Here is a 518181-nt window from a genome sequence, read left to right as displayed (position 1 = left end):
GGTATTCCTCATCACATGCACAGATGCAGGATGCACATGCTAGTGTTATCACAATAATGATAGAATGCAATTTATTTTAGTATTAGCATAATTAACCTAGGATAAGAAACAATCAGTACAGTAATCAATATTATTTATTTAATTATAAATGGTCATTGAAATCATAAATTTCATAACTGTCATATGTTAAGATACCATGTTAACCACAGATCAGAATTCTGGTGACACCGGTTTAAAATGTCTAAAATAATATGCAATAAAATAGTTGATTAGTGACAGGTTCAGTTTTGAGCATTTGTTTTTGTTGAAAATATGTTCTGTTTCATTTAAAAATAAATCATATGATTTGGTCTCCTATCATGGGGGTTTTAAGTCATGATACATAAAAATCATATTCTTATTTTTCTTAGTTACAAAAAGCTCTATTCATCAGAAAATGCACTTTCTGTTCACAGAAACAGATGGTATGTAGTATTTGACCTTCTCAGAGAAGACAGAATTGAAAAGTACATGAATAAGAGTATAAACACATGCATTTTGAAATGCTACAGGTGAATACTCAATTTCTAGTTAAAAAATTTTTTTAAAGATTTTATTTATTTATTCATGAGAGACAGAGAGAGAGAAGCAGAGACGCAGGCAGAGGGAGAAGCAGGCTCCATGCAGGGAGCCCAATGCGGGACTCGATCCTGGGTCTCCAGGATTACGCCCTGGGCCAAAGGCGGCACCAAACCGCTGAGCCACCTGGGCTGCCCTAAAAATTTTTTTTTCTTTCTTTCTTTCTTTCTTTCTTTCTTTCTTTCTTTCTTTCTTTCTTTCTTTCTTTCTTTCTTTTTCTTTCCTTCCTCCCTTCCTTCCTTAAGATTTTATTTATTTATTCATGAGAGACACAGAGAGAGAGATTGAGAGAGAGAGAGGCAGAGAGAGAGAAGCAGGCTCCACGCAAGTAGCCTGACGTGGCACTCGATCCCGGGACTTCAGGACCAAACCCTGGGCCAAAGGCAGGCACTAAACCGCTGAGCCAACCCAGGGATTCCCCCTAAAATTTTTCTTAAATAGAGTACACCTCTCATCAACTGTTGGCCTTGTCTTTAGACAATGGGTCTAAAAGAAGATAGGCAGCTTAGAACCAAGGAAATCATTCATCAAAGTACTCTGCTTTTCATACAGATCTCTTGTGGAAAAGGGAAAAGTAAGACAGCAGGGAATAAAGAACTCAAACTCTAGCTATCAAGGTTTCAAACATGTAGCAGACATAATTATCAAGGCTACTTTGTAATTAGTGGGCACACATTGGTTGGCTACCCAGCTGAGAATGATTCTCCAAGTGGCCATATTTGTCCTACTCATCTCTTCCTTCATTTGCAGGAATTGTTCATCCTTTTTATGCTTCAAAGGAGTTTTTTAACCCATCACAGAGTAACCTCCCACCTCCCCAAAAGATATGCATATAGCTAAAAAAGAGTTAATCACAGTACACCCCTTTGACCATTGTGATTGGCCCAAGGCATGAGTGTATGATTTAGTTTATGCCAATAAGTGTCCTTCCCTGATATTTTCCAGGTTGGAGCTAAAAGGAGGCACCTCTATTTCTGTTTGGTTGCTAAGCTATGGGGATGATGAGTGTGGTTTCACTGGAGGCCCTGTTTCTAGTTTTATGTGGATGTCAGGTCCCAAGTCATAAAGCTAACAATCAGAAAGAAGCAGATTCAAGATATGGAGAGAGGGAGAGAGGGAGAGAGAGAGAAAAGAAATTTAAATCGTCACTTCTCATCCATCAGGAGGACTGCTAAAGACAAACAAACAAACAAACAAACAAACAAACACATGCTGGGGAGAATGTGGAGAAACTGGAACTCTTATGCACTGTTGGTGGGAACATGAAATGTGCAGCCACTACAGAAAATAGTATGGCAGCGCCTCACAAAAACTTAAACATAGAAATACTGTATGATTCAGCAGCCCCACTTCTGGGTATATACCCAAAGGAAGTGAAAACAGGGATGTGTACGGATATTTACATAGCAGCATCATACAAAATAGCTAAAAGGTGGAAATAACCCAAGTGTCCACGGACAATGAATGGATAAACAAAATGTGGTCTATACATACAATGGAGTAACATTCAGTCTTAAAATGGATGGAAGTCTTGACATGTAGTACAGCATGGATGAACTTGAAGATAATATGTGAAGTGAAATGAGCCAGTCTCAAAAGGACAAATGCTATATGGTGCAAATTATATAAGGTACTTAGTGTAGTCAGATTCATAGAAACACAAAGTAGAATGGTGGTTACAAGGGGCTCGGGGAAGAGGAAAATGGGGAATTGTTTAATGACAATAGTTGTAGTTTCACAAGATGAAAAAGTTCTGGAGATTTACTGCACCACGATGTGAATGTACTTAACGATACTAAACTGCACACTTAAAAATGATTAAGGTGTGAACTTTATGTTACTGTTTTTTACCACAGGTAGAAGTTTTAAAATTTGGCAAACTCTTAAAATCATTAGAAAACATAGGCAAAAATCTAATGGAAGTATGATGTCAAAAAAAGGTAAAAACCATAACAGAAAATGTCTATTCAAAGAATGTGTTTAAAAAAATGTGTTAATGCTGCTTATCTGTTGCTCTTGGCATAATGACTACTTTTTTTCATCTTTAACAAACGATTTTTCTGTAATGAACATTACTGATTAGCGTAATTAGGAAATCCGATAATTAAGAAAATGAGATACTAGTTTTTTCCCTTCATTCTGTCATTCACCAAAGATTGTAAAAAGTTATGAAATTCAATGTTGGTGAAAATACAGAAATGAGTACTCTTGTACAATGCTCATGGGAGTATCATTTGGCATAAGCTTTCTGAAAGGCAATTTGGTCATATATATCAAAAGCCTGAAAAATGTGTGTGTTCTTTCATCTATTAATTTTGCATGTGAGAATTCATCTTAAAAAAAAAAAGACCTGTGGCTACAAGTTTTTTCATTGTCAATCTCAGTGTGGTTCATAACACTAAGAAATTGAAAACAAACTAAAAGTCCAACAACAGGACAGTCATTTTAAACAAACTGCAGTCATATTGATAGTAATATACTTGAGAGTCATTTAAAATTGTGCTGTAGAATAATAATAAGCAACATGGAATAATGTTCGTTATACAGTGAAATTTAAAAGTAGGTTTTAAAAATGTATGAGTGGTATGATATCACTTGTATAAAAAATATCTATATATTACAAATAATATGTAAAACTAGAAAAGACTAAAAAGGCATATGTTAAAACATTAACTGTTTTTTTGTTAATGAGTTACAGATGCTTTCTGGCATAGTGCAGTAAGTGAAATGCTTATGAATCCTCTAAAGTCAGCTAGGTCCAGAAGAATGGTGTAGAATTAAAGAAAAAAATCTAAAATCATAAAATTTGCTAATTTTTACAACATATCCAAAACTTAAAACACCCCAAAGTTCTTTTTCTCCAGTGTTCTCATAAGATACATAACACATATGAAAGAAAGAAAAGAAAATGAAGTCATCTTATTACCTGGCAAAACAAAGTGACTTTACTGACATTTCTGCTAATGGAGGTTAAAGTTTATTTTTTTTTAAGATTGTATTTATTTATTCATGAGAGACACACAGAGGGGCAGAGACACAGGCAGAGACACACAGCTCCCTGTGGGGAGCCTGATGTGGGACTCGATCCCGGGACCCTGGGATCACAACATGAGCTGAAGGTAGACGCTCATCCACTGAGCCACCTAGGCATCCAGGAAGTTAAGATTTAAACATGAGTTTTGTGTTACTAGTAAATAGAAACATGATAAGATTATAGTTATCTGAAAGTAAATTATTTTATTTTCCACTCCATCTCAATAATTGCCCTGTTTCCATAATTTCTACCCTATTTCCATAATCATCACTTTTTGTTCTAACCCCCTTCTTAATCCTCATTTTAATTCCAATTGTTTTTCTATGAACGCTTTCTCTATAAATGTATATATTATGTGCCCAGTGACACACATTTTTCTGCCCTATAACTATCTAAAACCCACTTTTTAAAAGTGACTCATTTGGACAATGAGAATTAGACCCTACAGATTAATTTTGTGCTATACATGTGATTCTACTTACACAAGTAAGTAGAAACTCTTTGGGGAAAGGTCTTTGACACTTTTCTTTAATGGGAACACTACATGCATAGATTGTTAACGGAGGAGAAAAAAAATTGTCAATCATTAGTTGGCTCCTTTGGAACTGTCCTAGAATATAAAAATCAATGTGATACCAGATATTACATGAATAGATCTAAACTCTTGTGGAATGAGAAAGATTCAAATAACCCCAACTTTTAAATAGAGCTAGGGATATAACCTTTAAAATGAAAGAGCTGAGGCTAATTCATATTTCAAACTAAAAGTTTTACATCATGGATTTCTGAGGTCTATGATTTGATAAAACTCATGTCCTGATTATCAAAAATACAGAGGACACCAGTTATCATAGTGGACACATTAGCTACCACTTGTCTCAATCTTGCCTTCCCAAGACAGAATCTGGCTCCCACTTACGCTTTCTGTTCTCACCCTCTTAGTCTCTGTACCTCCCCGTTTCATGCTAGCTGATCAAGAAACAAAGTGGAGCAGGCAAGAGGGAAGGTCAGGATCTTTTCCATGTGGGGAAAATAAAAAGAGGGGAAGTCATAAAATCTTAATCTTATAAATTATGGCCTTTTTAATAGTAAAAAATTGAGAAGTAACGATCCTTTTTTGGCTCCAGAGAAAAATTGTTGAGAGATTGATGGTGCAGGTTGACTTCCCTGAGGAAGCTAATCTCTGAGTCAGAGATTAGCAGGCAGGAGGCTCATGAAGAAGGTTTTAGGGACCATCACCTAGGTAAGGGTCAGGGAGGTAAAGGGAAGTGAAAAGAACTGGCAAAGGGAGAAACTGAGATGTGATTCTCAATGGCCTTTGTCTTCTGGGATGTTTTTTAGATGGTTCAACTCTTCTAAGGTATCTTGAATTGAGTGGGGCTAGAGAGCCAGGCGTTTATACCTTCACACTGACCAGTGATTAGATGCAGAACACCTTGGAAAGGGAGTGTACCCTTAGGCAAGGGCACTCTCAGAGCTGAAGCAATCCCTAAAGGGGGCAGAGGTGAGGGCTGATTGGTCTGCAGCATTCCTAAAAGTGAGGGGAATAAGCCCTTCAGTTCTGAAAGGGGATATGGGTAGTGTACCACAGTGTCCACCACAGAGAGAAAATCAGTACCTACCCCAGAGTTTGATATATTATCCAACAAATATTTGCTGAAGAGATGAATTTTGTTTTGTCTTTCAAATTGCTTGCCTCTTCCCAACAGAAAAACAAATGTGGTATTATTAAAGCTTTTACAGACAAACAATTGTCTTTGATGTAAGTTTTTGTCAAGTACAAAGACTGGCAAGAAATCTTTATAATGAAACTATACCTGTGGCCAAGGAAAATGACATTATGTAACAGACATCTGTGAGAGTCTGCTGTAACTCTATGTGCATCTAGTTTTGCATTTTTGTAAGAAATATTTCCATTTTGAAGCAATGTCAAACATACAGAAAACTTACAAAAAGAGTACAAAGAACTTCTGTTATTTGAACAATTTGAGAATAAGTTTCTGACCAGATGCTCCATTACACCTTTTAATACCTTAGTGTTTATCTAACATACAAGGACATTCTCCTATCTAACCATGATACAACCAACAAAAATCAGGAAACTTAACATTGGCACATTATTACCATTGAATCCATAGACTCTGTTCAAGTTTTGCAAATGTTCCATTGTCATTTACAGTAAGAGGGGTCTAGTCCAGACTTCATGTCTCCTTAGAAGTCTTTATTCAGTCTCAAATGGTCCCTCAATCTTTCCTTGACTTTCAGGACCTTATCACTTTTGAAGATTATGGTCAGTAATTTTTAGAATGTTCCTCAGTCTAGTTCTGTCTAATGTTACCTTATAGTCAGGTTTTGCTCCTTTGGCAGACATCTCACAGAAGTGATGAAGTGTTCTCATTTCATACTATCAGGTGGGGGTAGGCTCCACATCCTCAATTTGCCCCACTACTGGGCATTTGCTTTGATCACTTGATTAAAAGGATGTCCTGGGTAGCCCTGGTGGCCCAGTGGTTTAGTGCCGCCTTTGGCCCAGGGTGTGATCCTGGAGATCCGGGATCCAGTCCTATGTCAGGCTCTCTGCATTGGAGCCTGCTTCTCCCTCTGCCTGTGTCTCTGCCATTCTCTCTCTCTCTGTCTGTCATGAATAACTAAATTATTTTCTTTTTAAAAAAAGGATGTCTTCTGGGCCCCAGTATTATTAAGTAGCTTCATTTCCCTTTTGAATCCATATTTTGTAGGGAGATACTTTGAGATAATGTAAATATCTCATTCTCATCAAGCTTATAACGTATCAGTATGGACTCATGAATTCATATTTTATTCAATGGGCTATAATTTATTACTATTATTTATTTTAATGCTCAAATCATCCCAGATTTATCGAGTGGTATTCACTTCAAGCTGACAGCTGCGTTCCTTTGACACGTTCCCTTCCATCATTTTGGGAAGCATTTCTTTAGTTTCTAACACAAGATGTTCTAGGCTTAGTTTGGACTTTCTCTGCCCAAATCCTAGAATGAGCCATTTCTCCAACCTCTAGGACCAGCTCTCCACTAATATTCTGGACCCATCATGAGAATGTAAAAGAATGCTCAAAGGAGTTTATGAAAGCTGTATAAAGGATTATTTCTTGGTCTTTGATTTTAAAAGATACAATACTCTGGGTTTGAAATCCTAAGCTCCAAAGGTACAGATTTCCTAAGAGTTTATTGCAATATCTTCACTATATAGATATACCTTTAACATATCTAGGAGATAATACAGTTAAAATATTTATATAACCAAGGCCTATAAAGTGTGATAAAATCTGTTTTAAAATGCTTTGTGGTAAGATTTGTGACTGCCAGTTCAGCAGCATGGTTGGTGGACTTTAAGCAGATGACATGGATTTGTGTCTCAGTGGAACCATTTAATATGAAAATAAGCTCTTCCTCACTAGGATGCTGTAAACATTAAATGAGATAGTTCCTGTAAAACTGCCATGTAAACTGAAAAAAAATCTCTTTTAATATAAAGTTTTATTTAGTAATGATAACAATCACTTCACTGTTAAAACTTCTGAAAGTGAACTCCTTGGTTTTTTCAAGAACAGAAAAACTACTGTGCTAGAAATCTCTAATACCACTAGACTTTCATAATGTGAGACTGTCTTTATACGTCATATTTTTTCATAGGATCTTTAACATACCTCACTCAATTTGCAGTTTTGCTGAAATCTCTCTAATGACTACTATATTGTTGCTTATTAACTTTTTCACATGCTTTGTTAAATTCAGAATATTTTCTTCTTTGAGGTCATCTACAGATAAAGTGTTAAGCTGTTAAAATTACTGAGAATGGACTACTAACAAAAATAAAAAGTCTGCAGCTTTTTCAAAGGCAAGAGAATGGTTTGTTAGACTATGGGTCGTCTATGGTGGACCTGAGTAATGTCTTACAAAGAAAAAAAAATATTAAAGAATTCTCACTTGTTCTTCAGTGGGAGACTTGTAGAAGAAACAAAACTATGAATTACTGCCAATTTTTCAGTATAAGAATGGCATTGTTTTTTAGAGTCCTCGTGTTTTAGAATACATACTGAAATATTTTTAAATGAAATATCAAATATATTTTTGCTGATGGGAGTGGGTGAGGATATACTTCAGGGGACAGCAAACTTTTTTCTTTGGTAACTCCTAGGAAATAAATATTTTAGGCTTTGCAGGCCACACAATCTCTGTTGTAACTACCAAACTCTGCTATTACAGCATGAAAACAGGCAGAAACTACATGTAAACAAAGAGCATGGCTGTGTTCCAATAAATTTTATTTACAGAAACAGGTGGTAGGCTGGATTTGCCCTGCGGGTCATAATTCTCAAGCCCTGGTATAAATGAAATAAGATTTATCATGATTAATAACTATGAAGCTGAGTCATGGATACATAGGTAGGGGTCATTAAACTATTCTATGTATGTTATATATTTGAAATTTTCTGCAATAAATTATATACAGTAAAAAGTCAAAAAAAACTAAAGAAGGGATAAAAATTTGTAGGTGCAGCCCTAGTGGCTCAGTGGTTTAGCGCTGCCTTTGGCCCAGGGCCTAAGATCCTGGAGACCCAGGATCAAGTCTCATGTCGGGCTCCCTGCAGGGATCCTGCTTCTCCCTCCCCCTGTCTCTCTCTGTGTCTCTCATGAATAAATAAAAATATTAAAAAAAAAATTTGTATAAGGCACAGAGAATGGGATAACCAGGCTGTGATAAATATTTATATAATATTTAATATACACACTTGTAAGTAGTTTATCTTAATGATCAGATTTACTGGTAAGAATAGAGGGCTATTTCCTATTTTCCTTTTACATAATTAGTCTGATCATTTTTCTAAATGTACTGAATTTGAAGATTTATGTCTGTCCTTTAAGAAACTGGTTATTTTTTATAATGGTCTAAATTTAGGCATACTAAGTACATCAAGAGACATTAAAACAGATTTTATATTTAAAAACCATCACAGAAATAAAAGAGAGCCTTCATATCGTATTCTACATCTCTAGGCGGCAATGCTGTTAATAGTTCAAGGTTCAAGCCTCCCCCTGCTTCAAGTCCATGGCAGTGATATATATGAAAGAAAAAAATACACAGCTTAAAAAAACAAAAGACACAACTTTGTTCAGTAAGATACAATATTTCTATGAGGTGGGAACAGAAAAGAAATGCAATGAAGAAATGGGGCTGGAGCCATGGGCCTGCTGGAAGATGTCATGAAGTAGGCAGAAGCAATTGAGAATCTGCATTCTCTCTTGGGGAGTAGAGAATAAAAGTGCCCTAGATGAGATGGAGATGAGGGACAGGTCTGCTGCCTAAAACGAGGTGCTGGGTTGGGTGATTCTAGCTTACTTCTGCTCCCTTATAAGGAAACTTTAAAAAGCTGCTGTTGGCTACTTCTTGGTGCTGTAGCTTGATTTCTTGGCATATGTTCAAAGTATGAGCCAGTTACTTTTAATTCTATTTTATAAAGTGGTATAAGAAAAAGGTAAGTTCGGGGGGAAGAAACCCTTGCCAACCTGCAAGAAGAATTTAGAGAAATTTAGAGTCCAGAACTTGGCAAATACGATTCCTTATCTCCAGCCAGTAAGGGAGTCTCAGGTTCAGCCTGAGGGGGAACCATTAAACTAAGGACACTGCTGTAACATCCTGCATTAAGACATCTGAAAGACAAACATTATATGTTCTCATTCATTTGGGGAATATAAATAATAGTGAAAGGGAATTAAGGGAAGGGAGAAGAAATGTGTGGGAACTATCAGAAAGGGAGACAGAACATAAAGACTCCTAACTCTGGGAAACGAACTAGGGGTGGTGGAAGGGGAGGAGGGTGGGGGGTGGGGATGAATGGGTGATGGGCACTGTGGGGGGCACTTGACAGGATGAGCACTGGGTGTTATTCTGTATGTTGGTAAATTGAACACCAATAAAAAATAAATTTATTAAAAAAAAGACAGCTGAAAGAATTAACGTGATGCTTGGTAGAGCCTCTCAATTGGACAGATAGGTTTCTAAAGAGCTTGAGGGCAGGGTCCCTCAGAAGCCTACTGGGTGAAAGTTCCTTATAAGGAACTCTAGAATAAGAAGCATGTTCCAAAAAGAATCATAGGGTGGCTCTGTCAAAGAGAACTTACTGAAAACAAACACATAGAAAGTCTATGTTTTTGAGAGAGCTGTATTGATAAACCACCAGCTAAGACTAAAAGAGAATGAGACTGAGATCTAAAAAGACCTTTGGGCCAAAAGCTTTCTAGAGGCAGGAAGTAACTGAGAAAGCTTCTTGGCATCAGAAGGGGCATATTGTCTAACTTCAGAAGTGACCAAGGAGGATGACAGAAAACTAAAGAATTCAACCTTTTGGGAAGGTGAAACCAAGAGCAGTAGAAAACAATGGATTGGAGACACTATTAGGGAGCAGAATAAGAGTCTTAATCAAGGAAAATTCTTTCTTCTCAGAATAGGGGTACCTTGCAACATTTTCCCCATGGTATTTTAGAAGGAGTGAATGCTAATGCCTTTTCATCTCTCCCTTTTTGACTAGGAGTTAACTGTAGTTATCTTACTATAGGTTCTAAGGAAAAAATATAGAGAAAAATATTAAAAGTTACTACCAAAGAGGAAAAAAATAATTAAATATAAAGGAATGATAAAGAATTAAACCAGTATCAGATTTCTAATTTGGAAATATAAATTATTGAACACAATGGTTGGGTGTCTGCCTTCAGCTCAGGGCCTGATCCTGGAAACCCGGGATTGAGTCCCACATCGGGCTCCCTGCATGGAGCTTGCTTCTCCCCCAGCCTGGGTCTCTGCCTCTCTCTCTGTGTCTCTCATGAATAAATAAATAAAATCTGAAAAAAAAAAAAAAGAGAGAGACTAAAAAAATAATAGATCAATGAAGCCACAAGTTTGTCCTCTGAAAAGATAAACACAGTTGATAAACCTTTACCCAGACTCAAGAAGGAAAAAAAGAGAGGACTCAATTAAACAAAATCAGAAATGAAGGAGAAATTATAGTGGACACCTTGGAAATGCAAAGGATTATAAGAGAATATTATGAAAAATTATTTGCCAACAAATTGGACAACCTAAAAGACATTGATAAATTGCTAGAAACATGTAACCTTCTAAAACTGAATAGGGAAGAAATAAAAATTTTGAACAGACTGGTTATTAGCAATGAAACAGAAGCAGTAATCAAAAAACTTCCAACAAACAGTAGTTCAGGACCAGACGGCTTCACAGGCAAATTCTCCCATTTAACCATCATCCTTGCACTGGGACCATGTTAAACTTCCCTAGGTCATTCCACTTTTAGTGTATTAAACCATGCTTGCATCCCTGGAATAAATCCTACTTAATCATGGTAAATGATTTTTTTAAATGTATTGTTGGATTCAGTTCACTAATATTTTGTTGGGGATTTTGTGTCTATTCATAAGAGATACTGGCCTGTTGGGGTTGTTTTTTGTTTTGTAGTGTCTATCTGGTGTTGCTATCAGGATAATGCGGGCGTCATAGAATGAATTTGCAAGTTTTCCTTCTTTTTTTTTTTTTTTGAAATAGTTGAGAATGTTTAGTAGGTGCTCGTTTTGGTAGCACCTAAAATAAACATAAGGTGTGATCCTGGAGACCCAGGATGGAGTCCCACATCGGGCTCCCTGCATGGATCCTGCTTCTCCCTCTGCCTGTGTCTCTGCCTCTCTCTCTCTCTCTCTCTCATGAATAAAAATATTTAAAAAAAGGAAAGAGTCACAACATAGAGAGTCCCAAATCTATAATAAACCTCACCCCAATTTTTAGCTGACTCCTTTGGCTGTACTTGTGCAAGACAGATTCCAAGGGGTCACAGTGAAAAACAACAGGTGGAAGGCTGAAAACTATGATAGAAATATCAGCTATAGCCCACTGCAGAAGAGATGGAGCTAGAAATTTGGATCCAGAGAGCTTATGTACCTTCTAAGACAAATATGAACAATCCTGGGGCGCCTGGGTGGCTCTGGTGGTTAAGCATCTGCCTTTGGCTCAGGTCATGATCTCTGGGTCCTATGATCAGCCCCACATCAGGCTTCTTGCTCAGCAGGGGGTCTGCTTCTTTCTCTCAACCTTATACAATATTTATAAAAATCTGGAGCCTCTACAATGATTTGTTCCCAATATCCTGTATACAATAGAACATTACTGGGATGCCTGAGTGGCTCAAAGGTTGAGTGTCTGCCTTCAGCTCAAGGTGTGATCCTGGTGTCCTGAGATCGAGTTTCACGTAGGGCTCCCAGAGGGAGCCTGCTTCTCCCTCTGCCTGTGTTTCTGTGTCTCTTATGAATAAATAAAAAATCTTAAAAAAAATTACTAAACACGTGGATGTTTATAGCAGCTTTATTCTGCAAGCTGAAAACAACCAAATGTCCATAAACAGGGGAATGGATAAATTCTAACAATGGACTACTGCTCAGACATGAAAAGGAATGAACCACTGATACACACAACAGCATGGATGTATCTTACAGACATGCTGAAGCTGGGAAACACAAGAGTATCTGTTTGTACGATTCCACATATGTTATGTTCTAGAAAAGGCAGAGGTACTTTTATGAAAACAATCAGAAATAAGATCATCTCTTGTGAGACTGATGGGAGAGGGGTGTGAGGGAACTCGCTGCTCCATTGGATGGGTCCAGATCTTGAAGGAGGGTGGCTGTCAAGAACCGTGAAGGGTCTGAAGCTTTATCCTACTCGCAGGACAGCACGTTGGCATGCCAGTCTTGTGGATGCTGGCAGAAGACGCTTCAGAGATGAAGAACTTTATTATCCACAGCACAATAAGCAGTTTGAGCATCATGTGTGCATTGGTTCCTCTAGTCCCCTAAGCCTTAAATCGGTAACAAAGGGGGTCCCAAATTGATGCTGTGTGTGTAGTAAGCTTCTATCAGAACTGAAGATCCTCAAGCTTTGGGAATCTAAATCTTTTATAAAGGGCAGTAAGTGTGCCTGCCCTTTGCTCTGGAAAAAGACATTATCCTTATTATGCTGGAGGCTACAACAAATCTGCCTTTTGCTTTAGAGGGGACACTATCTTCCAAGACGGTTCACTATAAAAACATTCCTGAAAAAAGAGTGCCTCCGCTTGCAAGACATATAGAAACAGTCTCCAACAGTGAAGGTGTGCACAAATTAAGGGGGACAGTAAAAGGGGAATTCTTTTGTTTCGGTGAATCCTTTGGAAGAGGGAGGTTTGGGAGGAGTCAGTGTGGTGGACCTAGGTGGCAGCTGAACCCACAGTACACTATTTCTTCAAACTACATAAGAATTAGGCTAATCTACATAAGGGCAGGGAAGCTATTTTTTTCTTCTTCTTACCATCGTGTCCCCTGGCACTCCATACACAGGTGCTCAATACAGTTGTCAAGCTTGTACAACCAAGGTCAAAAGGGAAACAACGCTTTTTCTGCCACCTGTTTTCCTTGTCTCTTCTGCTCATCACTTCCTCTCATCTCAGGTATACTTTTCTCTCCACTCCACTCTCTCAAGGGGCCACACAATGGAATAAAATTCTCTCTCCATGACATGCTCCATCTTTATGACAAAGATTTTCTAGTTCATTCTTAAAGAACTGTGCTTAAATTTTTTTATTTTATTTTATTTTATTTTATTTTTGTGCTTATAGTGTGTGAACTTAAGCAAAGGCATGGAGTATCCTGAGTGTATCAGCAACATTTCTTACTTGCTGTGTGTCATGGTGAAGTCATTTAACATCTTTGTGTCTCATAGTATTAATTCCCCAGAACTGTTAGAACTGCTAAATGGGACAATGCCTTAAAGTGCCTAGGACAGTACTGACTTGGTAAGAGTTCATTAGATGTTACCTGTTACTTTAAAATATCACTAAGATTTGTATGTGGACTATGATTTAGCTACTAATACATATATAAAAGAAAACAGACATAAAATGGAAATTAACGTTAGAATCTTTAAAAATCAGCCTAGTCAGCGGGGCCTCAATTTGAAGAGATGGCATCTGAACAATCACTAGGGTATTTATAGAAAATACAGATTTGTTTATGGCATCTCTGTAGTAAGAACCCTTACTACAGAGGACCCTTTATGTTGTAATCCAAATAAATAAAACATTTTGTGCCTACGTGTAAAGTGCACAGCTGGGTTTGAGGTTGCAAAAATAAACAGGATTTGATCACAAATAGCTTTCAATCTCGTAGGGGATACAGTATCCTTTTAAGATTTAAAAAAACTTCACACATTCGCCAAGGAAAAACGGCAATAGTGAAAAGCAAACACACACATACATTGGCTTCTTCTCAAACTCACTCTAGCTTAAAAATTTATAAACCATACTATATGCAGTTTTGTAATACTGCTTGCCTTCACTAAATAGTAAGCATTATTCCCATGCTATCCCACAGTTTTGGAAGGATTTGTTGTTGCATGATATTCAACTGGTGTGTATGAGTTTCTGAATTGTTACAGCTGTTGATATTTGGTGTACTGGTTAAGAATATGGTTTTCCGTGAAGACTGTGCCCAAAGTAGCTTCCTCCTTCACTGGTTTGTGTGATCTTGGGCAAGTTACTTCATTTCTCAAAGTACCTTACCTTTCTTCTTCTTTTTTTTTTTTAAAAAAGATTCTATTTATTTGACAGAGAGAGCGAGAGCATGCGTGAGCGAGCACAAATGGGGGGTGGGGGGGTAGGGGGAGAAGCACACTCCTCACTGAGCAGAGAGCCCAATGTGGGACTCGATCCCAGGATCCTGGCATCATGACACCGGCTGAAGGGAGATGCTTAACTGACTGACCCACCTGCCCTCCCTTTTGTTAAAACAAGAACAGTACTTCATAGGTTTTGAGATATATGTAGAACAATTAGCTTGATACCCGACAAATAGTAAGGGCTCAATAAATCAAGATTTTTTTTTTTTTAAGAAGCAGTTTTAGATATTTTGGTTCCCTCACCGATATCCATCCATACTTTTTCTCCATTTTATAGCAATCATGTAATTAGAGGGGAGGGTTGGACACTGATTCACTTACACACATCAGCCTAATCCCATTTCTCCAGCTAGTGATTGTATCAAGTAAACCAAATATGATCTGAAGTGTCCACGACATTTGCGCAATCACACGAATGGATAAGTTACCAACTTGCAGTCTCATTATAGTCCTATGAAGATCAGTATTATAGTAATAATTTTTCTTCATGTGAACTCCTCTTTCATCAAAGGATAAACCCTATTAGGCATGGTAAATCGTTCTTTGAACATCTTATTTGCACTAATATCTTTAGATTTGTTTACATCCATATTCATGGATAAACTGAGGATATATAAGCTTTCATTTTAATTGCTTTTAAAATTTTGGTATCAGGGTAATATTATTTATGCAAAATGGACATGTGTACTCACCTTTTTCTTGCTGCATGGAAAAACTTAAAAACCACAGGAATAATGTGTTTCTCAAGTCTGGAAGAATGGATAAAGTGAACAGGGCTTATTTAAGGATCCACAATTCACTGATAACTGCTTCAATTTTTTTCTTTGGTTATTGACCTGATTAGGTTTTCTTAATTATTATTGATTGGCTATTCTAAACTGCTGTACTTGACATTTTATAACAAATGTTTAAATAAAATATATAGTTGAGGATGGCGCTTAAGTCTCTTTCCATTACTTGTTATTTCTGATTTTCAATTTTTAAAAAAAAAATGCATGTTAGGTTGCCTTTTTACTTTTTTTCTCATTTACTCCTAATTAGTCTGTTTATTGTTAACTTTTGTTTCTAGTGTTACATGTTTAATTCATCCATTTCCCCTTCGTATGCAACAATGGCTATCAATTTGTCCTTTAGCATAGCTTTAAATATATCACCCTCTAGCTTTCTGCCATTTTGTTTTCAATTCTATTGCATCTTTTGACAAAATAATTTAGAAGAGGGCTTTAAAATTATTTTCCAGATGACTGTGCTTTTATTTTCTGGTTTTGTTACCTTGTGATCAAAGAACACAGCCTCTACAATTTCTGCCCTACAAAATGAACTTCAGGGGAATTATCAGGCTGTAGTGGTTGTTTTCAGCTTTTACAGTCCGCTCAGATGCTGATGCAACGTCCAGCAGATGGGCATCGAATGCTGAGCCATTTCATTCTTCTAAGATCGCTGAGGAGGCAGAGGGTGTCTAGGTTTGGAATAGAAGGTGGTAAGTGATTTCCTTGCAATTTGTCTTCAGGACAGAGGCTAAACAAACTTTAGGACAAGTTTGAGGGATTGTTTTGTTTTTGAATCTTGCCGTAAATATTCTAAATCAGCTGATATGCATAAGTCAAGAGATGTTTCTGGGTCCCCCACGCTGCCTGTTACTCAATATTGCTATCGATTTGTAAACTATTGCATTTGAGAAAAGAATTGTATCGTTTTAAAATAAATGGTATTTTTTTTCATTTTTATCTCCCTTTTACTTGGTTATGATAGTTCACAGAACACCTGTTAAAGGTCTCCACCATAATCTACACTATTTATTAAAAAGATTTTAGTTATTTGAGAGTGAGCACATACAGAGGGGAGGGGCAGAGGGAGAGCGAAAAGCAGGCTTCTCACGGAGCAGGGAGCCCTATATGGGGCTCAATCCCAGGGTCCCAGAATCATGACCTGAGCCGAAGGTAGAGGCCCGACTGACTGAGTCAAGCAGGTGCCCCTCTACACTTTTTAAAGGCCTTAGTATTTCTCCGTTAAAAAAAAAAAAAAGATTTTATTTATTTATTCATGAGAGACACACAGAGAAAGGCAGAGACATAGGCAGAGGGAGAAGCAGGAGCCTGGGATCAAGCCGAGCCCAGGGCAGATGCTCAACCACTGAGTCATCCAGGCATCTCTGTATTTCTCCATCTCAACACTATATTATTCTGCATATAAACTGTAGAGTTTGTTGTCTTCACTACTAATTGTAATTTTAGTAGTGAATATGCTATTTATACTTTCTTTAATTGTACTCTGAAATACTTTAATATTAGCTGTTATGTGACAGACTTTGATTAAAGGTAAGTCTTCTGGAAGAAGCAATCATTTCATTCTGTTTTTAAAATTTGAATAGTTTAAACAGTTTTGATCTTTTTTTTTTAAGATTTTATTTATTCATGAGAGACACTGGGAGAGAGAGAGACAGAGACAGGCAGAGGGAGAAGCAGGCTCCATGCAGGGAGCCCGGTGTGGGACTCAATCCCAGGACTCCAGGATCACGCCCTGGGCTGAAGGCAGGCGCTAAATCGCTGAGCTACCCAGGCATCCCAAACAGTTTGGATCCTAAGTGCTATTCTTATTTCTTTCAACTTTTTAAAAAAATTTTTATTTATTTATTTATGATAGTCCCACACAGAGAGACAGAGAGAGAGAGAGAGGCAGAGACACCGGCAGAGGGAGAAGCAGGCTCCATGCACCGGGAGCCCGACGTGGGACTTGATCCTGGGTCTCCAGGATCGCGCCCTGGGCCAAAGGCAGGCGCCAAACCGCTGCGCCACCCAGGGATCCCTGTTTCAACTTTTGTCAAATAGGATTCCATTTTTGTCTTTTTCAAGCTCTGGACAGGAGGAATGCCTGCACGGCTCAATGGTCGAGTACCTGCCTTTGGCTCAGGACATGATCTCAGGGTCCTGGGATCGAGTCTTGCATCCGGCTTTGTGTGGAGAGCCTGCTTATCCCTCTGCCTATAACTCTGCCTCTCTCTGTGTGTCTCTCGTGAATAGATAAAATCTTTTTTTTAAAGATTTTATTTACTTAGAGAGAGACAGAGAGTACAAGCAGGGGAACAGAGGGAAAGGGAGCAGCAACCAGATTCCCCACTGGGCAGGGAGCCGGATGCGGGGCTCAAAACCAAGACCTGGGATCATGACCTGAGTTGAAGGCAGATGACGCTTAACCATATGAGCCACCCAGGCACCCCATAAATAAAATCTTAAAAAAAACAGTATTTGGACAGGAGACATTGTTATTTATTAATCACCTTAACAGATTTTGAAAGATGCTTTTTTTTTTTTTTTTTTAAAGTAAGTAGTCTCCATGCCCAGCATGGAGCCCCATATCAGGCTTAAACTCACAACCCTGAGATCAAGACCTGAGTTGAGATAAAGTTGGACCCTAAACTGACCAAGACACCCAGGCACCCTTTAAAAGATTCTTAAATTTATTTAAATTTATTTAAATTCCAAAGTAAAAAACAATTAAGCTTTAATTTTTTTTTTTAAACAGAAGCTAGAATTTTGCCCATTTTACCTCCTAAAAAAAGACACTGTGATCCCTTCCTGGCCTTCATTAATTTAATCTGGGGTTAATAAATCCCATTTAAATTTTTTGAAATAAATCATTTAATAAATATGTTTTAAATATAGTTACCTGCATTATCATAATAGTTTTACTGATTTCAATACTTACCAACTTTCTTTTCTTCTTAATTTTGGTTCATTTTGGTAATGCAGTGATTATTTTCAGGTATTTCTTTCTATAAAGGGCAAATAAGTAGTGTGGTGCAGATCACAGAATGTTTTTCTGTTACCTTCACATGTGGATGACTGAAGACATTCTGAACTAGAAAACTGCTCTATTCCAGCTGGCATTAATGTGTAAAAGAGGATCTTCATGTAGACTACAGCCTTTTCCTTAGATCAAGATTTCTCCTATTAAAACTATATATTAATTTGTTTTCTTTGGGATCACCTATTATTCAAAGGATAAATCTTTGTAACCAGCCTTTTAAATCTGTACCTTTTCTCACTAAATTCATCTGAAGGTGCTTTTTAAAGTTTATCTTCCACTCTGGTGCTTTTGGTTTATCGTAACATCTTTAAGTTGCAGAATCCTTTAAAGGAAAGCTTATTATGCACAATATAGCACACTGAGGAAGGCAGCTCTGATCTCTGTTGGCTCAGGAGAACCTGCAGATTTCTGAAAACCAGTTTGATATTCACCTTTCTTCATTTGGGGTTCGATTCTCCTTAGCACTATGACTATTTACTGTTTCTGAAACAAATCTTAATTTGGCCTCTCCCTTTCTTGTCCCACTCTTACTCTTCTGCCCTCATTATCATAATGTTCTGTTGCACCAGGATGGGAGCTGAAGCAGCTATTTTCTAATATTTCTTGCTATGCATGTGCTGGAAAAATAAAGCCCTTCATTCTAAATGCCTCAGGATATTTATTGTTCTTTTCTCATGCTGCAGAAGTGTCTGTCCCATTAGCCTCATGCTGATTTTGCTTAATTCACTAACAAAAACTTTAATTCAAGTGTAAGATACAATTTTAAAAATGTGTAAACCATTTAGAGTACAACTCAAAGTTATCGCCACACTAGTGAAGAAAGGCAGGATTACCAGCACACCATCAGGCCCATTTCTGACTTCTCCCCACTCCATTCTGCCTACAGGTATATTTTGCTTGTTTTTGAACAATTTTATAGCGGGAATTATACAGCACATTTTTTGTTGGCTTATCAACATCATGTTTATAAGATTCATCCAAATTGTTACATGTAGCAAGTTAGCTCATGTCCTTGTCCTTGTTTGAGCAGTAGCTCACTCTATGCATTGACACTGGAGTTGTTTCGACTTTGAGGTTATTATGAATAATGCTAAGAATATTCCTCTATATATGTTTGTGTACCCATATGTTACCTTGGTTGGATACATGCTTAGATGTGGAATTACTGAGTTGAGGGTGAATGTATGCTTTAATGTTAGTAGGCTTCTGTCAAACATTTCCAAAATGGTTGGGCCAATTTACACTACCACCAGCACAGTTTATGAAGAGTTCTTGTCTGCTCCACATTCTCATCAACACTTGGTACTGTCGATATTTTAATTTTTGCTGTTTGTAACAGTGTAAGGGTATCTGACTATAGTTTTAATATGCATTTCCTTAATGACTAATGTGGCTAAACATTTAACAGATTTAAAAATTAGTCTTAAACTTATGTTACTTATCAAAGTAAAAAAGAATGTTTTAGTGTTTCTTTAAAAAAGATAAGGAATTTACCCAATTCTCCCTTCTTTTGCCCCAAAAAACAATACACACACACACACACACACACACACACAAAAACCTGTGATCCCTTCTCGGCCTTCTGTGTGAAATGCTGGTTCAAAGCTCTTGTCCATTTAGTTTCTCATTTCTCAGTGAGGACAGGTTTAGCTAGACCAACTGGAGAATTGGCAGACTCTGAGGATTGCTTTCAGCTCTTTTTCAATCCACTCAAGTGCGGATGCTTATCCAGCAGGTAGCCAGAAATGTTAAACCCATTTCATTCCTCCAAGGAAACCCAAGGAAGTCCATCAGATGTAGGCTTAGTGTAGACGAGGATAATAAATTTCCTTGCAGTAAGACCAAAGTTCTTAGTTTTGAAAAACAGCTAGAAAGAATGCCTTTTCAAAAAGAATCTTGCTCTAAGTACTCTACATCTGCTAATAGGTAGAGGCTAAGAGATCTTTTTGGGTTGCTTTGCTGCTCTTGTCATTATTCTTCCCTTTTATGACTACCACTCCCTACCCCTGGGTGAATGCCAGCGGTGGTTCTCTGAGTTAAGGAAAAGCTCCAGGATAGTTACACCTTCAGTGCCACTCCAGAAAGCCTCTTCTGATGGGACTCTTTAACAGCTGCCTCAAGTGTAAGTTCAGCCTTCTTATACATAAGGTAATAAGCAATGTTAGATGATGCGAGCACTAAGGTGTCATCTTGCCTTACTAACAAAGTTACTTACGCAGAATTTGAATTCGCTATTAAAAAAAATTATCCTTATGGCTTTACCTAGTAAGAATTCCTTCTAGTTTCCACTATTTTTACCTAAGTCTCTATGAATAACATTAATTTTTTTTTATTTGAATGTTTCATGGGTATTTTTGTAGAAAACTGGCATAGGAGTATTGCAGGTGTTTGTTACTTATACTGCCTTTAACTTTTTTATTTTCTAGATGAAAAAACAGGTCCAAAAAGGCAATGCTGCTATCATGTATGAAACTTTGGGGGGAACTGAAGGTTAGCAATATCAGTATGATCTAGAAGACATGATACATTCCTATATTATAAGTAACTGAAAGCTATTAAGTAAAAGTACATTGCTAATCTTTCAGGATGACATAAAGGAAATCTACTTTCATTCTTTCTTCCTCCCACACTTTGAGTTACAGCAGTGAAGTAAGACTGGGCTGGATGAAAAATGAGCCTATATCACAGTGCTTAGGATCCCCAAATTCAGGGTAAAAGTGAAAGGAAATAAGCCCTGCTAGGAGTTTCTGGTGTAAAGATTAAGCCAAGATAGTATCTAAATGGTAGATGGGCCCAGGCAGGAGTTTGTGATAGTAAAACAAAGATGTGTGCTACCTCCCCAAGTATGTTCTTTTTTTGCCACTGTTGGTCCAATTTTGGCATTGCCAATGCAGGTCAGCCAGTTCCAGTTTTCAGCAATCACTGCAGATTCTTCCTAAAGTCAGTCCTATAAGTAACAAATCATGATCTCCTTCTACACTGTCCCCCAAGTGTCACATTCTTAAGTTACTAATGTACTAATGTGAAAGAGGAAAGAAGTCTCTTGTGCCAAAGGATCAATGATATAAGAATGTAAAAACTATTTTCTAGTGCCAAAACACAATATAACAGACTTTGTCAAGGATGAAAGGAAAAAAAAAATTAAATGATGTATTTTTGTATACCAGATCTTCCAGTAAATGAAGATGACTTTAATTAGATGACTTTAAAGTAGATGACTTTAATTCTTCTTTTAGCATTAAACAAAACAGAACAAGCCCCAAACCCTCTAAGAACTCTGTACTAATGAATGCTGTGACCTGTGTTTTACTAATGCTGAAAATTGATAATATATGAGCAAGAAAATCAGTTAGCAGCAACAGCATTCACCTACAAAATCAGGCAGGAAAATGAAAAGAGCATAGATTCATATGAGTTTCTGTGAGTACGCACTTTGGTTATCTGACTGTGCTCAACAATTTTCCTAATTTCTATAGGAAACAGTACTTGTTTTTTGATATGGGTCCTGAGTTTTGCATTTCAAATACAAATGATTTTCCTAAAACAGTTTCCTGATGCCCTCCCTTCACCACTTCTGCAGCAATATTGTCGGAAAGGCAGTCTCCAGGGTTCTGCAATGGTTGCAGCCTTAGTTAGCTTGAAGGTTAGCTAGCTTACATGGACCTTGACATCTGGATATTGACTGCAATTCATCTAAGACAGTCATAGGACTCCCTTTCCTGTGGTAGATAACCAGGCTAATGGATTTTCACAAGGCCTGGCAACTTTGTCAAAGTTTAGTATTAGGGACCTCCATATTCTACTGAGGACAAGTCTTTTCTACCTCAAATAAAGTCAAAACATGGTCATTATAATGAATGAACTGCAACTCCATATGTTACTAAATGTTTCTATCTGATCCCCTAGTAATACCATACCTTCAGTTCCCAGGATCCATGTGTCCTTGAGTTACTGTTTCTAGAAAAGGAAATAATGCAATCCATTTATTAGAATTCAGAGATTAAAATGAAACTTATCTAATAAGGATGACCTTTATGTTTTCTCTCTTTACTGAAATCTTTATTTCAGTAAAGAGTTCAGTTTCATAGTTGCTATGATTTTAATAGAGCTTACCATCCACATATGGAAATAAATAAAATTTGCATGTGGCTATACCCCAGGATGAGAAGGCCATATATATATTTCATTTGTTCTTGACTTTACTGAGTTTTAGTTTTATGCAAATAATTAATAAGTTACTGAAAATTAAACTGTACCTATAAATGAAGAGATCTGCAGATGTACCAAAAAAGCATTCATTTTGTAAGAATATTCACTTTAGGATTGTAAAAATACTCAGATACATAGACATGTATTTCTATACTCTTGTGATTATTTTATTTCAGCTTTTTAAACACTGATGATAACTACATCACTTTTATGCTCCTTTGTCACTTAAAAAGAATGACACATATCTACATACTTTAGAGCCAAAAGCTGATGAAAATTCATTATAACTCATTTCAAGATAAATGTAAATAAAAAATAAAATTAGGTAGACACTGGGTGGCAAAAAGCAAATTACCATCCTATACAAACATCAAAGAATATTTGCTAAAATGAAAAAGGTGGCCTGTCATCTTGCTATTTCTAAGACTGCTTGTGTTTCAGTTTCTTACTATAATTCATATTTACTGATACTAAAAGCAGATGCTTAATCGTAAAACGTGCTTAAGGTAAAAAGACTTAGGAACTTCCCAATGTCTTACTTCTACAATAGTTCAATTTAAGGTCCAACATAAGGACTCTCTTAAGGTCAGCATACTGCAAAGTCAATGCATTGACAACCCTATCACTTAGGGAGAAGGGAAAAACTCGGCCCCAAATCTGCAGACTCAGTGTATCTGTATTTTAAACAAATACCTGAGGTGATTTTTGTGAACACTAAAGTTTAGAACCACTGCTTTAGACAATACAAATCCTATCATTTCATGCTCAATGCCTTAAGTCATATTGGAATGCTACTGTTCATTGAGGTGTTTATCACCACCTAGTGGTAATATCTTTTATTTCTATTTTCTGTCTGTTCATTGATCTCCCGTAGGTTCCAATTAAGAGAACAACATTCAGAGAATGTGAAAATTTTACAGTAATTTCCTTAGTATTTTGCATTAGCTTTTTATCTATGGTGGGATTAGAAAAAGGATAAAAAAGAAAACCACACCACTACCATTGAATAGAAACAGTATATACTGTAGAAGAATCTCTCCTAAAATACATTTGTTGTAGTATCAGTGCCCCGTTAGTAGTGTAGCTCTAAAACACATTTCACAGTGCAAACTATGGTATTCTTTTGTAGATACAGGGGTGATGTATATTAGCATATCAAAGGTTCTAAGAAGTTTCATGACCAAAAATATCTGCAATAATAACCAAACATTTTCTAAATATATGACTATGAAAACTCCTTCCCTAAAGAACACTTACTGACTCCTCTCAAGACACTAATATTTCAAGGTACAGAGCTTAGGACATAAAGCTCTAGAAACAGCAAATCTGGTAACTGTTTTCAGCATCTGTGATCTACCATAAAAGACCTGACAATGACTTCACATGAAAGTTTTGATCAGGATTTTTTTTTTTTTGATGCTATTTATATTGGAACCACATATATGAGAAATAAGTTTATTGATCTGAATTGTTTAACTTTTTCTTTTTTTCAAATTAAAGAAATACACACCTAATAAAAACCTCTCTATGCCAGCCATTTTAGTAACTGACATATGCAGAGCATCTAGGTGTCTATATGTTATGTTCTTATATCCAGAATGCATTTGAGAAGTAAACATTTAAGTGAAAAGATGAGCACTAGATTATTAGATGCTATTTTCTTAGGTTCTAAACCTCTTCATTTTAAGAAAAATGTGCCATTTTAGTTTTTAAAAATAAACTTTTAAGGTTCAACTACAAGCGACAACTGGGACACACTGGTGGAAAACACAATAGAACGGTGCATCATAAAAGCAGTGTTTTGTAGGCAGAGAATACAAATCACTGTAGAATTTACTATGAAGGAATCAAGGAGATAAATCTACATAAGACACTTTACTGAAACCACAACTGTTTGCTGAAACTGGCTCTCTGACATTAAATGCAGAATGGAGAAATTGGGAATATTTCATCCAAAAAGAAAATTTGGAGGGCAGGAGGGCGTATGGTAGCTATCACCTGAAAGATTTAACTTCTTCTATATATATGGCACAGTGAAAAACTTAAAGACTAATAGGTAAAAAGTGTGGGGAAATCAGATTTTTGTCAATTAAGAGGATAAAGATGTAATGGCCTCAGCTATGCGTTAAGAGAGCTCCCTATTTTTACACCATTTAGATTAACCAGCTGCTAGATAGATTTCTGGGGGGGGGAATTCAAGCATTTCTTGAGTGGTACAGCATGATAACCTGTAGGGCACAATTTGGTTCCAATCCGTGAAAATGGAACTATGTGCGCAATAAACGAGTGTAGGACGAATAAATCTACCTGTTGGTAATTAATCCTCAACTCTCCTCACTTAGGTTTTTCATTTTGAATGAGTACATTTACTTTCTTTTCAAAATATGCCCTTTGGTTCATAAAGATTCCATTCTCATTCACTAAGTCCTGCCTGGGAAGATGAGATTAGAAATTTTCTCATCTAAATTTACTAAAAATTTTGATTCAGAAAAAGGATTTCAATTTTTCAATGGAGCGATGTCAAGCTGCAATACTCTATTATGCTCAGTGAATTTAATCTTTCATTATTTTTAGTTTAACTCAGGAGGTGAGAGGCATAATGAGGAGGTAATTCAGTGGTTTTCATAATTACATACCATTTATAATATCCTTAAGATGCCGAGTTTCTGACTTAGATATACCTTTTCTGATCCATATTATTTACCTTAAGAGTGGCTAAAAATTTTTTCTTGGATTTTCAAAATACAAGCAGAGTAGGATCCCCAATTTTTAATATTTTTTTTGAAATGACTATTCTTTCTATCATAATCTGTTCTGAAATTACTTGCATGTCACATTTTGCAGTGACCATTATATCCTGTATTTATAAGGGAAAATGTTCAACCTCCCGCCAAGCCACTGACATTTATTTAAACTTATTATCAACAACAACCTAAAACTTTTTTTTATTACCTTTGCCCTATAATCTTCAAAGAACTTTATAATCACCAACAAATTTTGGTAGAACTATAAAAATACAGTATAAAATATTTCTACTGATGTCTTTTGGCTCTTGCCTCAGATTAAGTGTAAGTATGTAGCCAATCTGCATGTGTAGGTTTAGCAGCAATTTACCATATTTTATTGAATCTAAGATGCAACTGACTGAAGGAAATACTTTTATTTTACATTCCATTAAGAAATGAAAATAGATTGTCAATTACATTATGGCACACCATCGATACCAAGATGTTTCCAATTTCAGAAGTATAAAAATATGCATCTCAAAATCAATGAAATATGTCATTTAGTCAAATTCTTAACACTGTCGATTATGTTTTATTCTCTTTCACATAAATAAGGCATGATTTAGTCAAGCAAAGAAAACTTTATTTCTGCTACATATAACAACATATTGCTCTAAGAAACAACTATTAGTTTTAGCACTGACGTATGAATTCAAAAATACATGTCAACAATCCGTGCTCCCCAGACAAAACAATGTTGTGCACAGACTATCAGGTATATGAAAAAAAAAAGCTGTCAACTGTCCACAGGGAGTGCGTCCAGTCACATTTTCAGTCAGTCAGCTGAGGATTATGTCAGTATTTAGTCTTTGTTCTGTAGAAAGAACACAACAGAAGTATGAAAATCATCACCTGAAAGGAAACAGCTGTTGTATATATAGTATTCCTAAAATGTTAGGAATTTCCTTTATTTCAAAAATAAAGGAAAAATAAGCAAGGTTATCTGCTTACTAAATCATAGATGCCCCCAAATAAACAAAACCAAACTTACTCAGAAGTATGATGCAAGCAGGTACTGAATTTCTGGAGGGAAAATGCTGTGAATTAATACAAAATCAGGATACTCTGAAATACTAAAATTTTTAATCTCTTCAAATAGAAAGAGAAACCTATTTTGTACAATAAACCCAGTTCAAAATAGAACTCAATTACTTTCAAAGTTATATTCTTAGACCGGTTTCTTTTCCTATTTCATCAACGTAGCTCACTTAACCATTAGGCCTGTTTTTCAGAGACAAAAGAAACCAGCCTTTACGAATGGTGCTGATGTTCCTTGAAATCAAGGGAACAAGTAAAAAAAATACTGCCCTTCTCAAAGAACTTCAATGGCCATAATCATGTAAAATTTGGGAAACTTTCATACTATTTTATTGAACTTTAAGACAACACATTTATTTAATATACCAGCAAAGGAGGAGAATCTCATGGAGTCCACAGTAAATAGAAAATCTACAGCAAAAATAAATCTAAAAACCATGCTGTAATTTAGCGGAAGACATTCAAAACCAATACAGCTGGTTATGACTTACCATTTTCAGCTAACCTAAACCTACTTTATCTTTGCTCTGAATAGGTACAATGATTCAATAAAGGGAAAAAGGATAGATTTTGTGAATAGTCATTCTGAAGAATATGCACTTCCTCTAATGTAGGGAACAGGGATTAATGCACATCACTTTTCTAGGAGAAAACGTGGTATTATAAAGCTTCATTCTCACAGCATCAGCTGGCCACATTTTGTATCATTAAACTTTTATTTTCTGACCATTTTGATAAGGTGACAACTCAAAGATTTCACTGAAATCACCAATGCAAGTTTCAGCTCACAGTTGCAGAACATTCTTTTATATATATATATATATATATATATATATATATATATATATATATATTTAGATTTTATTTATTTATTCATGAGAGAGACAGAGAGAGAGGCAGAAGCATAGGCAGAGGGAGAAGGCTCCATGCAGGAACCCGATGTGGGACTGGATCCCAGGACTCCAGGATCACGCCCTGGGCCAAAGGCAGACGCTCAACCGCTGAGCCACCCAGGCATCCCCATTATTTTATTTTATAAGGAATTCTGCTGATTCATTTTTTCTTATTAACCCTATTAAAAAAAAATGAGCCTCAGAAAGGTGAAGAGATCTGCCCAATCATCCAAGCATCAGAACTAAAATTCCAAGCCAGATCTGATTTTGAAGTTGAATATTTTTATACTGTATAACCACTAGGAAAGGCTCAATCACAGGGGCAATTCATATATTTTCCCCATAAGAACTTAGTATTACTGTCCTTTCTTAAGGACAAAGGTTTTTTGAATAAAAGAATTGTTAGGTATATATCAAAATATTCATAGATACCAACACACACATTTTTGTGTGCTATTTTAGAAGATAGCTTGTCTAACCAGAATTCAAGTCTTAACATTCTATTTGTAAAAATGAAAAGACAGCTTTGTTTTAAGAAGGATTTGCTAATTCTTGTTCACTGGCATTTTAATAATTCTACATTGTATGGGGTAATGAGAATGAATTTTGTAATTAAAGAAAACATCAAGACATTTCTAAATTAGGATTATTCATAATGGCCCAATGGACCTTTCCTATCGCCAATTGCCTTCTAGAAGGAGGAACTAGTTACCTGACTTACTCTATTAGAAAAACGGTCATCAGCAGTAAGGGTTATGACAATTCACTCTGGTACTTGCTAGTCGCCATAAGTGGTCAGAAAGAAAACTAAGGTAAAAGAAATTTGCTTTCAAGTCAGTAACTTTAAGGTCAATCTAAAGTGCTTGCCAACCGCTATCATTTGGCCAACAGTGGACTTGGGAAGCTGGTGTATGTGGGAACAGGGAAACTGAAATTCAGTCCCTGAAACTCAGAATACATTTCCAGAATAAGAAAAGCAAAAGAGTTGAATACTTCTACTTTAAAGAATGTTTCCCTAAGGCATGGAGATGAGTCGGCTATCACAGAAAAAGAAATATAAGTTTCATTTCTGGAAACAAAAAGAAAATGGAATTCATATTGCGTATATACCATTATAACAGACAAGAGTTTTTAGTAAACTGTCAGGGTTCCTTTTTTAATACATATACGCACAAGAGAATACTTTCTTTTTTTTAAAAATATTTTTATTTATTTATTCATTGGGGGGGGGGGGCAGAGACAGGCAGAGGGAGAAGCAGGATCCATGCAAGGAGCCTGATGTGGGACTCGATCCCAGGTCTCGAGGATCAGGCCCTGGGCTGAAGGCGGCGCTAAACCGCTGAGCCACCTGGGCTGCCCAAGAGAATACTTTCTGAATGTATGGTTTTAATGCACAAACTCACAAATACAAGTCCAGATGAACACTAGCGTTTAGGTTCAAAAGGTCCATCGAGACATATTATTTGATATTGCTTTTTAAGCATTTCACTAGTGAGATGTCAAACACTCTTTATAGAGATTATTACAAATTACCTTAATTTATAACTCAAGATGTTAATCCTTCAAGTTAAAAATCTTTAGAACTATTTCAATTTTAAAGTTATGTAAGCAAGAAAATAAAGTTATGTAAGCATATGGTAAAAAGTCCAATTCTTAACATTAAAGACATTCATAAACAAGAAAACCCATTGTTTAATTTTCTACATTAAAATTTGATTTTACTTTGTAGAAGGGCAAAAACGCTTTCCTGGTAAACATGGAAAACATTCATTTTAAGTGTAAAAAGTTCAAGTTTAAAAAATATACTGTGAAATTAACCCAACCTATGGTTTTATTAGCTAAGCTTTAAGTCATAATGCTTTTAATTGACAACTTCCAAATCCCTAACTTGATACATATTCCTCTTGCTATAATATTTAGCCAGTGTGTTTTAAAAATTTAGACTAAAAAGGGCTTACCTCAAGAATCAGTAAGTTCTCTGTCGTTTGTTAGATTCTTCTCTTGGGGAATCTGCCAGCATAACTTTAAGTCTGACTCCATTTAGGATCTTCCCATGTAAAGTAGTAATGGCATCATTGGCGCTTATTCTATCTGCATACTTGGCATACCCCACATTTTTTCCTGACACAAGGTAAACTTCAATCAGGTTACCAAAACGACTGAAACAAAGTAAAAAAAATAAAATGAAATGGATAAAAATACAACTGCTTAGGTCCAAAAACTGGGGTCCATTCTGGACTCCTTTTCCATTCCTCTCCCCACATTCAATCTTCAAGTCAATTTTCCTTCTCAAACACGTCCTCTAATAGTAAAGTTCTCTTCATTCTCAGGTCCCTTTCCTCATTCAGCCAGTCATTATCTTTTCCTCAGAATGCTCTACTATCCTCCTTGCTTGTTTCCTTGCTCTCTGGGCTTGTCCCTCTGTAATCTATTCTCTACCTGTCTTTGTAGTGACCTTTCTAAAACAGATATGATCGTTGCCTCCCTAAAAATCCCTTCCAGGGTAAGGACAAACTCCCTAACATAGCTTGTGGGCCTTTCCTGACATGAGCCTTTTCCTCTCCTGCCTCACCCTCCCTCTCCCAGTCTCTCAAATTCCATATTCTAACCATTTCCTTTCACATTCTCTCTTGTAGGAATAACCACCCACATGCCCTCCTTTCTACTCTAAGTAATTTTTATCTGTCAGGTCTCTCCATTATATATTGCTTCTTAGGTATTTCATAGCCTGAACATTCTTTTTCATGACACCAACCTCTAGTGATGTTTTCCTATTCACTTGTTTGTCTCCTACATGAGACTAACCATCAGAGGACAAGGACTCTTGTTTTACATACATATTACAACGTCCCTTGCACTTAGCATGGTGACTGCCTGGCACAAAGGAAATGTTAAAGAAACAAACTACAGAAATCAGTTAAATAAAAGTCAAAATATCTGAATTACTGATGTTTTGTGTAGCTCTTCAATGAGCTTCCTACTTTTTTTAATTCACGAACATTGTTATGAGGCAAATAGGAAAAAGACTGAAAAGTTAAGATTAACAGAGTTCTATTAAAAACACAAAAATAAGCAAGAGCTTTCCTTTTTCTAGATTTATTGTGTATTCTTCCTTACAATCAAGTAATTGTTTACTCTATATAATCCTTGAGGATCCAGCAGAGAGCTGACAAAATAGAAGATGTTTAATAAACTGTTCAGTTGAATTAAAACCACAAAGGAAAAGAGATGTAAAAAGAATTCCAGAGGACAGGTCTACACAGATGCATTTTCATCAAGAAACAAATGATTTGTCCATTTTATGCATGCAACTTTTCAAAACAATACTTTTATGTTTTATGTCTTCAAAACAAAATAACAGGAAATTCTGTGTGGAGACTTAGAATACATAAATAATAAAGAAGAGAAGGAAATGATCATGTATTTTAAAAGGTGATATAAATAAGGAATTTTTAAACTACAGAACAAATCATTCCTATCTGATAAGTACTGGATATAGGAAGTCTCAAGATTGTAAGAGGGCTTAAATAAACTATATTATAAAACAGAATTTTGTGGAATTGAAATCTTACCAGAATATATCCTCTAATACATCTAAAGGTAAAGGATGAGGATTAAACACGATAAAAAGTCTTTCTTTCACAGGAGTTTCAGGAGGGGCTTTTTTTTTGCATGATGGAAGTACAACATCTGTCTGGATTTGAGGCAACTGTGATCCAGAATTTCCTCCAAATTGCTGTTGAAGAGTTAGGTACAAAATAAGAAAAAGAAAAACTGCACTTTAAGGATTTTAAGCCAAGAGGTAAAGAGATCTATATCATGGCTTCTATGTGATCTTGTACTGTAGCTCTGAAAATTTTCTTATAGGCTAATAAACAAAGGCCACATTTATTTTATCCTACTGATGTCTTAGAGAGGTTAAATTCTTGCCTACTTACCAGAAATTGCTGCTGACTTGGGTTATTCCACACCATTGATGCAAGCTGTGCCGCTACCATCTGCGTTGCCATTTTTCTAAGGAGACTAAAGATAAAAACTGGTAATTTACAGAAAACTTGAAATGTTCAGTCTCTTACCCACAACTTGTTTTATGTGACTTCCTCACCTAAGAGGTCGACTGCTTTCTATTCTTATTCTTCAAGTTATATCACATACACCCAAAGCCCTGCTTTACACGCTCTGGAGATGGTACTTACTCTGTGGCGTTATTCCCATCATCAATGAAGGAAACACCTATCCGATTCCCAGGAGGGTACTGAAACCCATGTAACTTGTATTTTGCATAAATAGCTGATGCTACATTAAAATACTGAACCACTCCATGACCTAAAACAAAGTAAAGAATATCAGGAATTAAAAAGAAAACAGAGAGGATACCTAAAGCCTAGAAAGTGAAACAACATAGAAATAGCCTGGTATCACACAATTAGTAAATACAGTCAAATGGGTCAGAAAACAAAGTTTTCTATACATATGTGCAACAGCTATGTTCCTACAGAGTCTAAAAGATAACATATTTTAAGGAAAATGTAATTATTAAAGTAAGGTCTAATGTATTTAATTTTAGGATATTGGTATTTCTTATATGATAGATATACCTAAAACCAGTGTTTCTTAAATTTTTGTTCTTTCGAATCTGCTTTGAAGTGCTAAAATTTTCCCTATCATACAGAGCAGGAAATGATATGAGAATATATAGTCTGATAAGAACATAGAGTCATCTGGCTTGTTGCGGTGCAAGATAAAGGAAAAGTGGCACGTATTAAAAACAAAAGGTAGGGAACAGAGGCTCTCGGATTGGAAATCATGAATTTCACATTCCTTTGGAGAGCTTTCAGTTAAGGAAACAGATTTCAATTTAGGAGGGTGATGCTGAAGCAGGGGGGTAATTTTACACTAGAGTCCATATATGGATAGCCCATGAGCTAAAAAACTAAAAAGTTCATAATATGTAACCAATTTGGGGTTTTACATGTATTTATATACATATACATATACACACAATATAATACTATATAAAATATATAACCCATATATATAATACAACCCACTAGGGGAAAAACACTGCTAAAATTTCATGTTATTCTCCAAACCCAAGCACTCCAACATCTTAATGAAATTAAAACTCTGAAAGCAAATGAACATATAAAACTAATTCAGATAGAACTCTATGATGATAACTATTAATAAAAGGTGTCCCAATAACACATATATTTATTTATTAGATGCAACAAACAGAGAAACAATATAGAAGATAAAGGAACAAATACATTTCAACATACCAGGTAAAAAGGGAAAGAAATACAAAACAAATAGAATTAAACGTAACAATGAATGCGCCCCAAAATACAAAATGTGTGCCTTAAAGTCAGCATAAAGAATGATAGTCTAAGGTTGGATTGGGGTTGGAGATGGTCCAAAGTAGGCTCAGATGGGCAGCCTTGCAAAAAGACCAGTGCTGGGTAGAGTAATAGTAGGTGAGTGTATGTGTCTGTGGGAAGAGTGGCACCACTCTAGGCCTATCAGCCCATATGACCTGACTCACTTTCCTACTTCTCCTTATAGCCATGACACCCTAAAAGGACTTAAATCAAGTGTATCAATAGTACTAGAACAGATGCCAAGTATGACTCTTCTCTAACACTCCTCACCTCCAATTCTTTAAAACAAACCAATAAGCTCCCCAGATTTACTGAGTGCCTATTATGTGCCAGGACTTGCAGTAGGTATTCCACATATAGTATTTCTAGTTCTTATCTAACCCTGGCATAGAAGGTATTAATAATGCCCTTTGAGAGATGCAGAGAGACTCAGGATCAGCAAGATTTCAGAGCTACGTGCCAGTGCTGGGATTTGTACCTGAGACTATTGCAAAATGGAATGCCAACCATTTTCCATTATGCCACAATAACTCCATTTTTAAAAAGCCTTAAAAAAAAAAAAACCTTAAAAAATTACAAGGATGGTTAAGCCAACACTAGATACTAGGTTTAACCAATTAACCAATTAATAACTTCAAATAGCTGATATTAGAGCCTTGCTTCAATGTTTTAAGATTTTTATTTGTTTGAGAGAGAGCACAAGTGGAGGGGGGGTTTGCAGAGGGAGGGCTTGATCCCAGGACCCTGAGATCATGACCTGAGCCAAAGATGGACATTTAATCACCTGAGCCACACAGCTACCCCAGCTTAGCATCAATTAAGACTGGAAAGAAGTAGAGAGAGGGGAAGAACAATCAAATGCTTGAAATGAAGGGAAGAAATTTAATTTTGAGGCATAACGTTTAAAAAAAAAAAAAGAGGGCAGCCCCGGTGGCGCAGCAGTTTAGCGCCACCTGCAGCCCAGGGTGTGATCCTGGAGACCTGGGATCGAGTCCCACATCAGGCTCCCTGCATGGAAGCCTGATTCTCCCTCTGCCTGTGTCTTTGCCTCTCCCTCTCTCTGTGTGTTTCTCTATGAATAAATAAAAAAAATCTTTAAAAAAATAAAAATAAAAAAATAAAAATAAATAAAAAATAAAGAGACAGACTTTAGGATGAGGAGGAAACTTTATGGGTTTTAGAACTTTGCCTAGTATTAATCATGAGTACTGAAACCTCCAACCTGGGGTATTTTGGTTGTAGAAGTAGAAACAGAAATGCTCTATTCTATGGGAGTTAATACATTTATTTAAAATAACTGACTTTGGGGATCCCTGGGTGGTGCAGCGGTTTGGCGCCTGCCTTTGGCCCAGGGCGCGATCCTGGAGACCCGGGATCGAATCCCACGTCGGGCTCCCGGTACATGGAGCCTGCTTCTCCCTCTGCCTGTGTCTCTGCCTCTCTCTCTCTCTCTCTCTCTGTGTGTGTGACTATCATAAATAAATAAAAATAAAAATAAAAATAAAAATAAAAATAAAATAAAATAAAATAAAATAAAATAAAATAAAATAAAATAAAATAAATGACTTTGTAAAAAGGAGATATATCCTCAAGGGTTTATTTCTTAAGGTATCACTGTAATTTGAAAGTTTAAGTGGGAGAAAAGAAAACATAAAATTGTCAAAGAAACAGTATCTGACATAAAAAGTGCCACTGGAGAAAAGACATTTTAATCAAACATAGTATATTAAAAAATAATAGACATTACTGTACCATAATTAGAATAAGGATCTCGTTGAACTTCACAGTATTCCAATCCTGGTACTATATCAAAAATACTGAAAAGCTGCTCTTCAGTGAAAGGAACTCTTGATACAACTGACAGACGTTTGGAGATGGCTTCTTGGCCTCTGTTGTCATTCTTGTCAAAACTTGAAAAGTCAGATTGTTGTTCTCCAACAATGTAGGAAAAAAGCGCATCTTTTAATTTCTATACATTCAAGAATTCATTTAACATTTCAGGTATGAGTACGTAAGCTGAGCTGTCATTAAGTCCACAGCATTGGACCAAGGCACTGTATTTTGTAGTATCCTCTTGGTCATTAGTACTATCAAAAGGGACCAATAATGAGAAAACAGACAACTTTTCCCGCTCTCCTGCCTTCGACACAGAAATACAAGCAGAAATGTGTAGTCTAACTTCAGAGGAATATGTTTAGTATGCAAAACTGCAAAATATGGCAAGTGTTTCACCTGTAAGAAAGTTTGTGCCAAATAACACAGGCCTTACTTTCATCACTCATTTCTCCCTTTGGCTAACTTCTACTTTTGTCATTCCTCTCTTTTCTAGCCCTAAGTTTAAAACAGCAGTACTTTAGGTATAAAATCTTAAGACTCATACTGAGGGGATATCAGCATATGTTTTTCATACTGTTTGGTCAGCTACAGAGGCAGAAGCTCACTCAAAAAAGGTGGCAGTGATGCGGTTTAATATTTAGATAATACACAACTAACCATAAAAGACAGTAATTGGAAACTATTTCCAATTATAGTTATAATTGTGATAGTTACAATTATAATACAACTTTACAACTATAATACAGTTGTAACACTATGTTACACGGTGTTAAATACTAGGTACACAAGTGTTAAATATTAAGACCATGAGGAGTCATGACAAATTTCTCAAGAAACCCCACATTAACTTTTCTTCACTGAGATTTTACAGACTACTGATAAAAGAATATTTTACAAAATCCCAATCAGATTGTACATACTACTTATACTATTAAAATAAAGGACAGCTTACTCACCAAATGGAAACATATTTACTCTAGGTTCATGTCCCAGTGTCTCCTGCCTCATGTTACTGTAATAGTCTTGTTCCGAGGATTCAGAGGCTTTATTTTTAGGTTCAGCCAAGATTGCCCTAAAACCTGGAAAAGAGAATCCATGACTTTCAAACTTCATAGCAAATTTATCATACCTGCCGATATACTTTATTGATAGTGCGTGACTTAGCTTTATAACCGTAATTGTATAAAATAAAACATACACAAGAGCCATCTGCACCAGACCTACTTATTCGCTTTTTGGAAAATAGCAAAGAATAAATAAAAAGAGCAAGAATCTCAAATTATGGGTCAATGTAGACATGAAAGATCAGCAATTCTATCTTATCCTGTCCAAACTCCCCCTATTACAAATAACATCATGTTTCCTTCTCTCTGGCTCCACATCAAAATCCTACAGGGCAAAAAAAAAAAAAAAAAATTCCTACAGGGCTTTTCATATTCAACTTGTGAGCAAGAGTCTTCCTTTGAAACACACTTACAAGATGTTATTTTTTATTCTAGTTTCTCTGCCTTTGTTTCTAAGTCAGATTCTCTTCAATTAATTACAGTTCTTTAACTGGTCTCTTTGCCTCTGGATCAAAGGTGTTAAGTAGGGTTTCAAGGATGAGCTTCAAAAGGTGGGAAAATTCCATGAACTCTCTGAAACTTTAAACAAAAATGCTTATGTCTATGTGTACATGGGCATATTTCAAAGAAGGTTCATAGCTTTCATCATATTATTCAGTGGTTCCTAAAAGGATAAAACCAGTCACTTTGAATTCTTTCTCTGGGAATCCATCCCTGATACTATTTTTCTTCTTTCAATCTACAGGGGAATCTTAACTAAGTTTGAACTCTTCATAACCTCCCATACATGGTGCCAATGTACCTAGTTAACTTTGCCTCCTAATTTCTCAACAGGATTATTATGCTTTATTCAGACTGCTGCCTTCACAATATTAAGCAAAGACATGTTTATTCCTAGCTCTGTGCCTTTGCTTACACTGCTCTCAGCTTTTGTCTGGCCTACTCTTTATCAGATGTAAATCTTACCTCTAGAGGTATTCTCATGCTCTCAGAGCACTTGTTTCTCACCACTACTGGACCATACCAAATATTTTTTAATATTTTCTCACTTCGCAAATTTTTATGGAGTCTATTATAGATGGCAGTATCTTTGATAAAGATCTCAATATATCTTTACAGAGGGCCTATAACTACTAGGTACTAGGACTGACAGAAACAGATAAATAAAACATACTCTCTGCTTTCAAAGAACCTTTTAAAAAATTCTTCTATTATCCCTAACAATTTTTTTGCCTATTAGATCTTGGCTACCCAATATAATTAAATTCCTTAAAAGCTATATATTTATTCCCTTTGTATCCTTTTACTTAACATATTGCTGAGTATACCATAGGTACTCAATTAATGCTGGCTGAGTAGGAAATATAGAAGGATCTGAAAGGAAATTTTGGTATGTACCTTAAGGTTATTTAAGAATTCCACTGATTAGCAGTAATTCCTTCCAATATGTATAGATCTTTATAATATCCTAAAATCTACTAATTTAATTATTTCTTATTTGTAAAGGTCAATGTAACCAGGAGTATGACCACAAAGGATATTTTCCTTAGCTTCTTTAAAATTCTTATTCTTCACTATGTATACCAGCAACAGCAAAAGATCCAGTTAATGTCATTCTAGGTAAAAACTAACCCAATAAATATTTCATTACCTATGTGGGCAAATATTACATGAAGTCCCATCCTTAACCTTTATGTTTTTTAGTATATACTTAATTTTGTTTAAGGTTTAGGTTATATATAAACACACATAACAGAAAATTTGAGTTTTTTTAGCATAAAAAATATTTTTTAAAAAGGCCTGAAAGGTCAGTTTTTTTAATACTCAAAAATTTTAAATTACTATAGAAATAATAACCAAAATGTGGCAATAGTATTTTCACTTACTAAGTTAATACAGTTGCTCATATTTCTCTTCAAGACAGTGCCTCAATAAAAGCTTAACCACAGCCCCAAAACTAATTATCCTAGATATATACATATGTGTGTATATATATTAAAACTCCCATTGCCAGGATTAAATTAGCAGGTATGGTTATTAGCAAAAACCAGCGTTAGATTCAGTTATTTAGAATAATTAAAAGTTTTCAAAAAGTCTTTAACATGTTAAATGAACACATCCTTACTTCGGTCACAGTTTTCTATTGCTTGGGCAGCTTGTGATGGTTTTAAGTATCGAACATAGCCCAAACCTTTACTTTCTCCAGTTACTTTGTTCTTAATAATGCTGCAATATTCGATATCTCCATACACCTATGAGAGTTAAAAGAAATGATCTTAGAGGAGTCAAAAATCAGGAACTGAATAGATTCTTTCAGAACTTCAAGTTTATTTGTGCCCCTTATTTGCAAAACTAGAAATCGGAATTAGAATTTATAGCCATTTTTAATAATAGAATCAAAATGTCACAAACTAATGAGAAAAAGAACCATAATAATGATATAAGCAAATAATAACCACCAAAATAATGATTTCCATCTTCACTTTCTGAGCATCTGCTTTACATATATTACCTTATTGCTACAACAATCCCTCAAGTATATACATGTGTGTGTGTCCGTATATATATATATATATATATATATATACACACACACACACACACACACATATATATATACACACACAACCCAATATCCATATTATATATATGTCTGTATATGTATATATTATATTATTTATTTCACAGACAAGAAAAATGAGCCTTAGAGAAATCAGTAATTTGCCTATGTCATGGAGGGAGAGTAAGAGTGTGTACATGGTTTGGAAAGATCCAAAGTCTTGCTCAGTGGTGATCACAAGCTGGAACTGAACCTTCTATATTCAAATCTTGGCTCAGTCCCTTATTCACTGGACAGTTTAGTTATCCTCTCTGTGGCTATCTCTTTACCAGTTAAATGGGGCTAAAAGCTGTAGCTTCTTCAAAAGGTTATTGTTAAGAGTTAAATGAACTAAGAGACCTAAAGGGTCTGGAACACATTAAACATTAGCTACAGCTCCCTGCCTTCTAACAGGACATAACTGATTATGTATTCTTCCAAAGAGGAGCCTCTCAAAGTATATCACTAAAACACATCAGCTTTCTCAGAAAGTCAATTCTATGTAAAAAATAAAGGTAAAAGTTTACTTTAAAAAAAAAAAAAAAGACAGAGAGAGCACACAAGCAGGCAGAGCAGCAGGCAGAGGGAGAGGGAAAAAGGCTCCCCACTGAGGGAGAGCCGAATGTGGGGCTCCATCCTAGGACCCTGGGATCATGACCTGAGCTGTAGGCAGATGCTGAAACGACTGCACCACCCAGGCAACCCTAAAAGTTTATTTTTAATGTTGGTACAAATATAGCATATAAATTCTTAGCATTATTTTTTTTTTTAAGACTTATAAAGTATTTAGAGAGGGACAGTATGTGTGGGGGCAGGCAGCGAGAGAGGAAGATATAATCTTAAGCAGGCTTCTCACTGAGTGCAGGGCAGCATCTCACAATCCTGAGACTACAACCTGAGCCAAAATCAAGTCAGGCACTTAACTGACTGAGACACCCAGGTGCCACTTTAGTGTTTATTATTTATTTTATAAAATTCTCATGTAACCAATTAGCAACTTAATTATTATACATTTGGATAAAAATGTCATACTTAAAAAAAATGTCATACTTGTTCAAGCAGAAAAAGATAAAGATTTATAAGATAAAAACTTTCTTACTATTGGAGGAAGTATGGAATATATATTTTTGGTAGCTGTTACTTTTGAGATATTTTGTATTTTATATTTTACTCAACTCTTACTTAGGGTAGGACAGAGAAATTTTGAAAATTACTTTTTACTATTTGTTTCTTTTTTTCTTGCATGTTGCCCACCTGATTCCTAGTATTGGGAAACATTGAAAAAGGAGAAAATTTCCAATTCAAATTTAAGAACTGATTTTTAATAATTTTTGTGAAAGTATATCACTGCATATACAAGTGAATGGCTAAAAGGATTTAAAGTTATCTTCAAATTTCATGGACTACACATATATATTCTTGCTACTTGCTTCAGTGCTGTAGTTTTTTTCTTTAAATAGAGAACTCTTTCAAAGGCTTATTTTTAGGACAAAAATTCTTTTATTTTTTTTTAATTTTTTTTTTTAACTTATTTATGATAGTCACACAGAGAGAGAGAGAGAGAGAGAAAAGAGAGGCAGAGACATAGGCAGAGGGAGAAGCAGGCTCCATGCACCGGGAGCCCGATGTGGGATTTGATCCCGGGTCTCCAGGATCGCGCCCTGGGCCAAAGGCAGGCGCTAAACCGCTGCGCCACCCAGGGATCCCTAGAACAAAAATTCTATGAGCCTTTCTGCGAATAAATGCATCAATATGCTACAGTTTTATAATAAATATTAGGGAATACAGTTCACATACTCAGGCTTCCTTGACTCACCTCAACATGAGAGCAACAGAGTGGTAAGAGGGTACTTTGAAATTGTAAAGACCAAGAGCAGGTTCTGGATTCAGACAGCCTGGATTTAAATCTTGGTCCACCATCTATCAGGTATGTGACCTAATTTAAAACTCTGGGTTTTATACTTTATTTTCCTGAATCTGTGTTTTCATTATATGGAGGAAAATGCCATCACTGATATTTTCCAGTTTTTGGTTTCTAAAAAGTTAATTTTAGGTTTAATATTTTAGAACTGGATGGAAGTAGATAACTTAAAAACGGTTATTTAACTCTCTACCACCAATATAACTTAAACAACACTTAAGATTTAGTAACTTATACAACCAATTTAGGATTACAAGTTATCACAGATGCTAGCTGATGAGTAAACCTAAGTACCTTAAATTTTTCCCGCAGATCTTCTTCTGTATAGGACTTTGGTATCATTACAAATATTCTCGTGAGTTCTTCATCTTCAACATCGCGGTGACTTCCAGATGATCTGGACTGAGCAATGAAAACCTAAGAAACAAACAATATCCAAAAAAATAAAAGAATCAGTTAACTGTTTTCCTATTCCTTAAGTATACTTACTTCATTATTAGTATGAGATTCATGTTAGGTTAAATGCAGTGTAATAGGGTTTTGTCAAAAGTTTTTTTAAAGCAATCTTTACTGCAATGACTTTTTACATGCAATGATACCAATGTCTGCATTGGTTTTTCCAAATGTATTTTTACATTTGCCTTTTTGTTTACCAAGAGGCAAGTCAGTGCACTGATAAAGAATGTACAGTTGAGTACAGTGTCCAATAAATGCCAATTACGGTTGATTAATAGTGTTATTTAAATATCACATATTTTAAAGATGTTTGTTTATTTGAGAGAGAGCGAGAGAGCGCAAAAGTAGGGAGGAGGGGCAGAGGGAGAGAGAGAAGCAGACTCCCCACAGAGCAGGGAGCCAGACTGAAGAGCTAGATCCCAAGACCTGAGATCCTGACCTGAACTGAAGGCAGACGCTTAACCCCATGAACCACCCAAACACCCTAAATATCACATTTTTACTGATTTTGTCTAGCTGTTCCATCAGATACTAAGAGAGGCGTATAAAAACCTGACTGCGAATTTGTCTTTCTCCTCTCAGTTTCCATCAATAATGCTTCATGTATTTTGAAGCTATATTATTGGCTGCATAAACATTTGGGAGTTATGCACTTTTGAGTGATATTTTTATTACTGTGAAATTACCCCATCTCTGTCAATACTCCTTGTGTTGAAGATCATTTCATATGATATCACACCAGCTTTTTCTATCCTTTAACTTTCAACCACTTTGTATCTTAATACTTCACATGTCTCTTTTATATAGTATTTAGCTTGGTCTTTCTTTTTTTATAAAGCTTGATAATCTCTGCCTTTAACTGGCACGTTTAGTCTACTTATGTTTAAACATAATTATTTATATAGTTAAGTTTAAGTCTAAAACGTTGTATTTTTAATTGTTTTCTTTCTAATATTAACTCTTAAAAAAAGGTAACATAACCATATTCTGGACCATCTCAGTGACCATCCAAATGATCTACGTAAGCACATACTCATATGTGCTACCTGAGGCTCCATTTTCTACTATTAGCAATTCAGTTTTACTGAAACATCATCTGTGACATTAGATTACTTACATTATTATTATTACTTGGATTATGATATTGGGTTATTAGTTATTACTTTATAATTTTTTTCTGAAGATTTTTATTTATTTACTCATAAGAGACAGAGAGAGAGAGGCAGAGACACAGGCAGAGGGAGAAGCAGGCTCCATGCAGGGAGCCCGATGTGGGACTTGATCCTGGGTCTCCGGGATCATGCCCTGAGCCAAAGGCAGATAGATGCTCAACCGCTGAGCCGCCCAGGCATCTCATTTTGGTTTTATATTATCCTAGAAGAATGTTAAAATCTCTAACTAGGATTATAGATTTGTTCATAGAGCTCTAAGGATAAGAATTTTAATGGCTAGTTGTTGTTTTTTTTTTAACTTGAAGACCTGTAATAAAATTAATCCACATGAAGCCCTCTAAGGTTGCTTTTTTGCATCTTCTACTTTAAAGGGAGGGAGGCCTGTATACTATATTCCACTATGAGAAAATCTGAACTTACAGAATTTCAGAGTAGCAACTCAAAGGACAAATAACGGTTACTCCCTCAATAAACTTACATTATATGCCAAGTAATGTATAAAGTATGAGTACTGAGAAATACAGAAATGACCCTCTAGAAAGTCAGTCTAGTGGACATATCAGTAATGAATGATCAACGGAAAAATAAAACAGGAAACCTTTAAGAATATAGGAAGACACTAGGTGGAAAAAGTTCAAGTAAGATTTGAGACTGGAGGGGTCATCATATCACAAATTTCTAAATTTTAGAAGACTAGAATATTTCAAATTTCCAATAAGGCAAGCAGTGTCTGAGCAGAACAATGGACAGTTTTTCCTAAGACATTTGTTTAGACTATAAACTCTAAATAAGAGTCATTCTTGCAAAGCTAAAAACCAAGACTTTACCCCTTTCCTCAAGATAATGTAGTTGGTCACAGAATAACTCTTACTTAGCCAATCTTTTTTCGCTGTAGGCCTAGGGCTATAATTTTCTTTTTGGTCTTATAAATCCTTTGGAACTTTGCAAAAGCAAACTACATGAAAAAAGTTGAAGCTGAATTAATTTAACTCAAAATACAGAAAAGACAAAAACAGAAAGAAACAAAACTATATTCCAGGGGAAGACAGACCAAGCTGAACTTGCTAAAGAATAAATTTATAATGTTTTTCTAGGACCTGTAATGTAACAAACCTCTGGCTGAGAGGAGTGGACCAAGATGTGAAAAACAACTTAAACTTCTGTTTTGGGGAATAACTTCTCTGCAGTTACGAGGGAGGGTACATTTCGGCGTTGGCACTTTTACTTCTCTCGTAAGAATTTAATCAAGGAAAGTGGATTATATAGGTTTGAGATTTGAGGCATTTTGGGGGTTGTCCACAGATCTCTGTGGTTCTACTCAAAGCATAAAAAACCCTCTCCCCTAATTCAACTGGAAGGAGATACAAATTATCTATCTAGGGTAGGAGTCAGCAAACTACAGCTTCCTGTTTTTCTACAGCCCAGGATCTGAGACTTACTTTATATTTTTAAAGGGCTGTTAAAAACAAAGAATATGTGGCTCACTATGCCTAAAATTTACTATTTGGACTTTAAGAGAAAAAGTTTGTCGGGATGCCTGGGTGGCTCAGCGGTTGAGCATCTGCCTTTGACTCAGGGCTGAATCTGACTCCCAGGATGGAGTCCCCCATCAGGCTCCCTGCACGGTGCCTGCTTCTCCCTCTGCCTGTGTCTCTTATGAACAAATAAATTAAAAATCTTAAAAAGAAAAAAAAAAAAACAGTTTGACAACCCCTGATGGAGCCTACACTGTGGCCTGACAATTTATTTTGCTGGTGATCAGTTCTGCTGCATTTCAGAGTGCTGGGGAGGTGGAAGTAAAGGGAATGTCTGTGGCCTACTGCATTTTTGACACACCCCTCTGCTCCTTCTCTTTTGTGGATGGAGATACAGAGAAGACCTCCAGAGATAGAAATATCTTTCAGTCTTTCATTTATGTAAGTCAGCATAAATATTCTTACCAGTTTTCTATAAGTCAATGGGAGAGGAAAAAAAAAAAGAGGGGGGAGGGGAAAGTCGAGGGAGGGAAAAGAGAATTTTGTGGAAATCTCCAACAGAATTACAAACACGGCAACTATCTCTACAGGACAGGTGACAGTAGGTGCTCGGGAACTGAGTTCACAGCCAGTTAAGGGATGACCTTTTGGCTACGGCTGACCGTAAGGTATGTCCAGGGCCTGCCTACCTTCGGCCAAGCGCTGTGCTGGAACATAGATGGACCCAAACAACCCTCCAAATCACCCCTTCCTGCCACGCATGGGGTATCTTAATTTTACACAAGTGCAGAAACAACATAAATACCTTCAGGGGGAATGAACTAAGCATACGCGGGGGGCGCTTAGTAATAGCACAACTAACACTACCATCACAGTGACTTGGCTCTTCTTCTTTATTTTTAATATTTTATTTATTTATTCATGAGAGACACAGAGAGAGAGAGAGAAGCAGAGACACAGGCATTGGGAGAAGCAGGCTCCATGCAGGGAGCCCGACGTGGGACTCGATCCCGGGTCTCCAGGGTCACGCCCTGGGTCGAAGGCGGCGCTAACCGCTGAGCAACCGGGCTGCCCCCCCCGCTTTTTTTTAAATTTTATTTGTTTATGTATTTGAGAGAGAGGGAGGGAGAGGGAGGGAACATGCAGGGGGAGCGGCGGCAGCAGCTGCCTGTGCCTTGAGAGCAAAGCCGCGGAGTGACAAGCCGCAACGCGGGGGCAGTTCGCGGGTACAAAGGCCGCAGTTTCAGGCACTGCCGCCCCCGCCCTCCGTGCACGCGCGCCCAACACCAGAGAGGCCGCAGTTTCGTGCACTTTCAGCACGTTATGAAGCTTCGTAGCAACGTGGAAAAAAAAAAAAAAAAAAAGCAGACTAACCTTTTTTTTTTTTTTTTCTTCCCCTCCCCTGACCCGGTAGACGGGGTTCCGAGAGCGCAGGGTCGGCGCGGGCCCCGGAGGCCGCGGCTCCCCCTCCCCCCCCCCCCCCCAGGGCCGCGCAGCCCGCGGCAGGCCCCTCCCCCCGGGCACCTGCACCTTGATGGGCTTGGTGTCGTTGGGGCTGAGGCACTGGCCGTGCATCTCCTCCATGGCCCTGCAGGCCTGCGAGCTGCGGGCAAACTTGACGAAGGCGATGCCCTTGGACTCCTTGGTGTGCTTGTCCCGCACCACCCAGATGTCCTGGATCTCGCCGAAGGGCGAGAAGCGCTCCCGCAGCACCGACTCGGGCGTGTACTTGCTGATGACCAGGAAGATGCGGCTGTTGGGCGGCTCGTCCAGGCTGTCCACGCCCGGCCGGAAGCCTCCGCCGCTCGCACAGCTGCCTGCTTCGTCCATGGCGCTCCACGCGGCGCGGGAGCCCGCCCCGGGCCCCACGGAGGTCCCCCGGCCGCCGCCGCCCACCGGCCGTTGCGGGGCCGCCGCTCCGCTTCCGGAGGACGCGAGACGCGGGCGCCGGGCCTCTCCCGCCGCCCCGCCCACCCGCTTCCGGGGAGCGCCCTGCAGCGCCCCCTAGCGGCCCGGGGCGGGGAGGCCGGCCCCACCAGGGGGCGAGGGGCGGGGGGGGGGGGGGGGAGGGCATCCCGCGACCGCTAGGCTCGAACGTCAGGTGTGCCGTCCTCCTTCCCGGTGGCCACGAACAGCCCCATGTAGCGCACAGGCTTCCCAAGGCTGGCTTCACCCCCACGCCTCGAGCCAAGCATGCCTCCCCTAAGACCTGCCATCTTGGCCAGAAGCTCAATAGAAGACCACTATAGGATAAAGTTAAAAGCCCTAGAGTCTTAGAGTTAAAAAGAACTTCTGAGGTCCTCCAATTTCAGCCTCATTGGCTGAGATTGACATGAGGAAATCGAGGTCCTTGGGATAGCCAAAGGCAGTAGTAGACGTACAAACAGAGCCCAAAGCAGAACCAACTCCATCCCCTGATGGGCTCCACGCCCACAAGCACCCCTGGGGGTGTTGAGGGCTGGAAGGGTGGACTGCTCAGCTACAGGACTAGGAGAAATCTTAATGGCAGGCCAAGTGCGAATGTGTGCTGACCTCTAAGGGTTCTTGTTGAAGGGACATGAAGAGAGGTCAGTGGGAAACTAGCAGAAGTCCAGAAACAAGATCTGGATTTTTTTTTTTTTAATTTAAATATTTTATTTATTTATTCATGAGAGACACAGAGAGAGGCAGAGACACAGGCAGAGGGAGAAGCAGGCTCCCTGCAGGGAGCCAGATGTGGGACTTGATCCCAAGGACACCCCCTCCCCCAAGCTGAAAGCAGACACTCAATCGCTGAGTCCCCCAGGCATCCCAAGATCTGGATTTTTGTAGTGGAGTTGGAATGAATTGAAAATAATGAAATAGGTGGTGTAGGAGTAGAGCAATTTGAATGTTCAAGTCCAGGCTGCTGAGATCTGGGCTGCTTTGAACTCAAACAGATAAATACTATTTATTGGGAGCCAACTGCATGCTACCCTCTGTGCGAGGGGCTAGACACACAATGAAGAAAAGGAAAAAACATGATCCCTGTTCTCAGAGAGCTTTCTTTCTATTATGGAAAACTTACACGTAAATATATAAGGCAAGATAATGTCGGATTGTGTTAAATTTTTTTTGTCACTGAATTGTGTGAGTTTGGACAAGTCACTTCATATTTCCAACTTTAGTTTCCTCAATTACAAGTAGAAATAATATTACTCACTAAATGGGGTAGTTGGTAAGCTTAATTAATTCATTTATTTAAGCACCAAATGTTTTTGACTGTCTACTATGTGTTGGGCACTGTGCTGTACTCAAGTGATAGAGTATTAAACAAAATGCTCACTTTCTTTTATGAAGTTAATGGATTGGGCTTGTATAGGTAGGATTTTATGAGATAATATAGAGAGAGAGCTCATAGCTTAGGGATCAAATGAGTAATATGTGTACGATTGCACAAAGGAGATGAATTTTCTTGTTCCCTTTGACTAGGGAATCCACTCCCTCACTTTTTGATATTGTATACTTATATGATAGCAACTAAAAGTCAGGGATTGTGGGTTCTCACTCTGGCTTTTGCACAAGATTGTTAAAATTTCTTTTTGCATTACATTCTGTATCTGTAAAATAGGGACTCTGTTTACCCTGGAGCTTAGCAAGTCAGGAAGTATCTTGTTTTAACTTTCCATTTCTCTTTATCTTAATCAGACCAATCAAAGCGAATGAAAACAATGTGGCAGTGTTAATAATTTTATTGATGTGAGAATCTGTAGATTCTAGCAACATTATTTGCCCACCAGTGCCATCTGGTGGAAAAATGTATATTTTTCTTGAAACGTACTGACTGAGCAATTTCTATTTTGTAAAACAAAATTACTGATAGGTATCCTGAAAATTTGAGGCTGATATTTAGAGCAATTAATTTTTTTCTTAAGGAAAAGATAGAAGATTGCATAAAACAAAACCAGGAACAGAAATATTGGGAAATGCTAGGAAAGTAATATTTCTTTATCACTCCATCATGTGAAATACCACATACGCAAGGAAAATAAGAAATTTAGCTTCCTTATGACTTATCTATTTATTTTAAACAGATTCCTTGAGATATGATTCATGTATCATACAATTCACCCATTTAAAATGTTCAATTAAATGATTTTTAGTACCTTCACAGCATTGTGCAACCATCACCACAATTTTTTATCACTCAATAATGACAGTTTTGCCATGTTTCAAATCATATAAAATCACATTTGAACATGAATCACATGTAGCCAAGACAGCTGAAAATTCTGATATCTGAAACAATGATTATTAATTGGTGTTATATTAGAGAAAAGATGTGCTGTGCATTGCAAATTAAATTTTTTCTAGGCTTTACAACATGTAGCCTATAAGGCACAATTATTAGAATGATAAACACTTATTTCACACGAAATCCAGTTTTCCCTTGATGTTTTTCTTCCAAAATTCTTATGAATTTCTTTAAAAAAAGACAAGATGATATTGTAACTTATTTTTGAAATGCAAGGAGAAAATAGTAAATTCTTGTCATTGTCTTCCAAAATTTCTCGAACTATGATATAATTACAATGATATTTACTGGTTATCAATATTAATACATTATATTTAAGAAAAATGTTTGCATTAAGTAAAAATGTTATTTTAACTTAAAAATTTTTTATTTTTATTTTTAATTTTTTTTTAATTTATGATAGTCACACACACACAGAGAGAGAGAGAGAGAGAGAGAGGCAGAGACATAGGCAGAGGGAGAAGCAGGCTCCATGCACCGGGAGCCCGACGTGGGATTCGATCCCAGGTCTCCAGGATCACGCCCTGGGCCAAAGGCAGGCGCTAAACCGCTGTACCACCCAGGGATCCCTTAAAATGTTTTTTAAAAAGATTTTATTTATTTATTTGACAGAGAGAGAGGGAGTACAAGCAAGGGGAGGGGCAAAGGGAGAGGGAAAAGCAGGCTCCTGGTAAAGCAGGGAGCCTGATCTGGGGTTGGAGCCCAATTGGGGGCTCTATTCTGAACTCCATCCCAGGACCCTGAGAATATGACCTGAGCCAAAAGCAGACATTTAACCAACCGAGCCACCCCGGCACCCCTTGCCTTATTTGAAAAAAAATTTTTTTAAAGAATGGGTTTTTTTTAATTAATTAATTTAAGATTTTATTTATTTATTCATGACAGAGAGAGAGAGAGAGAGAGAGACAGGAGGAGGGAGAAGCAGGCTCCATGCAGGGAGCCTGACGTGGGACTCGACCCCGGGTCTCCAGGGTCATGCCCCGGGCTGAAGGCAGGTGCTAAATCGCTGAGCCACCCAGAGATCCCCCATTTGAAATTTTTAAATAGGTTTTACTACTGATATTTATTAGTGACCAATTAGTAATTTTCAGATTGTTCTGTATGAATGAGGTCCAGCGTCTCCATTTTTCCCAGTTGTAAGGCTACTAGTTACTGATTACGTATTCATGCACCTACGCTGGAATGTGGTAGGTACTTGAGTAATGGTAGTTTCCTTCTTGTTCTTCTTGAGTTTTGCACATATTTGAGTTTGAGAATACTATTTAACACCTAGCCCCCAACCCCCTCTAGAACTGGTCCTTTTCATTCAACTTTTTAAAAAATTATTTATTTATTGGAGAGAGAGACACAGAGAGAGAGACACACACACACACACAGAGAGAGAGAGAGACAGAGAATAAGCAGGGGGAGCAGTAGAGGGAGACAGAGAAGCTGACTCCCCACTGGGCAGGAAGCTGGATTTGGGGCTGAATCCCAAGACTCTGGGATCATGACCTGAGCTGACTCTTAACCCACTGAGCCACCCAGGGACCTCCCTTCAAGTTGATGACATATATATTTTAAATACCTTACTTGAAGAACAGATTCATAGGGGCCGCACAGAATAGTTTCATTCAACCATCTGGTACTTTTGGCTGTTTAAATTAAAATGAAATTTAATTTAATTAATTAAAATGAACTATAATTAAAATAATAAAAAAATTCCGTCGCTCAGTTGCATTGGCTGCACTTTGAGAACTCAAAGCCACGTGTGGCTGGTAGACTGTGCCGGTGCAGAACATGTCAATCACAGCAGAAAAGTCTACTGGACAGAGCTCTGGAGAACAGGAATATGGTAAACCCCCCACTGACCTAAAACACAAAATTTTCCCGATTTTATTTGTTGAACTATTTAAAAATTATTTTAATATTCTTATTTCTGTCTCCTTACCATTCACACCTCACTGAAGTCGGCATGTAACCACGGGTAAGCTACTTTTCCCTTCTCACGTTTTCCTAAACGTTTTCGTCACGTTTTCCTAAATATTTTAACTTTGACCTTGTCTTAGTTAATTTTAACGTAGACCTTTGTCTACCTTCAATACGCTCTCATCTTCTTGTAGCCTTTTCAGTCTTTCCCTCCATAATTCCCTTCCTTTCTCCTTCAGTTCTAATTCTCTTTGTTTTTGTCATACTTCATGCTGCCTTTTCTTTCTTTCTTTTTTTCTTTTCTTTCTTTCTTTCTTTCTTTCTTTTTTTTTTTTTTTTTTTTTTTTGGCAATAAGCAAGCAGCTTGCAACCTTGCTATGTTTCTGCTATTGTATTTCTTAAAAATGTAGCTCATTTTAATGCTTTAACGTATTTAAATCTCGTCCCAGCTGGATTGTAACTCGGAAAACTGGAGATCCGGTTCGGGTTTTGGTCCCAGTTGCTTGGCACAGCGCCTTGCTCATCTTAAGTATTTGTTTTATTCTTTTGTTGATACGACATGATTGCCGCAATCAAATGCTAATGGGCCATTCATAAAACGCTGAGTTGCTGCCTCAAGCAAGAACTGGGACAGGCGGTCAATATACAGAGATTAACTCCACTCTTCGATTGCGCACAAGTTAAACAAAAGATGGGCGGGCGCCCTCCGCGTTCGAAGGACGCTCACGTTGTCAGCGTCGGCCTGCGACTGCGCAGTAAGCACCAGTCTGTAAGCTCCTGCGAGAGTTTGCGGCCTCGCGGGATCTGGGAGCCAATCAGCGGTGCGGATGGAACCTGGCCGGCCATTGGCCGGCGTCCACCGGAAGCATGTGCCACGCTGGGCCTGGAGTACAGGTGTTTGAGGCGCAGGTGTGAGGCATCCCACCTCAGGCTTGCAGCCCGGGTTCTGGCCCCGCAGAGGGTCGGGTGGCTGCTAAAGGTTCTCCCGGGAGGCGGTGGGAGGAGCTGCTGACCTGCCGGTAGGTGTGGGACTGGCTGGGAAGGAGTGGGCCCTGCAGCCACGTGGTCTAAGCCTTGGTTATGCGCCTGCGCAGTTTGGGCTAAGGAGGATGCACCTGTCCTGAACCTCAGTAAGAGGTTACCCTTAGCCCCAGCCTGGTGGCAGGCATCAGTGGTCCGTGCCGTGTAAGACTGTTTCTAGTGAGGGAGCCTGTCTGCTGTGCTTACGAGGATTCAGGGGAGAGCCTCGCACTCACGACGGGCAGAAGTCGGCCTCCACGTCGGAGTGGTGGCATGGAGGACTCCAAGACTGGCAGTTTGGAAAGCTGGATTCTTACTCCAGTTTGGGAATGGGCTGCAGCCGATTGGAACAGGGAAAGGCCGTGGACATTTGTGGGGATGCGTAGACATTTACCCAGTGTCACGTCGTTCTGATGCATTCCATCCACTTCTGTACTTTTTATGCTACAACAGCAGAACCCCACCTTATCGTTTAGCCTGTGCAGTATTCATCCTCAAATTATTATAATGAGTTCCTCTTCCCACTTTTATTATTTCAGTGACGTGGGCTTTGTAAATGTTGAATGTTTTATTGGTGCCTTGACTGTTCTTACCACATCCCTCTTTTCATAGCGAAAATTGGAAACCACAGTGGTGGGTACTAATATTTAGAAGTATTATGCTTACTCCCCTTTAAGCATCTGCAGTGTGTCATACATTCTGTTCAACCCAGGGCTACTTAGATCATTGTTAAAAAGGAATAGTTAAAAATAAAGGAGGTTTAAAATTACTCTTCCTCTTATCTTTCACCATCTCTCTCCACTTCTCACCAATTTGTGACTTTAAGCTACTTAACTTCTGTGTGCCTCATTTTCCTAATCTGTAAAAATAGAGTTATTAACAGTATTTGTCTCATATGGCTGCTGTGAGGAATAAGTACATTAATAATATATAAAGCATTTAGCTATGCCTGGTCCACTTATCCTATTTATCGTTCTTGGAAGAGTGATCATTCTCATACCAGGTGTCTTGTCTTTGTCTATTTCAAGAAGATATATCCTTTTTTTAAAATAAAATTTTTATTTATTGAGATAAAACTAGCATGTAACATTATATAGATTTTAGGTGTACAAAATTATATTTCTCCTTAATAAGCAAATATTACTAGAGTGCCAAATTATTATAGGACAAAATGGATTTCCTTAATATCTTTCCTAGTCTTCCTGCCCCCCTCCCTTGCTACCATTGCTGAATCTATTGCTTTTTTAAAAGATTTTATTTATTTATTTATGAGAAATGTATTTATTTATGAGATCTCAGAGAGAGAGAGAAAGAGAGAGAGGGAGAGAGGCAGAGACACAGGCAGAGGGAGAAGCAGGCTCCATGCAGAGAGCCTGATGCGGGACTCGATCCTGGGACCCCGGGATCACGCCCTGGGCCGAAGGCAGGTACTAAACTGCTGAGCCACCCAGGGATCCCCAATTACTGCTTTCTTTAAAAAAGATTTTATTTATTTATTTATTAGAGACAGTGAGAGAGAGAGAGAGAGAGAGGCAGAGACACAGGCAGAGGGAGAAGCAGGCTCCATGCAGGGAGCCTGATGTGGGACTCAATCCCGGGACTTCAAGATCATGCCCTGGGCCGGAGGCAGGGGCTAAACTGCTGAGCCACCCAGGGATCCCCAATCTATTGCTTTTAATGCACTTTAAAGAGGGTCATAGGTACTTGCACAGCAGTGATTAAAGATGGCAACAGTGAATGTCTTCACATGGCAAAAACATTAGTAGTTTTTGTTTGTTTGTTTTTTTAGATTCTATTTATTTATGAGAGACACACACACACACAGAGGCAGAGACACAGGCAGAGGGAGAAGCAGGCTCCATGCAGAGAGCCTGATGTGGGACTCGATCCCGGGACTCCAGGATCATGCCCTGGGCCGAAGGCAGGTGCCAAACCTCTGAGCCACCCAGGGATTCCCAAAATTGGTAGTTTGAACAGTGACAATGGACACTTCCTTATAAGTAACTTGCATGTGAAATCTATATGATGAAAGGGGTTTTTTTTTCTTTAAAAAAAAAAAAGGGTCTAGTTGTCTAGTTTCCTGAATTATCAGCAACATTCAATAGGTATAGGAATCAATCTTATTTTTTTTTGCTTTATATAAAAATTGGAAATGATTATTTAGCTAGTACTCAGATGAGTTTTTGTATTTATATGATATGACTTTATGATTATTGTGAATGCGTTTTGCTAAAAGGCCATAAATTTGTGTCAATGACTTAAGTTTCCTTTATGGCTTCTGTTCAAAGGTTCAGTGACTTCTCTACCTATACAGAGAATTGATAGAACTTGTATAACTAGAAATTTAATGCAGTGTTTGAAGTTTGCAATTTAAAAGTAAGCTTCTCCAGGATAAAGTGAGTTTTCTTATTCTGCTTTTTATCAGACTTAAAACATTGATTAATAGCTTAGTTGTTAGTCTGCCCAAAGAAAATTTATGCCTTCCCTTTAGTAAATTACTGACACTTTTTCGGGTTTCCACATAGATTTATAGAAACTGGGGGATACCAATCTTGCAGGTTAGTGTATAGGAAGTACTAGCCTCTTTCCAATTAATAGCTGGCTTTAGTTATACCATACTGTGTTTTTTAGTATTGTCAGAATAACACAAACAGGCAAGATGGCAGAGAAGTAGGGGTCCTCAACTCACCTGGCCCCACAAACTTACCTAGGTAGCTTTCAAACCATCCTGAACACCAATGAATTCGACCTGAGACTTAAAGAGAGAACAGCTGGAATGCTATAGAGAGAAGGGTTTTCACTTCTAACAAGCCCACTCATACAGCCACTCTGCACTGAGCAAAATGACTAGAAAGAAGAACTCACCACAAAAGAAAGAATGAGAAACACTCTCTGCCACAGAGTTACAGAATTTGGATTACAATTTGATGTCAGAAAGCCAATTCAGAAGCACAACTATAAAGCTACTGGTGGCTCTGGAAAAGAGCATAAAGGAATCAAGAGACTTCATGACTCTAGAATTTAAATCTAATCAGGCTGAAATAAAAAATCAATTAAATGAGATGCAATCCAAACTGGAGGTCCTAATGACAAGGGTTAGTGAGGTAGAAGAAAGAGTGAGTGACATAGAAGACAAGTTGATGGCGAGGAAGGAAGCTGAGGAAAAAAGAGAAAAACAATTAAAAGACCATGAGGAAAGGTTAAGGGAAATAATAGGCTCAGAAAGAAAAATCTACGTATAATTGGGGTTCCAGAGAGTGCTGAGAGGGCCAGAGGGCCAGAAAGCATATTTGAACAAATCATAGCTGAGAACTTCCCTATTTTGGGGAGGGAAACAGGCATTCAGGAGAAAAGGGGTTCTCCCCACCCCAAAAAAATCAATAAAAACCATTCAACACCTCAACATTTAATAATGAAACTTGCAAATTCCAAAGATAAAGAGAAAATCCTTAAAGGAGCAAGAGACAAGAGATCCCTAACTTACATGGGGAGAAATACTAGATTAAGAGCAAACCTCTCCACAGAGACCTGGCAGGCCAAAAAGAGCTGGCAGGATATATTCAGGGTACTAAATGAGAAGAACATGCAGCCAAGAATACTTTATCCAGCAAGGCTCTCATTCAGAATGAAAGAAGGAGAGAGAAAGAGCTTCCAAGATAGGCAGAAACTGAAAGGATATGTGACCAGCAAACCAGCTCTGCAAGAAATATTAAGGGAAACCCTGTAAAAGAAAGAGGAAGCCCAAAGAAATAATCCACAAACACAGGGACTGAATAGATATTACAATGACACTAAATGCATGTTTTCAATAGTAACTCTGAACATGAATAGGCTAAGTTATCCCATCAAAAGATGCAGGGTTTCAAACTGGATAAAAAAGCAAGACCTATCTATTTGCTGTCCACAAGAGACTCATTTTAGACCTAAGGACACCTACAGACTGAAAATGAAAAGTTGGTGAACCATTTACCATTCAAATGGTCCTCAAAAGAAAACTGTTGTAACAATCATCATATCAGATAAATTAAATTTTATCCCCAAGGCTGTAGTAAGAGATGAAGAGGGACACTATATCATATTTAAAGGATCTATCCAACAAGAGGACCTAACAATCATGAATATTTATGCCCCTAATGTGGGAGCTGCCAAGTATATCAATTAATTAATAACCAAAGTAAGGACATACTTAGATAATAATACACGAATACTGGGAGACTTCAACACAGCACTTTCTGCAAATGACAAATATTCTAAGCACAACATCTCCAAAGAAACAAGAGCTTTAAATGATACACTGGACCAGATGGATTTCACAGATATACACAGAACTTTGCATCCAGACACAACTGAATACACATTCTTCTCAAGTGCCCATGGAACTTTCTCCAGAATAGACCACATATTGGGTCACAAATCAGGTCTCAACTGATACCAAAAGATTGGGATTGCCCCCTGCATATTTTCAGACCATAATGCTTTGAAACTAGAACTCAGTTACAAGAAGAAATTTGGAAGAGACTCAAACATGTGGAGGTTAAAGAGCATCCTGCTAAAAGATGAATGGATCAACCAGGAAATTAGAGAAGAATTAAAAAGATTAATAGAAACTAATGAAAATGAAGATACAAGTGTTCAAAATCTTTGCAATACAGCAAAAACAGTCCTAAGAGGGAAATACATCACAATACAATTTTCAAAAAATTGGAAAAAACTCAGATACACAAGCTAACCTCACACCCAAAGGAACTGGAGAAAGAACAGCAAATAAAACCTACACCAAGCAGAAGAAGCGAGTTAATAAAGATTCAAGCAGAACTCAATGAAATAGAGACCAGAAGAACTGTAGAGCAGATCAACAAAACCAGAAGTTGGTTCTTCTTCTTCTTCTTTTTTTTTTTTAACAAAACCAGGAGTTGGTTCTTTGAAAGAATTAATATGATAGATAATCCATTAGCCAGCCTTATTAAAAAGAAAAAAACTCAAATTGATAAAAATCATGAATGAAAAAGGAGAGATTGGGCAGCCCGGGTGGCTCAGCGGTTTAGCACCACCTTTGGCCCAGGGCCTGATCCTGGAGACCCAGAATCGAGTCCCACGTCAGGCTCCTTGCATGGAGCCTGCTTCTCCTTCTCCCTGTGTCTCTGCCTCTCTCTCTTGCTCTCTCTCTGTCTCTCATGAATAAATAAAATCTTAAAAAAAAAAAGAAAAGAAAAAGGAGAGATCACAACCAATACCAAGGAAATACAAGTGATTTTAAAAACATATTATGAGGGATCCCTGGGTGGCGCAGCGTTTTAGTGCCTGCCTTTGGCCCAGGGCGCGATCCTGGAGACCTGGGATCGAGTCCCACATCGGGCTCCGGTGCATGGATCCTGCTTCTCCCTCTGCCTATGTCTCTGCCTCTCTCTCTCTGTGTGACTATCATAAATAAATAAAAATTAAAAAAAATAAAAACATATTACGAGCAGCTATATGCCAATAAATTTGGCGATCTGGAAGAGATGGACACATTTCTGGAAAACCACAAACTACCAAAACTGGAACAGGAAGAAATAGAGAACCTGAACAGGCCAATAACCAGTGAGGAAACTGAAGCAGTCATCAAAAACCTCCCAAGCAAAAAAAGAAAAAAACCAAACCAAAACAAAAAAACCTCCTAAGACACAAAAGTCAAGGGCCAGATGGCTTCCCAGGGGAAGTCTATCAAATGTTTAAAGAAGAAACAATACCTATTCTACTAAAGCTGTTCCGAAAGAAAGAAAAGGATGGAATACTTCCAAACTCGTTTTATGAGGCCAGCATCACCTTAATTCCAAAACCAGACAAAGACCCCACCAAAAAGGAGAATTATAGACAAATATCCCTGATGAACACAGATGCAAAAATTCTCAACAAGATACTTGCCAATAGGATCCAACAGTACCTTAAGAAGATTATTCACCATGACCAAGTGGGATTAATCCCCAGGATGCAAGGCTGGTTCAACACTCATAAAGCAACCAACGTGATAGGTCACATTAATGAGAGAAAAAAAACCTACAGAATGGGAGGAGATATTTACAAACGACATATCAGATAAAGGGCTAGTATCCAAGATCTATAAAGAGCTTATTATACGCAACAGCAAAGAAACAATCCAATTATAAAATGAGCAAAAGACATGAACAGAAATTTCACAGAGGAAGACAGACATGGCCAACAAGCACATGAGAAAATGCTCCGCATCACTTGCCATCAGGGAAATATAATCAAAACCACAATGAAATACACCTTACACCAGTGAGAATGGGGAAAATTAACAAGACAGGAAACAATAAATGTTGGAGAGGATGTGGAGAAAGAGGAACCCTCTTGCACTGTTGGTGGGAATGTGAACTGGAGCAGCCACTCTGGAAAACTGTGTGGAGGTTCCTCAAAGAGTTAAAAATAGAGCTACCCTATGACCCAGTAATTGCATTACGGGGTATTTACCCCAAAGATACAGATTTAGTGAAAAACCGAGACACCTGCACCCCAATGTTTATAGCAGCAATGTTCACAATAGCCAAACTGTGGAAGGAGCCTCCATTCATCGAAAGATAAATGGATAAATATGTGGTCTATGTATACAATGGAATATTACTCAGCCATTAGAAACGACGAATACCCTCTATTTGCTTCAACGTGGATGGAACTGGAGGGTATTATGCTGAGTGAAGTACGTCAATTGGAGAAGGACAAACCTTATATGGTTTCATTTTTCAGGGAATATAATAAATAGTGAAAGGGATTAAAGGGTAAAGGAGAGAAAATGAGTGGGAAATACCAGTGAGGGAGACAGAACATGCGAGATACCTAACTCTGGGAAAAGAACAAGGGGTGGTGGAACAAGGGGCAGGGGGATGGGGTGACTGGGTGATGGGCACTGAGGAGGGCACTTGATGGGATGAGCACTGGGTGTTATACTATATGTTGGCAAATCGAACTCCAATAAAAAATACACACACACACACACACACACACACACACACACACACACACACACACACAAACCAACCCAGAATCTTCATTGTTAGAAGTGGGGAAAAAAAAAGAATAACACAAATATTTTCTACTTCTCAGTAGAGTTATAGAGGTAAAACTATGCTTCCAACTGTACTGTCAGAGATTGAGGTATTTTCATGATTTCTATAATAATAATATGATCTCATATTGAAATCCATCCCCACACACCTCCCCTGCTCCGGTTTTTCAAATGAAAAGAGCAGGTAAACAAAACCCAGGTACTACATTCATTAACACTTTGAACTACAGTTTTTTTCAATAAGTTGAAATTATTTTCATGTTTATATAATTTTATTTTATTTTATTTTTTTTTTAAATTTTTTTTTTTAAATTTTATTTATTTATGATAGGCACACAGTGAGAGAGAGAGAAGCAGAGACACAGGCAGAGGGAGAAGCAGGCTCCATGCACTGGGAGCCCGACGTGGGATTCGATCCCGGGTCTCCAGGATCACGCCCCGGGCCAAAGGCAGGTGCCAAACCGCTGCGCCACCCAGGGATCCCTGTTTATATAATTTTAGATGGAGGAGGCATTTATTTAGTTACGCAACAAAATTTTTGGTAGTTTTAACCAAAATATCTTTGTACAAATTTTATTGTGTATATCTATCACCATAGAATAAAATATTCCCTACTTAGAACAGTATTTTCCACTACATTAGTGTTAAACACACACACCAGCTGACTGAACTTAATAATGTTATTTGATTGCTTTGAGATAATGCTTAATGTAATCTGGTAGATGTGTTTATAGCTGAGAATATAAAATAAGTGAGAAATTATGTGTTACATATAGCTTGCTGTGGCCTCATTCTTTTGCTTGATATTTAATTTTAAAGTTCTATTATTGTAGGCCTATGAGTACTTATAAAAATAACACATTTAAGTGCCTTTCCATTTTGTTCTATCCTTATTTTTAAACCAAGGGATGCCAAATTAGACTTATAGTTTTGTATCATTTTTTGCACATGCACTTTTTGGAAGTGGAAAGAAAAAATGGAATATAATTGACCTAGATAAATTACTATAGTTGTTTGAAGGCTGAAGCAAAACCAGGCTTATACCATAATATAAGTTTCTGAAGTAGCTATAGCTCAAAACTTAAAATAAAATTGATAGGGATACCTGGGTGGCTCAGTGGTTGAACATCTGCCTTTGGCTCAGGGCGTGATCTGGGTCCAGGGATCAAGTCCTGCTTCAGGCTGTGAAGAGCTTCCTCCTGTGAGGAGCCTGCTTCTTCCTCTGCCTGTGTCTCTGCCTCTCTCTATGTGTCTCATGAATAAATAAATAAAATCTTAAAAAATAAACTTGATAGATGAGATGATTAAGTCTTTATAAAGTTGGATGCTATAATATTTTTGTGTTTTTGAGCACTCAGACTTTAAAGGATGCATCCTTTAAATTACCTTTTTGTTTAATATCAAAATTAGTATTGGAGCATCTCGGGGGCTTAGTCAGTTAAGCATCTGCCTTTGGTTCAGGTCATGATGTTAGAGTCCTGGGATTGAGCCCCTGCTCAGGAGGGAGTCTGCTTCACTTTCTCCCTCTGTGTGCTCTCTATCTCTCAAATAAATAAAATACTTTAAAAACATATCATTAGTAGTCGTTTCAAAGTGATGGACTTTTTTTCCAGCTTTGCAAATCTGATTTTTTTTTTTTTGGTCTGTGGTTTAATGTGCAACAAAACAGTTGCAGAACAAAATGGGAGATGCTGAAGCAGTCAAGAAGATATTTATTGAAAACTGTGCTCAGTGCCACACAGTAGAAAAAGGTGGAAAACGTAAGACAGGTCGAAATCTCTGGGATCTTTTTGGAAGAAAACAGGGCAAGCACCAGGATATTCATTTTCTGATGCTAACAAAAACAAAGGTAAAACCTAGGCAGTTGTGGGAAAGAATTGGAAACTTTGTAGCAAAGAGCAAAAGCACATGGTTTGATATTTTAATAACTTTCTAGTTTACATTAAAAATGAAATTCTCAGGTTTGTATACTGAGATATTGATTTATATAATAAAATCTATGTTTAAATAACTGGTCTCTTTTTGATCAGAGGAATTAGCAATTCTCTGTGGCATAGGTTTATACCTATATAAGGTATGTCATTTTGTGCAATACACTTATGTTAAAAAGTATGAGCTAAATTAAAAAGTTCAAATCATATTTTAATGGCATAATGGTAGTTTTCTATTTGTAGTAGTGATTCTTAGCAGAGTAGGGGGATTCTTTTTAAGATTTTATATATTCATTATAGACACAAAGAGAGAGGCAGAGAGACATAGGCAGAGAGAGAAGCAGGCTCCTTGCAGGGAACCCAGTGGGGACTCGATCGCAGGTCCCCGGGATCACACCCTGAGCTGAAGGCAGATGCCTGAGCCACCCAGGCATCCCAGAGTAGGGGAATGCTGTGTAAATAGTTTGAAAACATATATTCAATGATTTCTTTGTTTGTGGAAGGTAGATAGATGGCAGTTAAAATGAGAAAGCATTTTAGGGTTGAAAATAAAAATGGTTGGAAAAAACTATAATATCTTTGCAAAGAAATTTTTTTTAAGACTTTATTTATTCATGAGAGAGACACAGAGAGAGAGGCAGAGACAGAAACAGGCTCCATACAGGGAGCCTGATGTGGGACTTGATCTGGGACTCCAGGATCACGCTCTGAGCCAAAGGCAGATGCTTAACCACTGAGCCACCTAGGCATCCCTTTGCAAAGAAATTACTCCTGGGTATACATATACATACATACATACATACATACATACATACATACATATCATTAGCACTCACCTCAAAAATAGGTTACAACTCTAAATAGATTGCAATTCTATTTTGAACTGTTTTTGGAGGGCCAGCATTTCCTACTGTTCTGAATTTCAGATCACTACAATACTACTATTTGGAAAGGTTTTTGTTTTGTTTTTGTTTCTTTTTATTCTTTTTATTGAGGTGAAGTTCACACATTAGCCATTTTACAGTGTATGAGTCAGTAACATTTAATGTGTTCACAGTATTGTATAATCAACACCTTTCTGTAGTTTCAAAACTTTTTCATTACTCCAGAACAACCTCCATACCTATTAAATAATCACTCCCCAATTCCTCCTCCCCTTAACTCCTTGCAACATCTAATCAGCTTCCTATCTGTGTGGATTTGTCTATTCTGCATATTTCATAAAAAGGAATAATAAAATATGAGCTTTTGTGTCTGACTTCTTTCACTTAGCATGTTTTCAAGGTTCATTGAAGTTGTAGCATGTATCAGTACTTCATTCCTTTTTATGGCTAATCATTCAGTTGAATGTATATACAACAATTTGTTTATCCATTTATCAGTTGATGAACATTTGGATTGTTTCCACCTTTCGCCTACTGTGAATAGTGCTGCTCTGAATATTTGGGAATAAGTATTTGAATCCCTGTTTTCAGGTCTTGTGGGTATATATAGAGATATATTTTTTCTATATATCTATATAATACATATATATTTAGATATAGATATCTCTATATATCTCTCTATATATACTGGGTCATTTGTTAAATCTATATATAACTTTTTGAGGAAAGCCCAATTGTTTTCTACAGTAGTTGTACCATTTTACATTCCCATCAGTCATGTAGGATTCCTATTTCTCTGTATCCTCTGCAAAGCTTGTTGTTTTCTTTTTCTTCTTAAAATTACTATCCTAGTGGGTGTGATCTTAGCTGTTTGGAATTCCTTTCTATATGCTGCTTGATTCATGCATCATTGAATAAAGTCAATTTGATCCTTAAATTCACTCTGTTGAAATTTTTTTATTTAACAACTTGTTGACCATTTGTGTATTTGGAAAAATGTCTATTCCTTTCCTCTGCCTATTTTTTTTATTTGAATTGTTGGTCTTCTTTATTGTTGAGTTTAAGAGTTCTTTATGTATTCTGGACACTAAACCCTCATCAAATATGTGATTTTCAAATATTTTCTCTTATCTGTAGTTAGTCTTCATTTGCTTGATAATGTACTTTGATGCACAGAAGTTTTTAATTTGTATAAAGTCTATATTTTTGTTGATTTGGGGATGGGGAGTATCAAATCTAAGAATCCATAATCAAATCTGAGGTCATAAAAATTTACTCCTGTGTTTTCTTCAAATAGTGTTATAGTTTTGGCTCTTATATTTAGGTTTTTGACCCATTTTCACTTAATTTTTTATAGAGAGGGAATAGTTCTACTTCATTCTTTTGCATATGGTTATCCATCACTTCTTGGCCTTTTGGCTAAGATCAAGTGCATGTGGTTATCCAGTTATCCCAGGCCCATTTCTTGAAAAGACCATTCTTTCCCAGTTGAATGGTCCTGATACCCTTCTTGAAATTCACTTGGCCATATATGTTAGAGTTTACTTCTGGATATTCAGTTGTCTTCTACTGGTCTGTATATCTATCCTTATAACAGTACCCACTATTTTTATTACTGTAGTTTTGTAATAAGTTTTGAAATTAGGAGGTATGAGCCCTCCACCTGTTTTTCTTTTTCAGTATTGTTTTGGCTGTTCAGGGCCCTTTGCAATTCCGTAAATTTGGGAATAACCTTTCCCATTTCTGCAAAAAAGTCTTTGGAATTTTGATAGAGTTTGCATTGTATCTGAAGATTGGGTTTGGGAAGTATTGCCATTTTAGCAACATGAATGTTCCAATCTATGAACATAGGATACTTTTCCATTTATTTAGGTCTCCTTTCATTTCTTTGAGCAATGTTTTGTAATTTTCAGGGTACAAGTCTTTCACTTCCTTGGTTAAATTTTGCCTAAGTATTTTATTCTTTTATATACAATTATAAATAGAAGTGTTTCAAATTGTTTATTGCTTGTATATAGCATAACTGATTTTTATATGTTGATCTTATGCCCTGAAGCTTTGTTGTATTAATTTATTAGTTCTGGTAGATTCTTTTTGTAGATCCTTGGGGATATTCTATATATAGAATAATATAATCTGTGAATAGATACAGTTTTACTTTTTCCTTTCCAGTTTGGATGGCTTTTATTTCTTTTTTTCCCCTATTGCTCTGGCTAGGACTTTTAATGGAATTCTGAGTAGAATTGGTGAAAATGAGCATCTTTGTCTTGTTCCTGATCTTAGAGGAAAAGTTTTCAGCTTTTCACCTTGGGTATTAGTAGCTGGGGGTTTCCAAACATTCCTGTTTTCTTGTTAAGCGATTTACCTTTTATTCTTAGTTTAGTGAGTGTTTATATCAGGAAAGGGTGTTGGAATTTGTCAAATTTTTTCCTGCATCTTTTGAAATAATCATGTATTCTTTTTCCTTTTGCTCTATTAATATGTTAAGTTGATTGATTTTCTTATGTTGAACCATACTTCTATTCCTGGGATAAGTCCCATTTGGTCATAGTATGTAATTCTTTTCATGTGACTTGGATTTAGTTTGCTAGTATTTTGTTGAGGATGTTTCCATTTATAGTGATAAGAGATATTGGTTTGTAGTTCTCTTGTGGTGTCTTTGTCTGACTTTGGTGTTTGGAGGATTAGATTATTATTATTATTGCAGCTTCATACGTGATTTGAATTTGGTATTTTAAAAAATTTCTTAATGGGTTTTATAATGCTGTATAGTGCTTATTTAAATGAGCTTTGTGGAGTATATTATAGGAGAAGGCTTTCAGTGAAGGGATTTAGCATTTTGTGCATTATTTTTTTAGTGCAAATGTAGCTTGCATTTTGTCAGAAGAGGGATTCTGCTTATTTTAATATTTAATATTAGTTTAATATTAACATTTTAATAATAATTTAATATTTCTAGGAAGGTAGTGTTTTGGGTTGCTCTCAGCCTATCCATAGTGATGTTATTGACTATAAATGTCTGGGGACACTCCCCTGGGCCTATACTACTTGTAGTAAGCCACCACAGACATTTCCCCAACCAAAACTAGTGTTGTGGCTGGACCAGACCTTGTGGTTCTTATTATGATTGCAAGACATACCTCAGCAGCAACTGTCAGGGAACTTTGAAAGACATGATTTATTACTCACAAGTCCTGGAGGTTACATGGTATGCCTGGGACCACACAGTGTGGTTGAGAGGAAAGAGAGAGAGTGAGAGTGAGCTAATGAGCAGGCCTAGTGTTTTGCTTTTATTGGAGTCAAGGGTGGGGTGCCTAGGGCTTCACAGGTTCATTCTTTAATGGTGAATTTAAAACATAAGAGTGGGAACTAAAGCATGGGAAGGGAAAAACAAACAGTTCTCAAATGTAGTTATCTAGGTCTACCAGAGCATTCTTAAAAAGGGAGGCGGGGAACTTCATGAGTGGGGAAACCTGGCTCTATCTACTCACGTAACTGGCAGTGTGTTTATTCAGACTGGATGTGTTTGAAGTAGATGCCTTGGCAAACAAAAGCTTAATGTCAGACATTTATATTATAGTTGAAAAAGCTAATTGTCAGATGCCCATTCTACAGATAGGTAAGATATAGTGAAATTCTGGTTGTATAGAATATTGGGGAAAGGGAAGTGTGTATAGTCAAATGATTTAGTTAAAACAAAATTAGCACATGTAGAATTTTCACGAATTTTTGTGTGAAAATAAGACACTTTTTATCTTTCTGAAATGTTGAGAGTAATACAGTTTGGCAGGATGGAGAGCTAGTAAAGCCCCTGGTTCCTAGACTTCTCTTGGGTTTCCAAGCAAACCAAGATGGAATGGGGTGGGGAATATACAGTAAGAATTTGATAACTGTATTAGTTTCCTAGGGCTGCTGTTATAAAATATCATAAATTCAGTGGCTTAAAATAACAGAAGTTATGGTTTTACAGTTCTGGAGGATAGAAGTGCAAAATCAAGGTATTGGCAGGACTGTGTTCTCATTTCTTGTTTCTTCCTAGTTTCTGGTAGTTTGTCAATTATCTTGGTGTTTTGGGCCTTCAGCTGCATAACTCCAATCTCTGTCATTTCATCATCCCTGTCTCTGTCTTCACATGACTGTTTTATAAGGGGACCAATCATATTAGATTGGGAGCCCATCCTACTACAGTGAGACCTCATTTCAACTTAACTAATCACATCTGCAATGGCCCTATTTCCACACAAAGACACATTCTGAGGTACTAGGAGTTAGGACTTCAATGTATCTTTATTGAGAGAACATCCCTAATAAAGAACCATATATACATAAAAAATAAATACATAGATAATTGATAAAATGCTTATATTAAAATAAAATAGAATAAAATTTAATCCTTGGTAAAGCATGCTTTAGAATCTTTTTAAACATCAATGTCATTGTTATGAACACAATATCATTCTGTTTAGTATGTGAAAAAATCCTGTTAATAAATATTTTATAGTAAAGAATTTGTCTGGTCTTTGTCCTAGGTTTCTAGGAGGGAATCTCTAAAACCTTAGAATTTCCCAAGTGATAAGAATGTTTCTTTTATTTTAAGTTTGGGCCCTGGGACCACCACCTGAGTTTATGCTAGTGAGATGACTTATGATAGGCTCCCAGATAGTTTCAGGATGGAGGTGGCCAAGGTTGAAAGGCCAACTATGTGATTAGAGAGTTGGAGCTTTGGGCTCTGTGACATATCAGTCCAACCTTAGGGTTAGGGGATAGGAGCTGGAGAATGAGTTCCATCACATGGCTCATGATTCAATAGGAAGTCTTATGTAATAAAACACCAATAAAAACTCTAGCCATGTTAATTGGAAACTCTGGTTAAGCTTCCTGGTTGGTGAGTACAAGGTGTACTTAGAAGATTCTCTAGGGACAGGACCCAGAAGCTCTGTGTTTGGGACTTTCCCAGACTTTATCATATGGATCTCTTTATCTTGCTGGTCCTGATTTGTATCCTTCATATTAAAACTGTAAGGATAGTGCTTTCCTGAGTTCTTTAAATTGTTTTAGCAAATTATTAGACTTGAGGGTGTCCTGGGAACCCTCAAATTTATAGCCAGTTGGTTAGAATTTGAGGTGGTCTAGGACCCCAAACTTGTAGCTGGTGTCTGAAATGAGGCAGAATTACTGGGGTCTATGGAGTCTGTTCAAATTCAGGAAGTTAGTGTCAAATTCTAATTGCATGTATTGCAATAGGATTTCTAGTTGATAGACTATTGAATAAATCAACCTGAAACTTGGATTTATTATTTGAATTTATATGGTTCTTTAGTTTTTAAAGTAATATTTTTCTATAGTGTCATTTTATTATTTATTGACACATTACAAGAGCTGTTAGCTTTTGAGTTTTAAGTTGTAGACTATTTATAACCTGATATTTATTTCTCTAACTGCTAATATTTAGAGGATTTTATTGTTAGCATCATTGGAAATAATATTAAAACTGATTACAAATCTTTTATTGTAGGTTGTTGTCAAATATTAAAAGCTGTATAGAAGGCTTGGCTTTAACATTATTCAAGAATTAGTAATAAAATTTCCTTAAGTCAGATAATTTAAGTAATCTTTGTGACTGGTGTGGGGATATAATATTACTATTTGTTTTACTGATTACATAATAATAAGTAGCAGAATGAAATTGAATCCCTATATACATCACTCATAAAAATTAACTTGAAATGAATTAGAGACCTAATTAAATTAAATATAAGACTTGAAACTCTAAGACTTCTAGAAGAAAACATAGGGAAAAATTTCCTTGACATTGGTCTTTGTAATAATCTGGACATTGACACCAAAAGCACAAGCAACAAGAACAACAGGCATTAACTGGGATTACATCAAACTAAAAAGCTTCTGCACAGCAAAATAAATAGTCAACAAAATGAAAAAGCAACCTATGGAATGGGAGAAAATATTTGCAAATTTTGTATCTGGTAAAGGGTTGATATTCAAAATATATAAAGAATGGATGTAACACAATAGCAAAAAAACCCACAACAAAACAATTAAAAAATAGGCAGAAGAACTGAATACTTTCCCACAGAAGACATATAATTGGACAACAGGTACATAAAAAAGTGTTCAACATCACTAATTGTCAGGGAAATGCAAATGAAACCACAGTGAGATATCACCTGATGCCTATTAGATCGCTATCAACAGAAAGACAAGAAATTGTCTTGTGTCTTGTGTCAAGTGTTGGCAAAGATGTAGAGAAAAAGAAACACTTATGAACTGGTGGTAGAAATGCATATTGGTGCAGCAACCATGGAGAACAGTGTGGAGATTCATTAAAAATTAAAAGTAACTGTCATACATCCTAGTAATCTCATCTCTGGGTGTGTATCCAAAGGAAATGAAAACAGGATCTGGGAGAGATATCTACATCCTATGTTCATTACAGCATTATTTGCAATAGCCAAGCTATGGAAACAACCTATGTGTTTGTCAACAGATGAGTGGAGAAAGATGTGGTAAATGTATATATGATAGAATGTTCAACTCTGAGAAAGAAGGAAGTTTAGCCATTTGCAAAAATTTGGATGAACCTTGAATGCATTTATGCTGAGTGAGGTAAGTTGGAGAAAAAAATGTCACTTACATGTAGAATCTTAAAAAGTCAAATTCAGGAAGTTTTAGGAAGCTGGCAGAGTGGGAGGATCCTGAGCTCACCTCATCCTATGGACACACTGAGATAATATAGTGAGATCTCTGCAACTAACTCTGAAAATTGGCAGAAGAGATCTTCTACAGCCAATCACAAAAAGAAGTTCACATCAAAAAGAGTAGAAGGGGTGGGAACACAATTTGGAATCAAACCCCCAAAATACAATAGGAGGGACATCATAAGCACAGAGAACCAAGAGAATCAGACTCCACACCAGGCACAGGGGGTTTGAACTGGAAGAGAAATCCCCATAACATCTGGCTTGAAAATCAATGGGGCTTAACATCAGGAACTTCAACTTCAACAAAAAGATATAGAATATAAAAGAACCAGTCAGAGGTGAAGAATTCAATAATTGAAATAAAAAATATGCTAGAGGAAATCAAGATTAGAGGAGGAAGAGGAACTACCAGTGATATGGAAGACAAGGTAATGGAAAGCCATCAAGCTGAACAACAACAACAACAAAAATAAATAAAAGAAAAATAAAAGATGAGAACAGGGTAAGGGACCTCTTCAACACCACCAAGCATTTTTTATTATAGGGATCCCAGAAGGAGGAGAGAGAAAGGGGGCAGAAAACTTATTTGAAGAGATAATAGCTGAAAATTTCCCTAATTTGGGGAAGGAAACAGACATCCAGATCCAGGAAGCACAGAGACCCCCCCAACAAGATGAACCCAAGGAGTCCACACCAAAACACATAATAATTAAAATGGCAAAAAGTACTGATAAAGAGAATTTTAAAACAGAAAAAAAGAAATGAAAACAGATACATATAAGGGAAACCTGATAAGACTATCAGCTGATTTTTCAGCAGAAACTTTGCAGGCCAGAAGGCAGTGAAATGTATTCAAAGAGTTGAGGGAAAAACTTTATAACCAGAAATATTCTGCCCAGAAAGGTTATCATTCAGAACAGAAGGAGAGATAGAATTTCCTAAGCAAAAGTTAAAGCAGTTCATCATCACTAAACGGGTCTTATAAGAAATATTAAAGGAAATTCTTTAACTGAGAAGGAAAGGCCATAATTCAAAGTAAGAAAATTATGAAAGGAAAAATTTCACAGGTAAAAGGAAATATAGTTTATGTAGTAGATTAATCACTTTTAAAGCCAATATGGCTTGGGACACCTGGGTGGCTCAGCGGTTGAGCATCTGCTTTCAGCTCAGGATGTGATTCCAGGATCTGGGATAGAGTTCCACATTGGGCTCCCTATGAGGAGCCTGCTTCTCCCTCTACCTATGTCTCTGCCTTTCTTTCTCTGTGTTTCTCATGAATAAATACATCTTAAAAAAATAAAGCCAGTATAGCAGTTAAAACTCACAAGTAGTAAACTCAGTTAAATCTACAAAAACTAGTGAAGGGATACACAAAATAGATAAAATATGGTATTATGTATATAAAACATGGAGGGGGGAGTAAAAATTTACTGTTTTTAGAATGTGTTTAGGACCATCAACTCAATATAGATTGCTATACATATAAGCTGTGATGAATGACTCTAATGGTAACCACAAATTGAAAACTTGTAACAATAAATAATAAAAAATAATTTAAAAATAAATAATAAAGAGAAAGGAATCTAAGTGTAAAAATAATAAATAATAAATAATAATAATACATAATAAAGAGAAAGGAATCTAAGTGTAACACCAAAGAAGGCCATCAAACTATAAGGGAAGAGAGCAAGAGAAGGAAAGAATAGAGAAGACCTATAACAACACCCCAGAAAACAATTAACAAAATGATAATAAGTATATATAACTTATCCTTAATTACTTTAAATATAAATGGACTAAATGTTCCAATCAAAAGGATAGGGTGACTGAATGAGTAAAAAGAATAAAGACCCATTTATATGTTGCCTACAAGAGATTCACTTCAGATGTAAGGACACACATAGACTGAAAGTGGAGGGATGGAAAAAGATATTCTGTGCAGATGGAAATCAAAAGGTAGAAGCCTTCTTTTAAAAATGGAATTTCCAAAAAAAAAAAAAAATGGAATGTCTGTGTTTTCTTCTTCAATCATGGCTCCCTTGACCCTCCAGAGTGTCAATTTGAACTTAGGGAGACTTTCACAGTCAGCTTATATACACTCTCCTCTTTTTGGGCCAGAGGACTATGACTTGCTACTTAGGATATGTCACCTACTTTGGAGAACTTGTCTTCTTTTGAGATCATTAGTGATAGGTGTCCTGTTACTCTGGTCCAGGCTTTATGATTTTGGCAGTGTTCTAATTATATCAAGTTTGGAGTATAGGTGCTCCCTGAATATTTTATCAAAAATGGAGTTAGCATTTCTGTTTCTCTGTGTCCGTATTCTTTTTGACTGGTTTTAGAAAGGAAAAAAAAAAAAAAAGAGACAACCGTTCTCTCATTGTAAAACTGGATTCCTGAAATCATAGACTTTTGACAGAAATTTGGACAGAGGCAACATCCTGTGATTGGAAGAAAAAATAAGAAATTCTTGACTTTAAGTCATCTTGTCTCCTAGGACAAATTCTCTGTTTGGATCATTTACTCATCTGCAATGTGAGGGGTTAGATTAATTTCTAAGATCTCTTCTAGAAGGAACTCTGATTCTAGGAGGGTGGGGGTACTGCTTTGGTTGGCAGTTTATTGGTGTACCTTGGATCATGCTGAACAGCATGTGAGTATTAGATTTCTATAGGGAACCTGGAGAGTAGAGCACCAAAGACTAATTTTAGAATTTTCTTGTAGGTCAGAAACTGTAAGTATTCCCAGTTATGGTGGCCTTCCTATTGAATCTAAGAGTAATCTTTTGTTCACATATGTGGGTCACATCAGAAAGTAAGCCTTAGAAATATAACTACACAAACTTAAAACTTCCTTTCACCTTTATAGGTATTATCTGGGGAGAGGAAACTCTGATGGAATATTTGGAGAACCCAAAGAAATATATCCCTGGAACTAAAATGGTCTTTGCTGGTCTTAGAAAGAAGAGTGGGAGAAAAAAGCTTATTCGATATTTGAAACAGGCAACATCTTGCAACTTAGAAAATATTAGTTATAAGCCAAAATTTTCCAATATCAAATATTGCATGTTTAAGTAAGTCATATTTGATCTTTTCTGATAAGCCTGTAGTAAGTTTAACATTTTATTTTTTTATTTTTATTTTTTTTAAGTTTAACATTTTAAAAAAAGGTTTAAATTTTTTATTGTGTGTAATCTACTAATCAGATGCCTTTCTGAGTTTGGACTGACTTTTGTCTGCTCAATAAGGTCAGCATGGAGGAGGAGAGGGAAGAAAACTAAAATCGATTGTGCTTCAGTAGTCCCTACAGGCACAAAATATTTTATAAGCCTAGAAGCTGCTATTGACGATGAAAATAATTTCCACATACTTATTTCTCTATAACTGAAATGTAAATATGGCAGAACTTAGCTTTAGTTTTCAGTAAGCTATGTTTGGTTATACATTTGCCTTTATTATAACTTTATTGTATTTATTGTTATAGCTTTATTATAAGTAACTTTAAGAAAAAAAATAAAGTCAATAATTGATCTTATCTTAGGAATATTATTGGAACAAAAGGCAAATTTTTGACCATGAGTGATATAAAATAAAACCTAGAGAGAAGGAGAAAAGTATGTTCTACATTAATAAGCATTTATGTGACATAACATATAGCATTTTTACATTAATCTTTTTATGGTACCTTTCTAATCCAGAGTAATGGAAGGCTGGACTGCACAGAGAGATACCATGTACCCTGAGAAAGAGGAAGAAGAAAAAAATAACCTTTACCATTAATTGGAAAGACCTCCTACCTCACAGTAAGTAGCTATGAGGCATGGGATAGCAAGTCCACAACAGGGCCTGTGTGGAAGAGAATAGTGGTTCTGTGTGGTGTGGGGTGGCCCCTGAAATAGCTATGCAGTCCTACAAGCACTCCATTACCCAAGTGTATGGCCTAGTGCAAGAAAGAGAAGGTATTTCCTTACCAAAGAGTTGGGTAATGGACTGGTCAGGAGTCATTATGGGTGAGAATAGGATATCCATTATCTAATTTCCACTTCACAACAACACCCCATAAGGTACATTTTTACCTTCTCATTGGGACTTGTGCCAGAACCAGCATTTGGATCTTCTGCCTCAATTCCTGGTGACTTTTTACCATATCCTAGGGAAAATACGTTAGTTAACTTATGCTACTACTTAGAAGTCACCCTAACCCCAAATTTTCAAAGTGAAGGGAATATTGAAAAAGCTGTGATTTTCAGAAGGTTTTATTAAGTCAACTCAGGGCTTAGACTCCATTTTAATGCTTCTGGCAAGTGGGAGCTAGTGCCACTACTGAATAGAAGAGTGTGTCCCTGGGGACCAAGGTACACTTGACCAAGTTGAGCTTATTATTCTCTCCTTGGAGAAATTCTTTGATGAGGACAGAGACATCTGTAGGGACTCCAAGAGTGTGTTAAGGATGTTACCAGTCTCAGAGCTGAGTTGGGTTTGCAAGGATATAGAATTTGGTGACATACCTCATATTTTAATTTACATGGGACAGAGAACTCTGTAAGAAAGAACTTGAACTTAATTCATATTTGTAATTATAGGTCAGTTTTATACAACTCTGACAGGTTTGGTGGCTTTGACAAAAAGCCACATTGCAGAGAAGAGCAAGAAGGAAGCCCTTGTGTTTGGAGTTTAAATACTTTTTGCCCTAAGAGAAGCAGGAAGAAGATAATGTGAGGAGAACTGAGATGGTAAAGGTCAGTTGGATGGAGATAAAGAAGTATTAAGTAGATTTTTTGTATTTAAAAAATCAAACAGTGATAAGATGTTGAGTGTTGCTTTACATTTGTGTTTATCTTTGTAAGAGCAAAATAAATACCTCTTTGCTTGTAGTGATGTTTCTGGTATTAGAAAAAAGTTTGGAGACGCCTGGGTGGCTCAGTGGTTGAGTGTCTGCCTTTGGCCCAGGACGTGATCCTGGAGTCCTGGGATCGAGTCCTGTGTGGAGCCTGCTTCTCCCTCTGCCTGTGTCTCTGCCTCTCTCTCTGTGTCTCTCATGAGTAAATAAATTTTAAAATCTTAAAAAAAAAAGAAAGAAAGAAAAAAGTTTTGGGGAAAATTTGCGAATAAATGCAGTAATTAAGATTCTGTAGTATGATAGGCTTTATTATTGAATTAATGTATGTGGTCTCTGAGAGGCTTAAATCCATCTTTGGGTCAATTTATATGAAGGGATTCTGGGCACTGTGTAATTTTATCTTGTGTCATCAACTGTGTTTGCCAGAGTTCTGTATGGTTCTTGGTTAGGACTAGTCACGTGAGACATCTGCCTGATTTTAGAAAGCAGCAGAGTTAGGGAAAAGCCTTCACATTTGTACGGTCAGTGCAGGGCGCCAGGTGCAACCCACACTTGTCGCTCATCTGTTGACAGTAGCCTTCATGTTGTGGGGCAGCAGCTGGGCCCTCAGTTTCTCCAACACCTACCAGATCTCTTTTAGTTTGAGTCTTGGGCCATCCATGTCATAAAGGTCTGGAATGATGAGAAACAGACCAAACGATACCAATTTGTCCTCACAGGTTTGTCCTTCCTGTGTCTACTTTGCTTCTGCTCCTTCCTATCTGCCCTACTGACCTATAGTAACTTTAGGCCCATCACCAAAGGCAGAGTCAAACCTTCCACAGCCTTCCCCAGTTCTCCTTTGTGCACTTAGCAACTTTGCTCTGATCCCCGAGGTGCTCCCTTCTGGACCTGTGTTCCTCTTCTCCTCAAATTGCGTAAGGCTTCCTTTAGTAATCCCCTCCTTCCCATCGCTCCCAGTGGTCCAGCATTCCTGGTCAAACCCTAACCAATACGGGTAGTGTGTCTGTGCAACATATCTCCTTATGATAACAAGAACTTCAAAGGAGATTACTCTCTAGGTACTCTCCAACCTAAATTTGAGGTACTTTGATGAGCAAAAGAAAATATAACGAACTTGACAACCTGTAAGGTGGTCAAGTTACTGGAGTTGCCGTTGTCTCCTAAACTTGAATTAAAGATTAAATAGAAAAAAGATTCACATTAATCAGAGAACAGATTGCTATGAAATCTCTAAGAAGTATCCTTGTTTTATTTTTTTTTTAAGATTTTTATTTATTTATTCATGAGACACAGAGAGAGAGAGAGAGAGAGAGGCAGAGACACAGGCAGAGGAAGAAGCAGGCTCCACGCAGGGAGCCTGACGTGGGACTCGATCCAGGGTCTCCAGGATCAGGCCCTGGGCTGAAGGTGGCGCTAAACCACTGAGCCACCTGGGCTGCCCAGTATCCTTGTTTTATAGGACCATTAACAGGAACTGAGAAACATCAGTAGAAAGGAAATGTTAATGCTGATTGCATATCAACAAAAATATATTTGGAAAGTATTACAGTTGGATGATTATATATGATTTATCGCTTTTAGCATAGGCAATTCTAAAATATGTCTTGGTAAGGATCTGAAAGAATGAAGTGTCGTTTCATTTCATTAGAGTAAGAATGTGAGATCAGTTATCTTGGAAATTATTTGTGTGTTTCAGTAGGAACAGGAAACTCTTCAGAAAGCAGGGAACATTGTTACTTGCTGTGTTCTTAAAATTCTTTATACTAGCAAGTGAAGTACTTTCCAGATGAAAACCTCTAGTCATTGGTTCTTGTGGAAAACAACATGTTATTTAGTTCAAGAAGAATAATTTCTTAATTGAACCCTCGTGTCCCACAAGATGTTGTATATAATATAGCATGATTTTTAAGAGTATTTGCTTATTTTCCCTCAACATCACATTTTTCTAAAATATTAACATAGGGAAGAATTAAGAATCAAATTTTCTTCTCTAGATTTTTCACTCAGTGATCATTATCATCAACTCGTGAGTTCAAAATCACATTTTCTTCAGTCTGAATTCCTCGTTCTCCACAAAGCAGGGACTCATTTACGCACAGAATATTATGGTTTTAGAGGCAGGTAGGACTGGGGCACCACCATAGGGGTGGGGTGTTGCATAAGGGCATAAGGGCTGATGACAGGCACTAAGAAAGCAGAGGAAAGGCTGCAGAAAGGAGTACTATTTATTACATTTGGAGGATTGGGCCAGATCTCTCATTTTCAAATATACTGCATGTACAGAACCATTTGTTTCTCTTCACCTAAGCCATAAATTCATTAGGTTTATCGCCTGTTGTTCAAGCCATTGTAGGTGACGATTTCACTCACCAAATATTTGATCCCTACGTAATACGGATCACCTTTTTCTAGCTCCAAATAAGCAGTTTCCATGTTACACACTATCTGGTGCTAAGGACAGGGTTACAGAGCAGCATCCTACTTCTAGGTAGCAGTTTCTGTATTAGTCAACTCTGCTATAGTAAGAAAATCTCATGGACTTGGGACAACAAAAACATTTATTGCTCATTCACAGAGCATGTAGCCTGTGGTCAGCTGTGGCTCTGTTCTAAGTATCTTCTCATTCTGGGACCCAGGTTAAAGAGGAAGCACCTATATGGGACATTCCCATTCTCGTGGCAGAGGGAGAGATCAAAAGCCCTAGAAGAAGCTCCTGATGATTCTTCATAAAGCTTCTGCTCAGCTATGGCATATGTTATGTGTGCTCACATTCCAGTGACCAAAACATAAGTGGCCAAGCCCAATGCCAATGAGGTGGGGAGGTATGCTCTCCCTGCAGGAGGAATGTCAAGTCAAATAACAGTAATATGTCATCCTGTTAGAAGGAAGAAGGTAGTGAATAATGGTAATGAAGATACCATCTACCATAAATATGTGTAAACATTTCCTTTGCTCATATTTTCATTCAGACCGTCGCTCTGTTGGACCCAGCCTCTTTGCTCTTTAATTTACTTATTGCCTGGGCCAATCACACCCTAGGTGCTAGCTTTGCTCTATTTTTTAAATTTATTTTTTATTGCGGTATAATTGACACCTATCAGTTTCAGGAGTAAAACACAATGATTCAATATATGTTGCAAAATGAACACTATTAGTGAGACTAGTTAGCATCCATCACCATGTGTAGTTACAAAAACTTTTTTCTTATGATGAGAATATTTGTTTATTCTCTCAACATCTTTCAAACATCCAATGCAGCATTATTAAACTATAGTCATCATGCTATACATTTCATCCCCATGACTTATTTTAAAACTGGAAGTTTGTACCTTTTGACCGTGTTCACCCATTCCCCCATCTCTGGCAACCACCAACCTCTTTGCTATGAGTTTTTGTTTGTTGTTTGTTTGTTTGTTTTTAAACTATGAATTTATTTTTTAAATATTTATTTATTTACTTATGATAGACATAGAGAGAGAGAGAGAGGCAGAGACACAGGCAGAGGGAGAAGCAGGCTCCATGCCAGGAGCCCGACGTGGGACTCGATCCTGGGACCCCAGGATCGCGCCCTGGGCCCAAGGCAGGCGCCAAACCGCTGAGCCACCCAGGGATCCCCTGTTTGTTTTTTAAAATTCCACATTATAAGTAAGATCATAACGGTATTTGTCTGACTTATTTCACTTAGCATAATGCCATCCAGGTCTATCCATGTTGTTGTAAATGGCAAGATTTCATTTTTTTTCTCGGGCAGCCCAGGTGGCGCAGTGGTTTAGCGCTGCCTGCAGCCCAGGGTGTGATCCTGGGGACCCTGGATGGGTCCCGCATCAGGCTCCCTGCATAGGGGCTGCTTCTCCCTCTGCCCGTGTCTCTGCCTCTCTCTCCCTCTCTCTCTCTCTGTCTCTGTAAATAAATAAATAAAATCTTTAAATATTTCATTTTTTTCTATGGCTGGATGATACTCCATTGTATGTATATACCACAATTTTTAATCCCTTCATTCATCAATGGGCCCTTTGGTTCTTCTGTATCTTGGCTATTGTGACTAGTTCTGCAATGAAGAAGGGGATGCATCTTTTCAAGTTTGTGTTTTTACCTTCTTTGAGTAAATACCAGAATTGGAGTTGCTGGGTCATATAGTAGTTCTTTTTTTTTTTTTTTTTTTAAGATTTTATTTATTTGAGAGAGAGAGAGAGAGCGTGCAAAAGCCATGGGGGGGGGGGGGGCAATGGGAGAGGGTGAGAAGATGACTCTCCACTGAACGTGGAGCCCGATGATGGGGCTTGATCCCAGGATCCTGAGATCACAACCTGAGCTAAAGTCAGACACTTAAGTGACTGAGCCACCCAGGTCCCTCTTGGTAGTTCTATTTTTAATTTTTTAAGGTACCTCCATACTGTTTTCTATAGTGACTGCACTAATTTACATCCCATCAACAGTGCGGAAGAGTTCCTTTTCCTTCACATCCTTGCCGTTTGTTATTTCTTGTTGTTAATAGCCATCCTAATAAGTTTTAGGTGATATCTAATTATAGATTTGATTTGCATTTACCTGATAATTAATGATGTTGAGCACCTTCTCATATGCCTGTTGACCATTTATGTGTCTTTGGGAAAGTATCTTCTGCCCATTTTTAAAAACTGGATTGTTTGTGGGGTTTTATGTTTTGTTTTGTTTTTTTGCTGTTAAATTATATGAATTCTTTATAAATTTTGATGGTTAGCCCCTTATTAGTTATATAATTTGCAAATACTGTCTTCCACTCAGTAAGTTGCTGTTTCTTTTTTTTTTTATCGTTTGCTGTACAGAAGATCTTTAATTTGATATAGTCATACTTGTTTATTTTTGCTTTTCTTGATTTTGCTTTTCGTGTTAGGATAAAAAAATCATCGTTAAGACCTATGTCAAGGAGCTTTCCATCTATGTTTTCTTCTAGGAGTTTCATGGTTTCAGGTTTTTCATTCAAGTCTTTAATGCATTTTTTAGTTAATTTTTGTGTTTGGTATAAGATAGTTGTCAAGTTTCATTCTTTTACATGTGGCTGTCCAGTTTTCCCAACACCATTTATCAAAGAAACTGTCCTTCCCTACAGGTATTCTTGGCTCATTTGTCACAAATTAATTGACCATATATGCATGGGTTTATTTCTCAGCTCTCTGTTTTGTTCTGTTGATCTATACTTCCATTTTTATGCCAATATCATACTTTTAAAATTATGGTAGCTTTGCAATATAGTTTGAAATCAGGGAGCATGATGCCTCCAGCTTTGTTTTTCTTTTTCAAGATTGCTTTGGCTATTCAGGGTCTTTTGTAATTCTGTACAAATTTTAGGATTATTTATTTGTCCTACTTCTGTGAAAATGCCATTGGAATTTTGGTAGGGATTGCATTGGATTTGTAGATTACTTTGGGTAGTGTGGATATTTTAACAATACTAATTCTTTCAGTCCTTGAGCATGGAATGTTCTTCCACTTATTTGTATTTTCTTTAATTTTTTTTCATTAATGTCTTGTAGTTTTCAATATATAGGTCTTTTACTTTCTTGGTTAAATTTATTCCTAGGTATTTTCTTCTTTTTGATGCTATTGTAAATGTAGTCATTTTCTTAATTTTTCCTTCTAATAATTCATTATTAGTGTATATAAGTACAGCAGATTTTTGTGTACTGATTTTATATCCTGCAACTATATTAAATTTATTAGTTCTAATAGTTTTTTGATGGAGTATTTACGGTTTTGTGTATAATATTATTGTATCTGCAATTAGTGACAGTTTTATTTCTTCCTTTCCAATTTTGGTGCATTTTATTCCTTTTTCTTGCCTGTTTGCTCTGGTTGCGAATTTGAAAATACTGTGTTGAATAGAAGTGGCAAGAGTGGGCATCCTTGTCTTATTCAAATCTTAGAGATAAAACTTTCAGCTTTTCACCTTTGAGTATGATGTTAGCTGTGTAATTGTCATATATGGCCTTTGTTATGTTGAGGTACATTTCCTCTATCCCCACTTTGTTGAGAGTTTTTGTCATAAATGGGTGTTGATTTTTGTTAAGTGCTTTTTCTGCATCTATTGAGATGATTGTGTGGTTTTTATCCTTCATTTTGTTAATGTGGTGTATCACATTGACTAGTTTATGGATATTGAACCATTCTTCCATCCCAGGAATAAATCCACTTGATTATGGTATATGATCCTTTTAACGTATTGCTGAATTTAGTTTGCACCCTTCTTTTATATTAGTTCTTTAAGTAAAAACCAAATCATTCACTCTGAAATTTCCCCCATTTTTTCCTCTTTTTGTCCTGATATTAGTAGTTCTACACTTTGAATATTAATATTAATTGTGGGTTATTATTGAATACAAATAGTATCATATGGCATTTAAGAATATTTGTGATTTCTTATATAGATTTCATTGGTTGTTATACTCAATCAATGGTATCTTATGTTATCACTTGTACTTTAATGTAAATATTTTATCTCCCTAGCTAGACTGTAAATGTTCTTTGAAGAAAGGGATATCCTTACATTATATCTTCAGTGTCTGACTCAGCCACTGATAATTTAAGAAAATTTAGCAAATTACCTTATAAAGATCAGGGTATTTTTAAAATAATTGAATCTGCCCATATTCTACTAAGTTTGAGTTTCTAAATGTAGAGAAAATAGTTTGAAATAGTTAAAAGCCAATAATTTATTTTATCAGCAAATCGTTCTTCAACAAGATACTTTGATTATTGCTAATTTTTCTTCTGAGATAAAATATGTATTGATTTTAAGAAGAAAACAATATCTAAGGCATTTATGGCATGATAATTGTAGTGTATTTTCCTCTCTCTTTTTAAAACTTTTTATTGGGTAAATTTGACATCAACATTGTGTAAATTAAAGGGGTACATCATATTACTTTGATATATTTATATGGTGGTGTTTGTAATACTTATCATATTACATACTTATAGTACAACATTATTGTCTGTGTTCAATAAACTGTGCATTACATCTCTGTGGCTATTTTAGTATGTGTTACAAGTTTGTACCTTTAAACACCATCAATCTTATCCCCTTCCTGCTTCCCTGGTAACTACTATTTTACACATACTCTCTCTCCCTTTTTTTTTTTTTAATTTTTGGTATATGTTTGACTTTTTTAGATTCCACATATAAGTGATATAATACAGTACTTGTCTGGTTTATCATATGAAGCTTATTTTTCTACCTTCATTGGTCATCATTGTTCAGCTGGGTATCTTTGAAATTTTAAAAATTTGCCTTCTAGGTACTTAGTATTCTTTAATAAAATTATGAATGCAAGTGGCTTATTGCTCAGAGTGGTTTCAGTTTCTAAATTAAAAAAAAGATAAAAGAATAAGGAAATGTGATTTAATGTAAAAAAATTTTATTTTTTTAAAAATTTTTATTTATTTATTTATTTTATTTATGATAGTCACAGAGAGAGAGAGAGAGAGAGAGAGGCAGAGACATAGGCAGAGGGAGAAGCAGGCTCCATGCACCGGGAGCCCAACGTGGGATTCGATCCCGGGTCTCCAGGATCGCGACCTGGGCCAAAGGCAGGCTCTAAGCCGCTGCGCCACCCAGGGATCCCCTAATGTAAAAAAATTTTAAGTGAAGAATTGAATGTATTATATTAGCTTGAACAAATACCAAATATTTATAGCAGGTATCTGACCAAAATATGTGGAACCATGAGGACAGATTACACTGGAAGACAGAACATAGCTTCATAATATGAAAGCAGATAAAACTTCATAGAAGATGTGACTTTCAAATAGTTCTTAATGGAAAATAGAAGTTTGAGAGCCAGGAAAGGGGAGAAAGGCATTGAGGAGAAAGCCCAGAAGAGAGAAGGGATCTGTATGCTTTGAGAATTTTCGGCAGGGAGTAGCAGACGATAAGGAAAAGGAAAAGAAGAAATGGAAAATAGCAATGATGAAGGGTCTTCCTCTTCCATTAGTTTCTCAGGGCTGTTGTAACAAATTACCACAAACCTGGTGGCTTAAGAAAACAGAAACTTATTCTCTGATAGTTCCAGAGACCAGAACTCCAAATTCCAGGTGTTGGGAAAGTTAATTTTTTTCTGGATGCTCTGAATTCATACCATGTCTCTTTCCCAGCTTGTGGTGGATGGCCAGCAATCCTTGGTATTCTTTGGCTTGTAGGTTCATCACTCCAACCTCTATATACTTCTGTCTTCACATGACCTTCTCCTCTATGTGTCTCAGTCTTCTCCTCTGTGTCTTAGAAGGAAAAGTGTCATGGGATTTAGGACCTACTCTGAGTTTAGGATGATCTTATCTTGAGATCCTTAGTTAAATCTGCAAAGACTCTTTCCAAATAAGATCACATTCACAGTTTCTGGGAGGACGTATCTTTTGAAGGGTTACCATTCAACCCACTGCACATCTTTGACAAGGACTTAATCCTATAAATAAAAATTTATAGGCTAGTCTGTGCCATTTATTACACTTGTTATGTGGAAGACAACACTGTTTGGTAGAGAATGGATAAATGAAGACTTGAATTAAGTTGAGTAAGTTTGGAGAAAAGCTAGATTCAAAAAGAGATTTCTGAGGTAAGATAATCCTCACATTGAGTGTTTAAGATGGAGAAGAATGAGAGTGATCTTGAAAATGATAAATTTGAGGTGTCTGTGAGACATATAGGAGCAAATGCTTTGTAGCAGTTGGAAATGTGGGTTGGGGATTTAGGAGGGAGCTTGTGTGATTAACTGTTAAATCAGTGGCTCCCAATAAACCACATCTGTGAATATTCACATTTTTGTCACTCCTCTGACTGCATTTGGCTATGATTGGCTTTGGCCAATGGGACATTAACAAATATGATGCAAGCTTGATAAGCCTTTGTACAGAAGGGCAGCATGGCAGCAGTACCTTTTATATGATGGAGAAAGTAACTTTCACCTTTATGCTAATCTAATTTACCCTTTGTGGCATATATTCATCTACCCAGTTACTTCATAAATTTATTATTGTCTTGTCAGTTACTGTGGGTTACAAAGTTGTACTAGATTAAGATGAAATCAGTACTAGGATAGAGAATAACAATTTAAAACATAGACACATGTTAAGATTCTACACAAATAAAATGGGGGAAGAAAGTTCTTACAAAATTTAAAACCAAGTAAGACACCTGTGATGGTTAATTTTGTGTCATCTTGAGTAGGCAACAGGGTACCCAGGTTAAACATTGTTTTGTGGTGTCTGTGAGGGTATTTCTAGATGAGATTAGCATTTGAATGAAAGACTCAGTAGAATGCCCTCTCCTGTGGGATTGGACACCAACCATTCATTCCACTGACATCCTAAATAGGACAAAAGGTGGAAAAAGGGAAGTCAGCCCTTACCAGTTGAGCTGGAACACCCCATCTCATCTTCTTCTGCCCTTGGACTGGGATTTATATTATCACTCCCCTTGTTCTCAGGTCTTTGGACTTGCACTGAATTATACCACTAGCTTTCCCGGATTTCCAGTTTATAGACAGCATAGCATGGGACTTAGCCTCTATAATCATGTAAGTAAGTCCCTCATAAGAAATCTCTATATGTATGTATGTATGGATGGATGGATGGGTGGATATGGACATAATACTTTTTGGTTTTATTGGTTCTGTTTCTCTGGAAAACCTCAGATATATAGCTCCTCAGGTTTTGGATTTGGCATAGACCATGACCAACTTCTGATACTAAATTCCTATAAAGATAAAATATAAATATCTCCATAGAACTTACAGTTTAGAGACTTTTAATCTTTTTGGAATTGGAATAACCCTTTTTGTTTGTTTGTTTGATCCCATGGACCTCTATTTCCTAAAATAATAATATGCCAATTTTAATTTTTTTGAAGTGAATGTTTCATTTTGAATATTGCATCAACATATCTGATAATGCCTATTGTTGATATAGTGAAAATCTGTTTTTGGAGATGGAATGATTAGGAAACAGAAATTCATTGGGCTTCAAGATAATGGTTTTAAGTTGTGGGATGTTCAGAAGGATGGGATGAAACCAGAAGCAGATCAGCGGTTGTGCTAAGCAGATGACTTTGGAGGAGTTATGTGTCTGCTCTAGATCTCAGTTTCCATGTGTGCAAAATGAGAGTGGATTATTAAATGATCTCTAAAGTTCCATCTCATTCTAAAATGTAATGGATCCCCTTTGGAATGACAAAAGTTATCTTGCATGTAAGCCAGTGCTTTGACAGAAAGAATGATCAATCAGTAAGGAATCAAAAAGGAAACCCTTGATCTTAAAAACTACAAGCAAGAAGGCCCCTATAACCTTCTCTATTCTTCAGTGAGAGGCTACTTGGGCAATATTTCTGGCTTGGTGGAAGGGAGAAGGGGTAGATAGAGAGGGAGTCTGTAGAGCTTCTTCCTTGAGCTGATTGATTTATCATCACAATATCATACCTTTTCAGGGTTAGTGCCCTACAATAGGGTCTGTTGGCTGCAAATGTAGAATCTGTTACAGACAGTTTTGGTGGAATTTACAGAATTACACAGAGAGGAGGGCATAATTGCAGAAAATTGTTTGAGCTTATAGCATCCATTATTTCATAAGGGGATGTCTTCAAGGTTCCATATTGGGCCAGATATTTTCCATTTGTCCCTCCATAGCTTATATAGATCCCTCTTTGTCCCTGCTACTCTCTACCTAGGAAGGGTAACCTATATGGATTCTTTCAACAAGCTCCAGCACACCTTCTAGCTTCTAGTTGGGTCTAGTCATGATAGGAGGGAGAGAGAATGAGTTCAAGCTATTTATTCCTAATACCTCTCCTTTGAGGTCAATTTGAGCTGTTGATATCCTTTGACAGGCTGTCACTGCTCCTCTGAAAGCAGTTATTACTATATAAGCCTCTTTTCTTTTGGGTCCTGGTGACCTTCCCATCATGTCTAGCAGTGGTGACTTCTCTGTTGCTGCCAGTCCCAAGTGTCTTCACTATCCCAGTAGTTTGCTTATATTCCACCTTTGTAATCAGTCTCCTTGTAAATTAACACTCTTGAATTACTTTGAGTGTGCTCTGTTTTCTCTTGGGACCATGACTAATGCATATCATTCTAAAAATTGAAAATGAAGAGGAAATGACAATTGGGGCCACATCAACACACATCTTACTGTGCAGCCTTCCATCACAGCCCTTTGGACTATCTTATGAGTATTCCCTGTCACCTTCTCACTTTCTTCTTCAACCATTGACTCCTTCAGTGACCTCAAAAACCGAGTAGGGAATAAGGCTACAGCAAATTCAAAACCAAGCCAGAAATGCTTAATTCATTTTTCCACCCTTCCTAGTATTTTCTACTCCAACTGCTCTTGGTGCTGTAGACTGTGCAATCCTCAATCAAAGGCAGAGGTTTTATCTTAGTCTTCTTTTGCTCCCAGAGCCTGGAACGTGATAAATGCTAAACAACTGCTTTTATAATGAATATATGGAAGATGGGATTAAGGAAGTGACTATTTATTAAACCTGTTTCCAAGCAGACTAGGGCTGGTCTACTTCTCTCCCTTCTTTGAGGATACTCAGTGCTTTTCTTACCTCATGCACAACATTGCTGCTGATTTATGACAAGTCATGGGCTGGTAAATTTTTTTTTATAACAGCTTTATTGAGATATAATCCACATACCATACATTTCACCTATTTAAAGTGTACAATTCAATGGATTTTAGTATATCCACAGAATTGTGTAACCAGCACAATTAATTTTAGAATATTATTTATCTCAAAAAGAGACTCTATACCTCTTAGTAGTCATCTGCCACTTCTCTATGTTCCCTCCCCTCATCTCCTGGCAACCACTAATATATTTTCTGTGTCTTTGGATTTGTCTGTTGTGGACATTTCATATAAATGAAGTCACAAAAAACATGGTCCTTCGTGGGTGGCTTCTTTGACTTAATGTTTTCAAGGTTCATTCAAGTTGTAGCATATGTCATTATATGTATAATTCCTTTTAATTATGGCCAAATAATATTCCACTTTATGGATATGGATATGGATATTTTATTTATCCATTCATCAGTTGATGGACAATTGAATTGTTTTCACTGAATATTGGTGAATGTTTAACAACTAGCAATCTGGAAAAAAAAAATCCCAATTTGTAGCATTTGTTGATTTCCATCATGTAAATACTTCCATCCTGACTGACTGCAAGCTACATAATAATCACTGAACACGGAGTTGGAAAGAGATGCTAAATAGGCTCTTCTAAGCCCCTGCAAGCCAGGTCCAGCATACCACTTTGACCATCTTTACTGATGTTCCATTCTAGTTACCGGAGATGTGATCACATGCAATGAGGTTTCCATACACTATTACTTTGCAATGATAACAATAAATATAGAAGTAATACAGCAGCTGACATTTATTGAGCACTTTCTTTGTATCAGGCACTGTGCTAATCATTTTTAAAATTTTAATTCTTTTTTTTAAAGATTTATTTATTTATTTATTCATGAGAGAGATAGAGAGAAAGAGGCAGAGACACAGGCAGAGGGAGAAACAGGCTCCATGCAGGGAGCCTGACGTGGGACTCTATCCCAGGACTCCAGGATCACTCCCTGGGCTGAAGGCGGGCACTAAACCACTGAGCCACCCAGGGATCTCCTAAAAATTTAATTATTGATCACCACTATTTCCTTAGCAGCCTACATCTCCAAACTATCAATATTCTGTGCTTGATTCACTGTCTCCTAGGTCATCTTCCTCATGTTTCTTAAAAACTCCAAATATATTACGTTTCACATCTCTGGCATTTGCTTCCTCTACCTCGTGCATTATTTTTTGTAGATATCAACGTAACTCATTCCCTCATTTCCATCAATTCTCTGCTCAGGTGTCTCCTCTGAAAGGCCTTTCACTACCTCATCCCTTTATTTAATCCTTTGCCAAGTTTTGTTTTTCTTCACGGCACTTATCACCAATGTTCTCTTATTCTGTATATTTATTTTCTTATTTGTGTATTGGTTGTCTCCCCACCATAATGTAAGCTCCATGAAAGCAGAGTCTCTGTTTTGTTCACAGTTGCATTTTCAGTGCGACAGCCATGTTCTTAATTATGCTAACTAAGCTGGGAAATTTGGAATTTTTGAATTGGAGGCTTTCTTCCTCCTATCTGCAACTCTGGTGCTGTTAGAGGAGTGTTTAGAGAACATTCTGCTCCCTCCCTGCATCTCTGTTACTAGCCTAAATCCTGGCATCTATAGGACTCAGCTGACACAGGTGGAAGACAATCCAGTGATATAGCTAAGAGTGTGCCTCACTCTGGAGCCAAATGGATCTGCACCCCAGCTCTAGCACCCACTGACCGTGCACCATGGGTATGATACTCAACTTCTCAGTGTTTCTCTATCTTTCAAATGGGAAAAGACTCCCTAACTCATAAGTCTGTTGTGAGGATAAACTAATATCTTAATTTAAAGTGATCAATGCTGGGGTGCTTGGTTAAGGTGTCCAACTCTTGAATTCAGCTCAAGTCATGATCTCAGGATCTTGAGATCCAGCCCCGAGTCTGTCTCCAGCACAGAATCTGTTTGAGATTCTCTCCAGCTCTTCTTGCCCCTCCCCCTGTCGCAAATAAATAAATAAAATCTTTAAAAAAAAACCATAAAATGATCAGTGCTGGGGTGCCTGGCTGGCTCAGTAGGTAGAGGATGCTGATCTCAGGGTTTTGAATTCAATCCCATGTTGGGTGTGGAGGCTACTTAAAAAAAAAAAAAAAGATCAGTACATAGCAAGTACTTGATACACCTGTGTGCTCAGCTCTGAGGCCATCTGGCAGTAATCTTCATTTACTGTGCAAGTCAGCTGTGTGGCCTGCCATGTGGAAGCACTGTAAAATTCACTGCTTGCTTCCTCTCTAGCTCTTTTCTATTACCACCACTGCTGGCATTCTGTAAGAGCATGTCTAGATTGTCCTGCTGTCCCAAGGTACTGGATAGTTCCCAGTCTGCTTTTGTTTCTCACAAAAGGAGACCCTTGAGCATCAAGAAAGGGTTATCAGTCTGCTGTTCTTTCCTGGAAAATCACCTACATTTAACCACTAGGTTTGGAAAAGGCTCAAGGGAAACTTGATGTTCTTCTCAGTCTAACTAGCTGAGACAAGCCAGATCTGGAACATCCCTAAGTCTGGAGAAAGAAAAGCTTCCCACAGAGGAGAAATCCTTACCCATAAGACCTAGGATGTTGGTAGGAGGGGAAGCATTGGTGGCCTTGCCAGACATAGTGGAGAAAGAAGGAAGAGATGGGAAGTCATTCATGAAAAGAAGAGAAACCACCCAATTTACAGGACTGGCTTGGAAGGAAGCTCCCCGAGGCCCTTAAATCCACCCTGCTATTTGCTCCTGCTAGGCAAGGTCACCCTAATCCAAGGAACCGTGTTTTAACCCCTCCACCCCCTCCAGGTACCACCTTTCCCCACTCCCCCAGGCCCATGCATTTGGTTAAAGTCATAAACTAGATGGGAAAATTCATTTGCTAATTTCGGGGAAATCCAGTTCCATTAATATTTACTGAACGCCCACAGGAGCTGGGCAGTCTTCTTCGCGGGCAGTCCCAGGAATCCTAGGAACCGACAATCCACAGTCACATCCCAGAACATAATCCTCCCTGTCTCTGAGCATCCTCCTTTCCTCGGAGTCGGCTTCGAGGTCTGATCCCCCGCAAGGCACCAACACTTCCTCGGACTTGGGCTCCCCTGGGGCCTCCTGGAAACGCTGGAGGATTAAGGGGCGGGGAATTGGGAGGGCTGGGGAGGTAAGGGAGGGAGGAGGGGGAAGGAACTCGGTGCGTTTCACCCCTTTAATTGTGTTCAATCGGGAGTCGGCCGCGTTCCCAGGCGCCGATCGCGCGGCCCGGAGACTCTTCCAGGGACCGCCTGGCCCCCCGGGCGGCGGACTCGGGCTGGCCCGGCGCCCGCGCCTCCCGCCGCCGCGCCCTCCTCCCGCGGGCTCCGAGCCTGTCGGGGCGTGTCCCGCCCCACCTCCCGGAGTCTCGGCGGTCCACTCGCCGGGCGGCGGCGGCGGCGGCGGCGGGAAGAGCGCGGGATCGGGGCGCCGCCGCAGCTCAGTGGGCGCACCTGCGCGGAGCGGGAGGGGAGCGGGAGCGGGAGCGGGAGCGGGAGCGGCAGGACGCGGGCGCGGCCCCGGCCACTCCCTCCCGGCCTCGCAGCGAGGTCCCCCGGCCCGCAGAGCCGCGCCGAGCTGGGAGAGCTGCGGGGAGGGCATGTGCAGGGCCAGCTAGAGGGCTGGGGCAGGGGCAGGGGCAGGGCGCAGCTGGTCCGAGAGTAGGGTGGCCCTGAAAGCTGTCTGGGACCATGACAGCCCCCCACCTGGACTTTGGGGAGGTGGAAACTTTCCTGGACAGACACCCAGAGTTGTTCGAAGACTACCTGATGCGGAAGGGGAAGCAGGAGACGGTGGAGAAGTGGCTGCAGAGGCACAGTGGGGGTCAGGGGGCTGTAGGCCCAAGGCCCGCGGTGGCCGGTACCGGTACCGGTACCGGTACCCGCAGCGGGGCGCACGGCGGTGGCACTGGACCAACCGGCTCTGCCAACAGCCAGCCTGCTCCGGGTGGCGGGGACGGTGGCGGGGTCCCCCTGAGCCCCAGCTGGGCCAGTGGCAGCCGGGCCGATGGGAGCCTGCAGCGGAGAGCTTCTCAGAAGGAGCTAAGGAAGAGTTTTGCTCGCTCCAAGGCTATCCACGTGAACAGGACCTACGATGAGCAGGTGACCTCCAGGGCCCAGGAGCCCCTGAGCAGTGTGCGGCGGAGGGCGCTTCTCCGGAAGGCCAGCTCCCTGCCCCCCACCACGGCCCACATTCTCAGTGCCCTGCTGGAATCGAGGGTGAATCTGCCTCAGTACCCCCCTACGGCCATGGACTACAAGTGCCACCTCAAAAAGCACAATGAGCGTCAGTTCTTCCTGGAACTGGTCAAAGATATCTCCAATGACCTTGACCTTACCAGCCTGAGCTACAAGATCCTCATCTTTGTCTGCCTCATGGTGGATGCTGACCGCTGCTCTCTCTTCCTGGTGGAAGGGGCAGCTGCTGGCAAGAAGAGCTTGGTCTCCAAATTCTTTGATGTGCACGCAGGAACCCCACTGCTGCCCTGCAGCAGCACAGAGAACTCAAACGAGGTGCAGGTCCCCTGGGGCAAAGGCATCATTGGCTATGTCGGGGAGCATGGAGAAACGGTCAACATTCCTGATGCCTACCAGGTAGGACTTTGCATTGCCCCCCTTCCAGAGCCCTGCTGGCCTGTAACCTAAGCCTTCTGTTCCCCTTTGGCATCCAGGAACACATTAATTTGGATTCTTTACAATACTAATCTTGCTACTTAAATTCTTTCCAAGTTTAGACCAGTGAGAGTGTTATACACCATCTTTGATATAATCGTCTTTTCCTAACACACAGTGGCTTGTGAACAGTTCATATATCACAAAGACTACATTTTGCACTCAATAATATCACATTTCTCTGTCAAGATTCCTTGTCTTTAAGAATATCAGTGTATGGTTTCAGAATGCATTTGTGAGGTGCTCAAAAAAAGAAAAAAAAAAAAAAAAAAAAAGCTCCAGAATACTAGTGTCAGTCTGAAGAAAATGGGATTTGGTGTCTCTGATGTATTTTGGGACTGTAATAAATTTCATTCTCATTCAAAGTTGGACAGGAAACAAAGTACCAAACTACTTTCACATCTCTTTAGTTTAAAATTGCATACATTTCAAGGTAGGGAAGAAGAAGAACAGAGAAAAATCAGAGGAGCAAAGGGCCTCTGACCCATTTGTGCCTTTCTAATTGTTTCTGTTATTGAATTTAGAAAGGTTGGACAAGTAGAGGGATTATTTATCTTAAGGTTTGAGTGTAGCATTATCTTCAGTCAGCTTTTGACAGGACGGAGCAAGTAGGTTTTTTTGTGAAACAAACAAATAAAAATTGATAATTTTTTTAGCAAATCCAAAGGCAATCAGCAGGGTAAACATGCTAGTTTCAAGTGGACAAGGAAACCCAACTTGCTGTTTTCTGGTATTTTTCTAAGCCTTTCATTTTCACGGCGATTTGAACTTGCTATTAGATGCCAGATCCGAAAGCCAGTCAGTTCTAATTTCTTCAGTATCTATTCACTGAACATGATGAAACTGGATGTGTTTTCTATGAGACTTCTTTAGGGTTCATAAGAATTGAAAGTACTTATCCTTGATAATGAAAGTTTCATGGTCATTTGATGAGCACTTCTTCCAGTATCTAATAGAACTACCTGTTTCTCTGAGTTTGGTTGCTGTTGATCAGAATAGCAAAAGTGGTGGGAAGGACACTGAGGGTAAAATTTTCTGTATTTCAGCTGTAAGTTGACAATTTATGTAGAAAATTTAGTTTCAGATTTTTGTAAGGTGCCTGTCAGTATAACAATTTCATAGGGATGCCTGTCAAAATACCATTTCATTAAACTTTTGTTATTGATTATTATTGAGGTGCATTATTCATTATATTCTCCTTGAGGACTGATAGTTTTAGGTCAAGCAACCAATGAATGAATTTTCATAAGTGTCTTTTTCTCTACGATCTTGGAAAGCCATAGGAAGAAATGGAAACATTTAAAAATTGGTATGTTGGGGATCCCTGGGTGGCGCAGCAGTTTAGAGCCTGCCTTTGGCCCAGGGCACGATCCTGGAGACCCGGGATCGAATCCCACATCGGGCTCCCGGTGCATGGAGCCTGCTTCTCCCTCTGCCTGTGTCTCTGCCTGTCTCTCTCTCTCTGTGACTATCATTAAAAAAAAAAAAATTGTAGGAGCTCTTTATAAAATAAATAAATAAATAAATAAATAAATAAATAAATAAATAAAATAAAAATTGGTATGTTGAAGATTCTTTCAATAGTTGAACAATCACAAAGTCTTTTCCATTACTTCCATATTCTTATTGTGTACTTGGGAAATAAATAAATAAATAAATAAATAAATAAATAAATAAATAAATTCCCTTCCTAGTTGGATGGCACTTGTTAAAGCCCAGAATTGCAATCTATTCTCTTCATTGCCTTCACTTTTCTTGTTCTTCCCCAGTTGATATTCTCTCATTTCTACAGCCTTTATTTCTTGCTCTCCTCTTTTGACTCCCAGCTTGTATTTAACATTGTCCACATAACCATCTTTTCTCCCAGAGTAGAATTCCCAGCTTTCTCAGCAGTTGACTTGTCTTCCTGCTGCCTGGAACTGTGGCTAGAGGTGTTATCAGAGTTACAGATTTTCGGGTTTGCAGCAGCTGGTATTTCTTCTGGGCCGTACTAGTACTCTGAAGACAGAGTGTAAAGCAAAGTTGCCTTTGATATTTGGAAGCTGACGATTTGAAAGGAGAGTCCCCAGGGTGGCGTTAAGGGCTTTAAGAAGACGAGGTTTTTGGGAGGACTGGCATGAGGCACGTGCGGGACGGTGTAGTATAGGCTGAGAGTTTGAGATCTGTTTGGGTCATGTCTTGTCTTCATTTCGACCTGGTCAGAAAGTTTCTCTTTTCTTTCATCACTGGCTTCTACTATATATTTTTATGTTTTTAACTATATTTCTATGTTTCTGCATTTTTTTGATGCTACTCTTCTTCAAAAAAAAACTTTTTTTTTTCTTTATTATGATACACCATAATACGCAGTCATCATTAGTGTGACCTTGGGAGAATTTCTTAATCTGTGAGTCTCAATTTCCTCATCTGCAATATGGGAATAATAACATCTACATGGCAAAGATAAGATAATTGTTTGGAAAATAAAATGAAGATTGCATTACAGCCCCTAAAACAGTACCTGCCACATTGCAGCTGCTCAGGAAATGGTAACAATTTGTGATGATATGATGATGATTAGTCTGCTAGAATTGTTTTATCCTTACCTCATTTTCAATTGCTTTTCTCCTTATCTGGGACTGAGGGGTGGACTCAGCACATTTTGACCAACCTGCTCTTTACCTGAGCCATGTTCCACCCTTAAATTATGTTAGAATTGTCTTTACATTCAAGGAAGACAGAAATATCTACCCTTCTACCCTTTACTTCAGATTCCTCTAAATGTGATTGGTAACACTTGACCCTATCTTATCCAATCAAAAGTCTTATGCTTTTAGGAACTTATTCAATAGAAACTTTTTACAGAGTTATACTAATGTTGCATTCTTCCTAAATTCTAGCATTTTCCCCCATGCTTTCCGTTTTCTGACTCTTATAGGTTTCTCTTAATGAAAACTGACAACCTTTCAAATATATGTTCTTTTATCAGTGTCGTTGTAATTCTGATCATATATAAACATTCTGAAGTTTCTTTGTAAAAATATAACCATCCTCTCTGATCCTTCATTGCCTACTATGTTTTTAAGGTGTTTCTTGCTCAGATTCAACTGTCATTTTTTTTTCTTCTTCAGGAAATGAAATTTTGATCATACAGAGTTTCAAATTTTAATCACTTGAAAATTAGGCTGATGATCCTCTTGGGTTCAGGATATGGGTGAGAGAAAGGCCTTAAAGATACTTATGAAACTATGATAATAACCATGACATTCTGGAGTCAGGGGTAGACTATTTAATGAAATACTAAAGTTGAATAAAAGTCTTGATAGCAAAAAAAAAAACCTTAGTTTATTTCATCATTTTTCATACTTTCCTCAATTTGTCCAAAAAAACAGACTTAGAATCAGAAGAAAAAAAATTGCAAGTGGAAAAAAATTCATTTTAGGTATCCAGTATGGATCACAGTGACTGCAATTTACCTTTTTTCCTTGACAGTTATAAGTTATTAAACAGCCCACTTTAATATAGTAATGAAAAAATTGCCCTCAAGAGGTTGAAAGTAAGAGCACTCAAGTAACAGGTGTTCTCTTTGAGATTATTCTAAGCATTCAGAATATAGCACTTTAAACATTAATAAAAAGTGTGAGATGACATTTTTGTTAGTGTTGATAATGATGATACAGGTGTTAGATGGGCTTTGGGTCTGAAAAGCAGCCAGGATGTTTTGTTAGGTGAACTGGGAGGAGGAAAGGAGATGACGCAGAAGGGTTACAGGTGTGCCAGGCTTTCAGAAAACCTGATCTGTTTACACTACAGATTCATTTATTCATTAGTTCCAACAAGCATACACTGAGCGCCCATTATACCTAAGGTCTGGGTAGGGGGACTGTGGGTATATACAAAGGTGAGAGGATGTGCTTTTTGCCCTCCAAACACTTATATTGGAGGGGCATATACTATACGCAAACAAGTACATACCAAGTGCTATACTTAATAAATGTTGCAAACTAAATGATTAGTCTCAGAGAGGAATGGAGTCCTATTATAACTGGCCTCATGATGGAAGACTTCATGGAGAAGGTGCCATTCAAGCTGAAAAAAGGATTAGATTTCACTGTTGGAGACGATTGCGGGTTTCAGGGTCATGATCCAGGTGTAGCAAAATGGCTTCAGCAGAGGCACAGTAATGAGCAATCACAAAATGTGTATAGGGCACAGTGAGTGGTTTAATCGGCCAAGGTATTGCCCATGCTATAGAATGAATATGCAAAAGTAAGATGAGGGTAAAAGAAGAAAGAACCTTGAATCCTTGACTAAAGAATTTAGATTTTACTAACAGTCAGTTAGCCAGTGACTAACAGTTACAGGGAGCCCTTAAGAACATTTTAGTAGGATCATAATGGTGTTTTGGGTACCCTGGTGCAGTAGCTGAATGGATTGTACAGGGGGAGGCTCAAAGCCGTGGAAATAACTAGTAGTCCATTACGATGGTCTAGTGGACCCATGATGAAGAACTGAACTAAAGAACAGTGGGAATGGGCAGCAGGGGACTAATGGAAGATGTTCTGCAGGTTTGGATTTGGGCTAGGAGGAAGGGAAGTTAATAATACTCTGGGTGATATGGAGAAGAGTGATGTTGTTATCAATAACAGGAAAATAAGCTGGGTGAATACAGATTCTACATAGAGCCAGCTACATAATTTGTGGAGTGTGGTGCACAATGGTAAAACAGGAGCCTGGTTCGCGGTGAAGTTAATCTCTTCCTAAGACTGTGCCAACCTCAACCCCCAGCAGCCATGTAATCCCCTAGTGATTTCAACCTCCATCCTGAGCAGCTCTGTACTTGGATTTCGGGTAGGCAGGAAGCCCTCATTGAGTTCCCTGCCTAACTGGTCATAATGCTGCCAGTTCTGGGTAAGGATGATCACAGCCTTGCTCCTCTCTGTGATGGCATGGTCATGCACCTGACCCTCCCCACACTCCTACCCAGATCCCAAGCAGGAGCAGAGGCCAATGGTATATAGGTAGGGGTGTGGGCCTCTTGGGGGTGTGGGCTTCTCACTCAACCGAGGTGACGTGGTTGTAGCCCCCAGTCTTGAGGGAAGAGTGATGAGATTGGAGGCCAAGGGAGGCCCAGGATACCGTGGAGCATGGGTAAATAATCAAGAACTTGTTCTGGGAAGGCACTGGGAGCGAAGACTGAGTGTGAGCCAAGGCTTCAAACTTTGGGGTCATATGCCATTGTTCCATTGGACTTCACTTGGCACAAATTCAAAGATAAAATTAAGAGTTTCACACAGCACAGCATTAAACCTCAAGCAGGAGGCCCCTATGCAACGGCACCAGTCACGTGTCTGTGAAGCTGGACCTGAGTCTGAGTCATTCTGGGTGTTAGGTGGAGAAGTTCAATTTTATTTCAGCTAGTGTCTACTGCTTCCTTTCACATGGCCTCAGCTCCATCCTAATTAAATTATGTGCCATTTTCAATGCCTGGATTGTGCTTTTCTGTTTCTGTGCTTTTCATCTTTTCTGCCAGGACTACTCTTTCTCCATATTTTCTCTGTCAAATCTTGCTTTGCCTTCTCCTAATATAAGAAGAGAGAGATGATTGCTTATCTTTGAAGAGACGGAAAACAAGCAAACACAAATTATACACAAAGTTGTGTTTAAGAATGCATTCTATTATACTAACATTTATTATATGTATTAAGTACAAATATAAATAATATTTTATAATTTGCTTTCATTCAATTTCATTTTAGAATAATCTCCATTGAAATAACTAGATTTAAAGATGTTTGACTTCAGAAAGGATTAATTTCATATACCTAGAAAATTCAGTGAGGACTATGCTTCCTTCCCTAATGAGCCGGTGCTGACAAACATGGGTCTCTAGTCCTGTAATTGAGTTGCTGAGATTTGCTTAAAAGGCAGATGTTGATCCCACCTCAACACTAGTTTTAAACGGAGTTACATGCGTTCTTGTTTCAGCCTTGCACATAATGTTTTAAAAATTCCCTAAGCCCACAAACATGTTCACTAGCCCAGAACCAGAATTGGTTTTGTGCTTGAAGCAGGAAACATTTGCTGTTTCAGCCCCTCTTCCTGACAGACACATGATCATGATAAACACAGTGACAAATTGCATTTGCTGCTTTGTACATGAGGATAGATTACAGAGAAGTACAGTTCCTACAGAATCATGGGGAGGTAATTTAAGGTTAACTTAATTTTTTCCCAACCCATAAGCTAAATGTTTACTAATCTGACCAATTTATTTTGGTTCCTAAGGTTTGGGTCACCTGTTTATTTACAACACTGGGCTTAATTTGGAAGTTAGTGTTTCATGTTTAATATAGTGTTGAAAAGTCATATGAAGCTTTCCTCTGAAATAGCTTTGAGTTGTTTTACAGAAAAGTCAACAAGATCTTGACATCCACTACTTACTACTTCAGTTACTTATTTTAAGGGTGGTGTTTTGCAATATAACCACATTCTTTTGGAAAGTGGAATTTGAATCAAAAAAGAAGCCGTTTAGTCATGAAAGGGTGAGTTGGGTTTCTAATATTTTAGGAGAAACGTTGGTTCCTGGCCATTGATAGCCATTCAGGCTAAATTTATTTTTATTTATTTTGGGGATTGAAATAGTAAAGAAAGTTTCCTAGTATTAAAAAAAAGTGTATTTTTTTTAATTCCAATGGTTTCTTATTAATTGGTTGGTTTCAATGATTGAATAGTGGTTTTTATATATTAATAATAAATTCTGTTTCCTATCATAACATATAGCTTTGGGCTGTTGCAAATTTAGTACAAGAAATCTTTTTTTTAAAAGATTTTATTTATTCATTCATAAGAGACACACAGAGAGAGAGAGAGAGAGAGAGGCAGAGATACAGGCAGAGGGAGAGGCAGGCTCCATGTAGGGAGCCTGACGGGACTTGATCCCAGGTCTCCAAGATCACACCCTGGGCTGAAGACGGCACTAAACCACTGAGCCACCCAGGCTGCCCAAGAAATCTTTTTTATCTAAATGATAAAATGAGGAAGCTTTGAGAGCTTTTTAAGGGTGTCAGTTTTTTAAGAATTAAAATATGATGATAGAAGGGAAACTGAAGCTCCACTGTGGATTAACAATAACTATATTTATGGAGCACTAATTATGAGCCAGGCATTAGCTCATTAGCAGGCATTGTCTCTCTTAATCCTCTCTACAATTCCCATAGGCAGCTATTACCACCATTTTACAGAAGGAGAAACTAAGGCTTGGAAGGGTTGAGTAAGACCTTTGGACTGCAGAGCCTCCATGTCCACCATCCTCAGTGTGTCCTCTACTGACCACTAACTATGGTATGCACACTCACATCTGTCCCTTTGCCTTCTTTTCTCTGCCAGTTTAAATCCTCTCACCTCTCAAAGCCCCACTTCATGAAGTTCTTGCTATTCCCTGCCCCATCCCACCCAAACTGGATAGGATTTCTCCCTCTTTGATCTTCTGTAATGCTTTCTATTTTTATAGTATCATAACTATTTGGATACTAATTCTTGACCATGAATTCCCCAAGATTAGGATCATGACTTCTTCATTTCACATTCTGCAGTACTTCATATATGGATTAATGTAAATCTGTTCAACTAAGTAGTTACATGGATACACCCTTTATGTGGTCATTTCAACCACCTCCAAGCACAAAGTTCAGCCTGTGCAGGCCATATAGATAGCTAAGCCAGGAAATTCATCCCCTGAGCACATCTCTTACTCTTTAAACTTGATTTTGTAGATTTTTTTTTTTTAAATAGGGCTTACGAAGCCCAGATAACTGGTCAATTATCTGAATTGCTTGAATCTGCATTAATCAAATCTTCATATAATTGCTGGGTTCCTATCTCCTCACCCCCTTCATTTTTATTTTTATTTTTACTTTATTCCATGTGGAAACCATGGAGAAAGTAGACTGCTGCTAGCCAAATACTAAACTAGCAGCAGCCCACTGCCATCTTCTTGGCCAAAGCATAGGATGGAGTATGACTATTCTGGCTAACTGAATTTTCTAGTTTTCTGTGATTACCCCATTCATGCAGTACAACTTCTTAAAGATAAGACATTCCTTCAAGGATAAGGTCTTACGGATGTTAGAACTTTTCTCTGAAAGTCTTTTCAGACATGAGAGGTTATATTTATCAACCTTGTAATTATTTATTTTTCATGAACATTGCACTTTCAAGTTTATCGATGACATTTCTTATGTTTCACATACTCTCAGAAGGTCTCAAAAATTCAACTTCTGAGATGGTTGAATTTGCAAACTACTCATTCCAAGATGTAGTTATTAGATGTCCAGAGAGCATGTCCAATCAAGAGCTATCTCTTTCCCTTGTTTTCCCTATAGTTATTATCATTAATAAACTGGGCTGGTTGCTATGCCACTTCTCCATCCCTCCTTCCAGCTGAAATGACAAAGTATCCAATAGTAAACAATACAACTACCCTTGTTATATAGAAGTGAACCTCCATCCCTACATCTGAAGAGGTGGGTGCAACTACCCAATGTCACTCCGTGTTTGAACCCCAGGGTGAGTTGAAACCAGGATGGCAAAGAGAGTCTTCCCTGGCACAGTGATTCATAGGAGTCAGGCTTCTGGCACAGAACAGAATAGTGAATGGTGACAGGAGCATCTGGAGAACCAAAGGGGGGCTATCCAGAGTCATGAGGATATTTAATAGTTTACTCACCACGAATGTAAGTGTGTGCAGAGACCAGGTCAGGTGGAAATATCCATCTTTGAACACTGAATTTCATCAGTGTATAGAAAATAGTGATTGAAATCTGTTGAAAATGAGTTCAGAAATGCCTCATTGGTGTTTGGCTATCTTGTTCTGTCCAAGTAATTTTGTTTATTCCCAATATGGTATTTCCCTGAAGAAACTCCATAGGAGGCAGCCTGGGCCAATCACACCTAACAGGGAAGAGATGACTTTGGTCTAGTTAATGGAACCTTTTCCCTAAACAACCTGATTAATAAGCCTATTTGTTTGAGAATTGAATTCGTCAATTACTAATCTCGTTAAATGGTAAAAGCCATCAGCATGGTATAGAGCATGCTCTAGACTTAGAGATAGGAATCTTGAGGTCAATTCCCAGTTCTGCCTTAGAGTTTTCAGCTGTAATAAAGGGATAGTATTTCCAGACATGTCTATCCCACAGTATTTTGTAAGGACGTATTTATTAAATCCAATATTAGATTCTAATGAGATAATGAGAAAGAATATTCAAAAGGATAAAGTAAGCAATGTAAGACCTTATTCATGTTTTTAAATGCACAGTCAAGCAAGCTTTATTCATAGGGCCTGGCCCTGGAAAGGTCCTTGTGCATGAAACGAGAACTTTGATTTTAAATGTGGTAGTACCTGTATTGACCAAATTTTCTTATTTTCCATATTCTTGATGTTATGGTTCTTGGGGCCTTGATCCTGCAAAGACTGACCCTCTCAAGGGTAGCTAATTCCTAGAGATAGTGAATGACTCCCCTGCAATTGCACCTGTGATATACAAACCAACCAACCCAAAGAGTGCACATCCCCAACAATCTGCTTTATCAAACTCACACACCAAGCCAGAATCCCCCTGTTTATGTCACCCCAGGGCCAAGTCTAAGACCACTCTTATAGTCCAGAGCCTCCTGAAATTATTCAAACTGTATGATAATAGACTGACTCAGGGACTCTACCTGCCTCTGCCATTTCTTCCTAAGAGAACCCTAGTAAGGGCTGACTCTGGTCCTTACCCATGTGGCCCTGCATGATGTGCCATGCCTCCTGTGTTTTAAGGATCTGTGAATATAACCTTCCTCCTTCAAGACAATCATTTCCATGTCTGTGTTTCTTACCATACTGGATTAAAACTAGTCTCAGGCACACTTTAGGATAGTACCATACATATACGATGCCTTATACATAGGTAATGATTACTTTAAACTGTAAAGTAACCAAATGCTTTAAATGAATTTTATACTGTCAGTATTTACTGGCCATAATACATATTGTGCATTTGACAAGTGTAGTTATGTTAATTTTTTTACAACTGATGAATATGCCTATTTTTCTAGTATAACATGTAATCCCAAAAGTATGCATTGGGTTTCTGTGCTATAAAGTCTGCCATAAAGTCTCCAGATTGACCATTTGTACTTTTATTCTTGAAATCCTAAAGATTAAAAAATTTTTTTAAATTTTTAAAAAAGATTTATTTGGGAGAGAGCGAGCACGAGCAGGGGGAAAGGCAGAGGGAGAAGTAGATTCCCCACGTAGTGGGGAGCCCAACATGGGGCTTGATCCCAGGACCTGCAGATCATGACCTGAGTTGAAGGCAGACACCTTACCACCTGAGACACCCAGATACCCCCTTAAAAGGTTTTTTTAAATGACAGTATTTGGATCTAGTACTTGTAAACTAAATAAATTGTGGCAGCCAACGTTAAAGGCTAAATGAACACTAAATCATGGTGCTTGTAATCAAGCTCTAATAATTTATTAGGTTGGTGGAATCTATGACACAAATTTATTTTAAATGTATTGACTATTCACCAAACAGAAGATAGGCTTTCTTTATTTTATGTTTTTCTGTTTGGATATGTTGTTAGTGTTTTGCTGTGCATTATCCTTATACTTAAGCTACTGATATTTATCAAATTGTCAGAATGTCTTAACCTTTACTTTTTTCAATTTAAGGAAATTAGGTGTTATTCCTTTTTCATTTAAATGGCTGTATACAGTTTAATAACCTAATAGGTTTTATGAGTATTTGGCAACTTAATGTGCATGATTACATATTTAAAGTTTTAATAACAGCTGTAATGGAATTAAGAACTGTAGGCTTGGGACATTGTGGGAAAGATTATCTAAGGGTTGCTAAGGAAACCAGTCTAGGTTGTTCTGCATAAATTCCTCTGGAAAGATGAAGCTGTAACCCCATCTCTAATGGCCACCTTTATAGAGTATATACGTTTCTTACGTAGATGCTTCTTTTTGCTTCTAGAGAACCACTAAATGATAGGATATATGCTTCTTGCATCTGTTAAGGCTGGTTCCTTTTTCTGTCTTCTGTGAGACTGGGGTCAGATTCTTCCCTCACTTCCTCTTCTCTGAGCACTGGCTTTGAAAGTCCAGGGTAGCCATAGCATCCCCTTTTTATTATAGCCCAGAGATTAGCATACAGAGAAGCAAGGAAGAGAGTGACAGTGAATGTGCCAAGCATTGGCCAAGCAGGCCAAGAAGCACAGAATCTCTGGAGAAGAGGGTGATAAGCACAGCTCTGGTCCAAGGAATCTTTCCCCTCTCTCTTTTCATCCATTTCTTAAATGAGGAAACAGAGAAGCAGCTTCTGGATTTGGTCCCTTTATGTTTTCCATGCCTGCTGTGAGTCCCATTGAATAGTCAGAAAGGAATTGGCACTCAGGGGAGTGCCTACTAATTTAAAATAGAAAGGGCAGGCAAACATTTTTCCACCTTTGAATTAACCAAATTGAGATGATCTGCTATGTTAAATTAAAGAACAAAAAGGTCAGCTGGGGAAAGAGAAGCCACTGTCATCACAGGGATGTTTCATACCTAAGACCTTGAGTTTCTGTTGAAGAAACAACCAACTTTATTCTTAGAGATAGCTTTGAAGAATAAAGCATTTATGTATGTAGCGATATAACAAAATTAATCATTTCTTGTGGCAACTTTGTAAGGCTGTATAACTTAATGCAAAATTATATGGAAATCATTTGATGAAAATGTATGGAAAGATATGAAGGTATAAAATGAAATAGACGTGCTTTCTCTTTAGCAAGTGAAGGTACAGTTTGCTTCCAAACCACCTCCTCTCTTTACTCTTTTTTTTTTTTTTTAATTAATTTTTATTGGTGTTCAATTTACCAACATACAAAAAAACACCCAGTGCTCATCCCGTCAAGTGTCCACCTCAGTGCCCGTCACCCATTCCCCTCCAACACCCGCCCTCCTCCCCCTCCACCACCCCTAGTTCGTTTCCCCAAGTTAGGTTGTTGATCTGACCCTTCTCCTTGAATGCTAACTTAGCATTTAACTACGGTATCTGGCATATAGTAAGTAGGTCCTTCTTGGTGAATCATGTTTGAATGAATGGAAGAGCCCTATTGTAGCCTTCATTTTGTCTCAAGAGTGACATGCCCTGATGAGACCATTATGTAGCTAAGAGTGTCTCAACATTGGCACTATTGACATTTTGGACATTTTGGAATCCCTGGTCTCTACCCACCAGATGTTTGCTCAGTTGTGACAATTAATAATGTCTCAAATGTTCCCTGGGTTCATAAGTCTCCTACCCCCCCCTTTTGGAAATCACTGATAAAAGACAGTTTGGCAATAAGTACGTACTGCCTTAAAAATAGTCCTAACTTCTGATTTAGCAATTCCAGATCATTCCAAGAAAATTTTTATGGGTATGTGCAAAGATTTGTGTATATTTATGATAGTGTTATTTATAATAGTGTAAGCTTATCAATCCAAACATCCAGCTAAATGGATAAATAGATTTGGATAAATAGATTATATTATATCATAAAATGGAACATTTAATCAGAGAAAGTTGCCCACAAAATATTAAGTGAATGAAGCATATTTATAAAACAGTAGCATCCCAGTTTTCTTAACAATAATAACAATAACAAAAGCATGAGAGAGGGGGCTGAATCAGACAGATCGAATTTGATTCCCAGTCCCAACCCCTCAAGAGTTGTGTCATATTTTATTTCTGCAATTGTTAGTTTCTGCAGACCTAAAATGGGGATAAAGATAGCTATCTTAAAAGGCTGTTGTCAGGATTAAGTGATATTATATATCAAAAGTGTTCAACATGCTGTTTGTTACGTTATGAGGACTCAGTAAAAAGTTCTGGGAATAATGCATGGGGAGAGGCTGGAAGATGATTCACCAGAACATTAATAGAGATGAGCTTCTTTTTCTCTTTGTCTTTTCTTTCATGTATTTTTCAAAAATTTCCACACATATATTTACTAATAGAGTACCTGTAGCTGCTTTAAAGGATACACCTGGCAAGCTCAGTGGCTCTTCCTTTTTTTTTTTTTATTTTAGATTTTATTTATTTATTCATGAGAGACACACAGAGAGGCAGAGACATACGCAGAGGGAATGCAGGACTCGATCCCAGGACTCCGGGACCACTCCCTGAGCCAAAGACAGACACTCAACCACTGAGCTACCCAGGAGTCTCTCAGTGGCTCTTTCTGATGAATGGGTAGCTGTCCTCCAAGAGGACATTCTTTCCTGCCTGGGCCTCCACACCTGCAACATGGTGATTCAACATGTGATCGGCAGATGAGGGGAGACAGAAATGGATGAATGACATGGGAGGATTTGTGGGTAAGGTCTGGAAGTGGCACACATTATTTCCCATTTCGTTTTCTTTCCAGACTCCAGAACTCAGGCATGTAGCCATACCCAACTGCAGGGAGGCTGGCAAATATAGCGTAGGCCCACCCCAAAGTGGATCCCAGCCCAAGAGCCATCCAGTCATGGCATGCAGCTTAAAGTGTAAGACCTTCAAGTAGTGACCCATCCTTTCCAGCAGGTCTTCCTAGTTTTCATAGGCTGGGGCTCATGGGCAGGATTAATTTCTCAGAATAATATTTGAGAGAGAAAACCAGCTGGGGTTTGGAAAAGGGACCTGGAAGAAATGGGGAGAAGATTCTTGCTGTTTTAGTTTCCATTGTTGAGAATGGATTGGAGAAGAGGACTCTGTAGGCAGGAAATTTGCTGAGGAGATTGTTGTCTCTAATCTCAAAGTTTTGTAGGTTACAAAGGATGGAGCTAGGGATCCCTGGGTGGCGCAGCGGTTTGGCGCCTGCCTTTGGCCCAGGGCGCGATCCTGGAGACCCGGGATCGAATCCCACGTCGGGCTCCCGGTGCATGGAGCCTGCTTCTTCCTCTGCCTGTGTCTCTGCCTCTCTCTCTCTCTCTCTGTGACTATCATAAATAAATAATAATAAAAAAAAATTAAAAAAAAAAAAAAACAAAGGATGGAGCTAGACCTGGCTACATAATTTGTGGGACCCAGTGAAAAATCAAAATGAGGTTCTAGTCATCCTTCCAGGCCAGCCACCCCCACCCACACCAGATAGACAATCCCAAAAGGCTGCAGCCTCTGTGCCAGAACATGCATCATACCTGGATCAGGGGTGGGTGAGAGGCCACTCCAGAGTTGCTTTACTGAGCATGCTATGGAACTGTAACCTGCAGTGGAAACAGCCAGAGCCTTGTGCCACCCTGAGACACTGCAGGCTCCTGATTTTCCTCATACCCATACCCACAACTTCACCAGGAATGGTGGGCAAACGCAGAATGTGGGCATCCTCCTGTCTCAACCCTCATCAACCTGACCCTGTTATAACCCTGGGTAGAAACAGGTAGAGGTCATGGGGCTGGGGCAAAACATAAATTCAACTTAAATTTCAATTGTGTGTATTGACCCTTCTTAGGCTCAGTGTGACTACATTGGATGCATACACATAAAGCCGTTCCAGAGTGGTGCCTATACTATGGTTTTATCTGTAAGAATAATGAGGATGGCAAACTCTCCATTGAAGTTTATTATTTTTCTACCTATTTCCATAACACTTCACCCATATTACTCTTGCTGTTTATTCCATTTTTGGTAATTTTAATTTTGGCTCACCTGTCTGTCCATTAAACTGTGAGCTCTTTGAGGGTAGATGCTATGACTTTCTCAGCTTTATAGCACTGTGCCTAGCATGTAAGTAGTTAGGTACTCAAAAATATTTGTTATGTGAATAAGTGAGGAAAAGGAAGGTAGTCAAGAATTGGTCACTAAGGCAAGTGGCCTAGGTACTAGTACTACATTATAAGGTCATATTAAGACCAGAGGTTTAGCTGAGAATGTTGAGGTGGGCCACTTTATAGGCCAAGGGTCCTTTCATTTTCTCATACATGAGGACTTGTTAGATTCCTAGGTCAGGTGGTCATGTAGAAGGCTCCGGTGGTCCAGGCTGTGAATGTTAGAGATGTGAAGGTGCAGGGAACTGAGCAATTCAACTGTTACCAGTAGAGAAGAGGAATTGGCAAAGCTGAGAGGATGAAGGAAGAGAAAAAAAAAAAAAAAAAGTATCAGCCATGACAACATAACAGGCCTAGGGCCTTGGGAAAACAGTGATTAGCAAAGGACATGTATTCTTTTTTTCATATGGTTATTTGGACGGCAGTAATGTCATCTTTTAGACAAAGCAGATTGATTCACTAGGGAAAGTGTAAAAGGTCAGACTGGGAGCTCTCTGCTTTAGGGGTGGAAATATAAACCAAATTAGTGTATCCAGAGAGCCTAGTACCAAGCCTTTGATGAAAGTGAATGCACCACCACCACCACTACTTCTGTCTTCCCCCAAAGAACCACCAGTACTCTCCTTTCTCTAGTCTGTACTTGTTTCCTAGGAGCATCCTCTGAGATGATCAGATTCTTTTTTAGACTCTAGATATTTTTATCTGGATTGTCTAAATCGTTACCCCAGGAAATAGTCCTTTGAGAAGGATGCAACTCTTCTAAAGTCACCCATGACCAGTTGTGCTGAATGGTTAAATGACATCTAGACAGTGATCACAGTCACCATCGTTCATGTTCCGGAGCTCATTGGAACAATAGCATCAACAGACACATTTACCTAACCTATTTCAGACTCCCCTTAACTGTTGGCTTGCCTCAACCTCTCCCCTTTCCTCTCTCCATTTCTTTGTCCTGAACTTTCCATTTCCTCTTTTCTGGCGTTCCACACCTGCCTTCCTTTTGAGTAATTGCTTCCCCTCTGTCCTCCCAACCTCCCTCTCTTTTCCTCCTGCTTTTCCTGTCCCCTTCCCCCCACTTCCTGTCCTTCATCTTGCCCCTGCCCCTTTGCCTTATTCTTGCTTCTCATTTCTCTGTCTGCTTCTGGCCCTCCCTGACACTACTGACCTTAACATAAAATGCATAGGATGTGAAAATAAGTATTTGTTCTCAGTTTTTAATCTCCCAAGCAACTTTTTAAATCTCACAGGATTCTCTCAGAAAACAACTGAGTTTCCTTTTCACTCCCCTGTGGCCTGCAAGTGTATCTTTCTTTTTCATTTTAAGATCAGATACATAAAATATTTGTTTTTCTTTTAAGACACAAATTTTAATACATTCCAAACTCTTACACCATGTGCTCCTTGGTTGTAATTTATTTTCTGAGGGTCAATACCTTGCAATATGAAAAAGATCTTGCCCTTCAAGTACATTCTAAGTAGAACAACTGACAGGGAAATTGGTATTTAAACATTTGGTATATAACATCCAGGGTTTTTTTTTTCCAGGTGTTTATTAGAACAATGAGAAATATTAATTTTTTGGTATATCTCTTCATTTAGTATCTACCAGGAATTTTTAGCAATGGACACATAAGTTACTATGCCGGCAATTCCCAGGCCGATTGCTTGGTTGAGGTCCTGTTTCTGTTAACCTAATATTCCTGTTAGTTAATGTCTCCTGCAGCATTCTTCTTTCCCTTTTGTACACAGAAAATAAATATTTTCCATCCTCCTGAATCCACCAAGAAGCATGTAGGATCTAATCACCTCTGTTATTATATTGCTTCTCCCCCAATGTATTAATGCTCCAAAACTTGCCTAGTCGTTTGTAAAATTCAGCCACCAGACTTGCTGCTGCCCTTCCATGACAGTCCATCAAAGAGGAAGTTAACCAAATTTTATAAGCCACATGGCTTAGAGCTGATGTTTTCTCTTGACTGAAAACCTTAACACCTGCATCTTGCTTTATTATTTCTAGCAGAAGGGAATGCCTGACTTGTATGTGAAAGTATTTTTTTAATCACTCCAGCTTTATAAAAGATATTTTTTCCCTTCCTTGATAAAGGAGTACATTTATTTTGAATGCATTTGTAAGTCTCAACTTCTCTATAAATGTACAAAGCTAAAGAATAGGCCAGAGACTTGCCAAAGCAAGCCTGGAGGCATTTTCCTGAGGCCACAGGGATGTAAGTGTCAGAGTTAGGATGATTGTGTTCTTCTATCACTGTCTCTCTCATTCTTGGGCTCTGAGAAGACCCTGTTTATCAATAACATCTCTCTTTCCTGCCCTGAACTGGCTGAGATGAAAGATAAGACAGAAGAGGAAATGGGACATCAAAATATCACATTTATAACTTGTTGAGCAGATACTGGTGTATGGGCTTATATTTAAAGGCTTAAAATACCTTCAGAATTAAATAGACCTATTCTCTCAGATACAGACAATTCTACATGCCTACACTTTCTCCACATAAGGGCCTATCCCTCTGAAACTTACAGCATTGAGGAACAAGAGTAGGGGAATGATTTCTGTGGATAACCTGACTCTAGAAAATTAAGGGGTGCTGGGCTGGGCTGGGCTGGGCTGTGCGTACCCAGTTAGTCTCCCTGGCATACTAATCATGTAACTTATCCTGCCTTCATAGGAAAGAGTAAGGGGTGGGCCTAAAGGCTGGAAAGTTAAGGGAAATCTATTCTTATGGAATCCAGAAAAGGGGAAGATTCATTCCTCCTCTTTTTTTTTTTTTAAGATTTATTTATTTATTTATTTATTTATTTATTTATTTATTTATTCATTCATTCATTCATTCATTCATTCATTCATGATAGACACACACACAGAGAGAGAGAGGCAGAGACACAGGCAGAGGGAGAAGCAGGCACCATGCCGGGAGTCCGACGCGGGACTCAATCCCGGGACCCCAGGATCACGCCCCAAGCCAAAGGCAGGTGCCAAACCGCTGAGCCACCCAGAGATCCCCCATTCCTCCTCTTACATAAGCCATGCCACCTCTCAAATAGATTATTTTATCTGAAACATTGAGAGAACACTTTCTTTTACTGTCCCATCCCCCAAACATGCTCCTTTCCCTGCCTTATCTTACCCAATCCAGAAACCTGGACATTGTTTCTGATTCCTTCCTTTTATTCACCTACCAAATTAAATCCATCAGAAAGTTCTTCTGATTTACTCTTTAAAGGAAATCTCAAGTCTGTCCACTTTTCTCCATCTTTGCTGCCACAACCCCAGTTCAAGTCACCATTGTATTTCACCTAGATTGTTGAATCTTCCTTTAGTCTATTTAATTCTGCTCATATTCATTTCCCACATAGAATGTTTATGAGGTGACAAGGAGTGCATCCTCATCAGTAGTGGATAGGAGGATGGGGCCAGTAGGAAAATGGGGCCACTTTGAAGACAATGAACCATAGAAGGCCTGTGAGCAGGAGAGGGACACAGATCTGGGCTGCTCTGCACTTATCACCTGTGGGAATTTGGGCAGAAAACCTACTCTCTGTGACTTTAGAATCTTCATATGTAACATGAGAAGGCTAGGAAAATGATTTCTAAGATTTCCAGTTCTAAATTTTCATGTTAATTATGGAAAGGAAGAGGAAAAGCCCTATAAAACACCTCTGCCCGAGAGTTGTATGATTAGTATCTTCGTAGCATGGTATGTGTAGTGTTGAATGGCTATGTGTCCGAGTCACTCAATAGTTATTAGTGGCTGCTCCAGAATGTTGTAGGAGTGGCTGCCATTTGGCTGGTGGTGTAAACTAGGGGTCTTGTACTAAAGCTCTATTTGAGTAGCAACACATTGTCTTTTTGTGTGTGTGTGTGTGTATTTATTTTTTATTGGAGTTTGATTTGCCAACATATATAACACCCAGTGCTCATCCCATCAGGTGGCCCCCTCAGTGCCCATCACCCAGTCACCCCATCCCCCCTGCCCACCTTCCCTTCTACTACCCCCACATTGTCTTTATATATCTTTGGAAAAGTTGGGAATAAGTCATTCCTTGGTATTGCCAGTGGATGATATCTTTAAGAAAAAAAGAATTTGGGTTCAGGTTTGCTTTTGGGTCTTCCCATCAACTGCATTAAAGGATATAACCAACTATTATGTCATAGGAAAAAAAAACATAGGGTTTGAGCCCTGATTATTTGTAGCCACAATTTGTATTCTTTTAAAAAAGATTTTATTTATTTATTTATGAAAGACACACAGAGAGAAGCAGAGACCTAGGCAGAGGTCCCTGTGGGGAGCCTGACGCGGGACTCAATCCCAGGACCCCTGGGATCACAACCTGAGCCAAAAGCAGACACTCAACCACTGAGCCACCCAGGCGTCCCTCACAATTTGTATTTTTAAGCACATGACCTGCTGCCTCTGCTGTGCTGTATGTACAATAAATAACGAGCTATTCAGCATCTTTTCACAACACTCTTTACTGAAATTGAGAGACAACTTTGACATGGACTACACAGTTGATGTTTCTGGAAGCTGAGTTGTGAGCATGCAACACAGATAGTTCCTTTAAAAAGAAAAGCCAGGATCCCTGGGTGGCTCAGCAGTTTAGCACCTGCCTTCAGCCCAGGGCGCGATCCTGAGAACCCGGGATTGAGTCCCGCGTTGGGCTTCCAGCATGGAGCCTGCTTCTCCCTCTGCCTGTGTCTCTGCCCCCACCCCCTCTCTGTCTTTCATGAATAAATGGATAAAATCTTTTTTTAAAAAAAGCATTTCATTTTTCATCACAAGTTGTCAATACCAAAACCTGTTAAGGAAATCTGTTTGCATCATTAGAAATTAACTAGAGGAAATTGTCAACAAATTTCCCACACTCTTTGTACATATTGATAATCTGCAAGGCAGAGATAGAGTTGTTCTTTGTAGATCTTAGAGTCGTGTATATCCATTTTAAATTAGGAGATGTACATGTCTCTGAGTAAAGACCTGGAGCTCCAGAATATATAAGCAAGGAAATTAACCTGGAATAAATTGTACATTTCTCTTTACTGTGAAACTTTTTGGATGCTATAGGTGAACCGTAAGTAGGGCATCGAAGTTATAGCCGTGACACTGACTTATTGGCCCAACAGCTCTTTGCTGTTTGGCTAGAGGGTAAGTCCTTTGTTGCTTTACTCATGGATTGGTTTGATTTCTGGGGAAAGACACCCACTGAAGCAATCAAATATAATAAGTGGGGTGAGGGATAATATCCTGGAAATAACATCTGGGGAAATCTCCCAGAACACAACACAGGAAGTTAAACAAGCCTTGTGAGGACAGGATTTGGCAAATGGAGAGCTCCTAATGCTCCTAGTCTGAATCCTGTTCTGTATTCTGGATGTGGTGACATGTTTATGTAGCATTTTATGATTTATATAATACTTTATACTATTTCAGTTCATCCTCACTTCTATCAAAGGTAGGAATCATTCCCATTTAGAAGATGAAGAAATTGAGGCTTAGAGAAGTTAAATGGCCTAGAATTTTGTAAGTAAATGGTAGCAGGACTGGGACAGGGAATTCAGGACTTGGCATCACATTCAGCCTTTTTTGCACTTCCCATGAACTTCCTTCATGACCATGATCATGACAGGTTTAACTCAAGGGAATATATTGGGAAATCATACATTATACTTATATACCAACTTTCAACTTTTGGAAAATAAAGTAAAATCATTATTCAAGCTTCACTTCTTGGGTCATTTCATCATTTTTATGACATGGGTTGTACCTGAGAAAAGTATTTACAATTTGCGATGTGCCTAGTCCTCATGAAGCATGAGGTTTTAAGCTTTCGGAAAGCATACTTGATTTCTTCTGTGCTTTCCTTCTGCAGAAGTCAACCTTTGCTAATATATTTAATCAACAGACTGGGGGAAAAGAGGCTACCCTGTTGAATTTGGCGAATGGCAGTGTTAACTTTGTTCTGGTATGTTAAGTTGAACATAAACTACTGTTTATTACCACTGACAGATCTCTTTCTGGTCGTGGAGCTGCATTTCACAACAATATGGGCTGTGGCCCTGAGTGCGAACAGCTAACTGTTAAAAGTAGCGTAGCTTGATGAAAGGAGCCCATGTTTTAGACTCAGGCATCTCTGAGTCAGCGCTCTTGCTCAGTTATTGGTAAATTACATTAGGTAAGTTTACTTACCTTCTTTTAGCCTCAGGTTCCTCGTGTGCATAACAGGGTCAATAATACTCACTTTGCATGGCTGTTGTGATTATATAAAACGCCTGGCACAGATACCAGGCCCATGGTAGGCTCTTGGTAAATGATAGCTATCATTTTTATTATCTGGAGAATCAGTTTCATAATTATGTCAATTCCTTTATAATTTAAACAGATTGCAAACTTCACTTAAAGGCTAACTTCATTTTAAAGGCTAACTTACACATCCAATGCTGGAGTAATTGGTATACATTGTCTACTTGATGCTTGTCTACTGGCTTAGAAAACCAAGTGAAAGCCAAAGTCATGGACTCTGTTGCTGCAAAGCTGGGTTATGTAGTTGCTTTCTCTTCAAGGCAGATTTTAATGTCAGTAGGCTTCTGACCTGTCTTTATATGCATACACACACACACACACACACACACACAATACTTAGCACTGCAGGTTTGGCTAGTATCTTGAATTTAGTATAAAAGGAGGGCCCAGTGGAGAAATTTCCTAAGGAATTCATGCTATTTATAAGGCATCAGTGTGAATTATCTGCCCATGACAGATACTGTCCGTGAGGAAAATAGCATTGGTTCTTATCAAAAAGTCATTTCTTAAATTCCACTTCGCAAACATGTACTGAATACCTAATATCAGCCAGTGATGATTGTCATAGTATAAGGCCACATTGCCCAAACCATAACCAGAAATGGTCTTTATGGACAATATTGGTTAGAATCTATACTTGAAGAGTATTTTAGTTCTGGTAATTCCTTCTTGTGATGACTTTAAGGAGATTATTATATCTCAGATCACTGCTGCAGCAAGTACACCTCTAAGTCAGTTATTTGCAAAAATATGATTATCAGGATTATTTCTCATCTGTTTTTATCTCAGTTGAGTTTAAGGAGTTTATGGCTAGGAAATTTACAAGCCATCATGATTCTGTTTCATGGAAGAGGCCAGTCTGAGAAGATGGTGTCAGATGTTAAGAATGCCCTGTGGCAGGCAGCCAGCTCAGCGGTTTAGTGCCACCTTCGGCCCAGGGCGTGATCCTGGAGATCCGGGACCAAGTCCCACATTGGGTTTCCCTGCATGGAGCCTGCTTCTCCCTCTGCCTGTGTCTCTGCCTCTCTCTCTCTCTCTCTCTCTCTCTGTGCCTCTCATGAATAAATAAATAAAATATTAAGAAAAAAAATGCCTTGTGGGTGGATGATCTGAGATGGCAGGTCAAGGAAATTATGCAGGTTTTTCTTGCACTGTATGTCACTCTAAATCTCACAATTAGAGTCAATCCTGTTGAATTACTAAAGGCCTTAAAACCTCTATCAAGATCAAATTTAGAAGCGCAAGGTGAAATACAACAGGGAAAATTTTTTGAATAAATTTATATTTTATCGGTGTTCAATTTACCAACATACAGAATAACACCCAGTGCTCATCCCGTCAAGTGCCCCCCTCAGTGCCCATCACCCATTCACCCCCACCCTCCGCCCTCCTCCCCTTCCACTACCCCTAGTTCGTTTCCCAGAGTTAGGAGTCTTCATGTTCTGTCTCCCTTTCTGATATTTCCCACACATTTCTTTTCCCTCCCCTTATATTCCCTTTCACTATTATTTATATTCCCCAAATGAATGAGAACATACACTGTTTGTCCTTCTCCGATTGACTTACTTCACTCAGCATAATACCCTCCAGTTCCATCCATGTTGAAGCAAATGGTGGGTATTTGTCGTTTCTAATGGCTGAGTAATATTCCATTGTATACATAAACCACATCTTCTTTATCCATTCATCTTTCAATGGACACCGAGGCTCCTTCCACAGTTTGGCTATTGTGGACATGGCTGCTAGAAACATCGGGGTGCAGGTGTCCTGGCGTTTCATTGCATCTGAATCTTTGGGGTAAATCCCCAGCAGTGCAATTGCTGGGTCGTAGGGCAGGTCTATTTTTAACTCTTTGAGGAACCTCCACACAGTTTTCCAGAGTGGCTGCACCAGTTCACATTCCCACCAACAGTGCAGGAGGGTTCCCTTTTCTCCACATCCTCTCCAACATTTGTGGTTTCCTGCCTTGTTAATTTTCCCCATTCTCACTGGTGTGAGGTGGTATCTCATTGTGGTTTTGATTTGTATTTCCCTGATGGCAAGTGATGCAGAGCATTTTCTCATGTGTGTGTTGGCCATGTCTATGTCTTCCTCTGTGAGATTTCTGTTCATGTCTTTTGCCCATTTCATGATTGGATTGTTTGTTTCTTTGGTGTTGAGTTTAATAAGTTCTTTATAGATCTTGGAAACTAGCTCTTTATCTGATACGTCATTTGCAAATATCTTCTCCCATTCTGTAGGTTGTCTTTTAGTTTTGTCGATTGTATCCTTTGCTGTGCAAAAGCTTCTTATCTTGATGAAGTCCCAATAGTTCATTTTTGCTTTTGTTTCTTTTGCCTTCTTGGATGTATCTTGCAAGAAGTTACTGTGGCCAAGTTCAAAAAGGGTGTTGCCTGTGTTCTCCTCTAGGATTTTGATGGAATCTTGTCTCACATTTAGATCTTTCATCCATTTTGAGTTTATCTTTGTGTATGGTGAAAGAGAGTGGTCTAGTTTCATTCTTCTGCATGTGGATGTCCAATTTTCCCAGCACCATTTATTGAAGAGACTGTCTTTCTTCCAATGGATAGTCTTTCCTCCTTTATCGAATATTAGTTGACCAGAAAGTCCACTTCTGGGTTCTCTATTCTGTTCCATTGAACTATGTGTCTGTTTTTGTGCCACACTGTCTTGATGACCACAGCTTTGTAGTATAACCTGAAATCTGGCATTGTGATGCCCCCAGATATGGTTTTCTTTTTTAAAATTCCCAACAGGGAAAATTTTTATTCTAACCATAAGTCTTTACTAGTCTTTGTGGATCTGGACCAAAGTTGGTTCAAATTTCTGTAATTAAGGTTCAGACAACGTGATATATAAAATCTGAGTATTCAGTGTGTTGTACGGTTTTGAAAAATCAAGCAGTCCTGTGTTAATACCCAGGCTGAGTCGCTTATTGCCCATGGCCTTGGGTGAATTGATTAATTGCTCATTCCCTTTGTTTTCATTCATGTAAAATACCTACTGTGCAATTCCCAAGGTGTTCTTTCCAGTTGACAAAAGCAGAGCCATTAGAGGCATTAGAGACTTCTGTCACTGATGTTTTGGAGATGAATGTTACGCTTGCTACCTCTGCGGTTCAATGTTGGTTAATTATTTGATTTTCTGTCTCTTGTTGCCTACTACAATGATTTAGTGCAAGGTAGATACAAAGCAGTTTTGTAACAAGAAGCCATGTTTTGGTTACAGCCCTCCTTCCCCTAACTGTTGTTTTTTAAAAACTTCTCTGTGATATAATAATTTTAGAGAGTTTATGGCAGGGAATCTTATATACTTTCAGGATCTTAAAATCAATTTTACCATTCTGAATGTTACTTAAAATAATCACATACTGAGGTCCATTTCAGAGAGAATGAAAGGCAGATAATATAAAACTGACTTCCTACATTTTAGTATCTTCCAATACTCATTTAAGTTTATTAATTTTGCTTAGCCACCTACCCTTTAAAATTGTATATAGTGAAAGTTTGTTAGATGTTTTATAGTACAAAATATATAAAATATATAACTAGTATGGATTTAATTATATGTATTTTTAGAATTATTGCATAGACACAATTTATTTGGTGTGTGAAGTCAGCTGAGCTGTAAAATACCCTTTTCTTATTTTCATATGAGAAAATGACCCCCATATACTAGTTGTTCCCTTTGCTACACAAGACAGCGTGCTCATCACTTAGACCTCTCCAGAAACAGGAAAAAGGAATAGTAACATTTATAGAGTTTCTTTTTTTTTTTAAATAGATTTTATTTATTTATTTGAGAGATAGGGAGACAAAGCATGAGCAAAGGGGAGGAGACACAGGCAGAAGGAGAAGTGGGCTCCCCATGGGGAGCCTGATATGGGACTCCATCCCAGGATCCTGGGATAACCACTTGAGCCAAAGGCTTAACCAAGTGGGCCACCCAGGGAGCCCATATGCAGTTTCTTTAAAAATTTTTGAAAAGCAAGGAAAAACTTTTTAAAAATAGAATTACATATACTTTAAAAAAATTAATTTTTTAAATAATCTCTACACCCAATATGAGGCTTGAACTCAGACCCTGAGATTAGGAGTCCCATATACTGCTGACTGAGCCAGCCAGGCACCCCAGGAAAAACTTCTAAATGTGGGAAAGTTAGTTCTGTGATCATCTAAAGTTTCTAGCAGATGAAATATGGATCTTATGACAAATTTAGGCTCAAGGAAGCCCTTTAATTCACAGGCAATTCAGCTAAATATATTGGAACATTTAAGGGGATAATGCTTGAGGGATGCATGGGTGGCTTAGCGATTTAGTGCCTGCCTTCTGCCCAGGGCGTAATCCTGGAGACCCAGGATCAAGTCCCATGTGGGGCTCCCTTGCAGGGAACCTGCTTTTCCCTCTGCCTGTGTCTCTGCCTCTCTCTCTCTCTCCCTTTGTCTCTCATAAATAAATAAATAAAATCTTTAAAAAGAAAAAGGGGGGATAATGCTTGAAATCTTGTCTTTTCTTATAGAAAGGATATGGAGAAAGTGTAAAACTGGACAGGCAGTCCTTCAAAAAGGGAATTAAGTTCTTTGGTACTTTGACAATGACATCTGTCATACAAAGTATAATGGGAAAATTGGAGAGCTGTTGCCACGTGGACTTAAAGTAAATATTGGGTTCTGCCACATTTGAAAAAAAATTTTTTTTTGCCTGTGAAAACAGCTCACTGTAGCTTTTATCCAGCTCTAGGTCATTTGGAGAAAGGACGCAGTTAAAAAAATATGTCTGACTGCTCATAAATATCTATATATTTTTTAATTTTTTTAAATTTATTTACGATAGTCAGAGAGAGAGAGAGAGAGAGAGAGAGGCAGAGACATAGGCAGAGGGAGAAGCAGGCTCCATGCACTGGGAGCCCGACGTGGGATTCGATCCCGGGTCTCCAGGATCACGCCCTAAGCCAAAGGCAGGCGCTAAACCGCTGCGCCACCCAGGGATCCCTCTATATTCGTTGATTAGATTATTAACATTACTTGTCAGCAGCATCAACGTCATAAAAGTTAACAGGGACAAAATACTGTGGAAGTGACTGTAGAGAGGGAAGGTTATCATTTTTAGCAGATCATCTATAATACATGGTGATGCCAACACACAGCACAAGAATGAGAACAGTGAACAAACTGCAGTGTGTCTGTGGTTCTCTGAATGAACATTCAGTTTTAATATGAATAATCGGAGCGAAATTTTAATTTAGTGGTTTAGCCACAGTGTCCGCATGACCTTAGTGAGAACTGGGTTGTTAACTGCCCCTGTAGGTTTCCAGAGCACATCCCCTGGAACTCTGCAAGTTAAAGTCACAGAATGTGTGCTTGAACATACTGGCAATGACAAGAGCTTTTCATTGTATATCCATTGCCTTTCTTTGAAACTGTGACATGTATCATATATCCAGAGGGAAAAGGAAAATAAATATGTCATAAAGACATATTTATAAAGAATAATTATAAACTGGATGTTCTTCTGTTTCTACCACGTTAAAACAAAAAACATAGGCATTAGCACAGAAGTCTTCTGCTGCCCCTTCACAATTATGCTGTCCTCCTTCCCAAACCTCACCCCTATTATCACTGTTCTGAGTACTGTACGATTATCCCCTTACTTTTGTTTTTGTGCTTTGCCACTTATGTATGTGTTCCTTTAAATATGTAATTTTGTTTTATCTACTTTTGAACTTTGTATTAGTCTTGAAAACATAATGTTTATCTATGTATATTCTTCTGTTTCTTGCTTTTTCTACCCAGCGTTATGTTTTCAAGACTGATTAATATTGAAATGCGTAGTAATAATATCCAGTGCTGTATGATATGCCTTTGAATAAAAACACCACACTTTATACCTGTTCTACCATTAATAGACTTTTGAGTTCCTTCTAGGTTGTTGTTGTTGTTTTTCCTGCTATAAACATTTGTACACATCTCCTGGTTTACTCGTGTGATATGCTGAATAGTGGCTTCCCAGAGATGTCCACATCCTAATCCTCCGAACCTGTGACTGTGTTACCTTATGGGACAAGAGGGACTTTCAAGATGTGGTTAACCTAAGGATCTTGATATGGGGAGATTATTCTGGATTATCAGCTAGGCCCAATACACAGTCCTAAGAGAAGGAGGGAGGGTCAGAGTTAGACATTAGAAGGTGCTGTGCTGCTTGGAAGTGCATTTGAAGATGGGGGATTAGGCCATGAACCAAGGGGTGCAGAGAGCTTCCAGTGCTAGAAAAGTCAAGGTACTTAATTCTCCCCTAGAGCCACTAGAAGGAACACAGCTGGGCTGACCTTGATTTTAGGACTTCTGGCCTCCTGAGCTGTAAGAGAATAAATTTGTGTTGTTTTAAGTTGATGAATTTGTGGTAATTTGTTACAGTAGCAATAGGAAACTAATACTGGCTATCTCCAGTGAGTACTAAATTGTATAAAAGCAATATTGAAAGGGCTTGGGTAGTTTTCTAAAAGTTCACCCATTCTGTCAGTTAGATACCCAGTTGTCTGAATATATTCAACATTAGCTACCCCACCTGCCACTCGTAAGTCTACTTGGGATCTCTCAAAAGCATTAAGTTGCTATTGTCTTTTAGCAGATTGAAATATTCTGTTTTTGTGAAAAATGTGTATTAATTCCCCTTTTTGTCCTTTGAAAGCCCTATTTTCATCAAAATCATGAAGTTGGACACTTCTTTGATATTTGGATAATAATACTAGCTTGATAAATAATCTCTCTCTCTCTCTCTCTCTTTTTTTTTTTAGATTTTATTTGTTTATTCATGAGAGACAGACAGAGACACAGGCAGAAGGAGAAGCAGGCTCCCTGCAGGATCATGCCCTGAGCCAAAGGCAGACGCTTAACCACTGAGCCATGCAGGCATCCCAATAGATAACCTCTTATAGTACATTACCTATTTCAGGCAAAAATATGAACACAGGGTTATTTTGTTGTTGGAGCTTATCAAAGAAATTCTTATTTCCATTCTTGAACATGACATCCAATTCTTCCATAATTTCTTTAGATGTAGCTTTTGATAAAGCTTGTTCATGGGTGGCTCAGTCAGTTAAGTGTCTGCCTTTAGCTCAGGTGATGATCCCAGGGTACTGGGATGGAGCCCCATGTGGGGCTCCCCGCTCAATGGGGAGCCTGCTTTTCCGTTTCCCTCTCCCCTCCCCACTGCTTGTGTTCTCTCTCCCTCTCTCCCTCTCTCAAATAAATAAATAAAACCTTTTTTAAAAAAAAAGCTTGTTTTACTGGCAGATTATGTGAGTTAATATACTCTTCTACCATATAAGGGTACTTCTATTCTCTGGTAAGAACAAGATCAACTTTAATAACACAATATTTTTCCTTTAGTTGAATATCTTTTTTTGACATTTATCTATAAACACTTTGCAATTGTCAATGATATTATAAAATGTTGGGCATTTTTTCTCCTTTGTATTCACATAGTGTCATATTCAAGTATGTTACTTGAGAAGTATGACAGCTCCTCCTTTGACAAGACGAAGGTCAAAGATAATTTTTTCTACCCTTGTAGGGTTCTTGATGGAACTGAATGTTTCTGGAGTTTTGGTAACATTTTCACAAAGACAGCAGACTCTTAATCAGTCATTTCTTTGCTATCCAATATCCATCTTAATGATCTTGATCTTCTGTATCCTCCTTTCAAGGCCAATATATATTGGGCTGATAACACCATTGCTACAAACTTGGGCACTGCCAATGGAGCCCACTGTCCCACACAGCCAGCAAGGGCCCTCATTTGCCTCCTAGTCAGGAAAAGAAGAAGTCAGTTACAGTGGGCAGTAGGGCACGCACATGGTTCACAGTGAACCCTCTGAATCACAACCTCCTTAATGGTTCTATGTATTGTAAATATGTTTCCCTTCTCTATTGCTTGCTTTTCATTATTTTTTTAAAAGATTTATTTATTTATTTATTTATTTATTTATTTATTTATGAGAAAGAACATGAATGGGGGAGGGGCAAAGGGGGAAGAAAAGGGAAAGAATCTCAAGCAGACTCCATGCTGAGCCTGGAGCCGAGATGCATGAGGCTCCACCTCATGACCCTGAGATCATGACCTGAGCCAAAACCTGGAGTCTGACGCCTAACTGACTGAGCCACCCAGGAGCCCTGCTTGCTCACCATGCTTAATGGTGAGTTTATAGTCTGAATTTTAATATAATTTATCTATCTTCTCATTAAATTTTCCATTATTTGTTTCTTATTTAAGAAACAAAAGGCTATAGAGAAAATGATTTGATATCGTCTCTGGCAACTTTTATAACTTGGTATTTTATATCAAGTATTTTTATGTTAGAGTGTAGGATAGGGATACAGCTTCATTTTTTTTTTTTTTTGGTTGTTTGGATAAACAATTGACCTTGTGTCATTTATTGAGTAGACCAACTTTTCTCACGATCCTTAATGTCTGCTTTGTCATAAATTCATTTTCCGTATTATTATTATTACTAGGTGCTCTATTCTTCTTTTGGTCTATTAGTCTATAACTGCACCAATATCACACTGCCTTGATTTCCACAGGTTATAGTAAGTCTTGATATCTTGTAGGGAGAATCTCCCAACCCCACCTCACATCTTGTTCTAAGAAGTATCTTGGCTTTTGTTGGTCTTCCTTTCTTTCCTGTAAATTCTGTAATCAGCTTGTTGAATTTCTGTTAGAATTGTGCTGAAGTTAAAGATCAGTTTGGAGAGAACTATGATATACTTTATGATATTTAGTCATCCTACCTGATAATATGATAGATCTTCCTATTTACTCTTCTTAATTGTCTTTTAATCAAGTTTTTTCATTTTCTCTATAGAAAGCTTAACATTCTTTACTTTATCATAGATATTTAAAAATGTTTATTGCTATTTTAAATTGTATATTTTAAAAATTTACTTTTTAGCTAATTGCTGTGGGTATCTAGAAATGTAATTTACTTTTGTGTATTGATTTTGAATCTAACATTTCGTATTAATTTAAATTTTTACTTAAATTTTTTTGCCCACATGACATAGATAAAAAAATGTAAATTTTAAGGGAAAAGAAATTAGTTTTTATTAAACTTCTACTATGTGCCGAATAGTTGACACATTTCACTTAATGTACACAACTATTTTATTACTTATTTCCTCAGCAAACATTTATTTAGTAATCTCGATGTGTTAAGCTGTTTTTCTTTGAGATTTTCTATGTAAGCAGTCATATCATATACAAATAATGAAAGTTTTTGTTTCTTTTCAATCCTTTACCTTTTATTTCTTTTTGTTGCTTTCCTGTGCAAGGACCTCCAGTACAATATAGAATAAGGTTGATGAAAACAGACATCCTTATCTTGAACCTGAGCTTATAGAGGATGCTTTCAAAGTCTCATTGTTAGGGACTTTTGAAATGCCCTTTTCTGGGTTAAGAAAGTGCCTTTCATTCCCAGTTTGTTAGGGAGGTTTTGTCTCTTCTTTTAAATCACAAATGGATGTATGTTATCCAATTTTTTTGACATCTATTAAGATATGATTTTTTCACCTTAAATTGTTAATGTGCTGAAATATTTTAATTCATCTTCTCATGATAAACCAATCTAGAATCCCTCGTAAGCACCAACTTGGTCTTGATAACTTATCCTATTTATACATTGTCTGATTTGTATTTATAAAAATGTTTATTTTCAGATTGCATCTGTATTCACTCATAAGGGAGATTGGCCTACATTTTTCTTTTCTTATCTTTGTCTGGTTTTGAAAACTGTTATATTACAAAGGACTCTTTTTCCATTGTATGGAATAATTTGTGTGAGATTAGAATTTCCCAATGCTTGAATGGTAGAATTTCCTAGAAATCCATCTGAATCCTATTTGTATGTATTTGTGTGTGTGTGTGCCTATGCCCATGTGCACACTTAAAGGGACTATTTTAAACTGATTCAATTTCTTAAAAGCTTATATGGCTCTTTATGTTCTCTCTTTTTTTTAAGAATTGGTTTTTGTTAATTATATGTGTATTTTTATCTAAGTTCTCAAATTCACAGGCACAAAGTTGTTCAAAATATTTTATCTGTTTAATCTCTGTAGTAACTATAGGTTTACCTCCTTTTTGTTTATGATTTTTAATGCCTTTCTCTTTTTCCCTTTGATTATTTTCTCTAGATTTGTGTATTTTATTACTTTTTTGACCTTTATTGACCCTCTTCATTATATTATATTCTTTTTCATTAACTTCTGCTCTTATTTTTATTATTTTCTCCCATCTTTCTGAGTTTAGTTTGCTGTTCTTTTTTTTCTAATTCCTTGTGGTTGGTTATTCACTTTATTAAGTTAAACTTTTCTTTCTTTTCTAATGTAAGCATTTAAGACTAAAACTTTAACAATCTTTATAACTGTGTCCCTACAGTTTTAGTACATAGTATTTATAACATCACCCTGGCATTTTTCTAAATATTTTCTAAAAAGTTTATAATCCCATTTGGTTTTTCTGATTGATAAGTTGTTCAGCAATGTACGTTAAATTTTCAAAAATAAATAAATTTTCAAATATCTATTTCTCTATTTTATTTTTTCTAACTAAAGTGCATTGTCGTTAACTGATATGTTCTGCATGATACCAGTTGTTTGACTTGATGATTTCAAATTGGCTAGCTTGATGACCTCGTTTGTAGTAAGGTTTCTTAAATGTTTGATGTCAGTGTGACCAATAATACGAAGTGTCCTGTGGTTGGGTGCAGTGTGTAACCGGATGTGTCAGATTACTCGTATATGATCATGTTGGTGGGTTAGTTATGGTGGGAGAAACATGCGCATAAAATGTTCTTTCTTTTGAAGTAAACAGAGGGACTAGGACATTATGAAGTTTTAAAGTTGAACTTTCCATTGATATAAGAAGTCTATTATTGCTTTGTCCACAGGGCCTGTGGGAGTCTTGTAGATTCGGGCCGGCTAGGATTTACATGGGTTCTGCTTTTGTTGTTCCATCCTATGCATATCTTAAACCAGGGAAGAATTGTAATTGGTTAAGCTGTTTGCTCATTTTATTAAAACATCTCAGAGGTGAATGGTTCTTGACCCTGTTGCTTCTATGAGAGTGAGTGATAGGTGATATGTCCAATCTTTCTAACCCGGCTGAACCCAGGCCTGAAAAATATGATGAATGGTATACATGGTTGGCTCTGCCAAAGGCTTGATCTAGTTTGGCTATTACAGTGTTCTGCCATTTGGCCAACGAAAGGTCTGGAACAAGGCAGCAGGCAGGACAGCAGTTTCAGGAGGGGTTAACTCACCCTATCCAAGATGGAATAACTTAGACAAGCCTGCCAAGAATCAGTCTGACTCAATTCTCCAGTGTATTTGTCTAGAAAGCTCCTATTTATAAGCATTTCTTAGAAAGCATCTTGGTGTTTTATCCAGGAAAAGACGCCCTGAGTGCTGAGTCCACTCCTGTGTCTACCCAGATTATTTATGAATGATTTGTGCTGATGGAAACAAACCTCAGAGAGATCTGGCCACATAGCAACACCTTCAGTTTGATACATGGCTCTTCACCTCATATTGGAGGGCTGGTGATTCATACCCCACTGTTTTGTGGAGCACATGGCCATATAATGTCTGGAGGGTGTCCAAGTACTCTCAGCACTGCTGTTTACTTGCAACCAAGCTAGGATGAGCACCAGTGAAATGGAGAGCCTGGTCTGGACAGGAACAGAGGATTTCAAGAGCACAGTGGCTTATAGAAGAAATGGAATGTATATGGAAACAACTAGCCCTAGGGATCCACCTGGAAGGTCAGTGGGGAAGTAGTGATGTGCTGTTTCCAACTCTTCTTCCCAGTGGATGATGCCTGGTCTTTTCTAATCTGGGCTTTCAGTGGTTGAACACACTTTTGTGGCTGGAAGATTTGTTCTTCATCATTTTTTTTTTCAAACTTAACATCTACTGGTTTGTTGAGAATTTTGTTTTGTGAACCAATATTAGGCTGCTAATTTTTGGTTTCTGGTATTTCTCCTTTTGGAAAATCAGGATGTTTTCTAGCATTATATACACTGTGCCACATAAGATGTTGTGACATTTAGCAATTAAATGTGAAGAGGGTTAGATTCTAAAAGACTTGAAAGATCATCTATATCAGAACATTGCCCAACTATAGTATTTTGGCAATCCTTTTGTTCTTAGTTCTCCATGATTTTCAGAAAATATCAGATTATTTTGATATCCTGTGTAGCAATTCAATTGGACTGAATTTTTATGGTAAAGAATTTCATAGCCAGGACAATAATGGCTTAAAAAATAATAGAGCCATTTAGACCGGTGCTATATCCTGCTAAAAGTGTAGGGTGCTGGGGCCTTTGGGTGGCTCAACTTGGTTAAGCCTCCAACTCTTGATTTCAGTTCAGGTCCTGATCTCAGGGTTGTGAGATTGAGTCCACTTAAGATTCTCTCTCTCCCCCTCTCTCTTGTTTTGATCCTCCCCCTTCCTCTCTTAAAAAAAAATATAGAGTGCTATACTGTCTATTTTTCACATATTTATATTATTTACGAGACTTGGCCCCCCTCCATCTTGATAGCTGTTATTTGGTGTATCTTGCCTAACTATTTTACTAGCAATCAGATAGTATAATGACTTCTATCTTTTTTGGAAGGCATTTTTGAACTTACAGTGCTGTCCCTGATGGTAACTCCAATACCCCAAGGTAACAATGCTAATTAGTACTCCCTTTATAAACTTCTTTTCTCCCTGTCATTTTTCTCATGTTATAATAAAACATAAAATATAATAAACACTTCAAACGTGTATAATAACAACCTGTAACATATTTTTAGTGGTAGTGTAGATACTCCTTAATATAATCAATTTCTTATTGAATATTTAGATATTTCTCAATTTGTCCTTATCATAAATTCATAGAAATGAAATTACTGTATTGTAAAGTATAAAAATTTTGGGATGCCTGGGTGGCTCAGTGGTCAAGCATCTGCCTTTGGCTCAGATCATGATCCTGGGATCCTAGGATCAAGTCCTTCATTGGGCTACCTGCAGGGAACCTGCTTCTCCCTCTGCCTATGTCTCTGCCTTTCTCTCTGTGTCTCTCATGAATAAATAAATACATCTTTTTTAAAAGAGTATAAAAATTTTAAAGATTTTTGTTACTTATTGCCAAATTGTCTTCCATATATATTGTACTACTTTGTATTCTCACTAGCAATGATAAAAGTAGATTTTCATAAAAACTTTCAATAAAATATCTTGTATTTCGACATCTTAAATTTTTAATCTTTGTCAGTTTTATAGAAAAACTGCAACTGCTGTGATTTGACAGTTTCACATCCTTATTGCCCATCAAGGACTTTTCTTTTCAGGATCCCAGGGTGGCTCAGCGGTTTAGCACCTGCCTTTAGCACAGGGCATGATCCTGGAGTCCTGGGATCGAGTCCCACGTCGGGCTCCCAGCATGGAGCCTGCTTCTCCCTCTGCCTGTGTCTCTGCCTCTCTCTCTCTCTGTGTCTCTCATTAATAAATAAATAAAATCTTAAAAAAAAAGAATTTTTCTTTTGTTAATTTCTTTTTCCTGTTACTCTTTTTTTCTCATTGATTTGTCAGAAATCTATATGTGAAGGATTTAACACCTTGTCAGCCATCTACATTTGAAAATATTTTTCAATTTTATTTAACTTTTGTTTGTATAATTTTTCAAGTACTGAAATTTAAAATTAATATTACCAAATCTATCAGTCTTTTTTTTTCTTTTTTGTGCTTCCTTCTTTTGGATGTATGGGTTGAAAGACATTCTTCTCATGAGATCAGACAAATATTCAGTTATATTTCTGCTATTCTTTTATTATTTTGTCTTTGACATTTAAATTTTTAAATAACATAAATGTTTTAATATAATTTTCAAGTAATGTGTATGATGATTTAGTTTGTTGTTTGCCATGTCATTATTCATTCTTCTACTGAAAACTTTTGACCATTTGTACTTCTGATAAGAATTGTAACTGAAATAGAATAAATAAAAGCAGTGGAATTAATCTTACTTTTATTGCCTGCTTTCATTAGTGGTTTGGTGGAAAAGAAGGCCAACATCTGATCATAAAGCCATTGACTTTCTGAGTACAGATTTAGGATTCACTTGATAATATGTGGTATATATACATCTCAAAATATTGGTTATTATAATTAATATTCAAACTTTTTTTCCTTCTTGTATTTAACATGAAAATAAATGTATCTTGGCAGGGTTTGAGTAGGTCTGTCATACTTTTGCAATTCACCAGATGAGTCTATTTAACTTCTTACTCAGGTAGAAATTAATTTTGATGTGGGATGTGAAATAAGAATCTTATTTATTTTTTCCAAATATATAACTAATTGAATAATCTATACTTTTCTAATTGATTTAAAATACTACTCTTGGGATCCCTGGGTGGCGCAGCGGTTTAGCGCCTGCCTTTGGCCCAGGGCGTGATCCTGGAGACCCAGGATCGAATCCCACGTCGGGCTCCCGGTGCATGGAGCCTGCTTCTCCCTCTGCCTGTGTCTCTGCCTCTCTCTCTCTCTCTCTCTATCATAAATAAATAAAAATTTAAAAAAAATTAAAAATAAATAAATAAATAAATACTATAAGACCAGAAATTACAGTATTTGGTATAAATGTGGGAAAGGTCAGGACATGACTGATAAGGTTGCTAGCAAATGAGTTACATTTTGGGCCACTTTTCAGGCTGTCTTAATGGGCTACAGTTTGAAGAGTACAAGGGGGTTTCTTTTGGACGTGGTCTTAGTTTTTTTTTTTTTAAGATTTTATTTATTTGACAGAGAAAGAGTGCAAGTGAGCACAAGCAGGGGGCGTGGCAGAAAGAGAGGAAGAAGCAGTCTCCCTACAAAGCAGGGAGCCTGACATGGGGCTCCATCCCAGGATTCAGGACCCTTGGATCATGACCTGAGCCAAAGGCAGATGCTTAACTGATGGAGCCAGCCAGGCGCCTCCTTTGTTAGTTTTAACAAATGATGAGACCAAGTCTCTAGTGTATCACTGTGACACTCATACTCCCAACCTCGACCTGGCTTTTCATGCGCTACTTGTTTGGTGTCTGAACCACAACTCCATGCTGACCATCCCTTCTGCATATTTGCAGACCTTTTGACCTTCCCGGTTCTCCCTGATAGCCTTGCCTCCCTGATTCACTCCAAATTTTAGATGTCCACTTTGTGATAGGAAGGAAGGCGTCATTTACCAAAGAGAGCTGACCTGTATGTATTTACAAACTTCTTCACCACTCACCATACCACTGGAGGTTCATTAAAAAAAAAAAAAAAAAAGTGAAGCCTCAAAAACATATGTGTTTTTTGGTAATATTTTGTGCTATTCAAAACTCTAAAAGATTTTTGTGAAAGGATTCAGACAAGATTTTTGTTTGCTATACGGCAATGACATAGTAATAGATGGCTAATTCTTTGGACTCCTAATTCAATGCTTGCTGAGAAAAAGTGAAAATTTTTCATTGTTCTTAATGTGTATTTGTAGAATGTCATTGCCCTATAGCAAACAAAAATCTTGTCTCTCTGAATCCTTTTACAAAAATCTTTTAGAGTTTTGAATAGCACAAAATACTACCAAGCATTTTCTGGAACATAAGTGATGTTTATGCTAAGTCATAAATGTAAAGGAGTTTTATTAATGAGAATTAAATGAGTGTAACTTATTTATATACCAATAAAAGCAATTTTTTAAAAGCCTTGGACAGTTTGGCAGTCTATCAGTTTAAGTTTCAATGGGTTATTCCTTTTATAGTTCATATTTCCATTAGCTGCTCTACATTGCAGCTCCATAAGGCATTTTAAAAATATGTAGCTGAAATGTAGGACTGAACTTGGTCTCCAACCCTTTCTTTGCAGGAATGTGAGATAGTAGGGTGCTGGAGAAGGTATGCAGACCTGGTATGTTAAGCCTTCAGGGAAAGTGGATGGAAAACATAACAAAACAAAATAGAAGCTAACAAATATACTTATCCTGAAAGCTCTAAAGCAGTGTTTACAATCTATTCCCCTCAGACCCCTGAAGGCCTTGGATTTATTGAGGGACCTCTGATTCAGTGGTTCTTAACCCTGACCTACAGCCAAAGTCAGATCTCCTGTTCAGTCTCTCCTCCCACCTACATGATTTAATTGGTCAGGGTGGGGCTAGGACATCAGTAGTTACCTAAAGCTCCCCAAGTGATTCCAATGTTAGCAAGGATTGCCAATCAGTGTCCTATTCCTATGAATATGTAATAGTGTCTGAAGAAGGAAGAAATACCATATATACACATATATCTTATATCACATTTTCCTATAATTTACACATTAACTCAGATACAAATTCATTAAACATTTCATGGAATTAAGGGAGTTTTTGCATTTACATGTTTCCTCATATGTATGTTCCAAAAGCAGGATTACCATCATGTGGACATTCTCAGGCTTGAAAAGTTTGATCATTTTGACTATAAAGAACCGAGGTAGGGTTTAAATTGTGGTTAAAACAATCACTCTTAGAGTTTAAATGGTGGTCAAGACCAGTTCTTGGCTTAATCATGAACACTGGAAAATTTTACTATAAAGTGCTGGGGAGAGAAGCCTTAAATACAGAGAGGATGAAAGAGATCTTATGTGACCCATCCTTGCCATGAGTCAGAGACCTGGATAAGATTCTTAGCTCTGGCTCCTGCCTCAGGGCACTTGAGTGTCTTCTCTGAGAAAGTGAAAAGAAGAATTGGACTCTTCTGTTTTGATGCTCCTTCTGTGGCTCTAAATTGTGTCTCTTTGGGGCTGGCTACGATTCCTGAGTGCAGTGAACATAGCTCTTTTCTTAAGGACCTTGAAAACTCAGACTACAGATGTTCATTCTTTCTGCAGCTTCAGTAGGTCTTGTTGGTAGGATCCATTTTCTGGGTGTGCTGTGTGGCATCACATTCAACTGAAGAGCTTGCAGAATAGGCTGCAAATGCAAAGATCCTGAATCAGAAATATACCAAATTACTGTTCTCTATGTAGGGGGCACAGCTCAATTCCATTGCTAAATAGGAAAAATTGCTTTGGGCTTATGATTTTGTCTTTTTAAATATTAAAAATCATAGCTGAGTGTCACATGCAAAAAATAGATCTGTACAAAAGGCACTAGGAAGATCCCTGCACTTCTTTTTGTAAGAGCAGTTATGCTTAAAATATTTGAGATAGGAAAAATATTATGACATAAAAATACTTGAAGCAAGAAGAGTCTACCACAATCATAAGAAACTCATTCCAGATTTTAACAACCTTATTAAAGAAGCCTTTACTTTAATTTATTAGAAATCTCTCCTGTTGTAGATCATTTCTTGTTCTTTTGTCCTAAGGGAGATGAGTAAAAATTGGACACCATTCTCCATGTGACATTTCATTATAGACCTAGAGGCATTTGTTAGTTTCCTATTCAAGTTGCTATTTTCTGCAATAAATAGGCCCAGTGTTTCTATCTTATTGGTCCTGTTTCCTCCTTAGTTGGTCTCCTTTGAAGCTTTGTTAGGAGTGGGGTGAACTTCTGAAGACCTCAGAATAAAAGTTATTGATCAGAGTTTCTCATCCTTACCTAAACCACCTCTACTTTCTATTCCAAGTACTTTTCCTGAAATTATATATTTATATATATATATATATATATACACACACACACACACACACACACACACATATAAACACACATATATATCTATAATTTATCTCAAACTACTTTGGGGACAATAGTACCATGTGGATGGCTCATAGTCAACTAAACTTCAAAATGAATACAGGGGAACTCATATTCCCACTTCAGAATCTGTCCTTCCCTGTGTTTCTCACTCATGAATCACTCTGCTACTCACCCAGGTACCTGTACCCAATACTTGGAGTCATTTTTTACTCCTCTAACTTTAACAACCTTTCATCAGATTAATCAGCAAGATCCTATTGATTCTGCCTCCTAAATACCTTTCAACTCAGTCCATTCTCATCACCTTCCACCATCGTTAACTACCATCTTAGTCTAGAGATGGTTTATTTCTCACCTAGATCTCTTGCTTCCAATCCATTCTTTACATTAAGCCAGAGTGGTATTTCTAAAATGAAGAATCAGTTATATTATTCCCATCCACTTTCTTAAAACCCTCTGGTGCCCTCTGTTTAATTCTAAACCTGGTATGGTCACTAGATATCCCTTCATGAGTCTCCAGCTGGTCTTTCTTGTCCCATTTTGGACTCTACCCTTGATGAGAGCTATACTCAGCTTCTTTTAGTTCCTCAAACTTACCAGTTTTCTATTGATTTTGCATTTTGGATACTATTATCTCTTCCTGAGATAGTGATCCTTTGGATGTCAGCTTAAACATTTCACTTTCTTTGGGGGATTTTTTTTTTTTTACCTTACGCTAGATGTAGCCTCCAGCTCTGTTTTCCAAATTGTTCCCCTACTTCTACATTCATTTGTGGTCATTACTTGGCAAGTGAAATCTATTTTTTCTGCCTTCTGTTATCAAACTTTCCTTCCATGTATAACATCAGAGTAATATGTTTCTTTATCTAATTATTTCCCTAGTTTTCTTCATATCTTACAATTAATATATACCTCAATTTTGTGCTCAACTTTAGTTTTTTAAGATTAGAAAATTAATCTAGAGATTAATATACATTAGGAAAGTATACAATTTTATCAGCTCTTCTGACCTCCCATTAGATGGGTTATATCGTTTTTGAGTTAATTTGTAAGAATTATCCCATTAGTAGTGTAATGAAGACTTGGAAAAAGCATATCTTCAGATGAATTAGTTTTTTAAAAAACCACTAAAACAATGAAATAAATCTTACTTCACAGCTTTTAAATTGGAAGATTAACACCACATATATCAGCATGATTATTTTTTCTTCTTGAGCTCAAAGTTTATCAGATTAGTGCAGAGTTGGGAGGGTGGTGGAAATTAATTACATTTTGGTGCCTCCAGTCATGTGGAAGTATCTCCGTGTCTGTTCTCATGTGGCTTTGGATAGTTTGACAATACCCCACAGTCTTGGTGGTAGGTCTACACAGAGCTGGACTTCGGTGGAGTCTCTTCTCCACAGAAGCAAACTATCACAAAAGTAAGAACAGATGGGCCATGCCTACTCCAGAGTGGATTTTCAAGTCCAGTCTAACACAATCCACCCCAACTGACATGCAACCACTAGAATATGTGATTCTTTCCTTGTTTTCTTTTCCCCCCATGTTAAGGCTCTCCATATCAATGAATTTTATGATCTCACTAGTGACTAATCTCCTTTATCATTCAGGACAGTTATTCTCATATGAAAATCACGTATAAGCATTAACAAAATACCAATGCCTAATAGTCATTGATTCAGTTTGGAGTGGAGCCTAGGCTTTGGTAGTTTGAAAACCTTCTGAGGGTGGAAAACTGATTAGGTCTCAAGATGGGCCTTACCTTGCTTAAACTGATTTATCAACCTTCTTGACTTTCTTTATATGTAGACTTTCACCTTCATTTGAATCTCTTCCATTCCAGTAAATGGCACTCTGTCCATAGTTTCTCAAAATTTTTTTTGTTTCAACTTTTTATTTAAATTCTAGTTAGTTAACATATAGTTTCAGGAGTAGAATTTAGTGATTCATCACTTACATATAACACCCCATGCTCATCACAACAAGTGCCCTCCTTAATCCCCATCACCCATTTAACCCATTCCCGGCCCACATCCCCCCATCAACCCTCAGTTTGTTCTCTAAGGTTAAGAGTCTGTTTTATGGTTTGCCTCTCTTTTTCCCCCCTATCTTCATCTGTTTCATTTCTTAAATACCACATATTAGTGACATGGTTTCTCAAATTAAAACCAGAGATAAACTCTTCTTTTTCTAGTCCCCCATCCTCAGCTAATCCATTAGGAAGTACTGTAGACAAAACTTGCAACCTACCTGTCTTACCTTCATTGCTTTTCTCTTAACCCAGACCATATGAGTGTGTTCATGTTAATATAAGTAGCTTTAGTTTATTCATTAAAATTGTTGTATAGTATGCTATCAGGATAAGAGATGATAATTTGTTTACTTCTCTATTAACCAACATTGAAATGGTTTTTAATTTTTTCTTTCCATAATTGATGTTACAGTCAACATTTGCGTGTCTTCTTATGTACATGTGCAAAAGTATTTCTAAATACACACTAAGGAGTGAAATGTGGGGCCTTAAGGCCTTTCAAGCTTTTCTATATTTTGCATAATTGCAGTACAATCTTAAAAAAAATCCTCCTATTACTCAAAAAAACTATTATGGAGCACCTACGATATATGCCAGTATGAAGCAGGAAACAAGAGAGACAAAATCTCTCCTATTTTAGATCTTATATACTAATGGAGGGAGAACAAGTGAAGTAATAAGATGATTTCAGTGAATGCTGGATTATGAGTCATATCATCCTCTGCTTCAAGATCTTCAGTGACATTCCCCTGTGTTTAGGGTTAATGTTATAACTCTTTTCCAAGCCTGTAAGACTTGGTACCGTTTGGCCCCTGCCTTCCTCTTCATTTTTCCCTTTGACTCCCTGTGCTTTTGCCACACTGACCTTGGAGTTTGGGGAACTTACTAAGCTTTTTCCTTCTTCAGGACCTTCACGGGTATTATTTTAGCATCTTGGAAAGTTCTTCCCAACTTTCTTTGACTGGCTAATTCTTACTCATGATGCAAGTCATAGCTTACTTGTTCTATTTTCAGATAGACCATAGAAATAGATCGCTCCTATTAAGTCTCACATGGCACCCTGCTTTTTTCCTAGTATCTATTACTATAATACATGATTATACATTTATATTTCATCTGCCTCACCTACTAGATTGTAAGTTCTGTGAAGGCAGGGATGATGCCTGTTTTGTTTCCTGCTGTGTCCCCCACCTCACAGCTTGACATAATGGTTTCTTTGTGAATTTTTTAAAATATTAATACAAATTAGTGTTTTTCTGAAAGTTTGGTTGCAAGCTCATTTTGAGCAGGAGATCTGTTTTCTTTTTTAAATTTAAATTCAGTTTTCCCACATATAGTATAACACCCAGTGCTCATCCCATCAAGTGCCCCCTCCTTATTGCCCATCACCCAGTTACCCCTTACCCCCACCCACCTCCCCTTCCACAACACTTTGTTTGTTTCCCAGAGTTAGGAGTCTCTCATGATTTGTCTCCCTCTCTAATTTTTCCCCACTCAGTTCCCCTCCTTTCCTTTATAATTCCTTTCACTATTTCTTATATTCCACGTATGAATGAAACCATATGATGATTGCCCTTCTCTGACTGACTTATTTCACTCAGCATAATGTCCTCCAGTTCCATCCATGTCGAAGCAAATGGTGGCTATTCATCTTTTCTGATGGCTGAGTAATATTCCATTTTATACACACACACACACACACACACACACACACACACACACCATATCTTCTTTATCCATTCCTCTGTCGATGGACATCATGGCTCCTTCCACAGTTTGGGTATTGGGGACATTGTTGCTATGAACATTAGGGTGCAGGTGTCCTGGCATTTCACTACATCTGTATCTTTGAGGTAAATACCCAGTAACACAAGTGCTGGGTCTTAGGGTAGCTCTATTTTTAACTTCTTGAGGAATCTTCACACTGTTTTCTAGAGTGGCTCTACCAGTTCACATTCCCACCAACAATGCAAGAGGGTTCCCCTTTCTCCACATCCTTGCTGACATTTGTTGTTTCCTGTCCTGTTAATTTTAGCCATTCTCATGGATGTGAAGTGGTATCTCATTGTGGTTTTGACCTGTATTTCCCTGATGGCAAGTGATGTGGAGCATTTTCTCATGTGCTCATTGGCCATGTGTATGTCTTCTTTGGAGATATGTCAGTTCATGTCTTCTGCCTATTTCATGACTAGATAGTTTGTTTCTTGGGTGTTGAGTTTGATAAGTTCTTTATAGATCTTGGATACTAGCCAAGATCTGATACATCATTTATCTGATACATCATTTGGAAATATCTTCTCCCATTCTGTAGGTTGTCTTTTAGTTTTGTTAATTGTTTTCTTCACTGTGCAGAAGCCTTTTATCTTGATGAAGTCCTGATGGTTCATTTTTGCTTCTCTTGCCTTCGTAGATGTGTCTAGCAAGAAGTTGCTGTGGCCAAGTTAAAAAAGATGGTTGCCTGTGTTCTCCTCTAGTATTTTGATGAATTCTTGTCTCACAGTTAGATTTTTCACCATTTTGAGTTTATCTTTGTGTATAGTGTAAGAGACTGGTCCAGTTTCATTCTTCTGCATGTGGCTGTCCAATTTTCCCAACACTACTTATTGAAGAGACTGTCTTTTTTCCAGTAGATATTCTTTCCTGCTTTGTTGAAGATGAGTTGAGCATAGAGTTGAGGGCCCATTTCTTGGTTCTCTATTCTGTTCCATTGATCTATATGTCTGTTTTTGTGCCAGTATCATACTGTCTTGATGATCACAGTTTTGTAACGCAGCTTGAAATCAGGCATTGTTTATGCCCCTGGCATTGATTTTCTTTTTCAACATTCTCCTGGCTATTTGGGGTCTTTTCTGATTCCATACAAATCTTAAGATGATTTGCTCCAACTCTCTGAAGAAAATCCATGGTATTTTGATCGGGATTGCATTGAATGTGTAAATTGCCCTGGGTAGCATAGACATTTTCCCAATATTTATTCTTCCAATCCATGAGCATGGAATGTTTTTTCATCTCTTTACATCTTCCTCAATTTCTTTCAGAAGTGTTCTGTAGTTTTTAGGGTATAGATCCTTTACCTCTTTGGTTAGGTTTATTCCTAGGTATCTTATGCTTTTGGGTGTAATTGTAAATGGGATTGATTCCTTAATTTCTCTTTCTTCAGTCTCATTGTTAGTGTATAGAAATGCCACTGATTTCTGGGCATTGATTTTGTATCCTGCCACACTGGTGAATTGCTGTATGAGTTCTAGCAATCTTGGGGTGGAGTCTTTTGGGTTTTCTATGTACAGTATAATGTCATCTGCAAAGAGGGAGAGTTTGATTTCTTCTTTGCCAATTTGAATGACTTTTATTTCTTTTGTTGCCTGATTGCTGAGGCTAGGGCTTCTAGTACTAGGTTGAATAGCAGTCGTGAGAGTGGACATCCCTGTCGTGTTCCTGATCTTAGGGGAAAGGCTCTCAGTTTTTCCTGGTTGATAATGATATTCACTGTGGGCTTTTCATAAATGGCTTTTACAATATTAAGGAATGTTCCCTCTATCCCTCTATCTGAGTTTTAATCAGGAATGGATGTTGTATTTTGTCAAATGCTGTCTGCATCTATTGAGAGGATCATATGGTTTTTAGTTTTTCTCTTATTGACATGATCTATCACGTTGATTGTTTTATGAATGTTGAACCACCTTGCATCCTGAGGGTAAATCCCGCTTGGTTGTGGTGAATAATCCTCTGTTGGCTAGTATCTTGCTGAAAAATTTTGCATCCATGTTCATCAGGAATATTGGTCTATAATCCTCCTTTTTGGTGGGGTCTTTGTCTGGTTTTGGGATCAAGGTAATGCTGGCCTCATATAATGAGTTTGGAAGTATTCCCTCCCTTTCTATCCTTTGAAATAGCTTTAGTAGAATAGGTATTATTTCTTCTTTAAATGTTTGGTAGAATTCCCCTGGGAAGCCATCTGTCCCTGGACTTTGGTGTCTTGGGAGGTTTTTGATGACTGCTTCAGTTTCCTCCCTGGTTATTGGCCTGCTCAGGTTTTCTATTTCTTCGTGTTCCAGTTTTGGTAATTTGGGGTTTCCAGAAATGCATCCATTTCTTCTAGATTGCCTAATTAGTTGGCATAATATATTTTTAAAATCGTTTGTATTTCCTTGGTATTGGTTATGATCTTTCCTCTTTTGTTCATGATTTTGTTAATTTGAGTCTTTTTTCTTTTTAATAAGGCTGAGTAGGGGTTTATCTATCTTAATAATTCTTTCAAAGAATCAGCTCCTGGTTTTGTTGATCTTTTCTACAGTTCTTCTGGTCTCTATTTCATTGGGTTCTGCTCTAATCTATATTATCTCTCTTCTGCTTGATTTAGGCTTTACTTACTCTTCTTTCTCTAATTCCTTTAGGTGTGAGGTTAGCTTGTGTATTTGAGGTTTTTTTCCAATTTTTTGAGGGAGGGTTGTATTGCGATTTATTTCCCTCTTAGGGCTGTTTTTGCTGTATCCCAATGATTTTGCATGGTTTTATTTTCATTTTCATTAATTTCCATGAATCTTTTTAATTCTTTTCAAATGTCCTGGTTGAGTCATTCATCTTTTAGTAGGATGCTCTTTAACCTCCATGTGTTTGAGTTTCTTTCAAATTTCTTCTTGTGATTGAGTTCTTAGTTTCAAAGTATTATGGTCTAAAAATATGCAGGGGGCAATCCCAATCTCTTGGTATTGGTTGAGACCTGATTTGTGACTCAATATGTGGTCTACTCTGGAGAAAGCTCCATGGGCACTTGAAAAGAATGTGTATTCAGTTGCATTATGATGGAATGTTCTGTATATATCTGTGAAATCTGTTTGGTCCAGTGTATCATTCAAGGCCCTTGTTCCTTTGGAGATGTTCTGCTTAGAATATCTGTCTTTTGGTAAGAGTGCTGTGTTGAAGTCTCCTACTATTAATGTATTATTAACTAAGTATATCTTAACTTTGGTTATTAATTGATTGATATACTTGGCTACTCCCACATTAGGAGCTTAAATATTCATAATTGTTAGGTCTTCTTGTTGGATAGACATTTTAAGTATTATATAGTGTCCCTCTTCATCTCTTGTTATAGTCTTTGATATAAGCTCTAATTTATCTGATATGAGGATTGCTACCCCAGCTTTCTTTTGAGGACCATTTGAATGGTAAATGGTTCTCCACTCCTTCATTTTCAGTCTGGAGGTGTCCCTTAGGTCTAAAATGAGTCTCTCTCTCTCTCTCTCTAAGATTTTATTTATTTGTTTATTTATGAGAGACACACAGAGAGAGGCAGATACACAAGCAGAGGGAGAAGCGGGCTCCAGGGAGCCCAATATGGGACTTGATCCTGGGACTTCAAGATCACACCCTGAGCCAAAGACAGATGCTTAACTGCTGAGCCACCTCGGTGTCCCTAAAATGAGTCTCTTGTAGACAGTATATAGATGGATCTTGATTTTTTTTATCCAGTCTGATACCCTCCATCTTTTGATGGTATCATTTAGCCCATTCACGTTCAGAGTAACTTTTGAAAGATATGAATTTATTCATAGTATTACCTACATAGTCCCTGTTTTTGTGGATTGTTTCTTTGGGCTCCCTCTTTCTTTTACAGGGTCCCCCTTAATATTTCTTGCAGAGCCAGTTTGGTGGTCACATATTCTTTCAGTTTCTGTCTATCTTTATAAGATAGAAGCTTATATCTCTCCTTCTTGAAGAAGCTTCTCCTTAAAGCTCTTTATCTCTCCTTCTATTCTGAATGACAGCCTTGCTGGATTAAGTATTCTCGGCTGTGTGTTTTTCTCATTTAGTGTTAGTACCCTGTGTATATGCCAGCCTATTCTGGCCTGCCAGGTTTCTGTGAATAGGTCTGCTGTTAATCTGATATCTCTCTCCATATAAGGTTAAGAATCTCTTGTCTCGAGCTACTTTAAGGATTTTCTCTTTATCTTTGAAATTTGCAGGTTTCACTATTAAATGTCGAGGTGTTGAACATTTTTTTATTGCTTTGGGGGGGTCCTCTCTATCTCTTGGATCTGAATGTCTGTTTCCTTCTCCAGATTAAAGGAGCTCTCAGCTGTGATTTGTTCAAATATATTTTGTGGTCCCCTCTCATTCTCTCTCACACAACCTCTTCTGGAATCCCAATAAGATGAATATTATTCCTTCTCAAGCTATCATTTATTTCCCTAAGGCTTTCCTCGTGGGTTCTTGTTTTTCTCTTTTTTTCCTCAGCTTGCTTCCATTCCATCAACTTGTCTTCTATGTCACCCTATCCTCCACCTTATTAACTCTAGCAGTTAGAGCATCCAGTTTACACTGCATCTCAGTTAAAGTATTTTTAATTAGATCTCAATTATGCAGTAAGAGAATTTCTAGAGTCCTTTATGCTTTTTTCCAGAGCCACCAGTAATTTTATAATTGTACTTCTGAATTGAATTTCTGACATTGTATTTAAATACACATTCAGCAATTCTGTGGCAGAGGTGTTACTTCTGGTTCTTTCTTTTGTAGTGAATTCTTTCTTCTAGTCATTTTGTCTAGTGCAAAGTGGCTATATGAGCCTGCAGAGTCAAAAATATCAACCACGACCTAAGTAAAATACATCCTAGATGATTCGGAAGAGGTCAGAGACAAGAAAATAAAAAGAACAGAACAAAATGAAAGGACCACTAAAGTGAAAAACAACTTTTACAACAAAATAGAATAAAAAAACCCAAAAAACAAAGAAAACAAGTGGAGGGTGGTGAGGAAGTGGTGGTGGAGAGAGAATATAGTCTCCCTGAGGGGACCTAGAGGGTGATCCTCTTGGTTCTGAGGGTAATTTGTTTTGTATGTTAGAAGATGCTCAATTCCAAATGTATATAAACCAGCAAAACTTATATAGAGACCCAACCTCAACCACAAAACAGAAACAAGAAAAAAGAGGTGGGCAGAATGGGAAGGAAGAGAGAATATAGTCTCACAGAATGAACCAACATGGTGTTCCACTTGGTTCTGGGTTTTGGCCCTTGTGTAGAAGGTACTAGTTTCTATCATTATAAAACAAAACAAGACAGAAAAAACAAAAAACAAAAACCCATAATTCGTATATCTACCAAAATTGAATATGTTGAAGGGAATCCAATAATGACGAATATATCTAAGACATGTAATTGTAGAAATATGAAAGTCAAAAGGAAAAAGCTTAAAAAAAGAGTTGGTAAAATATTGTAGTTAAGGCAAGAAAAGAGAAAAAAATATTGGAAATTTTAAACCTGAAATATAAATGAATGATGATAATAATAATAATAATAATAATAATAATAATAATAAACCCTCTAGTTCCAAATACTATTTTCCCTCTTTCCTGGAGCTTTCCAGTGCTGCTTGGTCTATAAACTTGCCCTTCCCGGTTCTTCCAGCAGTTCTTCTGGGGGAGAGATCTGCTGTGCTGATTCTCGGGTGTCTGTGCCTAGGTGGAGATGCCCTGCCTCTTGCCGGTGACCTGACTCAGTGTGAGTTGTTTATCCGTTGAGGCCTTTGTTCCCTACAGGCCCTGCCTGTCCCAGGTGAAAGACAAAGAGAAGGAAAAAAAATGATGCAAGCCAGATCTCTAGCTCCAGAGCCAAGAGCTCCCCACAAGTACCAAACCGCAGTCTCCCAGTCCACACTGGCCTAGATGCTCCTGTGGACAGGTGCAGGTGCACTGATCTGTACAAATTGAAGGGCACCCAGCATCAGGAGAGTTCTCACTGTCCTATGCCTTCCTGGGGTCTGCCTCTCCCAAACGGAATGGAGGAAAGTTGCCTCCATCTGTTGCTGGACTCTAAGGTAAAGAGAGCCCCAGCATTGGCCTGCATAACCAGCCGGCTTCTCCCAAATGCCCCAGAAGTTTGTGGCATTCCAGCTCCTTACCGAAATCCGACTGCAGTTTGTGGTGAGCTTTCTCCCAGGGACCCCTATTCTTACTGTGTCTCCAGGAATATTGAGGATTCACTGCCCCTCCTGCCATTCTGCCCTATTTCCCTGCTGAGCACTTTTCAGTCAGGGAAGACTTGGGTGCAGATTGTTAAAGTTCTCTCTTGTCCAGGGCTCAGCTTTCGTGCCCCAACTTTCTGATGCTCAGCTTTCACACAGCTTGTCACAGCTCCCCTTTCCAGCCTGTTTGCCGGGCTTGCCCCAGCTCTCTTCCCCCACCTTTTTTTCTTCACCTTCTTACCTTGTCAGAGCGACCACTTTTCTCTCTCTGGCATTCCAGCTGTTCTCTCTTTACATCTCATGTCAAATTTGTAGGTGTTCAGACCGCTTTGAAAGTTATCTAGGTAAGTTTGTGGGACCAGATGAATTGAGGATGTGATGTAACTCTTCCGCCATCTTGCCTCCTCCCGAGACCTAGTTTTGTTTGGTTTTTTGATTTCCCTCTCTCCTTCAGGGCTCTTCCCTCCCTAACTAAGGATTTAGAGTAGCTTCCATGAGTCCCAAGACCAGAACTTACTATGGAGTTTAAGCTTCTGTTCTTGTGATACTGAAGATAACACAGATTTTATCAGAAGGCCAATAATATTTGGTTTTGAGGCTCTGTCCACCAGTCTCTCTGGACTCTTAGATGAAATTCATATCTCTAGATGGTGGGAGACAGGAGGGCTTTGTCATTTTTTAAGCCTCTTTTAAGAAAATATCAAAGTCATTGGGAGAAGCTTCATTTCACTCAGTGCCTTATTGAAGAAGTGAGCCTGGATCTCCTTATTATCTTCCTTGGAACATTTTTAGCCCTTGTTACCTTTTCAGAAGCCAGTCTATTCTTTCTCTCTCTCTTTTTCCTTCATCCATCCATCTTTCCCTCTCTCCCTCCCTCCATCCCTTCCTTTTCTTTCTTTCTTTCTTTCTTTCTTTCTTTCTTTCTTTCCATTTGGAAATAAGTTGAAGGTATTGTGACATTTCGCACTAAAATGCCGTAGCATGTATATCCTTTTTTTAAAATATTTTATTTATTTATTTCTTCATGGGAGACATATACAGAGAGAGAGAGAGAGAGAGAGAGAGAGAGAGAGAGAGAGGAGCAGAGACACAGGCAGAGGGAGAAGCAGGCTCCATGCAGGGAGCCCAATGTGGACTTGATCTTGGGACTCCAGAATCATGCCCTGAGCCAATGGCAGGCACTAAACTGCTGAGCCACCCAGGGATCCCCCGTAGCATGTATATCCTTAAAAAAGAACGTGAAATCCTTGCTCATAGAGGAAAGTTGATGTTGATTTGAAAGCTTATGTTGATAAAATTATATTTCCTAATATAATGTCCATGTTCAACTTTCTTTAATTGTAACCCAACACCTAGAAATTGCATAACAATTTTCAAAAGGGAATCACACATTTTATTTAGATCCCAGGTCTCTTAAGTCTTCTTAAGAGCAACCAGCACTGCTCCCATGGCCCTATTTTATTTTTATTTAAAATTTTTTTTGCCTCTCACAATATTGACATATTTAAAGAGTGCAGGTCAGGCTTCTGATAGAATTACCAATAATCTGCATTTTTCTTAAGTTTCTTTTCCTGAATGATCAGATTCATTTTACACTTTTGACAAGAATGCTGTATATTTTTGTTGATGTATTCTCATCACATTACATCACATCAGAAGCCTGTGATATTTTTGTCTCATTAGTGGTAATGCTAAGTTTGATCACTTGTTTCAGGTGATGTCTACCAGATCTCCTCATGATAAAGACATCTTTTTCTCTTTGAATTTAATAGGGAATCTTTGGGGTGATACTCTGATACTATGTGAATATTCTGTTTAACAACAATAGTGGCTTAGCATCCATTGGTGATCCTTGCTTGTATATATTATTATACTGGTAGTTGCAGAATAGGTACTTATGTAATTTACCATTCCTTCTATATTTTTTAAGAGGACATCCTATAAAGAAGCCTTTTGTCTCCTCCTTCCCCACCACACTATTTTGTTTTTATTTCCATATTTTAAAAGTATCATAACAGGCTCATAGGTTCTTTTTTCATGGGACATTTTGACTAGAAGTAAAGTAGTGCTTTTCTGCATATTTTTTCATTGTGCTTAACATGAATTTTTTAGGCCTTTTTCTTATATGATACTTCATAATCAATTGTCTATGTGAAATAACATATTTTAATAAGTAGCACAGTGTGGAGTTCCATTAAAAACACTTGCCCCTGAGGGGTGCCTGGGAGGTTCATTTGGTTAACCATCCAACTCTTGATTTGGGCTCAGGTCACAATCTCAAGGTTGTGAGATAGATCCCCACATTGTGCTCCACAGTGGTCCTTGCGATAGGCATGGAATATGCTTAAAATTCTCTTTTTCCTTCTCCTTTTGCCCTTACCCTTGCTTTGTGTGTGTGCTCCCTCTCTCTCTCTCAAAAACAAACAAACAAAAACAAAACAAAACAACAAAAAGACACTTGCCCTTTCCCCAACTTTAAGAGATTGTTGTAGTCAAGTTTAAGTTTCTTTCATCATTTACTATGGTTAACAACTGTGGTAGCAGTTTTTTTCATTTATTCTTCTTTGGTGACTTCAACATGAAATCAAATCTGGTATTGTTATTAAAAATTCATTGGGTAAAATTCCTAGTCATAAAATATCATATACAAAAATACACTTTTCTTCCTTTCTCCCTGATGACAATGCATATGCACTGAATGCCCTCTCTGTCTTATTTTTAGGATCGAAGATTCAATGATGAAATTGACAAGCTAACTGGATACAAGACAAAATCACTATTGTGCATGCCCATCCGAAGCAGTGATGGTGAGATTATTGGTGTGGCCCAAGCGATAAATAAGATTCCTGAAGGCGCTCCATTTACTGAAGATGATGAAAAAGTAAGATTTCATGCCTTTTGTGACTTGTACTCTCCTTGGTCATTGATTGCTATTCTCCCAGAAAAGGACAAGACTTGTGTGAATATTTGTTGCATTAACCCATTCATGGATCAAAGAGCTTTTTCTATTGTTACACAAAATGTAGTGGAAGTTTTGGATATTTTGTAGAATGTGTTACAACTGAAAATAATTACTTTATCTTTTTCTTAGTTTACTTTTCATTGCAACTCTCGGTAGTATTCTTTCCCTGGTCTTTATCTTCTTTATAAGCAAGCTTTTTAATTGAGGATCACACCACCACCACACATGGCCCAAGGGAAGTTAGGGGCATGAGGAAGGTGACTGGGTTTCAGAAACCTAGTACTTGCTTCTTGTGTTTCCTTTTCCTTTTCCTTTTTTTTTTTTTTTTTTTAAGATTTTACTTATTTATTTGAGAGTTAGAGTGAGGGAGAGAGAGAGAGAGAGAGAGAGATTGAGAGAAGGAGCAGGGGGAAGGGGAGAGAAGAAGTAGACTCCTTGCTGAGCAGGGAGCCTGAAACGGGCTCTATCCTGGGACTCTGGGATCATGACTTGAACTGAAGGCAGACACTTAACCAACTGAGTCATGCAGGTGCCTGCTTTTGTGTTTTTATAACTACTATGAAGAATTGTTTACTTAGTTCTTATATAAGAATCTCAATAAAATGAATGTTATTTAGTTATAATTCCAAATTACTAGTAAAGAGAACATTATTTTTGTCCCTGAAGAACTGTTGACTTTGGTAGAAGTAATGTACTTTTGTTCTGAAATCCTAAGTTCTTTCATCAGTAGTTTATTCACCGGCTCATATTAAAAGAGAGATTCTTTATAAAGCTGAAGTTTTTTCTGTCTTTGAAGCTCTTACCTTCATATTGAATAAAATATGGTGGCATATTTATGAAATTTGTGGTAAAAGCAAATCTCAAATTAGTTTGATGACTGCCATACACCTATTTGATTAAAAAAGGCACTTTATAATTTAACCTTCTGGATGTGAGATTGCTATTTGCTAGTGTTAATTACTAATGCATTAAATGAATGCAAATGTTCTGGTACTAAAGGTCAGCATAAAATATGATTATAAGGAAACAAGATTTTTAAGTGAAGAGAGTCCTTTACTGAGGTCATATCTGTAGTTGAATTTGAATAACTCAAACCCCAGAAAATGTTTATAAACCCTTAGAGTATGACAGGACTTCAGACAATTTCTTACCAATTCAGGGAAAACTAGAGTGTGAAGGCACTTGTGTTGGGGCTGTAGAAGCCCAAAGATAAATCCCAAGTGTGTTATGCCATCCTGGAGCCAAACAAAGCAGAAGGCAAGATCATCAATAAGATGACCTAGAACGTGCTATAAATGCCTAGGAAAGGGAGGGTTAATCTCACTTGAAGAATGCAAAGAGGCTTCTTGGAAGAATGTAAAGAGGCTATAGCATTTGATCTGATCTCTCAAGAAAGCATAGGCTTCTATAAGACAGAGTCAGGTCAGAAGGTGAGGGCACTTAGGGATGTATGAATATAGGCTGCCTCACTTACTCTGCAAATATTTCCATAAAATGTACCAATAAAGCAAAAATGTTGTTTTGCACATTTTGTCCCAAAGGTGACAGGGTCTTATAGTAATGTGCCTCTTACAAGGATTCAGATAAAAGGACTAGGGTTTTGTGTTTTTCCAAACATAAAACTACCTGCTCATGACATCTCCCAAAGTTTAGTTTATGGATAGTAGTCCTGCCATCACTCTGCCTCCTTCATTTGAAAGGATCCTGTTATATATTTGATTCTCATCTCTGATTATGCTTATGTTAGATTGGTTTTCTGGACTTCTCTCAGTAGATTTATACTTGTGGCCTAGGGCTTTATGGGTCTGAATGATTTATAGGAGAGGTCTGCACAGGGCTTTGTCTTGAACAGCATCAGTGTTTAGCTCTACTGAGAATGTGGGCTGGGACAGAGGTCCAACCCCACTAAGGACAAATGGGCCAGCTTTGGGTGAGATGCTTAATCTGTGACTCTCAGTTTTTTCCCCCGTCAACTATACTATTCACCATTTACAGCATGAGAATTAAAAATCGTAAGTTACAAATAGTTTTGTAAAAATATAAGAAACTAAGTAAATATAAAACATAAATTTTATTTTTAAGTTATCGTTCTCCCAAGAATTTTAAATGTTCTTCTATATTTGTCACTTATCCTCAAGCAACTTATTTCTTAGATTCAGCATCATTTGGGTATCACATTTGCAACATGTGTTACATTTTTCTCCTTCGTAATTATCCCATGTGCCCACAGTAGAATTTTGTTTTTTAGCCTCTATAATTCCCTCACCTGATTTAAAAACCCTCCTCTAGTCTTACTTCTTGGATGAAGTCTTACCAGTTTAGGCAAGTTGATTATGTTCATGCAGGTGGCACTAGATGGTGAGTATTTTATCTCAACTTCTGTATCTGGTTATTGTTCTTTCCTGCAAGGATCCTATATATTATAAACAAAACAGAAGTGCTGAGGAAGAAAAGCAGAAAACAAAATCTTAGAAATGCTTAATGGGAAATAACATGATCTAGATACTTCTTTTAAATAAGCGAAGACATTGTGGCATAATGGCTGCATATAGGCCATAGCAGCAGTCTACCCTGGTTGAAACCCCATCTCTGCCATAGCCTATGTAATCTTTTCTGGGCTCCAATTTCCTCCTCTTGGAAAAGAGATGATAATAATAATACTTATAAGGCTATAAGAGGATTATATGAGAGAATACAGGGAAAGAACTTGGAAGAGTGCCTATAGTAAGTCCTGATAAAAAATTAGCTCTTGTTGACAGCACATTAGTACATGTGAGATATAGTCTAGTCTCAGTTTTAAAACTACCTCTATGTAAGTTGTCCTAAGTTTTAATTAAGGACAGCCTATGTATCAGTTCCACTATTGGAGTTACAAGGAAATGGGAGATATACTTCTTTATAAATTCACATTTCTCTTGTGTGATTGTTAATGCACACAATATTTTACTTGGCACAAGTGGGAAAAAAGGTCTTGGCACAAGACTATGCTTATGCTAATTTGCATTCTACTTTTAAGAGTTATTTCTTACATATATGTCCACATGTGAATGTAGTCTACATTCGCCATTATTAGGGATTATAAAGTTTTTTTTTCTTTTTCTTTCTCTACCTAGCCTAGTTTGCTTAGTCATTGTCCTAGTACTGGAAATTTAGGTTATTTCCAGTTTTTCACTAATTCAAATAGCCCTTGAATGAACATCTTGAACAAATTACCTTTTTCTTTTGTGTTATTTCCTTGGGGTATATTCCAAAGACTGAAATTACTGAGTCAGAGGGCAAGAAAAGTTTTATAGCTCTCATTCCAAGAGACAGATAGCTTTCGGGAATACTGAGCCTATTTACAATAGTAGTAGCACGCCTATACCTCTTTTTTGCAGAGCCCTGCCAACTTTGTTCAGTTCCCATTTGAAAACTCAAATTAGTTTTCCTCAGTCTGCCAGGCAGGCTTCAGACAACCTCCTCCCACACTCACCAGTATAAACTTAAGCGACAGAAGTTTCAGTGTTGCCTGCAAGTGAGGAAAGAAGGAAGGGAAATGGAAGCCCAGTAATCAGTGCTAGGTAGGGGGATCCAGATCAGATGGCCTTAGAGGCAGGTTCAAGTCTTTGACCTGCTAATTATTAGCTGAGTGACCCTGGGCAAGCTGTTCAATTTTTCTTAGCCTCCGAATCTCTGTAATAGTATTGTTGTGAGGGATAAAATAGATACAGCACTTACCAGTAAATGAAATTCATGAAATCTCGTCATCTCTTTCAAAGTAAAGCTAAAATAATTTGAACCTTATTTGTTATTTTACTTCATATACATAACTGCTATGTCATCATTCATATGGGTAGTGATAAATTTATTGCATCTTTAGCATAATATGATTTGTATGTCCTGATATCTTATAATGTCAACTTCTGGAGACCATCAGCTGTATTTTATTTGGTGTAATTCCAAACATTTTGCAATATGAGAATCAGTAAGTGATTTGCCTGGGATAAAATGACAATTAAATGTGGTGTATTCATTTCTGGGCTATTTATATATCTAACATAATTGTGCATGGGATCATATTAGATTTCTTGAAAATTCTATGCCTATATTTCAGTGGCTGGGCTGTATCACATAAAGTTGATGGAAAAGCCTTGAAAAGTCATCAAAATACTTTCTCGCCAACCCTTTCCTCATCCAATGCAAGGATCTTTTACCTGCCAGATGGTCATCCAGATCCTGCCTAAAAATTTCACTTTTAATGACTTTAAAATCATCATACTCTTCAATGTTCTTACATAATAGCAGTAATTTTATCAGTGGTGGTTAGAGTTTTGTGTGAAATAGCACTCTACCATAGGCACATATTAATAATTTAGATTACATACTGACAAATTACTAGTTCTGTAATTCACTTTGGAAGCACACAGAAAGGCAGATCACACAAAGGAGCTGACTGGAATTTCCTGGTTCACTTCATGGGTTTCTAGCAAATGTCCCTGTTCTTCAGTGATACGCATAAGCTAGCTGATTTAGGTGGTATGCCTATGCTCCTTGCATCCAATTAATTTGTCATTTTGTTATTTTTGGGTAAGTAGAGAGAGGCATTATTTTGCAGAATAAAATGAGACCTGGATGAGAGCAAACACTGGTAATCTGTCAAAATGCAGGGGCAGGCCAGATGAAACCTAGAATATGGAAATGAACATAGGCCCTTATCTGCCCTTCCAGTTTGCCTATACCTGGTCCTCAAAGGGGCCATTTCTTATTGCAGTGTTGCATAAAGACTATGTCTGTTGCATTCACTTTCCAACAGCCAACATATAAGCAGTTGTGCCTTGAAGTTCTTCAGCTAATCTCTACAGGGTTTCTTTAGTGTGTGGTCACCTCTCTCTAGCTCATAATTCAGAATGTTCAGCCATCCTGCCACTCTCCTTTGTGCCAGCATGTTCAGACACCCTGCAGAGCTGAGATGCAGCCAGATGAGCTTGGCTGCTGGGACTGGCCACATTCCAGGAATTTGTTATGGGTGACGCTGCCCTGCCAATTGATGTTGAGGATGGTACACACGGATGATGCTTAATGAGACTTGCAGAAGCTGGAGTTTTGTTATTTGCAATTGGCCTGAGACTTACAGCCAAGTAAAGGGAAGGATGTGATAAGCTCTTGGCTTTACATTTTTAAGCTGTTCCTGATTGTGCAAAGGCGAATGTTTCGGATCCTGGTGAGATGTTAAGGGTGCAAAAGGTATCACAATTCATTTTGGTGAAGGGGAGGGATATTGAATACATCATGCTGATAGGGGTGACAAATTGAGGCCCAGAAGACTGAATGTGGCATAGAGGTGTGTGACTTGCATGGAATTTGACTGGCATAGGATTGATTTTTTTTAAAGTCTTTAGACATGGCTGCAAGCTTTAGTTCTACCATAATATCCAATCCCCCAACAACTAGTTCCCCCAAATAACTAGTCAGTTTAATAAAATCAGCTAAATGGAAGCAAGAGTGACAGGTTTTTTTTCTGTCATCTTCTGTAGAGTTAGTTTGTACACAAAGGTACTTTTCAAAAGTATTTTTCAAATAGTTATTATTTTTTTCAGTCTCGTTGTATACATGACTAGTGGTATTGCAGTTCCACCAGGCAAGTTTATATGTTTTCGATTAATGCTCAGTTGTTTTTTGGATACTCAACTGCTAAATGAGCAGTGGATTAACATATTTTAAGAAGTGGCCTTTGTGTTCTTATCTCATTTTTCCCCTTTTCTACCTATACTCCAATTAAGCTAGATTCTCAAACCTGTGGCAATAAAATTATAATTAAAAATCAGTGTTTGGGCACTGATCAGCACCTGGGTGGCTTAGTTGGTTAAGCGTCTGACTCTTGATTTTAGCTTAGGTTATGATCTCAGGGTTATGAAATTGAGCCCTTTGTCAGGCTTGGGCTCAGTGTGGAGTTTGCTTGAGATTCTCTCTCTCCCCCTCCCTTCCCCTCCCCCCAGGGTCTCTCTTTCTCTCTCTCTTTCTCTAAAAAAAAAAAAAGAAAATAATAATAATAATAATAATAATAATAATAATAATAATAAAAAATCAGTGTTTAGCAAAAAAGGTTTTAGAAGTCCTGGCAGATGGCTCTTGATTTCAAGTTATACTTGATCAATAAAATTTCAGTCCTAGAAAAATTTGGATTAAATGTCATAACTCGTTGATTGCAATACTTTATCTATATTTAAACTGTCTAGTCACTGCACTATTTGCCTTTTAACAGCCATTACCCAGGTCTCATATGATCACTGTGAAACGACAAGAGCTTTAGAGAGTTATTTGTTCATGTTCTATGTATCCCCTGGACCCTGAACTCTATCTGCCCGAGAAATTCAGAAATAAACGAGATCTACAAGAAAAACAATACCAACACAGTCCCTGTCAGAACTCAGGTTAAACTTCAGGAGATTTTTCTTATTGGGGGAATATTGTTGTGGACTTCTAGCTCTATTCTCTGCCTCTTCCTTAGGTAGTCTACTGTGGCAGAAGAAGGCAAGTCTACCTGTTGGGACCATCCAGGTGGTTAACATTTGATAAAAAAGTGGTCACTCTGTCCCAGGTTTGGTATTGTGCTTAACTTATATTCACAAACGTCTAATTACACAAAAGGCTCTTCTTTCTTATCCTTTTCTAAGGTTTAAATCCAAGTCTGACATATCAGATTTAAGTAGGAACTATTCTAAAAGTGATTATTGTTTGTTTTGAATAGTGGTTCCTGGTATTTTATAGTGTAACATTTTTCTCAGATGTCCCCGATGACTGTTGTTGGATTTTGACTAACGGCAAATTTAGAAAATATATAGTGACCAGGGATGCCTGAGTAGCTCAGCAGTTGAGTGTCTCCCTTTGGCTCAGGGCATGATCCCCAGTCCAGGGATTGAGTCCTGCATCAGGCTCCCTGCGGGGAGCCTGCTTCTCCCTCTACCTATGTCTCTGTGTCTCTTATGAATAAATAAATAGAATTTTTTTCAAAGAAAATAGATAGTGACCAAAAATTAGGAAGTTAAAAAAAATCAGTAATACAACAATTGACAAAATGAAGACCAGTGCCTACATGGTGGATTTTATATTTCAGATGCAAATAATGCTTGGTATGCATGTAAATTTACAGTTCCCTTGCAAAAATTCTGATGTCATCAGATGTCTGATAATGCTGGCATTTGTAATTTCCTGCTTTCTTAGTTTCTCTTTTTTATATTTCTAAGAGTTACCAAGGAAATGATAAGTGCTTAGATGCAGCATCCTCCTTTCTGTCTCTTTCCATATACTTTGCAAAACCTTAGAGGGTAATTTGCATTTAGCCAGCATATGAAATAGCAGGAACATAAAATAAATGAACTAAATAATTTATGTGGCAATAACTGTTCCAGTGCATAAAGGAGAGAATTTTGAATGATCATTGATCTGAACATTTTTTGCAGCTGAATAGTGTTCCATTGTGTGGAGGAACCATTCACTCATTCACTACTGACTGAGTTTTGGGGGTTTTTTAAAAAAGATTTTATTATTTTATTTAAGAGAGAAAGGGAGAGGGAGAGGGAGAGAAAATTTGAAGCAGATTAACACTGCTAATCAGAGCCTACTGTGGGGCTCAATCCCACAATTGCGAGATCATGACCTGAGCAGAAACCAAGAGTCAGATGCCTAACCCAATGAGCCACTGAGGTGCCCCTGAGTTTCTTCTTCGTAGACACGACTGTGTTTGAGGTACTGTTCCCAGTACTGGAGTTAAACTGATGAACAAGGCAGACAAAAATTCTTCCTCTCTCCAACTTTAATTCTTGTGGTAGAGACAGACAATAAACAAAGTAAATATGTAAGTGTATAGCATAACCTTAGGTAGTGATTCTGTATATAATTTTTATAAGTTAGATAATTCTACTATTTTTTCTGTAGCTTTTACTTATATGAGTGTGCTTTATTAAGTCTAGGTGATATCAGAAGGGCTCACAATAAAATAGTGTTTTTACCTAGGGAGTAAGATTTGATCCAAAGCTCTTTCTCAAATAACTATGATACACTGTGATGGACTCTTCAGTCGAACTCCACGTGTTCGTATAAAATGTGTCTCCCGCTACACTGCCTTAGGCGCTGAACTTGAAGTACAAGAAAGTGTTGTCTTTTTACTGTGCTTATCTCAAGTATCTTTGTGCTGCATCTGCTCATGAGTATCACGCTAGAATCATGGTATCAAACTACCATCAACTACACTGGAGACGTTAAGAGACCTTAAACCTGACACTGCCAGGCTGTAGATATGTAGGACTGGACAGACAGGACTCTGGGGCATCTGGGAGGGAAAGGTCAGGGCTTGAGAAGAGTTCAGTACATTCTGATTTTCAGGGACCAATAATACATCTGTGGCGTTTACCAGCTTGGCAGGACATGAAATACTCTTATTAGTCAAGCCACTTCTAAAAGTGCAAAATGACGAAAAACTGTCACACAAACTCTATCTCTGATTTATCTGTGGCTTGGACAAGGGAGGACGATATGCAATCACAGACAAGAAATAAATAAGCACTTGTTGGCAGGAAGAGTTATTTCTAAAGAACTAGAACAGGATGTTGTGGATTCTTGGTTAGTTAAGACTTCAAATTAAGGCAGATTAATACTATCTCTTTTGAATAACTAGTTTAGTGGTATTGTCTGAATAAAACAGCAAGGTTTCTTTCTTTTTTTAAAAAAAATTATTTATTTTTTCATGAGAGACACACAGAGAGAAAGAGAGAGAGAGAGAGAGGCAGAGACACAGGCAGAGGGAGAAGCAGGCTCCTGGCAGGGATCCTGATGTGGGACTCGATCCCAGGACCCCAGGATCACACCCCGGGCCAAAGGCAGGCACCAAACTGCTAAGCCACCCAGGGATCTCCCAGCAAGGTTTCTTTTTTTCACCTTAGAGGCTGAAATACTTGAATGGAAATTTTGAAAGCTTAAGTCAAATTCTTTTTTGATTAAAAGTAAAATTTAGGATTATTATCATTATAAGTAATATGGGGCACCTGGGTGGCTCAGCTGGTTAAGTGTCTGCCTTCAGCTCAGGTTATGATCCCTGGGTGCTGGGATCGAGCCCCCTAGTCAGGCTTCCTGCTGGGGTGGGGATTGGGGAGTCTGCTTCTCCCTTTCCCGTTCTCCCTACTTGCTCTCTCTCTCTTTCTCTATGTCAAATAAATAAATAAAATCTTTTTTTAATAAAATCTTTTTTAAAAGAGTAATGCAAGCCTAATAGAGAACATTTGCAAAGTACAAAAATAAAGGGAAACCTAAAATCACCCATAATCCTAACTTTCAGAGATGATTGTGTTAATATTCTTGGTGTATTTCCTTATATTCATTTATTTTTGCCTATAAATGAAGATATCTGTCCAAATTTGTATCACATAGTGTACCTGGTATTTTATCAAGCTTTAAACAATTCCTCAAAGAGGTAATTCATATGCTTGCATTATGTTCTACTGTGTAATTATATAATAGTTTATTTAATCTCCCCCCCCCCCCCCCCCAGCATTTAGGTTGTTTTCAAAATCATGTTCTGGGCGCCTGGGTGGCTTAGTTAGTTGAGTGGCCCCCTCTTGATTTTGGCTCAGGTCATGATCTCAGTGTCCTGGGATGAAGCTCTGCATGGGCTTCACACTCAGTGGAGAGCTTGCTGGGGATTCTTTCGCTCCCTCTCCCTTTACTCTTGCCCCTACTCGTGTGCGATCTCTATCTTTCTCTTTCTCAAATAAATAAATCTTTTTTAAAAAATCATGTTCTAATAAAATTACAACAAATACACTTCTTTATAAATAAAACTTAGATTCCTTCTTAGGATAGCGATATTAGGTTGCTGTTTTATAAGTCAAAAATATTGGTAATTTTCTATGGTTCAAACTGACACTTAGGGTTACTGGGTCAAGGAGCTTGAACATTAATCTTTTACAACAACCTTATTGTGGTATAATTTCATGTCATGCAATTCATTTACTTAAAGCATACACTTAAGTGGCTTTTAGTATATTTGTAGAGATGTATAAATGTCACCACACCCAATTTGAAAAAATTTTCATCACCCCAAAAGAAACCCCATACCCATTAACAGTCATTCTCATTTGCCCCAGCCCTCTCAGTCTTAGACAACCACCAATGTACTTCCTGTCTTTATGGCTTTGCCTATTTTGGGAAATTCATATAAAGGGAATAATACAATATCAGTGACAGGCTTCTTTCACTTAGCATAACATTTTCAAGACTCATCCGTGTTGCAGCATGTATTAGCATTCCTTCATTTCTTTTTGTGGCTGAATAATACTCTGTTATATGGATACACCACATTTCATTTATCCATTCCTCAGTTGATAGACATTTAGGGTGTTTGACTAGTACGAATAATGCTGCTGTGAGCATGCTGGTTTTCATATTTCTTGGATATGTACCTAGGAGTGGAATTGCTGGATCATCTGGTGGCTCTAATGTTCAACCTTTTGAAGAACTACCAGTCTCTTTTCCAAAATGGCTGCACTATTTTACATTTCTACCAGCAATGTATGAATGTTCTAATTTTTCCACATCCTTGCCAATACTTCTTATTATCAGTCTTTTTGATTACAACCATCCTAGTGGTTTTGAAGTGGTATTTCACTGAGGTTTTAATTAGCCTTATCCTGATGGCTAATGATATTGAACACTTTTTCATGTGGTTCTTGGTGGAAAATTTATTTTTAAGGCTCGTGATAAATTTAACCATTTTTCTCTCCAGAAAATGGTGTTACTTTATGATGCCAGTAGCCATATATCAACTCATTGAAACTTTAGCAGCTTCAATGTTACAATTTTTAAAAATTGCATTCTTTTAATTTCTAATTTCACTTTATTTCCACTCCTTTGATGTATTGTGTGTGTGTATGCATTCCACAAGGAACTAATTAACCATTGATCTAAGTTAATCATTTTTTTAATTAGAAAAAAGATTAGGGCACCTGGGTGTTTCAGTCAGTTAAGTGTCCAACTCTTCAGCTCAGGTCACAATCTCATGGGTTATGAGATCAAGCCCTGCGTGGGGCTCTGTGCATAGTGAGGAGTCTGCTTGAAAATTCTCTCCCTCTGCTCCTCCCCTTACTTGCACATTCATACTGTCTCTCTCAAATAAATAAATAAATCTTTAAAAAAGAAAGAAAGAGGGATCCCTGGGTGGCGTAGCGGTTTAGCGCCTGCCTTTGGCCCAGGGCGCGATCCTGGAGACCCGGGATCGAATCCCATGTCGGGCTCTCGGTGCATGGAGCCTGCTTCTCCCTCTGCCTGTGTCTCTGCCTCTCTCTCTCTCTCTGTGACTATCATAAATAAATAAAAAAATTTAAAAAAAAAATTCTTTAAAAAAAAAAAAATAAAATAAAAAATAAAAAAGAAAGAAAGAAAGAAAGAAAGAAAGAAAGAAAGAAAGAAAGAAAGAAAGACAGACTAGCATGAGACAAACTGACCTAAGCCAGTTGGGCCACGCACAACTATTAGGTTGCTCATAATAGTACCTAGGTACATCATAATAGTTGCCAAAAAGTTTTCAGTAAGTAGGAGTTGACTACTAACCTATTAATTTATTACTTGGTTTTAATGAAAGGCGATCTCAGACCAAATTCTGCTGCATATAAAGACATTTATTTAAACATAAACTTACTGACAAGTCAGGTCATATAGTACAGACACTGTTCAGTAAGGTGTACGAAGTCCAAGTTCTCTTAATTTTAGTTGATCAAAACACCACTCACAATATCTTAGAAACAGAATCTGGTTGCTCTTATGGACATCAGGCAACCAGAATCCTTTGACTGAATGGCAGGATTGGAAAGCCTCAGGATCCATTCCTATGGATACAAGTTTAGAACTTGCTAGATTTTTATACCTTATTAATACAAAGGTTGGGGGGGGATGTCTCTAGAATATTATTACCAATATACATATCCTGGATACCACTAATTTCAGTAATTACTGTCCATGTCTAATATCCATTGTACTGATTAATAAGCTATTAATTTCACCAGTGAAAGTCCATTTTAACATTAGCAAAGCACCATGCTGTTGATGGCAGATAAAACTCTCTGGAGCCCTTGTAATAGCCACATTTGGAGTATGGCTTTCTGATTATCCCTGGAGGGTGAATTCTTGATAGGACAGCTGTGGGTTCCTCAATGACATATTAAACCTGCCCTGCTTCATGTGCACATATAATTTCACATTATCTTAGCTAGAGAAAAAGCAAATTTTAGACTTCAAGAACATGGAACATCTCTCAGTCTTTGTTTTTTCTTAGAAAGAAAACAAGAAAATAAAGAAAACCATTTATTGCCTATTCTGTGATAAGTACTCTGCATACATTATCTCATTTAATCCCCAACAACCCTGTGGAGATCCTCATTTTATGGATGGGAAAACTAAATGTAGGAGATTTTAATAATGTGTCCAGTATCTCTTGGTTTGTAAGTAACAGAGCTGGGCATCATCTCTATCTGTCCCTGTTCTTATGGCATGTTGGAATGCTTGGCAGATGTTTATTTTCCTATTATGTCATCTTCACTTTGGAGACTCATGAATACACCTGATGTACATGCATAATTGGTTAAATAAAATGTGAGATTCTGCATATTTAATAAATTTCATGGAGAGTATATGACTGAGTAAAACATAATTTCTAGATTATATTGCTGGAGGCATTCTGGCCTTTTATAAATATCTGTAACCAAGTTTGAGTTTTATGTCCATAAGAAAAATAAAAATACTAACAGACTGAAGAGTTAGGAATTATTAAAAAATAATGATGGCTTTGTATACATACAACTATTAAGTAGAGGATTTAATATTTTCCTTTTATTCCATTTTTGTGTTTCACTGACAAATAAAACATTTTACATTTATGGTTTTTAATGTATTTTTCCCTCCTGGGGATGAAAAGGAGGTGAGGATAAGTCTAACTGTAGTTTTCTTTTGCTTTCTGCAAGTCAGAATTTACAAATAGTGTTCAGTATCACTGAGCAGAGAAATGAGGTGTTCCACTGAATTATCTCCACCTTAGAGGATTTTTTTTAATATTTAGCAAAATTATGGAGTATGCTGCTTAAATGAAGCTATATTATATTCTTGGAGAATTTTAAATAGAGTATAAGGTGACTTGGTAGCATACTTCATAATTTTAATTTTAAATAATGTATTGATTTTAAAAATATACTTGGATACTTATTTTTTCCTTTTTTTTCTATATTGGAGGTAGAAATGAAGCCATTTACTTTTGTCATTTTCCATTATTTCCCTTTATTTCTCCCACATGTGCCCTGGATAATATCCTGGCTAGATATGATTGTAGGCTATTTTCACTAGCAGATTCTGATTCCATTGCCAATCAGCAACAATAGGAACATTGTCCCCACCCCCCTTCATATTCTGCACACTCCATTTAGAAATGAGAAAAAGTCTCAAAGGTTGGCACTACTATATTACCAAATCAGGCAGCAAAGTCCCTCTGGGAAGGCCTGAGCTGGAGTGAGAGCATGTTAAGAGGGGGAGGAAGTAATGAACACTTTTGAAAAATGAGGTTATGTAAGTTAGAGCTGCCTAGAGAGGCTCTGAAGGTCTATTAGACACAGTTCTTGGAAGGGGGTTTAAATGAAACTAAATGCAATAACAAAGCTCTCTCACTGGAGAGGATTTAAAATGATTCCTCAGAATTAATTGACACTATCAGAAGGCTGGAACATGCTTGTCTGCCTGGGAAGTGTGTTTGGTGTTTTGGAAGAATCACCTTCTATGGCATATAATAAGTGACTGGGAGATCAATACCTTTTCTGTAAAGGTGCCATCTAGTTGATAGCACTGGCTAATGAAGTCCACCATGGCATCTGGGAAGCCTTAACTCCATCTTCAGTGCTTGATTAATTGATATACTTCACTTCCCAAACCTATCCATATCTGTGTTCTTTCTTTCTGTCTCTTAAAAAAAAACAGCATTTCTAGTTAATTTTGCAAATCCTTTAATACTGACCTCAATTTTGTTTGTCAGGATTTCTCAATGATGCCTCTGGTTTAATGTAACTGAAATGTGTTCTAGGCATTTTGTCCAATTTTCTATTTCTAAACCCAGAATAAGCATTCAGTGTAAGCTGTGAATCATTCTCCCCTGTCATCAAGACAGAGAATCACAGTCCTCGGATGAACCTTTAAGTATCCATTGCTCCTTTTCGTGTTTGGCTGTAGATTTATTTTAAGATCTCAACTTAGCAATTTGGCACAGTACTTCCATGATTTGGATAGTCATGAGACATAATGGGAGTTTGCTGTTACTATTCTCTTTAACCTTTTACTCTAGATCCAGAATGACCTCGTTTTAAGATTTGCTTCTGATACTTGTGGTTTGTTGCCAAAAGAGTTTCCATTGCTTTAGCTCTGAAGACTCATCCAGTTGAAAACAAAACTGTAGAAATTATGGCAAACCTCTGGTTTGCAGCATGGATTTCTTAAGTAGAAGAAAACTGGAAACCCAACTGTTTCCTCCTTTCTTGTCTTCAAACTGTTGCCAGGGGGAAGATTATGCACAGATCATTGGATTAAGCAAGGGTTATTGTTCACCCTGCCATCCACAGAGTAATAAGTCATTCTCCTTGAAATTATATCTTCACTAGGACCAGTATAGAAAATATAGTTCTATTTGTGTTGGAAGTACAAGGTCAGAACCATTCACCTGGAAGATGATCCTTCACAATTATTCCCAGAAAAATACTTTGGAAAAATACTCTCTGCTCTTCATGGTTCAATGATGTAAAGTGTTTGTACTGAACTTGTTATGGGCTCTAAAGGCAGAGAGCTTATACTACAGATAGACCTGTGGTCTGTGCTATATTTAGTACGACAGTCAACTGGAAGATGGCACGATACCTGCCAGTTCACTCCATTTACTCTCTTAGAAGTTATCAACAGCATCTATCATTACAATAATGCCAAAATTTACATTTGCAGATATTTTAATATTCACACATATTTAATCCATTTGATTCTCTCAATATTCTTATGAGATAGGTAAGACAGTTGAATTTTTTATTACAGATGAGGTAACTGCAGTCTGTTTAGCAAGAAATTAATAGAGGAATTGGGACGTCAACGTGCTTTCCTCTCCTTGCATTTTTTGTAAACAGTGCATTGACTATTCCCACTACTTAGAAAGAGGAGAATTCAGAGTAAAGAGTAACATTGGGTTAATTGTAGAAATTATGCCATTTAATATGCCACAGCGTACAGCAAATGAATCAGTAGGAGATGGAAGGTCATAACAATGAAATCACAGTTCTTCATGTCTGATGAACAATGAGTTGTTAAAGAGGTAAAAACAACAGAAGAATCTTATCTGATAAATCCTCATGGAAAATTATTAAGAACCATCTGCTTTTAATGTGTAAAACTCATAGAAAGCAAAGATACCTGAGAAATTATTTTCTTCAAACTTTCATTTTATAACTTAGAGAAAAGTTCAGATATTTCAAATGATTTGCCCCAGATTACACACTTTGAAAATGACAGAGCTAAGAGTTGAATCTGTATCTTTTTAAAATATTTTTTATTTGTCTATTTGAGAGAGAACAAGAGACATTACAGAGGGAGAGAGAGAAGTAGACTCCCTGCTGGGCAGAGAGCCAGATGCAGAACTGGATCCCAGGACCCTGTGATCATGACCTGAGGAGAAGGCAGACACTTAACCAACTGAGCCAACTAGGTGCCCCTTAAATCTGTATCTTCAGACTTCAGTGTTCCTGAGCTTTACTCTATGCCATGCTGATGTTTTGCTGCCTATGGGCAGAGGATCAGACAACAGTGATAGTCCCATTAAACTCTGTTATCCTGGTGGGGGACACCACATGAGTACCCTCATTTTATGGGTAGGAAAATCCTGATTGAAGAGTATTTCCAGAAGCAATTAGTATGTCAGTAGTATAATGTCTCCCAAGTGCTCCTTGCCTGTCTTCTCACAGATGTAGGAGCCTATAGTGTTTCTGCTTTCACAATGAAAAGGATTTGTGGAGAATCATTTCTACATTTGAGCTGCAAGTACTGAGAATGAAAAAAAAAAGATTAAAAAAAAAAAAAGAATCTCTATTCTCCAGCCAATATTGAAGTAAAGTACATATTGTCATGTTCTATAACAATCTCAGTCATACTAGAATCACAGCAAAATTCTTACATGAGATTCTAGACTGGCACAGTTTTGACAGTATATTAAGCTGATATTTAGATAGAGCAATGTTATATTATGTCAAACTGAGGAATCTTCAGAACTTTGGTATGAAGTCAGTAATTGGCTTGGCTTAAGAACTTTAAAAGGGGCTACAATTATTGAACTATATACTGAGATTATTGATTTTTTGATAGTTACAATGTATTTAAGAGTAAAAGGAACCTCTGGAATAAAACTATAGGGAACATACTCTTAAAATGGTAAGAAATAGAAAATATTGATTAAAATGGGTTTTGAGTAAGTAAGAGGCACAGGTTTATTGGAAAGGCAAATAGTATGAATGATAGGAATATTTTAGTAACTTCTCTTTATCATCTCACTAGATAAAACATTTTGTTTCCAGCATTTTTGATGCAGGTATTTTGACAGAATTTAAGTCAGAAGACACCCTGGAATCTTTCTACTTTTAGCCCCCATCCCAATTCTGGGCAATTTTTACTTTCCACTTTATTAATTTATATACTGTTAGTGAACTTTTAAACTTTGGGTTTGTATTGCTTTTTTGGGGGAATGAATCTTTTTTGGCTGTATCTTATTGTTTTGATATATTGCTGGGTTTGGTTATCACTTGATAAATGGGATTGGTCTATAGGTTTTTCATACTATTTTTTTAAAGATTTTATTTTTATGTAATCTCTACACCCAATGTGAGGCTCAAACTCACGACCCTGAGATCAAGAGTCAAGCACTATACTGACTGAGCCCCAGGTGCCCTTTTATATTATTTCTAACTCTATTATTTTTATTGACTATTTAGGCATATTATTTTAAATTTAGTAAAAGGTTAAATATTATTTAGTCTATCATAATTGGGAAGTACCAGAATATTATCAGATACTCCCCCAAAAGCATTATTATAAGTAAGTTTTACACTAAGTGTAATGTGATTACTTACAGAAGAGTTAGAAATTTGATTAGGGTCTCCTGTGCAGTCTGAAGCTGACAATGAGAGATTTTATTATGACCCAAATGTCCTTCCCTCACCTCTCTAGCACGTACCCAACTGAAAAGGAAACTCAGGAAACTTATAGGAAGAAGATAATGCTTTTCCTTTCGGTAGATGTTTTGCAACATTTAAATATTCATGGCATCATAAAAATCTAGGAGACTCCTATCTTGACTGGCCAAGAAGATAAGTTGGATGACCCTTTCTACAGTTTGTTTTATGGAAACAATGCATATATTTTCATTTCCAAATGTAAGACTATCTATTTTAAATATTTTTCTGTTTTTTTTAGGATTTTATTTATTTATTCATGAGAAACACACAGAGAGAGAAAGGCAGAGACACAGGCAGAGAGAGAAGCAGGCTCCATGCAGGGAGCCCGATATGGGACTCAATTCCGGGACTCCAGGATCATGCCCTGGACCAAAGGCAGGCCCTCAACCGTTGAGCCACCTGGGCATCTCATATTTTAAATATTTTTTCAAACTATCCTCTCAAACTTTTAACTCTGAAAATCACTGCTGTAAATTTCTACAGTAAAAATCTTAAGTTGTATTTTTGATCAACTACATGACTTAAAAGGAAAAAAATGTCACCATTGTAACTTTAAAGGTGAAATTACAATGTCTGAGATGCAGAAAACTCAAGACACAAGTGAATTCTCATTAACCGTTATTTGATTGGAATAATTCATATTTCCTTCTTGAGATGAATGCATGGTTACTAACCATATGTAGTTTGTACTAGGTCAAGTTACCTTCATTGCACCTACCTCCATTGGTGCTGGGATATAGTACACCAGAGAAAGAATGTCTGTTTTGCTTATAAATATAATATAATTTTACATAATTTTTAAAGCTGAAATTATAGTAGTATACATTTTAGCTTGGAACAAAATGTCACACAGTTGATTTTCTCTCTCTTTCTCTCTCTCTTTCCCCTCCCTCCTTCTCCATCTTATTCCTTAAAGGATTTGAGACAACTGATGGGAAATACTGGAATATGAAGAAAAGGCTCATTGCCCGATGAAGCAATGAGCTGGAAGTTCTCTAGGGTTCTTTTTTCTATGCAGATTTTGGGAAACATAAGGCTATAAGCTGTGCTTGGATGCAGTGGTAATTTCTGACTACATTGAGTCTTGACCAGAATGTGTCATTTGATCCACCTTCTTTCTGGCATAGTGGAGCTGGAATATTCTAGTGACTCCTAGTATTGAGAGAGATCCTTCTAGGTCAGATTGAAGGAATCTCAGACCAGGAGCAGTGACTTATTGAGAATGCACAGAACAGATAACACTATTCAAGGAGATAAAACATTTTTGTGATCTGCCAACCAGGAAAGCTGCTCTCTCAAAGTGGGGAAATTCATCGACATAATGAAGAACCGTGTTTTTTTTTTCTTTAAAGATTTTATTTATTTATTCATGAGAGAGAGAGAGAGAGAGAGAGAGAGAGAGAGAGGCAGAGGCACAGGCAGAGGGAGAAGAAGGCTCCATGCAGGGAGCCCGATGTGGGACTCAATCCTGGGACTCTGGGATCACACCCTGACTCGAAGGCAGACGCTCAACCCCTGAGCCACCCAGGTGCCCTGAAGAACCTTGTTAATATTACTATTAGGATTTTGGCTCTAGTGGATCAGTTAGTTGATCCATTTATCCACTATGTAAATGGCATAAATCCCTGATTTGTACATGAAGGAATTCATAGGAAAAAAAAACCCACCCTCTTGTTTTACAGAGGAAATGAGCTTTTATTTCCTTTTTTATTTATAGCTTGCCTTGGGGTGTGATAGGAAGATTTAGCTCTGGGGAGAGAATTACTCTGAACTTCATTCATTCTGTGCTATGGAAAATAGCTTTTTCTCATGACCACATCAAGGATTGATACTGCTTTAGGAAACAGCTTTTTGCATCTCCAGTGAACTGCGTATCTTTGTTGAAGCAGAGTGAATTGCTCGTATTGTCATTCTTATGTATTTTATGTTGTAATAGAGGCACTAAGGCTATTGATTGCTTTAGACTCTCTGATGGATGCTGAGGATCATATAACATCATGTTGCACAAAACAAGTGAATCAGACTCTGAGCTCACCAAAGTTCAGCAGGCAAGCCTATTTTGCCATCCTTTCTATCATACTGAAATTTTGCAAGCAGAAGTGATGTATTTTTATGTACAGAGAATACACTATCCTTGGTGTAGCTGAAAGACTTTGGTTGGTTTGAGCAAGGAAAAAATAATGGGGCAACTGAAGACCTCAAGAAGATTTCAGAGTCTCTAACTTCAGTATATCTCTTGCCCACACACTTGTTGTAAGAATGGGCTTTTTCCACAGCTGCTCTCTGTGAACCAGCTTGACTTGCCCCTTGATGTCCAGCACTAATTCTTGTCTTAATCCCAGAGCCACAGACATGGGCTCCCACACGGGAATAGACTTAGACAATTCAGACTCTGTGGCTGGGGCCACTATAGAATTTGTAGGCCCCAGTGCAAAATGAAAATGCTTTGGCCCCTGTTAAAAAGGCATTAAGAATATTAAGCCTGTGACAATAGAAAACGTTAAACCAAGCTCAGGATTCCTCTAAGTATAGGGTGCTGTGTGATTGCACAGATCGCATGCATAGGAAGCTGACCTAGCTCATTGGTCTGGAAATACAGAGAAAGAGGGATCTTCTTTCAATCTACAGAGTTTAGAAAGCAGTAATAGAATGGATATAAATTTTGTTTATAGCGTCCCAGAAAATTAACCTTAAGGAAACCGTTGAAGTTCCAAGGTGGATGATAGCTTACATTCCTTTATACAGTAGGAGCAAACTCCTTTTTCTCAGTTTCACTGGGTAGTTTGAAGAGTTATTTGTGCCAGCCTCAAGGTCATGGAGGCATTGAGAGGTGACTCCTGGTGGTTCAGTTTGGGTACAGGTGACATTGTCAAATGCCTGGGATAATCATCGAAGGCTAAAAGTCAATGTTTTGTTTATGGTTCCAGACCTGTTTTGCTTTAATTAGTTAGAGCTTTAGAGGGAAGATTCTCACAAAACTTAGAAGAGATGAGAAAACGTCACCTCAAAAAATTTGGTATGTGGCAGTGGTGGCACCCAGTGACTTCTCTTAACTCACTAGAAATTATGTTTGTAGTTACTCTTCTCACTAGAGATTAAATTTACACAGGTGATCAGCTTTTCATGGATGGACTGTGACAATGGAGGAAAAAACATTAACTTCTCTGAGGGAATGTTCTAGAGCCATTGAAAAGCTAGTAAAAGAATATTACCTGGTTGTTTTTGCAATAACACACAGTATTAAGCAAAAAATAAAAACATGTAATAAATGATAAAAATTAAAACACAACAGAGAAATTTCTCTTTTTTTAAGATTGTATTTTATTTGAGAGAGTGAGAGAGAGAACAGGAGCAGGGCTGGGAGTGAGGCAAAGGGAGAGGGAAAAGCAGACTTCGCACGAAGCAGGGAGCCTGATGATGTGGCTCCATTTCAGGATCCTGAGATCATGACCTGAGCCAAAGGCACTTAACTGACTGAGCCACCCAGGCACCCCCACAACAGAGAAATTTCTTCTCAAGTTCTATAATAAGAAAGTAAACCTTATCTTTTTTTTTAAATTAAAGTCAATTTGCCAAAATATAGTATAACACCCAGTTAGACCTTACCTTTTTAATGCAATAGTTACACATAGAATATTAATTTCTAAATAAAATAATTCTAGACAAGTCTATCTTCTTTTTTTTCCCTTCCATTTTCTATTCAACTAGAAGTTAAATAAAACATTTATTTCTGATGAGAAAAAATAGCTCATGCAGGGATATAAAAGTAACATTTACAGAGTCGTTCACTGTGTTGGACTCCTTTATATGTAGCATCTCTATTTTATGTGACTACCCAGGTTGCTATGTATCATTACACTTAGAGATAAGGAAAGTTTGGTTAAAAGAATAAACATTTCACTAACGGATGTTCCTCAGAATAGTGATTCTGTGAGTTATTCTGCGTTAGTGGAATGCTTGGGAAAATAATTGATTTTATCCAGCATTAGGGAAGATGAGGGAACTTGGAGTATGTAATTGACACTTCTGAGGTCCTTGGTCTCTCTACCCTTTTCCCTCTTCTTCCCCATGAGGTTTATAGAGGGTTCTGTGGCCCTCAATACTGACTGTAGGAAAAGCTGCTCTCAGAAAACAGTGAAGAAAATAGGATGCTTTATAGCATCGTAGACATCTGTAAGCTGGTGGGGCTGTACTTAGGGGCCAGAGGGTCTTCATGGAGTCTCTGAGATTTTACTGTGTAAGCAGATTTACCTGTTGATACCAATGTTTGTTTGCAAACATATTCAGAGGGTGTAGTTTTAGGAATGTTTGTTGAAAAAAATTGGATACTACATATTATATTCAGCTTTTGAAGTTAATATTCTAATTTCCAGGCTTTGAATCCATTATCAACTATAGTTCTTTCAGTAAAATCAATGTTATTTTAAAATTATTGTGTAGTCTGTAAATCTGAAAGATATGACTGCATAGATGAGGTCAAAAAGAGAATCACAATCATATATAAGAAGGCTTCTTATGGTCAGGACTAATAATTGGCTAGTTAAACCCCAAATTCATTGAAATAATCATATGCCTCTTAAACATTTATATTAATTTAAAATATGAGTGCACATGCATGGATAATCTTATCTTTTTGGGTGAGTGTTTTCTTTCTTTCTTTGTGTTGTCTTCTTTCCTTCTAACTAGAGGAACACTTTGTTTTCCTTATTGAACAACAACCATAATGCATTATCCATGATTGACCATTTAATCTGATTTAAAATGGAGCTTGAGTTAAGAGGAACTTGTAAAGAGATCTAAAGAAATTGAGAATCCTTATCAGCGTTTATGATTTTTCTCCAGTTTTTTTTTTACAGCTATCTTATCCACATCTAACTTGAGAGCTTTTATTGATGACACAATTTTATCAAACTCTGGATTTTAACTTAATTTTCCTAGAAAAAGATAAAATAATTATTTTTTCATGTTTTTCTTTGTTTATGTTATGAAAAACATATTTAAACTGACAATAAGAAGTGCAAGTGACACAAATGGGTTTGGGGACAGACACAATTGACACTTGGTAAGCAAACACAGCTAGTGGGAGCAGGTATGGGCAGGAGTATTGGTTTTCTGGCCACAACCTTGCAGCATGGCGTAGATATGTCCATGTCACCTTCCATGTTGAGACATTCAGGGAAGTGTAGATTCTAGCTCCTATCATTAATCTAAAACTCACTCTCAATTCCTTTTTCTTCTTCTTAGCCATTTAACATAAACTAGTTTGGGAACAAACTATGGCAATTCATTAATAAGGTTTAGTAATGTCAAAATTCAGTACTTTAAATGATTATTTTCCCAAAAAAAGGTACACTATTCATTTCATCTGCCAATCCTACTTCACATGTAGACATTTCTATAGACTTGTTGAAGAAAGCAAGAGCTGCTTTAACGACTATAGCCTGAAATGCTAATAGGCATAGAACAATGTCATGTGTCAGAAGCCATGTAGGACCACTACTGAAAATCAAATATGTACTTTATTTCAGTTTATCAAATACCAGTAGACTTATTAGTTTGTTAGAACAACCAGAGTGTGTATCACAAAAGGGCTTTATTTGTGCAGTTAGGAGGTACCTGAGAGAAGTTGGAAGGCTCTGAGTAAGAGTATTTGAATTTCTACTTTATGAACTGCAATGTGGTATGATAATAACTAAATTGGGACACAGAATGCCTAGGTAATGTGCCAAGACCATAAAGCCAGTCAGCTTAGGAACCAGGTAGTAGACCTCAGGCAATATACTGCCAACCATCATACCTCTCCCTCTGCTCTACAAGGCGAGCCAGGGACTTTGGCATGAAGTATTCTTGGATTCAGACGTTGGCTGTGTGACTCAGTAGTTGTATAAACTTTGCAAATTAACTTATACCTTTGTTTCCTCTTGATTAACAGGGAGAGCATTAGTATAATCTCATGGGATTTTTTGCCAATGTTTATGTGAAGTGATATCTACTTATCATAATGCTTATTTATGTCTAATAAGAACTTAATAAGTGGTAGGCTTTATTATATTATTATTATGCCTGTGAGGGATTTAAGAATTAGATAGATTACTATCTAAACTCCAAGGAGCTTTTGATTTAGTTGGGGACTGAACCATATAAGTAGGTGCAAATTAATGTAGAATCAGCAATTAAAGAATAAAGAATAAAACTGCGTAATTTGAAAACGCTCGAAGGAGACAGAGGTATAACCTTGCTTTGCTTTCTTTCTGGGTTTGCTTTGGCTCAATTAAAAATGTACATGTAATATATACAAATATGGAGCCATTATCTTGTACACCTGTAACAAATATGTTATAACTTAATTATATTCAAATATTAAAAGTGTACATATGCCCTTCCTACATATCTGCCGCAATATGCTACTAATTTCACATGAAAATTATTAATTCCAAATTTTTATATATGAATTAACTTTTTATTTTGCCCTGCTGTTACTTTTTAGATTAGCAAGTGATTTCATGCATTTTTGTTATGCATCATTTTTACTCTTCCATTCAGCACCAAACTAAAATCAGCACGGTATTAAGACACTCTCAGATTATAGTAGATCTTTTCTAGTGATTGGCACATTTCAATTTTATATATGAACTACTTCTTTGCCTAAGCTCTCCAACAATTGCGTAGCTACTAAGTAAAAAAGTTTCAAAGAAGGAAATGTGAGTACCAATGTATTAAAGGGAAGATATGTTGCTAATTTGTTTCACTAATTGATGCCACTTTGGGAGTTGGCTTTGTCACGCACTTCTGATTAAGAGTCCCTCTTCAGCTTCAGAATTCTTTATCACTTGTCTAAGCTGTCAATGTCAGTTGCCTTGCTTAGCTGACTGAGACAATCAGATTGCACAGACTGGATGACCAAACTTGTTTATGTTATGGTTATAACCAGTGAACTAATGATTCTTAGCTTTTGATCTGTCTTGCGCTGAAACTAGACATTCACTGGTGCCATGTATTTAAAAATAAGAAAGGCTAAGGAACTTAGAACATATGAAAATGTTTTTTTAGCCCATCAAATAATAAAACCCTCATGAATTTGTTGCATTTTTTAAGTAACTAATTCATCACAGTAAATAACAGGAGTCTTCAAAGTGGCTTCTTGCATGTCTGTAGAAAACCTGGGTGTGTTTTCTTTGTAATCATTATAGCTACTTTCTTTCCGTTTTTGTAATATGTTCTTCATCTTCATTCTGCCTTGCAGTCTCAGAGTTTTTTAGTTTACTTTAGAACCACTTAGGTTAGATTCGTTTTTTAGAGTAAATGCTGATGAAAATAAGTGCCAATAATAGCCCATTGCTTATAGTGCCATCTTGTGGCTTTGATCCATTACTGATCCATTATATGAGCAGACTGCAGGCCCTCAGCTGAGGCCTGATGTATTCATAGTGAGTGCAAGGATTATATTGTTTTCAGCTAACTGGTTGAGAAAACTGAGGTAAACATAAACCATAGTTATAATGAGCACTGACTATCCCTGAAAACAAATTAAAAATTAAAACAAATCATCTCTGAATTATTTGATGGAAGCAAAGGGAAAATGTGATTTGTTCTATGAAGGTTTGATAATTTAATTTTCATGATCACTTGCATGGTACAAATAGAGTAGGTCTACACTTCAATTCTTTCTTCTTTTTTGGCGGGGCAGGGGGGCGCTATGAAGAAGTTACATTTGACTAGTACTTTTTAGAGGGCAAAAAAATTTGGTAACTGAAATTTCATCTTGTTAAATTGTAAAATACGTAACTAATTTCTTGTCTCTGTTTGATTCTTCTCTTCTCTTCACATTAGCATATGAACCTTTTTTCTTCTGCTAATGTTCCTTTAGAGAAAGTCATGGATACATTTGAATGAATGTGGATCAGTACAGCCCTGAATAAAAAATAAAGGTGCTGGGGCACCTGGGTAGCTCAGTTAGTTAAGCGTCTGACTCTTGATTTCAGCTCAGGTCATGATCTTAGGGTCTTGAGATCAAGCCCCACGTTGTTAGGCTCCCTGCTCAGCCTGCTTGTATTCTCTCTGTCTCTCTCTCTCTCTCTCTCAGTATGTCTCAAATAAATAAATAAATCCTAAAAAAAGGTACTATATGTTCTACTGACCTGCATTTTGTCCTCAAATATTCTTATTTTTATTTCTTACATTCCTAATTTGAAGGCTTTTATAAGTGTTCCCATGACCGCAGTGTTAGGAAATTGAATCTTCATAGCATGTTCCAGCTTTGGGCAAAAATATATGTCATTTTGTAAAGCATATGAAGAAGTAGAGAAGAATGCATAGTGTTTGGGTATTATTTTTCATGATAAAAATGGGCTTGGAATGAGAGTTATGGCACAGAAAACTGCACCAAAAGTCTGTATTATTCATTAAGAACATTCAAGGAGAAAACAAAAGAAATTGAAAACAGTTCAATTTGATTAATAAGTGTGTAATTTGTACTTATTTAAATTCCACTGAAGAGCAATTCTCTTCCAGTTGTGATGAGCATAACTGAGGTTGTTACATGATGAACAAATGGTTCAGAAAGGTACATACTCTTTTTCTGCGGGATATACTTTTGGCTGCATAGGTCTATGGCAATTTTCCTTTCCTCAAGGTTAACAGAGAAGTTAATACCCAGCCATTTCAGATTCAGCTAAGAGTAAGAAACTCACTATTTTATACCAAAGTCACTACCTGAAGAAACAAGTATTCCTTACTTTAAGAAGAAAATGAATCACTAGAGAAGGATATTCTACAATTTTATTTTATTTTTTTTAAAGTTTTTTTTTTTTACTTTTTTAATTTATTTATGATAGTCACACACACACAGAGAGAGAGAGAGAGAGAGAGAGAGAGGCAGAGACATAGGCAGAGGGAGAAGCAGGCTCCATGCACCGGGAGCCTGACGTGGGATTTGATCCCGGGTCTCCAGGATCGCGCCCTGGGCCAAAGGCAGGCGCTAAACCGCTGCGCCACCCAGGGATCCCGATATTCTACAATTTTAAAGTATTTTATATACGAACCTAACTTTTGCAAAATATCTCTAGCAAAATAGCTTAGTAAATAATTGTCATGGATTGATTGTATTCTCCTCAAAAAGATAAGTTGAAGTCCTAACCTTTAGTACCTTAGGATGTGACCTTATTTGGAAATAGGGTCTTTTCAGAGGTAATCAATTTAAAAAGAAGGTCATTAGGGTAGGCCCTAATTCAATAGGACTGGTATCCTTAGAAAAAGGGAAAATTTGGACACAGAAACAGACATGCCCAGAGAATAGACAGAGTGAAGAGACAGGGAAAATGCTATGTGAAAACAGGGGCTATGCTGACATAAGCCAAAGAATTTCTGAGGCCCCCATAAACCAGAAGAGAAAAGATCCTTCCTCTGTTTCACAGGGATATGGACCTTTAAACACCTTCATTTAAGACCTCCAGCCTTTAGAACTGTGAGATAATATATTTCTGTTGTTCTAAGTCACCAAATTTGTGGTGCTTTGTTACAGCAGTCTCAGGAAACTAATGCAATCATAATATTGAACTAGTACTTACAACATTGCCCTGTGAGCACTTACAAGAATTGTCGTATTTACACCCAATAATAACCTTCAAAAGTCTATTATTATCTTCCCAATATACTAACAGATGAGGATACTAACTTACTGAAGTGAAATCATTTGCCTAAGATCACAGTTAATAAGTGAGTGAGTTGGGATTTGAAGCCAAGTCAGTTTAACTCTAGAGTATGGTGTGTGTGTGTGTGTGTGTGTGTGTGTGTGTGTGCGCGCGCGCGCACGCACGCGTTTAGGAATCTGGCTCTCCTTACTGGATTGTTTAGGGCTTCAGCGACTTTCATACCACTCTCATGTTTCATCTAGAACTATTCACCTCCATTTGGAGAAGAGTTACTCTTGGCATTCACTGACAACCCCATCCTCAGCTTTCAAGGGCATGAGTAAGATTCCATTTCTCTGACAATAAAGGGTTGGTAATATTCTCTTGTCTCTTTGTAATTTGAAATTTATAACCTTATTGGCCTCTTCTCCCACACCTCTCCATTTCTTTCTGCCTCTTTCCATCACCCAAATCAATGTAGTTTAATATGTGTAACGGAGTGAAAAATCTACATTGAGTCAATTTTCTGCTTCAAAAGAATTTCTTTTAAAAAAATCCAACCAATGTCTTTGTCAAAGACTAAATAAACCTGCATTGAACTGGGTATATCAGAGATAACAAAAACTAGGGTAACACTTAAAACCTAAAATGTCATCAGTGAAACTAATCCTGTTATTCTGAGAGCAGAATTTTGTTTTGAAATCTCAGATTGAGCACCTTTTTGGTTATTAATTATTTCTGTTACAGTTTAATTCCACACAATGATCCCCAAAACCAAGAAATAAATTTAATTTATATCAGTGCCATGGGTTGATGCAGTTAAAAAGGAATTCTAGTTAGACTAATAGTTAAGCAAAATAGACAACTGATTATACATTAGTCATATGATGTCAAAGTTAAAGCCATCAAATTAGATTTCTGTGGACTTATTAGAGACACAAAGAGAGAATTAGAGCTCTGAGGTTGTTTTTGACTGTTAACCTCTAAAACTTCTTCTTGTCTGATATTCTTGTTGTTGACTTAGAATGTCAACTTCCACTCAGTCTTTCACATTAAAGCAGTAGGTTTTAAAGCTTTCGACTCTAACCCATATGGCCAGGGGAAGAGTCTCCAGGAGGCAGGCATGGTAGGCACTGTCAGCTGCTTCAGGGACAGTAAAAGGGTGACTGGGAGACCTGATACTTAGGGAATTGGTATTTACTGAAGCAAATGTCTTTACTGTTGTTTGATCAAATGGTCATCTAGGGAATATCCAGTCATGCGAGAGTAACAGGGCTGTCAGAGGGAGAAGAGTCACTGGCTTCTAGAAGACTGGTCAGCTGAATAGCAGGAAAACCCCCACTGCTTGGTGGGTGCTGCACGCTCCAACAAACACCATTGTGCAGACAAACCATCCATTAACCGTCCATTAGGTGCCTCAGGCACCTCCCCCAACAGCCCCCATGCACGCTGAGGACTGAGCCGGCTGTCTTACCACTGTACAAGAATAGCAACCCTCTGCAGGAGATTTCCTTTCACTTTTTCTTTTCAAGTTGGGTTTCTTTTCCTTTTCTCTAACACAATGTTTCTAGAGTAGGGAAGCAAAGTCAGTAGTTTTACGTATTTGTAGATTAGAACTCAGACAGGTTTGGTGACTTGCCCAGGGCCCCATAGCTAGTAAATGGCTGTACTGGTGAGGCTGGGAATAGTCTAAAGTCACAGCAATGATTGTGATCCTTTCTGTTTTAGGAGGCTTTTCACAAAGCCCTGGATTTCCATCCTGCTATCTTGCCTGACTACACTAAATTAAACTAAATGCCTAAAACACAGATGGGTCCTGAGTTCAGGAATGTCAGGTAGGGACACCCTTTACAGACTAGTCATTAGCAACTCAGCACACATTCACATCTATAACTGAAACATCACAAAACAATACTTACACTGACTATGGTCCATGCATGCTGTTTTTTGCTTTATTTTATTTCATTTACAATAATGCTCTGTTCAAGGCTCAACTGATTTCACAGCCCAACTAGTGGGTTGGGACCCGAAGTTTGAAAAACACTGCCTTTTTAATTTTTTTAAAAGATTTTACTTATTTATTCATGAGAGACACAGAGAGAGAGGCAGAGACATAGAGGGAGAAGCAGGCTCCATGCAGAGAGCCTGACATGGGACTTGATCCCAGAACCCTGGGATCATGCCCTGGGCCGAAGGCAGACGCTCAAACCCTAAGCCACCCAGGTGTCCCGAGAAACACTGCCTCTGAGCCCTCCTTGAGTGTCCTGAATCACAGCACATGTATCTGATGGCTGGCGGAAACTGTGTGCCCTGCCTCACACCTCTCCTCCCAGACTGCCTTCTCCTCTCAGCTCTAGCCCATCACTGCCTTAGCTGAGGCATTTCCCCAGCCATCATCTCAGCTATTTCACTAGGCACACCACGCCCCCTCTCTCTGACCACAGTAGCAATCCAAAGCTTTTCTTCTCTCTGTGAGGCCCTCACTAACCTCTACCTTACCCCCGTTCAGTGACAACTGGCTCCCCAGCCACAGAGAAATCTGGCAGGAGCTCCAACCTCTAAAATTACCTGCTGTGACGCTGGTCCTCACTTCTTACCTCTATCCCAGGGACGTCTCTCCTTCTGTGCAGGGCCAACTACTCCTCATCTACACTGGACCCTTCACCCACCCACCTTTTCGAAAGCTTCATTTTATCATCTCTCCCTCTCAGGCTCCTTTCCCAATGTTCATTTCTCCTCACTATAAAATAGCCTTCTGTTAATTCAGCTTTTCTTTCCACTTCTCTCTTTCTGTCTGTCTCTGCCTTCCCATCAGGAGCAAACATCTTAAAAGATGGCTCTACCCTGACATGGCCACTCCATTCATTTCCACTTATTGTTCACCCAAATTTAATTTGGCTTTCTCCCCACCAGTTTAGTATTCCCTTCCTGCCAAATCCCAAGGCATATTTTGAATCATCAGTCCTTAATCTTAGAGAGTCTCTGATAGTTTTGAATCTTTCTGGTCTCCTTCTCTCCTTATTTTCTTCCCATGTTCCAGACCATCCCTCCTTTGGCTCTTCTTTTTCTATATACACTTTTCTATATACACTTCAATGTGGATTGTGTGGATTCTTCACATAATCATCTTCTAGTCTTGGTCTACAGACATTTTCTTAAAGTAACTTTTCCATTTCAGTGACATTGCCTGTCACTATTACCTTGAGATTCCTAAATCTCTCTTGATAGCTCTGTTTAGCTATGATGGATACCTGGTTTTGATGGATTTAGCTTTTACATCCTACTGCTAATATTGCTTTCATCTAAATTAGGAAGATGTACAACAAAGTGACATATGTTATTTGCTTTCCTATGAGAATCCCACTGGCATCTAGATGGTTCTAGTTCCAGCAGGCCACAATGGAAAGTCATCACTCAATAGTCACATTGCCTGTTTTATAGCTGCTTTTTCCCCCAGAATTTCTTAGAGATTCCTATTTTCTAGGATTCTCTCTTTGAATTGTCCAAGTGTTACCTACCAGCTCTGAAATGAGTGACTGCTGTTACTGTCTTTTCTTGCCATTTTATTAATAGACAAAAAGAGAAATATCTTGGTGACCTTAAACAATGAAACTTATTATAAAATCTGTCTCTTTCCCCTTCTCTTCTCCCTTGTTCTCTCTTTATGGACAGTTGATAACCAGTCAATAAAGGATGTCCCTACCTGACTTTCCTGAACTCAGGACCCATCTGTGTTTTAGGCATTTAGTTTAATTTAGTGTAGTCAGGCAAGATAGCAGGATGGAAATCCAGGGCTTTGTGAAAAGCCTCCTAAAACAGAAAGGATCACAATCATTGCTGTGACTTTAGACTATTCCCAGCCTCACCAGTACAGCCATTTACTAGCTATGGGGCCCTGGGCAAGTCACCAAACCTGTCTGAGTTCTAATCTACAAATACGTAAAACTACTGACTTTGCTTCCCTACTCTAGAAACATTGTGTTAGAGAAAAGGAAAAGAAACCCAACTTGAAAAGAAAAAGTGAAAGGAAATCTCCTGCAGAGGGTTGCTATTCTTGTACAGTGGTAAGACAGCCGGCTCAGTCCTCAGCGTGCATGGGGGCTGTTGGGGGAGGTGCCTGAGGCACCTAATGGACGGTTAATGGATGGTTTGTCTGCACAGTGGTGTTTGTTGGAGCGTGCAGCACCCACCAAGCAGTGGGGGTTTTCCTGCTATTCAGCTGACCAGTCTTCTAGAAGCCAGTGACTCTTCTCCCTCTGACAGCCCTGTTACTCTCGCATGACTGGATATTCCCTAGATGACCATTTGATCAAACAACAGTAAAGACATTTGCTTCAGTAAATACCAATTCCCTAAGTATCAGGTCTCCCAGTCACCCTTTTACTGTCCCTGAAGCAGCTGACAGTGCCTACCATGCCTGCCTCCTGGAGACTCTTCCCCTGGCTGTCATCACTCTATGCTGTATGGCTCACTCTGATTCACCACCCACCTCAGCATTCCTTGTACCTGCTTTCACTCACCTCTTCTACCTGGTCTTGAAGTGGTGGTATGCCCAAAGGTGCTATCTTTTGCTCTCTTTCTGTCCTTCACTCTGTCCCTTCAGAGTCTCATTAGTGCATTCTCATCATCATGTGGATGTAGGTCACTATGCTTCTTTCATTTCTGAAGCTCCAAGGTTGCACAGGTCATTTCTACTTGGGTCTTCCACTGCCTTCTCAAATGCTACATATCTCAAACCATACCTACTGCCTATCTACACCAGTGCCCTGACTTTAATATTCCTCTTGAGTTGTCTTAGTTATTTAATGAAATCACCATTCTTTTAGCAACCAGGCTAGAGACCTTGCCATCATCCTTGATTCTACTCCTTCCTTTAACTTCATGTCCAATATCCAGTTGGTTGTCAAATTTTATCAGTTTTGCTTACAAAAGACTCTGGGATCTATAACCTTTAAAAGTAATAGTTTATATCTCCACATTCTTGATTCCTGCTGTCTCTCTGGAGTATTCTTGCTGGAGTTAGATTTTTGCAGTCCTAATGTGACCATGCCACTCACTTCAAGTCTTTGAAGGCTCTCTATTGCTTCCAACATACAATGCAAACCCTTTAGAATGACACTTGAATCATTTCAGTTGAAATCATTTCAACTACTTCTTGAGTCTCATTCCTAGACACATTGACCAAACATTGTTTGCACCAAGTCACATTGGAATTCTTGCCAGTTACAGGATCCAAAATGCGTCTTCCCATCTCCTGATCTTTGCTTTTTTCAATTTTCTTCAATCCAGAATTCAAAGTCACTGACATTTATCAAAAATTCACTATAAAACAGCTCAATAAATGTTTGTTGGATTGAAATATGATTAGCCGCTCCTCTGAACATAAATACGAAAGCAGAGATCAAATGCTTTTCATCTTTATGTTTCCAGCAATTAGCAGAGTACCAGAAATATAGTAGGTACTCAAGAAATATTTACTTTGAAACAAAAGCTAAAGAATTACTAGTCTGCATGATTATATATATTTTTAATATCCATATTTTCCCGAGACACAACGTTATAAGATAAGCAGTTAAAGAAATCAAATCAGCATTCTTTACTACCCACTAGCCTGAATTGTTATTCACTAGGGAGAGAATAGCTATTTACAAGATTGGTGCTGACGTAAATAGTTGCAAACCACTCTTTTAGTCACTAAGATCTGATTGAATGTTTATAGTAATAAGCTTGCTTATAACTTTTCTCTACATGAGCTTTACCCATAGAGGACCCTCAGGTTTTAGTATCATATATTATAGGTAGCATATCTGCTTACTGCTTTCTGGTAGCAAAGGTTCCCGATACAATGTACACAAAATACTGAGTGTTTAAATCTAGATTATAATTAACAATGAAATTCTGGCTATGATGCAAACACCAGAGTGTTTAATACTTGAAAGGTTGTTCCATCCTGTATGAATTTACGTGGATGTGGATGAATAAAGTATCTTCACCTGAATAATTTGTTTTTTGAAATAGCTACATCATGAAGCTTCCTATTTATTTAGTTTTATATATAATAATTCTTTTGACCTCCTCAATCAGTCAGCATTGATTAGGAGAGGACCACAATTCTAAATCTTTTTTAGTTTGTTATAGAAAAAACAATTTCTTCCTTAAGATAAATCTGTGATACAGAATAAATTGGAGTCAGTCAAAGAAAATCTACCAAATGAGAGAAATATTTGTCTTCTTAAGTGGGTTTGCCTCTGAGTGAATTATTTTATTATTTTGGGAACCACAAAGAAATTTTATTAATGTTGGCATAAAAGTAAATGTATAAGCCTTGATTTTTTTTAGGAGACAAAATAATCTCTTACAGTTAAGGGTTAGAATAAATATGGTCTCTCTGTCTTTTTACTCAATGGACCAAGTCTATGTAGAATGACTAAAAATTAGCACCTTGTATGATTCAGTCACCACTATCCCCTTTGAGAGATTATGGGAGAGTGGTTAAAGACCATGCAGACTATGGTTTGAATCCTGGTTTCACTATATAATAACTTTGTGACCTTGGGCAAATGGGTTTGTCTCTCTCAGCCTCAACTTCCTCATCCATAAAATAGGTATTTATTCATTCAACAAATATTTATTGAGCAAGTCCTATGTGCAAACTCATGTTCTAGGAATCTGGGAAATAATAGCGAATACAACAGGCAAAAGTCTTGTTCTTCATGGAATTTACTTCTAGTAAGCCAATAATAATAGTACCTACATCCATGATTAGGGAATTAGCTGATACAATGCAAGTATACTGCTTAGCACAAAGTAGCACAAAGCCCAGCACCTAATATATCTAGTAAACTAGGCAAAGTGACTGGTCTAGTTTGACAGCTACATAGAAGACATGCTGGGAGGGTGTGTGTGGTCTGGGGAGAGTGTAGGTTGGGGTCAGATTGTAGAGGCTGAGGTTTATTGAAGACTTACTTTTCGTCAGGCCCTGTACTAGGTGCTTCTAACTTACAACAATACAGTGAGGCAGGTACTTCCCCAGCACCTAGTCCAGTCTCAAGGGATAGGGCTGGATGATGGAGGCCATTGGAAACATCTGAAGCTTGCGTTACAGAATGGCTCCAGCTCCCAACCAGCCACCTTTCCCTATCCCTAACTTGTATTTGTGGCTGGCTATGTACTCTCTTGAAAGTTACCCTATGCTTGTGCTTTAAGGTAAAAACTATCTTAGTTATTATGTTTCTGAAAACAGATTTTGAGAGAAGAGCAGAGAACAGGGCAATAATAATGCATTGGATATTTCTCTGGACTTGGTCTTTTACCTTTAGGTAGACAAGGGGAGATGGACACTTTGGGTAGCTGGACTCTGGCCCAAGTGGGCCTCTTAACTTCTCTCAACTTGAGCTCATCTTTCAAAGTTGGGAAAATAACTTCCTTTCTTTTTGGTCAATTTTTATATTTGAAGTAGTTACTAGAGGATTTTCAAGATCTATTCCTACTCTGACATTTCATGATTATCTATGTAGGAGGAGGTAGGTCACAGAATCATAATACATATTTGTGGGCATCTGGAATGCAAGGTTACACCCACACATACTCATGCACGTTTCTGTTTAGTGATTCCCCTTCATAGAGAGCTCATCCTGAAGTGGCAGAAATAGTGGCATAGCCAGGGAAAAAATGATGAAATCAAGCAGGAACCCATATAAATTTAGTGGAAGATTATTTGATAGTCTCAAAGCAGTAGATTTTACTTTATTTTTCTGTGTTTGTGATAATTAAAGCACATAGCTATAGAAAGCTTATGGTTAAATTTTATTTATTTTTCCCACATAAGGCATAGGGAGCTGGAATAATTCCCACCATCCCAAACAGTTTCCCTATTTAGTTTTTAAAATTCTTGTAGGCAACTTTTTTTTCTATTCAAAATGAAAACCCTGCCCTTTGGGAAGTAACAGTTTAAAAGCTTTAAAAAATTAGATACTATATTAACCAAATTCCAGTTCAAATCTGAAAATTTCTGGATTTTTTTCCAGCTTTTTCTCTCCCTTGCATCTATTTGTGTTTATTTTTATGATAGAGTGTACCTTAGTTTACTTAATAAATATGTTCCTAAAATAGGAATCAAACCATATTTAAAATGCAGTAAGGATTTGCTGTTTAAATTGCTTCTATTGTAAATGTATTTTGCACTGTAAGCTATTTGACCCTAATTTATCTTTGATGTATGCTTGGATTTTAATCTATTAGGTTTGTCTAAATCAAGGCACATCAATTAACCATTGGATCTATTCCTGTTTATTGCTCTCATAAAATCTAAAGCTATCACTTTAAATTTTTTAAATCAAGAATCTCCTGTGGTTGGTGTAAGTTACTACTAACAGCAATGTAGAGTTTTTCTTTATTTACAATGTATTTTATATCCAAGATAGTATGCTATATATATAAATTCTGTATATAATTAAATGGCCTCGTTAAGTTTAACTGAAGGATTGAGTATCTTCATTTTAATGATTGTATATCTACAAGCTATGACTAGAGGGTATTGATATATTTGTGGTCATTTATTCACTGAACAAATATTTAATGCCTACCATGTGCCAGACACTGGGTTAAAAACACTGGGGAATGTGAAGTATAATATATGATCTCCTTTAGGAACTAACAATTTATTAGGAGAAATAGATATAAAGAATTACGTGATATAAGACAAATTTCAATATGAGACAACAACATAAAGTAGCATCTCCCAAACTGTGTTATATGTGATAATTTTATGTCAGAGACATGAAGAAACATTTTTTACATTAATGGTTATATTTTTATTCTGTATATATTTACAATTACCTTCAATTTATATAAAGTGTTATTGGCTTTCCATTATGGTCATTATCTAAAATTTCCTATAAAATTAAATGTATTAAGTAAAAATACAGCAGTTAGTGTTAAGAAAATGTTACAGATGAAAACAAAGCAGGTAGTATGTGGATATGGAAAAATAGTCAAGGATACAAAGAATACTGAGATTTGGGAGATGGATGAGAAATGTTTACAGTGATTTTGTAACAAGGAGTATTAGCAGCAATGCAGCCTCTGCTGGACGGAGGCAAGGTCTGGGAGGTTAGAGCAGGGGAGGGCAGGCTCCCCAGAGAGGGAAAGACTGGACTGGATAGAGAGGAGGGAAAACAAAGCTGAGGGTCTCACAGTGCTAAAAGAATGTGGAAGCCAAAATTCACTTTATATTGAGGGACAGGGAAAGAGCGTAAAGTGGGGTTTCTGTGTAGAGGAGGAAACATAGGCTTGAAGGAAGATGGTACAGGGCATTGAATGTTATGCTGAGAAATGTGAGTTCTGTTTGCTATTTATCTATAGATGCAAGCATCTTATTCCACATGGGGCCAGCATCCAGGAGGGATCACTGGGAAGGCTCTGAAAAGCCTTCTGGATCATGTAATTATTTCTCAGCAGGAGATTCCCAGCATTGTCATTATTGAAGGGTTTGCTGTCTAGGATTAATAACTTCTTCGCCACTGATTATGGTTCTATAGCATTTAGTAGCTTGAAAAGCCCTCTAGTTAGAAGGTGACATTAGGATATGGATCCATTTAAAGTGGGCAGGATAGGTATGTAGGACAGGACTAGAATGGCATCGAAATATGGAATGCTGGGCAGCCCAAGATAGCTTTATCTCAATAGTTTTGCTTAGGACTAACTTGTCTTCTCCATGTAGCAATGTTGGTATTCGCAAAAGAATTGCAATAGCATGTTACTGAATTTGTCATTATGTGTTTCCTTTTTTCTTTTACTCGTGGCAGCTTTTCTGTTTGAGACAATCATACAGAACTATGGCAAGTCTCAAGTTCTTGGCATAATTTCCTTTAGTTCTCGCAGCCTTGGAGTTCATCTTCCACAATCTGCAAATTCTCCTAAGTTTATTGCATAGTATGTTTAAATTAAAATTTGGCTTTAAAAATAAGCATGAAATGACTCTAATGTTTTGTAATGAAATTTGACTTGGGAAAAAAATCATAAATAATGAAAACTATTACTAATTTTGCTATTCAGTTGAAATTTTTTTGTTCCAAATGAGTTCCAAAAGGGTACCTTTAACTTCTTGGTAGCACAGTGGTATCAAAGTAGAACTGCTTTCAAAATTGTTTTAGTCCTCGATGGTGAGAAGGAGCACTCTGGGTTCCAATCTCTCCTTCAGCTGTAGCAAATCTGCTTTATTTCTTATATCTGTTCTCTACTTTGAAATTCTAAAATAAAGATGAAAAAGATCACAAAGACTGGAAGCTATGAGGTATTTCTCCAGTGGTCCAGAGATCAAAGCAGTAATGACAGTAATTGTTCATCACACTTGTCAAGGGGTGTTGGGATAATTACTAAACTTTCTGTGATACATAGATTGGCAAGGTTATTGCTGTTTTTGGCAGGGGTCAAGAATTGGCTACTTAGAAAATAGAGTTTTTACTCAATTATTCTATTAAAAGTATATTGTAATGATTTACTCTAATCATAAACATCAACCAGTATTCCTAATCCCTAATAATTTGAAGACATTACAATTGGAGTAAAATTTAGAGCAATAAAATACATATATAACCTTCTTGCTAATACTTGATAAACTTGTATCTCTACTCTTACCTACCAAAGTCCAACCATCTACTTGATTTAACTTTTGGATATCTAATTGATACATCAAATTTAATATAGTCCAGACCCAAACTTTGTATTCTCCTCACTTGTTTTCCCTCAAGTCTTCCTATTTCAATAAATGACCCTACCATCTACCTAGTTCTTCAAACCCTAAACCTTTTTCTCACTGCTCAAACCCAATCAATCCATTAGCAAGTCCTGTTCGCTCAAAATATATCCAGTCTCTCCATCTTTATAGTTACTGTCCTAGTGATGATCCAAGCCACCATCATTTTTGCCCAGAGTATTGAGATAGCTTCTTACCAGGTCCTCCTGATTCTGCTAATGCTACATTACAATCTATTCTCCATACAGTAGCCAGAGAGATCTTTTAAAAATGTATATCATATCATGGCACCCTTCTCGCTAAAACCTGCCCCCTCCTTCTTACTCGGTCCAGATTCTCAGCCCTGGCTGACAAGGTTCTGCACAATTGGGCTCCAGTCTTCCTTTGAGACACTTCTACTGCTGTCCTCCACATCCTGTACTCTTCAACAACAGGGATTTTTCTGTTCCTGGCACGTGCCAAACTCACTACAGACTTGGAGATGTTGTATCTCCTCAATCTTCTTCTTGAGAACCCTTGGTCCCCTGAGCAGTTTCTTGTCCCTCAGATGCCCCTTCCATGGGGGAGATCTTTCTTAAATTAGTCCTACATTTCCTTGTTTGTTTATTGTCTGTCTCTACCTCCACTCCTCTGGAACTTAAGCTACATGAAACCAGCAACCTTATCTTTGAGGAAACCATTCATTCCCAATAATTAACACAATGCCTGGCATATGATAGAGACTCAATAAATTTTGTTGTTATCCAGTTTATGAATTCAATATTTTTTCTTCCTTTTATTTAATGAACTTAAGGAGAGAAAACTTTAGCTCTTCCTCTGAGATTCTGTTTGCCCTTACTATTGCATCAATCCCTATTCCACTGTAAAATGAAATTATATAGAGACAGGAAAAATATAGCCCTTTGTTCTCCTGAACCCAGCTCTGAGTGTTGCTCAGTTTAGGGAATTATGTCCTTTCTTAATAGCTTGATTCTGTTTCAATTCACCAGAGGTTTTAGCATTTCTCCTCTGATAGCTGTTTCTTTCCATTTCTTTCTTTCAGAAATCAGAAGAGGGAGATTAATTATTCCCATGTGTACAAGAATATTTCGTGATTGCCGCTTTAAAACTTGTACAAGAGAATAATTTACTCCTCTCAAACCTTGTCTTACTTCCCTTTGTAGATACAGATTTGTTGGTCTGGCTTTTCTCTCTACCTCCAAAATAAAATACATTTATCCAACAATTAGGTAAAGTTGCACAAACATTTAAAGTAGAGATAGAATGACAGTAGTTTCACGAGGGCTTATGTTCATTTGGGGAGGCACTTGTGCTGCCCACTCCCATTCCTTCTTCCATTTAACCAAACCCTGTTAACCAAGCCTTTGCATGTATTGCTGGGAAAAAGCATGCCGCAATACTTTATGTATTGTAGGGTTCTAGTTATTATTAAAATGCATGCAAAAAAAACCAGGAAGGGAAAACAACAATACGCAGGTCCTAAATAAGTGGTTTTTGAATTATGGATATTTTTGTTTTCTTTATATCTTTTAACATTTTCTAAGTTTTAAGATAATAACATGTTACTTTTATTATTTTTATTACTCTCATAATCAGAAAAAAAGAATATTCTTCAAAAGAGAGAATTATTGGAGCTAAAACCCCAAGGTGGGCCATGAGCACCCAGGCCACTGGTCACCTTTCCATGTGACTGTCACTGACCTTCCAAATCTTATTGCTAATAACCTGGAGGATCATGTGGCTCAGTGGGCTCTGTGTTATTTTCTGTTTCAGAAAACCTGGTTTTGGATTCATACCGGGTTTGAAGTATAATTCTTTTCCAGACAAAACTGTTTTAAAGACCACATTGCATTACATAATGGAATTTCATTTCTTCTTGAGCAACATCACCCAGGAGAAGTTTTGTTTTGTTTTGTTTTGCTATTGTTGTTTTTAGGATTAAAAAAATTACTTCCATTTAATAGATAATATTAGGTTCCATGAAAAGAATCCCTATTGAAGTTAACAGTTCTAACAATTGGAGACCTGAGACTATTGAAAATAAAGACTTAAGTTTGCTCTCCTTTATCCTTTTTTGTTGGGAGAAATAGCATGTGTTACATACAATATTGGGTTTTCAAGAAAGGAGGAAGAATTTTTACAGTTATGGTTTTAGGTACTAGGAAAAGCCAGTAAAGTTGCTGACATACTTTTCCAAGTACCTTGCTCCTTCAGATCTGATGTATAAAACAGCAGCTTGTTCGAAATGCGACTCTCAGACACACCACAGACTGCTGTTTAACAGATCCCCAAGCCATCTTGCACGCACAAATTGACAAGCATTGTCCTAGTATACTTTGGGATTTCCAGGTCCAGACTGCTTCATTTATTGCCCTTCCTCCTTTTCTTCTCTCCAACCCCACATTAGTAACTCATAGAGGAGTCCATAAAGCAGGAGCTCTTAAGCTAGGGTCCGTGAACTCCTATGAAGAGTTGTAGGTGGTTATTTGTGAACCCCCTGAAATTCCACATAAAAATTATATGTGCCTATGCATGGTTCAACTTTCATTAAATTCTCATGAAGTGGGAAAAAAATAAAAAGCTAGCCATTCCAGGCTGCAAAATCATAGATACCATATTCTACTCTGAAAGACAGAGTAGGATAATTCTTATAATTACAGAACTTTTATCCTGGGAAAAGTCTAGCAGAAAAAAAATGGTAAGTCTTTCCTATTGTTTTAATAAAAAGAATCAAACTGACCAGAGAGTTGATCACAGAGATGAGGAATTTTTTTTTTTTTTTTTTTTGAGATGAGGAATTTTTGGAAGTAGCTTCCTTGTTTCCCAAATTGAATTCCACTCTACTGGTTCGGATGTGTTTAGATTAGGAGAAAATTGCCTGTAGGTCCTGCATACTTTTTTTTTTTTAAGATTTCATTTATTGAGAGAGAGAGAGACAGAGACAGAGACAGAGAGCATGAGTAGGGTGAGAGGCAGAGGGAAGCAAACTCTCCACACAGCAGGGAGCCCAATATGGGGCTCAATTCCAGGACCCCTGGGGTCATGACCTGAGCTGAAGGCAGATGCTTAACTTACTGAGCCACCCAGGCGCTCCAGGTCCTGCATACTTTACAGTAAAGAAGATAAACTTTTTCCTAATATGAATTTTGTATCTTAAGTCTATCTTTTTTATTATTTTGAATCTCCAGGTCAGTGCCCCTTAGCTTTGGCTGCATATTAGATTCACCCCACACTAGACCAATCGTATCAGAATCTCAGAACCTCTGCAGAGAAAACCAGGCTTGCTGGGTTTTGTTTTTGTTTATTTCTTCATTTTGTTTTGTTTTAATTCTTTTTGGATGGTGTTAAAGTGTAGCCAGGTTAAGAACCATTTGCATAGAGGTATGTGTTTGATAAATTCCAGAGTGGCTTTCTTGGAGAATCGTGTATTTCATATCTGGAGACACTGATTCCATTTCCTCTGGACAATGAAGTCCTCTTTTCTTTTGGAATATCATTATATATGTGCTCTGCTATGCTCTTTTTCATCATGTCAGACCTAGGCTGATATGTACAGAAGTTGTTCAGGATCAATATAGTGTAACTGATAAAAAGAAAGATACCAACGGTGTGATGGCATGCTGCCATATGTTATGGAAGAGAGAGGGGATTTTATTTACAAAAACTTGAGAGCTCTCTGGAAGAATTCACAAGAAACTAGTAATAGTGGCTGCCTCCAGGGAAGGGAAGGGGTAACAGAGAAACATGTACTATTAGCACATGTTGCTTATTCAAAAATACATGAAGAATTAAGAAATAAATCATACTTTTGGGATCACAAAAAAAATAAGTTGTTCAGATCTGGAACTGATTTCAAGAACTATTGAATCTTCTAGTTTTTATCTGTTGCTCTAATTGTAAGTCCATCTCAGAAAAGTTTCCTGAGTTTTTATTTTATGAATGACTTTTCAAACATGAAAGATCTGAAAAGGACCTTCCACTTGAGCTCCTTTATGAAGGATACTTGATTAAAAAATGATGGAAATGAATAATTGTACTATAACTAATTTAATTATAGGTAACTTATTTTTTCCATTTTGGAGTACTTGGCTGACACTATAGTTATAAGTCAACAGTTTCTGACATTTTTAAAGCCTAAGAACAAATAAGAACCTATAGGATTCAGGATTCCAAAGAGAATAGGAAAGAGTCTATAGACTGAGTGTGATTTATAGTCACTAGTAATGCTTTCATCAAAAAAAAAAAAAAATGGAAGTGAAATCCTATGATCCTGTTTATAAATGATTCTCCTAAGACACATTCACAAATTGATGCAGAATTTTACATATTCACATTTTTCCATGTTGTACTTCCTTCAAGCATTTCTAGCATTATTAGATTTTTGCAGCAAGGACCTTGAAAAATAATGTAAGAGTTTACTTGTATATTCCTTTTATAAAGGAGATTGCTGACAATCTGAACACTAAACCTTCTCACTTTTGGGAATTTTCATGAGAATTAGTGGGATTTGTGTTCAGCTCACATTTACTTCTTTGGAATGGATTCATCAAAGGTTCATTTAATCGCTGTTTCCTTCACGATCATGAGACTGCATGTCTGAGAATTATAAATTAGCTTTAACATCATTTGGGGGATGGGAATGGGGAATGGAACCGGAGAATAATTGAAATATGATGAAGATATTTTTGAAGTAGCAGCTTGTATTCAACATTAATGAAAAAAAATGGAACTGATTATTTTCCTAGTATTGATGCTTCAGTGTTCTCTATAAATATTCAGAAGGGTGTATTGTAACTTGTATGATACTAACTTTTCTAACCTCTTTCTAGCTAAGAGACTTCTCAGTTGTCTCCTAGTAAATATGCATAAACAAGTGATTTTCTGTTTGAAATGGAAAGTGTGGGGCACTTGGGTGGCACAGTCATTTAAGCATCTGACTCTTGGTTTTGGCTCACGTCACAATCTCAGGGTCCTGAGGTTGAACACAAGTGGGGTTCTGTGCTCAGTGCAGAGTCTACTTAAACTTCTCTCTCTTTCCTCCTCTCCACTCCCACCTCACCCTCTCTCTCAAATAAATAAATAAATCTTTGAAAAAAAGAAATGGAAAATTCATGTATGTTATAGTAATGCTTTAATCTTTATAGAAGATTGCTTAATTGGAGGACCCTCAAGAAGGGGCTGTGTGAAAAAATGGCTCTTCTTCCTAATGTGCTTTGACATCAGATTTTTTTTTCCCCTGGTAGAGGCTACAGTTTTGTGACAACTCACACCTTTGTCTGATATTTCCTTCTTTTTCTAGCTTGCAAAAAAAAAAAAGTCCCACATCTAAGTTCATGAATTATCTGCCCATTTAATTTAAGTCATTTTGATAGACTTTTCTCTTAATTTAAGCCAAATTAATATAATCAAGGACATTTGGCAACAAATTTTGAAATATTTTTTTCTCTTTTGGAGAAGACAGGTGATTCTGCGTTGTGAAGGTTTACTAGTCATTCTAAATCAGCCCAAGTGTATGAGTGCCTAAAATGTTCCAGGGAAAACAGTGCCAGGCATTCCAGAGAAAACAGTGAACACCTGCCAGTGAATCACATGTAAGAGGAAAAATAGAAAATGAATAACTATAATATAGTGCGGTAAGCACAATATGTAAGGTGGAATGAAACTACAGAGAGGTGACAAAAATCTCTGAGAGAGTCAGAGAGGGCACCATGGAGGAGAAATATCAGTTATTAGTATCATCTGTTCAGGTACAAGTAACAGAAACTGATTCAGGATAACAAGGCAAAATTGAAGAAAAGACAGAGATCAAGTTACTAGAAGGATACAGGTTTCTGACAGATTAAAAAAAGAGGGGGAAAAGAGGAGTGCTGACGAACCAAGCCTTGGAAAGGACCTAAATTGGGGCATTCTGGGCTTCTAAGTAAAAGAATCTAAAGGATGGTTGCTAAAGGGATTTGCTGAAGAATGAATCAACTCTAGATGTTTTCTGTCCTTGTGTCACTCCTCTCAAGATTTACAAGAGATGTAGCATTATCTGCAACAGCCAAACTGTGGAAACAGCACAAGTGTCCATCAATGATGAATGGAGAAAGAAGATGGAATATTTCTTGGCTATGAAAAAGAATGAAATCTTGTAAGGATATGGATAGAGCTACAAAGTATAATGCCAAGGGAAATAAATCAGTCAGGGAAAGACAAATACCGTATGATTTCACTCATATGAATTTAAAAAGATGGGCAAAGGAATAAAGAAAGACAAACCAAAAAACAAACTCTGAACTCTTAGAGAACAAACTGATGGTTACCAGAGAGGAGGTAGGTGGGGGAATGGGTGAAATAGGTGATGAGAATTCAGAATACACTTCTTTGATGAGCATTAAATAATGTATAGGATTGTTGGATCTACCTTTCATACAGATCAATGATGAAGGTTGTTGCAGTTACACACTTGACAGAAAATTTTTTTGAGGGGTATATTTTCCATATGCTCTCACCCAGGGTTTCTTATGCCCTCAGGTAAAACAGTTTCTCCTTGTCTCTGTCTAGAGGATGTGAGAAAGAGATGGGGCTCAGATGCTTATTTTAATTCTTTGTATACTAGAAGCCTGATTTTCTTTTCCATATCATTTTCTTTCCTTTAAAGTCTAGGTTAATTTATGCAAATAACCTCAGAAATTATATTCTGAGCATTTCATTGAGAACATCTGACAACATATCCTAAATACATGTAGGTAATAAACAAATGACATTAACTTCTAAATGTTTAAAGGATGCCATTAAAAATGGCTCTCTCAACCAATGGTGCAGGGAAACTGAATATTTACATGCAAAAAAAAATGAAGTTGGGCCCTTGCCTTATACTGTACACAAAATTAATTCAAAATGGATTAGAGATCTAAATGTAAGACCCCAAACTATAAAATTCTGTAGAAGAAAACATGAGGGGGGAAAAAGTCATGGCATTAGATTTGACAATGATTTCTTGGATATGACAAAAGCACAGGCAACAAAAGCAGAAATAGACAAATGGGGCTATATCATACTTTAAAAACTTATTTGCATCAAAGGACACAACTAACAGAGTGAAAAGGCAACCTACCAAATGGTAGAAAATGTTTATAAAGTGTAGATCTGATAATGGATTGATTTCCAGAATATATAAAAAACTCCTACAACTCAACAACAAAATAATCTGATTTTTAAAAAGGGCAACGAACTTGAATGGACATTTCTCTGAAGATAATATACAAATGGCCAATAAGTATATGAAAAGATGCTCAACATCACTAATCATTAGAGAAATGCAAATCAAAACCACTGTGAGATATAGCCTGAAACCTACCTGAATGACTATCAAAAACAAAACAAAACAAAACCCCAGAAAATAACAGATATTAGTGCAGATATGCAGAAACTGGATCCCTGTGCCTTCTTGTTCAGATTGTAAAATGGTACAACCACTATGGAAAACATTATGGTGGTTCCTCAAAAATTTTGAAATAGGACTACTGTGTGATCCAGCATTTCCACTTCTGGGTATGTATCCAAAAGAATCAGAGGCAGAATTTTGAAGAGATATTTGTATACCCACATTCAGAGCAGCATTATCACAGTAGCCAAGAAGTTGGGAGCAACCCAAATGTTCACCAACATATGAATGGAAAAACAAAATGCAGTATATACATACAATGGAATATTATACAGCCTTCAAAAAGAAGGAATCCTAACACATACTACCACATGGATGAACCTTGAAGACATTATAGTGAGTGAAATATATCCAGTCACAAAAATACAAACGCTGTGTGATGCCACTTATATGAGGCACCCAGAGCAGTCACATTTTATAGAAACAAAGTAGAATGAATGGTGGTTACAAATAGCTGATGGGGGAGGGAAAAAAGAGGAGTTGTTCTAATGGAGTTATTTTTATTTTTTTATTTTTATTTTTTATAATAAATTTATTTTTTATTGGTGTTCAATTTACCAACATACAGAATAACACTTTCATTTTTGCAAGATGGAAAGATTCTGGAGATCTATTCTACAATAAAGTGAATATATTTAATAGTACTGACCTATACAGTTTAAAAATGGTGAAGATGGTAAATTTTATGTGTTCCAGGATGCTTTTTAAATTATCATGGTCATTTGGAGCAGTCATAATATGATTCAGAGCGCTCCCTTTCTTAGGAAAAAAAAAATCTGGATTCCTATACCTGAAATATTCCAGGAAAAATTGCCCTGCTGTTATAAAACACATGCATCAAGGAAAGTGTTTGAGGGATTTAGGTATTTATTGGTGGAGAATCCTTTGGTGGGAGGGTTAGAAAAAAGCATAGGGTCAGATTTGGTAGAAGCTTGGCTTTGCCCTTTTCCAGGTGGGAAGTTTAGGGGTGTGCTGTGAAACATCACGGGCTTTAGAATCCGCAAAATAGAAGCTAAACTGTGCTCTTGTTAGAGATTTGCAGCACAAGGTAGGAGAAGTTCTGCCCAGCATTCTGTTTAATTCAGTGATTCCTAACTTATTTGGCAGAACCCTTATTAATATCACATGGAAGACATGTTGGGGTAATTTCTTGATGATTATTATTTGCAAAGAGAATTGCTCATATTTAAGAAATAATTTTTAATGCACCAGAATGTTTATTTTCTAAATGAAATTGATAATGGTATTAGCTAGGAGCACAGCGGGCTAATAAGGCAAATGATTATAAATAGGACTTGCATCCTTCATTCAAGCAGCTGCTGAAATCTCACCTCCGTTAGTAAGCTTTTCTAGAATAAATAAAATAGCATAAATTCCCAGGACCCCATTCTGTCTTGATTATCATATCATTTCATATACTTGTATTCAAGTACAGTTCCAGTATAATCAAGGTTGTCTTTTGACCCAGTGCTTTTGAGTAAACATAGCCCAACAACAAATAGGTAATTTCAGTTAATTTGGGTATTATTTCGTCTTGCAAGAAAACACTAAATTGAAGATATATTCTTAATTGCATACTCTCTTAGACTCAGACTGACATAGAAAAAACTCTTTCTTTGGAAAAAAAAAACCCTGTTTTTATTATGGAAAACTTAAAACTTCTATAGATTAGACTAAATAGTATAATAACCCTATCTCAAGTGTCATAGCTACTCCTGGCCAGTCCTGCTTCATTGTATCTTTACACCATTCCCCACCCACCACCCATTCCCTCTTCCTATCTTATTCTGAAGCACGCTTCAAAGACCATTCAATTTTATCTATAAATATTTCAATCATAGCTCTCTAAAAGAGAGGGATTCATTCTTTTAGAAAACATAAAAATATCATTTGCAAATATCTTCTTCCACTCATTACGTTGTCTTTTTGTTTTGTTGATGGTTTCCTTCACCGTGCAAAAGCTTTTTATTTGGGTAGAGTCCCAGTAGTTTAATTTTGCTGTTGTTTCCCTTGCCAAATGAGGTGTATTTAGAAAAATATATCTATAGGTGATTTCAAAGAGATTATGGCCTATGTTTCCTTCTAGGAATTTTATGGTTTCAGGCCTCACATTTAGGTGTTTAATCCATTTTGAGTTTATTTTGTATATGGTGTAAGAGAGTGGTCCAGTTTCATTCTTTGTCATGTAACTGTCCAGTTTTCCTAACACCATTTGTTGAAGAGACTGTTTTCTTCCTATTGTATATTCTTACCACCTATGTTGTAAATTACTTGAACATATAAGTATGGGTTTATTTCTGGACTCTCTTTCCTGATCCATAGATCTATGTGGCTATTTTTATGGTAGTATCATACTGTTTTGATTACTATAGCTCTTGTATCTCTTGAAATCTGGGATTGTGATACCTCTAGTTTTATTCTTCTTTTTCAAGGTTGCTTTGGCTATTCAAGGTCTTTTGTGGGGAAGATATTTGCAAATGCTATATCCAATAAGGGGTTAATATCCAAAATTTAGAAAGAATTTGCACAACTCAACACCAAAACAAAACAAAACAAATAATCCAATTAAAAATGAGCAGAAGACATTTTTCCAAAGAAGACATATAGATGGCCAACAGACACATGAAGAGGTCCTCAACATTACTCATCATTATGAATGGATAAAGAAGATATGGCCTATATATACAATGGAATATTGCTCAGCCATTAGAAATGACGAATACCCACCATTTGCTTCAATGTGGATAGAACTGGAGGGTATTATGCTGAGTGAAGTAAGTCAATCGGAGAAGGACAAACATATGGTTTCATTCATATGGGGAATATAAGAAATGGTGAAAGGGAATAAAGGGGAAAGGAGAGAAAATGAGTGGGAAATATCAGAGAGGGAGACAGAATATGAGAGACTCCTAACTCTGGGAAACAAACAAGGGGTACGGGAAGGGGAGGTGGGCAGGAAGATGGGGTGATTGGGTGACGGTCACTGAGGGGGGCACTTGACGGGATGAGCACTGGGTGTTATGCTATATGTTGGCAAATCGAACTACAATTAAAAAATATACAAAAAACTCCATTAATCATCATTAGAGACATGCAAATCAAAACCACAGTGATATAACACTTTTCACCCATCAAAATGTCTAAAATCAAAAACACAGGAAACAAGTTGGCAAGGATGTGAAGAAAAAGGAACCCTCATGCACTGTTGGTGGGAATGCAAACTGGTGCAGCCACTGTGGAAAACAATATGGTGGTTCCTCAAAAAATTAAAAATAGAATTACCATATGAACCAGTAATTCCCTTACTGGGTATTTAGCCAAAGAAAATTAAAACACTAATTTGAAAAGATATATATATTCCTATGTTTATTACAGTATTATTTACAATAGCCAAGATATGGAAGCAGCCCAAGTGTCCATCGATAGGTGAATGGATAAAGAAGATGTGATATATACGTACAATGAAATATTACCTAGTCATAAAACAGAACGAAATCTTTCCTTTTGCAACAACATGGGTAGAGCTAGGGAGTATAATGCTAAGGGAAATAAGTCAGTCAGAGGAAGACAAATGTCGTATTATTTTACTCATATGTGGAGTTTAAGAAACAAAACAGACCAAGAAAAGAGACAAACAAAAACAACAGACTCTTAACTATAGAGAACAAACTGATAGTTGCTAGAGGAGAGATGAGGGAGGATGAGTAAAACAGGAAGGGGATTAAGAGTACACTTATCATGATGAGCCCTGAGTGGTGCATAGAATCATTATATTGTACACCTGAAATTAATATAATACTGTATGTAATTTATACTTGAATTTAAAAATAAATTAAAGGGATCCCTGGGTGGCGCAGCGGTTTGGTGCCTGCCTTTGGCCCAGGGCGCGATCTTGGAGACCCGGGATTGAATCCCACGTCTGGCTCCCGGTGCATGGAGCCTGCTTCTCCCTCTGCCTGTGTCTCTGCCTCTCTCTCTCTCTCTCTCTCTCTCTCTCTCTATGTGTGTGTATGTGTGTGTGTGTGTGTGTGTGTGTGTGACTGTCATAAATAAATTAAAACAATTAAAACAATTTAAAAAATAAAAATAAAAATAAATTAAAAAATAAAAAAACATAATACTATTATTACTAAAAAATTGCCATATTCATTTGCCTCAGACAATTTTTTTTATCAGTTCGTTAATCTGTTCAAACTAAGGTCCACATGTTAGGATTGGCTGATATGTCTTTAAGTATTTTTAAAGTATAGATTCCCTCTCTATATCTCTTTTCCCCTTGCAGTTTGTTTGCTAAAGTGGTGGCTAAGGTGACCAACTTGTCCTGGTTTGCCCATAATTTTCCCTGTGTTAACACTGAAAATACTACATTGTGGCAAGTCTCTCAAACTGAGGATGTTTGTCCTACAAAGTTCCCCACTATATGGATTTTACTGATTGCATCTCCATGGCAAACATGTTCACCTGTCCTCTCTATTTTTGTGAATTGGTAGTCTAGTGTCTTGGTTAAATTCAGGTTAAAACTTCCTTCCTCAGGGAGAAGAAATGTTGGGAAATATCAGGAAGGGAGACAGAACATAAAGACTCCTAACTCGGGGAAACGAACTAGGGGTGGTAGAAGGGGGGAGGAGGGCGGGTGTTGGAGGGGAATGGGTGACGGGCACTGAGGTGGACACTTGACGGGATGAGCACTGGGTGTTTTTCTGTATGTTGGTAAATTGAACACCAATAAAAATTAATTAAAAAAAAAAAAAACTTCCTTCCTCTCCTCACCCCCTCTTTTCTCTCTTTCTCTCTTTCTTTCTTGGCAGAATTGGCTTGTGCATTACAGTGTTGTACACTTATATGGAGAGGTATATAATTTCTGTTTCTCTTTTGTGATGTTAGCAGTTGATAAACAATGTCTAGATTAACAAAACATCTTAAGAATTCTTTCCCATCTCTTGTTTCTCTCCCTGTTGCAGATGTTCCTGGTTGCGTACCCCTTTAGGCTCAGGCTGCCATAAAAAAACACCACGGACTGAATGCCTTAAAAGATAGAAATTTATTTTCTCACAGTTCCACAGGCTAGAAGTCTAAGATCAAGATGGTGACAGGGTTGTTTCCTTTGAGGTTGCCTTCCTTAGTATATAAGTGGCCATTTTCTTCCTGCATCTCCCTACAGTCTTCCTTCCTCCTTCTGTCTGTGTCCTCATCTCTTCTTCCTCTGACACCAGTCATTGGACTAAAGCCCAACCCTACGACCTCATTTTATGTTAATTACCTCTTTAAAGATTAACCATAGTTACCTTCTGAGATCTTGGGCATTGAGACTTCAACTTATAAATTTTGAGGGAGGGACACAATTCAGCCCATAACGCATACCAAACCCTACTTATTTCTCTCCCTCCTTTCTAACAGGAATCACCCCTATGCTTGACTACCATGAGTTTCAGGGAAGGGAGTTTCAGGGAAATGCTTCATCCTGAGCGCTGGAGGGTGAATTATGGTTGATCTGCGTTGTACGATGGTCCTATTTTCCTTGCCAGGAAATGGTTTAAGCGCGGATATAACATGCTATTCTGGCAATGAGATGTGAGAGAGTCAGCTGGGAATCTTCTGCAAAGGGGTTTACCTCACTGATTAAAAAGATGACACATGAGAAGGAACAGAGCTTCTTCTACCAATGTGAGTGATGTAGGCTGAGCTGGCTGGTTGACAAAACATTTAAATTGACAGGGGTGACAGAGCACAAGGATGGAAGTTCTAGAAGAGACTGGAATCTGAATTAATCAATTCTGCTTCCTTGCTTTGGAATTTCTATGTGTGATGATAAGTCTTTCTTTTGTTTAAAGGGTGCTTTTAGCTTGGATTTCTGTTCCTGCTTTCACAGGCATTCTTAGTGGCATATCCCCTAAATTCTGTCTCTCACACATTCAACAACTCCAAGCCCAGCTCCTATTACTCTTCACTTCTCCCCTCCAAACTTCCTCTCCCCTTCCTTTTCATCATAATAGTGATTTTTTTCCCTTTCCTCTCTAATTTTTCCAACTTTATGCTAAAGCCCTAGTGATTGTGCTAAAGTGATATAGCTTTATGCTAAAGCCCTAGTGATTGTGCTAAAGTCCCATGCTAAAGTCCTAAAGTCCTTTGGGTGGTCAAGATGCTTTTCAGAAAAAAAAAAAAACTACACTCCTTGTTTTATTTCCTGGACGCAGTCCTTGTACTGTGTGAGAGGTAAATCTGCTTCCTGGCTGGGGTCGACAGGATCTTCTCTTCATCTTAGAACTCAAAGCAAAGTTAAAGTGTTCTTTTTGCTTGCTCCATTGCAGCTTTTTGGAAAGAAAAAGATGGAAGGCAATTTTAGATCATTTTTGTAAACAAATTTTGTAAGAAAAGTACTCTACCTTCTTGTCAATGAAGCTTTTACTTTATTATTAGATTGGTCGTTTAATCAATTATTTGTCTTTTATGTCTCCCTCGAGGTTGACTTATATCACCAAGTGCATAAAAGGTAGAGTGGCCAACTTAGCATATAAATTAGAACACTTCTGCAAATCAAAGGAAATAGGTCAGAGAGGCATAAGCCAGATCTCCCAATCCAACTGTGATGTACATTTACTCCATGAGGGTACTGTTGAGACTTTCATGGCTTTCCTCTATAGAAATGTGTAAAGAGATGCCTCACAAATATTTTAGGGACATGGTAATTAGCTCTAACGGTCCCCCTAGCAGTCCAAACTCTCAGAAAATTGCAACTCCTAGGAATGTCAGAGAGGTGTTCAAGATACAAAACAATTTAGTAAAGGTATTCCTTAATTTTTAAAACTCTGGGAATAAATAAAGTGCCAGTCCAAGGCACTTTTCAGATATTCACCTATCCATGGGAGAGCATCTGAAATGGATCAACTTCAGGAACATGTCCTTCTCAGCATGTTTTCACAGTAGGGGAGATCCATGGGCAGTAGAGCAGTGATTAAGGAGTGAGTTACAGAAGGCTTTGTTTAAATTGCACCAAGGTCATGGAGATGGCTTTCTGTCCGTGGCTTTGAACTATGGAAGTAGAATGACAGTTTTTTCTAGAAATGGAATGAAAAATAGATCCAAGTGTCACTATCAGAATGTGAAATGATAGACTATGGCTCTGACATTGTCACACAAATGCCAAAATACAACCAAGCTCAAAATAGACCAGGCATAGAAAACATTAGCAGTATGTTCAGGGAGAGCAAGAAGAAAAAGTAAACGGTAAAAGAATAATCTTTATTATGGCTTGAAACTCACTAATATTTTTCAAACTTCCATCTGCCTAGGAAAATGTGCACTTACCTTTTTTCTGTCAACACCTCACACCCCTCAGATAACATTCCACCTATCTTTTTCTGTGGTTTCTTATGATAGTAGGTTAAGATATGTACAAAGATATCACAAAAAAACTGAATTGCCCAAAGACTGCTAGGGGAAAATAAAGGAAAATTATATAAAGGTAAGACAATGTATGTTGACAAGTGATTTTACATTCCATGACATGAAATGGAGAAGATTGATAGCTAATTAGCTATTTCAGTCTTTCTGATATCTGCTTGAGATTAGAGAATTGAGAATGAGATCCTTATTACTTCCCAAGCTGATGTTAATTGTCTTACTAAATGTCCACATTTCTGATAGGGGTTATGGTCAGGGCCAGAACTCAAACTCAGATCTTCTGGCTTTTCATCTCAAGCTCATTCCATTAGCATGCCCCTGAGTAGCAGCCCTCTCTCCTTGCCACCCACTCCCCACATCTGCTTCTGGTTACCCCTTTCCCTGAGGCAAGGACCAGGCTTTGGGGTGGTAGGGATGAGGCAGGGGCCCAGCTTTGAGTGTGGAAGGAGTAGAGGAGCAACTGGTTCCTGAGGTCTCTTAAGTGCAGACTACTGATTTGTTGTGTCATGCCTGTGAACACATGCAACCTTGTACTTGCCATAGACTAAAGTGGCAGGTCAAGGTAATCAGTCCTTACATAAATAGCAAAAGCACTGCCTTGAAAATGTTATACCTAAATCAACACAGTAAAACAGTGCCTCACAGTAGTGTTCACTATAGCTGAGCTACTCTTTTCTGGACCTAAGCAAATTTGTAACTATTCTAGCCCAGTGATTCCCAACATAGGGACTTCCGACCCCTAGCTGTCTAAGAAGTAAGTAGTTGGTGGTAGAAGTTGGGGCAGTGGAAAGTGGTTGGTAAGAGGTGGGATCCATGAAAAATTTAAATAATACAAAAAGATTAACAGCATGTTTAATTATCATGGACAAGTCTCTAAAGATTAAATAAAACAAGGGTTTTAAATGTCTTTTGGTGGAAATTTTGTCAATATTCTTGTCAGGAGATCTGATTCACACTTCAATATGTATCTGATGAATAAAACAGTAAGAAACAAATTATTATTAATAATGCCAATGATACTCATAATAGGAAATAATAACAAAAGGTGTTCTTTTTTAAGATTTTATTTATTTATTCATGAGAGACACAGAGAGAGAGAGAGGCAGAGACACAGGCAGAGGGAGAAGCAGGCTCCATGCAGGGAGCCTGATGTGGGACTCGATCCCGGGTCTCCAGGATCATGCCCTGGGCCGAAGGGAGGCGCTAAACCGCTGAGCCACCCAGGGATCCCCATAAAAGGTGTTCTTGATGGTGAAGAGCATGGGAATCAGTGGATTAGCCCATGGCTGACTCTGAATCCCAAGGGGAGATAAGCCTGGCTAAAAAAGTCACAGTGCAGGACTCTCTTTGATGTGCAAGTTCTAGAACTTTCAGTTAAGTTTCACAGACCAGTAAGAATCCAATGCTCTGTGAATCCTTACAAGGTCCCAGTTGGTTCATGGATTCTCCTTTGGATTTGGGGCAAGTAATCCGAGGGACCAATCATTTATGTTTTACTTAGGCTTCCCAAAATGATCCTGGGCCTTGAATTAGTCAATGGGCATGAAGAAGCTTCTTAATGAATACTTGTGGAATGAACTTTCCTACCCTTTCTACTCTTCTCTGCAACTCATTTCCAGGTAGAGGGAGGATTGGGCCCCAGAATTCAGTAAATCTTTAGTATTATACTTTTAACTGATTGTTGCTTCTGCTTTAACCTGAGCTTCCCTAGGATAGATACTGGGACTTATGCCAAAACTGTATTTGTTGTCTTTCCTGATTTGGCTTTAGTTCATTCGTTGACTACTCATCCAGGTATTAGATATGGCTGTAGATTACCTACAAGGTAGACATTGTGCAGCTGCTAATACAAGCTTGCCTGATGCTTGGATGCAAGCCTTTCACTCTAAGCATATATGAGTTGTCTACTGCATGTACTGAGGAACTTATTCAAACAGTAAATTTGCCTCTAATACATCTCAAATTTATCAGAAAAATTAGCTTCAGAAACACTAGTCATTTTATGACTAGTAGCACAAATATATAATAATTTTGTGAGATAGCTGTTGAATTGCACATAATTAATTGATCAATTTAAACCTCAAAGAATAAGTCTCAAATTGAGCAAAGAGAAATTTAAAGTATTAACTGCCAAACCACATACATAGACTGACAAAGTGAACAGCCCACTCGTATTCTATCAAACTTGTAAATGGTGATTCATTCCTATTTCTTGTCACGAGTGTATTTTGTTGATTATAATCATATTTATCCTAGAACTTTGGTTTATTAAGTAAATAATTTGTACAAAAGTGGGTTATTGTTCCAATAGCAATTACCTATTTACAAATCTTATTGCTGTCTTTAGATTCCCACATAAAAGCAGGCTGGAGGAAAAGTGTACCACTGTACACTTTGATATCTGCACTGAGAGTTTAATGTGAGATGGGGGAAGCTTTCTAAAATTCTCAACAGAATTTATTCAACTGCAAAACTAACTCTCTCTCCTCACACCCCCACATCCACCCACATACAACCTTCTGAAGTAATTAATTGAGATTAAATGTAAAAGAAACCCAGGAGCATCAGGCATACATATGTTAAATAAAGAGAAAGCAAATCACTTAAGCTGCTCATAGGAATTATGAACTGAAGCAAGAATCTTGTCCTTGTGTAGATGAAACTTCAAGTTCATCCTAGCAGGTTTTAAAATACTGATGCCATTCTTTGGAATACAGTTTTAAGATAAGGTTATTTAAAGTCTAGCAGTCTTCACTTCTCAAGGTTAATACAGTTACCAAGTATCCATTTTGTTTTGATCTTACCTCTAATCAGTGTTCCTGAACATTTTGCTCAGCAAATCAAGAGTCTCAGTGAACTAAAGAATGATCTCTCTGAATACGTTCTCCAAACCACAGAGAGTGGAGCATTAGCAGGAAAGCAGTGTATGGAGTTGACACTTGTAGTCTGGAACTCATTGTTCCTGGGAAGAGGACAGAGAAGATGGGTGGCCATGAGAGAACCCAGGCTGGTTACACTGGCAGTTGGGTCACCTACTCTTCCCCATCTCCAACATTCAGATTTCTTTGAAAACACCAAGAAGTTCCTCGAAGAAAAAAAAAATTCCTTTTGCTGTAGGCTATTTTTTTTTTCCAATTCATCCCTCCACATTGACCTAAAGGAACACAGCTTAGATTTTCAGAGTTCTCAAATGCCTTTATTTTGAGAAACATAAAAATTTAAAACATAACTTCAAGATTATTTCTAGATTATTTTTTTATTTGCTTTTGAGAGAGAGCAAGCAGGGGAAGGACCAAAAGGAGAGGGAGAGAGAGAATCTTAAGCTGGCTCTACTCCCAGCATGGAGCCTGACAACACAGGGCTTACTCTCACAACTCCAAGATCATGACCAGAGCCTAAATGAAGAGTTGGGACACTCAACTGACTGAGCCACCCAGCTGCATGCCAACCCCCTTGTTTTTTATTTTTCAGATTATTCTGTTATTTGGAACAAAGTTAATTCTTCTGTTTCAGTCAGGATCAGAACTTATACTGGAACTGGAGATATTGAACCTATATTATAATTTTCTACAATTTATTCTTAGAATCACAGAAAATAAAATCTTGACATTCTGTCAAATGATTGTCATGTAGCTTTGTAAGTATTCGTTAGATGATATTTACTAAGTGGTATTTCCTCATTATATGTAATTCTAAAAAATTAATCAACTTTAGTTTTCAGAGCAGTTTTCAATTCATAGCAAAGCTGAGTGGAAAATATAAGGAGTTTCCATATACCCTTGTCACCAGAAAGGTACATTTGTTATAACTGATAAACATAAATTGGCACACTATTTCACCTAGAGCCTGTAGTTTATATTAGGGTTCACTCTTGGTGTCGTCCATTCTATTGGTTATAACAAATGTCCAATGGCATGTTTTTACCCTCGTGATATCATACAGAATAGTTTCACTGCCCTAAAAATCCCCTGTCCTCCACCTGTTCATCCCTTCCTTGCCTGCATTCCTGGCAACCATTGATCTTTTTACTATTTCCATAGTTTTGCCTTTTCTAGAATCCCATGTAGTCGAAATCATATTAAATAGCTTTTCAGAATGGCTTCTTTCACATAATAATGTTCATATAAAGTTCCTCCAGTCTTCTTAGGGCCTGATAGCTCATTCCTTTTTATCACATATACCACAGTTTTCATATTCATTTACTTTTTGAAGGACATCTTGGTTGCAAGTTGGGCAGTTATCAAAAAAGCTGCCATAAACATCCATGTGCAGGTTTTTCTGGAGACATGTTTTCATTTAATTTGAGCATATACCAAGGAGTGGGATTGCTGGATCATATGGTAATAGTTCTTACATTTTTAAAAAATCCACCATAATAATATATGATGAAACTTTTACTGTAGCATTTTAAATTATAACTCCAGACCTTTAAGCTCTTCCTTTACTTTCCAAAATTAGTTACTATTAGTTTTTCTCTTTCAAAGGTAGAGAGACTAATGCAAAGATAGAGATACTTAAATTGCTATTTTATTGTCCCAGTTTCCCAATAACCTGATATGTTATCAGCAAAGACTTATTAGAATATGAAAATGTGGTTTTTCTGGAACTCCTCTTTCTGAATATGTAAGTTTCTGTGCCTTTTTTAAAGATTTTATTTATAAGTGACCTCTACATCCAACATGGGGCTTGAACTTACAACCCAGAGAAAAAGACTTGCATGCTCTACCAACTGAGCCAGCCAGGCAAGCACCTTCAATACTTTTATTACTTACTAGCTACCTATCAAGTAGTTTCACCTTTGACAGTGTGAGCCAACAGCCTGCTACCCTGGAGGATTTTGTTCTAATCTATAATCTTAGCAGTTAAGAGGCTCATTCATCCTCCTTGCATTTTCACTGAACCAAAATCAATACTGAAGATTGAGTATGTAAGAAATACTTGCTAATTTGACTTAAGTATCAGTAGTGACAAGTTATGCATTAAGGCAAACATTTCTAATATGAATATAAATAAGAAAGAGAACATATAAACAATTCCATTAGCTATCATGGCAATGCCTTTTTAAAGATTATTAACAGAAAAGGAAATATTGTTTGGCTTCATATTTCAGAGGTCCACTCCTATGGGTCAGTTGTATAAGGGCCAGTAGGAGGTGAGACTAAGATAGATGTTGAGATCAGTCTGTAAGTAGCCAGGAGTACTCCAACCTGGTGGCATTAGGGAGCCACTGAGGTCTTTGAAGCAGGAGAGTACATGATCATATCTGGAGAATAAATGGTGACAAAGAGGAGGGGAAATCTCACGGGAGAGACATGAATCAATGAAAAGATTTTTCTGGTGATGCAGTGAAAGTTGGTTGGGACTTGCAGACTTGGAATTTTAAAAAATTGCCCAAAAGTTCCAGTCTTTTATATCCTCTTAGTAGGCAGGAGTTCTGAGTAGAAAGGTCCAAAAATGTGTGAGGACAGATAGACTGAGTAGAGGAAAAAAACACTAAAGGAGAACTGGTAAATAATGAGTAAGATGTTGTCCCTATTACATTGTAGACTTTTAAAAAATCAGTAAGTAGCTATGGAATACTTTGAAATTGTCAACTCCCCTTTGGAATATTTCTGAGAGCCAGTACTTTTCTTCAAACTGTCCAAATCTCAAAAGCCGAAACTTGCTCTGTCTGCTGTTTCATGGACTCCATATTTTACTGCCTAAAGTTGTTCACTCTCAGTACCTTAGTTTTCCACCTGCTTCTTGGGGTTGTATCCACTGAACTACAATGCAAACACTGAGGGAGATATCGAATTATGTATCAGTGAATCAAACTGTTGCTCTTACTGAAGGCTTAAATTGATTCTCTTAGACACAGTCTACTTCTTAGACCATAAGAGGGTTTCTAACAAGAAAATATGAAACTAATATTCTGCTACAAACTTTTCCCTAAACTATCATGAAACCAAGAAGAAAAGAATGAGTTGCTTTTCTTCTTGATTTCATGATAGACTCCTAACTCTGGGAAACGAACTAGGGGTGGTAGAAGGGGAGGAGGGCGGGGGGTGGGGGTGACTGGGTGGCGGGCACTGAGGGGGGCACTAGACGGGATGAGCACTGAGTATTGTTCTGTATGTTGGCAAATTGAACACCAATGAAAATAAATTTATTATTAAAAAAAAAGAATGAGTTGCTTTTAAGTTTTAAAAAAGAAATACAGATGATAAATCAAGCATCCTTTTTTTTCCCCCTAGAAAATGAAAAAGACATTTCTGAAGTTAGCTTGAAGCTGTTTATTATATATGTAGAAGCTGTGTATGATATGTAGGCAAAATTAAATTAGTGCTGTATAACATATAATTTACACAAATAATGCTTCTAGTGATAAAAATTATTTGTTTGTTTTGGTTTCTGTTATCTTCATTAACTTTGTAAATTGACATAGATTCATAGAGAACTTTTGCTGCTCCCTTATTCTTTCTCAAAGCAGGAAAAGTTGGTATGATCTAAAATTTGGTTCTTCATCCCCTACAACCCACCCTGTCCTCCTAAACTTCCTGCTTGTTGGGTGTCATGAGAAGACTGGCATTCCATCGTTTCTCAGTAATGAAACATACCTAAAAGAAATTTTGATAGCAGATGGAACATGAAGAAACTCATTAAACCATAAAGCATATATATATGCTTTCATCAATTCATGAATTATTTTTTAAATATTTTATTTATTTATTCATGAGACACACACACACACACACACACACACACACACACACATACAGGCGAGAGAGAAGCAGGCTCCACGCAGGGAGCCCGATGTGGGACTCGATCCCAGGACTCCAGGATCACACCCTGGGCTAAAGACAGGTGGTAAACCACTGAGCCACCCAGCCATCCCAATGAATTATTTTTTGAGAAAATTTTGTGTCAGACCTTGTGCTCTGTTTCAGAGGAATGGGGAAACGGATAAAATATTGACTCTGGCATCAAGGAGTTCACTCTCTGTCTGTGGATTTGACATTGGATCTTATAAATTCCTTGAGCTGACAGCCACATCTAAGTTTCATGGTCAATGGGTAAGCATTAGAGCAGTCACGAAATCAATCTCACTTGGTAGAGCAAGTCTGCTAGATATATTTGTAAGAGAAATTTCTGCCCTTTAAGACTAAAAGGAGTAGTATCATTGCTTTTAGTTCAGACAGAACTCTACCTGGTAGTCAGCATTTTTTGTAGTGCCAGCTTGAACCAGGGTCTGATTTGATTAGGTTATGCATGCTTTAACATATTGATGTAAATCCAAAATACAATTTGGGTTCATATATGATCGGATAACAATTGATTTTAGTAAGTGAAGATAAGAATTTAAACCAATGGCCCATATTCTGAATTTTTCTGTTAAAGGAAAAGAAAAGAAGAAGGGGGGGGGGGCCATGTATAGCTTTTTTCTTTAAGCAAACACAAATTCTGTTTCACTTGGTCACTTGTTAAATAATGACTCACACTTTAGAGTAGAGCAGATCTCTTATTTCTTGTCCTAGTTAATGTATGTGTTTGTGTGTGACATTTTCTAAATATTCTTTTAGATATTATTTTACAGACTATGTTATTTATCAAGTCATTCTTTTATTATTTAACATATATGTCCTAGCACATAGTTGTGCTATGTGGTAGGTGTTATGCAAGATGTTCAGAAACCACAACATGATGCTCTTAAGAATCCTGGAATATTTTTAGGGATAGATTTCAAATTTTATGAAATTTCAAATAAGTGAGGTAACACTGAGAATTTTGTCTGAAAGGGAAGTTAATGATAATTTTCCCAAGAATTTTATAAACTACTTGTGTACACTTGTTATTTTGAGTCCACAGCATCTTGGTAATAGGAGCCTTGATTTTTCCCCTAGAGAGCTATCCTATTTTTGGTCTTTGTTTCTACCCCAAGCTCAGTCATGGACATATGGCTCAGATCGTGCCTATCAGGTGATTGGTTTTCTTTGGCCTCAAGTGTTGGTTCAGTGATGATTGTGTAATCCAATTTGGTAAATGAGGACTAGGTCCAGCATTTTTGTACGAACTATCAGGGAAAAGAAGCTCTCCCTGTACTACTCAAGTTTCATCTTAAATGATGATATAGAGTTACTGTGGTGCTTGAGAATAAAGCCCACATAAAGGAGAATGATGATAACAGGTGAATAAGGACAGCATTTTATGACCTCATTTGAGGTTTAATTCAGCATCTTCTGGAGCTAGTTTTGCCCCAGTACTTTTTTTTGGATGAACAGATATGTTTATTTCTGCTTATGCCAGATCTGCTTATGGGAGCTTGCTCACTTGTAACAGAAATTGTTGAAAGTATACTGTGAAAACATATATTGGGATCTTACCTTGTACCTAGGCCCTGTGCCAAGTGGCAGAAAGAAAAAAGATGAGTAAGCCATTGTCTCTGCCCTCAAACAATTCATATTCTATCCAAGGTTATAGATATTGGTACAAGTAAACTATAATATAAAAGTGCTGTACTAGCAGTATGTACAAAGAGCTATAAAAGCATGATGGAGTACTGGTTATCTGGTGAAGTGGAAAGAGTGGAAGAAAATGGTAGTTCAAAAGGAAAGGTCCAGGAAGATTTCATCAAGATGATATTTGATCTGGGCCTTGTATAACAAGTACAGTTCAAAAAATGAACAAAGTGGACAAGAGCATTCTAGAATGAGGGATTAATGATGGAAAAAGACAAAGTATGAAACTTTATTATGCATAAGAATGAGTAACCTATGTGGTTAGCATACAAGGAATGTGGAGGGAGAAGAGTGTTGGAAGATGAGTCTAGAAAAATATATTGGGGCCAGATTATGAAGGGCTTTGAATACCAGGTCCTCTAGGCAGTAAGAAGACATGGGAGAGCCTTGCGGGTAGCTTGGATTGGGGTGAAGGTGAGGGTGTGAAAAATGATGCGATGATGAAGAGAAACAGACAATACTTAAAGAGACAACTAACAGGTAAAATCAGCAAGGCTTTATGATGTGTTAGGTATGGGGCTTAGGCTTTTGTATTCAACCCTTATTTGAAAGGAAGTGCTTTGCTAGGACACCATCCTCTCAGAAGAGATGTAAGTTGTTGAGGGTGGTCAATTGTTAGTTCTATCTTGAATAAGGCATTTGACATACTTTTGAGATATCTAAGTGAAAATGTTGAGTAAGCAGTTGGATCTAGGACTCAAAAGAAACTCTGGATTAGAAATACAGGTTTGGAGCTCATAGGCATATAGATAGTAATTTAACCTAATATTGCAGATAAGATTTCCTAGAAAGGAGTGAGTGGGATAGGAAGTCCTGGGATCAACCCTGGAGGAACACTAACAAGCGATGTTCAAATGGGGAAAAAATGCAAAAGAAAATGAGAAGGAGCAAAGTCTTGTAAGGTTAGCAAATATAAAATATTTTATTATTCTTAAAAGATTTTATTTATTTATTCATGAGACACACAGAGAGAGAGAGAGAGAGAGAGAGAGAGAGAGAGAGAGAGAGGGGCAGAGACACAGGCAGAGGGAGAAGCAGGTTTCATGCAGGGAGCCTGATGTGGGACTCAATCCCAGGACTCCAGGATCATGCCCTGAGCTGAAGGCAGACACCTAACCCCGGAGCCACCCAGGCATCCCTAAACTATTTTAATAATACTCACTTGAGACAACTTTTTTTTTTCCATTCCAACTTCCTATCTGTCATGCTTTCCTATTTTGGGGGCCACATTTTTGGGACCTACTTAGGGAAGAAGTCAAGGATGAATTTAGTTTGAGTTTAGTAAGATACATTTACATGGTTTTCAATGCTTTTTGTGTAGTTAAGTTGTTGCAAGGCTTATGTTCTAAGAATCACTTCCCTGAATACTCTTTCACCCACTATCCCAGCTCACTCAGCATCTTGGCACAAAGGTTCAAGGCTACGGGACACACTGTAATATGAATGTTTTCTATAGCATGTGGCCCTGGAAGTATGCACAGTGGAGGAGAAACAAGTCTTGAAATGTATGGAGACAGAAGCTAGTCTTTGGAAAATTTTAATCATCAGATGTGTAAAATTTGGTTTTCATAGATGCCTAGTCAAAGCAGTTCTCTCCTGTCAGTAGCATACTCAATAATGCAGCATCTACAATGATAAACACATCAGGCTGACCAGCTGTTTGGCTGGCTTGCTTTTTCTTTTTCACTTATTTGCTTGCTTGCTTGCTTGCTTTCTTAGTGTTACGTGAGAATTATTCAAAATAGAATTGATCAGAATTGCTGCATTGGTAAGATACAAACCTGTATTAGCACTGCAAATAGGAAATAAGTCTCTGGGTGAAGTTATGCATTTTAACCATCAATAATACATTAAAAAATTATTGATTGATCATGCTAGAGATGACAACTATTTTTCTATGGGTCTATAGAAAAATAATATTTAAGAATTGTTATCACATGCAGAGGCAATCAAAAAGCATACTGTCAAAAATTTAGGAAAATTAATGTAAATATTATGCTGTTGGGGGCATGCCATAAAGTTTGTGGTATTTGTCAAGTTTTTAAAATTTGTAATATATTTTGATTTCTTTCCTCAGTCTAAATAAATATTCATTTTCTAACTAATTTTATTTACTCTTTTTTTTTTAATTTTTATGATAGTCACACAGAGAGAGAGAGAGAGAGAGGCAGAGACACAGGCAGAGGGAGAAGCAGGCTCCATGCACTGGGAGCCCGAAGTGGGATTTGATCCCCGGTCTCCAGGATCGCGCCCTGGGCCAAAGGCAGGCGCCAAACCGCTGCGCCACCCAGGGATCCCCTGTTTACTCTTTTTAAAAAGATTTTATCATTTATTTTGAGAGAGAAAGTACACAGGAGTAGCGGGGAGGGGCAGAGGGAAAGGGAAGGGCAGAGCAGGAAGCCTGACCTGGGCTTGACCCCAAGACTCTGAGATCATGACCTGAGCTGAAGACATACGTTTAACCAACCAAGCCACTCAGACACCCCTAATTTTATTTTCATAAATTTTTTCCTATTTATGTATTTATTTACTTATTTATTTTTAAGTAGGCGCCATACCCAGCATGGAGCCCAGTGCTGACCCTGAACTCAGGATCCTGAGATCAAGGCCTGAGCTGAGATCAAGAGTCCAATGCCTGACTGACTGAACCACCCAGACATCCCTTGTATTTTTTTTCTTAACTTCCAAAATGTACATTTTTCAGGCCTTACAAAATGTGAATTTGCCCTTGGTGAGACATAAGCACATTTGAGTAAACCTGTCAGATTATTTTCTTAAGATAAATTTCTAGGAATGGAATTGTAAAAACAAGTGGCCAATTCTTTTTCTTTTCTTTCTTTTTTTTTTTTAGATTTTTTTTTTTTTTTTGGAAATTTATTCATTCCTGAGAGATACAGAGAGAGAGGGAGCGAGAGAGAGAGAGGCAGAGACAGAGGGAGAAGCAGGCTTCTCACAGGGTGCCCGATGCGGGACTCGATCCCAGGACCTGGGATCATCCGCTGAGCCAAAGACTCAACCACTGAGCCACCCAGGCATTCCCAGCCTGTTCTTACAAGCATTTGATATATTTTGCAAAACTGTTCTTCAGAAATGCTACCCCAGTTCATCTCCTTCAGGAGATGCCTATTTCTCACATTCTTATTAGCCCTAGATATTAGTTTTAATTGTAATATTTGTCAATATAGTAGGGAAAATGTGGCAATTAATTGTTAGCTTAAACTTATTTGATAATTCATATATTAAACATTTTTCACATATTTTAAGTTACTTGTGGGAGTTTTTGGATCATTTTTATGAGGTTTTTTATTTTTTTCTGATTGTTTTTAGAGAATTCTTTCCCTATTTAGGGTATTTACACTTACCATAAACATTGCAAATCATTTTTCCCAGTTCATTTTGCCCTTAAGTATTAATTTATACCTTGAGATACAAATGTTTTCATCTACAAAATAAAATTTATTCAAAGTTTCTCATGTGATCTCCACATTTGGTGTTATGATTGGAAAAGATTTTCGCAATTAAGGATTGCATATATAAGTATTTATATTTCCCCTATGACTTCTATAATCCTATTTTTTAGCCTATAATTAATCTCTCTGGGATTTTTTAAAAAAGATCTTCTAATTTTTAGGGTTTTTTCCCCCAAATAGTTTGTCCCAATGCGATTCGTTGATCAAACCATCTTTTTTCCATTGATTTAAAATGCCACCTTTGTCAATACTCATTTGTTATACATACTGGTTCTGGACCTCTGTTCCATTATTCTGTATGATTATTATGTCCCCAGTGCTACTCTATTTTGTTCATCATAGCTTTACTTACTTCTTATTTCTCTTATTCCTTTTAATGTTGGTTAGTGTTGTATATTTCTCATTTCATTTGAAATTTGGATTACTTTTGTTTTTGAATTCCAAATATATCATTTCAATTTCCACTAGAATAAAATTTATAGAGTAATTTAGAGGGAAAATTGCTCTCTTTTTAATATTGGGTCCCTTCAGAGGGAAAATTGCTCTCTTTTTAATATTGGGTCCCTTCAGAAATATGACATGTTCTTCCATTTTTAAAATATTTTAACAGCCTTCGAGCTTATTAAAAATTTCTTAGGCAATAGGTAGTAGATTTCATTAAATTATTTTTTAGAATACTAGAGTGATCATATCTTTTCCTTTACAAGTTAATATGAAAGTTTGTAATAACTGATTTTGCAATATTAAACCATTAGTTCAATGGACAGAAATTCTTGACCATGTCCATTTTTTTTATATTTGGGTAAATTCAGTTTCAATATATATATTGTTATGTATTATGTATGTATGTATGTATGATTTTCTAATGTTTTATTGAGGATCTTGCTCATCCATTTTCATAGGGGACTTAATAGGTTTATTTTTGTGCTATTTTTATTAGAATGTACTATCAGAAAAAAATTTTAAAAAAATAGAATGTACTATCAGAATTATTGTACCTTCAAAAAATATTTGAGGGTTTTCCACCTTTCTCTGGATTCTCGTATAGTTTGAATAACATAGTAATTACCTTGTTTTTGGTTTGAAAGACTGCCTATGAAACCATTTAGACATGGCACCTTTTCTGGAAATGATTCTATTACAACTCTACTTATTACTTATTTCTGTGGTAATTTGTCTACTCAAATTTTCTCATTCTTATTGATTCAATTTTGTTAATTTATAGTTTCCTTAAAAAGCACAAATTACCATCAGATTTTCAAATGTATAAGTTTAGGGTTATGCAAAGAAGTCTGTTATAATTCTTTAAAAAAATTTTCTGTAGCTGTGATTATATTTTCTCTATCGCTTCTGTTTTAGTACATTTGTGGGTTTTTTCCTCTGATTAAAGTAGCTAGTAATTTATTTGTCTTATTGGTTTTTCCCTACAAGCACCATTTCTGGAGTAATTTGTCAGTTTTACTAGTTGTTTTCTCATTTATTATTTTCATCTTTTATTTTTATTAATTCTTGCTTTCTGCTTGCATTTTTATTCTTTCTGCTTACTGTATATGTAATTTAACTCTTAAAATAAATATTTGAACTATGAAAAGAAACAACACCTAAAGCAATTGATGAGACCATACTGTTGACAGACTGAATCTAGATGAAGAATGAAAAGTGTGGATGGGAGCAATAAAGCATTTTGGCTTTGAAGATAGCTTCGTAGCTTGTTAGCTAGGCTGTTCTAAGATATATAATGAGAAACCTTACTGAATTACTGATAAACCCCATAGAAAGCTATCATCTCACCTCTTTGAATTGCTGCCTAGCACTGGTAATAAAACCAAATCTTGGAGACATTGTGGGTTTGGTTCCTGACTACCACAATAAAGCAAACCAAACAAATGTTTTGGTTTCCCAGTGCATACAAGACTTATGTTTACATTATACCATAGACTATTAAGTATTCAATAGCATTATGTGTAAAAAAAACAATGTGCATACTTTAATGAACAAATACTTTAATGCTAAAAAATTGGTAACCATCATCTGAGCTTACGGCAAGTCCTAATCATTTTGATAGTGGAGGGTCTTGCCTCCATGTTGATGGCTGCTGACTAATCAGGGTGCTGGTTGCTGAAGGTTGGGGTGGCTGTGGCAATTACTGAAGTAAGACAACAGTGAAGCTTGCTATATTTGTGACTCTTCTTTTCTCAAATGATTTTTCTGTAGCATCCAATGCTGTTTGATAGCACTTTACCCACAGTAGAGCTTCTTTCAAAATTGGAATCAATCCTTTCAAACCCTGATGTTGCTTTATCAACTAAATTTATGTAACATTTTATCTAAATCCTTTGTTGTCATTCCAACAATCTTCACATTATCTTCACCAGGAGTAGATTCCATCTCAAGAAATTACTTTCTTGGGCAGCCCTGGTGGCTCAGCGGTTTAGCACTGCCTTCAGCCCAGGGCCTGATCCTGAAGACCCGGGATCAAGTCCCATGTCAGGCTCCCTGCATGGAGCCTGCTTCTCCCTCTGCCTGTGTCTCTGCCTCACTCTCTCTCTCTCTCTGTCTCTCATGAATAAACAAAATCTTTAAAAAAAAAAAAAAAGAAGGAAATTACTTTCTTTGCTCATCCATAAGAAGCAACTCCTCCAAGTGCCTGCATGACTCAGTTGGTTAGACGACTGATTCTTCATTTCTGCTCAGATAATGATCTCGGGGTCCTGGGATTGAGTCTTGAGTTGGGCTCCATGCTTAGCAGGGAGTCTGCTTGAGGATTCTCTTGCTGCCCCTCCTCCAACTTATCCTCTCTCTTTCAAATAAATGAATGTTTTTTTAAAAAGCAAGTCCTCGGGCAGCCCTGGTGGCCCAGCGGTATAGCACAGCCTGCAGCCCGGGGTGTGATTCTGGAGACCTGGGATCAAGTCCCATGTCGGGCTCCCTGCATGGAGCCTGCTTCTCTCTCTGCCTGTGTCTCTGCCTCTCTTTCGCTCTCTCTGAATAAATAAATAAATAAATAAATAAATAAATAAATAAATAAATAAATCTTTTTAAAAAAAAAAAGCAAGTCCTCAACCATACAAGTTTTATCATGAGTTTGTAATAGTTCAATCACATCTTCAGGCTCCACTTCTAATTTTAGTTCTCTTCTTGTTTCCATCACATCTACAGCTACTTCCTCTACTGAAGTCTTGAGCCCCTCAGAGTCATCCATGAGGGTTGGAACCAACTTCTTTCAAACTCCTGTTAATGTTGATATTTTGACCTCTTCCCATGAATCACAGATGCTCTCAATAGCATCTAGAATGGTGAATCCTTTCCAGAAAGCTTTTCATTTACTTGGCCCAGATCCATCAAAGGAATCCCTATGTATGACAGCTTCTGGCCTTATGACATACATTTCTTAAATAACAAGACTTGAAAGTTGAAATAACTCCTTGATTTATGGGCTACAGAATGGATGTTGTATTAGCAGGCATGAAAACAACATTAATTCCATTGTACCTCTCTGTGAGAATATTTGTATGACCAGGTACACTGTCAATGAGCAATAATACTTTTGAAAAGAATCTTTTCGGGGATCCCTGGGTGGCTCAGCAGTTTAGCGCTTGCCTTTGGCCCAGGGCACGATCCTGGAGTCCCGGGATCGAGTCCCATGTCAGGCTCCTGGCATGGAGCCTGCTTCTCCCTCTGCCAGTGTCTTCTACCCGCCCCTCATCTATGTCTATCATGAATGACTAAATAAATTAATCTTAAAAAAAAAAAAAGAATCTTTTCCTCTGAGCAGTGGGTCTCAATAGGGGACTTAAAATATTCAGTAAACCATGTTGTAAACAGATGTGCTGTCATCCAGGCTTTATTGTTCCACTGACAGAGTACAGGCAGGGTACATTGAACATAATTCTTAAGGGCCCTAGGATTTTTGGAATGGTCAGTGAGCATTAGCTTCAATTTAAAATGACCAGCTGCATTAGCCTCTAGCAAGAGTATCAGCCTGTCCTTTGAAGCTTTGAAGCCAGGCATTGACTTTTCTTCTTTGGCTATGAAAGTCCTAGATGGCATCTTCTTCCAATAGAAGGCTATTTTCATCTACATTGAACATCTGTTATTTAGGGTAGCACTTTCATTAATGATTATTAGTTAGATCTTCTGGAGAACCTGCAGCTTCTACACCAGCACTTGTTGCTTCACTTCACACTTTCATGCTGTGGAGATGGCTTCTTTCCTTAAACCCCATGAACCAACTCTGCTAGCTTCCAATTTTTCTTCTGCAGCTCCCTCACCTCTCTCAGGCTTCATGGCATCAAAGAGAGTTAGGGCCTTTCTCTGAATTAGGCTTTTGCTTAAAGGAATCTTGTGGCCAGTTGGAACTTCTATTTTCTTATCATTCATATGTTCACTGGAGTAGCACTTTTAATTTCCTTCAGGAACTTTTTCTTTGCATTTACAACTTGGAAAAATGCTTGGTGCAGAAGGCCTACCTTTTGGCCTATCTCAGCTTTCAACATGCCTTTCCTTACTGAGTTTAATCATTTCTAGGTTTTGATTTAAAGTGAGAGATATGCAACTCTTCCTTTCACTTGAACACTTAGAGGCCACTATAGGGTTATCAGTTGGCCCAATATCAATATTGTTGTGTCTCAGAAAATAGGGAGGCCCACAGAAAGGGAGAAAGACTGGGGACTGGCTGGTTGGTGGAGTAATCAGAACACACATTTACTGATTGAGTTTGTTGTCTCATACAGACATGATTTGTGGCACCCTGAAACAATTATAATAACACCAAAGATCACTGATCACATAACAAATATAATGATGAAAAAGGTTGAAAGAATTACCAAAAATGTGACACAGAGACATGAGCAAATGCTTTTGGAAATATGGTACTGATAGACTTGCTGGATGTTGGGTTGCCACAAATCTTCAATTTGTAAAACATACAACATTTGCAAAGTGCAATAAAGTGAAGCACAATAAAATGAGATATGCCTATAATTGATTAGCCCTTCACAAAGTTCTGTTTGTTTTTAGGCTATACTTTAAGCTCTACCCTCAAGGTTGTCTATTAAAAATGTTTTAAATGTAGTAGGTACCAATTCAGTGTTTTACTTGCATAGGCAAGACTTACAGATTTGATCAAGGCTTTTATAATAATAATTTTAGGGTCCCATTACATTAATTAAATATTAATGCTTTAAGCATATTTTTCATAGCCTTCTCTGTTTCTTCTCCACTGGAGAATATTACTGGAAATTAAAAAATAGTATGGTTTATTATCCATGTCATTGGTATTGCATTTTGATGATAAATTATTTTTGGAAATGAAAAAAGATACATAAGTAGAAGAATCCCCTCTGGGTCTCATGTATTCCTCTGAATAGCAATTTTATATTTCCTCACTATTTTTCCTGAGATTATTACATATCTTCCACAAGCATCTATAAAATACCGAGCCATAGTCTTAAATATTCGAGATACTTTCTGATGAGCTTCTAATGAGATTTTTTTAAAAATACTGTATGTAGTGTAAAAATGCTCACACAATAGTAGTTTGAAAAAATAGTTTTCAATATGTATAAGGCATTTATAATATTTATTTCTTCCATTCTTTAATTGTCACAACAGGGCACATTGGGACAGTCAGTGTGACTTTTAAATTTATGACTTTTCTGTATGGGAAAGCAAAGATTAATGAGTTCTTGGCAATTTGTGAGGATGAGAATGTCTTGGCTGCCTTTACAATTATCTAGAGATATTGAGGGATGGCAAGGCTGCCCCACAGAAGCTCAAGGGCATGGAATGGAGACCTCAAAAGCTACTAAATTGCTATTATAATGTTTATGCAAATGTATAGACAGCAATCAAAGTTGCTTCAAGAGTTTGAAACTGGGTAAATAGAACATTAATGGTACATTTGACACAGAGCATTTTGGAATCTCTCTTCAGGAGAAAGAGATTGAAATGATAAATTTGGTTTTGGAATTCTGAGTTTGAGGTTTATATGGACCTCTGAGTTGAAATGTCCTATAGACTAGAGCACAGAGAAAAGGTCAGCACCAGAAAATCATCCCAGAAGTTACTATTGAGGACACAGGTAAAAGGAAGAGACTTTGACACCTGTCTAGTTAATATTGTTGAATTCAGAGTGAAGTTCAATTTAGGATCGGAAGTGCTAAATTAGACTGTGAGGTAAAGGAAGCAAATGTTCCCAGAGCTCAACTTGGTGGATAAGAATGAGAAGCACTGAAACCTAAATCTGAAAAATAGTAGAAGGTGGCTGAGAAGTAATGTGACTAGGGACATGGGAGAGTGTTTTCAGAGCCAAAGGGGATTAGAGATGCAGCAACATTCAAGAATGAGGCAGGAGAAATAAGTAAGCAAAAGAAGGAAGTTTCTCAGCTGCTTAAATATCTGGCCCTACAAAATTTGCTACATTTTCTAGCTGACTCTTGCTCAAAGGTTAATTCTTGTATGGCCAAGAATACTTTATTTTGTAGGATTTCTTTTTTTAAAGATTTATTTATTTGAGAGATAGAAAAAGAGGCAGGGGGAGGGGCAGAAGGAAAGGGGGAGAGAATCTCAAGCAGACTCCCCACTGAGTGTGAAGCCCAATGTGGGACTCCAACTCACCACCCCGAGATCACTACCTGAGCCCAAACCAAGAGTCAGATGCTCAACCAAATGAGCCACCCTGGTGCCCCTGTAGGATTCCTATATTATGAGAATAAACCCTTAGAAGAAGAATGTGGAAAGAGAAGATTAGAAGACCAAAGACTGAATCTGGGAATATAACTTGAATAGAAGTGTCAAAAACACAGAAAGAAATAGGAGTATAGAGTGTATGGAAGCCAAAGTTTTACTATCCAGTTGGTGATTAAGTGGTAGAACTTTAAAGAGGAAAAAGACATAAATTAGTTGGTGAGTATTGTGATCTGGTGATTGGGAAGTCATAGACAAGCTTCCAGTGAGCCATTCCTATAAACTAAAGATTGTAAGCCAGATGACAGGAGTTAAGGACCTGAAGGTAAGCAGATAGAAATAGCAATACCAAATGAAAGGGAAGGTGTTTCCCATTGAGGGAGAAGGGAAGATCCAGATATAGGAGATAGAAACAATGATGGTAGAGAGGAAGGGCCTCCAAATCCCACAGAAATGACAGAAATGAAAAACCCTAGGAAAAGGCTTATCTCCACAGACAAAACATGCCTTTTTCCTGGGGCCTGGACAAAAGGATACTGTCCTGGGTACACTGATATTGAGAACAAAGTTCAAAGTAGATGAGGAAATGTATTAAAATCTTTGATTAATCCTAAAGTTCTCTGAAATCAGAATAGAAACAAGTAAAAAGTCTAGTTAAGCTTTATGCAAAAATAACATGTAATGAACAAACCACAGACTAGGAGAAAATTTCTGCAAAACATATATCTGATAAAGGACAGGTATACAAAATATATAAAGAACTCCCAAAACACAATAAGCAACAAGCAATTTGATTTAAAAATGGCAAAAGATCTGAACAGACATCTCACCAGAAGATACTCATGGCAAATACACATATGAAAAGATGCTCAACATTCTATATCATCAGGGAACTTCAAATTTAAACAATAATGAGATATCATGAAACACCTATTAGAATGTTTAAAATTCAGGGCGCCTGGGTGGTTCAGTTGATTAAGCATATGCCTTTGGATTTTGGCTCAGGTAATGATCTCAATGTCATGAGATCAAGTCCTGTGTTGGGCTCAGAGCTGGGCATGGAGCCTACTAAGGATTCTCTCTCCCTCTCCCTCTGCCCCTCTCCACTTCTCTCTCTCTCTCTCTCTCTCTCTCTCTCTCTCAAAACAAAACAAAACAAAACAAAAAGAATGTTTAAAATTCAAGACACTGACAACAGCATTTGCTAACAAGGATATAGAGCACCAGGAACTTCCATTCATTGCTGGTGGAAATTCAAAATGGTATAGCCACTTTGGAAGATAGTTTGGCAATTTCTCACAAAACTAAAATACTCTTTCCATACAATCCAGCAATCATACTCCTGGATATTAAGCCAGATGAGTTGAAAACATGTCCATACAAAAACCTACACATGAGTGTTTATAGCAGCTTTATTCATCATTGCCAAAACTAGGAAGCAATCAAGATGTCCCTCAATAGGTAAATGGATAAACAAACTGTGGTACACCCATGTAATGGATATTGCTAAGCGAAGGAAGCCAACCTGAAAAGACTATATAGTGTATGATTCCAGCTATATGACATTCCTGAAAAGACAAAATTATGGATCAGTGAAAAGATCATTGGCTACCAAAGGTTTGGGAAGAGGGAGGGATGAATAGACAACACAGAATTTTTATGTCAGTGAAATGATTCTGTGTGACACTGTGATGGTAGATACATGTCATTATACATTCATCAAAACCAATTGAATATGCAACACAAAGAGTGAACCCTAATTTAGACTATAGACTTTAATATATCAGTATTGGCTCATTAATTGTAACCACACTAGTGTAAGATGTTAATGCTGGGGGAAACTGTGTATTGGGGGAGGGAAGGAGGCTTATGGGAAACCTCCACATTTCCCACTCAACTTTTTTGTGACCCTTAAGCTACTCTTAAAATTTTTTTTAATTAAAAAAAAAGACTGAAAAAAACAAATGGAGTACTGATACACGCAACAACATGAATGAACCTTGAAAACAGTATGCTAAATGAAAGCAGACACAAAAGGTTGCATATTATATGAGTCCATCTTTATGACATATCCACTACTTTAAGAACAAGGAGCTATAAAAAAAGAAGGAACTAGATAAAAGAGATGGTGAAAGGAAGGATCTTGCTACTATGAGGAGGAAATAGTATGAATATGTTCCATGTTTAAATAAAAACTAATGTGTTTCTTATTAGAAAATAGCCTAAGATGAATTTTTCTGTTCATACAATGATTATGATTTAATAACATTTTTCTAGCATCAAGGTGTTGATACCAAGACTAAAATACTATGTAGTGTAGCTTCCTGCATTTATACCCATGCTCAGTAATTGGAGAAATCATAATGACCTTAATAGCTAAAATTCAAGAATGGCTGGATCAAACTATAGCTCAAACTGACTTCTTACATGAACTCTAAGTTACAAAAATGAATGGAGCAAATAGGCAGGATAAGATATGTAGGTCAACCTGCTTATAAAAATAACTTTGACGGAGTTATATAAGTAGATATTGTTGTAAAAAATTTGTATAGCGTGAGAGGGAGTAGGCCCAGGTTTACTGAGTCATAATATCTATTTATCTTAGACAAAGCAATCATAGCTTGTAGGGCTATTGGACTGTATCAAATAAATGACAATTGCTAATTATCAAGTAAGATTCATGATGCAAAAATGGAAGATGGTTATTATTCTTAGACTAAAAAGAGTGCTTACTAAGCAGTAAGAAATAGAATGTCCAATAAAAGATAAGCAAAAGGCACAAATAGGCCATATAAAAAAAAGATATAACCAACAAATATGAAATGAAATTATCATCAATATCACTAGTAATCAAATAATTGTAAGTTAATGCAAAAATGAGTGCTGATTTAATCTGTCAGAGAAGATTTAAAAAGAATAGTAATACCCAATGTTGTACAAGTAGAGGTAAATGAATTCTCTAATGACTGTTAGTAGGAGTATAAATTGGTAGAGAATTTTTGAAGGAGAAGTTGGCAGTAGCTATTAAGATTTTTTTAATGCACATTTTCTTCAACCAAAATTTCTCTTCTAGGAATCTGTCCAACAGAAGTGTTGTCCAAGTGCACAAACATGTATTTATTATATGTGCTGCCGAAGCGAGCACCAAAGATGTATTTATAAGAAAGTTCATGGCAGTATTATTTGTAATAGAGAAAAATTGGAAACAACATGAATGTCAGTTAATGGGTACTTTCACCTCCTAGAATATTCAGCAAAGATTAAAAAGAATTAAGTAGATATCTTTGAATGAATATGTAAAGTTTTCTAAGATATAATGCCAAGTGAAAAGGAAGATGTAAAACATAACCTATAGTGTGATCCCATTTATGTTTACAAATACCCTCAAAACTAGATATTTTATGTAGGCAGTTAATAAAAAAAAGGGCCAGAAAAATATACTGTAAATGCCTCTTAAGGTTGTTCTTTGGGAAGGAAGTGGTTAGCAGGATAGGAAATGAAGAGGCATCTGTAGTTATTTTATTGTATATACTTCTATACTTTCGGATTTTTTTTAACAAAAAGTAAAAATGTGTGTAATGTAAAAAAAAATTTGTGTAATGTTAAGAGTTATTAAAAAATGTACATGCATAGTAATGAATTAATATTAGTAAAGCATTTGGAATATATCCTGGTACAGAGAAAGGGCTATGTAAATGTGTGTTAAGTTAAATAAGTTCAAATATTAGGGCTTTAACCCAAGAAAGTAATGATGAGATGTGCAAAGGTTTAATAAAATAATAAAAGATTTAATAAAATAATAAAAATAAGAGGATATTTAACCCTAAGATTGTTTAAGTTAGAAATGCCCTAAATGTCCAGCAGTACATTGACTAAGTAAAAAAAAATATTAATCCATACACTGAATGGGATTTTTGAATGATAATTTTTAATAGCTATATTGAGGTATATTTTACATGTCATAAAATGCACCCATTTCTATGAGCAATTCAATGATTTTTAGTAACTTTATGAGTGGTACGGCCATCAGCATAAATCTGTCTTAGAGTACACCCCCAATAAGATCCTTTATCCCATTTACAGTTAATCTCATTAACTGTACTAGCCCAAGCAACCAATAATCTATTTTCTTTCTCTATAAATTTTCTTTTTCTGGACTATACAATGGATTATTTTGCATTGGTCATAGTAAATGATAGCTGGTTATAAAAAGTGGAAAAAGTAGATAAAATAATACGTATAGGATTAGCCTATTCGAGTTTATATGAAGGGAAAGAAAGGAAAATTTGAATGGCAATCTCCAAAATGTTAATAGTGGTTACCCTTGAGTGGTAGAAACATGAGTGCTTTTTTTTTTTTTCCTGAAATCTTATGATCCAAAAAAGACAATACAAATTATCTTGGAAAGGACATGGCTTCTGAAATGCATTCTTTTCAGGGTTTTCCCTTCAATAGAGTGTCTGTGAATAAGAGGGTGGGAATTTGGAAGTGCCTTGGGATATGAGATGATCGTTTTTCTAAAGTCTCCCAGGTCGGGATTGGGAGCATGCAGAAATCAAGTTATCAGGTAATATGGATGATTCAAGTGCTCAGCAGTCCAAAGCCTGCAAAAAGTCCAGGAGAGTAGGCCCTCATGCTGCAAGGCTACCTGCCAGGAATCGGCCCCAGCCTGCCTCCCTTGGATAAGATTGGCCTCTTAGGGATCTTTTAGCCAATACTGGCCTCAGGAAGAAAGGTGAGAATAATGGAAAGGTGTTCATTCCAATTCCCTTGGGGTCCCAGCTTTGAGGTCCAAGGGCTGAAACAGAAGCATCTACTTGCCCACCTCTTAAGAAGGAAAAGCAGAAGAGTAAGTTTCTCTGTCTCCTTTCTTCTCTGCCTTGCTTGCTCTTCCTCATCTTTTGTGAATGAAATGCAACCCACCCCCCCAATCTCTTTAGAGTGTTAATTCTTGAAGCAAACAATTTCCAAAAGTATGTTTAGGATCAATCTATTCCATGCCAATGTTCTTTCAAATGAAGTTGGATACTTTGTGTATTTTGGGAAAACTTTTCTTCAAAGAGGGCACAGCACTGATAAGAGAAAAGCATGCTCTAGCCAAGAGTATATACTTTGATGTGAGGTGACATCAATGTATCTGTTATTCATTATGATTCATTTATGATTCATTTATGATTCTGATTCTTGATTTAAAACTCTGACCTATTGTCTTTATTGAATTTGCATAGAAACAAAATCACAGGGCAGCCCGGGTGGCTCAGTGGTTTAGCGCCACCTTCAGACCAGGGCCTGATCCTGGAGACCTGGGATCGAGTTCCATGTCAGGCTCCCTGCATGGAACCTGCTTCTGTCTCCCTCTGCCTGTGTCTCTGCCTCTCTCTCTTTCTCTCTCTCTCATGAATAATTTTTTTAAAAAATTGCAGTGAACCAAACTCTGGAAGCAGGAATTTTCTCTGGAAACTCTACAAAACTTCAGACTCATTTTTTTACTATTTAAAATATTCTATTTTTAAAATATATGGAAGGTGTTTCATTATGTGAAAACAATGTGACTGATTCCATATTTTGATTCCTTATTTTCCGAATTACTCTACTTGAAGAGTTTATTTAGTGTTTGAGTGACAACATGCCCACTTTCAAAGTGGTGGGGCCCACCCAGCTCAGTGAGGTTTTGCCTTATAGCTCCTGCTAGAGGGCGGAAGGGACCTGTGAGTGCAAATCGCAGGGTCTGCTCTGAGACAGGCTGTATTGCATGATGGTGGGAAGACCTCCTCTCACACATTACTTTAGTGAGAGTGATGTGGCTCTTCAAGCTCTTTGCCTTCAAGAGTGGAATCCATACAGGGGATGGCCTGAGGCCCCTCACAGAATCTCCAGTGTAGACCTCCAGTGACCTCTAATGATGTACCATTGGACCAGCTTATCCTGCGAAGCTTTAATAACCTTTCTCTGTCTGTAAGTTTGAAAAGTCTCAGTACCTACTGTCTTTCTTTAGGACATTGATGGAAGGTCCCAGGGCTCACATTTTATGCTTATTAGTGATACTTTTCATGAGTTTCTAGGGCTAAAGGGATGTTCCTATGCTGTTTAATGATTTTCAGTTTAACTCCCTTTCTGAGTGGGATGTTGTAAAGATTAATTAGCCAATGTTCATAAAGTGCTTTCAAGCTGAAAAGTACTGCACACGGGTGTACAGACTCATTAGCTTCTTAGTCATTAAGGTTTTTTTTAGACCTTTTGGCGTTCAGAAACTAGATGATGAAGGCCAAATTAGTATTTTTTTTTTTTTTGGAGGAGGAGGGGGACATCAAGAAGGGCATGATAGAGTAGTATCTCTCTTTCTTTGTTTAAAAAAGACATCTTTTGTACTGGGACTAAAAAAAAAAAAAAGATATAATTTTTAAAACTTTTCATTATCTCCTATTTGCATACCGATACTGCTTCTGCTTCTTCTTACTCCCTCCTTTCAAAATACATTTGCCTGATTTTCCTGGACATTTACTTAGAAATTCATTGGATCATATTGTCATGTAGGTGTCCATAATGAAACAGACTTTCTCTGGCCTCAGAGTGTTGAATTGTTGTACCAGTGAGTGATACAGGGTAGATCATTCCCTTTGTAAATCAAGATCCACCGCCCACCCCCCCGCCTCAGTTTTCAATGTATCTGTTATAAAGGTGTTATATGGTCTCTATCTTCAGTCATCTTTGACCAATATATTTAGAATTCTATATGATTCAGTTAAGCCTTTGATTAAGGCTAGAAAAGTACAGACTGGCCACCAAAGACAGAAAGAGGTCCTAGAAGAAGCTAGAAGACAAAGGTGGAAAATCTACAAAAAATGAGATTGACAGCTGGCTTTTTAGCAGCATCAGCTGCACATGATGAGGGATATCTTCTAAGGGCCAGGAGAAATAGCCATCAATCTTGAATTGTATACCAAACCTAATTACCTTTTAAGATTGATAAGGATATTTTTTTACAAAACAGAAATAATGCATTTACCACCAATGCTAAAGGGTATTCTAAAGAATTCAAAAAGAGAGAATTATTCCAGTAGGAAGGAAGGACATGCTAGAAGGAATGAAGAGGAAAAAATTGGAAAACATGTGAGTGAATCTAAATAAACATTCACTAATAATAGTAACAACAATAATAGTAATGTCTAGTTTGCAGCAACAAAATTAAATATAAGCAAAAAAGTAACATATGTAACAGGAAAGTTAAAGTATTTCCACATCCTTATCTTATTTGGAAGGGAGCTAAAGATGTTCAGTTTAGATTTTATTAAGTATGTACATGGACTTTCTGGTTTTAATCACTAAAATAAGGCAATAAAAAGTAGTAGAGGGGCAATCAATGCAGCAAGACAATAAAATAAATAGCAACTAGCTCAGTAAAAAGGGAATAAAGACATTTAACACGGATCTTAGTAATTGTTCCTGGGGCTCTTACTTTACAATTACAAATAAATACTCAGTAACTATGGTAGGGAATTCATATCAATACATCTAAAAGACCAACAAAAAATGAAATAGTCTTAATGATAAGTGAACAGCTGGTTCTGGCTTGGAATGGAAATGTTCAGTAATAGCATCATCTCAATGACAAAAGACATGGGTTATAGGAGAAGAACCTCAAATATAGGAAACACAGATGCTTAATAATGGACAGTAAGTCAGCCTGACCTCTGCCCCAAAGACAGATACTATCTTAATTATAATTATACAAGTCTCTTCTTTGCTCTGAAGAAGACACTCTATTCCAAGGCTGTTTATTATACAAACATTTTTAAAAGCTAGAGCAGTGCCTTTGTTTGTAAGCTATGCAGAAACGTGAGAGACCCATGGAGAGATATCTCCCAAAAACTTTGGATGAGTTTCTAAAGCCTCAGTTTTCCCATCAAAAATAAAATAAATGGCATGGTATATGTAGTTACAAGAATCAGATGACAGAGTGCATATAAAATGCTTAACATCATGTCCAAGGACTGCGTCAGTATCAATTACTACTAAAAATGATTATTTCTTGAATAAAATGTGAGCATATTTATTGAATTCTTTGTTTTCTCCAGCAAGTAGAATGTTACACTCATAGGTGTTTCTACTTATTAGGATCACCAAATATTAGAACTAAAAAAGATGAGAGAAATTAGCCAGTGAAACGTGGCATTTTATAGATAAGGAAATAGGTTCAGAAAGGTTAAACGACTTGTTGGCTTTCACACAGAACAGCCATGTAAAGGACAATAGTCATCTAATTTAAAATTCACATTCTTTTTAATTATACACAATGCTTGGAGCTCAATAAATATTGGTATTACAAATGAATTGAAACAAGCCTATGATATATTAGAAAACATTTCACATATTCATTTGATCTCTTCTACCTACTTGCTTAACCTATAAACTATTTTAAACGTGGCCTCTGAAGGCAAATAAATAGAGAAGGGAGGAAGAAAGGAGGGGGGAGGGAAGAAGGGAGAAAGGAAGGAAAGAAAGAAGGAAGGAAAAGAAGGAAAGTAAAATAATCCATATCTCCTTCTCCCCTCCACCTCCATCATAGTCACTGTCTCCACAGCAGATAAAAAAACAGGAAACTACAAGAAAAGTGCTTTCTATGTGTGTAGGTGATGTTGAAAGTGATCCCATTCTGGCTAAAGGCAGAGAAATTCTGGCAGATTATCTGGCAGCTTTATGTCAACAGCTTTATCCGGGCTTATCAACAAACTTCCTAAGGCATGAGGAGGAGGAGTAAGGAAGGGGAATGAGGGAGTGACAGAAATAGCATCTCGTTCTAGAAGGCAGCATGTTGTAAGGAATGATCATCAGTTGTAGAATAAGATGACCTGAGTTCCTGCGTGAGTTTGAGCAAGTTACTGAATTTCCTGATCTCTGAAATGTAAAGTCTCTCCATGAGAAGTTGATGTGCTTTTCAAATGAAGAAATGAAGCAAGAGTGTCTGGCACCTAGTAGGTCCTCATTAAATAGGAGTTTGAATCAAATTCAGTGAAGGAATTTATCCTGGAAAGATGTATAAAAAAATCAACTCACTGATTTTATACCTCTGCTTAATACCAATCCCATCGTTTCTCTCTTTTCTTAAAGAGTGGTGTCACAGTGTTAGCTTACACAGCACTGTGCAATACTTTCTGGGCCCCGAGGTCAGAGTTGAGGATGCCCAGGTAGCCAAAACAAGATTTGAATAGGAAAGAAATGACAGGCAGTGTGGATTGTCCTTCATCTTCTGTCTTTCTCAAGCCCTCTGCAAAATCACCTCCCACTCTAGGTAATTGTGTTCTGGGTGTCCCAGGGCTCTCATGATGTCCACAGTTCTCGTCCTTCACCTATGGTGAACACTGCACTTCCCTCTTCTGGGCATGTGGGAGCTGCTGTGTTTTGCAACTGCTCTATACCTCTTCACAGGACATTGTAGTGTGGTATGTGTGTGTGTAAGAGAGAGACATAGATAGAGACAGAAAAGGAGACAGAGGGAGGGAGAAAGACTATGGTACAAAACATGCCCTTTTCCTTCTGCTTAGAGAAATCCCAAAGCAATATTACTTGTCACAATGTTCTATGTTGTGAAGAGTTTAGGGAAATTGCTCCTTCGGTTTTTACTTGGGGCATTCTATTTCTCTTTGGAATCAGAGATTCTGGAGATGAATTTGAGTGAGTGTCAGGCAGTACTGAAAATAAGTGATGATGAACTGTTGAGAAAGTCTTTGTTAGGATCAAGCCTGGCATACGTAGCTATTTCTTTCCGTAAAAGTGCTCTCTTAAAGGATCCCCAGCCTTTCCTCAAACAAGCTTCTGTAGGATCATCCCACACATTTGCATACATCCAATTCTGTCAGCAGAACAAGCGCAATTTGAGCTCTTTTATACTATAGGAGGCTACTAGGCCTTCTGGCCCCTAAGTTCCTACCAGGCCAATCTACCGGGCATACTGAAATTTGTAGCTGACAGAGTGTTGGGGTGAAGGTAAGATCCCTGCTATAGATACACATGTACAAAGAAATTGACTCATAGCCTACTGGCCTCCACATGTGAGTGTGGACACCTGCCTTCAATTCTAGATATATGAGTTTATTCATTTATTCCTTTTTCACTGATCAAAGAAGGGATATACAGATGATTTACAGTTCCCGTATCATAGTCATCATTGTCTGTTGCTTCACTGTAGATACTCATAAATGTGACTGTCCTTAGTTAAAGCTTGATCAAGACCATCATATAGCTAACTCTGAAAACCATCCCTTCTAAAGTTAAGATACTAGTATCCATAATTCCATACTCAATTTCTGTGGTTGAAAAGAAAATATTATGGTCAGACCAATGCAGGGAAGATGGAATTTGGTGCAGTAATGTTTTAATGTTCTTAACACTCTCTTTACCCTTAGGTTATGCAGATGTATCTTCCATTTTGTGGAATTGCCATATCTAATGCTCAGCTTTTTGCTGCCTCAAGGAAAGAATATGAACGAAGCAGGGTAAGTAGAAAGAAATGTTATTGACAACTCTCAAAGCTCTCTGACTTTCAAGAGTCTGTGAGTCATCATGTCTTTTAAAAACAACAGATGATCTTTGAATAGTCCAGGAGTCCTTTTTATTTGTTTAATCCTTCAAGTTTATGGCAGAAGATACCTTTGAAGCAGTAAGTCCAAATGGAAGTGGATACAAATTCTCCTGTTGTCTGAGGCAAATAGTACTGGCTTCTTTTAAAAATGAAACTAATTTCACATCTATACTGTAAGGTAGAAGAGGTACTCTTACTTATAGCTTTAAAACAATAACACACTTTAGTAATATTTTTATAATTTAGCTTAAGAAGCAAGGTATGCTACAAATAATTTCACCTCACCTCATGAATTTTGCTTTTGAATTAAAAGTTTTTCTGGAAGAGCATCACAAGATAACTAGACAATAATGCAAACACTTTTATATAGGATTATTAAGAGACACAAAGAGGGACTTTCACTAGCTATAGAGGCAAATAGGAAAGACTAAAAAAATGCTAAACTATCAAATAGATATTAAATAATATTAGACTCATAATACAATAGATACAAGTAGGTATGGATAGGTACAGTAGATAATATGCAAACAAAAAAATATAGTATCAGGTAGTAATAAGTGCTATAAAAAATGAAATGAGATGAAGAAGAGATAGAGATTGATCACGGAAGGATAGTTTGGAAAGATATTTCAGAGTACGATCAAGTTCACTTTAAGATGCTATTTGAACAGAGACCTGAATGAAATAAAGGGGCAAAGCTACACAAAGATCAGGGAAGACCATTCCAAATAGTGGAAATGTCAAGTACAAAAACACAGGAGTCCATGTGCGTGCCTGGAGAGCAGAGAGGAAGAACTCAAGTAGCCAAAGCAATCCTGAGAAAGAAGGACAAAGCTGTAGGCATCACACTCCCTGATTTCAAATTATATTACAAAGCTATTATAATCCAAACAGTATGGTACTAGCACTAAAAACATATACCAATGGAATAGAATTGAGAGCCCAGAAATAAACCCATGCTTATATAGGCAATATATATTTGACAAGGGAGCCAAGCATACCTAATGGGGAAAAGATATTTTTTCATAAATGGTGTTGAGAAAACTGGATATTCAAATGAGCAAGACTGAAATCGGACCCATGTTTTACACCACTCACAAAAATTAACTTGAAGTGGATTAAAGTTATAACTGTAAGACATGAGACTGAAACTTCTAGAAGAAAACATCGGGGAAAAGCTTCAACGATTTTTTTTGGATCTGATACAAACTCCCAAGAGCAAACTAGTGGGACCACATCAAATGAAAAATCTTCTGCACAGCAAAGGAAACCATCAACAAAATGAAGAAGACACCTATGGAATGGGAGAAGATATTTTCAAGTTGCAATTATGTGAGGGGATGGATGTGTTAACTCACCTTGTTGTAGTAATCATTTCACAGCACGTGCATGTGTCAAATTATCATATTTTATACCTTAAACTTACACAACGTTATATGTCTATCAGATCTTAATAGAGCTAGGAACAAAAGAAATAATGCGACTGGGACTAGAGCAGTGAGAAGTGAGAGATTGCCCCCCAACATTAGTGGTGAAATCTATGAAGCTTATTGATGTGGGAAATGAGTGAAAATGACTTTTGGCTTGTACAGCTGGCAAGAAACTAGTTGGGTACAGGAGTCTAAAGTTTTTGTGAGATATCAGGACTTGAGACTCATATTTGGAACTGTGAATATATAGATGGTATTTAAAAGTAGGGTACCAGATTGATCAATCTGGGGGAGAATATGTGGGTGTGAGAAGGGAAGAGGTCCAAGGATGAACCCAGGAGCAAAAGAAGGTAGTAGAAGAAGGAGGGGGCCAAATATAAGGAAAGTCAAGAAACAGAATATTCAGTTTTGTGAAGAACCTCCAATGTCTTTTGAATTGCCTATCATCCTAGATTTTCTTCTCTTTTTTCTCCCATTGTGGAGCTAGTCTGTATTGTTATTTGTGAAACTTTTATCACTTGTTAGGAAAGCAGCAATTTTTAATTAGAAACAGTAAAATTACTATGATGTGATTTGTCAGTGCAAGACTCAAGGCACAATTAGTTTTTCCTTTGAGATAAATGTTCTTGTATATGGGTCCCAGAGGCCCTATCCACAGAGTCACAACAAATTGAAAAGTTAAATAATTGTTCAGTTAATATGATCCATCTGAAGAAATAGTCTGGATGATTAAGGAAATAATGTTTTCCCCCTTAATAACAGGGAATTGTGTTGGTAATTATTCAGACAATTGCCTCATTTTTAATGTTATATTTAAATATGAAATTATTGCACATTGACTTCCTACAGCAATTTGCTGTCCAGATGCCAGACAGCCAGGATATGCTCAAACTTTTTTCACCTCCTGGTGTTTCTCCGCTCCATGATCAGAGAGCCACCCAGGGCCCTTAGCTGTACTCACAAGCTCTCTTTAGAGAAAATGCTACCAAGGATATTTGCTCCTCTTTTAGATGCTCAGTGAACTAGACTCATTTCATGGATCCCTTAACTCATTCAAATGCTTTTCTACCTGAATAGACTCTGAGAAGAAATTTTCACATGTTTCTAACGGTTTCAGGACAAATCAAATTCATTACTGAAGTTGAAAATTGGTCATAACCTGGGATGATCATCAACACCATTTACCTGAATAGATGTGAATATGAAACCCCACAAAATCCTTTTGTGAGAGGTCAGACCTGAGAGTGTACATCTTATTAAGTCCTATTGAACAAAGCACCCTCTGGCCAATTCACTGGCTATGTAATTTTCTGATTGCTCCCTGCTAGAAGCATAATATCTACTACCTGTACATAGCCCACTATTCTGAAATCTCTGGAAAGAGCCATGTAATTAAAAATGCCAAGTAAATATTGTCTCAATGCAAAAATTGCAAGCCAACTTAGCTGGATAAAATGACAGGTTATTACAATTTGATTTTTAAGTGAGTGTGCAGTTTTCAAGTTAGAATTCTAAGGGGTTTTTTTTCTTTAATTTGTGTGCTTTTCATTCTGTTGTTTTAACAGAAATTTTAATGGTATTTTCTTTCCTCAGATATATTTTAGTATTTGTGTTTTCCTGAACAGGTGAGATGAAGCAATACTTTTTGTGTAGAGGGATTAATGAGGATTTTATATTTTTTTGGAAGGCTCTGAAGCTTAATTAGCATTCACCCCTATAATTCTTACAGAGCTCTATGAGAAATATGTATTAGGGAAAATAAGTCTCAAGTTCTACCATGAACCTATTTCTTCCTGAGGGTGAGGAAGAGCTGCTTTGTAATTTTCTGAAATAAATGTGCTTTGGAGAGAATCCATAATTTATAAAATGTTGGGTTTATACCTAGTCACATTGCAGAAAAACTACTGTGGAGTGGGAGTGAGGGAGAAGCCTAGAGCTATAGTGGACTAAACGGAATTGTGCAGTCATTAGCTACTCAGGAGATAGTCCTATAGCTATATGTGGGATTTATATGGGATTGTATGGATTGGCACTATTCTCAAGTTGTGTTTTTCAGTTCAAAACTGTGTTGTAAAACAACAATATGTCAGAATATGATTATGTCCTAATAATAATCAATGTTTTAAAAATTAGCCACACAAAAATACTTATATTTTATTATAGCAAAGACTAAACGGACTTTTGAGAGGGAAAAAATGTTTTTATTCAGTCCTATACCCACCTAAATATATCCATTTCATCTTTCCTAGGCTTTGCTAGAGGTTGTTAATGACCTCTTTGAAGAACAGACTGACCTGGAGAAAATTGTCAAGAAAATAATGCATCGGGCCCAAACTCTGTTGAAATGTGAACGCTGTTCTGTTTTACTCCTCGAAGACATTGAATCACCAGTAAGTCATTTTTTTACCTGTCACATAGAGTTGAAGACTGTATTAAGGGACTAAAAGTTTACTTTATTTTTAATTTATTTTGTGAAATCATTGCTTGAACTACTCTTCATGACTCTTCTCACCATGAGGTCACTTTTTCTAAAATTAAAGTTTTTAAAATTTCTTTTACATGTATTTTCAGTCTTGTTTTGCTGTCACCTTAGAAACATAGACTCTTGCTTTGATGGGGACGTTAGAGAGCTATCCCAGCCCTGAGTATTCACAGATGAGAGAACTGAGGGATAAGACAGTTTGTCCACTGTCACCCAGCTGAATAGACATTAGCTCAAGTGCCAGGCTCCCATCATATTTACCCGCATGAGGAAGGCCCTTGGCATCTGTGGGTAAAGATGGCAGTCCAGACAGTGCTCCACAGCTCTCTTACGAGGAGGAAGCAGACAAATGCTGGAGAAGCAGTGCCCTTTGCTTTTGGAGCTCAGCCAGATAGTACTAGAGCTGAGTGGAGTGACAAGCCTCTGCTGGGCTCTGCTCTGCAGCAAAGGTTTGAAGTGCAGTTTCCAAGTTCTTTTTCTGCTGCTTTAGAGCTGGGGATGCTTGCACAGGTGGAGGAGGCTCCTTGCCCCTTCACCACAAGGGTCCCTTTGACTCCCAAGGCAGGCATCCAGCTAGTTCAAGACCTCCGATCTGTAGCACCTTGACTTTCAGGTTTCTGTTAAGCCCTTCACCTCTTTGGGGGAAGTCCTTGGGTAAATGCACAACAGTACTGAAAATAATGATCATCATCAGTCTAACTCCTTGAAAGTTAAATGTCTAAACCCTTAACAGAAATTTAATATATTTACTGTGAACTGTCTTCAAACACCAAGAATTGTCTAGCTCCTTAAGGACTATTTTAATACGGCAGAGGAGGGTATTTCACTGTACTTTACTTAGATAAGATTATTGTCTTTGCCTTAGGTTTGTTTTCCTCAAAGAGTAAGAACCTTAGGGTAAATTTTGGAGGTTTAATAATAAGTATCATAAAACTTACAACATGAAGTTTTAAAAAATCTATAAAGGTTTAAAATGTTTAGGAGTGGTTGCCCCTATTTTAGCAGAGGTTGGCATTATTTCTACTTCAGCAGGTGTGGTTTAAATAAGCAGTAGCTTTGCCATTATCCTGTGATTATGTAAAACTCAGTGGAACCCTGGGAGGAATCCCCCTGCCCTGCAATAGCCCCTATTTGTGGAATGCTTCTGGATGTTGTATGAATTACTACAGTTCATTTCATTCTCCCTCATCCTTATGAAATAGGTATTGTTATCATTCTCACTTTATGGAGGAAATGAGGCTCAGAGTTGAGTGACTTGCTAGAGTCACTGACTCTAGCCCCATGGCCTGACTCTAAAGCCCCAGAGAGGAATGAGGAGGGGTGGAGGTGCTCACTGGTGCGGGCAGGCTGTAGGCACTCACTAAGCAAGGGTGCGAAGAGGCAGCTGTTGGGGCTTCAGCTGCCAGGATCCCTGATCCCAGGTTCCTCTGAGGGCAAGTGGCTGGAGGGCCAGGTGGAATCAGGACCGGGACGAGTGGGCTGTTTGCTTAGTTGTAAACAGATATAAAAATAATTTGAACCAGTTCAGGATAGCCATACTTGATAATCTTTTAATAGGGACTAGTTTTTATCCTGTGATGTTCCTCTTTGGCACATCAAATGAAAAAGTACAGATGACAGAAGTGGATATGGAAGGTGGGAGCAGAGCTGTAGAGAAGAGTAGGAACAATATCACCTAATGGTATAAAGTACATGAGTGCTTGGGGTGGAGGAAATAAAAACCACTATCTAGAGTGGGTGATACCAGCATTAAAGGTGTTGACATATTACTGAAAGCTAAAAAGACCTTTTTGCTAGCACAGCTGAAAATTCTAAGATGATATAGTGGTGTTAGAGCAGAAAATTCCAGGCCAGTCTTCACTGTCTCTTCTCTTTGCCTATGAGTGAGGATGAGCTCCTCTCACCTAGAGGGCTGAGGTCTAGAGATAAAAGTCAGCCATGTGCAGGGACGTCTGGGTGGCTAAGTGGTTGAGCATCTACCTAAGGCTCAGGTTATGATTCCAGGGTCTGGGGATCGAGTCCCAGTGTAGGACCCCCAGTGGGGAACCTGCTTCCCCCTATGTCTGTGTCTCTCATGAATAGATAAATAAAATCTTAAAAAAAAAAAGTCAGCCATGTGCAAAAAAAAGGAGCCCAATCTGCTTGGTACCATTTTAGAAGCTGTAAAGAGTTTTTGGCAAGACCAGTGCCTTGCTGTGGGAAGGCTGAGGGTGGGAGTGAGGTTAAATACATGTAGGTCACCATGTAGGAAAACCATCAGTGCCATGCTGTCCTTTAGCACACTTCCCACCAAAGATTTCTCAAAACATCAGACTTATCCGGACTGTGTGGTAGCAGTTGTAGGAAGGAGACCAGACACAGTCATGCCAAGTATGGGAGGAGAAACCAAATGAACAGGATATGAGAAGCTGAAATCTGGTGCTGCACAATTCAACAAACAGAAGCAAGGACTGTGCACTCAGGGCTCCTGAGGTGTGCCTCTCCCAACAAGTACCCTGGTGGCGAGGAATATTTTAACTTTAATATGCCAAATTTATACATTTCCTTTTTGATTTGTGCTTTAAGAATTTTGTTTGAAAAATTTTTATCTGCCTCCATGTTATAATGACATTCTCTTATATTTTCTTTAACCCGTCTGGTCTTTAAGGTCTTTGTATCCATCCAGAATTTATTTTTTGCATAGGGTATAAGGCTGGATATGTGTAATCAATGGTGTCAGAACCATTTCCCCCCACTCTGTAATGCCACTTCTGTATAGTTTCCCTATATACCTGGCTCTGCTTCTGAGCTCACTAATCTATTTCTATACCAGTACCATACTGTCTCAGTTTCTAGAATTTGATAATACACTTTGATATCTGATAGAACAAGCCCTCAATGCTGTTCTCCTTTAAAATTGGCCTGCTTATTATTGGCCTATTGCTCTCTCATAGAAATTTTAAGAGCCATTTATCAAGTTCCATGAGAAATTCTGTATAGACTTTAATTGAAATTGCTTTAATTTATACATCAATTTGAGCAATCTCTGCAATAATAGAATAAATAAGGGAAAATGGCTTAAATAATAGGAACACATATGTTACGTGAGATGAAGTCTGTAGGAGGTGGTTCTGGGATGGTGGAGTAGCCCAGTGATGTAATCAAGAACCTGGCTCTGTCCACTTTCTGTTCGTGTCTCACTGCTTGGCTGCCTTTCATCCTTGTGGTCCAGGAAGCTGGCACAGCTCTAGGCAGTGTGTCCTCATGGAACTGTGCCCCAGGAGAGGAAGAAAGGAAAACTTTTGTTCATATGTCTCTCTTTTTCTCAGGGAAGAAAGTCTTTTCCAAAAGAGTTCTTTTCTAGCTGACTTTTCCTCAGGATCCATTGGTCAAGAATGAGATATTGCTCAAATCATTCATATTCTTAATATTTTTCTCATCTTCACCTCTCATTCTTGATACAAGTGGGTTCAAGTGTTCAGTGTAACTGAGATTTATCAGTATCTTCTTATCCAATTCTGTAAGTCATTGATTTAGTTTTGTTAATATTACTTGTTCATGTGTTTCTGAGTTTGAGATAGGAGCTCATTTTGTTTTTGTTTTGTTTTTTATATTTATTTTTTATTGGTGTTCAATTTGCCAACATATAGAATAACACCCAGTGCTCATCCCGTCAAGTGGCCCCCTCAGTGCCCGTCACCCAGTCACCCCTACCCTCCGCCCACCTCCCCTTCCACCACCCCTAGTTTGTTTCCCAGAGTTAGGAGTCTCTCATGTTCTGTCTCCTTTTCTGATATTTCCCACTCATTTTTTCTCCTTTCCCCTTTATTCCCTTTCACTATTTTTTATATTCCCCAAATGAATGAGACCATATAATGTTTGTCCTTCTCCGATTGACTTATTTCACTCAGCATAATACCCTCCAGTTCCATCCACGTCATAGCAAATGGTGTGTATTTGTCATTTCTAATGGCTGAGGAATATTCCATTGTATACATAAACCACATCTTTTTTATCCATTCATCTTTCGATGGACACCGAGCCTCCTTCCACAGTTTGACTATTTGGACATTGCTGCTAGAAACATCGGGGTACAGGTGTAGGAGCTCATTTTGATGGAAGTGTTTTGTTTGTGTCTTTTTATTATTATTATTATTCTCTCTTGTACTCTTCCCTCCCTATTTAATAGTTTGTGCCATTCCTAGACCCCTAGTCAAGAACCAGGCCTTAAGTTGGGTCTCCTGCTATGTAGTAATATAACACTAAGCCAGAAGCAGCATGGTTCAGTTTCTGAGGGTGAAGCTACGTCACCTCTTTCAAGGGAACATTTTTAGTCCCCAAACCCCAGTAGAAGGTGAAATTCTGATCATTGCCACCTGCCTGTTTCTGGACTTGGAGGAGCACAGTAAGCCTATGTCTTCAAGCTTGACTCTCTAGAGATCTTTTCCTTTTTATATTCTCTGCTATCCTGCCTTTCTCTCTCTCTCTCTCTCTTTCTCTCTCTCTCTCTCTCTTTCTCTCTCTCTCTCTCTCTTTCTCTCTCTGTTTTTTAACCTCTAGATGTCTTTAAGATTTTCTCTTTCTGTATTTTATCAATCTTTGCTCTGTTTTTGGAAGAGAACGGATGTGTCAAAACATTAACTTATGGCATCATCTCAACTAGCATTCCATATGCTACTTTTTACAATCGGCGGGGGATGGGGGGGTGGGGAGGCATCATTTCAGGAAAAAAATCTGCTGGAAGTTTCCTTCCTTTAAAAATAACTTTTGCTTTTTTCTATTTTATTAGAATCATTCCTTGAGACAAAACATCTGATTATTGCCTTGTGATTTGAATATTTAAAAAGCTGGTTACTGCAGATGTATGGCATTTCCTGGCCTTTCTTCATTTGAGGGGAAGAGAAAGAAAAGAAATTGAAATTTGGTTACTGAAGCTTTGATTCATCAAACTCTTAATTCAGTTATTAGAGACTGCCTTCATGGTCTTTAAACTGAGCAGGCAGGTGTTAACTGATCTGTTCACTCAGTGGATGCCAAAAATAGAAACAAGGAATGCCTTTCCAGCCTCTCTTCTGCCAAAATTAATATCTTACTCTCTTGTGCTTCCTTTAAGTATTTCAATCAATTTTAAGTGACTATCAATTGTATCTTCTACTAGACTGAAAAAATAGAAAGATTGTTCCATAGCTAGCTACTATTGACATTAGGAAATATTTAGTCCCTTGGACTGAATATTCCCTGCATAATGTTACTACATTCCATGGACCTAAGCAATTCCTATCCCTTCTGTGAGCTGCTTTCTAGCTCACGTATTTACTAATATCTCTATTTTTTTCTGTACTTCACCAAGGAAAACAAGAATGCAGACATTTTCATGGTAAAGTCCTAAGGCACGGTCTTGGCACTAGTGTTTACATATGTTCTCCTTTCTTTTTTTTTTTTTTTTTTAGAAGTCCAAGATTTTTGTTTTATTTTATTTTTTTAAATTGTTTTTTTTTTTAATTTTTTTATTGGAGTTCAAACTGCTAACATATAGCATAACACCCAGTGCTCATCCCGCCAAGTGCCCCCTCAGTGCCCATCACCGAGTCACCCCAACCCCCCACCCACCTCCCCTTCCACTACCCCTTGTTCATTTTCCAGAGTTAGGTGTCTCTCATGTTCTCCTTTCACGGCTCATCCTAATGGCTGGCAGCTATTACCTCATGCAGAACTCCATCAAGGACTTCCTAACTCAGCTTATAAGCATGATGCTAGTTTCTGGAGCTCACTTCCTAAACCATAAAGCAGGAGCTACACTTACTTTTTTTTTTTTAAGATTTATTTATTTATTTATGATAGACAGAGAGAGAGAGAGAGAGAGAGAGAGGCAGAGACATAGGAGGAGGGAGAAGCAGGCTCCACGCCGGGAGCCAATGTGGGACTCCATCCCGGGACTCCAGGATCATGCCCTGGGCCAAAGGCAGGCGCTAAACCGCTGAGCCACCCAGGGATCCCCTACACTTACTTTTTAATATGTTCCTTAACTTCTTGGTTCTTTTTTTTTTTTTAATTAATTTTTACTGGTGTTCAATTTACCAACATACAGAAAAACACCCAGTGCTCATCCCGTCAAGTGTCCACCTCAGTGCCCGTCACCCATTCCCCTCCAACACCCGCCCTCCTCCCCCCTTCCACCACCCCTAGTTCGTTTCCCCGAGTTAGGAGTCTTTATGTTCTGTCTCCCTTCCTGATATTTCCCAACATTTCTTCTCCCTTCCTTTATATTCCCTTTCACTATTATTTATATTCCCCAAATGAATGAGAACATGATAATGTTTGTCCTTCTCCGATTGACTTATTTCACTCAGCATAATACCCTCCAGTTCCATCCACGTTGAAGCAAATGGTGGGTATTTGTCATTTCTAATTGCTGAGTAATATTCCATTGTATACATAAACCACCTCTTCTTTATCCATTCATCTTTCGATGGACACCGAGCCTCCTTCCACAGTTTGGCTATTGTGGCCATTGCTGATAGAAACATCGGGGTGCAGGTGTCCCGACGTTTCATTGCATCTGAATCTTTGGGGTAAATCCCCAACAGTGCAATTGCTGGGTCGTAGGGCAGGTCTATTTTTAACTCTTTGAGGAACCTCCACACAGTTTTCCAGAGTGGCTGCACCAGTTCACATTCCCACCAACAGGTTCTTATGTAAATACACATACAATTAAGCTATTAAATTAGATGATGATCTTCCTGAATCCAACACTTGAGAGGAAGCGATGGAGGTAATCATTTTATCTGATCGTTCTGGAAAAGCCTATAATTCAATCCCCTTCATCCTAAGGGATGGCAAAAATTGCTCCAGGCTTTCTTTTCTATTTCACTTTCTTTCCATTTCCCCACTTTTCTTTAACTTGCCTTCTCCCTTTAAGAAAATCAGTGTAGGGCAGCCCCGGTGGCGCAGCAGTTAAGCGCCGCCTGCAGCCCAGGGCGTGATCCTGGAGACCCTGGATCGAGTCCCACGTCGGGCTCTCTGTATGATGCCTGCTTCTCCCTCTGCCTGTGTCTCTGCCTCTCTCTCTCTGTCTCTATGAATATATAAATAAAATCTTAAAAAAAAAATGAAAGAAAATCAGTGTAAATTCTTTTTGATTTTTGATCCAAGTGCATTTTCTAGAGTACAAAGTGGCAACTATCTAAAAAAACTCTAATGATTATCCATACAATCATTGTTTTATATATATGTATATATATTAATGATGTGAGTATATGTACATATCATTAGTTATTAATATATATTTGTTATATAACACACTTTATTAATAATTTTATATCAATATATTAACTCATATCATTAATCATTTATATTGTTAAATATGTGTGCATGTGTGTATATATATATATATATCCAACTTCTGACTTCAGTCCCCACTGCCTATCTCCACCACATCCTGCCCCAAATCTTTACCACTTCTGAAATTTCCTGTTTCAGTTAATAGAATCAGCATCATGTAGTAAGTAATTCAAGCTAAAAACCACACATTACAGTAGCTACTAAGTGTTTCTTACCATTTACATGCAATCTTTGTAAGTTCTGTTGCTTTTATGTTGAAACAATTTCTAGCCTCTTCCTCCCACCTCTTTGACCACTGTCTTTACTCGTCTTTTCTAATCTCGTAGCTTCACATTTTCCTCAACTCATTTCTTCAATTGCAAACAGGGCAATCTTCCTGTCCATCAATTCTTAATACTCCTTCTAGCTCTCTTGTAGAGCATCATCTACTTCTTCCTTGATTCAGAATATTTGATAACTGTCTGTTACCCACACAATAAAGTTCAAACTGCCCAACATACACGGTTCACCACTTATGCTCCCAACTTAACTTTCGGCTGTCCTTTTTGGTCTTCAGCCTCATTCTATCTCTTTCTTCCTCCTCTATCCTACCTCCCTATGATCAGCTTCTGCATGTATTTGCTTCTATATCTTTGTACATATTATTCTTGTGGAAAAAAAGATGCACCAGATAGTTAGGAAATAATTTCATCCAGGCTATTGCAATAGGGAGAACATTCATTTCTAAGGAACATCTCAAAGAAAAGGAAAGATGGAAACAGGTCTTATTTTGCTAGGCAGGGTGGTCTTTTGATTCAATTCTGGAACAAAATGGTAGGAGGGACTTCTTCATTATTACTGTTTTTTGGGGGAGCTGGGCTCAAGTAAAGTTCAACAGTGTCAACTCTGTACTGGCTATTCTCTGCAAATCCCACGTGCCCCCAACTGTCTGTGAAGTTTCTCTCTTTAACTCAGTACCCTTGAAGGCACTTGGGCTTTCTTCCCTACTGTCTTTCAGATGAGTTTGACAAACAAGAGGGGTTAGCAGATTTTTAAAAGTTTTATTTTAGATTTATTTATTTATTTTAAAGATATAGAGAACACAAGCAGGAAGGGCAGAGGGAGAGAGAGAGAGGGAGAGAATATTAAGCAGACTCCACGCTGAGGGCAGGGCCCTACTTGGGGTTCAGTACCATGACCCCAAGATCATGACCCTGAGCCAAAACCAAGAGTCCGATGCTTAACTGACTGCACCACCCAGGCATCCCCAGCAAAAGATTTAAAGACTTAAGGAGAGAGAAATTGGGGATAGTATTCCTCTTGTTCTTTTCTGCCAGTTGTAGAAGTTGCTGGATTTTTCCAAGAATCCCTACGATAGTTCTGATGCCTCTAGGACACCAATAACTTTATTTTCCCCTTCCTGCCATCCTTCCTTCTGTCTCTTGCTCTTTGTGACCTTTAGACATGCTCCTTTAGACTGCAGCCTTTCCAAAGTTGCTAGTTCCTGGGTACCTCACCATTTCTTATTGATTTCTTTTAATTGTGGTTTCTGCCCACACTTCTGTAACTAGTCCCTTTTTTGAATTAGGTTCAGTTAAACCCTTTCAAGTGTTTTCTCTCTTTTTGGCCAAAACTCTGACCTATTTGTCCCTCAACCTGGAAAACTTCCCCCACTATCCAGCCTAGAACATGCCTGCCCACCCTTGAAGACTGAAGACATAATTCACAAAAAGGCTTCTTCAACACCCTCTTCTGTGTGCCTGTAGAATTTTGAATATATATTGTGATGAAATTATACTTTTGTGAACTGTTTACCCCCTCACTATTTTGAGTCCCTTGAAGACAGGACGTAATTTATGCCCCTTGGTATTTCCAGAGCCCAATACAATGCCTGAACACTAATCATTTGATAAATGTTGATTGAGTGAATCAACGATTAGAGTAAATTACTCATCAGTGTAAGTGAGAAATTTATCAAGAAGGATAGCAGTAGATGATCATTTAGTTCAATCTTTTTCCCAATAGAATAATCCTCTTGTGGAAAAATACAGATTAAGAAAACTAATGGAAAAAATGGTGATTATTAGATCATTCTTATTTTCTTTTTGGTGGCAGGAGTAGATAGTCCTGAGCACAGTTTTTGTTTTTTTAAGTTGTTTTTAAATTAAAAAAAAAAAAAAAAACACAGAGAGAAACCAGACCAACTAGTGCTTGATAAATATCCAAATCAAAAGACTTCTGTCCATGGAGCTTTTCCAAAGAACAGGCAGAGATGCTTAGGGATATTTTGTTTACTTCACTGTGGCATGTGTACTGCCTTCCCCAGGGTGCAATAATCAGGGCTGATCAACAGCCAGAGGAGCTTGGAACCACTTGTTCAGTTTCATTGACCTATAAACCACTTTTGAGATTTCTCTCGTTAGATTCTTTTTTACTTTGTATGTGAATGTGGGCATTTATTTATTTAATATAGGTTCATTTGGTATATCTATTATAAAATCAGACTTGGATTTAGAGAATAAATTTTTAAAAATTAATGAGACTGAGAACTATTCAATTGGTCCAAGTCAAGAATAAAGCATAAATTTTATTCTTCTTTTATGCTTTTGTCTGTTTTTTATTGGTCATAATCTCCACAGTGACACTATATATCCCATTAAATTGCACTGAAATATTTTAGCTGTTTCATTTTTAAGCCCAGGTGTCTGACTATAAATAATTTTCTACTTGAATGCATTATATTTTTAATAAATATTTTAAAAACATATAAATTGTCTGAGGCATGGCTGCCTAGAGTTTGGCTTTTCAAACAAAGATACTTTTGAGGGTGAAAAGAGGCACTTTTAATAATTGTCTCAGGATGATAGGCTTAATTAAAGTGAGACAATCCATGACAACTGGGACATATGCATGTCCTCAAGTATATCCCCCAGCCCTTACTGTGGTGCCTAAAATTTCCATCATTACAGTCTTGTTTCAGATGTGAAGATTCTGACTCCAGGAATATGCCTTCTGAATTATAGATAAATTACATAGGAATATGAATACATTAATCTATTATCAGTCATTAAAATTTAGCAAAAATAACTGGTTAACTTGGTCCAGAGATGGCTCTAGACCAGGAGTCAGCAAACTCTTCCAAGAAGGGCCAGCTAGGAAATACTTCAGGCTTTGTGGCCCATATGGTCTCTGTTGGAGCTACTCAGCTCTACTGCTAGAGCAAAAGACAGCCACAGGTGATATTTAATTAATGAGTAGGCTCTGTTAAAATGAAACTTTATGAAAACAGGTGGTGGGGCAGATTTGGCCCATAGACTCTTTTGCCCATCCCTGCTCTAGAGGAATGAGAGGCAAGCAGATCAGTCTGCATTTCTCTTTAAGGGCCTAATATTCTGATGACTTTGAGGGTTCATTGGTGGTGAGTCTAATCTCAAATTGCCCTAAATTCAGAAAATCTGTAAGGAGATGCCACCAGAAGCCCTGGGTTCCCAGCTGTATGGTCTAGACTAGGATTTTTGTGATAAATCCATTCTAAAATGGACTTGCAGCCCTTCATAGGTCACCTGGAATCAGACTAACTTTCTACACCTAAGGCTTTTTTTTTAAAGTTTTTTCCCCTTTAAAATATTATTTAAAAGTTAGAGACCTTATTTATTATTTTTTGATATCTCTCTTTGCTATCCAGTGTACACTACTATGCCTTAGATAATCAATATTAGCCAAAGACAGTCAACATAATTCTCATTTTTTCTGCTAAAGACACAAGAACCTGTGACTTATCACACAAAGTACAAAATAAGAGAGCATAATCTATAACACTGCTCTTACTTCTGACACTAATTATAAGTTCAAAGGTTCCCAAGATCACCCTCAGTCTCAATAATTTGTTAAAAGGGCTCACAGAACTTACAGAAAGCTGTTATACTCATGGTTATGATTTATTACGGGGAAACATAGATTAAAATCAGCCAAAGGAGAGCTATATGGGCAAGGTCCAGTAAGGTTCCAAATGTGGAACTTCTAGTTGTCCTCTGTCTCCATAGAGTCATGGGTAGCATTAACTTCTCTCAGCAATGATATGTGACAATGTACATGATGAAGTATTACCAACCAGGAAAAGTCACCCAAGACTTGGCATCCAGAGATCTTTATTGACGCTTAATCACCAAAATTTACAATAGCTAACCTCAGTCTCCATTCCCTCCAGAGGTCAAGTGATACCACCTGACCCAAAGGTGCACCCCACCCCCGAACCACATTGTTGTGTGGCTCAAATTACATTGTTCTATCTGGCTGGCCCAAGGTCCTCAGGTCAACAAAGATATTTTTTCAAGACTGGACATTCCAGGGGCTTAGAGCTTACCTCTCAGGAGCTAAGAGTAAAGGCCAGATACTTTCTTTGCTAAAGTTAATTCTTTATTACACACAAGGTCAACACTGTGGTTCAAGAATCCAACATCAGACTTTGGCCAGGATATCATAGACTGGTTTATTGGGGGATATAACTAGTACTCTCCATGATAGAGAGTGATAAAACTAAAGGATAATCCTTGACTTTCCCTTGACTCATTAAATTGAATTTAGAAAACAAAAACAATAAAATAAAACAAAATATTTGACCCTGTTTTTCTTTATAGCGTATGGTTTATATTGAAATAAAAAGTTCTAACATTTTAGAAAAAAAGTTTTTTCCTTTTAGTAGTTTTAAAAGGTCCTCTTTTACATATGAGGAGTTCAAACACATTTCATCAAGAGATTATTTGTTTATCTACTTCTCATTCTAGATCTATAGATTTTATAGCTTTAGAATTCCAGAATTTTCTATTCCATTTCTTTTCTTTCTTTCTTTCTTTCTTTTTTTTTTTTTTTTGATTCCATTTCTTATAAGCACTATTCTTGAGCAGGTTTTTAAAAAAAATTTAAACATTCTTTGAAGATTTTTATTCTCTTTTAATCTCTGGATATTATATTTCCTAGATTTGTCTTCCTAAGATGTGGGAAGCAGAAGTTCACTTATTATTTTAGGAAGTGGTAGTTTTGAGGAGCCAGGGCAGATGAAGCTCCCTACCACACAGTAAACACCATGCATTCAGAGATTTTTTTTTCCCTTTACTTTTCCACATGTAGCCCCAGGCCCTGTGCTACTTGATGTGTACAGGCACTCAGTATCTCTCTGTTGTGTGAAAAAACAATTTTCAAAAAGTTAGAAACCTAACCCTTGCAGAAATCTAAAGCAAGCATGTACCAAAATCTTGTTTAACTCATCAAAGAGAGAAATCAAGTGAGGTGGTAAAGTAAATTCTAAAATAGGTACTGAAAGAATGCTACGGTTAGATTGCTAGGTTAGATTTCTAAAATGGTTGCTATCAGCCAGGACAATAAAATTGTTAACTATGGGCTTACCTTTACTACTGCACAGAAATCATTTGTATTTCTACTCAGATAAAATTCATTGGCATTTCCACTTGAATAAAATTCATTTGTGTGGTGTCAAGCTATTCTTTGTGGCCTCAATGCCTGTACTCACCTTGCTTGTTTTGAACTTTTACCTAGTTATTGCCCATTCTGGGTACCCATCCCCTCATGATGACTTTCCCATTTTACCCCTTCCTCTCCATGTTGACCCAGTTACATTCAGATTACCAAGAGCAGGCTTCTCAAATGGCACAAGCTACCATAGCCCTGACCCTAATACAGGTACTTACCATGGGTCCTTGCTCTGCTCTTTCCCTGCCTGCAGTGACCAAACTTTGGGCTTTGGGTGACTTTATGTGGTCCTGTGAGGGGACCATGCTCCCCTCTCTAGGATTTTTTTTTCCTCTCTAGGATTTGTGATGAATTCTTTAATTTCTCCAAATATAATTTTGGTGGATGTGTCAGAGTGATCCTTAATGACCCTACAAGGGGGGCTTACTCCCTCATATGCAACCCAATTTGCATTACTATCAGTTTTTCAGAAAGTAATATCTATCCTTTTAGAGTTGTAAAGTACTCCAATCAAAAGTAAAAGAGAAGCCAAATGAAGTATTGTTGGGGAGTTTAATCTCATCTGTCAGGTTAGAAAAATAAAAGCATCTCCTGTTCGAGGGGTGACTGGGTGGCTCAGTCAGTTAAGCATCTGACTCTTGATTTGAGCTCCAGTCATGATCTCAGAATCGTGAGATCCAGCCCTCTGTTGGGCTCTGCACACTGGGCACATACCCTGCATAAGTTTCTCTTTCCCTCTCCCCCTCCCACTTGCACTCTTTCTCTCTCTCTCTCTCTCTCTAAAAAAAGAAAAAAAAAAGTTTTGATTTCCAAATGCAGAAACAATAGTTTATTGGTATTTTGATTAGCCAAGTATTTTACTTCAATCTACTTTTAGCCTGTGTTTATTTAAATTCAGGCATTAATGGGTACTCAAAAAATATTTATAGAATTGATAAATAAAGGCAGAGTTTATCTGACTATTCTGACTTTGAAGGAATCACATCCAGATAATTTGGTGTCACAATGTTGCTCCTGTTTATAAAAGCAGTGGTAGTGGGGAAACTGGGGCTATAGAATCAGACTGACATGGTTCAAATCGCAATTCTGCAGTGTGTTGGTTGTATGGTTTCCAGAAAACCACTTAATCCCTCTGAGCCTTAATTTCCCTTCAATAAAATGGGCATAATAATATTTACCATGCCAGGATATTTTAGTCATTGATACCTACATAAAGGATTGGTCATAATGTATGTGAAATGCCTCATACATATTTGGAGCAAAAAGGGAGAATATGGTTGTCTTAGTTCAGGCTACTATAAGAAATTAATATACAATGGATGGCTTAAAGAACATATATTTCTAAAAAAAAAAAAAAAAGAACATATATTTCTCACAATGCTGGAGACTGGGAAGTCCAAGATCAAGGCACTAGCAAATCTGACGCCTGGTGCTGGCACTTTTCCTGATTTGTAGATGGCCATCTTCTCATTGTATCCCCAAATAGCAAAGAAAAGGAGAAGAAGCAAGCTCTCTGCCTCTTCTTATAAAAGCATCAGTTCCTTATGGGGGGCTTCACCCTCATGACCTAATCACCTCTCAAAGACCCCATCTCCAAATACTGTCACATTGAAAATAGGGTTTCAGCTAATGAATTTGGGGGGACTACAAACATATAGTCCATAGCAACAGCATAAACATGATAAAAATAGGGAAAAAATTTTCTGTCATCTAACAAAATAATGGAAAGAAATCACAAATGATGAGAGATCAAAGTAGAGCTAGAGGACTAACTCCCCCTTTTAAAATCTGTGACAATTTTGTATTACGCAAACATAAATGAAATGCTACTATTTTTTACCTTATTATTGTTTTAACTTTAAAAATTATTTGGAGTATAGTTCAAGGGATTTATTATTTGGTGATAGCTTATAGTTTCTTTGTGGCTTGATAGCCTTTTGAGGCCTAAGAATATTGCAAGTGGATGAGGATTCCTCAGTGATTGGTTTCTGTTTAAATCCTCAATTAAGATTAGTGTTCTGGTTATCTTTTCTGTGTAACAAACCCAAAGTTTAGAGGCTTAAATCAATCATATTATGCCCACAGATCTGTGGATCAGAAATTTGGAGAGGGTACCACAAGGAGGATGGCCTGACTCTTTTCAGGATATCTGAGGCCTCACACTGTTGGAAAAACATAGAGATCAGGGATGACTTAAGGGCTGGGAACTGGAATCATCTGCAGATTTGTTCACTCATATGTCTGACTCCTAGACTGGAAGGACTTAAAGACTGGCTGCTGACCAGAGTATCTACACATGGCCTTTCTATGTGGTTTGCCTCCCTTTCAGCAGAGTGGCCTTAGGGCAGTTGAACCTCTTACATGGTGTCTTGGGGCCCCAGACACAAGTATTTCATCAGATGACACAGAGGGTGTATTGCCTTTTATGACAATCTCAGAAGGTACATCATGTCCATTCTATATACTCTATTGGTCAAAGTGGTCTGAAACCCACTTAGATTCAAGGGGGTGGGAACATAGACCCTACCACTTGGTAGGAGGGTGGCAGAGTCGTATTGTAGTGAAGAGTGTGGGATAGGAGATATTGTTGTGACCATCTTTAGAAAACAAATTTGGCCACAATGAATGATTTTGTAGAGACTTAGTTCACACTGGAATATGAAATGAAATGTGTGCTCTAGTTGTCAAGGGCATTTTCTTGCAATTGGTCTACTGTCACTCCCTTGCATTTGGCTAGTCACACACAATTTTCTTTGTGATGGGCTTTTCTTTTCTTTTATCCTTTTCCTAATGTTGCATTTTCTTAGTTTGGGTTCATTACCTCACTGATAAAGCTGTTTTAATATTTAATCTATTCCAGTTTCCAAATCATTTTCTCAGGTGCCCATCAATTCCTCATAAGTGGTTAATTTAAAAGGCCTTTGAAGCATGACTGCATCCAGCTAAGGCAAATCTAAATGTCAACCTTGGAAGCATCCAGTGACATTCAGATGACTCCTTTCAGTATAAGAGCCTCATTTTTCTATCATGTGGTATAGTTTGTCAAAAGAGGACCAGAAATGGTGCTTTTCCTACTCAACATTTTTAATGTTGTTGAAAGAACTGGCACTCTAGAATCAAGCAGACATGCTTTGATCCCAGGTGCCCCATTTAGTTGTGTGAAATTGAGCAAGTTTCTTAAAAATTATGGGTTAGTTTCCTCATCTATACACTGAGAATAAAAATCCCTGCTTTATAGAGCAGTACTAAGGAACTTAAATAGTCCAAGAAGCTTCTGATGTAGAGCCTGGAGTATAATAAGAACTCAATAGCTAATAATAAGAAAAACTATCTTTACACTTTCTGTGTCCAAACTTTTCTTTCAGAGTAGTAAGCTTGATCATGTTCTTGCACGGAATATTCTGGTTTCACAAGATGAGTGAGGGAGGAAGTATCCACACCAGGGATGATCCTTGAAGAAGATGGCTTTCTCTTCTTTACCCTTGGAGCAGGAAGTGGGAGGGCGGGTGGCAACAAAATGTTCACCTGAGAACAATGATAAACCAGGGAAGACGACTTCAGGAGCATGGGGTCAATGGAGGGCATCCTTTTCAAGGTTTTGTCTCTACCTTCTTCTCCAAAGGACAATAAAATTTTTTAAATGTTTTCAAATGAGATGTCCCTTGGCAAGATTGCCACAAAATAGTATACTCCTCATTGTAAATACATAACACAATTTTCCCCCCAATGTTTGTTTGTTTTTGTTTCTTAAATTCCACATATGAGTGGGAAAAAGGAGAGGCAAACCAAGAAACAGACTCATAGCTATAGAGAACATACTGATGGTTACCAGAGGGAAGGGGGTGGAGGATGGGTAAATAGATGATGGGGATTAAGGAGGGCACTTGTGATGAACACTGGCTATTGTATGGAAGTGTCGAATCACTAAATTCTATACCTGAAACTAATACTACGCTACATGTTAATTAACTGGAATTTAAAGAAAAACTTGAAAAATATATGCATATTTAGTAAAATGTATTAAAACGTTGGCAATGTATGCTATGTTGAAAGTAAAATCCAAAATGAGAGTTGATGGTGGGCACAGGATCTCTAAGTGTGTGTAGACTTTGGGATTGAGGCTGCCATCTGGGCAGAAGTTGAAGGAGATATGGAGAGAAAGCAATACAAGAAGCAGGGAGGAAGAGAAGGAGGGAGAGAGGGAGACAGAGAGGTGGGAGGCTAGAATGAGAGAAGAGATGTAAGTCATAGCCCCCTCTTGGCTCATTTCCTTCCCATGAGTTCTGCAAGAAACTTTTGTTCCTTAAAATCAGTCTCACTTTACTTAGGCTGGCTCAAATGGCTTCTGTTTCTTGCAACCAAAGGGTGTAGTGAGTTGATTTCTCTGTCTCCATTTCTGAGCCCACCAAATGCATTGTTGGACTAGGTGCTGTTTAATGATTTCTTTGGCTCCCTGATTTCTTATATTTCTTTTATTTCACCATGCCTAACATGGCACCTTGTACACCATGGATGTCTGGTAGATATCTATCAACATAAAAAAAATGTGGAGTAGAATTTTCTTCCTCTGTCCCTTGAGATTTCTCCACTTAAAATTGCTCTTTAATCTCCAATTATTATAATAATCATTGTAAAGATGAAAAGTGTTAATTGCATTATTTTAACCTACAAGAAAGCTCTAATTGACTTGAATTTATGTCTTTCTGTGTGACAGGTGGTGAAGTTTACCAAATCCTTTGAATTGATGTCCCCAAAGTGCAGCGCTGATGCTGAGAACAGGTAGGGCTTGTAAGTTTCAGGTTTGTCTTTTGCTCCTTGTCTTCAGTCTGTGGTGTTGGCAGCATCATGTAATTCTTTGAGGATAGGAGTTCTTTCTTTAGATCAGCAAGTGCAGCCAAATATCATCACTCTTCTGTATTTCATGGCTTAAAGAAAAACTGCTGCTTTTGTATGTCAACTATATTTCAATAGTAAATATTTTCAAGAAACTATAGATTAAAAATACATGTGTCTACGTTGCAGGATAAAACTACAAGTGAATAAAGTAAATTTTGAGATATTCCCCCAACTACACAGACAGCCTAATTTTTGGCTTTATTCTGGCCCTTGGCTTCTCTTCCTCCCTTTTGCTTGCTCATATTTGGCCAATAATATATACCCTTGGGAAAGAGTGAGTTTCCAGTAACTCATTTTTTGTTGCGTTGATGTCTTTGAAGTAAAGGTGAGAGTTGGGGACAATCAGTGAATTTCTGTTACCTTTGCAGTTCTTTGAATGCTGGTTGGGCTGCTACAAAAGTAGACTCTGTTTACTTTGGTCACTTCTAGAGGAAGGGCTAAAAAATAGTGAAACTGACCAAAATGCAAAAATATGGGAAAGACAAGTAAAATACTTATGGCGGCATGATGATGATAATGATGTTAATACTGATACCAATGCAGCAAGATAAGCAGCTTCTAATAGTTGAATGCTAAGTGTGCCAGGTTCTATCTAAAGGCTTTATATACATTTAATCCTATGAAGTCAGCATCGTTACCCCTGCATATCAGAAAAAAACAAGGTTTAGTGAGTTTAAGTGACTTGTGACAAGTCCTGCAGGCAGTAAGTGGTAGCCACATCCAAGGACAGGGTCACCTAGATAGAACTCTCCCAACCTCTGAACTTTGATCCCATTGCCACACATAATTTACATCCTGGCAGTTAATCTCATACAGTGAATGCCTCTTGGGTTAATATTCCCCAAATCTGGCCATATCAATCAGAATCAAGCTTGGAGAACTTGATAAAAACAATTCCCAGAACCTGCACTGAGAGATTTTGATTCAATATGTTGAAATTGAAGTCCTAAAGATCTATATATTCAAAGGGCTCCCTGGGTACTACCTGCTTCAAGATGTAATATTCAAAGGTAATTTGATTTTATATATCCATCATTGCCTTAAGTACAGGAAATAGAAATCAGCATATTAAAATCGACACTTCATTTAGTTGCTTTAATTTTTATCCAGTGCATGAAATTTAAAAGAGGCCTTTGCTACATTATAGGGCTTTCTTGAAAAGGCAAAATTATAGGAACAGAAAGCAGATCAGTAGTTTCCAGGAGCCAGAGATGGAGAGGGATATACGATGAAGGGGCCCAGGGCAATTTGGGGATGTGATGGAATCATTCTATTATCTTGCTGTGGTGGTGGTTGTATGACTACATTTATCAAAATTTGCAGAACCATACACTAAAAAGGGTAAATTATACCTTAAGATAGGGGGAAAAGAGGCCTTTCATAGGAGGTTTTCATTTTCATACAAATATATTTATGTCCACATCTATATCTAATGTAAGTGAATCTATACCTAAAAGTAATATATTTAGACATAGAGAGTTACTAGTGGTGTACTGAGCAGGTTTCCCAAAGTTTTCATGTAAAATAACGTGAAATGCACTAGAAAAAAACATGTATTCATACTTAGTCCTTGAGCTAGTCACAGCCTCACGTAAACCCTCCCTCATGTATGAAGGGGGCAAGTTTTATGGAGTTGTGAAAAGCAACCTTTGAAATTCTAATGCTTCAATATTGTTCTTTTTTATGCTACGGAATGTATCCTCTTGGTTACTACAGGGTTAAATATTTCTGACCTTTTGATTATTTTTAATGATGAAAGAACTTCCATGTCAAAACAGAATGACCCAAGGCCCAGTGTGCCCTTGGCAAACTTTCTGATAATAAAGAAAGAAGGAAAGAAAGAAAGGTCCCGATTTTCTTTAAAGAGACATTTGAAAAGTGCCTTTGAACTTTGACATTATGAAATAGTACTCTCCATCATTCTATTTGTGGCCTTTAAATTAATGTAGAATGTTCATTTATCTCAGAAGACCTTTCCTGAATTGTCTAGTAATTTCCCTCTTGTAGATGTGGGTTCCTTCAGTCATTTATTGGAATTTGAAGGAATAAAGACAAGTGGCCTAAGCATTTACTTCACCAGAGGCTGTGGAAGAGACATTGAAACAGGCTAGGAGTCTACAAATCACAACATACACTCAGCACGTTGTAAATCTTTCCTTTAACCTTTCATCACTTAACATCTTCACTGTAGATAATGTCCATTAGATACCTTAGTCCTCTGGACATCATTCAGAGTTATAATAGGATAGCTTTTGAAGATAATGTCTACGGCTTCATGCAACAGTGTTTCAGGGTAAAGTTTAATTCTGGTGAATTCTGGCTTAAGGCTTCCTAATTTTTATAGACAGTCCTTCAAGATTTAAAAAAAAAAAAAAAAACAGTTATGTTGCCTGACTCATCATTTTTGCATGTTACTCTATAGGGCTAACTCCTTTGTCATGGCCACACTCCTCTTGGTCTTCATATAATTAATACTAAGCAGTTTGACAGTAAGAAATGATTTGATCCATTTCTCTCCATGAGGGATGTACCTCCTCTGGGGCACCCTTGACAACTCCTCCAGTGATAAAATTCTCACTGTGTTACCATGGGCTTTTTTCTACTGATAGCATTTTCTAATTGTTAAAAGAGCCTTTTACATTCCTTGAACTTCCACCTATTTGTCCTGAATTTGTCCATTAAAGATAGTTGTTCTTTCATTAATTTTATTCCTTTATTCAATAGCCATTTGTTGAATACCTACTCTGTGCTGGGAACTATATAGGTAATGGGGCTACAGAGATTTTTTAAAAACCAGCAGTCTGCCTTCAAGGATCTCAAGGCCAAGGAAGAGAGGTAGGAGTAGGTTAAGAATGTACTATAGCCATAACTAGATTTCACCAGGCCTCCAAACCATGGCTATAAGTAAAGTCACATTAAGAGTGATAATTTATATTTGGCTGCTTGGTCATTTCTGCTTTGAAGTGTAAGACCCTCCAGCCCTTTGCAAAGGTCACTCTTAAAGTAGTTCTGGGAGTCTCCAGGATTTAAACAAACAAAAACGAAATAATTTTGTTGCTGACTCATCATTTTCCCAAGTGTCCACTCCTAAAACCTCTCCCCCTAGATATAACAGAGCAGCATCTGCTGGGCATGGGCCTCCTCACACACTCCAGAATTCATTGCACTGTCTCAAAGGCACTGGTGGCCTTTTCAAATCTGAGCAAGGCTGGGTAATGAGTACATAAGTGGGAAGAGGGCTCACTTTCCCTACCATGTGTTATAGTTTGTTGTTTGGCCCCTAAACTGCCTTGCATACACTCCATTTTTTTCCAAATCTTTCAATTCCTAAAGCTTTTATCTGTAGCCCTTCTTTTTCCATAGGACTTGAACTAAGTCTATGGGAACAGGCTTAGGAACCAGAACTTGAATTGAGGGCCAGCCATTAAATTGCTCTCTTGGTTTCCCCACCTTACTTTCATATTGGCCATCAGGTTTAGAGCCTCAAAACTTCCACCTCACAGTCCATTTCCATTTGTGCAATTATCTTGTGCAAATAAATGCCTTCTCATGTACAGATGTGTCTCAGTTTAGGCTCATATGTCCCATTATCAAGTAAATCAGTGCCTGCAAACCAATTCAATACTTTCTATAAAAGGTTTATTGCCAGGTGGTATTTTAATAGAGAACTCATCTGGATAAAAATGGAAGGTGATGTTCAGGGAAAACTCTTAGATGTTGTGAAACTTCAGTTAGGTCCTGTAGGAAAATGGAAAGTTAGTGACACTGCTACCTTCCAGGAAGAGGAAACATTGTAAACAGAGGCACAGAGGTGAGAAAGCTAACAAGGCATGTTTCAGGATCTTTAATTTGGGCTGTGAGCTATTGTCACAAAGGTCATCATAATTGATGGTGGTGACCCTTAACTCCCCATAAGGACACCCAGCTAATTGGAATGCCAACTGACTGGGGCAAGGATCTTTTTGGGTCTTGAAATGCTTAAACTCTTTTGATTGGCCTGGAGACTGGCTACATGTTTACTCATAGGAGTTAACCACAGACAGTGACATACTGAGATTTGTGTCTTGAGAACTCACCTGGGCATTAGAATGGGAGAAGGACTAGAGGAATGGCAAACTAAAGCCACCAAGGGATTACTGCCTCACCCCAGTGGCACTGGCTCAATACTGGAAGACTGCCGTGGATCCGCTGTGCTTACATCTGCTTTTCTTAGATGATTTTTATACTTCATGTCTCCAGACTCTTTACCACTATTTACACTCTCCCCTGGATATGCCCCAGCTTGCCTGAGTCTTTCTTAAAGTGATGTTTTCCAGAATGGGACATACTTTCCAATTTTTTTCACAATCATAACAGATCAGAAAGAGATATGTACCTCAGTTTTTCAGAACACAGTACTGTTAATGCATTGTTTATTTACAGTCATCTTGTGTTATCAATGCTGACTTATTTTTAAAAATGGTTTTATCTGATTCATGTGATACTCCACCTCCTCAGATCTTGCTGTTAGAACCTTTCCTATGGGGCAGCCCGGGTGGCTCAGCAGTTTGGCACCGCTTCGGCCCAGGGCGTGATCCTGGAAACCTGGGATCGAGTCCCATGTCAGGCTCCCTGCATGGAGCCTGCTTCTCCCTCTGCTTGTGTCTCTGCCTCTCTCTCTCTCTCTCTCTGTGTCTCTCATGAATAAATAAATAAAATCTTTAAAAAAAAATAGAACCTTTCCTATGAAGCCTAATTTAAGAATATTTAGTGAACCAGCCTGAATAAACTTTCTTGGATCTCTTCAAACTTTGAGAACCTCTTTTCTATCCTCATTGGGAACAGGTAGTTTGAATAATCATGTGTACCTTAGAAATGGAAAATGCACATTTATGGACATCTTAACAGAAATTTTCATTTACTTTGAAATATATTTGGCCAAATTTTGTTGATGTATCTCCTAGGTATAAGTTTGGATGCTGCTTTGGAAATTATACTTTCTCAGCTGTGCTACATAAGATATTTTTTTAAAGCCAAATGTCTATAATTTCTAGAAGGTAACAACTGACTAAAGGGGAATTTTTCACATTTAATGGAATATAGTGGAAATATTGTTATTTAAAATCTGAGCTCTGTAGCCACTTTGGCCTTCTGAGAATAAGAGAGTAGTGGGGACAGAATTTATTTTAGTGGGAAGCAATCCTTTTTTTTTTTTTTAACTTAATCTTTATGCTATATTTTTCATTTGTTGTGACTGGAAGGAGAGGAGAAAAATAAAGCTAGCAATCTCGGAGCAGCTAAATGGCAAGATGCTTGGTTTAAGGAGCCTTTTGGCATGCAGGTCAGCCTGGAGAGTGAGAGCTAAAATGTTCTGTCTGAAAAGATGAGGACAAATGGTAGGCAGAATAATGGTTCCCCAAAGAGACCCAGATCCTAATCCATAGAACCTGTGAATGTTACATGGCAAAATGGACTTCGCAGATCTGTGTAAGAATCTTGAGATGGGGAGAATTATCTTGGATTTTTCTGAAGGGTTCAGTGCAACCCTAAGGGTTCTTATAAGTAGAGGAGATGTGACAAGAGGAGCAGAGGTCAGAATGACGCAGATTGAGAAAGACTTGACCTACCCTTGCTGGCGTTAAAGATGGAGGAATGGGGGAGACAAGGAATGTGGGCAAGTTGTATAGTTAGAAAAGGCAAGGAGATGGATTCTCCCCTAGAGAATGGTATAAATTGCAAGATAAGAACTTTGTGCTATTTAAAGCCACTTGAGTTTGTGGGAATGTGTTATAACAGCAGTAAGAAACTAATACAGGGGTTTGACTTTAGTAAGAATCCAGGAAGAAGAAAATTCAGGAACAAAATGAAGGAGTCAAGAGAGGTGAACCAAGTCTTCCAAGAATCAAGGAGGTGGAGAAACATGAGTAGAGGCTAAAACTTATGGGGAAAACATGGCCTGTGAAAAATTCCCAGGGATGAGACAGGCAATGGATTTGTCTGAACTGTCTGTTGTGCTCAGTGTTAAAATATGACACCCATTTTATCCTTTGCTTGCTGTCCTCAGTTTCTACTGGAGCTCTGGTGTTCCATCCAAAGGCTCTTCTGTGTAGTCACTCCTGCCTTGCAAAACCCAGACATTATACTGTTACAGGCCACTTCTGAGGATATGAAGATAGAAAAAATAAGATATCTTTGAACACTCAGAGATATGTAATGTTAGAAATTTGTTCTCTTTTAAATGTTATTTCAATAAAACCTACTTCCTCAGTACAGTGAGTTGAATAGTGTCCCCTCAGAATTTGCATCCATCTGGAACCTTAGAATGGGACCTTATTTGGGGGCACTTGTATGGCTCAGGCGGTTGAGCATCTGACTTTTGGTTTCAGCTCAGGTCATGACCTCAGAGTTGTGATATCCGGCCACTGAGCATGAGTCTGCTTGTGATGCTTTCCCTTCCCTCTTCCTCCCCCTTTTCTCCTCCCCCTGCTTATTCTTTCTCAAATAAATAAGTAAATAAATAATTTTTTTAAAGATGGGATATTACTTGGAAATAGGATCTTAACAGATGCAATTAATTAAGGATCTTATGGTGGAGTCGTGTTGGATATAGGGTGGATCATAAACCCAATGACTGGTGAGGATGTATAGGGACATATGGGAGAAAACCCATGTGAAGACAAAAGCTGAGATTGGAATGATATATACAAGTCCAGGAACAGTAGGAACTACCAGAAAGTGGGAAAAGGCAAGGTAAGAATCTCCCCTAGAGCCTTTAGAGGGAGGATGGCTCTGCCAATACCTTGATTTGGGTCTTTTGGCTTCTATAATTGTGAGAGAATAAGTCTCTGTTGGAAACCACCAAGTTTGTAGAAATCTGGTATGGCAGCCCTAGGAGACTAATACACTCATTAAATAAGGAATATGGAATAGCTAATGTCTACTAAATGTCTCTTCTAGCAGAAAAATTCCAGGAAGCAATGAGTCTGTGAATCAACTATTGTGCATTATAGTGATTTTTTTAATCTAATTAGGGAAAGAGAATTAACTGTCATTGAAGACTCATATGTCACACTTATGTTGTTTAAGCTAATTTCATGAATGCCTAATGCATTAAACTTTATTGTCCTCATTTGTAAAGTGAGGAACCTAAGGTTCAGAGAAGTTAAGCAATTTGCACATATTTGCAGGTTACTAAGTGTTGAATTTTTAGTCTGAGAGCAGTGCTACCATCAGTACTCCCTGCCTTCCTGCAGGCTTCTGCCTGGAAGAAATTCTCTTGGCCATCTAATGCTTTACTCTATTAAGACTCAGGCCTTAATTGGGTTTGGATGCTGTTTAATATGTCTCTAACAAGATTATACTATGATCTGGCATTGAAATGAACAGTTATTGTTTCACAGGAAAACATGGAAACAAGAAATGGAGTGTAAATTTGATATTAGTAATGAAAATGTGTATTATTGGGAAGCTGGCCATAGTCTAGATGTTCTTGCAAAACAATAACTGAGGTACAAACTCACAAGGAGATGAAGCTAGACTATGTTTTGTTACTGAAATACATACTAAAGGATAATTTACCAATGCCAAGTCATGCAACTGAAGACAAGAGAAAATGCCAAAGCACTCACAATAAACGAAAGAAATCCCAAAGTAGTAAGAGGTTGGTATAACTAACTTCTTGCATGATACAAGACTTTTATTAAAGTGTGGATTATCAGTTTGTCAAAAACTTCCAATGTATTGGAGGCTGTTGAATTTCCAGGGACAAGTGATTCAATTAAATAAAAAAGGAAACTATGAACTTAATCAAATAGGGAATGCCGAGAAAATCCCAGTGTCCTTTGACATGCCTGTCTATGCCAAGGATGCTAAAATGACCAACATCAAGAACATAGATTATAAAATGTAGCATTTCAACATAATGCCAAGTGTAATATCAAATGGTTAAAACGTGCGACATTTAATTTTAAACAACAAAATCAAACTAAATGTGGGAAACAGAATTTCAGCCCCTGAGGCCTTCATCTTCTGTTGTCATATCCACGAATGTGTTACGTTACTTGACCAAAGAAACTTGCATATGTGATCTATCAATTGATGTTAAAATAGGAAAATTATTCCGGAAAATCTAGGTGGCCCAATCTAATCACAAGCCCTTAAAAACCTAAGAGCTTTCTTCCAGTTGACGACAGAAAAAGAAGTCAGAGAAATGCAGCCAATAGGGGAAGTCAGAGATTTAAAGCACAGGCCGGATTTGACACATTACTTCCTTAAATATAGAGGAGGCCACATGTCAAGGAAACCACGACCTCAGTGCTACAATTACAAGGAGTTGAATTTTTCAAACAACAACGAGCTTGATTCTTCCCCAGAGCCCCCAGAGGAGGATGCAGTTCTCGACACCTTGATTTTGGTCTTGTGAGATCCTGAACAGCAAATCCAGCTATGCCATTACAAACTTCTGATCTCCTGAATTGTGAGATAATGAAAGGGTATTGTTCTAAGCTGCTAATTTTGTAGTAGTTTGTTATGCAGAAATAGCAAACTAAAGTACTGTTCGTGCATGAGTTTGTATTCGATCGCAGATAAGAATGAGATTGAACTCAATGATATGAAAACAGACTCACAGATAAATGGCAGCTGAGCTGGTGCAATGAGCAATGAATAGCCATGTAGAATGGTTGACCAGGAGCCCTGCATAACCTTCCAAGTTATGTTAGGTCTTGATGTGGTTTTAGATACATAGCTGCACAGTTAAAGAATTGCTGGTGGCATGACTGGACAACAGCAAGCCCCTAAAATAGCTGGCAACAAACCAACTAAAGATCACTTAAGGAAAGAATATGAATGTGGTTTTGTCAAAAACTTTCCAGTGACACTTCTTAACATGTTCAATAGGATGCCACATCAAAACTTGCTGGAGGGTGCTAGTAGTTTAGAACAGTTTCCTGGAGATGATAATGGAACCCTCTTCTGAAAAATGCTGCATCATCAATATCCTGATAACTCAGAGGATGTTATCCTCAAACATTGGTGACTCCATATTGAAAATTGATTCAGAAGAGTGACACTGAATTTGAGGCAACTTTAGAAAAGTCTTAGTCAATTTATTTTACTTTTAATTTTTCCTTTTATATGTAATCAACTAGCATAGTTTAAATTTTCCTTCAAGAATGGTGTATTACAAAATTTATGTCTAATCTAAAAAGATCTTTTAAATAAGATTAAAACAGTGTAAGTGATAAGACGAATTGCCTCATGGCCTTTTTTTTTTTTACTGGTTCAAAAATAACAATGCATCTTAAAATTGGTAGTATTGTAGATTCCATCAAATAATATGACCTTTCACATATTGTTTTTCCCGTGGTTTTTCTACCCCCTCAGCTCACTTACATCTACCCCTGAGAGTACAAGTATCTCAACTTTGAGAAACACCTTTGGGGACATTTAGGGTTTCTTTCAGTTTTTAGATTGGACAGCCCGGTGATTTTTCTCAACATTAGTTTTCTGCGTTATATTTTTTAGGTCAAAATATTGAAACTTATGTTTAAATACCTTACTGATTTTTTTCCTTTCCTTACTATTCTGTGTGGAATCTAGTTTTGTAAACAAATTATCTCTCCCAACAGTGATTTGCAACCATTCTTTACTTTTCTTTAACTCTTTCCTTTAGGCTTGCAGCCCCCATGGCCCAAATCTGGCCATTTTAAAAGGGGAACTAGCTTCCATAAGATGTAACTATAATGAGACAAAAGTACAAGATGAGCTCTCAAGTTGATTCATGAATCTGTAAATAAGACTCCCAGAGATGTTCTTTGTTCTTGTCCAGCAGCAATGATATATTCAGGAATAAACCTGGAATAGACTACCTTAGCCTGAAAAGACTAAGTATGATACCTGAGGATTTTATTTATTCACTTTATTGTGATTATATCCTGCAATCATATTGTACATTTTATAATCCTGAGATGTACCTGGCCCAGGTGAAATGATCTCTAGCACCTATCCAGATTATGAATATGATTCTAGGCGTATGCTTCCAGAAACTGTGATGTAACTCACCCTCACTTGGCCATACCACTCACCCTGATGAGGATTTTAGGGATCAGAAATTCTACTCCTACCTGGAAGAAAGTTGCTAAATATCTTCACCATGAATCCTAACTGTGCCATTTTCTTTGGGTATCAGTTAGATGGTGACTTTTAACCGTTTTTGATTATGATCTACAACAAAAGATATATTTTATATCCAAATCTAGTTAATGTATATAAACACACACAAAAATGCACACATACTTATCAAAAGCAAATTTTATGAAAATATACTATGCATGTATATTCTGATGTACTTTATTCTTTAAAAAAACCTGCTGCCCTAACTCACAAAATTTATTTCATGATTCACTAATTTGCTGTGACCCACAGTTTGAAAAACACGGCTTTAGACTCATAAGCCTTGTTTGATTAATACATGGAACATGTGTGGCCTCAATCGATGCCTATATTTGTTTTTTTAAATATGCTGGTTTTATGAAATATAAAACCTAAACTTTCAAGAACATTTTCACTCAAATAGATGCTGTGCTTCAAATTTGACACCTTGGGGAGTGTTTGGTTTGTGTAAGTTTTGTGTACCACTATTTAGTACAAGTAAATGAAATGTGTTACATAATCTGTTGATAAGGTTGACAGTGTTTCTTTGATCACTTTGAATATGCCATTCAGTGGCCTCCTGACCTCCAGGGGTTCTGATCATGGAGCTCTTAATCTTATTGAGAATCACTTGTATGTGATGAATCACATCTCTTTTGTTGCTTTCAAGAATCTTTCTGTGTCACTGGTTTTCAACAGTTTAGTCAGGATGTGTACAGGTGTGGGTCCCTTTGAGTTTATCCTACTTAGAATTTGTTGAGCCTCCTGAATGTACAAATTAATATTTCTCTTAATCAAACATGCTAAGTTTTTAGCCATTAATTCTTCAAATATTCTTTCTGTCCCTTTTTCCCTTTCCTGTCTTTTGGATACTCCCATAATGTGTATGTTCATATACTCAATGATATTTCACAGGTCTCTGATTTAATTTCCTTCATTCTTTGTTTTTATGCTTTTTAGGTCAAAATATTGAAACTTATGTTTCAAATCAGATATTCTCAAATAACCTACCTTCCAGTTTGGTGATTCTTTCTTCTGGTTTCTCAATCTTTCTGTTGAACCCTCCTAGTGAATTTTTCATTTCAGTTGTTGTACTTTTCAGTCCTAGAACTTCTTTTTCATTCATTTTTTATAATTTTTTTTATAATTTCCAACTCTTTGTTGATATTCTGTATTTGGTGAGACATTGTTCTCTTATTTTCCTTTAGTTCCTTAGATTTGGTTCCTATTTGGTATTTTGAATATATTTATAATAGCTCAATTAAAGTCTTTGTTTAGTAAGTCCCAAATCTGGACTTACTCATGGGCAGTTTCTGTTGATTGCTTTTTCTCCTGTGTATTCTCCCCTTTCTTTGTATGTCACATTTATTTTCTGTTGAAAGCAGAATATATTAAGTGATATAGTGTGGAAACTCTGGAGATTAGATCCACTTCCCACTCACTCCATCTAAGGTTTGTTATTGTTTCTCTTTGTTGCTATTATTGTTGCTGCTGATATTTGTTGTTTAGTGACTTTCCTGAACTATTCTTTGTTGTGTACGGCAACTGAATTCTCTGCTTGGTTAGCTTCTTCTTGACTAATGACTGTACAGATTTCCTTAAAAGCCTTCAGCCAATAAACCTTCCAGCCTTGCTGAGGAGATCTGTATGCATGTGGGTGATACCTTCAATTCTCTGATGGGAAGTTCATGTAGCTTTCACTTTCTGCTTACACAGAGCTTCAAGGTCACCCAGAGGAAAGCGATTAGGACCTTCTTGGGTCTTTATTGAGCATACACACAACTCTGCAAATGACTGTGCCTTCTAGATTTCCAGTAATATGTCAGAGCTTTTCAAAACTCCATAGAAATATGCTGCTGCTTTTAAGTTGTCTCGTCCACTTCTTAGTAGCTTCAACTGTTATCCCTGCTACAGCAGTTGCAGTGTTTTTTTGTTTTTGTTTTTGGTTTTTAGCAGTTGCAGTGTTAAACAATTACTGCTGGTTTTTTCCCCACAAATGCCCCCAAGGTGAAGGCTGTTGTCAGTGAGCAAGCCCCAAGTCAGATCGAATAAAGACAAACTGTGTGGAGCTGCCAAACAGGTCAAATAATGACAATTCTCTGGGGATAGGACTTTTAGGGAGCTCCAAATATGTTCTTCCTCTGCCAGTGACTGCTAGGCTGCAGGTTTTCACAGCTAGCATGATTATGTAGCTCTTGGTTTTCACAGCTACCCTAGAATTGAGGGGAGGGAGATGGGAATAAAGTCCATTAAAATGCCCCAAAACTTGCTGTTCTTAAGAGATTCAACTGTTTTTCTCGAATAAACACTCCTCAGATTTTTGCAAGCCTTTCCTTAATTTGCAGAGTTCTCAAAAGTTGATTTTGACAATTTTTGCTAGTGTTCTTACTACTTTTAAGGAAGAACAAATTTTCAATGGCTCTTATTCTGTCAAATTGGAAGACTGTCCTCTTCTTTTTACCTTCTTTTTTTTTTTTTTTAAAGATTTTAATCATGAAAGACACACACAGAGAGAGGGAGAGAGAGGCAGACACACAGGCAGAGGGAGAAACAGGCTCCATGCAGGGAGCCTGATGTGGGACTAGATCCCAGGACTCTGAGATCACGCCCTGAGCCGAAGGCAGATGCTCAACTGCTGGGCCACCCAGGCATCCCCTTTTTACCTTCTTTTTAATCTCTGTTAACTAGAGTGATAGGAAGTGGTAAACAAACTCACACACTGATGTAAGACAAAACATTTCCACAGTATGTGATGAATATATTCTTTTTTCCTACTTTCTTCTTCAAGAATTTCTTTCTTCTTCAGGTTCTTTTTAAAAAGCATGTGCTAGGAAGCCTGTGATGGGTGTTTTGTATGAATAAAAAGATGATACCTGTTCTGATTTCAAGAAAATGAAGAAAACCTTTAAAATGTTAAAAATTAAAACAAAACTATCACCATCACCACCACCAGTCATCTTGCTAGGTCACTTCCCTTAAAACAAAAATTTTAGGACATTCTTCTTGACTACTGTCTAGCAAATTCAGGGCTACTGAACCTCATCATGCCAATATTTAATGTTGCTAATTGAAAAAGAGAGATGCAGATGGCCCAGGAGACTTTTTATCCCCTTTCCATTGCTTAGCAAGGAAGTGGCTCAGGAGACCTGAGTTAGCTCAGCAGAGGACAAGACTAGTACCAGAGAATGAACTCTGAGGCTCCCCCTTGGTATAAAAGCTAGTTCTTTAGCAGGAAGCTCTACTGTTACAGAATTAGCTATATATTTCCTGATTCTTTTCCCTAAAATATAGAGTGTTATGAGATTGGAGTGTTTCTACTGAAACATTTTATACCTGACCTAAGAATACCTCTCAGGGAAACATGTCACTTTAATAATTCTGGGCTTGCATGTTTTGCCACCAAATAACCCTATTTTATAAATACCCTCCATGATACTAGTGGTGTATGTAACAATTTCCCCGATGCTAATTATAAGAATTAAACATCAATGAAAGAGGAAACATTTGTAAAATGCAGTTGTATGTCTTCCAAAATCTTCAGAAATTCAAGGACACATATTTCTCAAGTATTTAACTGTTACCTCTTAAACATATGTAATTTCTGTCTTGTCTTTTTCCTGCCTTTGAACATGGAGACTCAGATGAAAAACAAACCCTCTCATTACCCCTATTTATTTTGGACCAAAGAACTTGTCATTCTAGAAAAACTGTCACAGAGGAGAAGAAAGCTATAAAAATGTTCCAGGAACAACAAGGCACATGAATAAGTACTGAGATCAAACATGATAAAGTAGCCTATGTAGGTCAGCTGTCTCTTAGATTGATGCTATGCAGTAAACAGAATTATGGCAACTCGAAAGCCTCATGATTGGTTTTTATATTTGACTCTTACTTTTGTAGGTCTCTTATTTAACATGCTTGAGTTAATATTTTAATACATTGAGTCCACTTCTCCTTTCTTGCTATGTAGACATATGCCTGGGACTTGTTTGGAAGGTATGCCCTCAAAAATGGAAGAGCAGATGGATGCAGTTTGCCACAGCACCCTCAAGAGAGACGTGGTAGGGCTACTTGAAACATCTAACAGGATAGGAATTTTAACTGTGTGCTCTATTATCAACAATTTTGCCAGCCAGCACATTTTCTCTCCAGCATGTCTCCAAATATGACAATGATGCCACAGTCAAAAACAGTTAACATCTCTCCTGCACCAGGAAGGAAGCAGTTAAACAGAGTATGACTCACCTTAGTGTTTGTTATTAATAAAAGAAAAATCTTTGTGATATGAGGAATTAATATTTATTGAGAGCTTTTTATGTGCCATGCATTCATCAACATTATATTGTTATATCCTCCAAATATCCCTGTAAAATGAATTTTATTTCCCCTATTTTCCATTATGGAAACTAAGAGTTATTAAAATTTTATCTGTAGTCTCACAACTAGGAAATGTAGGGCCAAGATATGAAAAACCCTTCCAGATTTGCTTGGCTGTGAAAGCAAGCAGTTGTCACTATATGATGCTAAATTGTAGACATCAACCACTCACAGTGATGCCATCTGATACCCATCCAAGAGTCACAAGACTTCCCCAAAGTGACACCAACTCCTGTGGGTGATAAATCTCATCTAAATCTCATCATTCTAATTGTACAACTTGAGGAAATGAAGGAGATAAAATGTGTTCTTTGATCACCATGTCTTAATTTCTAATAACACAGAATGCTTAAAACAAGAGAAATAAGAGTGTGATGAAGTGCCCTCAGGCAAGGCCTTAAAGGAAAATCCATTAATGGGTCATGATAAGGTTTTGGAACTTCTGCAATTTAGAGCACCTTCCTCACCTACCACACTGGGAGAATTGACAGGCCAGCTCTGCTTGCTAATTACACTCTCTCCCATTACTTTTTATGACTAAAAGATTTGTTTGGTAACCTTCAAAGGCATACTGAAGCCAGTAGGGGATTATTCATGTCCCAGTTCTGGGTATTCAAGACTCTCCTGCTGGGTGCTGGCTTTGAGTCCCACTGGTATTGACTTAGTTCCTTAATCTCCTAATTAAAAGACAACTTCAAATAATGCTGCACGGCTCGAGGCTTCAGGAAGGACCCAGGGATAGATAGGTTTACCTGAAAAGAAAAAGTAAGGGATAGAGTTTCTCTTTGTGAACCAAAGCTCAGAACAACCTCTAGTCAGTAAAACAAAATGGCAAATAGTATCAGGCACAACCTATAGATCAAAAATCAGTTTTTGTTTGCAAAGCAGAAAAAAAGAAGCATCTGTCCTAGAGTTCTTGGAGTCCTGTCCTGCCTCTTTGCCTTTCTGAATCCTGCCCCCACTGGATAATACTCAAGCTAGCAGAGGGCAATTGACAATCATTCCTTCACAATGAGAAAATAGATGTGCCTATGTTGACACTTCTGCTTCCAACCTAATGATATATTTTTAGTTAATGGTCACAGTTTTCTTCAATGATTGTTATAGGACATCAAGGAGAATATATTAGTGTAATCTTAAAAATATTAAATGTGAGATACTTGAAGATGACGAGGAAGAAATGTCCAGAAAGTACTTGGAGATATATATATATTGGAAGTCACAGTGGGCTGCTGTTGTAGATGTGAAGATCGTCAGTATATACTTGGTTTGGATACAAAGTATGTGCATGGAGCCACAGTTTGTTGGTTAGCCTCTTCCACTGTACCCTTATTGATCATTTCCACTATGTATCCTCAGTTTTAGCTCTAATATTTATCATATCAATACAGAAAACCTCACACTTCTAAAGCTTTACTCATATTGTGTCTGGATTGTTTTTACCTTCTTTCTCTGCCAGATGAACTTTCACTTCCACAAGACCAGCTTAGACCAACTTCCTTTTGGGAAGTGATTTTCCTAATACTATTCCCAACCCAAACAAAACTGACCCTTTTTTTCTCTGTTCCCATAATGCCTTGTACGTTTTTTCTGTTAGGGCACTTACCACAAAACATTGTCATTGTTTATGAGCTCCCCACAGGTGTGGCCCCTTTAGCATCTTCCTATACCTCTTTTATATGGGTAGAGACAGGGCTGAGTTGACCATCCATATATAGATGGGTTGCCATTGCCAACTTCTTTAAGCAAAAAGGAAAAGACCTTTATTGATGTGTTCATGCGAGATTCGCCCCACAACTGTCCAGCACTTAGTAGGGGACATGATAATTCTTGAATGACCAACACATGGTTATTCTTAAAAGAGCAAAGCCTTGGGAGTCTCTAATGAAGACTAAACTCTAGAGTTGAGAACAAAAATGTCAATTAAGACACAGTCTAGTGATTAACATTATTTTATTCAGGTATTTTGTCTTCTAATTTAGAGACCCATTTTGAGAATTAATCTTTAAAAAAGTCTTAAGTGTATTTTCATATAGTTTTCTCTGTTTGAATCTTTAGCTAATATAGGTTTTTCAGACAATTAAAGATGGTGAAGTAACTTGTCCAGAGGTGTTTTATTTTGCCTTTTTTTTTTTTTTTTTTTTTTTTTTTTTTTTTTTTTTTTACTTGTATTGATTCTTTCCTTCACTACTCTGCAACTTGTCCTCAGGTTTATATCTTACCTCACTGTCCCTCACTTCAGGGGCAGCCACATTTCAGGAATTATGTCTTATCTATAATAGGGCAGTTCTCTTTTATCCTTCCACTGTCAATATATTTGAACTCATGAAGCTCTCTTTGAAGTCAGTGTGAGTCTCATATTTGGAAGCAAGATACTGATGAGAAAGAAGACTCTAAACTGCAGCCCTTTGTAGGAAACTCACTTAAAAACCTGCACTTCCTATGCACCTGGCTTTAGTAAAATACAAGTAAAGGATTTCTTTACCATTTTCATGTTATTTTAAACAAGTCTTGATCTCAGGGAGGTCTACTTTTTAAAGAATTAAAATAAACTAAATGGCTAATTTTTACTTTTTAAGGAAGTGTCACTGAAGTTACGTGACAACTGTATTTATTTTCCTTTACTCAGACTCTTATTTCAAGGATTTTCATTTTTCTTTGAGCCAGAATTTATTTTAACATCCCCACCTTAAGCGTCAAAATAGTGTTATGACTTGAACATGAGAGGCTATTAAACATGGACAGATATTAAAACATATAAAATTTGGAAGCATTTTAATGGTTTCTCAAAACTTTTGATTTTCAACAATAAATGAATACTGTGTAGAATTTTAAGCTATTTTCCCCCTCTCTGTGGTGCACCGATGCACAGTAAATGTCTTGGCAAAATATACACAAACCCACCGACAGTCACCCCCAGACATCCACTTGCCTGAGATGATTAGTAAGTGTCTTTTTGCTGAAAGAAGGGTCAGCCCAGCCCTATTCCCTGCCTATAACAGAAAAGGGTATGGGAGAAGCTGAGGGGCTATTTAATGAGGAAACTTCTGGCAATGTAGATGCAAACGATATGGCCTTGGGAACTAGGGGCCAAAATACTGTGCAGAGTGTGAGGGAAAGGATTCTTCCTTTACTCCGTGAAACTTACACACCCTTGAGTGTCTGATCTCCCTCAAGTGGCTTCCAAGATTTTGACAAGGGGCCTTCAGTGAAAGAAGTAGTCTCCCTAGAGGGGTAGAGTGAGGGGTGAAGAGAAGACTTGGAGGTTTCTGTGGTCTTGCAGTTATGCACATGGCAGCTAAGATCCACTGAACTGACATGATCTCATTTGTACCCACAAACTACAAAATAATCAAATTATTGATGTGTTTCCAAACTGCAGTAACTCGCCTTATCTTGGTTCTGGCCCAAACTGAAAATCTTATTGCTGGATTTGATATCTTTGGTCAGATTTAGGGGGCTCTAGAAAGTTGGTTAATTCAATTTTGGAAATTAATTTAAACTTCCAACAACCTATTAAAAAAATAAGACCTGTTAGAAACTATCAACCCTGACTTTTCTGGTAAGAACAGGATCTAGAATAAAGGTGATGGTCATCCCACCTCCACCCTGCTCAGACCCCATGGAGAAGACTCTTCTGGACTGGCTATTAATCAGCAGGGATACATTAAGATTGGGACAGTGAGAATAAGGAGGGCATGCCAGAGGAGGAGTAGCTGAAGGGATTAGAGCTGGTCAGAAAAGAATGATCTTAGGTGGAAGACTATGGGAAACATGTTAATTGCTGCCAAATATTTCAAGGGCTGTCAGCTAATGAGATCCATAATCCACAGACCATAGGACTGGGAACAAAGGATGATTATTGGGAAGTAAGTTGAGCTGCCACAAATGGAATGGGATATTTTAGTAGGTAATGACTTCTCTATCACTAAAGACATTCAATTTGATATTAGATGTCCATTCATCAGAGAGACCGAAACAGGGCCATTGTCAGCTCATATAGTGTCTCTGTGAGAATAGAAAAAGTACTCCCTCTAGATGGATGCAACGCTAAGCCAACATGCACAACCAGGCTAGATTTCAGCCTCCGTTCATTCCTTTTGCAGGGCGCCCCTACGTAGGGCAGAACCTGCATAACCACACACAACTGTGTCCATGATCTTAACATGTTCTGCCCCAACAGCAATCAATCAAAAGAGAGGAAGACACACAGAATAAAAGAGCCCTCATAAATCAGAAGGTCAGACCTGTAGGGCCTGGTTGACCTATAGGGCCTTTATGAAAGAACTGATCCTTTAAGCCAGATGTGTCCCTCAAAAAACAGAAATAATTTGGGCCCTTTCGTTTATGATTAAATTCACGACACTTCATCACTGAAATATACAAAGGGTACTGTCACATGCGGAATTTACTTTAGAAGCTATTAAAATGTCGATACTTTTAAAAAATGCTTACTGTGGGCTAGATAATATGTTAAGTACTTGTACAAATTATCACCTTAATCTGCACAATAACTAAGTAGTAGTACTATACTCATTTTATAGAGGAAGTGTAAGCAGCTTGTCTAAGATCATTTTCCTTGGTAGTGGCAAATCTTCTTAATCATAAAACCAAATCATCCTTTTGAAAAAAAGCAAGTTTTTGAAAGCTCTAACTGCACATCATGATTTTGCATTTCAGTAAAATTTTAAGATTTAGAAGGTTGAATTGGTGCAAAAGCCAGAATGTGATATAAATACTGCGAGTGACAATCATCCTTCCTGACCATCTTTCTGGACCAAGCATGAGCTTGGTTTAATGTGCCCTGGGCCTTAGGTTAATGTACCTGGGCAACATTAAACTGAAGGAACGGAGAGGTGGCTTTCAGAAAATCTGCTTGCACTATTGCAACATTAGTTCATTAAAATCTCCTCTTCCCTTGCGTTACCCCGATCACAACAGCTGTGGTGGTTGCTTCCCCCCAGCACTTCTTTTGCATTCATGATCGGTACAGTGGACTTGGCAACTAGTCAACACAGCCATGTGACACATTTTTCATGTGAAATTTGAACTGGGCACTGAAATTGTTCATTGTGTGTCAGTGTGTTTATTTTCACCTCCCCAACTAGGTGGCAACCACCATGAGGGGAGAGACTATGGTTCATACTTTCTAGAAACCACCTAAACTGTGCTTACGCACAGAGCCTTGCACAGAGTTGAGTATCTTACATTGTCCTACAATTTTAGAGTGATTGCAATACATATGCAGCCTGAACTAAACCCATTCTAAGCATGTTTAAGATTTAGAATGAATCATCCAGGAGCCCCTGCTCCGTAAGTGTTTTCATCATCATCTTCCTTGTAAATTGGACCTACGGCTCTAGATGATCAAATCCAATGTCTTTTCCTTCCTCTTCCTTTGACTGCATGCAGTCTCAGACTGAAGTGTTTATGATCTGCAATATCTCCCTGAAACTCTGTGATGCGGACTGCCACTCCCTTCTTTTCTTTAGGTGAAAACCTATTGTTCTTGCTCAACTCCTACCCATTGACTCCTTCTCTGAGAGGCAAGAGGACAAACAGAATAATCTAGGGCTCTGCAGTCACACTTAGCTGAAAGTTCTATCTCCACTTAGGAAAATTATTTAGCATCTCTGAGCCTCAGTTTTCTGATCTGTAAAATGTAGAGAATTGTACTCATTTTGTAGGATTAATGTGAGGATAAAACAAATTAATTAGATAAAGCATCCAGCCAGGCCCTTGGCCTACCTTGGGTGCTGATAAATTTGCTTTCCCTTTTTTTTCTTTCTTCCCTATCCCCTGCCCCTTTATTATAGCCCTTCTTCTTCTTCCTTCCCCTAGATACAGATTTCCCTCTGTATTCACTCCCTGGGTGATCTCACCCATTGTATTCTCCCTGAAAACAGTCCCAACTCTACAGAATTTTCAGTGCTAAAGACTCAATATAGGTTTTGTTCCTGGATTTTCAACAATAAATAACGTGTTCCAGGTTCACAAAATGTCTGTTATCTCTCCTTATCTCCCTCTTTTCAAAGAAACTTGCTTCTTTTTTTTTTAATTTTTTTTGAATTTTTATTTATGATAAGTCACAGAGAGAGAGGCAGAGACACAGGCAGAGGGAGAAGCAGGCTCCATGCACCGGGAGCCCGATGCGGGATTCGATCCCGGGTCTCCAAGATCGCGCCTTGGGCCAAAGGCAGGCACCAAACCGCTGCGCCACCCAGGGATCCCAAGAAACTTGCTTCTAATAGTGCCACAGGCATGCAGGAGCAAAACGTAAGCCACGCTGTCTGCCCACCACCCAGCTCTGCAGAGTACTCTGCAGGACCTCTTAAGAGACCAGCATCGTCACCTCCCACCTGCATGACCTTGCTGGTCTGCATTTCATCTCTTTTAGCCAGTCTTGCTCCTTGTCCCTGGATTGAGTGTCTCCAAGCCATAGCTCCAATCATGTCACCTCCCTGCCCAGTACTCTCCAACAGCTCCCCATTGCCTGTGACTAAGTTTTGGTCAAAGCTTTGATCAAAGCCTCCACCTTTAAGCCTTGACCTTTTCTTTTTAATTCCCCACAACATGAATACTGTGCTCCCACCAAAGAGGATTACTCAGTGTTCCAAGAACACAGTCTGTACTCTGTCTATGTCTCTGTTCCTGCTGTTTCCTCCTCCTCTGGTGTTCTCCTCCTCACCACCCCCGGTCTCTCTTTGCCAAACTCTTGCCCATCCTGAAAGACTCAGCTTAAAGGTTTTCACACTTGTTGATGAAACTAGTCCCTTCCTTCAGGTGTTCACCAGTGGCCCTCCGCCTCTCTTCTGCCCCAACCATTTCTTCCCTGGTCCCCCACGGTCTGGCTGGTGGCAGCTCTTCCGCCCAGCACACTCTAGCTCAGCACTTTCCACACTCTTCTATCCCAGACCACTTTTTAAAAATTGTAGAATGGAATAAAGTACACAGACGGCACAGAGCAAGTTAACAGACCAATTAAACACTGCATGAAATGAGCAGCATCCAGTCACACTCTTTTATAAACTTAGAAATGGCTTCATCAAGTTGGCTCCTCCTATCAGTTGCGTTATCATGTTTCCTCCTATATTTTGCTTTCATTGCAGCACAACATAAAATGTCCCTTCTTACGGTCTAATGTCACAAAGAAGACAAAACAAGCACTTTGTGTTGCCTTTTTGTTTGTTGTAGAAAATAAAGGCATCCTCTTATCTTTGAAGTCCTCAGTCCCCTTATTTCTTTGCTTAAGGCACCGTCTAAGAAATACATGACTCTGATTTTTAGTGCAACTTCCACTTCTCAGCCAGAGATTGAGAGAGAATAAATGGATGTGTTAGCAGTGTTTAATATATGCAGGAAGGGATGAATAACATCCCAAATATATGTTACATTCACCAGACCCAGAGCAGCCATCGTTACAGATGACATCCACTGACAGTGCTAGAGAATGCCTGCACCTCCCACTTCTTCATGCATCTGGTGGCCTCTCCGTGCCACGAATTCTCGGGATGGCGCAAATTCCACACTGCAGCACAGTGCTGCATAGTAACAATGACCATTAACTGTGTTTAGTGTTATTCTTATATATAAGGCAGTTCAGATTAAAAAGTCAATAGAGCCCTTAACTATTCTTGCTGTGGTACACTCACTTATGTGTGCTGGAATCTAGGGTTCCACAGAATGTAGTTTGGAAAATATTGCCCTAGTTATACTTGCATTACTTATGTAATTCCAGTTATCATCTGCCAAGCCACGAATCTCACATCTTCTACCAAAATTTTCCTTGACATCACTAATTTGAACAGTATTCAGTTTTGCATTTCCATAGCTCCTGGCAGTGCTCCATATGTAGTTGGGGGAGAAATGATAGAAGGGAAGGAGGAAGAGAGTATGGAATCTGACTAATTCTTATGCCATTTCTGTAAAGTTGATGATTGTAGTGAAAGCTATACAAGGGGAAGTTCACAAAACCATTTTGCATAAAATTCCTGTTCAAATCAAATATGGATATAATTTAAATATTAATGCTAGGGGTCAGTAGAATGAAAACAGGTTTTCCAGTAAGATTTTGTAAGTAGGAAATGTATTTTTGTTAAAGTCTGAGACATACCACAAAAGTAGTTAGTGATTATTGAGATTACACATGGGCTAGGTCTGCTGTTTTGCTGCATTTAAAATTTTATAAACTAATATATTTGCTGATTTTTCCCCACTCTGAGGTTTAATTTTTCCCTATGTCAAACACCAGTCTGCTCAGTTAAGGGATGTGGGCTGAGTAAGTCAATGGAATTTATTATTTATTAACCTCCTATTGTCAATTCCAGTCATCACTTGACTACTGACTTTATGTCTGTCTGCTTTGGCCTAAATACAACCTAGAGTTGCTCTCTGGATCATGGAAAATCTAATATTTCTCCCAATAGATTTGATTATTTTACATTACAGCAGATAAGTTTTTTTGAAGTAGCTACTGATAATTACCTCGCTTTTCTGTGACTCAAGTCACTTATCCCTTCTTAAGGGGGATAGATAATCCTATTATGATTATAGTTTTATGAGATTTACTTTTAAGCAAACTTACATTTCTCTATTTTCTCACTGCCTGCTTTGGTTTTGATAGTTTCAAAGAAAGCATGGAGAAATCATCATATTCCGACTGGCTCATTAATAACAGTGTTGCCGAGCTAGTGGCTTCCACAGGCCTTCCAGTGAACATCAGCGATGCCTACCAGGATCCTCGCTTTGATGCCGAGGTAAGAGGAATTCTCTGGTTGCAGTCTTAAGGTTCACTTGTCACACTGGTGATGGTTTGCTCATTGAAGCATAAGAAGGACATCATATATATCAACAGGTTTTGGGGTTTTTTTTTTTTTTTGCATCTTTCCTCTGTGATCAGACTTAGCATTGCCTGCTGTTGGATAACAGGAAAACCTCCTCTCTACTCTCATTTGTGGCAAAATGGGTATCTGTTATGTATTTGTTTGATGCTCTTTTACAATTGGATACATTTTATATTAAATGTACCCATATACAGGTACCCATGCATTAAATCACGAACACTATATTAAACATAGTTTGTATTAAACTATGAAATAGTTATTAATAAAAATGTGTATATAACATCATTATTTCCCAACAGATGCTAAAACAACTACTGTGTCTTTTAAAATTGTTCCCAAGAAATGGTAAATTGGTTTGTGTTATTGTTTAATGTTAATTTTGCAGGCACATTGTGCTATATATATATACAGAATATAGTAAAGTGGTATAGGTTCTGACTTGCAGATGTTTAAATTCTAAGTAGCTACAATATCACACAGATAAATTTACATGAATTTATAAAATCTGTGTGTGTGTTTCCTATTCTAGACTGCCAAGCTAAGATCTAAAGAGTAGCAGGAGTTTTTTGGCAAGGAAGGTGAGGAGATGTGTTCCAGGCAAAGCTGAGAGAGCACAGGGGCTGGGGTGGAGAAGTGGGGAGCTGAGAAGGGTTAATGCTGCTGAAAGCTCCAGGGAGATGAAGCTGGAGAGGGAAGCAGAGGCCAGATTGCTCCAAGACTTTGAACGCCATGTTAAGAAGTTTGAGTATTTGTCCTAGGCAATGGGGAGCCAGTAGTTGGGTTTTAAATCAGGGAAATGCAGAAGTTGTATTTTAGAAAGATCACACCACCTCTGTGGCTATAGCACGGAGGACAGGTTAGCAATAATAGCTGAACATTTAAGTGGAAATGACATCTCTGGAGATGGACAGGGATCCCTTCAGCCCCAGTCTCCGGACTCCACAGTTCTCTTCCTCAGGCCTGCTCTCTGCTGTCCCATGTCTGGGGTAGGACATTATGTGACAGGAGGCTGCAATCTAAACTTAACTTCGAACTTCAGTCATGTCATCTTTGCGGATCTCTGCAGGAAAATTTTTAATTCTCCAAAACTCACCATCTCTCTGTAGCTGCCTGGAGCTTTATTCCCCCCAGGCCATGTCCTCTAATAGTTTCTATTAATTCTTGAGCATGGAGCTCAGCTGCTCCTACCTTGCAAATCCTTTCACAAACTCCCAGTCTGGGTTGGGTATCTCTGCAGCATCTCCCTCGGCTGTCCCAACCCTGAGCCCCTTGTAGCTCTCTTCAGTTCTGATGCATTATTTCTGAGCTTTGACTTATCTTCCTTGGGAAACTACACAGTCTGGAGCTTCTTTAGCTGTCTTCCTTTGTGGGAAAATATCACCAACTTGGTTCTGTGGTTGGCAGAGCAAAAATGATTTCTAGAGGTCAATATTTGTATACTTTAGCATTACGATTGGGTTAGGACTGATTTGGCAAACTTGTGTTTGCCATGTTTCTTTCTTCCTTGCTTTTAGAGAAAGAATGCTGAAGAACAAATATCTAGACAGTTTTATGAAGGAATGCTCTCAGTATCCTATTAGTAACATCAGTAAGAGCTGAACAAGCTGAAAGGCTTGCTATGCAGAAACATCATTCGTTGCCAATTCCTTGTTGCCAAGTCATCATATTAGATTAGATGTCAAGGGATCATGGTTGATTCTTATCTCAAATTTCAGTGCTAAATTTGGTATGGATTACTGTTATTCTGCTCTTAGCTTTGGACCATGAAGTCAAATTTTGGGGAAAAGAAAGAATCAACAAATTACACCACTTAAAAATGTTGGTTACTAAGCCATATGTAAAAATATAACAAAACATGAGGCAGTGAACACCTGCCACCCAGTTTAAGCATCTGTACCTTGGAGAATGACATGCTGGGTCATAGGTTTCAACATCTTTGCCTTTATCAGGGAAGGAAAAATTCTCGTCCAATCATTGCTCATTTTTTTTTCTTATGAAAAACAACACAATATCTCAAGAATACTTCTTACTCATACAATTTAGTGATCTTGGATAAACCATATCCTTATGTCTACAGACTCTTACCACATCTCTTCCTGATTAGTGAGACAGCCATTCCACATTTTCCCTGTACTCACAGCCCATTCCAATAAAGCAGACTGCTCCACTGATCTATAAAAAGAACAATGTGGACTCGTGAGCAAAAATCCAGCAGTTATTTCTGTGGGATCGGGCATAAAAATTTCATGCTTTTAGCCAGTAGTTAGAAGCAATGATGTCTGAAGACAGTAAACTATGGTAGGTTAAGCAGTGACTATTTTGTGAAATCACTTTCTACCCTCTGATAAAATAAAGCATGTACTTAGATCAACATTATTTCTTGGTTTTCCACCTAAAATGCTTTCAATCTGCTATATACCTAGTACTAGATTTCAAATGCAAATCTGAAGATGCATTATATATGATTTTTACATGGTCACTTTGCATGGTATTGGAATTTATTTATTTATTTATTTATTTATTTATTTATTTTTAAGATTTTTATATATTTATTCATGAGAGACACAGAGAGAGGCAGAGACACAGGCAGAGGGAGAAACAGGTTCCCTGCGGGGAGCCCAATGTGGGACTCAATCCCAGGCCCTAGGGTCACGACCTGAGCCAAAGCCAGATGTGTAACTACTGAGCCACCCAGGTACCCTGAGACTGGAATTCAAAGTTACTTTATGTTTCCCTTCTCATGCTAAGGGAAAAAAATTAGAAAGGAATTAATCAATGCAGATGGAGGTGAGAGAGAGAATTCTGCCTAAATGCAGGCACTTAGTAGATATTTCCTGCGAATGTGTGTGTATGTTGTAGTATGTGTGTGTGTGTATGTGTACGCGCATTATGTATTACTCCGGGAAAAGCAAAATTATTTATCTGCTTAAGCCTTCTCCCTTCTCAAGTATATTTTGCCTCACTGACAGGAGTCAACTGTTTGTTAATAATGAATGAGACTCCAGACTAAGCCGCCATGCTAAGAGGCTAAGAGGCTCCAACCTTCTCCCCATGAAGCCTGATGTAAGATGGTATAGATCATAAGATAAAGACAACCATTTCAGATAATATTTTTTATTAATGTTTTAAGTATTTTCCTCAAGATAAAAAAAAATATGAGAAAATGAAATTGTGGGACCCTGGGTGGCTCAGCGGTTTAGCGCCGCCTTCAGCTCAGGGCGTGATCCTGGAGACCCAGGATCGAGTCCCACGTCAGGCTCCCTGCATGGAGTCTGCTTCTCCCTCTGCCTGTGTCTCTGCCTCTCTCTCTCTCTCTCTCTCTCTCATGAATAAATAAATAAAATCTTTAAAAAAGAAAAAAAGAAAATGAAATTGCTTCATTCTTGCACTAAAAGTAATTCTGGAATCATCCTAGAAATAGAGGGTAACTTTTAGAACTGTATTGTCTTCCTACAAAGGTTTGAGTCCTCTCTTCTTGGTCTGCTATGGATCCGTAATTTTTATCGGTGATCATAGCTGAGTATTTATTTATTACTGGTAGAATATAAAGAAATTTTTTCAGTCCAGGATTAATTGAGTATCTCCCAGAGTTTTCTCCACTGGAAAAAGTGCTTGCTTTTTGGTTCTCTACACTCACTAACTTCCTTGAATAGTTTGAAGCTGGTTAACAAGAATGATAATTTGCAGAGTGGTAGCATGGGTAATCCCTTTCAAAGCATTTCCTATTTTTCTTACAGATTTTCTCAACATATGTCTATACAATAAACTTAAATCTGGGGATCTCTGGGTGGAACAGCGGTTTAGCGCCTGCCTTTGGCCCAGGGCGCAATCCTGGAGACCCGGGATCGAATCCCACGTCGGGCTCCCGGTACATGGAGCCTGCTTCTCCCTCTGCCTGTCTCTCTCTCTCTCTCTCTCTCTCTCTCTATCATAAATAAATTTAAAAAAATAAATGAACTTAAATCTGCCAGAAATACATTTTCCTGAATAATGGTATCTATCCTCAGTTTCTCAATGGTTCAGTGGCTAATTCTGGCAACCTGAATTCTCTTTACTGAACATGAAGAAGGACCCCAATTCATCAGACAGTGTAGTGTCTGGGATAGAACACCCAAAAATGAATTGGCTTTATTCTGGGGTTTCATACTATAGGTGTGTCAACTTTCAGTTAATAGGAATATTAGTGATTTCCTTAATTTACAGATGAGGAAACAGAGAGCTGGAGTGTCTTGTCTAAGGCCACACAGCTTCCTCAAGATAGGGCACAGAACTAACTGGACTTTCTGATTCCTAATTCAATTCCCTGACTGGCTTCCTATGTGGACCAGCTGCAGAGGGGCTCCCTGGGCAATGGAGCCCACTCCATCTTTCCTCTGTCCACAAAGGCACATGAACGTTGGCCAACAGACGTACCTTTTTGTCCTGTCTGCTCCACTCACCTGTTGTGTCATCTTGGGCATACTACTTGCATATGTATTGTAACATGTAGAATTCTATATAAATATTTTGTAAATGATGCAATCTTATATAAATGTCGGTGAAGATATTCATCTGATTAAGAACTAGTTTCTTCTTTTGGGGTGGGGACAGGTTGGCAGAAGCAGGTCCTTTTCTCTAAATGCAGGCCTTTTTACAGAGCTGCAGACCAGCAGACCTTGATTATAGACAAGACAACTTCAATTCTCTTCATCCACAGACACAATGGGGAAGGAAGAGGAAAGTCTCTAGCCAAAGAGGGGAGTTAAAAGTGAGTGTTGACAGTAAAGAAGAGATGGTGGCACTAATCTGATAACCTGTAGCTCTTCAAGTCAGCCAGGTCTCTGCTTGTCTTCGCAGAGGAGGAACAGTAACAGATGTTAGTTACAAATGTGGTGAAAGCTGGATGCATGTCCCATGGCCTTGGGCTGCCATGGAGAGATGATCACCATATCCTTTCCTAAAGGAGCCAGCAATATGCAGACTTGGCTCTTCACAGGAATGGCCAGACATCCAGGGGCCAGATTACTAAGGCACATTAAGGATGATCAGATTTCAGGAGCCAGCCACACTGTCCAGGTCCAAACAATCCACCAATCTTTAAAACATAGCTGAAAAGCCAGTGACACTGGTATATCTCAAACACAGCCCTGTTGCCTGCATTCAAACCACAGTATCAGTTAAGGCAATAGGTAAACTCCAAAATCTCCATGGCTTGACACAAAAGGAGTTTAGTTTTAAGCCCAAACGTGCTAAGCCCAAACGGACGCTCCTGACGCACTGCATAGGGAGGTGTTCCTTTCCCCATCAATAAAATTGTTTAGCAACCTGTGATGAATGACTCATCCAGTAAACCATCTTGTAGAGTCTTCAGATCACTAACTGAGTGCCAACCCCAATACGTCTTCTCATGTGTATTTGGTAGTTTCTTCTCCAATTTAGACCAACATGAGAAGCTTGTCAGCTTGGGGATTCATGATGCCAGTGGCATTCTGTTAATAAGAGAGAATTTACCCTACCAAGCTTTGCCTTAGCTGTTCAATTAAAGTGGAAACTAGATTTCCAATTTCAATGTCTTTCCTACCTTTTAATAACTCCAGGGAAGTCCTTACAAATTCTGCCCAAAGATATGCAGCAAGAGAATGACCCTTACTTTGAAATCTCAGTTTTGAAACTGTTGGTCTTCCTTTTAATAAAAACTACAAAAGGATGTGTTTCATGTGATAGAAAGCCCATCCCAGGTGCTGCCAGGAGCCTGCTGTGAAGGCTATGGGGCAAGTAATCATAGTTGTCTACCTGCTGAGTATTCTCTTTGTGATTGTATTAAATATTTAATGGAGTTCCCTCCCTGTGGGAACAGAGCAACTCAGAGGGCAAGGCACAGTGATTACTTGCCTTCTGTCTGCCTGTTTGAGTTGACTCCTAGGAGCGGCACCTGCTGAGCTTGATAGTCTGCATGGTTTTAAGGCCAAACACCTTGGTTTATGGGTGGAAAATGATGATGGAATAGTTATATAAGATACCCACAGAGCCAGAACTAAATTTCTGAGCTTTAAATTCTACAACCTTATGAAGATCGCTATATATTTATTCTGTTACATCCTCCATGGAAAGAATGGAAGACAGAAGACAAAAAAGATATACCTGATTATTTTATTTATAGCAGCTCAAAAAACCCTCATGTTCACAGGTTATTGTGTAGATGGGTTTTGTAGTTTTGCTCATCATTTGCTCCTTGGAAAGAGGAGGCCCACACTCGGCTCCTGAAAACACGGACAGAACACTGTGTGTATTAATTTTCTATCGCTCCATAACAAGACACCACAAATTCAGCAGCTTAAAACAAACATCCACTTCTTATCTCACAATTCCCATAGGTTGGAAATCTGGGCACGGCAGAGCTGCATTCTCCACTCTGGGGTCTCAGATGGCTAAAACCAAGATGTTGGCCAGATGACATTCTCATGTGGATTTTGGCACTTTTCAGAGCTTATTCAGGTGATGATAGAATTGAATTCCTTGAAGTTGTAGACTAAAGTTTCCATTTTCTTACTGACTGCTATTAAAAGTTCTCTCTCAGCTCTTACACACTGCCCTTAGGTGCTAGTCATGGACCTCTCACAACACAGCACCTCACTTGCTCAATGCCAACAGGACGTTGGCTGTGACTGAGGCTTCCGTGATGTCAGGAGTGACTCACGTAATCACAAGAGTGGCTCTCCCATCACCTCTGCCACATAATGTAGCCTAATCAAGGAAGTGATGATCCTGTCATAGTTACAAGTCCTGCCCACACTCAAGGGGGAGGATGGTACCAGACTTGTACAAAGTGGAGGGTGGCAGGTTGGAATCTTAGAGGCCATCTTTAGAATTTGGCCTACCACTCTATGATAATGACTACAATTGCATCCACACAAAATGTCTCTATCCCATAGGACCTTCCGTATGTCCTGCTATGGAAAAATATCCATGAGGAGAAAAACCACAAAGAAGTATGCATAGAATAATGTATAGAATAATATATGTGCATATATATACACATATGTACATATGTTTTTCTAATAGAGCTCCTAAATCTAACATGTCCAAAACAGAGCTCACAATCTTTTTTTCTCCCAAGCCTGCTCCTCTCTCTGTTTCCCTGTCTCTATTAAGGCAACACAATTCTTCTTGATGCTTATGACAAAAAATTTTTTTTTAATTTTTTTTTTAATTTATTTATGATAGTCACACACACAGAAAGAGAGAGAGGCAGAGACATAGGCAGAGGGAGAAGCAGGCTCCATACAACGGGAGCCCGACGTGGGATTCGATCCCGGGTCTCCAGGATCGCGCCCTGGGCCAAAGGCAGGTGCCAAACCGCTGCGCCACCCAGGGATCCCTTGACAAAAATTTTATAGGCATCATCCTCTCATTTACACATCTAATTCATCAGGAAGTCCAATTGGCTCTACTTGCAAAATTTATCCAGAATCTGACCACTTCTCACCGCTCAACTGCTACCAACCATGTCCAGCCACCCTCATCTCTGGACTATTTTTCATGGCCAGAGCCTCTTAATCTCTGCCCCTCTATATGCTATTCCCTATACAATAGCCAGATACTCTTAATTTTTAAGTCATATCATGTCACAACTCTGTGCACAAACTCTTCAAAGTCTCCTTATGTCACTAGAGTAAAAATCAAACTCACAATTCTCTTAGAGCTTTACAATGCCCTACACATCTGGCATCTCCTTATCTGGCCCCAGTGCTGACTTCTACTTCTCCAGCCACACTAGTCTGTTTATTCCTAGAACATGCTGCTCACATTTCTACTGCAGGGCCTTTGCACTGGCCATTCTCTCAGCTGAAATACTCTTCCCTCAATAGCTGTGTGGCTTAAATCCTCACTTCTTTAAAGTCATCTTTCAAATATTAGCTGTTAGTATGGCCTGACAACCTTGATATTAAATTCCCTTTATCCTGCTCTATTTTTTCTCTGTAATTCCTAATACCTTCTAACATGTAATCTGTTTCTGTATTTTTGTTGTATTTTTTGCCAGCTGTCTTCTCTCACTAGAATGTAAGCTCAACAAAGGTGAGGATTTTGTCGGTTTTGCTCACTGACGTCTCCCCAACAACTAGAACAATGGTTAGAAATTAATAGTCATTACTGTTCAACATTGTTGAATATTTTATCTATGTTTTTTATGAACATATCTCTGTTTTTGAAAAATAATAAATTGATGCATGAGCATATTATATATCTATAGGAAAAGATCAGGAAGGGCTTATACTAAACTGTTAATAGTTGCCATGTTTAGCGATGGCAAGATTAGAGATTTTGATTTTATATTTACTTAAAAATTTCAGAAGTATTTGTATTATTTTCATCATCAGGCAAAATTTAAAGATATTTTTTAAATTTTAGACCTTTTATATCTTATGTGAAATTACATCTTGCTAGGCTATTGCAAACTCTCTAGAAACTAGAAATTATTACTTAGAACCAGAATTGAAATAATGCTAATTCTAAGTAAATTAATTTGCCTTGCCTTATCTTTGCGGAATTTAGATGATTATTTTCTATTGCCCTAGCCAGCATACAGTGCTGCTTGGATTTTATACTAAGATCCTTCTTTGCCTGAGACATCCCAGCAGCATGTACAACACGTGCATTTGCAGATGACCTGCTGCTATATCAGGTGGCTTCTTAGAGTGCATACTCTATTTACAAATATGGTCACCAGAAACAGTTATTCTGGTCTTGCTTTTAGCTGGCATTGTGCTTATGAATTCAACTCCTGATAATTAGTTGCACTCAAATGCATTATCGGTGGAGCTTTCTGCTCGTCTTTTCATACTAGATTCAAAAGAATACCTTAAAACAAATATACTAATGCACAACAACACATTATTTAGTCATTATAAGGTATAATATTCTACTGCTTAATTTAGTATTTCCTCCCATTTGTATAGTTATGGAAGAGAATTTTCAGAGTCATTATGTGCAGGGTTTCTCCTCTGCCTGCAGCAGGGATGAACAATTGGACATGATATATAAATAAGAAAGGTTCATAAAGGGGGGGATGGCAGAAAATAACTAAAAAGTAAGGCAGGCCTTATGCACGGATGGTTTGTTACAAATTTAGGAGCAGTGGGAAACCCATCAGGACCCAGATCCCTTCGGCCATGGGTGGCTGAAGCTCAGAATTACACAGTTAAATCTAAGGTGTCATGACCCTAAGTCCATCACAATTCAATCCTATGCAGTTTTTCCATATAAAATTCTTTCTCTGATTTTTTTTTTGTTATTAAAGTCCATTGAAGACAACTCAATAGTTCTTGCCCTTGTCATGTAGCACTTAAAGATAATGGGGCTCCAGGCTCTAAGATCCTTTGACTTACAGCATTAAAGCCCATTTCGCCTGTCAGTGCTTCATAGCAAAGCACTCCCACAATCTGGGATGCTGAGTGCTAGCCCAGCAGGACAATTCATTGTCTCTTTCCTATAGCGCCTTCTGGTCTATCGGCTATGCTACGGTTACAAAGGGAAATGTGCAAAATTGAAACCTTTAAGAGATAGAGCTCCATGGATCTGCTGAAAAGCATTTGCTACCACTAATCTCTCAGTCGCTGATACTTAGTGTAAAGTAGTTTGAGATCCCTTCCAGAAGGTAGAGTTGGGGTAGAGAGGACTGGACAGTGGAAAACAACAATTCCAGATGACCAGGAAAGCGAGGAAGGTTAGGAGGAATAAGATACAGAATGGGGTAGCTGTGGGAGTGAAGACAAGTTGGGGTCCCGTGGAACAGATTCTGCTGCATAGGTGGTGAAGACAATGCCTCAGTTCTTTTTTTTTTTTTAAATTTTTATTTACTTATGATAGTCACAGAGAGAGAGAGAGAGAGGCAGAGACACAGGCAGAGGGAGAAGCAGGCTCCATGCACCAGGAGCCCAATGTGGGATTCGATCCAGGGTCTCCAGGATCACGCCCTGGGCCAAAGGCAGGCGCCAAACCACTGCACCACCCAGGGATCCCCAATGCCTCAGTTCTAAGCCCAAAGGTCAGTTATTTTTTCTTAGGAGAAAAAATAAATTTCTTTTGTCAGAAATTTAAAGATTCATTGTAGGTATGTTCTAGAAGCCATCAGGATTGATTCTCTGTGTAGGTAAGTTAAGGAAAAAGAAACTGCCTCTCTACTATTTCAGAAAAATCAAGCCACTGACTTTAGAACATCTCCTTCAGCTTGTCCTAGTACCAGAATTTCTCTCTAGTAGATTGATATTTGGGAGATAAAGTATGGCTTTAAATTATTGCTAGGGCTCCTGGGTAGCTCAGTTGGTTAAGCATCTTCCCTTGGCTCGAGTCATGATCCTGGGGTCCTTGGGTGGAGCCCCGAGTCATCGGGCTCCCTTCCCTATTCCCTATTCTGCTTCTCCCTCTGCCCCTCCCCTCACTCATGCTCTCTCTCTCATTCACTCTCTCTCAAATAAATAAATAAAATCTTTAAAAAAATAAATTTTTGCAATTGTACATATCTTTGTAGGGAAAGGAAACACATTGGATATTAAAGAATAGTGTTAAAGTACCACCGATTCATTTAACCACATTTTCATTGACCACCTTTGAGAGGCTAGAAAATATGACAAGCATGTTTGGGTGGCTCCAAGTAGGTCCATTAACTGAAAAGATCCAATGAAGACAAAGGCGAGACAGAATTTTTAGCTATATGCATCTTCAATTGGAAAGAAGTAGTCACCCCTCAATAATATGTTTATTTTAACTGTTAGCCTCCTAGAAAGGCTGCTTAGTCTCACATGGTCTATAACATTTGAGACTCTAAAATGTGGGTTTTAAACTAAGAATGATCAAGGAGGAACCTTGTGGAACAGTGGGGCAGATATTTGGGGGCAGCTCTTCCTCTCAATATTAGTAATATTTACATTTGCAAAACACCTTACAAATTTTGAAACCCTTTCACACACATATTCTTTCAAAACAACTTGGAAAATAAGAAAAAGCACAAAGGACAAAAGATGAGAATCTGCTATAATGCCAAAATCTAGAGACAGCGGGTGTTAACATCCTGGTGTGCCCCAGATAAATATCGATGGCAAAAATCTAGACAAAGAGAGTTTCGGTGCCTTGGTTGGGGCCAATAGACATTTTTGAGCTCCACTGACATGTGATCTGAAGACCTGGGGTTATCCAACTAACGAAGATGATTCTTTCCTTCATACTTTGTTATTCCTCTTCACCCCTGTTTGGGATTCTCCCCTGATGGGCCTCATCTCTTTTCCTTTGGCCCCTGCAGAGAATGAGATATGCTTCCAGTCTTTGCCATTTCATATGGTCATATTAACTAACTCGGATTAGTTTCACTTTTCCAGAAACAACAGCATTGCCACAGATAGACAAGTGGGGGGATTGCCTTAATGATGCTAAAATTTAAAAAAAAAATTCACTCCCATAATACTCTGCTATCCTTCCTCCTCCCTCTCTCCCGTCAGGCTGGGCTCATCACGCATGCTGACCATTACCACCTCTCTCTTCCCTGTTTTCATAGCCAGTTAGTGCCATCTTCACTTCTTCCCTCTGCACAGTGGGGATGATTTAAAGACATTCTCCACATTCTCTGTTGCCCCTCCTGTCCTCTCGCACGCAGCCCACACAAGCCCCCAGCTTTGGACCAGTGTAGCTCTGCTCTCTCGGAGTAGCCCTCCTCTCCTCCAGAACTAACCACTTGACTTCTGTTCTTCATCCCATCCCTTCCTGCCTTGACGGTCTTTGCCTTCAGTTATCCTCCTGTGTTGCTAAATCCAATAACCACTTTTTGGTGCTTATCCCACTCAACTCTTCTGCAAAATTTGACACTGTTGTTCCACTTTAGTCCTATTTAGAAAATAACTTTTCCCCTTGCATACAAGGAATTTATTATCCAAAATGTGGAAAGCAGAAACAGTCATTTAAAAACTCCCAGGGGCAGAATTCTTTCACAGTGTATACACATATCAAACCATCATGTTATACACATTGAATGTGTTATTATTTTGTCAATTCTATCTCCATAAAGCTGGGGGACGAGGGGAGAAGTGTACCAGAGCTGAGCAGGGATGGAGGAACAGGGAGGATGTGAGGGGCAGTGAAGCTGCTCTGGATACCATAATGGTAGATGCATGTCATTATGCAGTTGTCAAAACCCATGGAGTGTCCCCACACTATTATCACTTAGTATATTAAAATGTTCCACATTGGGACGTCTGGATGACTCAGTGGTTGAGCTGAGCCTTCAGCCCAGGGTGTGATCCCGAAGTCCTGGGATCAAGTTCCCCCTCGGGCTCCCTGCATGGAGCCTGCTTATACCTCTGCCTGTGTCTCTGCCTCTCTATATGTCTCTCATTAATAAATAAATTAAATCTTTAAAAAAAATAAAAGAAAATCTTCCACATTAACAAATATTCCTCCATAGCGTGATTTAAATTAGATGGATGATGATACTGCATTGAATAGATGTGCTATGCTTTACTTAACCAACTCCTTCCAGTTGAGTACTCAGGTTATTTCTAATATATCATTATCATTAGCAATGCTATCTATGGTTTACCCCTTTATATGTAAACTTTTGTGTGAGCTATAATAATTACCATGGAATAAATTTCTAGGCACAGGAATTGGTGGGTCAAAGGGTATTTCTACATTTTGGACTCTGGATACACATCAATAAATCTGTTTCCAGAAAGGTTGTAGCAACATGTCCACGCATTAGAAATGCACAAACTTTGAGGTATGAGCTTTGGAGTTCTTTTCCATCCCTGTCACTGACCCCAGCTTCCTCTTTCTACCCAAAATACCATGTGTCCCCCACCCCAGCTCAGTTCAATTTTCATCCTCTTTTGTCTTTTCCTTGGACAAGTTCTTCCATGGTGCTTTTACTCAGTTCAAACCAGAGGCTGATGACTCCAAGATGAGTGCCTCAGCTCCTCGTTCTCTCCCACTGCCATCTCCGCTGTAACTTGAACTCGGAATAATATCCCTCAAACGTCCTGTGTTCCCCACATCGGGGAACTCCAGCCACTCTTACTCAAACCAGAAACATCCATGTTATCTTTAACAAGGATGAGAGAACCTCCCCTAGAATACCCTTACCTCCCCAGAATAGAACATTCTTTGGGAGAACTACAGTAATTTTTGGTAAACCAAATTCTCTCGTGTTTCACTGATAAACAGCCTGAGGTTTGTTTTTCTCACCACTAGCCTCTCAAGCTGTCTCCCTGTTTCACCCACTCATTGCACGTTCCTTGTCTTCTTGCACTGTGACCTCTTTCCTCAGCTGCTGCAGATCACCTGGGAGAGGTTAGAGCGGAGGTACAGCTGTCCCGGAGTCGGCAGAGGCAACCGAGCCTCCCCTCAGTGCTGGCCCAGGACTATGCTCGCCTGTGTATGGCCCTCAGCAAAACCAAGCAGGCCCGAACATTCTATTACTGCTCTGGCTGGCCCAAATCTGTGGCCTATACCTCCCAGATGTCTGTAAAATCAACCTCCTCCTCTTCCCTCACCCTAGCTTGCTGTAAGTCAGACCTTAGCCTGAGGGAGAGAAAGAAAACTACTTTGTTTCCTTTGGAAGATAACTGATGGACCTGTCTGTTATTGTCTGACTTCCTTTAATTTTTTTTTAATTTTTATTTATTTATGATAGTCACAGAGAGAGAGAGAGAGGCAGAGACACAGGCAGAGGGAGAAGCAGGCTCCATGCACCGGGAGCCCGATGTGGGATTCGATCCCGGGTCTCCAGGATCGCGCCCTGGGCCAAAGGCAGGCGCCAAACCGCTGCGCCACCCAGGGATTCCCTGTCTGACTTCCTTTAAAGAAGTCTCTCCACGTTCAAAGCAGTTAATCTCTCTGAGTCTTACCTAAGAGGGAGGAAGTTAACAGTACGTACCTGCAGGGTTGTTTTAATAAATATATGAGATGATGCATGTGAAGGTGCTGAATCAGGTGCCTGACAGGAAGTGCATATCCAGTGAATGTGAGCTCAGCGTCATCGGGCCATCCCTGTCCTTGAAGACCCACTCGTGAGGATCTAAATCCGCTCTTGATTTCTCTAAACAGAGTCAGTTGCTGGCTTTTCCATAGTATTTTGAACACGTTTTATTTGGACACTCATTTTATCTTAACTATTTCTATTTTTACTACACTGTGAGCTCCTCATGCAACTGTTTAAATTCATTTTTATATCCTCAAAGCCCAGCAATGTGTCTGGTGCATAGGAGGTAGTAAATAAATAGATGTTGGAAGAGTCTTGACTTTAGCTCACACAATTCTCACAAATCATTTTCAGTTTGATTGCAAATCTAAATGTGAAAGCGCAAACAATAAAGATTCTAGGAAAAGAATGGGAGGATATCTTCGTGAAATAGGAGTAGGGACAGATTTCTTGAACAAAACTAAAAAAGGGCTTTCTTTTTTTTTTTTTGCCAAAAAGGACTTAAAAAAAGAGATTTATTTACCAGCATCAAGAATAGAAGATATCTGGAAAATTAATTTCTCAGAGGAAAACCAAAACAATCCAAACATAAAATTTAAGTGTGTAAATTAACTTCCAATTTCAAATGTTTAAAATATATAGCTCTTAAGTCCTAAAATTAACATTTAAAAATCTAAAAGTACCTTTTTGCCCCCAATAACTATGATCTAAAACTTTGATATCTTTTTTTTCCTATTGTATTTGGATGGCAAGTTGACCTTTCTCACTAGAAATCAAAGTCATATGAACTCACCAACACTCTATCAGTCATTAGTAGTTCTTATCTAACAGTTAGATATGGACCACTGGCTTTAATATCCAGTAGAGCTTATTACTGAATGATGGTTTTTGATCCTGGTACTTATACCTTCATATTTTAAATATATCATCTGACAGTCTCCTAGAGTACAGAAAGAAGATCTCAGAACCCCTACCTTGGGCAGCCCCTGTGGCTTAGCGATTTAGCGCCGACTTCAGCCCGGGGTGTGATCCTGGAGACCCGGGATCAAGTCCCACATCGGGCTCCCTGCATGGAGCCTGCTTCTCCCTCTGCCTGTGTCTCTGCCTCTCTCTCTGTCTCCGTGTCTCTCATGAATAAATAAATAAAATCTTTTTTTTAAAAAACCTACATTTATCATATATTTTTGCAACTCCAAATTTTTATATATTATTTTATAATATATATAGTAAATTAGTGATGTTTAAAATATAGAGTATTGGAGCACCTGCATAGCTCAGTCAGTTAAGTGTCCAACTCTTGATTTTGGCTCAGGTCATGATCTCAGGATCATGAGATCGAGCCCCGCTGGGTGTGGAGCCTGCTAAAGATTCTCTCTCCCTCTTCCCCCCAATCCCCCCACCCCTGTTTGAGTGTGCATATACTCTGTCTAAAAGCTATATATATATATATATATATATATATATATATATATATATATAGAGAGAGAGAGAGAGAGAGAGAGAGAGAATTAAAAGTACATATACATATGTATATATATATGGCAGCATTATAGGCTCAAAGCACTTTTACTAACACAAGTGCCCAATCAAAGAGAAATATTGACTACTGGTTTAATTAAGATGTTTTAAATACTCAGGGCAAAAACAGTTGCCAGATTTTTGTCTGGTGGTATGAGCATGATCAAGAGTTTTACATCTAGCTCTCTGCAGCTGCAGGGATTGGGGGAGGTAGTGTTGGTTGTTTGATCAATTCATATTTGGTTGGGGCTTGAACTCCTTGTGATGCTTTAAATTAAAAGAGACAAATGACTGTATGCATTAAAAAATAGATTATAATGTGTCTTTTTAAAAGTTATTTTTAAATGTCTATTATGAAGAGTGGCAAGCTGTAAGTCAGAAATGGGTAAATAATGTTTAATTTTAATTAACTATTTTCTTATACCCTAGGCTGACCAGATATCGGGATTTCATATAAGATCTGTTCTCTGTGTCCCTATTTGGAATAGCAACCACCAAATAATTGGTAAGACATTATGTAAATAATTCAATTTTTTTCTTTTTTCTTTTTTTTATTTGAGAGAGAGTGGGGGTAAAGGGCGGGGGGAGGGCAATGGAGGGATGGAGGGAGAGAGAGAGAAATTTAAGTAGACTCCATGCTGAGCGTGGAGCCTGACGCAAGGCTTAGTCATGGCCCTGAGATCACAACCTGAGCTGAAACCAAGAGTCAGATGCTTAACGAACTGTGCCACTCAGGCGCCCCAGTACAAACTTCTTTTTTAAAAGAGACAAATTACTTTAAAATACACCCTATCTTTTTTACCTGCTTACCCCTTTTACACTTGATCTTAGCAAAAAAATCCAAGAAGCGTTACCTGCTCCACTCTTTTATGTCCAAGACTCCTCAACTTATGTCTCATTCTCTTAAATCATCTCCTAAGTGCAGACTCCTGATGAGTCTCAGAGTCCTGATGAATCAACATGAACCAGAACAATGAACAAATGTTTATCCTTTAACCAAGGACCAGTAATTTTGAAGTTGGAGGGGATCTCAGAAATCAACTAATAGAACTCTCTTATCTTACCTTGTGGAAATTGAGGTGAGGTGGGGGGAATCTCAGGAAGACCAGGGTAAAGTCACAGAATGTTAGCAGCAGGATCAGGATTAAAAATCAGGCCTCCTCACTGCTATACCGATGTTCCTACTACATCTGTATGTTTACATCTGTGGTGTACAAGATGCAGGGGAAGAATAATGTACATTATTAGACACATACTGAGCACATATCTTTCTGTCTGGATGATTCTGAAATAGGTTACACTTGACTCAGAATAATGGAATTGGGGGCCAAAGCAGCTTTCAAGATTTTCCCCCTCCTTTGCTCCTTTCCCTCCCCTCAAAATCTCAGTCAGGAAAGTATCAAACCCAAGAAAGATGTCAGTGGTTATTTTTTTTTTAATTTTTTTATTTACTTATGATAGGCACACAGTGTGAGAGAGAGAGAGAGAGAGCAGAGGGAGAAGCAGGCTCCATGCACTGGGAGCCCGATGTGGGACTCGATCCCGGGTCTCCAGGACCACACCCTGGGCCAAAGGCAGGCGCCAAACCGCTGCGCCACCCAGGGATCCCAGTGTCAGTGGTTAAAGTAGAGAACTCATAAAGAGTGGAGGCATTAGTGAAGACTATTGAAACATAATTAAAACATGGTGCTTTTTATTTTCTATGAGACATAAGGTAACCAGTGTATCTATTTGCCTCTCTTTGCTTTCCCCCAGCATTGCCTGTTAAACTGTAAGGCACTGCTACTTATCAAAGGATTTAGTATTATGTAAATATTGTCAGGACTTGAACTGTAACAATTTTTTCATCAGTTCGCTTAATTTGCAGACAAATATTGGTACATTAATGAACATCAAGAATGTTCTTAGATTTGGGAATTTGGGGCCCTAGTACAAAGCATTGAATTGCATCATGTATACAGGTTTTTTGTTTTGTTTTGTTTATTTATTCATGAGAGACACAGAGAGAGAGGCAGAGACATAGGCAGAAGGAGAAGCAGGCTCCCCGTGGGGAGCCCGATGCAGGACTCCTACCCAGGACCCCAGAATCAAGGCCCTAGCCAAAGGTGGATGCTCAGCCACTGAGCCACCCAGGCACCCCACATCATGTATAGATTTTTAAACATACTTAAGTTTTAAAAAAAGAGAAAGTGCATAAGAAACACCATCTGCTATCTGTTGATGTCCAATGGCAATCTCAAATACGGTCCTAGCTTTCATTCCCAGCAGTAAACATCTGTAATTCTTTCAGAATTAAGGCTGCAGTTTGCCTATTACATGCTAAAAGATTTGTGTTCTGTTAAATATGTCTTCTAGCCTATGATAACTTACCTCTCTAAAGGGAAGTTAGAGGTCTTAAAAAATACAGGCATGCTTTAGAAGTTTTAGAATTATAGCTCCTTTTTTGTTTGTACTAAATGGGGCCACAGGGGAATGTTTCTCAAGATTGTTCAGTTTTTGTGGTTAGAATTGTATGTTTTGAGAATCTTGCCCCAAAACATCTGGTACAATGCTGGAAATGAACTTTGGAAAGAATATGTATGAGTTAAGTTTGTTAAAACTGTATGTACCCCATCAGTAGCGGGCAGCAGAGCTAACTTTGCTTTGAAGTTTAGCTGCCTCATAATCCCCAGCATTCCTTGAATGTTCACTCCGTGTGGCGCAATATGCTTTAAAACATTCAAACACGGTCTCATTTAATCTTCATAACCCTCTGAGCTAGTCAACATCTTTATTCTTTTTTAATTCATGAGAGACACAGAGAGAAAGGCAGAGACATAGGCAGAGAGAAAAGCAGGCTCCCCGCGCGGAGCCAGATGTGGGATTCAATCCCAGGACCCCAGGATCATGACCTGAGCCAAAGGTGGATGCTCAACCACTGAGCCACCCAGGTGCCCATTAGCCAATATTTTAATCCCCATTATTTCAGTGCTAAAAAAGTTAGGTAACTTGTTCAAGATAACAGCTGATGGTGGAGTTGAAATGTGAACTGAGACAGTATGACACCAGAGCCCACGTTATTAATCACGATGCCATCCTGCCTCATTCAAGTACTGTGTTTATGTTAAAAACATAAAAAAGTGTGTGTGTGTGTGTGTGTATATATATATGTATATATATATATATTATGTGTATTCACACAGTTATTAATACCCAGCGATCTATGTAATGCATATATGTGCATATGCATGTCTACGTGTGTCAGATATACCAGAGGTACTGTGCACAGTCATCTTGAAAACCGCTTTAAGGAATCAGACTGATTGTTGATAAAACTCCAATCCTCCCTGTGACGTGGTTTGGATATCACAGCCTTGAAGACAGACTGCATCGCTGTGCACCTCAGGTCTGCCCTCGCAGAGACAGCAGGCACTGGGGACTGGAGCTTGAACTGAGGGAGGTTGTCACCTCGGGGAGGTATCGAGGCAGCGGGGCTTTGTTATGTTCTAATACAGAGGCCAGTGCTAAAAATGACCACGTAAACCAAATTCTTCCCACAGGAGTGGCTCAAGTGTTAAATAAACTTGACGGGAAAGCTTTTGATGATGCAGATCAACGACTTTTTGAGGTAAGAAAATAAATTTGTGAACCAAAGGTTAGAGTTGAGTCACCAATGGTCTCCTGGTCGCAGCTTGCCAAAATCTGTCAGGAGAAAATCTATAGTTGTGAGACCTCCAGCAACTCTGCAGCCTGTACAGCCGTTGCCTCCCATGTTTTCAAGCTTCCCATTATTCTAGTCTGCCCTCTAGCTGGAAAGATTGGCCTTGAACAGGCATCCTTGCAAACTTTGCACCCACAAAGGTAGCCAACATGGAAACCCCACAATTATTTTTCTCTAGCCCAGAATACCTCACAGCTTCTTTACTAACTGGTTCTAAGTCTACCATCCTTCCTCTTAACATTTACCTCATGAGTACGCTCATTTGGTTTCCACACCAAAATATTTTATAGCCTAGCCACTAAAAGAGGGTGCTTTAGTTAAATGCAATGGAATTACTAAAAATCAGTCCACGACCCAAATAAATTAAGAACATATTTGGTAAGACTGTAAATATGTTTTTAAATTTATAAAATTGTTTCTCCACAATGACATTAAATTATTAATTTTTTCTCATGTGCAATGTGAGCTATAAAGTTGTTACATGACAGTAGTAATTAAGAATCTTAATGTGCATATTTCCCTAAGGCCTGCCTTTGTGTACAATAAAATTATATTTTCAGACCCATTTCTGATGACTGCCTGCTTTCAAATTAGATTATACCAGTGAGTTATTGCAATCTTTAATTAGCAGGCTTTCTCTTTTCTAGGCTTTTGTCATCTTCTGTGGCTTGGGCATCAACAACACAATTATGTACGATCAAGTGAAGAAGTCCTGGGCCAAGCAGTCCGTGGCTCTTGACGTAAGTCAGTATTTATGTCTGAATCATATGCTAAAAAGCCCTAATTATATGAGAGGAAAAAAGTCCTTGTTATGAGGCTTAATTTCTCAATTTTTAATTACCTATTCATTAGGCTTTCATTATTTTAGAGTCATGTGTTTGAATTTGACGAAAGCCACAGACCCTCTCTAGAACAATGCACAGATGCATATAATTTTGCATACAATTTTGGGGAGTTCACAGATTCCTTGAAGGCCATCCATAGGTTGTAGAGTTAGATATAGATATTATATTACATTTATTAAAAGCAATGAAGCAAAAAGAATTTTTTACCATTTTAAATGCATTATGAACTTATTTTGAATATGTATAGGTAGTCTGGAAATTCACAACTTTTGTCACCATAAAGGAAAACTTCACTATGAAGATATGTGACCCAGGTGGGGAAAGCTGCTCCTGTCATCATCCAGCTCCCCTGCCACAAACACGCACACCTCCCACCGAGAACTCCAACCTATTTCCCAGACCTAAACTGCACTTCCCCTCAGACTAAGCCCTAAAACAATAGTTCTCCCCTGAACCCTAGCTTGTTTTGACCCGATACCTGTTGTTTTCTTCAACTTCTGGTCTGTAGCTATTATCAAAGATTCTTTTCATGTCTGTGAAATACTAAGTAGGGCAGATAAAATATCACATAACATATGACATCATCTAGAACTGCGTAGTATAATACAAAATATCCTGTGTACCAAACAAGATATCGGTAGAAACAAAACCAAGGGATAGGATAAGCCAGCAACATAGGGATCCCTGCAGTACTCTGATTTAAGGTTTAAAGACATAAAATTAGTTCTCTACCTACAGATTCTTCTACCCTTAACTGGACCATGAACTCCAGAAGCGCAAGGGTTTTATCTTTTTTGTAATCTTATTCCTAGTGCCTACCAAGGCACTTAGCACAGAGAAGGCATTTATTAAGTGGTTTTTGGATGGATGGAGGGAGGGAGGAAGGAAAGAATGGAAGAAAGGGATTCCCGCCTAATGAAAGGGATTTTTTTTTCTGGCTCTTCCTCTGAGTCCTGCTTCCTTTATATGTAATATCTTTATAATAAGGAATAAAAAAATAGTATCTGCAGGATGAATTAATAAACAGGTGAACTGTAAATATGCACCCACTAAGAATCACTAATAAAGTGTTAAGATCTGTGTGCAGAATTTTCACATCCTTGCTCTGTCATTCACCTCAATTGTGAGAATTAAATGAGATGATACATGAGAAGATTTTAATACCCCATCAATAAAGTTACAGAAATAGGGATCCCTGGGTGGCGCAGCGGTTTAGCGCCTGTCTTTGGCCCAGGGCGTGATCCTGGAGACCCGGGATTGAATCCCACTTCGGGCTCCCGGTGCATGGAGCCTGCTTCTCCCTCTGCCTGTGTCTCTGCCTCTCTCTCTCTCTCTCTCCCCCCGTGTGACTATCATAAATAAATAAATAAATAAATTTAAAAAAAATAAAAATAAAAAAAATAAAGTTACAGAAATAATCTTACATTATTATTTGCAGTAATATGTTTATTACCAGAAATCACTGTAGATTGTAAGAAAGAGCAAAGGACAGGAATTTGGAACAGGAATGTTGTCATGACTCTTTCACCGTCTTCAAATTTTGACCTCCAGAGAGTTGCCTCAGCCAGCTGTAGTTTCTGCAACTGTAAAAAGGACACACTAGACACTAGTCCAATACAAACTCTAGTTCATACTATCATGTTATACTTCACATGCACAGAACATCTCCCATATACCCACATTCACACTCCTCACCCGCCTCCTTGTGCATCTTCAGCCTATTGAGAAGGGAGTGAAATCAGTGGGTTGAGCACAAGCTGCTATTCACCAATGAGAGGCAGTACTCTCACTGGCATCATGGCCTAGTCCCCACCTGCCCCAAGGAGCCACATTTCCTGTACCTAGGAAGTGCTAATATAGCCACAGTCAACTCAACATGAACTCTCCTTGGGTTCATAGTGAGCACTCTCGTTTGTGTAACTCAGATACCTTCTGTCCTCACACACAAAAATTATTACTGCACTTCCAAATACCTAGCCCAAGTCTGGGCCTTGTGGCAATCTCAGCCTTTCAGAAGTTGCTTGTATGTGTGGTCGTATGTTCTTTGTGCTTGCCCAGTCACAACTCTGGTGCCACCATCTTGGTTTTGCCCCACCCCCTCGGCTCAACCCCTACCTCACTGGATACCAACTCTGACCTCTAATGGTGGAGGTGGGGGGGGGGGGACATCCAACCTACATCCTCACCCAAGAATCCACGTGCAAGAGTATCGGGAAAGATTTCTTATCACGGGGCTTTATGAAGATAAAAGATGATTTGTTGAGAGCTACTAAACCCAAACTCTGGAATGAGGTCTACATAACCTATGGTATACATTAACTTTTGAATGAATATATATATATATTTTTAATTTATGTATTTATAAATACTATAGATGCATGTGAATAATATAATTTTATGTAAATATTTTTATTTATGTATTTATAACTAGCCTATTCCAGTAAAGGATTTAAGCTACTTTATAGGAATATAAATAATCCAGCAAATGTTTTAAGGTAAAATAATAATGATGATACTAATAATAACAGCAGCCACAATAACTGAGGAGAGAAAGAGAGGACACACAAGCCAGAAGGGACAGAACCACATGCATTGCTATCCTTATGTCATCTCGGTCCTTCCTCCCCAAGGACCTGGGATGACCATCTTCTCTTTCTCCAGTGTGTCTAAGGGAAGATTCCCTACTTGGACCTGGACAGGTTCCTCATGTTGTTTCATTTTTACTTACTCTCTTCATTTTTTTTCTGCTTCATCTTGCACAATATCTTTGTCTAAATGTAGCTTTCCCATTCCTATCACCTTTTTGCAGTGTGTTTTTTTTTTTTTTCAGGTAGCAACAAGAGTGAAGGGAAATAATCCATCCCACAGCCCCCAGTGATAATAACCACCCTAGAAGCCTTTCCCTCCCCCAGAAAGTGAGCACGCATATTTCATGGCCTAGAGAGGTAACGTGAATACATTTCTTCCTGCGTGTTCAGGAGACTCTTGGGAGACAGCACAACATTCTCTTGTCTTTTAAAAATCCTTTCTCCCAGGCAGTTTTATTTTTATTTTAGGGGGATTTTATTTATTTATTTGAGAGAGAGAGCCCGAAGCGGGGAAGGAACAGAGGGAGAGGGACAGACTCCCCACTGAGCAAGGAGCCCAAATGCGGGGCTCCATCCCAGGACCCCAAGATCATGACCTGAGCCAAAGACAGACAACTGAGCCACCCAGGTGCCCCACCGGGCATTTTTAATAAAAAATACCACCTTGGTGCATTATCTGAAAGTATTTTCCCTGTTCTCTGAGAAGGCTACTTCTTATGCTTGCTGAAATATTCAGAGCTCACTTGTACACTATGAAGGCACATCTTGCTCTGCATCTATATCCCCTGCAGAAGGAGGCTGCTGGCTTTATTTCAACCAGAGGCGATGTGGAGAGAAGATTTAGAACTTTGTCTTTGGCATGGGTCTGATCAGTCTAGTTAGGACTGAATCAGATTCAGTTGCTTTGGATCTTGGACAAGCTATTGAACTTCTCATTCTCAGTTTTTTCATGTCAAATGGGCTTGATAACAGTTTTAACAGTTAAATAAAACAATGCAGGGAAAGTGCTTAGGGTGTGTTTGTTTACAGTAAGCACTTCATAAAAGCTAGCTGTTCTGTTAACTGGAGCACTCGCTGCCCCTTCATCTGCACTGAGTCCTGCATGCTCAGCCCAAGAGTTGCTATAAAACTGTGCTGATTGAGGGGCCAGGGAAGAGGTATAATTTTTTTGTTTCTTTTAATGAGGAAGATCATTTCCTGCTTGAAATTTGAGCTGAAAACAGATCCCTAATTTCCTAGATACTCAGCATGCCTTGTGTTCCACCGCTGAGCATCCCAGCAGTGTTGCAGCTGCTGTGCTCCAGTGTGCCACAGCTCACCCCTGCTCCCTACCGCTCACTTAATGCAGGCCCATTGTCTGTAGCTCCGGTTGTCGCCCTGTATGTCTCTACAGAAAAGTCCAGGGGATTTAATCCAAAATTTCCCAACTCCAAAGTAGTTATGCAGGTCTTCAAAAGCTATACATCACCAAGAGCAAAGCCTCCCCAAAACACCTGCCAGGCCTGGGGTACCTTCCCTGTTGCCAGATACCAGCAACTTCAGTTCATTTTAATCTAATCCACAAATGCAAAAAAGAGCAATGTGAACATAAGATAGAAGAACCTTCTTCTTTTCTGGCCTTTATGAAATGAAGTGGCTGATACATTGTCTGGATTTTGTTTAACAATTGAATTATAGGGACTTTTGGGTGGCTCAGTGGTTGAGTATCTGCCTTTGGCTCAGGGCATGATCCCAGTCCCAGGATGGAGTCCCACATCAGACTCCCTGTGAGGAGCCTGCCCCTCCCTCTGTCTATGTCTCTGCCTCTCTCTGTGTGTCTCTCATGAATAAATAAATAAAATCTTTAAAAAAATTGAATTATAAAACACTATGATTTGATGATAGCTTTTTTAAATTTCTCTTAATTTAGTTATAGAATTCTATTGTTAAAGTTCTTTTTCCCAAATATATAAAACTAATATTCTAAAATTCTTAGAGAGCAGAAATGCTCTCAAAGCTGAATAAAGGAACAAAGAAAGAAATTTACTATCATTTTTAATAACTTTAATTTTATTATCCTGATTTCCATTCTGCCAGAATGCCAGGAACTTCGCAGGAAGTGTACTCATGTATGTTCACATTTTCTGAGTATAAAAAAGAATCCTATGCTAAAAGGGGGAAACGTCATCTGGAAGTCCAGAATACAGAGAAAATACAATATGAATGTAAATCAGGATATTACTTCTTTGAAAAAAAAAAAAGAATATTACTTCTTTGTGTTGAACACCAAGAATTGTCCTTTGGGGTGTTTTTCATAGAAAATGCAGAAGAAGCCTTGCCTGATACTGATGAGAAATTTTCCAGAAAATATAAGTCAGTGTATTAAGGAACATCATATACCCTTCTATGATCAGAGGAGCAGAGGGATGAGGGTCAAACAGTGGGTGCAGAAAGGGGATGTGTATTCAGGAGCCAAGCCCCATTTATTCTACTTCCCCAAAGCTTCTCCCATCCATTTCCTCCCTTCCCATCGCCACAGCAGCGTCCCACTTATGGGCTTCATTATCTCTTGACTGAGCAATTGTAACAGCCATCTATCTGTTCTTCCCAGACCATATTTCAGATTGCATCACTCACCCACTCACAGATCCTAAATTACTCCCCCATTACCTATCAGAGTACAAACTTCCTGGCCTTTGGGGCCCTTTGAAAGCTCACACCACACTGTCTTCCTACCCCTGGTAATAATTTTCTTTTCAGAGTATTCTGTGCTACTTACAAACTCAGCTACATCATAGTCTACAAATCAGCCACCTGCGCCTCTGCCATCTGAGCTTTAACATCCTCTCCACTTCAGTTATTCTCTGTTCCGATGATTCTCTCTCCCCTCAGAGTTGTTCTGTCATTCAAATGTCATCTTTCCTATAAGTCTCCTAATCCTATGCTTACTTGTTCCTCTCTTTGTTCCTAGATTATGGTTCATTGTGAGTTTGTGTTCCTCTGCTAGAACGTGTGTACATTAAAGTATGTGATCATGTCCCATCTATTCTTTATTCCTTTCGGTGGTTTATATAGTGGTACTCAACCAAAGCATATTGAATAAATGAATGCATGCAGCCACAGATGAGTGTCCGCTGTGTCAACAGTCCAAATGGGAAAAGCATGGGCCGTGCTGGAAGAGCCAGCCGTCACCAGTAGCAGTCTTGCTGGCCTCAGACTTGCATAGCACACCACCGAATTCCATTCCCTTTTTCCTTTATAGGTCGTGAGTGCCAAGTGATTCTATTTATTTATTTTGGGGGAGAGCTCATCCCAGATACCATCTCCCCTGGGCTGTTTCCTTAGATGATGATTAAGGGGCCAACCTGGCTTCCTGAAGATAAAGAAGAAGGAGAGAAATGAAAGAGATGATTCAGCCATATGGATTCTCCTAAGCTCCAAGAATATTTTCTCTCACTGGGCAGTTGACACAACTAGAGTCATAGGATGCCCACAGAATGCCACTTCGTTCTTTTTCATCCCTCTTCCTCGTAGACCTCCCCTCTTGACCAATCTTCTGTGCTCTTGGATGAACTCCCTGGCTGTCCTCCATGGCTCTTCTGACATACTCAGGTGTTAAGGAGCCTCTGAGCTCCTCCTCTTCCCTGGGACTAGAAGCCTATGGTAGAAGAGGGTCCCAGCGAGCTTCTCTACTCTTCTTCACTTCACCTCCCTCCTAAGACAGGTATAGGGAGCAAGAGGGAAGGAGGATCAAAAGCAAACTCTTACACGACTGGTGCTGTCCTAATCTGGTTTCAAGGCCCTCTATGTCAAGGAACACCAACATTCTCTTTTTATTATGAGTTGCTTTCATGAATTCTTCAGAGAATTCCAGGGCCTGGGAATCTCCTGTTGACAGTCCCTGATGTGGGTTTACCTATCCTGACTGACAGGTAGAATCCTCTCTCAGGCCCTGTCTTCCAGTGACCCATACAGACTCCCCCTCTGCTCAGCTCATCTCACTCCTTCAGGAAGTCCTCTTTCTTAGGATCTATTTTTGGTTTTCCCTTTTATTTATTGTGGTCAAATAAACACAACATAAAGTTTACCATTTTTAAATGTACAGTTCACTGGCATTTAGTGCATTAGCAGTGTTGTACAATCACCACCATTATCCATCTCCAGAACTGTTTGTTCTCCCCAAAATAAAACTGTGCCCATGAAACACTGACTCCTTATTCCCCTCTTCAGCCCTTGGCAACCACTCTTCTACTTTATGTCTATGAACTTGACTCCACTAGATATGTAAGCATGTAAGCAGAATCATTTGGTATTTGTCCCTTTGTGGCTGCCTTATTTCATTTAGCATAATGTCTTTAAGATTCATTCATGTTGTATCTTGTATCAGAATCTCATTTTTTAAGGCTGAATGATATTCCACTGCAAATATATACCATATTTTGTTCATCCATTCATTGCTTCAATGGTCAGAGTCCTTTTAAACCTGGTTATCCTTCATGAGTCCCTTTGGCCCGTGGGCAGTCACATGTCTTGAATTTTGGACCATTAGGTTGCACAAAGCAGCCCTCTGCTCTTGCCTACTAACCTTCAGATTTTTAATCATGAATCAGTAACTAGTCTGTTCCCACACCACACTCTGGGGACATACACATTAGGTTCTACATGTGGTTTTCTGGAAGGAACCCTCAAAAAAAACCCTAAATAAAAGATTTTCAATATTCCTCTCATGAATTGTTTCCCTTTGTCTCATACTATGCAGAGATGGGGAATGAGCACCTTAGCTTGAAGGTAGCAGAAGTAGTTTGGGGCATCTTCTTTCCAAGTCCTGTATTGGTAGCCTAGCTAGCCTAGCACCTCCCTTTAGAATGTAGTATCTGCTGTTCTCAACTATAAAGTTAGACAGAAACAGTCCCATTTATTTTTTTTTAATTTTTTATTTATTTATGATAGTCACAGAGAGAGAGAGAGAGGCAGAGACACAGGCGGAGGGAGAAGCAGGCTCCATGCACCGGGAGCCTGATGTGGGATTCGATCCCGGGTCTCCAGGATCGCGCCCTGGGCCAAAGGCAGGTGCCAAACCGCTGCGCCACCCAGGGATCCCGAAACAGTCCCATTTAAACATGCTATTATCTACCAAAATGACTTTCCAGACCAGGTTACTGTCCAGCAAAGATCCAGTGATTATCTAAATGATAAATGTCTACCCTTGGAAGATCCTTGTTTATTTGCACATTCAAATCACAAGGCCAAATGCAACACTCAGCAGCAGTGGAATTGTTCCCATTTGGAAAATCTTCTTTACTGAAAACTTGTTGCATTGTGTAAACACTTCTTTTGTAGCAAGGAGAAAAAGGAAACCCAAATTAACTACTTCCCTGAAATGGTTGTGTTGTCATGAGATCCCCATTGTAGACACTACTACCTCTTAAGCTGCTTTTAAAACAAACAACCTTTGGAAACTGTTCTTTGTGAAAATTCTTGGCTCTTACTGAGCTAGTTAATAAATTATGATCAAATAATTAGTGGCTTTCTAAAAGGCCCTAAGAGAATAATCATGCCAACATTCTTGAACTTCTCCTTTAGATGTAAGGTACAGGAAAGACCAATTAAACAGATAGTGTGGGCTCCCACTTTTCACTTGCTTCTTTATGTTGCCCAAAGAAAGGGCTAATGAGGACATGCCGGTTGGGTTTTCTGGGTATTTTAGTACAGTTCACAAATTAGAATCAACAGGGGAGCTTTTCAAAAATGTTGATTCCTGAGCCTTTTCCCAGATCAACTGAATCACAATCTCTGGACGTAGGGACTGGGTGTGTTTATAAAACCTTCTCCTGGTGATTCTAATGCACAGTGCAAGTTAAGAATCACTTATATAGAGGGAGCCATTTGGGAGATAATTTCTCCAAGTCTTTCTTTCACAAAAGGCAAGCACAGTATTGGGCATTAGTGCTTCCTTTATAAAGTTTTGTTGAAGTAGATTAAAGATAGGAGATGAAATGAGGTGAGGTTTCATCTCCTCCTTGCTTTAAATACCCATTCATCCTGTGATCCCTTCTAATGGTTTCCCTTATCACCTCTCTTTTGAGAAGTCATCTAGAAGACTATCAGTGAATACTTATGCTTAGTTCTCATTCTCCGTCCTTATCCTTTTTTATTTGTCCACGCTGTTAACTATTCCTCCGATCAGAACGAAAATAACCAGTCCACTGTGGTTATTAGCCTGAAAATAACTACTTTATTTCATGGCCATAGGAGAGAACAGGATGCAGAGCAGAGATGGATGAACCTTAAAAAAAAAAAAGGAATAGGGCAGCAATTTTAGTATTAAACTACTTACAAGGATATTTACTAGAATTTTACACATAACTGTTATATATTCCATTTTCTTTAGTAAAGGGAGAAACAGTTTCTATTCCAGTGCTTAGAATACCTGACACACAGTAGGTAGTCAATAAATATTTGCTTAATTATGTTATTTATATATGAATGAATGAACCTAGTTTCAAACCTAATTATATACGGAATTGGTATCTAGCATTTGGTAACTTGCCAATAGCTTCTGTAAGCATTCATTTTTGCAAATTTAGGATATAGTATTATGAAATATCTGTGAAGGCTGTGATTGCCAGTTTATAATTTTGTAAATGAATTCTGCAAATTCTAGGCAGCTGCCCCTATGGGGCATTTCCTTGAGCTAGCAATGAGGAAGTATATATGGTTTTGGGTTCTGTTTTTTTTTTTAATCTCAATAATATCTGCAGTAGTTAATTATGGTCACAGAAGTATTTTTAAAAATCTTTTTGTTTATACTAAAAAAATTTTTTTTTTTGTTTAGAGACAGATGAGTCATAATTCTAGAAATTTTCCTACTTTCCGTAGTTTCTACTATATCCTCGTTTCGTTTCTGTGGCCCTATATGTGTGTCTTTTCTGGCCTTTCATCGTTTATTTCCTCTGTTGACCCCTCTTTTTAATATTCTTCAAAGCTGAGTCATCTGACCTATTTGCTCCTATTTTCTGTACATACTTTTTCCCTGAGCAATTTCAGCTGCTCACCTGGCTTCAGCTGCCATCTCCAACCAGGTGACCTCCAACGTGTATTCCTAGTTCACGCTTTCTCAAGAGGAGTTAAGATGGCAGAGGAGTAGGAGGACCCTGAGCCTGTCCAGGCCCTCAAACACAGCTGGTATTCTAAGCACTGGAATAGAAACTGTTTCTCCCTTTACTAAAGAAAATGGAATATATAACAGTTATGTGTAAAATTCTAGTAAATATCCTTGTAAGTAGTTTAATACTACTTACAAATTATCCTGAACATCTGAGAAGTCAATTGGAGGTCTGAGAGAATAAAAACTGCAAGCTTACAGGGGCCCCTGTAGGCTCAGTGGGTTAAGTGTCTTCCTTTGGCTCAAGTCCTGATCCAGGGTCCTGGGATCAAGCCCCATGTTGGGCTCCCTGCTCAGTGGGGACTCTGCTTCTCCCTCAGCCCCTCCCCCTGCTCGTTCTCTCTCTCAAAGAAATAAAACCTTTTTTTAAAAAAACCTGCAAGTCTGCAAGTAGAAAAGCCACCACCTTTTGGAAGGTAGGAGGTGCATTAGTTCTCTTGGGGGAGACATAGCCGTGGATGCCTTGGCAGGGAGGGAGCCTGCTTACTACAGAGGCTACCGCAGAGTATTAGAAATGCAAAATCTGAACTTGTAAGTTCACTACAATGGGGGACTCCCTGGCGTAAAGGTGCTCGGGTAGCAAAGAGGGACGGATCGCAGGAGTGACAGGGTGGTCTGAGGATCCCCTGGGTCCCGGAACAATGGGCGGCTCCGAGATGCTGAGCTGTTCCCAGGCACAGGCCAAGCCTGCAGACAGCAGCAGGTCTTGGTGCCAGCTTCCTGCTATGAACTGCGAACCACACGGTCGTGGGGCCACGTTCCTGGGATAGGCTGGTAAGCCTGGTGAGACCCTCCCCGGGAGGAACAGTGTGGGTCCCCGCCTTGGGCGCCCCTGAAGTTCGGAGTGTGGAAACTCGGTCACATACCTGAGCCTAAAAAGGCTCAGCCATGGGCAGGTGAAGGCAGGGTTCAGACAGAGCAGGGAAACAAGTACAAGTGACTGACTGCACTTCTTGGAGGGCTCCCTGAAGAGGAGGGGTCCCCAACTTTCAGCTCTGAGGCCAGAGAGCAGGGTACAGCCGGTTCATCCTGCTCATCAGTCCTGAAAGCCTTCAGGGAGCAAAACAGCACCACCTAGTGGAGTCTGGAGCCTTGTACACACACACACACACACACACACACCTCCCACACCCCCACACCCCTGCCCCCCTATGACCAGGAGACGCATTTCTGCTGAAACCGAGTCTCCCTGAGAATCAGCGCAGCAGGCCCTTCCCCTAGAAGAACAGCACAACTAGCTCCCATCAAATTTACTGATCATATAGTGCTGTAAAGCTTCAGCTCTAGGGGAAATAGCATCCTTTTTACTTTTATTCTTTTATTTTTATTATTTTTCATATATTTTCTTATATTTTCCAATTCCTTTTGACTTGCTTAAATTATTTTTTGATTTATATATTTTTTTATTTATATATTTTTTTATTTATATATACTTATATATATACTTTTCATATATATTTTTTGTCTACTTTCATTTTATCTTATTTTTTATTTTGGGATCTAGGTTCTTTTATGTCATTGTTTTGTTTTGTTTTTTCTTGTTTTTTGTTTCTGTTTTTCTTGGTTTGAGGGATTTTCCTCCCTTTTCCTTTTTTCTTTTTTCTTTTTTCCTTTTTTTTTTTTTTTTTTTTTTGCTTTATTTTGTTGTTTGTTTTGCTGTTCTTTTTTCTTTCTTCTTTTCTTTTCTGGACAAAATGATGAGATGAAGGAATTCACCCCAAATGAAAGAACATGAGGTAGAACTCATGGCCAGGATTTAACCAACATAAGCATAAGATGTCTGAACTAGAATTTAAAACAACAATTATAAGAATACTGATTGGGCTTGAAAAAAGCATAGAAGACACTAGAGAATCCCTTAACACAGAGATAAAGGAACTAAAATCTAGCTAGGCTGAAATTAGAAATGCTATAACCAAGATGCAAACACAAATGGAGGCCATAAAAATGAGGATGGGCGAATCAGAGAAGCGAATCAGTGATATAGAAGATAAAATCATGGAAAATAATGAAGCTGAAAAGAAGAGGGAAAGAAAGGTAATGGACCACAAGTTCTTAGAGAACTCAGAGACTCAGTAAAATGTATTAACATTCATATCATAGGAGTCCCAAAGGATGAAGAGAGAGATAAAGGAGCAGAAGGTTTATTTGAACAAATTATAGCTGAAATCTTTCCTAATCTGGGGAAGAACACAGAAATCAAAATCCAAGAAGCACAGAGAACCCCCATTAAATTCAACAAAAGCCAGCCACTGCCAAGGCATATCATAGTCAATTTTTCAAAATATAGACAAGGAAAGAATATTGAAAGAAGCAACAGAAAAAAAGATCCTTAACCTGCAAGGGAAGACAGATCAGGTTTGCAGCAGATCTGTCCACAGAGACTTGACAGACCAGAAGAGAGTGGCAGGAAATATTTAATGTACTGAATGGGAAAAATATGCAGCTAAGAATTCTTCATCCAGCAAGACTGTCATTCAAAATAGGAGAGATAAAGAGTTTCCCAGACAAACAAAAACAGAAGGAGTAGGTAACCACTAAACCAGCCCTGCAAGAAACTTTAAGGGAGACTCTTTGAGTGGAAAGAAAAAGACCAAAAGCAACAAAAACTAGAAAAGACTAGAGAATATCACCAGAAATACCAACTCTACAGGTAACACAGTGGCACTGAATTCATATCTCTCAATAATCACTCTGAATGTAAATGGACTAAATGCACCAATCAAAAGACAGCATACCAGAATGGATGAAAAAAAATCCATCTGTATGCTGACTACAAGAGATTCGTGTTAGACCTAAAGACACCTGCAGATTGAAAGTGAGGGGATGGAGAACCATCTATCATGCTAATGAATGTCAAAAGTAAGCTGGATTAGCCATACTTAGACAAACTGATTTTTAAAGTGAAGACTGTAACAAGAGATGAAAAGGGGCATTATTTCATAATTAAGGGCCTATCCATCAAGAAAATCTAACAATTGTAAATATTCATGCCCCCAACTTGGGAGCACCCAAATATATAAGTCCATTAAAAATAAACATAAAGAAACTCATTGATGATAATACAATAACAGTAAGGGACTTTAATGCCTCACTTACTCAGCAGGAAATCGACAAGGAAACAATGGCTTTGAATGACACACAGGACCAGATGGACTTAACAGAGATATTCAGAACATTTCATCCTAAAGCAGCAGAACACACATTCTTCTCGAGTGCACATGGAATATTCTCCAGAATAGATCACACTCTGGGTCACAAATCAACCTTCAACAAGTACAAAAGATCAAGATCAGACCACAACACTTTGAAAGTGAAGTCAATCACAAGAAGAAATTTGGAAAGACCTTAAATATATGGAGGTTAAAGAACATCCTACTAAATAATGAATCAGTTAGCCAGGAAATTAAAGAAGAATTTTTTTTTAATGCATGGAAGCAAATGAAAATGAAAGCAGGACAGCTCAAAACCATTGGGATGCAGCAAAGGCAGTCCTAAGAAGGAAGTATATTGCGCTATAGGCCTACCTCAAGAAACAAGTAAAGTCTCAAATATACATCCTAATCTTATACCTAAAGGAGCTAGAAAAGGAACAGCAAATACAGCATAAAGCCAGAAGAAAGGAAATAATAAAGATTAGAGCAGAAATAAATAGTAGAAACAAATAAAAAAAAAACAGTATAACAGACAAACAAAACTAAGAGCTCGTCCTTCAAAAGAATTAATGAAAGCATTAAACCCTTAGCCATACTTGTCAAAAAGCAAAGAGAAAAGGCCCAAATGATAAAATCGCAAATGATAGAGGAGAGATCATCACCAACACCGAGTTCACACTTTCCTCTCTCTTTGAAGCTTTAGAATTTTATTCTGGCTAACTCTTGGTTCTTGTATGTACCTCCAAAAGTTCAGACTTAGCAAATTTAGCAATTAAAATCTCCATTAAAAAACAAATACGTTATTAACAGAATACTGATATGATGTTTTCATTTACAGTAATTTATCTTTAACTTCTTGCCCTGGCTTTTCACATCCAGACCCTTGCCAGTCCTGGTCAGTTTTGTTCCTACAATATCTCCATTTTCAAGGTTCAGATTTCTATTTTCTCTTCCCTGTATTAATTCTACTTATTCAAGCTGATTTCTTGGCTCTGGTTTCTTCTTTCCTCACCCATAGTACACTCAACATACAGGTTTATTTTCCTAAAATGCAATTACTGATCATATCTGCCTCTAAAGACATCAGTGGCTCCCCATCACCTGCAAATTTAAGTGATAGAAGAAGTAGAGGATTTTTATGAGAAGAAATCAAAATCGGTAGTAACCAGTGCCTAGAACTAACTACCTTATCATTTGGGTTGGCAACATTTTTTTCTTTCAACCCTTTTAAGATATTAACTGTCTTCTAGTTTCCACTGTTACTAGTGAAAAATCTGCCATCATTCTTGATGTTCTCTTAAATGTAATGTAACTTTATTTCTCACTGATTATAACATTTTCATTTTATTCTGGGTTTTAGGCATATTTCTTATAAACTACATACATCTGAATACAGTATTTAAATTCAACTTGAGAACCTTTGTTGTTGATGAAAGATTTGGTTTTACATGTTATCTTTTTCTCCCTGAGTTTTTATTTTTACTTTCTTAATTTTTGCTTTTTCTGAGTTTTACTACGTGGGTTATATTTTGCTTGATTTTTTTTACCCCAATGAAGTGGGCACTTTGTATTCTACAAAAGCATTTTTTAATCAATATTTCTCTAATTAATAAGGACGAAAAGAAAGCAGTATCTTTTAACCTGTCACTATGTAGGAAAATGAATTGTATACTTTTACCTGCAGTTGCCTGGTTTTGTTTATGTATTACAGGATTTTAATTACATGACCATGAGCAAACTATTACATTTACACACTGCAGTTATTTTTTCAAAAGTGCTACTCATATATTTCAATACTACTATAGCTATTTATAATACTTATTTAGACATAGATTTTGTTTTGGTATCCTAGTTGTGTCTATCAAACCACTCAAAACTTAATAGCTTTAAAACAGCAATTTTGTTATTTCTAAGAAATATATCTTGATATGTCACAAGTGCAGAAAGTGTTCCCTCATGCCTCTTCCCAGAGGCACTCGCTACCACCCCTAGAGATAACCACTGTTCTGATTTTTCCATCATAGATTGATTTTACCCATTCTAGAATTTCACATACATTAAATTATACCATATGAAATCTTTTGTTTAATGCTTCTTCAAACACCATAATACATTTGAAAGTCACCCATATTGGGTATGTATATAAGTTTGTTCCTTTTAACTGATTAGTATTTCATTGAGGAATTATACCACAATTTGTTTATCCATTCTCCATTGATCAATACACAGACTATTTCCAATTTGGAGTGATATGAATAAATCTGCTATGAACATTTTTGTAAAAATTATTTTTGTAAATATATGCTTTTATTTCTCTTGGGCTAATACCTGGTATTAGAATTACTAAATCCAAAGGCCAGTGTATATTTAGATTTTTTACAGATTTATTTATTTTAGAGAGACAGAAAGAGAGTGCCAGTGAGGGGAGGGGCAGAGGGAGAGAATCCTCAAACTGACTCCCCATTGAGCACAGAGCCCAACACAGGGCTCCATCTCACAATCCATGAGGTCACAACCTGAGCCGAAACCAAGAGTTAGACGCTTAACCAACCGAACCACCAAGGCACCCTGTGTATTAGTTTTATATGAAAATGTCAGATACGTTTTTCTTCCGATGTGGTGTACCATTCATTGTACTTTCCTGCCCAGTAACTATGAAAGTTTTCATTGTTTCAGTCTCATCAAGATTTAGTGCCATTGTTGTTTTTAATTCTAGCCATTTCAGTAAATATGTAATGATATTTTATTGTGGTTTTGATTTTAATTTCCCTGATGACTAATAATGTTGTATTTTTTTCATGTGTTTATTTACCACTCACATATCTTTTGTGAACTCCCAAATTTCTGCCCACTTTTAATTGAATTGCTTGCCTTTGTATTACTGAGTGGTAATTCTGTATATCCTGGATATTGATTCTTGGTCAGATATATATGTATTGTAAATGTTTTCTCCAAATTTGTATCTCACTCATTCATTTTCTTCATAGTGTGTTTTGATGAGCAGATGTTTTTAGTTTTGATAAAGTCTACTTTGTCATTTCTTTTAGTTTTAAGGTTATTGCTTTCTGTGATATAAGATATATTTGCATTCCCACAGATCAAGAATATATTTCCTATGTTTTCATCTAAAAGCTTTATGGTTTCAGCTTTTACATTTGGCTCTATTGTCTGTCTTAATAATTTTCATATGTGGTAGCAGTTAAGGTTCATTTTACTATATGTCCCATTTATTTAAAAAGTTTTTTCTCCATTGGATCACTTTGGCACCTTTGCTGAAAAACAAATGACTATCTACGTGTCAATCCATTTCTGGCCTGTCTCTTCTTTTCTAATGATTTATCAATCCTGAATTCTTGCATTAAAAAAAAAAAACTTTTTTAACTCCAATTAGGATTTAAATTCTGCTATTATAATTTGGATTTCCTTAAAATTTTTCCATATGTTAACCAACCCCATTTGCATGTTATTGGGTGTGTATTCAATCACTGAATAAGTATTTGTTGAGCTACTTTGTAGTGGATACTGTTCTAGGTATTGAGGATTCAGCAGTTAGCAAACAAGTAATATTCCTATTCTCATGTGCCTTATATTCTAGTGGGAAAAGACAAGCAGTAGATAAGTAAACAAATAAGCAAGATAAATTCATGATAATGTGTCATAAAGAAAACAAAGCAAGATGCTTTAATAAAGAGTAACTGGTAAAAGGTACTATTAGAGATACATCCGGGAGAAAGTGACAGTTGACCTTTGTTATCTCATTCTTTATTTTTAAAATTTCATCGAGACCTATTTTGCTTATATAGTTTTCTGCTCCAGCTTCTTATATCTTATTGAAGACACTAAGCATAAGATTTCTGAAAGGCAATAGCCTTTGCATGAGATATTATCAGCGGTATATTCTTTCTGAGTTTTCAGGAAGATGTCTCCTTTTGTTGGACTTCAGTATTTACCAAATTACAAGACTTTGTGATTGGCCTTAGGCCTCTCTTACTGTCCACTTACATACTATTGTATCCCCCTAGAGGGCCAGAGTGAGCCCTTCAAAGCATGGGACCTGGGCTGGGGACTTGGTCTTCCAGGGTCTCAGTAATACAGACAAAGGCCAAGTACTTTGTGTTTCTGGTCCTATTCTCCCTGAGTGTGACTCTTCTTTCTAGATCCCTTTGCATTGTCTCCACAGATCTCAGTCTCCAGTTCTATAGTCCTAGCCAAGCTACCATTCTCTCTTCCATATCCACTCTTGCCCACCTCCAGTCCATCCTCTGTACAGCAACCAGGGTCGTATTCTACATGTAATGGGGATCCCTTTATATATGTTCAAGAACAAGCAAAGCTACATAATGTAACAAGGGAATGAATGCCTCAAAAGTTGGAGTGGTGGTCCCCTCTAGGTTGGGGTATAATTGATAAGGGGCTTCCAAGTGATGGGAAAACTAACCACATCATGTCAGTCTCTTACCTAAAAACCCTCAGTGTCTTCCCATTGACTATATCTTTATTAGCTCACAAGGCCCTGGATGGCCTGGCTTCTGCCTAGCACTCCTACCTCATTTCAGGTCACCTCTGCCTCACTCACATTATCCTTAGAAGCAATTTCACCTTCTGCCCAAAATATCTTCCCTCTACCTGTTGGCCTGGCTAGTTCCTTTTTATTTCCCAGGTCTCGCCTTAAATATCATCTAACCAACTTTCTTGCTGCCTCCCACACTCGGCCCACCTCCATTCTCTTTCAGCATTTTGCTAATTGACTCTGAAACAATTATTCCAATGCATATGTTTGCCTGGTTAGTACACCCTTCTACTACTGAAACATAAGTTTTATTAAAACAGGGACCATGTGCACAGTGCTTGACCCAAATTAAGTCCTCAGTAGATATTTCTTGGTTGAATGAATGGCTCATGATCTAGACACCCCAATTGCATTAATGCTGTTCCCTGACTTAGTCCCTCAAGTCTCATCTGATCTCTATGGCTACCAGCCTTGGCTCAGACAGATTAAAAATTGCTCTTTTTACTCTAACTTTTGAACTTCCCTTTGTGCCATGGCAACCAGTCACTCCCATGGTCCTAGTTAGTTGACAGTGGCTCGAACTAGGCCTGGCCCCATACTGTATCAGACATAAAATTCTCCATGGTTTCTGCATAGCCACTGCAAACATGCAATGTATCTTTCTCCCAAATCAGCAACCACAATAGCCTTGTTGATTACGTAAAACCCATTAGGGAGGAGGTGTGTGTGTGTGTGTGTGTGTGTGTGTGTGTGTGTGTATATATATATATATATATATATATATATATATATATATATATATAGCTATGTAGAAGTATGCCATTAAGAGAAATCAGACTACTAATAGTTCCAGATATGTAAATTATACATTTGAAAAGCCGTTGGCACGTATTATAGTTGTTTTAGACACAATAATAACCAATCCAAGTTGCTCAGTTAGTCCAGAAAAATGTTATGTTCTCCTTTGTTTGAATTAACAAGCAAGAAAAACAAGTAAGCAAGGAGTTCATTAAAAAGTATTTGTGAAACATTAGTACATATAATAACCTACATGATTAAGAAAAACAGTCTCACATTAAATCATAATGTGGGAAATAATGCAATTGTGGGAAAGGGACAGTTATTGTGAAGCAGCTATAAATTATAGTCCATTATGTGTATATATAGAATAATATTGAATCACACTAAGAATTAATCCAAAAGAAACCTTTTTCATTAAGTATTAATGGCTGAGATCTTTAATGAGAGACTACTAAAAACTTTTATAATTTGGAAGGATTATTACCACATACAACTTTTTCAAAAGAATAGGGTGTTTCTTTCACCCTAAGGACAGTGAAATAAGTTAAGTAAGCAATTCCTTAAAGTTATGTAACAGAAAAAAGCCAATCATAATCTTTCACTTATAGATAATTTTCTTCTACAGGTATCAGATATGCTTAGTCAAATCAACAATATTTAGTGAGCATATACTATATGTACTATATATGCTGAATATAAAGAATATTTAATGAGTATATACTGTAATCCCACTTATTTGGAGATCCTGCCATCCTGCCTAATTCAAATACAACTCTTTGAAACTAGAAGAGAATCAGGAAATAAGGGAAAGTCTAATAAACACCATAAAATTCACATTCTAGAACTCATACATTGGACTCATTTGCTCCAATTTCAAACACAATTCTAACACAACTTGCTATTTGATTGCCTAATCCATTGTGATACTCATTAGAGCTCATCACAAAATATTTTTTATTCTGTCCCTTTTGAGCTTCTGGTAGGGTAACACTTTTACAGTCTCTTGAAGTTAAGAGCCATGGGACTTGTTCTGGCCAGTGGAATGTGAATGGAAAATGCAGGCATTTCCCACCTTTTACTGATGAGGAAACTGAGACTCAGATGGGGTAAGCCATTAAGTCAAAGTTACAGAGCCAGTAGAGCCAGGATTATGAGCTCTGGTTGACTTATGTGATGACATGATTTTAAACAGGATCTTGACCAAATTGCTTTTGTAAGCCAAAATGAAACTAATTTCACATTATTTTTGTATTTCCATTTTCAACATAATTAAGAAATGAAAAGAAATATAGTTACAGGAAGTGTAATTAGCACAATAAAGCTAAGGAAACATTTCAAATGAAGCTATTCAGATCACCCTGGGATTTGGGAGAAGATCCAGATGAACTTTATTTCTTTCTCCTCTACTCACTCGAAAGTCCAACTGGTAACATTCACTCCAATCCAGACATTTTTAACCTGGAATCCATTGGTGGGATTTAGATCAGTGATTCTCAAGGGGCCTTGAGACCAGCAATATCAGCATCCCCTAGGAACATGTTAGAAATACAAAAATACTCTGGCCCCACTCCAGACCTGCTGAACTGGGAACTGTGGAGGCAGGGCCCAACCATCTGTGCTCTGATACATGCTAAAGTATGAGAACCACTGAACTAATGAATGACTTGTGTGTATGAGAACTTCTAATGTATAAGAACATAGCTGAAATATTATCTAACTGTAGGTACCAGCATTTTATAGGAAAATCCTTGACAAGCCCTCTTCAGAGTAGTAAGGGGAATAGATTTTGATTGCCTCCAACAACCAAAAGGTGTGAAAAACGTTCTGTGTAAGAAAGGGAGAGAATTTTGTTATTTTACATTTGAAATGGAGGGAGAAGGGAGAAAAGGTAAAAGGGAAGGATACATTGGATGGTAGCCAGAAAAATGAAGAGAGGCTGAAACTTGAGGTTAAGAATCAGTGAAATGCCCCATTGGTGGAAGGACCAAGAGACATTTTGAGAATGGTGAGGCTGGCATTTGGTTTGAAGTCATGTAACTCCATTGTTTGTTTTTCATGAAGAAAAAGAGACATAGAGGAAAGGAGAAGGAAGGGGAAGAGAGAAAGAAGGAGGGAAGGGGAGAGAAAAGGAAGGAGGAAAGAACAAGAAGAGAAAATCTTCTTCGTGATCTACTGAACTCATGAATGCTTGACATGAGTAAATCTTTATGTGAAAAATTGAAGATGGAGTTGAATTTCACATTTCTGTATGATGGCTCAGTGGTTGAGCATCTGCCTTTTGCTCAGGTCATGATCCCAGGGTCCTGGGATTCAGTCCCACATCGGGCTCCCCACAGGGAGCCTGCTTCTCCCTCTGCCTATTTCTCTGCCTCTCTCATGAATAAATAAATAACATCTAAAAAACATAGGAACATTTGCTTGAACCTGCCAACAGTTTGCAGATACTTTGAAAAAAGCTTTGAATTTCCATAGTATTGTATGGTTTTAAGGGTTCAAGCCAATCTTACCTAAATTTTGAAAGACAAGCTTTAGTTAACACTTGAAATCCATACTATGGATGACATAGAGTAGCAAGTCCCAGTTGAAAGTTGATGTTGTTTTGTTTATTTAATACTCCTTAACCAATTATCCTAAAATTTAGTGGCTTAAAATACACAACATTTTTCTCATGATCTTATGAGTCCAGGATTCCAAAAGGGCTGGAATAGATAGTTCATCTCTGATCCATGTAGTATCAGCTGGGATGATGGGGGCTGGAGGATATATTTCAAGATGGCTTCTTCACTCACTCATGTGTGTGGCTTCATGGTTCTCCTTGGCCTCTCTCTCTCCTTGCAGTTGGCATTTCATCCATTCCTCATGTGGCTGGAGCTTCTCACAGGGTAAATAGACTTTATACAGGGCTACAAGAAAGTATGTTTCAAGGGCTAGGCAACAGAAACTTCCAGTCACTTAAAGCCTGGGCCCAGCACAACCGGCACAGCATCAGTATTACATATTATGTTATTAGTGAAGCAGTCAGAAACCCTACCTAGAGTCAAGAGGAAAGGACATAGCCTCTACCTCTCATGGGAATAGTGTCAAAGAACGTGTGGCCTTTTTTATCTACTGCAGATAATAATTTGCATGTAGCTGCAGAGTACCTGTTAAGTTTTAGGATTTATGTTTACAAAATATGTTTTCCTCTGGCAAGTGTACCTGTACCAATATTTATCAACTTGTAGGCAAAGGGTGAAAGATAGTTTGGGTAACTACCAAATGAATGCCAGTGTTGTCCTTATATGCTAGGTAATGAGTAGCATTTATAATTATGAAAGTATTTTGTTTAATTTTATTTTTACATTTTTATTTATTTATTTGTCAGAGAGAGAGAGCACAAGCAAAGGAAGTGGCAGGCAGAGGGAGAGGGAGAAGCAGGCAGCCTGATGCAGGGCTCGATCCCAAGACCCTGGGATCCTGACCTGAGCCAAAGGCAGACGCTTAACCAACTGAGTCACCCAGGTGCCCCCATTATGAAAGTATTTTAAAGGCTTTTCAAAATTAGGTCGAAATTTGGAGTGTTGTTACTAATATTAACATTTTAATTTGGTAAAGACATAGAATAATCAGGTTAAACCTTTGCTTTGGGTGAATAAATGATGAATGCATATCTCATCCTAAATTGAGGGCTTTCTCAAACCAATGGAGATATTGACTCCCTACCTTTGAATGAAACAAATGCAAAAATGGCATGTCTGTTCTGTCAAGAAGACTAATTAATAAAGAATCCAGCCAAGATGAGGAGGTCTCACACTAACCTAAAAGTCTAAACTTCTAATATGTGCACATTGTTGTCAAGGCAGCTCTTTGAAAAACCTCTACTCACATCCCACTGAACACAATTTGATAGATGCCTTTATATTCTTTCTGTTTCTATATAAAACAGGAGGCTTGATATTTCAAAACTAAGATGATTCTTTTAAGCACATTACAATGGTCCCAGTAGGAATTTTATACTTTCTTGTAGTCACAGTTTCTTATACTCTATACTAATTTATCCTGCTGGCCAAGTGGAGAACTTTTAGCCTCTTACGTAAGAAGGTCATAATTTCTTATATTACAAAGGGCCAGCAGCTGGCTACAGAGCTAATAGGCTTATTGTCAGTACAAATTATACCTAATACAAAATGAAATTGGAAATCAAAATTATATTCATGTTTTAGGTACAAACCTAATCATTTAAATTTAGACATCTATGATTTTCTCAAAATATATCTTTGCAGCTCTTTCATCAAGAGAGCCTTGGACTGAATGAGTTTGATCCAGAGGATCATTTCTTATATTTTGATGTTTTCAGTGACTGCACATACATAGCACAAATGCCACCACTCTTTCTACCCAATATCTATTGAAGATATCAGTAATCAGTCACAGCACACCTTCCCACTGAGCTCTTCCATAAGCCTCAAGAACTATTTTCAGCACCATGCTTCATACAACTACTAGCAGTCAAATAAAATTGAGGTCCCGAGTAAAATTTATTTGGCAGGACGGAGAAATGAAGCCCAAAATATCTGTCACAATAGCTTACACATAGTAGGCACCACATAAATATGTGTTGATATGAACTACAGATGTGGCCCTTCTTTCCTGCATAAGCAGGAGCAAGAGCAGCTGATCTTAAAGTCAGGCTAACGATTATTTTATTACCCCAGATTCAGCAGGTATCTTCATTCTACTTTAAATTCAAAAAGATCAACTCTGTTTTAGTTTTTTAAAAATATTTTTTTATTACAAGGGTACCTGGGTGGCTCGGTTGGTTGAGCATCTGATTCTGGATTTTGGCTCAGATCATGATCTCAGGGTCCTGGGATGGAGCCCTGAGGAGGGCCCTGCACTCTACAGGGAATCTGCTTGTCTGTCTATCCCTCTGTTTGCCCCTTCTCTCTGTCTCTGTCTCTCTCAACTAAGTAAATAAATCTTTTTTAAAATACATTTTTTATGACAGGTGCAATCCGAAGTTCATGGTAATAGATCACATAGCAGACTCAGGTATCTGAAGTCCCTTTGTGAAAATTTTATGCCATTAAAAAACAGGCAATTTCTCAAGTATTTGACAGTAAAAACTGATGATCTCTCAGTTTCTATACATTCATTCAGTTGAAGTATCTGTGAAGCTGGTCGTCCTCTTGTTAAGAAATCCCGGAATATGGTTCTCCCCTCAGATGGCACTTCCATCAAGTCACTCCGAGTAAATTGGCTTTCTATTCCTTGTGGTTCCTCACCATCCTTGGCTGGAGGTCTACTGCTGATAGCAAAGCATATTTCTTTGGAACTCATCAACATAAATTATTTGGGACTTTACTTTGTATTGGCTTAACTCTGAAAGCAGTTTAGTTTCCATGTGCCACCAGGTGCCACTTTGCCACCAGAGCCATAAACATTTCAGTAAATATTTATGTAGTTCCTTTGCTACCTGAGACAGCCAGTCTGGGGCCTCAGCGAGGTCTGTGTTCCTCCTCCCTGTTATGTAGTTCTTTACATTTGCTCGCCTTTCAGCCAGTATCTCTAATGGTCCATTTCTCATTTCAGGAGCAAATGACGACAGATCTACAATAAATTAACATTCAAAGCTATTGATGTGAGAGATTTGCTGTCAACTACTCAGGGGCAGTTCCTGGGAATTCAAGGCCAGCATTGGCGCTGGTTTTGAATTGAAGGTGGCAGAGGGCAAGGCTTGATACAACAGTTGTGTTTGATAGCTCTGCTCATTGTTTTTCTTTTGAAATGTAGTTAATTGTGTTTTCCCACTGTAGAAGCTCTACACAAAACATGAGTTTGTCACTGTTGTTCATGGGTCTGAGGATTGCTTTATCTTGCTTTTCTTGCTTTTTTTGTTTTGTTTTGTTTTGCTAGAAACAAGTTCAATCCAAAAGTTAATTGAAGTTGGTAGGGTTTCACACATAGTAATTTATTTTTGGAACTATTGAGATTTCTCAAGTTAGAGTTCACCAACAAAATTGAGTCACTAGTTTTTACTTTAAATTTTTTCTAATTTAATACAGACACAAAAGATAAAGCTATCTGGGATAGACATTTTTTATGAAGGTTAATATTTGTCAACTGTTATGTGGATCAATTGTTTACTTTTGTACAAGCTTTATACAAATTTTATTGAACTGTCAAAAAAAATTTGGCAAGTGTGTATGTTATGGTTAAACTCATAACCTAACAATGTTCCTCATGGAGAAAAGATTACAGTTAAGATTTGTAAATGTTTCTTTCTTAAAACTATTACAGTGCATTCAATTAAAGCATTTTTACTCAAAGATATTATTACTCAAGAATGGATACCTAGATTCTTGATATGAAATATACAGTTTGTGGAACTCTTATAAAATTAATAGAGTCTGGAATCAAGGAGAAAGTGTTCACTTATCCAAGAAGGTCTGACAATAGTAGTTAACAAAATATAATTCTTGGGGCACCTATGTGGCTCAGTCAGTTAAGTGGCCAACTCTTGGTTTTCACTCAAGTTATAATCTCAGGATCATGAGATCGAGCCCCGCCTCTGGCTACACACTTAGTAAGAATCTGCTTCAGATTCTCTTTCCCTCTCCCTCTGCCCAACCCCCAACCCCTCCTTGTGCTCTCTCTCTAAAATAAAATAAAATAAATACATAAATCTTTAAAAATATATATTTCCTCATTTGTAAAAACATGGATGGAACTCAAGGGTATTATGCTAAATAAGTCAGTCAGAGAAAGACAAATACCATATGATTTCACTTATATGTGTAATATTTTTTAAAAAAACTAAAAACAAATGAACAAAAACCCAAACATTTTCTTAAATATTAAGAACAAATTTGTGGTTGCCAGAAGGAAGGGAGTGGGGGAATGGACAAAATAGGTGAAGGGGACTAAGAGGACAAACTTCCAGTTATAAAATAAAAAAGTCACAGAGATGAAAAGTATACTATAAAGAATATAGTCAATAATATTGTAATTACATTGTATAGTAACTGTACTTATTGTGGTGAACATGGAGTAATGTGTAGAATTGTTGAATCAATATGTTGTACACCTGAAACTAATATAACATTGTATGTCAATTATACTTCAATAATCAATTTTTTTAAAAAAGAAAAATCTCCAGACGATGTCTATATATGTATATGTACACACACATATATATACATATATACACACATATATATAAATATGAATGAATATATATAATTCTTTAAGTTTTATTCTCAACTATAAAAATTTGTCTGATCTTTAGTTTTGCTATGCTAAAAGTAATCAGGAATTACTTTTTGTGTTTTATTTCCTTCAGTGACATCCATCCATAGATTTGTCACAAGATCTTAGATTAATGAGGGTTTTTGGCATTGCTAAAAAATATTCCAGATTCAAGGCATTTGATAGGTTTGCCAAATAAAATACTGGGGGGGGAAAAGTCATTGGGAGATATTGTGGGGTGAGCGTAAGGGAGGAACATGAATATTTTGGAATGTGGCTTAGAGTTTTCATATTTGTTTCTAGCCTTTAATTTGGAGAGAGTAGAAGTAGGGTTTCTGGGTACAAACACAAGACACCCAGTTAAATTTGAATTTCAGATCAACACCAAATAATATTTTTAATATCAATATGTCCCAATTTTGCAAATATTGATGGTTGATCTGAAATTCAAATTTAACTGGGTATCCTGTATTTTTGTTTGCTAAATCTGGCAACCATACCTATATGGCTTAGTTTATGCTCTAAGACATGTTATGATTTTACTGAGGAAAAGATAGCAATTAAAGCCACTCATAATATAAGCAATGAAGCATGTGGGAAATGGAGAGATTCTTTTAAGATCATTTTATTTTTTATTTCTTGATTCAGCAAGTATTTACTGAGTGCCAACTAAATATCAGGCACACTCCTCAGAACAGAATATATATTGGTGACGAAAACCAGATCTGATCCTTCAAAGTACTTACAGTCTAATGGGGGAGGCAGGTGATAAGCTAACTAATTACTCCAACTGTGGTAAGTGGTGCGAAGTGGACAAAAAGTCTTAATCTGTAATAATTGTCTGCTTCACTGATTCAAATAGTTTCAAGTTTCAATTAAGTGGAGTTAATAGCTCTTTTTTTTTTTTTTAAGTAATAAAGGATGTGGGAAAATTTGATTTAAACAAGGTGAGTGGGTGGTATGCCTTAAATACTAAAAACTTGGCTAAGCACCACCTGGTGGCAGAGATTTTGAATTTCAGCTTGAATTTTTGTGGAATTTTATTTCCTAAAGATAAGTTGTGAAGATTAAATGTGCAAAAAGAGACTTGTAAGTTATAAGACATTTTAATAAAATGACATCCAAATTAAAATTACCATAGTAAAACTGAACCAAAAGAACAAAATCTAGGGTGGGTAGATCAGTTGGTTGGGCATCTGTTCTGAGTTGGGCTCCCTGCTCAGTGGGAAACCTGCTTCTCCCTCTCCCTCTACCCCTCCCCTTTCCCCCTCCCCTGCTTGTGCTCTCTCTCACTCTCTCTCTTAAATAAATAAATACAATCTTAAAAAAAAGAATGCTTAAAAAAAAACCCAAAATCTATTCAGTTATTTTTGCATTGAATATACCTGCAAATAATTATGAGCCAATGAAGATAATAATAGGATGACACAATACTCTTCCAAATATTTATATGACAGAACTGTAATTGAATATTAATACGAGAGCTGTAAGTTGATTATTAGCGTGCCAAGTATTTCACATGTATTATCCCATTTAACCTTGCCAAGAATTGTGTGAAGTATAGGACCACACCACAGAATTTCCCCAGTAGAAAATACCTTGACTTTTAATAACCAAACTTAATATACATATTTTTCTCAATTCAACATTTTTAAAAAGATTTTATTTAATTATTTGAGAGAGAGAGAGAGAGAGAGAGAGAGAACGAGCATGGGGGAGGGAGAAAAAGAGAAGGAGAAGCAGACTCCCCACCAAACGGAGCCAGATGGAGGGCTCTGTCCAGGACCATGGGATCATGACCTGAGCTGAAGGCAGATGCTTAACTGGCTGAGCCACCCAGTCACCCAATACAGCATTTTGGTGCCTTTGTCTATATTGGGGAAAATATATTTATGTCTCCAAAACTGTATAATTTTTTTAAACAAAATGAGGTATGGGAAAATTTTTGATTTACATTCCAAATAGACTTGATCTAAAGAACATCCAAAACATGTATAGACATGTTGAGAACCACACAGAATCTAACAATGAGGCTGCACACCTCAATTGTTGCTGCTGCTGAGAAAGGCAAGTTGTCCTGATGTGTCACCACCACGCCACTAACATTTAGCTCTAGTTTTTGCTTTGTAATATTTGACAATGAGCCCCCTCCCAAAGCTGAAAGAGTGATGAGAAAACTATGGGAAAAGAAGTGAGTGATCAAAGTGCTTACAATGAGAGAGAAGATGCTACTAAAATATAAAGCAATGTTTTGTTAAGACTGTTTTGGTTATTAGCAGAAAATAAACACTTGAAGCAATCTATAACCTAACATTTTTTGTTTCGTGCTTACATATCAATTTTACTGTGTTTTCTTTAAATTTTAGGAAGTGTTTGTAGGTTTTATAATCCATTAAAATTTTTTTCAATTAAAAATAATGGAAAATAGGCTCCCTGTTGGTTTTGGGGTGGAACCTGCTTTCCAAGAATAGATTACTGATGTTAAGCAAGAGACACCTATTTAGTGTCAATATTATACCATTTTACAAAGAGACTAAGACATTTGTCCAAACTCCGTAGCTGGGAAGTGGTAGAGCCCTGGTGGCTGGTTCCAGGGGCTGTGTTCTATACCCTATTGACGCTGGTTCCACTGTGGCCCTGCTCCTGTCCCACAGATGGTGCATACTTCACATCAGCATGTCTCAAAACTCTTGGTCAATACATTATTAGGTTGGGATGTTACTAGATTAATATATCACCCAAAAGGGAGTTGTGTGGATAATTAGATTTGGGAAATGCTGCATTTAACAAAATAAAACATGTTACTCTACTATTCAGAACCAAATATGCAATGCAGTTCTCTAAGATTGGTTGCTGAAGAGGAAGTTAACATTTCCTAGACTTATTTGTTTGAAATTTGTGTAGATTAAAGAATGAGATTACTAGCAAAAATATATATAACATGTATAAATGATGTGTGTGCATATATATATATGTATATATGCCTTGTAACATACTAATACTGACTTAAGCAAATGTGTGTTTGTCTTACATAACAAAAAGTCTGAGGCAGGGCAGTCCAGGGCCAGACTCATTTCTCTTTCCCATTCTGCTCTACTATCCATAAAAGTCATTCGCACTCACAATTGTCTCCTCACAGATACTAGATTTTGCTGCACCTCCAAGTCTTACAGCTGATTTTCAGGGAAGAAGAAAGAGAACAGCCCCCAACACCCCCACTCATATTTCATTGACCAGAGGAGCACCCCTAGTTGCAGGGAGCTTGAATTCAAGTTTTTACATTTAAGTCTCTGAATCAGTAAGTTACAATGTGGTGACAAACCACATAGCTTGATTTCATGTTCACATGACACATCATCAGCTGAGGGTTGGCTGCGGCTGTGCTCTTCAATTTGGGACCCAGACTGAGAGAGCAGCTACATGCTTCCCATGGGGGAAGGATACAGAGGACGGCAGAACCATGGGATGGCTCTTAAAGACTGCTCAGAATGCTGTCACTTTCCCTCACGCTGCATTGGCTAAAGCTGGTCATATACTAAGGCTGGCAGTAGGACAGAGAAATATAATCCTCCTACAAAAAACATCACAGATGGTTGGGCATGTATTATCCCATGCCCAGGAAAGATCAATATAATCTTTCCTATATAATAAAAGTAGACAACTGAGAATAGACTAGAAATGGAAGTTGAGTCAGCCATCTATAGTGTCTGCCACAGTTCACAGACACACACACACACTCACACACACCACCCACAACCTTTTTATTTATTTATGTTCCAGAGCATTTTACAGGACAAGTATTCATGTCCTTTGGGAACTGTGGCCTTGAGCCATATCATATCCCTTTAATAAAATAACTACCTATAAAAACATCCTGGTATAAAATACTTAGCCTCAAATGTGGGCTACAGTTCCACCCAGCATTATAATAGATTCCATTGCAATTGTACAGATAGCAGTCTGTGTCACAGTTATTGGAAATTTCATGTACAGTAAAATTCCCTGTGGAAAAGACAGTCTTCTTCAATAAATGCTGTTGGGAAAACTGGACAGCTACATGCTAAAGAGTGAAACTGGACCACTGTCTTATACCATATACAACTATAAATTCAAATTGGATTAAAGATTTGAATGTAAGATCTGAAGCCATAAAACTCCTAGAAGAAAACATAGGCAGTAAGCTCTTTGACATCAGTCTTAGCACTATTTTTTTTTTTTTTTTGACCAGTCTCCTCAGGCAAGGGCAACAAAAGTGAAAATAAACAAATGGGACTGCATTCAGCTAGAAAGCTTCTGCACAGCAAAGGAAACCATCAACAAAAAGGCCGCCTACTGAGTGGAAGAAGATATTTACAAATCATACATATGATAAGGGGTTAATATCTAAAATATACAAAGAACCCATGTAATTTAATATCAAAAAAACAACCAGAGGACTTGAATGGACATTTTTCCAAAGAAGACATACAGATGACCAATAGGCACATGAAAAGATGCTTATCATCAGGGAAATGCACATCAAAACCACAATGAGATACCACCTCACACCTGTCAGAATGGCTAGTGTCAAAAAGACAGAGTAAGAAGGGTTGGTGAGGATGTGGAGAAAAGGGAGCCCTTGTACACTGTTGGTGGGAGTGTAAACTGGCACAGGTACTACGGAAGACAGTATGGACATTCCTCAAAAAATTAAAAATAACTACCATTAATCCAGCAATTCCACTTCAGTTATCTGAAGAAAACAAAAACTCTAATTAAAAAAGATATGTGCAAAAAATAAAATAAAAAAGATATGTGCACCCTGATGTTTATTGCAGCATTATTTAAAATAGTCAAGATATGAAAGCAATCTGTGTCCATCAGTAGATGAGTGGATAAAGAAGATATGGGGTATACACATACACACACACACAGAAATATTACTCAGCCATCACAAAAAATGAAATCTTGCCATTTGCAACAACATGGATGGATCTAGAGGGTATTATGCCAAGTGAGATAAGTCAGGCAGAGAAAGACAAATACTGTATGGTTCTGCTTGTATGGGGAATCTAAAAACAAAACAAAACAACAAATGAAACAAAACGGAAACAGACTCAGAGATACAGGAAACAAACTATTGGTCCCCAGAAAAAGGAAAGGGTTGGGGAAGACAGATGAAATAGGTGAAGGGGATTAAGAGGTACAAACTTGCAGTTAGAAAATAATTATGTCACGGGGATGTGATGTACAGCCTAAGAAATACAGTTGATAATATTGTGATAACTATATGGTGACAGATGGTAACTAGACTTATCATGGGGATCATTTTGTGATGCATAAAAGTATCAGATCACTATGATGTATACCTGAAACTAATAGGATATTGATTCCAATTATACTTAAGTAAAAAAAAAAATCCTTTATTGTCAAGGTGATATAATGAACTATATTTATTTATAAGCCAGGAGAATTTCAGAAAATAGTCATGTCTAGTTATTAAAGATTTTTTTTTTCCTTTTCTTCTGAATCAGGTGCTGTCATACCATGCAACATGTTCAAAAGCTGAAGTTGACAAGTTTAAGGTAAGGAAGTAAGGGGTGCCCTGCTAGGACATACTGTTAAACTTCACATGGCTTTCTGACCCATTGTCACTTGCCTCTGTAGAATCATTTCTGCCCACTAGGTGTTAGGGAGTAAAACTGGGCAAAGGTGTATTTGAATCTTTCAATCTTAGAGGGGAAAAGAGACTTAAAAATAACTGAGTAGCCCCTTTATGATCATTTAAATGATTCAGTATATATATCTTTTCATTTGTTAGGTAAGTAGGATATTAGCAAAAAATATGCACAATATTGTGAGAATCAGTTTGCATGGCTTTGGCATTCATTTTTCCTCCAACTTTCTGTTCACTTAAAATCAGTATATTTTCATCTGTAAAAATAAGTGAAGAGATTAGGACAATAATAGCTAACATTTGCCAAATACTTACTATGGACCAGACACAAGGTAAAGCATTTTACCTATATAATTTTAATCTCATAATCCCGTGAAGTACCTACTGTTTTGCAGATGAGTCCATTGAGACATGGAGATGTTAAGTTAGGCCAGGGTCAGATGATGGTAAGAGGCATAGCCAGGCAGTCTGGCCCCGGAACTGGAGTTCCTAACGACTGTGTTCGCTGATGTTCAGTGGGACCATCTTCCAGCTCTGACATACGAGTCTATGAATGAATCTTAGATATTTTTATCTTTTTTTTAACGATTCTATTTTTAAGTAATCTCTACACCCAACATGGGGCTCAAACTCACAACCCTAAGATCAAGAGTCACACGTTTCACCGAGTCAGCCAGGTGCCCCTAGATATTTTTTCACCTCAGTCACCACCGCTCTCTTAAAGGCAGCCCAGAATTCTTGTTCCTCTCCCTGTACTTCTAACCCATCAGAGTCAAAATATGAGAGTGTGGGAGACCTGATTTTCCTGCCTTTTGAAAGCTTTGGCCTCTGCCTTTTTAAGTTTTTATGGAATCTCAGAATTATCAGGTTCACCACCACAACCCTAAGAAAGATAGTGTTTTGTATCATGATATTTCTATGTAATAACACTTGGTGATGGCTCTTCTTCTAAGGGCTTCGTTTACGTGCAGATGCGTTCATCTTCCCAGGAAGGATGGCTCAGAGCCCTTTGGATCTGATCACTGAATCACATCATTAGCTTTGAGTCATACTAATAAGGAAAGGAAACAAAGGAAGACTCCAAACTCACAGTAGGGATAAAGGAACTGCTCAGAAGGGCAGGGAGCAGCACACTTAGGGCTGCGTGGGCTGTATCCAGGGATGTGGTTCCACTGGCTTGATGAGAGGCTTAGGAAAAGACCTGCAGTGGTGACCCATATCAGGAGGGACATGTTGCCAGTAAGAGGTGGCAGCTAACAGCAGAAGAAGGAGTCAGAACAACCCAAACCGTGGCAGCCAGGAGCCCCGTGTTAGAGATACAAACCTCCTACATCCCAGCTAGAATGTGAATGCCATTGGGGCAGTGCTTTTGTATGTTTTGTTCCCTGCTCTATCTGTGCAGTTCTGGGAACATGGGAAGACTTAGTAAATATTTGTTGATTGGATGCATGAATGAATGAATGAATGAATGAATCCAAAAAGTTCAGTGTTCAGAAATTCAAAACAACTATTCATTAAGAAAACATTAAAACCATGGTTACATGTGATTAATTTTTAGATCCTCTATATGTTTTATAAATATGTCCATCAAAAATATGTAAAGCTCTTATACTTTAATAAAGTTTAGTTACCTAGAAATCTAATTTAGGGCAATATATTACCACAAATATTTTGCTGTTCTTACTGTTTTATACTTTTACTATAAGTATCATTATCATCATTTCTAAAAGAAAGAAGGGACCAGCAGGGAGAAAAACAGCAAAGCTCAGAGTGTGACAAATGTGACTGCAGGAGCTATTTGATGGGACACATGCAGACCCACAGCAGGCCAAAATCAATAGCTGTGTACCCTCTAAAGGTACTGCCCTTTATTCAGCCTTGATTCTTAATTCCTTAGAGTAAGGAAAACACCACTGTCTTGGAATAAGCCATGCTTTTCTATTGTTAGCTCACAAACATACTTACTAAAAATATGAAGTATTTAAATTTGAGAACAAAGGGTTATTTCGTCTTAAAATTATCAAGAGTATTAATGAATTTACTCCAGATTTTATCCTGAAAGATACTGGTAAGTATCTTATTATACTGTAATTGAGATATAGTAGATAATTTTAACCTAATGGCTTTTTTCCTTGATATATAAAGTAAACAAAACATTCTCACAATTGGTAGCTGATGTCTTATAACTGCAGCAATAACATTAAAATGTAGTGAGCTTAAAATAATCCTGCACGTAGACACTGAAAAGTATTTACTGAAGTTTCACACTGGAGTATGTGCAATGGCAGTTTCCTAAGATGGTTACTAAATAGTAAATAAATGCTTTGTTTTGATCCATATGTACAGATAAACCATGCTTACATTCAAATATATTGCAAACTTTGCCACTTACAATAATTTTTAACAGAGATAGTAAAGAAAACAGATATCAATAGAGATTTGAAATCTGGAACCAGAGTTATCCATAAAACTTTATCATTTAAGGATGGCTGAGTCAATGTATTGGATTATGTGCAGCTGGGATCAGTGATTCAGAGATTAAGTCAGACTTTGGAAGGAAATATCATCATCTAGTGCTGACGAGAATCTGGTGGTCAAATACATGCTTACACAGGCCAGACTCCAGTTGCAGCCCAAGCTGTACCACATCTGGGATTCAGATATGTTGAGAACACCAGTGAGAAGTCGTTGACACACAATTGAGTGGGAGACCTCCTAGTTAAGAACTCTTCCTAGTGGAAATTGAGGCCACAGGCCTCAGTGTCTGGATGATTCCAAGTTCAGCATGAGATTTGTCTCTTGGATTTTTCCCTTACCCCAGCCTCCTATGGATTGATGTTCTGAGCTAAAAATGTGAATGGACACAAAAGGTGTGGCCCTTAATACAGTTTCAGTGCAATAAATGACCCCAAGATCATGAGGGTTCCAGAGTACCAACAGAATGCAACAGAAAGAGGCAACCTAACAGAAGTAAGCTTCATATTGACCAGAGGGACGGCACCTTCTATCAAAATGACCAGCAGAAGCTGAAGAAATAAATGCAGGCTGAGTGGTCACGTGTTATGGACAAGTAAGGTATACCCTGAGAATTCTTGGAAATAAGCAGAGGGATGGAGATCCCACAGTATTGGAGAGTACAATACACACCATTAATTACTTTCAACTTACTACCACTTATACTTGTACTCTTGTACCATCAATGGGATGATTTCAAGGAACACAGATTTGATAAACCTATAGTCAAGCTTTAAAAATCATTAATGGTAGGTTAATATCACTTTACCTTTTTTTCATATCTTGTCTTCCTACTTCACACCTATCCATGTTTGGTGATTTCTTTTCCTATCATAGAATACCATAGGAGAGGGAAAATATTTTTTATTTTTGTTTTGTTGTATTCTATTAACTCCTGTTGGGAAAACTCTCCTTCACTGGTGTGTGGTGGTGGGTGGGCGAACGGTGGTCAGAATGTGGAAACCGTTCTTCTAGAAGTATTCCTGGATTATCTAGCCATTAAAACTGGATGAGACAGCAACATATAATTGCTCACCAAAGAATGTCAGAATCTAAGCTTATTTTTGTGGTCCTGATGTATTATTTATACCTTGGGAAATGGTCCTTTTTTGGAGGACCACCTATCACAAAAAGATCATAGAACTTCCTGGAACTAATGAATTAACTTTTTTAAAAGTCTGGCTGGTTGAGGTTATAATGTCAATAATTTACCCTTTATGGGCTGCTTGCCCTGTGCATTGAATGAGGAAACCAGGATCTAAAGAGTGGTTTTTATCCTCATTAACATTTACTGATCTTCCTTGAACTTGAAATAAGAAAGGTGTGCCCAGAAAATTTGTGCAGATTTTAATGCCTGTTTATATCTCTTCTGCTCTGCACTAAAGGAAATAATGTATAAAGACCATATTGACAATTAGATCTCTTTGAAGATGACTGGTTTAAAGGCTTTTAATAACCTGAAGATGCCAGCTGTGATAACATAAGAAAATGAGTTTAGTACACCAATTATATGCTCCTGTAATTTTATGCACTTTCCTAAGATTCCAATGCGGTGGACAGACCAAACAGTTACCACTATATATGCCAGTTTACCAATTAAAATCAACTCATGGACGCTCTCATGTTATATTGCCACCTTTTATCATCCCTTCTTTCAATTCCAAACTGCATGGGTTATGGCTGCAATCAGAGATGAACTCGTTTACGGCACTATTTAACTGCCTCAGTAATTAAACACTGATAACTCATGTTGGGTGTTTAGGTTTGGACTACCTCTTGCGTATTTCAAGTTATCAATGTTAATGCCTAGACCACAAATTAACATCCTGGTAAAGTAAATAAAATAAAGTGCCAAGGAATAGGTACCCCCTGTGGCCTTTACATAGCAAAGTAAGAACGGCTACATCAAAAATAAGACCCTACAACTTCCTCTGTAAGATGGAGGGCAGGGGACAGACTGGGCAATGAGATGTGATGTACTAGGCTTTTTTTTTTTTTTTAAGTAATGAAGCTTGAGGAGACATCTTCGATCCATGAAATATTCAGATGTTATCATAAGCAGCTTATGTCCTCAGAACTGCCCTGCCAGCTGTCCGGGTAGATGTGTCTGTCATAGGTCCTGCACAAGGGTCCCTGAGCAAGGAGGCAGGAGTTGGGACTCACTCCCACGTGGCTGGTCAAGTGATGGGATGCCTCTTAGTAACTGATCTCCCAGTGGGCGCACCTTTCTTCTAATCACACGAAGACAACGTGTGCTGGCCACTGCCCCACCAACTCTGTTTCCAAAGCTGTGGAAAAGTCCAATTCTTGCAGTGGCTTCTTGCAGAGGATAGTGTCCTATGTAGACAGAGGGTAACACCATGGCACTTACCCAAACCCAAGGCATGAGACAACTGCCTTGGAGGGTCGAGGTAGGGCAGGGCAGAGGCGTGGGGAAATCATGTTGCCCACCACAATCAGCAGGAAGCACCTTCCAGCTCTTCTTGGGCAGGCTGGGTGCTCCCACAGAGACGCCTCCAGAGTCCAGGGGGTAATGCAGGACCTCCAGGGGCAAGGGAGGGAAAGGGGCTTTCTCTTGTTTCTCTAGCCTCAGCCCTCACAGTCTTCCTGAAATGCTGCCTTTGGAAACCTCAACAACCAACCACTTTCCAGTTCACCTCTGCTTCTTTCTACGGTTGTTTCAAAGATGACCTCGCAGTGGTATAAATGGAATTTGAGTATCATCTTACACCTAACCTATTCTGTTTCCTCTCTTGTCCCCATCTCTTGACTTGAGGGCTTTGTTTTTCCTTTAAATAGTATCTATGCCAAGTTTAATTTCTGAGTTTTTTTTTTTTAATCATCAGGGAGTTATTGAAGCTTCAGCAGGAAACTGGCTGCAGGGAAAACAGCAGAATCAGCATCTGAAAGGGCATGTCTTGCTCCTGTGGCAACCAGCTCAGCCACTTAGGACACATCCATAAACACGTGGAGTGCTTTGTGTCCAAATGTCCACGCGTTCATGCAGGTTCCTCTTTATGAATTATGTCTCAATGAAATGTTAGGTCAGAAAAAAGATGGTTACACTTTGTCACTCTTGAGTGTTGAACACACTGGGGAGGAGAGTGGTGTGAGGGGAACCGGGGCTGAAGCCTTTCCTACTGCTGAACTTGGTGGCTATGAGTTGAGGGCTCCTCAAGAACTCACCTGGCCAAGATACACCCTGTGGTGACCCTGGCCTCCTCTCCAATCAGCTTAAACAGCCATCATTTGCCACTTGTTTTCATTTGGAAACAAAACAGGGACACTGTTCCAAAAGATCATGATAACTGTTGACACTCCCTGGGAGGAAGGATGCACCTGGAAGGCATTCTCCCACCTTCTTGCTTCCACACATTAACACAGCTGGTCTACTGCACTCCTTGAGTGGCACACGTGAAGGCCCAGGGAGTCTGACCCTGGCAGAATGAAATAAAAGGCAGTTCATTTTTGGTTTCAGAGCAGTGATGAGTCCTAAAGGTCCAGGGAAGACAGGAGTGGAGGACAATCATGTGGCCCAGTTAGAGTGCTGACTCCTGAATGGTGAAGGGAACTATAGAGGCCAAAGTGGTCAGACCTTTCCAGAACACAAGGGCATCTGAGACTGTATCAGTCTCCTTCTTCCTGGTCTTTCTCTAGTTAGAGCCATCTATGACTACAGGTAAGGAATTGGGAAATAAAGAACTGATGCACCCTCACTTCGGTGATATTGGTTTGGTTTAGCAGTCATAATAGTTGGTTTTCTCTCTGTATCTCCTTCGGTATACATAGGAACTAGAAACTCCTGACTGTTATGCTTCCCTCACCTTCCTCTCCAGAGCCACACTTTGGATATAATTATCCGGTCACCTTTGTGTCCTCACACCTGCTCACTCCCATGTGCTCTTCTCTCCATCATAATTTCAGAATGTCTCCCATGCTCCCACCGTCCTCATAGTCACCACCATCAGCTCAGATCCTCATTCTTTCTCATGCAGACATTTGTTATGCATGCTCTCCTAGCTGGTCTCCCTGGTTCCCTTTCTCTCTCACTCTTTTTTTTTTTTTTTTAAAGTAAGCTCTTATGCCCAACATAAGACCTGCTCCCAAATTCATCCTGTGCGTAGTGGCTAGGTCAACAGTACTCCTCTGTTGGTGCCAGGTTCCTTTTCACAAAGCTCAACATCTTCCATAAGTCTCTAGATTCCATCATTTCAAATTCTTCAGTTGGACATTAAAATGAGTGAAGGGGAGTGGGAGATACAGGCTTCCAGTTATAGAATGAATGAGTCATGGAAATAAAAGGTACAGCATAGGGAATATAGTCAATGATACTGTAACAGCATATGGTGACAGATGGAAGTGTAGCATAATGTATAGAGGAGTCACTGTGTTGAACACCTTAAACTGATGTAGCATGGTGTCAGTTGTACCCTCCATCAAGTCATTCTCACGATAATTCAGGCAAAAATGATCTGCTCGTTTGCCATTTTTTCATTATATTTATCAGTTTCCACCTTATAATATAAATCTTTGTGCACCTGTCCATTCACTGGATTAAACCAGGAGCATCTTTAGGAGCGAATCCTTGTCTTACTCATTTTTTGTAACCCTTGGATTTCCTAAAGTCATGTCTTGCACCTGGGGGCTGGTGAAATTTCTACAAAATGCATTGAACTGTTTGCAGTTTTGATGGCAGAGGTGCTTGCAACATGTGAGAAGAATTTTGAAGCAAGGATCTATGACAATAAGAGAGTCTGCAAATTTTATCTCAATACTTAAGTTCTTGGTTGCTAGTTTCCTAAGAAGTCTGAACTGTATGACAATAAAATTCATTTTCTTTGTTTAGGATATTTTCTTTGGAGTGTTCAGTAATGACAATATCTACCCTTCCCTACTGTGGGCAAAGGCCTCTTGTCATTAATTCTTAGTTGATTTGGCAATTTCTGTAATACAAGTACACTTGGGAGATGTTGAGGGTTTGTTTCCAGAGTAGTGCAACAAAGCGAATATCAACATAAGTGAGTCAAATGAATTTTTTGGCTTCCCAATGTATATAAAAGTCATGTTTACACTATAGTCTATTAAGTGTGCAATAGCATGATGTCTAAAAAAATAATGTACATATCTTAATTAACAAACATTTTATTGCTAAAAAAGGCTAACCATCATCTGAGCTTTGAGCAAGTCATAGTCACTCATCACACATATATAATAACATATATAAAATATAATGTAAAATTTTATAATATCTTGACAATTATTAGAATGTGACACAGAGACACGAAATGAGCAAAAGCTTTTGGAAAAATGGCACTGATATACTCACTCAGCACAGGGCTGCCACAACCCTTCAATTTGTTTAATCCAAAATATCTGCAAAGCACAATATAGCAAAGTGCCATAAAATGAGGCATGCCTGTATTAGGTAAGATTCTTCACTCTGTGTCCTGCTACCACCATCCTGATGACTAAATCAGTTAAAATTATTACTTCCTTGAATCTCAGGATGACTTTCTAATTCTTTTTATTTGTATGGTCCTGAATTCTGTACCTTGTACCTATTTAAAATTATGTGCTGCTGCTTTGGGTAGTTCTGCATAGTTTCTCACAATTGACAATGGATCCATCCAAAAATCTTTAAAATATGCATAAATCATGACTGTATTGATCTCAAGGCCCAATATGAAACACCAAGTTAGGAGAGAATGTCTCAGTTGCCAGAGCTGTCCCTTTTTTTTTTTTTTTAAGATTTTATTTATTTATTCATGAGAGACACACAGAGAGAGAGAGAGAGAGAGGCAGAGACACAGGCAGAGGGAGAAGCAGGCTCCACACAGGGAGCCCGACTTGGGACTTGATCCCGGGACTCCAGGATCACTCCCTGGGCCAAAGGCAGGCACTGAACCCCTGAGGGATCCCCCGAGGGATCTGTCCCTTTTTAAAGCAATCTTTGTAAGGCCCCAGACATAGAAGACGAGAGAGCATGCATGTAAATAGACAAAACAGCCACCAGACCACTGGGTTCATTTAAAATTGCTAGGCCTCAGGTTTCCTCATCTGCACAACAAAGCCATTTTCAGCTAATAAAATGCTATAATTTTATGAGCCTATAAAATGTATCTCCAGGAGGGAAGGGGAAAATAAAACGCAAAGCAACATAAAGTTGACAAAACATCTTGGGGTTCTTCTCATTTCTAAATACCCAGAGCTTTAAATTTAAGCTCTCTTTAAAAATTTGGACTTTTGGTGGAAGACTTGGCTCAGCTTGATGTAATTACATATTATAAGTGATTTCTAAAGCCCACTGTGGCTATATCATATTTGAAGGGTAACATTATACAGTAACACTCGTGAGAAAGATAAGTGATTATTTTAGGTAGGACAAGAATTTTAACCTCATCAGTATAAAAAGTACACTAAGGCTACCTAGAAATCTTTAAATAATAATAACGCCTTAAATAATACAACTTAGTGTATAAAAACGTTTTCCTACTCATTGTCTTACTTGAACCTCAAAACATCTTGGTGAGGGCAGGGTCATGATAGCTCTCCCATTTACATACAAAGTGACCAAGAACTAAAGAGCCAACAAGAAAAATGTATGTGCTTGGCTTTGATTTTTCCTCTCCAGTGTTCTGTTTTGACCTTGAAAACATGGCTTCCCTTCAAGTACCGAATAGGGAAATGTAAGCAGTATCATGGAATTTTATCCTAACATCATTTATTTTGAGTTCACTGTTATTCTTGAAACCTCTGTGGCGTTTTGACAGTTTGGGGGCTAAATAAGTGTGAATGGTGATGATGCCTGAGTAAAACAGAATTTTGGGCTGAACTTAATATAGATACTTAAAAAGAGGCTTTTCGTGGTAATCGATAAGGTAATCGATATATGATGCAATTTTATTAGAAACTTCTTTTTGTGTTGTGGCTGTGCCATATGTGTGACTTTTTGCCCTGGGCTTTCAGGCTGCTTAGACCTAAGGAAATTGGAAATGGCAAACATTATGAAGATATTGCATCATTCTGAGCAAGTGGGTATATGATCCATTATTCTGACATCTTGCTTGTCTTCCTTACAGTCTGATTGGCTATCTAGCTGTATAGAAATCTCTCGACATCTGGAAAGCTCAAAGGAAAGAGACCAGTCCCACTTTATTATTCTGTGCTCTCCAGGCCTGCCAGGTACCTTGTAAGAAAGATAACTAGGGTATGAGATTGTGAACATCAGTTTGAGGATAAAGCACTTGTCAGGAGATAAAGTCTTATGTTTAAGGCATGAGAACGCACAAACTAGAGACTATTTGGGGGAAGTACGAAGTGAAGAATGTGAAACTGGGTTTCCATTTGTGTAACGTTTCTTGTAGTGATGCATGGTATTGGAGACATCCTGGACAGTAATCTGTCTATCTGAAATATGACAGCTCTAACATAAGACTCTACGGTAAATTTTTAAGGATTTTTGAAAGTTACCCATTCTGAATTAACCTCTGTATATAGCCTCAATTTGTATGTGAGAATTTGTGTGGGATGGGTGCATGTGTGCGTGTGTGTGTGTGTGTGTGTGTGTGTACACACTTTATCTTAAAAGGGTAGTCAAGTGATTTAGTGTTTCAACTCTGGCGTTAGAAAAGGATGGCAATTCATTGTCTCCCAAGAGACATGCAATGGAAAAATCTGTGAGAAAAACAGGATCTGAGATGAAACACTTTGGCCACTGGGTGCCATCCTTGCTCCACGCAAGGATTTGCTGAGCCACATTTCTAGGAAGATGGTTAAAACCCGAAAGACAGTAATTTAAAAGTAATTTCAAGATATAATAATGTTTGTGTGTGCACATGACCTGGAATATGTTAGTGACACAGCAACTGATTCATCTGCTGAGGCACGAGGTGCAAGGACTGGGGAAATCTCCCCTCTGGTTCAGCCTCACCAACCAACAAAACCTGGGTAAAGCCCTCTTGCTGGCTGTATCCCAGTGAGCCAGCCAGTGCGTACACGGGAGGCACCGTGGAGGTGCTGGGAGTTGATGGTGAGGTGGTGTGGTAGGAATCCAGAGGTCCGATGCTCCATTAATTATTTTTATTGTTGCATATTCTGCAGTAGACATGTAACAGGACTTGAAACCAGCCATCGGTGTAGCTGTGCTCTATCCCTTCCAATGCATTCCTTTCATTACCAGAGCTGATGGAGCCATTGAGCACTCTTCTTCCCTTTCCTAGGAATGCTGGTGATGCATGTTGGTGGAACAGGAACTGTTTCGGGTGCTTTTTCTCTCCCTGGAAGCAATTCACGGCATTTACAAAGACAACTCCCAAGCCAGAACATCTATGTCAATCACACAATCTCTGGGCAGGATTTCGCTGTCTTTGGATGTGCCATGAATATACATAAAACTTAGAATTTAAACTCAGCTTTTTGAACAGGAATAGCCACAGAGACTGTTCTAAGACTGTCATGTAGTACAGGCCGATATTTTCAGCTGGGGCCTCCAACATGTGGTTGAGACTAAAAGGAATTAAGGTACGAACAAGTAAGAATTTCAATAAAAATTGAAAATCTGTTACAATCACACTGTAACAGGAAACTCTAGAATCTTTCCTATAAGACCCCATTGTAGAAGGGATCCAAGCTCCAAATAGATTTTACCCCACAGCCCCAGGCTGGGGGCTGTGCAGCTGGCCTCACAGTTGGCCCGAGAAGCTGGCCTGGAGCGGGGCCTACAGGTACCTCTAGAGTACTTCTGTAATCAAACCCACATGCCCGTGAAAGGGGAAAGTGTGAAAAGGGCTGGGGAGGACTTTGAAAAGAAGAGCAGCCTTTTTTCAACCTATCCAGCGATGAAACGGTTTAAATGCCATCCTGCTGTTAAGCATCCACAGGTGGATGGACTTTAAAATACATTTTCTGGGCTTACTGTCGGTTAACATGATATCAATCATTATATACTTTTAAATATTGCTACTCGCTAGGAGTAGTGGTGTTATAACTACAGCATTCCTTCTGACTGGACCTGCTGTCACAGCTCTTACTTCATCAGATGTTAACAGAAGCCTTTCAAGGAGGCATCAGTGGCTTTATCCCATTTACAGATTAGGCACCTGATGGAGATCACACACTGCCAATTTGAAGGCACTACTTCTTGCCACTGAGGTCCTTTTTGGGGACTCTCCTACCCGGTATGTGCTCCGTTCACTCAGTGTGACGGTCACCTGAAAAATAACAAACATTTAGTGAAAATTTTACTAGGTGCCAATTCTCTTTTCAGCGCCTTCCCTGTATTATGGATTAAGAAATCGAGATATAGATAAACATGCTGAATTTGTAAGGTTCCCTTTTGATATAGACATGGAACCCTTCTGGTCCTGGTTTGGCCCTGTCCTTATGGTCTGATTAATGAACCCTTCTGAAATCTAAGGCTTTAGTTCCTTAATAGATGAAGGACTTTAGATTTCAACAGACTCTGCTAAGGGCATGTTTGTTTGTTTGTTTTTAAGTTTACATAGTAGGAAGGCAATCCAGGCCTACTCGTGATCCAGATGTGTTTCTCAGACTTCAGCATCCTAGAATATCAACTTCAAGGGACAGGTTGTGGGATCCAAAAGCAACTTTTTCCCCTCCAAGGGTAAATCGCAAACAGTTCTCATGCTGAATGATCCCATTCCTCTGTACTAGGTTCATTTTCCTAACATATATTATAATTCATCTTGGGCCTTTCCAAAAACAGGAGGGAGTCCTGTGAAAACCAAGCTCGGTGATGGTTTTTGCAGGAACAGGTGGCCATCCTCACCAGTGGGCTTAAATTTGTCAAACAACTCCGTGAAACACTGAAGCTGGATTTTAAAGGACACTTAGTTCTCTTCCCCTCACGACCAGCAGGAAAGCCCTAGAATTCAGAAAAGAAAGAGAAGAGGGAGAGAGGCTTTCTGTGACTACGTTGCTCTAATAGGAAAAATCAGGACTCACCCTCTTTTTTTTTAATGAAACCATCCATTTTCCTTTATTTACTTAAACTTTTTAAAACTCATCCTCCCTTTAAAACCACGGAGAAACTTATTCTTCTGCCTAAAATATCTTTCAAACCATCAGTGCTCTCTTTGAAAACAACTTTCCTCTGGTTCTCTGAGGAGTCTTGTGTGAGAGCAAAGGCTGATTATTTTTTTATAACCCCCCCCCCCCCTTAAAAACCAAAGGTCCAAGTATTGTGTTGCTAGGAATGTCCCTGTCTGCATTGGCTGTGATCACCGTGTCTGTCTCGACATGGGCTCTTTCTCCCATTGCAGGGTGATTCACTTATGAGAAGGCAGGATGGAGTGGTTGCAGGGTCCCAGAGGTAAAAATCTCCTCCCTCTGTATGAGATATGTAAGCTCAACATTCCTCCTGAGAAGGGTTACAAATAGGAGTACACCATGTACTGTACCAAAAGGATAACATGCCCCCACAGAATGTGCTCCTGCAAAGCCAACTGCTACAGGCAGATCCGCCTGGCCCCTCCCACAGCTGGCTGCTGCAAGCACCCAAGGGGCCCCTTGAGCCAAATGTGCAGAGCCACCTCAGTGTAGCTTTGAGCCCTGGATATGCTCACTGCGGCCTGGCTTTCCTTACTAAGGAGCAAATATGGCCTGTATCAAGGCCTAAATTCCTCATCTTTCAGCCCACCCCTCCAGAAAGGACTGTTTCCAAGTTCCAGTGTGAAGAATCTCAGGGAAGTTTTCCATTTGGTCCCAGGGGGCCCATCCCTGGACCAACCAACTGTGACAGGGACATTGTTGTAGAAGAATATGTCAGCTCCAAGGTGGAAAAACATGGTTGGAGTGGGACTCATGGTTTCCTTGAAAGGAGAGGGAGCCACCCCTGGGTGGCTCAGTCGGCTAAGCATCCGATTCTTGATTCCAGCTCAGGTCATGATCTCAGAGTCATGAGATCGAGCCCCGAGTCGGGCTCCACACTCAGCATAAGTCTGCTTCTCTCTCTCATAAATAAATAAATAAAATCTTTAAAAGGAAGGAAGGAAGGAGAGGGATACCAGGCAGATAGTAACATAGCTGTCCTTCACAGGTGAGGTGAACAGGCACAGGACTTTGTGACTTTGGGTCCCTATCCAACCTACTGTGTCCTCTCTTACAGAAAGCACATTTCCTGGAGCACAGGTGAAATGCTCACAATCGCTCCCTTCATAATTCCTAATTGTAGACACTGGGTTGCACCCGTGGTGACCTGTCAGCCATAGGGTTTTCCTCAGTGACTTTGTCTACATTGCATTATTGAAAAGAATGCTGTATTATATCCTTAAAGCATTTCTATTTCCACCACTAATCCCACTGAGGGTCACCCTGATTTGGCTCTCAGACTCACCCCAAATTTTATAAGGCAAATAAATATAACTTCCAGGAATATGCCAATTAAATCGGCCCAGGAATTCCTCATTTACAGTTGTCTCATCTGATCATATGCCAGCAGCCTCTTTGTCTTGCTCTCGAGTCCCAGAAGCACTGATGCTGAACCAGGAAAAGCCCCTTTCAGCTGGATCAACCAGTAACCCACAGCTTTCTTCTCGGGTAGTCATTTCTTTGTGAACAACATAGGACTTACTCGAGAACTGAGCAGATGGAGGAAGCCAAAACAGCCCCACATCTGATGTTTGAAACTCACAGTAGAAGCTCAATTCCTAATCTACTTCCATCCTCATTAGAATTCAATTAGTAGAAGGACATTCTTTCCTAGAGGCTCTTTGGCAGATTTGTGTACGAACAGTTAACCCCTGTGTTCGCAAAAGCAGTTACTTGTATCCAACAGCTCTCTCTGGCTGCAGAGAGAATCCCAAAGCCCTTTAGACAGGACTTTGCTTATCCTCCCACCAGGATGCAAATATTTTAAGTGGACAGAGGGGAGATAAAATGCAGTCAGAACTGTGCTGACACTGACTACATCCTGCGGCTGCTGAAGTTTCGGACCTAAAGGTCAGGGGAGGAAGGTGAAGGAGAGGACACTAGAGACAAAGAGACAAAGAAAAACCTGAAAGGCTTCCTTGACATTGTTTCCAATTATTTCCCTGGATAAAGGAGTTCAGACTTTAAAATGTATCAACACACAACTATATAAAGTATGGAGAAATCCATCTGTATTCCTAAGACACGTAGAACTGCTCATCCCACCATGAAAAGCAGGATATTTGAGGGTAAAACAACCTTGAGTTGTTTTGTGGGGTTTTTTTCCCTTTTTTTCTGCAGCATTCCCGTAACCGTTCTTCAGATGCCTAAATGTAGACTCAGGGAGATTTATTTTTCTTCTAACGGGGTATGTTATAGTTGTCACTCAGCCTTGAAATAGTTTTCCTCTCCAGTGGAACATCAGGCCAGTAATATATTTGCATAGCTATTCCCACCTGTCATTCTTCTGCCAGCCTAATGCGTCAGCGTTGCACAGGACCCCCAGCCAGCCAATGGCAAGCTTTTAAGCTGCTGCATTTATGGGACATATTTTCTAAATATCCGTAGTCACCCAGCAACAGGAAAAGCTATTTCATTGGCTCTCTTGCTGTCAGCTAGAAAGGAGGACAATCCAGATGGACTTGAGCTGTGAAGATCAAGATGAGGCACTGGAAGGGGGGGCGCAGATGTTTGAACACAGGAGCCTCTTGGTGGCCAATGTGATATTCTAGAAGGACTGTGTAGGGCATGATGTTTTCATCATGATGGTTTCAATCCCCCCCCCCCCCCCCCCGATTAAAAAAAAAATCAAATGTTAAAGAATAGCACTGTAACAGGGCAGGTATGACATCTGCAGTGTCACAGGATGCAGAAAAGATCAGTCCTGGCTCCCAGGCTTCTCTGCCTGATTAAAGGGAGTGTTGCTGAATTTGGAATCCCAGTTAGAAATAAATTAGAGCTTTTTAGTGTGGAAACAATTAAGCCTTCCTCCACTAGAGGTAGGATGCCATCTATAGTGGGTATTTTAAATGCAAATCAATCCCTTAAGTTACTTTATCAATATCTAATCTTGTGAATTATCCTGCCCTTAAAAAGTTCTACCTAACTCTGCAGGCTGGTCCCTGCCCTACTCCCCGAGAAAACCCAGGAGAGAGCCGCAGAGCAAGTCAGGGTGGCCCGGGCCTTGAATGATGGGCTGTCTCGCCATGTCCTCTGACTACTCCTTCAGCTGTTTCCCCTGCAGTCTGTCTATAAAGGAAAACAAGGCTTCCTCTTTCTGAATTTTACTCTTTTTACTATAGAGCAGAAAATTAATACCGACTGGGTGTATATGTGAAATCAAAACAATTAGGGAATGCTCCGTAAACCAGACAAGGAAAAAACCAAAACTTAAACTGACAACAGCACCCAGTCATTGCTGAGAATCCAGCCCCATGACTTCAAGCTGTATAATTAAAAACAGTTAAACTCAAGGATTTGATGCCAGGAGCACATCCATGTCTCATCACTGGTCTAATGCAGAGCAGGCAATTTGCGGTACGAGCTCACTCAGCGTAAACTCTTTCCTGCAGTTTCACCTGAGCTCCTGCTCTTACCAGCCTAATGCAGCAAAATGGAGGGAAGGTGCTGTCTGCTTTTCCAGAGAGTTAGATTGGAAATTAGCCATGATTACTAGTAATTATAATTAACAGCGGGCAACGTATTAACTGTAGATCCAATACTATTACATGCATGTTAATTCTGTAGACTCTTATTAATAAATTAGTATGTGAATTATCATTTCTGTGTATCTCTAATGGGTATAAAAAAGGATGCAGGACAATTTGCTTTAGCTAGACTCTAAGCTACTTGAAAATTGCTTTATCTTCAGTGCCTAATGCAATGCCTGGTATATGGCAGGTGCTCAAGAAATATTTCTGAGCACCTGTATATCAATACATTGATGACGAAATTGATGAGTCAATAAATGACACAAAACTTGTGAATCCACCTGAGTTTCACAAATGACAAGACTCAGAAAGTTGTAAAACACTTCGATTTTCTTTTAAGTGTCTGGATTTATGCATCTCATGGAAACTAAACGCAGGACACCTGAGTTGTAATCTTGTTCCATCTCAAGCCTAGGAAATATATATTATTATTACCTCATTTTATAGATGAAGAGACTGAAGGCTAAGAGGTAATGTGACTCTCCTAAGTTCACAGAATTAGCTTAAGTCACAAGAATAAGAATTGAACCAGAGTCTAATCCAAAGCTCCTGTTCTTACCATTATTCAAGTCTGCCTGCACACCTATGTGTTTCTTAAGTGCAGAAATATGAACCCCTAGAGCAGACCATGCTGCCTTCCTGGACAGCATCACCACTTCTTCTGTTTCAAAGCACAGAGCAAAACATTGAGGACAAAAGGCTTACGAGATTAAGATGCCATTTTGGAGATGACACACAATAAACAAAGAATCAAGATGCAGGGAAAAAAAAGAAAAGAATAGCCTAGAACTTTCTGCACACTAAACAGGTCATCAAGCTCGGACTAGAGTCCCAGCCCGTTCCCTGTGGCGGGCTCTGTGGACGTGGGGAAACATTGGTCTGGGCCCAGTTTTGCCACCATCACCATCACAAAACCTGGGTTCAAGGCCCAGCTCTGCCTCACATTTCCAGCAGGACTGTAGGCAGTGCCCACAAGGGAGTTAGGCCCTTTGAACCTCCCTTTTCACAGTCAGAAAAGCAGGATAATAGGAACCACCCTAAGGGGTGGTGTGAAGATGACATGTGATGACAATATGGAAAGAACTGTATTTATCTGCACGTTGCAGATGCTCAATAAATATTAAATGTCTTTTCTCTTTCTCCTATAACTTTAAATGAAAAGGCTGAAGAATCACATTTGTTTAGAAGATTATGAAAGGCATCCATAAAATTATCCAGCTTTTTTCTCTAGACATTATAATCAGCAAATGTTGGTTCCTTATTTAAGGAGGAGGCGATATGCATTTTCTATTCCAGTAAGACTTTAGAAAACCTCAGAGACAAGGTGAAAATTTGAGGTAGAAATTTACGTGAGACAAGGCTTTCCAAGGCTCCAGGTACCAGGCTATTGCCCTGACTCTCATTTCCCCAGTGAACTGCACTAATGATGGATATTTCAGGGATTTTTATCACCTACTAGCTCAAGTGCGAGACAGGCTACCATAAGTCATAGAGAAAGTCTTGGAAGGTTTACCTACAACAGAGGTTCTCACTATTTTTCGTGAGGAAGAGAAATTCTTCACTTACCTGAAGTCGTGATATAGCAGATACAGGCTTTCAGGGAAGGTTCTGGGTAAAACAGGCAGCCTGTTCCTTCCCACTAAACGTGGCAACTATGAAAGAGAAGAAAGTGTGATAGGGAGTGGACCAGTGACACCGGCAGATCAACATGTCAGCTAAGACTTCAAGATCAATTAGTGATCCAGATCTGACCCCAGAGAAAACACCTTTCTCTGACACATTAGAGCTTGGGAGAGATTGTTTTCTCTCACTCACTCTGACTCTGTGCACTAGAGAGGGGATCGTTGGGGAGCATAAGTGGCAGGCCTATGTCAGAGGTTCTGAGCCCTGACTGACATTAGACTTAGAAGAGAACCTTTAAAAACAGCACCACTACCCGAGTATCACCCCCGACCGATTGAAAAGAAGTGGGCAGAGGGCTGGCATTGGTATATTGTTTTTAAAGCTCTCAGGTGAGTCTATTACAAGTGAGGAATGAAAAGCACAGCACCAGCTAATATTTTCCAAACTGCTGTCTCATTAGACCATCCTTCCGCAGAATAATGGACCACACACCCACCAAAAGTGTTCTGGTAAATACTTGTTTAAATAAAGCTAAAATGATGACTTCACTGCACCATTTCTGAGACCTTAAGCCCTTGTGGGCATTGTGCCTCAACTTTGCCCGGGCACTTGTGACCACACCTTTTTCAAAGCCCACCTGCCAATGGCTTATGTAACACACAATACCAGTTGGAGCATATCCTGGCCTGGGTCCACATGTCCTCAAAGAAAAGAAAGGTACAGAGAGAACTAAGAAGAAAATGGGCAGAGGCATCTGCCAGCAGCCACATTCTGTGATCTGAAATGCCAAGGATATCCAGATCCTGGCATTGATATTATTCTGAGGTTGAGCCTTTAATGATCACACTCATCATTAAATAATAGTTGCAATAAAGACTTGTCTCAGAAATTTCCAAAGATCAAGTCACTTTAATTACAGTAACGTATATTTCAAAGCTGCTCCATTTTTATTGTATTTCTACCCTGAAAAGACAACGCGTTGCTGTTTTGAGTTGTAAATTGCCTCAAAGAAGGGGAGCTCCTAAAGATTCATTTTTTCTTAGAATACCCAGAGAACCTCAGAGAGCAGGTCTTTACCTCCAACCAGGGATCTTGGAAAGGAGGTGGAAATAAAATGGAACTGACAATGATATTGAGCTTGAGAATGTGCAGGAATTAACGATGTACTAACTATCTAACTGCCTAAAATAAAAATGGGTAGTCAGTGATTTGTATTTTACTGGGCAGAGGTGGCAAGGTTTCTTATGTGCAGCTGAGATTATGTACTGTTGTAAATGAAACCTAAACTCCAGTTTTCAGGATCGGAGAAGGGAGCTCTCTGAGCCTGCATCTTCCCTTCTCGTCAGGACATTCTCGGAATTATCTGACCTATTCCTTTTCCCAACCAGCTCATCATTTTTCCATTCGTAGTTGGGAATGCATAACAATCAGCAATTTCTAAGTCACAGTAAAACGGTGACCATATTCTATGCCAAATGGCCAAGAGCCATAGAATTTATTCAAATTAGGAGTAATGAAAATAATAGCAATGACAATTATTAGTCTAGCAGCTATCATTTATTGAGTACCTACTATGTGCCAGACACCATACATGCGTTATCTTAATTTAAGCATCAGTATAACTCCGTGAGATTAGTGATTTGGGCTCTCTTGACCTGATGTAGAGTTATAGCTCAGGGACATAAAATAACTTGCACAAGTCAGCATTGAAGCTAGGATTGAAACTACTGTCCATTAAAAAAGAAAAAAAAAAGGAAGAAAGAAAGAAACTGTGGTCTATAATTCTTTTTGCAGTAAGCCCTTGTCTTAAATGTATGGTATACCTTTTTCCATAAGTTATGGGAAATGACAATATGGAGGAGAAAATGATACATGTTTATAACCTTATATGTGAACAGTGTCAGTATACTGAGACTTCAGTCTCTGAATATAAATATTTTTATAGCATTTTTCAACTTTTAGAAGACAATTTGGCATCCTATAACTGCAGTCCTTATTTGCAAAACGATTTATGGGGCTTAAAATAGCAGATTAGTAGACATGCATATATTTATATTTATTTAGATAGAGTTACATGAACATATGCCAACTTTTATTTTGTCTAGTGAGCATTCTTTGATGTCTTTATTATGGGAAAATGGCTTTCCAGACCCATCTCTGTGGCACATCAACTCCTGGTTCTTTAGGGAGCTATAATCATTGGATTTGCTTTACCTGGCCACATTCCTTTAATGAGCCCCTTCATGACACATTTATTGATAAGAAAGATGGTTAGGGGAAGGACCACTGTCTGTAGCCATGGAAAATAACAAAGCAAACTAGCTTCTTAATCCCACAAACACTACCCAGAAAAAGAAGAAGAATTCTGACATACTGAAATTGTCTTAACTGTGATTCTAATGTTTGTGACCTCTGAGAAGGAAGTATAAAAAAGAACAACCACCAAAACCCAACAAAACAAAACAAAAAGGGAAATTAAAAAGATGAACTCTTATATTTCCAGCAAAAATAATGTTAGATGGTTGCTAAAATATTTGGAAATATATGTGGGAAAGTAGTCCACTCTGGCCTATCCTGGCAATGGCATACTCTGCATTTGACTCAAAGAAAATAGCTTTTGGCATTTATCCACATTATTTTTTACCACTTGATTCAGAAGCAGAACATTCCTAGTTCTGGCAAAAAGCTATTTTGATATTTTATTTTTATTCCCCAGAAAACAGTTTCCAATGCCAAAGAATAATTTTATCAATATAAATAATCTACCTTCAGGTGTTTTATATCATATTCAATGACAAACTATGCAATGGAACATTTTGTGCTTTGACAGCCCATGAAATCCATTATCTCTCTTCATAGATCTTTCATTCAGAAAAAAATTTAAATTCAGAGGATTTATGATCCGATCAGAAATATTTGAATAAAAGCAGCTTTTGAAATCAATATCAGGATTTACTAGTAAAAACCTAGAGTCAGTGGGTGAAATGTTATTGTAATCATTTATCCTTTGTGACCTTTAAAAGAATAAAAAAAATAACTGCTGTCTCATGCCCATAGTTTATAACCAGCAACACTAGGCGAGAGCAAGAAGCTTTTTTTCATTCACCCTGTGGTTCATGACTTTTCCAAGAATTACCCGTATGCTGTTGCTACAGGGAAGAGGGCACTGCATGATCTTGGTATTTAAGAAGGCATGAATAGGTAAGACAGAAAAGAGGCTTTATTCAGCTGGTGTTGGTGTGTCTTTATAAAAGTAACTGGAATGATGAGAAATATGACGATCTATTTTCAGAATATGCATTTACAGTCTTGTCTACCCTCTTTCTTACATGGGTCAGCATGCTTTTCTTCTATATGGGTCCATAAAATGGACTCAATCCAAACTTTTTTTTTTTTTTTTTTTTTTTACCTATTCGTGAGAGACACACAGAGAGAGGCAGAGACATAGGCAGATGGGGAAGCAGGCTCCTTGCCGGCAGCCCAATGTGGGACTTGATCCTGGTACCCTGGAATCATGCCCTAAGCTTAAGGCAGATGCTCAACCACTGAGCCACCCAGGCATCCCTGGACACAATCTAAAACTTCCATTTAATCCAATTGTTATCATAAAGGAAAACTATTTCCTCTCCATGGTAATTACAATTTTAAGAATATTCTCTCTTGAATAAATCATATTTTTTATCATTTATTAGATTTAATTAAAATGCTTCCTTGTGGGGATCCCTGGGTGGCGCAGCGGTTTGGCGCCTGCCTTTGGCCCAGGGCGCGATCCTGGAGACCCGGGATTGAATCCCACGTCGGGCTCCCGGTGCATGGAGCCTGCTTCTCCCTCTGCCTGTGTCTCTGCCTCTCTATCTCTCTGTGACTATCATAAATAAATAAAAATTAAAAAAAAATTTAAAAAAAAAATAAATAAATAAAATGCTTCCTTGTGCTAGAATTTTCTGTCTTTGGTTTTCTTTTTGTTTCAAAGATTTTTTTTATTTATTTGACAGATAGAGACACAGAGAGAGAGAGAGATCACAAGCAGGGGGAAAGGACAGAGGGAGAACCAGACTCCCCACTGAGCAGGGAACCCGACTCAGGACTCAATCCCAGGACCCTGGGATGGTGACCTGAGCTGAGCCGAATGCAGACATTTAACTGGCTGAGCCACCCAGGCGCCCTAGAATTTTCTTGGTACAGAAGTATAAATATGATCATTATGTTAAAATGCATCGTCTAAAATGCCACAAACTCAAAGTTACAGACTGTGACTCTTTAGAGTCCTGTTTAAGGGAGAGGTTGAGCAGAGCACCCTGAAAGTTGGTAAATTCTGCCTCAGTTCGGCAGGGGGACTCGGTAGGGGCAGCAGGGTCTGGTAGGATCATGAGATCCTGCTCCTGGCTCTGACACCAACGGGTGCTGTCACCGTTGGGCCTGGACAATCCTAGCAAACTCCCAGTGCTACCCTTAGCCTACCTAGGAGGGAAGTGTGGGCACTTAGATGAAGGGAGGGCTGGAGGCCTGGCTCCCAGGAGCTCAGTGCCCAAAGGGAATGATTGCAAAGCAGAGCCCTCAACAAGGTCAGAGCCAATTTAGTTCCCAGAGTGGAGAAGTTTAGAAATGGGAGTCAAATAGTCAAAACAGAACACAACTGAGGGAACACGCAGTACTATTTCAGGAGCAGTGAAGCAAGCCCCTGATAAAGTCTCTGGTGCTGCTCCAGCTTCTCAATCTCCTCGTCCTCCTCCACTGGTGAGAATTCTTCCCCACTGCTTCTTTCACCATCACCCCAGTAAGCCTTTAGAACATTCCTACTCCCACCTCTAACCAGCTGCGATCATGAAATGTTTTCCTTCCCTCCCCTGGGTTGACCCCACTCACCTCTATCCCCAAAACCTCCATCTTACTGTCAAAGTTTTATACTTTTTCTTGTAGACGGTTATGAGATCCCCCCAGCAGTCACTATCTCTATTATTTCAGTTGTCCTTATTTGACACCGGTAGTAGATAATTCCAGTTAATCTCTTACTATTTCCATTTTTTAAAAAAAAGATTGATTGATTGATTGATTGATTGATTGATTGATTGATTGATTTGACAGAGAGAGAGCGCACAAGCAGGGGGAGCGACAGAGGGAGAGCCAGACTCCCTGCTCAGCATGCAGGGCTTGATCCCTGGACCCTGGGATCATGACCTGAGCCGAAGGCAGACACTTGACCAGCTGAGCTACCCGAGCGCCCCTTACTATTTCCACTTAGATTTAGCTCTCCGTATTGTCCGTCTCCTCGCTTGCCACTTTTATCCTGTCCTCTTTATCTGCCACCCTCTCAGAATCTCTGAGGAGTCTCCGCTCATTTGATGACAAGCTCTGAATCCTCACCTAGCCACGAATGTCTTTCCTCCACACTAGCAAGTGAAGCCGGTATTTGCCGGGCTTAGGAATCCAGGGCTGCAGCACTTTCGTCTCAGATGTTCATAAACGTTGTCTTTTGCTTTCGATGTTGCATCGAGAAATCAAACACCAGTGTGACTTCTTTTCCTTTTTAAATTACTCATTGATAATGTTTAGCAGCTTGTAGGCTTCGTTTCCCTTCTACCTTAGCTTTCAGCACTGTATCAGACTATGCCTGGATGTGAGGCATTTTTCATTGTTTCTCTAGACTTCCATTTTTCATCAATTTAGGCAAATGGCCTATTTTAGTTGTTTATTTCCTCTCTTCGGTAAGTTGCTTTTTCCTCTCCTGGAATTCCTCCTGTTTGGTCATTTTTGTATTGGATCTATCCTCTAAGTATTTTGCCTTTTTCCCCCAAATTTCTAGATTTCCAAATGTTTCTATTTTCTTTGTGCTTTGATGAATTTCTTTCACTTGATTTTTCAACTCACTACTTTGGATCTAAATAGGATCTATCTTCTTCAGTTTATCTACTGATTTTATTTTTAAGAAAAATTTTTGGTTCCATTTTCCTGCAGTAATCCTTAGATTGGTTGGTGATGATGGTGATATGCAAATTGTCTTCTGTCTCTCTTAGCAACTCTATTTCTCTCTAGTGGCTGGTTGCCTTCCTATGCATTGTTATCTTCCTTTGTTCATTGAGGTCGGGTCCAACTCCTGGGAGACTTCAGTGGCAGTGCCCAAGGAGCACGGGAGGGCAGAGATGCCCCCCTAAGTAGGCAGTGAGCCAACAGAGCAGGTGTCAACCTCTACACAGCAGAAGACAACTTCAGCAGAAGACACCTTGGCTTCCTGGTTTCCTAACTCGCTGTGAGGAATGATGCCATTCCTGTCTCTCACTGGTAGAGGACAGCCCACCTGAGAAGCTTGCAGGGGAGAAGCTGGAGGGTGGGTGGGCAAGGAGAACAGGTCTACTCATTTGTACCATTGCTGCCCCCCACCAAGAAGGACCACTGGGGGCTGAGTCTTCCTCAAATTCCCAGAGCTCTCCAGTGGCTGCCCAGGCTCTCAGCTGGCCCAGAGAAGCCAGCATCCAACACCACCAGCCTTCTGACCAGAACACTGACAAAGTCTGCATTTCTCTGGTACCCTCACACCCTGCAAGACTGCCAGTGGAGGGGGGCTGGTAGTGACTTCCCAACGTGGCGTCTCACCAGCATCCCTCCGGGAATAATTAGAAAATAAAGTCTCCAAGACCTGCATCCTAGACTTCCTGAAGCAGAATTTCAAGTCAGGGCCTAGAAGTCTGGATTTATAAGCTACCCATTTGAATCTGGAATGAAACTAAGTATCAAAACCACTTATTTAAGGTAGAAGCTGGTGCTTTGTGCCTAGGGGTGCTAGGAGCCCATCCTAGTGTTGATAGGGGCTGTGTATGCTCTCGTGAGAGTTCTGTCCATTGTGCTTTTATGCTCAAGAGTGCCAGGTCTCCCAAAGACCTGAGATTCACTCAGTCTCTTTTTCTTTCTCATTATGTCAGTTTCTCTCTCTCTCTCTCTTTTTTTTAAGAGTTTATTTATTTATTCAGGAGAGACACAGAGAGAGAGGCAGAGACACAGGGAGGTGGAGAAGCAGGCTCCCTGCAGGGAGCCCAATGTGGGGCTCAATCCCAGGATCATGCCCTGATCCAAAGGCAGATCCTCAACCACTGAGCCACCCAAGCATCCCTCTTTTTTTTCCTCCCTCTTCTTATACTGTGGGGTTTTTTTTTGGGGGGGGGGGGGTCACATATGGAGTCTGCTATAGTTTGGAAGCAAATAGTCATGGATGGAAACAATTATCCTTTATTGTGGACACCAGACCTAAAAAAGCCAGAGCAATACAAAACAAAGAGGGTCTACGAAGGAAAGGGTCATTATAGCAACTCTCATTAGGTTCTGTTGAGGAAAGAACCAGGCCAGAGGTTTCTTGTAGCTCTCCTGTGCCGGCTGTAGCTCAGCTCTGGCCCTGTGGCGCCTTCCACCCATCCTCACTCGGGAGCTGGCAAACCACATGATGGGCCCTATCGATCTGCTCCCCGAGGGCGGGGTACAAGCCCCCCGCACATCCCACGGCGCCCGGCCAAGCCTGAAGTCGGTGGGCAGGGGGGATGGCCCTACATGGGAGGCCCGGCGCACCAGGCCCGGAAGGCACACGGAACCTTCTCAGGTGGAGAGAAGCGAATAATCAAGAATAACGATGCCAGGCGTCACACTCACCGCGCACCCCTTTCAGGACTGATCCCCATGAAGAGGCGCGAGCAGGGGCGTGGCCTGACAGCCGTGACCCACCGGTGTCTCCTGGGCCGGGCCGCTGCGCCTCTTGGCCGGTGGGTGGCCGGGAAGCAGGGAAGTTCTCCGTCCTCGCCCTCCCACAGCGGGCGCGTGCGGAGGGGAACCCGCAGGCCGGAGCACCCCTTGGGCTCCTGCCCACCCAGCTGCGGGGGGGTCCCCCCAGCTGCGGCGCCCCGCCCGCCTCTCCTCCCCCAGGCTCCCCGGCTTTCTCCCTTCCCTCCCGGACGCGGGGAGCTACCGCTGCTCGCCGGCCTCAGCCTGGGGAGGCCGCGGCCACAGGCCTGTCTGCCCTGCGCGCCCCGAGGCCCAGGCTCCGGCTTGGCGGCCTGCAGCGCGCCCCGGGCCCCCTCCTCTGGCCTCCTCCCCCGCCCAGCGGCAGCGCGCCGCGGCCTGCACCTCAACCGCCGTGCGGGGCGGCCGCCGTGGCCCCAGGGACCGGAGCCCCCGAGGCTGACGCGCAAGGACGGCCGCAGGGGACGCCGTCCCAGGCCCGAGTCCCCCTGCCCCCCGCCCCGGCCTCTGCAGAGGCTCGGATCCCTCCGCTGCCTTTATGAGGAAGCGGGACACGAACTCCCGGGCTGAGGCTGGCCCTGGCGCCTCGCCGGCCTGTGGGGACCGGGCTTTCCTGCGACCCAAGGCCCCGCTCCTATCGCCCTCCTGACAGCCCTTCCTGGGAGGAGCGTGTTCCCGCTGCGCCTGTGGAGCTCGGCCGGCGGCGCCCGGAAGGCCGCGAGGGGCAGTGACAGGAAGGCCGCGAGGGGCAGTGACAGGAAGGCGGCGAGGGGCAGCGACAGGAAGGCCGCGAGGGGCAGCGACAGGAAGGCCGCGAGGGGCGGCGACAGGAAGGCCTCGAGGGGCAGTGACAGGAAGGCCGCGAGGGGCAGTGACAGGAAGGCAGCGAGGGGCAGCGACAGGAAGGCCGCGAGGGGCGGCGACAGGAAGGCCGCGAGGGGCAGCGACAGGAAGGCCGCGAGGGGCAGTGACAGGAAGGCGGCGAGGGGCAGCGACAGGAAGGCCGCGAGGGGCGGCGACAGGAAGGCCGCGAGGGGCAGCGACAGGAAGGCCGCGAGGGGCAGTGACAGGAAGGCAGCGAGGGGCAGCGACAGGAAGGCCGCGAGGGGCGGCGACAGGAAGGCCGCGAGGGGCGGCGACAGGAAGGCCGCGAGGGGCAGTGACAGGAAGGCGGCGAGGGGCAGTGACAGGAAGGCCGCGAGGGGCAGTGACAGGAAGGCGGTGAGGGGCAGTGACAGGAAGGCGGTGAGGGGCAGTGACAGGAAGGCGGCGAGGGGCAGCGACAGGAAGGCGGCGAGGGGCAGTGACAGGAAGGCCGCGAGGGGCAGTGACAGGAAGGCGGTGAGGGGCAGTGACAGGAAGGCGGTGAGGGGCAGTGACAGGAAGGCCGCGAGGGGCAGTGACAGGAAGGCGGTGAGGGGCAGTGACAGGAAGGCCGCAAGGGGCGGCAACAGGAAGGCCGCGAGGGGCAGTGACAGGAAGGCCGCGAGGGGCAGTGACAGGAAGGCCGCGAGGGGCAGTGACAGGAAGGCCGCGAGGGGCAGCGACAGGAAGGCCGCGAGGGGCAGTGACAGGAAGGCGGCGAGGGGCAGCGACAGGAAGGCGGCGAGGGGCAGCGACAGGAAGGCGGCGAGGGGCAGCGCCTGGCGCAGAAGCAGAGTCTTGTGGCTCCGGCGCCTCAGGGAGGGTAAAGGTGTCGGGAGCCGGCCCTGGCCTGGGGCCCGGCCCACACGGAGCCCTCGCTGGGGACCCGGGGACGAGGAGCGGAAGCCAGGCCCCCGCCTCTCACACAGACCAGGCCTGTGGTAAATGCCGCGGGAGAGGAGAGAACATCCCGGGAGAACCGGCGGGAGAGGCTGCAGGCGGCAGGGGCAGCGGGCAGGGCCTGGAAGGACGCACAGGTGGGGACGGGCCGTCGAGGCCGTCGAGGTGGGCACACCGGCTCTCGGGGCAGGAGAGGTCTCCCCGGCCTCTCCCCGACGGCGCCGCCCTGGGAGGCCGGATGACAGGAGCACGGGGCGGCGAGGGCCCGCTCCCCGGGGTGTGAGGCTGAGGACTGACGGGTCGCCTCCTGGGCGGAAGGGCCAGGCCCAGGCCCTCAGGCTCCCGCCTCCCCTGCTCCTTACCCTTGGAGGTGTTCAACTCGGACGCGATGAATCCTATTTCCCTCCGATGTGTCTTTTTTTTTTTTCCTCCGATGTGTCTTGGACACGGTGGCACCTAACGTACCTCTTTGCAGAAGTGAATGGGGTACAAGCTGCTGGGGCGAGAGAGCCACCCTAGGATGTGTCCTCTAAGGGGGGGGGGGGGGGGGGACTGGAGTTGTGATCAGGATAGCTGTGAAAGGCACCACCGCTCTTGAGCCTGACACAAGTCATTTATTTTGAATTTTTGGAAATTTAGTACGCAAGTCATCTGCAAAATGATAATCATCTATTGTGAAGGGAACTCTGTCCCCTCCACCCCCCACCCAACCCTCCCACTGAAATAAGCATGTTGAAACCCAAGCCAAGGGCTCCTGGGTGGCTCAGTCCCTGAAGGTCTGCCTTTGGCTCAGGTCAGGATCCCAGTGTCCCGGGATTGAGCCCACACCAGGCTCCCAGCTTGGGGGGGGGGGGGGGGGGGATCTGCACTGCACCTCCAGCCTTTGCAATCTCTCTCTCTCTCTCTCTCAAATACATAAAAAAATAAAATCTTTTGAAAAAAAGAAAGAAACCCAACTCAGTACATTAAATGTGACCGTGTTTAGAGACAGGGCCTTTAAAGAAATGACTGGGGCTAAGTGAGATAGATCATAAGGGGAACCCCAATCCAAAATGACTGGTGTCCTTAAAGAAAAGGAAGAGGCGTAAGGGATGCCCACATACTGAGGAAAGGCCATGTGCAAGCCAAGGAAAGAGGCACAAGAGAAACCAGACTTGCCAACACCTCACTGTCGGGCTCGCGGCCCCTGGTACTGCGAGGAAGTATTTCTAGTGTTTAAGTTGCCCAGTCTGTGGTACTTGCTGTGGCAGCTCCAGCGGGCTCTACACCGCCATACACCGAGGGCCTACTATGAGCCTGGCACTGTGCTAAGCGTTTTAGTTTTATCCCACTTAACACTTTTAATGACTCTGAGAGTTATTTTTACGTTCCTTTTTCAGAAGAAGTAAATGCCCAAGGCCAGAGCTCCAGGAAGTGACGAAACTCAGATTCAAAGACATACCCGTTGGCCCTAGACAGGATGCGGGCGGGCATACCACCAACCCACCTTTGCTAAGTACTAGCCATGAAAGAAGGACTGGCCTTTAAGAATTGCTGGCATTCGAGACTCTTAATCTTTTCCTTATGGAACTTATAAATGATGAACAACAGGCTTACAAAGATAAATATATACATACATACTGCACAGACGAGAACATCCGGAGTTGAGAATGCCATGGCAACGTCACTGTGAATGTAAGCTAGGACAGCACTCAGGTGACTGTGAGGATGCCATAGGGTAATGATTACAAACAGAGGAGACGGGGGGCACATCCAGCAATTTTCTAGTTAGGTAACCTTGGGGAAGTTACTTATGTTCTTAACTTCAGTTTCCTCATTCATGCTAGGTAGGGGCTAAGTTGGGACAAATAATAGAACATTACCCATCAAGTTGTTAGAGGATTAAATAAGATTCTATAAAAAACACTTTGCATGATGCTTGGTACATAGTACATCTCAAGAATTGCATCATGGTGATAAAATATTCTTCTAATACATTTGCTGCTAGAAACAAAAATAGCCAACCTGTTCACACATGGTTGAGATCTTAATTGTTTAAATTAAAAATATTAATGTTAAATTTACAAATATTTTCACTGACCCTTATATGTGGGTGTCTAAATATAATATCACTTCCAAAATATTTGTTGTCCTATCCAGCACATTAAGCTTGAGTCAGGTAGCAGTGCACAGCACCAACACAGTTGGGCAAAATGAAAATGTTCATCAGTGTGGGAGGACAGTCTGACAGAAAGGTGGGACACAAAGGACTAATAAAATATCTGACAGAAGTCAAAAAGCATTAAAAATAAAGTGCGTGTGTGCATGCGTATGCATGACACTGTGTGCATGGATGTACGCGTGAGTGTGCTCTCAGGAGCACCTCCATCCATCTGAGAATAAACCCAAGTACGAGTCAAGACAGGGAATTGTGGCCGAGGAATCAGCCCCGCACCCCAGTTTCCTCACTTGACAGATTGCCTCTTTATTGAAGGTGATTGCTTTATGCACCCCTAAGAGTAGAAACTTCTTTTAGAATGCTTCATGTGGTTTTATTGAAGCACAACCAATATAAATATTTACTGGATCTATAAGTAAAAGTATATAAATTTTTATCTAGCTGCATAGAGGAACCAGGAGAAACATGTGGAAAGTTGAGTTTATTTTTCTCCACGAAGTGACCCAACTACAACCTGAGGCAACAGCAGAGAAATGCTTAGTGTCAGGGGCGACAACGAGGCTCTACTGTACTTCTAAATGCACAGGACGGGAAATAGTTTCTACTGAATACATGAATATTTATATTCTCATCGGCTCACTGGAAAGTGATGATTGAGTGGTCACCCACATATGTCCCTGGTAACAGCTTGTATTCCGAACCCCAACTAGCAGGCCAAGAAGAGTATGGAATTCAGAGTATGGAGCAGGGGGAGAGAATAGGATCAGGCCTGTAACATAAGTGGAAAACCCAAACATCTCCTGGTCACTGACTCACACCCTCCTCTTCACTGCCAGTATGGCTCACTGTTGCCATTAGATTCTGATTTTGACCCTAGCATTCAAGTTTTGCCAGGTCCTGGCTCTGTTCTCATGGTGGGGCGTGGAACTTTGTAAGAGAGCATTGGGACCCATCATCCCAGCATACACAAGGCAGGGGCACATGGACTTCTACCAAAACCATAAAGAGAGGAAGTTGAGCTTCCAGTTCTCTTCGACCCCCCAACATTATCCTTCTCTACCATTCATAGGTCTCCAGGCTCCACGCTCCTTGGTGTCTTCTGTCCCTTAGGTGAAATGGTTCAGCATTAGTGTTTGCTTGTTCCTGTGAATTCTTATGAGTGGAAATTCTTGGATACGCCTGTAATTTCAAACTACAAAAACAAGGGACCATGATATTCCTTTGTCTTTAGTGGTTTGTTGACAAAGTGCAGAACCGCCCCACCTGGTCCCTATTACTGGTTTCTAAACCCTGGCCCATCCCCAGAGGCTGATGTCCCAGACAGCCTCATTCTTAAAATACCACCTAGTGGTGATATTTCAGGCAGACAAAAGAGATAGTTCACATGGAATTGAAGATCTTCTGGCCACCCCCTCCCCCGCCAATCCTGGCATGAAGGCAATTATCCATTCAACCCATGTTGAGGTCATATTTGTGCATAAAGTTGCAGTTCTTTCTTTGCATTATTCCCGCCAAAAGTCCGGAATTTCTGACAGTCTTTTTCAAGTTTCTATTTGTGAAATCAACATCTAAGCCTGCTCACTAAATCCAAACCTTTGAAACAAATTACAGCATGCCAAGGCTAATAGCAGAAGTTAATCATGTTGGGTGCAGTTTTATTTTCTAAGATGCCTAGATTGTTCTAAAACTAATATAGAGTGGCTACTGGTTGGAGTATATGGTATTTAAGCTATAAGAAGCTGACTTTTGAAGTGTCCTTTTCTTTGAAGTGGAAACGTTGATTAAATCTGTATTTTTTGATATAGATTACAAACCTCTTGTAATGTTGTGTAATTTCCTATTTCTCCTTGAGGATTCAACAGGTGGACTTAGGGACCTGGGTAAACTGCCAGTGAGTGTAGAGTGTATCTTCACTCATTACACTATAGTAGAGTCCCTGTTATGTGTCCTATAAGGTACCATGGAATGTGCAAGCAGCATCAGTGGCTGTGCCTTCCCTCTCTTGGGTGATACTGCAGCAGAGAAGGGCAGCAAAGACTCAGGCAGCACTCGCAGTGCAGCAACTTGAGACTGAGGTGAGCAGGAGGGTATTAAGGTCCAACCAAGTATATGAATCAGAGAAGCGGTATACAAAAGCAATGGTGGTTCTAGCGGGGCCGAGATGAAAGGCAGCAATTTGTTGGGCTAGAAAGACCATGCTGTATGGACAGCACCTGCTTTAGGGTATTCATATCTCACACCTCTAAACTTTATTTTTTTTTCCACCTCTAAACTTTAAAGGCTAATGCAATCAACCCAACCTTGACTGACTGCAGATACCCCCCACCCCCCACTACTAGGACATGGGAAGAAGTTCATGGTAACCTCATGGGGTCACCATGTTGCACTCACGCATCCACTGCAAGGACTTATCTCCTTCTTGTATAGATGAAGCAGGCTCTCTGGCTACTCTGAGGCATGGCCGATGAGCTCAGATTGGAGCCTGGAGACTGGGGCCACAGGTTCGCAGGTCCCTCTGTGTCTCCTATTATAAGTAGGAGCCCCATGATGTATACCTGGAGAGTGCATTAGGTTCACTCAAAATTAGAAGGCTACTTGACTCACTTATTTTACCTGAACTTGGATTTCCACACATGTGTATGTCTACACGATGAAGGATTCACAGAGGTGATCGGCAAAAAGTTCCACAAGCTCAAAAATCCACTAGAGGCTGTTCCGGCATGGCTTGGGAAGAACTAGTAAAATAACTTGCAGTGAGATGATCAGGTCTTCATTTACCCATTCAGTGAATATTTAGTGAGTGTCTTCCAGGTGCCAGGCACAGGCCTGTGAAATTGTACTGGGCACTTAGAACACAAAAGTAAACAAGAAAGACACAATCCCTACCTTCCTGTAACAGGCCTTTAACAAATAATAACATAACATATTACTGATGATGCAGGAATGTCATCATCTAGCTTCCCACCCAAGTTCAGGTGAGCAGAGCTCCCCTACCAGCACTCCTGCAGGTACCTGGGACCCTACCCCTACCCCTCTTTCTTGGCTTTATTGGTGTCCTTAGGTATTATGTGTCTGAGAACGTAGCAGAGGTGTTGTTGCGCAGACAAGTGTCACTCCCAGTGAGTGGTCAGTAGATGAGGTGCCAACACTGAGAAGCTAAAGTCTTCAGCAGTCTCCCATGGGACAAGTAGCTGGTGAGTCTCTGAGTGCAAACTCTGGGAGGTATCCACTTGAGCGAAGGCAGGACAGTCCATGCATGGATCCTGATTCAGCAACCATGTGGCTCCTGGGAGCTCAAACAAAGCTTCCATGGTGGTCCTCTGCTAGGTGCATCTACTTCCTAGGTAGACGCACCGGGACCAGCTGCTGTGCTCCCAGAGACTCTCTCCTTCCTCCCTTACCCTATTCTGTGACCTCTGTGAGGTCCTTCACCTTCTGTCATCTCCCCCAGGAGTTCCTTTGGTTCTTTCAAAATAGATCCTGGTGGTCCACTGACTCAGAGCCCCAGTCAACAGAGAACAGTCCTTTCCCCAGAGGCCTTAGAGGGCTGCTTGATCTTCATATATTCCCAGAGGAGGAAGGAAAGATTTTCTGCTGGGAGCACACAGCAAGGGAAGAACAAAGACATTGTGTTTCCATAAGAAAAGAGTCCCCAGTCTGTCACCTGGCCCAACAAAAACTGTGACCTGAGCTTTGAAGGTCAGCTGCTGGGAGCTCTGGCCACAGAGGACAGAGACTGGTTACTGCCCAGGGCTGGCACAGACCCTGAGGGGAGTCAGTCCTAGAATTGCAGGCAGGCCACCTTCCAGGCTGTGCTCCAGGACCGCAGATGGGAGCCGGGCCTGCTGCTGCGTCACAGGCTCTAAAACCGATTAGGGATCAGGGCCTTCTCATCAGCCCGGGGCCCCGGAGGCCCGTGTCTCCTGGTACGGTGCCCTCTACCCAGCACGTGCTGTTCTCTGCCTGCAGGAGCCCTGATTTCTAATGCTGCTGGTGAGCTCGGACTCCTGTCCTCCGCTGTGTCTCTTGGCCTCCTGTACACGCCTCTCCCCTTGTTGCCTCTGAACTTGGTGCTTCCAACTTGTCACGAGCCCTTCTGTTTGCTCCTCTTTCTCCCTGCTAGATGAGCGTCTCAGGAACGGGGTCTGCATCTTTTCTTGGGTTTCAATACAAGCTTTGTGACCTCGCGGAACTTTTCATCATAGTAACTATTTTCAACATTTTAAATTATTCTACATAGGCTTTCTTTTTTGTAAGATTTTATTTATTTATTCATGAGAGACACAAGACAGAGAGAGACAAAGACACAGGCAGAGGGAGAAGCAGGCTCCAAGCAGGGAGCCCGATGTGGGACTCCATCCCGGGTCTCCAGGATCACACCCTGGGCCAAAGGCAGGTGCTCAACCGCTGAGCCACCCAGGGATCCCCTACATAGGCTTTCTAAAGCTGAAGTTTATCTACAATTTAGAATGAAGGCAGCGATGCTAAACTAGACCCCCTTCATCAAACCGTCCCAGGGATTCCGAGGGTGCCCCTTGTTCCCCCCTCTCAGCCCTTCCCACACTGTACTGTCCTTGCCTGTTGGCCTCGTTGTGTCCCCCGACGTGAGCACAGGGACCCTATCGATTTCAGGAACATATCCGTAGGGCAGTGCCGTGCCTGTCTCAGGGCTGGGCACCCAGTACGGGCGTGTTGAATGAAATGGGATTAAATTCGGGGGCTCCCCTAAGGGGATGCAGAGTCGGCTCCTGGGCCTAGTCGCTGAAACTCCTTCTGTCCACTCCTTCCCTTGCTGAGGCTTCCACCGGCACAGAAATTACTAGCAAGTATAGCAACGGCAGGCCAGCAGCCGTGGCTGCGTAGGCACCGGAGGCAGTATTTCCTACTCCCAGCACTGTGGCTGTGACCCCACAGGGGACCCCGCGGCGCCACCTCATTACTCCTCACGGCGGCCGCACAACCTGGTGTATCCCTGTGTCCATGGAGAGGCTCCATCTCGGGCTTCCCTCAGCTTCTGGCCCACGGCCACCTAGCAAGGAGGTGGGGGTAGGACTAGAGCCCCTATCTGTTGGGCAGAGGGTTCTGGGCAGCTACAGGTACATATAATAAATAGCTTCAAAAAAACAGTTATTAGAATTTAAACCACGCGTGTTAGAAACATCGGTGTACAAACCCCTTGAGAGCCAAACCTGTTTCTCGGAGGACTGTATTGTGAGGTTGATGTTTTTCAGTTGTCGGCAGTATTTCCCCCCGCATTTTCTTATGAACATGTTCAGACATAGAAAAGTCAAACGAATTGAATGGCAAGGGGCGCCTGGCTCGGTGGTTGAGCAGCTGCCTTCAGCTCAGGGTGTGATCCTGGGGTCCTGGGATAGAGTCCCCGCATCGGGCTCCCCGCAGGGAGCCTGCCCCTCTCTGCCTGTGTCTCTGCCTCTCTCTATGTCTCCCAGAATAAATACATAAAAATCTTAAAAAAAAAAAAAAAAAAAGAATTGCATAGCAAACCCTCATCAATCAGTGGCTTCTCACTTCCATCCGGGAGCCCCTTATACTCTGCCTTCCATCCCCCAAATTTGCACACCAGCCAAAGCCCCCCCCCCCCCCCCCCCCCCCCCCCCCCCCCCCCCCCCCCGCTCCACTCTGAACAATTCACTGCTGTGCTTATTGAAAGGATCCTGTTTACAACAATGGTTCTTAGCAAGTGTCAGAATCACCTGGAGGACTTGTTAAACATAAATGGAGTTTTCGGATTCGGAATTTGCATTTCTAACAAGTTCTCAGGTGGTGATATAGCTGGTCTGGAGTTCACACCTTGAGAATTACTGATTACTGGCTTGGGGAAATTTTCCCTAAAAACCACAAGAGACATTTCTCTGTAGACCCAGAGATAGCACAGTTGTGTCTCTATGGGTTTCCTTAGCCCTTAAAAAAAAAAAAAAATCTTATGAACTCTAAATTATCTAACATACAGGATTAGTTTACAGACAAATTTCTGGCTCTCCTACAAATGTCTTGATGCTACGACATGCATTTTGTCTAGTAACTACACTTCTGATCATGATTTATATTCCTATCCTTGGTTTTTCTTTGATTTCTCTTTCTGGACTCTTTTTATTTTCTTTTATTCCGTGTTACTGCATGGATTTAAAAAATCCACATTAAACATTTTTTGGAACAAAGCAGGTTATGTATGTACCACTACCTCTGGCAACAACAAAACAACACTTTGATATACCCTATTGTCTAGACTTTAATAAGAAAGCAGCGACAGAAACATTTTTTAAAAGAAAAAATTACTTCATAGTGCTCACGTCAAGCAGGTACCATTGACCTAATTTTAAATTAAAGTTTAACACATCATCATCTCTTAGTGCTAATTCTCTTTCACTTTATCCACCACCTTTAGGACCGCTGTAATGTGCAAGATGGATTAATATTGTACTGTGAGTTTTAAACAATCTTCTTTCATGAAGAGACTACAGAAAATCTGGAAATATATAAACAAATACTGCATCAGTTGACCTGGGATACCTTCATGTGTTTAAGAAGAAACATTTGATACCTTTAAAAGAAAAAACTTATATTATTGCTTTTACTTTTATCTTAAATGTTATATACTACAAAAAGAAAATCTCTTTTAAAATGACTGGTTTCTGTTGAAATGTAGTATTTAAGTTTTTCAGTGCTACTGTGAAGAATTTATGTTTCATTGATAAACATAAATAAGAATGGCACATCCGAAATATAAAAGAGTCAGTCTTAAAAAGACATCACATAAAAGAAAATTTCTACATTTCGAAAGGAACAGTCTGATGTTTCCTTTACTTTTCCTTCTCACCATGACAAGAAAAATCTCTGGGAATCGCGCCTCCTGAGGCTTACAGTGGTTGCATGAAAGATGACAAAGGCACTGCCTGAGATCAATAGGAAACAGGTAGAGTTAAGATAGTTTCACTAGAACAGCTCAAACAGAAATAAAAGGAAGACCCTAAGATTTTTAACTTCCAATGAAATTTTTGGAAAATCTTATGTCAAGAGACAATAGAAGTTCCATTCTCCTATTAAGAGAGTCAAAGTAATAGGTTTCCTCAAGCCTAGAAAACCAACGTGAATTAAACAGTAATTGAGAATAATTAAAGGTTAGTAAGAAAAGGGACGTACTGTACCCGGGAGTCATAGTTCTTTAAACTCTCCTCACTTTTCAAACAAGTGCTTATTGACTACTAATCTTCCTTTATTTTATGCACTTAAAAAAGACAAATGCATAAAATGCCCTTTGACTTGGTTAGCTGTGTACCGGGAAGCTTTGCCCCTGTTCAGGAAGCTCAAGTAGTCACGTGTACCAAGATTCTGGGAGGAAACAGCCCTCAGCAGGTACATAACAGCGCTTGAATGTGCGTAAGGATCACCTGCACTTTGTTAAGCTGCAGAATCCACGTGAAACCACAGAGGAGTTGGAAAAAAGCTATGGACCCATCCCCCCAATCACAAATAATCACTTCACATGCACACAAGTTCAGGCACCTGCTTCCTGCTCTAATGGGTATACTTGAAAAACCCAAGAGTATAAAGTGACTGTAAATATTACGGTGATTTATATAACTGTGGAGAAGGAAAACATCACTGTAGGATGAGATAGAAATGAATGAATGGAAATGAACTTGCAAAGAAGATGGGGTTTGAATTTCAATTGGCACAGGGTAAGGAAGAAGTCAAACCCATTATGGGGCTGGCGGGGTGGGGGTGGGGGCATAGGCAGGGAGTAGACTAACCTGAAACAGGGAGCGATGAGATGACTAACTGCCCAGCCTGATGCTTCCGTAGACAACTGGAAGATGGGAACACTGGAAGGGCGAAGTTTACGGTGAGCCCTGAATGCCGAGCTAGGGAATTATACTTCACTCAGCAGACCACGTTGAACACTTAGAGGTATTCGAAGAGGGAGTTACATGACAAAAAATGGTGTTGACTGAATCAAAGGGATAAAGTCTACGTTTTATCACACAAACAAGTTAAAATATGCTATGTTTATATTTTAATCTGAGACAGGATAGGGCTTTATAACTCTTCTTTTAAAAAAATTTCTTGACAATTCTTAGATGTTTATATTCTCTCTTATGTTCTAAATTGTACTGTTCCCACATATAAATTAAGCCCATGAGCCGCAGTGTTTGATCATCTCGTTATTTTATGCCTGGCCCCAGGAACACGCCTCAGATCTTCACAACACTGCTACACAGACCCCCAGCTGGCTTCACAGCCCTTTGTGGCTTCTGGTGGTGCTTTGTAGACAAGCGAGTGGGTTTCTCCTACAAATGTGCTGGGCAGCCAGCACCTTCTCCGGCAGCTGAACAGTGTGTTCCTGGAGCTTTGTGACAGTCTTTCCTTTGAATTTTGTACTTTCCCGACACGTTTCACATGTTGTGGGCTCCCAAATATCCCAACCTTCCTGTTTGAAAGTCAATTTAGGAAAGCAACATTGCCCTGGGATTAATAAGAAATCATTTCCTCTTTCCTGAGCAAGAAGAGAAATTCGTTAAAATGTCACTCTTCACCACTGGAAATGTGACTGTATACTACCTAAACTACTAGCCACTTCTAGAACTATTAGTCCCTCTAAAATCTGATGGCCTGTATATGTTTTATGCATTTCTCAACTGTGTCCCAAATGTCTAGAGAAACATTTCCAGGTTTCTGACAAAAAGCTGGTTGAGCTGATTCTGTGCTCCATCTAATCAAAACAAAGCGAACAACTGGGGGCCATTCTAAAGGCAGTTGTGAGCTTAGAGACTTCCCAAATGAATTCCTATAAGACCAAAATATTGTCCTCTCAAATGGATCCATGCTGTTCATCATGAAAAATGGATGGATAGTAATCTGGACCTAAATCTCAAACACCACACCTGATGCACCCAAGTTAGCTTCCATAAAACAGGGATAGGGGACCCCTTGGTTTGGCATTAGCCCATTTTTAGAGGCAGTGTAATAATGGTCAGGAACCAGATGCTCCGGGTTCAGATCTGTCTCTGCCAATGCCCACTGTGCAAATTTGAACAGATTGTCTATCATCTGTCCTACTTGCCTCATCTGTAAGATGGGATTAAAAACGTTCCCTACCTCTTATTGTCCTCAGGAGGAGCAAATGAGTCAACACGCAAAAGGTGCTAGAACAGTGCCTGGCTGTAGTAAGAACTATAAAAGTGTGGCGAATAAAGAAGTTTGCAATCCCTTTGATATCCCGACAGCCTAGTCTCCTGTCAGCATTAATTCCAGGATCCTACAGCACCCAACTTCTGCTCTTGTCCAAAGGGGTTAGTGAATGAGTGGACTGGATTGGTGACCAGTCATTTTGCCTTTGAGAGGCTTGGGCTGGACCCACCACCCACTTTGTTGTTTCTTCCCATTTTCTGAACATCACAAAATGTAATATTCATGTGTCAGGGGATCCAGGATTGTATTTTAACATTTTATGGCCTCTTTGTAAGGCTACCTTTTCAATTTTAGAGGAGGCAGTTTTATGACTCCCTTTGATAACCACTTAACTATTAAGACCCAAACAAAGAAGAGGAATGGTCAAAGGATATCAGGTACTCCCAGCCAGCTAGAGTCCCACTTCTTGAACATTATTCAAATTAGCTCCAGGACTCATAATTCTGTGTTTTCATTTATTGCTGCAGTAAAGTAAATGGTTCTTTTATCCAAATGTTATTTCCTGGCTATTAATTCAGTAGTTATTTTGGATTGTAGCACTCCTCTTTGATTTAGGGATATGGTGCCTTATAAATATTTAAAAGTTGAAGACTGACACTTGGAGAAATTGACTTTGATTTGTTTTGTTAATATACTATGTCTAGAGTAATTATAGGTTTGGAAGATGTGGTCCCATTCTCTACTTATCAGAAGATATGCAGAGCTTGTAGTTCTGTAACAAGGAAATTTGACAACGGAAGTCTCTTTCCAAATCTTCTGCAGACAAGATCTCCATGCACACCTCCACAGAACACACAGTACTCTCAATTCTTCATAATTTCCTCCAGAAACTTCTCTTGAGCCCAGGAATGTGGATGAAAACTATATATACTTCTCAAAATAGCTGAAACCGGCTATTTCTGAAAGGCCAGGGATTTTCTCTACATCTACAAGTGCCAGCAAGGGTTTACGACAGGGCTCGGGGTGATCTATAGACTGGTATGATTTAACCATGGATCAATCAACCTATTAGGGGAAAAAAGACAAGGTCAATAAGTATGGGTCTTGGTGAACCAGAGGTCACCCTACATTTTTCAACCTAATGTTCTTATTTCCTTTCCATTAACATTTCATAATGAAAAAATACCCATATTCTTTAATTTTTAAGATAATTAAGTGAATTTAGTGCCTTTGAAGAGTAGACGATTTATAATGGCATCAGAGACTACACTATTAATAATCCACAAGACAGGGGCCACCTGGAGAGCAGCACAGCCTCCCCTGCCATATAAGCTCCTGGGAAACCAGCTGTGAGGGGGTTGGACTTCCTCTGCCAACTCAGGACCAGACTCTTCTGAGAGCAGAAACACTTGTGCCTTTTGAGACGAGGCTTCGACTCTCTTGGAAGGTGGTTTTCCAGTTGTATTTTGGTTTGAACTGGAACAGACTACAAGCTCAGATATTCAGAGTATATAGAAAGCCCTGAAATGTGTGGTGGAAGTAGAGTTGTTCTGGGGTTCTGGGTCCAGGCCCACACACAAGGAAACAAAGGGACTGAAAAACCAAAGACTGGCTTACCTCTGAGTTCTCCAAGCTGATCAGTTAAGGCATCATTTAGTAAACATAATTTCAGTGATTTTTGGATAACGATGATAGAGTAAATGGACTCATTTTCTTTTGTTCTTTCCTCAGGCCCCACTAAAACACCATGAAGAAAAAAATTTTTAGGGCATAAACAAAGAAATTGGGAGAGAACTTAATAACAAAATTTGAAAGCTAGAAAACAGATGGATGACTATTAAGTAATTTAGCAAACCCGAAAAAGCCAAAATAAGCCAGCAATGGGAAAAGCTGCAAGGCAAACAAATTTATACCACCAAGCCCCTCCCAGGTAGCTCCAGAACTGGCTAATTAAGTACCTTTGGAAGTGGAGATGATGGTAGGACTACGTACAGGAAAACAGAGAATCTAAGAGACGTGACATCTTTGCCTCACACCTCCACTTCATAAACACTGGGAGCTGTGTGTAGCTTAAGAGTGTGTAACAGCTGCTCTTTGGGTGTGGGAGACACCAGCACAAAGCTTGAGGTAGGAGTACAGGCTGCGAACGGGTTGAATGAAGAGCTATAAACCCAGGCTGAGGGACTTCCCCCATCATCTTCCCAGCCAGGCTCAACCCACAAGATTCTTCTCTGGAGAATCTAAGTAGCTAAGAGCAAAGCCCTAAAGATACCCACATTTGGGGGCTTTCCCAAGGAACCAGGCCAGGGAGATTCCCCCTCCGGAGAAGGCTGCAGAAACTTTAACAGGACCTATAGAGCCCGACTTGTAAACATAATCTGAATGTTTACAAACATTCAAAGATGTTTGTACATCTTTGTACAAACATGATGATGTACAAACAAAGATGATGACATCTTTGTACATCAAAGATGACCACACAGCTGAGGAAAACCTCTAACACCCTAAAGCCTCTAATAGGTGAAAATGATTCCTTGACAGATAAGCTGATTAAAAGACTAAACCATCAGCAGATGAATGGATAAAGAAAATGTATTGTGGTTGACCCTTGAACAACATGAGGGTTAGGGGTGCTAATCCCCACGCAGTCCAAAATCTGCATAAAACTTTTGAATCACCAAAAATGTAACTACTTGTAGCCTTACTACAGAAGCCTTACAATAACATAAACAATCAACACATATTTTGTGTATCGTATATATTAGTTACAGTATTTTTTTTTTAAGATTTTATTTATTTACTCATGAGAGACACAGAGAGAGAGAGGCAGAGACATAGGCAGAGTGAGAAGCAGGCTCCCTGCAAGGAGCCGGGTGTGGGACTCGATCCTGGATCCTGGAATCATGCCCTGGGCCAAAGGCAGATGCTCAACCGCTGAGCCACCCAGGCGTCCCTAGTTACAGTATTCTTACAATGAAGTAAGCTAGAGAACATAAAACATTAAGAAAATCATAAGAAAGAGCAAACACACTTATAGACCTGTGCCATATTTATTGAAAAGAAGCTGCATATAAATGGACCCGACCGCTCAAACCCATGGGTCATTCAAGGGTCAACGGCATACACACACGATGGAATATTATGCAGCCTTATAATAGAAGGCAATACTGTCATATGGTCCAACACGAAAGAATCTTGAGGACATTATGCTAAGTGAAATAAGCCCATTACAAACACATGAGTACTACATGATTTCACTTATATGAGATCTCTAAAGTAATTACACTCATAGAGACAGAAAGGACAAGGGTGGTTGCCAGAGGCGAAGGGAAGAGGAGAATGAGGGGCAGCCCCAGTGGCCCAGTGGTTTAGCACCGCCTTCGGCCCAGGATGTGATCCTGGAGACCCAGAATCGAGTCAGGCTCCCTGCATGCAGCCTGCTTCTCCCTCTGCCTATGTCTCTGCCTCTCTCTCTCTCTCTGTGAGTCTGTCATGAATAAATAAATAAATAAATAATCTTTAAAAAAAAAAAAAAAGAAAAGGAAGAGGAGAATGAGGAGTTGGCCATTGGGTGCAGAGTTCAGCCACACAAGGTGAAAAAGTTCTAGATCCCTATCGTACAATTGTACCGCATTTATATATTTGTTCATTGTTCTTCTGTGTTTATGTGTCTAAACACATAAAGTGTTTAGACTTTAGCCTAGAGATACAAATTCTTATGGAGGAGCATGGAGTCGGGAAGGAAGGATTGCTTATATGGTTTCTAGAATGCTTAGGGTGATCAGAGTCAGATTTCACTGCTCAGCCAAAATAGTCCCAGGGTGAAGATTACTCCTTGAGTAATTTACACCCAGTGAGTAGACCAGAAATAATGAATCCAGAATGTCTCCAATGATCTGAAAGGTAGAAATTACTCCCTTACCAAGAATGGCCCAAAGGATATGGTAAACCCAATGAGATCAGCATGAAAATGATTTCCCAAAAATTGTTTTCTTCCCTTTAAGTTTATGTGGGGCAACTGATGGACAGCTGCCCAAAGTGAGTGTTTTGAAAATCCTGAATATGGGGCACCTGGGTGGCCCAGTGGTTGAGTGGCTGCCTTTGGTTCAGGGCGTGATCCCGGGGTCCTGGGATCGAGTCCCACGTGAACTCCCTGCATGGAGCCTGCTTCTCCCTCTGTCCCTCTGCCTATGTCTCTGCCTCTCTGTGTGTGTCTCTCATGAATAAACAAATAAAATCTTTTTAAAAATCCTGAATATGCACAACCAGTATTGTAATTATGTTGTGATGTTTATATAGAATGAAATGAAACGATGTTGTAAATTTATTCTTTTAGTGAAACATATGCTTAGCTTATGCTGATCCTCCAAACATCTCATTGTATTAAGAAAACATTTGGGGCCAGAGATGTGCTATCCGATCCCTTCCATCCTTCTGAACATATAGAACACATGTGTAACAAAGTGCATGTGCACAGCTACAGGATGTAGGGATTCAAGAAACAAGGCAAAGGGGTGTATTCCTATGTCCTCTGAACAGCAGCAATTAAAATTCACAGCTGCTGGCTGCCCAGATGTTTCTTGGTTTAGTGCTCTGTAATACGTAGCAGAATATATTGTATGAGTGCAGTTTCAGTAAACTAGACAGCTTTGTATTCTAAATTCTGCAGACAAGATCCAGGGTGTATATTTTTTCTTCAGATTACCTTCCCTTTCCCCCCACCCCCACCCTCTTCATTTGCTTGGGGCATTTGCAGTTCAGAAACAAAAGACATTTCCAGCTCAGAGTTTAGCTGTATCGGAGTGTAAGTGCAGGTCAGGTCTGATTTATGTGGCACGTCTGATAAGCAGGAAAGGAGAGTGAGATGAGGGGTTTGGAAAAAGCTGGTGAACTTGGCTTGACTTATGTCTTCCGTTTTGTAGGCAGCCAACATCCCTCCGGTGTCAGAACTTGCCATCGATGACATACATTTTGACGACTTCTCTCTTGACGTTGACGCCATGATCACAGCTGCCCTTCGCATGTTCATGGAGCTGGGGATGGTGCAGAAATTTAAAATTGACTATGAGGTAAGATGTTCTGTCTTGGGTGATCCCAGGAGCGCACCTGGGACAACGTGGTAGCCAGGGTCCCCAAATGCAATTTGAGGACGATGACACTCAGCCTGCAGACCTCATGAGATTACTGTGAGAATCATGAGAGGTTTGTGGGAGGACTTTGGGTGGTGAAGATTACTCAGACATGAGGCATCGGTTGAATAACAGCCCACTGGAGACACATACAGCCACCTGATACAGCCTTTCCCTTCCCGTTTCAGACACTGTGTAGGTGGCTTTTGACAGTGAGGAAAAACTATCGAATGGTTCTGTACCACAACTGGAGACATGCCTTCAACGTGTGCCAACTGATGTTTGCAATGCTAACAGTAAGTGTGTTCGGTGGTGGTGGAAGGTCATCTGTCATTTGCATGAACCTGTAGGCCTTCTCCTTCACATTTCCATTTCTCTGACAAATTGCCACGTGATTTATTTTATCCTGGAACCTACCTTCCCTGGTTATGGGAGTATATATTTCACAACAATTTCTGAGCATTAATGCTGTAAAATACCCGACACCCTGAAGCAGGTGTAGTCTTGGAATGATTGCTTGAGCTTCTTCTCAGTGTTTTATCTTGGGAAAACAGTTCTTTTTACAAAAGAAATGCTTGGATTTTCAAAGTCATCTTCTTGCAGACGTTATGGGTGTGAGTAACAGAACAGAGAGATCACTGGGTAAAACCCTCTAGGCTGGTGGAAAGCCATGGTAGGGGCATGTGAACATTACCCACAAGAACGTGAAAATCCTGAGACAGTGCTTACATATGAGGATGCCCAGGGAGGCCAAGGGAAGGAAGTTGTAAGAGTAAATGTTGTTAGGGTTTAAGGTTACCCTAGGCTTAAAGTCTCTGTTCTAGGGGCTGGTGCCCAGGGAAGGTGGTAGCCTGTTTTCTGGAGATATTTAGAGCCACTGGCCAGAGGTAAGCCTTGGAATTTAAACTAAAAGCAAAATAAATAAATAAATAAATAAATAAATAAATAAATAAATAAATAAATAAATAATAAAGTAAAAGCAAATGTGGCAAAGATTTGCAACAAAATCTTCTCTTCTCCATTTACTGGCAAGAAATAAGGTTTGTTTTGGCCTTATTTGCACTTCTACTGTTAAACTGTCACCAAGTAAAATGTTTTCCAGCTCAAATATATTGGCTTCTCTGGCCTCTTGGTTTTATATACATCCACATATGTGTGTACACAGATGTATGTACACAAATGTGCATGTATATTTGTATGTATAAACACATTCACTACATAAAATAGAGGAGAACACAAGTTTTAAATTATTCTAACATAAATCTAAGTACCTTACATCTTTGCACCCACACTAAAATTTAAACCCAAAATAGGGAACTCCAAGTGATAGACCTTTTCCTTTGGCCAAATGAACAAATATTGTTTTACTCCTTCCTTATGAAATGTTCTATCCCGTTCTCTGCCTGTGGAAATTTTATTCATCCTTGAAGGCATTGATCTAATGCCAGTCCCCCCCCCCCCCCCGCAAAGTCTTGCCTATCCCCCCAAGCATCAATAATTACTTCTATCTCTGCACTATGTCTGGTACATGTCTTTCTTTCTGCTGTGTATCTTAAGTCACAGATCTCTCATTTAGCTATAGAGTCAGCAGCTTGAGGCTAAAGAGATAATTTCTTATTCTTTCAACAACATTCACTTGCTTGCCCAACACTTATTTACTGAGGACCTCACTAGCACTTTGCGTGCCATCGTACACTTGGTAGGTTTTCAACAGATGTGTGTTAGGTTAACTTGACCTCAAATGTGCATATAGCATAAAAAGATGTGACCTGTCTTCACTTTTATACTGGAGGACTTGTGTTCTGGGTTCTCAGCTGCTTAAGGAGCAAGCTGATTGGCCTGGAAAAACTGGACTGACCCTATCCTTCTGGCACAAACCCCATGAAAGCAGTCAGCCAGTCAAACGAGGGAGGAAGATGCTTTGAACTATTAGCCTTAATTGTTCAAGTGCCAAAGTTGTTTAAAAAAAAAAAAAAGTCACTTTCATCTTGCTTTTCCCTATCAGATCTCAGTAGACAAGGAATAATTTTCTGTGTGCAGAGTTTATGTGTCTGGCTCACAGAAGACGTTCAATAAAGAAATTATTAAGCTGTTATTTGGGAGAACCTATGGATTTATGGTGAATTGCCAAAAATAAGTCAGTAGGAGCCTTATTCGATGAAGGGGAAGAAGAATGGCCTTGTGTAAGTTGAGATGTCAAAGACTTCTACGACAAGCCTTAACATAGTCGGGATGGGGCAAGTTAGCAAGAGCAGTAGGTAAGGGAGGACATTTAGGAGTAAAAAGAAATATATACCCAGTTTTCTTCAGTATATGTTTCCAAAACACAGACCGTCGTGATCCTTTTCAGGAACTGGAAGAGAGCAGAGCTCTCAAACGCTGTTACTACAATGGCAGTATTCATACTGCCAGAGTATTTCAAGGGTATAGTTATTTTTACAAGTCTGCTCAGCAACCTTGAAGAGTAGCCATGTATGAGAAGGTTTGGGTTTTGTTTTCATATTAATGCTAGCTCTAAAAGAGGAGAATTCTCCGTTAAAGTTCCCACCCTGACTGGGAAAAGAATACATTGGTGAATGTTATTTTTTCTCCCTCACTTGAATTGAGAAACCACATCTGGAAAAGATATTATTTCCTGCTCATTAAATTTTGCTGAACTTGACTAAGGGTTACAATAGGTTGAAAATGTCTACTTTTGTCCCTAACACAAGCAGTCTCTTCGACTTGACCGTGGGCAACCTGGTTAATGAGAATTTTTTTAACTAAGAAAAAAATCACAGAGATGAAAAAAGACTACTCGATCAGTGAAGAAAAAAATGAATTTAATTTACTCACAAGTTCTAATTTCTGGAATACAACCTCAGCTTACAGCAAAAGTGATAACTTACCCATTTCCATGAATGGGCATTAGTGCTTCAGGCACCCCCAGACTAGTAAGGGCTTTCACTGCTTTGTTCACATTAGTGATTATATTCCCGTTCTAGTTATACGTATTTCCGTGTATTGAATTAGAAACAAAATTTTGTCTTAATATTAAAAAATATATATTATCGTAGACCAACCACTGGATTCACTCAGTCTGTCACAAAGCCAAGAAAGCATGGCACACCTAGGCTGTTTTCCTCTAGATGGCGCTCCAAGGCAAAGTTTCTCAGCCAGTTGCCAGGAAAGAAGGAAAAAAAACCTTACCAGCCTTCCCTGAAAGTACTTCTTTCTTCTAGGACAAGAGATAATGAGGCACACACTCCCACCACAGTCTTTTCTTAAAAGAGGCACCAACAAAGCCCGTGTGTCCAAAAAAAGCCCCTCCTTATCAGGTCGGATTGTATTATGACCGCCTTGCCCACAGAGCTGTTAGGAATAATACAACACTCTCCGTGTGCCTTACATCTGTGGGTATATGCATCTTTCTAAGCCTATTGTCTCAGAGTGGGAAGGTAATAGTTGTGTGTCATTGCTGAGCGAATTATGACACCATGTACAACAGGACAAGCAAACAGTGAATACACTAGCTTCCAAACCTTTAACCCTAAAATCATTTTGAACGTGGAAAATACACCTATTGACTCAGAATTGTGTTTTGCATAAGCATTCAACTTCATGTCTAGGTAACAAGTCGGTTTTGTTCCTTTACGGGGGAAAAAAAGAATGAGCTGCTTTGAAGAATAAGCAATTTGATATAAAACAGTGGAAATCTAGTTCACTGGAAGCCCTGCTAATGACTTATTAATTTTTTGCACGCCTCTGGCTTAAAATTCCCAAAATTTGAAATGAAAGCTTCAATAGTATTCTTTGCTTCTAAAGAGATATTTAGGTAGCTAAAATTTACCAAATATTTTGAGTTCCTTGGGTAAATACAGCATGTAGTGCCAGTTACTATTTCTGGTTAAAACAAAGAAGAAAAACCTGCAGATCAAGAATAATTATGCAAATTCTCTTTATTTATGGAAGCTTGTAGAAAAAATATTCCATTAAGCACATACGTAATGAAAGGTGAAGAACACATCCCTTATATTCACAATGCAGACCAGAGAAAACGACTGTGCTTTTGTTTGTATTCTGTAAAATAAAAGGTATGTGGTGGTACCAAGGTTGCAGAGACATTTTTCGGTTTTATAAATGATGTATGAGTTCTGACAGATTCTCCAAGGGGGGAGAAAAAAAGGTTTCCTTAAGAGTCAGTGTTCTTTACTATCCCATAAATGTACTCATTAGCACTTTGGGCCATGCCCTGCATCCTGTAAGGGCTCAGAAGAGATTCATTTGAATGAGTGGATTTAGTTGAGGGTAATATTATTCATGTTGCCGAGTGTCCAGTTTTTTAAAAAGCTATAAAACGATGAACAACTATCGCTGCTAGAAATCTTGTTTTTTCTTCATATCACACTAAAGTTCAGCTAGGGTTCATATGGAATATTATGATCCTGCAGAATTCACTGGATATGAAAAGAGAAGAACACATGATCACATTAAAATTTATGGTGGTGCTGGCGGCGTTGCGCTGGTGGGGGATTGCAGTTAAACACTAATAATAACCAAGTATCACAGCAAACACATTGACACCCCCCTGACATTTACCGGGGGCTTCTTAAATCTTAAATGTGGAGGTAGCGTGTTTAAGTCCATATTTGTGTTGTCAACAAGGTTATTTTCAGAGATAAGCCAAGTCATTTTATTGATAATTCAAACTAGAGAGCAGAAGGGACGTTTAGAGAGAAAAATCCATCCTATTCACCAGCTTGAGGATAATGCGCTGTCTGCTGTCTGCTGTTTTCAGAGAAGTCCTTGATTTTTTGAGATGGAAAATTCATTCTGGAAGGAGATCTGAGAAGCACAATTAGAATACTCCCTCCCCAACCCTGCCACCACCACCACCACCACCACCACCACCCGCCCCCGCCAGGCCCCTGCCCTGACCTCCCAAGAAAGATAGAACCAATTAAATTTTTTTAGAACCAATTAAATTTCTGAATAAAATATTTTCACTAAGCAACCAGAATCCTTATCTCAACAGAAATCTAAGTTTATTTTTTAGATTGTCACATTGGGAGGTCCAAAGAGATCTACGTGTTTTGTTCTGTAACTGACTATAACAAAGTAACAAACAATAATCATGCTTATAATCATCAAACATCATTTTCCCATAGTTCCTTTTCCATATAAGTAGTAACTACTTATATGTACTTGAAAATAAATGGCAGCATTATCATAGCAATGCAATAAAACCTGCATGTTAGAAAAGCCAGTTCTTTAATCTTTGCGTAGCTATGTCTTGACTTCCAGTGTAACATTAAAGATGGCAAATTTTCAATTCAGGAAAGGAGTGATTTTCAATGTATTTGCAGAATATCAGTACTGGGCACTATAAATTAACTGCGGAGCTAATCAATTTGAATACTGTGCTTAAATTACATTTAAGAGTCCTGCCTTTTAATCATTTAAGAAGGTTTCTATTTTTCTTCTCTCTGGCCACCCCTGAGAGCCCCAATTAGGCACTCCATGCTTCTAGTTGACATTCCCTTTATCCACATTTATTTTATAAAAGGAAAAAGGCAAAGCCGCACATAATTAAGAACCTGGTGCGCTAATAACCAAACATACAATTGGGCAGAAGGATAATCCAATCCATTTCCTCACACAGGAGAGTAACCTCCATAACTCACTTTAAGCGCTGCCATTCATGAGTTATGGGTCATTCCCTTCCTAGTGAAAATAAATTCTCCCGCACCATCAGCCAGAGCTGGGTATTTTTCTTAGGACATGTAAATTGTAAAAGTGTATGAACATAATCATGTCCGGCATTTCGGGGAGTGGATAAGCTCCTGCTCATGGACACAGGCCTGTAAGGAAATGAATGTGGTTTCAGGGCTCGAGCTGCCTAGTTACAATATAGGATTTTTGATTAAAGGGAATTTATTCTTGAGATTTTTACGGTGTTGGTAAACTGCTTAATCTGTCGCTTTGTGTTTTATGACACCAGCCGAGTCCTCCAGGTCAGGGAGACCCAGCAGCAGAGCCACGGTCGTTTATCACAGCCTCCATTCTCCTCGGTTTATAACTTAGTGATGGCACTTTCTCGGGGCTGGAAACTGGCACTTCAAGGTGTCAAGTTGGGAGCTTTAAAAAGTTTTAATTCTTCATGAGTCCCATGTCTAATTTTGACTCAATGAGGACTAATAAAAATTTGGGTAAGCTTTGAAGAGCCCTCATATTCTTGAAATTCATCAACCCGGCTTCTTGCACTTGGAGAGGTCGGTCTCTGCACAATTAATGTTCGCCAAGTGATCTGCCTCATTTTCTGCGCTCACAAACCACATGCTGTATTATATTCAGTTCACTAGTAATTTATCATAAAATATAAACTACCGTGAACAAAAAAATCTTTGCCCTCAAAAAATCACAAAGCACATATATTTTTAGTGTTGAAAGCTAAGTCCTTAAGAATAAAATGTGCTTTTCCTTGTTTCTTTTTGAAATACAATGTGTGCATACATACTGATATATATTTCTTGTATTATCTAAATTGAAGTAGAAACTTCATCTTTTTCATGTCTTATTAAGAGAACTATCCTGAAATTGTCCTTACACCATTTGTATAACTTTTTACACATGTTATCAAAACATGAGAGCAGAGATATTTGGCCAGTTTTTATTTGACCACATTAGGACTTATTGAGAATGAAGTTAAGAGTGTTGATACATGCTGGAAGTTTGCTTTGAAAGACTCTAGCACACAGACAAACAAAACAACGCATGTGAACAGATAGATGAAACAAGACCAGCAAACCATGGATCCTGTTGAAGTTAGATAATGAACACTTGGGGTTCGTTATAGTATTCCACTCTTGGTATGCTTTTAACTTTCCAAAATAATTGTAAAATTATTATTATAGGTAGATTAAAAATTAAGTCTTGGAAGTGGTTAAAAATTAACTCCATAAAATTTATTAAAATCAACCCAAATTTTTGTTCGTGTATCAAACATTTATTCAACTACGCAATTACAACCAGACAGACCACTAAGTTTTGCTGTGTCATCTTTCTCAGGCTTACATGGGCAAACATTTGCGACATTATTTGAGGTTGAGAGTCACAGTATATCCAAAATTTGACTTAAGTTTTACTGTTTGATGACAAGTGCCTTAGAGGCTTCTGGCTGTAATAGAAAGTATTTAAGTGTAGACTGTAAGGTTTTCCCCACTCAGTTTGGTAAGGGAAGGGTCATTATAGACTTAAATCAGGATTTGGCTGCATTCGTCTTGAGAAAGAAAAGCAAATTTGATCCAAACCACCTTACTCCCATGGATAATTAGTCAAACTACAATTGTTTGTGTTACATTAGATGCTCTGGTGAAGGGGACATGTAAACATAGTGCTGGATGGTGGTCCCCTAACAGCTGGAAAAGTTCTGGTCCTTGGACCTCAAAAATAGGGCTGATGTGCCTCTTTTTTAGCTCAGCACACCCAAATACTAGCAGATAAATATTAATATAAATCCCAAAGGGGTATGACCATTAAATATAGATGCTCTGGTTTGTGCAGTAGAGGATCCCCCCACCTCCAGTAGAAGATTAGAGCTGTGGATACCTGTTCTTTTCGTCATTACACTTTCATCACACATCAGCTCTGATTGGCAAAGATAGGATCCTATTTTAAAAAGAAGATAGGACATGGCATCAGGTAGTGTAAATTTATTCATGAGCACTCTTGGTTAGCAACTGAAATCCGCTTCCATCCTAAAACTTGAGAAAATCCTCTGCCTAAACTCATTGCTTTGGAGTAGTTGAATGGGTTGATATCCATCAGCCTGCTCCTTGGATTTGTGTGTTGAGAGGTAGCCATTCCATCTTGAAGCAAACTAAACAGAGTCCCAAAGAGCAACATACTGGGCTTGCTGTCCATGCCCATGGAGTCCAAACATGTGCCTTAATAGCTCTCACTGCTCTGATCACCCACATTGGGCTACGTGCTCAACTGGGAGTGTGCCTGAAGGCACCCTTCTCATAGAACCTTTGGCTCATGCTCACAGTTCTAAGTTTCACAGAGAGACATGAGCATGTTGTATGTGGCATTTACAATGATGAAACCCTCAGTGTACACTTTGGCTAAAGTAAATTTGATTTTAATAATGCATCAAACAAAGGCCCCAGACAGTGACCCTGCAACACTCTGCACACCAGAAATGGAGAAACCCAGAAACTAAATGCTTCTTCTCTAAATGCTGCACTCAGCCCCAAGCTCACCTCACTTCCAAGTTGAAGTCATCTATCGGTCAGTTGAGACATGACACAGATTAGGGATGTGGTGTACAGAGTCTTCTAAAGGGGCACTTCCTTGAGAAACCATGTTCTTCTAAACCCCTTGGAATGGTGTGAGCAGTCCTCTTTGCTCTTCTTATCCATAAAAGAGAGAAAAAGGAAGGGGAGAAGAAAGTCTCCACAAAAACGAATCATGTTCTCCCTCAACCTTAGCCAATCCACTGATTGGCTTTAGTGCCTGGCTGTCAGCATCCATGGAGGAACATTGGGAGCCAAGAACCTTCAGTTTGGAATTTCTGTGACCATTAGGAATTCCTAGTACAGCACTGCATTCCGTCTCTCTTACCCTGCCATCTGCTAGATCTTGAAATCAAGAGGATGAACCCAGGAAATCCCTCATCATTCAGTACTTCCAACACCTAGGTTCAAAAACAAATGTGAAGGCAGACTTCCTGGCATCACATTCTCAGATTCCTATACCAGAGCTGAATACACAGCCAGGGGCTTGCAGTCCATAATCTACCTTCTCCAGAAACAGAGCAGGGGTGGCTGACCTCTTCCCACATCACTCTTTTCTACAAAGCACAGCCAGTGTTGTGATGGTTTCTCACTAGAAAAGGGAAGTTCGTGGCACTGCTCTGGCTGGCACACGGCACGGCCAGACCAAACGTGCCACAAGGGCCTGGCTTCCTCATGCCTAGAACAGCGTAAATGCTTAATGAACATTTGCTCAATGAATCAGTGGATGAATGGACACTTTTCAGGATGTGAATGCTTTCCTAGTGCCTAAAGTGGAGTAAATGCTTAATGAACATCTGCTTAATGAATAAATAAATAAATAAATGACACTTCTGAGGTTGTCACTATTTTATTCCAAGCTAGGACACTTTGATGAAATATGAGCTTATTATTAAAACAAAAAAGACCCTGGGATCCCTGGGTGGCTCAGTGGTTCGGCACCTGCCTTTGGCCCGGGGCGCAATCCTGGAGTCCCCGGATCAAGTCCCACATTGGGTTCCCCGCATGGAGCCTGCTTCTCCCTCTGCCTGTGTCTCTGCCTCTTTCTCTCTCTGTCTCTCTATGTCTATCATAAATGAATAAATAAAATCTTTTTAAAAAAGAATTTACATATACACATATTATTATATATTTATATATTCTAATAAATATGTTTTTATGGAAACTTTGAACACAAAGAAAAATTCTTAAGTCACTTGTGATCCCACTATTGGTAACATTTTGATGGACATCCTGACAGTCATTTTTTATGCATATATCGAGTAAAGTTGGGACGTTACATACAAACCAGTGTATCTTTCTTTTCTCTCCAGACTTCATTTGTAAATCACTATTTATTATCAGTTATATCTTGATGCACCAGAGATGTTTGGGCTCAAGAGGTCCAGTGGCTCTGCAGTATCAACCTATTACTACTCAAGAATAACATCCTTTGTGGAATAAAGGACACACTGACTGATTCTTTAAAGCCATGTCATCTAACACTGTATGATCACAAAAGTATTTAAAAGCTGCATATCTGAAGCCACACCCTCACCTTAGTGGCTAAATAGCATAGTGGCTGAATAGCATAGTGGAGAACCTCGGGAGCCAGGTTACCTGAGCTCTAATCCACCTCTGCCACATTCTAACAATGCAGTTTAGTGGCTCCATGTCCTCATCTATACAATGAGGAAGATAAAAACAGTATCTCCTTTAGAGCGTTCCTATAAGAATTAAATGAGTTAATGTATTTGAAGTATTTAGAACAGTGCCCGGTATACACTAAGCCACAATAGAAATGTTAACTATTGTTAGTATTATCCCAAGCCTTTTCTCAGATACAAAATAATTCTCCACGATACCAGTTGCTTGACACATCAAAGCACTTAATAACATTTGTTAAATGAATGAAGCCTCGTTTGCACGATCTGTATTGTGTTGATATTATGGCTCTTGTTTTCTAGACCTTTTTTGGATTCTACAGAGCCACAAAGCACCAGTCATGTTTCTCTGTCTATGATTTTCTCCATTCACTAGTATTGTGTGGGGTCAGCTTGGAAATGGTAGTATATCCTAGCTGGTTTAAATTTTATGTTGACCAGATGATAGCAAATTACTGGGTAGCCTAGGGTGCCCTGTGAATCAATCTAATGTCTGGGTTCTTTGGATTCTGGTGGTTATATGCTCTGGTGTCTGGGAGTAGGATTATCCCAGCATATGTTAAAGGCCAAGGACTATCACTGGAAGCCCGATCAGAGGGTAGTCACAGGCTTTTCTGGAAAGGGTGATATGAGAACTATGCCTATATGCGTTGACTGTCTTTGCTTAGATATATTGTATTCATTGCTTTATGCTTTTTATATGGACTGTGAGGGAATATAGGTGAGAAAATAGATAAATGTAAAGGTCAATAAAAACCATAATTATTCGGTCAGGAACAGAAAAGATAAGAATAAAATAGAGACAGACATGGGATAAATACATTGAAATACACTTTCCCCTGTCACTGTGTCTTCTTTTGAAAGTGTATTGTCCTCAGCAGTTGACTTTTTCTCCTCCACGTGGGCAAGTGCAGATCTGAATGGAGAGGGCTTGAAGGAAGATGGATGTGTGGGGGAGGGGCAAGCGGACACCTAATGGCAGGTGGACACTTTTCAAGCCTGATGATTCTCAGAAACAATTTACCAGACAGCTTTAAATCACAGTCAAGAGATAGGTGCTGCTTCAGTAATTCAGGTATCACAATTGAGAGAGGTAAATATGTTCTGCATGACTGTGAGTGTGCTGTACTTCAGGGATTCTTTATTCTGAGGATCTGGAGGTGGGCTCCATGGTCTTTGAACACAATAAAGTTACAGAATAATTTCTGGGAAGAGGGGCCAAGATTCTTATCAAATTCTCAAAAGTAAAAAAAAAAAAATTCTAGAAAGTATCTATGATTCAAATAGTTTAAGATCTAGATGTGGATTCCCAGGAAAGAGGTGAGGGAGGCAGAGGGAGGAGATGGGCTGCATAGAACATTATAGTAAAGTATATTCCATCATATTATATAACAGGTGATAACTGATGGCTTAAAATTAACTCAGGATTTTGATCTTGTGTCTATTAGAGGCATTTGGTTTCAACTTCTAATTAAATTTCTAGTCTAATTATCTTATTTTAACATTATCCCTATTCTTACTATTCTAATTTATCAGCTCATTCTAATCAATAACATTTTCACAGGCAAAACCTCTGTCGATTTTAGTGCAGTTCTATTGTTTTTTTTTTATAGCATTGATTTCAACAGTATTCTGGATAATTATTTCATACTTGATAGGCGTTCAGGATTTACTTATTATTAGCAAGATCCAAACCCAACAAAGCTGACTTATAGTTTCAAGATGACAGAGATGATGGATACGGACCTTTATATTCCTCCAAAAATAGCAAGAAGAACAAAAAAGGGATACTCATTCCATATATTATGGAACCATGGTATATGAAAGCAGAAAATGGAGAGGGGATGGCTCATAGCTTACCAGAGAATAGGAAGATCTAACCCAAGTGTGTTTGAGGTGAGCGGACAGAGGAAGTGGTACACATGAGAAACATCCCCTTTGGAACCTGCTAAGGCTCAGGAACTGGAGGCATGAGAAAAAAATTTAAAATGGGGTGAAGTGAAATGAGGGGGTGATGAAAACTCTGAGTCCCCATGTCTCCACTTTTCTCCATGTAGTCAGAAGGCTTCTTCTCACCTATGCAGAAAACCAGAATATTTGCTGGAGAGAATAAACCTGAGACTTGGGGACACCAGCAAAAGAAAAGTTAGGGTGAGGTACACCCTGAAAATGAGAAAACGAAGTGAAAGTCTACATTTTCAAAGATGAGAAGATACAATTCTCTTTTCTCAAAATGCCAACACACATGTTTACACCATTTCCAAGCAAGAGATTGGGAAGTCCAGAGAAAATGAGTCTAGAAACGGACATTTAGGGATCTCCAACAAAAGAGCAGCTGGCTATCTGCTCGCCGTGCGGCAAGGCCCAGCAATCTACAGATACCATCCCCATGCACTGGTGTGTGGTGAACATTTTAATGCTGTATTTTAGTGTTTACATGATGTATTATAGTGTTTACATGTATTTTAGTGTTTACATGTTTACTGTAAACATTTTAGTGTTTACATGAGTAAACACTCAAGAATATCAGGCATTTGCGGGAAACCAGCAAACACAGAGAAAAGGAGTTTGGAGGAAATAGGCAATCAATGAGCAGAAGAGAATTTCAGAGGAATTATAATTATTATCTTAAAAAGATGAGGTGATACTGCATCTATGAAAGAAGAATAGCATGCTATGAGAAAAGAAGCAACAGGTAAGAAAATGCTTATAAATTGAAAATATTATTACTCCCGGAAAGTAAAAGGGAAAAGTCAATATGGGCAAACGGGAAAGAAAACACAAGAATATAAAGAAATCAATACAGGAAGTCCAATGTCCAACCAACTAGAGTTCCATTCCAATAGGACCCAAAAAGTAGTGAAAGGAAATTATTTTTTAAAAAAATAAGATTACAAAATATACTGAAGAAAATGAGCCTCCAGGTTGTTAAGCCTCACCAAGCAAAACGATGGGAAAAAAGTCCCAAACTAAACCATATCTTTGTGAAATTGCCAAAACCCAGAGATAGAGGATTCTGAGAGAGAAAAATCAAAGAGTATCTGCTGTTAGGAATAAGAATCGGATATACTTCTCAAAAACAGCTTCAAAAGTTAGAAAACAATAGAGCAGTCTTTCAAAATTCTGAGTGGAAATGTTGCAACCTCGAATGTAGGGGAAGCTAACAACCAAATAGAAGAATAAAGACATTTTCAATCATGCAAAGCCTCAAAAGTTAATGCACAGTTAACACCCTTTCTCACGGGCAGATGTGCTCCTGTGAAATGAGGGAGGAAATGAAGAAGGAGAGAGGGTGGGATGCAGGAGGCTGGAGGTCAACCCCAGGGGAGGAAAGCTGGCTGCCCGCAGAGAATCCAGACCAAAGAGCAGGAGCAGGCTGCAGCAGGGAGTCCCCAGGACAGGAAGGCATGGAAGAAATGGTGTGGCCCCCTTGGGGGGCTGTGTAGGATGTGAGAAGACTTGGATGTTCAAAGAAATCTGAACTCCAGGAAATAAAAACATTTACATCAGAAAGGAAACAAGCCTCACATAACGAGTTGGCTCAGTAGTGAATATTTATAGAGTGCGGGTCTGGATTGCATCGTGGGTGTGAGAGGAGGGAGGGAGGGAAGAGAAGATCATTCTCACCCATCACAAGACATCAGTGTTTAAGGGTGAACTCTGGCACCTGGGTGCTGGGAGTTTGCCCACCTCTGCCACTTACTAGCTGTGAGCCCTTGGGCGCATGCCTTAGTTTCTCTGGGCCCCAATTCCCTGCTCTCTACCTGGGATAAGGGTGGTTCCTACCTCACAGGGCTGAGCTGACAATCCCGTGGGTTAAACGGTTGTAGAGCTCTTAGGACAGTGTCAGCACAGAGGAAGACTACATAAGCACTTGATGGATGGCCAAGTGCTAATAATATGGACACACTATGTAGAAATATGGTAGAAATTAACTACCAAATTAGGGGAAGATGAGGTGCCTTTGGGAATCAGGAAAGGGGGAGGATGAGAGACTATGGTTTTTGATCCTAAGCCTCTTACCATGATTTGATTTTTGTTTTTTAACTATCCAGGTCATACTTCAAGTAAAGCAAACTTAACTTAAAATGAACATCCAACTCCGAATTTTAAAATGAAGGGGCACACACAGCTTTGATACCGGCTTTTTCAGTTCTCTCCACCCCACCCCCAACAATTTACTAACATTCCTGTGTTCATGTGTATTTCTCTTTGTATTTCTAAATGTAGCAGGGGACCCAACTTAATTTTAAAAAATAAAATTGTCAATACAGACACTTATTATTCAGTTATTTCTGCAATAAAAATGTAACTAATCAAAAAACAAAGTTTTCATTGCTCTAAAAGAAGTGACTTAACCTTAACAGATTCTATCATCTAGTGGTCCTCAGTATGGGGAAAAATGTACATGAAAAAGGAAGCAATTTGAACCCCACTTTCCCCTCCTCCTGCCCGCTGATACAGATTTTAATAAATACTGAAATGGGAGACTTAACTAAGAAAAAAAGGGGAAAGACAGGCTTGGGGTCAAGAAAATGCATAGGCTTGTGTTTCCAGAGGCTCAGTTCCTCCTCTTCTAAACTAACCGAAGGACAGTAGGAACCAACGAACCTTGGTTCCGTAATTACATCACACTGCTCCCCAAAGATCTCACATGGAGCCTTGTACATTCCATGAGCGTGCCCCAGAAGCTAATAAAAAAAAAGGATTCTATGTAAAAAGATTCTCCATGTGATCTTCAATCTGTGTTGCCTAATCCTCTGCCAAATCCTAGTTTTCAGGACGTACCCTGCCTTATTATCTGTATGAATTTAATCTGTCCTCCAAGCTAATATGAATTAAGGTCTTCACAAGAGAACGTCTAGAATATTTTCATGTAGCAATTTGAGACCTCTAAGTTGCTTCTTTTAACCCATATATAACGTGTTTTCTCTTGCCCGCCTTCGTTTTGAGTGGCATCTGGTGGATTATAGCATTCACTTCTAAATTGACAGCCCTCTTTTCTCCTCCCTACCACGAGATGCTCATTGTTGCTATGTAGACTCACAAAACACATTTTGCTCTGAGCCTCTGCCAAACTGTCACTGTATCTGGATAGGGCGGCCTCTTCTCTAAGAAGGGAATAGTCTGAACTTTGTCCTGGTGTGCCAGTGTGGGCCCCTGTGACAGCCAGCTAATTCATCACTGTGGGGACCTTAAGCTGTGCAACTGACCACCCAACTGACTGTCATCTAAGGGGGTGGCAGTTAATCATCTCCTTAAATGATGTGGGTATGAAAACAGCTGATTGTTGCTCAGCGGACGGACCTTATCCATCCTCCCTGCCCCAAGGAGTGACTGTTGCCATTTTTCCCCTCTTCCCAGACCGCAGGGTTTCAAGAGATTCTGTCTGAGGTGGAAATTTTAGCGGTGATTGTGGGATGCCTGTGTCATGACCTCGACCACAGGGGAACCAACAATGCCTTCCAAGCTAAGTAAGTGTTCTAATTGTTGTTATTTTAATGCATTTGCCTTTCTGTTCCGAGCCAAAGGTGACGAGTGCTAAAGAGTAAAGCATTAATTTCTGGCATCCGAGGCCAAGGCCACGCAGGCTTGGGTGTGCATGTCATGGGGCTCATCCATCTTTATAATTCCCTATTCTTCTTTTAATTGCAAATTTGCCCTTCATGTCATGCTTGTTGATTTGGTCTGTCTCTGTTGACCTCAGTCAGATAACAAAGCTCAGATTTTAAAGGGCCTATTTTTTTTCCCTCCCAGAATATTTGCCTTCACGGCATTATAAGCATCTTGGACTTGCTACTCTCAAAATCAGCTTTTGAGACTATTAAAATAAAAGTGGTCTTAGGAAATTTTATGAAGCGAAATATCTTTCTTCACCCAATAGAATCTCTTGCAGGCTCTTTAATGGTGGGTATAGTATAAACTGCAGTGAAATAAAGCGACATGAGGAATACGGTCTCTGCTGCTCTCGTCCCTCCTCCCACAGAAAGATGGGGAACAAAGGTGGCATCAGGACTGGGGATGTGCAACACATAACGTGCACAGACGGAATAATCTGCCCCTAAGCAAGTTGGACGGGTCAAGATAACCATTGCTCACTGGCTAACTCTGTGGCCAAGGTTATAGAATTTATGGGTGCTGGAAATAAGACCAAAACCCCAATCTCCCAACTGATATTAAGGTCCCAGTTTTAATGGTCCTTATACTGTTTGTAAACAAAATGATATGTGGGTTCAGACTCTAGAGCAAAAAGTTTGGGGATGGAGAAGTTAAGGAAGGCTTCAACAAAGAGGCAAGATGAACCATCAGATGACCGATTTCAAAGCCCCCAAATGGATCTCTCTCCCTCCATAATCTGAATGTCAATGGCCCACTGTGTTTCAACAGCACACCACTCACTTTGTTCCTTGAACATCTACCTAGGGAGGCCTTGGAGTCCTGGCAGCCTGCTTTTATTCCTGATCCAGCAGATGAATTTTTATTTTATACACTTCTCTAGGCAGCCTGGATCCTATTACAGCTCATCCCTTGAACCCTCTCTTCTCAGTATCCTATGATTTCTTGACTCTCTTAACCTCTTATGACATCTACTCCGCAAAAACTCAGCCCCAGCTCAATCAAACGTTTCGATTTCTTGCAACTCCACCTAGACTTTTAAAGGCTTTGGGAGAAAATGTCACAGTTGCGAGAGTCTGAGACATACAAATATATATTGTCCCAACTCAGCTGGCGGCTCTGTGTTCCCCACTGATCTTTCTGCATCCCTGGCCAGCTCTGTCCCCCCTCACTCTTAGCGGTTATATGTACCGAACGGTTCTCCCTTCCTAAACCATCTCCTGTCCGCCACCACCCCCGCACCACTCAGCAGATCACCTTGCCTCCTCCTTCACCGAGAAAATTGAGGCCATCAATTGAGCACTCCCTCAATTTCCTCCCCTGCCATGTAGAAACTTATCTGTCTGGCCCCATCCTTTCATCCTTCCCTCCTATCTCAGCCAAGGGGCCGTGCTGCCTCCTGTCTGAGGCTAATCCCTCCACCTCAGCTTGGGATGTCTTCCTTGCCCCCTCCTGCGGGACCCCACTCCATCAATTTCCCTCTCTCTGCCTTGTGCCTCCTCCTCTTTCCTACTAGTGCTCAGCGTCCTGTTAATGGGAACCATTCTTCCCCATCTTGAGGAAGCCCACCTCAGTCCCCACTTCTCCCTCCAGCTTCTGCTCTCTTTCTCTCCCTTCCTTCCCAGTCAGTCCTCTTGGAGAGTTGTCTGTTCATTGTCTTCACTTCCTCAGCCCCTGCCTTCCACATGGGTTCCAGTTCTGCCTTACCAGGTGAGGCCACCAATGGGCCCCTTTCCCAAAGCCAATGGACACTTCTTGTCCATCTTTCTTGGCCCGTTTTGCCACTCCCTCCTTCTGAGAGTCCCCCTCTCACCTCAGAATCAGTCTTTCCCTATCCCTTTTCCTCTATCTAGGTGAATGGCGGCACCTGAAATCCACAAGACACCCAGGGCTGCTTCTCCTTAGCACCCCTCAAAGTCCACATCTCTGCCTTCTTACTGGAACTGCTGCTTCTTTGCATCCGTTCTGAATTGCTACCACAAGCAGCCCAATTTCCCTCCTCCGGTCTTCCCCCTCCTGGCACTCCAGAATAATCTTTGTAATTCACGAAGCTCACTAGATCACTCCCCTGCCTGAAAGACATTCACTGGCCTCCTGTGACTTTCAGGATAATATTCAAATTGCTTAGTGTAGCCCCCAAAGCTCCTTTTCTATCTGGCTCCTGCCCATTGTCCTGGCCCAGTGCCCACTCCTCCCTCCCCTCCATCTTTGCATCAGCATTCCAGACACAGGGGCTATTGGAGTGCTTTAGTTACAGCTCTCTGTGCCCTGGTATGCTGCTTCCCTTACCTGGAATGCCTGTCTTCTCCTTTCCTCAAAATTCCTCTGGGTTTTATCCCCGGGGTACCATCCCCTGGTTGATTTGCTATGCTCACATAATGCCCTATGCTTTTACAGAAGTATGCATCTCACTACATTTTAATTGCTGATTTACAGGTGTGTCTTTCCTTTTTCTTGAGTACCTGTGATGTATAGCAATAACAGGAGCATAAGAAACACACAAAGAATGTTTGATGAGTGAATGAATGATGAATGGATAAATGGATGAGATTTTGTTTTAACGGATTTAACTATTTTAATACAGCTTTTCAATAAGGTTTCCTGATTTCTTAAGCAAGTATAATCTTTTATAGGTTATTATAAAACATAGTTTTTATACACATAGTTTGATGTTGTACTAAAGACAATAGTGTCCCTGGGGCCTACTGAAGCATAAACAGAGTGTACTTTCATTATAGGGTCTGACAATTCCTTATGTTTGGGTTTCTGTGTCTGCATTTCATTATTTTTTTAGGATGCCTCTCTCTGGTAGGTCAATGGCATCATTGTCAGTGTATCTTCCTTTAGCATGCTCTCTCTAGCCCTCTACCATTTTGCCACTTAGGCGTAAATAAGAGATAAATGTATTCGAATTATAGTCATAAAACAAGGCTGGGCACCTTGAGGGTTCTTTTTAAGAGCCAAGTGCTCAATATTTATCCTGTGATACCACTGTGCCTTCCCAGAGAAAGCCTGTGTGTCACATTGAGAGTGGTGGCCCTTCTTGCATTGACCTTTCAGCTCTTTGGACCAAGAATACACACCTTATTAAAACCCAGCCAATCGTATTTTATCTGCCAGGAATTTGGAGTTGGATTACCATGATATTAAGTCAGCTGTTGAGATCCAGGCTGCAGATCCACAGAGACTTGGGAGCTGTAGGCTGCCATTTTGGGAAAGTCATGATGACCATAGCCCGTAGCAAACAGAAACAAGAAAGGGAATCTGCAGAGAAGAGAAGAAGAAGTAGATATTTGGGGAGAAACAGAAAGAAGAGATTGTACAACCCTTAGAGAAAGACAAAAAGCAGACTTGATTCCCGCTTTCCACATCTCTCCTCCCTTTCCAGGAGACCCAGCCACACTTGTGATAATTGGGCGCTGTCAGAGTTCCTTTTATCCTTTAATCAACCTTCTCTTCAGTGAAGCTGCTTCTAACTGATTTCTGTTCTTTGCAACTTACAGTCCCTGAGACCGAGAGAACTACCATGTGTTTGTTGTTTCCTACCTCCAGTGCTCACCAGTATCCGTGTAGGGTAAATATTTTTGTCTCCATTTTATGGAGAGGGCCTGAGCCTCAGGAAAGTAATTAACTTGCCCAAATTCATATACCCAGAATGGTATTCGGACCCGGGCTATCTGATTCCAAAAGCCATTCTTTAACCACTGCATCATCCTGTATTTTGTGACTTTGTAATATTTACTTGAGGCCTTTGAGTTTCCAGTTTGTTGACTTGCCATATATGTGAGCTGTGGAAAACTGAAATATGCTTCGACATCCAGCAAATCAAGACATGGAACCATAAAATATCATAGAACTGAACTAGACCTTGGTAGTCATGTTTCAACACCTTAATTTTACAAAGATGGAAACTAAGGTCCCCAAGTCTCAAGTGATTGGTGTGAGATTAAACAACTTTCAACATATGAGATAGTATTAGTTAATGATACTAGAAGTCTTTTTTTTTTTTTTTTTTGCATCCTCATACCACATGGTCAAATCTACCTGTTCCAAGACAGTCTGACGTGTTTCCTTGAGACAATTAATCTTGTATACAATTTACCAGCTCATGTGTTGTCCCTCAGCCCTACTTCTACCTAAGAGAGTCACTTCTGGACTTAGGATACCAAATGCCCTCACCACCCACCCTCAGTTAAAATTTCCTTCAACAGGAATATGAAAAGAGACCTTCTGACATCATGGGGAAGGAATTAGTTTTTTATTGATTAAAAAAAGACTTTTTCAGTAAGTGTGCCACTGTTTAGAAAAGCCTTATGAAGAAATCTAATCCTTATTTCCTTTGTTTTTCCACAATAATTGAGTACTTTTCTTGTGCAAACCTCCGTGCTAGGCACTGGGGGAGAAATAAAGAAGTATAACAAACAGCCCCTTCCCTTAAAGTATTCACAGTATAATTCCAACCTTTCAAGTGATTTGGAAATGGGATTTAAATGCACCAATTATTATGTGGCAAAGCATACAGTACCTTTTATTCATATATAAGGCCATAAAAGAAACAGGAGACATTTAGCAGGGGACAAATTACTATATAAAATGCAAAATGCCTCTACAATAAAAAGTTGTGACTTTAGTTATAGCACAATATGATTTATTCTCTTAGCCTTTCTGATGAGTGAACCTTTGCATTTTCATATTTTATTCTTAATTTTTAAGTATTGGAGCGCGTGCAATGAATGATCAATAGGTAGAGAGGGCCGCCATCCCACCATGCTTGGCAATTGCTCTGTGAACACCTCTCTCCTGTTTTCTCCAGGGACAGCCTTTCCCACTCATCCCCCTCTCCATTACAGCTGCCCCCGATGATTAAATATCAGTACCAAGCAGCTTTGTAGTATATTCTCCTAGGAGACTTCTTCTATTCATTTCTAGCATAATCTCTTATACTCATTTATTGGGAATGAAAACCCATCTTGTCGCTTTCGGCCAGGTCCCAGAAGTGAAATCCTGGGGCACATTAATCTGCCGTGACAGCCTAATCCCATTCCTCACCACCTCCCAGCAATTCTCAATTTCCTAATTACCTTTCATAGTTTTCCTTCTAAAACTTTCCCATAAGCCACGGCCACACACTCCCATTACATCTCTCTTCCAAAGAATATGCATACCTAGCAAACTTATGCACATTTTTGCACATTTATTTTTTGGTTCCTGTGCAAAGCGCTGAATGGCCTATAGAGAAAGAATTTTCACTTTGACTTTTCTTTTTAATAAGTCTCCCTTGGTGTGTCACCTGTCCAAAAATGGAAAACTTTAGTATGTCGTTGGGATGACCTAATCAATAATGAGCATCATGAACAATCATATGTATAAGTATTCCTGTGCTTGTGGAATTTGGATATATAATGTGGATATCCGCAAGTTGGAGATATATATAACTCCACAATTTGGATATGTGATATTTTCATACTTAACAGTATGTGCCCCACAGCTCTTCTGTAGTGGATATACTTCCTACAGACAATTAAAGTGAGGGCTGGTGCTAAAGTCCATTTTTTCCATATACAATTGATTTGGGTATCTTTCTCATATTTTACATGAAAAACTGGAAGTATACCTTTACACAAAATACATTAAAGACATGGCCTCTTTCAAAAAATGGTTTTATGCTAAAGTAAAATTGGTTAATATTGCATATTACATTCCCCACCTGCAAAATCACCATGTATTTTCACATATCGATACCATTGGGAAATCCGACGATAATAAAACAGTTTAACTTTTTAAACCCAGCATTTTCCAAATGTATTTGACCATGGGACCTTTTTCATTTCTGCCTATATGCCATTTAATATTCCAAAGAACTAGTATTCTGTAGCCTACTTTTTGATAAGGTATATCCTAAGAGATACATTTTAATTTTTGCCATTTTCATCAAGTTTAGTGTCTGTGGGTTTCATTCCTGAGGCCCTAGGAGGTTCATAGCATGTTTGAGTGCAGTGGCGGGTATAGGCAACATCCTCAGTGAGACTTGACCTGAGAGCAAAAGCACCAAGGGGTTTTGCAGTCTTAGAAAAACTAACAAAGACCAAATCTAATAGTGTAAACAAAGGATCCATATGGAAATGGAAACATTCTTGCTTCTATGATTTTACTCTAGAAAACTGAAAGTAGGTTTAGTACCATACTTTGTTCATTAAACGCCTAAAAATGACACCTTGCTTGCAGAAAGGGGAGCATTTTTAGTGCAAGTCTAATAAGAGAATGTCTCCTACACAATTATAGGGGACTGTGAGCTTCCTGAGGGTAGAAGCTCTTATTTATCTTTGTATTCCACATGCCCATAGCCTGGCTTTGTAAGAATCATCATTACTTGTTGGGTGAGCGAATGAATGAATCACAATGTCTTCCTGCACTTTTGTAGCTTTAGTATGGTTCAGCTGCAAAATCTACATATATTTGTGATTAACTCAGTACTGTGTGAGGGTAGTATTTGTTATAAAGTGCCCCCTGGTTAAGGGAGGAAACTTCCTACTCATCCTGAAAAAAGACAGTATAAAGTAACTTGTGATCATCCAGCTGATTTAACTTTTGTGAGGTCTGCTAAACCAACATGATAAAGGATGAAATAATATTTTGCACTGTGACCTTATCTTATATCAGTGACTCTGTTATCAGGTTTCACACCACTAAGTGAGGGGCATCTGGGCATGGCTATTTAATAGAAACAAATCACAGGAATCTGAGCCTGTGGTTAGCAGTTGGTATACAAGTAGAATTCTGCATTAAATTTTGAAATCTTTTTTCATTGATGACAACCAGCTTGACAAAAATGGAGACTCAGTAGCAGAAATGAGAAAGTTATCTTTCTCATGATGTAGTGAGAAGAAATTTACAAACTTGGATTCCAGTCCAGAACTGGTACCTATTAGCTGTGTGACCTTGGAAAAGTTGTGTAACTTTTCTGAGCCTTGGTTTCCTCATCTATAAAATGAGAAAAATAACTCCTATTTCATGGTTGTTGTTAGGACTAAAATGAAATGATGTATTAAATTGTTAATATATTGCCTAGTGAATTATAGGTAAGTTCTCATGATAGTTATTATTATTAATGACATTATCACAAAATGTGCTAACACATTTATTACTGAACCTTCTAATTCAAACTCTCATGTCTAGCCATACCACTGTAAACTTATTAGCCAAGCAGCTAATATTTTTTAAGCAACTATTTATGCCAGGCAATTGGATATGATTCGCACATAAAACATCCTAGAATTTCAAAAACCAAAATAAAGACATACAGTGTACACCTTGAAAAATGTATTTTAATAAAAATGAACTCTGATGGAAAACAGTAACTATAATTAAATATTAATTAATCACTGATTACTAAGATTGGCCTAACAAATTTTCACTTATTAAATGGTGTAGATTAAGGTAAGACTTAAAGAAATAACACATACCCGATGAAAATCTAGCTCCCTCCTTACCAACTCTATTCATAATAATCCCTATGGAACCCTGTGTTTCCCCCAACATGTGGTCAGCTCTGAGGCTGTCCAAGGAACACAGGTCCCTGGACTCCTGATCTGGCTGTGATCTTGGGCTGATTCACAGTGGAGGTGGAGGGCAGCTTATGATCAAAATCCTTCACATTGCACATAAATGCAGTTCTTGCTATTCTTATGAGCAAGACAGACTGTGTGCTGTCAATCCCCAGCGTTTCCAAATAAAAGCCAAATTGCTTTTAATGTCCCAACTTCCTGGAATGAGTAGGAAAGAATACAAGGACCTGGATGGGTCATTAGTCAGAGTCCCAGGACTATAGGGACTATAGGATTCTCTGGATCTCTCTGGACTCTTGAGATGTTCTAATTCCTAATCCACAAGAGCTGGAAATGAACACACTTGGACATTTCCAATGAACACGTTGCTGAACTAATATTGTTGAGAATTAACAATAAGCAAAATTTATGGGTAACTCAAAATAATTTTTTCAAGTATCAACATTTTCCATTCTTAAATGGAAATATATATGGATTTTAATTGATTTAGTAGACTGCAGTCTACTACATGTCATGCATTATGATAGGCACTTTCAAATATTTTATTTTATTTTCATAAATAACAGGAAGTAGATAACATTATCATAATTTTAGAGACAAAGAAGCTGAGTCTTAAAGCACCCAAGAAATTATCCAAAGCTATTGCCAAGAGCTGGGGTCTGGTTCCAAATCCAGGGAACTTTTCAGAGTTCTAACCTGAGATATAATGGGACTCTGGGCTGGGAAACCATAGTAAAAATTTGTCAGCCATGCATGTAAAGTGGTTAAATGGGCTGTGCCTAATATTCCCAAGAGCTTTTCCCATGAGAGTCAAATACATTTAGTATAAGACAATTAGTTGTTCTGGACACTCAGAAGATACATAAGGTTTATTCACAAAGTGTACCCTGATCCCCTGAGCTAGAATTTATATCTTCGGTCCTCAGATCATCCGCAGCCCTTTGATTGGACCCGGAACACTGTCTATGGCATTTGTGTTATGTGCTTTATTTTCCCTTATGACCACACCTCATCTTCCTTAGCAATGTGGACTGCGTCTTATTTACTGTTGTATCATCCATAGACTCTAGTCCAACACACAGAAGGTTTTTGAAATAATTTACTTCACCGATGAGTGAACTACAGTTTCCTGAGAATGTATATGCTAATGTTCCTTTGCCAAAGCAGGAGAAGCAATTTGATCCAAAGAGCTGGGGTGGGAGGATCACTGACAAGTGGAAGGTCCTGATCACTCACCCTTCTGTCCTCTTTCAGGAGCGGCTCTGCTCTGGCCCAGCTCTATGGAACTTCTGCTACCTTGGAGCATCACCATTTTAACCACGCTGTGATGATCCTGCAAAGTGAGGTACAGACCTAATGTTATGTTCATGCTCTTGACAGAAAAACCAATAAAACAATGTTTGCTACCTCTCCCTTTGTGGTGCCACAGGTAAATACAGAGAAGAGGACAAGTGTTGTTAGGCCAAACTATTTTCTTGGTGGCTTTGTAAAATTCTTTCAGATGCCTGACCAAGAACCTTATTCAAATTCTTCCCGAGCTGATTCATTTGGGTTTCATTATTGGTAAGGAGACTTCGCAGAGGGGACCACTTACAGTTTGTCACCAGAGCACAGGCTTACCTTGCCGGAGGAGTATAGAGAGACTTGATGGAAATAGCGAGTGGCCCAACATTCTCACTTTGTGAAATTCAAAGCCATTTTAAAAGATGGTAGAAGTAGAAACAGGGTGAGAAAATTACACTTTATTAGCACAATCGAGAAAGCTATAAAAGATAAAAGAGCTCCAAATCGCTGGTGGGAGCAATCAGAAAGTGAGAATTGCAGCTAAACTTGGGACCCAGGGCTAAAGCCATATGCCTTATTTTGTTTCATGTGGCAATGTAGGAGCTGGAAATAGTTGGACTTTTGTACTTTTAGCTCTCCATGGAGAAAAAGACAAAAACACTAACGGACTCTGGCTGAGGCATCTGAGTTTTAAATTGCCAGGAAAGGATCTGTTTAATTTTCTGCAGGCGTACAGAATTTTTTTTTTAGGCCAAGAAGGGATCATCTGTTCCCCATTATTTGTCAGTTCTCTAGCTGTGCCATTAATTATTATTATTATCATCATTAAGGCCCTGCTTCGCTGGAATAGCATCATTAAATATGGAGGGTGGTTTTTTTTTTTTTCCTCCAGCCTATCTGGAGAAAGCATGTCTTTTGCAATATCATGAAAGCCTTCTTCAACCCCATAAAGGAGAGTCAGCACTCCGGAACCTGATGCGGCTGGGGAAGAGCAAACCCGCTGGGGGAGATGTATTTTCAGTTGGGAATGAAACATCAAGGGTTAGGCTCTCAGTAACTCTGACAGAATCCAGCAGCCCAGCCTCCAAGGCTCTGGAATTTTCCTATGCAAGCCATGTTTTTAGCTGAACGCTGTGAAGGAGGAGGGGTCAGGAGGAGGTTGGGTACAGATGGTCTTTTCTGTATGGGCAATATGATGGGTTGACATCGGACCCCAGAAACTCCCACCTTTGTGATAACAGGAATTATAATAAACAGGGCGTTAGTGTTTTCTCAGAAGGTCATTTGTTTGTCTCTTGGGAAAAACAAACCCTGCTAACTCAGAATTTGTCTTCACACAAGCAAAATGCGTTGGCTGGCCTCCACTGCACGGTTGTCTCTGGAAAACGCAGAACAATAATAACAGAACTACGCCCTGAGCAACTGGACTGTGGGTCGTGGCCTAGAGCTTTCCCCGCATCCCCTCCTGTCCTGCCCTTCAGAAAGGCAAAAATGCACATGGCATTACACCCCCGCTTTTCAAATGAGGCAGAGGCCAGAGCATAGTTGCTCCAGACCTTTCTCCCTCCACGGTCGGTTTTCTTTCCATCAATACCAGTCCTCCCTAAACAAGGAGTAGAAGCAATATTTCAGGGAAAAAATCTGTCTCGGGGACCAAAGGCGTGAGGCATTATAGAAGGCCAATTTGCATATAAACAATACATTGGTTGCAAATTAGCTGGGTTTTTAAAATTATTTTTATTAAAGCTTATCAGGCTAGCTTTATCACCTCTATCAGCTATAAATTGTGTCCGTTGTGTTACGTAAGTCCTTTAAAATTGGTAAAATGCGCTCTCTCACAAAATGATCAAGGTCCTCAAATTCAGACCAACTCCCTCCTGAATTCCACATAGTTTTGACTGTCACTTACTCCAAAAGGCTGTATTTCTTTCACTGGGAGATTCTAGATATGTGTCTACATCCGGGTGACAGCTTCTCCAGAGATCTACCCACTTTCTCCCAGGCCCCAGCACACCGGCCTGTGACTGATCCATGGGGCAAGGCTCAGGCAAAGAAACCTGGGCAGAATTATGGTGTGGCCTACCTTTAGTTATTTGTCTTCTTCCTAATGGCTGAATTAAGGGTCTGGGAGAGTTCATTTGAAAATTATTATTAATATTGGACATTGTCCCAGGTGGAACCAATATACTCTAGTCTTTAAGGAACGGAGGGTTCACCCAATGAGATAAATTAACTAAGGGAAGGAGATTATCATCTGGTGCTTGGTAAGAACTAATTTACTAATTGATATTCTGGTTCCCTGAAAGAATTAATTTACCTCTAGGCAGAGAAGAGTTTATTCTCTGGCCGCGATTCTGCGCCTCCTTTGGGCACCGTCTTCTGGCTCTAAACGCTGGCTTGAGACCCCTCCAGTTCCCCGGCCACATGTTTATGAGTTCATAATTCATGCTAAGAAAACTCGATAGATGAAAAGTCCCTGACTCTCAAAGCAAATTAAGTGAATTGTCGGTCACTTTACACAAGGATTTTTTTTTTTCACTATACTAAAAACATTGCAGAACTGTATATTGTAGCTGAAACAAATTTTGATGAAAAGAAGGGTATTTTCCAAAGGCATGGAGTTATACAGATGCAAGTTTTCCTAAGGAAATATCTTAACATCCCAAGAACCATGCCAAGAACGGTATCTCCTATATCCTAGCCACTCAGTAATTACGTACTGGACTTCATCTACACATACCTCATTAGGATGTATCTTCACAATTTAACACAGGATTTCTTAAGCTCGGCTGAGTTGACACACGAGGCCAGATAAATCTTTGTTGTGGGGGCTCTCCTGTGCATTGTAAGAGATTTAGCAGCATCCCAGGCCTCTATCCATCAATGGCATGCCCATCCAGTGTGACCATCAAAAATGTCTCTAAACATGCTAGAAGTCTCCATTGCCAAAATCATCCTCAGTTGAGAACCACTGGTCTATGGGTTTTTTTCTCCTCTTTAAAGCCATTTGTTGCCATAGCAGGTGCTTCCAAAATGCCAACTTAAGTCTTTATTAGTAAAACTAGTATTCATTTTCGGGTTAGAAAGATTCTCAAATGTCTTGTCAACTTCTGCACTCCGCAATTCCACAGGAAGTGGCAGTCAAACGGAGTTGTTGGCACAGGCTTATCCACAGTGAGACAAATTGAAATGTTTTCAGAGTTTTCTATTTAAGACTAACAAAGTCTGGTAAAGATTAATGAAGTACCCCCCTGGTAGTCCTCCCTCAAAATGATTCCATTTTCTGGCTTTGCTATGTTTGTCAGAAAATCTGTTTGTATTTGCACAAAATTTCATTAATTTTTAAAATGATTTTATCATGTGCCCATACTTTTTTTTTTAAATATAGGAGATACATATAATCAACAACCTCAGATTTAATGTTGTCTTTTGTGACTTTTTTACTTTCTCATTACAGGGTCACAACATCTTTGCTAATTTGTCCTCCAAGGAATACAGTGACCTTATGCAGCTTTTGAAGCAGTCAATATTAGCAACAGACCTCACGCTGTACTTTGAGTAGGTATTGGCATTTGATCTATTTGACAAATGGATATCTAAAATTTCATCCTGTAATTAATTTTCAGGTCCATATTTGGGGGTTGCCTGTTATTGTAGCACTAGTGTCAATGTGTAAATGTGCTAAACTTTCTGTTGTTGTTTTTCCCTTATCTAAATGAATTTCATTAAGGTGGTATCTGTAAGACAAGAAAATTGAGGCTAGCATTATGAGATTTATAGCTTTCTTTCATTTTATGAACTTTGAGATTTTTGACTCTGAAGCTAAATGATGGCCGTTTTATTTCAGAGACTGGTTGAAATTGCTATATTGGACTGTTATTTCTAGTCAGATCCATAAGGGCATTGATGATGCTAATGAAAGATTTGTTGCTGAAAGGTTGACTTGAAATCCAAGCCCTCATTTCTTGCCTCTCCTCTAGATGTCTTTCTCAGAACTGCTATCCCCTTTACCCCAAAGTTCAAGCCTCTATCTGGGCTGGAAATTCCATCCCTCTTACATCCTCTGAGACCTGCTCCATCGGGTACCACTTATCTTGGCAGCGTGGAAGTCTCTTCCTTCACCAATATGCATAGTTTCCTCTTTAAAGACCAACTTTCCTCCCTTAAAAAAACTCTTTCACTTGATCCCATGGAGATCTTTCATTGCTTTTCAATTTACCTTTCTCTCACTGCCTACCTTTTCAAATGAATGGGACATGTTAGGACATTTATTTTCCTAACACCTAGTTACACTTTGAAGACCGATGTGCACCTTCACATTCAGCCAAAATTATTCTGTTAGAGGTCGCCAGAGACTTTCTTGTCCTCAAATTCAATGTCCTTTACTCATTTCTGATATTATCTAGCTTCGTTGAGACCTCTGAAGATTTACAGGCTTCTCACTGTCAATTTCTGCCCTCTTCTCTTCCCCAACATCTGACTGCTTTTCTCTCTCATTTTCTGGGTTCTCTGAGGGTTCCTTTCTTCTTGTTTCCATAAATGATTTCTCGAACCCATGTTCCTCTCTCTCTACTCATATTTGTTCCCTTCATCTCATCTCCATATAACCCTATATAGGTATGAAGAAGGCTCTGGAATTCTTCAGTCTAACCCTCTCTCACATCCTATCCAATTTCGACCTCAAAAACCTTCAGAGGCTTCATTGCTTTCAAAGCAACCTCGAAACTTGGTTCAGCTTCCAAGGCCCTCCATAATCTGCCTGCAGACTTTTTTCCTTCTTATCTCCACTTCTCTCCTGCATGATTTGTCTGCTCCAACCAGACTGGTCTACATATTATCCCTTGAAAATATCTCATGAGGTGCCCCTGTGCCCTAATCACATTGTTTCTGCATGAAATCCTGTCCCTGCACTTCCCCATCCAGCAGAACTTTCCTTTACAGTCCATCTGCTCCATCACCTTTTCTAGGAAGCCTGTTTCACTCACTTTGAAATATCACAATGCACTCTGGCATTGTGTCAGTTAGAATTAGATTCAATTGTAAGGAACAGAAACCCTAAAATAATAGTGACTTACTTCTCTGTCATGTAAAAGAAATCTGGAGAACCACCATCTAAAGTTGGTAGAGCAGTCACATTAAGTCATCAGGGACCCAGTGCTCCTTTTATCTTTCTGAGCTGCCGTTTTTGACACATGGTTTCCACCCTAGTCCAAGGTAGCTGCTCAAGCTCCAACCATAATGTCCACATTTCAGCTAGCAGAAAGAAAGAAGGGACAAAGAAAAAGGGGGCTAAAAGGTGATGCAAGCCATCTCTTAGGTAAGTTTTCTGGAAGCTCCAGAGAACCCTTCCACTTACATTTCATTGATCAGAATTTAGCCATTTGGCTATACCTAGGTTGAAGGAAGTTTGGGAAAGAAAGTCTTTATTCTGGGTAGCCATGTGCCCTGCTGAAAAAAAGTAAGGGTTTTATTATTAATAAAGGAAGGAAGAATATTAGAGTAGGCAACTAATAATCTATGCTGTAGGTATTGTTGGATTCTGCTGAATGACTTAGTCCATGGTATTGTGGAAAGAGTAGAGGCTTTGGAGGTATGTTGGTTTGGATTAAAATTGCATTCTGGCAATTAAACCAGGTAGGTTGAGTCCAAGTGTCTATGTCCTCTTCTTCCTGAAACTCCACTGAAATGATACCAAATACATTTAAAAGAACAATAAAGGCATAAATCTTCAAGGAGAGAAAGATTGAGGGCACATAACTGATAGGAGATGCCAATACATTAGTGGAAAAGAGAAGGCTGATCAACAAAAGGTAACTGATCCAGCAGAGTAGAAGTGATAGGTAGGACCTACAGAGGCGAACAGCTCTGAGAAGCAAGACAATCTGCCCTATAAGCACTTGTTTGGAGCCCAGAGACAAAACATGCCACAGAAAGGGGATGTGACACTCAAAGCTTAAGTAAGACAAAGAGATTGATAGCAAGTCAGTTTATAGAACACTCAGAGACCCACAAAGTCCTTCCCCAAAGTAACCAGTAAGCTTCCTTTCCTCTACCCTTGGAGACAGCCAGAGGCTTATTCCCTGAGAAATTAAAGTGCAGACTCTGGACTGAGGAAAATATGAGATGGGAATGAGATACAGAGCTCAGAAGAGGGAATGAAATGAAATGGAACAAATCTCTGGATTGAGAACCCATAGCCCAGTCACCCGGAAGCTAGGAGTTCAAAAACCACATACCCAGGGTTGTCAGATTTAGCAAATAGAAATAGAAGAACCCCCACGAAATTTGAATTCATATCAGCAATGAATAATTTTTAGTATAGATATGTCCCATGTAATGTGTGTGTGGGATGCATATAAGCAACTCCTGCCCAGCCTTTTAATGCCTTACTATACAAATGGATACTGGGAATCACAGAAAATTTTGTGAAAGCCTCCCATATGAAAGAAAATGGGAAAAAACGATATTCAGAGCAAACAGGAAGAAGAAGAAAGCAAAACCCAAAAACTGTTGTTAATATCCTTAGACAGCTAAGATATTACATCCATGAAACAAGAACAGGATGCTTTAAAAAATAATAGGAGCCACCATAGAAGAAGAAAAAGAAAAAAAAAAGAAAGAAAGAAAAGAAAAGAAAAGAAAAGAAAAGAAAAGAAAAAGAAAAAGAAAAAGCTCTTGAAATTAAGAATATTATGGCCACACTAAAAAATGAAATGAAAGCACTGGGAAATATACTCAAAGGACAAAAGGAAGCAATATGGAAAACACTGTTGTGTTTCATTATGTGCTTTTCAGGACTGTTTAATTTGTTAACTACATGCATGTATTACCTTGATAAGTACAAATTTAATTAATTTTTGATATGTATCTTAAAAAGCAAAAATTCCGGTTCTGCCACTACCTGGCTGTGTGTCACCAGACAAATTACTCACCTCTTGAGCCTCTTTTCTTCATGTGTAACATGGAGATTACAATACCTATGTTACCTGTCTTATAAATGTCTTACATCTCATAAGTGCCTTGTATTTCTGATAAATGGCAATATCATTGCTTTATAGCTCATTTATTTTGCATGCTTTGTGGCCCTCTTGATTGACTTAACTATCCTGATCTTCCATCTTTTTCTGAAGTGATGCTCCTTGATTTGGGATTTATGAAGGCCTGTATCCCTTCAATGTTTTTATTTCCTGTCTCTGACACTTGCAGGATTTTGTGTTATTTTTTCTCAAAGTCGAAGCATTTTCCCAAGCCAGGTTTCCAAGTAACTTCTAAAGAGGAAAAAAATCTCACCAGTTGGAGTCCATTTATCAAGGCCTGTTAGGGATGTGTCGAATCACTGAGTGACCGCTGGGACGCAGCCAAGGAAGTTGGTTTCAACTCGTTTTCTCATTACTCTGTTCTTATCTTAATGCTGCAGCCCCTGCTGTTTGCTGACTCCCAAAGAAGCCAGCTTGTTCTCTTTTTGTCAGCATTATTGTCTTCTGAGGTTCCAAATAGCTGCTCATTCCCTAATCTAGACCTTCAGGAGGCTGATTCACTTGCTTGTCTAAAGTTGCATTAAAGTGTTGCCATATTTTTAGCCAAAACAATCCCTAGGGTTAATGAGGGAGAACAGCAGCCACTACCAACTGTCACCTCAATGCTTTTATTTCACAAATATACAATTGTGGAACTGGAAAGGATGCTAGTCATGATGTAATCCAATTCATCTCCTTTATTTTGTAGATCAGGGTCTGAGCTCAGAAAGGTTAAATAGTGTAGCTTGGGTCACATAACCAATTAGTGGCTAAACTGAAACCCATGCCTTCTCTTTCAGGGGTTTTTCCACAATCACTGTGTTCCTTCTCTAATGGAAGAATCAAGAAATAGTTGTCATTTGGGTTGGAGATACATTATATGGAATATTGACCTTCCCAGATGTGTATTAATCAGTTCAATTTGAAACCAGCATGGGGTCCCCTGTGCCCTCTCCCAAAGTGGAGCTGGAAACAAGGGCTTGTGTGCAGTCAGCATAGTTTTGGAAGTGACATCAGGAATAGGAGTGGGGGACTGGGCTGGTGAAATGGGAGGCAGGAAAGCTATTGTGAGGACACATTGCTTTGTTTGTCATCACTGTGGTCAGCTGGGCTTGATCCTGCAGAGACTGTCTGAAAAGTTTCAGACGCTGCACCTCAAAATTATCCACTTGCCTCCATCCTCCATCAGCCAAGGTTATTCCACGAGTGTTAATTCCCAGGACTTGGACTTCCAGGATGTATGCACCTGAGGGCTGGAGGTTACTCCAGCAATTACCAACCCCACATGGGGAGTCAGAGCAGTCCCCCACCACCACCACCAGCAGAAAGTAAGCAAGGCACCAGGCAGCCTGGGCAGGAGCTTGGTGCAGCAATGGCTGGAGAAAGGTGGGCCAAGAGGGTGTGGGTGGTCTGGCACTTCTCTCTTAGGGTCGGAGGATCACTGGTTCTCCTGCCCCAGCTACTCAAACCAAAAGTCAAGAAGTGCCTGGGTGGCTCAGTCAGTTAAGGAGATCCAACTCATGATCTCAACTCAAGTCTTGATCTCAGGGTCATGACTTCAAGCCCCACATCAGGCTCTATGCTGGGTGGAGCCTACTTTAAAAAAAAAGAATTCATGATACCATTGAGGTCAACCAAAAAGGAAGCTCACTGCCTTCCTCCCCCAGGAAAGGGGAAAAAGCACTGTAGAAAGGGCCAGTGCAGGCAGGGAGACACTCTTTGGACTTTTGGAGAGGAGTTTATGAGGATCTTCCCCCAGGCAAGATCTCCTGCCATGGGCCAAAAGAGGAAAATACGCTTCCTAGAAATGTGGAACCCCTTTAAAAACAACCACAGAAACTGGTAAATTTAATTTCTAATGGCTTTGGGAATCCTTGGGATTCTATACTACAACTGATAGATAAAGCACAGATTTAAAAAATAAATAAATAAATAAAACAAACAAACAAAACCAAAACCTTAGTGTGAATTTCTAGGCTTCACAACCCAAGTCTGGGGGTTAATTCTTTAGTCTGATTTTCCAACTCACTGAAAACATTTTCCAGGTTCTGCTGAGTGATTTTCTGAAATTGATTTCCATGCCTATTTCTGAGTCCCTGCAGTGAATAAGGCTTTGATAATTAAATAGTAATTTCAGCGCCTCAAGCAGGACTTAGATGTACCCTATCGGTAACCAGCCATGCGACTTTGAGGGAGTCACTCACTTAATCTCTCTTCGCCTTGGTTTCTTGTCAGCAGCATGGAGGCAGGCATATCAGCCATATCAACCCCCTAAGGTCCTTGTGGTGGTCAAAGTAGATTACCTATTTGAAAGATAATCTGGCATTTAAATAATTAAGATTTCAATAATCTAAATAATGTAAATTTAAATCATTTAAGTTTGATAACTTTGATGATTTAAAGTACCTTATAAAGAAAGCCAGAAAACTTAATAGAAATTACACCATAAAAGATGAGGCTTGTTGGGGGGAGGGGGGAGGCAGAGGAAGAGGTCCAAAATTATAAGCATTAAAATTTCAAAGCAAAGTCACAAATCCCTGTCCTTTTGTTTGCATGTAAGTCAACAGAGATGATTATTAGTAAAAGCAACAACTAGTATTTCCTGAGTGCTTACTTAGGAGCTTTATATTCACATTATCCCTCCTTAATAAATAGAGCACTCCTGTTAGAACGGGCACTGTTATTGACCTCATAATACACAGGAAGAAACTGATGTTTGGAGAGAGAGTCAGTAAATTGCTCAAAGTGTTAAATGGTAAAGCTGAGATTTGAACCAAGAAGTTGGACTCTCTTTAATCCCTGTGGCATTCTCTCTGCTGTTCCAGAGCTATGGAACTGAGGCCAATCCTGGGAACACTCAGGCATCAGGGGCAGCAGTCACTTGAGTATGCCCACACGGAGGCCGATCCCAAGCATACTAGGTAACCAGCAGATAGCAATTCCACTGCAGGCCCACCATCAGGAGGGAGGAGGGGTGGAGGCTCCAGGTTAGAGCTGCTCAGGAGCCTGTCTGGTGGGGCTGAGACTCCAATCTAGAGGCTCTTTTTTGCACTTGAGCTAAGCTAGGGCATCAGAAGTTGGCAATTCTTTAGCTGTAAGACAGTCAACAGTTTAGTATCCCTCCCCAAAGGCTGATCACATGACACTATCTCTCATCCAGCAGGTGCCTGCACTGTGTTCCGTCCGTACTGTTCTAGCATTACAGTAGCTCCCTGTATCACCACTAGGATGGCAGCCCTATGAATGCCGACCTCTCACTCTGGGAGGCCCAAAACCTGATACGCTGCCTGACATATTGAGTTCTCAAAATATTAACTTTTTGGAATCAAATTCTCATATCAACTTCCAAGGTAGATTTTATTATCCCCATCTTATGGGTAGATCAGGATACATGGGCTTCGAGAGGGTGAGTAATTTGCCCAAAGTCATCAAGTTGTCTGTGCTCCCATCTCCCATGCCACATTGCCACAGATCATTATATAAACTGAGGATTATCCAATACTTTGCACTTTATAAATCCATTTGGATGCTCCATGCTTTTCCAGCTGGCTCTCTAAATGAATCAGAGGATCTTCAAACTGAAAATTTTCCATTTCCCTTTGTGCTCTACAAACATTCATCAGCAATTATGGAAAATGCCCGGTCTAATGGTATCTTTGTCTTTGTCTTTCCAAGTGGAGGCAATAACTAACATTTTTTCAAAAGCATCTGATAATGACAGCGAAATGTACTACATTATCTTAGATTGGTAAAGGAGTTATAGTTTGACCATCCTTTTAAAATTAGATTAATATCTAGAACAATTTATTTTTTTAAATACAATGGGAACTCAACTCAACAAATATTCACTCATTCATCATTAAATAAATGTTTATTAAAAGCCCACTGTGTTTAGTGTTTTCAGCTTCCACTGTTGCCTGCACTCAACTTAACCACCATATTGGAAAGAAAAAAGATAAATTAATGCAGAGTTGGGTATAATGACTTGGAAGGCTTAACCCGTTCTTATATCTTAACAGAGCCTAATGAATTAACCCACTGAAATTATTCTACTGTTAGAACAGGCCCCACCTTAGGTTGACAGAAGAAATATTTTGGCACTTCTTGGTGCATCTCAAAGCACTTTTATATATATTCATTCCCATACCCCCAACCACATGATATTGCAACTAAATACAACATGAGAATCTCATCCACTACACTTGTTTTTTTTAAAGATTTATTTATTTATTTATTTATTTATTTATTTATTTATTTATGATAGACACAGAGAGAAAGAGAGAGAGAGAGAGGCAGAGACACAGGCAGAGGGAGAAGCAGGCTCCATGCCGGGAGCCCGACATGGGATTCGATCCCAGGACTCCAGGATTGCGCCCTGGGCCAAAGGCAGGCGCCAAACTGCTGAGCCACCCAGGGATCCCCCACTAGCACTTGGCACTTATTAAAGTGCCTTTAGACACTTCTCCAGGCACTGTGCTAGTTTCTGGGGGTGCACAGGCAGGTAAAGCACAACTCTTAGCTCAGGGGCTCTGCGCCCATGGGGAAGAGAGACAACTAGTAAAACCACAGTGCAATGAGTGCTATGGCCAAAGTAAATGCAGGAGCAACTAGGTCACGTGCCATCTAGCAATGTCTTATACCATCTCTGGGACTGCTGATTATGCTTGGACTGAACTGACTCTTAAGACCTGTGTTGTCCAGTCCTTGGCCATTCTCAACATTCAGTCACTCAAGCCTTTCCATTTCCTGGATCCCTCCAATTTTATTCATGTCAACAGAAGCCTGGCATCTGACAAATAACTTCATTCAGGTTCTTAGCTGACCTTTGTGTTATCAGTGCTAGTCTAAAGCTGGGAGACCATTCAGTTTCAAAATTAAACATATGATTTTTTTAACTTAAGTCATAATTACTAGAGTTAACATCTGCATATTAATTTTCTATTCTTCTCTGGTGCTCTAACACCCAAATTCCAGAAACCTCTCCAGAGTCTAAATTTAGCAATCAACTGCAGACAAATGATTTGTCTGTTGAACTAGCTGTAAGGATACCAAAAGAACAAATCTCTTTCCCCCGCACCCCCTGACCCGGCCCCACTGCATACACTCCTGCCACCCCTGCCTGAGAACTTTGGGGTTGTCATTGCAGAAAAGCATAATGATGATTTGTCAATTTGGCAGTAAAACCTTCCTAACATTCATGGACTTTTAGTAGATTTGGAACAGTGAGATGAACAGATAAAGAATATGTGTGCATATATATACACGTATAGATACACAAATTTACTCCCCCAATTTTTTTGATTAAAACGTACACAGAAATGGTGATTTCTCGCTTTATAGATAAAGGGTATCTTCGGCAAGATAGATTACAAGCCAGAAAGAGTTTTAGTGTAGTGATGGGTGACTGGTAACCAATCTTCAGAATTATTTTTGAGGGTAATTTTAGCAGTTCTGTTCAAATGATGCTTCTTTTAAAGACTGCTATTTTTCTCAATGGAGCGTATGTCAGGAGAGCGGGATGAAAGCCTCATAAAAACATGCGTGATTATAAATGAGATTTTCCAGTAAGTTGCCTTTCAGTCACCGAGGTATTTGCCATTGTCCTTGAAAACCTGGGTTTGCAGTGCTTCGCTTGAGAAGTTAATGATACAGTTCCTCAGGACACAAGAGCCTGGATCCAGGGAGTATTATATAACTTTGTAGCTTTTAGGATGTTCCTTTTAGGGGTCCTGTGTTTTTAAGAGTGTTCCTATGTCTACGAGCTTCACGTATGCTCCTACTGTTGGGTCTGTATGATCTGTACACCCATACACATAGAGATGCCAAAAGGAGCAGCTATGTGGGCAAATTCATTTCTCAAAAGTCTAATGGATCTCACATTGCTGTTTTGTAACCATCATCACTAAGGAGGAGGTCAGAATTATGCCACCTGGAGCCGTGAGCCTCCAACTGGGCCTGGGCCACTTGCAGCTTTTCTGTGGAGCATCCCCCTGTTGATGATAGAAACGCTTCTGTCTGGTGCCTGCCTTGGTACTTGGTACGTGGCACTTCCTTGCCATGGCAGCCTGCAAAGCCATTACCTCACACCAGGGCTATGGGCCACTGCTGTCCCTATTCCCTCAATACGCTGGGCTCTCTAGCCCCAGGGTTCACGCCACACACAGTTTACAAAGATGATCTCAGAGGCCAGAACTGGGAGGCTAGGGGCTTAGAATCCACCTAGATCTGCTCACAACCACCAGGGGACCCTGGAAAAATCACTTCACCTTCCCTCACCTTGAGTTTCCTCACCTATAGAATGAGAGAAACAATTGATGTTTCTCAAAGGTACCCTGTACCTCTAACAGTCTATTATTATAATGAAAACTCAAACATAGGAAATAAATAACTGTGACCCAACATTTTATATATATGTGTGTATGTGTGCGAGTGTGTAGGCATATGCATGTGTGCATGTGTGTGCACAGAGACAGAGAGAGAGGCAGAGAGAAAATGCACACAAATTCACAAGGAGACATGTACAAGAATGTTCATAGCAGCATTATATGTAATATGTAATGGCAAAAAAAAACCCACCCATAAATAATCTAAACCTTCATCATCAGGAAATAAGTAAATAAATAGTATATAATAATATATGGAATAACCACATAGCAGTAAAATGAAATGACCTAGAACTCTACACTCACAAACACTGAGCAAGAAAAGCAAGTTGCTAAAGAATACATGCACCACAATGATAACATTCATAAAGTTTTAAAATATACAGAGCAATGGTTTGCATGATTTACCTAGGAAAATTGCAAGGATCTATGTGAAAATGATGTATGCGAAATTTAGAAAATGGACATCTTGTGGTGGAAGGGAGGGAGGGAGGAACAAGAGTGCAGAGTCGCTCAGGGGCCTCGGCAGGATGGGTAAAGCTTTATTATTTTTTTTAAGATTTATTTATTTATTCATGAGAGAGAGAAGCAGGTTCCTCACAGGGAGCCCGATGTGGGACTCGATCACAGGACCCAGGATCATGCCCTGAGCCAAAGGCAGATCCTCAACCCCTGAGCCCCCCAGGCGTCCCCAGATGGGTAAAGTGTTATTTCTAGGCTGGGTAGTGAAGAGGTAGATACATTCTCTATGGCTGATGTGTAATTTGTATACCTTTTAAGACATAGGAAGCATGCATAATAAATCAGTTATGTGACTTTTGCATGCCATTACTTCAAAACCTTTTTGCAGTCTTATGGAAATGATTAACCCCATCTCTTGATCTTTCAAGATGGTTAATTTTCAGGAACTTAAATTGTAAATACACTTTTTAAAAAAAAAAACCTTAAAATATCTATTTGACTATTTGTGTGATCAAATATATTACCAGGTGTATGATATACACAGTTTCACCAGTGACTAACTTGATAAAACTATGGTGTGCAGAAAGTCCTACTGCTTTCTGAAGTCAGAGTCAAACCATGGGAGGTCAGAATAAATATCAAGAAATAGCCACACTTTTGTCAGTGGAGGAAAAATAAAATTAGTATGTCACATTTCTCTGTGCCCTACGGAGTCTTCCCACCCCTCTTCTATCCACATCCCCTAGGGACAGTGGATAATCCCTTTTGTCCCGATACAATGGAATCTAGTTTTGTTAAAATGTGATGTGAAGCCTATAACCGATTTTGGGTCTAGTTGATTTAAGACTTTCACACCAGCAACTCTAGCTATTAAAGTGTCCAGAGCTGCGAAATTTATCCTTATGGTTCTGTTCAGTTGCCCTATCACAGATTTGCATTTTTTTTACAATTCTTTTCTGCATTGAGTTAGCCACGTAGGTGATGTTTCCATTTTGCATCAGAGATACTATGCCTTATACTTTGAAAATACTCTCAGCAGGTAAAATAATATTAATGGAAGGAGGGTCAGAACATCAGATGGGAATGATGTTCTTAAGCTTTCCACAGCTTGTTTGTTGTCCTCTTGGTCTAGTAGGAATCTAGTCTTCAAGAATCTAACGGAGCTTTTCTTGGATAGATTTTATGTTGTTTTCTTATCTCAACCTCTCCAAACGGCAACCATGAATACTCCAGTGCAACTAGAATCGAGGGAAAACCAGTAGCTGGAGAGTTATTTTTAAAAATGAAGAAGTTTCTGAGGTCATCATTTTCATTCATTCATCACTTCAAATATTTATCAAGCTCCTACTATTATACATCAGGCACTGTTGTACACACTGGGGATTCAAGAGTGAAGAGAAAGGGGCCAGGCCCTTATCCTCATGGAGTTGGCCTTCTAGTGATTTCTTAGAATAACTCAGAGGATTGAAATCACATCAGGTGCATATGATGACAGACATGATGATGATGGGCAAGCTCTTTCAGAAAGCCTTTCATGATCTTCCATGACCCGCCAAGCCAAGCTTGGTGCCTTCCTCTGTGCCCCCTGGACACCCAGGGCATGTCTTAGCCACTTGGGGCAACTGATATCTCAGCAGGTTACTTTTGGGTTCCAGCAGTGCCCCTCACCAGCTCTGCAACCTTGGGCCAGTTAACCCAGCCCTTTTGAGCTTAATAACTAGCTAAGCCTTACTGAGTACCTACTATGTGCCAGGCTCTCTAAGTGTTTTACATAAATCATTTTATCTAATCCTTCTCCCCACCCTACAAGGTAGTCCCATTATGATTACTCCTACTTATTAGATCACCGAAGCTGAACAAGAAGGTTAAGGAACCTACTTGAGGTCAATCATGTGGGCACTAAGTGACAGAACCCATAATAAGGGCCCAATAAATGTTCACCTCACGGTGGGGGGTGGGGGGGTGGGTCCGGGGGACGGCAAGTGAGACAAGTGATGCACATGCGGTGTCAGATCCTGCTTAAAACCTTGATACTTTGTTCATCATGGATTTTTCTTGCATTTATGTTGTTTTTTAAAAAGACTGTATTAAAATATTGTTTATCTTGACAATTGAGCTTTTGGGCACCCACTTAAATTTTGTGCCCAAAGCAAGTGCCTCTCTCACCTCACTCTAGTCCCAGTATCATTAGTATTATCATCGGTATCAGGTTGGAAGGGGAGTTACCTATTTATTTGTTGATTGACCCTGCTAAATTCAGAGATGTTTAGAGATTGCACCCGTGTCTTGGGTCCATAAGTCTTATTAAGAGTTGGCATAGGGTAGGTGTTCAAGGAGTATTTGTGGAACCAAACTTCCTGCTCCACAATAATTCAAAGGAAGACTAGCCTCCCTTCCGTGAGAACAGAACTAGCTGACCTCTTTGATCTCATGTAGGACGATTATGTGTGTCGTTTTTGGCAGTGATCCTATCAATATCATTAACCACAGCTGTCAGATATTGAGTATCTATTAGGGCCAAACACTTCGCATACCTCATCTCAAAATCTTACCACAAAGCTGGAAACTGAGGCTCAGGCCATGGAATCGCTTGCCTGGGGCCACACGGCTGGTAAGCTAGTAAGTGACAGTCAGCATTTGGCCCAGGTCAGTGTGAGTCCAGTCTTGGTTCTTTCCATCTTACCACCTCCCTTTCTCTTTCAGTTCACAGTCCGTCACTGAACAGGCTGTGGCGTGACCATGGCCATAGAGAAGGGAGCAGGCACGTGAAGGCGATGGTGAAGTTATACAAAGAAAAGGCACACACACACATGCCTGAGCACACAAAGGGGAGGGGAGTTGGCGGGCCCTTCAGTGTCACTGTGCAATGCCATCCCTGCCCATTGCTCGGAGATTGTTGGGGAGGTTTTCCCGTACAGTGGTGTGGCCTTGACCTATATCCACTTGAAGGGATGGATCCAAGACCTGTCTGTGTGTCTCAAATAAGTGAGCCACAGATTTGTCTTCCTGGCCTGCCTCCTTTCAAATCATATGAAAATAATTAGTCCAATCAGATGACAAGAAGTCTATGCGGTTGGGCAGCTGGTGATGGCACCCCAGATCAGACACAAGGAACCGTGCGCCCAGCATTTGTCCCCAAACCACAGTGGCTCAGCACTAAGTGTCTGAGGTCCTGCTCTGATCTCCGCCGTGAATGACATGGTTGTATTTTCCAAAGTGCATTTCTTAAAATATCAGTACTATGGAATTCTGCGGTTAAGGAAGGTGAGACAGGCTTTTCTATCTCGGGATTTCTCAGAGCCTTCAGAAGGCTGATATGGGTGGTGAATCTCCAAGAGAGGTATACCAGAGGCAGCATTTCTCCAAACCGCTTGGCTGGGGAATCCTTGTACGTGGAGTACCTCTGTGTGGGATGCACTTTGAGAAACCGTGTGTCAGGATCTTTTAAATACTGATCTCCTGAGGAAGAGTCGAGAAAGTGAAACCTTGGGAAGGGATTCTTAAGGAATCAAAATGGTAATGTCTTATTTTCCTTTTGCACTATAAAAGTGAAAAGTCCTATAACTAGATGAAGGTTTTGAAAATAAAAATAAATCCCCCTTATTTTCCCAACTTTAGAATATGCCTTGCTTGTCTTTTCCGTATCTGTACATCTCCGAATGTGCATCCGTATGTAACCAGCACTGAAAATGTGCAGAGCCTATGCTAACTGCTTTGCATTTAATCCTCACAATAACCGTGAGAGGCAGCAAATATGATCCCCGTGTTAGAGATTTGGAAATGGAGGCTCAGAGGGGTTGAGTCCCTTCCCAGGGTTGCACAGCAGGTGGGTGACTTAAACACAGTTGTTTCTGACTCCACAGACTATGTGTTTAAGCCCTGAAATGCTGAAAATGTTATTTTCTAACCTAGAAAAAAGTCTTTGCCCTGAATTTACTACCAGGGAGTTTATCTTATCTCAGATCCTCATACAGCTCAGTTCTATGTTGAATGATAAAAGAACATTCCAAAACTGTTCCCGCTTTTTATTTGTCCTTGCTTCCCTCCTCTGACTTGCAGTGAGTGTCACAAGGGCTTCATGGCAGGCAATCCTACATGCGAGGCCACATTGTCTTCTGCTTTATGGCTCAATAATCTCCTCTGGTGTAAATACACTCAGAACTGATTGTGGCTTTTTCTTGAAGCCTCAACATTTTTTAAAAAGTGATTTATTTTGATAGTGCTTTAGCCTCATGATTTCAAATATTAAGTTACTTGGTTCAGGTGATCTTATATTTTCCCACAAATGTGTTTATGTCGCCCCGCAGACTGAGAAATTTCATTCCAGATTTTCCTCTCTCTTCCTTCATTTGATTTTGTGCAGGAGGAGGACTGAATTCTTTGAACTTGTCAGCAAAGGAGAATACGATTGGAACATCAAAAGCCATCGTGATATATTTCGGTAAGAAGAAGCTCTTGTTTATGTGTTTCTTCATTATTTGAAGATTTAGCCATGCTTTGCTGACAGCGCTAAGGGCACGCACGTGATTTCTAAAGTAACGGATCTTAGCTTCCATTCAAAACATTTGGAGAGTGGTCCAATGATCAGAGAAAAGATAGACGGCATGTCTTTTCATCTTCTGATTCATTATCTTTTTTGCCTCCTCTCCATAATTTGCCTTCAGAATTAGAAAATGGTGTTCAGATTGGTTTCAAGTTTCAGCAAGCTGTGGGGCAGCGGGGTGGGAGGGTAGAGGTTGAGGGAAGGGGGGATTTTGGAACCTTAGAAAACAGTGATTTTTACCCAAAACAGTGTTTTACCCAAAACAAAGTAGACAGTTAACCTTTGGGGTATTCTTAGAGACAGCAGGCATTGTAGATAGAAAACCATTTGTCCCATAAAAAAAAAAAAAAAAGAAAGAAAACCATTTGGAACAATTTTGGTGGCAGAAATAAGGAGTGTGTTCTAGACATTTCCACTGGATTTCTTCCCAGCCGTTAACAAAAGACAGCAGCAAACCACCGCCCTCCTGTGGCACTGTCTGAGCCCCCTGACTGGGCACGACTCCTCTTTCTCTCCTATCCTGTCCCTACCTCACCTACCCCCAGACCTTCTGCTGCCTTATTCCTGTTCCAAAGCTGCTAAGCATTCCTGGAAAAGCTTGTGAGGCCTGGACTGAGGCTCGCTGTGTGCGTCCCACAGCCAGGTGACGACTAGAATCAACCAGAGCAGGACCCCTGTCCCAACAGCCCCAGAGCTGCGGTGCAAGCTCCCGCCTTAGGCTTTGGTAGGCAGGGCTGCCCCCCTGTCCTGCTGCCCCTGGCCGCTCTGCTCCCTTTCTCATCAGGAGAGATACACAGAGAGACAGAGACACGGGCAGAGGGAGACACAGGCTCCCAGGACTCCAGATCTCGCCCTGAGCCCAAAGCACACAGACACCCAACCACTGAGCCACCCAGGTGCTCGCAATGTATTTCTTTTTCATTCCACGAGTAATCATAGGAATATATTTTTCTGTAACAAATGAAACATGACAGATAAGCCCCCAGACCCCCCTCCCCCGGGCTCCACTCCCAATTCCCCGACGACACACAGTTATCACCCTGTTATCAATCTGTTGCATCCTCTGCAACCACCTCCGAAGCATTTATATACACGCATAGCCTAAGGAGAAAATACTGTTGAGTGTGGATTTGTTTGTTTTAACATCCACTATGTATTTATACATCGATCTGAAGCTGTTCACTCAGCTCCAGGCCTTAAAACTTTTTCCACGTCCATACGTCATCAGCTTTTACTGTTGCATAGTATTCCCAAGTGTGGATTTACCACAAAGTAGTTAGCTGTTCCTCCACTGAAGAATTCAGTCTATCAAGCGTGATTTCTGCTCCTTTGGAGAGTCACCAGGCACCTCCCAAGGATCAAATTCTAGGGCCTTCGCTCTCCTTCTGGTTCTCACCACAGCCCCTAATTGCACTGGACTTTCTGGTCTGGAAGCTCTCCCCTGCCTTGGGTCTTGCAAAGCCCTGCTCCTCAAGACTTTCTACTTTCCTCCGACCCTTGCTTCTCCTCTCCGTCTTTCTTCAGCCCTTCCCCTCCCCACCACTCCTGAAATGTAAGGACCTCCAAGGACCTGTTTTGGGTTTTCCTCTCTTGTTCCCGGTGGCTTTCACTACCACCTCCTCTCCATGGACTCCTGCCCCGTGTCTCCAGCCTGGCCTCTCTTCTGAGCACTACTCCTAACGTGCCAGTGCACATTCCATGTCTCCACCTGGGTGTTTTACTACAGGGGTTTTCAAACTTGTTTCGGCAGGATACCCCAGATGTAAGAAAAATCTTACCTGGAAGCCCAGTGTGTAAAACAGAGATGCTCTGGGAGCTCCCCATGGCCCCCGAGCTTTGCCTTCCCTCCCCCATTTCATGGTTAGACTCTGACCATGTACACTGGGGGGCAGGGGATGTTCCAGGGGACCACTGTCTTAGAGAACTTAAAAATAGCAATAAAACCAACTAGGGGCACATGGGTGGCTCAGTGGTTGAGCGTCTGCCTTTGGCTCAGGGTGTGATCCCAGGGTCCTGGGATTGAGTCCCCCATTGGGCTCCCTGTGGGGAGCCTGCTTCTCCCTCTGCCTAGGTCTCTGCTCGCCTCTCTCTCTGTTTTTCATGAATAAATACATAAAGTCTTTAAAAAATAAAAACAATACCAACTACAAGTCGGTCTGCTTTTCATTATCACCACGTGCCACATGCCTGCAGTCTAAACAGTGTCAGTGATAAGATACTTCTCCCTGAGAAAAATCTTTTGTTGGTGTAAGTTCTAAACATGGCTGAGATTACTGCTGAGTATCAAAATAATTGATAGGAAAGCTTCAAAGCACCACGCTATTACCGCTCCTTTAGTTGCACACATATCGTACCCGAACGCTAACTGCGGAGTGCGCGGTCACCCGTGAGCCCCTGATGCAGGTGCACGCGGGGCACACTGCAGGTGTGAGCCCCTAATGCTGCAGAGCCTTTAGTGCTTGCTCTGGGTGCAGTTCATGTCTTCGAGCCCACGGAGCTTCACCTCCCTGCCTTCAGGCAGTATATCCAGAAGAAACATTGATAGCACAGTGACGGCGAGGAGGAAAGAACCAGAACTTGACTTACTTCATCTCCATCATTTTGTGTTGACCATCTGGGCTTCCTGTGAGTGGTTGAGATTTAAAACAGTGAAACAGGGCAAAGTGCGAAGTGTGCTTCTTGTCTGGTTAAGTGCAAAATTCAGTTCTTGCATGAACTATTTTACGGGCTACAAATACATATCTTTTTAACTAATCTTGATTCATTTTCATTGCTAATTGTTTTAAAACCGGAGGACAAATCAAGAAAATACCAGTGAACACAAGGTTATTGTTGAAATGATTTGGCACATACAAGGGGGGGGTGATAAAAATGATCTGCCGTGAGCATCGGAGACTCTGGACGCAGCCCCCCGGGACAGAGCCGGCCGGGCCCTCGGTGCTCCAGCCGCTCACCCAGCGCCCAGTGCTGCACACCCCACTGCAAACGCACTAGCATTAGGCGGACCTGCAGAGTAACTTCCTCCCTCCTTTCTCACTCTAGAAAAGACCTTTCACTTCTAGGGGCCTGATTGAAGCAGTCAGGTGTGAACTACTCCTTCACCTCCTTTGGTTCTTCCTTGGGAATCTTGCAGCCTTCCCCTTGCCCTTCCTGCCCTTCCCCGTGTCGGGTCCTGAGCCACTCATTCTGACTGGTCTCCCACTTCCCTTCTCTCCTTCTCTAGACTCTTCATACCCACCAGCTAACGTTCTGCCTGGAATTTTTAGCCAGGTGGCCCCTGAGCCCCCAACCCTAAGAGGCTCTCCGGGGCCAGTTGGATGAAAGTTTCAGACTCCATCCCCCCCATCCTCCCTCCGGCCGTTTTCGGTCCCCCTTCACAGTATGCACGCTCTGCTCCACTGTAGGGTCTACACTGAAAACAGAGACCACTTCCCTCAGACTTTATGGATTCCAGCTCCAGCTCTGATACTTCCTCACTGTGTAAACTTTCTAACCTGTCTGATCAAGGAACGCAAAACACTACGTGCTTTATAAAATGGGAGTAATAATAGTATCCCTACCCCGTATGCAGACTGGGTCACTCTGTAGCGCTTGCTCAGCTAATGATACCTACTAGAATGACCACTATCTGAGCACCTAGCCAGATACTCAATACACTTGTTAACTAAGAATTTGAGAAGCAAGCCTCGAATTATCAAGCAGATGGAATCTAAGCAGTTGTCCAAGTTAGGGTATAAGTAGGCAACCTCACAGAGATTATTTCCCATCTAGGAGGGAGATTGCAAAGTCCGATGCATTACCTACAGTCTTGTCTCCCTCTGGTACCAGCAGAACCTAAAATGAGAAGCCTCAGAGTGTAGCAAGAGGGGGTCTGGAAGCTTTGTGATAAACACACAATCCTGAATCCTTACTGGCTTTGGGAAAGTAACTTAACCTCTCCATGTTTCCATTTACCTCCCCATAAAATGGGAATAAGGGCTCCTCCCTCAGAGGGTTTAGAAGATTCATTTGGTTAGTAGTTAGTGGGTCAAGCACTTCGTACAGAGGCAGGCACACAGCAGAGTGCTTGTCACAGAAGATCAACTCGGAAGAATGCACCAGGGCATTGCTCCGCATAGAAGTGCTTGGGGTTAGACGCTGCCTCACTCCTGGAGGGGCTGCTGATGCGGTGGGCCTGGTGGTGCTTGAATGACCTATTGTTACCTGCCGCTCTGCCCTGTGCCCTGGGGGGGTTTCCTGGGGAAGTTGTGCAAACCCCACTACCATCTAGGCACGCTCTGCCATCTGGGAAGCAGACACGTTTCCAAGGCACTGGAGTCCGGCAGGGTATGAAATGTTAACACCCGACACCAGGACAGCCCTGTGACCTCCAACAACACCCCCTTTCTTCCAAAAGGAGCCAGCCAAGATGTGGCCTCTCAGCTCCAATCCTTCTTCGCCTGTCATCACTGACGTTAGTACAAAGAAAGCAAATTTTGGACAAAGGGCGTGCCTTGCTTTTCCCACCTCCCACCACATCAGATTACGAGCACCAGAGCTATCGACAATTTAAATTGTTCCCCACGTTTTTATATCCATGGTTCAGGGTGAATTCTAATCAAACCCCAGAGAAACCTGCCCCCCAAAGCCTGCTTCCCCTCCTGCTATGCTTTCTTATGTACTCAAATTAATGAAAGCTGTAGCTGAATGTGTTTCTTCTTCATTATGCTTGTGAAACATGGTTGCAGCCAGGGAATACACTGGAGCCAACAGGGTGGCTCTCGCAGTAAATCCTAGCTCCGGAGAGCCGGGAGCATGAAGGTGCTCCGGCGGGGGGGCGCCTCGCCCCTCTGCTGCGGGTGCCCTCCGTGCCCCTCCATCAGCGCGAAGTCGGTGCACAGGTTCGGCAGCTATTCGGTCCTGATTCTCCAGGAATGGAGAGCATCGTCCATTAGAGATTATTTTAAGCAGGGCTTGCTTAGCTCAGGTAGAGTCGTGCTCTGCCTTCCTCGATCCGCTGCAGACTCAACAAAAGGGCGCCCAGGGTGTGCGTGGAGCTTTGTCTTCCTGAGCCGTGTGGCCACAGGAGGGACAGGCTGGACATGGGACTGTGAACACTGCTTCCCTTGTTGAGCAAAAGACATGTGAGAGTTGGCCTGAGTCCCATTTTATTTATTTATGTATCTAGGATGGGTTTGTTTAGGAATGCGACAAAAGATTATTCAGGCTGTTTTGTTTGGTTCTGTTTTTCAGATCAATGTTAATGACAGCCTGTGACCTTGGAGCCGTGACCAAACCGTGGGAGATCTCCAGACAGGCAAGTGGTGATTAATGGCAGGGCTCTGCAGAGGAGGGACTGGGGGGCAGGGGGGGGGGCAATATTCCCAGAACCCCAACTCCCAGGCCCTGAAGCCCTAGGCAATTTGCATCAGTATTAACCTGGTGTAAAAAATAGCAGGAGGCTTGAGAGAGACATAGTTTATCGCACAGCCATGCTTTAACGGGCTTCCACGGAGTCATAATATTCCTGATTCTGTAAGGTTTTCTTAATACTCTCAATCCAAATAACACGTTGACCGCTTCCTAAGGCGAGAGTTCCAAAAACAGTGTTTTTAAATAGGTAATCAAGTTTTAGCACAAGGTCCTCTTTTTTCTCACCTTAAAAAAAAAAAAAGGAAAAAACAAAGGAAGTCAAAGGGAAATTTTCTTTTTCTTTTTTTTTTTTAATATTTTATTTATTCATGAGAGACACACAGAGAGAGAGAGAGGCAGAGACACAGGCAGAGGGAGAAACAGGCTCCATGCAGGGAGCCCGATGCAGGATTCGATCCTGGGTCTCCAGGATCAGACCCTGGGCTGAAAGTGGCGCTAACCCACTGAGCCACCCGGGCCACCCTTATTTTTCTTTTTAAAGGCGAGCAGATCACTTTAGCCAAAGTGTGCAATAACTCAACTTAATTTGCACAAAAAAATCATGCCTTTACCACCTATCTGGTTTCACTACCCAAAGTGTTAGTTTAGAACAAGAATAGTTTTCAAGCCAGTAATCACACAGTTTAAGATTCTTGATTACTGGGCAGCCCTGGTGGCACAGCAGTTTAGTGCTGCCTGCAGCCTGGAGAGTGATCCTGGAGACCCAGGATCAAGTCCCACATCGGGCTTCCTGCATGAAGCCTGCTTCTCCCTCTGCCTGGGTCTCTGCCTCTCTCTCGCTCTCTCTGAATGAATAAATAAATAAATCTTTAAAAAAAAAAGATTCTTGATTACTGATAGTATTTGAAGATTAATATCTTTTTAATTTTTATGAGACACCTACTATATAGGGTATGAAATAGTAACTTGGTATCTTAAGTCTCAATATTTTAGGGAAAATAAAATAGATTTCATATAGCAGTAAATAATAATAATACTTACTATTAAGAATTATTAATAATACTTATTAAGTATTATTATTACTATTTATTGTTATGACTAAGTATCTAATATCCAAATATCTAATTTCAAAGCCCCCTCCCTGCCACTTTGACTTAGGTATAGTTACTCTAAGTAGGCTGAATAATAGCAACCCAAAGATATCAGCCCCTAAATTCTAGAACTTCTAAATGTTGGAAAAAGGGTCTTTGCAGATGTCATTAAGTTAAGGACCATCATTATCATTATTACTGTCATTATCCTGGATTAGGGTGAGCCCTAAATTCAATGACAGGCATCCTTAGAAGAGACACAGGGAGATGACACATTCAGAAGAAGAGAAGGGGATGTAAAGACAAGGCAGAGAGTAGAGTGATGCAGCCACAAGCAAAGAGAAGGTGGCAGCCACCAGAAACTGGAAAGGGACAGAGGACACATTCTCCCCTAGAGGCTTCAGAGTGAGCTTGGCCTTGGCAACACCATGATTTCTGTCCAGTGAACTGATGTTGAGCAGCTGACCCCCAGAACCATGAGAGAATAGATTCCTATTGTTTTTTTTTTAATTTTTTTTTTATTTTTAAAAAAATTTTTTTAAATTTATTTATGATAGTCACAGAGAGAGAGAGAGAGGCAGAGACACAGGCAGAGGGAGAAGCAGGCTCCATGTACCATGTATCGGGAACCCAACGTGGGACTTGATCCCTGGTCTCCAGGATCACGCCCTGGGCCAAAGGCAGGTGCCAAACCACTGCGCCACCCAGGGATCCCCTAGATTCCTATTGTTCATGTCTGGCAACCCTGGGAAACCAATACAGTTGTTACCCCTATCTCACAAATGGGGAAAGTGAAGCCTAGAAAGAATAAGTAGCTTGTAAGTGGTACGGCTAGGTATTCAAATCCTAGCAGATTAAACTCCAAAGCCTCCATTCTTTACAGTGCTTTACACTACCTTACACCAGATACATCAATCAGTATTTTTAAATGATGCCCATGTATCAGCAGAATGAGCTATTATCCCTCAGCCTCAGTTGCTAAAAACAATATATTGTTCATGAACATGTGCATCCAGGGTCAGCTGGTACTGCTCCTGATTTTGGACTGGGGCTGAAGAAGCATTCCCATCTGGATCATTCCGACAGGGGCCCTACCGTGCCTTGCACTGGCAAGTAAATGCCTTTTCCCAGAAATTCATTGGCCAGAACTTGTCACAAGAGTCCACTCAACCAGGAAGTATTATCCTTTAGTGTGCCCAGAACATAGAAAGCCAGAAAGTTAGTGAAAACGTGACTACCACCATTTGCCCTTCTAATCACCAAAAGTGTGATTTACTCTCTTTTCTGCAGGCAAAATATACACATCTTTTCCTCAAGGGAAATGACCCAAATGTCCCATTCATCATGGTATCAAGCTCAAAGTCCAGGATCTCTGGTCCAGATGCAAATTAAAGACCTACACACACACCCCAAACACAGCATCTGACATACACCCAAACCACGAAATACTCCTCATAAGACTCCCATTCAGGAAGGGGAAGAGATGGCCAACATTTGGCAGTTAGAGGGCCACAGTAATTCCAAAATCCCACTGGGCATTCACTGTGAAGCCATCCACTCTGTAGCAGGCTCTGATTCCCTGGGAGATGATCCCCTGTCATCCTTATCCATGGCCTGTAGATCTATCCTGGGAAATCATCCCTTTTCCATTGTCCTTGGCTATATCCAAAGGCCAGGCAGTTTTTCTAACCTGTTTCCCACTCAAAGAAGGTTGAAGACTCAAGACTTATTTTAGGTTTTAAGTAGTCCCAGTCCTTTTTTTTTTTTTTTTTTTAACTTATGATAGGCACACAGTGAGAGAGAGAGAGAGGGGCAGAGACACAGGCAGAGGGAGAAGCAGAGTCCATGCACCGGGAGCCCGACATGGGATTTGATCCCGGGTCTCCAGGATCGCGCCCTGGGCCAAAGGCAGGCGCCAAACTGCTGCACCACCCAGGGATCCCAGTAGTCCTAGTCCTATGGGATTTTTGGCACCATAGGTCTCTTAGATATTAGGATATTAGTCAGCTTCTTATGTCTTTGATTCTAGTCATTTCCATTTGCCAATAACTACATCCATAGTTGTATTCTAGATAGATTTCTTTTAAAAAAAAAAAAAGATTTTTTAAATTTATTCATGAGAGACACAGAGAGAGAGAGAGAGAGGTAGAGACACAGGCCGAGGGAAAAGCAGGCTCCATGCAGGGAGCCCGATGTGGGACTCAATTCCAGGTCTCCAGGATCATGCCCTGGGCCGAAGGTGGAGCTAAACGGCTGAGCCACCAGGGCTGCCCAGATAGATTTCTTAATTCTGCTCTATCTCTTTGCTTCCTTGTTTTCAAGAACAAAGAAAAGTAACATGTGTACTTCTTTCTTCCTCTTTCATGACCCAATTCCTAGCATTTGGGACCTAACAGATGCCAGTGAAAGAACCATGTAGCAAAATCATTTCTCTGGGCCATTCTGTACAATTGAAGGGATATCCTGTGTACCGCCTAATTCGTTCAGAGGTCTTAACTGTGAGGGCACTGGCCACACCTTTGATTCTTGTTGCAAAGCTGAGGTGTTTTTTGTGGGTCTTTTTTTAGATTTTATTTTTAAGTACTCTTTACACCCAGGATGGGGTTGAACTCACAACCCTGAGATCAAGAGTCACATGCTCCACTGACTGACCAGCCAGGCACCCTGCAAGGCTGAGTCTTGATCAGCCTTAGTCATTCAAAATGTATCTCAATTTTTATTTTTACAGTTTGGAGTCAAAAGCAGCTTCATCTTCCATCCCTGAAGATGAAGACTGAATTTGTGACTCTCTCTATTCCTTTTCATTCCTGATTATATAAACCTGTCATCAATTCTTTTCTGAGCTCACTTCTTATAATACTTAGCAAAACAGTCAACAGCAATCATCACATGCTTCTAACATTTATTTTCCAATCTCTTCCCCTAAGGCTGTAAATTCATTAGATACATTATTTGCTTTATTTCAGTGAGAATTGTACAAAATATTTTGCCACTGTGTAACATGGGCCATCATCCTCACAGCCTCCCACAGCATTTCCTCACTGTCTTGTACCTGTTAGCACCACATATTTCAGTACCTTGTACTGTTGGCACCACATATTTCAGGATCTTCTTATATTTTTCTTCCTTTTCTAAAATTTCTTTTTCTTTTAACATCAGCACCTCATTTCCATACTAGTTTTTGTGTTAGGCCAAACTTCAGTAGGCTTTGCCGCAGCAACAAATACATTCTCAAATTTCAGTTGCTTAAGTCAAAGAAAAGCCTATTTCTTTGCTCCTGTCACATTCCAGTACAGATTGGGCAGTTTTCCTACAAAGTTCTCCTCTAATAAATAGCTCTCCTCCAATTGATCGTCAGTTTTCGTTTTAGTGCAACACATTTGAAATTATAGACAGCAGGGTAAGTGGGGAGAACTTGCATGGTTGAGTAGCTTATTTGTACATCTCTGCCCACTCTTCACCTCCCCCATGTGCGAAGGCTCCCCTATAGTAAAGTTTGGAAACAGAGAAGAGGTAGGTATCTTCCAAGTCTGGGGGAAAGGTATAGGTAGTGGGGGTGGCCAGTCTGATTGGGATGGAAAGAAGCGGAAGAGTGGAGAGTGGCAGAAAGTTCAGGGAACCAGGGAAAAAATAGAGAAGATTGGAAAGAGAATGGGATGAGGTCTGATGTGCCAGGACTTTCAGAAACCCCAGTGAGATACGTGTCAACAACTAATGGAGCAGTAGCCCACTTAGAAGCAAGAAAAGGACAGGATAAAGAGTTTCTGCATTGATATTTTAGACCAATTTGGGAGGCCCACTGGCCACTTGAAGGTGGCTTCTTAGGCTTCTTAGGCTTTGATGTAAATAATACTTTACTTTTAGGATGTGCAGAAACCCAGGAGTTCAGGGAAATAAAACACAAAACCATGATTTTCCAAACATTTCCATCAAAAATCTTGTCACGCCTCTAAACTGGAGATCTCATTTGTGTTTGTCTCTAAATTGAATAGGTTAAAATGTTTTTTTTTTTTTTTTTTGGTTAAAATGTTTTCAAAAACATACTCACTTCTATGATTTTAGGAAATATTTGGACAAAAACAATGGAAACTTCTTTCAAAAATATAAAAATATTTCTAATTTCCTAGATGTTGATTTTTTAGCATTTCCTTGCAGATTTTGGTGCCTATTCCATTTTTCCTTCTTCACAAACATGACTCTAAGCATGTGGGTTTCCCCAGTGATCCCCCAAGGCCTGATTAGCATCTCAATTTCCTTCTTTAATAAAAAATTCAATCAGGAGCCACTTAATGTTCCTGATTGGGTTTTTAAGTACAAATGAAACAGTGGTACAAGTTGAGCCGTGAAAGAAGCACAGGGGAGATACCCAGGACCACTTTAGAAAGATCAAGGACAGGATTTTGTTTTAATTTCTTTGCTTTCCAGGGGCTATAGACCTACACAGGACTCCTACCTTGGGGTGGCCTGGTGTGCACATTTGTATTCTTTAGTGCATAAGACCCACCTCAGAGCAATCTGAGGGAGTGTTCTGGGAGCTGAATAAATGAGGGCAGGCCCTTAGGGGACCATTTCTTTTTTAAAGGAAGGCCAGAGACAGAGAGAGAGGTCTGGAGTGCTAATGTGAAAGGTAGTAGCTGAGACTAGAGAGAGAGAAGTGAATCAGGTCCTAGAAAAATTGAGCCAGTTCCAACTAGTTTTATGCTATGGAATGTCTAAAAGGTACTCATATTCCTTATTAGAAATGTTGAAAATCTGAACTGACTATATATTCTATTTTTTAAATAAATGAGCTATATACTTGCTACTCTCGGGGGCAGGGGAGTGTGTGTGAGAGAGAGAGAGACAGAGACAGAGAGATGTTTTTATGTTTTATCAATGGTTATGATTAATAGTTGACAGAATTTCTTGAGAGAGAATGCTTAGGTAAATTATCTTGATTCTATCCACTTGACCAAAATTAAACCAATCTAGCCTTTTCCACACCTTAGAACTTCATCTTATAAGAGCCTGGAATAGAGGAAAACGAGTCTGGGAATCTAGATCTTCTTGCCATCAAATTTTCTGGGATTTTTTCCCCCTGCTCTTCCAAATTTTGTAAATCTAGCAAGTTCATCTCAGAGATTTCCTATATGCACACTAGAGGGTTGTTGAAAATACCTGTTTAACACTTCTCTGTTACATCATTATGCTTCACATAAGCTATCATAAGCACAGGGCTTGGAGGAGCGTCTCTTTAGCCTAACAATGATCAATTATTATTACAAGTATATTATAAAATATATTACAAGTATATTATAAAACAAAAATTACTCTTAGGTACTATTTGCTTTATTTTTCTGCAATAAGAACATTTCCTGCTTTGAAGGTGGCAACCCAGTACCTCACCCTGAATATGGAATCTGTACTGTCAGAGATCATCTCCTAGCATGCATCTGAAAATACCTTGCACAAGTTCTTCTAATTAAAAGGAAATCAGTTTCATTGATTAAAGTCTATAATAACTTGAAACAGAAAAGGTTAACATACTTCTTCAAAAGCTGTTTAAATGATTATCTGTGTTGAAAATAATCTTATGATAAATTACACATAACCATAAATTAAGTATCTGTATGTTTTAGGTGGCCGAACTTGTAACCAGTGAGTTCTTTGAGCAAGGAGATCGGGAGAGAGCAGAACTCAAACTCACTCCTTCAGTAAGTCCATCTTTTTATTATGACATATTTACCCTTTGGAATGACATTTTCAAAAGTAACTCCAAACACAACTTGAAAGTGGGAAAGACTGAAAATGGAGTTAAGGAAGCATTCCTGAAAGTTTAAAAATTTAATAAACTTCAAGATCCCCGGGTGGCTCAGCGGTTTGGTGCCTGCCTTTGGCCCAGGGCAGGATCCTGGAGTCCCAGGATTGAGTCCCACGTCGGGCTCCCTGCATGGAGCCTGCTTCTCCCTCTGCCTGGGTCTCTGCCTCTCTCTCGCTCTCTCATAAATAAATAAATAAATAAATAAATAAATAAATAAATAAATCTTTAAAAAGAAAAAAAAAGCTAACTGCCTGCCAAAGAGTAAGGATCTGGCTAATTGCAGGATTAAAAAAAAAAAAAAAACTAACTTTAATAAACTTCAATGTTCAATACTCTTATTCCCAGGTTTTCCTGAGCTCTCACAGTGGGACAAGTAGGCACAAGGGAGGATGTGCAGAGTGGCATTTGAGTAGCTCAAAGCCCAGTGCTGGCGCTTCATATGTGATCAGTAGCTACTTTGGAATAGAAATACAGACAAAAGTTGAAGGCCAGCTGTCCAGCCTTGAGCAGCGAGAATGAACAGCTGCAGTAAACAATGGATGTCCTGGGTTTTATTTTCTGATTTCAAACTTTCCAAAACCTCAAATCCAAATCATTACAAATCTCTGTTTCATTTCTTTGTTTGCAAATGAAAGGTTTCACTTGGGGAACTAGGTTCTGTTGACTGAAATGCTATTTTTATTGGACTCATCCATTCAGTTATTAGTTGAGAATGCTTACTGTAGGCTCAGGATAATGTTGTTTTTACTCAAACAAGACCAAAGACATAAATGCTTCCATCACCACCCACAAGGAGGGAGTGGCCTCTTTATTTGTAAGGAATGGTTAGTTAAAAACACACCATCCAGCAACTCAAAGAGTGGTGCAAAGTATTGTAAAGCTGGCCCAGCGCAGTAGATTCAATGCAGCTCAGTTGTCAATTGTCAAGAATGTCTGTTTATGAGGATTTAAGTCAACCGAGTTTTGAACATTTAGAGGTATTTATATGATCTTCAAGCTTTAGGATGCCTTTCTTCGCTGACATTTAAAAGCAAGGAAATGCAGCAGAACTAGCTCCTGGATAAACAGCTTCACCTACTTGAAGTCACACCTCACAGCCTTGCTAATTTTGACTATTCCTAATTTGTTGTTTACCTATAAAAGGTGAGATGACTGCATAGGTTAGAACACTCACCCAGTGTTTCAGTTTCCTAAGCAACATCTATTTATATTGTTTCCAGAACCCCCCTTTATTCTTTTTTAGTGGTATCACCAGATTTGGCTATAAAAATAAAGATACTAGATTGGGAAACATAATTAATTTGTAAAACCTCATATAACCCACATTTCTCTCAGCTACATACCTATTTTCAAATTAAAGCTTTCCTCCACTTAAAAAAAAAAAACTGTTTCAGAGGCATCATCTGAAGGGTTGATAAAGCAGCAATACCACAGGTCATTTAATTAAATGAAAAAAAAATATGAGTCAGTTGCCAGCACTGGCGAGCTGGCAGGTGCAGTGACGCAGCACTAAGGAGCCTTTGTCTGGAGGCTCAGGTAAGGCTTTCTCTGAAGACGGAAATGAAATTAATTTTGCGGTGGAAGCATAGCACTAAATGCTACTCTCCCCTCACAAAAGGCTACTTAACATTGCTGATGACAGTCTCCTAGCTGCTGTGGCAGGGCTATTTCTCATTAGTCCTTTTCCAGAAATGTCTGAAAATGCATCCACCCAGAGGTGACACCAGCTGTGTCTGTGATTCCTTGATATTTAGGAAGAATATTGTCTGGGAGCCCCCATCAGGTGTGATGGTCCTAAAGGTCATTAGAGTAACCAAAGAGTTAATAGTGGAAGCAGTGAGTCAGTTAATAAAACATGCTTGAGCACCTCCAGGTATCAAGCATGAAGCTGGGCACCGTGCATCCAGCCATGAGCAAAGCACCATCTTCCCTGCCCTTCCCCGAACCTTGTCAACGGATGGGAAATATAGACATTAAATAAACAGTCACTTGGGGCACCTGGGTGGCTCAGTCAGTTAAACGTCTGCCTTTGGCTCAGGTTGTGATCCCGGCGTCCTGGGCTCAAGCCCGGCATTGGGCTCACTGCTCTGTGGGGAGCCTGCTTCTTCCTCTGCTCCCTCTCCCCACCCCTCCCCCTGCCCCTGGCTCATGCTTGCTCTCTCACACGTGGTCTCTCCTTCTCAAATGAATAAATAAAATCTTCAAAAATAAAAAAATCACTCATAATCAACTACAAGATGCACAGTGCTGTCACAGGAAAGCACAGGACAATGTACTATCTCACACTTCTACTCAAAAACATTTATTGAGAAGTAACTAGTCTGGAAATAAACTCCTATAGTTATGGTCAACAGGGTGATGCAGTGATTTTCAACAGGATGCTAAGACAATTTCAGTTGCAGGGAGGGGGGGTGTGTGGGGTGCTAGTCTTTTCAAACAGTGCAGGGACAGTAAGCTATCCACTGCAAATGAGTTAAATTAGACCCCTACTTCCCACCAAACCTTAAAATAACCTCACAGTGGATCATAGACCTAAATGTAAGAGCTAAAACTATAATACTCTTAGGAGAAAACAAGGTGTAAATCTGGATTGGATCTGGCAATGATGTCTTAGCTATGACACCAAAAGCACAAGAGATACAAAAGCGCAAAAAAAAAAAGATAAATTTGACCTCATTAAAACTTAACACTTTGCATCTTAAAGGACACTATCAAGAAAATGAAAAGACAGCCTACAGGATGGAAGAAATTATTTGTGAATCATATGTGATATGGGCCTGACATCTGAAATATATAGAGAACTATTAACAACTCCTAGAAAGACAACCCAATTTTTTAAAAGGATAAGGGTCTGAATACATGTTTCTTCAAAGAATATGTACAGATGGCCAATAAGCACATGGAGAAAGATGCTCAAAATCATTAGTCATCAGGGAAATGCAAACTGAACCGCAGTGACATACCACTTCAAGGGGCTAGCTATGATTAAAAAGACAGTCAACGGCCAGTGCTGAGGAGGATGTGGAGAAATTGGAACTTCATACACTGCTGGTGGGAATATAAAATGGTGCAGCTGCTTTGGAAAACAGTTTGGCAACTCATGAAAACATTAAATGTTAGACCGGGCACATGGCCCAGCAGTTCTGCCTCTAGGTATATCCCCAGGAGAAAGGAAAATGTACAGCCACATGGAAACCTGAACGGGAATGTTCACGGCAGCAGTACTCATAATAGCCCGAAAGTGGAAACAACCCAACTGCCCATCAACTGGGGAATGGATAAATAAAATGTAGTATAACTGTACGGTGGAGCAGCATTTGGTCACAAAGAGGAATGAAGTGCTGATGAATGCTCCAGGAATGAAACCGGAAAGCATCATGCTCGGTGACAGAAGCTGGTCACAAAAAAACACGTACCGGATGCTTCCATTGGTAGGAATGTGCAGAAAAGCTAAATCCATACAAACAGAAAAGAGGTTTGCGGCCACCAAAGCCTGGGGATTTGGGGAGAATGAGGAGTGACTGCTAATTTGTATGAGATTTCTTGTTGGGGTGATTAAAATGTTCTAAAATAGACTGTAGTAACAGTTGCACACAACTAATTGTAAATATACTAAAAGCCACTGAATTTAAAAAAATAAAAAGCCATTCTGTGGACCAGAAACAGCAAGGAAGTAAGTAAAAAAAAAAAAAAAAAAAAAAGCAGATAACATCGAGAGCTCGAGAGTAGGTAAGAGAATACTACTGTTAAAGGACCACGTCGGCCAAAGACTCCTGCCAGGTTACAAGGCCTGCTCCTTCCTTCCCTGGCCCGGCCCGAGTCTGTCTTCTCCAGATCCCAGTCCCCTTTCCTGGTGTTCCGCATTTCATGTTGCAAGACCAGGACGAGCAGAGCCTGGGGCAGTCAGCGACCTCCCGCCTGATTTCGAGATGCCTCCCTGGGCAGTGCCCTCCTGTCTCCTCTCCGTGCCCCCCCTCCACCCGCATCCCTACGCTTTTTCAGCACCTCCCGACCAAGGGGACACCTTGGACCTGCCCTCACACCCTGTGCGAATGCCAGAGTGCTGTGGGTGCTGCCCATTATCTCTGGGGACAGCAGGCCAAGCTGCCTGAAAGACAGCATGCAGGGAAGGGTCACTCCTCAGACCCTGGCCTGGCGCCCTGGTAGCAGAGAGAGGGGTAAGCTTACTGGACCAGAACTGGCAGCGTGTGTTCAAGAATCTGTGTTGGCCCCAATCCCAACCGATTGGTTCCCTTTTCGTGTCTGCCCCAGGGACAGATCACTAATTTTCCTGGAAAAGATATACCTAAATTTTTTAGACATTATAATACCATGAAGTTTAAAGGCTGGGAATGAGGACAGCCTGGGTACCTATCACATCATCCATCCAAAGATAGATTTTTTAAAAATTAGGATTTTATTAATAACAGAATCTTACTGAAAAACACACAGAGTTGTCAAACCAACACCCCCTCCCCCGGAAAAATTAATACAAATAGTTTCTATTTAAAATGAAACTGCTTTAAAAATCTTTTCTAATCTATCCCACCTTCTGTCACTATAAAAATAAAAGCCTGCATTATTTTTGTGGCAATAAAACGTATCCCCTTCCCCTTGACTTGTACCCAATTCCCAGTGACCTGATGACTTGATTTAGTGGCCATTACCTATATCTGAAGGCAGATTTTGGCCCCAAGGAGTTGCGTGCTATAAAGTTCAAATAAATTCGCTCACAAATCTCATAAAAAAAAGAGGTGAAAATACTTTATTTCTCATCATAGATAAAGGGAAAAAAAAGTACATGTAAAGGTTGATTGTGATTTGTGAAGTGTTCAGTTGGTAAAAATTGGATCATTGTGGCAAAGTGTTTGACAAAGCACCTGTAAAATACTTGAGTGTAATAAAGCAAGCTTCTCCTCCCCCATTCTAGGCTATTTTTGACCGGAACCGGAAAGATGAACTGCCTCGGTTGCAGTTGGAGTGGATTGATAGCATCTGCATGCCTCTGTATCAGGTAATCATGATTTGGGAGGGTCTGCGTGTCCTGAGCCACGAGAGAAGAGCGTATGTACTTTCAGAAGGTTTAGTTAGCACACCCTTCCTGGGCATGGGTATTGCTGGCCCATGGCCCCACGGGCTGCAGCCAAGTCTTTTCTCAGATTTCTGACCACCTCTTAGGAAAAGTTGGTGCTAGGAGGCCGGAGACCTGAGTTCTCCTTCTAGGACATGATGGCCACAGGCCTCGATGACCTCATCTATACACCAGGGTCAGTAAGGTTTTAACTCAGTTTTTCCCAAGCCGTGCCCATGGAACACAAGTATCCAGCCGTAGCCTAATAGTTCCTCAAAGAGAGCTCTCAGGCCCAACTACCAGGGAGCCTGCTAGAGCTCAGATCCCTTTGGTAAAGAATCACATTTAATCTTGATTAATTCCAAATTTCTCTAACATTTGGCTGTGGAAATCTTTTCTTTTTTCTTTCTTTCTTTCTTTCTTTCTTTCTTTCTTTCTTTCTTTCTCTTTCTTTTCTTTCTTTCTCTTTCTTTCTTTCTTTCTTTCTTTCTTTCTTTCTTTCTTTCTTTCTTTCCTTTTTTTCTTTTTCCCTGTTTCTTTTACATCTATTCATATCATGTGAGATAGAAGAGTTCCACAAAACTAGGAGACATGGTTCTCTGTTCTGAGCCACAGGGTTTTCAAAGAACCTTCCATCTTAAAACACAGCCTTTCTCTGAGATGCATGTGACAAATGCTGACCACTGAATGCTGCTGAGCAGGGTGCACTAATGGTTTCCAGCTCTGCCGCCTGGGGTTCAGGACCCTGCTCCTGGCAAGGAGACAAGTGTCACGGGCTTTGAATGTTCACACTCCACTTTTTGAGTATAGATTAGGGTTGGCATCAGTTAACACTAACAGTTTAGTGTACATTGGCTTTTAATTCTACTACTAAGCATTTGCTTTCATGTGTAAAACCTGGCGAGTTCTTTACCCCCTACCTCGCTCCATCAAACTGAGCTGCTTTTCTAACTTCAAAGTGAGAAACACACGCAGAGAAAGCAAAACCACTTTAGTTTCTCACTCTGTGTAACTCCATTAAAAACACAGTATTGTTTTTTAAGGACCTCACAACCATTAAGTTTCAGGCTTATCTATCTACCACTTCATTTTCAGCACTTTTAGGAGCTGCTGAGCCCTGTCACATTATGTTAAAAAAAAAAAATCTAGATTACTGTCTTGAAGATGGAAATGTAACTTTTTAGTGACTATAAACACCAAAAATAAATTTATTTATGTTAGGCATGAAATACATGATAGCATAAAAATGAGACAAAGTTTTAAAATAATCTAAAATAGATCATTTTAGTTATAAATGGCACATAATGTGCTTTTAATAATGAAAGATTAGGCGAAAAAATCAAGAGTGATGTATTCTTTACTATAAGAGGAACCTTAACTCCCTTTTCTTCCCGCTCGCTCCTCCCACCCTGGTTCCTCTGGTATGCTGGGCCCCAGGTATAAAGCCCATAGCTGTTGGGTCACATATATCTTGCTTTGCTAAATTCACCCTGACTACTCATATTGAATAATTTATAATTTATTCAGTTTCCTATGCACAGTTATGCACTAAATGGGATGAATTCTTGCCATTAATAAATTCCTTTTACTGTGGGTAAAGCTTAGGAGGATGAAGACTTGTAACTGTGGGACTGATAAATTTTTGGTATTAGTTCGCAAAGCTATTTTGGAGTGAAACCCTCTGGCACTGTTGGTGGGAATGCAAGCTGGTGCAGCTACTCTGGAAGTCAGTGTGGAGGTACCTCAAGAAGTTAAAAATAGAGCTACCCTACGACCCAGCAATTGACTACTGGGTATTTACCCCAAAGATACAGATGTAGTGAAACAACAGGACACCTGCACCCCAGTGTTCATAGCAGTAATGTCCCCAATACCCAAACTGTGGAAGGAGCCATGATGTCCTTCAACAGATGATGGATAAAGAAGATGTGGTCTATATACAATGGGATATTACTCAGCCATCAGAAAGGATGAATACCCACCATTTACATTGATGTGGATGGAACTGAGGGTATTATCACAGAAAGATAATTATCATATGGTCTCACTCATATGTGGAATATAAGAAATAGTGAAAGGGACCATGGGGCAAGGGGAAAACTGAGTGGAGAAAAATTAAAGAGGAAGACAATCCATGAGAGACTCCTAACTCTGGGAAACAAACAAAGGGTTGCAGAAGGGGAGGTGCATGGGGGGATGGGATAACTGGATGACAGGCACTTGATGGGGTGAGCACTGGGTGTTAGACTATATGTTGGCAAATTGAATTTAAATTAAAAAAAAAAAAAAGCTACTTTGGAATGGACCCAAAGTCCATACATCCTTCCTGTGTGATTAGTGACAGTAAATGCTGGAAAGGATTCCCATGTGCTTTTCCATGCTAATTTCATTGTTTTGGTACTGATTCACAATCATTTGGGCTTATTTGATACTTCCTATTAAATACTTTGAAATCTTCAGGTTGAAAAGGAAGCCACTTGAATTTAAACTGAAAATAGCACTTACAAATTTTAGTTGTAAATTCTTTAAAATCTTTGAAACCAATATTTCCAAAAGCCCTCAAACTGAAACTTTGTTGAACGATTTTAACTGTCTTCTCTGAGAGTCCCTCAGAGGGACTTTTGTTCCATCTCACGCAGTTGGGGGCTTAGGGGTTGTCCATTATTTAACTGGGTAATTTGACATTAACTGTTGTGCTCCAGAAGCGAAATGGAATGAGCCAGTGGGCAGGAATCACCAGTAGTGCAAAGATACAAAGCCTTGACAAAATAACTCACCAAGCAAGGGAAGTCATTGATGTGACATTGGTCATTGAGGCAAAATGTCTGCAAGAACTCAGGCTGTTGCTGAAAGGCCAGTTTGGGGTTTTGAACATGAAACTGCAATAATAGAGAGTATGAGGGGTTAAAAAGCAAATGAGAAAGTACACAGGTGACAGGCATCCCAAAAAGGGATTGATCTGAAATGACATGGTCTGAATTATAGAGCGTAAGAATCCAGGGTGGCCTTGCTGGGTCAGTCTGGGCATAGAGCAAAAGGATACAGGATAGTACGTATGAGACAGAGAATGTTCCTTTTCCCGGCCAGGGCTCTGACCCCAAGGTGGAGTGGTCTGGGTGACAAGAAACCTCGTATAGAGCCTGAGGAAAACAAATACTTATGGAGAGAGGTGGAATCCCTGTGCCCGGAGGAGCAGCGCAGGGTGGAGAGATGCCCTCTAGCGAGGGTGGAGGCTAACCGGAGCCCTGGGGCTGGAGGACTGAATTTGGAAGCAGGGGTGGAGATGCAGCTGAGCAGTAGGTACAAATATGGTTTTAGGACAGATTTTTTTTTCTTTTGATTTTTTATTTAAATTCAATTTAATTAACATATAGTGTATTTTTAGTTTCAGAGATAGAATTTAGTGATTCATCGGTTGCATGTAACACCCAGTGCTCATTACGTCTAGTGCCCTCCTTAATGCCCATCAGTTACCCCCTCCCCCCACCCACCTCTCCACCAACAGCCCTCACTTTGTTTCCTAGAGGTAAGAGTCTCATGGTTTGTCTCCCTGTGTTGTTGTCTTATTTTATTTTTCCTTCCCTTCCTCTATGTTCATCTATTTTGTTTCTTCAATTCCACATGTGAGCAAAAATCATATGGTATTTGTCTTCCTCTGACTGTCTTATTTCACCCAACATAATGCCATCCACATCACTGCAAATGGCAAGATTTCATCCTTTTTGATGGCTGATTCCATTTTGTGTGTGTGTGTGTGTGTGTGTGTGTGTGTGTGTGTGTGTGTCCCACAAATTCTTTATCCATTCATCTGCCGATGGACAGCTGGGCTCTTTCCATATTTTGGCTATTGCACACATTGCTGCTATAGACATTGGGGTGCAGGTGTCCTTTCAAATTACTCTATTTGTATCCTTTGGATAAATACCTAGTAGTGCAATTGCTGCATTGTAGGGTAGTTCTATTTTTAATTTTTTTGAGGAAACTCTACACTGTTTTCCAGAGTGGCTGCCCTGCCCCAGTTTACAGCAATCCCACCAACAGTGTGAGAGGGTCCCCTTTCTCCTCATCCTCACCTGTATCTGTTGTTTCTTGATTTGTTCATCTTGGCCATTCTGACTGGTGAGAGGTGGCATGTCATTCTGGTTTCAATTTGTATTCTGATGCTGAGGGACGTGGAGCATCTTTTCATGCGTCTGTTGGCAGTGTGTATGTCTTCCTTGGGGAAATGTCTATTCATGTCTTCTGCCCATTTCTTGACTGGATTATTTGTTTTTTGGGTGTGCAGTTTGATAAGTTCTTTATAGATTCTGTATACCAGCCCTTTATCTGATAAGACATTTGCAAATATCTTCTCCCATTCTGTAGATTGTTTTTGACTTCATTGACTTTCACAGGTTAAATTGGTTTCACTTCATGGTTTTGAAAAGGTTGTGCTTATCAAATTCGAAATCAGATCAAGCACTTTCCTCTTTCACCCCAGTTTGCTGAGTTTTGTCCCTCCTCCAAGCCAAGTGGTAGATTACCACTAGTTTCAGGCACCTGAAGGGCTACTTATTTGTGTGCTTAGGTGGGAACTCACACAAACTACATTTTGGATGCCCCTTGCATTTAAAATTGAACCTCATCCCTGAGACTACTTCAATCTCCAGTCAATCTGCGCCTGTGTTGAAGGAAAACCATGCTAATTCCTCCAATCCTCTTAAAATCTATTCATTAGGAAGTTAACTCAGTAATCTACTGTCTGACTGGAAGTGACGGTCAGAAAATAGATAAAAACATGTCAACAAAGCAGTGCATAGGGAGGGAACATGCAGCGAACCCTCCCCGATCCATGAGTAGTTACAGGGTAGGGAGCTATGACACACTGGGCTACATATATCTACAATATGGAGTATATAATTCTCCAGAACTTGCCTCATCTTTTTAATCTGATGGTTCCAAACTCTTCTTTAAAGAGAATAGTAAATGGTCCTAACAGGCAGAAGTCATGATTTATCTGTGACAGCATTTTAATCAGGAAGCGTATAGGAAGTCCAGAGTGGGCCGCGAACCATCAGAGCGTGTGCCCCAAGAGAAGACTAAAGCCTGGTTAGTTAGCTCTGTCCTAGCAGGGTATCTTGAAGGAACACATTGACATCTGATTCCTGTGCTTTCTGCTGTCTTTGCACCCTGCTGGGGATCCATTAGCCTGCTGCTCAACATCTTTGAAGGGAGAAAAAATAGAAAGAAAGAAGAAAAAGGGGAGAAAAAAAAAAGACATCATCAAACTTTGAAGTCATTGCAGCACCAGCCTTAGGGGTAAACAGAAAACCTGATGTGCCAGCCTCACACTGAGCTCCCCTTTGCAATATTGAGCTAAGTGTTTGCCCCTTGTAGTCATTCTCGACTTAATCAAACCTCAATGTACCTAGAATTTCAATGATGCATAGAGGCGGTATAAATCTTCTGTGGTTGAGGATGGAGGGGTTCATTTTTATTATGAACCCAACGATATTTTCAGCCGGTCCCAAACAGGCTCTTGATTTTGGAGTGGATTCTTTTTCAGATACTGTCAAAGACCTTGGACAGGATCTAGCCAGAATCATTCTCTGTCTTCGTTAAAGGAGGAAAAAGTCCTGCAAGAGTATTGCCTCTTCATAAAAATGCCATGGGGCTGCTGCAACGGGCAGAGAGGCTGATGTCATGATCACAATAGCTTTTGACTTTTTTTCTGCCTTCCATTGGAATGGTAGTTCTGGAAAGTAGACTCACCTGATGCAATTATTAGCAAGCTCTCTGAGAGAAGAGCGAAAATAATCTTTAAAATACAATTAAAACCAGGCAGCCCCGGTGGCGCAGCGGTTTAGCGCCGCCTGTGGCCCGAGCCATGATCCTGGAGACCCTGGATCGAGTCCCATGTTGTGCTCCCCGCACGGAGCCTGCTTCTCCCTCTGCCTGTGTCTCTGCCTCTCTCTGTATATGTCTCTCATGCATAAGTAAATGAAACTTTAAAAAAATAAAGATAACTTTTAAAAATAAATAAAATACAATTAAAACCATAAAGACTGGGCATTAGAATTGACAAACTGGAAAAGATGAGGTAAAGCGCTAAGACGGTTTTTCTGGTCTTTTAAAAAAGTTCTTTAAAAATGACTTAGGAGGGGATCCCCAGGTGGGTCAGCGGTTTGGCACCAGCCTTTGGCCCAGGGTGTGACCCGGGAGACCTGGGATCCAGTCCTGGATTGAGTCCCGGGATCGAGTCCCGCATCGGGCTCCCTGCATGGAGCCTGCTTCTCCCTCTGCCTGTGGCTCTGCCTCTGTTATGTGCGTGTGTGTCTCTCTCTCATGAATAAATAAAATCTTAAAAAAAAAAAAAAAAAAGACTTAGTAATTCCCCCAGATGGCCCGTGCTTCGTGTCCAGCTTTTTAAAAAAAGAACCAGTGATGAGCTACGCGTGACTGGTTGGAATGTAACATCATCTCCTCCTAAAAAGCCTACGAGCAGTACAATGGGGTGCGGAGACCGCTCCCCTCGGGTGCTCTACAGAAAGGGCCCCACCCGGGTCGGTTTCTGACCCTTTCTCCAGGCTCTGAGCCCCGGGCACTGAGCACTGGCGGCGGAGAGTAGCAAACAGTGGGGGCCAGGCCCCCCTCGTCTTTGCAGAGAATGACGTCATGCGCAAGCCCGAGACTGCGGAGGGAGGGGGCGGCCCGGCCTGTCCGCATCCCCTCCGGCGCCCCCGCCCGGCCGGGGAGGCGCTGCGCGGCTCCTGCAACCTGGCGGACAGCAGCGCCGCCCCTCGAGGGCCGCTACGGGGGCGCCGCCGGCTCCGCCCTCGCCGCTGCGCCGCGCCGGCCGGAGGCTGCCCGGGGACTGTCCGCGGGGCCGTCGGGGTCACCAGGGGGCTGCTGGGGGCCGGGCTCGTGGGCCGGCGTCAGTCTCTAGGGGGGCACTTGGAGCAGGCCTGGGACCTCGTTCTGGCCGCCGAGCCCCCGAGCCCCCCGAGCCTCCCGAGCTCCCCAGCTCCTCGAGCCCCTCGAGCCCCCCAGCCCCCGGAGCTCCCCTGAGCCCCCAGCTCCCTGAGCGCCCCCGAGCCCCTCCAGCTCCCCAAGCCCCGCGAGCTCCCTGAGCCCCCCAGCAGCCTGAGTCCTCCAGCTCCCCAAGCTCCTCGAGCTCCCCAGCCTCCCCCCAGCTCCCCAAGCCCCTCAAGCCTCCCCCAGCCCCCCCCAGCTCCCCCAGCCCCTCAAGCCCCCTCAGCCCCCGGAGCTCCTCGAGCCCCCTGCCCTGGCAGCAGTTCCCCCTGGGCTCCCACCAGCACCCGGTCTGGGTCAGAGCTAGGCCACCCCGGGACCACCCTGAACTCCCAGCTGCCTGCCCCCCACCCTGCTGCCCATGCTGCTCTCTCTGGCCTAATAAGCTGTCTGGGGGCAGTGCCAACTTGTTCTAGGAAAATTCTGTCATTTTCCTGATTTGGGCTCTGAGATTCAAGAGACAAGCCCCCCCCCCCTTGACCCTCAGGCTTTGTACTCCCCAGAAACAGGGAGGGTGCCAAGACACTCCCTTTTCATTTTCCCTTTCTCACCACCCCCTCCCCTTTCTGTCTCTCTCCATTCCTTCTTTCTCTCTCTCTCTTTTTTTTTTTTTAAGATTTTATTTATTTATTCATGAGAGACACAGAGAGAGGCAGAGACACAGGCAGAGGGAGAAGCAGACTCCGTGTGGGGAGCCAGATGTGGGACTCGATCCCAGAACCCCAGGATCACACCCTGAGCCCAAGGCAGCTGCTCAACAGCTGGGCCCCCCAGGCATCACTCCCTCTTTCTCTTCTCTTTCTCCCTCCTCCACCTCCCCTGCGCCCATCTCCAGCCCCGACAACAGAAAGTTTTTAGATCTCGTGTTTCTTGCCTGATGGGAATGGCCCTTACAGGGCCTCCCCTGTGCTGTCTGCACTAGAGCTTTGTGGTCTGACTTGATGATGTGACTTGGCCAGATTTGGTTCTCAATAGGTGAAGGAGAATTCTGGAATTTAGAACCCCCCCCCCCCCCCCACCTCACCACACAAAGCTGCCATTCAGGGCTATACCGTCTCCAGGCTGAATGATGACAGCTTGCTGTTTCTAATGGGAGCCGAGATTTGTCTGCAGGAGGGAAGCCTACCGAGTTAGTGGGTGGGGAGCCCCAGGCGTGGCGGCTCAAGCAGAACAAAAACACACTGATTTAATATTTTCAAAATACTGCCCTTGTCACATACATTATACCTAGATCTGAGTGCTGATAGTAAAACCTGTTTATCTCCAAGCTGACCATAAACTTAGTCAAATACAAATGGAAGAGAAATGTAAACATTTGCAAGTGTCAGTTTATGTAGTTTCTAGGCCCCTCCACTATGGCCTGTCCTCCGAACTTCTGCCAAAGTGGTCTTCCTTTAAAAATATATATATATATTGGATCATGGCACCCCCTGCTTAAAAACCTCAGCCTACACCACCATGTGTGAGATCCCTTCCAGATTTCCCACTGTGGTGTCTCAGGGCCACCTTTTCTGAGGCCCCCTGCCTGTTGGCTTCATCTGCTGGCACCCTACCCAATTCCTCACCCACGTACCCTTTGTCCCAAAGCACAGGACCCACAGACCCCCTTGTCCCTCTTGCTTTGCCTTTGCTCTGCTTCCTTCCTGCTCCTCTCTGCCTGGAAAACCTTTACCCCCGTCGATGTCTCTGTAGCATTCCATGTGTCTCTTCATGACCACGGCAACAGGCTGTCTCGTGTGTCTGGTGACTGGCTGGCTGGCTTGCTTCCCCGTTAGACCAGTTTCTTGGGACCCTCATCTTCGTGGTACCCGCATAGTGCCTAGCACATTCACACTGCTCTGTAAACATCTGTGGGACCAATGAATGAAGAAACAGAGGAATGCATGATGGGTGCAGCACCACAGAATTAACCAGAAGCAGTGGGATGTGCGAAGTAGGGTTATAGCATCATGTAAAATTATCATCTATAAATATATAAAACCTTTCATCAGAGTGTGCACCATTCTCTTCCTGCCCATAATCTGAAGTATATGGCCTATGATATCTTTTTAGATATCATAAAGCAGTTTAGTTCTCATCATGGTTGAATTGGCCCTTAATTCTAATATAAAAAGGCCAGTTTATAGCCATGAATTTTTCAGGGCTTTGAGTTTTTCAACTAGGAAATACGTGAAATTTTCTTTTATCCAACATTGGCAGAAAATACAGTCTAGTGATTTTAATATTCATGTTAAGAGAGTCAGCACACATACATAAGGATTTCAAGAACTGATGTACATTGTATACATGTGGTTTCATAAAATTATAATACAATAAAATGCTAAATCTATTATAATTAAAATGTAATCTTTCTTTGACTTAGAAGACTTTCCAGATCCTACATTTCCTAAGAGTTACCCCTAAGAAGCATCAGCTAATTATGTGCTGTGTAGAGGGAAGTGCTAAGCAGGGGACAGGCCTTACGAACGGAGCAGATTCAGGCTCATGTCACTGCCTGCCCCGGGCATGGCATGTGTTAGGTAAAGGCATCCCACACCCTTGGCTACGTCTTAGAGCTCTTCCTGAATACGTGATATGCCAGGATGTTTGATTTTAGAATTTTCCACTTCCAAAATGAGCTTGACTTGATAAAGCAACCAGCTCTATGTACATTTTCTTGTAAATAAAATGGATTTTGTCTCATTTCATGCAACTCTAAAAAAAAAACAAAAAAACACCTGTTTTTTATACAGTAGCACTTAATGTATTCCTGTTCATGTGCATTTTGTGAGTTCAAAACTGCCATCATGAATCCATATTAAAATGCTGGAATCTGGTATATATATATATATACACCATACATACATGTATATGTATATACATACATACATATATATATTCCCTAATAAGACTTTTGAAAGTAGAATTTAAGATAAGATCTACTTCTTATCCAGCTGACCAGCATAAATCACTCTTTTTAAAAGTGTTTCTGCTTGGGAATCATGAAACTAAAAATGACTTAACTGAAGTCCATACAAGACTTGGAATGTTGTCTTATGTTGCTTCCTAGGGCCACTAGAAAGCATATTTTAAATATTTTTCTAAAGATTAGAGAGAGAGAGAAGGAGTGGGGGGAGGGGCAGATGGAGAAGCAGACTCCCACCTGAGCAGGGCCCAAGAACCCAGGGCTTGATCCCAGGATTCTGGAATCATAACCTGAGCTGAAGGCAGATACTTAACCAACTGAGCCACCCATGCGCCCCTAGACAGCATATTTTAAAAGCCGATTTACCCTTTTTCATGGCTCTCTCTTCTTTGAATCTCAAGAAAAGAAGAGAGAAAGGGAGAGATGGAACGTGGAAGAGAGAGAGAGAGAGGGAAAATTGCATTTTTCCACCAGGAAATGAATCAAGGCCTCTTTTAAATATTATTTTTTTGCACTGCAAGTGCCTCTCTGAAATTTCTGCAATTTAATGTGCATTTGGAAGGTCAGCATTGCTTGAGCTCGAGGGAAGTGAGGCATGAGATAAACATAAAGCATTCTTATTATGCTATTGCCAAACGGAATCTTCTGTACTACTCGAAATGTTTCCTAAGAGAATTCAAGGAGGCCCTCTCTGGATGCCCAGCCATCACAACTCTTATATTTAATTATCTGAGCTGCAGCCATAAAAATATTAAATAAATCACTCAAGGCGCATTGCCTCACCTAGCAAGCAGATGCTAGATGGCAACGTGACCAGAGAGAGCCAGGCGCTCTCATGTACCAACCGATCTGGCAGCCCAACAGCTGACTTTGGTAGCCAGGGTCTAAAACGAGGGCAAAGACTTCTAACAGACTGAGCGCTTGGAAAAGAAATTCAGCATTAGAGTCCTGACAGGCATGCGGTATCCTTATGCACGTTTTTTTCAGAAAGCAGACATCTATTGAATACTTACTACTCTTACAAGGTGCTTTTACAGACACAGTTTAGTTTGACCCTAACTGTGAAAGAAGAACATACTTCATTCAGGATCCTATAATGTCTAATGATCTGAGTTTTAACATATGAGGAAAGTGAAACCTAAAGAAGCTAATGGACATAATTCGAGTGAAGCAGTTAATACAGAATAGAGCCAGAAGTTCAGTCCCAAGTCCTGTCTTCATCTGCTGCTTTTTCTCACCATACTGCTCTGAGGAAGTACAAGGTGCTTCCATTCTGGCCAGGAATGCGTTACCTTTGTAAATCTGCCATTTACAAAACGAAACCCTGAATCCTTCAGAGGGGAGGATACCAGGACCAGAGTAGAGACTCTAAGGAGACCAATTCCTAGAAGACCAAATGGGCTAATGGATTCTGTTTAGCTGGTTACTATAGAAAATTCTCTCAGAAATATGTTAAGCTGTTCTTGACCTAACACTTTCCCTTGCAAAGTGGGTTGACATTGCCAATAGAAGATGGCAGACTGGCCTCACTAGTTTATCTCCCCCTCCTTCTGAGAATTCCATTCACGTAATTATAAAGGACGTTTTTAAAAAGTATAAATTTTCTTGGGTATTGAAAGAGGGTGAAAACTTTTTGAGGAACATCATAGAAAAAAACCTAGATTTCCTTGAACAGACTGTTAGTATAAGTAAGGATGTTAAGGACTCTGCTAGCAAGGACTCAGACGGAAATAAGGATCATGGTAGAGAAAACATATCACCTTCCAGAATACTTGAATCATCAAGAGAAGGTTGTTAGGAGAAGTAAGAATCTCACATTCTCTTCTTTTGGTGCCATTTTATGCTGTTGTCCACACATAAACACAAATTTACCCAGAGACACTAGTGTATTGTGCTTTGGTCACTTGGCGTAATGTTCTAACGTGTGTCCACATTCCTAACATAATTTTCATGTTATCCTTCAAAACAGCAGCCTGGTGTTCCAGTCAGTTGACTTGTCATAGTTTATTCAGTCATCATCTACTTGCTTTTTCCTTTTTGCTAAAAGAAGTAATTCTGAGGTGAGCACCTTAGTTCAATATTTCAGTGACTTATTCAATACTATTAAGTGTGATTCAAAATAATGAAGTTGTATTTCTTTAATAAAAAAAGAAAACTAAACTCTCAAGGACAACAGAATGTGAGAGGATGTAAGATCTCCCCAGATATTAAAAAGTTGGTAAGGAACTAACATCCCAGAACGTCTGCTGACAAAAGTGAGTGGATCTGTCTTTCAAGAGGAGCTCCTGAGGGGTTCAGGACTCGGAACCAAGAGGGGGTATGTCGGTTTTCGAGGGCCGTCTAACACAGTACAACAAACTGGGTGGCTCACACAACAGAAATCTCTTCTCTCATAGTTCTGGAGGCTCCAAGTCCAAAATTGACTCCTTCTGGAGGTTCTGAGAGAGAATCTCTTCCGTGCCTCTCTCACTTAGCTTCTGGTGGTTGCCAGCAATCCCTGGTATTCCTTGGCTTCTGGACGCGTCACTCTAATTTCTGCCTCTGTCTTCCCGTGACATTCTCCCCTGTGTCTATGTGTCCCCGTGTCTTCAGATGGCCTATCTTATGAGGACGCCGGCCATTGGATTTGGCTCTTCCAACCCACCATGACTTCATCTTAACCTGATTAGATAGATCTGCAAAGATTCTATTTCCAAATAAGGTCCTGTCCCCAGGTACGAGGGGTCAGGACTTCAGCATATCTCTTGGGGGCTGGGGGGTACAATTTGATCCACAACAACGAGGTTGAGGCATAAGCTTGGAAACAAACAGAAAGGTCAGAAGTCGGTAAGTGGAGTCTCGGGAACCTCACTACCTGCTCGGCCAAGGTCCATAGGCCCTGTAGCGGCTGCCAAGCCAGGAGACCAGAGAGCTCTTCCCGCAGAGCGCTCAGCGGGAGGGAGAGGTCGGGGCTGAAATCCAGAGTCCCTGGAACGCCTGGCTGGACCGCAGGTGCCCTCCTACCCGCACCCCGGAGGCCAACCGCCGGACGTCCCCAGAAGCAGAAAAGTGGGATTCTTCTTGAAAGAGACGGGGGCCTCAGGGAAAAGATCCACATGCACTTGCACTTGGGATGTTCTCAGTGAGAGTCCACTCTCCGCAGGATGATGGCCTCTGCGGTCAGGTCAGAGGTCAGAGGTCAGCCCCCGGCCACAGCTTCTGCGGCTCCGGCCGCCGGCCCACTGCCTGGATGGCAGGTGACTATGCGACAGAAGGGCCACAGCCTGTTCCAGGAGAGCCTCCAACAGGAAGGAATGGAAGCAAATAAAACACGGCGGAGGAAAGGAATTCCGAGCACACAGTAAACACCGAAGACCACCGTAGAAACCCTGATATCCTCCCGAGACAAACAGGTTATGAAGCCAGACCCGGGGCCGGTCATTGTTTTCCAGTTGCCGCATCGCACGTGATTCGTGTCCTTCTCTGGGTCCTCTGTCCCCACTCGGACCCTGTCCTCAGCAGCCCCGCCCCGGGCCCCCTTGGGTCCCATCTGCCAACTAAACACCGGTGGGGGGTCTCCCTAAGGCAGGTTGGCCCGTGGGCCCCTCAGCCCCTCCCTGACACCCGAGGGAAGGTCTGACCCGGGTCCACCTGCCTGTGCTCACCGTCTCCCTCCTCCTCCATCCACTCGCTCCTGCTGTAACCGGCCACCAGCCCTGTCCCAAACTGCCCCTCCACTGAGGTGGCACACGTGCAGCCCTCGTCCGCCCTCGGCCAGCAGACCCTAGGCTTACTTTAGGAACCTGCCCGATGACAGGCTCCCAGTCTAAAACCTCGGTTTGCCCCCAGGAGGTAGAGACCATGGGGGGGGGGGGGGCTCGGCCTTTCCCCGTTTGCGCAGTGCACTCACCTGCATCCCTGCGTCTCCAGCCCAACGGACCCCCATTCGGGACCACAGGGCATTAGCCTTTCCGTCTTTATTTCACGGCTGAGGGACCAGGGAGGTTTCTACTTGCTCTTCACAATCGCCCCGTGAATCAGGGGGAGTTTCAGCAGAGGAACCACTGCCTCCGAGAAGCGAAGGGAGGGACAAACTAACAGAACCATAAAATAATCGAAGAGGACGAGTAATTCTCCAAGTCTTTGCCTTAATATGTCGTCCATAAGCTTAGGGCTAAAGATGCTCTGATCGGCCGAAAACTATAAGGGAAAGAGCAACAGAAACCTACAGAGAAGGACGAGGCCGGGGGAAGGGAAAGGACACTGGGCGCTGGGTGTTTTTACAAGCATCCTCCTTCAAATCCGCCCTCCACACTCATAAAACCTAAAGCTTGCCATCCTTGGATTTTTTTTTTTTTTTTAGATTTATTTATTTGAGAGAGAGTGAGAGAGAGCACGAGAGAGAGGGCAGAGGGAGAAAGAGAAGCAGGCTCCCCACCAAGCACAGAGCCAGATGTGGGGCTGGATCCCAGGCCCCTGGGACCATGACCCGAGCTGAAGGCAGCTGTTTAACCACCTGAGCCACCCAGGCGCCCCTCCTGGGACTTGTTTTTATGGTGAGCACCCCGGGGCTGTAGGCTGGACTGACAGGAGCTCCACTCTGCTCCCTTCGAAGGGTCTTTGGCCTCACAAAATGACTCTCTTCTTGAAGCAAGGGGAAGGTAGTTTATATCAACCGTTCCAAGAGTCTGACCCTCCGAGGCCGTGAGGTTTGTGTCGAGGTAAGGCCTGTGCGCACCCCCTCTCAGGTGGCCGCAGAAGCCCCAGCTTTGGAAGCTGAGATCATCTAAACTCTGCCCTTTACTATCTGTGTCTTCTTGGGTAAGACAGAAACGCTCCAGCCTCAGCTATCACATCTGGAAAAGGGGGATAAATAGCGGTGGCTGGCTTGCTATCACTGAGAGGATTAACTCAGATAATGCCTGGGAAGTCAGACTGGCACCTGGCACGCAGTAAGTGCTCAGTGTCAGCATAGACTCTAACGTCTTAGGGAGCGAGGCGGTTTGGCTGTCCTTATCCAAACATACAAACACTGGCTACCGAAGCTCAGATGATAATAATAATAATGACTCACATTTACAGAGGGCTTTAACGGACCAGGCCTTAACTTGACACAAACCTCACGGCCTCGGAGGGTCACCGTGCACGGGGACAACATGCTGTTGTGATACAAAAATTCTTAAAAAAAAAAAAAAAAAGATTTTATTTATTTATTCATGAGAGACACAGAGAGAGGCAGAGACACCGGCAGAGGGAGAAGCAGGCTCCATGCAGGGAGCCCGACGTGGGACTTGATCCCGGGACCCCAGGATCATGACCTGAGCCAAAGGTAGACACTCAACCACGGAGCCACCCAGGCGCCCTGATACGAAGATTCTTGACGAGAAGTGAGTTTGCAAATAATCTGCAGGTTGGGAAAGCCGAACCCTGAAAGGTCACTTGTGACCCAGTTGAATGGTGTGGCAAAGCTGGTTTAGGACCGAGACTCTGGAGCTTCAGTTACAGTTTGTCCCAATGGCACCTGCCATCTATGGGGGAAATCTGAAACATAGCACGTCAGCGTTTTCGAAGCTATCGTGAGGGGAGGAAACTTGAAAGGGAAGGAGTGCTGCAGATGTCCCCCAAGCAGAAAGCAGCTTGAGCCAGGGAGTTTGTTTTGAAGGCCAGCACGGTGAACCAGGACGCCTCGGAGAGGGGGGGAAATGGAATGAAAAGTCAGCAAACAAGGTAGAAAAGACAGCCCTGCGAGGGCCTGAGAAACCCCTGAGAAACCAAACAGAAAATCTGAAGGAAGATAAATGGATAATTTAACAGCCATTCAGTTTTTAAGAAAGACAAAGAACCAGCTACATTGCATCAGAAAAGGCCGAGAAATGATGATGGATGGGGCCCTTCACACGAGTAGAGAACACAACAGAATCACAGTTGCCTGCCCAATTCCCAGCTGAGGGCAAATTTGAGGAACTAAATAAGGATATGAGACTGATACGGATTGAAGAGTTTTTCAAAATCTATTTAATGGCCAAGCAGGGGACATTGATCGCTTCTCAGAGGAAACGTTTAGGATCAATGAGGTAGTGGGCCCTTATCTGTGATGTGGGTGGGGGAGCAGGCCGGGGGAGGGGTTATAACATTCATCGCATAGCGGATACCCAACAGCATCGCCAGTACCGAAATAATTTTCGAATTACAGTGGTGAAGCACCGAATTATTTCGATCTCCATAAACTAAGCATTTCTCTTCTTTATCCTTGTATCCGCAGGCCTTCTTTCATTATTAGCATTTAGGTAGGTGACTTGTTACTTAATAATTCTAACACATGATGGAAGATTGCTAGTTCCTTTATCTGTCTGCGATAAAATTTTTAAAATAAGATATTTTACTGTTAAACAGTTTATACACATCCAGGGAACAGAATTCAAAAGGCACAAAAGTATTAGAGCAAAGTGATCCTTCCTCACACTCCTGTCCCCCAGTCACCTCTCTTGGGGCCACCATCTTTAACACCCTTCTTGGGCATGCATCTAGAGACAATCTATAGAAAACCATAAATACAGTGGGTTTTTCCATTGTTTTTTTTTTTTTAAGATTTTATTTATTTATTCATGGGAGACACAGAGAGAGAGAGAGAGGCAGAGGCACAGACCGAGGGAGAAGCAGGCTCCATGCAGGGAGCCTGACATGGGACTCGATCCCGGGTCTACCAGGATTAGGCCCTGGGCTGAAGGCAGCGCTGAACCGCTGAGCCACCCGGGCTGCCCTCCATTGTTTAAAAAAAAAATTTTTTTTTATTTATTCAAAAGAAAGGCAGAGACATAGGCAGAGGCTCCCTGCAGGGAGCCAGATGCGGGACTCGAACCCAGGACCTCGGATCATGACCTGAACCAAAGGCAGACATTCAACCACTGAGCCACCTGGGTGCCCCTACACTGTTTTGTTTTTTTAAGATTTTATTTATTTATTCATGATAGGGAGAGAGAGAGGCAGAGACACAGGCAGAGGGAGAAGCAGGCTCCATGCAGGGAGCCTGATGTGGGACTCGATCCTGGGCCTCCAGGATCATGACCTGAACCAAAGGCAGGTGCTAAACCGCTGAGCCACCCAGGGATTCCCCCCCACACTGTTTTTATACATAATGCTTATATTATACACTGCTTTCTACTACAGCATATACTCATGTATACACACTCTGCTCATATATATGGGTATGTATGTATTTGCACATAGATATGAGCATAAGTATATCCCACTCCATACCTTGCTTTAGCACACTTAATATAGTTTTGAGGTTTTCCTTTTCAGTGCCCATACAACAACTGCCTCCATCTTTTCGAAGGCCATAGGGTATTAGAGTTTAAAGATGAGAATAAAGGATTTAACCAATAATTAATTAATTATTTAGGGACACTGATGGCATTTCTCATAGTTGGCTACTGTTAACCGTGTGCAATAAATATCCTTGTAAATGGATCCTCTACCTACTTTATTTGTAGGTTAAATACTCAGAAGTGGAATTACTGGCCATTTGGCATATGGACATTTGATAACTTGGTAGCTATTGCCAGATTTCCCTCGTGGAGTGTGAGCCAATTTATATTCTCAACAGCAATATGTGAGGTGCCTCTCTCTCCACACCCCTACCAATACACTATGTTATCAGACTTCTTGAATTTTGCCATTATGGTAGTATAAAATTTATCTTATGATAGTTTTATTTTTTTTCTCATGATAGTTTTAATTTGCATTCTCCATATCATAAATGAGTCTGATTATATTTTTAGTATAGACTTATTAGGAGCAATTTGTATTTTTTTCTGTAAATGCTTCATATTTTTGCCATTCCTCTACTAGGCTGGTGGTCTTTTCTTTTTGATTTGTAGGTACTCACTATATATTAAAGAAATAGACCTTTATCTGTGGCAAAAGTGGCAAGTATTTTCCCCAGGTTGTCGTTTATCTTTTCCCTTTGTTTATGCTACACAGAATACATCGATTTTATGTAGTCAAATTCATGACTCTTTTCCTTTGTGGCTTCTGGACTTTTATGTCATACGTAGAATGATTTTTCCATTGCAAAAGGATAAATTTAAGAATTTTTCTCAGAACATCTTTTAGTATTTTATGGGGTTTTTTTTCTTTATATTTGTACCTTTTATTCATCTGGTTGTACTTGATTTTGTTAGATGTGAAGTGTGAGGTCAGAATCCAACTTCAGATTCTCAGATGGTTCCTGAGTTTTCCCATCAGGTTTTGACTAGTCCTTTTCCTTAGCATTTAAAAAGTCATCTCTATCATATGCTAAATTTCTTTAAACTTAGTTCTATTCTTAGTTTACTATTCTGTTCTATCGACCTGTCCACCTCATCACGCTTCTTGAAGTCTTTTATAATATATTTTAATGATAAGCCTAATTTCACCTTCAGCATTACTCCTGCAAGTATTTTTCTAAGGATTCTTACTTATCTTTGCATGTAAGCTTTAGAATTTAGTTTAAAAACAAACCTAGTTTGTCATTTTATTGGGATGCTTATTTAGTTTTAAATGATCAGTGTTTGGAAGGTAAATTACTGTAAAACTTCCCAACATGGAAAAATAGGAAATTCTTGCCCACCAGGAAGTTCCTATTCATGAAATTATGATGTTTCCATCCTTAAACTGCACTTCAACAATATAATAAAAATATCCAGTGTCTTGGTCCTGCTGCCCCCACAAACTTTTCCCATATCTTAGCTTTTTAGAAAGTTAGCAATGTAATTAAAGAAGAGTCACAATGATATACCCTCGACCAGGTCTTCAAGTGGACAGACTGGCCTCTTTCTTTGGACAAAGAGAAGGCCAGCTAATGAAGCAACATCCTCCTCATATGCCCAGTGGTGTGTGTAAAAGATTCCTTTTCTTGGCTTCTTATCCTTTCTCTCCAAACTCTCCCTTTCTTCATTATCTTACAAAATTAAGAAAAAGACGGTTCCTTACCATATGGAGGGAGACCACCAAAATAGTAGAGGACTTTTGTTCAAGGGTCTTGCAGTTTTCATGGATGCTTTGGATCAGGGCCTCTGTAGATGTGGGACACTGTGGGGGAGGTGCATGGGCTTTGAGGGCTCCTCCCTGTCTCAAACCCGAGCCTATGTGGTACTGAGCATGAGGACCACCGTTAAAGCCTCACAAGAAGTGTTCCATAATCGTTTGCATGGTGCTTACTAAGCAGTTCATTAGTACCAATAACAAGTGTTTTGACTCTTCTCAGATGCTCAAAAATATAAGCTAAAAAATAGCAGAGCAAACGTTATAGAGTATTCTAGAACCCATTCTTGAAGGCCCCCTAGCACCTTTCTCAGAACACCCTTCAAGCCAAGGGCATGTAATTGCAACTCCATATTTATACAACCCTCTCCCACATAGGCAGCCTGTCCATTCTGTTTGCAGAACCCTAGGACTCAAGGTGCACGAGAAGTACACACAAAATGTAGAGCAAACAAATGCCCGCAGCTCAACACACTAAAAATGTTTAAATGGTCCTTCTTACACATTGAACCTGGCCAAAATCATAGAGCCTAAATATTCCTATAAAATCTCAGATGGCATAGTTTTACCGGAAAACATTCTGGTGCATGGAGAGGTGGACTGTTACCATGTGGCTGTGTTTTAGTTACATGTTCCAACCCCCTCTTATAGGAAGCCCCATTCATCAACGGCTGTGGCTTCTGGGTCAGCAGCCATTCCTTCCAAGTCAGATGTTGCCTACACAGTGAACATGATTGATTAGCTACCCATGTGCTCTAAAAACCCAACCAACAGGATAACCTAGGACAGTATCCTGGAGGGGCTCATTATAACAGAAGAGACGGTTCTCCTTGCTCCCATTTACGTGAGCTGTCTTTGGGCCTGCCTGTTATTTACTACTTAAAACCCTTGTTTTATTTTCCCAGGGCAGGATAGAGTAGATGAGTCACAGATAAAAGATTCATTGTCTACACCTTAATGTTTGGGAGCCGGTGTTTCTTCATTATTCAGTGACGCTGTCTCCCTCCTGTGGATTTGTCCTGGAACAGTGTCCCAAACACCAGAACAAAAGAGTCGCTCCGCTCTCCTGACACTGCAGTTAGGTGAGACAGACACCTGTCATTACCAGCATCCCAGCGAGACCCCTCCTGGGAAGATACCACGGGCTTTAGGCAGGCAGGCCCCGACGGACATTCCAGCTCTGCTGTATTTTAACCATGCCCACTTTGGATCATTTAATTAATTTCCCCCAATCTAAGGTTCCTTATCTGTCAAAACGGGATCAACAATACCAATCTCCCAGCACCGTTGTGCTGCGTAACCAGCTCACATAGGGAGAGGTCCTCGAGGGAGCCTGGAACATGGGACACATTCAGTCCTCAGTTCATTTTGGCAAGACGGGTTTTCCTGTCTATCACAGCCGGCGGCTGGCGGCCCCCAGAATAGATTCCGCCCCAGACATGTTTTATTTAGTTGAACACTGTTTTTAAAACTGTAAAATGTCCAGTTTGCCATAGGCCCCGCCACTCTCAGCTGTCCGTGCAGCCTATTTCGTTCATTAACTGCACTGGCCTGTCCCTGTAGACATTTGAGGTTAAGACTCTTGCCCTATATAATGGAAATAACAACCTTAGGAGACTAAAATTCCTGCCTCATTAATTCAGAATGTTAATGTCATTTGTAAATATCCTTTTCCACAGAGCAATCCCTTGAGCGTATGAATACAGTAAGCAAAACAAGTAACCTGAGAGGTCAGGAAGGGAATGGAAATGGAGGAGAGAGAGAGAGAAGGCTGCTATTGAGCACGGTGGCATTTCATTTTTACAGGGACCTGCTTCACATCTTGGAAAGAAAAGGATCTAAGTTATTACTAGTACTATGATCAGCTTCCAGGATATTAGACATCGCTGCTACAAACATCAGTGCTATAACTCGGCCAGACATGCCCTTAGGATTCTGGTTATAGATCTGAAGCATTCTTCCATTGGATCCTAATGGGCTCCTGTGCCCTCATGAGAGGCATTACCTTCGTGGCTTTCTCATCTTTACTGCTTTTTGGGTGACTAACTGGCTCCAATTTACAACTGGCTCCATTTACATCTTACCATCTCAAATATCACTAAAAATTTTCAGAAAGAGCGGACGATATTTTTTTGGCATTTGCAAAATTTGGACACAGCCAATCTGCTACTGCTGAGTAGTAACTGATCTACGAAGGAGCTATCACATACATAGAAAAAGAGTTTTCTCAAACAGAGAAAGCATCTCACCCGATACGACAAACATGGAGTAATAGTGGATTCCCAGTAAGGAGAAGGTAACAGTCAGTCGCTGTTTGTCCTTTCTCCCAGAGCTCACCTAGCCCCGCAGGGAAAATCCAGGCTACTCGGATGTTGACCCCTGACTCCTCTGAGTCATCTTCCTTCCTTGGAAGCCGAAACTCCATAGGCCTGCTGACTTCACCACCTGAGGGAGTTGGCATACACTGTTAGCCTTTTCTGAGTCCCCATAACCTGGCAGGCTAACAATGAGCAACCTTTTAAAGGGTCGGTTTGGCAGACTCCCGGGGTTCAAAGAGGAGAGAGAGAACTGCTTAGCTGGTCTCTGCCCAGGGAGTGTCAGCAGCAACTTTGTGTGCTGAGGAAGCTGAAACTTCCTTGTGCCAGCCACCAGTTCAAAATCTGATAAGAGGTTTCAATCTCAAGTAATTCTGGGGGTGACAGAGAAAAATAAGTGACAACAGCCAAAGACTACTTGGAGCTCAGAAAACTCACTCAAATTAGTCTGAGCAGAAATGGGAATTGATTGGCTCAGGTAACTGGGGAGCGGAGAGGCATAGCTGGTTGGGTGGCATAGAGCTAGAGCCAGGGCATTTTTTTTTTTTTAATTTTTTTTTAAATTTATTTATGATAGGAACACAGTGAGAGAGAGAGAGAGGCAGAGACACAGGCAGAGGGAGAAGCAGGCTCCATGCACCGGGAGCCTGATGTGGGATTCGATCCCAGATCTCCAGGATCGCGCCCTGGGCCAAAGGCAGGCGCCAAACCGCTGCGCCACCCAGGGATCCCGAGCCAGGGCATTTAAAGGAAACCATAAGACGTGTCCCCTTTTCTCTGCCTCCGATGTATGTTTTGGCTTCATTCTCTACCAGGCTTTCCTCACGCGTCCTGGCAGCTCTGATGTCATGAGTCTGTTATAGGTTTTATCACAGCAAAAGAAACATGAAAAGGAAAACCTCATTTCTAGCAGTTCTAGGTAAAACCTAGAGAGAGCTCTGATTGCCTTGGCCTGAGCTACAGCCCCACTCCTACACCAATTGCTGGGGCACTCTTGTTGGTCAGGCTTGAAGTGCGTACCTACTCAGAGCACATGGAATGGATTCTATTAGCAGAGGAACAGTAAAGGGACAGCGTATCGCTTCTGCTGTCTCTTACAGTTCCCTCATAACCCACTGGCATAAAAAGTTAACTCATAATTCCCCGAAACAAGTAATCAGCTGGAATTCTCCGACACTTGCACAGTGTGACAGAAAGTAGAGAGACCTACAGCATGACATCCATTCTCTCCATTAGAGATTGCACGGGGCTGCTAGTAATAGCGATCTGAAATCATAAAAGCCTAAACAAACTAGAGATTTCTTTTTCTGTCTGATTCAAAACATATCCAGAGAAATCCACTATGTACTGCTATGGTAAGGTAGTTCCATAGCCATCAAAGACCCAGGCTCTGTTTATCTTTCCTTAGCACATGGCTGCCATATTCAAGATCGCCTCATCGTCACAAAGTGGCCACTGTAGCTCCAGCCACCATGTTACTATTCCAGCACCAAGGAGATAAGACCAAGATGTACCTTCCAGCTGAATAAACTCCCATAATAAACTAAGCTCGGGGGAGGCTAAAAATGCATATTGGGAAGGCAACTAGCCATCTCTGTTAGAGATAGGAGAGTCCCGGCAGAGTAGATGCCTCTGCCCCCAAACGGGACGGGAGTCCTAAGGCTGTCGCGCCCTTTGAACTCCAAGGCATCCTAGCCTGGAAAGAAGCCAGTAGTACGCGGTGCCCGGCGTAGTTCTGTGTTGTAACATAGGTGGATGGTTATCATTAACTTTCTGACTTTGGCGAATTACACACTTAAGATTTATTTTAAGGCTGGTCTCTTTAATGTGAATGTTTAAAAACATTTATTCAAAGAAGTCTTGGCTGGCTTCTGTGCTCCCCATTATTGTTTGAGTATTTGTTTTTCGAAGCAAGTTTTAAAATCTGCTGGAAGCCTCCTGTGGTAGTTAATACATTATCTTAAGCAATTTAATGCAAATTAATTTTTACACAACCTTGAGTTTCAAAGGCCATTGAACTGGGGAGAGAAAGAGTGAGGTTTAGGAGGAATCTGTTTGTGCCTCCCATCTGGACCCCACAGCCAGCTCCATCTGCTCTCACATGTCGTAACTAACACTTCGGCTACTCCCCTGCCAAACACACACACCATGTGGAGTTCGGCTCTTTTTTTTTTTTTTTTTTTCTTTTTTTTCCTTAGGAAAATGTTAGAAAGATACATAGCAAGATGTGAATTTCAGGCTTTCTAGAAAACTTGATGGGATTATTTGGGCATTTCAAAATTCTGCTTTTGTACCATGACCCAAGTTTTCCATTGGCTTGTATGGGTTGTTTTGTTTTGTTTTTTCTCTTGTTTTGTTTCTGGCTTCCATTCTCTTTTAATGCCACAATTCTCTTTTTCTGGTGGAGTCTTCCAGCACGTGCATATCACACGGGAGCCACTGAAAGGCTCAGGGCAGAGAGCGGTGAGCTGGGACCTGTGGCTACGAGGTGGACAGTTGGGGGGCGGAGGGGAGGCCAGCACCCCCCCCCCCCCCCCCCCCGTGGGAGAGGAGCAGGTTAGAGCAGCTGAGAAGATGACGGTAATCTAAACCAGGGTTGTGGACGTGGCAAGAAACTGACACACAAGGACACTTTGGAAGCGGGACTGATGGGACCTGGTGATGGTTTGAATGTGGGGGGAGCGGGAGATGTCATGGGTGACTCAGAGGTTTCGGGGCTCAACAGGTAGGCGGAGGTGATAATGCTCAGTTCCCTGAGAGTAAACTGAAGGAGGAGGGTTTGGAGGAAGGTGACAAGTTCAGCTCTGGACCAGCCGGTCGCTGTCCCTGGCCTTTGCGGGACGACATAGAAGTGGAAGGCTGGCAAGGCGACGTGCTTCTTAGCCAACTGCAGCACTGCCGCCTGGCGTGCAAAATTCAGGAACATGGTGCTTGAATCAGGAATAATCTTAACCTTTGGGAACCAAGAAATGAAACAGTCCAACAATTTAAAAGTCTGGATTTGAACCTGTGTTTTAGTTACATGTTCCAAACCCATGTTTGGCTCAGGGTGTGATCCTGGGGTCCTGGGATCAAGTCCTGCATGGAGCTCCCTGCATGGAGCCTGCTTCCCCCTCTGCCTGTGTCTCTGCCTCCCTCTCTCTGTCTCTTGTAAATAAATAAACACAACCTTTTAAAAAGTAAGTAAAATAAAATAAGAGTTTGGATTTGCTCCCACAGTTGGCCACTTCCCTCTGAAGGCACACCCCTTAAGGAGAAGCCTCTTTGTTCCCCAGAGATACTCTGGCCTGTCACAGGAGTTCAGGGGAGTCTCAGGGCCTGCCGCGCTTGCATGCTCCTTGCCCCTCCCGTGGAAGGTCTGAGCAGAGGTGACACCAACTGGTCCTGTCATCAGTGCTTTTCTATTTCAAGATACCAACCTTCAAATGGGCTTCTTGACATTTTCACTCAGCAAGTAAATAGTCATGGTAGTAAAGTAATCATAACTTCCCAACGGGGATATTGCTTCAAACAGATAGTGGAGATGGGCTCCAAGTCTGATTTTATAATTTATCCAAAAATTGATATTAAATACTTTATTTTTTTAAGATTTTACTTATTTATTTGAGAGAGAGAGCAAGTGAGCACAAGCAGGGGGAGCAGCAGAAGGAGAGGGAGAAGCAGGCTCCCTGCCGAGTGGGAAGCCCCATGCAGGGCTTGATCCCAGGACCCTGGGATCATGACCTGAGCCGAAGAGAGACACTTAACCCTCCGAGCCACCCAGGCGCCCCAAAGAAATACTCTAAATTCATTCTTTTCTACCATGTGTTGTACCTCTTAGTTTCTGAATATTTCTCTTGGGTAAGGTGGGGGTGGGGAAAGGCAGAAAAGAGTGTCTTATTGCCAGCACTCTGGAAATGCACAACTCAACCATAAGAAGTAAAAACGACCTTCTCTTTTCGGCCTTTTATTTTATTTTTTTAAAGATTTTATTAATTTATGCATGAGAGACACAGAGAGAGAGAAAGGCAGAGACACAGGCAGAGGGAGAAGCAGGCTCCATGCAGGGAGCCTGACGTGGGACTCGATCCTGGGTCTCCAGGATCAGGCCCTGGGCTGAAGGCAGGTGCTAAACCTCTGAGCCACCCAGGCTGCCCTCTTTTTGGCCTTTTAAAAAAATAAATGAATAGCCAGCTCAGATAACTCCCCCAAAGTTTTGAAAAGGTTGGACATTTTTAAGTTCAAAGACAAATGTGGTTTTAATTTGCTGGTGCTCCTTTATGCCCCCTTCCAACAACGGAGGATAGAAGTAATGACTTTTTCTACGAACATGGCTTTCTCTTTGTTTATTCCCTTGTCCCACATCTGCCCCATGGATCCAGCAGTTGAAGTCCAAGAAGTGATTGCAGTCAGCTAATAAGCACACACTGGGCCAGATGATAGCAGATGTGGATCATGATGGCAGGGAGAGAGCAGGGCCAGACTCTGACTCCTCGCAGCTTGGCGAACTGATAAAAAAAACATGGTCTCAGGAATAATGGTAATAAGAGAGAATCCTATATTCATTTCCCAAGAGGGTCATTCCGGGATTGTTTTTATAGCAGGATTCTATAGCAGGTCACGACGTCCTGACCCCACAGGCAGCCACTGGCAGCAGCTGTCGGAGCTGTACCCTCTCCTCCTGCCCCTGCTCTGTGGGCAAAGCAGAGGACAGGCTCTCGGTCCCCAGGGTCACTGTGGGAGGAGCTAGAGACAAAGATGAAAGGCCTTGTTTCCACTCTCCCTGGGAGCCCATGGGATAGTACCCCAAGCAGAGCTGTTTAGAGCCAGGGATGAGGTGCCTCTAACTGCCGGCTGTGATAAAGCGACAGGGGAGAAAGCGTGAAACCACAGTGTTGAAACAGTCTGCGTGCAGCACAATATGGGGATTCGGAGAGAGGGGAGCAAATGAGGTGAGCCCTACAACTGTCTTAGCTAACTGCGGAGACAGCTTCCAGGCACAGCCCAGGGAGGGAAACACGGGCAGAGCCTCAGCGGTCTCACTGAGCGGGGGTTGGGGAGGCCAAGGAGGCTGGAGGTCCCAGGGGAGAGGACCAGAGAAGAGGCAGCTCCCAGAGAGAGAGAGAGAGAGCGAGAGAGCGAGCGTGTGTGCTCCAGAGATCTGCAGCGTGAGCTCCAGTGCTGTTCACCACATGCATATGGGGCCCTGGTCAGGCTGAGGAACAAGTACAACAATCCCCAGGGCTCACATAGGCTGGGGAACAATCCATGCTCCCGCCAGCCAGAATATTAAAGAGAAACCTTGAAACATCGGAGGTACCGTGTGTACAGTTCCTTTATGTTGTCTCAGTAGTGGACCCAAATCAACCCCAGACTAAAGGCTGCTCTGGACCAACCTAGCAAAGCTGAAAAGCAAGCCTCAAACGGACCAGACTATTTCCGAGTAGCCTAGCTGCATCCCAGAACAAGACTGAAAAACGTTTAAAGAAATGCCAAAATAAATAGATAAACAAGTAAAAATCCAGCATGCAACAGCATCCGATTCACAATGGCTGATATCCAGTCAAGAATTACCAAGCATGCAAACAAGCAAGAAAACTTGGCCCAAAATAATGAGAGAAAATGAATCAGTCAATATAGACTCAGAAATAATATAGATCATAGAATTGACAGAGAAGGACATGAAGACATTTATGTCTTATATGTTCAAAAGGGTAGAGAAAAGATCAAGCATGACAAGCAGAGTCATGGAAGATATAAAAATCATCCAAATCAAACTTCTAGGAATGAAAACTACAACTTTTCAGAGGAAAATGACAATAGAGTGCATTCACAGCAGATTAAGGTCTGCAGAAGAAACTCTCAGTGTCATAGCAATCGAAAATTAGAATTTGGACCCTCTCCTCTCTCTATACTTCAAGTGCGAATTTCTACACAGTACATTTGGGCTCGCTCAAGCATCATACTGATGCTGTTCCACAAAGTTTTGATTTCACTCAGTCTCTAAAACATCCGAAATGGTAGAGGAATCAACTTAATTATACACATACACATACATACATCGTCTAGAGTGCTTTATATGTATACATATACATGTTACACACATACATATATATGTATATATTTTTATATATATGCTTACACATGCATAAAAGGTGTCTTGAAGGATACCCAAGAAATCAATAACTTTGGTTGCCTCTAGGGAAAGAAACTAAGTGTCTGAGGCAGGCGTGAAGGGAGATTTTACATTGTACCTCTTTTGCTCTTCATATCCATTGGACTATGTGAACCTATTATTTATTCAAAACATAAATAAATGGGGGCAGCCCCAGTGGCTCAGCGGTGTAGCGCCGCCTGCAGCCCGGGGTGTGATCCTGGAGACCCTGGATCGAGTCCCACGTTGGGTTCCCTGCATGGAACCTGCTTCTCCCTCGGTCTGTGTCTCTGCCTCTCTCTCTCTCTCTCTCTGTGTGTCTCTATAAATAAATAAATAAAAATCTAAAAAAAAAAAAACATAAATAAAGTGTGGAATAAACCATACCTGCTGGTCAAGGGGACTCAACCACAGAGTGAATGGAATCAGGAAGGAAGTGGGGTCCTGTGGCCACTAGGATGACTAGACGCCCAGGGCTGTGTTCCGGAGAGGGCACGTACCAAGGTGCGTGGACCTGGCAGGATCTGGGAACCCCCATGATAGCCATACAGTTGCCCCAAGGGATAATAAGCAGCACATCCCAAGTTGGGTTTTTTGGTCAGTCCCAACCCTGACCTACGTAGGCCTGCAACAGCATACGAGTCATCAGTCCCACGCTGCTCAAGTAGATTCCGGCTTCAAGGCCCATTAGGTAGACGTTACGAGGCTATAGATTTCAGCTCCAGATAAGGAAGGACATTCTAAAATCAGAACAACCCAGGAGTTCACCGCCTCTGGACACGTTTAAAACATGTTGTAGTTTTCATTGAGTTCTGTTGCATTTATACGGAGAGTGACTAGACAGGTGATAACTGTCCCCTTCTCTTTTGCTAAGTGAAGAGCAAGTCAAACAAGACTCGTGAACAAGTAGCATTTGCACAGAACTCATCAGGTGTCACTGATGAGAAGCTTTTAGGCTTATCCATATCTTTCTAAATAGCGTGAGCAATTCTCTTACTGACAGCACAGGATGGGATTTTTGCTACCTTTACCTAGACCCAGCACCTGCCAGAGGAAAACGATATTCTAATATGGCAATTCCGTGTTTAATTAAAGAGAATATGAAACAAAGAGAAGGAATTCTGAGAAATATGTACTGCACCCCTCCACACCCCCAGAAAGTTTTTTTTATTCACCACAAAGGTAGCAAGAGGGAGAACAAAGAGCTAGATAAAGGAAAGAAATCTCTGTTTGGGACTAAGCCAAATAAACTTAAATGGTTTAAGGAATAAATTGGTGGAGTAATTCGAATCATGGGCAGGTGCTATGAATGTAATTTAGTAAATGCTCGGGAACCTGCCAAAGAAGAGAAAAATGTGTTGCTTTTGAGATCATTTCCCAGCAGCTTCATAAAAGAAAACTGATTACAGGAATTTAATAAGTAAAACAGAGCCAGAAATATAGTAATCAAATGAGTTTTTAATTACATTTCAGGCAGAAAAAAATTCCAATTTGTGCTCCTGGGATTAAAAAAAAAAATAAGTTCTAGAGAAATGCTTTTGTAGCAGGAAAATAACATAAACACTAATTTCCATAGGAATTATAGTAGTCAGTTTAATTAAAAGGCTTGATCAGAGTGAAAAGGAGCCAGTGCCAAACTATACTAAATAAAACTGTGGCATTCGTTGCTGCCCGACATGGTTGTCCAAATAAAAACATTGTGTATGGAGCAGAAAGCAGTAACCTGCATTTTTCTCGTGAAAATAAAGGGGATTTTGATCACTACCTGAGCTATTATGTTGCTATGTTTTGTTTTCATATGGAATAGCTAATAAATCTGGTTTAAAATTAAATGCTGGTTGGTGTGATAAATACCACTTTTAAGAGAGAGAATATGCTCCGTTTAAGAGCCATCAGCGTGAGGGGACACCACTTCAGCCAAGTTGGCGGGCTCACGGCTCAGTAGGATCCCTGGTCACTTCTGGGCTTTTCAACACCCGCTTAACTAACATCTCGTTGCATTTAAGTCATATCCTTTCATACTCTGCAGCGAGGGTCATATGAGGGGATAAATCAGGTCTCACCGGTGATCTGCACTCTACCCTCCACACGAAGGCCTGTTCTTTGCGCTGGGAGGCTTTGCTGTTGAGCAGCCTCTAACCACAAGTCCTGCGTGGAGAAGGCTGTTCAGGAGGGAGGCTGAAATTGCAGTGGATTTGGGGTGAATGGGACACACCTGCAAGGTGTCTACACAGAGGGGGGTATGTTTGGCCACAGAATGCAGACCCAAGGCATAAAGTGGGCCGACTCCCTTTCCATGGGCTAACACCGCCACAGCTCCATGGTCCCTGCTCTATTCCTTACTGTGTTCCATGACAGAGGCCACCCAGGTTTTATAAGGCTGGAAGTGTACGCCATTAGAGAGGAGGGGACTCTGTTTTTTTAAATAACAAAATTAAGTAGAAGAGAAAATATTTAGGAGAGTCCTGCAAGTAGGGCCCTGAATCCTTCATTAGCCTCATGGTGAGCTGGCTCACCTGCACGTCCTCTTCCCTCCTGCGCTGGCTGCAGCCTGGCCCCTTCCTGCCCACTGCCTTCCCTCGGGCCCATCTCCCTACGTGTTCACTTCCCCATCTGTACATTTAGCACAGCTCAGCTCCCCCATCTTTGGTGTGAAAAATGAACACCTCTCGGGATGTTAACAAGCCTTATTCAGGTGAGTCCACCTGGAACCACCCGTGGTGGACAGATGTAGCTTGGTAAAAACTTAACCTCGTGGTTTATTGGGGCACCTGGGTGGCTCCGTGGTTGAGCATCTGCCTTTGGCTCAGGTCATTATCCTGGGGTCCTGGGATCGAATCCCGCATCAGGGTGTCTGCTTCTCTGTGTCTCATGAATAAATAAAATCTCAAAAAAAAAAAAAAAAAGTTCATGGTCTATTGGGATGTGGAGGTCTCCACGGTGGGCAACAATATACACTCATAGGTGGAGCTGGGTATTCTGTGCCCTACGTGTCCCGATTTGTGTGATGTGGGTTGAAAACAGGGTCACCAGCTACGGGGCCGCCCCCGGGGCGGGACGCAGCCGCCGCCGTCTCCCTCGGTCTTCCCCGCGGGTCCCCGGGAGGAGCCCGTCGGCCCGGACAGCGCTGGCGGCCCGCCCCTCCCCGGGGAGGCCCGGCCTCTGCTCCACCTGTTTCCTTTTGTTTGCTCCAGGCCTTGGTGAAGGTCAACGCGAAGCTGAAGCCCATGCTGGACTCGGTGGCGGCGAACCGCGGCCAGTGGGAAGCGCTGCACCGGGAGGGGCTGCGGGCGGCCGCCCCGCCCCCCCCCGCCGCCGCCGCCGCCGCCGCCGCCGCCGCCGCCGCCGCCGCCCCCCGGCCCTGAGGCTCCCGCGTCGCCCCGGCTCCTCCGGCTGCGGGCGGGCGGGCCCAGAGGGGGGCGGGGGGCAGCAGGGGCGGGGGCAGCGCGCCCGGCCCCCCCCGCCCCCCTCCACTCCCCCTACCCCCGGGCCCGGCTCGCCCCGCCCAGCGCCCCGGGGCTGCGGGGGGCGAGGCTGAGACCCGGCGTCGGGACCACGAGCCGGTCCTGCAGCCCCTCGGCCGCCCCGGGAGCCCCGCAGCCCCCGCCCCGCGAGCCCCCCTCCCCCCGCAGCCCCCCCCGGGAGCCCCCCCGGGAGCCCCCGCCCCCCGCAGCCTCGTGGCCGCCCGAGCGCTGCTCCGCCCCGCCCCCCGGCGCCCCCCGGCGCCCTCCGCGGGCCCAGGAGGGCGTCGTGCCCCGTCGAGGTATTTTCTCTTGTATCCTAGAGCTCCTAATGATGGGGCAGAACCTTCAGAATTGCCTGAGAGAGACCCTAGTATCCTCCCAAGTACCAGTCATTCCTAGGTCGCCCCCCGAAAGGCCCACAGCAGGGAGACCGCAGACGCGTTTGTGACACTGCAATCGGGGTCCCCCTCTCCAGTGTTTTAAAAACTGAGCCTTGGCTGTAGACCAAGCCTTCCCCAGAGGAATGGGTTACTAGACCTTCATTAGCGGAGGCCGAGGCGTGAGAGGAGGTCCGCAGCCGGCTTCACCCGTGACGCACAGCACGTGGAGCTACTCCCGGCAGGGGCCTCCCGGGGACAGCGCAGAAGCACCGAGACCTGGAGTCCTCTTAGGGATAAGGTTCTGCACAGCACTTAAGGTCCCACCCAAACCAACCTAAAACCCAGTGCAGTGGCCCCCAGTGTTTGATTCTTCCTTAAGTATAGGAAATAATCGTCTGGCCAGAGGACAAATACTCTCCAGGAAGCTGGGTTTCTAACAAGAATAAACTATGAGACTGATGCAGTGACTACAAAACTGCCTCGCTCCCCATTTTACCTGAGAGACTGGGGCCGTGGTTTGACGCGTCCAAAGAACACTGGACTGGAAGCTACACTTCCCACCCTGGCTCTGGCACGACGGATAGCGCGACTTTGGACAAGTCCCCTAGCTCCTCCCGGCCTGCCGAATGAGATTACGTTAGGACAAGGTTTTCAAACATATTTGAACCTTAGAACTCTTTGTGCAAATAAATCTTACAAGGGATGTCCAAGCTATAAAACATCTAAAAGCTACAAATTCGCTGTTTGAAGCCCAGCTGGGGGCAGGGGGGCGTCCAGAACCCTTCTAAATCCTCCTCTAGTTGGTTCCATGCATGGTGGTCTGGAAAGGAGCTCTGAGGAGGTGGGAGATCCCTGGAACCTTGAGGTCCATTCCAGCTCTGCCAGATCCAAAGTTCACAAGCCATTTTTGTTCTTGTTGTTACCGGTCAGTATCAGTTCTTACCTGGACTATTCAAATATTAAAGAAACGCGGGCCACGTTCCACAGAGAGCCCTGCTTCCCTGGCACACGGTAGGCACCTACCCCGGAGGGGCTTACGGAAAGGGTAGATGAAGGTACCGAGACAAGTGAGGGAAGAGCAGGTATGGGTAAGGAAGGCTCAGAGCCCATATGGCGGGAAAGCAAGTGAAGGAAAATTACAAACCAGGCAGAGGGGGGGAGAAAAGGAGGAAGACCAGGACGAGAAGCCAAAGACACCCAAAAAAGAAAAGATACTGAGGCGGCTGGTAGGATGTCGGCCAAAGGCAAAGTCAAGGGTCAATCCAAACAAAGAAAAGTGGCGCCTCTAACCCCCACCTGAGGATACGGCATCCTGTCACCAACTGCTTGGGGGGGGGGGGGGGAGCCCGAAGGAGAAGCTTCCTGGCTCCCCTGCACAGCTGCCTCTGCGGGGAAGGCGGGAGGAACCGGGGGAGAAAACGAGTACAGGGAAATTGCCATCCGCAGAGCAGGTAAGAGGAGGTTGTTCAGATTTATGGGTTTTATTAAGCCAGTTTTCTGAATCACTCTGCTATAAAGGAAAACAGCTTCTGCGGCGCGGTCTGGCGTCCTTCAGGTGAGGAACAAAGCGCCGCGGAGTTAGGGGCAGGCCCTGGCCAGCGCGGGAGCACTGCAGGTGTTCCTGGCTGTTGGGCCACATCACGGTTATGTCACGGGCGGGAATTGAGAATCAGTCCGTGTGAGGCAGAGATGAACCCACATCTGTTATCCTCCCCAACAATAAATAAATAAATAGCCCCGACAGACGGAGCCAGGCTATCTGGAGCAAAATTTTAGAGCTATGTGCTTTATGACAAAGCTAGACCCAGGGTCCGACGGAGGCTGCGGGCAGCGCGACACTGCGGCCGCCCTGAGCGTTGATGCTACATGTTGCTAAGGGGAACATAATTTATAGCACAAACCCTACAGCTTCCACTAAGGTTGAGCTTTCGTCTCATTTTCTTGCCTTTTTATTGGCTTCACTGCACGGTTGCCAATAGCAACACCCACTGGTAGCAAGGGGAGTTCAACACCATCGCAATCTGCCATACACTGGAGCCCTGACAATGTCAACCATCAATCAAGTAGCTGTTTGTAATTGCCTCCATCTATTTTTCCTGTCTCGAGGTATCTTTCCTATTGTGGGTCAAAATTCAGAAACTGCTGACTAATGCCATGGGTCTGTTCCTCAGAGACCACGAGGAGGTAGAAAAGGACAGCAGCGCCCTCCCTGTGCAACCCCAGGGGTGAGAGGTTGAACACTTGCAAGTTTGAGATATTTTTAATCCCTTTTCTAAATAATGCGTAATTTTCCAAGACTCTGAGGTGTGGTTATCCAAGTACTCTGCGTTTTTACAGTAACCATTTTCTCAGTCCTTATTATTGTTTATTTCCTACTGGAGGAAGGCATTTGAAAAGTGAGCCTTCTTATAAAACCTCCAACTGACCAGATCATGTTTGCTTCCTCTCTTGGCCATTAATGGCTGAAATGATGACTTCATCCTACTTTCTCCGTGTGATGGATTTTTTCAGACATGCTATTTATTTTCTTATTAATCAATATGTAGATTATACATACACAACCCCCAGTGTGGTTCACGATCCTGGCCAAGAGGGACAGTGTGCAGACCATTAAGGGCACTACACAATGCAGAGCAGAGGGGGGCTCCCCCCTGACTTGGCCACCAGCTGGACCTGTTCTCTTGGGACCCTTCAGGTCTTGGGTTTTCCAACTGTAAAAGAAAGATGCTGGCTTTTATTCAGTTCCCTTCTACACTGGAGGACCAAGCTGTATTTAATTTTTAAAGTGTTTTCCACATAATTGTCTTACTTACTCTTCTCAAATAAAACAGGACCAAACCTAAAGGAGGTCGTCTTCTAAAGACAGAATAAAAAGTTACATATATGGGTTAAATATAAAACAGCCTTACTACAGATAGATCTGAGCCTGCCTCTAGTGATCATGAAAAATATGGTCATCAGGACAATTTTTTTTAAATACACCCTTTTACTTCATAAAGGACAGTTTTAGATTATCTCACATCTAGATATCCCACAAATGGCAGTCACTATAATTTAGAAGTCAATTTATGAAATGAGTCAAATGCAATTAAAATTGTATGTGTTTATTTCCAAAATCTGAGTGGTCTATACATTTATAGGTATTTTATATTTACATACACATTGGGTTGGATTAGAAATCATCTTTAAAATTTTGTTAGCATAATAACATTATCTAATATTAACACTACAGGAATTCAGTTGCTTTTTTTCAGGTATCAAAATTTATCATACTTACCTTAGGTCATTAAACAGAGTCTGCTCAATTTACTTTGCCGTACAATTATTTTAAAATCCATTTCCAAAAAAAAAAAAATCCATTTCCCCTGCTGACTCTTAATGAATTGCAGAAAGATAAAATACAGTCTCATCCCCAGAAATAGTGTCAAACAACTCCCTTCAAGCAGGACAAAAATCTAAACACATGGGGGGAAGATTTAAATCTAAAGAAAAATGTCTGGGCTGGAAAAAATAAAAACTCAGAGGATTCATTAAACAACAGAACAAAACCTAATTCGGGACCCTGAAAACTCTGGCAGTGTCAGTGCAGGGAGGTTTCATTATCTGCTTCGGAGCAAGTCTCTGAAACAGTTGTTCTCCTACTTGCTGTAAAGAACTCCCCAAATTCAAATGCAGCAGGAAATGTAAAGGGTGAGCCTGGCCACGAGCAGGCCAGAATTTCCTAAGTGAGCAGTAAGAGAATCAAACACAGAGATGGCAGAAACAGAATGAAGCGTGTCCAGGGAACGTCATGAGGAGCACACGGTTCAGCAGTGCCTGGTGTCCTGCTTACACTATTTGTTACCACCTTTTTCCTCAGCTAGTAATTTGGGGTTACCTCTTCTCTGATTTAATTTTGAACGTTCTCGCATATTTAGCACATCTCTCAACAAGGCTAAAGATCAGTTTATCTGTGTGGCATATATATGTATACACACACACATATATATGTATATATACATACATATATATACACACATATACATATATACACATCTCCAATGTTGTTGAATGAATACACTGGCCCAGAAATATGTTAAGTAAATGAAGTATTTGCTGTGTCAAAAATGTGCTATTCGAAGCTATCATCTTTGTGTTCACTTTGTGTGTATATATATATATTATTAGGATCTCAGTGTTTTCTTTAGATTTAGATCAAATCATATTTAGATGAACGAGAGAGAGAGAGAGAGAGAAAGGGGTGGGGAGAAAGGAAAAGAAAGAAACAGCATAGTTTAGAAATGAGAGACTAGGTTTTGTTAAGTCTCATTCCCAGGGGGGAAAATTGCTTTTGCCACTTTATTTCGATATACAATAGTCTAAAAAGGATCCCCTCTGGATTTGCTTCCTAATTATTACTGTTTGACACAAAAGAAGGGAAATATGTCTTCAGTTGAGTTGTTTAAAGTGACTCTCTTTGTGCATATTTGCCAGGCTGATGTTTCATTATAAGAATACTACCTTACAGATTGCGTGGCCATTTCCCAAGCAACCAATTCATGAGTTGGAAACAGTCTGCTTTTAGAAACCTAAATATCTTTGTTTTTAATAAAATGTTTAAAGTTTCACTAAGCCTCTGGAATAATCTTTATCTCTCTGAAGAAGGGTGATTTCATGACTGGAAGAGGCAAGCATGAATCTGAATACTGACGATTTAAATTTTGACTGTCAATGTAGCCCATATGAGTAGGATACTGAGACCATCCTGTCCATGGAGCATTTTAAAGATGACAAAAGGTTCTTCGAATTATTGAAGATTTTCTGGAGGGAGAAGAATCTGCAGGCGAATGTGGGTTCCTGCGTCCGTTACAGATTGCTCGAATTTGCATGGGCAATTACACAGGGGGATCACATCAATGCAGGGCTGCCAGCCACACTGACGCCACACAATTACACAACGGCTTCGGTGCTTAAACTTTAAAATTCTTACACCATTGTGCCTGTTCTATTAGAACAAACTGCAGCAAATGATCCAAAGCCAATTCAAATGACTGGAGAGGAGGTGCCCGGGGGAGCGAGCGAAGAGGTGCAGTATGGCCCCTACTGGCCAGCCGAAGCAATTGCCAGTCCCCACGTGCTGGCTGCAGCAGCCACAGGCTGTTTTTTGTGCTTTGCAGCCCAGGATTTTCCAATGGGGCCAAGGGTAAGAGTCACCTAATTCACAGAAGGGCTGTGAGGATTAATGAGGGAAGTTAGGCAAAGCAGGACCTGGTTCTGGTACAGAAAGTACTGCATAAACACGAGGCTTAGAGTAGCTCTTTGTTTGGATGGTTGGCTGCTTTAAGTGCCAGTATCCACAGTTGTTCCTTCTCTACTAATTCCACTTATAAAACTATAATGCTATTGTGTTCTCCCTGATAAGTTAATTTAGATAATAACACTGTAAGCACTCAAATATAAGCTACTTGATTAAAAAAAAAAAAAGGTATATCCAAGAAGGAAATCTAATTAAAATATTAATAAAGCTGGGGATCCCTGGGTGGCTCAGCAGTTTAGCGCCGCCTTCAGCTCAGGGCTGATCCTGGAGACCTGGGATCGAGTCCCACGTCGGGCTCCCTGCATGGAGCCTGCTTCTCCTTCTGCCTGTGTCTCTGCCTCTCTCTCTCTCTGTCTCTCATGAATAAATAAATAAAATCTTTAAAAAAATAAAATATTAATAAAGCTGAAACTACCAGCAAAAAGAGAGTTCACAATGAGACTAAATGGCTTACTATCTGAGCATAAATGTCCCCAAGTGTTGATTTGGTATGCAACCTTTCCAAAAGTATTAAAAGACTGAACAGATGCTCCTAAAAGTCAATTCCATTGCCAATTTGGCAGTAACTTATTCTTTTTCCCTATTTATTGAGAGGAAACAAGGCAACTGAGCCCCTGAAACTGGCCATCCTGAAGAAAATGTCCTGCAATGACAGGAAAACAGAAAGAACACCTGGCAAATGGTTTTGCAGAAGGTCTTCCGTTATCAAGGAAGATGTCTGCCCAGAGCTGTGGTAGTTGAAATGTTCAGAAATGACCACTTTACCAACAGGAAAGGATCACACTTGCAGGATAAATAAGAAATCCTACCTTCCAACTGTTTTACAAGCCAATAGCGAATAGATTATACATACAAACAGAACAGGATTTGATCATCTCACATTCTGGCAGGCAGAAACATAAACATATGAGGAACCAAACGTCACGCTTTTAGCTCCTACACATTTTGCAAATGAAATTCTTCTACATGGTAAACGTCCCTTCCTTATGCAGCAAAATCCATCGAGTCCAACACCATTTTCTCAAAGCCTGGTTTCTTTCAACAAGGCACTAAATCATTTTATTGAAACCACCAAATGTTTTCTTATTGTTCAGAATGGTACGATACATTTACCTTTTGATACATGCTCCAGTTTTCAAGACTGTTGGAAACAAAATGAGCCTTTATGACGTTTTATAATATTCCATCCCATTTACTGCTTTCCAGAATTTCTATCATTAATTAATGGGCCTTCTTTTCGCCCCACCTCAAAAAAAAAACCTAATCTATTCCCCAACTGCCTATCAGAGACTAAATAAAAGTCAGTCTATCACAGCAGCAGTGATGGTCATGCCAATTTCACAGTGTGATTTGTGCACTCATTTCGTTTTGAAAATGACCCTGCCCTCCATCTGTCTAAACCGAATGTCCTGGGCTTTTTTCAAGCCAGTCCTCGGGAGCAGCAGCACATGCAGTAAGGGGGAAGACACAGAGCAGTCTCCCTCCTGCCCCCCTCAGCTGCCACACCCACAGATGGGTACCAACACAAAGAGGGATCCCCAACTGATGCCTGAAGGGATCAGGAAAATTTGGGGCAAAGCAGATAGTCCTTCTGTTTTTCAGCTTCCAAGAAGCCATCTGAAGGTGAATGCTTTATATGATACAACTCTGAAAAAAAGACTGACAGACCAAAGATAAAAAGGTAGTTTCCTGGGATCCCTGGGTGGCTCAGCGGTTTGGCGCCTGCCTTTGACCCGGGGTGTGATCCTGGGGTCCCAGGATCGAGTTCCGCGTCGGGCTCCTGGCATGGAGCCTGCTTCTCCCTCTGCCTGTGTCTCTGTCCCTCTCTCTCTCTCTCTCTGTGTGTCTATCAGGAATAAATAAAATCTAAAAAAAAAAAAAAAAAAAGTAGTTTCCCATTTCTATATTTTTCTGTTATCTTACATTGATTTAACAGTAACTTACCCAAAGTACCCAAAGTTACAGTTCATACCTAAGGATTTTAAAATACTGAGCCTGAGTTCCCAAGGGGCACATGTAGGCAGGCAGCCCGAAAGGTGAAGATCCTCCCACACTCACCCCACAGTCATTGGGCAGCACTCACCAGCCTCTGTCAACTCACATACCTGCTGAGTCCAAGGCCCTAAACGGGTGCACGCAGAGGCTGCGTTGAAAGAAGCGTCTGAGCTACAGTAGTCCTCACTGGCTCTTTTCTCAGGGTATCCTAGGTGTGCGAGAGCCTCACCCAACCCTCTGCAATGTGTGCGGTCTGTTCCCCTCTCCGTATTCATGCGGCGGCAAGTTCCTTTTCTGGCCCCACTCGGAAGTTCACAGCTCTGCCAATGTCTCAGCAAGAGGGAAGACTGAACATACATGAAGTCTACTGTTTTCTGATGTGAGCAAGGAGAAACCTGCAGACGCCTCCTCCTAGATAACACGGCGTGACTAGAAGCTACACCACCTCCACCCACTAATTACTTCCTAGCGTGTGTTCACAGCTCCAATTCGGACCTGAAACTCCAAACTTCTGCGGCCCGTACCGACTCGGCTGGTTGGCTGAATGGAGCAAAATGACACGAATGTTCCAGTCTACAACTTGGCCCCACACACTGGGCTCCTCCAAACTCCTCTCTGGGGGTCACATACACAATGAGTTGTTTACCAGTCACTATTTCTTACCAAAACTAGGTGTCAGATACCGTGCACAGCTGCTAACTCCCTGGCTGTGCGGCCTTCAGCAAATAACCCACACCTTCCCTGTACGCAGATTCTTTACCTGTATATACAAAATAGGAGCGGATACGAAGATTAGAAAAAAAAAAATGTACCGTAATGACGTAATAAAGTGCCCACGTGGGCAACCGGGTGGCGCAGCGGTTAGCGCCGCCTTGGCCCAGGGCGTGTCCCGGAGACCCGGGGTCGAGTCCCTCGCGGAGCCTGCTCCTCCCTCGGCCTGGGTCTCTGCCTCTCTCTCTCTCTCTCTCTCTGTCTCTTATGAATAAATAAATAAAATCTTTTTAAAAAATTAAAAAACGAGGACTAGAGACACTTGGACCTAAAACTGGATGTCCCAGAGAGCAAGAAAACAGTCACAAAACCATCCCCTACCGTCACCTGTGAAAACGACAAAAATAAGGACTTTTGGTCTCATATCGAACGACACAGGCGGCGGCCCCCAATCTTCCCGAATACCGGGCGGGGGGCGGGGGCCGGGGGGCGGGGGGAAGGGCAACCAAGCCTCCTCTCCCGGGCTCTGGGTCGGTCCCGCGAGACTGCGCCCCAGCATGCAGCGCGGCCACGCACGGGATACGCCGCAACGGGAGTGGTGCATGCCGGGAAGTGGAGTTTTCGTCTCTGAGCAACGTGAACGCATTTGTTCAGTCTTCCGTGACTAACGGCCTTAGCCGTCTCAAGTCTTGCGGGACGGAAGTAGTAATTGAGAGGCCACCTTCACTGATGGCTTTTAAATCCTAACAGGCTTATTCAGTTACAAAGTACCTCCCGGCCCGCAGCTGTCCATCTCCGGGCACCCGGTTGCCGTGGCAACCAGCGCGCCCCAGCGCCGCGGCGGCAGGCATGGCCGGGCTGGGCGGCGCGCACGTCCCCGATGGCGAGTTCACCGCCGTCGTGTACCGGCTGCTCCGCGACGCCCGCTACGCCGAGGCGGTGCAGCTGCTGGGCGCCGAGCTGCAGCGGAGCCCGAGGAGCCGCGCCGGCCTGTCGCTGCTCGGCTACTGCTACTACCGCCTGCAGGAGTTCGCGCTGGCCGCCGAGTGCTATGAGCAGCTGGGCCAGCTGCACCCGGAGCTCGAGCAGTACCGCCTGTACCAGGCCCAGGCCCTGTACAAGGCCTGCCTGTACCCGGAGGCCACCCGCGTGGCCTTCCTGCTGCTGGACAACCCCGCCTACCACGGCCGGGTCCTCCGCCTGCAGGCCGCCATCAAGTACAGCGAGGGCGACCTGCCCGGGGCCAAGAGCCTGGTGGAGCAGCTGCTGAGCGCCGAAGGCGGGGACGACAGCGGGGCCGACGGCGAGCCCGACGGCCAGGTCAACCTGGGCTGTTTGCTCTACAAGGAGGGACAGTACGAAGCCGCGTGCTCCAAGTTCTTCGCGGCGCTGCAGGCCTCGGGCTACCGGCCCGACCTGTCCTACAACCTGGCCTTGGCCTATTACAGCCGCCGGCAGTACGCCTCGGCGCTGAAGCATATCGCCGACATCATCGAACATGGTATCCGCAGGCACCCGGAGCTCGGGGTGGGCATGACCACCGAGGGCATTGATGTCCGAAGCGTTGGCAACACCTTAGTGCTTCACCAGACCGCCCTGGTCGAGGCCTTCAACCTCAAGGCCGCCATAGAGTACCAACTGAGAAACTATGAGGTGGCCCAGGAAACCCTCACAGACATGCCACCGAGGGCAGAAGAAGAGTTAGACCCCGTGACCCTGCACAACCAGGCGCTGATGAACATGGACACCAGGCCTACGGAAGGGTTTGAAAAGCTACAGTTTCTGCTCCAGCAGAACCCCTTCCCCCCAGAGACCTTTGGCAACCTGCTGCTGCTCTACTGTAAGTATGAGTATTTTGACCTGGCGGCCGATGTCCTGGCAGAGAATGCCCATTTGACCTACAGGCTCCTCACCCCCTATCTCTATGACTTCTTGGATGCCATGATCACCTGCCAGACGGCTCCGGAAGAGGCTTTCGTTAAGCTTGACGGGCTGGCAGGGATGCTGACCGAACAGCTCCAGAGACTCACCAAACAAGTACAGGAAGCAAGACACAATAGAGACGACGAAGCTGTCAAGAAGGCAGTGAATGAGTATGACGACACCCTGGAGAAGTACATCCCCGTGTTGATGGCCCAGGCAAAGATCTACTGGAACCTTGAGAATTATCCAATGGTGGAAAAGATCTTCCGCAAATCTGTGGAATTCTGTAATGACCACGATGTGTGGAAGCTGAACGTGGCTCACGTCCTGTTCATGCAGGAAAACAAATACAAAGAAGCCATCGGTTTCTATGAGCCCATAGTCAAGAAGCATTATGACAACATCTTGAACGTCAGTGCTATCGTGCTGGCTAACCTGTGTGTTTCATACATTATGACCAGTCAGAATGAAGAAGCTGAGGAGTTGATGAGAAAGATTGAGAAGGAGGAAAAGCAGCTGTCCTACAATGACCCCGATAAGAAAATCTACCATCTCTGCATTGTGAATTTGGTGATAGGGACACTCTATTGTGCCAAAGGAAATTATGACTTTGGTATTTCTCGGGTTATCAAAAGCCTGGAACCTTATCATAAGAAACTGGGAACTGACACCTGGTATTATGCCAAAAGATGCTTCCTGTCCTTATTAGAAAACATGTCAAAACGCATTATTGTGCTCTGTGACAGTGTTATTCAAGAATGTGTCCAGTTTCTAGAACAATGTGAACTCTATGGCAGAAACATACCTGCTGTTATTGAACAACCCCTGGAAAAAGAAAGAATGCACCCTGGAAAGAATACAGTCACATACGAGTCCAGACAGTTAAAGGCTTTGATTTATGAGATTATAGGATGGAATATGTAGTAATGTCTCCTTATGGCATTTATCAAAATGGCTCTGTTACCTGTATTTGGTTCTCTATTTTGTTTGTATCCATCCTTTGGCATCCTTATATTTGCTATATATTGAGCCTTGTACAGTTTATAATTGAAATAGATGTAACCTTTGAGAAACCTCACAAAAAGAAATATAATAAAAAGAACTTGTATCCTAGAAGGATTTATGAAAAAATTCAGAAGTGAATGGGGAAGTTGCATCAAATAGTATTTTTAATGCCCATGTTGTCATTTGTATTCATGCTTTGCTTTATCCTAAGGATACTCTGCATCATAAGATTACATTTTCCAGGGACTAGGTTCTATCAACTCCAGAACTCAGATAATGTATGGGAAATCTGGACATTAACAATTATTTCAAAGATCGCATGTTCTACTCCAAAATTTACCCATATAATTACATTAATTTGTAATGCAGACATCTTGGATAGATTATAGTGTGTTTGGGCAGAGTTTTCCAAATTGATTGTAACGCTTTAACAAAAATTCCTTGCGTTCTAGATTTTGTTGCTGTTTTTAATTTGCAAAATTCATGGGAATTTCGTGCCATAACAATATTAGGATACTATGGTGTGGATACAATAAACAGTTGACGCATTCCCATGGTTTTCTTTTGCTTCATTTGTTGATTTGAATACATGAATATAAACAATGATCCTACTATTTATGGAGTTGATCTCTTAGCAATGATTAATAACAGAAGGTAGCCTTAGAACTTGAATTTATGACACAATAATGCTGGAATTTGTTTCTATGTTGTAGCCTCTTGAGAAAACTTCTACACTATTAACATGACCCCAACAAATTCTCTACACACACTACAGATGGAGTGATCAGTGGATTCTCAAACTATGTGGTAGATCCTAATGCCAGTTTGTTATTCATAAATCTGTCAATAGTATTTTAAGTTTCTCACTGTGACCCTCATTCGGCTGAGGCATTTAATTTTCTGTAAGCTGCAAGTGCTTCACTATTTCTGTCACCACTTATCTTTTTTGCTCCTCATAATTGTAACTGGCCCACTTGCCCTGGCCTAGGGAAAAAAAAAGTATTAGATTGAATCATATGGAAGTGCTGATTTAGAAAGTTTTCAACCTATAAAAACACCATTTTTTAAATTTGACCTAATACCTTTCCATGAACGATGAGGATCCTGCTAATAATGATTTTTTTCCCCTTCAAAGAGGAACACATTAGCTACATAGGTATGCAGATGCATTATGCGCCGAATCCTTCCTCTATAGCACGACACTTAGGAAATGCTATCATATGTCCGAGAATTTGGCTTATTATGAATATTAAGGCATGGTATACTAAAGTATGTCAGTTTTAATCCGTATCATTTATCTAGTTGATAGTGATGGCCCCAAATTTGGAAGAAAATCTGAAGACATCTTTGGGTTTATATGCCGTATATTAGAGAATATTTCTCATTTGCTTAGAAAATAGAGGAAACATTAGTGCCCTTGGTTAGGTGAGTGACTCCTTCCTTTCTGATCCCGACAATTTCCTTCTACCGCAAAATAACTACCAGAAAAAGGAAATAAATACCTTGCACCTTCCGTTTCCGGGCGGCCGGTTGCCGTGGCAACCAGCGCGCCCCAGCGCCGCGGCGGCAGGCATGGCCGGGCTGGGCGGCGCGCACGTCCCCGATGGCGAGTTCACCGCCGTCGTGTACCGGCTGCTCCGCGACGCCCGCTACGCCGAGGCGGTGCAGCTGCTGGGCGCCGAGCTGCAGCGGAGCCCGAGGAGCCGCGCCGGCCTGTCGCTGCTCGGCTACTGCTACTACCGCCTGCAGGAGTTCGCGCTGGCCGCCGAGTGCTATGAGCAGCTGGGCCAGCTGCACCCGGAGCTCGAGCAGTACCGCCTGTACCAGGCCCAGGCCCTGTACAAGGCCTGCCTGTACCCGGAGGCCACCCGCGTGGCCTTCCTGCTGCTGGACAACCCCGCCTACCACGGCCGGGTCCTCCGCCTGCAGGCCGCCATCAAGTACAGCGAGGGCGACCTGCCCGGGGCCAAGAGCCTGGTGGAGCAGCTGCTGAGCGCCGAAGGCGGGGACGACAGCGGGGCCGACGGCGAGCCCGACGGCCAGGTCAACCTGGGCTGTTTGCTCTACAAGGAGGGACAGTACGAAGCCGCGTGCTCCAAGTTCTTCGCGGCGCTGCAGGCCTCGGGCTACCGGCCCGACCTGTCCTACAACCTGGCCTTGGCCTATTACAGCCGCCGGCAGTACGCCCCGGCGCTCAAGTACATCGCCGACATCATCGAGCGTGGCATCCGCCAGCACCCAGAGCTCGGGGTGGGCATGACCACCGAGGGCATTGATGTCCGAAGCGTTGGCAACACCTTAGTGCTTCACCAGACCGCCCTGGTCGAGGCCTTCAACCTCAAGGCCGCCATAGAGTACCAACTGAGAAACTATGAGGCGGCCCAGGAGGCCCTCACGGACATGCCACCGAGGGCAGAAGAAGAGTTAGACCCCGTGACCCTGCACAACCAGGCGCTGATGAACATGGACACCAGGCCTACGGAAGGGTTTGAAAAGCTACAGTTTCTGCTCCAGCAGAACCCCTTCCCCCCAGAGACCTTTGGCAACCTGCTGCTGCTCTACTGTAAGTATGAGTATTTTGACCTGGCGGCCGATGTCCTGGCAGAGAATGCCCATTTGACCTACAGGCTCCTCACCCCCTATCTCTATGACTTCTTGGATGCCATGATCACCTGCCAGACGGCTCCGGAAGAGGCTTTCGTTAAGCTTGACGGGCTGGCAGGGATGCTGACCGAACAGCTCCGGAGACTCACCATCCAAGTACAGGAAGCAAGACACAATAGAGACGACGAAGCTGTCAAGAAGGCAGTGAATGAGTATGACGACACCCTGGAGAAGTACATCCCCGTGTTGATGGCCCAGGCAAAGATCTACTGGAACCTTGAGAATTATCCAATGGTGGAAAAGATCTTCCGCAAATCTGTGGAATTCTGTAATGACCACGATGTGTGGAAGCTGAACGTGGCTCACGTCCTGTTCATGCAGGAAAACAAATACAAAGAAGCCATCGGTTTCTATGAGCCCATAGTCAAGAAGCATTATGACAACATCTTGAACGTCAGTGCTATCGTGCTGGCTAACCTGTGTGTTTCGTACATTATTACCAGTCAGAATGAAGAAGCTGAGGAGTTGATGAGAAAGATTGAGAAGGAGGAAAAGCAGCTGTCCTACAATGACCCCGATAAGAAAATCTACCATCTCTGCATTGTGAATTTGGTGATAGGGACACTCTATTGTGCCAAAGGAAATTATGACTTTGGTATTTCTCGGGTTATCAAAAGCCTGGAACCTTATCATAAGAAACTGGGAACTGACACCTGGTATTATGCCAAAAGATGCTTCCTGTCCTTATTAGAAAACATGTCGAAACACATGATTGTGCTCTGTGACAGTGTTATTCAAGAATGTGTCCAGTTTCTAGAACAATGTGAACTCTATGGCAGAAACATACCTGCTGTTATTGAACAACCCCTGGAAGAAGAAAGAATGCACCCTGGAAAGAATACAGTCACATACGAGTCCAGACAGTTAAAGGCTTTGATTTATGAGATTATAGGATGGAATATGTAGTAATGTCTCCTAATGGCATTTATCAATCAATCTGTATTGGTTATCTGTATTTGGTCTTCCGTGTGTGTTTATCTTTGGCATCTTTACGTGTTACATAATGAGCCTGTACACTTGAAACTATAATAAATATTCCGTTTAAGTAGCCTTTCCATTTAATTGAGTAAGGAACACAAAGTATAAGCTAGCTCACTTTGGAAATCTCTCTGCCAGAAATCACCAGTTTTTGCCCTCAAGCAACAGTTGCTAGAGTGACATGTTTGCATATGCAAGTAACCCTCCATAGTAGTTTATATCCTAATTTTAGGCTAAGAAAGAATGTATCATGAGCCAATGAACTGTTAGACTGAGTATGTTTGCATTCCTGGTGACTGCTAGGTCCAGGATGGTCCATGGCTGGACCTTTCTTCAATCAGCAACAAAGACAGATTGTTTATGCCATCCCGGGATAGACGTCTATCTAATAATACCAATTGTGACCTTAACCGTATACCTCCACTCAATCTTTTTAGTTCTGTAAACTCTGGATCTCAACTGAGTCAAGTTTGGGCCTTGGCCTAAGCTCTTGTGGAAGTACAAGTACTAAATGGATGAGAATTATCTTCTTGGTTATTTTCAGGTTATGAGGTTTGGTCTGTGGCAGAATTTTTCTTCCATAATTTGATTGGTAGGTTGATCTTAGATTTTATACAGTATTTCCCCTCATCTTCCATTTTTGGTTTTCCAGGACTGATTATGCCTCGTTGTGAATAGTGACAATCAAATATAAAAGCTTTCTAATGTGTTCAGCATAGGGAACAGGAAGCACCGAATTGACAATGAAAAGACTAAGGTATGAGTTCCAGACCATCCAGTCAAGTTTTACCTTCAGAAATTCATTTACCCCTTGACTGCCCACATTCATTTGAACTATTAAATGCTTTTTACAATTACTTCTGGCTCTAACATCTGATGCTGTACAACCACACGGAAGAAAGTTGACTACATTATGACCTGGATATTTAAACAAGTCATTCAGGAAACAAAGTCTATAATTACTTTTCAAACAAATGTTTTCTGGTATTTGGGTTTACAGTGAATGTTAATCCATTAGGTAAATATTTGTTATTTTTTGTTGGATGCTACAACATTTGATCACTACTAAGAAATTTGGATTTTTGCCTTTTTCTACTTGGATCTTTTTCTTTTTTTTTTTTTAACTACATAGTTATTTATTTAATTTTTTAAAAAGATTTTATTTATTCATAAGAGACACAGAGAGAAAGAGAGGCAGAGACACAGGCAGAGGGAGAAGCAGGCTCCATGCAGGAAGCCTGATGTGGGACTCGATCCCAGGTCTCCAGGATCACAGCTGGGCTGAAGGCAGGCACTAAACCACTGAGCCACCCGGGCTGCCCAGATCTTTTTCTTATGACTCTCAATATGAATATATAAAAGGCAGTCCTTATTCTCTGCTATAGGTTGTGCAGAAATTAAGAATTTTGTAAATATTTAGAAGTTATTTAATCCTCTTACCCTTTTAGTTTTATCCATTAATTTATCAATTTGGTGGGAAGGGGAGATTTGCTCTTAATTCTTCCCAAAAAATGTTACACCACAAATGATATGTAAATGATATATACTCCAGGAGTTTTATTAACAGGCTATTATAATATGCATTTTTAAATCAATTATTCTTAAAATAATTAGAGCTTTTCCTGCCCAAGGTGAAGGTCTCCAGCTGCCAGTCTGCCAGCAGTCTGGAAACAGAGGAACAGGTGAGGTGAAGATGAAGCAGAGATGTAGCTATGTGATTTACTTCACAACCCACCTTGGATCCCCTTCATGTCCAAATCTCAGTAGTTAATCAAATGTCTGCTGCCATTAACAGAAGAGAAGTAATGGATAACAGAGTGGAAGTAACAGATGCCAGAGCTACTTCTGTAACTAACTCACCAAATCGAATCATCAGTCCTTGCATCCTTGTTTTATTTAATACAAGGAGGAGAGGTCATGCAGACTTTCCAAAAGGACAAAGCCACGATGAACAGGAAGGCAATCTCCAGTGTATTAAAGCTTTCTCTTGGAGTGTTTTCTTTTTCTGCCTTCAAAGGGTCTATTTAAGAGATAGTAGTGTTTACTGCTACAGAGTGTATCACAAGATAAGAAATGAAAAATCTATCTGCCTTACTGCCCTCCTTTTCTTTCTCTTCTTTATCTTTTATTTTCTCCCCTTTGTCAATTATAGGGACACTTCCCTGATGGCTAGCAGTTGAAACCACAAGCAGGTATAAAAGATGCAACCAACCTTTTAGCAGTAAGTATCAGTAAGTAGCACTGCGATTATCAAAGTGACTTTAGAAACCATTTAACCATGCATTTTTGCAAATTAAGATAACACTTATCAATAAAAAGTGACTCTCAAATTGGTAAAGCCAGAGAAAATTTTAAGAGGACTTACCAAAAGCACTGGATCTATATAATTTGTAGAATGCAACGAGTTTTATTTGTATACTTGCAGTAATCCTTATCTTTTTCTCTTTGACCTCAATAGAAAAAAAGTGACTGAAGTTTTAAAGACTGTATTTTTTTGATGTTCTGTAACATTGGGAATTAAATATAGAGGAGACTTACTTTTCTGTAGTCATATAATCATTTTATATTGAAAAATAGAGCCAGGCAGTAGCCAGAGGTAATTAATTAGTCATAGGTATAGTATGGTCTGGTTTCAATATTCTCCTTGGGGGGTGAGGGAAGAGTATGAGTCCTTATAAAGTGATTGCTTTACATTTGAATCCACAAGAAATCAGCGTTCTTTTGGTGGTTTAATAAAATCAGCTCCCCTGGATTTGGGCCAAGATTTAGGCCTATCGCATATTGAAATGCTGTCTACAACATCATAATGTGTCTATATTAGAAAAGGAATTGCCCTCATAGGGAAAAATGTTCAGAAAATAGAGAGTTCTGTGTATTTCTAGAATGAAAGATAGGCATTTGTTAGTTTAAACAGGACCTGCCCATAACTTGATTGTAAATATTATTAGGTGGACATGTAAACTGAGTCCAAGTCCTTGCTTGAAAGTGAAATTTGCACATTTGTGAAATTAAACACATTATCAATGACTAGATCCCTCCATTCAAAATAAGAAGTGGCTAAAATTGTACTGTGTAAATAAGACCTTCATAAGGTGCATGGGAAAGCATTTATTGCTATTACTATGTTTTCAGTTAGTTTAGCACAGAGACAAATCCTTAAATTAAAGACACATTACTAGAGGTTTTACCAGCACTGTGGCAGCTGCTGTAAAAAGTGTATCCACAGAGTCTTGAAGAACTTCTTAATAAGGACTCACCAGGAGGGGCAGCCCCAGTGGCTCAGCGGTTTAGCGCCCCCTTCAGCCCAGGGCATGATCCTAGAGACCCAGGATCAAGACCCACATTCGGGCTCCCTGCATGGAGCCTGCTTCTCCCTCTGCCTTTGTCTCTGCCTCTCTCTCTCTTTCTGTGTGTCTCTAATAAATAAAACCTTTTTTATTTTATTTTATTTTATTTTATTTTATTTTATTTTATTTTATTTTATTTTATTTATTTTATTTTTTATAAATAAAACCTTAAAAAAAAAAAAGAAAGAAAAAGACTCCCCAGGAAACTAGTGGCTGTTTAGTTTTTCTGTCTCTGCCACCTAAGGTCAGAGGCTATTCTGTGAAGACTCAACCTCTTGGTCTGAGTTACTACAAATTTGACAAAGCCATGCCCCAGAGCTTATGGAAAGAAGAATATACACTCTAGGGAATAAAACACTTTTGGTCCATCATTAAGTCAGGAAATACTATATTTAGAGTAAGAGATGATCACACTCTAAATATTACAAAGCAAAAGAAAGCTTCAGGAATTGAATCCTAACAAATGCTTTTCTAAAAAAGATCCCATTACAAAAGCGATACCACATACCCACATATGTTAAGGAGTGCTTCTGTTTCGTGTTATCTACTAGAAAGATAAAACTTTTCCTATAGATAATACAGCATTTTTCTGTATCAGTCTCTTGTTCTTGCACTGATTCATTACATTTAAACATTTTGAGGGATGCCTGGGTGGCTCAGCAGTTTAGCACCTGCCTTGGGCCCAGGGTGTGATCCTGGAGTCCCAGGATCAAGTCCCACATCGGGCTCCCTGCATGAGCCCTCCTTTTCACTCTGCCTATGTCTCTGCCTCCCTCTCTGTGTGTCTCTCTGAAAAAAACTTTTTGACAGTGTGCCAAAGAACAAAGGTGAGCTCTGCATGACTTGACCAAGATGCTGCAATTAGTTATTAGCCCTTTTCAGAAACTAAGGAGACTATCTTTCTGACAAGGTATGTAAAACTGATAGGATGTAAGATTGGCAAAATTGTAAAATTATTCTAGAAATAATCATATGGAGTCTAAAATGGAAAATCATAAATGCATTCTTCTGTGACATTTATAGATATGACTTAGATTTTTTAAATTACAAATTGGGTATTATGATAAAAATTTGGAATGCATCTGCAACAGTGAGCCCAGGGCTTGGACTAGTTCATCTCTTAAATCATAAAACTGAGGGACGCCTGGGTGGCTCAGTGGTTGAGCATCTGCCTTCAGCCCAGGGCATGATCCTGGAGACCCGGGATCGAGTCCCACATTGGGCTCCCTGCATGGAGCCTGCTTCTCCCTCTGCTTCTCTCTCTCTCTCTCTCTCTCTCTCTCTCTCTCTCTCTCTCTCCCTGTCATGAATAAATAAATAAAATCTTTTTTAAAAAGTCATAAAACTGAGTCTCTCAGAGAATAATATGACTTGGGCAGCCCCGGTGGCTCAGCGGTTTAAGCGCCACCTTCAGTCCAGGGCGTGATCCTGCAGACACGGGATCAAGTCCCACATCAGGCTCCCTGCATGGAGCCTGCTTCTCCCTCTGCCTGTGTCTCTGCCTCTCTCTTCTCTCTCTCTCTGTCTCTCATGAATAAATAAATAAAATCTTAAAAAAAAAAAAAAAGAATAATATGACTTGCCCAAATCACAGAGCCAAAGCCAGGATCTGAATCCAGGGTTACAGGCTCCATTCCAGTGCTCTTTCTACTTAACCACAGTCCACCTCTTAGGCTTTTTTTTTCCCCCATATTATTCTAACACTATCAATGCTAAGTATTTCTTTTTCCAGAGCTATGACTTTTACTACTTCTGTTGCTGCTGATTATTTAATTGGTGGTGTAATAAGCTTTTCCCAAAGTACACTCAGTGAACATATTCCTGCACCAGCCTAAATTATATTCTGGTTTTCAAAAGTGTGCTGGAGGGGTCTTGAGTGGGTGCCATATGTTGTTTGCAGCAGGCACAGATTTAGCTGTGGTACAATCTGGGCTGGGCACAAAGATTACTGACCCACCTGTTGTTTCATCGGCTCTTTTTTAAAAATCACTTTTTATGATCCTTCTTCAAGTTAGCGATTTTCTTCTCTCCATCATGGTCTCTAGCCACCAAACACAGTAAAAACAGCTGTCAGAAGGCTTCTCTGCACCTCAAGTGCAAAGGGCCATGTACAAGGTACTTATTCAGAAATCACAGTAGAGGGCCAGCTGCTTCCTCAGGTATTTACAGAGTGTTACCAGAGACTTCTAAGGCTCCATAAAGCTTTACCTTTACTTGCAAAATCTATTTGAGCCAAGACTTTAAGGGCTTGCTTACACTCTCCCACAAGATTGCTTACTCAGATTAGCTCAGATTGGGGAGAGGAAAATTAAAAGCAAGCTAAGAACGAGAGAACAGATTGTGTCCCTGTTATCTACCTCCTTTTCCCCCTTTGTACTAATACCTCTCAGTCCTCACTGTATATCAGAATCAGCCAGTAAACTTTTCAAAAATAGAGATGCCTAGACCCTAACCCCTAAAGATGTGGTTTCAACTTATGGGGATGGTAGTGGAAGGGAGGAGTCAGTCTCTGCCTCTTTCTCTCTCTCATGAATAAATAAATAAAATCTTTAAAAAAATTAAGTGTATTCTTAATTCTCTTCACCTATTTCATTTATTCCCCACATTTCCTCTGGCAACCATCAGTCTGTTCTCTATATTTAAGAGTCTTTTTGTCTCTTTTTTTGGCTTTGTTCATTTGTTTTATTTCTTAAGTTCCACATAAGAATAAAATTATATGGTATTTGTCTTTCTCTGACTGACTCATTTCACTTAGCATTATACCCTCTAGATCTATCCATGTTGTAGTGAAATCTTATTTTATTTCCACTTTTATTTTTTAAAAATATTTATTTATTTATTTGACAAAGCACATGGGGTAGGGAGGGCAGAAGGAGACGGAGAAAGAAGCTTTAGCAAACACCGCACTCAGCATGGAGCCCAATGCCGGCTCGATCTCATAACTGAGATCAGAACATGAGCTGAAACTAAGAGTTGGGACTCAACCAACTGCACCACTCAGGCACCCCAAAATCTTTTTTTTAATTTAATATCATGCACTCAAGCATTCCTAAGAAATCTTTGGCTTTCACAGAAGGAATTAGAAAAATACTGAAGTTATCTAGGAGCTATTTGATAGTGAAACTTTTTTAAAGAAGGTTTCCAGAATTTAAGAGTCTTTTTTTTTTAAAAAAAAAGATTTATTTATTCATTAGAGACACAAGACAGAGAGAGAGAGGCGGAGACACAGGCACAGAGAGAAGCAGGCTCCTCATAAGGAACCGGATGTGGGACTAATACTGGACTCCAAGATCACGCCCTGAGCTGAAGGCAGACGCTTAACCGCTGAGCGACCCAGGCATCCCTTTTTTTTCAAAGATTCGTTATTACTTATGGTCATCACCTGTTAGTTTATTACACTTGAAAAGTCACTGTATATATGCATTATCATAACCATGCTCATAAATGGTTTTGATTGGCTTTGGATGCATCCAAATTTGTCTTCCTAATATGGACCACATTCATCTGGTCTCCCTATAAATATGGATCCCTCCAAACTGGTCTCCAATCCCATGTGTACATTTATACATGCTCATACATCTTTTAAAATTTATACTGAAAATACAGTAATATTTAGTGGCTATGGCAATTTATAATCCAATATCCATTTCCTACCTCTACTCTGTTCCCACCTCCCAGATATTTGGTCTAAATTTATGACTCTCGGGATCCCTGGGTGGTGCAGCGGTTTGGCGCCTGCCTTTGGCCCAGGGCGCAATCCTGGAGACCCAGGATCGAATCCCGAGTCGGGCTCCCGGTGCATGGAGCCTGCTTCTCCCTCTGCCTATGTCTCTCTCTCTCTCTCTCTGTGTGTGACTATCATAAATAAATAAAAATTTAAAAAATAATAATAAATTTATGACTCTCAAATACTTTGCTGCACATTAGAATCACCTGGGGAGCTTTCAGAACTCTCCACGCCCCAGGCTACATCCCAGATCTCTAGAGGTGGACCCAGGTATCAGTATTTTTCTCAACTTTCGAAATGCAGCCAAGGTTGAAAATCACTGGTCTAAAAAAAAAAAAAAAAGAAAGAAAAAGAAAATCACTGGTCTAAGTCTATTGTTGTAATCCCCTTTTCCATGATTAATTTCAGGATAAGCATATGGTCCAATCTTTACCAAGGTGTCAGAAGTCTCTTGAAGGGCTTCTGAGAAAGCTTTCTTTAAAAAAAATTTAAAAATTAAAATAAAAAAAATAAGGACTCTCTTCCGCTGGGCATGGTTGATCTGAATCTACTGCCACCATCCTATGACTATGCCAGAAACTAACCTAAGTTTGAAGGGGTCTTTGAAGATACCAACGTAAAAAAAGAACTAGAGTCTGATTATTATCTTTGAGCCACTATATTACTTTCCTTACAACCTAACCTACCTCTGGGTCTCCTATAGAAAGGAAAAAATAAATTATCTTGTTTAAACTTGCTTGAGCCAGACTTTTTTGTCACTTGTGCCTAAAAGCACCCAGACCACACTCATCATATTTAGGTCACACAATTTTGAATGTTGTCCACGTGATGAATGTTTATGCACATTGCCAACACTTTAGTCATCTAGTCTTCCTTGAGACCCAGCATCACTCTTTAGACTCCAGTGAATAGGAAACATTTAATTGACCTTTGTAAAGATATTGCCTGAAAACTTGCCTTTGCTCACACAGTCTTCTGAAAATTGTAGCAGCTACTCATGAGATTGGTAATGCTATTCTTGGGAGAGCATTCACTTATGTAGAACTAAACGCAGAATTAAATTGCTCTACCCAAATAAGTTGCCCTAAGTCCAAGGCTTGCTCACTGTTTCTTGGCAGAACCACAAGCCGAACACCAATGCATACTGTAACTCATACAGAAAATATATTTCTCAATTTTAGAGCTGCCTCCACATTCATATAAGGTTATTTCAGTAAAAGCTCAATAAATAATAGAATAAAAATGAAAACAATGGCAGCATTTATTCATGTATAGTAAACCTAAGTGTTAAAGTGAGGCAACCTAATCTTTTTTCCAGTGAGAAATGCTAATCCATGTACTGCTCTATTTCAGCCTTAGCCTTTTCCAGTCATAAACCTGGTTATAGGAAAAGCTTCATAAAAAATAAATACTTTAGTTTTTGATAATCCCCACAGCACGGCATTCCATCTATCAGGCCCAACTTATTCTGAGTTGTTGGCTTACATCAGTTCCCTAAAAGAAAGACGAAGAAAATTCAAATTCAAACCGGATGGTCCATATCACATGGGGGCATTGGGACAGTTGATTTACTCATATAATCTCTTTAAACATCTACCAGGAGAGGTTCTCAGACAGAATTTATTGCCTCCTCCTGCCATCTTTGGACCTACAAAAAGCAAAGCAAAATCCTTCTATGAAACCTGAAACTCTAGTCACTGGTTTCCTGGCTGATGTCATTTCAAAGGCATGGTGTAGCCCTGTGATAGCTACAGCGGAAATCTGCCTCTCTATGGGGTTTCCATCTGTTTGCCATCAGAAGGGACCTTTCTGGGGAGCCATGGTAAATGCAGTGCACCCATTCCTCCCTGTGGGTTCTGGAGTTTTGAATTAATGTTTTTAAGACCAATTGTTATTATGATTGACGACTGAATTATGCTTAAATTTTCCCAGAATAAGATGGAATATATAATTACATTGCTGTAACTTTAGTTTTCATTTATGTGGGTTCTCATAGGTTATTTTTATAAATTTTCCATATGATCCTGAAACTACTTTGCAAATGTTACCAAAATAAGAATTGAGTCACTGAAATTCTTTCCTTTGGAATAAGAGTTTTCTATATAACTTTATGTAGTGAACATCTTATAAAACAGCTGGCATTTGAAGCAACTCTTTCTGAGCTCATCAGGTCTAAAGTTGCTGCAAAATACAAATTTTGTGTCAGAAGGCTATTTATTTACTTTTCATTAAGGGTCAACAGAAATGATACACTAAATTAAAGCAAAGAAAATAGATTATAACGACAAGAGGTTTCAAAACTGAGATCTTATATGGATTGGCTTCAATATAAATAATCCCCTATAAGTAACTGGGGCTTCACCATGGTACCAAGCTATAACTAGCTGGGGATTGAGTGTATTCACCCAGCAACAAATGTATAATGGTCGCTTTTATTACTGAAGAAACAAAGCTTGAATTAATAACACAGGAATGTTTAATAAGGGAAAAGATTTCATGAAGATCAGCCTTTTTCTCATCCCCATCCTCCCCTACAGGTCTTCCAGCTTTCACAATGCCCAGACAAAAACAGACTCCCCATTATATTCCTCAAGGAATAATTTATTAAATGCATTTTTATAAACTGGACTTTCTCTGTTTATGTGCCATTTCCTCAGAGAAGGCTGACTCTAAGGATAAAATAGAAATAACATCACTTTTCAATATTCCTAAAGTCCCCATTCCTAGAAAAAGACAAGAATACAAAGGTCTTTTTATTCCTTCTGTCAGTTACCTGTTTCAGTATGGTTTTCTTGGAGCTCAGTATCAAATGAGGCACAGTCCCCAGTGGGCGATAGAGAGGCAACGTTTTCCTCACCTCACTGGGGAAAAGGAAATATGAATATTGAGCCAAAGGACTTTGAGAGAATGGAAAGGGGAATGGAGGAAGATTCATGAAAGAGGGTATGGTGTGAGGGAGAGACCAGGCGAAGAAAGACAATAAAAAAACTTGCCTTCAATGGAAAGATGAAATTGTGCCCATGATATCTACATGACTTAACATGAAGTATATTTACCTCAATATTTCCTAAAGCATGGCAGATTCATGAGATAATCAAAAGAAATGAATTTAGTTGGCATACAGAAGAATATTTTTTAAGAGCCATATATTTATTTTATTGTATTTGTAGACACACATATACACGACACATCAAACCTGAAATGTCATCAATGCTATTGCATGAGATGAGGCTAAAATTTTAAAAATGACTTGATTGAAAGAAAAATGCTAAATAATAAGACACTGTAAGTACTTAGCTGTGGCAAGAAGCATGTCAGTAGTACTTGAATGACAAGAGTTTAAGAGCTTAGTTTAGACAAGTGGAGCACAGAACTCCACGTGAGAGTGTTGAAGAACCCTACACATCACCGAGCAAAGTGAGAATTTTTTACTTAGATTCAGTAAGTATCTGTCAAGGGCTTCTATTTTCAGAAAAGCTAACTTCACACTTTAATACGGAGATTTCTGCCACCTACTGTGAAAATCTCCTCAGTAGAATGTTGCCTAACAAACTTATGACCAAAAAAGTTTAAACATTCTAGATGCCTGTTTCCTTGACTGAAAAGCTGAGACTTTAGACTAGGTGTTCACATTTCCTTATAATTCTAATCTGTTCCCATCCTAAGATTTTTCCCCCCATTTCCCACAAACCTAACAGGTTTCGACTTTTTGGTGGATAATGAATCCCACCAGTAGAGGGGGGCTCTCTCTGCTTGAAAAGTGCTCTGAAAGGTTGAAAAAGTGGTTACTCCACTCAGAACAGGATTGCCCCTCCATTTGCGTAAGACCCTGTGACTTTCCTCTGAGTTAGTAATTGCTATCTTATGGAGCAGTCTGGCAGCAGACGTACTGGCACACTACAGTCTCAGATCCAGTCTTAAGTTTTCCATAAAGATCTGGTGAGCCACTGTACAACACAACACTAGGTAAAACAGTGAATGTTCTCATTGTTACATTTTTCATGATGTGTCTACATAGTAAGTAGTTCTGGGCTGACTAGGCAGGGAACTAGTTGTATTCATTTTGAGTTGAATTCCAAGTCTTGAGTTGGAGGAAATTTTAAGAGCATCTCTTCCAACTCCCTCATATCACAAAATGAAGGACAGACACTCAAAGAACTTATGTCCCATAGAAAGATATTAGTGTGGAAACAGAAACTATGCAGCGTATATAAAAACAAAACAAAACAAAACAAAACAAAAACAGTCATTTTCAGCCTGTTTAGTCCTGACTGCCCCTAGGAGCTGCGTGGCAGGTTATTTAACTGTTGGGTCTCAGTTTCCTTTTCTGTCAAATAAAGGCACAGAACCAGGTAACAGCCAAGATCACTTCAGTTCTATTTTACTAGGCTCTGTTTCTAAATGATTATTGCTTTGGTTCCATTTGCAGGCAATTCTAAGGCTTCTTGTTTGCTTTACTGTTCATTCATCTTCATTAAGTTTGTAAATATGTTTACCTTTATGAATATAAAAGGAATTAAAATTCAACTACAGAACAAAAAGTTAAAACTCCATTGTGAATGCAACCATCAAAAATATAATCTAGACAATAAGAGAATGTAGAAAAGTGAAAACAAGTTGGAGTATCAAGACTGTAGAGCTATGATCCGTCTTTTAAGAAAAAAATGTTTATGACCATTGTATAATAAACCTAATTCAAAAGGATGAAAAAGTCCATCTAAAAGGCAAAGTTGAGGTTAACAAGTATCAAGCACAGCCAGCTAGAGATTTTAGGAGGTGGAATGAAAGCAATCAGCACACCCTCAAGCACTCACCCCCAGGTCCCCCACTCCTGGTATACTTCAGCCTTGCAATAAAGCTTCCCATTTTTCAGGATATTAAATTCGAGTTCAGGGAAAGCCAGACATCATGTAATCACAGTTTGGAATTACAGTGTATATCTAATAAAAGCCCACAGAACTTGCAAAAAAAAATTCAGAATCTTTTAAAGAGCTATGTGTTTGCTAGGAAGAAGGGAGGTGGGAAAGAAATCAGGTGTAAGGGGAACCTTTTCACAGAACCAAGGCAGCTCCAGACCAGGCACAGATACTGGCAAACAGCCTAAAATAGGGACACCCCCCCCCTCCAAAAGAAAGGAAGAGGAATAGGGAAACAGTCTTCACCACAGACTGACAATACCTTTGTTCAGATTGGACACTAGGGAGGCCCACCCCACACTTTTCCCCTGCTGGCATCACTGCTCTGTGGAGAAGGCCAAGTTCTTTCTCTGGTTGCTATGTAAAATGAATGCAGAAAAGTTGTGATGATTCACCCAATTAATTCAATCACATTTGGGTTAATTCTACTAGAGACAGGGCCAACTTCATGGGTGGCTGTGTGATGACACAAGGCTGCACACAGAAGGATCCCCATGCTTGCTTTACTCCTCTGCTGTCCCTGTTTTAAAATTCATAATAATTTATGAAGAGGACCCTGCATTTTCATTTTGCACTTTGTTCAAAAGTACAAAAGGGCTTCAAAACTGATGTCACCATTTTTGGCTGGGTATTTTTATGAGGCTGCTCATATTACTGCATACTTTACTCACATTGCTCCCTCCATGATCAACATTTTTGACATGCCTAATCATGGCCTGTGTCTTCCTATATGTTTCATACACAGCCTGTGGACCTTTTTCATGAGGATTCATCCTCTTGCCTCAAAACCTCCAAGTCAGAGCCTGTGTCTTTTTTCAGAGCCTTTTGTCTCTTCCCCAAGTGTCCAGAATCTCATACTGTTTATATTTGGGTGCTCTACAAATACACTACTCTCCTAGAACCAACATGAAAAGCAGTTGAGTCCTTTCTGAAACTCTACCTGGAGTCTTAAAAGGTTAGTGTAAACTCCTGCTCCACTGAGCATTCCATGTTGTCCTTAATATGGCCTGCATGTGGCAAACAAGAAAGAAGCCCAGTGTGCTACCGAATCTTGCTCAAACTTCTGTTGACTCTTAACACTTGGTCTTCTGCAGGTCAGGGTTTGCTTTAAGGCTGAAAGTGGTTCCTTCAAGTGGCTAAAATACAATGATTTAAGGATAACTCTGGATTCCAAAAATCCACGGGTTACAGCAAGAACTGGCAACCCTCCCACCCCATCCACACACAAAAGGCCTGAGGAGGACTGGGGTGGCCCTAGGATAATAGAGCTCCTTTGATATCCCAGCAATCTTCCCCTCCCCAAACTGAGGGCAGAGCAGAAAAGAAAAGAAACAAAACACTGTTGTGCACAAAAATGGAGGTTATTGCCTCCAGGGGAAGGGGAAAGAGGAAGAAGGTGGTAGAGGAGGAAACACATCTTGTGAATTTGGGAAAGATTTCTCAATATCAATTTACATCATATCATCCCTGAAAAGTAATGTGGCCACTGGGTGAGACTGGCAAACACAACAAAAGGGGTGAAGGAATTAGCATTCTTATAGGTCACCATGGTAGAAATAATGAAAACTGAATCTGACCAGTAGACTTCAGGCCTACTACCATTCTCCATGCAACAAGGAGCCCTCCTCTGTGGCTGTTTTGTGAGGTTTAAACAACAGGGGCATCATTAACCATTTTGTGACAACCCAAATGGTTTTTGCAGACCAAATGGCAGGGAATGGATGGAAGTGGAGTTTTCACAAAGGAAATGGGTGTGTACCTGAGGGCTAATGAGCTGTTTATACCCAGGTTGGGAGTGGGAATCTATCATGGGTTTTTTTTCCTGTGAGAAGGTCTACATCTTTACAGTGTATCCCCTTTGAGATTCAGGGCAAAGCCTCAGTTAGCTGAAGTCCTGCCTTTTCCTCTGCTGTTGAAGGTGTGGAAAAGTTTTCCCTTCATCTCTTCTAGGTTCTTTGGCTGGTCTAACAATTAAATTGACGTAAGACAGATTAAAAGGGAAAAAAAATTAACTATGTATGGGACAGCCCTAAAAATATGAGACTCAAAGACAGGTCAGCTAATTGAGGCTTATATGCCATCCTGAACTAAGGAATATAGGATAGGGGCCTGGGGCTTGAGAGGGCAGTTCTCAGGAAGATAAAAAGAGCAGATGTAATTAGATGTTTGCCATGCCATACAGATAGGTCAGATAAAAAGTCATCTCCAGTAATAGCTCTTTCTGGGCCAGGCCCCCATCTTAATTCTTTTAGGCCGTTAAGGGAGAGGCAAAAGTTCTTCCTGAGTCTATTGGGTCTTCATCGCTTTCAGCTCAAAATAATCCACATGCCAAGGGGGCACATTTTGGAGTGGCATATTCTGCTTCCCTTCACTATGTGATTCTTTTCAAAACCATGGAGCCTTGGGTGGACTCAAGGACAGAGTATCAATCTCTGGTCCAGGGAAGGGACATAACATTATCAAGTAGACCAGAGCTCAGAGGGCTCAAGATAGCAGGTAAACTGAGGTTCTCTCCTTCTTCCATCAGTGCCTTCTAAAAGAGAGACGTGTTGAGATTGGACACTCGAGAAACCAAAAGAAACTGGCCCACTGTCAAGGCCTAATAGGGAAACTGCACCATTTCTGTTCACCTTCAAAAGGAATTCGGGGGAGGGGGGGATGGAATTCTGCTTCAAATCACCATCCAGTTTCTAAAACACTGATGAGAAAGATTGCCTTAACATTTCCCTCAGCTCGACTAGCTTTTGGAAATGTAAGTATCAAGGGAGAAAGTGCCTCCATCTCCCAGTTCCTGTGGGAGAGTAAATGCCTAACTTCTGTGGGCACTCTGCTCTAAGTTATAAGACTACAACTTGTAAAGATATGAAATTTTACTTTCTCTTAGGTCAAACCAGTTAGCAAACAGATGGCCTAGGATCATTCTCTCAATCCCAAAGCTTGAAAAGTCTACCACCCTTTGTTGCAGTGGAGTTGAGTTCTGGCCTCTCTTCCCCAGTGCAACAGCCTTGAATAAAGTCTTCCTCGTATGTTTAACTTTGGCCTATGCAATGTTTTCTTTGACACCAACAACGTAAATACTGTCAACCAAAATGTGTTGTGTTTCTGCAAACTCTGACTGCTTTGCAGACGAAAGATCCATGAGGCAAAGTGCCTCTTGTTTTGTGCATCTCCCTGGGGGACCCTGGGAAGGTGCATCTGGGTCAAAGCTGACATAGGAAGGAAGGAAGGATGTCACCTATCCCTATTTTCCATAACCAGGACATCTTCAGAGAGCAGGAAGAGGTTAGCTGGCACTGGTCTGCTGCTGCCCGAAGTACAGCCTTACTGGATTTAACAGAGCCTGATGGAACACTCACCTCACACCAGGCACTGCTCTAAGTGCTTTATGAATAATAATCATCTAATTCTTACAATAACCCCGTGAAGCAAATTTTGTTAACAGCCCCATGTTTTCGGGTAAGGCACATCTCTGGCACCACAGAAAGTTTAAGTAAACTTGCTCAAACTCACAGTGGGCAAGCTGATAAGCCTGCCATTTTGGTTTCAACAGTTATGTTTTAATGCCAAATTCTGCAGCTAGAACCAAAGGACACAAAATCCCAAGGCCCACTGAAACCTGATCAGAAAACCAGGTCTGTTTTAAAGAAGTCTCCACGTCTCTACTGGAAAGCAGTTCTCTATTTCAGAAGGAAAGTGGCCCAGGACAGCCCCTACAGCATGTACCCACCATATCCTCTATCCTGTAGGACAGGACTATTCTATACCAGTACTCCACCATTTCCTAAGGTTAGAGGGATTCCTATATAAAAAGTTCTATTAAAAAATAAATAAATAAATAAATAAATAAATAAATAAACAAAAAAGTTCTATAGATCCTTTCTTCAAATCTGCTTTCACAATGAGCACAAGCCAGGCAGTTCCAGGAGAAAAGCCTGTTTTTCTGCAAAGGGTTGTACAGAGGTGGCAGTGTCTGAGAACAAGGGAAAAATATCCACGCTTTTTTCCTCCCTGCAGTTTTGAAGTTCAGAATGACCTTGGCTCATCTCTGCAGTATATGCTTAAAATGAAGTGGAGGCTTTGACCGCCATCAAGGGCAAACCAAATTTGCATTCAATGTGCAGGGTAGCTTTTCTCTTCTCCCCTTTGCCCCTTTGCAACCTACTTGCCTCCCTTGCTGCTTCCAAAAGTGCGAGAGAAGGAAGTCCTTTGGCAGAGTTGAACCGATGCTTGCGCAAAAGAAATAAAACAAAGTGAAGTTGTAGCTTCACTTCAACTGCGCAAAAAAAAGGTTCCTTCGCTAGGTGCCTGAGACATCCCCCACCCTCTGGCAGAGCCCCAGGAGGTCTCTGCCTGGCCAGCCCCAGCCACCCACTCACCCCCACCCCAGGTGGCAGGAGAACTGGGCTGTGGCATCTAGCTCACCACATCATCACACTCTGAACCTTCCCTTTTCCATCTGTGAGAAGTGACTCACAATATCTGTGCTTTGTACTCTCCAGGGCTATTATGAGGCTCAAATGAGATAATGTATGTAAAGCGCTTTGTAAACTGTAAAATGCTCTACAAATGTAAGGGATTATTATAAACCACAATACAGCGATGTTTTATGCTTTTATAAAACTACTGGCTGGAACTGCAGGAAGGGGAATCCCTCTGGTGATTTTTATTTTGGAAACAGGAGGACTTGGGTTTGCTTCCTTGCCAGCAATTGGATTCCTGGCAGCAGCTGTTTATTCCATCTCGCTGGGCGACGCACATATGGCCGCGCGCCTCCTGCGGAGCTGACAATATGTACTGCTTTGTTTGAGCACATCAAGGAAAAGCGTCTCTTCGCCTCCCTCGCTATTTCCAACTTGCCAAGTCTAACACCTAGGAAAGAAAATAGAGACTTTCAAGTCGTACTTCACCACGGCCGCATTTGGGGGTTTTTGGATGAGATTTTTTTTTTTTTTCCTCCTTAGCAACCAGAAATTTACAGGCGGACTCTCACCGTAAAAACAGCCTTCCCTTGAGCTGTTTGATGCTTTTATAAAGCTTTGCCGTGGTTAAAATGCACATGATATTAATATTTGGCCTGGGACTGGGTTTGGACCAGCTGAAAGGGATTAAGTTACGAACAGGGTCTTTCTACCCCCCACCCCAACCCCTGCGTCTGTCCAGGGACGGTAGGCAGGGGGGCGCGCTGGGTGTCTGGGGGGCGCCGGGGAACACAGTGCCCGCCGCTCTGCACAAATACCTGCCCTGGCGCCTTGTTGCAGGTAGCCACTCGCTGCCAGCTGAGGTGTTTTGAGACGACTCTACGTCTAAGAACTACTACTTGCTTGTAAATGTCAAGAGGAATTATGAACGTTTGTAGAAAAAGTAACTGTTTGACTAATTTCCGGTTCCAGGGAGCAAATGCACTACCCTATGTATTTAGAACCTGGTGCTGACAGCCAGGCCGTGGCAAGCTTCAAGGTTATAGGATCATAAATGGGATTAGATAACCCAGACAGTGTGGCTCAGGCTCTAGGACTTTTAAGATATTATTAAAACCTCAGAAAAAGGGCAAACGATTTTGAAGGGAAAGAAAGACATAACAGATCCTCAACAAAGAGAAAATGGAGTCCTGGAGATGGTACTAGGGACTTGTTAATCCCCAGGAGCCTTTCTAGAGTACATGCTAGAATAAATAAATATTTTAGAACATAAGACATAAAAAAGCAGGTCATGATTTATAGTGTAGAATGATTTTTCTATTAGATTTGAGCCATGGAAAAAAGAAAAAGAAAAGAACAAGGAAAGTGTATTGAGAAAACCAAAATTGACAGCAAGAATTTGCAACTCCAGATAGCAGAAATCAGTGCACCACCTGGAAGGCTGTGCATTTTAAATTATCTGTTTCTTTTTAATTGACCAGATTAATTATTTCCACCTTGCCATTTGGCAGGTAGGTCACTGTTCCTTTTCACAACATTAATGAACCCATTCACTTTTTCTCCATGTAATTAAGACTGTGAGTTACAGATCACATTCTTAAATTGGCTTAGTGTACAACCAACTCAGTCTTTATTTAACAAAATATATGACATCAAGTATTTCTCATTGAAAACGTGCTGAGTTTCTACTGAGTTTTCTTCTAGTTGTTGTGAGAGTGGTGACTTTGTTCTTTTTATTTTAGGGGAAGAAATACAGACCTATAAAAGTTATAGGTGGTTATATCCAGGGTGGTGTTTCATTCTTAATGTACTCACAGTCTGGAGACCTAAAGGACAGCTGATGGATTAATGTTCAAGTATTTCTATTGCCACAAAAATTCTGACCAAGGCCTTTCATGAGCTATTTGAAAAGAAATAACTTTGGGTATACTGTTAAAGTTACTTAAGTGAAATATATTGCCCTCTTCTGTTAGCTTTATTTCTAGGCCATTTAGGAAAACCTAGGAACATTCAGAGTTACTCAGTGCATTGAATACAGTAGCAGAACACAGTAGAGAAAGCTTTGTTTGTGGTGTCTATGGCCCTCAAGAGAGCAAGCTTTAATTTAAGCCAACCCAACCTGTCTCCCAAAGCATTTGGCTTTATTCAGAACTTCTGGATCTCAACCTGCTTCCCAGAGGAACTAAATTTAGACCTAAAGTGTAAGGTGCTTTAATTTTTCCAGGACCCGAATGGGATTTTCTCCATGAAAATGAGTCTGGTGGGGCACCTAATCAAGAGGAAAACTGTTGGACAGAACTCTCAGTGGTGGTCATCTTTGTTGCTGGCAAAAGACTAGCAACACAAATCTGAAATATTAGTAATACAAGTGCATTGTTTTTACAAACTGAAAGCTTGTGAGAAATTCTGTTTGCATTGTCTGAATATGATGGGGCCAGGATCAAAGATAAAACTGACATTTTTCTAATTCTTTACTCCATTTCTTTGTACAAATGGGATCTTTTGGTCACATGCAATAAGCTCTACTAATCACTGTGACAAAACTGCTCAGGTTTGTGGCATAATTTACTTTCTAATTTTTTTAACAGAACCCATATTTTGCAATCTTTTGTCCCACAGTTGTAGAACTTTATGGTGTTCTTTTACTATTGAGATTTCAGGTGGTTAACTGCTGTATTTCCTTCCAACCCAAATGCAAGTGCAGTAATGATCTCCATGTGCTTCGATAAAGGCACGTTGGCCTGTGGTTATGTTTTAAATAAGTGCCTAAACATACATACTCACACAGAGTCACAAAGTCAGCAGGAATGGCATTTCATCTTGGTCTCACTGTGGGCAGACTGTGGTTGTGACAAGAAACACACAAAGCTAATTGCAGCATGGCTTAGCAAAGCTCTGTCTTTTGCACTAAAAGGGACAGCTTAAATGCATTTTATCCACTGTTGTGTTGGCTTGAAACAGCATGCAGTCTTTATATGAATAGGGCATTTCAATTCATCTCATATGAGAGTGTAGGAATAGAGGTGATGGGAAGAGAAACATATCAATTTCAGGAACTGGAGTCCTTACACACCACTATTGGGAGTCTTCTTTGGGGCCTGTACCCAAATTGTTTTGTGCTGGATAAAGCCAAATACTGGGGCACTAGAAAGCACAAGAATAAAAGAGAAATGTGCTTAGAGAAAAGAGGCTTTCAACTACCAGGAAGCTAACCAAACTAGGAAGCCACCTCAATATATTACCAGTCCTGGCTGGCCAATTTCACCACAGGGACAGAGTCATTCCAAGTGACAGCAAGTCCATCTCTTCGCTTTCCCCTCCAGGAATAGGCTGCCAGGAAGCAAAAACATCTGCCTTGGGGAAATCTTGGGCATTGTAAAAGTTCCCTGCTCCCCCTTTAACCAGATTTTACCTCTGTGTTGGCACAAGAGGGCTGCCAGACATAGCACTTGGGAAACCTACATACTGTGATGTAATCAGCTGCTCTCACTTCTGGCTCAGTCCTCTGGAGCCATATCTTTACTAATACCTCCCTTTCTTGCCTCCCTCTTTCCCCTTCCCATTACAGGAGGGCATCTAGATTAGGAGCCTTTAGGATAAAGGGGAAGACAAATTGGAGCCAGGACTACATTAGGTCTTGAGAGCTTATCCCACTGTATAAAACACTGGATGTGTCACTTAAAAATAATAATCATGATGGATCTACCCAGTGATTGTGATACTGGTTTTCAGTTTTCCCCCTGAAAAAGGAAGAAAGACAACACAAGCGCCTTTGTGACTTTCTGCTCAGAAGTAACATGTGTCACTCTGATAAGATCTCATTAGCCAAAAAAAGTTATATGACCAAGTATGACATCAATAGGGGGAGGAAGTATAATTTCTGCCCTAGAGAGAAGCAAAAAATATTTTGAACAATATTACAATCACAGGCCTATTATCAAACATACTTGGAAAAAAAAACATACTTGAAGCCAAAAGTCTAGAAATTAATGAAAATGCAAAAGGAAAGGTATAGGGAATGAGAGACAAGATCTTGGTCAAACTTGAGTAGCTAAAGAGAGTTGGATGTCTGATTATAACGAAGGCTGAGGAAATGTCCAAGTCTGATGACTTACTTGGGAGTATTTTATAAATGATCTGGATAGAATCTGACAGAACTGGCCATCTAGAACTTAGACCTAAGGTGTTCTGAAGAAGTGAAATTCAAGTAAAGTATTTGCAGCCATGTGGTTGCAGAGTGAGAAAAGCTACTAATTGTCTGTTAGTATTGGGAGAAAAGCATGGCCTTTCCCGACAAACACAATTCATCACTATGGTTCCCTCTATAACAAGGGACATTGATGCCCACATGGTGTCACCCTGCAGTTCGGTGGCAGATGTGGCCCTGAAAAGACAGGGTAGCCTGGAAAGAAGAAACATCCTAATTTTAATGGGACCAGTCCCAAGACACAGGCAACTCTGAGAGCTAGGATGTCTTGGACCATGACCTTCTGTTGGTTACATAATTTGGAGAATTGACCTCACTTCTACTCAGCCAGAAGCCTGGTGAAGCAATTTCTTTCAAGATCAAATGAGAAGAGCTGAAAGATCCCTACCTATTTGCTTAAGCCTCACTCGGCTAGTGAACATCTCTGAACAGGCTGCATCTCCTCTGTCCGCCATCACTCCTGTCCCTCACCTGGCTCATGAGGCAGATGTTTTCACACCTGCTTCTACATGCGCCCGGATTGCAGTGAGTGCAGTCCATTCAGGAACCAGCCTGAACTGTTTGTCTCTGCCTCTGAGTTTTTGGCTTTGCCTAGACACAAATGTGTGCTCCAGCAAAATCCTACTGGGGCCCAACTGTAGGCTCTCACACAGACCCACTGATCCCTGGGCAGCAGCCTGAGTGAGGGGCAGAGGGGCACAGAGGTTCTCAGTTATGACTCTGTGAACTTTCACACCCAGAAGTGCTCAGCTCAGCTGCCTCTTCACTAACAAGGAGGTGGAACCCTCATTGCAGGCTTTTCACAAAATAGCACCTGCTGTTAACTGGAAGCCATGTAGCGAGCCTGTGCTGACATGCCCTCAGTGGCTCTTTGCCCTCTCCCCATCTGAGACATGAGGATGATTAATTGAAAACATCCCTGTTAGAAACCCACCATCTTGCAGTGCCTGACTATTCCTTTCCATGCATTAATCTCACCTCCACGGATTAATGTCAGATTCCTTATGGGGGTAACTGGTTTTGAGAAGGTCTAAAGCTGCCCTGAGTAAAGACGAAGTTCATGAGATGTAATGGATCACATACCAGACCAGAGGAATGGCTTCAAGGTGAACTGTTTCTAAAGCTAACTGAAGGACTCTGGCCCCTCAGGATGAGGGGACACACGATGGTGGATATGTAGCAACACCAGCTACCCCTATGCTGCGGAAAGCCAGAGGGGTCCACTGTTTTTATCCTTTAAATATTTATCTATTCAGTACTTGTCTTCTGGAAAGAGTTCAACTCCACTGGCCACAAGAGTGGAAACGTGTACAGTTTGGCCCAATCATAGTAACCCATACACTTATTTTTAAAACATGGACAGATAATCCAACTGAGACTAATTGGAATCCTTCCCTGAGATTTTTAAACAATAACTTGCTTCTTGGATCAGTGGAACTGATGGCACCACATTTGGTCACCTTGGCAGGAAGACTGTGAGCATGGTATTTCCTTAACGGACAAGGGCAGGGATCAGTGAAGTGAGCACAGAATTAATATGTCCAGTACAGGTCTGAAGAGAGAAGGAAAGAAGCAGAATCTTATTCTTATTTGCTTCCCCAATGCCTATATGATACTACATATATGTTCGATGAATGGATAAATTCATGAATGAACATATGAGGCAATAAATGAAATTAATGAAGCAGAAGCAAGTGCTACTCTGAAGACAATTAGTCTAACACCAGGACAAGAAGGAATCGGGACACTGCTCAGCAGCCCACCTGGACTAGAGCTGTTCCTGGCACACTCTTGTGTTCTGGACCCCAGACCTGCCCCTCACAGGCTGTCTTCTCAGAGCATGAGCAAGGAAAAACCCTGTGTGCCAGATGTTTCACCCAGAACCTCCCTCTGGCTATGAAAATTCTCCCCATGCCAACGATGGGGCTTGACCCAAGAGGCCTCTGGAACAGGAGAGGACTTTAGTTGCACTCTCTAATTAATCTTGGGTTTGGCGAGAGTGGCTGAGAGCATCAAAAACCTCTCATCAAACAGATGCTTCTCCTGAGCTCTAATAACTAACAACGCTGTCAACTGTGTTAAGGAACAAGAAGCCATAAAATTGTTTAACAGTCCAGCGCCTTTGTCAGAGAGACGTGGAAAGGAAGGCACTGGATTTGCACACAGAATGAGGGAGTTTAAGTTTGAGTGATCTGGAACAAGTCACTTGACCTGTAAAGCCCTCGTTTTCCTTTAAAATAAGGATAATCACTTCTGTCCTCCTCACATCTCTATGTGGTTGTAGTGAAGATCACTTGAGACAACATTTATGAAGAGTTTTTGTAAATGAGTGAAACGTGAATGTGAGAGATTACTACTAGTGTCACCACACAATGAACAAAAAGTGGACTGGTGCTGGGAAAATCTGGAGATAAAATGGTCAGTTGGGGGGCTGCAGGTCACTACCTACAGGCAATGCTAACTTGAAACAAGGCAGAAGGAAATGGGAATGAGAAAAGGGGGCAGGAACGCTCCATTGATTTTCTGCCCAAATGAAGCATTTAAGTTGTTTAATAAATAAATAAATGAAGTATAATCAGCAATTCTTTGTAAAGAAATCATCTTACTTATCAAAACATTACCTGTTACAGTAAATTACCTGTTTCTAAATTCTGAATTTCTCTAATTTTGTAACACCAGTGTGAGCTTAGTATGTATTTTATTATTGCATTTATCACCCTGATTTAATGTATTTGTTAAATTTTTCATCTCCTCTTTTAGACTTGAATCCCTGCAGGGCAAGGGCCATGTTTTATTAATATCTGAAATCCCTCTTGGTGCCTAGAACACTGTTTAATGCATAATAAACATGTGCTGTTTGATGGATGAATGATTAATCATATCACTGTGGATTAATTACTGCAAATCATCATCATAATCTTGCAAGGCAGGTATTTTCATTTCCATTTTGCAGATGAAGAAACTAAGACTCAGAGAGGTTAAGTAAATAAGTTACCCAAGGTCCCATAGCTGGTAGAGTCTGGATTCAAATGGCCTGCTCTTGAGCCCACACCACCTCTGCCTGTTTCCTCAGTGCCCAGCTAATAGTAACAGGTCTGGAGGACTGTGTCCTTGTTATTTTGCATGTGTCTTCCAGTTGCTGAACTCCTATCCAACCCGGTACTTGTCTTGGTTAGACACACATTTTACTTTGACGAGAAGGGAAAGAGCCCTTGGGAGTGAGGCCCTGCCGTGAAGACCATGAGAAGGACTGAGTTTATAAGTCCTTTTCTGAAAATGATCAGCTTCTTCTGAGGCAAGATTCTCGAGGATAAAGCCTGATACAAACTTTTTTTAAAATTATTTATTTCTTAGAGAGAAAAATGCGTGTGAGTAGGGGGAGTAGCAGGGGGTGAGAGACAAGCAGATGCCTCACTGAGCATGGGCATGGATCCCAGGACCCTGAAATCATTACCTAAGCTGAAACCAAGAGTCAGCTGCTCCACCAACTGAGCCACCCAGGCGCCCTGAGCCTGATGCAAACTCTTAAACAAAACTAAGGGAAGTGCACACACTGCAATGAACCTGAGGAAACCTGGTGTGTCCCCACTTTGTCCTGTGGGCCTTCACTGTTTCAGGACGAGGAAAGAATGGAGAATGAAAAGGATCAGGACCACATATCTGTCCAGCTAGGAAGGCGGCTAGCAAAGACTATCCAGATACAAAACAAGGTTTCTAGCACCACTAGTAGTCTAGGATGTACAGTTCTTAAAGGCTCCTTGTCATTGATAAGGGATACCAAGCTACTGTTACATGTCATGTCCCTGCTTTATTTTGTTTTGTTCACATATCATAAGCACATTTGACCTGCCTGGTCCAGCAAATACACTGATGTGCAAATACGTGGTCTAATAGAAGATCCAGAATTCACAGTGCTATTTGTAGAACACCATTAAAAAGTGCCCCATTTCGGGGTCCCTGGGAGGCTCAGTTGGTGGAGTGTCCAACTCTTGATTTTGGCTCAGGTCATGATCTCCGGGTTGTGGGATCGGGTTGCGTGTGGGGCTCCATGCTGGGCATGCAATTTGCTTGAGATTCTCTTTCTCCCCCTACCCCTCCCCTCACCCCCTCTCTTTAAAAAAATTGCTCCATTTCATTGTAAATTCCATCATTCAAACCAGTGACAATTTTATTGAGACAAGTGTTACCAGGCACTAGAGATGAAAAGATATTCAACTAAACTCAAAGAGGACAGTATCGTATAAAATGTAAATGTATAAGAGGGTATAAAATATAAAATGTATAAAATGTAAATGTCTCCTTCTTGAACAGCTACCCATCCCACTCCCTCCCCAGAGGGACATTGTTGACAGTTTCTGATGTATCCTTCCAGAAATGTTCCCGCATCTGTATAAACTTATTTAGAATATGTATATCCTTTTTCAAAAACCAAAAAACAGTAAGGCATTCATATAGAAATCACTTTGTACTTCGGTATACCAAGAAAACACAGACTATAAACAACAGAAACTACTTTATTATTAAGTGGTTTTGAATGAGATAATAAAGGAATTTTGAATGAATAAATATGAATGACACACACTGTATGCTTTGATATGGTCCTGAAATGATCATACAGTTATAAACTATACACAGACCTTGCTCTTATTTCCCAATTAGTCCCACTTTCTGGTTGTTGAAAGGCACCCTGCCCTGTCAGTCAAGTAGTCAAGTAGGAGCATTTGAGCACCAACCTCCACCCCACTTCCTCCTCCAGAAATCCCAAACCAACCAGCCTGGGCAAGAGAAGAAGTAGGTGTGGATTCTCACTGACAACCTAATAAGCACATACCTCTAAAATCTCACTAATTTAACTGAAATGAGCCCAAGCTACATAGACTCTCACTGAGACTAAAAACATTTTTTTCAAAGAATGTTCAGGCCAAGTGACCCTACTTAAGGAAACAGCAAGATTCATATGCTATTTATTCAGTCCTGTGAATATACAGATATTTAAAAGCCCTTTACATCAGTTTCCTATTAATTACCTTAGCAAACACCTGGGCTCCTGGAACAAAGATCATCTTCATTCCTAGCCAGTTAGTGGAATGAAGGAATGAAGTCTGACCACATTCCTGAGCTGGAGCTCTCAGGGTCTTGAACCCCCTTGCTCCTCTGCTTCAGTCCCTCCACTGAGTTCCACAGTAGGATGGGGAAGGGGCTGGAAGAAGTGTTAGCCTAGGATGGGGAGGGTGCTGACCTGCAATTGGTCCCTTTCAGGTTGCAAGGAGCCATGGAAATCACTAGAATCTCAACTGACCTCTGGGACCTCAGGGTGGGAAGCCCAAACAAGACTTAACTTCATGGTCTCCTTATCTTTGCCCTTCCCACAGGGGAGCTCCTGACTCTGCCCTGACTCCCCACACAGTCCCTACCATGACATCCTGCTGGCCAAGCAGCTAGGCACACAGATTTGTTCCCAGCAAGAGTAGACCTCTGCACCACCTTCCAGAGACTATCCCAAGATGCCCATCTCCACCACCCCATGCCACCCAGGGACAAAGATCTTAACCAATCCAAAGTGCTGAGGGGAGAGGGGACCTGATATCTGAAAGGCTCATCCTCCCTGCCCCAATGAGATCTGTGGGAGTGGGATTAGAATAGCTCAACTTTTCTCCACAAAGGAATCAGGCACACAAGCATTCATATTCCAACCCCTTCACTCAATAGACTTACAACTGATGAGGCTCCTTGACTTCTCTGAGCTTTACCTTCACAAACAACAAAATGGGAAGGACACCATCTACTTTATAGGACAGTTGTAAGAACTAAGCTACACAAAGTGCTATGGTTCCCAGTGGTAGACTGTAATGCTAACAACTGTTCTTGTAGCGAGGCCTTCATCTTTATGATGGGACCACCAACCTTGGTTAACCAAGTCTCTCATCACTGATAAAAATCATTCCTATAATATATGTGTACCAAGTAAGAAGAAGATATACTGTTTGTACTCCAATTGTGGACATGTTTGGTTTCTCTCTGTATAAAACACAAGACTAGTTGGGGGTTTCATATGGTTTTTGTCTTGTGCAGACATGCGCAAGCAGTATTGCCTAAAGCAACAGCAGTACTTGGTGTTGGATAAGCCCATGTGTTAAATGATGTGACAGTTGACCAAGTCATGCCTTGAACTTTGAAACCCATGAGGAGCCCTAAAGCACCCTGAAGATCTCTGAGTTTGTCTGAGCTAACCAGTCCATCACTCTTGGTGTACTTTTTCAAGGTATGAAATCAAAGGTGAGTCACTCCCTGCCCCTCCTTGAAAACAGAGAGCTGCCCACATACCTACAAGGGGGAACTGACCACACAAGGAGGTATGTGATAAGTGCCAAAGAGTGGCACAGCAATACTCCTACAACATGAACTTACTACCAAGCACAGAGAATTTAGAATTAGCCCTTCCCCACCATGACTTCTATGTTCTGAGCTGACCCTGTGCTGAGCTTTAGACCTTGAGGTCAGTTCTCTATTCTTGTCTTTGTCCCTCACTAGAAAGACAATCAAGTTCCTCAAGGGCTTTCCTGATGGCCCCTAGCATAACGTTTGGAACATAGTATATAGTACCTGCTCAATTAATGATAAAATAAATTCACACTTAAGGCTATCAGTTGCCTGATTTGTAGACCAGGCAAGCATATGGGATAGGTGCCTGCTCTGGGCAATTTCAATGCTATTGTTATCGCTGCCTTTGATAGTTCTTTGCAGAAACAGAACATAAACATCTGGCAGGGTGTAGATGGGGAGAGAAGTGGGAAGCTTGTTTGTTTAAAGGAAGCTCAAAGGCTTATAGAGACAGAATTGAGTCCCGATGCAACTACCAACAGATGTTCTGCAATCACTCCTGGCTGCTGGAGACACGGAGAGCTGAAGTTCCCAGGTGGCTGCAGACCTGCCTGAATGTGACAAGGAAGGCCATTCATTAGAGACCCCAAACCATTGCCAGAGGCCAGTTTCAAGGTTCCCGGCTGGGTCTGCCTTTCTGGGTATACCACCTGGGCCATGAGGCCAGGAAGATTACCTTGATGGCTACATCAATTTGGCAGAAACAAAAAGGCACTGAGGTATCAGGCAAGCTGCTATTAGTGCCCGTGTTTGTGATCTTCTGGCACATGCAACCCACACTGGCTGGCTTTCCAGCTTCCCCTGGCACTCAGGCCTAGCATTTCAGAAAGTTCTGGCAGCAGAACCTATGAAATAGTAACTTTAAAAAATGTGGAGAAAGCTAATGTCGCATTGGCAAAGCTCACCTGGGGCCACCTCCATCTGTCGGCCCCTCTCTTTATGGATCTCCATTTTACTTTCTCTTTAGTGGTCAGAGCCTCTGCTGTCCTTTCCATGCCCTCACTGGGGAGAGGCCTGTGGATGGTCTTCCACTGTCCCCTAGTTTATGACTCCTTCCTCCTTATAGTTTGACAGCTGGGCAAGACAGCTGATGCATTTCCCATAAGAGCTCTCAGCTAAGACTAGAGTGGAGAGGAAACGGTTTAGAATGCAGTGTACATACCAAACTCCCTACCACAGATGGGCAGAGGGGTCTGGGCAAAGCATGAGATGGTCATAATGGGGCAGCAGGAGTGGTCTCAGGTCTCCTTCTGCAGCCCAAGGCAGATTGAACAGACAGTTGTGGGATTTGGGCCTTTCCTGCTACCCTCTGGGCTTCAGCTGGGGTTCCTTAGTTGCAAGCAACAGAAATGACGTATGTTAAGTTTTATTTATTTAAAAAAAATTTTTTTTTGTATGTTAAGTTTTAAAAAAGGAAGTCGCTGAAAGGGTACTGGGTAGCTCACAAAACAGAAGAGATAGTCTTAGTAAGGGCAGGAAAAAGGGAAGGTCTTGGGATCAACATAATAACCAATAAGAACATTAATTAATCTCTTCAGAACATTTTTTTTCGATTACTTATTTAGTCCAGAATGAGGGAGGACCAGAAGGAGAGAAGAGAGAATCTCGAGCAGAATCCTGAGCGCAGAGCCTGATGCAGGGCTCCTTTCACAACCCTGAGATCGTGACTTGAGCCGAAATCAAATCAGATGCTTAACTGACTGAGCCATCCAGGTGCCCCCAGAACATTTTTGTATGAGTCTCAAGCTGTTCTACATTCCTGGTGAATCTGACTGACTATGCTTGCTTGGATCAAGTGACCCACACAAAGCCAGTCACATTGGCCTCATTTGACTGACAAGGAGCTGACTTGTGAGAGGAGCTGGAATGAGGAGACCCACTGAGACCTCACAGAGCACACAGGGAAGGCTTGTTCCCAAAGGGAAATAAGGGCTCTGCCAGGAGAAAGTTGGCCAACTACTGGGTGGCCAAAAGCAACAGGTGTCCACCACTCAAGCCCACAGAATCCCTTTCTCTTCACTGAGCACTTGCTCTACCTTGTCACCGACTGGAATTTACTGTGATAAAAATGGTGGGAAAGTTAAGGGAGCCAAGGACAGGAGAGGGCCTGATTACTATTGGCAAGTCCAGTAGGCCTTTACAGGGGACTCTTGGAACTGTTTCTACTTCCTTGAAAATCTGAATAGTTCATTCATCCAAGCCAGAAACCTGGGAGATACTAAATGCCTCCATTTTCTTTCTTCTTTCCCCCAAATCAAATTGGGCACCAATTTCTTTCATTTTATTCCCTGAACATTTCTCATCTCTACACAACCTTTTAGTCCTCCAGCCTTTTGTCCGCCCAGGACCAGAGCCTTCTAACTCACACCCTTGCCTCCAGGTTGCTCCCTCTAATACTCTCCCAAGCTGCAGCTGGAGGGATCTCTTGGGAACCCAAATCTGATCATGTCTCTCCCTCCCAGAGGCTTCCACTGCATTCAGGAAAGCCAGGGCACACACACAGGGCCCCTTGATTAGTCTCCAGCTTGCTTCTTCAGACTTTCTGCAAGTTCCTTTCCTTACAACTTTCACGGAAAGTTTCCTGAAGCACCATTAGTGCTAATTGTTTGCTTTGAAGAGATTATATATAAAAGAGCTATCTTCTCCCACTGCCTAGATTTTGAGGGACTGAATTGTGGCCTTCAAAATTCGTTATGTTGAATTGCATTTGGAGAAAGGAGGTAATAAATGTTAGGTGAGATCGTAAGGGTAGGACCCTAATATAATAGGATTGGTGTCCTTTTTTTTTTTTTTTTTAAGATTTTATTTGACAGAGAGAGAGACAGCACAAGCAGGGGGAGAAGCAGGCAGAGGAAGGGGGGAGAAGCAGGCTCCTCGCTGAGCAAGGAACCCAATGCAGGGTTTGATCCCAGGACCCTGAGACCACGCATGACTGAGCCAAAGGCAGATTCTTAACTACAGAGCCACCTAGGTTCCCCCAGATTGATGTCTTTATAAAATGAGGGAGACCAGATCACGGTGAGATCTCAGTGAGAAGGAAGAAGTCTGCAAGCCAGGAAGAGAGCTCTCAACAGAAATCCACCCTCCCAGGCTTTGACCTGGGACTTCTAGCCTCCAGAATTATGAGAAAGAAATTTCTGTTATTTAAGCCACCTAGTCCATGGGATTATGTTATGGTAGCCAGAGCTAAGATAAGGAGCAAACTGTGGGAAAGTCTGCATAAACCTTGGCATCTTCTTTTTTTTTTTTAATAATAAATTTCGGTATTTTTGCATTCTGCCTTAATGATAGTCTTAATTGCTTTGATATAAATATATTGTTTTAAATCACATGCACAGTGAATCGGGCTTTATCAATTGCTGACTTCTAGTATCCCCAGCCCACCATACCCCACCTTGCCACCCAAGGGGTTTAGAACCCAGTTTCAAAGCCGACATCAGCTATTTCTCCTTAAAGCTTTGGCACACTTTGCTCTCTGCTAGAACATCCTGACTCCCTTTTGCCCAATTGGTGAACACTTTATTTTTTATTTTTTAAAAATATTTTATTTACTTATTAATGAGAGACACAGAGAGAGAGAGAGAGAGAGAGAGAGAGAGAGAGAGAGAGAGAGAGGCAGAGACACAGGCAGAGGGAGAAGCAGGCTCCATGCAGAGCCGGATGTGGGACTCAATCCCGGGACTCCAGGATCACACCCTGGGCTGAAGGCGGCGCTAAACCGCTTAGCCATCCGGGCCACCCCAGTGAACACTTTAAAGCAAAACTCAGCTGTCACTTCTGCTTTTAGATGCTCCTGGCCCCACACCTCAACGTGGAGGCAGCTGCCATTCTCCTTTATGTGCTCACTAGGCCTTTTGCAGATGTACAGCCCTTTATTATTTGCACGCATGTTCATGTTTGACCCTACGTAACTATAAGGTGGGGAGGCAGGAGGTCTGATTTATTGGTGAGTCCCCAGGGCCCAGAAGAGGGCAAAACACAAAGTTACATGCTTGGTAACTGTAGAAGAATGAATGAATGAACTCACGAATCAGCTTCAAGTAAAGCAGCAGTTATTTCTGTGTGGTATTCTTGAGGACGGTGGTAAAATGCGAAACATCTCACAAAGGTGGACAATGAAATCTCGATCTGTGATTAAAGGCGGCAGCAGCCAGACAAGGTGAGGTCAGCTCCCAAAGGCATGGCCACTAAGCAGTTTCACAGAAGAAGGGGGATGGCTCAGAGGGTCTCCTGAGATTTCTGCAACTTGTATTGATGAGCTTGCTCCCTAAACCATCTCCTCTTGCACTGACCCCCTTTTTAAACCTTAACATAGTTGAGCCCCTTAGTACCTCAGGTGTGGATTATCATTTATTTAATTAGGACAGTAGCCCAAAAGCAAGCCTCTCTTCAATCACTCTGCCTTTCTTTCTTTTTTTTTTTTTTTTCACTTTTTTTTTTCCCACTCTGCCTTTCAATGCCAAAGTACTCACTCCACCCAAATTTCCACCCCAATCCTCCACATACCTGGAGAATACGGTCTGAGGAATTTAAGCTCTTTCAGTCTTTAGCCTCAACTTATTTCTTAGTAATAGTCCACAAAGTGAATTGGCAACAGTGGCTCTAGGTATTCACAGTAGTGAATTTAATGCATAGAACTTCCAGCCCTCTGGGACCTTCTATCCTTGTAGCCTTGTCTACCCCATCTCCCTTCACTATCTTTCCCCAACTGCTTCCCATTACCTGAACACACCTCCTCATCCCCATTTCCTTGCTCTTGCATATGCAAAGGCATATGCCTTTTCCACCACTAGAATGCAAACTTACCTGAAGATAGAAATGGACTTCTGTCTCCTGGGTCTTATTCAGTGCTCTGCACATGAAACTCAATGAATATTGACTGAAGTAGGGAAGTTAGTTGGCAGGAAACAACTCTGTGGGGGCTCTCCTTGACCTTGTGGCTTCATTTTCCACTGGCCAGGATACCCACTTCTGTCACTTTGTCTGGGTCCTGCCAGCTGAGGCATGGGTAGCCATCTGTCAGTTTAGGATGGTGCCCTGCACCAGGGCTTTGGTAATGGGAGAACGACCTAAGTCTTGAAGGTGTCACAAGGCAAACATTTTCTTTGAAGTTTGATAGAACTGGCCAGGGTCTGTTTTCCTTTCTTGATTTCTCCAGAATAAAAACTACACACAAACACACACACACGAGTGCACACAGAAATATATTCTAACTAGTGAGGATTCTTTTTATATTTATGAGTGACAAGGATGTTAGAGCAGAGAGGAAAAATAAGGCAGCAAGAGGACCTTCAAAGAGTTTTGGGGTGTCCTCTCAGGAACACATGCGTGCACACACATGCACAGAGGCACACAGACCAGGGAGATCACAGCGTGCACTGCCACTAGAATGGAGTCACAACATAGGTCTCATGAACATCATGTCCAGATGGTTGCCCTGGCATAGTCAGACAAAACCTGTTCAGAACACACAGATTGTGCAGGTTGTGTCTCTCCTTCACAGCAGAAGTCATGACCAGCCCCGTTTCCCACTCACACTGCAATCTGCCAAAGGGAAAGAAAGGGAAGCAGTTCACAGACATCATTATCACTTGCTCAGCAATGTGGACTCCTCCTCTAAACTGGCTTTCCTGCCTGCCAAACATGGCAGCCAAGATAACTCTTGCTCTGGGACCAAATCAAAAAAGAGAAGAATTTAAGAAAAAAAAAATAAAGTCCCCCTACATAGCAAAACCCACAGTGCTCTGGGGCCACATGTAATTAACTTAGAGCCTCTGATGTCAACAGCTTCCAAAGCTGGCATGGTGCATTCGCAAACACATTCCAGGAGAGTCAACATGATCTGGTGTTGACACAGGCCCATAACTGTCAGAGGCTGTAATTTTCAATTTATGGATGCTGTAAAGCTTTGGCAATATGATTGCTACAATGTGTGGTGTGTTTTTGACAATAAGCAGGAGGTGGGAAGGTGGGGAGTACTGGCTCCACATTTGGCCATGGCCATGGACTCATGAGGGCAAAGCTGTGTTGATTTCTGCTATTGCAAAGCAACTGCAATAGTAGCTCCAACAATGAACTTGAGAATGTTATGTGGTTCTTTACTAGCAAACTATAGACTTCTGTAACAGATCAAAGGTCATTATTCAATAAACATTGATTGCCACCTATCATGTGCCAGGCTCATAATGCAGAATCAGCACAATGGAAGCACAAGAAATGGGGTGTAAGTTTACCTCCCGGGGACTCAATAAATGTTAGGTCTCCTTGCTCACAAGAATCTTCTTGGAGGGAACACCTGGGTAGCTCAGTGGTTGAGCATCTGCCTTTGGCTCAGTGTGTGATCCTGGGGTCCTGGGATTGAGTCCCGCATTGGGTTCCCCTCGGGGAACCTGCTTCTCCCTCTGCATGTGTCTCTGCCTCTCTTTCTCTGTCTCTCATGAATAAAAAAAATTATCTTTTTTTTTTTTTAAAGAATCTTCTTGGAGGAACAATGAAGGAAGAAAAAAAAAAAAAACAAAATGAAACAAAGGAGAGGGATAATGAACACAGCTCTCATCAGCCTTGACTCCTATTACCTTGGGGTTGGTGTCCATGGATGCAGGTGCAGGATTGGTTCACGTGGGCTGCGATACGGTGAGTAACTAGTTCATTGAGACCCAAAGTTCTGATGATTGACCAAAATAAAACATAAACAGAAATATTCTTCATTTATTCTCACTTACAGGGAAAACATGTGGAGGTCCTCAGAGTCTAAGGTTTGAAAGCCTAGGCAATGTGGTCCCAAGCTGGTACCTGTGGGTTTTGTATGTGTGTATGCACATGCATATATGTTCATATGCCTACATGGTGGTCTGAATTTCTCCAAAGAGATACTTCTGGTTCTCAAAAGCAGAGGTAGCAGAGGTATCCAGAACTATGCAATCAGCAAACATTTTCTAAACACCTACACGGTGCCAGGCTTTAACAGAGGGGCTAAAGGGCAGACTATGTGACTCTCAGAAGTTAGTGTACATTTGTTTAAGAATAGAGAAGAGATAACCTGCTTAGATTCATATTCACACACTCATTTTCAGGCAATTCCAAGTAAGAAAGGCTTTTATCTTTAACAAAAAAAGAAAAAGAAAAAAATGTTACCACTACCTATCAGAATGGCTAAAATCCAAAACACTGACAACACTAAGTGCCGCCTCGGAAGTGGAGCAGCAGGAATTCTCATACACAGCTGGTGGGAGTACAAAATGGAACAGGCACTCTGGAATATAGTTTCTTACAAAACTAACTATACTCTCTCCATACATTCCAGTAATCATGCTCCTTGGTGTTTACCCAAAGGAGTTGAAAACTTATGTCCATAAAAAACCTGCACGTGGATGTTTTTAAGGCAGCTTTATTCGTAACTGGTAAACTTAGAAGCAAGCAAGATGTCCTTCAGCAGGTGAATGGATAAACAAACTGTGGTATATCCAGACAACAGAAATATTATTCAGCAGTAAAAAGAAATGAGCTATCAAGCCATAAAAAAAGACACAGAAGAAACTTAAATTCATACTATTAAGTGAAAGAAGCCAATCTGAAAAGGCTACATATTATATGATTCCAACTAAATGACATTATGTAAAGGGCAAAATTACGGGGACAGTAAAAAGATCAGGGGACTTAGGGAATGGGAGGGATGAATATGTGGAGCACAAGAGATTTTGGGGGCAGTGAAATTATTCTGTACAATATTATAATGGTGGATACATATCTTTATACATTTGTCAAAAACCATAGAAGATACAACACCAAGAGTGGATTCTAATGTAAACTAGAGGCCTTGATTGAAATGTTATGTCAATGTTGGTTCATTGACTGTAACAAATGTACCATTCTGGTGGGAGATGTTAATGGTGGGGGAGGCTGGAGGTGGGCAAGGGAAGGAGTATATGGAATTCTCTATACTTTCTGTTCAATTTTGCTCAATTTTTGTGAACCCAAAACTCTAAAAAACAAAGCCATAAATAAACAAACAAATGAATGGATGGATGAATAAGAGAAAATGGCATTCCTATCTGTGAATACTTGAAGAAAGGAGTGGATCTGATGGGTAAGTTTCTCAGCTAGAGCCCTGAGCAGATTTCTTGGGTTCTTTTTGACATGGACATATTTTACATCTTCACATGAGTACATAGCCATATTTAGAACTGGGATACTGGTTCCAATGATCTTGCACCAAGCCCCAGGAGTTGGGCCACAGCTTCCAACCCAGGAGCCAGACAGTCTACATGGGGGTACAGTCAAGAGCTCTCAGTGCTCCATGGCCAGGAAAAGTAAGAATGCTTGACCAGGCACAGTAACATGGCTGTGATATATTAAGTGAAAAAAAGTGCTTTACAAAAGAGCATAAATGGTCCCAATTCTATTTGATCTTAGACAAAAGTCATCAATTGTTAACAGCAGTTGTCTCAGGATGACAAGCAAATGTGACTTTTATGTTCTGCTTTATGTGTCTCTATGTTCTAAATTGTCTACAATGTAGATTTTTATTATTTTTTAATCAAAGGCACAAGAGAGAAAATATAAGAGAGAATGATCATTGAAGGTTTGGGTTTATCAAGATGAACAATGACCAGCAGGCAAACCTCCCTAACATTTGATCCAGAGCAAACTTCTGAAGAAGGAATGAGGTACACCTGAGTTAGAAAAACTGTTCACATGATAACATAAACCACAGTGTTGTTTTTAAGTCAACCACATAGGCTATAGTAGTAAGGATCTGCCCAGTTCTTGTCCACTCCCAGGAGAAGAGAATCAAAAGAGCACAAAAGTATTTGAACATGGCAGGTTTTCCCATCAAGGTTCAACCTCTTCATACTTGGAAAGAAAAGGCTCCCTCCAAAGCTGTAAAGGGCAAGAATGGTAGTGTCTGCAGCCCTAAAACAGATACAAATAAGACAACTGGAGTTATGGGCCCAAGCATTTAAATCTTAATAGGTTGAGTATGAGGAGGTGGGGGGAGGAGACAGAAATTATATAAACCTGAACCATAGCCAGGAATCAAAACCCAACACCTTCTACTTGATGTGATGGCTCTTCCAGGAGCCAGTTAACACTTCATAACTTAACTGACACCCACAAAAGAAACCATTCCACAGGGGGAACATGTAACAGTCCACACACCCAGAAGTAATCACAGTCTCTGAAGCAGAACAGACAGTTCTCCCCAGAAAGGTTCAGCAGTGAAGTAAAAGAATATGGAGACATTTTTTAAATGTCCCTCCACATTCCTGAGTGTGATTTGTCCATTCAAATCCTGGGAATGCATATTTTTGTATTTCAGTGATAGGCTCCTATATGATATGTGAGACAGTGGATTTCCAAATCCCATCTAGGAGGCTAGATGAGAACTTAAGGATGGGCTGTGAGTTCCTACGAAGAGCTGCTGGACCACTGAGACATGGTCACCTTGGTTCCCTCGAATATGATGAGAAATATCCTGAGTCAAGGTCACTGTGGTGGTCAGGGGCTCAGTTGAAGGTTAGATCTACAAAACCAAGCAGGTGTTATTCCCATCCTGGGCCTTAAAAAAAATTAGAGCTGAAAAATTCTCAGAAGTCATATAAATTGACAGATATCTCATTAGAGGTTAGAGAAGTAGGGTTAGGATTACGTATGAGTCATTAAACATTAAATGGCCTTTTTAGATTTTTATGATGTATGAATAACATTGATATTCACATCTCCTTTATCCTTCATAACAAAGCTATGTAAGTAATATTGTCACTACCATTTTATATGAAGAAACTGAGCCTCAGGGAAAATGCCTTGCCCAAGATGGTAAGCTAGTAAGTGCCAGAGCTGGGATCTGAACCCAGATCTTCTTAGTCAGCACTCTGTCCCCATTGCCTACCCTAGGGCAGCTGGCCGAGTACTACAAAGGAACTTCCAAGCACAGGACTTGCAGTGGGAGCCTGGACAGTGTGAGAGTCTTTCCAGGACAGGGATCATGTCCTGTTTACCTTTGTCTCAAGGGCTGGTGTATGGAAGACTCATCACATATGGTGAATGATAGAAGAGGAGTCAGGAAGACTTGAGGAATCCAATGGAACTCAGTGCCAGCTCACAGCCTGATGGCTTTGTGTGAATCTATGTCTCATAATGGGCTCTCACAGAAGGTAAAGCAATGAAACTTCCAGGAGTACCTTTATTTATTTTTTATTTTTTTTAAAAAATTTATTTATGATAGTCACACACAGAGAGAGAGAGAGAGAGGCAGAGACATAGGCAGAGGGAGAAGCAGGCTCCATGCACCGGGAGCCCGACGTGGGACTCGATCCCGGGTCTCCAGGATCGCGCCCTGGGCCAAAGGCAGGCGTTAAACCGCTGCGCCACCCAGGGATCCCCCAGGAGTACCTTTAAAAGCAGACTTGGGGGTATAGTGACTGTAGCTCTGAGCATATGTGAACCTCCCTCCCTAACCTCTGGGGACTTTCAGAAACAACTCTGGGCCACTTCTGAGGTCTAATCTTTCTGCCCTGATGATCAAAGTAGTTGACATTTAAATTATTTTTGTGTTTTAAAGATCATATCTGTTTTTTAACTTATCAATCTAAATATCTTTCTAATGAGTTAAATATATGTATTATATGTATATATATTCTCCATAATGTGCAAGAACATAATTTATCTAATTGACACTCTATTGATGGTGATTTATGTTACTTCCCATTTTTTGCTACAATAACTATGCTGCTGTGAGCATCCTTGCAAAGAGAGTTTCTGAACTTAATAAAGAGGATTGGGTGGAAAAAAAGAGAAAAGGTGACTTTCAGCTTGAGGAGGAAAATTAGGCCAGGCTTCATGGCACATGAAATTTGAACTGGATTTGGTGGTTAGGTAGAGATTATGAGGTAAGGATGGGGGAAATGGCAATCCAAGTAGACAACTGACCTAGAGCAAAGGCAGAGAGCTGGGAAAGCATGGGGTATGACTGGAAAGAGATACTAATGAGATTAGAGCACAGAAGGTGATGATGAAACAGAGGGGCTAGAAATAAGATTCCTAAGTATGTTTGGATAAGACCAAGGAGGGCTTTGACTGCCAGAGAAAGTGATCTATCATTGTAGATCATCAAGATGGTTTCATGTTGACTCACTCATGTTAGAGATCATCCCTCCAGGCCTTAGTACTCAATGTGTAACTCAAAGTCAATTCCCCTTAATGGTAATAAAGAAAAAACAATGTCCTTGATTCTAGATTGGAATATTGGAAAGGAAAATCCAGAAACTCAGAAGTTCAGTAAGAAATGTATGAAATCACTTAGTATGTACTTATCACACAGTAACTGTTCAAAAAAAGGTAATTATTCTTATGCACAAGCACAGCAAGAGGTCGTTTTGAAAAACTGCAGTTAGAAACAGGTTGCTTTTTGTATTTTTTTACTGTTGACTTTGCTCTCCCTGCATTTGTGTTTTTAGTTTCCAATAAAGTTGCATGGGGAGAAGGCAAGCTTACTTGAAGGAGAGAAAAGGAGAAACCACACATCCGGGAGGCTGCTGGAACTAGTTTTCAGATTGCTTTATCTCTTTAGGATTCAAATCCTCACTAGCTGATGATCAAATTCACTGCAGTCTAAACTGGCCTACATTTTTTTTTCTGTGTTTGGAGTTTATATTAGAAATTAAGATTTACTGCATTTGCAGACCATTTTTAGCCTTTTTATGAAAAAAGTGAAGGCAATAGAGACCCACTTGTCCAATGTGTCATTTTAAACACGGTGGGCAAGCAGAGGGTGGCAGCTTTATTTATCACCACACGCTCACTGGAGTGCTGGTAAATGGAATTGCTTGCTCTGCCAAGCACACAGGGAATAAGCACAGCAGTGAGGCTGGGTTTTTACAGCAGCTCTGTGATCTTGAATTATGAAAGGATTAGACAAGGTTTGAGAGAAGGGAGGCTCTGTTGTTTTTCTTCCCTCTTTTGTGAAGATTTGAGGGTGAGGAAAAGCCTAGAATAGACAATAAAAAAGTCCACTAGATGATGCTCATTGGAAAATGGGTTGGGGGATTTCTGATTTATTCCCTCTGGTTATTTGCCAAGTCAGAAATCATGATGCAAATAATGACTTCTCTCTCTGGAATGAGGAATCCATTAGTGTTAGACCTAAAGTCCTGCTGGGTCCCTGAAGCACTTGCTTTCCCTGCCAACCTTAAGGGCCACACAGTATTCCATCCCATGAATTTTAGAGTTGAACCCCTTGTCTGTTTAATGACATTACTGATAATGGAAGTGTATTTTTTGGAGATTATCTTACCTCTTTGCTGCTAAACTGTGTCAAATCCAACTGACCTGCAAGTATTTGGTTATTTTCTTCATTAAAGATGCTACATGGCACCTGGGTGGCTCAGATGGTTAAGAGTCTGCCTTTTGTTGAGGTCATGATCCTAGGATCCTTGGATTGAGCCTCACTCACGTCGAGATCTCTGCTCAGGGAGGAGTCTGCTTCTTCCTCTCCCTCTGTCCCTCCCTCTGCTTGTGCTAATAAATAAAACCTTAAAAAAAAAAAAAAAAGATCCTACAGATATCAATAGAACCATTTCTAGGCCAATCCTTTACTTCTCTCTGTCTGTCTACCCTTTAGACCATGCTCTCAGGTCTCTGTTCATCCCATCATCCTTGGGTACCACTGCAAGGCATGTGCCTGATAGAAGCTATCTTCCTGAGAACCTATTTAAAGGCCTCAATGTAATGGGAGGTTCTCCCTGCAGATCCAACCTTAGCTTACCTCTCATCCTCATCAGTAACCACCAAATTCCTTGAACAAGTCATGGTGTCTCTTATCTCTCAGCCTTTGCAAAGACTGGTCCCTTGGGAAGAAATACCCATCTGTTAAAGTCAGCAAAGGGCTGTCATAACAAAATACCATATACTATGCAGCTCGAACAACAGACATTTGTATCTCATGATTCTGGAGGCTCAAAGTCCAAGATCAGGGTGCCAATAAGGACTCTTCTTGACTTGCAGGGGCTGCCTTCTCAACTGTGTCCTCCTGAGGTAGAGAGAAATCTTTCTTTCTTCTTTTTTTTTTTTTTAAACTTTTTTTTTTTTTTTTAATTTAATTATGATAGTCACACAGAGAGAGAGAGAGGCAGAGACACAGGCAGAGGGAGAAGCAGGCTCCATGCACCGGGAGCCTGACGTGGGATTCAATCTTGGGTCTCCAGGATCGCGCCCTGGGCCAAAGGCAGGCGCCAAACCGCTGCGCCACCCAGGGATCCCTCTTTCTTTCTTCTTATAAGTAAACTAATCCTTCCAGGAGCGACCCACCCTCATGACCTCAACAACTCTACCTCCCAAAGGCCCCATCTCCAAAAACCAACACATTGGGAGTTGGAGCTTCAACTTACTAATTTTGTGAGGTTACAAAACATTCAGTTCATAACACCATCCCACCATCAAATAGGCTTTGCTTTAGGAAATGACTTAAATGCTACCTCTGCTGGCGTGTTTCCTGAAATGCCCAAGGCTATATTCTCTTACAGAATCCTGTGTTTATTGTGGTACTTATCACACTGTTTTGCAATTGTTGATATATTTGTATGTCTTCTCCTGCCAGGCTGAACTCCTTGAGGGCAGGAACTGACTATTATTCACTGATGGATAATAATATCATGCATATAGTAAGCAATTAAATACCTATTGTTTGACTGCATTAGTCAGGATCTGCTAGTTGTTTCAACAACAAAAACAACAACAACAACAACATTTAAGACAAAGAAATTTATTTCTCTTATACTTATCAGTCCACTGTAGTTGTTTAGTAAGCAGCCTTCCAAGGGGTGATTCAGGAACTCAGGCTCCTAAGCATGTGGCTCCACCATTCCCTAGGACCTTAGAGTCCTATTCCAGTCAGCAGATGAGAAAGGATGGAAACAACACACCTCTTGCTTAATCACTTCTGCCAGAAAGTGATATGCTTCTTTTCCAATCACATTCCATTGGAAGAAGTGGCTTCAGCCACATACAAGAGCTGAAAAGGCAGGGGGAGCAGGCTGATAAATATGATCCCTGATGGGCAGCTACTTCCAATCACTCCTTAATTATGGAGTAAATGAATCAATGAACAAATGGATGAATAAAATCAAAGATATAGTACAGTGGAAAGAACACAGGAAATTGGGGCCAAGAGGCAAAACATATTAAATCACCCAATACTCTGATTTTATAAGAGAAGCAAGAGGTCCAGAGCAAATGACTGGCCTTAAACAGTTTAGTGGAAGACCTGGGGTTTGAATTCAGGTGACCTTGGTTCTAGCCCTAGTTTATTGAATGGAAAAGCCACCCCCTCACTTCTCTGAACCTCAGCTTTGTCATCTGTAAAACTGTATTATACTAAATGCTCCCTAAATCCCAGCCCAGAAAAGGGGCCACAACCAAGACCTTGAAGGTTCTGAGAATGGTACAATTCACGTCCCTGGGATCATACTTGACAACCAAGAAATGAAAATCTGATCTGCTGATCAGGTGTTTTATCTGCATATCCTAGATCATCCCTCAAAGGAATGAATGACATTGTGAAGATATTTAGAATCAGGCAGAACACTATCCATACCTTTACTCATCCACAATTAGCCTAGGTTTGCACCTGAGGTCGGTGAGCATGGCCTAAATGCCTGTGCCATTCCTCAGGCAGACATCAGACCATCACACAGTGAGGATGAGAGCTATCTGAGATGAGAATTTGACTCCTGATGGTATTCTGGTTATTTTTTAAATTTTTATTTATTTATTTGAGAGAGATGTGCACAAGTTGGGGGGAGGAGCCGAGGGAGAGGGACAAGCAGACTGCACTGAAGGCAGAGCCTGATGTGGGGCTCAAGCTCAGGACCCTGAGACCATGACCAATGACACCATGACTCAAGCCGAAATCAAGAGCCAGAAGCCCAGGTGACTGAGCTACCCTGATGGTATTCTGATTCTTAACAGCAATCCTGTTCTTTCTTTGTAAACATTTCTAACTATGCATTTCTTGCTATTCTGATGTGCTCTAAATCTCAAATTTTAAAACACCTGGGTGGAAAAGATAAAAGAGAACTGGAAAGCATGTTTAACTTCATTAGGAGCCTCTTTTAGGAAATACAAATAACAAACTTGAATGACAGTAGTTTTCAAAATGAACTTCAAATGGGGATAAACAAACTTAACTAGTTATTTTTGAACAGTTACTTTGAAACTTCAAATGTTTCTTAGCCCCAAGACTTTCTTTTAACTATAATGACTTTCTAGACTCTCATTTAGCTAAATGACTTAGGCTTAAATCCTCACAGTACAAATCAGTAAGAAAGTGTCCTAGAACTCTTGCACGTTTTGCTTTCGTTTAGACCATTACGTTGCCTCAAGAGAAAATGAAAGGGTTTCCTAATGTTCTGAAAGCTATGTATTCCCATGCATAGGACTCAATAAACACGATCACAGTGTCCTTTATACCTCCGAGACTCCAGGTCCTCTTACTGTGAAATCCTGTTCTGACTCATGTGCCTTACCTCCTTGTCCTATTGCCCCCAACCGCTCCATACATCTCTTGGGAAGAATATCCATTTCCTGAGGTTAGAAAAGGATAGCATAAAAATGATGCTGCTTTGAAAGTTAGTGGCAAAGTACTTCCGAGGTTCAACTTGGCAAAGGAGACTTCCCCATCCTCTTCCAGCTCTGCCACTGCCATTGCACACAATGTACCTTCCATCTCAAATCTGGAGCACTGTTCTATAAAGAAGAAAGGAAAAAGCAAGCTGTCTGAAGAGTCTTAATTCTTCTTCATGGAATAAAGCAACATGTTACTGTGGCTTTTGACCTCCAGGGGTTGGATTAGATGATTTTCCACATGGTTTACTGTGAAAGGTTTTATTGCACATTCACCTCACAGATCCCCCAACAATTTAATTGCCATAAAAATAGCTAACATATGTGGCAGGTTTTAAAAATGTCCATCCACCAAATGGATTTGCTTCTCATGTGGCCGCCCAGAGCTGGCAGCTTTTCCTCCACACATCTCACTAAGGTTCTATGCAACAGGGTTAGAGAGTCACCCTGAGGAGCTATAATGAATCTGGCTCTCAGGAGAAAGGAGACAGAGTCCTTGTTTCTATGACTCTCAGAAACATGTCTTGGTTGTCATTTTTCTTCTTCTATATTGGTGGAAGTTTTGTTTGCTTGTGTTTCTTCTTTGGGAAGTGAGTTTCTAAAGAGCATTCTCTATGGGCCATCAAAAGTTTGTATAGTCCTTGATTCCATAAACACAGAATGACCTAACAGGGTCCATGGCCACTATCTCAGTGGGCTGGTCCATCATATTCTCCCAAATGTTCTCATTTGTATGCCACCAACACTACTGACCTGTTAGAAACAGAGGGAAAGAGGGATACCTGGGTAGTTCAGTCAGTTAAGTGTCAGACTCTCAGTTTTGGCTCAGGTCATGATCTCAGGGTCATGAGATCAAGCCCTGCACTGAGCCCCACAATGAGCCTCACATTGGGCTCCACACTAAGTGGGGAGTCTGCTGGAGATTCTCTCTCTCCCTCTCCCTTTACCCATCTCCCTGCTGACTCACACTCTCTCTCAAAATAAATAAATCTTTATAAAAAATAAACAGAGGGAAAGAAATCTATAATAATCTACTAGAAGCAATGCAATTGTTTCCTGGTAGGAAGCCATTGTCTTTACATCCCACTAGCTAGCAACAACAATACTTAAAAAAAAAAAAAAAACATATATGGATGCATTTCTTTTTATATAACAGATGTTACTTCTCAAAGTGAGGCTGCCTTCTGAGAAATCCTTCAAGGTCTAGTTCATTAATGTCTCCTCCACAGATCCAATAACCAGATGTGATTTCTCCCCTGACCTCTCTTGTCACTTGTCATAGTGTCCCATAGCTGTTACTGGGCAATCCAAAAATAGCCTCATAGAAATCTGAGAATCAGTCTGTTAACAGAAGTCCCCATCCTTCTTCAGTAGTGGTGCCCTCTTCAGCTGCCTATAACCCAGCCTGACCTGAAGAGGACACTGCCCATCAGAGGAATGCCATTATCTGTCCCTAAGTGTCAACAATATTTCCCAAGCTCCAGGTACCAGAAGAAAGCTGGGGAAGGTCAGGTAAGCCTTCCGCCTGTCCTGTTCTCTCAGACCCTTGCCTTGTCACCTGGTTCAGGAGTCTCCATCCAGGCCCAGTGAAGTCATTCTTGGGCAGTTCTATCAGTTTCTGATCTCAAAATTAATCCAAAGGACCACTGAGGGTCCTTCCTTTCTTTATCCTGCTTCAACTAGCATTTTTGATGCCCTCTTCTCTCCCCTTTAGTAACAGCAACAGACAGAGGAAAATTGTTTTAGGAGCCAGTAGCAGAATTCATCTGGTAAAGACTTGTTTTTTGTGTACCAAAACATTTGGATAAGCCACTTTGGCTGTATCAAGATGGTCTGTAGGAGATGGGCTGAATGAGACAAGAAAGTTTATAAATTGAGAAGAATTTTTGGGATCCCTGGGTGGTGCAGCAGTTTGGCGCCTGCCTTTGGCCCAGGGCGCGATCCTGGAGATCCGGGATCGGGTCCCACGTCGGGCTCCCGGTGCGTGGAGCCTGCTTCTCCCTCTGCTTCTCTCTCTGCCTCTCTCTCTCTGTGTGACTATCATGAATAAATAAAAATTTTAAAAAATTAAAAAAAAATTTTTTTTTTTAATTGGGAAGAATTTTTGAGTTTCTAGGAGCAGTACTGGAGGGAGAGGGGGACTGGGAAAGGGGATAAGTTATGAGAGATGAGAAAAGATGATGGGAAGGGGTGGCTGAGGAAGAAAGCAGAGAGTCTGTGACTCAAGAGAAAATGAGAAATCCCTTGACAGATGGACTTTTAGAATAGGGACAGCTAATCTTTTCAGTACAAAGTCATTTATTCTGCCATGGACAACAGTTTTATATTAAAAGGAGCTGAATTAGAGGCACCTGGCTGGCCCAGTCAGTTAGGCAGCTAACTTTGGATTTTGGCTCAGGTTATGATCTCAGGGTTGTGAGATGAAGCCTCACCATGGGCTCCATGCCCAGAGATTCTCACCCTCTGCCCCACACTCTGCTTTCTTTCTCTCATATAGATAAATAAAATCTTTAAAAGGACATGAGTTAAATTCATTCAATGAAACAAGCTATAGGTTTAAAAATGATCATTATTAATTAATGAAGATCATTTTAATTAGTTCAAGATACCAAAATACGTCACATATATAGGCACCCAAATAAACTGAAGTTCTTTTTTATACATAGCTACATATTGTACCTTGAAATAAGAGATGCAGTTCTACTGCTTCTCTTTAACACAATTATTCTCACATAATCTCCCTCCCCAATGTTATTCCTACTCAAGTAGTATCTACTGGGAATGGTATTTGGGAGAGGTAAAGAAAATGAGTGTTTTCCATATTTGTATAGCTATGAGAAATAAAGAAAGGCTAAGCAATGAAAAGTAGTATTTAAGAGAAACCAAGATATCAATGGTAGTGAAAAATCTGAGTATAACACACTGAGGGTAGGCAGTTAAAACACAGCATGACCAGTTCAATTTGAATTTGAGATAAACAGGTGACTTTTCAATATATGCCCCCAATATACTTCTCTTTATACTAGATGTCCTGCAGTTTTATTTGTAAAAGCTGGCAAACCCGGAGTAGGAGGATGCTATAATATGTTAGCAGTAAAAAACATTTTAGATGTCACAGAAGAGTATGATTTGGGTACAGTGAATGTCTGGGTTAAATAATACTGAATAGTTTCAAAGGTACTATATCGAGAATCACACTCAAAGAAAGCTCATCACTATGAAACACATAATCTGAATATACCCTTGCAACATCAACACCAGCTATGAGACCTTCAAGGAGGTCCTAACGCCATTGTCTTACTGGTACTCTAGAAAAAAACTAGCTATTCTATCTTTATTTTTATTTATTTATTTATTGCTATTCTATCTTTAAAGGGAATTGCTAGTTAGACTCTTAAACTTCTAGAGAAACTACCAGAGGCAAGTGAATAGTCTCCCTTTTGACTCTTTCCCTATAAGATAAACAGAATTAAAAGTAGCCTGGGGGCCCCTACCCAACAAAGACTGCAATTCTCAACTAGGCCAGCTCAGTCACCAAATAATCAAGTTGGGGGCCTTTTCCCCACTCTCCAACTACCTAACTTTATCAGGTAACAATAATCATGCTCTTAAAATGTCCAAATTTTGTTTTAAAAAAAGATCTAAGCCATTCACAGAGGCAGAGTGAAAGAATAGGAAATATTTCTCAATTAAAAAAAAAAAGGTTATTACAAAGGTGCTTAATAAAATACAAGGTAAATGTACTTAAAGTTATAGCTTAAAGTGAAATGTGGGGAACCTGTTTCATTTTTATTAAAGCTGAATTTATTGCTTTGGTTTATTGGTTTATGTTCTCAGAACTTAATTTAGTCTCTAGATGATTTGCCCAAAGGAAAGCAGATGGGTCAGCTGGGCGTTGGACTATACCAGCCAAGGGCTTAAGATATAGGTATTAACTAACTTTGGCCTGTGCCAGCAACCCCCAAACAAACAAAAGGCATTCCAAAAAAATCTTTCCAACTTACTCCCAACTTCATCAGGATGAACTTTTTATAAACATCCCTTGTGCTTTCTTACCTTTGCATTGCAACTCTACCTCTTTCTTTCTCTCATATTTATAAGCTTAAATCCTACCCAACCTTTAAGGCTCCTCTATGGCATCACCCCACTTCTCTAGCCTGTCAGCTCTCAGTGGGGGCTGCCCTACTCTAAGGGGGCATGTTGAATATTGTGGGGATTTTTTTCTGGTATTGTCTATGGCCTAGCACTTACATACATTAAATTACATACTATCCTGTAGAAATCATTTTCCTTCTATTTCTTCTCCATATTATAGTAGAGGCATTATGTAATAGTGTTGACTTAAAAATTAGGTATATAAGGAGAAGTAAAGAGCCAAGAAGGAGTAGCCATGATGCTTCACTTCTGAAAAAGGAAAGTACAGAGGGAGTATTGCCCAACCATACTTAGATTTATAATGGAGCTACAGAAATTAAGACAATGTTGTACTGGTCCCAAACTTGATTAACTGACAATGAAATAGAATAGAGAACTCCAAAACAGGCCTACATACATATGAAACTTTGTGTATTACAGAGAAGCCGTGTCAAATTTAGATAATCTGAGAGACTGTTCAATAAACAGCACTGAGAAAAAAAGGCCATCCATTTGGAAAAAAATTAGATTGAATCTTCACCTCAGATCACACTCTAAAATCAATTCCAGATGCATTAAAAATTTAAATGAAGAAACAAAACTTTAAAAAGTATATATGAATATAATATAGCCATGAAATAAGTTAAGTAAGTTTTTAAAAACAAGACATAAAAAGCATTGAGTATAAAAGAAAAGATTAATAAATTTGCCTACATTAAACTTAAGTACTTTATCTTAAAGAAAGTGAAAAGTTACAAACTGGAAGAAGAGGCTTGTAATTCACATAACTTATAAAGGTTTAGTATAGGAGCATACAAAGAACTAAAAATCATGAGAGAAACACCAATAAGCTAACAGAAAAATAAGCAAATATAAGGTTGGACTTTTCACAAAAGAGAAACTATATAGAGCCAATAAATATGAATTCTGACAATATGAAGTATTAAAGATAATGTGGATTTCTAGAATCTCTCATATGCTGCTGTGGGAATGTAAACTGGACCAACTATTTGGAAAACTGTTTGGCTTACAGATGAACATTAAATATCCAAATACTCTAATGACACAATAATCCCACTTCTAGGCATATATAAAGAAAAAGTCTTGGACATTTGCACTATGAAGTGTGTACAAAAGTGTCTCAGCAGCACTTTTCAAAACAGCAAATATCGAGACACAACCTGAATGCCGATCAATAGGAGAGTAAATGAGTAAACCGTGGAAGGTTCACACAATGGTATATAATAGAGTAGTTGAAACCAGTGAACCACAGTGACACATGCAAAAATATGGATGAATCTTAGAATTACAAGAAATGATGTATGTTATGTGAATTCTTTTCATAAAGCTAAAACAACTAAAATAAAAATAGGTTCAAGGAACTCATATAGATTCAGTAAAACCATATAAAAATGGAAGCAAAATGGAGCACCTGAGTGGCTCAGTTGGTTAAGCATCTGACTTCAGCTCAGGTCATGATCTCAGGGTCCTGGGATTAAGTCCTGCATGAGGCTCCTCACTCAGTGGGGAATCTGTCCCTCTCCCGTTCCCTCCACTCCTCCCCCAATTTGTGCTCTTCTCTCTCCCTCTCTCAAATAAATAAAAATCTTTAAATTGAAAAAAAAAATGGAAGCAAGACAACACTAAACATGAGACTCAGGGTGTTGATTAATCAGGATGAGAAAGACAAGAGGATGGCTTGGGAGACATCTCCAGAGTCAGATGTAGATTATGGTAAAGGTCTTACCTTTTATGCTGGGTAGTGGCATCACTGGTGGTTTTTATATTATTAAAATAGCTAAACAAACAATACTAGAAGAGGACCATGCATAGACCAAAAATGGAGACTGTGTCATTCATCAAGGATTATGACTGATGTGTTCATATACTTAAGATTTTTTTTAAAAGAAGAAAAATGGGAAGGAAGGAAGGAAAGAAGGAGAGAAGAAAAAATTATGTGTATCGGATGTTATATATCATATACAAATTTCATTTCAAAACAACAAAGAGGGTCTTGGAAAATATTTGTTATAAAAGGGAGTTGCAAACCATCATCCTAGCCAAATGCTGGTTTGTTTTTACTAAATAAATAAATTCTGAACCTCTATGTTATGTTGTGCCATTCATAAGGCACTACACATATGTCTGGGTTGTGGATTTTTAATGTATTTATAGTATCTCCCCTGTTCTCTCAGTTTCTTGAAGGTTCTAGATTCTCCACCATGCACAGGGCCATTGGTAAACATTCACTAATTTGTTGAAAGAACAAAATATACTATTTAACTTGATGCTTTAATTTCCTGGAAAAGTAGGTTTAGTGAAGACACTAATTTACACCAAATAATTACCCTTCTACTTTCTGGAATTTATCAGGTACTCTTAGGAATGCAACATCTGAAATATCAGGAGAACATCTACTCCTAGGTGCAAATGTTTAACTTAGTAGTTTCCACCCATATTTATTTAAGCCTGAGATACTCTAAGAAGATTCCCAAGGAATCTCAATTGCTCCATTCATGTAATAAAAAATAGTTAAAATATATTAAGTATCTACTATGGGACAGATGCTTTATATAACCTTGAACAAAGAAATTATTATTTTTTTAAAGATCTTATTTATTTATTCATGAAAGACACAGAGAGAGGCAGAGACATAAGCAGAGGGAGAAACAGGCTCCCTGCAGGAAGCCCGATGTGGAACTCAATCCCAGAACTCCGGGATTATGCCCTGAGCCGGAGGCAGATACTCAACCACTGAGTTACCCAGGTATCCCCAAAGAAATTATTTTTGTCCCTGTATTACCAATAAGGGAACTGCAATTCAGTGAGGTTTAAGAGTATTTTCCATGGCTACTTTGTTGGCAATGGCAGGACAGAGATGTGACTTCAGATGGTTTCATGCTGAACTAGCCTGTCTCTTTCAAATATGTTATGCCACCTTTCATGTCTTCAATTGTTTATTTATTTTTTATTGTTTTTGTTGTTTTTAAAGGTCCCTCACAGATAGAAGGCAAGGTCCATAGGGTTCCATTTGCTGAGGCCAGAGAAGAATATAAAACAATTTCTAAAGATTAAAAGGCACAGAAAAGGCAAAGAACTCCTCTGTGCATAGAAATCCAGAGGTGGGATCCCTCGGTGGCGCAGCAGTTTGGTGCCTGCCTTTGGCCCAGGGCGTGAACCTGGAGATCCAGGTTCGAGTCCCACGTCGGGCCCCCGGTGCATGGAGCCTGCTTCTCCCTCTGCCTATGTCTCTGTCTCTGTCTCTCTCTCTCTCTGTGACTATCATAAATAAATAAATAAAAAATTAAAAAAAAAAAGAAATCCAGAGGTAAGAAAAGCACTTGACGTGCTTATAAAACAAAATAATGTTATTAAATTATTCAATAGGAGAAAGTAACTAAATTAATTGGAGTTTCTATATCATCCTTAACTTCTACTACCATATATAGCAACCATCCCTTTCAAAACCATCTGAAGTCCAGTCCCAAGATATTCCCATACATTCAGGCAGCAAGAATCGTTAAAATGAATGACAACATCTTATACACTTGAGACAGAAACTCTCACTTAGGAAGCAAAGCCCCTGGGAGTTTTGTTTTGTACGGGGAGGTTCCCCAGAGTAAAACTCTAAACAAAGAGGGGAGAAACAGTGCCTTGAAATCTTTGTAAGGGTCTCAGGAAGAGATGAGGGGAAGCCATTTAGGAGACTTATTGCAGATCCGGGAGAGAAATGGTGGTGGCAGAAAGCAGGGCAGCAGGAGGGGAATTTGAAGAGAAATATATACAGAGTTGATACATTTCAAAGACTCTCAGAACTGTATTCTTTAGATGTGAGGAGTTTAGGAACAGGAGGCTTCAAGGAGAGGATTGGTTTCTGAATTGGGTTCCCTAGTCCACCAGCACAGACCCTGGGAGTATGTTCCATAACTCTCTGCAGTGAAAGCCTTAAAAGATACTACAGTACTGTTGAGACAATTAGATGGCTAGTTGTCAAGGCCATCATGGATGGCTCTCTAGTCCTGCAAGCCAGAAAATATGTTCATAGGCTGATGACAACTTTCTTTTTATAAGAATAGCATCTTCTGGAGCACCTGGGTGGCTCAGTCACTTAAACACCTGCTTTTGGCTCAGGTCATGATCACAGGGTCCTGGGATTGAGCCCCACACTGGATTCCCTGCTCAGCAGGGAATCTGCTTCTCCCTCTCCTTCTTCCTCTGTGCACATACATGCTGTATCTCAAATAAATAAAATCTTTTTTTAAAAAAA

At 39.9% G+C, this 518181-nt stretch overlaps 4 protein-coding genes, 3 long non-coding RNA genes and 2 pseudogenes across 9 annotated transcripts; 4 read left to right on the top strand and 5 right to left on the bottom strand.

Moving 5' to 3' along the window:
• Positions 1 to 12320: 12320 nt before the first annotated feature.
• LOC112916367 (uncharacterized) lies at positions 12321 to 15865 on the bottom strand. Its single transcript, XR_012000336.1, has 3 exons — positions 15677 to 15865; positions 15097 to 15153; positions 12321 to 12466 (listed from the first exon to the last, which is right to left on the bottom strand). It is a non-coding gene; the product is annotated as an uncharacterized lncRNA (long non-coding RNA).
• Positions 15866 to 25767: 9902 nt separating this feature from the next.
• RBM45 (RNA binding motif protein 45) lies at positions 25768 to 44983 on the bottom strand. 3 transcript variants are annotated; one of them, XR_012000335.1, is made up of 11 exons: positions 44572 to 44983; positions 40233 to 40355; positions 37544 to 37670; positions 35311 to 35433; positions 34271 to 34450; positions 31334 to 31463; positions 31076 to 31160; positions 30710 to 30873; positions 29096 to 29296; positions 26198 to 26243; positions 25768 to 26020 (listed from the first exon to the last, which is right to left on the bottom strand). XR_012000335.1 is itself a non-coding variant. In XM_072752042.1 (11 exons), the coding sequence occupies exons 1-9, from the start codon at positions 44869 to 44871 to the stop codon at positions 29104 to 29106; spliced, it is 1425 nt and encodes a 474-aa protein (XP_072608143.1). In that variant the 5' UTR covers positions 44872 to 44983; the 3' UTR covers positions 25768 to 26020; positions 26198 to 26229; positions 29096 to 29103. The 3 variants fall into 3 exon arrangements, 2 of the variants coding, with proteins under 2 accessions (XP_072608143.1, XP_072608142.1); XM_072752042.1 differs by having other exon boundaries at positions 26198 to 26229; XM_072752041.1 differs by lacking the exon at positions 26198 to 26243 and having other exon boundaries at positions 44572 to 44982.
• Positions 44984 to 58986: 14003 nt separating this feature from the next.
• LOC112916549 (cytochrome c, testis-specific-like) lies at positions 58987 to 69916 on the top strand (annotated as a pseudogene).
• Positions 69917 to 86893: 16977 nt separating this feature from the next.
• On the top strand, positions 86894 to 452195 carry PDE11A (phosphodiesterase 11A). The gene is made up of 20 exons (XM_025994270.2): positions 86894 to 87940; positions 139598 to 139756; positions 221375 to 221464; positions 225230 to 225370; positions 242963 to 243027; positions 266276 to 266408; positions 282388 to 282463; positions 285498 to 285565; positions 286306 to 286398; positions 317442 to 317492; positions 361075 to 361221; positions 361470 to 361577; positions 376565 to 376674; positions 385636 to 385726; positions 389123 to 389223; positions 403890 to 403967; positions 409302 to 409365; positions 416131 to 416205; positions 421243 to 421326; positions 451945 to 452195. Exons 1-20 carry the CDS (start codon positions 87038 to 87040, stop codon positions 452113 to 452115), a joined length of 2808 nt encoding a protein of 935 aa, XP_025850055.2. The 5' UTR covers positions 86894 to 87037; the 3' UTR covers positions 452116 to 452195.
• Positions 115581 to 116758, bottom strand: LOC112916511 (cytosolic 5'-nucleotidase 3A pseudogene; annotated as a pseudogene).
• On the bottom strand, positions 366020 to 369674 carry LOC112916368 (uncharacterized). Its single transcript, XR_003234289.2, has 3 exons — positions 369525 to 369674; positions 368869 to 368928; positions 366020 to 366105 (listed from the first exon to the last, which is right to left on the bottom strand). It is a non-coding gene; the product is annotated as an uncharacterized lncRNA (long non-coding RNA).
• A 6711-nt stretch (positions 452196 to 458906) lies between the features above and the next one.
• On the bottom strand, positions 458907 to 461129 carry LOC140598189 (uncharacterized). The gene is made up of 3 exons (XR_012000334.1): positions 460698 to 461129; positions 459996 to 460205; positions 458907 to 459756 (listed from the first exon to the last, which is right to left on the bottom strand). It is a non-coding gene; the product is annotated as an uncharacterized lncRNA (long non-coding RNA).
• Positions 461130 to 461445: 316 nt separating this feature from the next.
• Positions 461446 to 464073, top strand: LOC112916370 (intraflagellar transport protein 70A). Its single transcript, XM_072752026.1, has one exon. It carries the CDS (start codon positions 461446 to 461448, stop codon positions 463441 to 463443), a length of 1998 nt encoding a protein of 665 aa, XP_072608127.1. The 3' UTR covers positions 463444 to 464073.
• Positions 464074 to 464151: 78 nt separating this feature from the next.
• LOC112916369 (intraflagellar transport protein 70B-like) lies at positions 464152 to 467234 on the top strand. Its single transcript, XM_025993969.2, has one exon. It carries the CDS (start codon positions 465097 to 465099, stop codon positions 467092 to 467094), a length of 1998 nt encoding a protein of 665 aa, XP_025849754.2. The 5' UTR covers positions 464152 to 465096; the 3' UTR covers positions 467095 to 467234.
• Positions 467235 to 518181: the final 50947 nt, after the last annotated feature.

This window comes from Vulpes vulpes, chromosome 3 (genome assembly GCF_048418805.1).
Source record: "Vulpes vulpes isolate BD-2025 chromosome 3, VulVul3, whole genome shotgun sequence".
Classification (NCBI taxonomy): Eukaryota; Metazoa; Chordata; class Mammalia; order Carnivora; family Canidae; genus Vulpes; species Vulpes vulpes.
Note: the sequence above shows the minus strand (reverse complement) of the source record. Positions and strands in the feature narration are given on the sequence as shown.

Excerpts from the sequence above, each read along its gene's own strand:
- PDE11A (XM_025994270.2), top strand. The coding sequence starts at position 87,038 with ATGACAGCCCCCCACCTGGACTTTGGGGAGGTGGAAACTTTCCTGGAC. Across the intron at positions 243,028-266,275 it reads AGCGCTGATGCTGAGAACAG|TTTCAAAGAAAGCATGGAGA; the intron begins GTAGGGCTTGTA and ends TGGTTTTGATAG. Across the intron at positions 282,464-285,497 it reads TAGCAACCACCAAATAATTG|GAGTGGCTCAAGTGTTAAAT; the intron begins GTAAGACATTAT and ends TTCTTCCCACAG.
- LOC112916370 (XM_072752026.1), top strand. The coding sequence starts at position 461,446 with ATGGCCGGGCTGGGCGGCGCGCACGTCCCCGATGGCGAGTTCACCGCC.
- RBM45 (XM_072752042.1), bottom strand. The coding sequence starts at position 44,871 with ATGGACGAAGCAGGCAGCTGTGCGAGCGGCGGAGGCTTCCGGCCGGGC. Across the intron at positions 40,356-44,571 it reads ACGACACCAAGCCCATCAAG|GTTTTCATTGCTCAGTCCAG; the intron begins GTGCAGGTGCCC and ends TTTGTTTCTTAG. Across the intron at positions 29,297-30,709 it reads GTATTAGAGGATATATTCTG|TCGTTTTGGTAACCTGATTG; the intron begins GTAAGATTTCAA and ends ACTTTGTTTCAG.
- LOC112916369 (XM_025993969.2), top strand. The coding sequence starts at position 465,097 with ATGGCCGGGCTGGGCGGCGCGCACGTCCCCGATGGCGAGTTCACCGCC.